This window comes from Balaenoptera borealis (genome assembly GCF_965194805.1).
Source record: "Balaenoptera borealis genome assembly, chromosome: 14".
Classification (NCBI taxonomy): Eukaryota; Metazoa; Chordata; class Mammalia; order Artiodactyla; family Balaenopteridae; genus Balaenoptera; species Balaenoptera borealis.
Window position 1 is genome coordinate 17,237,332 of NC_138875.1, and position 576,716 is coordinate 17,814,047.

At 39.1% G+C, this 576,716-nt stretch overlaps 2 protein-coding genes and 1 long non-coding RNA gene across 13 annotated transcripts; 2 read left to right on the plus strand and 1 right to left on the minus strand.

Annotated features, from left to right (window-relative positions):
* Positions 1–130,302: 130,302 nt before the first annotated feature.
* On the minus strand, positions 130,303–484,743 carry WDR7 (WD repeat domain 7). 6 transcript variants are annotated; one of them, XM_082353717.1, is made up of 29 exons: positions 484,491–484,743; positions 467,788–467,867; positions 463,978–464,149; positions 459,200–459,306; positions 457,551–457,629; positions 453,897–454,071; positions 446,666–446,742; positions 445,697–445,816; positions 442,013–442,158; positions 441,555–441,657; positions 438,995–439,136; positions 438,507–438,755; positions 437,358–437,578; positions 418,360–418,555; positions 410,311–410,525; positions 378,710–379,479; positions 377,306–377,394; positions 365,958–366,056; positions 363,663–363,781; positions 361,849–361,972; positions 332,870–332,983; positions 280,924–281,145; positions 242,505–242,691; positions 230,483–230,600; positions 228,021–228,170; positions 227,343–227,425; positions 204,357–204,456; positions 138,973–139,077; positions 130,303–133,248 (listed from the first exon to the last, which is right to left on the minus strand). In XM_082353717.1, exons 3-29 carry the CDS (start codon positions 464,134–464,136, stop codon positions 133,045–133,047), a joined length of 4,473 nt encoding a protein of 1,490 aa, XP_082209843.1. In that variant the 5' UTR covers positions 464,137–464,149; positions 467,788–467,867; positions 484,491–484,743; the 3' UTR covers positions 130,303–133,044. The 6 variants fall into 6 exon arrangements, with proteins under 6 accessions (XP_082209843.1, XP_082209845.1, XP_082209844.1 ...); XM_082353719.1 differs by having other exon boundaries at positions 439,004–439,136; positions 484,491–484,741; XM_082353718.1 differs by lacking the exon at positions 467,788–467,867 and having other exon boundaries at positions 484,491–484,742.
* LOC309610650 lies at positions 139,084–151,806 on the plus strand. Its single transcript, XR_014234104.1, has 2 exons — positions 139,084–143,779; positions 143,881–151,806. It is a non-coding gene; the product is annotated as an uncharacterized lncRNA (long non-coding RNA).
* Positions 484,744–504,857: 20,114 nt separating the features above from the next.
* On the plus strand, positions 504,858–543,284 carry TXNL1 (thioredoxin like 1). 6 transcript variants are annotated; one of them, XM_082353750.1, is made up of 9 exons: positions 504,863–505,226; positions 515,113–515,324; positions 515,860–515,956; positions 517,889–518,062; positions 526,426–526,548; positions 528,242–528,311; positions 530,557–530,729; positions 532,817–532,921; positions 543,132–543,264. In XM_082353750.1, the coding sequence occupies exons 3-9, from the start codon at positions 515,900–515,902 to the stop codon at positions 543,204–543,206; spliced, it is 777 nt and encodes a 258-aa protein (XP_082209876.1). In that variant the 5' UTR covers positions 504,863–505,226; positions 515,113–515,324; positions 515,860–515,899; the 3' UTR covers positions 543,207–543,264. The 6 variants fall into 6 exon arrangements, with proteins under 6 accessions (XP_082209877.1, XP_082209874.1, XP_082209876.1 ...); XM_082353747.1 differs by lacking the exons at positions 515,113–515,324; positions 543,132–543,264 and adding exons at positions 537,565–537,607; positions 539,004–539,238 and having other exon boundaries at positions 504,864–505,226; XM_082353748.1 differs by lacking the exons at positions 515,113–515,324; positions 543,132–543,264 and adding an exon at positions 539,004–539,238 and having other exon boundaries at positions 504,860–505,226.
* Positions 543,285–576,716: the final 33,432 nt, after the last annotated feature.

Below are 576,716 nucleotides of genomic sequence, written 5' to 3' on the forward strand. Positions count from 1 at the left end.
ATATTATTATTTTTTATTAAAACAAACTAAGATTTATTATGGAGTGGATTCATCCACATGAATTTTTAGGTTAAAAACTGAAACTCTGAACTCAAGGACTTCAGGTAGAGGGAGAACAGGGTGAGGCACACCAAGCATTGACACCACCAGCCCCCAGGATGCTGAGAACTGGCTTATCATTCCAGGATGGAGATTGAGGGCTTCTTCTATGGAGAAACTGAAAGGCCCAGAGAAAAGACCATCTTTAATAGCATTTGGGGAGCTACCCCCAAATAAAAAGGCAAGGTTCCCACATAATCTGTTATTTCTGCCACACTTTCAAAGATCACCAGAGTCTTGGATGTGATGGGTCAGCACTCAGCTCCATCTCTGCCTCCTGCTGTCTGGAACCCAGCAAGTCAAAACCTGTATTTCCCAGACTCCCTTGCAGCTAGGGTTTGAGAAGCGATTTGGTCCCACCAATAAGAAGCACTTGGACAATTTGGGAAGATGGAAGGTGGGTAGAGGTCATCTTCCTGATACTTTGGGATGTTTTCCTGCTGGCGAGCAGGTTATGGAAGTTTCTAACAGCAGCCCTCTCCCAGGGCATGTCTCCAGCTTTGTGGGAAGTGAGTGACTGTTGAGGCTCTCATGAGTTGTGGCAGCTTCTTGTTTCTCGCATTGCATCTCTGGAAAAGTGTTTTTGAATTTAATTATTCCCATTGGCAGCCTCCTGGTGCCCTATCTTTCTGAATGTGGCAAAGTAGTAGTCCTTTTGACAGTTAGTTCTCTGAAGTTGCTGGAAGCTCAGCACAAAATCCTACAGCCCAGTCCTCTGGCACTTCCACTGATTTTGAAAGCACTCAATTCCCTGTATTAAATCCTTTTCTTCTTTAATATCTAGAGTGATCTTTGTTTGATGGCCTGCTTTTAACCCTTGACCAATACAGTATGAGGAGGGCTGTGGCAAAGACTGCTAGCTTTTTACTAACACCTATTCACTTTAACTCTAAAACTCTGGAGTCTTGGCTGAAAATATGGCAAGGTAGCATAAGAGTGTTTCCCAGCTTCCCTTGCAGCTAGGTATAACCATGTGACTGAGTTCTGGCCAATAGGGTGTGATCAGAAAGTGATGTGTGCCACTGCCAGGTCATATCCTCAAAAGAAATGGACATGTACTCCCTTCCTCTAATCCACTTTCCCTCTGGGTGGGATGCAGCTGTGATGGTGGGAGCTAAGGCAGCCAAACTGACCCAGAGATGAAAGCCATTTGTTGAGGATGGCAGAGTTACATGACCAGGACAACCTATGCCTAGAAAAGTATATGACAGGAAAATAAAATTCTCTACTGAATCTAAGGTTTGGGGGAATTCTCTTACAGCAGCTTAAACAGAAACTTAACTTATAGAATCTATCATTTATAAAGATAAACTAGTAAAAATAATTCTAAAATTTGTATGGAAACACAAAAGACCCTGAATAGCTAAAACAGTCTTGAGAAAGAAGAACAAACCTGGAGGTATCATGCTCCCTGATTCCAAATTATAATACAAAGCTACACTAATCGAAACATTATGGTACTGGCACAAAAACAGATACATAGATCAATGGAACAGAATAGAGGGTGCAGAAATAAACCCACACTTATATAGTCAATTAATCTACAACAAAAGAGACAAAAATATACAATGGAGAAAAGACAGCTTCTTCAATAAATGATGTTGTGAAACTGGACAGCTACATGCAAAATAAACTCTACTATTGCTCACACCATATATAAACATAAACTCTAAATAGGTTAAAGACTTAAATGTTAGACCTGAAACTATAAAACTCCTAGTTGATAACATAGGCAGTATGCTTTTTGATACCAGTCTGATTACTATTTTTTTCCATCTGTCTCCTCAGGCAAGGAAAAAAAAAAGCAAAAATAAAAGAGACTACATCAAACTAAAAAGCTTTTGCACACTACAGGAAACTATCAACAAAATGAAAAGGCAGCTGACTGAATGGGAGAAGATATTTGCAAACAATATATACCATAAGGGGCTAATGTCCAAAATATACAAAGGACTCATACAATTCAACATCAAAAAACCAAACAACCTGATTAAAAAATGGGCAGAGAACCTGAATAGACATTTTTTGAAAGAAGACCTTCAGATGGCCAAGAGGCCCATGAAAAGATGCTCAACATCACTAATCATCAGGGAAATGCAAATCAAAACCACAATGAGATACCACCTCACACCCGTCAGAATGGCCATCATCAAAAATACAACAAGTAACAAGTGTTGGTGAGGAAAAGGGAAACCTTGTGCACTGTCAGTGGGATTGTAAATTGGTGCAGCCACCATGGAAAACAGTATAGAGCTTCCTCAAATAATTAAAAATAGAATTGCCATATGATCAAGCAATTTTACTCTCCTCAAAAAACAAAAACACTAATTTGAAAAGATATATGCACTCCAATGTTTACTGAGGCACTGTTTACAATAGCCAAAATATGGAAGTTAACTAAGTGTCCATCAGTAGATGAATAGATAAACATGTGGTATATATATACAATGGAATATTACTCAACCATAAAAAAAGAAATCTTGCCATTTGTGACAATATGGATAGATCTGGAAGATATTATGATAAGTGAAATAAGTCAGACAAAGAGAGATAAATACCACATGATTTCATTTATATGGGGAATCAAAAGAAAACAAACAAACAAAACAAAACAAAAAGAGACTCATAGATACAGAGAACAAATGGGAGGTTGCCAGAAGTGAGGGGGTAGGAGGTAGGTGAAATAGGTGAAGGGGATTAAGAGGTACAAACCTCCAGCTATATAATAAATAAGTCATGGGGATGTAATATACAACATAAGGAATAGGGTCAATAATATTGCAATAATTTTGTATGAGGACAGATGGTTATTAGACTTATCAATGTGATTATTTCATAATGTATACAAGCATAAAATTATGTAGTACCTGAAACTAACATAATATTGTATGTCAACTATACTTCAATTCAAAAAATTAAAGAAAAAAACAAAGAAAGGAGAAAACTATTGACTCCAAAATACACAAAAAAAGGAAATACAGTTATAGCACACTACTTGGCTTGTCAGTAATCATAATCATAACAATGTACACTTTGAATGTTGACTTAATCAAAAGTTGTGAGGTAACTATACTGGGAGGATGGGAGAGAGGAAAGGGGGAGCAAATGAGAGCTAAATTGTCTTATCCCAAAATAAAAATCAACAGACAATATAAAAATCAGTCAAATCAAAAAATGTAGTATAAACATTTTATTTGAAGGTAAATAACTGAAAACAGCTAAAAGACTTTAAAAAAATGGCTGCCCAGGGAGCAGGACTTGAGGATGAGACGGTTCAGGGTCAGGGGCCTGCTATTTTTTGATATAAGTTTTTTAGCACTCTTTAAAGTGTATGCATGTCTTATTTTTAAAAATAAACTTTTAAATGTTAACTCTATTTTTAGTGTTTTGAGAAAACTCCATACCATTTTCCACAGTGGCTGCACAAATTTACATTCCCACCAATAGTGTATGAGGGTTCCCTTTTCTCTGCATTCTCACCATCCCTTGCTATCTCTTGAGTTTTTGATGATAGCCATTCTGACAGGTGTGAGGTGATATCTCACTGTGGTTTTGATTTGCATTTCCCTGATGATTAGTGATGTTGAGCATCTTTTCATGGGCCTCTTGGCCATCTGCATTTCCTCTTTGGAAAAATGTCTATTCAGTTTTATGCCCATTGTGTGATCAGGTTGTTTATTTTCTGATGTTGAGTTCTAAGAACTGTTTATATATGTTGGATATTAATCCCTTATCAGTCATATCTTTTCTCCCATAGGTTGTCTTTTCATTTTGTTGACGGTGTCCTTTGCTGTGCAAAAGCTTTTAAATTTAATTAGGTACCATTTGTTTATTTTTTCTTTTATTTCCTTTACTTTAAGAGACACATCCACAAAAATATTGCTGCAATTTATGTCAAAGAGTGTTCTGCCTATGTTTTCCTCTAGGAGTTTTATAGTATCTGGTCTTAACAATTAGGTCTTTAAGTCATTTTGAGTTTACTTTGTTTATGGTGTTAGATTTTTTTTTTTTAAACCACGAATTTGAAAAGATACGTGCATCCCAATGTTCATAGCAGCATTATTTACAATTGCCAAGATATGGAAGCAACCTAAGTGCCAATCAACAGATGAATGGATAAAGAAGATGTGGCATACACACACACACACACACACACACACACACACACACACATGCACACACACACACACTGGAATTCCCACACTGGAATACGACTCAACCAGAAAAAGAGTGAAATGTTGCCATTTGCAACAACAGGGATGGACTTGGAAGGCATTATGCTAAGTGAAGTAGGTCAGAGAGAGAAAGACAAATGCTGTATGATATCACTTGGAGGTGGAATCTAAAAAATACAACAAACTAGTGAATATAACAGAAAAGAAGCAGACTCATAGATATAGAGAACAAACTAGTGGTTGCCAGTGGTGGAGGAGGGGCAATATAAGGGAGATACAAACTTTTGGGTGTAAAATAGGCTACAAGGATCTATATTCAACATGAGGAATGTAGCCAATATTTAGTAATAACTGTAAATAGAGTGTAACCTTTAAAATTGTATAAAAATAAAATATTTTTTAAAATAATAAATTTTAAAAATAAAATCTTCCATTTCCTTTTTCCTAACCCAACGAGGAGGGAGAGAATAATTATTTGTGCCTCACTTACCACTTTTAGACCCTTGACAACCTGATAGCCTTCTCTTTAATTAACTGCTTTAGCCATTTCTCTCGTATCTCAGGTATTTCCCCAACCATTTAGTTATTTCAGCCATTTTTTTCTGCACTCACTCCAAAGAAATGGGGCTGGAAATCACATGAGATCTGCTCTGTGGGGCACTGAAGAACATTTGCTTCCTGGCTGGATGGCATTCACCTTATGACATTGGTTGAAGCCATATGGCTTCTCCTGCCATCTGAGGGTCTGTTGAAAATTACATTTAGGTCCCATTTAGCTCTAGTCTGACCTACAATCTTGACAAAGACCAATCGTGTTCAGTTTCATTCCCGAATTTTGTCTCATGGGCCCCCATTGCAGTAGGCTGTTTTCTGTGCCTGCTTCAACTTTTCAACTTAGTCTAATTTGTTATGACCCATGGATAGTTTGCATTATTAAAATTCTGTCATCTCGCCTACAGGCAAAGATGGGTAATCTGAAGATCATCTAATCCATTCTGTAACTCTTTCTCTCTCTCTCTCTATCTCTCTCAATTCTGAAAAAAATGGCAATCATTGGGAGCAGGAAAGAACCTGCTTTCTACTCTGCACACACCCAATGTCAATATGGTATAAATATAAAAATGGATTCTGGTATTTTGAATGGATGGAGGAGCAATTAGCTGAGGATTTTCTGCTTGTCTGTTTGCCATGGAGGAGGTGGACTGCGGTTAAGCTCCCCGGTGCCAGTCTCCTAAGGTTGTAGCTCATGTGCCTAAGAATCCATTCATTCATTTATTCAACAAACATTTATTAAATGCCAGAGTATGCAAACCCAGGAGGCACAGAACAAATGCTCGTCAAATAAAATTGTGCGACAAGGAACCTCAACCCACTCAGGCAACGGAGCGAAGAGGAGGCGAGCGTGGCAGGAGCGACTCTCCCACCATCTTGTGTGAGAGCTCCGGGGTTCTTGACCCCTGGCCTGAACCATAGCAAGCGGGCTTGTCACTGAGCCTGTCACGTGGGGCAGAAGCAAATGCCTTGCTGAGGTCTCAGGTCGATTACATCTATTGCTTCCACCTTATCTACATGGCCTGTCACTCTATCATAGAAGGAAATTAAATTGGTCCGACTTGATTTACTCTTCACACGGCTGTGTCCATAAGCTCCCCAGGCCTTGCCCCCTTCTGGCTGACTGCACATTGATTGCTTGATGATTTGTTCTAGCATCTTCCCTGGAAACCAGGTTAAGCTTATCAGGCTGTAAGGGATGTGGTCATCTTTTTCTGCTTCCTAAAAGATGGGCATCGTGTTTGTTCTTTGTGAAGCTCCCAAGGTAACGCCCCTTCCCTGGGAAACGCTCAGAATAATTGCTGGTCCCTCCCCAGTGATCCCTGCCAATTCCCCATATCCATTCAACTGAGTGTTGCGAGTCTCCGTGGGTTTAGTTTCAGACAGCTTTTTGCAAAGGATGCTCCACTCTATTTCAGGTACACTGGTCCCAGACATGTCACATAGGGTGGGACTCCATGCCTGGAAAACAAACCCAGGTTTAAAGAAGGAAGACTCAAAGAAGAAACCTACTGTACTCACCAGCCACGGTGGGGCTGAAAGGAGATCAGAAATCTTGAGAATGATTGGGAATGGGTTCCACACAAGACAAAATGTCTGCTTGTTGTTGCTTTCTGAGTGTAACCCACAGACCTTACATCAAAATGTAACATCTTTTGGTACAGAGAGAAGTAAAAATACACATTAAAACCTCTGCTATTTTGAGTCCTCCTGTTACCTGCTTGCCCTCTTTGCCCATCAGGAATGGTATTTTCCTGGGTTTTTCTTTTTTGTAATGTAAATGAAGCATACTTCTGGTAAAATTTCATAAAAACCTGTCTAACCTTTCTGCTTCTGTGCCTTGGTGGTTAGGCCACTTCTTTGTTCCTCAGTGATCTGTTCTTTTCCTCCTCTTCTCTCCCTCTCCTCTCCTTACCCCACCTGCTCCCACCTGCACCCATTTTAGGTCCCAGAACACAGCACCATTTTGCTACGCTTCCTGTCCTTTCTACGTTCCAGTGTTTTCCTGAGTCCCCTGAGCTGATTATTTAAAGGGCACTTGTTTCCCCCCCATAGTTCTTTACCTACTTGAGCCTTTTCCTCCATGATGTAGTAAGAAACTTCTTATAAATTCCTTCAGGTATAGAAATCTGCTTTTCAAAGCCTCTCTCTTCTTCATTAACAACGCCTACTAAGGATCATAGACTTTTGCACTCAACCCCAAATCTCTAATTCTCTTCCTCCAAAGAAATGAATCAAGATAAAGTAAACTGCTCCTAATGTACCATTAGAATTTGGCAATTCTTGTCCTGATTTATTCTGCAGATATTTTAGTGTAGAAGAGATTTTCTGCTTCATCATACACATTTACACCCGTCACCCAAGATGCCAACCTGGCATTTCTTTGCAGATCTCATTTCCCACAGCAGCCCCTAGATTTGTAGATTAATTGTATATTTCTCACTCATTAGAGGAAATGGTTTCACTCTCTTTCCATGAAGAAACCAAGAAACTCCAACCACTGCCTAAAATGTCCTTCCAGTTTTCTTTCTTTCCCATATTCTCCCTTACCCATCCCCTCCCCATACATACAATTTTTCCCCATTTCTCCTTCTTTAGTTTCTTCCTGCAGATCCTGGGCAGGTTAAACCACTTGTGACATCTGAGGCATGTTAAAAAGCCTTGTTTGTCCCCCATCACTCCCTACCCTGTCCCGTCCCACTGCCTGGTCTCTCTCAATTAGTACCAACCTCTTGGGAAACACCTGTTTCTGTGCCATATCTTACTCAGTAAGCTACTATCATGTCCCAGCCCATCAACTTGAAATCATTTATCAGGACTCTGAAGAATTGGGAGATGGGACAAGTAAACTTTGATGACTCAAGAAGGAAACTGCCATCTGCTATGTCACATGGGAAGGTGAGGTCAGGATGGGGAGAGGCATCAGAGGGGGCCAGTTAGTGGTCTTTGAAGCTCTGAAAAGGAGACAGAAGGGTGAGAAATTAAGAGGGTATGGGCATGGACATGCTCCATCAGTACCATTTGGCTGGAGGATAATGCTGAGTTTCTCCATAAAAAATATAAAAGCGAGATGCGGAAGACCCATCTGGTGACTTGAGCCAAGCCCCGCCAACATAGGGCAAATGGTACACGTCTTCCTGGGATGGCTTTAAGGTTAAATTATGAAGTGATGGGATGCCTGCTCCTTAATTGGGAAGATAGAAGGCCTTTCCTGGAGGTACCAGCATGGGAAAATCAGTTCTTCCATTTAGCTGACATTCTCCTATGCTTGTTTCCAGTCAATAATGACTTCTTCCCAGAGCAGTGGGGTTTTCAGTGGTGCTCCTCAGTTTTAGTAGTTTGCAAAGGGAAATTAAGGTAAAACTGATTGCTGTTCCCCTTCCTTCCTCCCACCCCTGATTAAGTCAGTGCTGTGCAGCTGGCTCATTGGCTTTCAACTTGGGCTGCACATTATAATCATCCGGGGAGCTTTGAAAACTCCCACCCAGACCAATTAAATTCAGAGCCTCTGAGGGTGGGATCCATGCAGCAAAAGTTATAAGACTGCTCAGGTCATTCCAATGTGCAGCCAAGTTGAGAACTGCTGCGTTTGCTGATCTGTATTTTCCAGCAACCCAACTTGGTCAGGTCAAGACCCCTGTTTGGTCTTTTTCTTTCCCTCACTGGCTCTGTCACTTCATTTCAGTGGTTGTCAAGCTTTCTGTGTTCGTGTCACACTCAACTCTGAGATTTTTGGCAGCCTACCTGTAGTGATTCAAAGACTTGAAGTTACACCGACCAGCTGGCACTTAGCACAGCACAGATTGTTTCGGTGTCTCTATAAATGGCTGTATATGCTATTGCGTGAGTCGCCATTTCCCACTGGGTTAGAAAACCTGGGCCTGGTCTGAACCCTCTTAGATACTCTCAAGGCCAAGTTCTTAATTGGTCCAGTGAACACACCTTCTTCCTCTGGCATCAACCTGGCATTAGGCTATGCCAGTAACCCATTTCTCTCAACAAGTTCTACCCAGTTGTACCCCATAGTGTTAGAGCCACTCAGGTTCCATCTGAAAGACACCCAGGAAGCATTAGTTAGTGGCACGAAAATTATGTCATACACACTGATTGAAACTGAGCGTACTCCTGTGAAGAGGTTTGAAAAAGGAGCTGCAGCAGAGCAGTGGTGATCACCACCCCTAATCACTGCAGTCAGAATCTCCCCCATCCCCAGCCTGGCTCCCCAGCTTAGGCAAGGCAGGCACTTGCCTCCCCAGCCCCTGCCTACCGCATGCTCAGGGCTCCCTCTACCAGGAGCTGTTCCATCCCGGGAGGAAGCATGTAGTAAGTTCTCTGTCTGAGTGGGAAACTGCCCCTCTCTGGAACTGTCCTTGTCACTGAGGTCTCCTCCCTACTCTCCTGCCCTTGGGCCTGTTTTCTGACTTCCTGGCCTCACCCCCCCCACACCCCCCGCCTTCTCGCCTGGTTTCTCTCCCTGTTCACCACTCCCACCTTGTCCACGGGCCCTCAGATCCCAGCCCCTCCTATCCCTGGGCCTGGATCCTGCCTGCTTCCCTTGGCTCCACCTTGAGTCTCCTAACCTGGCTGTCTGGTCTGCTTCCTGAGTGCCCACCACTACCTTCAGATGCCTGGTGCGGAAGAGCTATCCTCAGCCCATGGTCAACCTCAGAACTCTGCTTTTCTCCACCATCTGTCCAGCGAGGTAGTCATGTTTGTCCTTCTGACCTAGATCCAAATCCAAGTTCTACCTTCAAAGGGGTCCCAGTTTGGAGACCCCAAGACTGAAGGGATTCAGCCGTTCCCCCTAAGACCAGCACCTGGTCATGGGTCCACATGGCTGACCAAGAGGCAATCATTTATTCATCTCGATGGCTCCTTCAGACCCCAAAAAGCAAAGAGAACAAAAACATGTTCCCCTGGGATGTGACAGGAGCCCATGAAGGAAGTTAGCCCCCTGAAAGGACTCTTGGTTCCTTTTTCACAGGTCTGTTTGGTGCCTTGTCAGAGTATTTTGGCCAAAACAGCTTGGCTTTTGAGGAGGGAAGGAGAACAGCTCCTACAAAGCCCCCAACGGGGACAGTCTCAGCAAAACCAGCCATCTCATTGTCTGTCTCTCTTTCTTCCTATTTTTCTACCATTCAACTGATGGTTTTATTTTTATTTTATTTTTTGGTGAGAACATTTAAGTTTTACTCTCTTAATTATACAATACAGTGTTATCAACTATAGTCACCATGTTAGACATTAGATCCTTATTCTTGTAAATGGAAATTTGTACCCTTTTACCAACCTCTCCCTATTTCCCCCAACCCCCAGCCCCTGGCAACCGCTTTCCTCTCTGTTTCTATAAGTTTGACTTTTTTTTTAGATTCCGCATATAAGTGTTACCATGAAGTATTTGTCTTTCTCTGTTTGGCTTATTTCACTTAGCATAATGCCCTCAAAGTCTTCCATGTTGTTGCAAATGGTAGGATTCCCTTATTTCTATAGCTGAATAATATTTCATTGTATATATATATATTACAATTTCTTTATCCATTTGTCCACTGATCGACACTTAGGTTGTTTCCATGTCTTGGCTATTGTAAACAATACTTCAATTAACATGGGGGTGTAGATATGTCTTTGAGATACTGATTTAGTTTCCCTAGGATATATACTCAGAAGTGGAATTGCTGGACCATATGGTAGTTCTATTTTTAATTTTTTGAGGAACCTCCAATCTGCTTTCCATAGTGGCTGCGTGAATTTACATTCCCACCAACAGTGCACAAAGGTTCCCTTTTCTCCACATCCTCACCAACCCTTCTTATCTCTTGAGTTTTTGATGATAGCCATTCTAACAATGAGAGGTGGTATCTCACTGCGGTTTTGATTTGCATTCCCTGATGATCAGTGATGTTGAGCACTTTTTCATGTACCTGTTTGCCATTTGTATGTCTTCTTTGAAAAAATGTCTACTCAGTTCTTCTGTCCATTTTAAAATCAGATTGTTTTTTTTTTTCTATTGAGTTGTGTGAGTTCTTTATATATAGTCAACCCTGCATATCTGCGTTACATCAGGTTTACATGATGTAAACATTGTGTACTGTGTTTACAATCTGTGGTTGGTTGACTCCACAGATGCAGAACCCACAGATACAGAGAGCTAACCATGGGACTTGAATATCTGTGGATTTTCATATCTGCTGTGGGTCCTGGAACCAACCCCCTGCAGATACCAAGAAATGACTATTTTTTAAAATATTAACCCCTTATCAGATTTGCAAATATTTTCTCCCATTCCGTAGGTTGCCTTTTCACTTTGTTCATGGTTTCCTTCTTCCGCTGCCAAGACTGATGTCAGAGAGCTTATCCCCTGTGTTTTCTTCTAGGAGTTTTATGGTTTCAGTTCTTATATTTAACTTTTTACTCCATTTTGAGTTGATTTTTGTGTACGGTATAAGCCTCCAGTTTCATTCTTTTGTGTGTCGCTGTCCAGTTTTCCCAATATGATTTATTAAAGAGACTATCATTTCCCCACTGCATATTCTCAGCTCCTTTTGTCGTAAATTAATTGACCATAAATGCAAGGTTTCTTTCCGGGCTCTCTATTCTGTTCCATTTATCCGTGTGTCTGTGTATCCAATCTTTGGATATGGTTTATGTCAATATTATACTATTTTGATTACTATAACTTTATAATATAATTTGAAATCAGGAAGTGTGATAGCTCCAGCTTTGTTCTTCTTTCTCAAGATTGCTTTGGCTATTTAGGGTCTTCTGTGGTTCTATACAAATTTTAGAATTGTTTTTCAAGATTTATTATAAGGGATTGGCTCAGATAATTACAGAGGCTGAGATGTCCCATGATCAACTGTCCGCAATTCCAAAGACCTGAGAACCAGGAGGGCCAATAGTGTAAATTCCAGTCCAAGTCCATGTGTTGGAGAAGACTGGTCCCCAGCTCAAAAATAGTCAGGCAGAGAGAGGGCGTTCTCTGTTACCCTGCCATTTGTTCTATTCAGGCCTCCAAAGGATTGGATGAGGACCACCCACGCCAAGGAAGGCAATCTGCTTTATTCAGTCTGTGAATTCAAATGTTAACCTCATCCAGAGATGCCATCACAGACACACCCAGAATAATGCTTCACCAAATATCTGCACACTCCATGGGCCAGTCAGGCTGACACAGAAAATTAACCATCACAGTTCATATGATGGAATATATGATGAAAGAAGTTAAGCCATTGAAAATGATGTAGAACAATATTTATTGATACAGATTTAATGATATATTCCTGAGTTAACAGAATATGTTCCCAAAGAGTCTATACTGTTTGATACATTTTTTGAACTGCATATATGTGTAGATAAAACATCATGAAAGAATACGTAAGTAGTTAAAATCTTCATGATAAAATTGCCTATGAAGTATAGCATGCCTGCATTTTCTGGTTTTCTACCAAAAACACAAATTACTGGCAGGTAGTCTCCAAGATGGTGCCCAATGATCCCCATCTCCTGGTATTCATGTCCTTGAACCATTGCTTCCTTTTTGCATGTGGGCTGGATTTAGTGACTTGCTTCTAGACAATAGGATGCAGTAGAGTTGATGGGATGTGATTTCCAAAATAGGGTATAAGAAGACAGGCATCTGTCTTGGGCACTCTCCCTTGCTCTCTTGCTTCCTCACTTGCTTCAGTGGAAGCCAGCTGCCATGTTATGAGTTACCCTATGAAGAGGTCCACACGGCAAGGAACTGTGGGGGGCCTCTGACCAACAGCCAGCAAGGAACTAAGGCCCCCAGTCCAATAACCCACAAGGAACTGAGTCTCGCCAGGAACATGAGTGAACACGCAAGTGGGTCCTCCCCTAGGCGGACTTGCAGATGAGACCATGGCCCCAGCTGAAGTCCTGACTGCAGTCTTCTGAGATACCTTAAGCCCGAGGCATCTAGCTCAACTGTGCCAGGATTCCTGACTCACAAAAACTGGGAGATAATAACTGTGTGTTATTTTTAGCTGTTTAGCTTTGTGTTAATTTGTTACACAGCAATAGAAAGTGAGACACTGATGTAATGATATTTTAGAAATTACTTTTGAAAAAAGTCCTAGGGACAGGTTTGCCAACAAACTTAGCTCTAACTCCTCAGCTTTGGTTCCCCTTTCCCCTGCCCAGGGCTTTCTTCCTGACTTTGCCAAACTACTCAGGCTCAAACATCTGGGTCCTGGTCCCTGCTTGGCCACAGAATCCCCTACCTCTCTAGGCGTCTGTTGCCTCCCCTTTGAGAAGACGGGGTGGGGTACAATCCCCAGGGACTTGCTCCCCAGGGACCTCTTCTCTGTGCCTCTCAGGGGTGAGCTCTTTCCCTCGTCTCCTTGCATTTAGTCTTCATTTTTCTCTCCCCCCTCACTTCAGATATAGAGGCTCCAATATTTATGAAGTGCAGATTCTGGAGAAAAGAAATGAACTGAAAATACAGGAGCCCCGAGAAGGACCCTGACAGGGAACCCCGATGCACCCGTTAGACTCGGCCCCAGATTCAGGGAGCCCCTCAGCCAGTTCTCCACCCTCTTCAGTACCTAAAAAAATAGGCATAAGTTTAAAAAACCCAACTGCGACCAAACTACCACACTTCACATAAAGTCTCTCCTAGAAGTTCCAAATCTGAAGAAATATTTGCTTGGAGCCTGGTCTCTGGGTAAAATTTAGTTCTGCCTGAGAAAGAGGGGTCAAGATGAGCTTCTTGAAGCCCTACACTGCCAAGTTCCCTGCACTTCGGGGCCTCTGCCAGCCAGGCGTGATGCGAAATTGGAGTGACTCTGAGCCCAAACCCATTAAACGCTCCGGGAAGGTGCTTCTGTGCTCATTAATGGAATTAGGTGCTCGGAGGGAAAGAGATGCGATGAATACCTCAGGCTTCCATTCTGTAATCCTAGGAAAGTGATCTGATCAGGAGCCCAGTTAAAAACAACAAAAAATGCAGAGCGCTCTAAGTACTCTGGAGATCCAGAACCGTCTATTTTTCCCTCTAGTGTGGCTCACTGCATAAGCCCAAGACAATCCCACTACCAGCATAGAATGGTATATTATGAGGGTGATTAAGCACTAAATGTTCGCCAGGATGGAGTTGTAAATGGCTCAGGCAGTCATGGGATTATGAGCCTCACAGAAAACTGATGTCATGTCGGGCCCACTTTTTGCTCTGGTTCCTCTGATGGTTTGATGCTGGGCTTCAATGATGCTGCAGAAGTTGGTTGGTCCATTTCTGACTCTTCCTGTGACGACAGTCCTTTGTCTTTTGGCAAGGTCATTATCTTCCTGTGAGGTTGCAACAGCAGTAATAGAACAGCAATAGTAATAACAAGTGGGTGATATACATATATATTTTTTAAATATATATTTATATACAATCCTATTTAAATTTTAAGCCTATGGGCTAAGTATTATTAAATCCATGTAGAGAAGAAGAGATTGAAGCATAACAATATTAAGTCATCTCCAAGGACATAGCTATCAAGTGGCAAGCCTGGGATTCCCACATAGTCTGCGTGACCATGAACCTGTGTTCTTTGCAATGGATGATGAACTACACTGCTTGTGGGTACTAACCTGAAGCCTCCTGACTGATCTGTGGTCACTACACCAGCATTATCTGGCTTGGAAATCCCCTTGAGCTATGAGAGAGGTGGATGGTCAAAGTCAGTGGTTCCCAACCTGGCTGAACTTACAATCTGCAGGAATGCCAAGGCCCAGCTCCCACTCCCAACTAAAACTTTTAGACTCAGGGGTCTGTGATGGGGCCACCTGTCTGAATTTTGTTAACAAAGGCCTGACACAGTCAAATAGCAGACTGACATTTTGGAACCACTAGACTGAGTGATCTGAAGATTCCCTTCCAGAACTAAATCTCCAAGGCAGGAGGGCATTTGGAGAGCTGCCTCGTCACCTGGCCCTCTCCTTACTCCTTACTGTCAGGTGTCCCTTTCCTGGGCTGAGCTGCCTCACCCTCACCCTCTCTGGCTCCCTCTGACCCTGGCTAGGAACACACCACAGCAAACACACTGGCCCTGCCTCTGCCTGAGCTCCCATCTTTGCTAACTCTTTTCTCTGGCTTTGATATCCTACTCCCTGTCATCGAATCCTTCCAAGTCTGTATTTTCTTAATAGGTAATACATACACACAGTACAAATCCCCAGAGTTACAAAAGGACATATTGATAAATATCTCCTTCCTACCCTATAACCCAGGCACCCAGGTCTCGTGCCCAGAGGGTTCCCCCAATCATGCTTTACAAACAAGAAATACAGTGCTGTGTGCTTGCTGTACATAGTGGTTTGCTCTGCTTATTTTGAGTAAACTATGTCTTGAAGATGCAGATTCATGCATAGAAGTTCTGCAGCTTAATTCCTTCACAAGAGTAGGCCATAGTTTGTTCTAGCCATCCTCTATTGATGGCATAGACAATGTTTAGGTTGTTTCCAACCTCTGGCTATTACTAACAATGCCACAGTGAATATTTTTGTATGTATGCCCTTTCCCACATGTATGAGAATATCTGTAGAATAAAATTCATGGGAGTGGAATTGTAAGTCAGAGGGTATATTGTTCATCTTAACTCCAGTTTCCCATCCACTTTGAGTCAGGCTTCTAATCCCTGGCACTGTGGGTAAAAGAGCCCAGGCCTCTGCTCATTTACGTCCCAAGTCTCTACCCTGGGGCCCTGATTTCCAGGGGCATTTCAGTGGGTCTGGGCAGCCCACTCACCCTCACCTGCCCAGTGTGCTCCCTGCTAGGCACCCAGCTGAGCCTCTGAGACTCAGGCTTCCACGTTACAGAAGGTTGCAGACCTTTTCCTCCCTGCCTGGGCTTGTTCCCCAGACCCTGGATTATGGCCTCTGTCTAGATTTAAAGTTCCCGAGCACTCTTTCCAGTGCTAACTGACCTCTTCCGTGGTCATCTCTGTGCATCCAGGTTCCCTTTTGTCTACTTCAGTCAAACCCAACTCTTCATTCCTTCTAGCTGGCCAGCCGTGTTGAAACTGAAGACCTACCACAAGTCACCGGATCTGGACCATCTCCAGATAAAACCTCAGTGTAGGTGACACTTGTCTTGGGGCCTTTCTGTCCATTTTCTCTGGGTCCCTCCATGCCTTCAGAATGCTCTCCAGCTGCTCAGAGTTTCCTCTGGGTTTCTTGCCTGGATTCGCTGACTGTATTTAACAGTGCTATGTGCTCCAGATTTCTTCTACTCTCTCCAGCCTTATTTCAGAACATGTCTGTCTTGCCTTTCATCTCCTAAGGGTCCTATTGGATAAACTCATCCTCACTGGCAGATAATGTCATCCATGTGATAATCCTCCTAGAGGTATTTTCATCTTGGGATGGGGCTTTCCGAGACCCCTTTGCTGAATGAATGGCACTACAGGGACGGGAGTAGGTCAAGGAGGACTTGAGGAATGGAGGGGCGGCTGGTAGAGGTAGCATGGTCCATGGTGTGGTCCATTTCTAACTGTGTGATGTACGTCACTTTGCAGAGCCCAAGTTTCCTCATATTACATTTCCCTTAATGGTGTTGAGGTCAACTAACATAACTGATGTGGAAGTACTTTGTAAGGTACAAGGTACTGTTACTCTTTCACCAGCATCCCCCAAAGTCCAGAGTGCTGAGCTGCCAGGAATGCCAGCCCTGTGCAAGGCAGCCACTTGGCAAGAAAGGAGGACAAAATTGTTCTATACTGTTTCCACCTCATTCTCTAGAAAGTACAGACAGCAACAGATTAAACAATGAAACCCTTGTGAAAATCTTTCCATCATCAGGATCAACCCTAATTTTTTCATCTTGCCTCAGACATTGACTTCAATTTCTTAGATTTGCACAGTAACAAATTCTTCTTGGTTATAGGGAGATGGTCTCCTTGAGTTTGTTCTTGTGAATGCTAGACATTTAAGTGTCCTTTTTTGCATGGGCTCAGTTCTCCCTCATTCTTGGAAGACGTCTCCTGGATCTGGTCTTCACACTGTGTCTCTCTGTTCATTCAATTTGCGGTGGCATCCTGACTGTCACAGGAGGTCTTGGAACAAACCTAGATGAGAGCTGACAGCTTCCCCGCTCGACGCTGCCTTGGGATTCCCAGAGTGCTATTATCACAGCTTCTGACCTGGACTGTACCAACCCAGGTGACTTGGATGCGGATGCTTTCTTTGTTTCTCTGTACTGTTCTCCTGCTTTTGTTCTGATTTTTACGTGTCCATTACTACTGGTCCAGGTCACTGTATCCCTGACGACCTCCTCAGGGGAAGCAAGGATTCCAGGAACAAACATTTTGTCCCTTGGCTAGAGTAACAGTAAATGAAAAGAGGAATTTAGGGGCAGCTTTGGTTTCTCTATTCCCCAGGTCAACTCAAAAAAAAAAAAAAAATCAAATTCTCAATCCCAAAATCTCATTCTTATTCCCAATGTTCTCCACGGTAAGCCTATGACAAAGGTATTTTGGGGAAACTAGAATCCTGAGAAGTTAAAGGATTCTTTTCAAGGCCACATTCTTAGTGAGTAGTCTGACCAGGATCCAGGAGCAATGAAAGGAAGGGAAGGATCCCTTCAGGACTGAAACCAAGTAAAACACGGGGCCAGTGTTCATGGCAGGGGAGACTCTGCTTGTTTAGAGCAAACTGTATCTTGAAGATTATGTTCCATCAATACCTAGAGACTTCCCCAGCTTCATATTCTATTTATGGCTGTGTCATAATTTATTTTCACCAATCAGGAGGAACTGGTGATTAAAATTAAAATCAAAACCACCATAGTGTCATACCCAGCTATAATTTATTGTATGTATATACACGTGTGAGTGAATAGTTAACAGTTAACTATATCTATATGTATGTATATATGTTTGTATGTGGGGATATTTATTCATATACTATCTGCTCACATAAATAGTAAATAATCTTTTATTTGTTCATCCATGGTGATGTTTTAGTTTTTTTAAATGAATTCCCTTGTTCTTTTATGGTCTCAGGTTAAGAATTTGTCCAAGTTCTGTATATTTGTTCAACTAATTGCTTCAATATCAAAATGTGGTGCTTCTTTAAAATTATACATCTATATATACTATATATATATATATGACATTTTGGTATTTGGGTTTCGGCCCTCCATATTTATTCAGTTCCCCTTCCTCAACATCCCTTTAGAACAAGAGTATCACTACTTTTTTTTAGTGGGAGGTAAGGGTCATATTGTATTATCTGTATTTGTGCACAATTATTTCAAACATGGTGTTCTAGTTTTTTGGGAGACAGGGGAGGAATTGAATTCCCACGTGGACATGTGGAGTTGGACATGTCTGTTTGACAGCCAACAGGAGCTGTCAAGCACATATCCTCCACCCCCAAGTTCAAACTGGGACTCCATAGTTCCATCTTCAGATGTCATGGTCCTCAAACTCCGTATTGTCTTGGGACCGTACTCTGAGAAATACTCCATTTTTCAAGGTTCCTCTTTAATGTGGCACCAGAATTAAATACAGTGTTCCAGATAATGGTTGACCAACAAGAAAGACACTTGTTTGTTATATGGGTCTTAGAGACTGTAGCAGATATTCCTGGTGCACAGCTCACATCCCCTTGAGCCGTACCATTTTGGTACATGCCAGTCTGACTTCCAACTGTCAGCACCTGTATGTCTTCACCTGAGGGCTTTCTCTGGCTACCAGAGTCCACTTGGATTATGCCCAGTTGGAAGTGCCAAGGAATGAGCACTCCCCACAGGGGCCTTCAATCAACGACCGATGGGAGTTGGAGTATAAATGCCACAGCTCTCTCACCTCTCAGCCAGGGTGACCCTGAGATGCACATTCTCCATGCTTTACCGAGTGTCCCAGCAGCATCAAGCTCCTGTCACCTGCATAGTTACCGGCTTGATACTCACTCTTTATTGGCTCCTTCCCTGTCCCATTTCTTCCACCCCCTACAGGACGAGGTGTCATGGGGTCACCTTCCCAGTTAATTACTTGTACTGGAATCCTTATCTTGGGTTCTGCTTCTGGGGGTACCCAAACTAAGACAGAGCCTAATACTGCATCAGCTTTCTTAGCAGTCACATTATGCTGCTGCTTCATCCTGATTTTACAGTCAGATAAATCTCCAACCTTTTATTCATGTCAACTGCTGCCAAGTCATACTTACCTAATGCTATGCCTTTCCTATTGATTTTTTTAACCTAAACTCAGACTTTGTGTTCATTCCTGTTATACTCTTGGTTTATTTCCATATTCCAACCTAACAGAATAACTTTGAATATTGATTTGTTCTTTTGCTGTGTTAACTATCCCTCCCAGACATGAGTCATATTTGTAAATCTGATAAGCATGTCTTTTGTGCCTTCATTGACTTCTTTTAGAAAAATGTTGAACAAGGTAGGGTTAGGAACAGAATTCTAAACTAAATTCCTCCTTGGGTTCAATAATCAAGATCTTTTTCCTAAGAATCCCCACTGATAGTGATTCAAACTAACTGCCCAAATTGAACCCAGAATTTACAGATTTGCCCATAAGAATGTGGAGCGTGATAAGCTTAGTTGTTTTGCTAGAATCGAGATGATCCACAGTTATGCTGTACTTGTGATACGCAAGTCTAGAACCCTATCAGACAGGAAATGCGGTTAGTTTGACTTGTTATTCACAAATCCATGTTAACTACTGAGAACCCCGGCTTTATTTCTAAAAGCCCCCAATCTTCCTTTTAATAATCTGTTCTGGAATTTTACCAGGGTTCAAGTTTAAGGTTTCTAGAATCTACCCTTTCTTTTTTATTTGAAAATGACGACTTTTACCAATACCTATTTTCCTATCCTCCTCCCTTAATTTCTCAGCAACAGAAAGTAGTACTAAGGCCACATTCGTAAGTACTTTTTGGAGCCTGGCACACAATTTATCTGGCAACATCAACCCATTTCAAATGGTCACACACCCCCTATGTCCTTCACTGTCTCCCTACTGCTGAGCTTTCCCATCACTAGGAAGGCTGGTTCTTGCCTGAGAACACAGATGGGCCCCAGAGCCCCATAATCCCCCATCACCCTTCTCAAACCTGGATCCCTCCTTTCCCCATTTTTCTTCTTACACCAGACACATGGTTTAGAGCTTCTGAGATTCTCTTTAGCCCTTTGGGAACCCAGGCTCCTTCTGCCTCAGTCCCCACCCCACCCCATCCCATAGTGGATCAACCGACTCTCACCAGGTCTCCCCAACCTCACACTCCACTTTGAGCTCCCTGAGCGGCACCCGGGGTTTTGCTTTTTGTTTTATTTTATTTTGCCTCTCACTCTCTTTTCATTTTCGCTGGGATCATTCACATTCAGTAATCCGATTCATTTTTACCCTCTCCTACTCCCCATGAGAAATACTCCCTTTTATAATCTTTTACCTTGTGATCAAACCCATTTTCCCTCTGAAGTACTTGAGGTGAGTTGGGCATCCCTTCCTGTCTTTGATCTTGCCCACCAACCACCAGCTGTCTTCTTCAGGGTCCTTCATTTATTTTTTAAAAATTTCTATTGAAATATAGTTGATTCACAATGTTGTGTTAGTTTCAGGTGTACAGCAAAGTGATTCAGCTATACATATATATTTTCATATATAAATATGTATGTATTTTTTTTAGGTTGGCCAAAAAGTTTGTTCGGGTTTTTGTAACCGTGTATGGAAAACCCGAACGAACTTTTTGGCCGGCCCAATACATACGTATATTCTTTGAGGGTTCTTCAATTGTGCTAGGACTGTAAGAAGGCTTCGGTCTCCTTCTGTAGACTGCAGTCACCCTGAGGGCAGGGGTGGACCCATATTCATGTGTGTGCCGCCACAGCGCTTGGTTCATCCAGCCTGATGTACGCAGGATGTTTGTGGAATGAAACTGGATACCTGGAGGCCTTCCTTCCTGCATCCAGGGTGAGGGTTACTTACATGAACCTTGTGCAGCACTGGTGTGATGAGGGAAAGGGCTAGGGATGTTACTGGCTGCGGGGGAGCAGGAATTTTATTTCCAGGTACAAATTCCCTCACTTCCTAGCAGCCCAGCCGGCCTCCTCAGGAAGCCTGGGGAATCAAGCTGGCAAGGTCGCCCACCGTCAGAGGCTTTCAGCTGAACAACTCAGGGGGAGGAAGCCAGCTTGCAGACTTCAGAGTATCCGCAGCCCAGGGAGCTGCTGCACTGCTGAACGGGGCTGTAACAGACACCTGCCTCAGGCAGGTCGGCGGGGGCGGGGCCTGGAGGAAGAAGGGGGAGGGCAGGGGGGAGGAGGAAGAGGGGGAAGGAAGGGAAGCGGCAGGGAGGGAAGGAGGGGCCAGTCAAGACTCCTGACTCTGCCCCCGAATCCCTCTGCAAAGCCATTATCAAAATTGATTTTCATAAATCAAAGATTTACCTGGGTTGAACAGTGTTTTTAACTGGCGGCAATTAATTAATTAACCATCACTCGCCTGGACATCATGATGGGATGATATTTTGATGCTAACACATTATCGAAAAGGGCAAGCCGTGTTTTTTTTTTTTTTTTTTTCAAAGAATCAATTAATCAGCCCCAAATGAAGATTCAGACCACTGTGTATGCTCACAGGCACTTTAATATCTTCCTTTGCCAGGACCCCAAATACCTGCTTTAGGACTCTGTGCCCTGGTAAGCAGTTTGAGGCAAGTCAATGTTAACTCAGTATTAAAAAAAAACTTACAATAGTTAACTTTAGAAAATCTCTGAGACATCTTCTTCATAATTAATAAATGAAAAATGTTCCTGCAGCTAATCAATAAAGTTGTTAGAGAGAATTGATTGGATGAGGAACTCTTTTTGTGGGTACAATTTTTCACCTCTTCAGAACAAAAGACTCCCTAGAGCACCATCAACTTGATAGACACTTAAGAGTCTGACCCAAAAGGAAAAAGAACCCCAGAAAGACGATTAATTAAAATCTCCAGTGGTGACATTTACTTCCATCCTGTGGGCGAGAACTGGGTCAGGTGTGCAGTGGCTACCGTGAGGCTTCCGGAAGGTTAGGGAAGCAGAGGTGCCCAGGGACATCCCACACCCTGAGGTTGCGCCCTGGACACGCTGGAGGTCCAGCCTCTTTGGAGGATAGAAACAGGACTGGTCCACAGAGACCTGTGTCTTTCAAGTTGGTTAAGGAGCACGGCAGCCTCGTTCTCGCAGAGGGTGCATAAAATGCATGCAAATCTCCTGGCATGGAACAACATCTTGCATATTATTTTAGTGTATAAGGTAGTCATCATGTTCAAGGGCAATGGGCCCTGAGTGTTCTACTGGATCCCAAACCTGACAGCACCCCAGAATTATTTGCACAGATTCTGGGGCCCGTGCATATCCACTGAATCAGAATCTGTGAGACTGGGGCCTGGGAATCTGTGTATTTAAAGATGTGCCCCAGGGATTTGACCCTGGTTCACACCAGGCCGAGGTTACCACTGATTCTGTCCATTTCTCTGTTTTCAGGTATAAATTCGGGATGAGCCATACGTAGAGTGCCCCCGCTTCTTTATCTTTTGTTGGACCAGTCATAATACAAATGTGTATTGAGCCAGGCATTGTGTTGAGCGTCTAATGTGCATTAGTCATTTACTCCTCACAGAGATCCTACAAGATGGGCAACATGATTATGATCATTTTACAGATGAGTAATTGGAGATCTAAGAAGGGGAAGTCATCGGCTAAAGGTCATATGCCTAATAAGAGGCCCCCCAGGCTTTGAAGCTGGGTTTGTCTGATTTGAGGGCATGTGTTCTAACCACTAGGATACCCTGCCCCAAGTAAGTGATGGGCAGCTGGGACGACACAGGGCAGAGCTGGGGGCTGGCAGCTCTGAACATACAGGGTTTGAATGAAAGAATTTAAATCCATGAAGCTTTACCACATGTGATTAGGTGGGTTAAAGTAATATTTTGCCCCTCTTTCTAGAATGCCAACTACCAGTCTTCTTCAAGCTGAAAGATAATGAAGGCGGGAGAGAGGGTAGATCAGAAGGACAGCTGTAATTTTCCCAAAGCATTTTTGTCCAGCCAGCTTGCTCTTTCGTTAGAGTAACTATAATCTAATTAACTGATGACTGTACAATATTCTTGGCCAGCTGGGGTGTGGGTTCAAAATGCAGGTACTCGGACCCAAACCAGAGCTACTGAAATAGTCAGGCTATTTGCATTTTGAACAAGCTCCCCACTCCATTCTGCTCTCTGGTTAAGTGTGACAACCACCGATGTAGCACTTTCCCATTTGCCCCAGCTCCCACACCCAACAAGATGCTGGTTGATGGGGTAATAGGGACTGTATCAGACAGGGAGTGTTTGTGTCATTTATTGCCGTATAACAAACCACCCAGAACATAGTGGCTTAAAACCATTAAATGCTAGAAACAAACCTTTATTTAGCCCACCAATCTGCAGGGAAAGCCCATCTCTGCTCCATGTGGCACTAACTGGGGTGGGGGGCTGAAGAATCTACTTCCAGGATGACGTACTCACAAGGCTGGTAAGTCAATATTGCTGTTGGCTGGGAGCTCAGCTGGGGCTAACAGCCAGGGACCTCATTCCTCTCCACATGGGCCTCTCCACAGGCTGCTTGGGCTTCCTCACAACATGGTGGCTAGATTCCAAGAATGCAAGTTCCGAGAGGCAGAAGACAGACGCTGCCAGTTTCTTAAAATCCTGTGCTGGGAAACTACTAAAGCATCACTTACTTCTGCCACTGTTCTATCAGTCAGTCAGTCACAGGGCGCAGATTCAAGGAGAGGGGACATAGACACTCTCTCAGTGGTAGGAATGTCAAAGAGTTTGGGGGACATGTTTTAAAGCCATCACAATCAGGCTGCCTGGCATGAACCCACCTTTGCAATTAGTTTTGTCATATCGGAGGATCCCTTTACTTGTCCAGTCTTAAGCAAGATGAATAGGTTGGGTACTATTACTATCTAAGGACCCCTGATTCTATGTCTACACATCACCAGTAGAAGAGGTAGAGAATGTGTGTGCAGGGAAACTCCTCTGTAGGCTTTGTCTTAGTTCTTCAATGGTTAATATTGTATTGAGATTCCTTCACACACGCCTGAAATCCATGTCCTTGTGGGGCTTATTTAGCTTGGCTGCAGTTGTAGGTCAATTTCAGAAATCCCCCTGAGTTCCTAAGAAGGCTGTGGAGGTGAACTCAACTATTGGGATACAGGCCTAGTTATCCTGCCATTTCCCCCCTCAGACCTGCCCAGCATGAGGACACAATTGTGCAGCAGCTTGCTCGGAATCTAAAGGTCATTCTTCAGAAGAAAGCAGAAAAAAAGAACAGCTGCTTCAGTGTTACTTTAGTGTCATCTCTGAGATCTGCTCAAGAGAGCATCAAATATCCCCCAAGTTAGGGAAGTGTCGGGGAGAAGGGATGGATGGGTTTAGCCAATACCATCTTATTTCCTCATTCCAGCAGAAGAGAAAGATGCTGCTACTTCCGCCTCGCAATGTTAAAGGGGTCAGGGGGGTCAGTGAAGTCACGCCATCATGCCAATACCTGGAACACACGATGGGGTCCCTTACCAAGACCTCATGTAGGTGTGCGAGTGAGGGGTGAAAATGCTGCACCTTCCAAGCCACCAAGAACAAGTGGCTCAACTTGGAGATGTGCTTCCCGAATCCACAAGGCTGGTTCTATGCATAACTGTGGTAAAGACCGAAGCATCGTCCTTTTCATTTTTTCCAATGAATGTTTTCAGGGCACCCCTCCAGAGACGGGTGCTCAGGGGAGAGAGGAAGGGCAAGCAATGGAGACATGCTGACCTTGTTTATTAAGGAACTTCTGAGAGCACTGGCGGAGTCACAAACCGCAGGGAAGTCAGACAGACATCTCAGAAAGGGAACGTTGACCGAAATAAGCGGGTGTTTAATATTCCTCTTCACTTCTCATTTGAATATATGATTGTGCCATTTACAAGCTCATCTTTCTTTACATAATAGATGCATTCCAAAGAAGTTCTAAGGAGAAATCTCGTTCTAAATAAATTTTATTTTAGATGTGCAATGAAAATTGCTTATTTAAAGGACCTTTGAGATAAATTATATTTCTAATGATCTGGAATGTCGGTGTATAATATCTTCTTCCTCCATGCTTTTATCTTTAGAAAAAATCAGGATATCTTTGATATCATTTTCAGTTCTAATATTCCATGATCCTAGGAACTTGTGAAAACTTTTTAGAATCCCAAATTCAATAAATCAAAGAGGCCCTATTTCTGGGTTTGAGAATGTACAGTTAATATTATGGTCATACAGTGTCCTTTTAAGAACAGAATTACAAACTTTGCTAACAATAATAAAAAAAGGTTAGGGGTTCCTAAACATCTGAGGAGACTTTCTCTATGGCAATTTCAATGAAAGCTGAGGATTCTATTTGTCAGAACTCTTTTAGTTACTTTCAGTTGACCAATACCCAATTTATCCTGGATTAAACCAAAAAAGTATGGGACTGAGGGTAGTTACAGGAAAGTTTAAGAGTTGAAATCTTCAAGAACAGACTGACCCAGGGTCTCCAATGAAATCAATAGATATAGTCTCTCTCTGTTGGCTGGGTTGTCCTCTGTGCTGACTTTATTCTCAGCAGGCTTTCTCTACACGGTGATAAGAGGGCCACCAACAAAGGCAGCCTTATGTAGCTGTGTGGCAGTTTGAGCTGAAAGGAGCCCCGCCTCTAATCCTGAAACATCACTGGGTCACGTGACCGGGGATGAGGTCAACCCCACCCCAAACCTCTCGGACGAAACAAGTAGGAGGAAAACTGGGGTACTGTTACAAAACAAAAGAAAAAGAATGTTGGACAAGCAAAAAATAAACTCTTTGCCCAGTAAAAATGCACATACTTTGTATTCGTTTCCTAGCAGTGCTGTAACAAATTCCCATACACTTCGTGGCTTAAAACAGGAGAAATTTTTTCTCTCAGAGTTCTGGCAGCCAGAAATATGAAATCAAGGGGCCAGCAGGGTTATGCCCCCTCTGAAATCTCTGGGGGAGAGTCCTTTCTTGCCTCTGCCAGCTTTTGGCAGCTCCTGGCATTCCTTGATAGTGGCAGCGTAACTCCAATCTCTGTCTGTCTCCATCTTCATGTGGCCTTCATCCCTGTGTATCTCTGTGTGTCATCTCTCCTTCTTTTAAGGACACCAGTCATTGGATCCCACCCTAAATCCAGGAAGATTTTATCTCGAGATCCTTAACTAATTTCATCTGCAAAGCCCCTATTTCTAAATAAGATCACATTCTGAGGTTCTGGGTGGACATGAATTGAGGAGGTAGGGAGGATACGATTGACACCACTCCATACTTCATAAACACACATGCATAAAATTTGGCGTACATTTTCAGGAGGCTCATGGAATCACTCAAGTCTATCAATAGATCATCAGAAAGGAATATGGACCAAAGATGAAGATACCTTGGCTAGGGTATCAACCTCAGCACATGGACGTTTGGGGCTGGATAATTCTCTGTTGTGAGGGCTGTCCTGTGCATTGTAAGATGTTTAGCAGCATACCTGGCCTCTATTCATTAGAGGCCAGTAGCACCCCTCCCAGACACGACAATCAGAATGTCTTCTGACATTACCAAATGTTCCCTGGGGGGCAAAACTTGTCCCCAGTTGAGAACCATTGTCGTATCTCATGCCTTTTGTGCTATCAGGGTGGATAGTGGCATTCTAGTGATCTAGCAATCCTGGGTACATATGCCAGCGATGTCACATAGAGTAACAGGTGCAAGAATGCTCAGCACGGTGTTGCTTGTGGCAGCGGGTAATAAGGACACGCTCCCGGTGCCTGAGGGGAATTAATAAGGCAAGCGTGGTGTAAAGAAGCCTTTCATCCCACATGCTCCTTTATCTTCAGACCCAACAGACCTCTCCACCATTAACCATGCCACTAGGCCAAGACTTCAAAATGCCTCAAAGCTTCAATTTGGTGTTTTGAAATATAAGTTCTGTGGCCAGCTTTGCTCAGCCTTTCCCTCAAGGCTCACACCCTTCTATGGTTCACAAGCTCCTTTTTTAAGGAAGAGACCGTTCAATCCATCTTTGTTTGCCTTCAAGAGCTTGCTCGATGCTTTGCACTCAAACACCATCCAGTACATGCTACGTTTATTAAATATGTAATACTATTACCTGGAATTTATTTGTTAACTCTACATAAGATGTATGGAGATTGCTTGAGATAAAAATAAATGTTTGATTCTTAAGAAAATCATCTATTTTTAGAAAGTAAATATAATTTAACTCAGTTGTCCTGTATAAATAGGAAATCTGATTATTCTTTGATCTTACTTTTCCTTTTTAAAATTTAATTCACAGAGAGATGACCAATTATAGATGACCCCACAGCTTAATAACATATCTGTTGATGTTCTGGTCGGGGGGGGAGCCAAGGAACTAAATTAAGTATTAATGGGGTTTGAATTGATTCGAGGAACTGAAACAAATAACTATCATACCCTTTTGTGATCTAGTTCTTTGTATTTTTACTGCTCAGACTGACTTCAAGCTTGGAAATAAATAGGAACTCTGTCCTCGCACCTTCGGAATTCATTTCCCTTGGGTCATGTAATGGTACTAGACGTTTGGTTGTGAATTATAATAAACACAATAGCCAAAGTGGTAAGTAAAGTTGGACCATATATTTACTCATTTATTCATTGATTCACCTGTTCACCCATTCAATAAGCATCCACGGGGCATCTACTGTGTCAGACATTGCTCAAAGTCCTAGGGACTTAGAGACACACTAGAAACAGTCCCTGTCTCCAAGGAGCTGCCGGAAAGGTAAGGAGAGGCAGGCATGTAAGCAAATTGGGTAGCACCATATCACTGGACTGGTGATAAGTTGTGTACAGAGAACAGTGGAGATACCAGGTGGGCAGATCTGTCCGGGAAAGGTCAGGAAAGTCCTCACAGAGAAGGTGACCCTTACATTGGCACAGCAGGGCTTGAAGAACATCAGGGGAAGATGTCCAGGGGGCAGGTGGACATTGATATTTGGAGAGTAGAAGAAAAGTCTGTTCTGGAGATACCAACCCGGTGGTCATTAGCTTTTTATTTTTTTAAATTGAAGTATAGTTGATTTACAATGTTGTGCTAGTTTCTGTTGTACAGCAAGGTGATTCAGCTATACGTACATATATAACAAACCAATACAAGCCACTGTGAATGCTATGTATGTATAGTATTTTTCATACTCTTTTCCATTATAGGTTATTACAATATATTGACTATAGTTCCCTGTGCTTAGACAGTAGGACCTTGTTGTTTCTCCATTCTGTATATTATAGCTTCCATCTGCTAACCCCAGCCTCCCACTCCATCCCTCCCCCAATCCCCTCCCCCTTGGCAACCACAAGTCTGTTCTCTATGTCCGTGAGTTTGTTTCTGTTTTGTAGATAGGTGTCATATTTTAGATTTCACATGCAAGTGATAACATATGGTATTTGTCTTTCTCTTTCTGACTGACTTCACTTAGTATGATAATATCTAGTTGCATCATGTTGCTGCAGATGGCATTACTTCGTTCTTCTTTATGGCTGGGTAATATTCCATTGAATACATATACCACATCTTCTTTATCCATTCATCTGTCAATGGAAATTTAGGTTGTTTCCATGTCTTGGCTATTGTGAATAGTGCTGCTATGAACATAGGGGCTCATGTATCTTTTTTTTTTTTAAATTAATTAATTTATTTATTTATTTTTGGCTGTGTTGGGTCTTCGTTTCTGTGCGAGGGCTTTCTCTAGTTGCGGCAAGTGGGGGCCACTCTTCATCGCGGTGCGCGGGCCTCTCCTGTTGCGGAGCACAGGCTCCAGACGCGCAGGCTCAGTAGTTGTGGCTCACGGGCCTAGTCACTCCGCGGCATGTGGGATCCTCCCAGACCAGGGCTCGAACCTGTGTCCCCCGCACTAGCAGGCAGACTCTCAACCACTGCGCCACCAGGGAAGCCCTCATGTATCTTTTTGAATTATAGTTTTGTCCAGATATATGGCCAGGAGTAGGATTGCTGGATCATATGGTAATTCTAGTTTTAGTTTTCTGAGGAAGCTCCTTACTGTTTTCCATAGTGGCTGCACCGACTTACATTCCCACCAACAGTGTAGGAGGGCTCCCTTTTCTCCACACCCTCTCCAGCATTTGTTACTTGTAGACTTTTTAATGATGGCCATTCTGATGGTGGTCATTAGCTTTGAGGTGGTTGTGTGATGCTGGGGTGTGACTGAGATCCTTCAGATGGCATCTCGGAAGATGAGGGTGAGAGAGAGCTGGTCTGAGCCTTAGCCAGAGGAGGAGACCAGGGCTGGACCTTTGGAAATGAGGGCCAGTTCCCAAGGCCGAGACATCTGAGGAAGCTTACCTTCAGAGTCTAAGAACACAGGCTCTGGACTCACAGCTGTTAGAACACCAGCTGTGTGGCCTTGAACAGACTGCTTAAACTCTGCCTGGCTCAGTTTCCATAACCGCAGAAAGGGAGTGTTAATAGTACCTTCCTCAGAGTTGTTGGAAGGAATAAATGACATAATATTTATAAAACAATGCCTGGCACATAACAAATGATCATTGAACACTACCTATTGCTGTCATTTTATTATTAAAATGGATGTGAAAGAGTAGGGAAAAACTTTAACCCTTTAACTACTAGATTGTAACATAAGCTTTTATTTATTCAAGAAATATTTACTGAGTGCCTGTGATATGCCAGGCATGGTTTTGGGTGCTAGTAGGCCTGAAGAGCTTAAGCAGAAGTTAAGCACTCAAGGAATCTGTGAACTCAGATGGGGAAAAAAATGTATCTTTATTTTCACTAAAATAACTAAACTTTAGCATTCCTTCGATTATGAATATAGGCCACAAACCACAATATTAGCAGTACCTGTGATTTGTCACCAAAAGCAATAAATATTTTCATATATATCACACTACAGTTATTGCAGATCAACAAACCACAGTATTAGCAGTACCTGTGGTTTGTCACCAAAAGCAATAAATATTTCCATATCACACTACAGCTCTTGCAGATACCTGGGAATATTTATTAGAATTAGCATTACTTCAAAACTCAGGATTTGGCAGACCACTTTAGATCATTAAAGTGTTATTTTATGTGTTATTAAAGAAGCACATATATCCCAGTGTCATAAATTTGTGGGTTCTTCTGTATTTTGATAACCATATTTCAATATGGTTGGTTTCCTTTGTAAAGCTACGTACAGACAGCCCTCAGTATCTGCGGGTTTTCACATCTGTGGATTCAATCAATCCAGCAGATACAGAGGGCCCGCTGTATTGGATTGTATGCATTTATAACACTTTATTCTGAAATGGGATCTGTAGTCTTCACCAGATTGCTAATGGGGTCATGGGACACACAAAAAAGCTTAAGAACACCTGATATATATCCAAGTCTGGGAGAGATGGGCCAAAAACAAATTACATGAGTATATAAGATAATGTCAGGTAGTAATAGGCTCATTGAAGACCAAAAGGCAGGGGAAAGGCATAGCGAGTGGTGGGTTGATTTAAACAGTGAAATCAGAGAAGGCTTCCTTGAGAAGGTGTCATTTGAGCACGGACCTGCAGGAAGCCAGGGAGAGTCATGTGTGTATATCATTCCCGAAGATATACACACAAGCTAAGGGGTCAGCAAGGTGAAGGGTCTGAGACAAGAGGGCACTGAGCGTGGACCTGGGGTGGAGCTCATTCAGTGGGGGGTTGAGAAGGAGCCTTGAGGCTGAGAGAAGATTTGAGCCTCTGTCTTACACAGTCTGGGGTCCGCAGCACCTGGTCAAGTGGGAGCACTTAGTAGGCACTCAAGAAATAAGGCGTCCAAGGGAACTAACTCACCTCCCAGGTGAAACAGGTTGGCCTCCCAGGTTACTCTCTAAGGGAAAGTCTGGTGGCCGCCTCTGGGTGTGGGACCTGAGGTCCAGGAAGAGCTGCACTTCCCGTCACTCAGCCCCAAGACTCCTGGCCCAGGAGAGCTGCAGGGTGAGCCCCAAAGACATAAATAAGGTCTGAGCTGCTTCCCAGGGTACTGCATAGACCCCCACTTGTGAGATGATAAAATAACTGATACTCTCGTCTCTCCCCACCTGCCACTACACAGTAACTCCACACCCACTCCCACCTGCCAGAGTTGGCTCTTCGGAAATCACGTGGTGATGGGAGGCAGCAAGTGGAATAATCATAACGTAACTGATGGTTATTGAGCCCTCTTTTGTGTCAGGTGCTTTTCTGAGAGCTTGACTCATTTAACTCTCACCAAAAAACTTTGAAGGTAGGGAACCTCATTATCCCCACTTCACAAATGGGGAAACTAAAGCCCACAGAAGTTAAATAACCGGCCCTAGCACATAGAACTGGTCCGTGGCTGGGCTGGGAGTGGGCCTCGGGCATCTGACTCTGGAGGATCCTGAACCTTCCTCTTAACTGCCACACTGAACTGGCTCTGGGTGCTGTATACCCGGGGGACACCACACCCAAGGTCAGAGGGACCTGGGGCAGAGTGCCAGCAGCTACTTAGGAAGGGCTCCAACCAGACAACATTCGACGGCATTCTATCCCACCCGCTCCTCCAGATGGGGCTGGTGTGACCTGAGAGACCAGAATTATAGGTAGCTGGGAAAAGCTCCCAAATGGCAAGAAATCTAGCTAGCTGATTAGAAAGTGGCAGGCTTAACAGAAGCTTGCTAATTGGTGTGCTGACATCCCCAGGATTGCTCAGAAGATTCTAGAATGCAGACCCAGGCAGATCTGACAAAACCATGTCCCCTCCCATCACAGGCACAAGGGATAGTTTTGACCTGGGTACCACTCAAGCTCTCCTCCCGGAGGACTGCATTGTGAGCACTCAGGGCAGCGGGGCAGGGTCCTGTGTGAGGGCACATTTGGCCCCATCAGGAGGCACGGAGGCTGTTCCCACCATCGCTGGGGCGCTGCATGGAGAGATGGGATCCGTATGGGCTTGTGGGACTCTCCCTAAAATGGAAATATGCCAGTTGTTCTTTTAAAAAAAAGGAAATATTTGACTTTTGGGGTTAGACTCGCCTTTCAATCCAGTCCTCTAAAGGAGAACAGTTGGACTGAAAAAAAGATAAAAGACATTGTCCTCTATGACCCAGACCAGATAACAGAAGAGGGAAGCCCAGGGCTCCTGACCTCTAATCCGGGACCTTCCCCACAGTCCAATGGGGGCCGTGTTGCTTTTCCACGATGGTGAGCAGCCCCCTTGTCTCCCGCGCACACCCCACCCTCCCAAGCTCCAAAATGGGGGTGCTGAGTGGACACATCGAAGGAGGGAGGGAGAAGAAAAGGAACCTCTGGTGACTTTCTGGAGATGTTTTGGGAGAGTGATGGAGCATCTAGGAAAGCGACAGCGATCTCGCAGACATTCAGGGATGTATCCTTCAAGCACTAGACTCAGACATTGACAGGGCTGCAGCCAGCCCGCCTTCTCCCACAGATAGGCTTTTCTGGAAATGGCAGGGCAAAGGAGCCCCGGGACACAGGGGCCTTTTAAGGCGGTGGAAGCCTCTTCCTCGTGCATGCCTGAGGGTGGGCAAAGCAATGCACTGGCAGCATTCGGATCAGAGCGGGGAGACGGCAGGCTGCTTAGCAGGTGTGCTGCAACCCAAGGAATGGACTCTCCTGGCTTCCACGTCTTACCTGTAGGGCTCCTGCACACATATGAATTCTTGGTCCCATAACCGCTGGTTTCACTGTCGAAGTATGCTCACCCCACGGTAAGGACACAGGGGATGTGGTCAGACTGGGGCCACTGGGACAAGGAACAGGTGACCATGCCCATCTGTGAAGAGCAAGGTCGCGGGAGGTTTTGCCCCAGCCAAAGCAGCTGCCTCTCCATCGTGTGTGGTTTTCTTCTTTTTTTCTTTTATTTGAGCAGTTTTAGATTTACAACAAAATTGAGAGGGAGGTGGAGATTTCCCATATACCCCCTGCCCCATCACACACACAGCCTCCCCCACTACCAACATCACTCACCAGATTGGTACAGTTGTTACCAAGGATGAGCCTACGTTGACACATCGTAATAATCCAAATCTATAGTTTACCTTAGGGTTCGCTCTTGGTGTTGTACATTCTGTGGGTTTGGATAGATATGTAATGGCACGTATCCATCATTATGGAATTATATAGAGTATTTTCACTGCCCTAAAAATCCTCCATGCTCTGCCTATTCATCTCTCCCTTTCTACCCACCCCTGACAGCCACTGATCTTTTTGACTGTCTTCATTGTTTTGCCCTTTTTCAGAATGTCATATAGTTAGAATTATAAAGCATGCAGCCTTTTCAGATTGGCTTCTTTCACTTAGTAATATGCATTTAAGTTTCCTCTGTGTTTTTTCAGGGCTTGATAGCTTGTTTCTTTTTAGTGCTGAATAATATTCCATTGTCTGTATGTACCACTGTTTATCCATTGAGCTACTGAAGGTCGTCTTGGTTGCTTCCACGTTTGGGCAGTTATAATTAAAGCTGCTATAAACATATTTGTGGACATAAGTTTTCAACTCCTTTGGGCAAAAACCAAGGGGAGTGATTCCTGGATCATATGGTAAGAGTATGTTTAGTTTTATAACACACTGACAGTCTTCCAAAGTGGCTGTACCATTTTGCATTCCCAGCCAATAATGTATGAGAGTTCCTATTGCTCCACATTCTCACCAGCATTCGGTGTTATTAGTGTTCCGGATTTTGGCCATTTTAATAGGTGTGTAGTGGTATCTCGTTGTTGTTTTAATTTGTGTTTACCTGATGACATAGGATGTGGAGCATCTTTTCATATGCTTATTTGTCATCTGTATATCTCCTTTGGCGAGGTGTCTGTGAAGGTCTTTGGCTCTCTTTTAAAATCAGATTTTCTTGTAGAATTTTCAGAGTTCTTAGTATATTTTGGATAACCGCCCTTTATCAGGTATGTCTTTTGCAAATATTTTTTCCCAGTCTATGGCTTGTCTTCTAATTCTCTTGATATTGTCTGTCACAGTGCAGAAATTTTTAATTTTAATGAAGTCCAGCTTATCAATTATTTCTTTTATGGATCATGTCTTTGATGTTCATCTAAAAAAGCATCGTTGTACCCAAGGTCCTCTAGGTTTTCTCCTATATTATCTTCCAGGAGTTTTATACTTTTGCATTTTCCATTTAGGCTTCTGACCCATTTTGAGTTAATTTTTGTAGAAGGTATAAGGTCTGTGTCTAGATTAACTTTTTTTCATGTGGATAACCAGTTGATCCAGCACCATTTGTTGAAGACACAATCTTCATTTAATTGTATTGCCTTTGCTCCTTTGTCAAAGATCAGTTGACTATATTTATGGGATCTGTGTTTTCATTTTAACATTTTATTACAGACATTCTCAAACATACACAAAAATAGAGAGAATACTGAAACAAGTTCCCCTGTAGCTGTCACCCAGCTTCAACAATTATCCCATTTGGTCAGTCTTGTTTTATCTTCATTCTTTTCCCTGTCACCCCACACTGTACTGCAAATTCCTGATGAAACACCTACAACTCAATAGCAAAAAAACAAATAACCTGATTAAAATATGGGCAACGGACCTCAACAGGCATCTCTCCAAAGAGGACGTATAAATAGGCAACAGGTTAACAAAAAGGTGCTCATCACTAATCATCAAAGAAATACAAATCAAAACCACAATGAGTTATCACCTCACACCTGTTAGACTAGCTCTTATCAAAAAGACGAGAGAACAAATGCTGGAGAGGGTGTGGAGAAAAGGGAACCCTCGTGCACTGTTGGTGGGAATGTAAATTGGTGCAGTCACTGTGAAAACAGTATAGAGGTTCTAAAAATTAAAAATAGAACTACCAAATGATCCAACTATCCTACTTCTGGGTAAATATCCAAAGGAAATTAAATCAGTATCTTGAAGAGTTACCTGCATTCCCATGTTCATTGCAGCATTATTCACAGTAGCCAAGATATGGAAACAACAAAAGTGTCTGTCAGTGGATGAATGGATAAAGAAAATGTGGTGTATATACACCCTGGAATATTATTTGAACCATAAAAAGATGGAAATTCTGCCATTTGTAGCAATATAGATGAACCTGGAGGACACTGTACTAACTAAAACAAACAGTCACAGAAAGACAAATATTGTATCATCTCACTTCTGTGTGGAAATCTGAAAAAGTCAAACTCGTAGAAGCAGAGAGTAGAATGGTGGTTACCAGGGGCTGAGGGGAGTAGGGGAAATGGGGAGATGTTTGTCAAAGGGTCCAAACTTCCAGTTATAAGATGAATAAATTCTGGGGATCTAACGTACAGCATGATTATTATAGTTAATGATATTGCATTGTAAGTTGCTAAAGGGTAGATGTGAAGTGTTCTCACCACACACACACATACACATGTACACAAAAGGTGAAGTAATTGATGTGTTAATTAATTTGACTATGGTAATCATTTCACAATGCATGCATATATTAAATCATCACATTGTACACCTTTAAGAAATCATGCTGTACAACCTAAATATATGTAATTTTTATTTGTAAATCGTACCTCAATAAAGCTGGGAATAAAGCAAGTTCCAGGCATTGTATCATTTCATCTATAAACATCTGTGTATATTTCTAATCAAGAAAGACTTTTTGAAACATAACCACATACCACGATCACTCCTAACAACCAGTCCGTGATCAAATTTTCCCAATTGTCTCAAAAATATGGTTTTACAGTCGGTTTTTCAAAGCAAGATCCAAACCAGGTCCACATATCAGATTTAATTGATATGTCTATTAAGTCTCTTTCACTCTTTTAAAAATTAGAACCAAATACCCACCTTTGTGGTCAGGAGGGCTTGGCTCCAGCCCCCGGGCAGACTGGAGTGACTGAGCCCTTCACCACTCCTGCCCTGTGGCCCTTGGCGCCATCTGCCAGCCACGGACCTTTCTACCCAGGTTTGCTGACATCCTAAGTGCGAGAAACTGCTTCCACTGGGGAGATGCAAATGATGGGCATCCGCCTGGCATCTGCCTTGTCTGTATTTGTCTGCATAGCACCTAACACTGTGGAGTAGAGTAGGCGATCAATTCCCGCTGAATGATGCTGTTCCGTCAGATCCTCTCCTAACAGTGGGTTTCAGGGAAAGGAGAGCCGCCCTTAATACCAGGAGTGCAAAGATTTCAAACAGCAAAGGAACAAAGCGTGATACTAATAAACTCATATCAAATTACCACGTGCCAGGCATGGTTCTGAGCACTTTACACATACTAACTCATTTAATCCACACGACAACCCCATGGACGTAGATACCATGCTCTGTTTTACAGGTGGGGAATTTGAGCGAAGTGAATTGCCCAAGGTCACACAGCTAGAAGGTGCAGAGAAAGGGAACCCAGGGAATCTGGCTTTTAACACCCACACTGTCTGCTTGGGACACCAGAATACCAGCTGTGTGGGTTTAGCTGTGTGCCCAAGAGCTGCCTCCGAACACGCAAGGGGACCTCAGCGGAGAGGCAAGAAGGTGACCTCATGAATGTTTAATTTTGACATTTGGATGCGGAGGAGCAGGACCCTCCCCACCCACGGGCACTTGGGGACCCACGCAGTGCATGGGTGGCATTGGTCTGGGGTTCAGGGGGTTGGGGTAATGGGGCAGAAAAGCCAAGGAAGGCCGCACAGCCTGGAGGGGGAATCCCAGCCTCTCTGCCGGGGGCAGTACCCTTGGCCAGACCTTTCTGCTGAGAACTGCAATAGTCCAGAAGCCAAACCTCATTGTTACCAGTTTTTGAATGACTGTGAAATCAAGAGCTCTAAAAGCAGAGATCAGTAATGTACTGCAAACAGGGTTTCCTGGGGGGGAAATCCCAAGGTCATGCTTGCCATTTCTTAGCTTCCAGCTAAGATCACCAGCTAAAATCATGCATGCACTTCCAGCTCTGCCCCACCCAGAACAGCTGCAGGACGAGGTGGGTGGTCAGGAAGGCGCCCTGTGGCCTCCAGGAGTCAAGGCCCGGCCTTCAAAGGAGCCTGCCTCCTGTCAGCGATGGGCCCAGCGGACTGGAGGGAACGCGCTTAATAAATGTTTTCACTTTGGCATTTGGAGGAGGGCAGAGCCGGGCCAGGCCTCAGAGCACTCTGAAGTGCTGTGGGCCCCACTGACACTTCCCTGCCCTTTCCAAGGTGTTCTCATGACAGCTGCTACCTGGGGGCCGCGGGGCTGGAGCAACTGCTGTGCAAGGTGGTGACCTTCTAAATCTGGATCAGTTAATGAACCTGGCCGGCCCCGGGAGCCCCGGAGGCTGCACCCTCCGTGGTGGCTTCTGCCGAATTTCTCTTGTTGTTTTTGATTCCCTTCTTCCTCCCCCACCTTCCCATTACGCCTGACATTTCTAAGGCCAAGTTTTGTTACAAGCAATTAGCCTGTGTCAGCGATCTGCAGAGAGGAGCTGCGAGCCAAGACACAGGCCGGGGTATGAAGAGCACGAGGTCCGGTCGGTCCCTGCGCTGACGATGGAGCGGGGGGGGGGGGGGGGGGGGGGGGGGGGCTCCGAGGGGACGGAGGGGGTTCGAGGGTGCAGGGCCTCCGGCTCCGTGCAGCCCAGACGGGGGTCTGCCACCCTCTGCTCTGGAGCCCTCTTCCTGATCCTAATCTGGAAACTCATTCTCCCAACCTGAGTCTCCCAGATCCTGGAAGTGCTCAAAAGCCAGAGTTCATGACCTATTTTCAATTGTTGAAGAGAGAAAAAGAAATCATGCACGCCCTTATTCACAATAAGCTGTACAGGTATATGTGTGTGTGTGTATGTATATATACATATATAGAGATGTATATATAATTATTATTATTTTTAAATTTTGCCTGGAATTATTTGTCCACTCAGTATGGTTGCCTAGACACTGAGTTACCAATTTTGTTCTGTGCTAACTAACAAAAACTAGGAACATAAAATATTTCTGAATCGATGCATTTCGTGGAGGAGACAACGTACTTCACATGCGGTGTGCTGGGGCGGGGCATTGGGAGGAGGAAGGGGCCCTGAGTCCACTGACCATTCAGCATGGACTTCCCCAGCCTGGCCTCAGGGCTTCCTGGCCCCATCAGCTCCCCCCAACCCCAGACCTCCACCCTCATCTCTCCCAGAAGGATGTCCAGCCATTCACACTCAACCACTGGAGTCTTGGGTTTAAAACTCAGCCATTCAAACCCAACCATTGGTTTCAATGATCTCATCTCTTCCGTATAGGGATACAATGAACTGACTTAGAAAATCAACGTATACTCCTGAGAGAGGGTCTGACCTAACCCTTCCAGATCACTAAGGAGGATTTCAGAAGTGGCCTTCTTGACGTAGCTTCCATGTTTGTTGTGGAGCCACCGGTGAGTGTTTCAGGAAGACGAGGGAACTGAGGCCCCGGGAGGCCACGTGGGTTGCCTAAGTCACACAGGGGATTATGTAGATGCCTTGACTGAGCTCAGGTCACCAATCCCCACACAAGGCTCTTCCCACTTCGAGAAAGGCAGTGGCTCCCTGCCATTTGCTTTCAATCCACGTTTCATCTACAATCCATGAACGGAATATAAAAAGAGAGTCTGCAGTAGCAGCAAGATCCAGACACCCAGAAATAATCAATTTTAGTCCTAAAGCAAATAGTGCTCCCATAGACTCCCTTGCCGCACTGCTACTAACTCCACCGGACGACAGGAGGCTGCCTGCCTTTGGAGATCAAGGGCAAGGGAAAAACAAGGAAGAAGAGGGAACAAGCAAGAGAAAAGTCTTGGTGGAAGCTGAGGGGGAGGAGGGCTGGACCTCTTTGTGGGAGGGGGTTCTTTCTCCCCAGTAGATGGGGTCGAGGGGCTGGGATCAGCTTACCTGTCTTCCCTGGGGAGGGCTGTGAATGGCCTGAGCGTAGAGAGAATTAGTTAATTGACCCCCATGTCTAGACTCCATGGGTTGCCAATCCTTCCAAGTAGCCTGGGCCACCTTGGCTGATGGCACTCCTGACACCTCTCAGAGAGCTCTCGCTCTTCTAGTACTGCTACAAATAACACCGCTTTCCTCTCTTTGGTCTCTTCTTACTGACACCAGATCAGCCACGACCATAGGCAGCCCCAACGTGTGGTTTCCAGACCACGCAATGTTGCTCTAGCTCAAAAGTTTTGCTTTGGAAGGTGGGGAAAATCCCTCTTCCATGCTGTCCAAAACAGAACAGATGTGACCATTCAGCATCTCTTTCCCCACTCTTGGTACCTTTTTCAATTTTTTCAAGGTAATAAATTGATATGATAGTTTTAACAACCATGACAAAGAAGGAAAAAAAAAAACCAAACACATTAGAGGAAGCAGCAAGAAATGTGCACTGGAAACGTCAGTGAGAAGCCCCACTTTACTGTGTGCTCAGCAATGACATGAGCTCCTCCCATGGCTTCGAGCTGGACCACCCTCCACTGCCCCCTCTATTTGTTAAGATCCCCATTGGATGAGTTTCATTTTCTCAGTCTTGGAACCTGCCTGTTACATTGGGACAACTGATGACAGGTCTAAAACGCCAAACCCCACTGAACCCCTTTCTTGCTCTTTCTATCTGGAGCCCGGCGATTTTAGTGCTACAAGGGTGGGGGGCACAAAGAATGTGTTTAACCCTCAGGCTTCGTTAAGAACACTGCCCAAATCTGGCATCCCCACCTGCCAATTGTACCTTAACTGGAGGCACAAAGATGGGGAAAGACTAGCGTGACTACTTTAGACTTGCTGGATATTTGTAATCATCTGTGAGTTGGGGTGAGGGGTGAATTGGGGTGGGGTGGGAATAGCACCCAAGAAATGACAGCTGAAGTTCCAAAAATTGAGTAGATGGAAAAAAGAAACTTGGGAAAGCTTTCTTCCTCCTCTGCCTCTCCTGCCAATCATAACAAAACAAAAATAGGCAAATAGCCAATATCACCTTTTATGTTTAATAGTTTAGAGACTAGCCATTTTCAGGACGTAGAGACAAAATGAATTAGTAAGGGAAGGAGTTCTGGTCCTCCAGGGCAGAACCAGCTACACTGTAGATCTCAAAGGATGTTCTGCAGACCAGCAGTCCCAGCAGCCCTGGGGTCTTGTTAGAAATGCAGATGCTCAGGCCCCACCCCAGACCCTGGAGACTCTGGGGGTGGCCCAGTCATGTATATTTCAACAATATCCACCCTCCAGGTGATGCGGATGTTTGCTCAAGTTTGAGAAGATCTCAGCTACGGCCCCACCCCAGTTTCCTGCATTGGGGGCCATTCAAATGGGAGTGGAAGACTCTCCAAACACCCACTCCCTGCCCCCCGCTGCTCTCGCCCATCCCCACCCCTCTGCCTGTTCATTCCCTGCTCTGCCCACCGGGGCATCATACCAGCTTGTTTGTTCCCCAGCTTTCTTTCAAAGGCTTACTCCAGTCTCTTCCTCCAAAGGCCCCTGAGCCATTTCAACCTTGAGAACTGCTCCCTGCTCGGAATCCACACGCACTAATATCTCCACCTCTCATTCTGCACTTGCCTGTCTATTTTAATACCCGTTTCCCCAAACAGGAGAGAAGTGCCTTCGGGAGCAGCACCCTTGCCCTGGAATTCCCTGCGTGTCCCACCCCATGACCCCCTGCACACCCTGGGTGATCCCAAGTGGTGGGCCCAGCAAGCTTTTCCTCCAAAGGAGATCCCAGAGCAAGTGTGTAAATCAAAAAGGATGGCCTGGGGGCAGGGGGACCTCACTGGTTTCCTCCTAGGATCGTCCTCCCAGTGTGCACAGCCTGTGGAGCAGGCCATCCCCTTCAGGCCCCTTCATGTTATTCCCCACGTGGATTAGAGGCTGAACACAAACAGAATACAAAAGACAAAAGACAGGGAGCCTTTGCTGCTGTCAGAGTCTATAAAAGTCTTGGAAGTGACAGCAGGAGCTCTTGCCTGCTGCTGCTACCCTGAAACCCAGAAAGAATCAATTTCAGACCCAGGGCCAAATAGTGCCCCAGGGGGCGTGCCTGTGACAGACAGTGACTCCGCCCAGACCCCCAGACGCACCCCAGCCCTGGATCTGGAGGGGGAGAGGGAGGAGGGAGGGTGGAGGGAGCATCTTGTGGTTTACAAAGGGAATGCACCTCTCTCTCTCCCTCTCCCTCCCCCTCTCTCTCTTTCTCTCTCTCCTATTTCTCTATTCCTTCTCTGAAATCATCTTCACTCCTCATGGGAGTCACACTGAAATAAATCATCTTCTGTCTTGCTTCATGAAACCTGCAATGTGACCCCAGGATAGGCACGGTGCCACCTTCCCCTTTGGATCCCAAGTCCCCTAAAACATATTCATTTTCAATAAATGCTTGTAGATCATTGATAAGGGCTGTTTAGGGCTCCAGAAATTTCATTCACTTATCCTCCTGGATTGCCAGAAAGGAATTATTTATCAGGGACCAGAGAGTATGTGGGCATGTATGAGTATGTGTGATGAGATACCCCAAGACATGCTATTAGCTTTATTTGTTTACTTATTTATTTTCAGAATATTGTGCATCATATAAGTTAGTGTTTTCCATTTAGTAGAAACAGGAAGCTCCTAGGCTAGGGTTGCCAGATTTAGCAAATAAAATCACGGGGCACCAGTAAATTTGAATTTCAAACGAACAACAAATATGTTTTTAATATAAGTATATCCCAAATATTGCATTGGACAGATGTAGACTAAGACAGTATCTGTTGTTTATCTGAAATTCAAATTTACTGAGTGTCCTGTATTTTATTTGACGACACTATCTCAGGACAATTCAAGCAGAGAAGGGCAAAGAGACGCTGGTAGAGGAAAAGGATAGAAAAACTTTAAAAATTGTATTATACTTTATCATACTTTCTTAGAAAAAAGAACAAAACCAAAAATTACTTTTGCAATACATTTCTTAAAAGCAGAAATTAGGCTCCTTTTATGTGAGTGCAAACGTAGGTGCCAAGCAGGGGTCTCAGATGGAATGATTTTAAATCTCAGAAAGAGCTTAGCTGTTTTTGTAAAAAGGAAAGTTGGCAAGTGATTAGTGCCGATGTGGCCCAGCTGCTCTTTTGTACTTTGAAAGAAACAATTAAAATGGCTGGGACATTAAACTTTAAAGAGCTGGGCGTTCATATTCAGAAGCTAATTTTAAAAAGAGCCTGATACCTGGGAGAGAAAGGGACATTTTCCAAGAGGACATAATTTCTGTCCTGCCCTTCTGCCTTCAAGACTCTAAATTTTGGAAAATCATTTTAAATAGCTCATAGGTAAATATTATGGATAAATAGATGAATGCTGGGATAAGAAAGCTTTCTCTTGCTTGGTCAGGAAGAGGCCAGATATACATTTTCCCCCATATTTTAAATGATAAAAGGCACAATCTGAGAAATTGAATACATTCTGGAGTAGACAGATCCAGAACGATATTCTTTCTACAAATTGCTGACCCCTTGTGATATGCCAGGCGCTAGGGTTAAGAAAAAAAACTGAACAAAGCAAATCTGGACCCTGGAGGAAACTCACAGTTAAGTAGGGAGGACAGATCTCCAAGCAAAGACAGCTCCCTGTGGAGGAGAGGCAGTGTGGAGCCAGGGTTCAAAGTGTGGGCTCTGGGATTGGACGTGGGCTCAGACCCAGCCCTGCCACTTGGGCTACATTTGTAAAATGGGAATAAAGGTAGGATCACTTCATTAGATTGTGAGGACTAACTCAGTAAGCAAAGTAAAGTGCTTAGTACATCACCTTCCATACAGCAAGCGCTTCCTAAATATTAGCTGTTATTATAAGTGTTGGCATATTTGGGGGGATTTATGGGAGCACAGGTCAAGGAGACTGTCACTCTGCCTGGTCGCAGAGATGGGGGCGGGCATGGTGATGGGGGCCGCCTGGAAGCTGAGCCTTAAAGGAGAGCAGGGCTGTCAAGCAGCTGAGGGCATTCCCTTCGCGGGGCATAGAGGGTGCATGGTGTGTACAGGACGGCGACGGTCATGTGGCATGGCTGTCACACGGGAAGGACAGTGTTTGGGGCCACAGAGGCGACCAGGAGCCTGAGTATCACGGTCCTTATAAACTATGCCAGGTGTTTGACCTTCTAGAAGAATTGCAAACTCTGGTGGAGTTTAAAGAGGGCAGGGACATAATCTGTATTTCTTAAAAGATCCTTAATATTGGGGCAGAAAATGAATGGGATGTGGGCAAGAGGGAAAGAAGGGAGACAATTTAAGCAGCCATTTCAACGACCTATGAAGGAGATGGCAAGGACTGAATTACGCTTGTGGCCTGGCAGGTGAAGAAGATAACAGTGATACAAAAGTGACTCAAGAGACAGACTCATTCTGGGGCTTCGGCACCAACTGGGCGTGAGGAATAGGGAAAGGTGAGGCTCAGGATGACTCCCAGGTTTCTGACTTGGGTAACGTGCATGAAGGTGTCATTTACTAAATGGAGAACAGCTTTGGGCATGAGGAGGCAGAGGTAGAAAAGTGTGCATGATGCGGTCCACGTTTATTTACTGAGTTCGAGGTGCTCATGGGACATTCAGGTGGAGACTAGTGCCTAAGAAGTCCAAAGAAACAGGGACCTGGGCCTGGGAGAGACATCTATCTCTCTGGAGATAGAGAACATAGGTGGCAATTGCAATGGCGAACTCAGATGAGATGGAGGAACACTTGGGGAGCCCGTGAAGGGGACTGAGAAAAACAGGCAAAGGGGTGGGAAGAAACCGCAAGAGCCTGGGATTGTAGCCTGCAGAAGACCAAGTTTCAAGAAGGTGTTCCCAAAATCACCCTTTAGATACATTGTTTCCAAAAGGTGTCCTTTGGATTTGGTGGTGGTTGGTGGGCCTGGGTGGAGGCATCAAACAGATGGCAGATGGTTTCAGCGAGAGAATTTATTGCATCTAAGAGCTGCAAAAGGCAATCACATCCAGCTCCACCCGTTACGAAAGTGGAGGTGCCCAGAAAGAAAACACCAGCATTTCAAAAGAAAAGCAGATCCTTGATTTCATCGAAACACTCTCTCTCCCCCGAGTTAAAATGGTTTTGCCTCTGAAATGTGGACACTATGTTGTTCTATGAGCTCTGTCCTAACTCAGAGATAGTATATTTCACCGAGCAAATTCACACAATTACAGCCTCCATCAATAATCTCAACCCATAGCCTTTAAGATACAAGTGCAGATAGCTAGAAAGGTTAACACTTTGAATCTCTTCTCTAGGAAACAGTGAAACCACCAAGATTTCACCACAGCAGTTCCCTACCTCCACCCCTCACCATCCCTATGATCAAGGCAACAAGGTTCCATATTTGTTAATCAATCAGTATTTATTAAGGGACTAGTACATGTGTCACCCTGTGCTAAGCTTTATGGAGCTTACTCTGTGCCCGGCACAATGTAACACTCAATTAATGTTTGCTGTGGCTGTTGTATAAGACACCCAACATGGCTCCAGCCTTCAGAACGCTTACAGTCTGGTTGGAGGGGAGAGACACAGACAAGGAGGGTAACTCGGGACCTATATAAACTTCACGGGAACATAGATGTAACACGAGCCCCTAGCACAATGCTTGGCATCCTTATTGTGTGTTGGAGAACGACAGAGGCTAGGAGAGCACGGAGGATGGGAGAGGGCTTTGCAGAAGAGCTGGGGCCTGACCTGAGTCTTATTTTATCCAGCCACCCTATGTGCCCTTCAGACTGTGTAAGAGTTCTCCATCTTAGACTGCAGTCGCCTATATGGATCAGCAATGAGATCTCCACGGTTCCCCAGGAGCTGCCACATACACAGATGGACACTCACTTAAGCTTTTGATAGTGACCATAGTAATCCTATTGCAGCCACCAGCTCTGCACTGAAAAATGTCCGCTGTCGCACACATGTCCTCCTCCTCCTCCTTCCCAAGTCTTAGAGTGTGTGCTGGCATGGTTTTCCTGAATGGCTCACTTGTGTGTTATTTGTAATAATAGACATCGAGGTTACCATAATTATCCCATCAGGATTTAGGGCACAGGACAGTTCCCACTGAGGTCTCAAACCACTGCTCCCGGCTGCCGGGCAAACTGGAAGGCCACTGGAGTAACTTCACTGACCTCTAGCTGACCTGCGGGGATCAATGAACAATTAATTACTATCATCCCGCTCCGGGAGAGATAGCACACTGCCATTTCTCAATTACAAGTGGAAGGGGCCCTTGGTTGACAGCTGCCTGTCGGCCGAGCCAACCTCCTGTTGATTCTAAACCGCCCCCCACCCCGCCCATCACCACCACATGCACACATGTGCGGACACCCAGGACCCACCTCGGATCACGTCCTTCCCCCCACTGCAGCCGCCGATACCCACACTCACACTTGAGTGTCCCATACAGATCACCTGCCCACTACACCCACACCCACAATCACACTAGGGTCTGGCTCAGATCACACCCCAGGTCTCTATCATCTCCATTTTCCTGATGTATTATGTGGCTCCTCTTCTGTTACTGTCTAAGGGTAGGGATGGCTCCTTGCAAAGCCAGGACTCAGGGAGATTCGTCTTCACTATACTTCGTGTCACAGCTCTACCAGTGACCCCTTGGTATTTTCCACCTTCACCTCTTCCTACATCTTCGGTGCTCTCTCTACCCTCTGTGCTCTGCATCCTCCCCAGTCACCCCGACACAACCTACATCTTTCCTAGCCCCTCCCCATATAACAAAGTGCTTTCAGCTCATCCTCTCTTTCAGGGCCCCTTTCCCACAATAAATGACTAAAGCTGGACTGATCAACTCCAACTAAGATACTCAAGGCTGCTGGCTGATATCTCCAGATACCCCGCCTGTAGGTAATTAGGGCATTTCATCCTAAACTTAAGAGTGAGTATGGTGACATCTTCAGAGGCTCTGGTTCAGCCTGGAGGTGGGAGTGGGCTGTTTTTGGTCATAGAGGCTCTGAGAACATTCCTATCTCACTAGATGTGCATTTTTCTACTTAATTTCCACAATAAACTGTCTGAAGACTGTTCATCCCATTGGATAGATCCACAGATACATTCGCCAATGCTTCTCTGGTTGTATGCAACAGAAACCCAGCTCCAAAAAGGAGAGAGGACATACAGCCTCAGTTGACTGGAAAGCCAGAAGTATATCTAGCTCAGGCTCTAGCAAGGGACCCAAATGTTTGAATAAAGTCAACAAGACTTGGCCTCTGGCTTGGCTTTCCTTCCAAGCTGCATCTCTCTACAAGGACTCCCCCCAGATTCCCAAGCTTACATTACCCATATAGCTAGCAACCTCCAAGGACAAAGGAGCTGCTGCTTCTGAGAAAGAGACGGTCCAACAAAAGCCCCAGGATTCTGTCTCTTGCTGTAACCTGAGTAAATCCCCATCCTCGAACCAATCACTTTAACCCGGTGCTTGGAACACAAAAATTCAGAAATGTCCTCCTTTTCTCGAGCTCCTGATCCCTAATACCCCATAGGAGACCCAGCCTATGGCCAGTCACGGTTCCTGATGGCTGTCTAGGGGTGAAAGCCCGAAGGTTGGCCTGGGGAGACCAGTGACCGTTTAGAGGAACCGGCGAGCCTGTGGCTTCCGGTCCCTTGGCAAGAAATCAAAACCACCTTAAATGAACAATGCATGTAACATCCTTATCAGAATACCTGGCACCTGGGAGGAGTTCTCAACACTTACAGTTATCACAGGTATACGAGTATGACCTTACTCCTTATGTTTTTACCCGGTTGCCCCAGGCCCAGAAGAGAGAAATGTTGGAATAAATGCTACCAGTTCCTCTCCCCAGCCTCACGTGCGGCTCCAGCCAGAGGAGCAGTGAGTTCTCTGCCCGGGGACATCATGGAGAACCAAGCAAATCCAGTGGGTCACATCTGCCAGGAGCCGGCTCGCTGAGTGGACGTGGACATGTTTTGCTCGTTCTCACTTAGACCTGCCTGGCTTCATCTGGACTTTGCTGCCCTCCTCCCCTGCCCACCCCCATCCTCTAGGGAGGGGGGCCTCTCTTGAGGGGGCCAGTCGCTGAGCATGTAAGTTCAGACTGGAGAGCCGTTATCCAATTTTATGAGGGAGCCCTAGGTTTCAGGTGACTCTTTGATCCTATTTACCTCTTCAGTAGGTTAGAACCAAGAGGGGGAGAAAGTGTGATTAACACCCCCCCCATGTTAAGCACAAAATAGCAGCTATTATTATTATTATTTCATAGGCCATCTCCCCAAACCCCGAAACAGTAAGGGAGCCAGACCCAGCCATAGCTGTGGCCTCTGCTTTTCCTCCCAAGAAGAATCATCAGCCCTGAACGTCCCTCTCCTGGGAACTGAGTCTTGTCCTTGGCAGAAAACACAAAAATAATTGGAAAGCCCTGTTTCTGCCCTACAGAAGCCCTCCAGTTCCTTGGGGCTCGGGCACCAAATCATACCACAAGCCCACATATCTGCCCAGGGAAGAAAGAAAGCAATTGAAACCCAGTATTTAAAGGCAGTCTCAGATCTATCCCTGCTCTCGACAGCCTACAAAATGTTGGAGAATAGACCCTGCCTTTCTCTGGACGATAAAACAGGATCCACTATCCAGGAATTGGCCCTGAGAAAGTTCATCACTCATCCTCATGCGACCTTCCTGAGAACCCAGAACTGCCAGCCAAAACTCTTTGTTTTAACAGTTTTATCCTTCCACTCACTTGTGAAGTATTGTCTTTCCAGCATCCCAAGATGCTTTATTTTTGTGCATTTTAATGGAGAAGACTCTTACCGCCAGCTTTGTTTACCCAGTGCCCATCCTTCTCTACTGGACCCCCATCCTAATATGCTCCCAGAAAGGAATTTTAAGACCACATAGTCTGTCTTGTTCCCATTCAGAAAGCTTCCCTGTTGTTTGGACATTAATGAACTAAAATCCAAGTCCTCGGCCAATTTCTTCGCCCCCTAACCTGACTTTGGAAGTTTGCTGGTTCCATGTCGAGCTGGTTACCGACAACAGGCCAATCAGTCATCACGCCTTGTCTGTGGGCGGGGAGCCCAACCGCCCTGCAAGGCCAGACAGGATTGCGTCACACACGGCTATCAGTCCAGAGAACCCTGGGCAGCCCCGGGAGCCGATAACCCCATCCCTGCGCTGGCCATGGAAGCTCATGTTATTGTTGACAATTAACCTAATCCAAGAAACCCACATAAATCAATCACTACAGCCAAAAAAATAAATAAAGTTCTTGCTCTCCCATAGTAAATGTGTGGACAAGGTGACAAGGTCAGTGGCCTGGGTTTACAATGTTGCCAGTAGAATCGGAGACATTTCTGAGAACATATAATTTCCAGAGACCCATGCTGGGCGATCGGCCTTCCATTGGCCCTCAGACCTGTTTCCTTAGCTCCGTATCTGATGCCTCCTTTGGGCTCCTTCTCGATGCCTCCCTTCAACACTGTCAGTCCCAGAGCTTCCCTCTGGCTGCCCATTGGACCCGCGGTCCCTCCACCTCCCTCCCCTCCCCTCCCCACGGGGCACCAGCCCGGACAATCCTTGGTGCAGGCACTTTCTTGGACCCCTCAGTCTGCTCCAGGGGATCCCACCACCCCAAATGTTCCCCAACAGGACCTGTATTTAAGTTTCCTAGGGCTGCATGGCTGGGTGACTTAAACAACAGAAATGTATTGTCTCCCAGTTCTGGGCAGGATTAATTACTTCTAAGGTGGTTCCCGGCCTCTCCCCTTGGCTTGTAGATGGCCATCTTCTCCCTGTCTTCACATCCTCTTCCCTCTGTGAGTGTCTCTGTGTCCAAATGTCCCCTTCTTATAAGGACACAGTCGTATTGGATTAGGTCTTACCTAACGACCTCACTTGACCTTGATTACCTCTGGAAAGACTATTTCCAAATGAGGTCACGTTCTGACTTATAGGAGGTTAGGACTTTGACATATGAATTTGGAGGGGACGTAATTCAACCCATAAGAGGGCCAGGTAACTGGCCCCATTCCTCTTCTGCCCACCTCACTGAGGGCAGGGACTGTGTCCAGTGCCTGCCATCGGGTGGGCACTGAATTCACATGCCTCTCCCCACACCTCCTTCATGTTGTACTGGCCCTTGCTAGCGACAGCGCAGCCCGATGGCCACAGGGATTCCTGACCTGCCCAGAACTGGGGTGGGGAGGAGGGGCGCCCGGAGCCAGCCCGCTGTCGGCAGCGCTGCCTGAATGACCTAGACACGTCCTCGCCATCGACTGCAGCCTCGAGGGAGCAGCCACTGCTGGGGACGCAGGTCCCTCCCTGGCAGAGCCTGCATCAAGCTCGTTCTCTGGCTCCATTTCTTAATCTCACCGGTGGTTCCAGGAATCCAGCCCCACACGCTAATGGGCCCCTGTCATTAGAGGCTTGGCAAACGCTCCCACGCCAGGGCTCCCCAAAGCCCCGGAGAGCTGGCCAAGGGCTGAGAGGCACCAAGGCCATTTTCAAAAGCAAAAGGATCACAGTCTGACATTGTTTTAAAACCTGCATTTATTTAGTAAATAATGTATGTTAATGCAACATGCGTTATATTATGCAATAACTATGGAAACGACCCGCCCCTGCCATCCCAGGCCTCGCTTGGTCTTGTGGGGCTGCTCAGCAGGGATCCTGCAGCCCCTCCAGCAGAGCCTTCTCCTTGGGTCCGTGAGAGGCTGCAAACGTGGGAGCTCAGCCCCACCCCATCCCCTCTGCCCCCCCCCATGCCACCCACGCCCCCATCCCTCCCCCCTGTCACCTGCTGGGCTGCCTGCCTCTCCCTTCTCACACCAGACCACCCACACCGCACCATCTTCCACAGACCCTCCTCGGACCCGCAAGACCTCCCTGACCGGATCGGCCTAAAGTCACCTCCAGACTTGTAAAAGTCACCTCATCCCGTTGTCATTCTGGCCCTAATTGGCACAGGAGGGGCAGTTGCACCTCAGCTGCTTCCCAGGTCTGTCTCTAAGCAGACCCTGGAGTTACAGAGGCCTGCCCTCTGCAAGCCAGTTTGGACCGGTATAATTATTATCTCTGTATCCTTATTTATATTGACATTATATTCCAGGGCTCCAGGGCGGTGCTAGGCACTGAGTCAGATTCTTCCAACTTCAGTTGACTAAAACCTGAACTTCAAGTCAGCTCCATGTTTGTTTGGGGGCGGCTATGTGGGATGGGGGGTAATTAGCTGCAAAGGCACGTGACGGAACTTTCTAGGGTGATAGAAAGTTTCTACTTCTAGACTGAAGTGGTGGTTATGTGGATGGATACATTTTTCTATACCCACAAAACCGCACAATTAAAATCTGCCTTTTGTTGTATGTAAATTATCCTTCAATAAGGCTAACTTAAGAAAAAAACTAATGTCATCATAACAACACAGAGAGCCAGGTTTCCCTCAGGCTTTGACAACTTTGATGCTCTAGCCCCTTCCTCTGGAGAGATCTGTCCTAACAATCAATTATTGTGACATCTTGTCATTCAGCAAAATAAAACAACCAAACTTTTCCTTTGGGATGTTTTCCTCAACTAACTGGAAGACTATGGGTGATTGGTATTAATATATGGCTTCCATAATTTCATTTTCACCTACTGTAAGTAGGTACATTTTTTTCCCTTTACCTAATGTAAAAAGTTAGCTTGCATTACATTAATTTAGCTATACAATGAGAAACACATGCTGTTACTGCAACAACTGTCTGTCTGTCTGTCTTGGGCTGTAAGTCCCTGGCTACAAGGATGAGAATACCTGAGCAGAAGCTCTCATTTTACCTGAGGGTGGTTCTAATGGAAAAGGTAACAATTAAGCCCAGAGCAGCATTTAGCCCATCTATCAACTTCCATCCAGTTCTTCGAGAGTCAATGAAACGTCTGTGATCCTCCCACAAGAAGGAAATATCTCGGCGAATAATCACTTCATATAATAGTTGAATGTTTGCTTGCTATGATAGGCTTTTGCTAGATCACGAGAGAAATTTTGAGCTACTCTCTGGAAGAAAAGGATATATGGTATAAAACAAGATGTTTAAAGACTTACTAAATAACGTTAGTAACACAAATATGATGCTTGGTCTGAATTTTCTTGAGAAAGAAAAAGGCTGAGTCGTGAATAGATAAATATGATCACCAACTGCCAAGCTGAATACGGGAGACTACATTTCCCTGAGGCTTGAAACAAGGATAATAAAATATGGCTTTTGCAGAGCCCCTTTCTTGGAAGAAGAGCTCATAAAACTTTATCATACATATATTTGCTGTACTAATGTAATCATTTAATCTCCCTCCTGCTTTTCTGAAGGCATCTTTACTACCGTGTGGCAGGGACCGCAGACTAATTGTGTTTACAGAGAATGTCAAACCAGTCTCTGGAAAGGCCTGATATTCTGAGGGAACTCAACAGGGAAAAACACCACATGATTCTCCCCTTTATCAAAAAGCATTCTGAGCGTTTAAGAAAATTGTAACCAGTGTCCCTATGAAGCAATGAGCTTGTTGTGTTGATTAACCTTATCTGTAGTCTTCTCATTCATTCTCTTGGTCACACAGGCTGTGTGGGAGAGTAAATACTGCCCCAGACCTTACCTTTTCACCTCTTCCTAATCTTCCTTCAGGGGTTCCTAGCAACTGTCCTGCCCCGAGAACCCAGGTAAAACATGGAAGGGTGGAAACTCAGGCAAAGCAAGTGGTCTTTCGACCGATCTCCACCTGGAAGAGGGAAGCTGAGAGGCTGCATTTTGGGGTCTTCCTCGAAGAAGTTAAGCTCACTCTTCGGAGTGCGTCTGCACCTCCCACCCACGCCCCTTTGTTCTTCCATGCTGCCCAGAGAAATAAAAAGCCAAGCACTCTTATCTTCAAGCAGAGTGCTGGGGAGGCCAAAGGGGAAGAGACAGTGTAGGCGAGACGTCTCACAGGTGAGGGCTGAGGGCTGCTGGCCCTGCCTGGTCCTCCAAACACAGAGGCCAGCGTTGGGGTGTTCACTCCCAGCCCAGGCTGACTTCCTCCCAGGAGATGCTTCTCCGTTGGTATTGAGCTTTTATCCTTTTCACAGTTAATGAAAAGACAGAAGAGACAAAATTACCAGCGGTTTCGGGGCCAAGAGAGCATTTCCAAAGCCAGTGCTCAAATGTCTCTAGTCATTGCGGTCCTGTTCTCTCTCCTGATAAAACTGGTTTCTAACTCTTGATCTAACTGGAATTCCACATCCACGCCTTAACCCCTCTGCTCTCGATGGAAGCCCAGAGGGCTCTATATATGGTTGTTTGAATGAATGAATGAATACTTTTTTACATGCACTATATTGTTCCATCCTTAGAACCACCTGGTGAGATAGGAAAGTCAGGCATTCCTCCCCTTTCTAACAGATGTGCAAACTGAGGTGCCAAGTGACCCAATGACATCCTAAGGTTACATGGAAAATGAGCTACAGGGCACTAGAACTCCCATTGCTCTTTCCACCCTGGAAGTAAAGATGAAAAGCAGTCAGTGACTAATCCACAGACTGTGTCTCTGCTGTGTAAGTTTTTAGCTGAGTCATTTATTAATAAGCAATCAGCCTGCTCCCTTCGCTTGGTGTGGCTCCCTTCCCCTCCCCCTTCTGTCCTTTCCACACATTCCCTGCGCCCCCAGGACTTCACAGTCCAACAGAAACACTATTTCTTCCATGGCACCTTCCTGAGACCCAGCCATGGAAGTTGACCTTTCCCCACCCCTCAGGTGTCTCCCTGATGCTGGTCATGCTTTCCTATCCTGCCTTATCTCCTCAACTGGAATGTCAGCTCCATGTCTGGGTCCTCTTAGCAGCATTCATGGCCCCAAGCTTGCCTGTCTGAACACTCCCACCATCCCTGGGAAAAGTCTAGTTAGAGGAGGTTTTTCTGTCGATTATTTTGGAGCAAAAGCTAGTTTACCCCAAGGGTTGCTCCTCTTCCTAGGGATAAATGGGGGCAACCAGGAATCAGGTAACGTGGAGAAATGCATGGGGTGTGATCCACCTTGGGTCTTATTATTTCTGGACATAATGTTATTACTTCTTTGGTCCTCTCCTTCCTTCGTCCTGTTCCCTCAGGCACAGGGTAACCGTATAGCAATGGGATTGATTTTTTTTCCCCATTCATTTAAATGAAAAGGCTTTCCTTTAAAGTACTTTCTTATTCTAATGACATCCCCATTGTTCAAAATGTATTGCTATCTCTCCTGGCATTTCTTTCATTGCTGTTGAATATTCTTTTGGGTAATTCTCAAGGGTGGCAATTTTTCATCCCTGAGGCTGGGTTTGGCCATGGCTATTTAGCCAGATAATAATAACTACTGTGAATGTATGGAACATTCTACAGGTTCAGAGAACTAAGGCATCCTTCATGTTGACAGAGTCAGAATTAAGACTTACAACTAAGGTGGTAAGTATCGTTTGAGTAGAAACTTTGACATGATAACGAAGAAAAGGGACAGGTTTTCTTGGGTGGTTCAAGGGCAGCCCCCAAAGCAAGGCCAAAGGCCAAGTTCTGGACCAGCTATGAGCGGCGGCAGCCTTACTGGACAGCTATTGCCACTGTTGGAGGGTAGAACAGATTCGGGTGCATGCATTCCCCTGTGCCACTTATTAACAATCACAGCCACTGTGCTAGGGGCTTCCAACAAGCATTCACAGAGTTCCTACAAAGTGCTCAGTGCCGGAGTAATAAAAACAGGTACAGGGCTCCAACGTCTGGATTTGCGGTCTCATAGGGGCAAATGTAATAGTGTGACACGTGTAGGAACGGCAGTCTGTAGGAGCAAATGGCACAAAGGAAGGAGTTGTCACATCTCTTGGAGCTAATGGGACAGAGGGGGCTGACGACCAGGCATAGGGTGTCAGAAGAAGACTCCACAGGGTTTGCACCAACCTTCACAACCACCCCTAAGGTGAGTATCAATATTCCCATCGTGTGGGCCAGAGAAGTTGCAAAGCTGGCCAAGGTCACTCAGCTCGGAAGTGTGAGAACCAGGGATATTCTCTCTCTGGTGGGCTCATTGCTGGATCTCCATATAGTGACACTCAAGGAAAATACGAGTATCTGAATCTGGGTCTATCTGAGGCCCAACACAATTCTCTTTCCACTACCAAAATCTGTCTCTGCCTTCCTTTTCTTGAAAGATCAGGTTTAAAAAAAATTTTTTTATAGGAATTTTTCAACTAAAGCAAAGCATCTAGAATAGTCTCTGGCACAGCAACCAGGGAGACCTCGGCAGAGGCTCTGCCTGTTAGTCCCTGGGAAGCATTGGGAAGTCACTTTACCTTCTAGGCTCCTGTTTCCTCAGACAGAAAAAGAGGAGGTTGGGACTTCCCTGGTGGCGCAGTGGTTGAGAATCTGCCTGCCAATGCAGGGGACACGGGTTCGAGGCCTGGTCCGGGAAGATCCCACCGGCCGCGGAGCAACTAAGCCCGTGAGCCACAACTACTGAGCCTGCACTCTAGAGCCCATGAGCCACAACTACTGAGCCCGTGCACCACAACTACTGAAGCCCACGCGCCCCAGAGCCCACGCACCGCAACGATGAGTAGCCCCACTCACCACAACTAGAGAAAGCCTGCACGCAGCAACGAAGACACAACGCAGCCAAAAATAAATAAGTAAATAAATAAATTAATTAATTTTTATAAAAAAGAAAAGAAAAAGAAGAGGTGGCTAAATTCAGGTGGGGGCACAAACCCAGATGCTGTCAACATCTGGATGCACCGTGAGCTGCGACCTCCAGAAGTGTAAGAAGGTGGCCACCCGTCAGCTGTCCCCATGTAGGATTGGGGCCTGGAGTTGTCAGCCAGAGTTTCCAGTATTTCCAGAAAATGTCTCAAACTTTATTTTTATTTGAAATCTCCAGATTTTTAAATATTGACAACAAACTCCACTTCAAACAAAGAAACAAGGAAACAAACCAAAACAACTACTCAGGTCAAAAAAGACGTGTCCATCGTGGAGACCTGCCTGGCCATCAGTTTTCAACGTCAGATTACATGACATGTGAAGTCAGTTCTAGCTCTGGAATTTGGCAATTAAGTGGAGGTTGCCTGTTTCTCCTCCTGTGAAGTGACACATACAATAAGAAGAATAAAATCTAGGTGCCTTCTGTCTTTGAGGCAACACTGCTGAAGGCTGGGCCTGATCGCAGGTGACAGACGTTCTCAAGCTGATGGCGTTTTCTCTAACCTTGGCTGCCAGCCTGGAACTTCACTCCTCCTTTCACGGTTAACATGGCTTCCCTACGCCCCGCTCCCACCCGGCTGGAGGCTACCATGTCAGCTGGTGACCCTCGTCATCCCCCAGTGCCTTCAGGTATGTAAGTGTGATGCTTTTCTTTCCAAAATGGACAGAGAAGATGTACTGTCACAAAGCAGATATGTGCCTTAAAGTCGCAGCTCTAGAGAAAGGTAAGGTTCAGTAAATATCCTGTTGACAAAAATGTGTAAGTATGAGAAGGGTCATCAGATAGTATCAGCTTTTACAGATTGGGGCTGCTTAGAAGGGAGCCTATAAAACACTCTTCCCCGAGACTCAAAGGAGTATTGATTTTTTAGGAGCAGAGGGGGTCAAAATTACATCCCTTGCACAACAGCTGCCACTGCTCCTCCACTCTGGACCTTTTTAACAGAGAACAAGTCAGGAAAAGGCAGAAAGATAGAGCTGGAGAGAAGGATAAAGAGGAACACATCGTCTGGTCCCTGAAAAGCTTCCCCGGGGCCGCAGTGCTGAGGAAGGGTGAATCTCTTCAGGGAAACCAGAACCTGGTTTTGTGTTCTGGCTGCTGCAGTTGACGGCCGCCCCTGGGGACACGCGCTTTGTGTCTGCAGGAAGGCAGTGGGAAAGTTCACGCAGGGCGGTCAGTGGCCCGATGACACTGGCAGCCCAAAATTTCTCAGGTTGATTCACCTGTTCCTGCAAGTGCATGAAATGCCCAGAAGACACCAGACACTTTCACACTCCAGCAGGAGCGGGATGAAATTGGCCTTCAGGATCCTGATGATACGTTCCTCATGACCAGAATATGCACGCTTGCTGATGCTTTTTGGTCTGGAAGGACAGGCACGTTGAAGGGAGAAAAGGGTCACTCTTGTGCTGTTGCGAAAGGTGACCCAGTATTAATGTCCACCATGTGGGCCTGGGAGAGGTCCCTGTCCTGAAGAGGGAGGGGAAGGCATCTTTAGGAGGGAAGTAGGATTCATAAATCAGAGGAAGACCATTTTCCTGGTTGCTGCAGCCAGGAAGATATCAGAATGAGGGCTTAAACAAAGAAAGCTCAGGGATTAGCAACAGAGCAGACAAGAGATCCACGGCACCTTAATTCCTGCTACTTACTAGAAGTGAGGAGACCTTATTCTCCACACTTCCTCCTCTCCAAGGCCAACCAGTTGATAACCAGTTTCAATTTACCTAGAAAGGATCAAAGTCTTAGCCCCTTCACCCAAAGCGGAAGGCTCCGAGAGGCTGGTGTGGAGAGCACTGCAGTGTGTCCTACTTGCCTCCCAAGTTGGAAGCGACAGTCCCAGGCCTGGGCCGAGTCACTGGGAAGTAGAAGAGGAAAAGCTCGCTCCACCTGGGGCGGGGCGTCGGGGGCAGGTTTAGGGAGGCCGAGAAAAAATGGGCCACGTTGACTGCATTTCAGTGGCATGAGCCTGTCCTGGAAAGCTGGCCGTGCAGATACAGGCCCCCATCACACAGCCCTGAGGACGGGGAGATGAGACCGAAGAGTTCACTCCAATATGGCTCCACCACATGGAAATGTGAGGGAGCGGGAGATAAAGGTTCCCCCATCTCTCACATGCACATTACAGAGCAGGGCTGGGCCCTCCAACAGGTCCAAGCCAATGTGAGGGAACCAAGCTATAAAGTTAGACACCAGCTAAAACAGAGTGGGGCCAGCAGACCAGTCACCCATGCCGCCTACTGATGAGTGAAGTCAACCAACAGGGTGACACGGCCAAGCAAGGGAGCCATGAGAACTGGGGTCTCAGGAGCTAGAAAAGAACCAAGGAGAGGAAAGCTGCAAAAGATGGGCAGAAGGGGTAGCTATGGGAGCACAAAGAATCTTCAGCCCCGGCCGACTCTTCTTTTGAAAGCCCATAGCTTGACCCCTTAGAACTGCCTTGGTGGTACTTTTTCCAAAAGATTCAGTCTCCAAGCCAGGCATCTGGACATGGGCCAGATACACATATGGGGAGCCCAGAATGGAAGGTCAGCCTGAGGCGGCCAATGGCCCAGAATCTGTAAGCATAGAAGGACACAGGCAACAAGGAGAGAGGTGGGAAGGTGTATTGGGATCACAGACTCTGTGAAGAATGGGGCAGGATCAGGTGAGAAAGCTCTAGAAGTGAGAAGAGTCGAGCTCCAGGTAGTGCTAAAGGGGAAAAAATCTGACCGACTTCTCACACACTGAACTTCCAAGAATTTCCAAGTATGCGCTAAGAGATAGACACCAAGTAAGGTCTTCAGGGACTGATTTGGACAAGATCTGACCAAGATGGCGGCCATCCTGCCTGCAGCCTGCAAGTGCTGAGCGCCAGGGGCCTTGAGGCAGAAGGAGACCTCAATTTAAGGTGCCACAGAGCTGCTTCCCCGTTCTAGAATTTTGTGAGTGTGGAGATTCACCTTAGTCTGAAGTTTTAGGAACACTGGAACACGTCCATGATGACAAATGGGCTGAAGTCTGGATAAGATTCCAGTGAAAGGTGGGACTTTTCCTGAGTGAAGTAAAAAGCTTCCACCCAACAGCAAATCCTATTCATTCACGTTTCTCAACTTCATACAATCTCATTCAGTCAAATCTTGCTAAGACCTTGTCTCCTTCTCTGTGTACACACTTCCCACCCCTCCGCTAATAATCCCTTAAGGCTCAAGCCTGAACTTGAACAAAAATATTTATAAAGAAAAGCTATAAGCAAAGGTCATCATTTAAGGTTATGTTGACACTTCCGTTACCAACCAACAATAGTCTTTCATTAACCAAGATCTCCTTGTTTGGTCGCTAGAGATTGATGCCTATCAGTGAAAGACTGAGGGCCTCTGGCCCGTGGACTTGCTCCAGGTTGCTGATTTTGTGACTGGCACCCACGGTCGGGTCAGTGTTTTCTGAGCAACCCGACTCTCGGGAAAGCTCAGGGCTTACTTCAGGTAATAAATGATTATCTGTCACACAAACACCACAAACTGAACCCTAGGAAAAGATTTCGCCAATGGCCCTGCTGGCTTATAGGGATTAGTCTAATCTTTCCCACCAGCAATTGTCTCTCTCCTCTCTACCTGGGGCTCCCTGGTTGGCTCATCCTTCTGAGGAAACACTGGCCACAGGAAGGAAGGACTGTTTGGAAATTGGACATAGTGAAGACATGTTTATCCTACAAAGGGTCCCCCGTGGAAAAAAAAAAAAGGGAAATGGGGCTTTACCCTTCTTTGGAGCCCCAAAGCCTCTCCCTGGACTCGTCCACTCAACAACGGAATGAGGCCGTACAAGAGAATAGGACTTCCCACTGTCACCCAGCGGGAACAAGAGTCCAGACTGGACTCCTCAGCTCTTTGGGGCTGTTTTCACTGTACCGCATGTTCCTGCAAAACGGAAGCTGGCAATGGAGTGTGCCAGCCCTTAGAAAGTAATAGAACCTGGAACCAACACCTCACCTAGCTCAGCAAAGAGAAGTCTGGGAGTGGAGGGGAAATCTACACTGACTCTCAGGATGGTAAATACTGTAAAAAGATGCATGGGTTCAAGGACATTTCTCCCTCAGCCTTGAATGACCCAGTGACCCATTCTACTAACAAAGAAACTAAGTTTCATAGGAGTTAAAAGACTTGCCCAAGGTCACCAGTTGATTATCCGCAATAAAGCACCCCCAGGCCAGTGTTCCCTGCTGCACTGTTTTCCCACATCCCATGAGTTCATTTAATAGCATGAACTTCTGCTTCTTGCCATCTTAAGAAACGATGTATGTGGATTTTTTCTTTTAATTCCACTTCTAGGAAGTTATCCTGCTGATATATGCTCACATCTGTGAAACGTGTGTATAAGATTATACACTGCAGCATTTTTTAATGATTGGAAACAACCTAAGTCTCCATCAATAGGGGCTTATTCATATAAATTATGGTATATCCATGTGGTGAAATACCATGAAGTTATTAAAAAGAATGAAGCCGCTATACTGAAGCATATGCACTGACGCGAAATGACCTGTAAGATACAACGTTACGTGAAAACGCAAGGTACACAACAGTACATTTTACAAAATGTTTGTGTGTGTGTTTGCCTGTATAGAATAAGTTGAGAGAATGTCTATGAAATTGGAAACAGTGGTTGCCCCCTGGGTGCTGATGTTTGGCACATAGTAGGTATTCAATGAATTTCTGTTATTGGAGGGACAAAGTCCACCCTGGCCAATATTTGCTTTTTACAGAGCATGAAATAGAAGTTTACGTATCCATTTATTCTTATTCCCCCCAAAGTTGACACCAGGGTCAAAGCCAGTATTCACTAGCTTTATAGAGTGATCATCCATCTGTAGCAAACATCTCTGCAGCATGTTCCATCCAAGTGTCTTTCAGCAAGGCATAGACTTAAGTCCAGCCTGAGCACTTACTTTATAGTGTCAGAAAGAGAAACTCATCAGACACTTAGTGTCCCACAGGAATACTTAAAAATGTTTCCTAGATGAGTCTACTGGGAAGTGATAATCTCTTCAGTAAAAAATAAATGCAAAAGTGGCCCAGACAAAAACTCCAGTAAAAAGACACACTCCTTCCTCGAAATCATAGGAAAGAGCCAACATCGGAAATGGCTTCTTTTCTTTGTTAATTTCTAAATTTTTATCAAAGAAATATAGGCCCTCATGCTGGCAAGATCACTCCCTTCTGGAGCCACACCTGGACAAACCATCCTCCTGGACCACCCATCCCCATCAAAGTTTAGCTTCTCAGACTCCAGTTCCTAGGGTTCCTCATCTCCCTTCTCCAAAATGACAACTAGGTGAGAACTGAATAAACTAAACATACTAGTGGTAGATACATAGTAGTAACCCTATGGGATATATTTTCCAAGAGTTGAATCCTTTATTAGTAGCAGACTAACAGTAAAGACCCTAAACCTAAATAAATAACAGCTAGTACCTATATGGCACTTACCAGGTTCCAGACACCCGTCCGAGCACCTTACCAACGCTAACTTATTTAATCTTCCTAACGACCCAAGGAGGTCAGTATTCTGAGTGTCCCATTGTACAGATGAGGAAACTGAGGCTAGTTATCTTTCCCCAGGTCCACATTTAATAAGTGATGGAGCCAGAATCCAGAGAGTCCAACTCTAGAATCGTGCTCTTAACCACAATGCAGGAGGCCAGAGGGAGGATTTAAGGCACTGAGACAAGCCAATAAATAGATGGTTTAAAATCCTGGGAGCACAGCAATCAGAGCTGTTGTGGATTCCCTCCTGTTGCAAACACACAGAGGTCCTGGATAAAATAACCAAAATATGTTTTAAATTCTGAGCCAAGTTGCAAAGAAGGAAAGAAAACTCCCCTGGTGCAGGAGGCAAAAAAGGACTATAAAATCGAACCGAAGAGGGCTAGAGAGCCCGGTGGATATATGTCCTGGACACGGGTCCCTGTGGCACGCACGTTGGGGGACCCAGTTTGCATCACACAGGGAGCAGCCTTGAGACCCGCCTCTAAGCAGGCCCTTGGAAGAACTGCCTCCTCTATGAGAAAAGACAGGGAAAATCTCTCCTAATGGCTCCAAGAAATGACAAAGAGGTGTCATCTGCCTGGGGCTCCAGAGGGAAAAATGTCTCCCTTGTGAAACTGAAATCCCAAGACTGAGGTTCCCACAGAGGGGAGTCTGAATGTAAACTACCCTCGGGGTGCCAGACCCCCAAGCTGCGGAATTCATAGGAAACCATTCACAGATTGCAGAAGCAAACGGCAGGACCCCTTTCTTTGCCCTTTCACGACCCAGGGCAATGGGACTCCTGTAGAAAAAAACTAACCACCACTGAAAAGGAGTCGAAGCTTAAGACAATATGAGGACAGGACCCACCCCAGGAGGTCAGCCGACAGCACCCCTGGATGCACCCCTTCCCTGCTTTATTTTTCTTCAGCATACTCATAGGTGTTGGCGTTTTTTAATCTTCTTTTTTTAAATTGAAGTATAGTTGCTGTACAGTACTATATAAGTTACTATATAGGTGTACAATATAGTGATTCACAACTTTTAAAGGTTATACTCTATTTATAGTTACTGTAAAATAGTGGCTATATTCCCCACGTTGTACAATACATCCTTGTAGCTTATTTTATACTTAATAGTTTGTACCTCCTATCTCCCTACCCCTATATTGTCCTTCCCTGCTTCCCTCTGCCCACTGGTAACCACTAGTTTGTTCTCTATATCTGTGAGTCTGCTTCTTTTTTGTTATATTCACTAATTTGTTGTATTTTTTAGATTCCACATGTAAGTGATATCATACAGTATTTGTCTTTCTCTGACTTAGTTCACTTAGCGTAATGCCCTCCAAGTCCATCCATGTTACTGCATGTAGCCCCAGCTCTCACATAACCCCAGTCCTTCTCTCCCTCTTTACTTTGCATGATTTCTTCAGAGCACTTACGGGAAACTAAGTTATTTATTTTGCATTTATTTGTCTATTGTAATGGCAACGTTTCATTCTTTTTTATGGCTGAGTAGTATTCCACTGTCAGGTGTGTTGGTTTTTAATTTGCCTCCCTCACTAGAATTTAAGCTCGAGTGTTGAGATTTTTTTTCATTACTCCATCCTCAGTACCTAGAACAGTGGCTAGTGCATACTAGACATTCAGTAAATATCTATCTATTTATTTATTACATTGTTAAAAGCAGTAATACATTTGCTTATGGCCATGTACATAGATGATACATAAACCTAGGTAGGGAAGAACTCCAGTAATATCAGGAGACAGATTCCCTCTGGAAAGAGAAAAGGCAGAGGATGGGGACAGGTGATACTGCTGCTGTCCAGCTCCGTCTATGACAGGCTATTTCTTTAAAAAATGATCTGAAGCTTTAAGGCAAAATATTAACATCTTTTACATCTGGGCAGTGGACACATGAGAATCTTGCAGTATTCTCTGTGCTTTTCTGTGTGTTTGGAGTATTTCCTGATTTAAAATAAAAATAAGTAAAGGAAGGAATTTGGGGAATGAAGGGATGAGTTTGCGTTCTGCAAGCACCCCATGGGGCCTGGAGGCTACCCTCATCCCACGACTGAATTCGGACCACAGCCCTGATGAAGTCCAAGAGCCCCAAGGGCAGGAGGTGCCCTGTTTGCTTTCAGAACTTTTTGGTTGCCGAGTTCGGCAGTAGAGGGAACCAGTCTCCGAAAAGTGACTTTCCCACGTAAATCCCTCTGGGATGAAGCCTGGGTGAGCGTGGGACTGGGAAGGAAGGAGGTCGTTTCCACTCCCTCTTTGGGATTGATAAAAATGACCACTCACAGACCTCTCTGCCAAAATGCAGGAATTCACTTAAAGACACCAGCTACCAATGCATCTTGCAAGGTTAGGGATTTCTGTTGGGGTCTGAGAGGGAGCTGGCGCCACGATCCGCTCCACGGAGTGGAGCCGGGACCTGGATCCCTTGTCCAATTTTAGATCTACAGAAAAATTGAGCAATAATAAAGGTTTCCCATATATCTGCACCACCACCTCCTCCGCCCAACTTGTTGCCCCATTAGTGACATACTGCATTAGTGTGGGACATTTGTTACAACTGATGAGCCAATATTGATACATTATTATTATTATTATTATTATTATTAACTAAAACCCACAGTTTACATTAGGGATCACTCTTTGTGTTGTACAGAAAACACAACACATGGGTTTTGACAAATGTCTAAATGACAAGTATCACCTTTACTATATCATACAGAATAGTTTCACTGCCCTAAAGATCCCCTGTGCTCACCTATTCGCCCCTTTCTCCCTCTCCCCCCATCTAACTCCTGACATCTGCTGATCTTTCTATGTCCTCGGGGTTTTGCTTCTTCCAGAATGTTACATGATTGAAATCATACAGTATGTAGCTTTTTCAGATTCTTTCACTAAGTGGTTTCTTTCACTTAGTGATATACATTTAAGGTTCCTCCATGTCTTTTTACGGCTTGAAAGCTCATTGCATTTTAGCACTGAATAATATTCCATTGTCTAGATGGACCCGAGTTTCTTTCTAGCCATTCACCCATTGAAGGATATCTTGGCTGTGAAATTAATTTTAATAATATATTTTATTTAACTCAGTATATCCAAAACATTAATTCAGCATGTAATCGATATTTTAAAATTATTAATGAGACATTTTGTATTCTTTTTTCATACCACATCTTCAAAATTCAGTGTACGTTTTATATTTATAGCACAGCTCAATTTGGCCAGCACTACCTTTCAAGTATTCAACAGGCACAGGCTGCTAATGGCTGCTGTACTGGACAACACAGATCTCAGAAATGAGAAAATACAGCCCCAACCTTGGAAACTTTATAATTTCATCAGAAGAGATCGAACATCCCCTCTTTTCACCCTCAGTGGCTTGAGAATTGTATACATCCCTTTCACACAGACACAAATATGTTCAAAATTTTGCTAATTTATTGCCTGAACTTTATTTCATCTTTTTCCATGGGAAAAAAAATTTATAATTGTTTTATTATAGGCACCAGGTCCCCCTCATCCCCCCAAATTTGAACCATAATATGTCTAAAGTAGCTATTTAAATTATACAGGAACTATCCAGCAAGTGCAAATAATACCTCCCCTCCCACTGGAAGCTTCCACATTCCTCTTATAGATTTTTCACATGAAAATTTGTTTTATTCAACAGGTACTAACTGAATACCCAGGGAAGCAGTTTTCTTTCTTTTTCTATTAATTTTTATTGGAGTATAGTTGATTTACAATGTTGTGATAGTTTCTGCTGTACAGCAAATTGAATCAGTTATACACATATATATATCCACTCTTTTAGATTCTTTTCCCATATAGGTCATTACAGAGTATTAAGTAGACTTCCCTGTGCTGTACAGTAGGTCCTTATTAGTTACCTATTTTATATACAGTAGTGTGTATGTGTCAATCCCAATCTTCCAATTTATCCCTCCCGCCCCCGACCTTTCCCCCCTCGTAACCATAAGCTTTGTTTTCTATCTATGACTCTATTTCTGTTTTGTAAATAGGTTCATTTGTACCATTTTTCTTTGAGTTCACATATACGTGATATCATATGATATTTGTCTTTCTCTGCCTGACTTACTTCGTTCAGTATGACAATCTCTAGGCAGGGAAGCAGTTTTCAAAGTACGATCTGGGGCTCCCGGGAGTCCCTGAGATGCTTTCAGGGGTCCATAGGGGCAAAATTATTTTTTCATGTTAATGCTAGAGTTTATTTGCCTTTCTCCTTCTCATTGTCTTTTGAATATACAGTGGAGTTTTTCAGAGACTACATGTTGAGGGTTGACACAAGACCAAATATGGAATCTAGCTAGTTACTACTGGGCAACATACTGAAGGGATCTGCAAAAATATAAATCAACGCCAATACAAATTTTAAATCTTTCTTAGTTTTAATTCCTAATGTATTAAATATGTCAGATATAATTTGCATAAACAAAGCCCTTTGGAGTCCTCAGCAACTTTTAAGAATGTAAAATAGTTCTGAGACCCAAAAGTTTGAGAATCACAACTCCAGTGTGTTCCAGGCTCTGTGCTAAGCTCTGAGGAAACCAAGATAAACGAGCTTGTAACGCAGCGAGGCAAGCTACCTGAGACACCCACCTCCTATGTCTCTCTCCCCCTCCTGCCATGACTTCCTATGGAGATCATCACATTTAGGAAATATCAATGAAGGTGTCCTTCCCCCAAGCCCGATAATTGAGAGACCAGGTAATTGAGTATCCACAACGAGATATTTTATTTGAGTCAAAAGGAACACACAATTCATGATTATGATGTCACAATCATACTGGTCATGGGCAAACCAGGACATGTAATTACGCTAGAGAAAAGTTCTGTCTTCTTGAAAATAATGAGATACACGTTGGGAAAGTCCCCATGGGAGGAAGAAATTTGGCTGCTGTGTGTATGTGGGTGATGATTCTGAGCACCATCTGGAGTGGGAGGGAGGCTATAGGGATGGGCAGCTGGGAGGAGGGCCTGAGAGAGGAGTTCCAAACAGAGAACTTGAGTAGAGGCCAGAAAGAAGTAGGACATCCCCTTAGCTGGGCTTCGCATCGTGGGGGTCTGGCTCGCCTAAGTCCCGGTATAGTCACGCTCTTTCTAGGTGATTGTCATTTACTACAAACTGAAATAAGAACAAACAGAAATGCTTCTGGGTTGTGGGAGGATAATGGATAGAGGGGGTTCATTCTAGAAGATTTTTTGTAGGTATCAGGACAACAGAAAAGGACTCCGTTTATGTGGACTTGATGCCCTCATCACCCTCCAAGAGGAAGAGGGTAAGTCTACCCCCATTGAGTATGGCCATCATTTTATTTCATTTATTTGCAAGTTTCTAAGTGAATTTCTAAGATGCCTGATGAGTGGCGTTTTAGAAATGTCATATATTTTTATTATCTTAAAATGAGCAGGAGGAAGTAGGTGTTGAGAGGAGAAGCAAGAAGCACCATTTCCAGATTTGTCCTGAAAAGTTGATGGCTTTGGACAAAGGATACAGATGATATCACATCCCATAAGCTGAGTCTCATCAGATCAGCATCAGTATCGTGGCAACCAGGCAGCGAAATGAGCTCAAAGCCCGGCTGTGTGCAGCTGACTGAATGCACTGACCCAGCCCCAGAGGTGTAATGCCTCCAGGAACCCAGGGACGGTTACACATCCCATCCTAAATCCTGGCCAGCTCTGAACTGCGGGTCAGGAGACCTGGGATCCAGGACCAGCTTAGTCACTGGCTAGCTGTGGGCTTTGCCTTTTATGTCTATGTTTTGCATCAGACAATTGGAGGTAATAAATTCTTCCTAGAATGTTGTGAGGATCACAGGTGAGTTAGTCCAGGGGCTTGGAAGCAATCAGTAATGTAAGGCAGCTTTGTGTGCATGATATGCAAAAATCAACCCTACTGCAGAGATTTCCTAAAAGCCAGCCAAAGGTCTTCCTTTAATAAAATAATGATTTGGTCACCACTTAGAAAATGACCACCATTCTTTTAACTGCTGAACGGGATAAAAAAAAGAGAGAGAGAGAGCGGAGGAAGGGCAGGCAAGAGGAAGACAGTGAAGATAAAATTAGACAGACAAGATTGGTTCCCTTAACTCGGAATTCAATCCTGTCATCTCCTTGACAACTGGCCCTGCCGAGGGACAGGGTGCAGAGGTCAGGTCCCAGGGGGTCACCTGCCTCAGCAGAAATCCATGCCTGGGGCCTGCATGGTTGGCAAACTGGAAAACCTGAAGTGGGAAGTTCCTGGCCAGCCGCCTGCGCCTGCCCGTGATCATGGGAGAAGGGGCAGCAAATGCACTGGGTGCTGCCTCGGGGTGGGGGGTTGGCGTGGAATGCGGGGAACATCCACAGGGGAGCCAGACTGAGTGAAGGTCCCAGCAGTGTAGGGACAGACTCCGGCTAGGAATAACCAGGAAGTCCTGTCCTGGGCTCGGAGTCTAGAGAAGCTTCCAGAGCATCCCGGCGCCCCCCCACCCCTTCCCAACCATCAGAGAAACAATGCCACACCGCCTCTTCCAGTGTGACCAGCGGCAGCTTTGGTGACCTCCCCACGCTGGGCCTGACTCAAATCCCAAATTCAGACCAGGTCTCAGGTGCGCAGGGCCGGCCGCATGGCCAGTGTCCGGGCCAGGTGCCTTCCACCTTCCTGAGCAGTGTTCATGTTCAGACCACGGATTCATAAGAAACCACAGGCTTGGGCAGATTTGACATCAGTACTGATCATTCTAAGGCAGAAGGAACAGACGCGGAAACGTCTTTCAAAAGGCCCATCTGACTGTTCTCTCAGCCCTAACTCTTTGTCTACCCTACCTCCTTACCTGCTGGATCCTTCCTCTGGCCTCTGCTCCCACCAACTCCCCTCCTCCATTTAAAGACACATGTCTCCCTGCAGATTGGCGGTATTTACTCTGCAGTGGATCCTAAACCTGGCCTCAAGTCAGAATTGCTTAGGGACACTTCCTAAAACCCAAATCCCCAGGTTCCAGCCCAGAAACATGGGTCAAAGTTTCAGGCACGGGGTCTGGGTAGTTGGATGGTTTTAAGTTTTCCCAGTGATTCTGATGCAGGAGGTTTGGAAAACAGTGTTAGGAACCACTAGATCAAAGGGTAATCATCACTCTTCTTTCTGCAGCATCTAATGTTTATTTTTTCTAAACAAATCATTCAGACGATGCTTATGTTATAGAGTAGGTTTCAAAATTGGTATGCACTTTTAAGGAAAAAAACTGAAAGCAATTTCACACTTGCTAGGCTGTATGACTCAATCCGCACACCCACCCAGAATATACACACTCACTCCCCTCTGCCATTAGAGGGCTTTGTGGGAAAATGGGAAAAGGGTGGATCTGATATGTTACCTCTCCCATGAATACTTGCCTTTTAAGAGGACCTCAGGGAGCAGAGCACATAAGCTGCCCTGGAATGAAATTAGACATAAATAAATAAAAACGATAGTGGGACTATAGACGTGGTAGATCAGGCAACACTTGGGAGCAGCAGGAATTCACCGCCCTTTCACTCATGCCGGGCAGCAAAGAATGATGAAATAGCGGCTCCCATTTACGAAGCACCTGCTAAGTGGATACAACATCTGTGCAGGCTAAGCACCGCCGTCCCCGTCTTATCAATGATGCTCAGAGCTGTTAAGCCTCCAACCGCCCACCTGGCAGCTTCGCATCCAAGTTGCCAGGGCCCTGTTCTCCCTTCCTGTGATGGGGCCCCTCTGTAGGAAGCGAGCACCGGCTGTAGGCAGAAGACTCACCCTGAAAAAGCAGTGACAAGACAAAGTAGCCTCTGTTCCCAAGAGCCTCCCACGTGAGAAATGGCCCTTTTGAGCCAGGAACTCCATGGCAAATCAGGAAGGTCGGGCGTCTGAAAGCCCACAGGAAGCTAATCCCCACCAAGGGTGGGGTCTGGACTGGCATCCTTAAGTGAATTCTCCTGCTTTTGTGGCTTCCCAGTAACCTGCTTACTGTCATCGGAGCGGCTGCTCCTATTTGTTAAGGCCCGTAGATGGACCATTATTAGGTTTCCGGCCAGTCATAATATTATACCTGGATCATATTTGGGTTAATCGCCTGAAGTTGGGCTAATGTCCTTCCTGTGTGACAGGCCTCACCCCCTCTGAAGGCTGAACCCCTCTTTCTGAGGGACTTGGCCTGGGTGAGTTGTGAGGGGCAGTGGGGTTTTTGTCAGGCATCTGGTTCGTGACACCGGAGGGAACAAAGGGTGATAATTGGAAGAGGAGCCCAGCGATTGCCTCTCTCTAATAAAACCACCTGGACAACTAGCTTTTTGGAAAAATAAATGGCAGGGAGACTAAAGAGAGTGATGTCTTGGCACCCGGCTCCCCAGAGTGAAAGCCCCAGAGACCCACTTGCCTGACTCATCCAGGCTTGATGTACTGTCCCACCCTGCACCTCTGCCAGGAACCAGCTACAAACCTTCCAAATCTCTCCCGAGTCTCATTACTATGCAGACCAATTTTTCATTCATCTGGAATCCACTGTAGCATTTTAATGTGGAAAGCCTGCTACTCCATTTCTCTCCCCGGAAGAAAAATGGCTTAATTTCTCCAGCTGATAGATTTTTTTTTCTGATCCTTCAGACAGTAGAAAAAGACCCTGGAAAATCAGCCATTGGACTGTCCACAGACATTTTATGATGGCCATAAACAGGGCTGTGGAGGGCTGACACACCAGGCAGCATCCTGATTGGTGGCCTCAACATTATTATCAACCTGCAGAAATGATGGCTAGATAGATACACAGATAGATAGGTGATAGATAGATGACAGATAGAGATAGATGATAGATAGATAGATAGACAGATGATAGATGAATGGATGCGGGAGGGATGAATGGATGGATGGATGGATGGATGGATGAATGGATGGATAAACCATGAAAGAAGCTGTTGTTTCCCACCATATTTGAAGCATAAAATCCCTCCCCATATTTTTCCTGGCAGATATGTGAGACCTTCTGATACCAAATCAGTCCAGACTCTCCTACCTACCCGCCCACCCCCAAACTGAGACAGATACCATCAGCAGAGGAAAAATCTATTTAGGAAGGAAATTAGAGACAAAATTGGGGTTAATCTTTTTAGCTGTGTTTTCGATTGTTCGTTCAGCCTGCAAGGCTCAGATGGATGAAATCAGCCCATCCTTTCTGGGGTTCTTCCTAGGAGGCTGAAGATAGCCTGGTCTGGCCTGGGGCGGAAGGGATCAAGGGCAGAGAAATGCCAGACCCACTTCTGGATGAAAAGACTGGAATTTCCTTAAAAGAGTGTGGTAGTTTAAGGCATAGACCCTGGCACCAAACCACTTGGGTTCAAACCCCAGACCTGCCATGTGCTAACTTTGTGACTTTGGCACGTTCCTTAACTTTTCCATGCTTCGGTTTCCTCATTGATAAAATGGGCAGAGTGATAGTATAGACCTCAGACAGTTGTGGGGATTTTGTGAGCTAATTTGCCTAAAGTGCTTAAAACAGAGGCTGGCACATAGGAAGCACTACGGGGGGTGAGTCAAACCTCTCCTCTAGACTGCAGCCCCCCCCCCCAAATTAAGCAAGTTCACTACACAAAGATGAGACTGTAACCCCAACAAGAAGATAATCAGATTTAATGAACTCAGCCTTAGGTTCAAGGCCGAAGGTTGCACTTAAGTATCATCTTCTTCCCTTACACTGTTTATTGATCTTCCCTAGGAGCCAAAGCCACACTCATTCAAAGCAGTAGCCCAATCTGGGCCTGGACCCAGAACTCAGAGGAAGTGAGTTCTCAGACCCAAGGGCTTGAATGTCCAGGGCTGCATTCTCTACTTTCAGCCGCTACAGCCTTGGAGGAACCACTGGGCAGCTCTGTGTCTCTCAGAAACCCTGGAAGAGTCAGCAGACCTTACCCTGCAGCTGCTCAATTTAAAAGGCCTATATTCTTAGGTATGACTTAGAAGTCACCCAATGCCTACGTTAATGTTAGTTGCCCCTTTGTTAAATGTCCTTACTGACGTGTGGCCTCTCTTGGTGTCTGGGACCTCAGAGGAGCTGAAGTTATAAAAGTAGAAGACAGGAGAGTGTTAACATTGAACTTCACCGTGCAGAAATGTGCACCATTGCAAAACAGAAATAGACCCACAGACATAGAAAACAAACATATGGCTATCAAAGGGGAAAGGCAGGGGGAGGGATAAACTAGGAGTTTGAGATTAACAGATACACACTACTATATATAAAACAGACAACCAACAAGGACCTACTGTGTAACACAGGGAACTATACTCAGTATTTTGTAATAACTTATAAGGGAAAAGAATCTGGAAAAGAATATATATATATATCTGAATCACTTTGGGGTACACCTGAAACTAACACAACATTGTAAATCAACTATACTTCAATTAAAAAAAAAAATCAGTGCTGATTGTTTTGCTCAGGCGAGACATGCTATCTCCAAAAACAAAACCAAAATGTATTCCACTGTCTCTCCGTGCCCCTCATCTGCATACATCACAGTGACCGGTTAGAGATTCAGTTCCAAAACTGAAACACCAGTTACTGATAAGCTTTGACCCACTGCCCAATGCTCTCTGCTCCTCCCGCAATGGGAACCAGCCAGAGCTTTCCCTGCTAGCCTGGTGTCACGACAACCATTCTGCATAAAGCCAGGACACTTTCTTGGGAGAACAGGAAGTAAAACTAGAGCATGTCAACATGATGGAGTACTATGTTGCCATAAAAAATGATAGGCATGTGGATGGAGTCAATATATGGAAATGAGTACGTGAAATAATGTTAAATGGAAACAAGAAGAACACCCAATAGTTTGCACGCACTGACTACAACTCCATCAATAAATATGTCTACATACTCATAAGCAAGGACTAAAAGCAAATTTAGAGTAGTGTAAAGAGAGGATTATTTACTGGATTCTTTTTTTCTCCCATAATATCTTATGTATTTTTTATTTTTTTATGAGAAGAATAGGAAGTTTGGCCTTAGACCAACAAGAGTAGAATTTAGCTGCTCATACAAGTGCTCAGACAGGAAGGGGCATTTGCTGTGGTTGAAAATATGCATTGAGGGAAGTTATCAGCCTGAAAACACACAGAGTTTTATGAGCTGTGCCGACCCTGCCCCTGCCAGGCTAGCTGCAGCTCCAGGCTGAGTGGGGACTCCAGGACCACTGGACAGAGAACAATGCCCAGGGATGGAGAATACAGAGGAGGTTTCAAATGGATATAGTCCTGCTCTCTACTAAGTTTACATTTTGCTTTAAAGGAGGGTGACCATATTGTCCTGGTTTGTCAAGGCACAGCCCTAGCTGTGCCCATGGTCCTAGTATAAATATGAATAACATCCCTTTTATCACAAATGTATCCCCATTACGATGATAAAGAACCCAGTCACCCTACTAAAAGAGGCCACGAGGGCCCCAGCTTGCTGCCTAAGATGTAAGGAATACCTGTACAAAACACTTGGGTACACAGCTGCTCTCCTTCTCACCTCACAATGACCAGGGTATCGGGATGGTGTCTCTGTCCCCTCTTCATGAGGACGCCCAGCCGTGGCTAAGTGTTGGGATTGCTGGCAGTGCTGAGTTGGAGCCGACTGGCTCATCTTTCCAACACCACGTTCAATGACGTCATGTTAGCAGCCTGAGATCAGCACAGATGGGAGTATTTACACGGTGGAAATCAGGAAATGCCACTGACCTGGGCTTTTCTTTTTACCCCCGCCCCTCCCCGGGAGCTGGTTGTAAAATATTTAGCAGCATACCATGGATTGCTGGAGTCAGTGAAGCCAGAATGGAAACCATCTTATGGGGTTATGTGATCACACAGGTCCACACTTAGCCCCAGCCAAAGTTTACAGCCACATTTTACACGAAGTACCAAAGAGTAACCAGAAAACTGTGGGATGTGGTGGTCCCTTGCAGAGGGAGAAAGGGACAAGCATCTCTTTTTATTTTCCACACGTATGGAATAAAACAAAATGAGAACGTAAACACAAATCAATTCAACTGTCTCACAATATGACAGCTTGACTCACGTCTGCTACCTGACAAGGTTATTTGCATCCTATTAAAGCAGGTGACTGGTGTGCCATTGATACAGCACTGAGTCTTCCCACAGTGACAGCTTTTGAATCACGACCCTTTCTTCATCATACAATTCACTGAAAAGTCCTGCCCAAGTTGACACCATGACGTGGGTGTCACTATAAAAAGTGGCTTATTCCTTGGCACCAACAACACCTAGTTAATGTTTCCGTCACTGCATCACCTTCCTCCTGCAGCTCCTCAGTAGAGCCCTTTGTGAAAGTCAACATTTCATGGTATGGGCAATTCATTACTTCCTGTCACACGCTATTTATTGTCAGCTCCTTTGGAACCATGGCAAACATACGATGAACTCCTCAAAAGTTTTTAGAGGTTTTTAAAGTAACTTACTGGCACCTGCACTTCAGCACTTGGTTAGTAAGTCAGCTAAATCCAAAAGGGTCAATGAAAGAATTGAAGGTGAAGGAAATCCTGGTCTGATCATGGAACTCAAGGTACTGAAGAATAAAGAGTGGGAGGGATGATCACCAGCACTGATTTCATAATAACCATGCTTGTTCGGTTGTGTAGGCTTTGAGGATGAAAGGAGAGCTATGCTTGCATTGACCAAGCATCTCCTGGGTGCAGAGTACTCAGCTTAATGGCACAGGATAATTCAGAAAATTTAGGATACATGCTCTTTGCCTTTATAAACTTGCAAAAGAGACCAGATGGAGACAGAGGATATGTTGAGGTGGTAGTGAATGGGAGAGAGAAGACAAACCAAAATCGCAATCCTTGACTTAGCATAGTGATGGAGGGAGGCTAAATTAATTTCGTGTTTGTGGCTGGATTGGATTAATCAGGGCTATCTTCTGGAGGAGGCTTTTGATCAGGGCCCTTGAATGTATTCCACTGACAGCTATGGGGGGTTGTAATTTCATGAGCTGAAAATGAACCAGAAAGTATGAAATTCTAAAAAATGAGAAAAGACCTTAACACATTTTTCTTTAGTTCAACTCTAGTTATTCCAGAATGCTCTCTGGCAACGTTTAAATTTTTTTCTCAATGACAATTCCACTACCCCCAAGTTTCCCCCAAATTTCAATGTGTCTAGGACCTATGAGGAAGAATTAGAGTAGGTGATGGTATAACTCCTAGAGTGACAGCTATGCTCACCGGGCTTTATATACGTGTTTGCATGTCAGTCCCTCCTACCAGCCTGTGAGTTCGCTAAGAGTGGGCATCATGCCAGGCTCTGCAGGTACTGTGTGCCCAGTGCCTAGTACAGAAAGGGAAAAGCAGCCTCAGCCTTGGTTGAAGGCTTGGATGATGGTCATACTTGACCCTGGGATCACTGGGATTAGCAATATGTTATTTTTACAATGTGCAAATCCTTGCACCTCCCTCAAGCAAACTCAGTTCTCCCAAGAGAAATTTATCTACTCATGTCACCACCTTACCATCAACCAGAACACATATTCTCTCTAGGTTCCTTCATTCCCTAAGAATTTAAAGTTTTGTGGTGATTTAAATTTCAAATTATGTAGGGCAAAAACAAAAATCTTTGAAACAGGAACATTTCTTATTAGTGATTATACAGAGTTGGGTCCAATATAATCTCATGATGCTGAGTTGATACAGCCTTTAAAAGAGGGGAGAATGAAGAATGGATGATTCCAGTTATGGGCAATGACCATGATTTCCATGTTACACCTGGATTTCTGCATGCCCAAGGCAGTCAGCTTTAAATTATATAAGCATTTGAAGAAAAATGTTCATATAAGATTGTATTTCTATAAGCCCATAGTTCACAAAAAGGGGACTGGGGTGATATTCTCCAGATGTGTGTCCCTCTCCTTTGGCACAGTTGGGCTCATTTATCAGGGCCTGGAATAGTTCTTTCCATGGATGGCTGTACTGTAAGTGGTGTCTTCAGTGCCTTCACTGAAGCTCCTTAAATATCTGCTTGTGTTTCAGAACAGCGTTTAGATCATATATCAATGCATGACCTTCTCATAACCGATCACCTGCCCCTGTATTCCAGATTTGACAAAATGTGGTATTTGATTCTAGCCTATCACTCATAGGCAGGGTGACAACACTTAAAAGAAGGAGTTGAATCCTATATAGTTCCTTTCTTGTCTAAAAGATTCTTAATGAACATCAATAATATAAACTCAGGTGAAGTTTTCTGAAATTCAGTTTCATTTTTTCAGTAATTCTGATAAATAATTGACCAATTTTCTTGACCCACAGCTCACTAATCTCTATCGTTGGCTCTGAGGATATTTCTCTGTAGACATAGTTTCTGAAATTCTCACTAGGGTGTGTGTGTTGTATTTAAGAATTCCCTTTATTCCATTGTGTATCTGGGTTAGCCTTATACTTTAATATTGGCACTTAAAACTAGAAATGAAAAAGAAGAAGTAACAACTGACACTGCAGAAATACAAAGAATCATGAGAGATTACTACAAGCAACTATATGCCAATAAAATGGACAAATCTGGAAGAAATGGACAAATTCTTAGAAAAGCACAACCTTCTGAGACTGAACAGGAAGAAATAGAAAATATAAAGAGACCGATCACAAGCACTGTAATTGAAACTGTGATGAAAAATCTTCTAACAAAAGCACAGGACCAGATGGCTCCACAGGTGAATTCTATCAAACATTTAGAGAAGAGCTAACACCTATCCTTCTCAAACTCTTCCAAAATATAGAGGAACACTCCCAAACTCATTCTACGAGGCCACCATCACCCTGATACCAAAACCAGACAAAGATGTCACAAGAAAAGAAAACTACAGGCCAATATCACTGACGAGCATAGATGCAAAAATCCTCAATAAAATACTAGCAAACAGAATCCAACAGCACGTTAAACAGATCATACACCATGATCAACTGGGGTTTAACCCACTTGATTAGAGGATTCTTCAATATACACAAATCAATCAAGTGATAAACCATATTAACAAATTGAAGGAGAAAAACCATATGATAATCTCAATAGACACAAAAAAAACTTTCAACAAAATTCAACACCCATTTATAATAAAAACCCTCCAGAAAGTAGGCATAGAGGGAACTTACCTCAACATAATAAAGCCCATATATGACAAACCTACAGCCAACATCGTTCTCAATGGTGAAAAACTGAAACCATTTCCTCTAAGATCAGGAACAAGACAAGGTTGCTCACTCTCACCACTATTATTCAACATAGTTTTGGAAGTTTTAGCCCCAGCAATCAGAGCAGAAAAAGAAAGAAAAGGAATCCAAATCGGAAAAGAAGACATAAAACTGTCACTGTTTGCAGATGACATGATACTATACATAGAGAATCCTAAAGATGCTACCAGGAAACTACTAGAGCTAATCAATGACTTTGGCAGAGTGGCAGGATACAAAATTAATGCACAGACATCTCTTGCATTCCTATACACTAATGATGAAAAATCTGGAAGAGAAATTAAGGAAACACACCCATTTACCATTGCAACAAGAAGAATAAAACACCTAGGAATAAACCTACCTAGGGAGTTACCTGTATGCAGAAAACTATAAGACACTGATGAAAGAAATTAAAGATGATACAAACAGATGGAGAGATATACCATGTTCTTGGATTGGAAGAATCAACACTGTGAAAATGACTACACTACCCAAAGCAGTCTACAGATTCAATGTAATCCCTATCAAACTACCAATGGCATTTTTTACAGAAGTAGAAGAAAAAATTTCACAATTTCTATAGAAATATAAAAGGCCCCAAATAGCCAAAGCAATCTTGAGAAAGAAAAACGGAGCTGGAGGAATCAGGCTCCTTGACTTCAGACTACACTACAAAGCTACAGCAATCAAAGCAGTATGGTACTGGCACAGAAACAGAAATATAGATCAATGGAACAGGAGAGAAAGCCCAGAGATAAACCCCCACACATATGGTCACCTTATTTTTGATAAAGGAGGCAAGAATATACAATGAAGAAAAGACAGCCTCTTCAGTAAGTGGTGCTGGGAAAACTGGATAGCTACATGTAAAAGAATGAAATTAGAATACTCCCTAACACCATACACAAAAATAAACGCAAAATGGATTAAAGACCTAAGTAAAAGGCCAGACACTATAAAACTCTTAGAGGAAAACATAGGCAGAACACTCTATGACATAAATTACAGCAAGATCCTTTTGGACCCACCTCCTAGAGAAACGGAAATAAAAACAAAAATAAATAAATGGCACCTAATGAAACTTAAAACTTTTGCACAGCAAAGGAAACCATAAACAAGATGAAAAGACAACCCTCAGAATGGGAGAAAATATTTGCAAATGAAGCAACTGACAAAGGATTAATCTCCAAAATATACAAGCACCTCATGCAGCTCAATATCAAAAAAACAAACAACCAATCCAAAAATGGGCAGAAGACCTAAACAGACATTTCTCCAAGAAGATATACAGATTGCCAACAAACACATGAAAGGATGCTCAACATCACTAATCATTAGAGAAATGCAAATCAAAACTACAATGAGGTATCACCTCACACCAGCCAGAATGGCCATCATCAAAAAATCTACAAACAATAAGTGCTGGAGAGGGTGTGGAGAAAAGGGAACCCTCTTGCACTGTTGGTAGGAATGTAAATTGATACATCCACTATGGAGAACAGTATGGAGGTTCCTTAAAAACTAAAAATAGAACTACTGTATGACCCAACAATCCCACTACTGGGCATATACCCTGAGAAGACCATAATTCAAAAAGAGTTATGTACCACAATGTTCACTGCAGCCCTATTTACAATAGCCAGGACATGGAAGCAACCTACATGTCCATCGACAGATGAATGGATAAAGAAGATGTGGCACATATATACAATGGAATATTACTCAGCCATAAAAAGAAACGAAATTGAGTTATTTGTAGTGAGGTGGATGGACCTAGAGTCTGTCATACAGAGTGAAGTAAGTCAGAAAGAGAAAAACAAATACCGTATGTTAAAACATATATATGGAATCTTTAAAAAAAAAAAAAGGTTCTGAAGAACCTAAGGGCAGGACAGGAATAAAGACGCAGTTGTAGACAATGGACTTGAGGATACAGGGAAGGGGAAGGGTAAGTTGGGACGAAGTGATAGTGTGGCATGGGCATATATACACTACCAAATGTAAAATAGATAGCTAGTGGGAAGCAGCCGCATAGCACAGGGAGATCAGCTCGGTGCTTTGTGACCACCTAGAGTGGTGGGATAAGGAGGGTGGGAGGGAGACGCAAGAGGGAGGGGATATGGGTATATATGTATACGTATAGCTGACTCACTTTGTTATACAGCAGAAAGTAACACACAATTGTAAAGCAATTATACTCCAATAAAGATGTTAAAAATATATATATATATTGGCACTTAAGTGATGCTTGCTCTCAAATAACTGTAAAGGTAGAGCTGATTTCTGGATGGTAACAGTGCATTAAGGAGTAGAGAGTAAAATCACAGTGTGTTTCAGCTTTAATTCATTTGATGAATAGTCAGTTGGGGATAGCCATCGGTTAGGTTCTGAGTCTCTGTGGGATGGTGGTATTTTTTTCTTTCTCTCCCCAAAAGCCTACTCCAATTTATTGTCTCAATGAAATGTGAAATCCCGAATCTCAATGGACTTCATTTTAAGTTTTACTCCAGTTGAAGGATTCCACTTAATGGGTTGTACTCCAGTTCCTAAGAGGGCATGTAAGAAATTTCCTGGCTTAGACAAAATCCTCCACAAAGTCATAGAGCTAGTGGAAACTTCAGAGATCATATAGTTCAGTGTCTTCATTTCACAGACGAGAAAACCAGAGTTTAGAGAGGTCAAGAGATCTGACCAAGGTCACTTAGCACATTAGTAGCAGAGCCAGGGCAAGACCCATCCAGTGCTCTGTTCATCACAACATACTCTCTGCCTAGTATATAGACCACCCTGCTGCTACCTTCTCCTTTTTATTATACTTTCTCTTCCTCATCCTCCTACTTCCCATGAGTCAGCTCTTTCCTGGCCACGCATTTTACATTTTGCCCTCCTATTGTACTATGGAACATTAATTTTTACTTGAGTTCTTACTAATTGCTTTCATGAATTATTGTATAAAGTTGGTGCTCTCATTTTTGCTTATATCCATGGTTTCTAGTCTCTGCTTTGACCCTGATGCTTGAATCCTGGGAGCATCACTAGTAAAGGACCTGGATATTAGTAAATATTCATTTACTTCTTCCTTGATCCTAGATTCCTCACTGTCTTCTACTTTTCAACCCACTGCCAAGTCCAGACCCTTAACTTTGAGGTATTTTTGGTTCTAATCTTCCCCACTTTATGGATTTGCTGTCTCTGTCCGTGGTGCTGATATTAGCAACAGCAGTGACTGTATAGCCTGAGTGGGAAATGCATTAAGAAATATTCATAACACATTTGATTATTCTGGTGGACCATTTGGCCAAACAAAATTAAGTAAAATGATAATTAGAAATTATAATTCTTCATGTATACTTAAAATAGACATATCAAAATAAGTTCCCCTTTTCAATGACTCTCCAGAGAAGGGCTGTCAAATCAAGTGAGTGGTAGCTAGTGATGTGCTGGTAAATGTGTAACAAATTTTAAACATTTTTCTCCAGGGGGAAAAAATAAAACCATGATTTGTAATGTTTTCTAATTTCCATGATGTAAATAGTACTCTCACAATGGTTGACTTCAAGCTACCCAAAGACATCACTGAATATGAAGGTGGGAGGAGATACATACAATCAGCTCTTGTGAGCTAGTGTAAACTGGCTCCATCACACCACTGGCCATAGCCCAATATTGCATCTTAAGTTATCCAGGATGTGACTTACCTAATGTGGTCCAGAGCAAAAATATCTGGAAGGAAATATCTCTGAACTAAAGCCCTTTAGTGAGATCCTAGTGTAAAGCTAGAGAACAATATACATCTCAAGTGCAACAAGGCAGACAGAGTTCCCCAAAAAAGAAATATGATAGATATTATACAGAGTATTTTTAAAGCAGGAATGAATTAGGATAAACATAATCTTGATATTATAAAAAAAAAAAAAGTTGGAGTCCTGTCCTCATGATCTGTGGATGGGTGGTGTGGGAGCACATCACACTGATTTAATGGTACATGGACAAGACAAACTCCCTCAGTGTCTACTGTGACAGGATTTTCTCAGCTGTAGATAGGAAGAGTGATATCTAAGTTCTAGGAGGTGTGTTGAGGTTCATTTTGCAATCACAGATAAAATTTCATTTTTGTAAATACTGTTTTTATTTCTAGTGTTTTTTAATTAAAAAGCTATTTTAATATTTTTGCAATGATAATAAGACAATATTTTGGTTACAAATAACAGAAACCAACTCAACCTAGAAAAATGAGGCATTAATTGGGAGAAAATTGGGGGCACTTCACAGAACAACCAAGGCCCCAGAGGGCAAGGATTCATCTGGGATTCAGAAACAGTTGGTACCAAGAATATGACAATATCAGGACTGCTGCCTCTTATCTCTGCTGCATCATCAGCTTCATTCTTCCCTCTTCCTACAGAATCCATTTCTCCATACAACTGAGAACAGAGCTTCTTTCAAACTTTGAAACTTATAGTCACAGGGAAGAGAAATACTGACCCTTTTTAGTTCCAAATCCAAGAATCTTAAAGAAGAGATTTATCATCCCAATGAAGTAACATCTTTCTCCTTGGACTAACCAACTGTGGTCAGGGTGGTAGGATAACATGAGAACCATGTAGGGGGTGGGGAAGTTCCTAGGCAAGAGATGTTGTTGGGCAGGAAATCCCTTAGGCATCTACCCTGCTTCCTATTTCTACATGTCATAGGATTGGTCCACAGTACTAAGGCTCTCCTGATGTGACTCTTAACAAATTATACTCGGTGATGAATAAAGACTATCATAAGACCAAATACTTGTAGTACTCCACCGATTTTTTAAAGTACTGCTACTGAGTACTGAACCAGTTTTTTCCAAACCTGTTTGGGCATAATGCACAAGGCTTTAAAAAATGTTCAAATTCTCAAGCCAACTCCATTTCTATTTAATTAAAATATTTTAATGTGGGCCCAGAAATGTGCTTTAAAACTCCCCAGGTGTTTCTGGTGCAGCCAATCTGATGGTTGTCCATTGACCAACATTTGGAAATCCACACTCTGGGCTCTAAGTGTATGTGAATCAGGATCTCAGGGAAAATGAGAGTAAAAAAACCCAAAAAAACAAAAAAACCTGGCCAGACTTGCCTTCTCTTCCCCCAGCCCTTTTCCGGAGGGTATTTGAGAGCAAGACGGAGCCCACCTCCCCCATCTCCCCGTGTGGAACATCTGCCTTCTCTCTTTCTCTCCCTTCATCTTTCCCTCACTCCCTCTCTCTTTGCCCTCCCTCCCCCTCGCCACCACCACTCCCTCTTCCATGGCTGATTACACCCTGGAGCAGCTGTGTTTTATTTTGCCCTCTCCAATTTTCTCATTATCAACATTTAGCCGCATCTCCTCCCCATGCAAGTGGTTGTACCCCCTGACCCAGGTATAAAAGGGGCACAAGAAGCCCTTCTTTCCTGGGGACAACTGCTGTGGCACCTCTCTGCAAAAGGCTACTTCAGATGATGCCTGTTAGCAATTCACAGTGTGTGTGTAGTGGGGGAAGAGGGGCTGCTGGTTTGAATATTGTTGCTGGTTTGCTCCAGGGAAGTCTTGGTTTTCCTTTCCCTTCTCCTCCCTGGCCCTGCTCTACATGGGAATATTCCTTTCCTGGGACACCTTTACTCTCCACCCCACTCCCCTGTCCCCCCTGCCCCCCACCCCAGCACTGCGGGATTGTAAAGCATGAAGGAAAGCTTCAAGGTTGAAGGATGAGAGTACTTTCACTGTTTTTGTCCCAGTATCTCTCCTGACATCTGTGTAGTCAACCATTCCGCTCTCCTTGAATTGCCTTTGCAAAATGCAAACTCGTGAGCCAGGAATGTCATTCAAACCTTTCAGTACTTACCTTTATGAAGTTGTTAGCTTCAGCCCCCATCAAGGTCCTGAAGACCTGGGACTTAAGCTTCAAGTACCGGCTGGTACCAGGAGATCCTTAGGAGCACCTGCTTAATACTGAAGGTGAAGCCAGAGAGAAAATGGTAAAGAAACAATAGCACACATTATCACGATGCCTATTACCACCAGCCCAGCCCTGGCATCTCCCCTAAGACATGGACATTTCTGTATCTGTGTCCATTCGCTTTCAAAATGAATCATTGCTTCCTTGGCTGGTAATGCCACAGAGCACTTTCCTCCTTCTGCTGTGCACCAGGGGCAACTGTTTATAACTCCATCTCCCAAGAGGTTCAAATCGCTTCACTGCCCAGCGAGAAGAAATATCGTTCTGAAGTAGGATGAGCTTGGGTTTGGGAATGAGACAGACTTGGCATATAATGTCAACTTTGCCCACTGGAGTAATCAAGACACCATTTTCTCACATGGAAAATGAGAAAAATGACACCTACTCCCAAAGCTGCTGGGAAGAAGACAGACTTTTTAAAAATAAAGAACCCTCATCTGTGTCTTGAGGTTCCTCTTCTCCATAGGTCTAGCGTGTTATAGGTGCACAAAAGTATCACATCAACTACTAAGAATGTAGTAGGGCTTCAGAAAATAAAAATAGAATTTTTAGCATAGGAAACACAATCCATTCATCCCAGTGTTTTTGTTAAACTCTGTACAAATGATGTTGGGAAGCAGCCATGGGGGGTCTGATCCTCGGTGGAGGGTCAGAGCAGAAGATTCTCACCAAGTGCTCTTCCTCCACTGGTTTTGCAATTGCCTCCCAGTATCCAGGCCCAGCCCCATCATGGTGTAACAACCTTGATGTTCAGCCAGGTGCCCCTCCCCTTACCCTGGTGACTGATTTAGCTAATGAAGTTTCATCCATCCAGTGTCTGACATTACCCTGCCCACAGGGGTTGGTTCAGGATGGTCCATCAACCCAAACCTCATGCTTCCTGTTCCGCAGTTGTGGACAACCAGGTGCTAGATCTGAACAAAGACACAGCTGGCCCCAGCTGCTGCTGGCTACCAGGCGGGAAGCCAGCCTTTAGATGGCATCGATTCCCAGTGGCAGAGAAAGAGAACAAAGAACCTGGGTCCCTGGGAGAACAGGGACCTGGATCCATCTGAGCTGCTGGATCAACCTTTCCTGAAGCCGTCCACCTCTGGAACTCTCAGCTACAGGAGCCGACACAGTCACTTATCGTTTACCCCAATTCAATTGAGAGTTTCTTTTATTTGCAACCAAAAACATCCTGTCACATGTGATTCTGATACTGATGTTTCCCCTACACTTTAGGCTCAGATATCAGAGTCTCTTAACTGGGTCAGGCAACCTACCTCCCATCTGTGTGTCTTGCCCCACTGCCTGTTTGCTGAGCTCTTTCACCCAGAACTAGGTCTCAGGTTCTGAACTCCAACTTGATAAATCAACTACACACCTTCCTCATTCATTCACTCAAAGAATCTTTCTGAAATCTTCATTGTGGGCCAGGCCCTATAGTGGGCACTAGGAATAGGAAAGCAAGCGACAACTTCACCCCTAAATGGCATCTTGACACCGTTTGCAACTTACTCATGTCAGGTGTGTTTCATCTGTGAACTCCTCCATGGGAATGTTTCTTTGTGTTTGCAAAAGGGCGTTGCTGTGGAGTTTTTGCCTGAAGTTCTCAAGAACTCCATGAGAGTCGAGAACTTTAGCTGGTGTCAAACAGACAGGAGCCCACCTCCCCTTCTTGAGGAAGCTCATGTGGGGTTGGGAAGGCACTAGGGAGCCATGGGCATCACAGAGGGCAGGCAAAGCTGTGCGAATCAAGCTGTAAATTCAACCCAGTTACACACCAACCTGTGTGGTGAGCCCTGAGGTCTAGGAAGGGAGTGAAGAAGCCTCCAGTCCTCAGATGGGTTTCTCAGCAAATCTCCCTTTTCACATAAGACTGCCTTCAGCAATTGCTGAAGCCCAAATAGGACTATAAAACACCCACTCTGGACTCATGTCTATTAGGAGTAGGTTTCAAAGATGGGAGGTCTAGGCAAAGTTCCAGAAACCTAATATCCCCGGGTTTGCAGTTTTACAATTTGGTCAGCATTCAATTTTTCTGGCTCCCTCCGCTTTGCTCTCAGAGCTGCCTGCATCTCTGCGTCAGCACGTATCCCAGCCTGTCAGGCGGGACTGTGGCTTGTAGGCCTGTCCGCCTGGCCAACCTGTACTGTCCTTGAGAGGAGGAAGGGCTGACACAGACGTGACACCAGCAAACACTGAGCTGGTGCTTACTTTGCACCAGGCAATGTTCTGGGCACTCTACCCATATTTAATCTCCACCACAGTCTTATAAGATTATTATATTATCTCCATTTTACAGTTGAGAAAACGGAGGCACCTAAAGTTTAAATACAGGAACTTGGCTGTGACCTTCACATGGCTAAGAAGGGGCAGAGATAGGATTCAAACAGGCAGTTGGATTTGGAGGTTCTTGCCCTTAACCCCGGTGCTACCATACCTATTTGTAGACAATGCAAGGGTGTGGGATTAAATTAAAATTGACAGAAGAGATATTTATAACAGATATTAACAGCAAAAGTTCATGATTTTCTGATGTCCCCTAGCCTCTCACTGTTCAGGAGATTCTGAACACCAGAAGGAGAGGCAGTTCAGGAGCAAGAAACTGGAAGTAAGGTTCTTAGAAAAGAGCAGTCTCTTTAAACGAACGTTTCTCTTGGACCCTTTCAATGCCGATCATGGAAGCCAGGGCACTCCAAGTACATCAAGTCTAATATTCTTATAGTCACGGCAAAACTCTGACCTTGGGCACTTAACCTGACCTCCTTGGACATCCATTTTCTGTAATACGGTGTGGCGGTTTTAAATCATGGTCACAGAGTCTTGGACATCCGTCCGTGGAGGGATGGGATCTAGGTCCTCACTCTTGAATCTGTGGTTGAGGAAGGTGGCTTGTGACTGCTCCGACCAAAGCACTGGGACGGAAATGACACTAGGTGACTTTGAGGCTAGATATTAAGGACATACAGCTTCCACCTTGGTTGCCCGGAGCACTCATTCTTGGGGCCCTCAACCTCTGTGCCAGAAGTGTGACGGCCCTGAGACCACCATGCTGGGGGCGCCACACGTCAGCACTGTGGTTGACAGTCCCAACTAAGACTGTCCTTCAGCCAGGCCGGTGGCCGTCTTGTAAATGCATCCTCCAGCCCCGGCTCTCCCAGCCCACCTGTTTGAGTCATTTCCAGCCCTCTGAGTCTACCTAGCTGAGAGTCCAACATCGTGGTGTAGCAAAGAAACAACCTCACAGCTTCCTGTCCCACAGAATCTATGAGCGTCATAAACGGTGGTTGTTTATGACACCAAGTTTGGAGATAGATAACTAGGACACATGGGAACAATATTACGTATGTGTGAAGAGTAGGGAAACAACATGGGAATGCACCTGATGTAGGGATTAACTGTAATGTAGTTTTTTTAAAATACTGTCTTGACCCAGTTTTGAGGTCCTGACTAGAGGCTGGTCAGTTTCCCTTCCTGAGCAGCCAGTTAAATCCACGCGCCCAGCCACCTTCATCGTCGGGGCCTTATAGTTCAGGCCACTATACACCTGCTTTAATCACCCCAGGGCCAGCCCCTGTGCCCCAGAGCCTGCTGGAAGGGTGCAAACTAGCCAACTCTAAACCTGTTTACCCTGCCTCGCCCATTCCTTCCCCACAATAAAGCTCCTCCCCACAGCTGCCCTCCCTCTGTCTGCCTTGCAACAGACCCCAGGGCTTTCCCTGAGGGTTTCCATGTGGTGGGCTCCACACCCCACCCCCAGGGAGCTGGGAGTAACCGAACCATAAAACTCTTGCCGGTTTCTCTCTCTTTGATCTGCATCTGGCCTCACCATACCTGACCCAAGGTAACGCGGCTAAAACAGTGATAGACGAAGCCATTGATCTGGGTTACTTTCTCTTCCTTTGCCCCTTCCTACCATTTAAAAATTTTTATCATTAACAAATGACTACGTTTCTGGGAAAGTAAATATAATCAACTTGATGGGAAGACAAAATAGGAGACAAGAAGGTGATGCGGTAGAAGGCTGGGGAACAAAGATGGAACCGACTCCATGGGCAGTGGGCTGGCTGGGGGCTTTGGGAACCTCAGTGATGGGATGGGGGCAGGCGAGGTGGTCACAGGCAGATGATCTGGGGGTCCCTAATGGACTAGGGACTCTGTCGTGTGTGCTGTGTGAGGGATAAACTGTCTGGAAGACTTCGTTTCCTTCACATTGGGAATGTCACCTAGCCCTGGGGTCATTCACCTCCTATGCAAGTGCTTCTTAAACTCTCACGTGCATGTGGATCCCCTGTGGAACCCCCTAAAACGCAGCTTCTCTGCATCAGGTCCAGAGTGGGGTCTGATGAGGTTCCGCATTGCTGTCAAGCTCCCAGGGGAGGACGAGGCTGTGGGTTGAAGACCACACTTTGAGCAGCCAGGACCTGCGAACCTTCAGGCCCCAGGGCATCGGAGCCAAAGGGCCTGGGAGGACCCTTTGGGTCTGTTTTCTCTGAAGCAGGGTGTTTTCAGCTCTGAGGAAACCTTCCATTGCCCCTAGATCACCCCACAGCCATGTGAACATGGAGGAAGGTCTGACTGCCACCTCCTCCCCCCCTCCCCTCACCTCCCCTAGCAGCGGAGGGTAAAGGAGACCTTGGGGGTTTGGCTGTTTCTCTCTGACCCGGCAGTGGGGACACAGGGCCCCAGGTTCTTCCCATGTGCCCATCTAAGGATGCCCTTCCAGCCCCCAATCTCTCTTCCCAGGGCTGGCTTTCCAGGTGAGGATGGAGTGACGAGGACTCCAAATCCTCCCCAAAATCATTCTGAATTTCTTTAATTGCCTGACTCCTAGAAGTCATTTTCCATTTTTTACTGGGCTTAGAGTTAACTAATATTGAGCAAATGTGAGATTCCAGTTCTGCCTCTACCCTCCTGCCCCTGTGGCTTGGTGCATTTGGAGACAGGGATAAAGAAAAGAATGTGTCCAGATGCCTAGGGAAGAAGGAGGTTTGGTTGTCAGGTGACAGTTAGGGCTTACTGGCAGAGGTCCCCAACTATACCCGTAGAATCAAAGGATTAGTTCCAACAAGTATGAAATTTTACTGGCTCAATGAGAAAAGGTGTGGCTAAGGAGGTTTGGAGAAGCCATTTAGAGAAGGAGTCTTCAGAGAAATCTATTGAAAGCATTCTGCCCCCGGTTCAATGAGCACTTCTACAAGCTTTCCTATTCTCCCTCCAGGAGATGGTCGATGCCATGGGTGGCAACTGGATTTGGTCTTGCATTTCTGTATAGCCCCTGCTGCAGTGGTTCTCAAACTTAGCCATGAAGCAGAGCTCCTGGTGATGCAGGAAAAGCCCAAGAAATAATTTTTTTAGTGTAAACAAAACTAATTTTATTCATAATTTTATTTAACTAATTCAGATATCTTACCCATCTCATCTCAAATGGCCACCCTGTCATATTCTCATTGCCCTGTTTTAACTATCCACCAAGAGCTAAACTAGCAGATATTTCTCTTGTTTATGTGTTTGTGCGTTTCTTGTCTGTCTCTCTAGCACACGGGTTTTTAACCTTTATTTGCATAACTCAGTCTTCTCTCCCTTGTCTTTGCTGCACACGATGCTCACCCCCTCTTCTCCAGCCCTGCCCTCCAGGTGGAGCTGGTGGGACCACGTGTTGCTTTGCCTCTAGTTACCCTAGTTACCCTTTACTTCATTTGCATGTGAGTTTCCTCACAGGATCATTATCTTCGGGTTAGAACCTCATTGCCAATTGGCAATGTGGGTGGTACATGAGCAGTTTAGCCTTCACCCAAATTTACCTCTACTTGATCAAACGTTACTAGTGTCTTCAGTTCCCCTTGATCCTTCACTTGGGATAATGCAAAACATTTTACACGTCAACCTTTCCCACCTCTACTGGCATCATCTCACATCGACCCCACATTCCTTCCGAAACTGACTGCCTTGACTCATTTTATTTTTACTAAATCAACATGATATTTCCTTCCTCCAATACAATAGATTCCAATTCTGAAGAATACTGCCCATTCAACAACCAGGAAGCTCGACCAGGGTCTGGTACACTGTTGCCATCTGACACACAAGGGTGGGTAGCAAATTAGAAAAGGATAAAAGAGGCCCAAGGAATAATAGAGAAGTTGCAAGAATTAGCACTGGGCAGAGAGGATCTCGGTGAATTGAGCACTGAAGTTGGAGTTGGAGACAGAAGAAAAAAACCCAGGGAGAGAGTGAAATAGAAAACTAGACTAAGGATTATTTCCCTATTCCCACTCTCAGACTATGATTTCTCTTAGTTAAGGTCTTTTAGTTGTGATAGGAAACAACTCAAATAAGCTTAAGCATGGGGGAGGGGTAATTACAAGGATACAGGGTATCTCTCAGAACCCAAGGATGGACATGTCCCTTCCCCGAGGGGCCAGAATCAGAATATTCCACTCCTGGGTATATATCTGAAAAGAACAAACACACTAATTCTAAAAGATACATGCACTCCAATGTTCATCGCAGCATTATTTACAATTGCTAAGATATGGAAACCACCTAAGTGTCCATCAACAGATAAATGAATAAAGAAGATGTGAGAGATATATATATCTCCAAAGGAATACTACTGAGCCATAAAAAAGAACGAAACTTTGCCATTTGCAACAACATGGATGGACTTGGAGGGCATTATGCTAAGTGAAATAGGTCAGACAGAGAGAGACAAATACTGTGTGATATCACTTATATGTGGAATCTAAAAAATAAAACAAACTAGTGAATATAATGAAAAGCAGCAGATTCACTGATGTAGAGAACAAACTAGTGGTTATCAGTGGGAGGGAGGGGCTTTATAGGGGTGGAGGAGTCGAAGGTACAAACTATTAGGTGTAAGATAGGTTACAAGGATGTACAACACGGGAATATAAGCAAGATTTTGTAATAACTGTAAATGGAGTGTAACCTTTAAAAATTGTATAAAAAATTTTTTAAATAAAAATTAAAAAAATAAAGATGATATGCAGAATGAAAAAAAAAAAAAGAGCCCAGGCAGGAATCCTCCAGCACTCACGCTTTCTCCCCTCTGCCTCTCGCCTCACATCTGCCTCATTCCTCTCCCTCCCTCACTTCCTCCCTCTCTCTCTCTCTTTCCCCCTTTCCCAGTTGTCTCTGCTTTCCTGCCTGGATCGGGCAGATGAGGAACTTCACAGCTCTTGGCATCACATGTGTGCACAGTCCCGGGGCTAACCAACACTTCTGAGCCCCAATTCTACATTTCTCGACTGTCCTAGTTTCTACCAGCCATGACTACGCAAGACGTCTCAGGGAGATAGAGTGAGCCTGGCCAGATCACCAAAGGGGTATTCACCCCTCCTTCAGAACAAGGGGCTCAGATGGCTGTTCCTCAGTTTTCCTTTTTCTCACATCTCTGTCACAACCACTTTCTTCCCCATCTTTCATTTTCCGTTTATTGCGTTCAGGCTCTTGTTCCTGTCCTTCTCTTCAGAACGTAGGACACAAGGTTACCTAGAAAATGTCGCTCGTATTCAAGGCGGCCATCACGCTTATGTCAGTCCACATCTGAGTGCATATCCCCTGTATTTACTGTTTCGTTTGCAAAAAGAAAAAAAAAAAGCCAGTCGACCAGGAAGCCACACTTTCCCTCTTTCCCTCCTTTCTTTGTTCCTGCTCTAGCCTGTGCAACTCATATTAATACCCTTTAATGAAAGCAGCCACTGAAAAGTTCTCCTGGTGTAGTTAAGACAGGTTAATAATTGTCCTGCCACAATGTGAGGGCATCTATGATGAACGTGGGGCGGATGAAAATGTAAAACGATCAATGTTTTTCATTTTCTAGTTCATTCATTCATTCTATATCTCAATCTTCCAGCTGAACAGTCAATTCACCGACTTCTGTGTTTTCATCTTCTTGCTGTCTTGTTCACCTTGTATAATGAAGGAACGAGAGACGGCAAAGGACAATTAGTATAATGAACCGCTGGTGTATAAAATGGGAGGGAAGAGCAGGGAAAGGTTATGTGGCAGGAACATGTGAGAAAGCAGAATGTTAGGTGAGGTCTGAGAAAATCAGAAACCTGGGGGTGAGAAACATGAGGCCAGAAGAACGTGGAAGTTATGTTTACTAGTAAAAACAGGAGCTAGTCAGTGAATTTAAAAATGATTCTGTGAAGGTCCTGTATCGATTACTGATCACCGTCATATGCCAGTAACAAACGACCCAAGGCTTCAATCGCATACAGCAGTAACACTTGCTCACGTTCAAGTGTCTGCAGTCAGCTGAGGGCCAACTCTGGGGCTCTGAGTTGCTGATTAGCTGAGTTGCTATTGCCTCACATGTCGGGGTTGGCTGGTCGTCAGCTGATCTTAGCCGGGCTCCTCCAGGCAGTTCAGCTGGCTTGCTCCTGTGTTTGTTGACATCCCACTGGCCAAAGCAAGTTACATGGCTGAGCCCAGTGCTAAAGGGTGGGGCAGGTCAGGGAAGGGACTCAAATTCACGCGTGGCAAAGGGTATGAAGAACTGAGGCCATTGTTACAATCAAGCACAATTACCATACTTAGCAAAAGTTCAAGGGCAGCTGCTTCATCAGCAACTCTCACTTATCTGAGTCTCTAATCTTTGGGTTCTGAGCTGGGCTTGAGAACATGGTCATTAAATGCACCCCTGATGGGCATAGACATCCTGGGCCGCTGGAGGAGCTGGACGTCAGCGAGCCAGCAGTGTGCCAGCAGTGTGCTGATGGCCGGAAGAGCAGCATCTGTGTGGAGACTGTGGATTTGCCTTCACTTTGTAGCTTCAGGTTTATGGCTTCAGAGACCCCAAAGACCTTTCCCTTTTACATGAGGGTATGCTTCTCCTGGGGGCTGGTGGAGTTATATTGTGCTCAACCCCATGGTCCCAAGAACATTAATGACTAGTCTTGAAACAAATGTATATTTCCATTTTCCTCTCCAAATAAATAAACACATGAAACATATTTATAAAACCTGGTATTCAAAAAACTTTGTGGTTCCTTCTTACATAACCTTACCCCTGATTTCTATCAACAACTGACCCAAATGCTTTTTAAAAATTTACCATAGTTCCCTTCTGGAGGGTATAATCCTTTCAGGTCAGCCCACACCTGGAAGACTTCAGGTTAGTATTAAAATATCTGTGTTTCTTTTCTTCGCCTATTCTGATTCCTTTCCTCCTAAGTCACATATTTAGGTTTCTGAACTAATTTTCAAATTGCCTTTTGTCTATACAATGGAATATTATTTGTGATTTAAAAAAATTAAAATACTGATCCCTACTACACCATGGATGAGCCCCGAGAACAGTGTGCGAAATGAAGGAAATCAGTCACAAAGGACTGCAATTCTGCTTATATGAAATGCCCAGAATAGCTAAACCTATAACAACAGAAAGTAGATTTGTGGCTTCCTAGGGCTGGGGGAGATGGGGAGGTTGGGGAGCGATGGCCAAGAAATATGGGGCTTCTTTTTGGGATAATGAAAATATTCTAAAATTGATTGTTGTGGTGATGGAAGCACAACTCTGTGAATATACTAAAAGCCACTGAACTGTACACTTTAAATGGATTAATTGTTCCATAAAAAGTCTCAATACAACTGTTTTGGTTTTTAAAAAATTATCCTTTCTAAGATTCCAGATCAACTGACGCGTCCACGGCAATTCTGTGTGCCCTGTTGGTACCTCTTCTGTCATGTAGCTGAAGAAAAAAGGAGGGAAAGTGCCACATTGAACATTTATACAATAAGAAAGCAAAATCTGCCATGAATATTTTTGTGTTGGGAAGGAGTAATGTTCCATTTAAAAATTTTAAACCATTTATTGCCTGCTTGACACGGTGACTCTGGCACAAATGTCCAGAAATCTAACATCACCTATGGAGCTTCCTTCTGGCTGCATTTTGAAATGCTAAGTGGGTCAAGGCCACCAGAACTCTTATGAGGAAACCGACTCCATAGAGGTTTTTGTATCACTGACAACTTAGAAAAAACATTTGCCAAGAAGACACATTTGCCTTGATTCCATTGCACATCCTTTTCTTTCCATCTGCTCTTTTCTCACTTCATTCATTAAAAGGTTGATTTGAAAGAGGGTTGACATATCCAAAGCCTTCTGTGGCCCGCAGCCATTTCTTTTTCTCTCTCTCTCTTTTCTCTTTTTTGTTTCCTTCTCCCCACTCTACACCCTTTTTTTTTTTTTTCTGATTCAAAAGAGCAATTCCAATCTTTTTGGTTATAATATTTACAGTTTCCTGATAATGGACCCTGAGCTTTAGATTAAATAAACGTTTATTCAGGAATTACCTGAGACTTGAACATTATTTCAAATAACATGATTACCTCCAGAATAACATGATTGAGAAACACTGCCAAGAGTGAGGAGGGACGCAAGGGTAGAAGAGTTTGAAAGTTTGAAGGGAATGGCAAAGTCCTGAATGAGTAATTTTGAAGAGTGAAAGAGTGAGAGATGGTTGGAGAAACACCATAGGATTGCTGGGTGGGTTTGAGGGCTCATTTGAGATTGGGGTTTGTAAACTTACAGTGATAACAATCTGCCCTATTGGGAGACTTCCTCCAGCAGTCCTCAGCTACATGAATGCCAGCAGACAACTGGGTTCACCCAAGATTGGCATGCATTAAAAAGATGGAAGAGCTAAGACATAGAAACAAATAAGTGTCTATCAACGGATGAATGGATAAAGAAGATGTGATGTATATACACAATGGAATATGATTCAGCCATGAAAAAGAAGGCGGTCCTGCCATTTGCATCAACATGGCTGGACCTTAAAGTAAAATAAATCAAACAGAGAAAGACAAATACTGTATGATATCACTTATATGTGGAATCTAAAAAAAAGCCAAACTCATAGAAACAGAGAACAAATTGGTAGTTGCCAGAGACGGTTGGCGGGGGGCAGCGTTGGGCAAATGGGGTGAAAGGGGTCAAAAGGTACAAATTTCCAGTTATAAGTCCTAGGGTCCTAGGTATGTAATGTTACAGCGTGGTGACTATAGTTAACAATAGTATATTGTATATTTGAAAGTTGCTAAGAGAGTAGATCTTTATATATATACATATTTGCAATTCATTTTATTTATTTTTATTTTTTTATTAGAGTATAATTGCTTTACAATGTTGTGTTAGTTTCTGCTGTATAACAAAGTGAATCAGCTATAAGTATACATGTATCCCCTCCCTCTTGGACCTCTCTCCCACACCCTCCCCCCCATCCCACCCATCTAGGTCATCACAGAGCACTGAGCTGAGCTCCCTGTGCTATACAGCAGGTTCCCACCAGCTATTTTACACATGGTAGTGTATTTATGTCAAACCTAACCTCCCAATTCATTCCATCCTCCCCTTCCCCCAAACACTGTGGTACATGTGTCTTTTTGAATTATGGTTTTCTCCAGGTATATGCCCAGGAGTGGGATTGCTAGGTCATACAGTAGTTCTATTTTTAGTTTCTTAAGGAACCTCCATACTGTTCTCCATAGTGGCTGTATCAATTTACATTCCCACCAACAGTGCAACAGGGTTGCCTTTCTCCACACCCTCTCCAGAACTTATTGTTTGTAGATTTTTTGATGATGGGCATTCTGACCGGTGTGAGGTGATACCTCATTGTAGTTTTGATGTTCATTTCTCTAATAATTAGTGATGCTGAGCAGCTTTTCATGTGCCTCTTGGCCAACTGTATGTCTTCTTTGGAGAAATGTCTATTTAGGTCTTCCACCCATTTTTTGATTGGGTTGTTTGTTTTTTTGATATTGAGCTGCATGAGCTGTTTTTATATTTTGGAGATTAATCCTTTGCCCATTGCTTCATTTGTAAATATTTTCTCCCATTCTGAAGGTTGTCTTTTTGTCTTGTTTACGGTTTCCTTTGCTGTGCAAAAGCTTTTAAGTCTAATTAGGTCCCATTTGTTTGTTTTTGTTTTTATTTTCATTACCCTAGGAGGTGGATCAAAAAAGATCAAAGAGTGTTTTTCCTGTTTTCCTCTAAAAGTTTTACAGTGTCCAGTCTTACATTTAGGTCTTTAATCCATTTTGAGTTGGGTATGGTGTTAGGTAGTGTTCTAATTTCATTCTTTTACATGTAGCTGTCCAGTTTTCCCAGCACCACTTATTGAAGAGACTGTCTTTTCTCCATTGTATGTTCTTGCTTCCTTTGTCATAGATTAGGTGACCATAGGTGCATGGGTTTATCTCTGGGCTTTCTATCTTGTACCATTGATTTATAATTCTGTTTTTGTGCCAATAGCATACTGAAACAATCCCATTTACCATCGCAACAAAAAGAATAAAATACCTAGGAATAAACCTACCTAAGGAGGCAAAGACCTGTATTCATAAAACTATAAAACACTGAGGAAAGAAATCAAAGATGACACAAACAGATGGAGAGATATACCATGTTCTTAGATGGGAAGAATCAATATTGTGAAAATGACTCTACTACCCAAAGCAATCTACAGAGTCAATGCAATCCTTATTAAATTACTAAGGGCATTCTTCACAGAATTAGAACAAAAGATTTCACAATTTGTATGGAAACACAAAAGACCCCGAATAGCCAAAGCAATCTTGAGAAAGAAAAACGGAGCTGGAGGAATCAGGCTCTCCAACTTCAGACTATACTGCAAAGAGGGTAGATCTTAAATGTTCTCATCATAAAAAGAATTGTAACTATGTGAGGTGATGTATGTTGACTAAACTTATTGTGGGGGATCATTTTGCAATATATATCAAATCATGTTGTACACCTTAAACTAATGCAATGTTTTATGTCAATTATAGCTCAAAAAAACTGGGAAAAAAAGATAGAAGGACCAGAGAGTTTGATGTATCGATACAGGTATTATTGAAATGCACCATGCCAGCCATCTCTTTTTTAACAAAGAGAAAAAGAGGTAAAGCCCCAAAACCAAGTCTGACACTTGGAAGGCACCCTCTGCCTTCTCTGTGGCCTGAGCTTCGGAAGCCAGATCCCTGACAGTACAATCAGAATCAGCTCTTTGCGGCCCGGGTGCTGAGGAAGTTGGCACGAGGTCTGCTGCCCGGGCCTCCTGCCCTCCCCTTCACTCAACAGGGCAGCAGCACCCTTTAGCTGGGCTCTGGGCTGAAGGTGAGTGGACAGGGGACCAGCGCAGGGGGTGCATGAAAGGATCTGTGGAGCAAATCCATGCAACATGAACAATCCAGATGCAGTCATATGGCCCTGTGGCTGCTCTCTGTGGCTCTTAGGCAGCTGCAAAGAACCAGGGCTGCATTCAGAGCAGGTGGGTGTCGAGGGGCTCAGGCAGCATCTGAGCCGTTAGCTGGGACTCCCCAACAGGTCTGGCCTAATGACAGAGACAGGGACGCCCGAGGTCTTCATGCAGGAACAGTGTTGGCAGCGGTCAGGTGCACCTGCTCTTTCAGAAGGAGGCTTCTCCCCTGTGGGAGTCATTAGTGTTACCACCTAGTATGTCTGCTCCCCGTCCCTGCCCCCGCTCCCAGCACATAGGAGGATGGCTCTTCTTGCTCCACTGAAGTTCAGTGTGGCTGTGAGACTTTTCAGGCCAATGAAGAGTGAGTGGGAGTATAGGTGTCACTTCCAGGCAGGAGATTTAAGAGAATGTCAGTCTGTGCTGTGCTCTCTGTCTACAGCAGGGGATGTTAAAGATGGCGCCGCTTCTACCAGCATCGTAGAGCAAAGAGAAGTGGAACAAAGCCTCCAGCCATGGGCCATGTATAGCATGAAAAAGAAATAAATCTTCATTATGGCAGCATATTGTAGAAATGACCCTTTTTTGTTACTGCAGCATGACCTAGCTCATCCTGTCTGTTACGTCATTTGATTGACAAAAGCCCCAGACTGTGTGGTGAAAAAATGAAAAGAAAGGAAAGGGAGGAAACTAACATTTGTCGATACCTACTTTGTGTTCCTCCATCTTCTCAGAGCTGTTTATCTCTGCCTGATCAACCATGGGTGGATTTCATAGCTTAATCCTGAAAGGTCTGACCTGGTCACCTTGTTTCCGTTTTCCTGGGATGAGAGGTGGCTCATGCCGTCGCACAGAAAGCCCATCCTGATGTTTAGGGAACTTTCAGCTCAGCATCAGTTGTGTGCAAGTGTTCTGAGCTGGGCCACTTGCTGAAGGATGGGGCTGTGCAGGGAGTAGGGTCTCTTTACTAAATGTGTGGGCTTGGGCCAAGAAGAAAAGAGAGAAGGCAAAGGTGGGAACAGGCAGGGAATGGTCATGCTCCCAGAGCAGGAGGATGAGGCCGGGCTGAGCGGGGGAAGCATGAACCGCACAGCAGCTAAGCAGGGGGGTCCTGGCAGGCTCAGGTCAGCCAACGGGAAGGAGGACCCCGTCCCTCTCGGAGATGGAGACAGAAGCGCTGGGTTAAACTGAGGAAAAGTCTCACACCTCCCAGATATTCATTTATTCAGCAAATATTTATTATTCACCTACTCCATCCCAGGCAACTTTTCAGTTGCTGAGGGGGAAAAAATACTGAACAGGAGAGACCATAACCCCTGTCCTCTTGGAGCTTACGTCCTAGTAGGGAGACAGGTGTTAGAGCAGCAAATAAGTAAAATACACAGCAGGTCTGATTGGGAGCAACGCTGTGGAGGAATGGCCAGCAGCGGGTAGGGAATACGGGGTGGAGGCAGCAGCAGCATGAAATGGTGTGGACAGGAGAGCTGAGTGACTCATGAGGATGGCAGAGGTCCCGGCACGCTTGCAGGCCCTGAAGGGTCAGCACACCCACCTGTGGACCAATCAGGACCACCAGGGTGGCCCCTGTCCCCCCCTCACCCCCACCAGTAGCAAGGCTATTGAATCTAGTGCATGTGCTTGGTTGGGATACGGCCCCCTTTGCATCAGAGGAGACATATTCAAGCTTGGGCCTGGGTCTAGCTTGGCATCAGAGGCGGGGACAGGGCCCTCTGTTTCTCCTGATGACGATGGCTGCTTGTGGATCACAGTTCTGGCCCAGCCCACGGGGCCCGAATCCTTCCTCCAAGCCTTCCTCATGCCGGCACCTTCCTCCGGCCTCAGCTGGGCACACGGGCTGGGCCTCCGGCAGGTCATCCGCAGGTCCTTTTCTCACGCCTGCATCTGTTTCCCTGCCTCTGACTGGCGGGAAGGGAAGGACGGCTAAGCGAGGGCTGCACGGTCAGGAGCGGCTGTAGCAGGACGGCCTCAGCCCAGCGCCCAGAGGATGGATGGGCTGGGCAGACCAACTGTCCATTAGTAACTCCAGATCCATTTTCCCGGTTTACATTCTCAATTCATAAAGGTTTAAAAACTATGGATTTTCATTTTGCTTGTTGCACCTGTAACCTCCCCAGGCATCCTCAGGGGTGCGGGCGGTCAATGGCTAGCAGCCAGACCTGCGAGGTAATGTAGCACCTCTGCCGCCGAGATGGGCGCTCGGGGAGAAGGGACATTAAACAGATCAGCAGCTGCAAATCAATCAGGCCTTGCCCGGGGACACGGGCGGTCTGTTCTCGTCTGCCCTGTCACGTGCTAGAGCGCGGGCGAGTGTGTGTGTGTGTACAGGGGGGTGAGGGGAGGGGGTGGAAAATTCTGGAAAGTGCCAGCGTTTCTAGCCCTCGCGAGGGCCGAGGAACCAGGCTGAAACTCTCACTGTGGAAGAACTGAGTCCACCCAAGGGTCAGTACTTCCGCCCGCCCTGCCCACCTCACAGTCCATAAGCCAGACTCTCCCTCAACACACCAGCGCGCCCTCAGACCCTTGCCTGGGGCTGCCGCAGTGCAGGTGACAGGAGGGGGAGCGGGACATGCGGGGACCCCCCTGCCCCCTCCCCCTCCCTCCTCAGGCTACGTGTGCACAGAAACACACGCGTCACTAAATATTTCAGGAGATGCATGATTTTGGAGGGGGTGGGGGAGAAGGCCAGGATAACGATTTATCGGATCTTAGAAAAACTTGATTCCTTAAGTCTGCTTCTCAGCAGGACTGTCACACACACAAAGGCAGAGGCTCAGGATTGATTCTTCAGGAAGAAGAAAGGGAAACCTAAGAGCCCTTCACGCGCCATTTCTAGGGCACTTAGCGACCGACCGCTCTGGACGCCCCCAAACCCCACCCCGCCTGGGTCCTGGTCCCTCTCTCTGTGCTTCACCCTTGACCACTCTGGCCGGCGACAGCGGGTCTGCTCCCCCCATGGAGAGCTTAATGTCCCCCGGGGGCCTCTGTGCCCAATCCCAGCAGCTCAGTTCTGCCCCCAGCCTCTCGGGGCTTTCCAACTGGCTTCCTGACTCGATGGGAGCTGGCCCTTGACCCGAGGAGTCCTGCCCAGAACGGCCACTTGCAGGCCTGGCTCCTCAGCCCCCAAGCCCAGCTGGAGCCGTGCAGGGATCAGGCAGGGAGGACCTGGCCCTCTGCCCTGCAAGCCTGCCCTGGTCCCCGCAGTCACCGCCCGCTCACCTGTGCTCCAGGGTGGAGAAGACAGAGAGAGACAGCTGTGCAGCCACGAGCCCCAAACTGAATCTCAGCTCTGCTAGCACATTCACAAGGAGCCTCTGTCTTCTCATCCGCAAAATGGCATCACAGTATCAGGCAGGACCTCCGGGAGCGGCCGGTGAGCATTAGCGCGGATGGCCCTGCTTGATACACATCTTCGCTGCGCTTATCAAAGGTAGGGTAGGGGTAGCAGAGGAATTTCCAAAGACTCAGGGTACAGATCTCTCCGTACCTTGCTGTGGGGAAGTAGTCACTCGGCTCTCACCAAGCACCCACCGCGAGGCCAGAACACTCATGGGGCTGTTTCTGGGTCTGAAAGTGGGACCAAGTCACCCTCGGATCAGCCCAGAGCATGTAAAGGAAGCGATCCCTTGGCTGCTTCCTCCCTCCCCAAGCTCCAAATAGACCGATGCCAGCCAGGGAGGCGTCGATCTAGGGCCCCTGCCCTCGGCTGCCCAGTCCCTCCAGGGGGACAGCCCTCCACGTGAGCGGGGATTCAGGAGAGGACTGTGGGCACAGCGGCTGGCAAAGGTCCCCCCTCAGGCCAGACCATGCGACCACTTGGCCATCAGGCTGGTCTGACTCAGGCCCGGTGCTGCCCGAAAGGATCTGCCAGGGAGAACGAGGGGCGGAACCTGAACGGCCGCCACCCAGAACAGTCATCGAAGGCTTTCGTGTTTGGGGACCAATTAATTATCCAAACCTCCCGATTTGAAAAGGAAGATGTTTAATCTCCTGTTTTCCCCAGGGTCTCAGCCCTTTGACCCTGCTTCTTGACCCCTGCCCTTCCACCTAGCCTGTTCCCCAGAGGCCCTGACTCTGCAGCAGCTTTGTTTAGTAAACAAGGCTCCCGAGTGGGGGAGGTTAAGTGCACCTTTTGACGAAGCCACGCTTTTCACAGGGAGTCTTGATGAGGCAGAAGAAAGGAGCTGGGCCTGGGGGTGGGGAGGGTCCGGGCCAGCCAGGGACCCCAGGGAGGCTCTCAGTACAACACTGGAGAGAGTGAGCATTTCCCTGTCTGGATGCCACTAAACAGGGCCGTTCTATTTTTTTTTCTTTTTTCTGAGCATTGTCATGCAGTGAGGTTGGCCGGCCGCTCCTCTGGCAGCGGGACAGCTGCAGCAGATGCAATAAAAGGATCCCCCAGGGAGCTAGCAGGGTCCACGTGTAGAAACAGAGGTCCAAGAGTCACAGCTTTCTCCAGGGTCTTAAACAATCCAGTGTCGAAACAGAAAGTGCCAAGTCGGCCTGGGTTCAAATCCCAGTTTTGCTCCTAATTAGCTTTTTTGACCTTGAGTAAATTACTTAACTTCCCTTCGCCTCAGTTTCCTCATTCAGAAAAGGAGAAGAATGAGAGTACCAATTGCATAGGTTCATTGTAAAAATTAAATTACATAATCTAAGGAAAGTGTTGAGTTGCCGTGAGGTTTACAGAACGATCGGCCAGTTTTCTTTCTTTCTGGGGAGAGCTTTTTCCTCCCAGCAGGTGACTCTGATCCAGCTTCATCGTCTTCCCCAATCTCCATACACCTTGGAGTCCCTAAGGAGACCTAAATTCTAAGTCCTACACCAGGGCTTGTAGCAAGTCTGGGTCTGTTCGAGTCCCTGTTTACCCTGAGCCAGCGGTTCTCACCCAGAGGTGATTTTGCCATCTGGGGACATTCGGCACTATCTAGAGACAGTTTCGGGTGTCACATCTGGGCGGAGGGGTGCTACTGGCACCTAGTGTGCAGAGCCCAGGGACGCTGCTATACACCCTACGAGGCACAGGGCAGCCCCAGACAAAGAAGTATCTGGTCCCACATGTCAATACTGCAGAGGTTGAGAAAGCCTGCCCTGAGCATGGGGCCAGGGTGAGAGAGAAGCCTGGGTGGGGCTCCTGCCTGTTCCGCCCCCCGCCAGGAGAATCTGGTTGTCTCCCACAACTAACCAGACTCATCAGGAAAGGGGAGAGTGCCCCTCCTGTGATATTTTCATTCTCCCGTAGTCCCTAAAGAGTTCCATGAAACAAAAGCAATAACACAAATTATGTATCCTGAGAAGCCAGTTACAATATGCATTCATGTAAATCAATGAACAAAAACCAATTTCTGTGGCACCAATTGCTAAACAAAGCCTCGGAACTAATGCCTGTAATTGGAAGTATTCAGGAGAGTGATAAAAATCTATCCACAGTGCCAGGTCCTCTTCTGTCTCCCAGTGACACTGCCAGCCTTTCAGCTGTCACTCAGCCCCAGCAGCGCCGGGAAGGGAGCTTCTGCATCCCTGGTCACCAGGGTCCCCTCTGAGTTAAACCCTTGCTGGGCGTCCGTCTTCTCATTGGAGACAAGAACCAGGAGGGCCCTGGTTACCTTGGTTACGGTCAGGGACAAACCAATCAACCTAATTAAAGGGGGCAGGGATGGGGGTAGATCGGAGGAAGGTGTAGAAGAGGTTGTTCTGGAAATTCTAACACTTCCGTAATCCTGTCCTCAAAATGGAGTCTGGGTAAAACTCCCCAATTTACTGGAGACCAACTAACCTCTCTCTTCTGCTCTCTCTATGGATATTTCTCTTTAGGTAACCAGATGCTATTATTCTTGAAGACATTGCCACCAACAACTCACCCAATATCAAACCAAGGGCTCACATGCTGTAACTGGGGGAAATGCTAAATAAACAAGAGTACAGTGCATGGTACTGTCTGTGTCTTTCCGACTGATCGTCATGATACCTGTAAGTTGACCATCTTTGACCAAGAACAGATTTCATCACCAGAGAAGAAAGGAATTTGATCATCACCTTGAAATTGTGTGCAAGGCATACAATAGGCAATTAAAGTCTTAATTCACTTTTTAAATTTCTAAAATGGCAAAAAAATAATTACTTCAAAAGCCATTTGTCTTTCTTGGGGGTGGAGAGGAAATTTCCCCAGACCACATGACTCCAGTCATTGAGCATTCTGTTTTGTGTGTTATGGCACAGACTTAATTACAGCTTCTCTGGTCACATGCCTACGAGCCTTGGCAAGAGGCTGCCAACCCTTCATGAAACAGGGTTATGCACTAGAAATGAATGGGTCCAATCACCCAACCTTGGCTTCTATAAAGGGGTGCTGGAACGTACTTTGTCAACATTAACCTTGAAATAGCCAGTGCTCTTCACAATAAATTAAAAAATGCTATACAGTCAGCGGGAAGCAAAGAAACAAACACAGCTTGGGTTGCTGAATTTGTTATACCCTGACCAGCAGAATTGGCATCCGCATGTAAATTCTGGCATCGCGCGCTGTGTGTCCTGGGGCGAGTCATGCCACTTCTCTGTGCTTTAGTGCCCTCATATGTACTTGCTTCATGATGCTATTCTGAGAATTAAAACAGATGGAGAGTGGGAGTTCCCTGGTGATCCAGTGGTTAGGACTCCGCGCTTTCACTGCCGTGGTCTGGGTTCAATCCCTGGTCGGGGAACTGAGCTCCCACAAGCTGCACAGTGCAGCCAAAATATTAATCAATCAATCAATCAATCAATCAATTAATAATTAATTAAAATCAAATTGGCAAACTTCTAAAAAATAAACTCAAATAGATGGAGAGTGAAGAGCCCTCCACAAAGCACCTGGAGTTTAGTTATGGTCAGCAAAGGGAACTGTTGTGTAATCCCTGTAATAAGGTAGGACCCAAGCCTCTCCCATCCCTGTGATGGATTGAAAGAGGTTCCCAAGGCCCTTTTGCTGAGCTTCCCAGCACCTGTGAATGACCCCCTCCCCATCTGATAGAAGTGAAGTCCTAAAGGTAGGTGGCTCAAACTTCCGCTGGGCCTGTCAGCAACTTGAGCACAGAGCTCATGCCTTTGAGGAGAAGTGGAGTGGTCTCGCTGCTCAACGTCACAGAGTGGAATCCAGGACACCGGGGACACCTGACATGAGTCAGTTGAACTCCCAGAGCCTCTGTTTCCTCGTCCACAAGGTAAGAAGGCAGGCGAGGGGTCCCAGAACCCCGTCTATCTCTGAAGTTCTGTGACTGCAGGACCTGATAGAAATTGATGACTCGCACACACATTTTGTAACCCTGGGGCAGGGAGGGTATTGTTTGCTTCTGTGACTCCCTCCTAGTGCCCAGCACCGTGCTGTCTGACGCTCAGTGGATATCTGCTGGTCGATCTATCGGTCCCATCCCCGGGCTCATGGCTCACAGCTCCATGCTCTTTTAATTTCAAAAAAGGTCAATCAGTCAATCAATCAATGTACTTTCTACAATGCTGCAGCACAGGATGGAGTCGGCACCAGCCAAACGGCATTCCCACCTCAATGTGGCAGGCAGATAAAGACCTTCACAGGCACACACGGGCATATGTGCGCACACACACTCGGGAGGATAGGGTGACCAGCACCCTCATTCCTAGGCCACCGTGTGAGCACACGCCCTTTGGTGGACTCACAGGGAGTTTTCCTGAGATGCTTTGCCAGGTTCAAAGATTTGGAGGAAAATGACCCATCCAGGGCACGCGATCAGCAAGAGGGCACCAAACACCACACAGACCCAGTAAGCTGAATGAGGTGCAGATCCCTCCGCAGACTTGACTGTGCCCTGAGTGTGCCAGGATGCGGGGTGGGGGGGCCCATGGCTGGAAAGAGGTGACCTCCCAGAAAGATAAGCAACAGAGAAAACAACCCCTAAATAAGTAATGGCGGTGGTGTGGGTGGGTGAAATCCGGCCTCCTCATCCTCTGCTTCTTCCCCAGAGAGCACATCCATCTGACCCCGAATTTTCCCCATTTTCCAAGTCACTGCCCTCGATGGGGCCCATCAGGTGCCCTGACCCCATCCCCTGTCATTGCTTCAACAGGGAACTGGTGTCAATTTAGAGCGGTTGGAATTCATTTCTTTAGATTCACCTCCAATCTTATCAAAGGGGCTGCCGTTTTGTTCCTTGGGCTTCTGCCCTCCCTCCCCCCTGAGGCTCTCTCCCCTCCCCGGGGCCCCCGAGCCTGAGCAGAGATCCCCTCCTCTCTGAAGTTAATGGCTGTAAGAAGATTTCATTTTATTATATCTCCAACAGCCCTGATATTTTAAATTTGCCTTTGACAAACTCGGAGCCCTGGAATCATCATTTAGGAAACAAAGCTTAACCGGGAGCTTTTAAGGAGAGTCTTTTTTTCCTTTCAATTTTAGCAGGCTAGTAAAAATCAATAACACCGTGTTCCCATCTGTAGCCCACCTGACATCTCATGAATGGTCAATGGAACCTGCTTCCAGCTGCTGAAGCTACTGCAAACGGCAGTGGCCAGGCTGGCTGGGGATGACGTTTCTTTTCTGCCAATTTAAAGTCCTCTCTCTCCCGTCCCTAAGATGCTCCTGGGTGACTTCCTTGGGGAAAAGCTTGGGTCTTTCTGGAAAGAGTTTAGAGTGACCAAATTGAGGACAGGAAAATTGTGGGGTGGGAGGGGAGGTATTATCTGAGCACAGAGATGATCAAACTCTTTGTCCCTCAAAGGATTCGTTAAATAGGACAAGCCTAGGATAAGGATTTGGAGGGTATTAGTCCAGTGCAATTAGCCATAAGCTCCAGGATTCAAGAAGCTGTAAATTGGTCCTGGCTGGTGCCAAAAGATTTGGGACCCAAAGCCCTGTTCGGATGCTCAGCAAACCCTCCGTGGGCTGAACTAGAGGCTCCAGCAAAACACAGCCCCGGCCTCGCTGGGTATCCTGAGGATGTGGGTCTGTCCAGCTGCCCCGGGCATCTCAATGTGCCCTCGAAGGATGGCCCAGGACAACCAGCCTGGCCTTTCCTGCAGAAGAGGAGACTGGGCAGACACGACTCCCAGACAATGGAGTCGAAATTCAGGAGCTGCTGTGGCCACAGGACACGTGAAAAACAGGGCTCCGTGAACAAGAGCCAAAGCGAGGCCGGGGGCACATGAAAGAGCCTCTGCCCCTCACCCCACCCCGAGGCCTTTTCAAAGCCACAGACTGAACCATATTGTCACTCCCAAGCCAAGTTTAACTTCTAAAGAAATCTTTTCAAGATGTTCAAAGCACCCGAGAGCAGTTCAGCGCTAAGCGCTACCATCTGCCGTTGCAGGCAGGCCCGTCCCGTCATAATCCCTCACTCGGTCCTGGCTCGCTGGCAGAGGCCCTTGTGGCAGGGTCCCCGCTGTGCCCACTGGAGAATGCACATGGGGTAGCGGATGACAAAGGGCCGCTGGGCACTTGGCTCCTGGGCAGTGGTGCGCGGAGCGCGGAGGGTCTGGGGGCAGTTCAGGGTGGACCACATCTGCGCCGACCCCCAGCTCGGCCTGGGCCTGAGCCAGCTCTGGGGAGGGGTCCCCGAACCCGAGGCCCCCCGCAGCTCCGTAAGCACGATAGGAGAGCTCAGTGTCCGCCAGCGAAGCCTGGAATTCCTTTGACTCCAGAATTTCAAGTGCAAATAAATGGGGACCTAGCTGATTCCAAATGGAAACTCTCCTGACGTTGGCTTTTGTTTCTCTTCTCTTTTTTTCTGCTTATCTTTTTTCTTATTCTAGAGTATGAACACTCTTGTGAGTTGGCATGAAATTAAATAGCTGCTCGTTGTAATAAGAGAACCAATACTGGGTTTTTTTAGCTATGTCAACCATCTCATCTCTGACCTTGTACCTCCAGTGCCCAGGAAATTCCAGGCCAGGAGGTCTGTTATTCCAGGGCCAGGAGCACAGAGCTGGAGTATCAGGGAAGCTCCAAGCCCAGAAGATGAAGAGGAGCAGGGCCCCCTAGGTAGAGGGTGAAGGGCCCAGGGGCGAGATGAGGGATGAGGTAGAGCAGGAGGCTGAAAGGACCAGAGCGGAGCAGGTGAAGGAGTCAGCCTGGGGACCAAGGTGATGTTGAAGAATCAGACCGCTCTGGCCTCCTCCCTGTGACGGAGACTCAGTCTGGCTTGAGCGGGGGAGAGAGAATCAGGGATCTAGCAGCAGTGCCTGCCCGGCCAGGGTGTAGGGAGAGGCAGCATGGAAGCCGCCTCCTGAATGGAGGCTCAACTTGAAGAGGGCTGCGATCGTCGATCCTGGGCTGCCGACGCCCTGTTGCGTGTCCCCTGCTCTGTGTGGCAGGGGAGCTGGTGGCCAGGCAGGAGCGGAGTCCCGGGGCCGTGTGTTGCTCTGGATTGCAGCCGAGGGGCACCAGGGGCAATGGTTAGAAACATATGCCCAGGAGACACTTACTGGATGGCATGAGCCTGGACCAGTCACTTAAACTTATCATGCCTTAGATCTCCCATCTGTAAAATGGGGGTAGCTGATAATGAGCGCACACATCTCACAGGGTTGTTGCCAGGGTTAACATACATAAAGTGCTGAGAACAGTATCCGGGACATAGGAGGTGCCAGCTGAGGCTTGGCCATTGTCATTATTATTGTTTTATTTATCCCAGGAGTGAGTGAGAGGCTGACAGTCTCAGATGTCATCTCGGCTGGTAGAGAAAACGGAAGGCAGCTTTGGCCCCAGGATACAGCTGGGCTCCGCTCCACCCAAGAAGCGCTCTCGAGTTAGCTGTGGGGATTCCAGCTTCCCCTCCACCCCTTGTCCCCAGTGGCCTGGGCGCCCCATGCCTGGGGGCTTGGCAGATCTGAGACCACCTGCCAGGAGGCTGGGGGCTAGATTTCCCGGTGCAGATGTCTGTCAGAAGCTCTGCGGGGAGAAACCGCCCCCTCAGGCTCTGCGCGGTCACAATCACCAGACGTTTCTGGCAGCGGCTGTGTTTCAAAGGCGCCCTGGAAACTGAGATTCAGATGGGGTCCAACTGGCACACCAGGGGCTCAGTGGGGCCGGTGACACCCAGCTGGCTTTTGGCCACAAAGAGCAATGCCCGAGCTGTAAGAAGACAGACACAGAAGTTTGGTTTGCTTTTGGGTTTGGGTTTCTCTCTTTCAAAAAATTTTTTTTCTGGTACCCCACCAGAATCTGGGCGACAGCAGTTAAAACTCCTGAAAATCTTCAGCAACGACTTCGGCCAATGGGCCAGCCTGCTTTGCTATATAGAAGTGTATTGAAATGGATTTCACGCAGTAGGTCCAAACTCTTCTTCCTTCATCCATCCCTTTACTACACAGCCCCTCCCATCACACCCCACCCTATCCCTGATCCTGCCCGCCCTTAGCAAACCTGGAGCTCAAAGCGGTGACCTATCAGGCTGTGTGTCTGTGAAGAGAACAGGTCCATGGAGAACAGGGCTTACTGCTCCCACGCGGGAGGGAGGTGGCATTTGCGGGAGAGCTTTGATTGGCACGTGAAGAGTGGGAGACACGACTGGCGGTGAGTTGATGAGGCTGGGGCTGCTGGAGCTAAGAGTATGGCCTCAGTTTCCTCATCAATAATCGTCCCTATTTCCTAAGGTTGCTGTGCACGTTCAGGGAATTAATCTGGACAAAGCCCCTAGCACAATGCCTGGATCTTATAAACATCAGCTGTCATTTCCCTGTAATCTACCTAACCACACATCCTTGTCCTGTGTTCTACATCACTTTCAAGTGTTCCACCAAACATTGACATTGTCTGAGCCTGAAACATAGCTCTTAAAAAAAAAAAAAACACGAACACAGAGCGATTTTTTTAAAGGTTTTAGGATTCACCGACCCTGCCAGGAATGCAATCACGCTACTGTATCAGACGCGGCTTATTTACCTCCTCAGATTCTCTGGGCTGCACCCACCTCCCGGGCCCTCAGCGTCCTGGTCCACCTGACTCTCTGCAGGACATTGTGTGCCACACCTGAGGCCAACCAGCCCTGTGCCCACGTGCCCAGAGTCTCGGGATATTTCTGGTGCTTCTGGAGTCAGACCAAAGGCCACACTCAAGAGGGTACAGTTGCCTTGAGGGCCAGCTGATGTAACCCAGAGGGGCGGGAGAGTTAACTCCTCATGGAGCCAACTTCGGCCAAGTGGCATGAGGGTTCTCGCTCCTCTCCTTTTCCTGATGGACTGTTCTGAAGTGTGGTTTCTCCATCTGGTCCATCTGGAAACTTCCTATGGAGCTGAGCATACTCATTCAGCCTGCAGTGTGTCTGAAGAAGTGGCTTACCCAGGAACACATCATCCTGTATGGCTTTCCATCTTTCACTCTTCCTGCCCTGGGATTGCACCTCCTAAAGAAAGCATCTACCCTTTTTCCCTGCCTCATACTGTTTTCTAGGGAACTTGGGCTAAAATTCCCCTAAAAAGGGGAGATTCAACTTCACCAAGAGTTGTTTACCATTTCAGAAAATCACATAATCAATAACAACACTAAAAGTATTTGTCACCAGTACAATATATTTCTTTTTTTTTTTTAATTAATTAATTTATTTTTATTCTTTTTGGCTGTGTTGGGTCTTCGTTTCTGTGCGAGGGCTTTCTCTAGTTGCGGCGAGCAGGGGCCACTCATCGCGGTGCGCGGGCCTCTCACTGTCGCGGCCTCTCTTGTTGCGGAGCACAGGTTCCAGACGCGCAGGCTCAGTAGTTGTGGCTCACGGGCCTAGCTGCTCCGCGGCATGTGGGATCCTCCTAGACCAAGGCTCGAACCCGTGTCCCCTGCACTGGCAGGCAGATTCTCAACCACTGCCCCACCAGGGAAGCCCAGCACAATATATTTCTATCAGTCTACATTTGTAGCCGTGGCATTCATGGTGATGGGCTTCGAGTGTAGTTGTGCCTGTGTATCTATTTATTGAACTACTTCTTTATGAATTACTTCCCTTTTATTTCTCCCTTATATTACATGTAGGGTGTTATATTGATTTTTTATTATGTATATAGGGAAGTTATATTCTCTATAAACTTAATATCAAGATAGGTAAGAGGTCATTACAAGATATTTGTCATGTAAAGTGGGCACCGGGGTTGGTAGAGCTGAGGAAGGTGATGGAGGAGAAAGAGGCCCGAGGCTACTAGTCAGCTGTGTTGTGATGGATAAGACATTGGTCCCCATGTGCCTTGGTTTCTGACGTTGAGTGAGATGATCCCTAGAGGTCTTTACAGCCGTGCCACCTGAGGTTTAATTTTGGAGATGTCACCTGCTTTAGTTTTTCCGGGTTTCCACTGAGGTGCTTCGTCTGTTGTTAGAAGCTAAATTCAGCCCCGCTCTCAAAGGCAGGAGTGGCGCGCCATTCCCATCTGAGATGGGCAGGAAGTGAGTGCATGCCCACCTAAGTCAGCTTTCACTCCAAAGTCATATTCACACCACAGGGCCCAGATGGCTGCCATCCCAGCCCAACTGGGCCACCTGCCCCACCTGGGGACATCGAACTGTGCTTTATAAGTTGGCTCACCTGTAAAAATTCAGTGTCAGTCCCCGCCTGGGTCTCTGTGTGCTTCCCGACGCTGGCCCTGCTTGCTGGGTCTTGTCTCCAGGGCTGACAGCTGCCTGTGGACCTTGCTCCATCCCTGTCTGTGTCCCTCCAGCTAACACCCCCTGATCCTACTCCCAGGTCCAACCGCAGAGCCAGGGCCAAGTCCATGGCATGGAGCTAGAAGTCTTTACCTGCAGGGCAGGAGGTTTGAGATCCAGACCGCCGCCCTTTCCCTTTTCTAGGTGGACACAGAGCGGGGACTGAGTGTGGCTCAGGAGCAGGAAGAACTTTCTTACTGAAACCCCAGGCACTCCCACCCGGGTCCCCCAGTTTCAGGACCAAACTCACATTGTTAACCCCTTCCGTTTTGCCACGGAGACGACAGGAACCAGAGAGTGACGGGGCAGCTGCCCACCCCAGCCGAGAATCCTCTTTTCTACCCTCTGTATTTTGTGAAGCTTCAGGAACGCGTGGAAATGCTGCTGAGCAAAGAACATGATAAAGTAGAAAGGACAAAAAGAAGAGGTTTCTCTCTGTAAAAGGAGCAGTTTCATGCAGAAAAGGGTGTTGGAGGAAAGCCCAGTTAGGGATCCTTGGTGCCTGGAAAACAGTCTGAAGCCTGTACCTCCACCCTCCCATGGCGCATCTCCCCAGAGCCCCGAGGCAGCTTGGAAGTCCCTGGTCAAGGTGCAGAGGGGTTTGCCCCCACGGGGCGCCAGAGCCAGCTGTTCCAAGCCCTGGATAAGTCTTGTGGCAAAACAGTAACCAAGGAAGCTATTAAGAACCCTGATTAGCTTAACTAAGGCTTTTGAATAGCAAAAAAAAAGTAGGGTTCTTAAATTGAGGTTATCATGCTGTGTTTTCATGGAGCTTGTAGGTTTCTGCTTAAGAAGCAGAACTAAGGAGGCTCGGGAGAGCTTCGGGAACATTCTGAGTCTCGGGAGTGCTTTAGAATCTGTCAGAGGTGGCTTCCAGGCAGGTTTAAAGCTGCAGTGAGGATTTGCATACAACTGGGGCCTTGGGGGAAGCTTAGATATTGCTTACAAATTTCCAGAATTCTGCTTCATTTAAAACAGAACTTATTGAGGACCTACTACACCCAAGGAAAGCCTGCCTTGCGAAGATGAGCAGGGCAGGAACAACAGAGGCTGCGCAGGGCCATTAGGTCCCGGTTTATGTCTGAGGGTCTCAGACTCAAGCCCCTCTCTTTGTGTCCTCCAAAAGCAGAGCCCACACTCCTGAACCCTGGGGCCTCCTCCGGCTTTTCTTCAAAACCAAGACAATAAAATGAAGCAAATCAGAAAGCAAATCCTGGGCACAGAAAAGCCCCACAGAGGCCATGGATGGCGCTGGGCCCTGGGTGCAGAGTCGGGGTGCCCCGCCTCCTGGGGGTCTCCACACCGCCACGGGGGTGCCTGATCCCGGCCCGTGCAGATACCCCGGGGGCATCGTCCAGCAGCCCTGCAGCCACAGACAGAAGGCAGAGCCAGAAAGCTGCTCACCGTCCTAATAGGGGCTCCACGGGCTGAGGACCTCTGCTCTAGGGCTAGGGAAACCACTGCTCCCCTGGACGTGGTGACAAGGCAGGTGGCAATGCGGCCCAGTCCGCTTGTGAAGGGGACCCTGTCCAAACGCAGCTTCCTGGGCCCCCTGGGCCCACCGCCTGGTGCTCTCCATGCCGACAAGCCCCCAGCAGATTCGTGCACACTCCAGTTTGAGACCAACCTCCCAGTGACAGCCCTGCTGCAGGGGTCAAAGGGTCACGATGAATCAATGTTATCGACTTTCACTGCTGCAAGGAGCCGCGGGGCGCAGCTCAGCTCACGGGACCCCGGCAGCACACGGAATATTCGCTCCCTCAGGCAGGGCCCATTTCCTAAGCTCCTCGTGCGACAGTGAACGGGCCAGACAAAATCCCTGACCTCTGGGGTCCCCATTCCAACGGTGACAATGCCTTACCTTCAAATAACACTTGAATTATAAATACTGTTACATTGAGATCAGCCCGTGATTCTAGGAGACTTGTGGCGGGTATGTTATTTCCCCTTTGCACAGGCGAAGGAACAGGAGCACAGAGACCAGAGGGCTTGTCCAAGGCCCCCAGCCTGTAGGAGAGAGCGATTGTTGAGGGCAGTGCCCTCTGCCCCCTGGTCCACCCTGTGGAGAATTGCGGGGCCTCATCTCTGCAGGGCTCTGGTTCTCAACCGGGCAATTATGTCCCCCAGTGGACACCTGGCAGTGTCTGGACACACTTTGGTCGTCACAACTCGGGAGGGCTATGGCATCCAGCGAGTAGAGGCCAGGGCTGCTGCTAAACACCCCACACGGCACAAGACAGTCCCGCACAGCAAAGGATTATCCACCCAAGTTGTCAGTAGTGAAAAGCCCTGCAACAGGCAGGGCAAGGTGGGTATTTAGCACGTCAGTGTGGCTGTTTCTCACAAGCATCACGGAGATAATATTATACTGCCCATTGTACAGATAGGAACATTGAGGGCAGCCGCAGTAACTAATGCCCCAGATCACAATGACTAGAAAGGGTAGAGCTGGGATTTGCACGAGGGTCCACATTTGAAGCAGTCCAGCTCCAAGGATCTATGGTTTTGCTCCTAAGCCCCTGGTCACCTCAGAGTCAGAGAACAGGACCGCGGAGAGCCGGGAGGTGGCCTGTGCGGTCAGCAGGGCTGGGCCCTGGGGTGGAGCGGCTCGGAGAAGTGCAGCACGCACCACCCCCAGCAGGTTCTGGGGCCTTTGCTTACTGCGCCCTCAGGTCCCTGCCCAGTGCCAGGTGGCCCGGGCTCCCTGCTACCAATTCGCCTTATTTCTCACTAATGAAATTCCTTCGAAACTCTGTTTTGATTTTATTTAGTTATTTATACTTTTGGTTTCGCTTTTTGTTCTGTTCTGTTTGCAGGAGCGGACCCCTGGGAGCCTGTCTTCAGCCTGGCGTTAGATCAAGGGCTTAAACCGAGAGCGCTTCTCACCAGTCCGGGGTGCATCCCCGGCATCCCGCGGCCACCCCGGTGCTCACCCAGCGGCCGCCACCGTGTCCCCACCCGCTGGGAGCACCGAGACCCCCAAGGACCCAGCCTCAACCTCTCCAGCCACAGGGCTCCTCAGGCCCCATCCCCCCACACCCGGGGGAGGCCCTCCACTCTCTGAGGGGAGTGGGCTGGGGCCGGAGGAAGGGGCAACGGGGCCACCAGGGAATTTGTTTTCCCTCCAATCCAGAAATAATGGCTCCTACAGAAAAGCCGTTTCCAGGGACCAAAGGGTAGCGTGTGCGACCTACTGGGACCTACTGGGGTGCATTTCTGAGAGCCGTGCAGCTGATTCCCACGGGGCTGCAGATCTAGATAAGGCTGGACCCCCCCCCCTGCCTCTCCACCCGCCCCCAATCAGGGGACAGAGAGGAGGGAGGAGAGGAAAGGAGCTTGTTAGCAAAAGCCCTCACAGGAATCTGCAGACCATCCTGGCTTCACCTCAGAGGTCTGGGGGTCCCCCTCCTCACCCCACTTGGGTCCTTTCCTTCCCCCCCACCCTTGTCACCCCACGTGGGTTCTGAGTCAGAAAAGAGGTGCCGCTCTCAAGACTCTCACTGTTCTGCTCCCCAGGGAGAGCGTCAGAAGGAGCAGCATTCCAGAACTGAACCATTCCTGCTCGGGGAGTGAGGGAACGGGGGTGGCAGGGGAGGTGTTACAATGGTCCAGCCGGCAGGCGGGGTGCTCAGAGCCGGGGCCCATCGGTCCAGGCCTGCACACGCCTGGCGTGGGTGGGACCTCCCTGGACCCCAGACCAGAGGCCCAGGAAGCCATCAAGGCTGATGTGTCTGAAACGTAAGTGCGACGGCTGCGGTCACTTCCTGGAACAAAGGCCTTGTGACTGTGTCAGTGTCTTCCCTTTATGATATGTTTTTGGGTCAGGGCTCAGTCAAAGAATTGGAACCACTAGGCATGATGGAAAGATTCCTGTGATTTGACCTCACAGCACTGCAGGGGGTGGTCAGGCTCTTCTGTGTTGGGTCCCGTGCCTTTGAAGTCCCAGGACGCGCGGGCTGGACTACACGATGAGAGGCTGATGATGATGACCCACGAAGAACAGGTGGGAACTGTGTCGTCCTCTCCCTCTGCAGCCTGCGTCCTCGCTGGCCGCCGCACGCGCTGGGGAAGAGGCTGTGCACCTGGAGCTGTGCCCCGGGCCCTGGGCGGGAGGCCCGGGGAGGCTGCTGTCCTGCCTGCCGGGGGTGTGAGCCCGCATCAACCCGCCAGGACGCACGCGGCCGCTGCTCCCCTTGCGCCCGCCGACCTCGCCCAGGTTCTACCCTAACCGGGCAGGAAAGGGAGTGATGGGAAATGGTGCTCAGCTAGCCCAGTTGCCACATGGCAAATTCACCAGATGTGTTTTTTATCCCAGATAGGTTTTGTTCGCTTGTTTTTTCACCTTTCAAGCTCCTGATCGAGCATTTTGGTAGATCTCTGTGTGCATTTGTGTGGACTCCCCGTGAACGAAACAACCTCTGCTTTTTCTCAACTGAATTCTTCTGAAGATCCCTTTAACTTTTGACAGGAAATGAGCACCATGCCAGGAAATCTGCTGGGAAAAAAGGCGGCGAGTGTGTATCTGTGTTTGTGGTTGTGCATATGTGTGTGTTTGCGGGGTGTGTGCGCGTTTGGCATGTGTGTGTCTCTGTGTGTGCCCTGTTTCCACACACCCTTCGGTGGGGAGGGGAGAAGGGAGGGTCGGAGACAATAACAGAGAACCAAGCTGCACATTTGGGCTGTGAGGCCCTGTCCTTTCTCCACGAACCAGATGCAGATTTCAATCAATTCAATCAATGGGCAATGTTTGCTGGCCGTAAAAATAGCCCAGAGGTTGCTGGTCAGCGGCTCTAAGATGGATGACCGGTGGCCTGGGACGTCCCAAAGGTCAAAGATGACTATCACCTTAAAATGTAATCTGTGCTGGCTCCCACCCCAGGCCTGGCCATCTGCAGCCTCCCGCCAAACCGGGCTTGCTCTTGGCCCTGCTGCCCGCTCAGCCAGCAGCCTGGCAGGTGGCCTTCGGGCATCACGGGCAGTGCCATCGGGCTGTCCCTCCTCCCAAGCCCCAGTGGTGCTACTGTCCTCCCAGGCGGAGCCCACACACACAGCCTACCCACGGCTGCCCCCATGACATCCCACAGGAGGCTGCAGAAGAGCAGGGTTTTGCTTTCAACCCCTTTTCACTAAGCAAACCCTCGCCTCCTTTGGCTCTGAGCGCCCGCTCCAGCTTCTTAGGTATGAGGAGTAAAAGATCATTGTCGTTCACTTGCGATCGTAAGAAAGGATGAAGCAGCAGCGAGTGGTGAGTGAGGGATGTTGCTATTTCCCTTCTTCCCTTCCACGCCTAAGGACCCCAATTCTTTGGCCCCTTCCCTCCCTCTCCGTCTAGAACTACCTCCCGTTTCTTCGCCCAGGCATTCCTCCCTGTGCCTTCCTGCTCCAGGGCGGACACCGCGGCGGAACGTGCTGCATCTAGAGCCTCACGAGCTCCTCTTCAAATAGCTCTTTCTTCCTCCCCCTGCTCATTGCCTGATGGATGCCAGATTTTCTCTCCCCATCTTTGGTGCACCAGTTTCCTTAATTTTTCCCATCTGCTGTGTTGCATTCGGGAAGTGTGTAAGGATGAGAAATGCCTGATGAACATTTTGGCCAGTTGCATTGTCTCCTAAAAAGGGCTGCCCCCTTCCTTTCCGTTGTTGCTGGTTTCGCGCAGGTGCCGCCGACCCGGGAGCAGGGTCTGTGTGCTGTGTATCAACCTCCTTCCATAAATCAGTGCAGTTCGGCTATTTAATGGTCGACGTGTCACCCGAAGATGCAGTATTTCCCAAAAGTCAGGAAGCAAATAAATTATTACAGTTTAAAAATGAATCTATTTATCGATCTCCTTCTTTTACGCTATTAATGCTAATTGTTTTTCATGGTGCATGCATTTGGGATTCATCAAAATGAATTCTTAACGAATTTCCAAACACAAAAATTATAGGCGGATAACAGATAGAACCAAATCATCCTACCATCTCTCAAAGGCCTTCCGCTTAAAGGGCCCCATCACGTGTGTCTGTCTGTCTCTAAGAGCTGAGATATAGCTGGTAACAGCCCACGGCCATAGAGGAGTGTGTGGACATTGCAATTAACTATGTCATTTGAGCACCTACTGTGCGCCAGGCCTTGGGCTAGGACGTTTCACTGAATCCTCATGGCAGCCCCAAGGTCAGTTTTATTATTCCCACTTGATTTATTAAAAACTGAGACCCAAAGAAGTTTACGCGTCTGTGGAGTAGAAGAGACCAAGTACAAGTCCAGTTTTATTTGTCTCTAAACTGCACGTGCTTTCCACTCTCCATGCTGAGCTGGTATCCATATGGCTGCAGCAGGTTCATTCCAGGGAATTTCATCACTGTTTCCACCTGTCTGTCCGACTCAGCGTTAACCTTGAGCCTTTCTGCCAAAGTCACAGCACGCACTTCCCACCCCCTGTCTTGGTCTGTCCTCTCTTGGCCATCAAATCAGTCAAAAGGCATCACTGTGCCCTCTTGTCTCTCTTGGCTACAAGACTACTACTTGTTTCCCCTTATTCCTCAGTAATATCATTTTAGCTAGCCACATGACTCCAGCTAAAGAGTTTCCCAGAGTTCCTTGCAGCTGGGCACAGCCTGGGGACTGCCAGGATATGAATGAACTTGATGTGTGCCAAATATGAGTTTTGCCTTTAAAGGAAGAAAAAGTGCTTCTTCCCATCTTCTTTCCATTTTCCTGCTGTCTGGAATTCAGACATGATGGTAGGAGTTGAAGCAGCCATCTCTGACCATGAGACAGAAGCTGTGTGGTGAGGACAACAGACCAACAAGATAGAAGGAGCCTGGGTCCCTGATGCTACGGAGGTGCCATCCCAGCCCTGAACTGCATGTCTGGACTTGTCTGTGAGAGAGAATTCAATAGCTCTCTTGTGTTTAAGCCGCTTTTGTTTTCATCCTCTGTTATAGTAGCAAACATTTATCCTAACTAATGTAGCTGCCCAAGATAGTACTGATGGATGTGGTAGGCTGAATAATGAACTCCCAAAGATGTCCAAATCCTAATCTCTGAAACCTATGAATACATTACCTTACATGGTAGAAGGGATTTTGCAGGTGTGATTAATTTAAGGATCTTGAGATGGCAAGTTTATCTTGGGTTATCCCAGCAGACTGAATGCAATCCCAAGAGTCCTTATAACAGGGAGGCAGGATGGTCATATATATAGCAAGAAAGTGATGTGACAACAGAAGCAGAGGAAAGCAGAGTCAGAGAGAAAAGATGCTACATCACCAGCTTAGAAGATGGAAGAAGGGGCCATGAGCCAAGGAAGGCGGGCAGCCTCTAGAAGCTGGAAAAGGAAAGAAAGACATCCTCCCCTAGAGCCTCCAGAAGAAACACAGGATGTCTGCATAACCTCAAAGCATCTCCCCACAAGAGCCTTATTAATTAAAAGGAGAAAATACTAGTTCCATAGTTTACAGCATAGAAACCTGGCAGACACCACCTCAACCAGGGGATCAAAGTGGATGTCACCAGGAATGCACATCCTGATGCCATGCCCTGAGAAGGACATAACAGCACTGCCATGGTATTCTTGCAAAAATGTGTAATCAAATCTAATCACGGGGAAACATCAGACAAACCCAAATTTGAGACAGTCTACAAACTAACAAGCCTGTACTCTTCAGAAGTGCCCAGGTCATGAAGTGATTGAAGAGTCTTACTCCTTGCCAATCTCACGTGTCAGCCGATGGTCTCTTTAGACCATAAATCTCACCCTCCTCCTGCTAAACGCCCCCTCCACGGCAACCCTTGCTAGCCCAGGAGGCCCAGTGTGACCTGACCCCTCTTGCAATCTGACTCCCAGCCTCATCTTCCCCTCCTCCCTCCCTCCCACCTCCCACACTCCGTCCTCAGCCACACTGGCTCTGGTGGTGGTTTCTCAAATGAGCCAGGCTCCCTCCTGACACAAAGCCTTGGCACTTGCTTAGAGGCTGGAATGTTCATCCATCTTTTCCCTTTTTGCTTATAGCTCTTCCCTTCATATTTGTCTCTCCCACTGGAATGTAAGCCCCATGAGGGCAGGAATTGCGTCTGATGTGTTTCAAAGTTGCACCCCTGGTGCCTCATAAATGCTGGGCACCAAGAAGGTGATTAAGATAAGCTGAACTAGTGACTGTGTTATTGTCCCAGCATTCTGATTGGATGGAGTTGGGCAGAAAGCCGTCAAGCCCCCCAGGGCCCCGTGATACAGGGTGCCCTTAAATCCAATTCCTCAGCACTTTCTCCTATTATGCGAAGAAATACCTAACTAGAAAGAATAACAGAATATGGTCTATGTAAAATGAAACATCACAAGTCCAACATCTCAACACAATGGCCTCAGCTTGAAGCTGCTTTAGCTCTTGTCCTATATTTTCCATCACCTACCATGTTTGTGGGACTAATCAGCCTGTCAAACCATCCCGAACAAAAACAAAAGAAACAGACAAACTAGGCGTATGATAAAACCGTACTGGATTTCTGATGTCAGCTCTTCAAACCCCTTTATTATGCAGGTGGGAAAACTGAGGCCCCAGAGAGGGTACGAGATCTCATTTAGCCTCAGGGCCTGGGCTCCAGGCCTCCTGCCTGCCGGGCTTTTGATGCCCAGCGCTGGGGCATTTCCTGGAGGACCAGCACACCCAGTGCGAGAGGCCTGGCCTCCACTCTGGGACCCACCGTGGCTGGCGGTGCCCATTCCCAGCCTCCACCCCCATCCCGAGCCTTTAACCTAATGAAACTCTCCACAGCTCCTGTGAGATTCCTATGTGGACTCCAGCGCAGTGTTTCTCAGATATGATGTGCACACGAATCGAATCGCTCAGGGAACTTGTCAAAATGTGGGTTCTGCCCCCGGAGGTCTGGGTGGGGCCTGAGACTCTGTCTAACATGCCCTGGGGTGTGCGGAGGCTGCGGAGGCTGCTGCTGCCTGGACCCACTCGGAGCGGGATGGATCTAGCTCGGGGGTCAGCCACCTTTCCCTGTGAAGGATCAGACTGTAAACAGCTGAGGCTTTGTGGGCCAACAGGCAAAATGGAGAATTTTGTCCTTATATAACAAGGGAAAACAAGTTTTCAGACATTTTTTTAATTGATGAAATTCAAAATATAATGACAATAATTAAATACCCTTTTCTGGTAATACAGGTCTACTAATGAAAAGGCTGGAATCCTTTTTTGGGGAGGGCCACATTTCATTGAACTGGGCTTCAGCATGCCCTGTCATCAAGTCGATTGCAAATGTTGGTCTGTAAAAACCATTCTTAGCTCAAGTGCTGTACAAAAAGCACAGGGCAGCTGGATTTTGCCGCAGGCTGTAGTTTGCCCACCTCTGGTGTAGCTCAATGGTTAACCTAAATTTATCAAAACCATCCAGGGAGATGTTTCCCCCTATTCTCATCCTGGGTGAGGGATGGAGAGCCAGGGCCCACTCCTTCTCCTGCCTCAGTTTACCTACGGAGGCTCTGGGCAAGGTCACACACCTGAAACAAACATCCTGCCTTTTGCTTCTGAATGAATTTTTGCTTTGAAGCGTCAGTCCACAGGAACGCACATCCCATGCAGCACCCTTGAATGGTGCAGGCTCATAGAAGGGTCTGTGGTCTGCTTTATTCCTTTTACACCCAATCAACTGTGAGTTTTCAGATCGGAGTCCTCATGGGTTAGCCTGGGAGTCTGGTGTTCAGAGTTCACGGCCAGGGCAGTAGGGGTCGCTGGGGGTCAAGGCTCAGGCTCTCCAGAAGCATCTTTTGCCCTCCTGTGCCCCATCAGTGGAAATTTTTCTGGTCATTTCCAGCATCACCAGAGAACCTAAGTGTCCCTTTAGTCTCTGCTCTCCTTCCTCATGTGGGTCGAGGATGGGTAGAGGGCACCTCCTCTGGTTCAGCTTCTATAAAGCAGTGAGTTAGGGGAGATCCCGTCCTCCTGCCTCACAGCCAACCAAGTCATCCAGGTGAAAACACCTGGGCCAGGTGCACTCCCGGTTCTGCCATGAACGAGCTGTCCACTCCTTCCTTCGTTTCTCTTTTCCATCACTCAACGGAGCTCACTGAGAACCCAGCATGACACCGGATACTGGGGACGAGTGACAACCAGCCAGAGCCCCTCTCTCCATCATCAAGCAGGGACGCTTCAGCTTAATTTGAGATGCCCCAAATGAAATAACATTTATGAAAGCTGTTATCGAGCAGGAAAATCATTCTAAGCAGGTTTTCAGTGTGAAGAAAGTAGATGCTCCCCTTTCATACCTGCCCCCCTTTCTTATCGAGTTCTGTAATTTACAAAAAGCAAGAAATATAAGTGCTGGGAAGGGAAACACAACAAGCATTGTTTTAAGTGCATTTCTGAGCCGACAATGAAGCTTAGCCTTTGTCTTCAAGAAACAGATCCAATATGAAACTGCAGCTTTATATTCTTTGGACAAGTTTTTAATCGATATACGGGAAGCAATTCCGCCTAACACTCACCCCACCCCGTGGGTTGCAGTAGGGGTGGCAGGGTTTAGAGGGTCACCTGAACGCAGTTTGTATAGGTGGTTCTCACTCCTGGGGGTTATGTTCCTGATCGAGGTACTGCAAGTCCAAATGGTGTAAACTGAATCTTATTTCCCCATAGCAGCAATGCTACATGTAAGATTATGTGAACAGGAATTTACTCCCATGGGAGAGAGAATGTAGGAATAAAGGCACTGAGGTGTGAACGTGGATGGTATTTTCCAGGAATGGTGAATGGTCTGGGCTGGCAGGCAGTTAGCTCCCCGTCGCTCCCACTGGGGAAACGTGACATTTAAGCTTATTAAATCCCCGAGGCTCAGCCTCGACAAGGTCCCTCCGCTCTTCCTTTTGGCGTCCACTGCACCCTCTGTAGGTGCAGTTCTCACGATCTCTTGACTAGAGCTGCAGCCGTCTCCTACCTGGTCTTCCTGCCACAACTCTCTCCATTTTCTAATCTATTCTTCACCCAGGATCAACCAAGAAACAGAATTGTTCTCTCCCTTAAATCATTGAGATCTCACCAAACCGCACAGGAGAAAGCCAAACCTTACAGCACTGGCTACAAACACCTTCCCGCTGGCCTCAGCTCCTGAGCCTGGCACTGTTTCCTGCCAGGTCACTGGACAACATACAGGCTGTTTTCGAGCTTTGGCTGCGAGTGTCTTAACCAATGGGAAGTTGATTATATCATCTAACAAGAAGTTGGAGGTGGGCAACTGCAGGGCTGGCTACTCTAGAAGCCCAGGGGTGTCACCAAAGACACCAGTGTTCTCCATCTTTCTGCTCTGCAATTTCCAGTGGGTTGGCTTGGGCCTTAGGTCAGTTCCAGTGTGGGCCCAAGACGGCTTGTGTGGCCCTTGGTGTCACATACTCACCCACCTATGTCCACAGATAGAAATTTCTACTTGAACGTCTCTTTTTATCAGGGAGGGAAACCTTTCCCCAAAGGACTCCCCTTGCAAACTGCCCTCTCATATCTCATTGACCAGAATGCCATTAATGACATTTCCTGAGCACTACCAGGAATTAAATTAGCATTATTGGCTTAAATTAATCAAGCTTCAATCCCCAAGACTGATGAGAGATTCCACCCTGAGCGCATGGCCATGTGGTGTGAAGAATAGGACCAGATCCAGGCTTATAGTCAGGGAAGAAGGGAGAAATGGCTCTTGGATAAGCAGTTGGCTCTGTGGAAAAACCACCTGCTTTCATACCTCTATGCCTTCACTCATGGTCTCCCCTTTGCCTGAAATGCTCTTCTACTCTAGACAACTCCTATTCATCCTTCAAGACCCAGCTATAGGGCCACCATCTGTGGGATGTGGTTGTGTTGGGAAACCCCACATGGCAAAGGACTGTGGGAAGCCTGTGGGAGCTGAGGGTGGGCGCCAACAAACAGGCAGCAAGAAAGTGAGGCCCTCAGTCCTACAACCAGCAAGAATTGAGTCCTGCCAACAACTACATGAGCTTGGAAGTGAATTCTTTCCTATACAAGGCTCAGGTGAGAGCACAACCCAGCCAATGTCTTGGTCACAACCTGTGAGAGACCTGAGGTAGGGGCTTCCAACTATGCTGTGTCTGGACTCCTGGTCCACAGGAACTGTGAGATCATAAATGTGTGTTGTTTATGCCACTAAGTTAATGGTGATATTGTTACACAAAGTAGATAATATTCCCTGTTTTCATTTTGCCCCTCCCCCAACCCACCCCCAGTCCATTCTCCAGGTGGCAGCTGTTTTCCAGCTAAATATCACACCTCAAGACATCCTTGACTATGGTCTATGTGGTCGTACACGATCCGGACTCCCTGCTCCTGTGACAAAAGCCTGGGTCACCACCTGCAGCCCTGCTCCTTCCTGCCTCGGGGACGTCACATGTGCTACTGCCTCACCTTGAAGGTCTTCCCCCTCCTGACTGCTCTTCTCTCCCTTCAGAGACCTGCTGTCGACTTTGCCACCCCATCCCCGGGTTGTCAGGTCTTAGGCCTCTCCTTCCGCTCTGCATTGATCAAGTTACAAGTCGAGGTTGGTTGATCCTCCCATCGCCACGGCCCCGTCCCACCCACACTAGAACGTAAACCCTATGAGGGCAGGTATGACGATTGTTTCACTCACCCCTGTAGTCCCAACACCTAGTTCACTGCCTGGCACATGGGAGATGTTCAATAAATATTTCCCAAATGAATGAATGAGTTTACTTTTCAGGCAAATCTACCAGAGTGTGTATATTCAAAGGAATGTTTGCCTGAACGGTCTGTCAGCCTCCTTCCTCTACGCTCAGAGGACCCGTTCTTGGGGCCAGATACTGGTTTCCTTCCTCACTCCTTCCTTCTCTGTGCTGTATCATTGTATCCAGGGAATGAGGCTCTGGAGACAAGGACTGGAAGAAGAGAAGAAAAGAATGAAGAATGAGCCCCAGTGGGGCTCTGGCAGGTGCGATCCAGGGAAGCATAGCCTGAAGCACTTAAGAAAGCAGAGTCCTGGTCGCCCAGGGGGGGCCACCCAGAACCAGTGCCTGTGTCCCCCATGGAGGACCCTAGCTGAACACAAGCACTGAGAATTGCTCTAAGAGCATCAGAAGGAAGGGGCTGTGTGTGTGTGCGTGTGTATGTGTGTGTATGTGTATGTGTGAGCAATATGTGTAATGGACTTCACAAAATATACTACATTAGCTAGATAGCTTTTGAAATGCATGAGCAATGTGAGTGCCTGGGCTGTATTAATTTGCCTTCTCTAGAAATGCCTGGAAAATAATAGGCATTCAATGAGTCATTGTGGAATAAATAAATGAAGATTGAATTTTGAGGTCCTTGGTTTTTCACTGAGGTCAATATGAGAACGGAGCATGTCTCTTCAGCTACTATAAAACTGGCCTTGAAGAAACCATCCACTGATGGAGAGGAGAGAGCCCTTTGGATTTGAATCTTAGCCCCGCCTCTAACTAGCAGTGTGACCTTAGGCCGGTTACTTAACCTGTCAGTATATCAGTTTTCTAACCTATAGAAGAATGTAGACTAACTCATGGGATTTTTGAGAGGCTTAAATGAAATCATATATACCGAACACCTAACACGGTCTCAGTACATGTTACTTTTTCCTTCAGATTTTTAAATGTAAGGATGCAGGCAATACACTCCACTCAGAATACAGGAAGAATAAGAAGTTGGTCTTTCCTTATGCCCAGTATGGGTCCTCCCTGTATCAGACAGTTAGAACTACCTGACTCACCTCTGCTCCAGCTGCTAAGAAATTTAGAGCCAAACTGAACGGTAAATTGCTTTCTGGAAAACTCATCCACCCCCTTCCTCTAAAAGGCTTGGAAACAACAAGCAGAGCGCTGAACGTGATCGGGTGGGAAGCGGGTGATGCAGGAGATGTTCTGGCAACAGAGGGACAGGCAAAGCACAACAGAACCCTCCCAGAGGGGCCTGGGACTCCTTAGGAAAGAGACGTAAGATTTGTGTCTCATGAGTCAGGGCCTGGCACGTGCTCTAGTGACAAATCTGAGGCTAAAGGATGTGAGCATGGTGGTGTGTTCTGGTTTGCTCTAGAAAATTCTGATATATTCCAGTATTTCCTGGAACGAGATCATCAGAGACAAGAAAGCCTAGGCTATGAAGACCCAATGTGTGACAGTAGAGACTAGAGGGGCTTCTGTCCCGGCAGGGGCTCCTCTTTGGAGTAAGTTTTGTGCTACTTCTGTCTAGATGGGAGATCAAGTCACCTGCGAGGTACGCCCTGAACATTTGATTTTTGATTCCATTAAAAAATTTTTAAGTTTCAGAAGTGCATTTTATATATCCTAAGGAAGAAGGGACACCAGCAAAAGCAACGGGGAGAAGAGGTCAGAGAGATGTGGCCCTGGGAAGGTGAGGAGACAGAGCTAGGGGGACTGGCCAGCAGTACCAAAGGCTACTAAGTCATCAATGAAAATGAGGGCCCATTTCTGTAAATGAAATTCCATTTTTCCCGAGATATCCATTTCATAAGGGAGCAAAACTGGTTCCTGAGTTACAACAAAATCACTCTGTGGAACGTAGCACATTAAAACTCATGCATTTTAACTCAAACATTTCATGGTAAAATAGTCATATTATTCAACACAGAAGGAATCTCTTGTCCTTTTAAAATCTGGCACAATGGCCATAAACCCAAAGGAGAAAAATAATGGCTTTTTTTTTTTTTGGCTGTGTTAGGTCTTTGTTGCTGCGTGAGGGCTTTCTCTAGTTGCGGAGCATGGGCTTCTCACTGTGGTGGCTTCTCTTGTTGCGGAGCACAGGCTCTAGGGTGCACGGGCTTCAGTAGTTGTGGCACGAAGGCTCATTAGTTGTGGCAGGTGGGCTCAGTAGTTGTGGCTCATGGGCTCTAGAGCGCAGCCTCAGTAGCTGTGGTCCACGGGCTTAGTTACTCCGTAGCATGTGGACTCTTCCCAGACCAGGGCTCGAACCCGTGTCCCCTGCATTGGCAGGCGGATTCTTAACCACTGCGCCACCAGGGAAGTCCCAAAATAATGGCTTAAACGAACGAACATTCTTTTCTGTTCTACCACACTTCCTTCTGCTTCTAAAAGAGGATGGCTGGCCAGGTCCCCTGATGGCTGGCTTCCCCGACTCCTGTCACAAGAGGGAACTTGGAAGAACAGAGAAGGCTGGGTCTTGGCAACAGAGGCTGGGATTCGAATAGTAGATATGGCTTTTATTAGCTGTGTGATCTTGGTCATTTATCTTATGTGACCTGCAATTTTTTCATCTGTGAAAGGGAGATAATAATTCATGGCTTTTTGGATTAAGAATTAAGCAGAATAACGAATGCAGCTAATATAGTGTCTGGCACAAAATAAGTACTCAGAAATGTCAGTACCCCTCCACCTTTCCCCATCACTTTTTAAAAGTCAGTACTCTGATCTGGGTTGAAGAAAGAAATAAAACAGAGGGGAAATAATTGACGGAAAAGTATACTTTTATGTAACACAGAAACAGAAAATGAAGTAGAAAACCTGAAAAATTTCATAATTATAGCTTAAGATAATAACAGTCAGCACAGTTAGCATTTATTGAATATACCATGTGCCTGACACTGTTCTAAGTGCTCTCTATATATTAACTCTTTTTTAAGCCTTATAACAAGACCGTGAGGTAGGGATGATCTTATTCCCGTTTTGCAGATGAGGAAACTGGGGCGCAAGGAAATTCAAGTAACTGAGGCACATGGAGCGTTATTTAGCTAATAAGTGGCAGAACCAGATTTGAACCTGGGCAGGTTCATTTTCTGGGAAGGAGACCCCAAGACTAAGATTTGCTGGAAGGACGTGTATCAAGACATGTTCCCAGGATCAACACCTAAGTGAAGCAAGCAAAAATGGGCAGAGGGAGAAGTTGGGCTGTGATTCAGTTGCAACAGAGGCTTCAGCCAAACCCTCTGAGAGCTTTGAAGCTGGGGTGGCCCCTTGGAGCTGTCCCAAACCGAGGCCAGTAGGGTGGAGTCTTTGCCCTCCCATGACCACTCATTGGATGCAGCTGCACCTTGGGAAGGTGGGTAGGGGCTTGAGGAAAGTGGCTCTCTTCAGCCCAGGCAATTCCTGGAGAACTGTCAACCAAGTGATGTCAACTGCCAATGATTCAGCACCTGATTCACCAGCCTCTGCTACAGTTACTCTTTGCCCCACTTGCTTTAAATAAATTCTGGGAGCACCTCTTCCAGGATTCTGGAGGGAAGTTATAAGAGAAATATGAGTGGGACGAACTACAACCCTTGATGCTGCAGCTGGTCCTGAGGCCACCACTGATACACACTGTCTCTTCCACTATCCCTTCTAAGTCCCCCTCCCCCTTGGCAAGAACCTCTGCTAATCTTGGGTGCTTACTATCTTGCTAACCCAGAACCTCACCCGTGAGGGTCTGAACTCTGATAACCATACCCTTCAGGTCTACAAACCAAGTAAAGAATTTTGATTCCGGGGGTGGGAGGTGGCTGCCTTCAGCCTCCTGTTATCCATTCTTGATTTCTTCGGGGTGGAGAGGTTGAACCCTTGTTGGCTGCCCGAGGGATGACATATTTTATTAATCATTTCCAAAGACCTCTGCAGGGCAGGCCCCTTTGGCTACCACTCCAACCTTGCTGCTCATGACGACAGCACCCACTGGGTCTCTATGACTTCAGGAGCCTATCATCTGCATCGTTTTCAGGGCCCAGTTCTGTAGCAGCATCTTCTACCCTCAGCCTGGTGATGCTCGGGCCCTTCTCACCAGCATGTCCCTTATTGGTTGGTAAACAGAATGTCCTCTGGCCTTTCTCGCAGAGCAGTCATCTGGTGAGTTGCTAGCCTTACACACCTTATCTCCTCCAGCAGTCCCACCACTCAGAGCTTTTTGGTTCTTTCCTCCATCATCTGCCATGGCTATTCTGGCATTTCTTCTTGACCTCGTATCAGCCATCATTTTCTCCAAGCTGAGCAGCAGGTCTGTACCTTGTCATTTCTCCTTGGTCTCACTTCTTATTCTCTCTCCCCTTGCCCAGCACACCCAGAATTCAGCCCCATTATTCTCCCAGTTCCTCGAGGGTCTTGTTGGCTTGGTCCTACAGCTCCTTTGAAATCTAGTTCTTTTCCTCTCTTAGCAGGCCCAGAACCTGGACAGCCAGATGCTATTCTGACTGAGCCCGCGCTAACTGGTCTGGTGGCTGGGAGAGGAGGTTGAGGGCATGTACTGTTCTGCAGGGGAGAGGCCTCCACACAGCCTCAAGCAAAGGAGCAGGCCACTCAGGCAGGCCAGGGAGGGTTCGCTGGAATCTGGGGTTTCAAGATTGCTCAAGTGCATCAACCTAGAGAGCCCCATCCATCTCATTCAAGGCTCTGACCTTGGGATTGCAGACCTTCGGAGGCTAAGACTTCAGCCTTCTCTGGAGCTCTGCTTCACAAAAACAAGTCCTGGGCCTCATTCTCAGCTTGTCATCGGCTGCAGGAAGTGAGGCTCTCCTGAGATGTTGCCAAGGAGTGTCTCTGCTTTCACATTTAGCCTTTAATTGATGACACCCTCAGCTTTTCATTATCTTTGTTTCAGTGTGCTGAACCATCCAAATCCATTGTCCTTATGTCTTTCCCCTTACTTTTCAAACATCTGCCACGTTGCACCCTCCAGCACGTCCCCTTCCATCAGTATGCCATCCTGATTAAGTTTTTGCAGTCGCACGGCCCCAGCACGCCAGAGGCCACCCATGATCACCTGCGGCCAGGGATGGGATCCGCACTGCCAGTGACCCAGCTCCCAAATCGTGTTTTAGATCCTGTTTTCTTGGGCCACCCCTGGTACCAACTGTCATAAATGGGGTTCTCTGGGATGCAGACTATGAGATAGAGATCTGCACATAGGAAGCTTACGGAGCAGTGTTCTCGAGCTCAGCACTGCAGGGGAGTGAAGGAAGCAGGGCTAGGCAGAGGGAACACTGAACCATGATGCAGTTCAGTGAAAGCTTCAGCCTATCCCAAGGGGAGTCCTGGAGCTGGGACGGCCGTTCAACGTTGTTCTGAAACAGCTAGAGGCTGGGCCTTTATACCTTCTCCCTGACCCATCATTGGATGTGGTTGTCCCCCAGAGAAGGAGCATGATCTTGGGTCAGACAGCTCTCTGGCTGTGAAACAATCTCCAGGGAAGGATTCAGCAGAGAGCTATTAGATGCCAACACTCCCAGTAGCTGGGGGAATAAATGCTTCAGTCCTGGAGTGATTGTTGAGGGAGGTGGGAATCTGGGCAGTGTACATGGCAGGCACCCAACACACCATGCTTTCTACACACTAGAAGACAGGATAAGGAGAATGCATAACTTATTTTAAAAGCATAATTTGAAACGATATATGCACCCCAATGTTCTCTGCAGCACTATTTACAATAGTCAGGACATGGAAGCAACCTAAATGTCCATCTTCAGAGGAATGGATAAGGAAGAGGTGGTACATATGTACAGAGGAATATTACTCAGCCATAAAAAAGAATGAAATAATGTCATTTGCAGCAACATAGATGGACCTAGAGACTGTCATACTGAGTGAAGTAAGTCAGACAGAGAAAGACAAACATCATATGGTATTGCTTATATGTGGAATCTAAAAAAATGGTACAAATGAACTTATTTACAAAACAAAAATAGAGTCACAGATGTAGAAAACAAGCTTATGGTTAGCAGGGGGGAAAGCGGTGGGGGGGAGCGGATAAATTGGGAGATTGGGATTGACATATACACACTACTATATATAAAATAGATAACTAATAAGGACCTACTGTATAGCACAGGGAACTCTTCTCAATACTCTGTAATGACCTATATGGGAAAAGAGTGGATATATGTATATGTATAACTGATACACTTTGCTGTACAGCAGAAACTAACACAACATTGTAAATCAACTATACTCTAATAAAAATTTAAAAATATATATATATTCTGAATTTTCAAAAAAAGCAAAAGAGCTTTGTTTTAAAAAAAAGAAATCTGGAAAACTAGTAGAAGTCAGAGAAATCTTTCATTAGGGTTTTTGCTCTAATTATTATCATTATTTTTAGGGTTTTAATCTTTCAGATGTCAGGTGTTCTTTAGCCCAGCAGTCTTGTTTGCTGTAGTTGTATTAACTGCAACTGGAGAGCTGCCTGGATTATCAGTACTGCCCACCAATGCCCCTCAGGTTGTAGGTGTGAAGTAGTTTACATACACTCAAATCACATAATAACTTGGACTCCCATAAATTCCTATCTTATAACATACCCTCCATCTTCCTAATTAATTTCCATTTATTCTTCAAGGCCCAGCCCGAATGCTTCCTCTCTCAGAAGCCTAACTTGACGCTACCCTACCAGAATTAGTCACCTCTGTGTTCTCATAGCCCTTTGCCCATCTCTGTTCTTCATACTTATTCCATAGTGTTTACGGTCCTTTGCTAGATTGTGAGCTTACCAGTGAGAGGAAAATAGAACATATGCTTGGCATATATTAAGATTCAGTAAATGCTCGTAGACTGAATAATGTTTCATGTGGTATCTTTATTCATAAATTTTCACTAAAACTTCAAGTGTCACTGGGTGGCTCACGTTTTAGATAACACACTTCACATTTGGGTAAATGAAGTGCTAAGTCATTCTGAAGCTGGTCAAAGCAAGAAGATATTGGCAACAGAACTTACACATTATTTCCTTTGCTTTGGTGATTTTGTGAAACCTAACCTATAATACTCTGTCCAGAGTCTTGCTCTATTTTGATGGATGTATATTTCAAAGCTACTCATATAAGTAACTCAAAGTCATCCCTGATGTCCCTGATGCTAAGATACTTCCTTTTTCAGGAATCAGTCATAACTTCAACAGCCATAATCAACCAGTCCCATCCGCTGGTATATATTTCGGCATCTCCTCAGTGTCTACAAGTTTTGGTGAGCAGCAAGATGGCAACACACAGCAACATGACGAAGAGCCTGGCGAATACAGTTGGAACCACAGAGACTCCTCTTCGGGTAAGATGTTCAGACCTATTACTGGAGTCTACATAGGGATAAAATACAATACAAAACCCAACAGTGTTTTCCAAAGAACACATGTAATTTACAATCTTATTTATCCATGCTCAGTAAGGACTTCTAAATGTCTACTAAAAATAGTAGCTCACACTTCTTGAGTGCTTACTATGTGCCGCTCTTGTAAGCACTTTACAGGCATACTCTCATGGATGTAACAAATGCAATACATGTTTGATACTCACTACAAATCAGGCATGAGCTGGATTCCTGGTCTTCTCTGGGAAATCTCAGAATACTGAGGAGTCGTGGCTGGCTGTGCTCTCCTTTTGAAACAAATAAAACAAAAACTCTCCAACCAGATCTACTCAGAATAGAGATTTTTTTTTTTTTTTTTTTAATGAGAAAGAAGGTATATAAATTAAGGGTATATTTTCACCATTATTTTAATCATGATGTTGCTTGTCCTTGAGGAAACTGAGTGTTACTTTAGATACTTCAAGTATTCAGGATTCCTTTGTCTTTCTGCCTTTGGCTGGAAGGTATGGGCACCATTCGACTTCTTCCTTTTCTTATCTGTAGGAAAGAAACAAATCTGTATCCATTTGATGGAGGTATCTGTCCACAGAACAAATGGATCTAATCTTGCTGGTTAAGAGTGGAGTGAATTGCTTACCTACTTCCTAGAGATGCGTGAGCCTCACTTAGAAGAGCACTAATTAGAATACTTGTATAAATCATTTGCTTAAAGGGATTTGGAAAACTAGAAACAATTCAAGTTCCAAAGGCACTCTTTTCTCATGTTAATGACTGAACCGAATGTGAAGGAGGAGCTAAGATTTACAAGGCATCAGGGCAGCAGCAACAGGAATCAAAAAGCAAGATTCTGAGATGTTACCACAAGACGATGTAACCACTCCAAAAACAATCCACGTCCAAGAAAAAATGTACGAAACCCAGAAATCTTAACAACTTTTTAGGCATTCACTATTTCACACTGCTGCCTCTATAAAATTTAAGGTTTGGTTAACGGAGAACTCTAAGCTTAAAGCACACAATGGCGAGCGCTGTTCATTTAAACGGTTCCAAGCACGAACCTCTCTGTAGTCTTTTTCAGTTTGTAAACAGCAGAAAGAACTGAACATCTAATTTCTGAAATTCTTCTGGCTTTTCTTTTTGACCTTTGGTATTTGTATGTATTGACGATCTCTAAACCATCGTACAAAAACACCTTGAAGTGTCAAGCTTTAAAAATGAGTCTTCTTTTCTCTTTCTCCTGTGCAGCTTGGATTATCTTGGCCTTGTCAAAATACATTCTCTAGTTAGAGGTTGGAAATATTTCCCTCCTGGCTCCAGAGTATTGATTTTCTTCAACACTCAGCTCTGTCAGTCAGCCGAAGGGGTGAAAGGTGAAAGTTCACCCAGCACTGCTTGGCTTTACCTTCCTATTAATGTCATGCCCTTTCCACATTTGATCAGTTTATGTGATCACCAATCATAAAGAACTGTTACTGCCCCTGTTTTCCCTATAAGGATACATTCAAGACATCAGGAGATGTTAAAACACTTCCTGGGATGGACAGTAGGCCTTTGAATAGGGCCAGTGATGTAGTCAACTCCTTTAATGCTTGTCTATTTCTTAAAGGAAACTGTATTGTTACATGATGATTCACTCAGTTCAATTCTTATCTGAAAATTAAAGAAAACTACATTCACCACTTACCTGACTAACCCTCTGTGAGCGATGATGACCTATTTTGTTACTCTTGCTTTTTCTGAAAACCAATTATACCCTTTTCCTCAGGGATTCAAATTCAACTCCAAACGGAGTATTAAATGAAATGAATTTAATGATCTCAGCCCAGCCCCCCACCCCAGGGCAGCCAAGCCGTGTCATCAAATCTGACAAGATAAAATTTGGTACGATTAACAGTCTATTTAGGAGCAATTTAAGGTGGAGCTAAAGCAACAGGCACGCAATTCCCTTGCCCAAACCACAGAGGGTGCTGTTGAGTCTTGGTAGGAGTGTGGTTCTCACTTCCACAGCTGGGAGAGAGACTCCCTTACTGCTCTGCTCTCCTTTGTGGACAAGTTTGCCTTTCCTGAAGCTAGCTCTCCAGGGAAATGAATAATCATCAGACAGAAATAGAAGGCTTAATTTGGTACCAAAATTGGGAGAAAGCATATGGATCTCAACTGAGAACGTTTAAGAGTGAACAACGTTTTTAATGAGAAAAACAATCTTCAGTACAATTCAGTTTTATTTAACACACGTAAGTACACAGGGACATTCAGCACATATAGAATCTGTTAAGTGGAGTCATCAAGAAATGCCTTGAGAGGCAGACATCTTATGTCACGTGCTGTACACAGTGAGTGAGTTCAATCATTACATTTTCATACAGGTATCGCATCATCTTTCGCTTGTAAATTACCAATGAAGCCACATATGTCTCTATGTTTACAAGGACAGGTCCAAATACAGTGCCAACAAGATCAATAAGACACCAAAAGCGTACACTTGGGATGACAAGGTAAAGTTTACCTCAGTGCTGAGAAAAATCTGAGCTGTGATGAAGTTTGCAACTGTGGTTGTCAAAACAGCCAAGGAGAGATTGGTGTGAACAAGAATGCAGGTGTTGGTTTAGCAGTTAGAGGTGTCTGTCTCGCCGTCAGATACCATCCACCCCAGAGTTTTACACTGTAATGCTCTAGGGGCCAACAGTTTTGGCCATCTGTGCAGCCCGGCTGTGTGGCCAGCTGGCCGAGGCCCACTGCCCAGGTATTTGGCTCCTAGGGCCCTCACAGCTTTGTTCTAACCCTCCATGGGGTGTGCCGTCCATGCTTTGGGGTGGCCTGCCCGCAGTCTCACACCTTCCTCCTGATGCCCTGAACATTCTGTTTAAAAAAAAAAATCTCTAAGGTATACTTTTACACTTCATCATTCCAAAGCAGCTTTGTAGTCTAGAATAAATTAATCCCCATTTCAGTTCATAAAGTGAACACGTGCTAGGTACTCGCACTGAAGACTCGGGAAACCACTGGAAAAACCGAGAGCACCTCTTGTTCTCCTCAGGTTTCTCTAGCTATATCGGGCACAACAGCATGTTCACCAAACAAAGCAAGTCTACGTTGTATAGTTGTGAGTTTCTTCCTGGGAAGCTACATATATAATCTTTATAAATACAATGTACATGCATTATGGCATAAATTCACTTTTTAAGAATACGTAAAGTCTAAAACCAAGGTATAGGATGGGTTTGCCATCACTAGAAATGACAAACTTCATATCGATATGAAAGAGATGTTCTAGTGGTCTTAATTTCCTAACATGTTCTTTAGAAATCTGTTTCAATAAAATAACAGATGTATTTGTTCCTGGGCTGTGACCCTACTTTTTTTGTATATTATATAAACTCTGACAAGCTATGCTTTTTAAATTAGACACTCCCATTATCATTTTGGTTGCTTTGTAAACTTCACGTATTTTTTCTGAATTTAATAAATCATTTTCTATTTTTGTATTTAATAAACCATTTTGCCCAATTAACCAACCAATCAACAACCAACCAACCAACCAAATCCCCAACTATATACAGAGCAAGGTTTATTAGGAGCAAGTCATCCAAAATATTATTTTACAGAATTTTTTTTTTTCCATTACTATGAGCAAGAACCAGCATAATCTGACATAAGGAGAAGAAAGTGACCTAGTTAAAGCTTACCTGGAAGTGTGATGAACACCCTACTGCAATGTTCGGATAGATTCGGAAAGATTGAGAGCCTCCACATTTGTATACACAGTTAGCCCTCCGTGTACTCTGCCATTTTATATCAGGGACTTGAGTATATGTGAATTTTGGTACCCTCAGGGGTCCCGGAACCAATCCTCCACAGATAACCGAGGATGACTGTATGCTCCTGAATGCTTGTGCCATAGTTAATAATTTTCTAGGATACTTGTTTAAAAGAAATGCTGTCTTAGCTTTCCTTTAACTGATCAGTAGTAGTTTGAAGGCTGAATTGTAACTATTACATGATAGCTGACTTACGGGAACTGCAGGTCTGTGAAGTTTCTGGAAGGAAGGGGTAAGCTCTTTCTTAAAAAGATCTGTAGCCAACGAATCTTCTTTTCAGGTATACGCTATGCTTTCAAACTTGGTTCTTTATTACAAAAGTCCATTTAAGAGATTATAGTGACTGGATAATTATATTAACTAGATCATAAGTAGTGATCATTTTGATTTTGAGCTATTAAATACAGTATCACTTAAGCGGGATATGAGCATTTTAGAAGGCTAGGTGTCTGGGAAACTGTAGTCTCCACAAGGAAAATTTGTGTGTGTGTGTGTGTGTGTGTATTTTCTCATTAATCTCCAATCGGTTAGGTGTTAATAAAGAAGGTAGTGGCTAAACCCTAGGAAATTGGATTGAGTAATTGCCTAGCAATCTCCCGGAGAAAAAAACCCCACGTAAACACAGAATCTTTCTGGTAAACAATAGCACGTTTTAGGGAATCCAAAGGAAAATAGTGTCAATAATTAGGACTGCCACATGACCTCAAAACCCAATGTCAGAACAACCAGCTTCCAACAGCATTCAGAGGTGGGGTTCAGCGTGAGGAAACCGCTGATCGGGGCTGGCAGTGCAGTCACAGTGGTTATTGATTTCCGGGCTTCTGGTGCACCGAGCAACGGGACCGCTGGCTGCCCCGCCCGCTGCGGCGGTGAGAAGCGACCTGGGGACGGGACGGCCACTTCCTGCGGAGCGACGTGTGCATGCCTCAGTCAATAGGTGGCACGAGCAGGAGTCTGCCCCCGGGGACCATGCGGAGGGACACAGACCCGGCTGTGCCCCCCATGACCCCGGCGGGGGTGGGCACTGAGGAAGGACGGGACTCTGGGCTTGGAGACCTGGGGGAACGGGGACGGGACGCAGACACGAGCCCTAGACCATGAAGCGGTGCTCCCTGCCGTCGTGGGCCATGAGGATGACGTTGCGATTGGAGGTCCAGATGAGCCGGGCCAGCCTGAGGGCATTGTGGGAGCCGGGGGACGCCGGCTGCACGGGGGGCACCTGGTAGGTCTTAACACAGCGCAGCTGGGGTGCCGAGTTCAGCATGCCGATGCTCCCCAGCAGGGAGGTGTTCATCTGGAGGGACACGGGGACAGGAGAGCACACGTGTCACTGCAGGAACCGCTTCCCTTTCCCCGCCACAGAGAGGGGTTCGAGGGACACACCCTTGCGGTCACTTTCTCCTCCATCATGAGGCTTCACGGTCATCTAAGAGTCTATTGTTAACCTCTAAAGGGCTCCTTTCAGTGTATTTGAAATTGTTCTGATGCTGTTACAGCAAATGCGTAAACCCAGAGAGATTTTACCTGGTGGGTAGAACTGGACAGCAGGAAAGCCCATCCATCTTTAAGAAGGCAGCTAAGTGATACATTTTAATAAAACGGTTCAATCAGACAATATTGGGAAACAGTGGGTATTTCAAATGGCAGACTTTTCTGTTCTTTAGTAATAATGCTCACTGCATCCCCTGAAGAATGAGCCCCCAAAGACAAGTTTGGGGACTTAGAATTCGTTTGAGAAAATGACGCAAAGTTAAGCAGTAGACAGAGTAATAGGTGACCAGATCAAAGCTCAAAACTTACCCCGCTTCTCATCGCTACCTACCACACCTTCCCTCCTCACCTGCTTTTTAAAAAATCCAATCTCTGGAAAGCTCTAGTTTATCTTGGAGGAAAAAGCAAGAATCAACCACCTCTCAACACTGCACGTGTGGCCCACTGTTTTGCTGCCACGCTAAAGAAAGCACACTCTAACGCTTTATTGGCAGGATGTTTTTATCAGTTGGTGATTTCTGCTTTTTGGGCAGCTTTTCTGGCTTTGACTTGAGTTTTAAGTTCTCTTAATTTGTTCACGTAAATGGAAAATAACATGGAAATTATGGCTCATGAACAACTATGCGTTCATGTCTAAGTGCTAAATGCTGAATGGCCGTTATCTAAGTGAACTGTCATCTGAGCGACTGAGTCTGAAGAATCCTTTAGATTCTAAATATTACTTAACATTTTTTCAATATTCATCTTTTGTGCTATTACAAAGCACGTGGCAAGCACACTGACCATCAGGAAAGAGGGCTTGGGAATAATATTTTTCTTTGCACTAATTTTCATGTCCAGTTCTTCTCTCCAGCAGTACCTCCACCTGAATGTACGTGACTCTAGGGACTTGCGTGAAGCATGCAGATTATGCTCCAATGTGTGCACACGGTTGACGCAGGAAACCTTGGCGTGTCCTAGGACATTTAAGGTGTGATATTGCTGATATCATGCTCTGCATTTGGATCAGTGCAAAATATAAGCCATTCCTTTCCCGGCCCTTCTCAGAAGCAGGATGGTGTCAGGGGGTGTAAATCATGGCATCTCTGGCGGGACGCGTGCAGGCTCCACTGACATTTTCACAATTTAAATCATCTTGAGTAATAACCCTTTTAAGATGACTAATGTTACTGATTTTCCTGCATTAATAATAGTGCCGAACACAACACAGAGGTGAAAAAAAATCACTAGTGTACGAGGTCACATTTTAAAACCAAATGTATGATTATCATTAACTCTTTCTGTTAAAGTGCAGTTAACATTTAAAGCCAGGCAGTACCTTACCGTCATCCTCTAAGAACCTCTTTCCTTGCGTCCTTCCCTCCTTTTTCCAAAAACTCCATAAAAGATAAAAATCAGGGCCTTATTGCTTTGTGGAGGTTCCCAAATAGCTTAAACATAAATAATGACGGTGAGCTTGATTTGCTAGTTCTCACTTGTACAAAGAGTAACAGTACATCATTATTTAGTCCTCTTACAGAGCAGATCCAAATGATCCAGAAAATTGCCGGTTAAAATTAACTGGCACCAACAGGCATACTGTGCTTTTAAAAAATCTAATTTCTCAGTTGATAAATAACTACAAAGTATTTTTCATTCTTTATGGATTTTCTATGAAAACGTGTATGAAGCTTGATTTCTGCTGGTGGCTCAAAAAGCTAGGGGCATCCGATAGGCTCAGACACATCCTTATTTTTAATTCCTTCCTTCAAATTTAGCCACGTACAAGAAGTGGGTTGAAGGCTAAAGTGGGCAGGGAGAGAACATCTTACTGGAATGTGACAGGTGGAAAGATTTCCCAAAAAAGTCCATTATTATATCTGCGTTCTCCTTACAAGCTGAATCATCCTTCAAATGATTGATAAATGCTTTGTTAGGGTCAAACAGCCTTCCTGCCTCAGAACAGGGCTATGTGAAATTCTACACAGTACGTAACGATTATGGTAGAAAACAGATGGAAAGACAAAGACTCTCATGTTAACTATAATTTGTTGTTCCTCAGACCATCCTTTTCCTATGATCTCTTCAAATAAGAGATGAATCTGAAGTAGTAAGGGTGGGTATTGATTTTTCCAGTAAGCTCCATCGAAGAACTCTCACCAAAACAACTAGCCATTTTGTTATTCAATATTAATATTTGATCAGAGACTGGCTACAAATTATGCTAAAGTAAAGGCAATCTGAGCCCTGCATGAATGAAAACTACATGGAATTATAATATTTGGTCACATTAGCTTTTTTCTTCACTACCAAGATAATAAATACTCATCGTGGAAAATTCAAACAATAAAGAGAAGTATAAAAAAGAAAGCAAAAATCCCCTGAAATATCATTTCCCAGAGACAATCACTAACCTTTTGGTCAACCACTTTCCAGATCTCCAAGCCTATATCCACATAAGGAGAAGCAGGTTTAAGGAGTTTTACATAAACAGGCTCATATTAAAAGGCAGTTGCACAATCTGCTTTTTTCATTCAACAAAATGTTGAGGGCAATCTTTTTATGTTAATGACTATAGATTTACATCATCCTTTTAAAATGGCTGAATAGTATTCTATTGTATGATGGAATAAAGAAAACTAAATGAAACCAATATCCATCTGATTTATTATTAGCATTCCTGGAAGAGGATACTTAATTGTTGGAGGGTGGTGGTAAAATTCAGGTGAGAGAATGATGGTTGTATTTCATTACTAAACTCTCCTGGCTCAAATACCAATGGATACACTGAAGTGAAATATTCAAATAGTAGGAATACGTTGTTGGAGAATCAAAGGGCTTGAAAGATTGCCAAATGACATCATTTAGCGGCTGAGTATGTAAACGAACTAACGGCAACCATGGCTTTTTCCTTCCCTTTAAAAATAATGCTTCACAAGACCAGTTCTGAGAAAATTATTTTCTGAACACACAGACATACATACAGATGTAATTCATCAAAACAGGAAGTGTTTTAATGCTATTCTCAGTGTAAGTAATGTTGCACCCAAACCTTTTACTAAGTCTCACTTGAGTAATTATCCAACCAGTAATTCTCATTAACACTCATTTCTCAGCAAAGATTTTAATAGCTGATGGCTTTTGTGAGGCTCTATATTAATAAGGCTTCATTAAGTTTTCAAAATATATTGCAGTACATTTACTGGAATCATATAAAAGTATTATCATACATCATTAGACCTAAACAATATGTATATAAATAAATCAGCCAAGCCCATTGGGGGAGAGCCACGGTAGATCTAACACTGCTTTTTGGACTCTCTTTAATTCAAATAAAAACCCACTATACTTCTGGAAGAGGTTTTATTGTATTTTCTTGAGAAAGCTGAAATGATATTTCTGTGTCTTCCACTTAAATTTTAAGACCAAGCTGGGTATAATTTAAGCAGGGAAGAAATGGGCCACATTTTAAATTCTGACATTGGGTTTAGAGGCAAGAAAGACCTGGGTGTTGCCTGAGTTGCTTGGGTGCTCTGTCCACTGAACACACACCCCTGCAAGTAACACAAGGTGCCCCTGGAGAAGAGCGTGCAGACAAGGAAAGGAGCTGGGCAGAGCCGCGTGGACAGACACGTGGGGTTAAGTGCACTTGGTGAAGCCCAGAGGCAACGGCAGGAGCCTGAACTGGAGGACAGAAAGAGGTGTTTCAAAAAGACAGCATCTAAGGAACGATCTTGATCTCCAGGGTGAGGAAGATGCTAACGATAATTCCATCAATGAGCCGGGCAGCAACTCTGATAAACATAGAAAAAGATTCAAGGAAGGGATGAACATATCCAAATAGGACTCTGAAGACCTAGATAAGGGGGAAAAGGTTTATCCCTTAGACATTCAGGAAAATACTGGGGAAAGTTTCACATCTGGCCAATTTAGGAGGTATCCCTTTATATAAGGAAGTATATTTTCTTAGCAGGAAGAAAAATTGAACAACAAAAAAGAAGAGATCTGGTTTTGTTTATTCCCAAGAATAAAGCATGGGGCGAACACAAGCTCCTGGAAAGCAGGGACCCGAGACTGCTTGGTTCCATGTCCCTAAAGCTAGGCTGGCACCCAGCGCTTCCACACCGGATACATGCCAAATGAAGGGAGTTTCACATGGACACTCCTCTGGGATTTCAAGAGAACAGGAAATTCAGGAAAATGTGTATCAAAGTACAGTTGGTGTCACAGACACCACTGCGTTAGCAGAAAAGAACAGTTGGTAGAGACACTGTCTACAGGACCAGTGTTGCAAGAGTTGTTTATGGACTTGCTGTGGGATTTCAGTAGAATAAAATACGAGTCCTGGGGTTACCCACTAGGAAAAATGAAGACTCGGTGACATCTCTAAGGAAAAGTTTAATATGAGCCACTTAAGATGCTGGAGATATATTCTGGAAGAAAGGATAATAAGAAAACAGACTGGAAAACTAAATTAGATGAAAAGTAGAAAAGGCTAGGACAGATCTGGAAGTTGTCATGCTTCAATAGCATGTGGTTAATTAAGCAATTTATTGTATCTGTTTTACATTACATTAGCTATTGAGTTTTTAAAAATCATCGTCACGTTGTGAAGTCTTGTTTAAACTTTTATTTGCTTTTTTAGCTTTCAGAGCAATAAACTGAATCTCATAAAACATACTTGCATCCTAGGATAGGTAACAGAATTTTCCATTAACTTGTGGGCGGGGGGGGGTTGGTAAGGTTTAACTTTTTTGTAGTTATCAGGAGTAAGGTAATTAAAAAGAAGATGGGATGGAGATTAATCACTGAGGATGAAACAAGTTCTACTGTAAAACTCAGTTGCTCAAATTAATATTCACTGTAATCATAATCAAACAGAGCTGTTCTCATGTACTGCCAGTCAGTGATACTCAGATTTTTGAAAGTGTTTTAATAGCTTGGAAATGAAGAGCATTATGTGGAAATTCAGAAAGCAAACGAAAATGAGATAATACAAATGAGGCATGAAGTTAATAGGAGGCTGCCCTTTCCCCTGTGCCCTGTTGGCGTTGTCTGGATGCCTTGTGTAAATTAACAGCCTGAGCAGTGCTCCTTGCCCCAACTCCTTCCAGGCCAGGCCCTCACTTACATCTGAATGATGCCTACCTCTCTCCAAACACCCACCCCTCCCTACCCTGAACGCCTGGCCCTTCCTTGACGTCGTCACCGTGTCTCAGCTCAGGTGTTGCTGCCTCTGTGAAGCCGGCCCACAGCCTTACTCCCAGGTTCCCCCTGTATCGTAATTACTTGCTTATTTACTTGTGTCTCCCTCAGACTGAAAGCTTGGTGAGAGCAGACCCCCTCTTCCTAGGTTGCTAATTGTATTCTCAGTAGCCCCTGCATGCTGGCAGCTGGCACATAATCAGCAAGCAATAAATACTTGATATCTGTTGAAAGAAGGGAGGGAGGGCCCAAGGGAGGGTTGGTGGGTAGGTCACCAGGGAACCTTTCCCAGCAAAAGCGGATCATGCACCACACACCAAGACCCTGCAGCATGTGCACTTACCTGCCAGAAAGAAATGTGGCTGTCTGTGTTTGAGTAGGTGGCAAGATATCGTCCATCAGGGGCAAAGGCCACGGCAGTGATTGGTCCCTTGTGACCGTGGATTGTCTGAAATAAAATTCAGAGTCATTCATCGCATGCACTGCAGAGAACTGCTACGCATACAGACGCAAATACATTCAATGCTGAAAAAGTTACGTCATGGATATTAGAGACCATTATGTTCTCTACTTAAAAACTTAGGTTAGAAAAAGAGGAAAAGCAACCAAAGTTCTCTCATTGATACAGCCAGGGGCTTTGATCTTGTTCTGAGGAGTCCACCTGTCTCCTACTGGGGAGGACAGCATGAGTCCGAAGGAAAAGCATATATTAATGGGCAAACCAATGTGTTAATTCATTTATGTCCATTAGAGGGAAGAATTTTACAATTAATTAGGAAGGTGAAAAACTGATCACCATATCTATCCAGGAACTTCATCTGAAATGAAAAACAATCAAAGCTGTATCATAACATCCCCGTTCTGGAAGGAGTCAAAAACTGTAATTTCAACCCCTTAATAATCATACATCTTTCACATTTTATGCTTCATTTCCCACCAATAACACTGTGTTTAAATGCATATGGCCACAATTAGTACACATACATACACGCATGAATTGGAGGTTTGAGCACACATATAAATCAAATGTTATTAAAAACAAGCTAACAGGGATAATTCTAAGCCTTTGCCAAATAGCTATCATTGATTTAACCATGAATAAAAAAAAAAAGGATGTTGTATTTTAGACGCGGTCTTTGATAAAAGGTCTTTACTAAGAAAAAATTACACTCACGTTTAATGATATTAATAGTTACCGAAAAGACTGGGATACTTAGCAAATTAGCATAATACTGTATTGTTTCTACACAAACTATTAAAGACCGTATCTCTACCACACGAAGCAATATTCAGTCTGCTTACAACGGGAGGTTGGTCTCCCCTCTTGGTTTAGGAAGGAATGGGGAAATGTGTTCCCTTAAACTAAGGCAATGCTAGGAAGGGTTGTTTCCATCTGCTGTTTCTTGATGACGAGCTGTGAGCCTTGAGTCTTGGTGGGAGCATCAAGCTCACTGCGTGATTCAGGGCTCCTCCACCTCCGCCCTGCCACACCCATACTGTAAATTTCAGTGAGACACTTCTCACAATTCATATCTGAGTGATTACAATGAGGAAGGGAGACAGGGATGGGGGTGTGAGAACATTCCTCAGTGCTTTTTGGGTTTTGTTCTTTCCTGTCATTAGACAAGGCGCTGTGGGATCCAAAATAATGCCTGTTTTTCAACACTCAGAGGGAAAAAAAATGTTATACTGGTAGCACTGGGCTTTGGGCTGGCAGAGGACACTGCTCTGAGTCAGACCGCCTGCCTTGCCTTTGGGCTCCACTGCTTACTGCGGAAGTTATTTACATTCCTTAACCTCAAGGGCACCCATGTCTAGGAAGCAGAGATGACGATGATGATGTCGATAACGATACTGAGAATGATACTGATAATTCCTGCCTCAAAGAGCTTTGTGAAGATTAAATGAGTTAGTACACGTGTAGCCCTCTACACAATGCATGGCACATAATAAGAATTCAATGAATATTATTAATATTTGTGTTACTCCTCCTTATTTAAAGATGATCAGATGAATATACTTGAAAGTTGCTAAGAGAGTAGATCTTAAATGTTCTTACCACGAAAAAGAAATGGTAGTCACATGATGGTATGGAGGTGTTAGATAACGCCAGGGTGGGTGATCATTTTGCAATATATGTGTATCAAATCATCACGTTGTACACCTTAAACTCACACATGCTATATGTCAATTATATCTCAATAAAGCTGAAAAAAAACATGACCAGGCAAATGTAAACAATCACATAAATCAATTACTTGAGTATGCCATTTAATGAACCCCCCCAAAAATGCCCTAATCATATACGAAACCAGATTATACATATTGGGTTTGACCTGCAAAATGATTTTTAAAAACAGTTTCTGAGCCTATATTCGAATTCATTAAACATCATTTAAAATCAAGATTTCTAGCCTCTCCTGGAAAAGCCCAGGATTGCTTCCACTCTGGCAATCCTGGGCCTTTGCATGTGGCAATATGGGCCAGGCTGAGTGGAGGTGCCCTGTGGGCCTGGGCGTTTGCTCTCATGTCCCACCCCTGACTCAAGCGGGTCTGTGTACCTAACACCCACGGCCTGACTCCCTTATTTCCTGTCTGGTCCCTCATGGCATTTAATGCAACCCTTCCATTAAAAATATTTCATTCAAAATAATTTCTTCCATGCTCTGGGGTCCTGGTATGCATCAAAAGTGTGAGCACACTAAAAGCTCCTCTAAAAGCTTGCCCTTCTTGCAAGCCCCCCCCTCCACCAAAGCCCAGCTCCACGTAGAGGTGGATTCAACCCTCCTGCTGGAGTTTGGGCCCCTAAATCTCAAAGCAGAATGCTAAGCCTACCTCCTTCAGATTAGTATCCCTCCTTAATCAGCAACCAGAATGTGCTCCAGATAAGAAGAGAGTGCAACAGTGAGTAGGCTGTAAACCAGAAGGATGTACCAACCCAATGGTCTCCTTAACATACCTCTCTGTGAGGTTGGCTAAGATGGCCCTGTAGTAAAGGCAGAAAGCCAGGCACACAGGCTCCTAATATTTCATATTATATCTTCATCCTTTATAGTGTTTGAAACGTCCACTTGAATCCTTCCATGTCAGCTGAAGACACTCTTCATTATGTTATCTCGTGTCTCTAATAGAAGATCCTGTGAATTAAGTTCATCTTGGAATTTTCTGCCAGGAAAATGTTTATCTTTCCAGATAAATTTTGTTGGTTTCTTTTATCATGAAAAGATAATTACACAATCTCACACGAGCTTGCTTTCCTGCCAGGAAACTCAGGACTATATTTATGCTCATTCTAGATGTCTAGTAATAAATACTTCCTCCTCATTTCACTAATCACGGTCCTGTTTTCCTTCATTGTTTTTATTGTCAAGGTTAGATACTGAGTTTAATGTGTAAGTTTCTTTAAAGTCTGTTTTGAACAAAGGGGAACTATACTTTAGCTCAGAACACATCAACACACACACACACACACACACACACACACACACACAGTGTGACACTGCGAGGTGCCCCACAGGCTGTCATTCAAAGCAACATAGAGAAAAACCACAGAGTACTGACTGCTGTGTCAGCTGATAGACCTGTTGTCTTATAAGAAAGCAAGTACCACTCATGGTAGCTCAGGGAAGCTCACTATTTTAAATGGTTTGGTACATCTGGTGAGTTCATTACAATCTCAGCCTGAGAGGTGCTTCAGTCCCCAGTGTAATGGAAATGTTGCCATTGTCTTTTGTTCAGAATCTCTGAATTTCTCTCAGATCTGCACAGGCACCACCTGAACTGACTTTAACCCTCTATTCTGGCATTAGATGCAGCTGTGCGCGGATCACAGTGAACTTGGAAGTGCTTTGTGATGGGGCAAACCCAATGGTTTGGGATCTTAAATGCTCAACCAGAAAGAACATTTTCCAAAACAACGGGTTTCAAAGTAAAAGGAGGCTTGGTTTACTTTTTATACGTGGATGAGTATCATATGCCTTGTTATATTTTTAGTCAAAGAAATTGCTGTCTTGAAAAGACAGAAATGGAATATAAAGAAATTAATCTAATTCAAGAAGTGCTATGAACAATAAAAGAAATCAAGCAATTATCCCTAGCAGGAGACAGAGTGCTGAATTGTTAAACACTCTCTCCCCCTTTTTCTTATGAAAGAAAAGGAACTGAGAGGCCTCATTAATAAGGAGCAACGCTTGCACTTACCCAACAGTTTTTAACAGGCACATTCAATGTGCTCGGCAAAGAAGTATAATTAACCCTGTTGTACAGAGGAGGAGAGACACGGATTTCCAAAATGATTTGGTCAGCATCAATACAAGTTATGACTGTCTAGAATATTCTCTAAAACTGCTGTCTCTTCCTGGAGTTCTTGCTAATTCGGCTTCCAAACGTCAAATTTGAGAATTGAAACCAAAATGGAGGACTCTACTGCACCCACTCTACAGACTGAACGAGATCAAAGAGAACATCTATTAATTTCCAGGTCTCATCACTTCTTTAAAGGGGAGGAAAAAAACCCAGCCAAACAAAATTTCTTACTTGTAACATAAATTCTGAAGAAAAGATTTCCAAATGTAGGTACAATTTTGCTATCAAAAATACCATCACAAGGGAAAGACTTATAAAGGACTGACCCATGTATTTTGTCTAACAGTTATTAAACTAAAAAATAAAAAGGACTTTGACCGAACTTTCACAGCCCCAGGGCCTGTAGGGCCTGCGAGGGAAGGGGCCACCCTGGTCGCAGACCTTCTCGGGGAGCAGCATGGCTGGCTCAGGGGTAAAACAGGCAGTGACAATGTGAGGGGTGATTGAAAGGTCTGCTGAGCTGCAGGTGCGTCCCCAGTTGGCTGCGCATGGTCTCTGAAATTTCTACAAATACAATTATGCTTTCAGTTGAGGCATTTTCCCTAGCGTGTGCTCTGGCAGACAGCAAACAGGACAAACCTGCTTTCATGAGATACAAGCATGGCAGATGCCTTGAGTTTAGGGTGAGCCTGAATGAAGTGCCCATCTGTGTACACACGCAGGAAATAGCTGGAGACAGGCCAGATATCCAGGGAAGTGAGTGCTTAGGAAGTGAGGATGAGCCCCGAAAAGGAAAGGAGAGGTAACAGCAAAGACCTACAAATACCTACATTTTCCTAGGGCTGGTCCCTTACTGATAACAAACAACGCTAAGTGAGGTTCAGGACACGCTCTCCTCTGTACCTGAAGCACCAACCAAACATTTCGCATCTCTTCCCAACGGCAGCCAAAGTCAGGAAAAGGCGGAAGAGGAAGGTGGACCAGGGTCTGATTTGCATGCCTTTCTGACATCCCAGTACAGGCTGCTGATTTCCTGGCTGACTGGTAGGGAGGTAACGGCTCAAGGCGGAGGGGAGACAAAGACATTGCTCTGACAGCTTTGTTTGTTAGGCAAGGGGAAGACTCATCAAAAAAGAGCCATTTCAAAAGAGTTGAAAAGTTAAGAATTAATTATGTTCAAGAAAAAATTACCCCTTTCCTTTCTCCGAAGCAACCAATTTGTGAAAATTGTATTATATATTTAAGGTTCACCTGCTCAAGGAAACAAATGATTTAGGCAGATGATAACACATTAAAAAAAAAGTCTCATCTATGGCCGATTAGAAGGCCAGAGTCAAATTTAATTCCCACTATGAACTAAGCCTTCTGCAGCCTTTTTGTGTGTGGGATCTTAAGGCCATATGACGTGGCCAAGAACATTGAAAGGCCACCCATTTTCTTCCATATGTGCACAGGGCTGCCTTAAAGCAGGCCAGATGAAAATCCATTCTGTTTTCGAATCTCTCTAGAGAAGATGCCAAACCCTCCCGTGAGGACCCCCTTTCTGTGTTTAACACTGTGCTGTCAGGAAATTTTTCCTTTTTCAAATCTAAATCCAAAATGCTACAGTGTAGCCTGCTTCCTCTGTTCTAGCCTCAGTAGAGATGGAGAACAGCTGGTCACCAATCTTAGTATGATAACCTTTTATAGACTTGAAGGCTGTTACTGCAACTTGCTCCTTTTTTACTTATTTATTTTTTATTTTCAGGATTTAAAAAAAATTTCAGTGACTATCACGTAACCTTTCCTTTCAGGTCTCATTTTCCAACTCTTAAAATAATTTCTGTATCTTTTCCTTAAACTTTCTCCAAGCTTTCAAATCATGACATCTTAGAGTTGGATGGTATCTTAAAGGTCAACCACGTCTCAAAATGTGGCATTTCAAAACGGACTGAGTGCTGGAACAGGCAACTGGCTGTCGTTATAGTTTCTCATAACACCATGCAGGAGGCCAGGACTATGCTTATTTTATCACAAACCTGCAACCGTGGCTGGAAAAGCTGGTAAAGTTGTTGGCCTGCAGATGGCTGACACCCCGCAGTCCTCATACTTGTGGGGAGAGGCAGGGTTCCTGAGCCTACTGCTATCATGGTAGATGAAGGAAAACTCTTTTCCTTGACCTTAAACAGAGGTTTAAAGATTAGAAGCTGCCTCACCCCTCTTCACGGGTGGGGAAGGAGGTGGATGGTGGCCCCATTGCTCTCATCAGCAGTCTCTCTTCCTGGGGCCCTGAAGGTTTTCACATTCCCATGAGCTCGCCTGTGCCCCCATAGAGGCAATACCTACCTACAGGTACCATAAATAGGCACTTCTTGAGGAAAGAATCATAAAACTAGGGACCCAGCTCTTTGTCAGTTGGGACACAAAATATGGAAACTAAAAGTATTGACCAAAATGGAAGTAGATGGAAAATGCATTCCAAACATTCTCTAGCATTGAAAGGAGCCCAGCTTCTCTTACTGGCTGTACTATCCGTGACTGTGTAAGCATATCCGCCTCGATGCTGCCCTTTGGTGGTTCTACAATGATTCTGAACAGAGATCTGAGCATTGAAAATGGGTTGTTCAACTCAATAATTTCTTTTCTTGATGGAGGGCCAAGCCAATATTTTTTATTCACATTATGCCAACTCTATATTATAGAGTCAACACATTGTGGCATTTGCCAATCCAAGGGGTATCGGAACGATTCAATGAATTGAGTTATTTTCTATCACTATCTAACTGAAAAGAATATATATTCAGGGCAATGGACAAGTAGATATGATATCATTTTAACATCTTAATGGAAAACAGATTTAAGGATAAATATAATAAAGTTCCCTATCTTAAGCTTCATCATAAGATATAATGCCTCCAGTAAACAGACTTTATTCCCTAAAAATAGCTGCAGCATTTACTGTACGTTTTCAGTTACTGAAAGTTACTTAAATGTCATTTGGGAATAAACTGACTGACACTGATGAATTAAAGGAGATTTTTTTTTTTTTTTTTGATATCTACATATTGGTAATCCTTAAGACACAGGCAATAGTTTTTGAAATTTCTTTGTGGAGGATTATAACCAGCATGTGTGTGCACAACACACTTATCCAGGAATAGTAAGAATCAAAAGATGCTCAAGGGGCTTCCCTGGTGGCGCAGTGGTTGAGAATCCGCCTGCCAATGCAGGGGACACGGGTTCGAGCCCTGGTCTGGGAAGATCCCACATGCCGCGGAGCAACTAGGCCCGTGCGCCACAACTACTGAGCCTGCGCATCTGGAGCCTGTGCTCTGCAACAAGAGAGGCCGCGACAGTGAGAGGCCCGCGCACCGCGATGAAGAGTGGCCCCCGCTCGCCACAACTAGAGAAAGCCCTCGCACAGAAACGAAGACCCAACAGAGCCAAAAATAAATAAATAAATAAATAAAAATTTAAAAAAACAAAAAACAAAAAAACAAAGCAATGAGCAAGCATCCTTGAGTATATGTATTTATTTATAAATGATATATACCTGTGATCTTTTAAAAAAAAAATGCTCAAGATTGCTTCACTATTGTAATTTAGGCATAAGAATTTCAGATTTTTAGGATACTGAGGCTTATATTTTCACTAATATCAATTATACATTATCAAAATTAAATTTAAAAAGGAAGATCTACAAATGAACAAGTAGAGAGTAACCATTTAATAGTTGATTTCCAATCTTAAAATATTGTAGCCATCATAACAGCAACCTCTATGAAAAAAATATGTACTGGTCTTAGGCATAGAGGTTGCTATCCCTTCTATTCAATTGAGGAACTTTTTCAGATTCAAATAAATTTTCCATAAGTCTCACCACTTAAAGTCTTTCTTCCTCTTTTTCTTGCTACAGATAATCAGGAGCTGACCACACATGTGTACCTGTACACACACACACCCGTCTTCTGCTTTACTACAGCAAATATTTTCAGGATGAAGTAACTAAAAATTACCCACTTAAATTATAATAACTGATGTAGTATGTTTGTATTATATGTGAGACTCTTTTAAGCTAAATAATGATAACAGAAGAAAAAAATCTAGTTTGAGACATAATTCCAACCATAACATTTTTCATATACGTTAACATTTTAAAATAGAGTCATATTTAAAGATTATTCATGGATACTCAAATACTGAATGCCTATATGATTTAGATAAATGTGCTTCAGTTTCCAATAAAAAGGATAGAGAATAAATTAATTGTTATCAACTATTCACATTGCTGGTATGAAATAACTGTAAGACATTTATTAAAGTATAACTTTCTGTAGCTTTTAAGAATATGCAAATGTTTTCTATAGATCTCAGACCCAAAGCTAAGTATTTTTTATCATATTTCTGATATAAATCTATTCAAACACATGCTAGAAGTCTTAAAATGAACAAAGTTTTGCTTTTGTATTCTCAGACTATGAAGATCCTGATAAAAAAAATTCTGTTGTTAAATATTCAAAGGATTCCTGAGAAATTGGACCAACATAAAATGGTTATATAATTTTTCAAAGAAGACAGGAGAAAATATTCTTAAAGATAATACTGTGCCGCAAAAGTAAAGCCCAATTGCTTCCACTTGGAGTTCCTTAGGACATGAACTGTCGTATCTCTGCGCCCTCTCAAAAGACTGCAGGCCCTTCCATAGCAGCCTTCAACAGACATGCGTCCACATGAACCAGCAGGGACAGCAATCACATTCCTGAGGAATCGTCCATCCAGATGGACCTCAGCATTTTCGTGGGTTCTGATTTGGGTTAAGGCGAACACAGAAGATGGTTTTGGCTAGAGCCTTAGGACAGGGCCTTCACACATGTGCTCTCCCACCTCTCTTTGGCCTGGTACAGTGCCTGGTGACACAAAACTGTCTTATCCAGATTGTACTAATATGGAATTTATAGTTTTCAAAATCACATTTCAAAAGGATCTAATGTTTTCATCATTCCAAAAAGAGAAGTGACTTGAAAGTGTTAATGAAACCTAAAGCATTACATAAATTTCTAAAATTCATACGTGTATTAACCGATATATTACTATATCTTCTGGCTCATATTTATTTTGGAGAATGACAGAGTACATACACTAATAGATAATACAGATTCAAGAATTTTATACTTTTATGTGTGGTTTATTAGGCTCCTTTAACTTATTAAAACAGAAAATCAGATTAGTTTGGAAAGTAACCTAATTAATACTGACCTATATTACAAGGTCTATTTCTTTTGTTAAGTCAAGACATGCCAAATTAGAAAACTGTAAAATCATCCTCCTATCTTTGAAGTATCATTCCATATTTTTAATATTAAAATAGTAATAAAACAATAAAAATATGTAAATTTTTTTCCAAATAGCAACTGAATTTTAAAATATTCCCTGGCAATTACTATGGCAAAATAAGACTGATACTACTTGTCAGCCCTGACTTATTCTTAGACTACCCCATCTTTATCTAGGGGATTAAAATTTGACCTTGTTGCTCTTTTGAATGGGCAAAATTTTCCGAGACACAATTTGCTTATTTGTAAAATAAGGATAATATCTTTCTTGCCTACCTCATGGGATTCAATATTTTTTGGAGAAATGTACTTTAAAATGTTTATCAAGAGCTTATTATGTTATAAGCCCCATGTTAGATATCAGTAGAAAGATGAGACATGGCCCCTTCCAGTGAATCTAGGAGGAGACTGGGACGGGTTGACAGTAAGCAACTAGTGTGTGATATACGAAATGGCATAACAGAAATGTGTGTTGGGTGCCATGGAAACACAGATGAATAAGCAGCAATTTCTGTTCAGGGGTAGATGTCAAAACAAGGTACAGAAAGAAGGTGGTAGTGGAGTTGAGCTTAAAGGAGAAGTTGGCCTGAAGGACAAGACTTGAAAGGCCCAGATCCCAGCAGATAGGTGAGGCAGACCTGTGAGAGTGAAGATGTGGGAGAGGTCCAGGAATTGTCCCTCTGCCACTGGGAGTGTCAGGGGGCAGAGGACGATGAGGAGGGACAGGTTTGGGGATGAGGGAAAAAGCTAGCTATGGCCAGGCTATAAACTGCCTTTTTTTTGTGCTAAGATATTTGGACTTAGTTCATAGTCCCAAACTACACAGGGAGTTTCCCAAAGTTTTTAAATAAGAGAATGGTCAGATCAGACCAGTTTTAGGGAAATTCTGGCAGAGAGAGGAGAGAAATTAGAGAAAAAGGAATGGTTGGCAGGCAAATATAGTAGGTAAATTAAGAGTTGAATGAAGAACTGGATGCGGGCAGGAAAGGGAGGTCCAACTGGGCGGGTGGTGATGCTGTTTCCTGGACAGGGAAGCATAAGAAAAAGAAAGTGCTTTTAGTGGGGATGTGAGGGGTTGGTGGGACATCATCAGGCGGAAATAACGAGCTTAGTTTGGGACATGTAGATATTAAGGTGGAGGGCTTGAGCAGGTAGCTGGAAATATGTCAGAAAATGAGAAAGAAAAATTTGGAGCTCAGAAAAAGATTTATGGAAGGAGAGACAGATTTGGGAGTTATTAGCACACAGACAGCCGCTGAAGGCGTAGATCCTGCACTCAGCAGTGTTCCTGGCACACAGCAGTCTCTCCGTGACTATCTGTTAAATAACTGAGTGTAAGGGGCTGAGATAACCCATGAACAGCAGAAAGAGTGAAAGGAGCAAAAGGATGCGGTTAAAACGACAGAGGACACTACCAGTGTAAGGCGTGGGCAGAAAGGAAAGAGCTGGTCTATTTTACAATTTGTAGACTTGAATTCTCAGTTTTTAACTAATATTTTTAAGTGACAGATTTCAAAGTTGTCCCCAGCGTACAAGTCACTTTTCAGGTAGAGAATTTTGCGATGAATCACTGCAGTTAATACCCAACAAAATTGCTTTGAAGTTTGATAACAATTTTATATTTTAAATAATAACTCTATATCAAGCAATAATTATTTAACTCAGATCAGTAAATAGTTTATTAAAAAGGCAGATTGCTAGGATCAAAAGCATATATTTGAACTTCTAATTCCAAACAGCCAATACTAATCAACTGAGAAAACTGACAGTCCAATTTCTCTAATTTAACTTTGCTTAAATTTCATCAGTTATCCACAAATTTTGATGTTTCAGAAAGGTCACTATACAATAGGGTTAAGACTTCCCTGAGTATAACTATAAAAAGACAAAAAAGATATACTATTAAAAGGAAAGACAAAAAGGATTTAAAATGGAACTTGTATGTCTGTGTATGTGTGTATGCATATATACACACACATATGTATTTGGTTGCTCACTCTGATATACAGATCCTTTTCAAAAATGAAAGGAGAAATATTTTAACCAAATTAATGATTTATAAAGACTCATATTAATGATCACAATCACTAACTTTGTTCTGATAGAAATTTCACTGATTTACTAGATACATGAACTAGAATCAATGCAAGATATACTGGATAATTTACTACTAATTATAGTCATACAATGCATATTTAAGCAAGCACTCCCTATAGTTTGGTCAAAGAGAAGTCATTTACACATAAAGGAAAATGAATTAAATATCCTCTTGCTGAGAATAAGCTCTACAGGAATATCTATTTGATACCCCTAGAGTGGGAGACATACTGGCTGAAACCTTTTTATCTTTAATGCAATCACATTGTCTAATGATAAGCCAAACTAAAAGGCCAATTCATTATAAAATTCAATATCAGGACCATCAAACTCTTTAGCACTTAATAAGCAATTAATATTTGTCAATGAAAAAATGTTTTGGTAACACAAGGTGAAAATCAATAACCCTAGCCCACTTGTTGCACTCTGTAGCACTGACAAGCTATCCAAATAACTACAATTCTTAAGGGAAACAACTGCTTTGATGTTTTAATTTATGTTCTTCCCAAGGAAACATGAATCCTTTGAAGCTTTTTGTTTATAACTCAGAATGCACTTTGTTAGTAATCTGCTTATAATTGCCATCATGTATGTAACCCACAGATGTGTGTCTTAAAATAACACACTATGACTTATGACAAATACTATTAAAAGCATACTTAATAGTATGCACACTAATTTTATTCACTTTTGAGCAAAAGAATGTAAAACTCAAGCAACAGCCCTCCATTTAATATAATATTTTCCTTTTAGCAGTAAGTATATAAAGAAGGCAGCATGGACACATTTCCGAAGGCTTAATAGATTATATATATGAACTCTGCATTAGCAAAAAGGATTTTTAATAGAAGTATGATTTTTATTTTGGAGTTTTTCTTTAAGAGAATAACGCAAAAAAAGGAAACTAAGTATTACCTATAACGCCACCACTTTTTTTTTGAAGTTCCTGTAATAAAACTGGAAACCCTACCCAACTATTCTTACTAATTAGATCCCAAGCCTCAGAAGAACCACCATGAGCCACTTGGCATACATCCTTCTAGACTTTCTATTAGCTTGTCTTTGAAATCATAAAGTTTAGCAGTTTTTTTCTAGTATGAACAATATGGTATTTCTCTACACTATTTTATTTTTTTTAATAAAAATATTTGTTCAGAGATGAGACTTGTAGTTGTCAAATCATTTTAAATGTTAAAATTAAAATTGTGCACCATGTGGTGAGTGTATGCTCCTTCCCACCCCCAAATCTGCTTCTGCTTTAAAAAACAACAACAAAAAAAGAGAAACATTATTTAACACATTTAATTGCGTGTATAGCTTGGAAAAGGTAGAGACTCACTAACTATTTTTGTAAAACAATAAAAGGAATAAAAGGCAGGTGTGCTCTTTTAAAGGGGAGGGTTCTTGAGAACCTTCAAGATGGCGGAGGAGTAAGACGTGGAGATCACCTTCCTCCCCAAAAATACGTCAGAGATACATCTACATGTGGAACAACTCCTACAGAATACCACCTGAACGCTGGCAGAAGGCCTCAGACTTCCCAAAAGGCAAGAAACTCCCCACATACCTGGCCGTGTGGCTGACAGGGTCTTGGTGCTCCGGCCAGGTGTCAGGTCTGAGCCTCTGAGGTGCGAGAGCCGAGTTCAGGACATTGGTCCACCAGAGACTTCCTGGTCCCTCGTAATATCAATTGGCAAGAGCTCTCCCAGAGATCTCCGTCTCAACACTAAGACCCAGCTCCACTCAACGACCAGCAAGTTCCAGTGCTAGACACCCCATGCCAAACAACTAGCAAGACAGGAACACAACCCCACCCATTAGCAGAGAGGCTGCCTAAAATCATAATAAGTTAACAGACACTGCAAAACACACCACCGGATGCAGTCTCGCCCACTAGAAAGACAAGATCCAGCCTCATCCACCAGAACACAGGCACCAGTATCCTCCACCAGAAAGCCTGCACAACCCACTGAACCAACCTTACCCACTGGGGGCAGACATCAAAAACAAAGGGGACTAAAAACCTGCAGCCTGTGAAAAGGAGACCCCAAACACAGTAAGTTAAGCGAAATGAGAAGACAGAGAAATATGCAGCAGATGAAGGAGCAAGGTAAAAACCCAAAAGACCAAACAAATGAAGAGGAAATAGGCAGTCTACTTGAAAAAGAATTCAGAGTAATGATGGTAAAGATGATCCAAAATCTTGGAAATAGAATGGACAAAATACAAGAAACGTTTAACAAGGACATAGAAGAACTAAACAGCAAACAAACAATGATGAACAACACAATAAATGAAATTAAAAATTATCTAGAAGGAATCAATAACAGAATAACTGAGGCAGAAGAACGGATAAGTGGCCTGGAAGATAAAATAGTGGAAATAACTACTGCAGACCAGAATAAAGAAAAAAGAATGAAAAGAACTGAGGACAGTCTCAGAGACCTCTGGGACAACATTAAACGCACCAACATTTGAATTATAGGGGTCCCAGAAGAAGAAGAGAAAAAGAAAGGGACTGAGAAAATATTTGAAGAGATTATAGCTGAAAACTTCCCTTATACGGGAAAGGAAATAGTCAATCAACTCCAGGAAGCACAGAGAGTCCCATACAGGATAAATCCAAGGAGAAACATGCCAAGACACATATTAATCAAACTATCAAAAATTAAATACAAAGAACAAATATTAAAAGCAGCAAGGGAAAAGCAACAAATAACATACAAGGGAATCCCCATAAGGTTAACAGCTGATTTCTCAGCAGAAACTCTGCAAGCCAGAAGGATGTGGCAGGACATATTTAAAGTGATGAAAGGCAAAAACCTACAACCAAGATTACTCTACGCAGCAAGATTCTCATTCAGATTTGACGGAGAAAATAAAACCTTTACAGACAAGCAAAAGCTAAGAGAATTCAGCACCATCAAACCAGCTTTACAACAAATGCTAAAGGAACTTCTCTAGGCAGGAAACACAAGAGAAGGAAAAGACCTACAATAATAAACACCCCAAATTAAGAAAATGGTAATAGGAACATGCATATCAATAATTACCTTAAATGTAAATGGATTAAATGCTCCAACCAAAAGACATAGACTGGCTGAATGGATACAAAAACAAGACCCGTATATATGCTGTCTACAAGAGACCCATTTCAGACCTGGGGACACATACAGACTGAAAGTGAGGGGATGGAAAAAGATACTCCATGCAAATGGAAATCAAAAGATAGCTGGAGTAGCAATTCTCATATCAGACAAAATAGACTTTAAAATAAAGACTATTACAAGAGACAAAGAAGGACACAACATAATGATTAAGAGATCCATCCAAGAAGAATATATAACAATTGTAAATATTTATGCACCCAACATAGGAGCACCTCAATACATAAGGCAAATGCAAACAGCCATAAAAGGGGAAATCGACAGTAACACAATCATAGTAGGGGACTTTAACACCCCACTTTCACCAATGGACAGAACATCCAAAATGAAAATAAATAAGGAAACACAAGCTTTAAATGACACATTAAACAAGATGGACTTAATTGATATTTATAGGACATTCCATCCAAAAACAACAGAATACACTTTCTTCTCAAGTGCTCAGGGAACATTCTCCAGGATAGATCATATCTTGGGTCACAAATCAAGCCTTGGTAAATTTAAGAAAATTGAAATCGTATCAAGTATCTTTTCTGACCACAACGCTATGAGACTAGATATCAATTACAGGAAAAAAACTGTAAAAAATACAAACACACGGAGGCTAAACAATAAGCTACTAAATAACCAAGAGATCACTGAAGAAATCAAAGAGGAAATCAAAAAATACCTAGAAACAAATGACAATGAAAACATGATGACCCAAAACCTATGGGATGCAGCAAAAGCAGTTCTAAGAGGGAAGTTTATAGCAATACAATCCTACCTCAAGAAACAAGAGATATCTCAAATAAACAACCTAACCTTACACCTAAAGCAATTAGAAAAAGAAGAACAAAAAAACCCCCCAAAGTTAGCAGAAGGGAAGAAATCATAAAGATCAGATCAGAAATAAATGAAAAAGAAATGAAGGAAATGATAGCAAAGATCAGTAAAACTAAAAGCTGGTTCTTTGAGAAGATAAACAAAATTGATAAACCATTAGCCAGACTCATCAAGATAAAAAGGGAGAAGACTCAAATCAATAAAATTAGAAATGAAAAAGGAGAAGTAACAACTGACACTGCAGAAATACAAAGGATCATGAGAGATTACACAAGCAAGTCTATGCCAATAAAATGGACAACCTGGAAGAAACGGACAAATTCTTAGAAAAGCACAACATTCTGTGACTGAACCAGGAAGAAATAGAAAATATAAACAGACCAATCACAAGCACTGAAATTGAAACTGCGATTAAAAATCTTCCAACAAACAAAAGCCCAGGACCAGATGGCTTCACAGGCGAATTCTATCAAACATTTAGAGAAGAGCTAACACCTATCCTTCTCAAACTCTTCCAAAATAAAGCAGAGGGAAAAACACTCCCAAACTCATTCTACGAGGCCACCATCACCCTGATACCAAAACCAGACAAAAAAGTCACAAGAAAAGAAAACTACAGGCCAATATCACTGATGAACATAGATGCAAAAATCCTCAACAAAGTACTAGCAAACAGAATTCAACAGCACATTAAAAGGATCATACACCATGATCAAGTGGGGTTTATCCCAGGAATGCAAGGATTCTTCAATATACACAAATCAATCAATGTGATACACCATATTAACAATTGAAGGAGAAAAACCATATCGTCATCTCAACAGATGCAAAAAAAGCTTTTGACAAAATTCAACACCTATTTATGATAAAAACCCTCCAGAAAGTAGGCATAGAGGGAACTTACCTCAACATAATGAAGGCCATATATGACAAACCCACAGCTAACATCGTTCTCAATGGTGAAAAACTGAAACCATTTCCACTAAGATCAGGAACAAGACAAGGTTGCCAACTCTCACCACTATTATTCAACATAGTTTCGTAAGTTTTAGCCACAGCAGTCAGAGAAGAAAAAGAAAGAAAAGGAATCCATATCGGAAAAGAAGAAGTAAAACTGTCACTGTTTGCAGATGACATGATATTATACATAGAGAATCCTAAAGATGTTACCAGAAAACTACTAGAGCTAATCAATGAATTTGGTAAAGTAGCAGGATACAAAATTAATGCACAGAAATCTCTTGCATTCCTATACACGAATGATGAAAACTCTGAAAGAGAAATTAAGGAAACACTCCCATTTACCATTGCAACAAAAAGAATAAAATATCTAGGAATAAACCTACCTAAGGAGACAAAAGACCTGTATGAAGGTAACTATAAGACACAGATGAAAGAAATTAAAGATGATACAAACCAATGGAGAGATATACCATGTTCTTGGATTGGAAGAATCAACACTGTGAAAATGACTATACTACAAAAAGCAATCTACAGATTCAATGCAATCCCTGTCAAACTACCAATGGAATTTTTCACAGAACTAGAACACAAAATTTCACAATTTATATGGAAACACAAAAGACACCGAACAGCCAAAGCAATCTTGAGAAAGAAAAACAGAGCTGGAGGAATCAGGCTCTTGGACTTCAGACTATACTACAAAGCTACAGTAATCAAGACAGTGTGGTACTGGCAGAAAAACAGAAATATAGCTCAATGGAACAGGATAGAAAGCCCAGAGATAAACCCATGCACATATGGTCACCTTATCTTTGATAAAGGAGGCAAGAATATACAATGGAGAAAAGACAGCCTCTTCAATAAGTGGTGCTGGGAAAACTGGACAGGTACATGTCAAAGAATGAAATTAGAACACTCCCAACACCATACAGAAAAATAAACTCAAAATGGATTAAGGACCTAAACGTAAGGCCAGACACTATAAAACTCTTAGAGGAAACCATAGGCTGAACACTCTATGACATAAATCATAGCAAGATCCTTTTTGACCCACCCCCCTAGAGAAATGGAAATAAAAGCAAAAATAAACAAATGGAACCTAATGAAAATTAAAAGCTTTTGCACAGCAAAGGAAACCGTAAACAAGACAAAAAGACAACCCTCAGAATGGGAGAAAATGTTTGCAAATGAAGCAACTGACAAAGGATTAATCTCCAAAATATACAAGCAGCTCATGCAGCTCAATATCAAAAAAACAAACAACCCAATTCAAAAATGGGCAGAAGACCTAAACAGACATTTCTCCAAAGAAGATATACAGATTGCCAGCAAACACGTGAAAGGATGCTCAACATCACTAATCATTAGAGAAATGCAAATCAAAACTACAATGAGGTATCACCTCACACTGGTCAGAAAGGCCATCATCAACAAGTCTACAAACAATAAATGCTGGAGAGGGTGTGGAGAAAAGGGAACCCTCTTGCACTGTTGGTGGGAATGTAAATCGATACAGCCACTATGGAGAACAGTATGGAGGTTCCTTAAAAAACTAAAAATAGAACTACCATACGACCCAGTAGTCCCACTACTGGGCATATATCTGGAGAAAACCATAATTCAAAAAGAGTCATGTACCACAATGTTCATTGCAGCACTATTTACAATAGTCAGGACATGGAAGCAACCTAAGTGTCCATTGACAGATGAATGGATAAAGAAGATGTGGCACATATATACAATGGAATATTACTCAGCCATAAAAAGAAACGAAATTGAGTTATTTGTAGTGAGATGGATGGACCTAGAGTCTGTCATACAGAGTGAAGTAAGTCAGAAAGAGAAAAACAAATACCGTATGCTAACGCATATATACGGAATCTAAAAAAAAAAAAAAAAAAAAAAAGGTTCTGAAGAACCTAGGGGCAGGACAGGAATAAAGACGCAGACGTAGAGAATGGAGTTGAGGACATGGGGAGGGGGAAGGGGAAGCTGGGATGAAGTGAGAGCGTGGCATGGACATATATACACTACCAAATGTAAAATAGATAGCTAGTGGGAAGCAGCTGCGTAGTACAGGGAGATCAGCTTTGTGCTTTGTGACCACCTAGAGGAGTGGGATAGGGAGGATGGGAGGGAGACGCAAGAGGGAGGGGATATGGGGATATATGTATACGTATAGCTGATTCACTTTGCTATACAGCAGAAACTAACACACCATTGTAAAGCAATTATACTCCAATAAAGATGTTAAAAAATAAATAAAAGGAGGGTTCTTTAAAAAGGAAATAATATCGCTGAAGAAACTTTTTTTTATATAATATGATAATAATTTTATGGTGAATGTCTACGTTTAACAGTCGATTAAGATTAATATGTAGATATGGTGTTGTAGTTTAAGACTGCACTATAAGCCATAGATTTTAAATTTCTGATTATTCAGGAGTCAGGGTTTATAACTGCCTTAACGCAGTACTTAAACTACAGAGCACACAACCAGTCAACCTAAGAGCACTCCTTAAAACCACTGCAAACCTTCACAGTCAAGGTTTGAGTTAATACAGAACAGAAAATCCCATTTCTGGATCTTTGGAAAGTTTAAAACTTAATAAGAATTCTGATTCATACTTCCTGTTTCACATATTGAAAGGTCAGAGCCCAAAGTTAGAGCTCACAGAAAGGTAAATGGTGCATGGGAGGTGAAAAAAAGATTGATACTATGAGAACTTTTTTGCTTCTTAAATTCTTGATATTAATTTTGTATTAAAATATAAGAAATAATAAATCATTCTGTTTGTAGTTCTGTACATTCGAGACAGGCTGTGTCACTCCATGTTATTCCATATGCAATCTGGTAATTTTTTTAATGATCACACACCAGAGATACTTTCACATGCAGGCTGCTGCAGCATTTCCATAAAGGCAGTCATCAAATAAGAGGTTTGGAATTCGGTTGTTTGCAACTCTGAACACAGTTATCTATAGAAACAATGCCATGAATAACAGTTAGATTTCTAGGCCAGCTTCCAAAAGCCTATAGAATTCTTAATGTTTCAGAATTTATAGTGCCAGTTCAATCTCCTAAGCAATATTCATAACAGTTTCTCTGGGTAAAAGCATGTCAAGGTGCAAGTCAGCCATTAGGAACCTAATTACCTATTGTAGACACCAGGCTCTTTTAAGTTCTAACATCTTTAGATATATGGGGGGCATATATATGTGTTACTAAGCCAGCAGGAGTATATGTGGAATGTCAGAGAAAAGTATGAGATTACCTGTCTTGAACCTCTAGACATTGGACTCACCCAAAGTTTACACTCATTTACCTGCCCCTCTACATACACCTTCCAGTAGAACTTAAGTTACGAGATTACAGTAAGAAATCTTGGAGATCTTCTGGGCAATAATCACAGGTGATTATGAGGTGTGGTGGTGACTGATGGTGGTGGTGGTGATGGTGATGGTGTGTGTGTGTGTGTTTATGCATGTGTATGCTGTGGGGAAATGGGGGATAGCAAGACTAAAAGAGTGTTCCGTGCAGAGGGTGTAATATCATCACAGGCCTAGAAGAAAGGGAGAGTATACCTTGTCAGAAAAACAAAAACACCTTCAAATGATTAGGACTTATGGTACAAGGGATGAAGTGGAGAGAGAGAAAAGTGGATGGAGAATTAGGCTGAAGGCAGACCATGAAGAGCCTTGGGATTTTCAAGGAATATATACTAACTGTGAACACATACTGTGAGAGGGAGTTTTAAAACCAGCAATAATATTTAAAAAAATATTTACTGGAAGACGTTGTAAGATCTAAACCATCACTTTTTACATATAATTTAATTTTTAAAATACAGTTATTTAGTATTAGATTCATATCTAAACTTAATTCATATCTAAACTTAGATTCATATGATACTAGATTCCTATCTAAAATGACCATGGTTTTGGTCATTTTATATTTAGATAACTACGGTTCAGTTTGAATAAAAAATGGTGAATAACTCGATCATTTTCTCATGTAATAATAACAGAGTACTTACTGAAGTGTAACTAACATGTTCAAAAAGTTAGTGAAAACATTTTCTTGGGATTTGGGCAGATCTGAAAGCAAAATGTGCTTTTCAGTATTTTTAACATAAAATCTGTTTCAAACACATAGTAGAAGTCTTAAAATGACAGTTGTGTTTTTGGACTTCTTAGATTATAAATTCTTTAAATTAAAAAAAAACTGCAGAACCATAAAACAAAGAACATTTAATGACTGAGATTTGTCCACATTCAAGTTTGGCTTCTGTGAACACTATAATAAATCTATACAAATATACCTTACCGTCTCATGAATTTATATTTTCCTTGATCTCTTTGATTTCAATTTTCAACAAAAGTAAGATAAAACCACTGTAAAAATGTAAAGATGTTTAATCTATCTAAATGCTCTATAAAATTAATGACTGATTTTTTTTTTTAAGTAAGGTGTCTTTGCATTGATTACTAGAACTGCTTAGAATGTGAACTGCATGATTTTTGATGGCTGCACACTCAAGGACAACAGTGAATGACCTTGAACAGCAGTGTATAAAAATAAATTTATCACTGAAATGGCATGCTGGCTGCCAGTCAATATATGCCTCTCATTTGTTAGGAGGTTCTCCTGCTGTGATTCCCTCATTACAATTTGCTTTTACTTCCTGGGTAAATGACAACTAGAAAATGAGGCAGCTTCTTTCTTGACCAAACTTAATCCAGAAAAAATGAGATGACAGCTGCAGCCACTCAAGTGTTACAGGACATTTTACACATGTTTGTAAAAGGCCCAATTATATATTCTAAATATTACATCACTGAGTGTGACAGCCAGCAAGTTATCTCACTTTCCTAGTCTCTTTCATTTGTGGAAGGAAGGGTTTCAGAAACAGGATACTTTTTGCTTATAAAATAACTTCTTATATCCCCTCCAATCTGTTTTTCTAATCAAATAATTTGAGGTGTAGGATGCAGACGAACACTCAATTTAGAGATGAGCTGGAGAAAAAGAAGAATCCAGCTAAAGTTCTTAGTTAGCTAAAGGGAGTAAGTAACTCCTGTCTTATGTTTTTATAATTAGTCAGTCTCAATGCACAGCCTACATTTTTCTAGGAAGCAGAAAGAGATACAGTCACATAGATAATTTACTTGTACTAGAAAATATACTCATATGTGTAAAGAAAATTATACAACAGTCACACATAGGTTTCAGTTATGTTTAATTTATTTTTTCATATAAGGATTTTCTGACCCACTGATTTCTAGTCATGATTTGAGACACCTCAGGGCACAGTACCTTATTACAAGAGATGTGGAATTATCACAAAATGTTGAAAACAAAAATAATTTTTCCTTTTAATTAAAAAATACAGATACCAGAAAGCACCTTATGAGGGGGAAGACAAAGGAAATAAAAATCTCAACGACTAGTAATAAGGTATAAAAACGAAACTCAAAAAAAAAAAAGTTTCAATAATTGTTTGGTTTCAGTTTTCCTTTATTTAATGTGGCTAAACAATTTCTGTTCTGGTGTAGATGGGCCCAGTTTTCTAGTTAGAGTTTGTATCTGGGACTTTGTATTGAGAAGTTTAAAATTAGCGATTAGTAAGGAAACAGACTGAAAATACAGGGAGGTGGATGAGTAAGAACATGATGCTAAGTGAAATCAGCTAAATACAAAAACCGCATACTGAATGACTCCACTTGTATGAAATTCTCAATGAGGCAAAACTACAGTGACAGGAAGAATCAGTGATTCCCAGGGGGCAAGAACTAACTGTAAAGGGGTAGAAGGAAACTTTTGAGGGTGACGGATATGTTCTGATCATGGTCGTAGTGGTGGTGACAAGGCTGTACACATTTGCTATCACTCATCAAATTGTGCACTGAGGGCCTTCCCTGGTGGCGCAGTGGTTGAGAGTCTGCCTGCCAATGCAGGGGACACGGGTTCGAGCCCTGGTCTGGGAAGATCCCACATGCCGCGGAGCAACTGGGCCCGTGAGCCACAACTACTGAGCCTGCGCGTCTGGAGCCTGTGCTCCGCAACAAGAGAGGCCGCGATAGTGAGAGGCCCGCGCACCGCGATGAAGAGTGGCCCCCGCTTGCCACAACTAGAGACATCCCTCGCACAGAAACGAAGACCCAGCACAGCCATAAATAAAATAAATAAATAAAATTTAAAAAAAAATTGTGCACTGACAATGGGTGAATTTATTACGTGTAAATTCCACCTTGTTAAATCAGTTACAAATATGGACATAGAGAAAAACAGATGTATTCAGAAAGAGGGGGCTGTGTAATAACTGATGCTTTTGTCACTATTGCCTGGAAGCGTTGAGGAACAGACGTGCAGAAGGCTAGTTACGTAGAGCACGAAGCTCTTGCTGCTCCCCAGAATGCATCCTCCAGTTCTTCCACAGTCTCAATGGACAGAGCGCCCACAAGTTCCCCTGGGGAAACTTAACTACAACCTACCATTTCTCAGTAAGGATACCCTTCCTGTAAATCCGCTGGGAGTGTTCTTTTCCTTGAACTCTTGTTCATCACCCTCTGGTAGCTTTCTGTATGCCACCAGTGACATTTCTTCCTTTTTAATATAAGCCGTCCATTTTAGCTCAATTTATAATACTGGCTATTGATTCAGGATTGCTGGTCCAAACCATTCTTAACTTCATTGTTTTAAAGTCCTAAACCTAAATTAATATCTGTTACTGCCCATAAATATCATATTCAATTCAAAAGGCATAGGATTTAGAAAAGTATTTTTTTTAATTCTAGAATCTGCAAATACAAAATTCCACATATTAAAGATTCTATACCAGAAATGTATTAAGATTTATATTTAATAGATGGCATTAGTACTGAAACTGACAATCCAGCTTTTACATGAGGGAGACTTTTGAACGTTTTCCAGAAGAACAATCAAGCTATAAGAAAATAATAAGCCACACACTTCACACGCACGTGTGTCTAAAAGGCCTTTCCATTTCCCTGCAGCCTTGTGAGAGTGATACAGTGAAGGAGCTGCTGTTCGAGCTAATCGATTTTCGACATACTAATTCTCTTCCAAAAAGGAAGATTATAAAAACACTGAAAACCAAAATGATTAGGGCCTATTAGAAAAACTGAATCTGTCTACAGAATATGGTACTTATAATTAAAATAATACCCAACAAAGAGGCATGGAAAATGAAAATAACATTCAGTGAAGGAAGAAAAACATAAATAATTTAGGATCATCCTTAATACACACCTTCTCTATTAAGAAAAGCAAGAAATTAAATAATACAGGATCAGTGAAATTACAATGGAGTACTATTCATTAAGACTTCTCCTTGACCACTGAATAAATTCTGGTTTACGACAGGCCTTTAAAAATACGAATGTAATTCTAGTTAATTAAATACAAATACTAATAAATCTCTCTAACATGACTTTATAAAATAAAAGATTAGACTATCAGGACTTTAGCTTGCTGATATTCTCCCTAAACGTTTCCATACTGTATCTCCTAATAGAGGACTCTATAAATATTTTGATACTCCCAATTCTTCATGTCAAGACTGTTCCCAAGGAACAGTGGTCTGCCAGCCAGCGGACGAGCTATTCCAGGTCCAGAGGGCAGAAATGTGCCACAGCGAATTGTGCCCCAAATGAACTGCAGGAGACGGAATTTTGCCAATGGGAGAGAAGCCCATAGTGGCCAGAGGACAGAGATCCCTCTTCTGTTCAGGGAGATGTCTTGGCAGGGCCGCGGAATGGTTCATGCTCTTGGAAGGGTTTCTGGAGTCCTACTTCTGCCCTACTCAGGTAGTTATCTGCAGTTTTCTATTTTTCTTTCCATCTTCCATTCTATCTCTCTGTATTGTTGACCTTATTATATAAGAAGATCGTGCAAAAGCATTAAATTCTCATTAGTCTTGGTTATTTTTCGTTGATTGTTCTCTCTACCATAATGTATCTGTATCTCTTCTTGGCTGTCAACACAAAGAAAACCTTTATTGTTGAGTTTTTTTTTTCCTGGCCTACATTTTTTGGAACACTTTTTCTTTTTCTGAACCCTTTTTCTAGATATTTTTCAAGGACTTAGATGCCCCAGACTAACATAGGGGCTGACCTCATGGAGAAAGGTTGAAAAGAATTCTTACTTTCCTTTCCCATTATTTTAGTCATCTCAGAGCAAGTGGTTTAAAAGAGTTCTTTGGTCAACTCCTTCTACCCAACTGAGGTTTAATGTATAATCCATTATCACCATTTCATATATATTATTTCCTAATATGTATTTATTCCTAAAATATTTATCTCTATTATCTCCACCTATCCCATGAATTTAACTTTTTTATATTTCTGTATTAAAAACTTTTTTCCAATCCTAAATTCTTTATGAGGTCTTTTCTAACACACTCAATACAAAGATGGGTGTTGTAGAATATGGAGAGATTCTGAACTCTATTATTGGCTGTGAAGTCTCACATCAGACTAAAGGGTTGTACTGTCAGGATTTTATTTCACTGACATTCTCTGTAAAGTTTATCATACTGTATTTTCTAATATAAGACTCCATAAATATTCTCATAACTGTGACTTCTTCATGCAGAAGCTATTCCCAGACATTTTGAAATCATGGGATAAATTATTATACGTTCTATATGACACATTATTCATACTGGTACTAGGTTGGGATATTGCTGCTAAAAGCTTATTTTTCTCAGCTATTAAGTGCTATAATGTACTGTCAAGAACTTGGAGCAATCAAGAATAAGACCTGTGGTTTCTCGAATATTCCATACTTCTAAATTTTAAAAAGATATTTTCTCATTTTATAAGTATTTTCTCATTTTATATTTTTATGCTCACTTATCATTTATTTTTTGTGTGTAAACAGTCATTTAAATCACATTCAAGTCCACAAACATACTATTCTTCGGATAAAAAGATGATTTTCTATATGTACAACTTAGTAAATTTTATTTTTTAGTGACTTGCTTTTGATGACATTTTACAAAGATTTGTCACAGTATTGTGACATTATTATTGTCACATTATTATTATTGATACATTATTGTATCATTTGATGATTAATTCACTGAAATGGACATCCCAGCTTCAACTCATCATTCCTTAATAGAATTCTATACAGGAGGGGTTACAAAAGCAAACTGCATGGTAAAGGATGAAGTTAAATGATTAATCCAAAGCCACTAAAGGTCACATTGGCTTCAAGTATGCTGACAGAATTCAACTCTTTCCCTGTAGACTGTTTTGTCCCACATGAAGTATGTCCCACCTCCATGTTTTAAGAGAGTCTACTGAAACCTGATTTTATTAAATAGAACCCATAAAAACCTCGAGCTATGCCTACAATTGCAGTGTCAAATATACATGTCAAGAGATGGCAGCACTTGACCTTTGCCCCCTAAGGCCCAGTGAAAGAGTTCTGGGAACATGCATGGCTCCCGCGAGACCTGCAGTTTAAACCCAATCTCTCATAGGTCCACAGGGCAGGCAAGCACACAAAATGCCAGGATACTTGGGTCTTTACTGCTTAAATACTGGGGCTTTGGATATCAAACTGTTCTTTTCAGAAGTGCCCTGTGACCTTGGTGCTCTCCTGCCCAGGTTTTAGAAGACTCACCCTGCCCAGTGTATACCTGCTCTGTCTTTAGTCCTTTGTTTTTGTTATCCACAGAGCGTAAGGAAAGCAATACAACAATAAGAAGGGTTAACTTTCTCCTCTGCCCTTCATCCTTCCTATAAAGATTATCGGGAAAAATGGCTTCTTTAAAGGTAGAATCAGGAGGAGAGTAAGTTTTAAAACACAGACCATACACACATTCACTATTTCATTTGAGGGCACCTGACTGAATAAAAGGACAACTGAAAATGAGGAAGGTTGTTTGGCTCTTGCTATAAACACTGCACATCCTGCTGGCGTCAGCAGCCCCGTCCTTGTCTGCTTATGATCTAAGTAATGTATTCATCTTTCTTCTGAAAAAGTTGGAATCTAGAGATCAGCCCAAGTGTCAAAAAATATCCCAAGATGGATTAAGTAAGAAATATTTTTTTACAAGAAGTGGAATGATTTTCAAAGGCTTGATTATGTTTGTTTGTTTGCTTGTTTTTCAGAAGCCACAAATAAGCTCCCCTTGGTTGCCAAGATCTGTGTTAGCTGTCCACATGGAAATGAAACACCCTGTGGACAGTTCAGTACAACTTACTTCATTCTGCCAGGAAACACAGAGCTATTAATAATAAAACTGCATTTTTAGGTTAACTTCTGGTTCCAGTCATTAAGACCCAACCTTACAGATCCAATAGTAAATGCCACCCCCCTCAACCCTGCCCCAACCCGTGGGGAAATTCAAGAATGGATGTTGTCTTTTCAACCAATACTTTAGCTTTGCCTCAGATGTTTACAAGTGTGATAAACACTTATTCTTTTCTACATCTGCCACTACTGTGAGGTTATTGATCAAATCATACTTGAAAACATTCCGCTAGAGACCATGGAGAAGGATATATGTTGTTTCTGAAACGTAATTGCAAGAAGTCATAGAAGTGCTTAGATTATGGTTTTGTCTGACTACATAAATAATATATGCTCATTAAAAACATACAAATATTTAATTATGTATAAGCCAAAAGTCCCTCATAATCCTAACTCCCATAATAGTCATAGCTATTATGTACGTTTGTGTGTTATTTTAATATTCACTTTTAAATATTTAATAAATGGATTTTACCTAAAAAAAAAAAAAAAGACAGAAAAGAAAAGTAATTGCTTCCTTTCCTCTGAACAATTCATTGTTTAATCCAGGTTTGTTTTAAATCTGATCTTTGTTAAGGTCTCATGCAAGTCACGATTTCTTATCAAACACTCAAGCAATTACGGATTTACATACCGTAACTTTCACTAATATTAAACTCATATGACACTGTTTCTGGTTAAGAAATGTGATTCTTTCTATTTCAGGTATAGAAAAGTTCCATTTAAAAAATGGAACTTTTAAGGCTCTTTACAGGTAATTTTTATTGAATATCACATGCTTTTTTCTACCTCTCAAGTGAAATATTAAAGAAGCTTTAAAAAATAAATTTAAATGCTTACTTGACATGGTAGGCTAAAAGGAATAAAGGATATTATATCTACAGAACATCCTGCTGCTTGCTGAAGCCTCAGATTTTAAGCCCCATTTTGTACTGGCTGACAAAACAGAAGGGAGAAATAAGGTAGTTTTCTCTGTCCCCTTCTGAATAGTTCTCGGCATTTCTAACTTCCTTGGAAGTTCTCTTCCCTATTGAACCAACTGCCTGAAAGCTGAAGGGAAAATAAAATTTTTATCAGGCAATATCTAATTCTACATGATTTCCCAATCTACCAAGCAGCCTACATGTATTTATATCCCAGCTTATATTTTCTTGGTGGCCATCTGTTTGTCAAAACAGCTATACATTTTACATTTCCGAATTAAGGAATTTAATCTCTCTGGTAAATTTGGTCATAATAGCATTTTAATGTTCTTTGAAATTTTAATTTTTAAATATTTTCAGTAACTTGTGAACTATTAAAAAAGTCTCTTTCAAAGCCCAAGAATCCAAGAGGAGAAGCCCAACTTCTTCCCTAAGTTTATACACAAGAGGAATCTAATCCTTCTTTTATTTAGGTTCACCTTAAAAAAATAAATAAAGAGTAGTGACCAGCCCTCATGCAGAGTATAGATGCTTGGCTACCAGCTCTGTAACAGCAGAAACAGAGTCTCAATCAACCTGTATCACAAAAAAAAAAAAAAAAAAAAAAGAAGAAGAAGAAGAATGCACAGATGAATGAATGAGGGGGAAGGGAATCACAGTCAGCTTCTTATTAAAGACTTCTAGACTCACTTTAAACAGTGGGGCACACTGATACTCCAATCCCTCTGGCAGTCCTCTCAGTTCACTGCTCTATTCTTTGACTTGAAATCATTAAGCCTCAAAAGCAGCAAGAGGCCCAGCTACCAAGTGTGCATTAATTCCAATTGCCTGCCTTGTGGATCCGAGTCTCTCTATGTATGGCTTATTGAACAAAATGTCCTTTAACTGTCGGACTAGGTTCTATCTCCATGATAATGCCCTTGGGAAAAAAGTCCACAGAAATGAATAGATATTACACAGGCTCAGGCAGCTGATGCTGTGACTGAAGGTGGGGATTCTGTATAGACAGGAGGTACGGCTGGGGGACATCAGAAATCGGAGGCATCCAAATGGGTTCTAGTAATTCTCATAAACTCCCAAGCGAAAGACCTCTGTAACGCTTTCTGGCATAAAAGACTCCATTTTAGGAGTCTGAAGTGAATTACTGCAGGTGGGGGATGAAAGAAGAGTAAATCCCTGAGTTCAGGACGAACTAGGTGTGGTTCAGAATAGACAATCATGGGCATGATTTAGAAGGAAGCTGTAATTTCATTTAATCCCAGTGGTATCTACTGTAGACAGAACGAGTTATGCTTGGAACATTCTTTGAGTGTATGGTACATCTAGTTCCAGTAGGATTCAGTTTTGGTTATCAGTCAGATTTTTTTCCCCAAAGAAATAAACACTACATATTCTGTAATCATTTATTCCATGCTTAAAAGAAAAAGTCACCAATTTTATACCCTTCAACTTGTTTTTGCCAGGGAATAATCATTTTGAAAAGGAACTCAAAACACTTGAACTCTGAGTTCAGGTAAAATGTGTGTTTCTGAGGAAACTGGCAGGACTTTACCAAAGGCAGCTTTCTCAAGGTCCTCTTCTATCTTCATTTATCCTATAGCTAGAGCTATAGGCAGATACTAGGCACACGAGTCACTGCCTTCAGAATTTAGTATCCTTAGCATTTTACCAGGCTCTGAAAATCCAGAAGTCTGAATTTCAAAAGGAAGTTGCTTTTATCCCTCATACTCTAGCTTAAATTATTACAACAGAATATTTGATGAATAGCTAAAAAAAACCCCAAAAAACCCTAAATCACTTGAGTGATTTAAATTCTAATACTCTGAGAATTTAATTCATCTGAGTAATGTGCCACTGCTTCCTGACACATTTGTTGAGTGAATTAATAAATTACTAGCTATCGCCTAGACATTTAACACTGTCTAGCATACGGTCAGTTTGGTAAAATCCTCTCTTACAATCCTGAAGCCTAGAACTTTGTGGATGGTAGAATGAAGACAGGCTACGCTACTATGAGATATGAAAGATTTAATCTGTGCTAGAATAGCTTGCAATTGGATTTTGTTTTTTAATGATGGTCACTATGGGGTAGATCCATGGATAGTCTACCAACACAGGACGCTGAAAACCTTGCTAAACTTTATTTTAAAACCACAGAATCTATTAACTAATGTGCTTGCAAATGTAAACATACTCAGCCAGTGTCATGAGAATTTACAATTAAATTATTCAGGGAAAACCTTAGTAAGGAACACACAAAAACCAAAAAATTCCCAGGACATTATTCCTATTCTTAAGAAAATGAGCAATCATATTTAGTAGTGAAAAATCAACAGAATAGTTAAAAAATAAGAAACTGAGAACTGCTATAAGCATAGCAAAAGTCATGAGTTTCCAAGGATCTCCGCTTACTTCAACAGAGCCTACAGACACATGTAGAGTGTAGCAAAAATGCCCTTTAAATAGTAACAGATGAGGGACTTCCCTGGTGGTCCAGTGGTTAAGACTTCGCCTTCCAATGCAGGGGTGAGGGTTCGATCCCTGGTCGGGGAGTTAAGATCCCACATGCCTCTCGGCCAAAAAAAAAAAAAAAAAAAAAACCAAAAAAAACAAAAACAAAACATAAAACAAAAGCAATATTGTAACAAATTCAATAAAGACTTAAAAAAAAGTAGTAATGGATGAGCAGTCATACTGGTTCCATTTTAATCAACAAAAATGTAAAACAAGGGACACACTAGCAAGGAAGACTCTGTTACCCCACGCAATTGCCATGCAACTGACTGACAGCAATTTATTTGCCCGATCACTGCCAATATGTATCCAGTAACCTGAGGATCATTCTGGGAGATGACTGATGACTTTACAGGAAAAGACCATTCCTGCGAAAGGGTTTCTTATAAATCAGGGTGAAAAGGAAAAATACACAGCCCCCTAACCCCACCGTCTTCCCTAGACAGAAGCCCCTTTTGACAGCCTGAACGAAAGTGCTTTGCTAACACACTTAAAATGGAGCATTTACACAGCTAAAAGCTGAAAAGGCCTATCCAGGGAGACAGAGATAATAAAAGCTGAAAAGGCCTATCCAGGGAGACAGAGGTGAATTAGATACATTTCTGCATTTCTTTTGATACAAATTCAATTTTTCAAGAGCCTTTACCCGAGACACGACATCACACTTGTAGGATAATAAAAATTTAAAATCACAGTATGTGGCTTCACAGAGTGGTCAGCAAGTTTACTCTTTTTCCAGGCAGCCCCATCTCATTATAGCATATGGCATCATTCCAAAAGAAAATAAAAGAAAAAAATTAAATTGATTACTATGTCAACCTGGGCATCCATAAGCCAAATTGTTCTTTGATAAGAGCTAAGTATTGGGTAGAAACTTGAGAAAAACTGTTCTCCTTTCTGAATTCCAAATTCTTGCTCTCAGATATAATTTCTTAAGCTCACAGATATATATCTAAATGATCTGAGTATTACCCAAATGACTGAAGAGGCTTTCCTACTTTCCTTCTTAGGATGTCAATTTATTAGCCTACTAAGTGCCTCCTTTTTCCTCCCAAATGACTCTATTTCATTCAACCTATTTGTCACATACGTAAAAACAGATAGAATACGTGGTTACTACAATACAGATTTGAGTTTGGGAGGCATATAATTTTATGAAATACTAGGATATTACAATGGTGAGTTAGCTTGCAGTGTGGACCAGCTTGAAGAGCACGTGAATCATAGCCATCGTAACACCAGCTTATGGTGTAACCACTTCTCTCATTCAAGATCCAAATGAAAGGCAAATAACTACCCAGAGTTGGGACATGCCTCTTAAGGAAAATTTACATAAATGCATGCTACAGGTTTCCTCGACCATAATTTACATGCTACAGGTTTCCAGCAAATTTACATGCTACAGGTTTCCTCGACCGTTCTATCCCTGAACTCCTGGTTTAGTGGAATATTTGGGGATAGGTTGGATTAGCCTTCAGAAGTCACAGGGCCGGGCTGGGGAAGACGGTGCAAACAGGAAAAGTCTGATCCACCAGGCCTTCATCTGACTATGTTTGCATTAATTACATTGTTTTTCAAAATAATTACTACCTATTACTTGAAATATTTCTCCATTAGCATCTTATGTTCTATATGGACCTAACCATAAAACTCTTAATATACACTCCTAATTAACTAAGATCTTTAGAGAGCTAACTATTAATTAGTATGCTCAATATTGTTAGAAATGTATTATTTTCTACTTTTGGACAAAATTCAGGCTTTAATTTAAATTTTAAAGTTAGCATAAGAAAATTCACTCCTTTGGGAATAATCTCTGTGAATAAAGGCCCCACAAAATCCCATATTTGTCTTGACACTGGTTCTATCATTTTTGAGATACCTTAGTTTGTTAAGAAATATTCCACATAGACAACTTCATCTTTATAAAGATATGATACAGTTTCTTCCCATAGACAGACTAACTTACAAAATGCTGAGCTGCTGTGTACTGTTGCTAATTCCACAAAGAAGACAGGCACCCTGTCTTCCCAGCTCTAAAGCATTCACATTAATGCATTTTGCTACTGACACATGTCTAGCTTGGGATGGATTCTTACGCTACAGGAGTGATTCGAAAGACCGGCCGCCTTAATCAAGACAGGTAAGGAAAAAGGAAGTTGTTATTTGATTAGCTGAATTATTCTTTTTCATTATGAGTGTTTTATAAAATTAAACATCATGGGCTTGAGGTTACTTTACACTGAGCAGGCCTCATGTCTTCAATTTTAATTGATTAATATGATTAATTAGAAGAAGAAATAGGGAACGTTAAAAATCTGGCAAAATATATTTATACCATAAATAATAATATATTTTGAAAGGCATGAATTGTCTGAACATTTTATTAAATTATACATGAACTCACAATGAGAAACTGAACTGAAAGATGTAGACCTTCTCTCTCCACTAATATTTTGTTCCCTTAGAGCAGTGGTCCCCAACCTTTTTGGCACCAGGGACTGGTTTCGTGGAAGACAATTTTTCCACGGTTGGGGGGGTGGTGCTGGGGAATGGTTCAGGCAGTGATGCGAGCGATGGGGAGCGGCAGATGAAGCTTCACTTGCTCACCTGCCGCTCACCTCCTGCTGTGCGGCCCGGTTCCTAACAGGCCACAGACCGGTACTGGTCTGCGGCCCGGGCGTTGGGGACCTCTGCCTTAGAGCTCTCTGGGATCACATTTTAAAACAGGGTATTGTTATTCACATTTTCAATAACATCTTGAGCTGCTGCTAATAAACTACATTTAAAATAGAGGTATAAGATACTGAGAGTTCAACAGAAACAGATTCCTTTTTCTTTCTCAGCCTATAACAACTCATGTCTCTATCCACGTCTATAGACTGTCCACAGGCTCAGTGTGGTCCACAAACTGGTTTTGTTTGGTCCATATGATGTCTAAAGATTTTAGAGTTCTCCTCCCCCTTCCCCCAGTGAGGCAGGCCCTCTCCACTTTACCATGGTCTCTCACTTCCCTGGAGATTAATTCAAATCTCATTTGACTAGTCTCTCTCCCACTATTTATAAAACATGATTTTCATGTGTTGTATCCAAAGCTAAGAAAGGCATGTGCCATGATTTTAATCTCAGGAGAACAGGAGGTGAGCAACTGGATCTCTGGATGGGTACTGAACTGAATGAGAATCACCTAGTCCCTAACAATACAGTTTGATGTACTGGTGAGGTAGTGAGTGATTGTTGGAATTAGGAATAAGTGAGGATAGTAGTTAATTAACTGAAGGAAGGAGATGGTATATGTGGTGTGGGAAAAAAGAGAAGTCCTAAATGAGGAAATAGCAGGTGCAAAGGTCCTGGGGTATGAGGGAGAAAAGACCTAAGCACAGAGAATGCAGGGGAGCCTGATGAGAGATGAGGCTGGAGCATCAGTAGGAGTTTAAAGTAGAGTAACTATAATATAAGTTAATTTTATGTCATAAGTATTATTAGTAATGATATTAATATTTATATTAACCAAGTAGTTATATTTATTTGCATTTAAAAAGTATGGAAAATTTCAACACGTACGAAAACAGATAGAATAGTACAATGAACCTCTATGTACTCCTCACCCAGCTTTAACAATTACCAATTCATGGTTACTTTTGCTCCATCCAGACCCATCTTCTTTTCCTCTTTTCATACAGTTTTGAAGAAAACCCTAGAAATCACATGATTTCATCTGTAGGATATTTTATTTTAAAATAACTCCTGGCTACTGTTTTTTAAAAAAAGCACTTGTGTAAAATTAAATGTTAAGGTGTTGGAGTATAGTGGTTCTGACCAGGGAGCTAGGAGAGCAAAAGGATTTCTAAATGAGCTTTTGGTCCACAGATAAGCCCCTTTTGCCACAAGGGCCATGAAAGTGATGAAGGCTGGACTCACCAACACAACATTCAAAGTTTAAATAATATTCTAGAACTTTTCAAAATAGGAAACTCTATCTACAAGAATAAAGGCAAGCTCAGGCACTACACTTATTAAGAAAAACTTATTTTCTCTCTATGGGATAAATAAAACTACATGTTACGATCAAGTATTGTAAATCATTTAATAAGTAGGCAAAAAAAAGACCCAGCATTTTTGGTTGATAGGAATTCTTCCTAAAAAGAATGTGTCACTTTATCAGGAAAGCTATTACTTTAATTTTATAAGCAGATTAATAGTTTTGACATACATCAAATACCTAACTACTGGACAGGACCTTCTGAAAAATTGAATACGAATTAAAGAGAGAAGTTCTACTAAGAAAAACTTTAGATCTTTATAAAACTAACAGACTTTTTCAGTTGTTATTTAAACATTAAAATTTTAAAAAGACCATGACAGACTAATTACTTGGAAAATATCATTTTTTAAGCTACAAAGTCATTCATTTCTTAGTAATGTTAGGAGGAGCTTAAGAAAAATTAACTTTGGGGGAATTTCTTTTTTTTTCTTTAGAACTATGCTATCCAATATATTAGCCATTAGCCAAATGAAGCTATTTTAAATTTAATTAATTAAAATAAAATAAAATTAAAACTTCAGTTCCTCAGTCTCATCAGCCATACGTGGTTAGTGGCTACCATATTGGACAACATAATGTTATTACAGAACATTTTTTTCATCACAGAAAGTTCTAGTGAATAGTTTTGTGTTATAAGACATGATTAACTTAAATTCATACTGAAAATATTCAAGTTAGCCATGGTATTTTCTTTTTCTTTTTCTCTACATAACCACAGGGTTTAATTGAATTTGTAGAAATATCGATACACGTTTATATACTTGTACATAATGTATGTACATTTGAAAATGTATTTTCATTATTTCCCTTTTTTTAAAAAAAAAATACACACATGTGCACACACGCACACGCATGCACATTACACACTACTCTTGAGAAGATTTATCATCTAAAAGGTGGCCTCTTTTTCTCTTTAACAATCAGGTCAAAACTACTGTAGATAATCTCATTTTTCCTTTTAAATACCAAATTAAAGCCTATATTAAAAAAACTATTCTTCCCTTAAATATTATCTGACAAGAAATCTGAATTAAAATATAGTTATAAAACTAATATTTTCTCCTCCTCCACACTGGTCTATTTTTAACTGTGATAATTACTTGTGATAAGCTAAAAGGAATTTTCTGAACCAAAAATCCAATGAATATTCCCTATATTACTTTCAACTATTTAATAACTTCATTTGCATGAAAGTTCATGCAGGCTTCTTCTGAGTTTACAAGAATGCCTCATCGTTTACCATTCATTGGAGTGGCGTCCACTAACTGCCTCAAAACTATAACAACAAAAGATACATTTGCTTTCCACAAGACCCTTCTTCTGAGGAAACTTTACCTTTAAAAAAAAGTATATCTATATTTTGTTCAAAGATGTACTTGGCAAGTCAACTGATGCTATTGAAACAATAAAATAGAAGCTTATGGGTTCAAACTTCGGTTTATAAGTCTGAGATCTGAAGCAATAATTTTATAAAATCAACAATTTGGAGGGCTGAGAAGGTGGGTGAGGACAAGTCCATCTCCCCCCAACTCCACAGTGTGTGTGTGTGTATGTGTGTGTGTGTGTGTGTGTGCGTGCAACACTGTTATCAATGAGCGGCAACCTGGCATGTTTATCGTGAGATAATCACACCCCTAGAGGGTTAGAAGCACTCAGCTGAACCTTGTGCCGCTCAACACACTTGGGGTGTCATTATCTCATGATAACCATACTCCCTGTCAAGCCTTATTGCTTAATTAGGGGTTATGAAGGTGATAAGACTAAAAGAAATTGGATGAACATTACCTAAGATGAATGATACCTTAATCAACTGAAACCCGGTGGCTGAAGGAAGCATGATGAATGAACAAACACAAACAGTGAGTTACACGTTATTTTTAGAGAAATTTGTTAATAATAAATGAGGAGAAACGCAACCTGCATCCACAGATTATTTGGACTGCATTTGCCAAGAGACAGGATATTTATGATCAATAATTTAAATTGTGTTTTCATGCAGTATGTAAAATGTTCAAGAAATGAATGATAACATGAAATTTAACTTTGACATAAGATACCCAGTTTATGCACAACAGTGATTCACCATAATCCAAATACAGAATTTAGGTATGAAGTCTGCAAGGGTGCTGGTCGATAACACCCGTGCCATGTAAGATTTTAACAAACTAACCTGAAACCAAAGAGGAAAAATAATGTGATATGCCCCTTTCTATTTTTTTTTCCACTAGAGCTTAAAATAATCAGACATGAAAAAAAAAAAATCATAGCACCAAACGCTCTAAAAAGCCATGTCCAAATATTTAACTTTAGTTCTTTTGTTCTATTTTTGTAAACAACTGCCATATTCGTGGATAGAATATAGCTCCAAATACAGTGCACTTGAAGCTGCTTTCCAATTCACTGAGAAACATCAATTATCTTTATCAAATAACAGTATCTCATCTCAGTCCATTATCAAGATGGAGTCTTATTTTAGCTGGACTGAAGCCCTATCTGTATATCAGGGCTGGCCGCAGTGGCAGAGTGTGAGTGAAAGGCTGTGAAATAATCAATAATAATCATCAAATTGTGGTCGAAAGGTTGTGAGGATGGAAGTTTTTGATGAAACCTCACCTTTTTTTTGGGGGGGGGGGGGTTGCTGATGATAAGGCTTAACCTTTGCAATACCTGATGACTATGAGTCAGTTAGAGAAAGCCTTACGCACACTTTAAAGTGGTTCTGAATGTCCAAAGACACACTGAAATACTTAAGCTTAATTGGAACACAAACCTTGTGCTATGGAAAACCATCAGGTGGGAGGGCTCAAAACCATGGAGACTGGAGTTTATTGTAAACTGGATACTAGCCTCTTACACAGAGAATTCAAACCCGACAGACTGTGGGGTGTGAAATCCACGTAAGTAAAAGTCGGCTCTGAAAGAACAATGCTTGCATAACAACACGTCAAACGTACCCTGTTATTTACCCTAGAAGTGAATGAAATGTTGCCCAAGCCTGTGTACCTAGATTTGAAACGGTTTTATGGAGTCTGTTAGTATCATGTGCCCTAGAAGTTCATGAGGTGGAGGTGTGGTGTGCAGAATCACGGAGAATTCATTTTTTAATTTGAAAGAAAAATATTAATTTGATGGAAGGAGAAGTGAAATGCCTTTCCTGTGATTTTTCTGTCATTGGGTTCAATTTATACCAACTAGACATAAATCAGAAGTAAATTAGCTGAGAACAACTGGATTCCAACTAGAGACAACTTTGTTGCTTGGGGTTTTGTGCAGATCAGTCATCTAGAGACAGTCCACCAAGGTTACACGATATACCCCCAGCCACCAAAAGCAACACCTGCTAAAAATTTTAATTACAAAATTCTTGTTTTATGACTGATATTTTTAAAAGCATACATTTAGCAAACTACGTATTCCTAAAACATAAAACCTACCTACTAAAATTTGATAAAACGAAAAAACCAAGAAAACTAAATCCATCAACCAACACAAATGAATAATTCCAAAATGTTTTAAAAAATTAAATGGCAAAGCTCACTGATACATTTTCCAGTGGTAAACTACTCATAATTTGAACATAGCCTTATTGGTGTTATATCAGATATTTTTGAAACAGATCCTAGAGATCAGGGAATTCATGAAGTTGGACACATACTAACAAAGAGAAATTAGCTTTAATATAATTGCAAAAATCTGAATTTATTGAAATAGGTTTAAGAAATTTGTTTGTTCTGACTAATGATAACACTCTTCAGTTAAACAACTTGAAGAAAAAATAACCATCAATATTAACCTAACCTGCAACTCTTCCTTTGACTCACCTTTTCTAGAAAAATGTCTAGATACTTCTGGCAAGAATAGAGTACCTGCTCTCCTTTGAGCTATATCACCGTTTATACCAGTAATAGTGCTTACAGAGGTTAAAATATTTAAAGTATCTTTAAGAAACATGTGCATTTTATTCTCTCTGTACCAATAGATTCAAAGCCTATTTCTCAGGATCTCTGAGCTCTTTTTGAAACACCACACTACCAATCAACAGAGGGTACAAAGGAAATATTAATGTTAATTGTGGACTAAGAAATACATGGGAAATAAAAATGAAAATAACCTGATATTAAAATACATGAAGCCTCCAATATAAAACAATATATGCTCAAACAAAATCAATTACAGCTTAAGTAGAAAAAAGTCTTCTAAGATAAATAAGAAGAAAGATTTTACCTGACTTCTTATAACTTGAGACCCTATCAGAAGTTAAAATGTACAATGGGGGACATTTTGACAATAGCAAATTAGAAATATGTAAGTTAAATACAATCAGAAACTTCAAATAACCATCATGCACTGTAGTAATAAATCATAGCATAATCCTTGTGACATATTTCAAAATTTACTTTTGAAACTGAATATTATAGCAACATGTCAAGCCTAGTAATGCAAAATTTCATGCTAACAATATATGAAAAGCTAGTATTGGCTTTAAGACAATAAAAATATAATAGTGTGTGTAGAATCTTGCTGTAGAGGTAGCTATTAAAGCTACACGAGACAGAATCCTAAAATTGCTACAACACTTTACCCCACATAAATGTTCTTCAGAAACACTGTGGTGTTCTTGGGCTGAATCAGTTGGCTCTCAGAGCTGAGGAGCAATAAGATAGTATGTTTTATTACGAGCGTCATGGAGACGGTGTGAAAAATCAAGAGCCACAGGCAGGCAGCAGCAATGGGTCAATGGTGATCCCAGAGACACTATGCAGATAATCAACAACAAGGCCCGAGGTTCTCTGGGCACCGCACACAGCTGAAGGGCAAATCAATACAGCCAGGGGAGGACACTGCCCTGCTCCGCTTCCCACAATACACTGTGGCTACTCTAGGAAAAACACCCCCAAGTGGAAATAAAGCAAACTTGCTGGGCAACTAACAATCAACTAACCTTTCATGTAATCACAAATTCACCCTTCCAATAGGTTTCCAAAAAATCCAAACCTCAAAGTCTGCCTAAAAATGAAACCAGAGCAAGGAAAGAAAATGCTACCTAAATGGGGGCCAGGATGGGATCACTTAAATATAAAAAGGGCAAACCTGATCTTCAGTTTATTATCCTAAAATGAAAGTTTAACCAGAATTTTAATGAGTAAAGAATTCTATATCAGGAGGCTTTGTTCCTTAACTTTGGGGTCTAATATTGATAATGCTCAAGCAGCGTTATCAATTAGAAGAGTAAACAAGAAATAAAACTATACTAAATTTAGGAAATTATAAATTATATTTGAATTACTTTGTTTCCAAAAATGGAACATAACATTTTAATTCATCTTACTGGTTATGAGGGCAAGATTCTGTCAACAGTTTTTGTATCTGACACCTTGTTAAATATACGATGCTAATATTTCATGTTTTTCAGTAAAAATTTATGGGTAGGAATATGTTGATTTATTATTTCTCAAGAAAAAGGTGATTCATCACATCCATCATTCTGTTAATCATTAGGTGTTATTTCTAAGTTACTATGTAAAGCCATCTTTCTTGAAACGTGAAGAAAATGTGCTGGAAGAAAAAGAATAGTGGAAAACATTTTAAGGTTTAGTTCTTATTTTTCACAATTAAAGTTTCTTTTTTTTCCCAAGCAGATAAAATAACATCTTTAAGCATTAAAATGTGCACTAGCTCAAGCGTAAAATACTGTAAACACCCCTTCAACATAATATTATAGGAAGGATTGCAATACGTTCCTATCGTTACAATTTCAGAAGAATATTAAAAGAACGTTAAAAAGGAAAAAAAACCTACGATTGTGTAAAATGGCTTGTGAGTGAATTTAGGAAACAAACCGCTGATCCTTACAGAATTTCAAAAGAATGTTCAGTCTACTGATAAGAGACTTCCTTGTTTCTTTTTTCTTTTATTCACTGACAATTATTTGCAGGTATTGAGGAAAACAGTACTATATTGTTTAGCAAGGTGCTACCATAAGAATGTTCCAAAATTAATATTCTGGCAACACAAGTTTTTTAACTAGAAAGAATATGAATTCAAAAACCACAATTCCTTTGTTGGTGGTTCTTATGTTGTACAGTTAGGATACTGACAGGGAGTTTGTGTGTGTGTGTGTGTGTGTGTGTGTGTGTGTGTAATTACTGAAATCTGATGTCTGTAAATTTAGACTTTAGCTAGGGGAGAAACTGAGTAGAAATTGCCTACTCTGAACTCTGCATTTATGACTAGTAGGTTGGTACAACATGGTTAAAAGCAGGTTTCCATTTTTGAAAAGTTATATTATCTAGTCACCATGACAACAAAATTGAAGTACCAGAGCAAGCCTCAGAAAAATATTTGCCTTTAAAAAAGAAAAGTTGGCTTCTTAAAATAGTTAGAATCTTTATAAATACTTATTTCATCAAAACATTAACCTTACAGAAATAATCTAAAGAGTAATTAGTGAAAAATAGAAACTGTTTTTCATCATCAAATAAGATGGTACAGACTTAGATGCCACTGATGATGGGAGATCTGAAAAAAAAGGCAATAATATCAGCCGTCTTTAAAAAGCAGTTTTCCTATGGGATCCCTCGTTGTCCCTTCACATCTACCTATTATTACAGAACTTGTGTTGACCTATTTAATTTTAGACCTTCCACCTCTTTGTCAAATCTGGTTGAGATCAGTCCTGCTGTTGTCCAGCGACTGCGGAGCGTGTGACATGACAGCTGGCTGATTTGCATATTTCTCTCTTATTGGCTGAGGCAACTGCCGAGGCAGTGAAACCCTCAGAGATGGACAAAGATTTTAGATGCTCCCTCATTTTGAAAACTAGGAACATTTCTTATGTGCTTAGAGAGCATCTACACAACCCCAGACGCTATACGTTAGGATAGTGTTTTTTCACCAGACACGAGCAGAAGTTGAGGATAATTTAGAATGTACTCCTATGGACACAATGTTAGCAGATTAAAAACCCCTCGATTCTAATTGTGTTTAGAGGCTTTGGTGTTTGGTGGGATTTTTTAACGTCCCATAACCACATGATCAATCCAGGTGATTTAAAATCAATGCCAAAGCCAGACAAAGGCTGTTGTAAACAGCTCTCTATTTGCTTTATGGAAAAGGTGAAAAACCAGAGTGAAGTTTTCTTCAGTGAAATGGCTAAACCATAGGAAAACAGCTCAAGCCATGAGGCCACTTGTATTTCCTTGATGGAAATTCAGAAATGCAAACTGAACTGACACCTCTCTTGTCCAGAGAAAATTAAGAGAAAGCCTCTAAAAACTGTGCTCATTAAAACTGATACCTCCTTCTTGGTAATATGAAAAGAATGCTTTGGCCATGATATATTTGTACCAAATATAAATATATTTGATAAATCAAATGTATATGATACACAGATAGCCAAATAATGCTCCATCCTTGGCAAAAAAAGATTTGCCCTTTAATCCTAGAAGTACAGGATTATTGAGTAATTTCATTTAATAATACTCAGAAGCTGAGTGCTTCTGAAATCCAACAGATTTTCAAGTAATACATGTTTTTGAAATCCCTGGACAAAGGACTCTTCTTAAAGTCAGGTATGAAGACATTGCTCTTAGTCTTAGGCTGTGATTTCAAAGGTCTGTCTTAATGACCCTTTCATTACTCTAATTAGCATAGACCTAATGCCACTTGAATTCTCTGAGTTGGCATTGAATTGATATTAAAATGGCTCAGAATAATAGTGTTACAATATATCAGTATACAGACAACATGTAGGAGTCTTTTCTTCAGGGCCAATCCAAAACAGTATCTTTCATATCTGTTTTAAACCCTTTCCTACTGCTAAATGTTCTGCTTTGGTAAACTGTGAGTCAGGTGTTCACCTTCTGGGGTCAAATATCCTATAGCTTATTTTAAAATATGTGTCTTAAAAAGCGAGTCTCTTGATGCCACATTTACTCCTAGCCACGTCTCTTCTCTCCCATTTTTCCAGAACTTTCCTGAAGGAGTGGTATACACAAGGTCTGCCTGCTCTGCTGCTGCCAGGCGTCCACCCGCACCACTGCTTCTTTAGAGACACCCAGGACCTTCTGTTGCCAAATCTGATGGCCTCCTCTTAATTTTTAACTTACTTGGCCTTTCAGCAGCATTTTTTCCATGAGACATTCTCCTCTTTTGTACCACAGTCTTCTGATTTTCTTCATGCCCCCAAACCATACATTCTCGCGTTTCTGCGGATGCATCTTTTCCATCTCATCTCTAAATGTGGAACTTTCTCAGGGCTTTGCCCCAGCCCGCTTCTCTTCTTACTGTATACTAATCCACTGTTATGGCTCTGAATATATTTACACACCAATGATGTCTAAATGATCATCTCCAGAGCCAAGCTTGTAGCTACATATTTGACAGCACCACATGAATGTTTACAGGCATCTCAAAGCTAACATCAAAAGCTGAGTGATTAATTTTCCACCACACTTATTCCACAAATCTGCTCCTCTTCCAGTATTTCCCATCTACTCAGTTGCTCACACCAAAAACCTGAGAATCATCCTTAGCACCTCATTCTTTCAATAACCACACTGGATTCATCACAAGTTCAATTTTATCTTCAAATTCATCTCAAATTGGTCAATTTGAGACTATATATCCACTGTCCCTACACCCTAGGCTGTTGTCATCTCTAGCCTGGAATACTTCTGGAACAGCCTTGTTACTAACTGGTCTTCCCATTTCCACTTTTGTCTTCTTTCAATCCATTCCCCACATAACAGTTCAATCAGATCAAGTCACTTGTTTGGAATCCTTAGTAGTTTCCCACTGCATTTAGGATAACACTCATCATGACTCAAGGGCCTCTGTGACCTAGCTCCGGCCCGTCTCTCCAGTCTTGTCTCTTGTTGCTCTGCTATAAAATCTCTTTGGTGTTTAATTTCTTTTAGTATATTATTAAGGACATATTGACAAACTAAATGCTTAGAATTTTCCTTAAATATGGAAGTGTCTCACACCCTGGGAATTTCACTGGATTCACAACTTGGAAAACAAAGGCAGCTAGATGAGTCTGGCTAAGGTTTATCAATTTTGCTTATCTTCTCAGAGAACCAGCTTTTAGTTTTATTGATCTTTGCTATTGTTTTCTTCATTTCTATTTCATTTATTTCTGCTCTGATCTTTATGATTTCTTTCCTTCTACTGACTTTGGGTTTTCGTTGTTCTTCATTCTTTAGCTGCTTTAGGTGTAGGGTTAGATTGTTTATTTGAGATTTTTCTTGTCTCTTGAGGTGAGATTGAATTGCTATAAACTTCCCTCTTAGAACTGCTCTTGTGGCATCCCATAGGTTTTGGGTCATCGTGTTTTCATTGTCATTTGTTTCAGTGTATTTCTTAATTTCTTCTTTGATTTCTTCAGTGATCTCTCGGTTATTTAGTAGCTCACTGTTTAGCCTCCATGTATTTGTGTCTTTTACAGTTTTTTTCCTTTAATTGATTTCCAATCTCATAGCGTTGTGGTCAGAAAAGATGCTTGATACGATTTCAGTTTTCTTAAATTTTCCGAGGCTTGATTTGTGACCCAAGATGTAATCTATCCTGGAGAATGTTCCATGTGCACTTGAGAAGAAAGTGTATTCTGCTTCTTTCGGGTGGAATGTTCTATAAATATCAACTTAGTCTATCTGGTCTATTGTGTCATTTAAAGCTTGTGTTTCCTTATTTATTTTCTGTTTGGATGATTGGTCCATTGGTGTAAGTAGGGTGTTTAAGTCCCCTACTATTATTGTGTTACTGTCAATTTCCCCTTTCATGGTTGTTAGCATTTGCCTTATGTATTAAGGTGCTCCTACATTGTGTGCATAAACATAATTGTTATATCTTCTTCTTGGATTGATCCTTTGATCATTATGTAGTGTCCTTCTTTGTCTCTTGTAATAACCTTTACTTTAAAGTCTACTTTGTCTGATATGAGAATTACTACTCCAGCTTTCCTTTGATTTTCATTAGCATGGAATATCTTCTTCCATCCCTTCACTTTCAGTCTGTATGTGTCCCTAGGTCTGAAGTGGGTCTCTTGTAGACAGCATATATATGGGTCTTGTTTATCACACAAAAAAAGAAAATTATAGACCAATATCACTGATGAACATAGATGCAAAAATCCTCAACAAAATACTAGCAAACAGAATCCAACAACATTTTAAAAAGATCATATACCATGATCAAGTGGGCTTTATCCCAGGGATGCAAGGATTCTTCAATATAAACAAATCAACCAGTGTGATAAACCATATTAATGAATTAAGGAATAAAAAACATATGAACATCTCAAGAGATGCAGAAAAAGCTTTTGATAAAATTCAACACCCATTTATGATAAAAACTCTCCAGAAAATGGGCATAGAGGGAACCTACCTCAACATAATAAAGGCCATATATGACAAACCCACAGCAAACATCATACTAAATGGTGAAGAACTGAAAGCATTTCCACTAAGATCAGGAACAAGACAAGGATGTCCACTCTCGCCACTCTTATTCAACATAGTTTTGGAAGTCCTAGCCATGGCAATCACAGAAGAAAAAGAAATAAAAGGAATACAAATTGGAAAAGAAGAAGTAAAACTGTCACTGTTTGCAGATGACATAATACTATACATAGAAAATCCTAAAGATGCCACCAGAAAACTACTAGAACTAATCGATGAATTTGGTAAGGTTGCAGGATACAAAATTAATGCACAGAAATCTCTGGCATTCCTATACATTAACAATGAAAGATCAGAAAGAGAAATTAAGGAAACAATCCCATTTACCATCACAACAAAAAGAATAAAATACCTAGGAATAAACCTACCTAAGGAGGCAAAAGACTTGTACTCAGAAAACTATAAAACACTGATGAGAGAAATCAAAAATGACATAAACAGATGGAGAAATACACCATGTTTTTGGATTGGAAGAATCAATATTGTGAAAATGACTATACTACCCAAAGCAATCTACAGATTCAATGCAATCCCTATCAAACTACCAATGGCATTCTTCACAGAATTAGAACAAAAAATTTCACTGTTTGTAGGGAAACACAAAAGACCTCAAAGAGCTGAAGCAATCTTGAGAAAGAAAAATGGAGCTGGAGGAATCAGGCTCCCTGACTTCAAACTATACTACAAAGCTACAGTAATCAAGACAGTATGGCACTGGCACAAAAACAGAAATATAGATCAATGGTACAGGATAGAAAGCCCAGATATAAACCCACACACCTATGGTCACCAATTCTATGACAAAGGAGGCAAGAACATACAATGGAGAAAAGACAGCCTCTACAATAAGTGGTGCTGGAAAAACTGGACAGCTACATGGAAAAGAATGAAATTAGAACACTACCTAACACCATTCACAAAAATAAACTCCAAATGGATTAAAGACCTAAATGTAAGTCCAAACACGATAAAACTCTTAGAGGAAAACATAGGAAGAACACTCTTTGACATAAACCACAGCAAGATCTTTTTTGACCCACCTCCTAGAGTAATGAAAATAAAAACAAAAATAAACAAAACAAATAAGTAAGTTTAAACTAATTAAACTTAAAAGCTTTTGCACAGCAAAGGAAACCATAAAGAAGACAAAAAGACAACCCTCAGAATGGGAGAAAATATTTGCAAATGAATCAACAGACAAAGGAATTATCTCCAAAATATACAAGCAGCTCATGCAGCTCAATATCAAAAAAACAAACAACCCAATTAAAAAATGGGCAGAAGACCTAAATAGACATTTCACCAAAGAAGACATACAGATGGCCAAGAGGCACATGAAAAGATGCTCAACATCACCAATTATTAGAGAAATGCAAATCAAAACTACAATGAGGTATCACCTCACACTGGTCAGAATGGCCATCATCAAAAAATCTAGAAACAACACATGCTGGAGAGGGTGTGGAGAAAAGGGAACCCTCTTGCACTGTTGGTGGGAATGTAAATTGATACAGCCACTATGGAGAACAGTATGGAGGTTCCTTAAAAAACTAAAAATAGAACTACCATATGACCCAGCAATCCCACTACTGGGCACATACCCTGAGAAAACCACAATTCAGAAAGAGACATGTACCACAATGTTCATTGCAGCTCTATCTACAATAGCTAGGACATGGAAACAACCTAAGTGTCCATCGACAGATGAATGGATAAAGAAGATGTGGCACATATATACTATGGAATATTACTCGGTCATAAAAAGAAACAAAATTGAGTTATTTGTAGTGAGGTGGATGGACCTAGACTCTGTCATACAGAGTGAAGTAAGTCAGAAAGAGAAAAACAAATACCGTATGCTAACACATATATATGGAATCTAAAAATAAACAGTGGTTCTGATGAACCTAGTGACAGGGCAGGAATAAAGACGTAGACAAAGAGAATGGACTTGAGGACACAGGGTGGGAGTGGGAAGCTGGGGCGAAGTGAGAATAGCATCGACACATATACACTACCAAATGTAAAATAGATAGCTAGTGGGAAGGAGCAGCATAGCATAGGGAGATCAGCTCCGTGCTTTGCGACGACCTACAGGGTGGGATAGGGAGGGTGGGAGGGAGGCTCAAGAAGGAGGGGATATGGGGACATATGTATGCATATGGCTGATTCACTTTGTTGTACAATAGAAACTAATACAGCACTGTGAAGCAATTATATTTCAATAAAGATGTATTACAAAAAAAAAAAAAAGAAAGGCAGCTAAAAATGTTCTTCTATTGATAGTATGTCTCTGTAGGAAGCATTAGTTTCCTCATAATCATTAAATAGAAATACGTTATTTCAGTAGTGAGTAGCACTAACATAGTAGCTGGTACACAGCAAATACTTAATATTTATTAAATTAACAAATGATTTGAACAGATGCTGTAGCAAGAGAAAAGACCCTACCATATTGTGAGAGAGATCCAGAGAGAGAGAAATCTTGCATTGTGTGCTGTATCTGAGTAGTTGGAGGAAACTCTCCATTAGGGACAAAGCTGTAAGCGGTTAACAAGATACTGGTGACTTCTGTAAGCAAGTTTTCTGTTAGTGACTTTTATCTGGTAGAAACTCCCACGGTTGTAATTTGAAGAACAGAAAAGTCATCAGAAAGGGTTCTGTGGAGAGAAAAGGAGGCTGTATGTGTACCCAACAGTAGTTGCTTAAAGCTCTGTCAGGGTGGGTTGGTATAACATACTAGGGTAATTCTCAAATGCAATATGAAAATCTAGGTATAGAAAGGAGTAACTAAAACCTCATAAACAAAAATTTTTTGGTTTTATGTAATATTTCAAAGCAAATCTAGGGATGTATAGATTATGATTACAAATACAAATAGTTATACATGTGAATAAGTAGTATATAAATGTAAGATCTTTGCAGGGGGGTGCGGATTATGATGGGCTTTCCCCTCTAAACCTTTCCTTCATGTTGCTGCATTGCTTTCTCAATGGTAATACCCCTCCCCTCAATCAAGTTCCACTCATCCTAAGGCTCCATTTCAGTCTATGTGATTCTAGATCTAATGCAAGCTCTTTTTCCTGATATTAAAATTATTTGATTTTCTAAACCGTGGGGACTTAAAATGTTAGTTTACAATAATTCAAACATTGTTTGCTCCTCACATAACCTGTTATTTTGTTTGGTAAATCCAGAGTTTCTCCACCCCAGTCTGCCTTCGAATTACCTAGGAGCACCTAATAAAAATGTAGACATCTGGGTCCCTGCCTCAGAGATTCTATTCTAATTCAGAAGGTCTGAGGTAGGAGGAATCTATTTTGAAATTTCCTACGTGATTCTGATGTGTCACCTGGTTTGGATAGAACAATGCTAAATGACAATGCCCAGTGAATTTATATAAAAGGAACTCCTAGAGAGATGAAAACATCCATGGAGAACTAAACACATATACATCATCCTACAAAGGATACTAGCTTAGCATTACAATTAATAATTACTTCCTCTTGTATGAAGTTTGCAGTTTTCAAAAGCCCTTTCCTATCCTCCGTAAAGCGCGTCATCTTCCTGGACCCACTTTGCTTTTTTGCAAAAATAAGGATGCTGGACTAAATTATTTCTTTCAGCTTAAAAAAATAATGTGTGCCTGATATATAGCAGGCACTCAATAAATGTTTATTGACTAAATGAATGAATGAAAATCACAAAAAACATGTGAAGTGTACTGGGGTAGAATAACAGGTTTTTGAAAAACAGTCTTATACCTAGTAAACTTAGGCTCAGAGGATTTAAGTAACAAATTTAGTAATTGCGTCTAAGACTAAATTTTCTGACTCCTCATTTGGTGATCTTTTGTTCAGCATTTTTGCAGAAATTTGCCAATTAGACTTCGTTGGGTGAAAGATGGTCCACCTGCTGTATTTGGTATTCATACCACCACCGATGAATGACAAACTGCTGTAAATGTATAATGGCATGTAAGTTGTTACCTTCTTCTTTAACCTCTGTCTACAGTAGAGGCTGTAATTCCAGAGGCCTGATATACATGTCTACAGGTAATAAATCTGTGTGAGTTACAGCTGTATCCTTGTAGATTTACAATGATAAGTTTTAATTCATCTCTGGCAACATATTTATATAAATTACAGCAACAGAGTCACAATGCCATATGCTGGGATATTCACCCAGAGAAATTCAACAGGCTTATGGCAGCTGGCTTTCTTATGGCTACAAAGGTCCACTCTCAGTATATATGAGAAAAAAGCATTTAAGTTGGTGTGGTGGGCATTATACAGATGTCTTCTCACTCTTGACATCTGTTTGAAAGTGAACTATGTTTTCAATGCCTTTCACTGCATTAATAAATAGTCTAGATTAAGAAATAACTTTAGGGAACAGCAGAATTACTTAAATAGTTAAACATTCAAGGAATAAATGCAAATTATTTCTAAGCATTTACTCTGTCTTCAAGTGTGTCTGCTTAACTGCTCACTCTGAAGCTGGAGCACAAGATCAATTAGGCTGGGAGGGCACAGGGACAGTGTGAAGTAACCGAGGGCAATCCTCTCCCTCTAGTGTGATGAAGGGAAGGGGCCCTTGGCCTTGGACGGAACATGAGAAGGGAATACAGCCAGGTCTCTTGAGCCTTATCATGTACTTTACCATTCTACCTCACTGTTTCTGTTCCAATAAAAGGGAAAGCTGGGCTTCCCTGGTGGCGCAGTGGTTGAGAATCTGCCTGCCAATGCAGGGGACACGGGTTCGAACCCTGGTCTGGGAGGATCCCACATACCGCGGAGCAACTGGGCCCGTGAGCCACAACTACTGAGCCTGCGCGTCTGGAGCCTGTGCTCCGCAACAAGAGAGACCGCGACAGTGAGAAGCCTGCGCACCGCGATGAAGAGTGGCCCCCGCTTGCCGCAACTAGAGAAAGCCCTCGCACAGAAACGAAGACCCAACACAGCCAAAAATAAATAAAATAAATTAAAAAAAAACAAAAACAAAAAAACACAACCTGCTTTGAATCTTGACTGCTATTCTTATTACTGTTAAAAAAAAAAAAGGGAAAGCTGATTCTTTTAAAGTCATGTTACTATTAGTCTACTTTGTTTTAACATATTTCCCATTAAGAGCTCTGTTCTTACACCAAAAGTCTCTTTCAAATTCAGAAACTCAAAACTGAATTTTAAAGATGACTATTAATCAACCCACTACTACCATTTACTGAGCACTGAGACTGTCATAATCATGAAGCTAAATATCTTATATATGTTAGTTCAATTAATCTTTAAGAGGGCCTAAAATTATGCCCATTTTTTTTACAGGAGAGGAAAGAGGGCTAGTAACTTGTTCAAAGTCTCAAAGATAGCAGGTGGAAGGGCAGGTCCGCAAATCCAGATCTGTTCGGAAGCCTCTACCATCAACCTACTTTCCTGTTTATCACATCTTACAACACTCCAAGGGCCATGTTACCAAATTCCCTTGGGGAGGCAATGTTGGTTGCCTTCGTCAGGCCAACCCCCTGTGTTCTGGAAAGGTGACAGCCTTCTATCTCAGGAGTAAACTTCAATTAGTCAGTCATGATAATTCCATTCTCTTTTCTAGCAACAGGTTTAAAAATGAGTATGCGGTACAATTTTGGTGGACCGAGACATAAGAACAGGCTTTCTCAGATGGTCTATTTGCTTTAAAAACTTCTTTCTGCCTCCGGATGGTATCCTCTGCATAGGTTGCTGGCTCTGTGGCAGCATCCTGTATCCTGAGGTCGTCCAGCCTAAGAGACCAATGCACTGAATACAGCGAGAAAGGGAGGCAGAAACTGGGGTCCTTCACGATACCATTGAGCTGCTCACTTCAACAGCCGCCTCTGGATGTTCTGTTATATGAAATAATAAATTCTTTAATTGAAAGCCTGTTTTGTGGCTTCTAGTACTTTGTAAATAAAATATCCTAAGTATTACATCTTTCCAACAACTCCATAGTTCTTTTATTTTTAAAACTCCCCTCTCTATGCCTAAACTACATCTTTCCTTTTACATGACCATCTTCCCTACCAGTTCATACCTAGCCCATCCTTTTCTTTTCTTATTTTTTCTCCAGAAAGTGTTGCTTTTACTGTTTCATTATGGTATCAATTTATATCTTAATTTAGTATATGGATATAAAATGCTGCATTGTAAGGCTTATCATAATCTACTTGCTGTATGTTATGCTTCCTGCTCCTTTTCTTCACTCGGCCACTCACCTCGCCATTCAAGCCTGGATCAACTGTTGCCTGGATCGTTACCCAGACCTCAAAGAGCAAACCTTCTACTCACCTTCTGGACTCCTGTTCTTCCCAAATGGAATATGTGAGCTTGTTTCTCCCCTGCTCGAAACTCTTCAAATTGGTTTCTCTGCATACACTACTATGCATTCAGTGTAGTAGTGATTTGTATACTCTAAAAACTTGTAAAACCAGTCACTAGCATTTAAAACTCGGGATGTTTTTAAATAAAAACCCAGATTTTCAGCTTATCTTGAAAAATCAGATCAGGCCCACAATTCCACATGGCACCAACTGAGAGGACCTGAGACACGGCTGATCTCTTCACGTGGAAGCACCTGCTCTCCAGTCTGACACGGTCCCCACCCCTCCCAATTCTGTCCCTAACACTCAAGTACAGTACCAGTTGGCATTTTACTAAAGGCTTACACTGTTGTTTTACTGAGAGTAGTGTTATAAAGAAAGACAAATATTCCTTGGATGGTGCTATCAAAATGGGTAAAGAAAAGATTAACCAAGAAAGCTGACCTTTATTTTATTAATTTATGCTACCTGCTTGGTCTCTGTGGGCATTTGAGTTTGTTACTCCTGACCTACAAGACTCCACTCCATGAGGCCATCTATCCAGGCAAGGCTTACCGTGATCTCCCCCCTCCTAACCACTAGGCTTTCTCTCTCTCCTCCTCTGTCACACTGCTATACTCCTTTGCAACCTTGGTTCCCAGCATAGCAAACACTTCACAGTCCCCGGAATGCACTCTAAGCTAAATAATGTCCCTGTGCTTCTGTTTATCCTCTTTATCCTCTCTCTGAAAAGGTTTCTTCCTCCTTGTGTGCCTACGGAACACCTACTCAAGACTCAGCTCACAAATGGACTTATTTACAAAACAGAGATAGTCACAGACATAGAAAACAAACTTATGGTTAGCAGAGGAGATAGTGTGTGTGTGTGGCGGGGATAAATTAGGAGTTTGGGATTGACATATACACACTACTATATATAAAATAGGTAAACAAGGATCTACGGTAGAGCACAGGGAACTCTACTCAACATCTTGTAATAATGGAATATAATGGAAAAGAATCTGAAAAAGAATGTATATATACACACACACACACACACACACAAATATGTATAACTGAATCGCTTTGCTGTGCACTTGAAACTAACACAACATTGTAAATTAACTATACTTAAATAGAAAAAAGAAAATTATTCTCCCCCCACGCCACACACAAAGCCTCAGCTCAAATATGACCTTCTTTGTGGATCTTTTCCTGTCCTTGTCTCCTACCTCCCCAGGATTCAGCCTTTCTTTCGTTGTGGCATGCCACATCATTCTACTGTAGCACTGAAACACTTGATTGCACTTATTTGTTTCATCTTTGTCATCCCTGCTCTTTTGTAAATACCTTGCCCACACGAGTACTCATTCCCTTCTGCATTTCATAGTGCCATGGAAATACTTCCAGGCACCACGCATTGAAGGTATTAGGAGCTCTCTAACTGACTTCTAGTTTTGCCGACTCTTGGGTTTAAGCGATACACGGTACTCCCTCTGTGAGACATCCTGACTGACGCCCACCACGTGAGGAATGCCAGCTGTTAACAGGCCCACTTGCTACTGCTCTCACCAGGTGAGCTCTGGGACCCAGAGTCAACGAAAGCTATGCTAATTCTGCTTGTCAGTGTAAACAGGTAGTTGAATTAAACACCAAATAAAATTATAAGAAGGGGGAGACTGCTTTAGAAAGACATAGACATACACACACTCATGAAATTAGGTGAAAGTGAGACAACCGTAAAAGAATGGGAAAAGCATAAACAGCTAGGATTATACTCTGAGACTGCTTTCTGAGTATCTTTAATTTCTCAATCTACTTAAAGAAACCAAAGCTGGTGTGATTTAGGAAGAAAAATGTTCTAGAACTATAATCAGTGGACCAATTATAGAAAGAAAAGGCCTTGGTCTCATGTTAAAAGAGATGGAAAATAAAATTATCTTTATGGAACTTAAAATGACGTGTTTAAGATACATATCATTTTATATGATTCCACACTTAAGCAAGAGCTTTGACTACCTGAGCAACTTCTGAGGCTGACCTGTGCCAGATACGAGGGCTTTTGTGTTACCTGTGTATCCTCCCCGACTAGACGTAAGCTCCATCACGAGCTCTGTTTGAGATAGGAGCTATCAAATTTTGACAAGCTCCTTTTAATCATTATCAACATTTCTTTAGAACCTATCATGAACTACAGACTCATGTCCCTATTATATCTGTTTTAGAGTACTTATGATTCATATTTATTCAATGACTATTATATGCCAGACTTTAAGTACTTTATATATCAAGAGTGGATATAAAGAATACAAGGCACCAAATCCAGAATGAATTCAATGTACTGTGATTCTCCTACCTAGTATTTTTTAATTTTCTGGACTAAATATATGTAGAATCTATCTATCTATCTGTCTGTCTGTCTGTCTATCTATCTATCTATCTATCTATCTATCTATCTATCTATCAATAGACACTTGTATTTTCATTTTTTATGTGTTGATAGGAAAAAGAATGGCTAGGAAGGAAATTGAATGGCGTTGAGAAGTGTAGATAAAATGTGAATTTTGAGAACCAAAATTCATTTCAGTCTACTTAATGCTTTTGCAAGGATGTTGAAATGCTTGTAATAACTGCTGGGTTTGGAAACAGTTGAACTCTCTACCTCATGTATTTCCAATTATAGATATTACCAAGAATTAATTTTTTTTCTTGGTGTAAAAATCTTAAATACTGCCATTCAAAGTATAACAGGGATATAAGAAATACTCAGTGAGTGATGGGGCAGACAGACAACAGAAAAATATACCTCTACTCAGTCCATTAAAATAATTCTTTAAAAATTGTTAAACTTTCAGGATAAATGATGATCTAATTTCAAGCATTGTCCCAGATATCTGTTTCTCTTCTGAGAGGTTCTTCTCTAAATAGCATTTTACTTTTAAAATGGGAAGCTTGTTAGGTAATTCTTCAACACAGCGTCAGGAAACCATTGTCTTCTCCAACCATTCATCTTATTATCACCCCTGATGCCATATTTCTGGTTGTTGCTCCCGAATGTCATAGGAAGCACCTGCCATAAAACCAGTTGCTGAAAAGAACAGGAAGAAAATGCCTAAAATGTTGGCCTAAGTACTGCAGTCAATTCTCACTGCAATTTTTGCAATCATCACATAAGTACCCTTGATGTATAAGCGTTATGGACTTCTGCTCAGTGAAAACTGTGCCTGAAGCTTCAAAACTCTGCCTTAAAGAGACATCAATCTTACTGTCCACCAGATCCCTAAGGCCCATTGCTCCTCTTAAGTAGAAGTAAAATCTTTGTTATTTTTAGAGAGAAGACATTTTTCTCCAAACTTCTATTCATATAGGTGTGTTTGCTGACACTGCTGTTGAACCTGAATGTTAGCATTCTTTCCATACGTCGCAGCCTTAGAGTGCTTGCCAGAATTAAATGTGTTAGAGAAAATTAACATGGTTTATTTTCATCAGAATGATTTGAATCCCACGCTGAAAACATTTTCATATCTTGCCAAGCCCATTTTTCCTAAAAATATTATTTATGGAAAATGCCAGCATTCAGTTCTTTCTTTACATTTTGCTAACACCATGTAAACTTTATTTACAAAATCTATGTTACTGAGTTAGCATTCAATAAGTCACAGAGGGAATTCCCTGGTGGTGCAGTGGTTAGGACTCTGCACGTCCACTGCAGGGGGCACGGGTTCCATCCCTGGTGGGGGAACTAAGATCCCACAAGCTGCGTGGCCCCCCCAAAAAAAATGTCACAGAGAAGAGGTGTCTCTACTTACCTATTGGAATGACTGCTTTTCACCTAAGATTTGTACATTTCTCAGGGTAATGTCAATTTGAAGATTGCTGTAACGTGAATCACTCACATATAATGGGGAAAACACCTCTCAGGTTCAGGTTTTGATAAGCATGCTTCCACTACGTCGCTTCTTCTTCTGGGCTTTGCAGGTGTTGCGTCTTCTGCCTGGAACCATGGCCCTGCCCTTGCCCTTCCTGCTTAACTCCTATAGTGAATGGGTCAGTTCTGACGTCCTCTCCTTTAGAAAGCCCTTTCAGACCATCCTCCCTAGACTCCTAAACAAACCCGTGCTCGTGTTCCTCCTGTGTTCTCCCATCGCACTCTAGACAGCCCTGCTGGAAAGGACAATCACAGTATTGCAACTCCGGGTTTATGTCTGTCTTCCAGATCAGAGTATAAATTCCTTGAGGGATTTTATAAGAAACAGTTCATATTTATTTATTTTTACCCCTTGCACATAATACGGTGTCTGATACAGAGAAGAGTTATCATAAAATTATTTTTATTTTCCTTTTTTATAAATAAGATAAGTGATAACTCAGGAATAAATGAATAAACAGTCCATGGTCCAAGATGAAAAATACAGAAGGCAAAACAGACCAACTGTGGAGTTTCATTTTTTTTTTATGAGAATAATTGCAGTTCAAGTGTCATTCTGCTATTCATAGGAATATTAGGGAAAGTATGAAAAAATGAATGCGCATGAACCGTGGGAAAGTAGTTTCAAAGAATTCTGATAATCAAATGCACAAATCTTTGGGCCTAGCACTGTGAATCCAGGAATTTACCCTAAGAAAATCAGATAGGCATAGAAAGTTATATAAATAAGGCTATTCAATGTAGCACTGTTTATAATGGTGAGAAACTGGGGGGGAGGGGACTTAAATGTTAATCGATGGAGGATTGGCTAATGAATTCTACACCTGTGTACTAGAATATTATGTAGTCATTCGAACAGATTAAAATAGCCCTTCAAACTTAGTATGTCCAGAACCTAAGTCCTGACCTTCATCCCACACCTCGCCTGCTTTTCTCTCAGTCGTTAATGGCACCATAATCCATTTAGGTGCTCAAGACTCTAATCTATGAGTCACCCTTGAACTCTTCCTTTCTCTCACCACTGCCTTTCCCTGAACTTTCCATACCCTGCACCCTACATTTGAACCATCATCAAGACGTGTTGGCTCTACTTACAAAACATATCCTTTATGTGTCACATTTCTCCACCACTACTGTAACAACCCTAGTCCCAGCTCAGCAGCTATTAATCTTTTAAAATAAAAACAGATCAAACCAGTTCCTGTTTTTAGGATCTATCCTACAGAGAGAAAAGCACCAGTATATAAAGATGCTCACTGCAGCTTTGTATGTATGAACACAGAGCTGGACTTAATGTGAATAGTTCATCAACAGAATAATAGTTTTATAAAGTATTTTATATTTTGTAAAGAACATGTTAGATCAATGGTGTTTGACCTGGAAGTTTAGCTATGATGTACTATTAAGATTTTTTTTTAGGCTGCAGAGTACTATGTCTCTTGTGATTCCAAAGTTGTGAAATAAAGAACAAAAGCCTTTCAAAAGCAAAGCAAGCAAAAAAAAAATTGTTAAAAACATCATATATTTCCAATCATGATGCTATGAAACTAGAAATCAACTATGAAACTGCAAAAAAAAAAATCATATAACATCATATAATTTCCTCACTTGAAATTCTCTAATGGCAACCCATCACACTGAAATAAAATCTGAGATCCCCACCCTAGCCTTCATGATCAGATCCTGCCTTCTTACCACACTCCCTCTCAAATCTATCTTCCACTTGCTCACAAATTGAATGCCCTTTGCGGTTGCCTGTTTTCTGTTCCGCAAACTTTCCAATGTTATCCCCCCCTTAGTCGTTGTACTAACTGCTCCTTGTCCTTATAACGCTCTTCTTCTAGATGGTCACATAGTCTCGGGTGAAGTGAAACCCCCTCAATGTGCTCACCCCTGAGCGCCTGAAGTAGGTACCCGTCATCCCTTTGTATTATCATCCCGCTCCCTGATATTTTCTTGTCTCCTCTCACTGAATAGAAGCTCCTTGAGGGCAGGATCCACACCTGCTTTATTTGCAACTAATAGTAGGCACTACTTGCTATCATTGAATGAGTTATATGGACTCACAGGGAGTAATGATACATTGTTAGGTAAAAATAAAACAGGTTGCAGAAAACTATTATATTATTGGGGAGGAGGGAGGGGATAATATTATTTGTATATCAGAGAAATAAGACTCAAAGTATTTACAATAAATAGCTAAACAAGAATTAACTCTAAGGGACAGGTTTCAGTGGACTTTAACTCTCCACTTTAAATATTTTTTTATTGCTTGAGGCTATTTTTTAATAAGCATGAATTACATTTATAATCTGAAGAAGCAATTAATAAATTTCATTCATTTTCCAGAGAAAAAGAGAGGTTGACTTGCTCCTTCACCAGCCGCTATGTATCTTCCTCTTCCCTTGTTCTCATGTAAATGCTAATCATTCAAGCATTATATCTGGACTTCTCATGAGGGGGCATGGAAATTACAGAAATTACTCAATTTCGACTGACCTGGTATCAGTAGGTCATTACTGCCAACGAAAGCAAAATAATTCCTGTAAGAAAATAATTGTTACAGGAAGCTTCAAAGCTTCATGTTGAGAAAGAAAGAGAAAGAGAAAAAAAGAAAGAAGGAAAGAAAGGAAGGAAGAAAGAAAGAAAGGAAGAAAGAAAGAAACAATTGGGAATTGGCCACAGCTTGCCAGATCCAGAGATGAAGCAGAATGAAAAAATTTTCAACCAACTCCAAATAAGGTAACAACAATCCTTAAGATCCTAACTACCGTTTTCCTTTGAGTTATAAAGGCAACCATCTAAGCAGCATAAAAAGGCTTGTAATTTATACAGAGGTAAATTTATAAATAAACTAGACTGAATTTCAACAGAGATAAGTAATGAAAGGATAAAGAATAAATGATATGCAAATAAGAGAGAATGAGAACATTCACAGCTATGCCTGTTGAAAGCAAGAGAAACTACAAAAAAAATTATGCTGCCTAACAAATGAGAAATTGAAAATAATAAAATGGCTGACTCACTGACCTAATCTTTCCTATCTTAAAAAGGACGCTGAAGAAAACAGATGTGGACAATTACACAGTAATAAAATCCTTGAAGAAAACCCAGTGGTGGTTATTTAATATAAGCCTTTAAATATATACAAACAGATGGGCCAAAAACTGGAATATGCTGGCAGTTGAGAATACCATATTTAAAAATCAGCTTCACTTAGAAAGCTTCTAATATAGTAGTAACATGAAAAGTAATATTTGTAATGATTTCAAAAAATTACTAAAAAATATATCAGTAGAACAATAGATTAATGCTATAGAAAAATCAGGATACACAAAAGAATAATTACTAAACTTGGATGGTTGAGGACAGAACAGTAAGTATAATCTTAACTTTGCTAATTACTTGGTTTGATATTCTACTCATTCTACTTTTAAGATTTATCAAATTGTTCTGGAATAAAAAGCGGCAAAAAAAAAAAAAAAAAAAAAAAAAAATCCAAAAAAGGAAATTGTAATGGATCTAGCTGGTATGAAGTCATGTATACCTGAGCAGGAGGAAACAGTTCAAGGCTGACTGATTTTGTCTTATTTAACCAATGACTAAATAATAATTATAATGGCTAACATTTTTTAAGCACTTATTATTGGCTGATGTTTGCTTTATATATAAATATATTCTTTTAACCTTTACAACATGATGCTAAGACGGTTTTATAGATGAAAAAACTAAAGCACAGAGAATTTAAGTACAATGCTCTCAGCCTCAAAGCTAATAAGGGCTGAGCAACGATTTGAACCCAAGGCAGTCTGGCTCCAGGATCTGCTCTAAGACTGCCTTCCCTAGTAAATAAAAGGAAATAAAATAACTTGCTAATAGAATTTAATATTAAATTTGGTATATTACAAATACCAGCAAAGAAACTGCATTTATCTGAGTCAGAAATATGGATACAAGAATTTGAGATGGCCACATAACTTACAAGGGGTATAAGGAATTCAGAGGATGGTCAGAAATAAATTTCAATAGAACCATGAATAAAAAAGGAGCCAATATTCACTATTTTAATGTGACTTATTCTCAGCATTTTTGTTTACCAGGAGTGCTTCACCTATGAGTACACAGTAACTTTATATATTCAGTGAGGTCAGACATTTCAATATAATCTAAAACCCAAGGTAATGGGAAAGGGGCATTTCTTGAAATCTTCACTGTGTTTGCAACAAATCATCCAACAGCCCAGGCTGTAGACCTGATTCGTCTCACCCGCTCAGAGGAAATGGGGTCAATTATAATGTATGAATTCTTAGCCAAAGTCAGGAAAAAGAACAGATAAGTGAAGAAATCTGTACTCTGGGCAGTGGAGTGGTAAGAATTAACATTAGGGTACCCCAAGAGATTAAGAAATCTAGCTAAGGACATAATAAAAGGAAAATCAAGTCAGGTGGCGGTGCTGTGGAAGTGAAGGTAGAATTTGAGAGAGAGGGAAACCAGTTCTACTAAACTATACTAAGGGGGCAGGGCGCCCGTTGCTAGTGGTGTGGCGAGACAACCCTAGTGTGTTGGAGTGTATGATTTCAGTCGCTCTGTCAAGGTGGAAACTAGAAGGTGTGGGGCAGAGGGTGTGTCACAGACCAGAGAAGTACAAAGATAGGTACAGTAAGGGTTACGAAATGCATTTTTTTAAAGGCGCCAGGAAGGTGGATTTACCATGAAGCTAAGCTAATGAAATATATATATATATATATATATATATATATATATATATATCTTTATAGTTTGTTTTTGTTTCATTTTATGCAGGCCTCTGATTTTTTTTTTTTTTTCTTAAATATTGGGTTGGCCAAGAAGTTCGTTCGGGTTTTGCTGTAACATCTTATGAAAAACCTGAATAAACTTTTTGGCCAACCCAATAGAAGTCTCCGAAACTATACATGCTGTAGACCCCATGCCCTGGAGCCTTAATGAATGAAGTAGATTCTCCTCACAATGTAATAAGCCTAGTTCTCACAGTTACTTTGCAGTTGAGGACGAATGGGAACAAGGGAAGAGGCGGCTGACAGGAAAGCAACAAGCCAGTCGTCCTCATATTCCATAATCGCTTTAAGGTAATTGTGGTTTTTCTGATTTTCTCCCTAGTTTAGTTAGATGCTCGGCAGATGCCTGTATATAACAGCATGACTGGACCAGTCGGTGAGGTCTTGCTGGTTGAAGAGTGAAGGTAAGCCGTGCTGAACAATGATGGGATAAATTAAGGTTTAAAGACCAGTGAAAATGGATCTGAACAGAGCTTAGGGTTGCTTTCAATACCATGGAATTAGCAAAGGAGCAGGGCAGAGGACATTCAGGAGATAAGGGTAAAGTAAGTGGACGAAATAACCTGTAGCCTCCTTCTTTCCACGTGGAGTAAGGAATCTGTAAGGCCAGAGGAGCTCAGCCTGCAGGCTCATTGCTTTTTACAGCATTAGGCTGTGTGATGGGGCACATGTTAGCATTCCAGAATCCACCTCCTGCTCTATCTATAACGGGTTATAGTGAGACCTCAGTTACTACCATTCTATAACAATCAATCTTCACTTCTGTGTTTTCCTTCATTATCTGGCCCATAGCAGGCCTGGTTATGGTCCACTACTGAAATATAGGTATATTTTCATGACTCACAAGAAAGAGGTTCTCTATGCTATTTCTGAAAAGACATTCTATTATCCTTTATACAGAAACAACAAGTTGATGAGGGGTTACTGACATACTAAAATGTAACTATATCCAAATTACAAATATATTTTTGATAGAATTGAGGCATACTTTGTTTTCATTTACCATGTCATATTATATTTCTTACTATATTTTTTACTCCAAAGACTCAGGGTGTTTTGTTTGATCAACATGAATGAATTTTTTTTTAATTAATTAATTAATTTATTTATTTTTGGCTGTGTTGGGTCTTCGTTTCTGTGCGAGGGCTTTCTCTGGTTGCGACAAGCAGGGGCCACTCTTCATCGCGGTGCGCGGGCCTCTCACTATCGCGGCCTCTCTTGTTGCGGAGCACAGGCTCCAGACGCGCAGGCTCAGTAGTTGTGGCTCACGGGCCTAGTTGCTCCGTGGCATGTGGGATCTTCCCAGACCAGGGCTCGAACCCGTGTCCCCTGCATTGGCAGGCAGATTCTCAACCACTGCGCCACCAGGGAAGCCCAACATGAATGAATTTTATTGTGCAACTACTATGTAGCAGGCAGTAGAAAACGTGGGGCTTCAAAAATGAGTTCTTTATGGAATTTACTTAAAATTTTCAATAATAAAATTCTTTTACTAATTTAAGATTTAGATAAGACTTTGGCCACACTTTCTTCCTCTCATATATCACTGCCTTTTTGGTAGCGTTATGTCAAAGTAAGAAAATAAGTGCCCAGATTTACCAAAGTGGATCAGATACCACCAAGTAACACAACCCAAACTTCATAAGAAAAACTAGCTAACATGAACCTAAGAGAATCTTGCACAGAGTCAGCAGTTATTATTACAAAGAACGCGTCCAAAAAGGATTGGAAAATCAGAGACAGATAATATCAAGTCTGCCAAACCAAAGGCAAATATTGTTAGAGGGAAGATTTGCATTGCTGATTTTAACCAAACACACACTTGTAGCTCTAAGGATTCATGGAACCTAATTAACCTGCTTATCAAGAATGCTGCTTTCCCAATGCAATTTAAAGTACTTCATCAGGAGTTACTTTTTTTTTTTTTTTTTTTGAAATTAAGCAGAATTCAAGTCAGGTATACTCCTAAGTTGCTAGCAGTTGCCAAGTAAAAACACAGTTAGCGGCACAGCAGGATTTTAACTATTGAACTGCCTCAGAGTTTCTGATTTCCATAATCAGTGGAGGTTCAGCCCAACACCACAGGCAAGAGCTGCCTTTAGAGAGGAAATCTACACGTGGCCTACGGCAGTGCTGCCCGACGTTTCCACCAAAGCTCTAACTAAGGGGTGGGAAGTCCTAGCCCTGACGGTCTACAAACATTCTGAGGTCTCAAGGTTTATCTTTAAAATCTCCACAAGTCATGTAATTTCATTGCGATGTAATGTATTTCCAAGTTTATTTTAATTTAACCAACACTTACTGAATACTACTTGCTAAGAATTTTACATAAATTACCTTACTTCTCACAATAATAGGCCCTATTTCTATCACTATTTTGTAGTGAGGAAACTTCACGTCAGAAAAGTGAAGAAATATTCTTAAGCTTATGAAGTGGAGATGGGATTTAAGCCACACAAGTTTCTATTTGTTCTTCTCCAGTATATTACACTACACTGTTTTAAATCACTTTTCAGTTAAATGAGTTAACTCTTCCTCCTCTAGTTGCTTAAGTCAGAGATCAACAAACCTTTTCTGTAAAGGGCCACGCAATACATTTGTTAGGCTTTGTGGACCCTATATGGTCTTTGCTGGCTACTACAGCTCAGTTCTGCCACTGTAGTGTCACAGCAGCCATACACGATCCTTAAACGAACGACGTGGCTGTATTCCAGTAAAATTATATTTACTGAAACGGGTGGCAGGCAGATTTGGGCGATAGCTTGTAAACTCTTAATATAAGTAAAATTCCTGTTTCAGACTGAATGCATATTTATCTTGTGGTTTTGTATAATTGCCTGTACTAGTTTGAGAACAGGTCATAAGAAAACTGATTTAAAAAAAAAAAAAAAGAAGCCAATGCCAAAAGGTAAGGAAAAGAGATTTGACTTTTCTATCTATCCTTTACCAACTAATTTAATGACGATGACAGGGAACCTATATGTTCCTCCCCCTATTCCCTCAGCCATGGGTCCTCTGCTTCCACGGGGCCCAGGGACATTTCCTCAGCCTCTGGCATCCTGGACAGGCCACAGCGGGTCTTCCCATCACTTGTGACTCTCATCATGTAGGTGGTTGCCCCTTATCTTTCCACCTAATTGCAATCTACCCCTGCAGTCCAGTGAATTTACTAATTATCCCTTCCACATCTTTTATGTCACATCTCTATGTCTTTGCTCATGTTAGGAAAATTGTCCCACTCTCTCTGTTCACTGATTCCAATAGCTAATTCAAAAAATACTTTACTACATTCCTAGTTCAAAATTCCTAGTCCTTTGATTCACCTCTAAAATATCATTTTTTGCACATGCCAACTATACTTGTGTATTCTGTTTCAACTGTCGACTCACGTATTTCAAACACTACAACACTAATACCATAAAAGAATTAAGAGAATCCCTTACGAGCTCATTGTCACTGGATAAAACTGGTAACTGGCAAAAGTAGTTAAGATTGATTTTAGAGATTTAGCTTTGTTTTTATGCTCTGAGTGATGAGAGTAAAGGGTAACCTTCTCTTTCACACAGAACTGGAAGGTAAAGGTTATTCCATCATTCGACACTAATGACAGTTTGGGGTATCAAAATAAAGAAGCTGAGGTAGAAAAATATCATGGGGAGACTGAAATGTCGAAGCGTAGTAAAATAATGTACAGAAAATAAAATGAAATATGAATGACATTACAAATTCCTGTTAAGAAAGACTGTCATTGATTGGTAAGTGTTTCTTAAATAATTTAGTTAAAAAGAATAAGATATTCAAATTATTCATGTTTCTCGCATGTTACCAAGATCTTCACTGAGACTACGCAGGAGGAAAAAACTGTCAGGAAATGTATGCTCAGGACAGTCTGGTGCTTTCTCATTAGTTCTTCATTGCTGTTCTTCTTTCACTCCTCTTTGGGTTTCATCACCGTGCTCACGCTGTCTCACTCTTCTCTCTGTTGGTGGCAATAGTGTCCTCTCTATGATTTCCTCACTTCAATTTTAAAGAAAGTTGAAAAGGTCCCCTTATTCAATTTTTTTTTTTGTCTTTACCTTGTTGCTGTTTGTGGCTTATTTCTCTCAAGTTGGCTAATAATAATATACAGTTGATCCTTGAACGACACTGGCTTGAACTGCGAGGGTCCACTCATACTCAGATTTCAATAGTAAATACTATAGCTCTACACCATCCAGGGTTGGTTGAATCCCCAGATGCAGAACCAGGGATACGGAGGAACCAGGAATAAGGAGGGTCAACTATAAGTTACATGTGGGTCTGCACCTCTAACCCTGGCAGTGTTCAGGGTCAACTGCATTCCAATTTTTAAAAATTGATTTACCAAAAGAGATTCTGAAATGCTGTTTGAAGAATCTGTCTCTCTTAGGAGAGAATGTTATAGACAACATGTAACTTCATTTCCAAGCAAGCATTCAGAGTGGTTTCATTGCTCAAAGTGAGAGTTCAGAGTAAAGAAATACAGTCACCAATGAGGAGTTAATGTCTTTTAAAGAAAAAAAATCACGCAAAGGATATTCAATAGTTGCATCAGTGTGGCAAATGATGCATATTCCACGCACTTCCAGGAAATTCACAATGTACACTCACACATTAGAGCCTCTGAGAAGGCCTGCATAAAGAAACGTGTTAAATTCGAACGGTACCCCCAAACTTGTCTGACCCCTGAAACTTTTACCCCCAATACCTGTTACCATCTCTTAGAACTATTTCATGGAAAGCCGCCAGAGAAACTTTTGGAGAACTAATTAATAGTTTATTAAATTTAAGAGGCAATTTAAAATTTAGCTACATCCTGATGTATTTCTTCATATTCCTTCTGGAAATTCCTAATACAGTTGAATATATCAATCTAATACTACGGTTGAATACAATTCCTAATTCCTGATTGAATATATCAGCATTGATAGATGCTACAGTGAAAAATAAGAAGTTATGACTTGGAACCATTTATCAATGACCACAATAAATTCACAATGATCAGGGTGAAGCCTAGCCCTGCTTTTGCCATTAACTAACAGTGTGACTCTGGGATAGAGATTTAAAGTCTGGGAGCTTCGATTCACTTATATGTAAAGTGTGGCTAGACTTGCTCCATCTACCCAACTGGTACATTTGGAAAACGAAGTGCTCAAGATCAAGACCGAGAAGAATTTCTCATAAACAATGAAATTTTATAAAAGCAGAGAAAGTTATAAAAGTATAAAAAAGGAATGTATTGCAAATAGAGCCTCAGTTTCCTTACAGATCCACACTAAATGCCATTATGATTTCTGCCTTTCTTGAACTCTGAGTAGAACACTGTCTTATAATCGCTAAAGATCTCATTTTACATAGTCAGAAAACCAATTTTTGTTTAGCCACTAATCATAATAATGTATCACCAATTTTTTTTTCAGAAAACACGTGGTAAAAATAAGAAATTCAGAAAACTTTGTTTAAAAGAAGAAAAGATTTATTGCAAAGTGGTTTGTGAGTAGTACCTACCACCTTACTCAAGGCTCTATTACGAACCCATCTGTGGCAACTCTTCATTCCCAGTGAATAAAGACAGTAGGGGTCTATATTCTCTGAGTCCTTCATTAAACTATTGATCCCTTTAGCATTATCCATAATGTTCCAGCAGCTCAGCACATCAACTGGTGAAGTGCTGGTCTCTCACTCCTTTCAATAACTTGCGCACTTTATGGAGAGGAAGTCACAATGATTTATTTACCTGACACTTTCCAGTCCGGATGTCGTACAGGGCCACTGAACCATGGCGAGCTCCAACTGCTATTCTGTGATTCCGCTCATAATAGCTGACCATGTAGAACCTGGATTGAACATTTTAACAACAAAAAAAACGAAAAAACAGGTGAGATGACCTGCACATCAAAGTGGACAGCAGCACATTTCAAAGATTAAAGCCAGCTCTGATATATATTTTTAAATAACTATATGTATATCTGTAATTAATATATTGAGATTTTTCAAAAATGTTTCATTGTAGTAATTCTTAAAATCAACTGAAAGAAAAATGATGCAGAATACCGCTTAGGCCTGTTAATGATTATTTTCAATAGAAAACAACTTCTTAATTACAAACACCCTTGAATTTTGAAACAAGAGATAAGGGTCACATACAAAAAAGATTAAATATGAAAACTCAGTTTTGCTACAGTGACTATTCTGCAAATATTTCTATTTGAACAGAAATAGAAAAGATGAAAAGGCTTACATATTCAATCTAATTATGTTCTCATGGTTTATTACAGTGTTAAGGAATGCAAAATACTTTCCAGCAGAACAATCATAAAAAAGCTACATAAATATTAAGCTTAAACGTTCATATCCATAATTTAGAATGAAATTAGAAAGTTATCTACCAAAAAGTTATCTGGCAAATTCTCTAGAGTTTCTACATTTATCAGTTTATCTAAATGATAACTGTGACTATTGGTAGTATAAATAAGCATATTTGGTGATTTGGCATTGCATGAAAATAGGATTTAGGGAGGAGGCCTTGAAGGTCATAAAAGGTTGATTTATTTTTATTTGTTTACTTTTCTAGATTAATTTTCATGACGATCAAGTATTCGAATTCCTGATCTATGCTTTGTTATGATTTAATGGCCATATGGCTAGAGCCTGGGAAGGTAAGAATAAAAATTATTAAAAGTGTAAATAAGGTATGATTTTATGTCCCCAAAGAGTTTTGAATATGCCTTCCCATTATCTAGTCCTATAGTCTCAGTGAGCGTTACCCAGATAAATAAGTGGCCTACCCTCAATATTTCTGAGGATATTACATCAATTCTACTACACATTCCTTGCCTTTTTTCTCTTTGATTCCCTGCTACTAATCTAAATTTTCTGCTATTATTTTTTTAAAAGACAGGATGGGGAGGCAAAACAAATGACAGAAAAGAAATATCATTTCTCTAATGCTTTCTTGAGATTGATATAGAGTAAAAAAACTAGTAGGGCATAGGACTCCATTTCTGAAATTCTGGTAAGAGAGGCAGAGAGAGAGAGGGCGAGAGGGAGAGAAGGTATTTGTGAGCATTTCGAAACCAGGGACAGTCTGACAAAGCCATTTTGGCATTAACAGACATTATGACATTCATACATATTTTATAAATCTGGAAAACAAGCTATTAAGTGTTTAAACTTTTTGTTTGATACTTATTACCAAGTAATGGATTCAACAATACTTCTGTCCTATCCCTAAGCCTCACCCAATGAGGCAACTTTTTTCCTCTTCAGTGGAAGATGAATGCTTCATTTCTAGTTGCATGAAAGGTACTACTTTAGGATGTCCCGCTGGTTTTTGCTGTGCTCAGGTATGGGACGTTCTGTTTGCACACAGGTTTGAGGGAAGGAAGGGGAGTGGAGGCTCCTGACACATATGAAGCTTCCCCACTATTAAGTCGTTAGTAAAAAGTTTCTTAAAAGCTTCTCTTGTCTAAAGCATCCTATTACTGCCCTCGGTAGAGAAGGCAGGAATCAGCAATCAGCATTCAAAATTTAATGTTTCCATACTCAAAAATAAAAGAGGTTTAGAAGAGTTTAAAAATGTTCACTATTTTGTTATTCAATAATGACAGTGGTCTAAGTATTGGGCATCACTATATATCTATATGTATGCCTATGTCTACATCTACATCTAAACACACATAAGCCCACACAATTTAAATCCTATTAGAGTAACATGGAATATAATAGCTAACAAATGTTTTAACAAATATCTATACTGCGCAGGTTAATAGCCACAGGAAAATAACATTTCCAGAGGTATTTTGTTGTCCACTATTAAACTTTGCACAGACATAACAGGTGTATTGCCCAAATGCTTCTGCAAAACATGAATATAATTACCCCTCAAAATAATCCTCTTCAAAACAAACCATTGGTAAAATACATTTATGTTGACAAAATTTTACTTAGTTAAACTCGAATCTAAAAGTTTTGTTACACTGACCATTTTCTATGCTCTGGATATCAACCTTCTATACCATCTACAGACACCATTATTTATGGGAGAAAAAAAGATCAAATCTATTCGTGGTGTCAAATCTTTAGTCTGCCTGAAAGGACCATATATTACAGGTCTGCATTTTTCATTCTTTGCAATTTACTACTAGACTAATACTCCTAAAATATCTTAAAGAATTCTGGACAGTGAAGGTCTCATGGCATGTTTTTAATCTTTGGATTTCTTGTGAAGCTGTTTATTTCTTTAACAGTCTCTCTTTTAACAGAGGAAATCCAAGGTATGTATGCAGTCGCTTCCCAAGTGTCCACTCTGGGGACTGGTTGCAGTGAGCCTAACGCTTCTGAGGGTTTCCAGAGCCCACCATGCGCCCAGACTACTCTTCTCCTGAAACCAGTTCTCCACTGGGGCGCTGTCAAGATTTAAGGATGGTGAGATACACATTACTTGACCCTACCCCAAAAAGTATATCAATGGATTGCAGAGCAGGATCCATCCTAGTTTTTAAGACTATTCTAGTCTTGACCTGATCCCACATGGGAGTCTTGAATTCCTCCAAAATTTGGGGGGAGGGCTCTCAGAGTAAGGGTTCATCTGTGCTGAGCCTTCTGGAAATGGTATCTCAGTCTCTAGTTCACTGCATCGATAACATGCACTTGGGCAGTATTTCTTGGGCAACAACCTGCCACGAATCTTTCTGTTATACTCAAGTTACAACAATGGTTCTCCTCTATTCGGCCCACAACAAGGAAACTGTTAAGTCAGAGGAAACATTACCACTCAGGTATATGAAAGACGCATAAAGTGGAATTGAATAACGTTGCAAAATGTATTTCTTGCTGGGGCTGCGGTGGCCATCGTCCAAAAATTTTAAAGTCACTGATTTCCTTGCTTTCATTACTGTCCACGTGCAGCCAGAGTGACCCTTTTCAGCCATAGATCAAATCAACTCTCCTGTGTGTTCACAACCGTCCTTCAAGACCCTACGTGATCTGGCCCTAACACCTCTCGGACTTCCTCTTCCCTTTGCTTGCTCTGCTCTGGTCATACTGATCTCCTTATGCTTTCGTGAATATTCCAAGAGTGTACCCACTTCGGAGCTTAACGTTTGCTATTCCCTCTGCTTGAAAATCTCATCTGCCCGGTATCTCCAGGGCTTGTGCCCTTGCTTCATTTAGGTCTCTGTCCCAAGTTTATCTTGATAAGGAAGGCCTTTATGGGCCGTCCTATTTAATACAGCAGCCTTTCCTCCACTACTCTTGAGTCCAATATCCTATTTTTTCTTTATTGTACTTATCATCTCTTTGATATTAAACAATAATTTTTGTTTATTGCTTGTTTCCCTCCATCAGAGACTTTATTTTTTGTTGAATGTATGAACACATAAACAGGGTCCAATCAAGCAGCATACAGCAGTACAAAGTTTAATGCTGTAAGAAGTCCAAGTCACTATGCTTATCCTTCAGTGACTACTTTATAAACTAGGCTAAACATATCAATTTTTAAGACCACTGAATATTTCATAAGGTCTAAAATAATAATTGGTATAAACAGCAAAGGAAATAAAAACTGTCTAAAAAAGTTAGGCAGAAATCAAGAAACAGAAAGCAGCCCCATGACCCTTCTAAAAAATGTATTTTCAATTGAGACAAACAATTGCAGATTTACAAAAAGATATCTGTAAAGGTCCTTGAAGTCTGAGTACATTAGCATGAGACTGACAGTTGCATAATGGAAATTATTTAATTATGTCTTAGGGAACTAGAAAAGATTATTTGGTCTGAAACTCAAGAAGGCAAATATAGTCTAAATAATGATACATACAATAAAGTATGTATTTTTGGTATAAATGTTCTGGGAATAAAATTATTCTAAGAATTTGCCAGGTATTTATACAGGCACACATAAATTTCACTGAACATGGTATCACACAAAACATAATTAAAAGAAATAATCACTTATCGATCATTACTAAATACTAGAATAGGTTATTATATTTCTCCAAAGCATATTTGTGACATCAACTCCTCAGAAGTAACACACAACAGGGTGCCCACCCATAACGGGGTGGCTTATGACGTGAAACACAAATGTGTATTGGGTCCACTCCGGGGCAGGATCCTGGAGCAAATCATGTTGCTTAAGAGTTTGCCAAGCACCCAATACCTAAGTCTAAACAACTTTGGTATTCTCTACTTATAGTGTCCCTTGAATTAATGACCTTTTTATTTTTATTAAAAATGGCCCTCAAATAAGAGAAATTTGTGTGAAACTTAAAAGTCAATTTGGAAGAATATAGGAAGAGGAAACATGCAACTTTCAGCAGAGATATGATTTAGGAGAAAGACAGAAACCTGTAAAATCACTTTCTCAACTATGACTTTGATAAAATGCAATGATTTCAGGATGTTAATACTGTATATAGTGTCCTTGAGCATTAAAATACAACAAGGAACACTCTTCAACTAATCCAAAATTCATCTCCAGCTAAAATGAACCCATCTAAAATCTAAGGATGTAAGGAAAAGAATGTATGGGCTATAAGTATGATTTATAACTAGTTACAAGTCACCAACTACTACTGAGGACAAACTGTGTATCAGGCACTGTCCTGAGAACTGGTATACATATTTCCAGGAGTAGTTGAGGTATTAGGAGCAACTCTTATCTAGTTGCTTTTACAAATTCTTTTTTTTTTTTTTAATTAATTAATTTATTTATTTTTTATTTTTTATTTTTTTTACAAATTCTTGATGTTGATTTAAAATGGTTCAAAAACTTTGGACTCTTTGTTTAAAAGGTATTAAGGCAATATGCACTTGTAAAAAACCACCACTAATATGTATGTAGTAAAAAGTAAGTCTTTCCTCCCATACTCCCTCCTTCACCAAGGGTTAATTACTGTTAACAATTTGGTGGATCTTCTCAGCTTTTTCTAATGTTTATTACAAAAATAGTATCAGATTACATCTATTATTCTACAACTTCTTTTTCTTCCCTCAATAGTTCATGGAACATCCTCCCACATCAGTATACATGAATCCATGTCATCCTTTCTCACACCTGCATTGTACCCCTGTGCACTTATACTCCGTTATTTAATTCTTCCCTTTCTGACATTTAAGTTATATTATACATAGATCCTTGTATACGTAGGTGAGTATTTTTGTAGGATAGATTCCCCAAAGCAACATTCCGGATTAAAGCATACACACATTTTATTTTATTTATTTATTTTTAAAATTTTATTTATTTTTTATTTATCTATTGGCTGTGGTGGGTTTTCATTGCTGGGTGTGGGCTTCCTCTAGTTGCGGCGAGCAGGGGCTACTCTTTGTTGTGGTGCGCGGGCTTCTTACTACGGTGGCTTGTCTTGTTGTGGAGCCGGGCTTTAGGCGCAGCGGGGGCTTCAGTAGTTGTGGCACATGGGCTCAGTAGTTGTGGCTCACGGGCTCTAGAGTGCCGGCTCAGTAGTTGTAGCGCATGGGCTTAGTTGCTCCGTGGCATGTGGGATCTTCCCGGACCAGGGCTTGAACCCGTGTCCCCTGCATAGGCAGGCGGATTCTTAACCACTGCGCCACCAGGGAAGTCCAAGCATACACACATTTTAAATTTTGATTACCTTCAATTCCCTGTAAAAGAGTGACCCCACTTGATACTATCAAATTTTCTACTTTTTTCGCCACTACAAGGAAAAATTGCTATCACATTTTTGTTTTAATTTGCATGAAATAACTTTTTAGATTGGTTCATTTGATTGCACTCTGCAGGATATGCATGCAGATTTTTTATATTAATGAAAACAAAATTTATTTAAAATCTAATCAACACACTGCATCCCTTTATTCATCGTGCATACTAGATGAGGAAAGGGACTCCTCAATATCCATGATGTGCTCCCAATAACCCATGGACAAGATTTGAGCCCTAAACACAGGCAAAGCTGTTCTGCAGGAAAGAACGGTAGGCCTTCTGTAGTGGAGCAACGTGCAGTTTGACAACGAGAATGTACCAATGACAACACCCTTGTCCCCTGTTGGCCAGGATGGGATGGGAGAGAGCTCTTCTGAGGGCCCCCATGTGAGGAGCCACGGCCTAAAAGGTTCAGGAGTCGGTTCTCAGAGCACTGCTCAACAGCCCTCAGGGATGTCAGAGCTGCAATCAAGGGGGGCGCTTTGTAGAGGAGGAAACACCTTGCAGACATGTTTGTACACCTCCCCCGACAGAACTCCGGGTCTCCATGTTGCTAATATGTTTGAACGATTCAGAGACACGAAAGTGGCTTTGGTGAAGGCATCAGCTCAAGGGGAGCTGTGTTAGTTTTGGGGGGTGTGAGCAGTGGAGGGTGGGGGAATATTTTCTAGAAGTGCTTCATTCCAGTGACGGGCACTAGTTCAAAAGACAAAATGTAAAGAGACCTCATTCTGGGATGGTGATGGACACTGGCAAATTCCACTTAAGAGTCACAACTTCCCACTCAGCGTCTTGCACATTGTAAATCATCAATAGATGTCGCCTGAACAACACCACTAAGTATTTAATTGGTGAACTACTTTCCTTCTGAAAAAACTTGCTATAGGCATGCTGTAGCTGGGGTGTTAGAAGGAGAACTGGAAGCAGAGTTTCTGCAAGGAAAAATACCGTGCCTGTTGAGAGTGTATTGTATGATGGCTGAGAGACACGTCTCTTACCACCTGACTCTTCCACCTACTAATTGTGTGACCTTGAGCAAATTAGGTAACTTACCTATGCCTCGGCTTCCTCATCCATAAAATGGGAACAGTAATAGCACCTGATATAATTGTCATGAGGACTAAATGAGTTAATACATGTAAAGTTCTTAGAACCATTCCTGGCACATAATAAGTACTTACTATAGTAAGTACACACTTTAGTAGCTACAATAATTATCATCATCATCACCATTTGCATCTCTGAATATATACCACAGAAAGGATATAAAAGGTGTAGTTGTTTTGCTATTTTCCTAGGGCAAGTAAGTGCTAATAACATGCTAATAAATAAGGGAAATGAGTTCCCCCAAATATTTTAAACTTGCCTATTTCTTAAACACTTGTGATTTGCAGATATAACCTGATAATAACAAATTATCTCAGTTTCAGCTTAAAGTTGCTAATACAAATGATATAGACTTTGGTTTGAAACTCTTCTCTGTATCATTTCCAACAGTGTGAAAATTTAATATTCTTTCTGTTATACGGTAAAATGGAATACTTCCGGAAGCTTTAGAGATTTGTTTTTTCATCAAGAACTTTACTATTGAAAGACAGTCGTCTGTTGGGGAGTTTTTAGGAGTAGGGATATGGACTAAAATGGTTTTAGAAGGAGTTCTACTCATGTGAGTATAGGAGTAACATCTATATTTATTATAAAAGGTATCCTATAAAATAGTAACTAATTTAAGAATTTTATTGGAAGTTAGCATAGACGCTGGTTTACATCCCATTATTGTTATCACCATCCAAGATAAGCACAAACCAAAGATTTGGAGGAGTTTTTTTAAAAACATGAGTTCATGCACTGTTCTAAGTAGACAGTGTTCATTTCCTTACTGGATTTTAAGTGCCCATTTAGAATGAACAGAGCTGATTCAGCTTTTCACTTGAAAAGCAGAATCAATCAGTCTGTCTACATAATAACAAAGTTTAAGGAAAGGTAAACTATGTCTGAAAATACAGACTTTTAACTCTTTGTCTGGATTCTTTTCCCCCATTCAGTCCAAAACTTTAAATACTTATTTTACTCTGAATTTTTTGTATCTTATCTATGTTATAGCTTTAATGTTTTCCCAATGATTTTTTAAATTTGAATTATTCTAACATAGTACGTCCAATTTTAAAGGAATACACACTGTAAAAAAGAAACAGAGACTACAGAAAAATAAACAGTTAAGAAAGGAAAGTTATCCTTTACGACAAACCCTCTCCACCACCCCAGGTAACCATGAGAAACACTTTGGGGTGTGTCTTTCCAGATTTTTTTCCCTTCTTCATATGTATACCTGCATGTACATGCCTGAATATCAATCCTTACATACAGTTTTCTGCTTCAAAAATGATTTTATTTTACATACTTTTCTGAAACTTTGCTAGTTTCTCGTTAAATTTATCTTATACTGGCATCTTTCCACGTCAGTAGAAATGGATTGCCCTCAATCTTTTTAATGGCTGTATGCTATGCCACTGTGCCAGTATCTTTCAGTGGAAGAACTGTTGGTAAGCAATAATTACATCTAGAGGATGCTGGTGAATAAAAGTGTTTTAACATAAAGTACATTTTCTATGAAAATCATATTAAAAGGCCAATTGAGAGATAATCAGTTAAATACAGGAAAACCATATAAAATACTTTAAATTTCAATGTCTATACTACAAAAACTTAGGTGATTTATCCACTTACAGTAAATTAGAGAAATTTACATCCTGAGTTCTTTAAAGTTAGTTTCCTCCTTACTCCTACTCCTGTCTTTTTAATACCTACTAAGAAGCCCAAGTAGCTGAGACATTAAATACATTGCTCGGGTCTATGATTGAGAATTTCTTCATTCTTGGCAGTGAAATATGCAATGGAAAAGAATACACACTATAATTTTTGCAAAGTGATCATTGATTCATTGGTCAGAGATTTATAATCACATTTAATATGGTATTTCATTCAGTGACAGCCAATTTTGCATATGGAAATAGCTGAGGGTTTGCAGTCAGAGGATTTCTCTGACTGATAAACAACCACTCATCTTTTTTTTTTCTCTTTTTCTTTTTTATCATTTTAAAAACATTTTTATTGGAGTAGAGTTGATTTACAATGTGGTGTTAGTTTCTGCTGTACAGCAAAGTGAATCAGTTACACGTATACATATATCCCCTCTTTTTTAGATTATTTTCCCATATGGGTCATTACAGCTAAAACATCACCAGTCCTCCTTTTAACTCCTGTGCACACCTGCCAGGTCCCTCCTTTGTGTTCCTCCCATCACAGCACCTGGGAATCTTCTCTGTGTCCTGGATACCCTTCTATCATAGTGTTGTGACGTTTCTCTGATTTACCACTCTGTCTCTGCCAAGCCAACTTTAAGGCCTTTGAGGGCGGGGATAGTCCCCGACTGACCGGATGGAGCTGAGCAGCCCACACTGGCCCAACCTAGCACAGTGCACAGAGGTAGAAATAAGTTTGGCCTTTATTCAAGGAATAGAAAAAAGACTGATGTGCCCTGAGCATAGTGAATTGAGATTGGGACTTGAAGAATGCCTGACACATTTAATAGGATATCATCTGTAACGTAAGCCCAATGATACGCAGTTTTGCTGCCAGGTATTATGTATCACGGTACTGTGGGTAACACCAAACATCTAGGATTCTTTAAGGAGGCCCCCTTCTGGGGCCAGCAGCATTGTCATTTGAGGAGAGCCAGGAATCCCCAGAAAAGTGAAGAGTCCTTTAAAGTAAGTAGAATAAATTTCAGGATTTGTATTGAGCCTCAGAAAAACTAATCCCAGATCTTCCTGTCTACCCTACCTTCTCCCCAGGTACTGGATCCTAGGAAAGGTTATGACTTCGGGATACAGAGGATGCAGAAAACAGAAGAGTTTTCAGAAAGAAGTTAAGTTTCATATTTCAGTGCAACCAAAGGTTCCACTAAATCAGAGGTTCTCCACCAAGTGTGGTCTGTGGATGCCTTGGGGGTCTTATGCTCCTATTGGGAAGTGTGTGAGATCAAAACTATTTTTGTAAAACTCCTGAGATGTCATATGATCTTTTCATTGTGTTGAACTGGCACTGATGGTATACAGTGATGGGTAAAACTGCTGGTACTTCCGTATGAATCAAGGCAGTGGCACCAAACTGTACTAGGCGTCATTATATTCTTCACTGCCATGCACTGGTAGTAAATAAAACAACAAAGTGTTTTCACTTAAGAATATCCTTGATGAAGCAGTAAAAATTATTAATTTTATTTAAATTTTGACCCTTGAGTACATGTTGCTTTATTATTCAGTGTGACAGAATGGGAAGTATACATAAAGCACTTCTAATGTCAACTGAAATATCATTGGTGTCTCAGGGGAAAACGCTTGGAAGACTGAGGTGAAAGCTTAACTAGCTGTTTTTTCACTTTCACTGAAAGTATAACCAAAAGAGAAACTATGATGATTTGGACTTGGGTATTTGGCAGACATTTTCTTGAAAATGAACTGCTTTGTTCCCGTCCAGGAAAGCAACTGACAGAACTTGTTGCCAATGATAAAATTCAAGCTTTCAAGTAGAAATTTTGGAAAATAGAATCTGGCTTCCCAATACTCACTGACTTTTTTTTTATGAGATCAGCAGCAATATTAGCAAATAAGAGGTTCTGATATTGTGGATTGCAATGTGACAGTATATGGAGAATTTACATATAATTCAGTAAGCAAGATTTTCCAAAGACAAGTGCATAATGTTATAAAATCATGCATGGGTGAAAGACACACTCAAAAAACCACTCAAAGACCCACCCAATGGATGGAATGTAACAGTATGAGAAGTTCATTAAAATTACAGATTCCACATTGCAGCTAACCTTTAAAAAACGACTACATGTTGAGTTTTGGTGAACTACCAAAGAAGATGCAAAATTGTTTTAAAAGGCTATTGAAATATGACTCTCTTTTTCAACTATATATCCATGCAAGGCCAGATTTTCACCATAAACTTCAACTGAAACACATATGGCAACAGATTAAAGACATGTGCAGATATAAAAATCCATCTGTCTTCTATTAAGCCAGACAGTAAAGAAATCTGCAAAAATGTTAAGCAATGCTACATTTCTCAGTAGTTTTTTTGTTTTGGCAAGTAGTTATTTTTCATAAAAATAAGTTTTTATATCAACATGAATTGAATTTTTTATTATTAAATAAGTCAATAAATATTTTTTTTTAAATCTCAGTTTTAATTTCTAATATATTAAAAATCCACAGATACAACTTTTATAAACAAAAATTCTTCAGGGTCTTCAATTTTTAAGGGGTTCTGAGACCAAAAGTTTGAGAACCACTACACTCAAGATTGAAAAACATTTGGCAATCAAAAAGTTGTTTGTAGGGACCTCCCTGGGGGTGCAGTTGTCAAGAATCCACCTGCCAATGCAGGGGACACAGGTTCGATCCCTCATCTGGGAAGATCCCACATGCCGCGGAGCAACAAAGCCCGTGTGCCACAACTACTGAAACTGTGCTCTAGAGCCCGCAAGCCACAACTACTGAGCCCACATGCCACAACTACTGAAGCCTGCACTCCTAGAGCCCGTGCTCCACAACAAGAGAAGCCACCACAATGAGAAGCCTGCACGTCGCAACGAAGAGGAGCCCCCGCTTGCAGCAACGAAGACCCAATGCAGCCAAAAAAAAAAAGTTGTTTGTAACCAGGGGGAGAGAGAGAGATAAGCAAAATAGTGGGGGCAAAGACCAGAAGACAGTAGATCAAAGGGGCAGGAGAGGTGACAAAATGGACAGAGCGCAGGCTCTTCTTCCTGGGGAAGGAGAGATGAGAGGCTGGACAGTGGAGAAAGGAGACACAGAGTGAAGGAAGGGTTTCAAATGAGAGATAATAGCACATGTTTCCAGACAGAGGAAGAGAAGTTGAGAATAAAAGTGAGAGAAGAGGGGACCTCCCTGGTGGTCCAGTGGTTAAAACTTTGCCTTCCAATGCAGGGGGTGTGGGTTTGATCTCTGGTCAGGGAGCTAAGATTCACATGCCTCACGGCCAAAAAACCAAAACATAAAACAGAAGCAATATTGTAACAAATTCAATAAAGACTTTAAGAAAAAATGGTCCACATCAAAAAAAATCTTTAAAAAAAAACTGAGAGAAGGGTTATCTAAGGAGCAAGGTCCAAGAAGAGTTGAGAGAGGATGGGAAAGGAAGGATGAAGTAAGGAAGAGGCCTGGACCTGGAACTCAACAACAGCCATCTCATCCTCTGCTGAGATGGAGGAACCGTGTCACGCGGGTGCCTGTGCAGCAGGTGCACACCCCGCCCTGCAGAATACAGAGCAGGTGTGAGATCCGTTCAGTCAAGCTGGGCTTCACTTTCATCTGATCGTCAGCACAAGAATGCTCGTAAGTTTGTCCGTTTGTCAAATGAAGGCTAGAGGTGGGTAATTTATAACGTGAGGTCCTTTGCAGATTCCAAATTCTACAACTTGTAATTCTATAAAAATAATGCAGCAAGGTCACCGTTTAAGTGAAATAACTGGTACCATTTATTATGACGAAATTAAGGACTAAACACATGAAGCAGCATAGCTGGTATCATTATTCAACCACGGTTATTGAGTGCCTATATTGAGTGTTCAGATTTTCTAAGCTAAAAACTGGGACAGAGCTCAACAAAGGATTTCTTCTGAATCTATGAATTTATTTGACAAGTCTTTAATAGGCATAAAATCAAATCACTCACTTATGTATCAAATAAATTGCCTCCACTTAAAGGAATAAAAATGCACGATAAAAGGATCTATGTGAGAATTCTGGGGTATATGGCTTTTGGCCAGATGAAGCCCTCTACCACTTGCTATGGGGAACAATAAAAGAAATGGATGCAAAAACCCCTTTCTTCAAGCTACTCATAATGTGCATAATTGAGGAGGTGTAAGTGACTAAAAATCACATGTAGAGGCGTATCTAATCTTTGCTATGAAAAAATCCTAAAACCTCTTACTCTCCAAATATAATCATATTTTCCCATCAACTTACAATTTTATTAAAAAATCTCTAATCCTTTATTTGTTATGTATTATCTCACTACTAGCCCTCAAGAACATAATAAAATTGCCTTAAATTTAAAAATTATATTTTAATTTCATTATATTTCCAGAGGTACTTTATCTTCCTTTCTAACTGAGCTTTGATAGTCAGTAGTTTATGAGAGCCTAAATTTTTCTATTCTGAGATTAGTAAAGAATATTTTTTGTACAGCAGAAATTAACACAACATTGTAAATCAACTATACTTCAATTTTAGAAGAACACTTTTGCAAAAGGAATAACAAACCCTTAAAGTATTCATTTCAGAACAAGTATATATCATACTTGTGTGTGTGCTATACCGCTTTTCTCTTAGTTTAGTAACACCTGTGCATTTCTACACTTTTATATTTTGTGCTACTGCATCAAATATAGTAGTGTAAAATGAGACAGTGTTTATATGGTGACCAAAAGAGAAATAATTAATCAAACTGAGTCAAGCATGGCATGCTCCATGCTGATTGGTCTGTACATGAGGGTCTTCACAAGGATATTCAAGTTCAGTAACACAGCAACTGATAACTAAATTTCAACAATGAATTCTGAGGAAACTTCAGTGATGTTTACCCTTCCAAACCTCGAAAAAAGTTAGTTCTACTTTCTTAGTGTCTAGGATATTTTTAACTGAGGATGCTGTATTATTTATAGTCTCAGCAATTAAACGTAAATGACTCAGAACCCTCTGTACTTCTGCCTCTAACAATAATCATCTAGAGAGCTGGATGATGCCTTTTGGAAGATCACCTAGGACAGCAGTCCCCAACCATTTTAGTACCAGGGACCAGTTTCTTGGAAGACAATTTTTCTATGGACCGGGGGCAGGGGTGGGGGGTGGGGAAGGATGGTTTTGGGATGATTCAAGCACATTGATTTATTTTTTTTAACATCTTTATTGGAGTATAATTGCTTTACAATGTTGTGTTAATTTCTGCTGTATAACAAAGTGAATCAGCTATACGAATACATATAACCCCATATCCCCTCCCTCTTGCGTCTCCCTCCCACCCTCCCTATCCCACCGCTCTAGGTGGTCAAAAAGCATGGAGCTGATCTCCTTGTGCTAAGCGCATTGATTTATTATGGTGTCTCTGAAGTCAAACCTCTCTGCTAATGATAATCTGTATTTGCAGCCGCTCCCCGGTGCTAGCATCACTGCCTCAGCTCCACCTCAGATCATCAGGCATTAGATTCTCATAAAGGAGTGCGCAACCTAGATCTCTCGCATGTGCAGTTCACAGTAGGGTTCACACTCCTATGAGAATCTAACGGCGCCGCTGATCTAACAGGAGGCAGAGCTCAGGAAGTAATGTGAGCAATAGGGAGATTGCTTCATCTGTATTTACATCTGGCTGTAAATACAGATAAAGCTTCACTTGCTCACCTGCTGCTCACCTCCTGCTGTGCGGCCCAGTTCCTAACAGGCCACAGACCGGTACTGGTCCATGGCCCAGGGGTTGGGGACCCCTGATCTAGGAGACTGACAAAGGCAAAGCAAAGTGCAATGAGATGGGAGGGAATCTAGAGGAATTCATTTCTTAAATGTTACCTTATTGTACTTCTTAGTCTGCTTATTCATAAACATAAAATTAATTCAGTGTTGCAACAATCGTGTTGCTAATATATCTGTGTTCTAGAAAGAATGCATTTTAATTCCTATATAATAAAATAGCTTTATTTGTTACAGTGATGCCAAATCTGGTGATAGAACTATTTTGAATAACTACGTTTTGAAGGATATGTATGCTATAGTCTCTCACAAGCAATGAAATCTAAGTAATTTTCTTGTATTTTTAATGGATACCACTGTATTTTTAACAATATCCCTGGAACTAAAATGTAAATATTAGGAAATATTTAAATCTGACTATAAAGTTTACACAGCAGCTAAAATTGTAATTTTTAAAATATGGAACCATAAATGGCTCAAAATTGCCAAAGCAATCCTGAGGAAAAAGAACAAAGCTGGAGGTATAACACTTCCAGACTTCACATTATACTACAGAGCTACAGTAATCAAAACAGCATGGTATTGGCACAAAAACAGACACATAGATCAATGAAACAGAATAGAGAGCCCAGAAATAAATCCACACACCTAGGGTCAATTAATCTATGACAAAGGAGGCAAGAATATACTATGGGAAAAGAAAGTCTCTTCGACAAGTGGTACTGGGAAAGCTGGACTGCTACATGTAAATCAATGGAATCAAAACACTTCCTCACACCATATACAAAAATAAACTCAAAATGGTTTAAAGACCTAAATATAGACATGACACTATTAAACTCCTAGAAGAAAACATAGGTAAAACATTCTTTGACATAAAATGTAGGGATATTTTCTTAGATTAGTCACCCAAGGCAAATGAAATAAAAGCAAAAATAAATAAATGGAACACACTCAAACTTTAAAGCTTTTGCACTGCAAAGGAAGCTATTAACAAAACAAAAAGACAACTTATGGAATGGGACAAAATATTTGCAAATGATGTGACTGAAAAGGAGTCAATATCTGAAATATACAACTCAATATCAAAAAAACAAACAACCCAATTAAAAAATGGACAGAAGACCTACATAGCATTTTTCCAAAGAAGACATACAGATGGCCAACAATACAAATCAAAACCACAATGAGGTATAACCTCACACTGGTCAGAATGGCTATCATCAAAAAGTCTACAAATAATAAATGCTGGAGAGAGTGTGGAGAAAAGGGAACTCTCCTACACTATTGGTGAGAATGTAATTGGTGCCACCACTATGGAAAACAGTATGGAGGTTCCTTAAAAAACTAAAAATAGAGCTACCATATGATCCAGCAATTCTACTCCTGGGCATAAATCCAGAAAAAAACAAAAACTTTAATTTGAAAAGATACATGCACCCCAATGTTCACAGCAGCACTATTTACAATAGCCAAGACATGGAAACAACCCAAGTGTCCATCAACAGACAATTGGCTTAAGAAGATGTGATATATATATATATATATATATATATATATATATATATATATATATTACTTAGCCATAAAAAAGAATGAAATATTGCTACTTGCAGCAACATGGATGGATCTAAAGAATATTATACTTAGTGAAGTAAGTCAAACAGAGAAAGACAAATATCACTTACATGTGTAATATTAAAAATAGTACAAATGAATTTGTATATGAAACAGAAACAGACTCACAGACATGAAAACAAATTTATGGTTACCAAAGGGGAGAGGGAGGGAAGGAGGGACAAATTAGGAATATGGGATTAACAGATACAAACTAATATACATAAAAGAGATAAGCAACAAGGATTTACTGTATAGCGCTGGGAACTATGTTCAATATCTTATAATAACCTATAATGGAATATAATCTGAAAAAAAAACTGAGTCACTTTGTTGTACACCTGAAATTAACACAATATTGTAAATCAACTACACTTCAATTTAAAAAATTATGTTATTTTTGTATCTTTTACTAAGTAAAATATAGACAAATATCCACAGATACATAAATTACTCCAGGAAGATCTAGGATATTTCAATTAATACAAAGAAGACGTTTTTTAATTTTCAGAAAATAATCATAGTATTATATGTAAAATGATTATCTTTGTTTCCATGCCTCTGAAATAAAATTATAAACGTGTTATATTTCACATACACATACACATACATATGTATGTACATAAATATATATGTACACACATATTACAGAAAGGACTTAGGGAAACTTATAGAACATAATTCAGTAAAAAGATAGAAAAGGAAGATAAGCTTGAGGTGTGATGATGAGATAAAGAGAATAGGAGATGTAAGCCATAACTACTAAAGTCAGGCGGGGAATTTGGTTTTGAGCTGCCCAATGACCAAAGCAAAATGTTTACATTAACTCTGGTTAAGTATAATTAAAAACAAAAAACATATACTCGTTCTTTAGGACAAAACGAACAAAAAATGCCTGTCATCTGGATTTGAAAGAAATGTTTTTATTGAGTCCTTACAGAAGGGACCCTAAACAATGGACATCAGTATGACCCTTACAGTAACTGCACTGTCAACCTTCTTAAGACACTCACATGGCAGGTTCCTCAGTGCAAACTGCAGGCAGAACACTGACAAGAAACCTGGGGAAGGAAACGCTGCAGGAGGTCAGACAATGTGGTCCAAACAGGCAGCTCTCTGATGGTTTAGCTTAATCTAGGGATATAAACTAGAATATGGAGAGGGATAAATGGACCCTGTGTTTTTTAAACTAACTTCTAATTGTTCTGGGTTTTTTCAATGGAGTTTTAGATAAAAGTCAATTAATGAACAGTTTGAAGTTAAGTCTCTGGCAGGCATTCTGTGCTACTGTCTAAGGACAAGTCTTTAAAAATTAACAGTGCATCACTGGAATGCACGAGCTGAAGGGCTGTCTAGATGTTTCCTTGGAAATTCTGAGTTTACTCAATATGTAAACAGAAAGGCATTCTAGGATACAGGCTCTGACATAACAGAACATGGTCACAGAGGACAATGACTCAGGTTTTGTTTTCTTGATTTCGGATTATTAGAGCACTTGTTTTCGAACTTTAGTGTGCATAAGAATCATCAGGCTTCAAGATAGTCTGATGCAGTGGCTCTCAGAGGGAGCCTAGAAATCAGGTAATTCTCTTGAAGACAGTCCAGGAACTACACTTAGAGATCATTATTCCCCAGAGGGCCTCACAGAGAGTGAGCACTTAATACCTGTGTTTAGTGTCCTTAGTTCTCTCAACTAACAGGCACTGAATATATTTTAATATTGGCTTGTGTGAGCCAAGACATTCTTGAGAGTCGCAAAATCTCTAAAACAACTGAGTCTATAAACTGCATACGGCTGTCCTTCAGTATCTGCGGATGTTCAAACCCTTACATAAAAGGCCTTATGACAGCTGGCTGTCCATTTCCACAGGTCCCACATCAGCAGATTCAACCACCCGCTCCACAGATGGAAATTCTCCTGAGGACTCTCAATTCCACGTTGATCTCAGTCCTACAAACAGGTATGTTCCTCTTGAACAACTGCTCTATTTCTATCATCTGAACATTGTGACTTAGGTATTGATGGTCTGCCCCTCTTTGCACACTGGATACTAAGAAGTTTAGATACAAACATATGGCTCAACTCTGGCAAATTATGCATTTCTGCGGTGCTATAACCTCATATTTTAATATCAACAAGTGAGTTTCGGGTCAGTAAGAAGACAGAATTATATCAAATTTTACTGGCATGTGTTCTAATCCATTTCTGTTTTCAAGCAGAAGATACTACAAGAAGCTTTAACAACTGATGGAAAAATATTATATGAACAAACTTAGAAAAATCAATCTTTCTGTATCAATCTTTCTTTCATTGTATTTACAATTTGTAGCTTAAACTTAAATATGTTTTGAGTAAATATGTCAGAGGACAAAGAGATTTATTTAACAACATACTTCAGTGGATGGATTCACCACTCATTAAATTGTATATTAAGTCATATAATCATTAATAAACCTGAAAAAATGAATGAATAAACAAACAAACCTGAATAAACTGACTATTGGTATGTAGCAACATACAATACAGAGGTCAGCCTAAGCTTAAAGCCAAGACTTTCATGACACCAATAAAATGGAAATTTTAAATACAGTCTGAAAAATAACTGCCAAGTTACTAACAGTAAAGAAAATCTTAGAGAAATTACCACGTTCAAGTTTTAAAATTCTGAACCCAGATGCATATCAGAATCACAAGCCTACTTGTCAAGGTTAAAAAACAAAACAAATCTAAAAAACAAGAAAACCAATCTTAGGATCATTCCACATTTGACGATGCTACTTCATCTTGGTACTCAGAAAATAGTGAAATTTATGTATAACCCAAATGAGAGTACTTTTGATTTTTAAATATTCAATGACTTCAGGATACTAGAATAGCTCTTAATTGAATTAATACAACTTTAGATGTGAAGAGCATCTTTATAACATTGACTAAAATTTATTTAATATTTGGGAAGTAAACCAATTTTTTTTACATATATGAAAATGATAATAATGCCATCCTGTAGTTTTTATGCATATAAGATTCTTTAAAATAAATATTAACTAATTTCTTACACACATTTTGGGTTTTCACATTATTGTTCAGATGGAGAGACCCCCCCCCCCCCAGTAAACTAATATTCTCTGACTACCTATATCACAAGTATTCTGCTAGGTGCTTTGACAAATATCATCTCATTAAAAAAAAAATACTAAATGAAGTTTTATAGTTTTTTATGACCTACCAACCATAAGAACTGAATACTGGTATGTAGCAACATTATAGAGGTTAGCCTAAGCTAAAACCCATAGCATCTTTAAGAAAGGGTAAAGGAAAGAAGAAAACAAACAAACAAACAAAAAGTATACAACCTTATATAAAGATTTTAAAAACAAATTTCACCTGACTGGACCACAGATATTCACATCACTGACTTTGACTATTTAGCGAAAGGCATTTATTTATAAGTAGAGGGCAAATAAGTGCTGTAAGGCATGTACAATGTTACGAACATGGCAGGTTTTCAATAAAATAATTTTTACTTCTGTTGATATGTTAATATGTTTCTTGTTGTTCATTTATCAATCTAGTACAAATCAGCCTAAATAAGTAGCATGGCATCGACCTGTAAAAGTTTGGAGGGCCCATCTAAGCTTAGTGCTCTCTGAAGTCCTCCATGATTTATTATCTGTTCCAACTAACATTTAGTACAAGCTATTATACAGCCTTATATTGCTATTCATCTTTCTACGTCTATGCACTGACTTTTTATGGCGTATATCTTCACAGCTCTAATAATACCGAATACAATTTAATAAGAAGTAGTTAACTACCTCAATTTATAACTATTTGTTATAAATCCTATGTTTCATGAGATTATATCTTATCAACTATGTTCTGGAAAGAGAATTACACGTGTTTGCTTAAACTCTGCTGACTCGCCATTGCTTGCAGAATAATAACCAAATTCCTGTGTATGGAACTCAAAGCCCTATCCTGTGGCACTATGCTAGACTTCCATCCTACCTACATTCCAGCCACTACCACAGAGCATTTGCCAAACTCACTGTATACTTTTGTACCTCCAAACATTGGTCAGTATGACTCTTTCTGCAATTCCAGATGGCACACACTTACTTATTCTGCAAGCTCACCACATCAACTCTTCGGTGAAGCTTTCCCAGAACCCACCACCACTCCTACCACCACCCCCCAAACCCCTGCGAAGGGCAAATCCTTCTCTCCGTTTGGCAGCCACTTTTATTAAAGTACTTTTCTCCTTTAGTAAAAGGAAATTATTATTATTAGTCTGCCTTCTCCTTTGTGAAACTTTCCAAGACTCCATTATTATTATTATTATTATTATTATTATTATTCCTCTTCTGTGAACTCTCTAAGCCTCCCATATCCAGAGTTAAGCACTGCATTTATTGCCCAACCCTGTCCCTCGTACGTAATTCTCTCCCAGCACGTAACACAGCACCCTGGCGTTACTTATCTTTATAATTACCTGCCCTACACAGATGTAGAGAACAAACGTATGGACACCAAGGGGGGAAAACCGCGGGGGGTGGGGATGGTGGTGCACTGAATTGGGCGACTGGGATTGACATGTATACACTGATATGTATAAAATTGATGACTAATAAGAACCTGCAGTATAAACAAACAAACAAACAAAACAAAACAAAAAATAATTACCTGCCCTATGAGACACTGTGCTCCTTGAGGACATCATCTCATTCATCATTGCACCCCCAGAGCCTAGTCAGCACTTGATACACAGCAGATGTTCAATAAATGTTATTAAATTAATAAACAAAATGCAATTGCTTTCTGCCAAATCAGAAAAAAACTGGTACCGAGCATTCCGTTTAGACACCTGCCTCCTTAGCATTCAAGCAGAAACCTTGCTCTCCAGTGATTAAACAAGAGCAAACCAAAGTGGATGTGCAGAAAGTAAGGTGACTGAAGGAACTGGAGAGAAGTCAGGCTTCCAGCAAGGGCAAAGGTAGGCCCTTTACATGTTGAACAATTCCCTCACGTTAGCTCCAGGAGGGTTATTTACACAGCAGTGACTGCTGTAAGCAATGCTTTGCTAACCTTCAGTAAGATAATCCCTAGTGAAACTGCTTCCTCACCTCCACTAAGTGACAGATAAATGTCCATTTTTGCATAGACATTTCCTTAGAGAATAATCGACTGGGAATATAACAACTACATGTATTTTTAACATCAGTTAATTATACAAAAACATTTAATATATATAATTTTTAATAAAAAGAACACAAACCAGAATTAATGTGGCATGATGTTAAAAAATTACTGTATCCTAACATGCCTACTCTATATCACAAGAAAATATCTGTACACATGTATACTACAGCATAATCTTTTTCTATGTGTTCTTGATTTAACTTCTGGATGGCATAAATCAGAAACAGCAAAATGAAGAGACTAGGATGTGAAGTCTACTGTAAATATGACGAAAGATTTGGGAAGACGCAGAGTACAATTAATTCAGCAAATATTTTTGAAATGCCAGGAAATACAAAAGGCATAAAGATGCATAGTGTAACGCCACTGCTTTCAGGAAACTTAGAGTCTGAAATAAAGCCTTCCACTACAATATACTCACAGAACCGAGCAAACATAAGTAAGGATATCACTGAGCTTGTCTTAAAAAGAAAAATGTTATGTAACTATGACTAACTGGTTGCTCTGTTTTCTACAAAAACAATTATCTTTAACAGATTTTAACACTCTTTCTACTGAACACATGGAGGTAAAAAAAATTTTAGGGACCTCCCTGGTGGCGCAGTGTTAAGAATCCACCTGCCAATGCAGGGGACATGGGTTCGAGCCCTGGTCTGGGAAGATCCCACATGCTGCGGAGCAACTAAGCCCGTGAGCCACAACCACTGAGCCTGTGCTCTAGAGCCAGCGAGCTACAACTACTGAGCCCGCGTGCCACAACTACTGAAGCCTGGGTGCCTAGAACCTGTGCTCCACAGCAAGAGAAGCCACCGCAACGAGATGCCCGCACACCGCAACGAGAAGCCTGCGCACCGCAACGAAGAGCAGCCCCTGTTCGCCGCAACTAGAGAAAGCCCACGTGCCAGCAACGAGGACCCGACACAGCCAAAAATAAATAAATAAATAAATTTATTAAAAAAAAAATTTTTTTTAAACAAAATGTATCTCAAGCTATAAACATTCTGAGAGCCAAAAACTACTTAAAAGATTAAAAATAAACATAAGGTGACTACATTTCGACATTTAAAAAATCTTCACTTCATAACAATTAAATGCTATACATATACAAATTATTAGAGTTATACTTCACATATACAACATTGTTTATAAAAGTTTTAACTGTTCTTGACTTCTTTGAACTGCTCTTGGCCTGTTTTCTCAGAGGGAAAACACCTATATTTAGGACAATATGCAAATGCTGGCCTTTATATCAAAAATAAAATTTACCAGCAAAAAGTTGGCATAAATGTTTCTATTGGCTGGAAAGTATATCTTCCTCCTCTAAGTTATAGCTTCCTAACTCTCCTTTTTGTAATGTAAAAGCTAATTTGAGTAATGGATATAAGAATACAGACACATTTAATAGATGCTATCTCTTACTCATTTTTTCTAGGTTTTGAGAAAACCTCTTCACAACACAATTTTAAATAGTGGTTCTATTATAGTTGTGTTTTTGACTAAATATAAGGTGCTTAAATTGTTTTAGAAAGTAAGCAGATATTAATTCATAATTGGAATTCTAATTGGACACAACTACTAACTCATCCTGCTCAAAAAATTGTTTTAAATTATTTGTTACTAAAAATTATTTATTTTGCATGCAGTTGAAGGCTTCTTTACCTGCAGATGGCTGGGAAACATTCCTGAAGACCTTTCTTTTTAACTAAAGATCCTTCAAGGCAGTACATAATGATGTCCATAACCTTTACAGAAAAGACACAAATCTAAAATTAGTTTCAAATACTTCATTTTCCATAATTTAAATTATTAACTTAGGTCTCATTTGCATTAAAATTCTACATAGTTTGATTTTGATATTTACTTTAAAACTACAGTATATTTACTAAAATTACAGTGTACTTACTTTATACTATAGGCCATCCTTTCTCTTACCTGTGAAAACCATTTTTTAAAGACAGCACACAGTAAAATAAAGAAACCAGATTTGTTTACTTGAAAGGCAATTCCTATTTATGTACAGGATAGGTAACTTTTATTCAAGCACACTCTATGTTCTGTTTTACTTATAGTGAAAGATACGGAAGAGACTATAACCTTTAAAAACTACTCTAATACAGCCCATTCCATGTGAATGGTAAATGGACACAGCAATCATTTTGATTTTTGAGGCAATTTAAATAAAGTCTCCAGAAATGATACAAAAAGTTCATTCATTTTAGTCATCTCTTTCTTTCTTTTAGAGGTGCTGGAAATAAAGATGCTAATTTATATTACTACACTAGAATATTTAATTTAGCTGTAGATGTACTGATATAATTTAAAACAGAATATTCTTACCTCCACGAGAAGATCCACGACATCCGTGGGCATCTTTTCAATAAGAATTTCAATGACTCTCAGAATCTCCCCTTTAGCTCGGGCAAGAGTTGTGGTGTGCATATTCTGCTGGGATTGGGTATTTGCTGCAAGAGCAGTATGTCTGTGCACCTAGAAAAATATTTCCATGCTGTAGATATGTTCGATACTTGATAGACTTTTACATTTCTAGCCACTGGTTTTTCACTTACTAATACAACAGAAAAAAAAATCAACAAAAACAAATGTCTTGGGGTGGGTCAGGAAACACTTTTAATTACAAAGAAAGTACTTAGTACAATAAACACTCAGTATGTATTCCCTAATAGAATTCTAGTTCTTGGGCATTATATGAGACTTTAATACAATATCACCATGACATTTTTAAAAAGGGACAAACGGAAGGTCTGTGAATCTTGCATATTCGGCATTGAGGAGGGTAGCAGTTAGGAGACACCAGCGCATATAAGACATGATTCTTGTTCTCAAGTAATAATGGTAAATGATGCTTACATAGCACTTACTGTGTCCCAGGCGCCATTCTAGGTGCTTTATAATCAAGTTGGGAAATTTTAAAAAAACATACCTCCAAAAATAATGAACACTGTGTAAACACAGCTGACCCTTGAACAATGCTGGGAGTTAGGGGCACCAACCCTCCACGGAGTTGAAAATCCGTGTACAACTTACAGTCGGCCCTCTGTGCCCAAGGATTCAACCATCCACAAGAATGTGCAGTCTTGTAGTATTTACTACTGAAACAAATTCGCATATAAGTGGACCTGCGCAGTTCAAACCCATGTTGGTCAAGGGTCAACTGTAATGTAAGTTCAGTGTGATTTTTCTTCCTTGTACAAATTGTAAGTCTTAACAGTTCAGAGGAGCAACAGCATTAACAGGCCCTGGGCCAGCCATGGAAGAGTGGGCATGGGGATGGGGTTAGGGACAGCTGTCATGGTGAGAAATACTTCAGTATTTTACTCTAAACCTCTAAGTGAAGTGGAAAACTTGTTTTTAAAAGGTAATAAATGTGGACTATTACATTAAAATATTAGTTAGAACACTAAGAATGTGGGAATCATTGGCAATTAGTTAGACCATTAACATTAAAATATTTTAAAATTACCTTTCTAGTCAAATGCTGGAGTAGAACAAACCCCAAGTGTGGCTATTCTAAGAGTTCATTTAAAAATACTCATATGTAAATGGTGAAAATTAAGTTCAAAAACACAATTAATATAAAATACTTGTTTACTCTCTTTAAAGAGGCAATTTAATGCCTGGCCTTTATAAGACCTGTATCTGTATCAGAGTGATGTAAGGCTTATTCAGTATATTCAATATTAGTATCTCTGCATATTCCACTGATATGAAAAACTGGTAAAAAAAAAATCCCACGTTCATTTATACATACATACACTTTATACAAATATATACTATCTATAAAATATAGACATATAACATACATGTGTATATTTTAAACACAGTGGACTTTCACTGCACCACTATGCACTGTTAGAAAAACAAAGCCCCTTAGTCTGCAAATCTATTTTAGGTGTGAATTCAAAGTCCCACTGCCTCATATAAACCCATACAATCTGCTATTAGGCCCTTCTTTCCTCCCTTCTAGCTACATTCATGTCACAAATATTTGCTGCATGCCTATTAAGGATGGCTCTGGGGCAGACATAGGCCCAGTAGGTTGTAGGTTATCAGGGCAGACTTCGAGGTATTTATTTAGTATTTTAAAAATTCATCTTAGCTACAGGAAAAACAACTCAGGTAGGGCCCATACCCCACGGACACCGAGTCTGCACATTATTCATGCTAAAATGGAACAAACCTTTAAAGAAAATTTAGGACTTTATCTTCCTTGCCTTTTCTCCTACTACTAAGACCTATAGGAAAGACCTTATAATTGGTTCATTGTTCTTTACTAGTTTTTCAGTTAGATGTGGGCAATTAGAGCACTAAGAATGCAGGAATCAATTGGCATTCAAGTCTTTATCTGTGACATGTAATAGGAAAAACAATTAGCAAGTTTATGACTTACATTTTTGTTTACAGTTGGAGAGCCAGTGTTAAGTTTTGTTTTGATTATAGGTAGATACTTACACTTGTAAAATGTGGATACCTTTAATATATTTTAATTTGAACAAGCCTGCTGTATTTCAGATTGAGAAATTACTGTAAATACAAATATTTACAAGTGAATTAACTTTGAGAACAGAAATGACTACAAAAGCACAAGTAATGAATGCACCGCTGTGGAATTCAGTGTGCATGCACACAGGTACATATGTATTCATCCCAGCCCTAAATTATTAACTTGCATTGTTCTAGAACAAACTGTAAGGATTATCGATAGATACGGACCCTCGGCTCACACTATGAGATAATTCCTCTAAATGAGAAGACGGAGCACACCGAGAAGTTCCTCTCACCTCTTTGGCTATAGTCGTGATGAAGGCGGGTGGTCTGGCCGTGGCAATGAGAGATAGGGCATGCCGCGAGGAGCGGGCAGAGTCAGCTGCAGGGCTCAGAGGCAGCCCCATTGTGATGCTAAACAGGGATCAGAAAAAAAGGAAGAAAGAAAAGAAGCATTAGAAATATAGACTGAAAAGATTAGACACAGCTTATAATGTCAGTTCAAGGTCAATGGGAGCACTCAAACAGTTAGAATATAATGGACTTGCAACAATGAGCAGTGATTAGGAGTCAGGGTGTTCTGGCATCAAATACAAAATCGAATAATTAACCGTGAAGATTGAAAACAGTATGTGCATCTGTCCAAAGTGTTAAAAACGCCTTGTTAACAAATTATCAAGAACTAGTACTGAATACATATCACATAGCTCCGAATAAGGCAAGAAAGAATATTGTGCAGAGCATTTTCAATTTTTTTCCTTAAAACAGTTAAAGGTAAAAATTTGTTTATAAGGCCAAGTTAAAAGGCTGTATTTAAGGCCTATATCTGAGAGGAAGGAAAATTCACTCCTGTCCATAAAATTACCAAAGAACTGAAAATCACAAAATTATTTTTAGTTTATGTATTACTTTTAGTTTGAAATACCCTCAGTAGCGCTAGTTTACCCTACACTCAATACTTTCAGAACCAATCTACTAATCAGCATTTTCTGCCAGTAGGTATTCAGTATTGTTGCAAAAAATTCTATTAACTGATACTTACTCTCTCTCTATAAAGAACATACACATGACACGGTCCAGGCTATATACAAGAATATGTACATGATGAAATAAATCTTTCTAGACTGTGAGGATGTCCTGATAGGATAGTGCTGCTATATATTCCTTTGCCACTCGTAAAACATAAAAATGATAATATTCTTCTGTTTGTAAGCTTCCTTTATATTTTATATAGACTACTGTGAAAAGTATTAAGGCTTTTTTTTCATTAAAACGTGGCATGTGACCCACACATCAACTGTGTACAGGGAATAATTTGTTACTCAGTGAGAGATCCATTATAGCTTCTCTCGCTAGTTAAATAACCTTGGTATTTAAATATCCATATGAAATTATATTAAGATCTGTCCTGCTCCAATTAAATAATCTTTGTGTTTCATGTGTCAAATGAATTACATTTACTAAAAATTTTCAGGAAGTTTACAAGTATCTCTATAATTGATCAAAGAATCATTATTTTAACTTTTAGTTAAAAAATAAGGAGGCATCACATAGGCATTCCCATCAGTCTTAAAAGGTAAATTGATTACAGAAAATTGTGGTTATTTCTTTGTGACTTTTATATTGCTCAGTCTCTGTCTGTTCATATAACTGTCTCTACTCTTTTCCAAACTGAGGGTAGACACAAAGTGGGAACTCAGAGGAGAAGACGATGGAGAGCTTTCCTCTCATGTTTACCACAAAAAAGACAGATGTGAGCTGAGAGAACAAACACGCATATTGAGCAATAAACAGAAGGGATGCATTGGTGGGCGCATCACCCGCATGGAAGGTCCTGACGCCTTCGGGACCCAGCGGGGGCTGGACGGAGATGTTCATCAGAAGAGCAGTTTCTCTTCTGGATTAAACTTTATTATTGAGAATTCAGGAAAAGAAATGTTTACTATGTGAGTAGTGCTGGGCTAGATTGCTTAAAAAGTTATTGTAAAGTTTTAGATCATTAGTAAGCTAAGTTTTAAAAAAATTCAAAAGCTAAACTTTTCAGATACTCTATGATGTTTCCTGTCATCAGTGTGGATGAATAGATGTTGATAATATTGAAAGCCTGAAACAGACAAAAATGGTATGTTAATTGAATAATTCTGAACAAACCTAAATCAACTTTCCTAAGATCAGTAAAATCACAGGATGTTGAAGCTGGAAAGATCCCCTAGGCAACATCCCTGCCAAGCAGTGAGCCAGGGAGAAAGAGTGGCTATTTCCAGGGCGGCCCACCCCACATGTGGGAGGCACGAGAGGAGGAAAAAGAACTGGACGGGACCCGTAGGTAGAGGGTTGAAGTGGAGCTTCCCTGCGCTACATCATGTCCTCTTGCATCTGCCCAGAACATCCCTATGAGGTGGTGATATCAGCATTTTACGAGGGAGAAATCAGGTCCAGAGAAGGTCAGTGAGGAGCCAAGGTAGCAGCGTAATATCTTTCAGGATAGCCGACCTCTGGAGAAAATAAAGGGGGAGGGGCTGGACGATACTGTGATTAATTGGATGAATGAACTGCTAACATGACTAAACTCAGCACTTTTGGATGACTGGCTAGACTGCATCTCTGAGAGAGCTTTCTAGTGGTATGTTGTAATACCTGGACCTCCGCTCTGTTTTATTCAGTATCAACAGTGGATTGAATGAAGATACAGGATGCACGGTTATCAACTGGTATGGAGATAAAGTTGTAACAGAGAGCAACTGTACTAAATAGCAGAACTGGAAATCAAAAACCCTCAAAAAGATCAAATTCAGCTAAAGAAAGAAGTCTTACATGTGGGTACCGATGACCAACTTTACAGGTAGGTATAGGACAGGCGATGGCCGAGCTTATGAAATAGACCTGAGGGTTGTTGTACTTGAAACTTACATCCGTATGTTGGTGACGTGGTTACCTGCAGGGCTAGGCTGAATCAAGGGAAATAACAGGGATAGAGAAGATGTTGCCCCTGCTGCCCTTCCTGGCTCTGGGTGCCCTCCCCATGGATGTACTGCTCGCTAAGAGATGGGGCCTGGCTTCCACAGGACAGGCGTTACAGCATCCTTCTGGAGTCCGTGTAAGTCCTGCCCATTCCCAGCTGTGCTGTCGTGACCTCTTGCAGTTGGAAAGCAGAGTTTTATTCACATAAACAGGATCCTTGCAAACTCACCGCCCACCTCTAAGTCCTCTCTTCCACCCCGTCTCTGTTCCTTGCATGGAGGAGAAAAGTTTAGTGGGATGCTAAAAAGGGGCCAGGGGAGGCGAGGCAGAGGGGAGAAAAAGAGAGAAAGAAAGAATAAATACACATGGATATGCACATGTGTGTGTGCACCTGAGGGTGGGGGAGGTCAGCTGACAGACTTCCAAGGCTCACACCACAGTGACAAGTGGATATTGTCCCCCTGCCCTTATGCTGTGCCCTGTGGCCACCCTAGACTGAATAAGCACAATGTCAGTAAAATGGTTATATTAAAATACCGACTTCACCAGGTTGATGAGAAGATTAAATGAGATGACAAATGCAAAAACATCTAGCCCTGCATCTGACAGTTACAGGTACAATAGGTGCTTCTTCTCAACCAAAGATGCCTCTTACAAATAGAAACAAAGTGAAAAGAAAATGAGATCAATGAATGGCAGGTCACTAGTTTCAAGTTAAAGGCTTAGTCACACATTACCCTTCCTCCTCAGCAAATGACCTTGTGAATTTGGGGAAACTGGCAAACTTCTTATAGGAAGAAAAGTGATAAAGTGGGGGTAATGGGGAAGGAAGCGAACCAAAGACATAGAAAAGTGCTGCCCGTTGGATTCCAGCTGTTGGGAAGCTGGACCACCCAACAATCTGCAGAGGCACCAACGTGTGCATTTGAGTGATTCCTGTCATCAGTGTCTGGCAGTCTGAGGGTAGGACTTCAGAATGCGGATGCAGCTCTTGCTCTGAAGTCAGGGCTCTGCAGTGACCGTCAGAGCATCCACAGTGCACAAGTGGGTGGGCTGTGAGCGTGATAACAGAAGGGAGTCGCCCAGGCAACAGGGGCAGAAGAGAAACCTTGTCTCTCCTGTCTACAGCCTCTTCAATGCACCCCTGCCAGAGTAATCTTTCCAAAGCACCAACTTTATTTCATGGTTAACCTGCTTAAAAACCGCACTGGGTCCTAGTGCTTAGAAAAATCTTAAACTCCTTGGCTGGAGATTCCAGGCCCTCCATAATCTTGTTTTGCTAATTTGTAACTCAGTCATTTCCACGCCCATGCTCCCGAGGCCAGACTAATTTCAAAGCTGGTCCCTAAAATTCGATTCCTTTTTTAATTGTAGTATTTTGCTAATGGTTCTCCACTACCCCTTTCCCCACTAGCACACTCTCCTCCCTCCCCTCTGTTCAATTCTTGTGGAAGCCCATGTGGTATTCTGCAATTGCTACAGCACTCAGTTACCATATATTGAAACAAAAAAAAACAACAAAACCTGTTCAGTCCGGGCCTTTAGCACTGACTCTCATTCTGAATTAGTTTTATACTGTGAATCAATAGACAGATTAGGACCATGCCTTCTAATCCTGTGTATCACCCCCTACCCCCCGCAATGTGCCTAGTACAGCCCTTGGACATAGTGGTAGCTCAATAGTTAAATGAAGGTGAATGAAGTTACCTGGCAAATTCAGCAGGAAAAAAAAAAATTCACTTAAGCCAGTTATTCGACTGAATTGACCAAGAAATGAAGTCAAAGTAATTGATCTGGTGGTCCCAACAGACAAAGTCTAATTCTGCATGTAGTTATCTTGAAAGTCAAAAGTGCACTGGGTGTGTGATATATTTTAATGTGCGATTCTAACTGAACAAGGAAGGGTCATACTATCAGAGGCTTGAAATTAAAGGGGATGTCTGCCTTATTCTGCAATCTGTATGTAAACACAGAACTCACTCTTTTCACCTGATCCTGCTTATCTGGCTGTTATGCAGATCATTTGTTACATAGGTTTATAGGGTGGGTCTTTGTTTCAGTCTTTATTCTGAAAAATATGATATGACACACTCTCTGTTTTACTCAGCATTTCAGTATACACATCCAATATGAAATACCAGAGATGATAGATATTATAAATAAAAACCATGAATAGAAAAATAGTCCACTCAGGCCAAGCTCAATCCTTACTTGACTGCTCATTTAATCCTGTTCTAACCCTTACTCCATGGCAGTAAAAGCTTTTTAAAACTTACATGTAAGACCACCTCAGTTAAATGTCACTGTCTACAATTGTCAGACTTCACCCATCTGTCAAATTATGGAATGCCATAAGGGAATATTCGGCGGGGGGGGGGGGGGGGCGGGACACACAACTTTCATAGAATAACCTGCAAATCATAGTCAACACAATTATGGACTGAATGCTTGTGTCTCCCTAAAATTCATATGTTGAAGCCCTAAGCCTCAATGTGATGGTATACGGAGACAGGCCTCTAGGAGATAATTAGAGTTAGATAAGGCCACGAAGGTGGGGCCCTTGTGATGGGATTAGTGCCCTTATGAGAGACACCAGAGAGCTTGCTCTACCTCTCTCTTCCAATCTTGGTCACAAAGAAGTCAAGTCAGGACACAGCAAGATGGCGGAGCCTACAAGCCAGGAGAACAGACCTCAGAATGAGGTCTTACCAGCACCTTGACCTTGAACTTCCCAGCCTCCAGGACTGTGAAAAATAAATGTCTGTTGTTTAAGTAGCCCAGTCTGTGGTGCTTTGTTATGGCAGCCCAAGCGAACTAAGACAAACAGTAACAGGGCATTGAAAACACTCCCCATCTAAAACAAAGACTAAAATTATTTTGAAAATACATAATTACGTATCATCTGGGAATTCCATTCTACCTCTCCCTGGTAAAATAGGTGTGTTAACAATTGTCTTTAACGTAATAGGGAATCAGCAATTCCTCTTTGTCATGTGGGACCTAAATCTGATAAGTCACAGGTGGCATTAATTTTCTAAACTCAAAGGTGGCAATTCCTCCAAGTGCATATCTTTTAGACCTGTTTTCTATATATTGTATACATTTACAATGAATAAAATGTATGCCAACATGATTTAGTTAAATGGTTTCCTCCAATTATAAACTTTCTATTAAAAATAAATGTCATGTGAATAGGAAAAATAATTTAAATATTGAAGCCTAAAGCACCTTAGTGTTTGTATGATGTGATCTTTACTCTCTGGCTCTCAAATCTAAAAAATATGATTGAGATCTGAGTTAAAATGTCAATTCTTTTTTCTCCAACTCTATTTTATATTGTCCAGAAAGACTCTTTCCAACATATAAGGCTTATCTATGTTATCAGAGCATGTGTGGTTTCCAATGACTGTATGTTTCTCCCTTAAAGTTTGGCAACTGTGAATATTCCAAAAAAGCAATGGACTTTGTGTAGTTCATCCACATCCCTCAGTCACAGCAATATGAGGTGACAGTCTGGCACCTTCAGCAGCTGGGCCGGCCCTGCTCTGCTGTTCTCTTTCAGAGTAAAGGTCTGCAACATGAACTAGGAAAATGGAATCAGAATCACAGACCACAACACATACAAAAGCACAAGGATTCTTCTGTACTTTTACATAAAAAAAAAAAGTAGGATTTTCTACTGTTTCTAACATTTTACCCATATGTCCATAACCATGCTGATCTAAAAAACCATGGATTTTTTAAAAAGATAATACTGCATACATTTCTATTATTTTCACAATCAGCTGGGGATGACTTAACCTATGATTTCAACGAAGTGCAGCCTTCCATTTTCAATTAAACAGTCCATCATGAATAAACAGCCCATAATCATTAACTTAAAAATTCCTCACGTAAAATTCCACCTGTGGATCTCTCATTATATAAAGGGTGACATAACCATGCGGTATGGAAGCAGCAAAATGGGAGTCGGGAGACCTAAGTGATAGTCTTAGCTCTCACAGGACTAGTGTAACCTCGGACAAGTTGTTTAATCGTTACAACTTATTTTTACTTAATACCATATCAAGGGCACTGGATTGCATGCTGTTGAAGAAGATTTTTGTCTCTAAAATTCTAGGACTTTATTAAATATTTATTGTAAATAACAATGCAAATCATATAACAGGTGTTTGAATACATAAGAATAAACACATAGTATCGAAACATGGCCCAAGCTGTCAAGGAGTTTACTGATATTTAAATGGGCTTCTAATTTCCAGAAGGCACAAAATTCTTGACGAAAATGATTTCATTAAATAGATTTTAAAAATCTAAAATTTCTGAGTTGACCTCTTTTAGGTCCTTTTAATAGGTCGTTTTGAATTTAGTACTCTGTTGGTCTTTAATTCTCTGGGTATAAGATTTCAAATGCTGAACCGGTTTGCAGGGCAGAAGTGGAGACACAGATGTAGAGAACAAATGTATGGACACCAAGGGGGGAAAACCGCGGTGGGGTGGCGATGGTGGTGTGCTGAATTGGGTGATTGGGATTGACATGTATACACTGATGTGTATAAAATTGATGACTGATTAAAAAAAAAAAGATCATAAAGTGTGGCTATAATTATCATTTGCATCACCATCACCAGCTCCTTTGAGAAGGAGCCTTAAAAAAAAAAAAAAAAAAGATTTCAAATGCAAGATGGCACAGGGGTGGGAGCACGGCTTTTGGTGTCAGTAAGACCTGGGTTTGAACCTCACCTTTTCCTGGACAAGAGAAAGCACCTGTCTCAGATTCGTTTTATAATCTTTTATAGTCATTTTTACACTCTTTTAATAAAGAAAAAGGTAAAACCAATCTTCTCTTTGAACCCAATTCTATTCCCCAGAGATAATAAGTAAGGCAATTATGTTCAAGTTTTTGATGGGAGCATCCCAGGGTTTAATTTCTGCAAGAAATTCATAAATAAAATTAGCTAAAAACAATGTTTACTTTCATGTCCCCATGTGTGCAGCTGCTCCTCAGCCTCTTTGGGGCGTGCCTGGGCTTTCCCCATCTGTCCTTTCGCACGTCGTAGTTATTCTTCCCCACCTCTCCTCACAATCATTCAAAGGAAAGATTCAAATGAAATTCTCCCTTGGGTACTGTCTGGGTACCCCCCTGTGATTCATCTGCCATGCTCTGAATCTCCATACCTTTTACTCTCCTTCTTTCCTGTAAGATCTTATCTTTCCTGTAAGACTGCAACTCACGTGAAGGGCCTTTGTTTCATGAAAGTTTGTCACTACATATAGTACCTAACACTGTCCCTTCCACATATTAGCTACTCAATAGATGCTTGCTTAGTTAATAAACATAGTTTAAAATTGGGCAAGATGTTTGAAAACACTGGAAAACAGCTGGTTTTATTTTGATTCCAAAGATGTAAAATTCTAAGTCATATTTCTAAAATAAAAACATTATTAATTCTGGGAAAATGCTCTATTGGTCTTGAGCATGTACAGTTTTTCAGGAGGCCTCTCAGGAGTCATCTCTGACAGAGGATGTCAACACAGCGGAGAGAGGGAAAGAGAGAAACTCTGCTATCACATGTATTCCTCAGAACTAGAGAGCAACCTGAGCGAGCTGCCCTGCCTTGAACCCCCTCCTTCATAAACTCACAAGAATTGAAATAAAGAAGGAAACACTGCTTATGTCTTTTTCTTTTTAAAAAGCACAAGCCTAACATAAAAGCTTCTTCATAAAGCAAGCTTAAGACCACAGTCAGGAGCAAGGCGGCCAAGCGGTGTTATCGTGTGCACAGGGAATCAGGCACAGAAGGGCGGCCCCGCAGGCACCACGAGGGTAAGATCCACAGTCACCCTGCTTCTCTATTTTGCCCCATCTCAGTCCTTCTGCAGCCTGTACCAAGTGTGTCGTGGATGTAACGGGTCATTTTCAATCTAAATCTTGTTATAGATTAATCAGCAAACATTTTCTTGCTTATTATACAATTTATCATGATGAAAATTACATTGGACTCCTCAAGGCTACACGCTGATACATTCATTTATTCAGAGCTGGGTGTAGAGAGTTATACTAATCTTCATGACAGAAAAGGATGTAATAGCAAGATTTAAATTACCTACTGAAAGCTAAAGTATTGGTGTCTGTGGACATACTCCATGTAGATAAAACACAGCACATCTTTATGTTTGCTGATATAAGCTTCATGTGAACTTATTTAAACACAAAATAAAACAAAATATTAGATGGTTAGTCTAAAATAGAAACCCATTACTTCTCCCAGGCAACAAAACAAGACTGCGTACTATTGAAATTGTGTTTGATCAGATTTGAAAATAGGCTATAAAATTAGGTCAAAGTAAAATTCTGGACAATCAAAAATATTAAAGGCTTCTCAAGGTAACCAGGAAAGCTGAGGTAAAAGAAGCCACTCTGTTGACTCCTTGGAGCGTGTCCATGGCAGTTGCAGCCAAGGGGAGGGTAAAAGGTTGAAAATACGTTCTAGGCTTTGCACAAAGGCCAGCTGCCTCTTACAACTGCTGCCAACTCATGGGCTCACATTCCCTCCTAATCCTTTAAGTCAATCGAGAACCTTCAGGTCACCTGTATCCATCCAGAAACTATCCTGATTGTCACTATGTGGAAGTGTTTATTCTAGAAACGGGCATCTCTTCCATCTGTTGAACACTAGGACAATGACAATGGCATCACCATCCATACCCCTCCCCCATATAGGTAACATCCATTCAATCTCTTAACATGTGCTAAGTGCTCTTCTAAGCACCTGGCAAATATAAACTCACTTAACATCAATCTTATAAAATAGGTATTCAATTAGCCCCAACTTGTAAATGGAACTGAGGTGAGAGGTGAAGTAATTTACTGAAGGGTATATAGCTAGGGAGACACAGAAGTGAAGTTTAGGAAGCGTGGCAGTATGAAGCAGGTGAAGGGGGAGGACAGCTGCTTAGGTTTGAAACGAATACCCTTCCCCTACCAGTCAATCTTGGGACTTTGGGCTGGGGGTGCCCAATCTGTGGACAAAGTCACAGCATTCCAGTCTAGCCTTCAGTTGTTTTTCTGGTCTCCACTTCTGAGCATAGAGCAACAGCAGAAAGATGACAGGCCCAAAGCACGCTAGAATATAAGGCAACTGTGGGATATGAGAGAGGCAACCATGAAGAAAAGGGCAGAGAACTCTAGTTTTTTAAAAGGCTAGCAATGATAAGCATGAAATACCATTCACTGAAAAAATCAAAGAGGTGATAACACTTACAGGCAGACCTCAAAGATACTGTAGGTTCGGTTCCAGAGCAACGCAATAAAGCGAGTATCACAATAAAGCGACGCACACGAATTTTTTAGCTTCCCAGTAAACATATAAAGAGTATGTGTATACTATACTGTAGTCTATTAAGTGTGCAATATCATTAAGTATTTTTACAATGTACATACCTTAATTAAAAAATACTTTCTTGCTAAAAAAGGCACAATAGTTACAAAAATGACATCAAAGATCACTGACTACAGATAACCATAACAAATATAGTAATAAAAAAGTTTGGGACTTCCATGGTGGCGCAGTGGTTGAGAATCTGCCTGCCAGTACAGGGGACACAGGTTCGAGCCCTGGTTTGGGAAGATCCCACATGCTGCGGAGCAACTGGGCCCGTGAGCCACAATTACTGAGCCTGCGCATCTGGAGCCTGTGCTCCGCAACAAGAGACCGCGATAGTGAGAGGCCCGCGCACCGCGATGAAGAGTGGCCCCCACTTGCCGCAACTAGAGAAAGCCCTCGCACAGATACAAAGACACAGCCATAAATAAATAAATAAAAATTAAAAAAAAAAAGTTTGAAATATTGCTAGAATTACAAAAATGAGACAGAGTCATGAATGAGCAAATGCTGTTGGAAAAATGGTGCCAACAGACTTGTTCCATGCAGGGTTACCATAAACCTTTGATTTGTAAAAAAAAAAATCACAGCATCTGCGAAACGGAATAAAGTGAAGGACAGTAAAACGAGGTCTGCCTGTACATTGAGAGAGGCATCATGGGACAGTTCCAGAATTCCTACCACTAGGAATTCACCCTCGCTAGGATGACTATACGAAAAAAGCAACAACAAAACCAGAAGATAAATGTTGGCAAGGATGCAGACAATTCCTACATTGCTGGTAGGAATATAAAATGGTGCAGCTGCTATGAAAAACAGTTCGGTGGTTCCTCAATAGGTTAAACACAGAATTACCACATGACCCAGCAATTCCACTTTTAGGTATCTACCTAAGAGAAATGAAAACCAGGTGTTCAAACAAAGTGGAAACAACCCACATGTCCATCAACAGATGAACAGGTAAATAAAATGTGGTATATCCATAGAATGGAATATTGTTCAACTATAAAGAGAAACAAAGTACTGAAAAATGCTGCAACATGAAGGAACCTTGGAATCATTATGCTAAGTGAAAGAAGTCAGACACAAAAGGCCACATACTGTATAATTCCATTTATATGAAATATTCAGAATAGGCAAATTCACAGAGACAGAAAGCAGATTATTGATTGTCAGGGGACAGTGGGAGGGGAGAATGGAAAGGGACTGCTCAATGGGTATGGAGTTGCCATTTGGTGTGACTGCTGCTGGGAACTAGGTAGTGGTGATGGCTGCATAACTGTGAATGCAGAGAACGCTGCTGAATTGCATCCTTTAACAGGGATACAGTAGTAAATTTCCTGTTAGATGTGTATTATACCATCAATACAAAACAAGACAAAACAAAAAAGACTCCCTCCAGGAATCAGGAGGCTGGGTTCTCAAGTCAATACTAACCTCTATCACCAGCCCCAGTTTCATTTTAGGAACTGCCTTGGGTCCTCTTCCTATTCCTCTACTCTCATCCCTGCCTCCCTGGACCACTGCAACCTCCTTATGGCTGATCCTCTGCTGTGTGCAAATGAAACCTCAATAAAGTTGGTTTAAAAATTAACATGAGTGCAAAGGAGTAATTCCCCAAACTGGCCAGGTATTGTATCAGTAAAACATTTTTGAGCAACTCTATATATCATTTTCCTTATATGTGATATGTTTATATTATTATTAGTTGATAATATCTCAAGGCACAATAAACATATATTTCAAACTATGCCACGGATAAATCATTAATTGGCTCAAAGCTAAATCCCAATTGTGTTAAAATGACAGAAACATATCTCCCTTTCATTGTCTATTTCCAAAATTTCATATATTGAGATATTTGTCTATTTTTTTCTCCATATGCAATTTATAAAGAGTAATCAATGACCTCTACTAAAACAAAACAAAACAAAACCAATAAAAGCCAAATGAACTGAAATGGAGCGTGTACTTGGCAAGTTGTTTCTCGGCATCAGCACAAAGTTCAAGAAGCCCCATCAGGACAGCAGACACATCCATGTAAGGCTCCCAAACTGTGAAACCACGTCCAATCAGATCAATGGCTGTTCTTCGGATCGTACTGTGTGGAGGAAGTTTGGGGCTTGGTGGCTGCAGCAGAAGAAATGTCAGTGCCTTACCTAAAATTACAAAATAAAAGGCAGAGCAATAAAGTAATTTTACTTTTGTGATGTTTTCTTTGAAGCATATTTTCAAAATATAAACCACTTTGGATTTACTTTAACTGACAAGGGGTTTTGAATAGTAAGACTATAAAAAGATCTCAAGTTTACAGCTTGTTTAGCCATGTACTTTAAAGAGATAAATTAGGCTACAATATTTTATACCATATTCTAAAGTGTTGTAATTACATAATAACTACATTTAAATAAGTATATATAATTTCAAAACATAATAGTGATTCTAAACTTCCAAACAATGTTTCTCCCTACTCAGCATTCTGCAAAATGAAGATGCTTTCAAATAATGTAAGATGGTATTTTTTCATCTTTCTTCTGCACCTAACAGAATTCATACGCGAAATGCTTCATCAATAACACTTCTCATCACAGGCAATGATTATCAACAGGGATGAGGGATGGAGAAGGTAGAATGTGTAGTTTTTAAAAGTCTCCACTCCACCCCGCCACCACCCCAGACAAGCATATTTGTTCCTCCACATTCTGGTGTACCAATAGCAGACAATGACGTCAAGTACATGGTAAATTCTTCACAAAAGTTTGTTATGCAATTTTAAAAATAGCTCAATATTACTTCTAGGTATGATGAAATGATCTAGATTTTAATTAATATGTATTCCTTTATGTTAAAGATCAAGCTAACCGTTTGTATACCTAAGCCAATGGTCATTAAGCTACAAAAGCTCATCTACTTCCAAAGGCATTTTGACATTAAAAAAAACCAAAACACCAGGGATTGTGAAGAACAAATTGCAACTTAGAAGAGGGTTTTTTGTTTGTTTGTTGAGGGGAAGAAACAAAACAGTTTATAAATCATATTATTGTATAGCATACTAGTTAAAGGGAACAGAGGCTTCAGATTCAAGACAGAGTATTAACTGATTTTATAAACTTACTAGGGGTCAGGCTTAGGAAGATACTCAGTGAGCCTCAGCGTCCTTGTCTGTAAAATGGGGATAATAATAGCTATCACTCATGAAGGGCCAGAGTGTTAAATGAATTAAACAATGAAGTGTACTGCCAAGTGCCCTCACTGGCATGTGTTCAGTAAAGGGCAGTCAGGGCTCATTCTGAATAACATGTTGAACTTGTCTGTTTTTAAAATTAAGAACATGGCATATAAACTTTCATTTAATTCACTCAACAAATAAAAGCATTTACTCATTGGCTATGCTATAACCAATTGTTAAATGAGAATGGATTGAAATGGGGGTGAAGAGAAAGATATTGTAAAGCTGAGACAAGTCTGTGAACACACTCTCTATACAGTGGTTCTGAATTTCTTCTCAGTCACAGAATCCTTAAAGATTCTAATAGAATGTTTTTAGAAGATAAAAAAAATAAAAAGAATCTGTTGAAAGCCATCAGTCCTTTCCTCAGGAAACTATATACACATACATATCCATCAAATTCTGCAGAAAGATTTCAAGGAGGCCACGGACCTTGGGTTAACAACTCCTGCCGTAAACGAAAAAGGTACACAGATATGGAAAGCCTCTTTGAGAAAAACATCTATAAATTCATACTTCATTCATACACGTATTTGAAAATTTTACTCTCATACTTAGCTATGTAAATATAATATGTAAAGCTCCAAGTTTTGTGGATCATAAAAATATAAACCCCTTGAAAAAAAGAGATCCAATGCTCTATTTTCTGCCAGTACCTACGTGTCTCTTATCACAAGTTATCTTTAAATATAAGCATTTTGGTGCCTTTCCCTTCTCCTCAGCAAGCTTGTTAGCTCCTTGAGGGTAGGAAGTATGTTTCATATAACTCTGCATCTTCCAAACCACCAAGCACAATGCTTTGCACACATTATGGACCTAAAATGGATAACAGACCTGCCTTTACTGCATGTACACTTCTAACGCAGCTCCTGGCCCCAGTTTGCCAGAAAGATATTTCAAACTGTCAAGAATATCTACCACTTTCCTGTTATTCTTGACATCTAGGAAGTCGTATGACTCCATATAATATAAGTGCTCTGCAATATGGACCAAGGTGATGAAAAAGCTAAAATTAAGACAATGATAGCACTTCTCTATTAACAGAAAAAAATCTCATGACGGAATTGTATGAATTTTAAGTTTTATCTCTCAGAACTTTTCTTAAACCTTAGGTACCCAATAAAGGTTGTATTTTAATCTCTTCAAGATGGAATCTAATTTTGTACAAAGGCACATAGTTACTTATTTTATGTAAGTGCCCCACTACTGCGCAATCGGGGAATATTGCCTCACTGAGTAACCAAGGTGGAGAAGGATGCTACCACCTGCCATCATGATTGAGTCCTTCGTAAAAGACTCTCCTGGTGGCAGTATTAAGAAGTTCAACAAATTGGCCTGATATTAACTCAAGACTTTCCACAATTTGGTCCCAAACTTTCCATCCAAAGATTCATTGAGGAACTGTTTACAGAGTATTGTTATATTGATATTATACTAAATGCTGGGGAAACAAAACAGAACAATACTCAGTTCTTCCCCTCAAGAAAATTCACTGTAGCTCAGGATATAGGTGAACAAACAGGTAATTTGAATATATTATGAGGAGTGTTAGAACATTTATAAGCACAAGGTATCAAGACAGAACCTAAAAGGGGCGCTTAACCCAATCTTAGGGATATAAGAAGGCTTCCAGGGAAAGGTGACCTCTATACAAAAACCTAAAGACTAAGTAAAACTTTGTCACTCACAGGAGAGGAGTATGGAAAGAAAACATTCTAGGCAGAGAGAATAGCATGTCTAAAGTCCAGCAGATGAGAGAGAACACTACCAGACCAAGGGATTACACATAGTTCAATATGGCTGGAAAGTTCGTCGATGGAAAGAGAAGGGGTTGGGGCGATGGACAAGAGGGAAGAGGACGAGGTGGATGAAATGTAACAGTGAGACACGTGGCAGGACAGGTCATTAGCACCTGATCACAAAGGGCCTTATATGCCATGCTAAGAGTTTGTTCATTCTGGTGACAATGGGGAACGATTGGAAAGTTTTAAGCAAATGAGGGGTTTGATGAGATTTTCATTTTAGAAAGATCAACATTTAGGCTGTCGTGATTAGAAAGGGGCAAGACCAACGGGACCTTCAAGATGGAGGAGTTAAGACGTGGAGATCACCTTCTTCCCCACAAATACATCAAAAACACATCTACACGTGGAACAACTCCTACAGAACACCCACTGAACGCTGGCAGAAGACCTCAGACCTCCCAAAAGGCAAGAAACTCCCCACATACCTGGGTAGAGCAAAAGAAAAAAGAAAAAACAGAGATAAAAGAATAGGGACGGGACCTGCACCAGTGGAAGGGAGCTGTGAAGGAGGAAAGGTTTCCACACACTAGGAGCCCCTTCGTGGGCAGAGACTGCAGGTGGCAGAGGGGGGAAGCTTCGGAGCCACGGAGGAGAGCGCAGCCACAGGGGTGCGGAGGGCAAAGCGGAGAGACTCCCGCACAGAGGATCGGCGCCGAGCAGCACTCACCAGCCCGAGAGGCTTGTCTGCTCAGCTGCCGGGGCGGGCGGGGGCTGGGAGCTGAGGCTCGGGCTTCGGTCCGATCGGGCTTCGGTCCGATCGCAGGGAGAGGACCGGGTTTGGCTGCAGGAACACAGCCTGAAGGGGTTAGCGCACCATAGCTAGCCAGGAGGGAGTCTGGGAAAAGGTCTGGACCTGCCAAAGAGGCAAGAAACCATTGTTTCAGGGTGCGCGAGAGGGGGGGATTCACAGCACTGCCTAAATGAGCTCCAGAGACGGGCACGAGCCGCGGCTACCAGCGCGGACCCCAGAGACGGGCATGAAATGCTAAGGCTGCTACTGCAGCCACCAAGAAGCCTGTGTACAAGCACAGGTACTATCCACACCTCCCCTCCCAGGAGCCTGTGCAGCCTGCCACCGCCAGGGTCCCGTGATCCAGGGACAACTTCCCTGCGAGAACATACGGCACGCCTCAGGCTGGTGCAACTTTATGCTGGCCACTGCCGCCACAGGCTTGCCCCGCATTCCGTACACCTTCCTCCCCCACCCCCCAACCACAGCCTGAGTGAGCCAGAGCCCCCTAATAAGCTGCCACTCTAACCACATCCTGTCTGGGTGGGGAACAGATGCCAGAGGGTGACCTACATGCAGAGGCAGGGCCAAACCCAAAGCTGAACCCCAGGAGCTGTGCAAACAAGGAAGAGAAAGGGAAATCTCTCCCAGCAGGCTCAGGAGCAGCGGATTAAAACTCCACAATCAACTTGATGTACCCTGCACCTGTGGAATACCTGAATAGACAACAAGTCATCCCAAAATCGTGGCGGTGGACTTTGGGAGCAATTGTAGACTTGGGGTTTGCTGTCTGCAACTGATTTGTTTCTGATTTTTATGTTTATCTTAGTTTAATCTTTAGCACTTGTTATCATTGGTGGATTTGTTTATTGGTTTGGTTGCTCTCTTCTTTTTTTATAATTATGATTATTTTTTATTTTAATAACTTTTATATTAAAAACTTTAAAAAAATTTATTATTATTCTTTTTCTTTCCTTTTTCCTCCCTTTTCTTCTGAGCTGTGCGGCTGACAGGATCTTGGTGCCCAGGCCTGAGACTCTGAGGTGGGAAAGTCGAGTTCAGGACATTGGACCAACAGAGACCTCCTGGTCCCACGTAATATCAATCGGTGAGAGCTCTCCCAGAGATCTCCGCCTCAAAGTTAAGACCCAGCTCCACCCAACAGCCAGCAAAATCCAGTGCCGGATCCCCCATGCCAAACAACTAGCAAGACAGAAACACAACTGCACCCATTAGCAGAGAGGCTGCCTAAAATCATACTAGGTTCACAGACATCCCAAAACACACCACCAGATGTGGCCCTGCCCATCAGAAAGAAAAGATCCAGCCCCACCGACCAGAACACAGGCACCAGTCCCCTCCACCAGGAAGCCTACACAAGCCACTGAACCAACCTCACCCACTGGGGGCAGACACCAAAAACAATGGGAACTACAAACCTGCAGCCTGAGAAAAGGAGACCCAAAACACAGTAAGTTAAACAAAATGAGAAGACAGAGAAATATGCAGCAGATGAAGGAGCAAGGTAAAAACCCACCAGACCTAACAAATGAAGAGGAAATAGGCAGTCTACCTGAAAAAGAATCCAGAGTAATGATAGTAAAGATGATCCAAAATCTTGGAAATAGAATGGAGAAAATAAAAGAAACTTTTAACAAGGACCTAGGAGAACTAAAGAGCAAACAAACAATGATGAACAACACAATAAATGAAATGAAAAATTCTCTAGAAGGAATCAATAGCAGAATAACTGAGGCAGAAGAACGGATAAGTGACCTGGAAGATAAAATAGTGGAAATAACTACCACAGAGCAGAATAAAGAAAAAAGAATGAAAACAATTGAGGACAGTCTCAGAGACCTCTGGGACAACATTAAACACACCAACAATCGAATTATAGGGGTCCCAGAAGAAGAAGAGAAAAAGAAAGGGACTGAGAAAATATTTGAAGAGATTATAGTTGAAAACTTCCCTAACATGGGAAAGGAAATAGTCAGTCAAGTCCAGGAAGCACAGAGAGTCCCATACAGGATAAATCAGAGGAGAAACATGCCAAGACACATATTAATCAAACTATCAAAAATTAAATACAAAGAACAAATATTAAAAGCAGCAAGGGAAAAGCAACAAATAACATACAAGGACATCCCCATAAGGTTAACAGCTGATCTTTCAGCAGAAACTCTGCAAGCCAGAAGGGAGTGGCAGGACATATTTAAAGTGATGAAAGGGAAAAACCTACAACCAAGATTACTCTACCCAGCAAGGATCTCATTCAGATTCAACAGAGAAATTAAAACATTTACAGACAAGCAAAAGTTAAGAGAATTCAGCACCACAAAACCAGCTCTACAACAAATGCTAAAGGACCTTCTCTAGGCAGGAAAAACAAGAGAAGGAAAAGACTTACAATAACAAACCCAAAACAATTAAGAAAATGGTAATAGAAACATCGATTCATCGATAACTACCTTAAATGTAAAGGGATTAAATGCTCCAACCAAAAGACACAGACCGGCTGAATGGATGCAAAAACAAGACCCATACTTATGCTGTCTACAAGAGACCCAATTCAGACCTAGGGACACATACAGACTGAAAGTGAGGGGATGGAAAAAGATATTCCATGCAAATGGAAATCAAAAGAAAGCTGCAGCAGCAATTCTCATATCAGACAAAATAGACTTTAAAATAAAGCCTATTACAAGAGACAAAGAAGGACACTACATAATGATCAAGGGATCGATCCAAGAAGAAGATATAACAATTGTAAATATTTATGCACCCAACATAGGAACACCTCAATACATAAGGCAAATGCTAACAGCCATAAAAGGGGAAATCGACAGTAACACAATCATAGTAGGGGACTTTAACACCCCATTTTCACCAATGGACAGATCATCCAAAATGAAAATAAATAAGGAAACAAAAGCTTTAAATGACACATTAAACAAGACGGACTTAATTGATATTTATAGGACATTCCATCCAAAAACAGCAGATTACACTTTCTTCTAAATTGCTCATGGAACATTCTCTAGGATAAATCATACCTTGGGTTACAAATCAAGCCTTGGTAAATTTAAGAAAATTGAAATCGTATCAAGTATCTTTTCCGACCACAACGCTATGAGACTAGATATCAATTACAGGAAAAATACTGTAAAAAATACAAATACATGGAGGCTAAACAATACACTACTAAATAACCAAGAGGTCACTGAAGAAATCAAAGAGGAAATCAAAAAATACCTCGAAACAAATGACAATGAAAACACAACGACCCAAAACCTATGGGATGCAGCAAAAGCAGTTCTAAGAGGGAAGTTTATAGCAATACAATCCTACCTCAAGAAACAAGAAATATCTCAAATAAACAACCTAACCTTACACCTAAAGCAATTAGGGTAATAAGGACAAAAAAACCCCAAGGTTAGCAGAAGGAAAGAATTCATAAAGATCAGATCAGAAATAAATGAAAAAGAAATGAAGGAACTGATACCAAAGATCAACAAAACTGAAAGCTGGTTCTTTGAGAAGATAAACAAAAGTGATAAACCATTAGCCAGACTCATCAAGAAAAAAAGGGAGAAGACTCAAATCAATAGAATTAGAAATGAAAAAGGAAGAGTAACACCTGACACTGCAAAACTATAAAGGATCACGAGAGATTACTACAAGCAACTATATGCCAATAAAATGGACAGCCTGGAAGAAGTGGACAAATTCTTAGAAAAGCACAACCTTCCAAGACTGAACCAGGAAGAAATATAAAATATAAACAGACCAATCACAAGCACTGAAATTGAAACTGTGATTAAAAATCTTCTAACAAACAAAAGCCCAGGACCAGATGGCTCCACAGGTGAATTCTATCAAACATTTAGAGAAGAGCTAACACCTATCCTTCTCAAACTCTTCCAAAATATAGCAGAGGGAGGAACACTCCCAAACACATTCTACGAGGCCACCATCACCCTGATACCGAAACCAGACAAAGATGCCACAAAAAAAGAAAACTACAGGCCAATATCTCTGATGAACATAGATGCAAAAATCCTCAACAAAATACAAGCAAACAGAATCCAACAGCACATTAAAAGGCTCATACAGCATGATCAAGTGGGGTTTATCCCAGGAATGCAAGGATTCTTCAATATACAGAAATCAATCAATGTGATAAACCACACTAACAAACTGAAGGATAAAAACCATATGATCATCTCAATAGATGCAGAAAAAGCTTTTGACAAAATTCAACACCCATTTATGATAAAAACCCTCCAGAAAGTAGGCATAGAGGGAACTTACCTCAACATAATAAAGGCCCTATACAGCAAACCCACAGTGAACATCATTCTCAATGGTGAAAAACTGAAAGCATTTCCTCTAAGTACAGGAACAAGACAAGGATGCCCACTCTCACCACTATTATTCAACATAGTTTTGGAAGTTTTAGCCACAGCAATCAGAGAAGAAAAGGAAATAAAAGGAATCCAAATTGGAAAAGAAGAAGTAAAGCTGTCACTGTCTGCAGATGACATGATACTATCCACAGAGAATCCTAAAGATGCAACCAGAAAAATACTACAGCTAATCAATGAATTTGGTAAAGTAGCAGGATACAAAATTAATGCACAGAAATCTCTTGCATTCCTATACACTAATGATGAAAAATCTGAAAGTGAAATTAAGAAAATACTCCCATTTACCATTGCAACAAAAAGAATAAAATATCTAGGAATAAACCTACCTAAGGAGACAAAAACCTGTATGCAGAAATAGAAGACACTGATGAAAGAAATTAAAGATGATACAAACAGATGGAGAGATATACCATGTTCTTGGATTGGCAGAATCAACATTGTGAAAATGACTATACTACCCAAAGCAATCTACAGATTCAATGCAATCCCTGTCAAAGTAACAACGGCATTTTTCACAGAACTAGAACACAAAATTTCACAATTTGTATGGAAACACAAAAGACCCTGAATAGCCAAAGAAATCTTGAGAAAGAAAAACAGAGCTGGAGGAATCAGGCTCCCTGAATTCAGACTATACTACAAAGCTACAGTAATCAAGACAGTATGGTACTGGCACAAAAACAGAAATATAGATCAATGGAACAGGATAGAAAGGCCAGGGATAAACCCATGCACCTATGGTCACCTTATCTTTGATAAAGGAGGCAAGAATATATAATGGAGGAAAGACAGTCTCTTCATTAAGTGGTGCTGGGAAAACTGGACAGCTACATGTAAAAGAATGAAATTAGAATACTTCCTAACACCATACACAAAAATAAACTCAAAATTAATTAAAGACCTAAATTTAAGGCCAGACACTGTAAAACTCTTAGAGGAAAACATAGGAAGAACACTCTTTGACACAAGTCACAGCAAGATCCTTTCTGACCCACCTCCTAGAGAAATGGAAATAAAAACAAAAATAAACAAATGGGACCTAATGAAACTTAAAAGCTCTGCACAGCAAAGGAAACCATAAACAAGACAAAAAGACAGCTGTCAGAATGGGAGAAAATATTTGTAAATGAAGCAACTGACAAAGGATTAATCTCCAAAATTTACAAGCAGCTCATGCAGCTCAATATCAAAAAACAACCACCCAATCCAAAAATGGGCAGAAGATCTAACTAGACATTTCTCCAAAGAAGATATACAGATTGCCAACAAACACATGAAAGGATGCACAACATCACTAATTATTAGAGAAATGCAAATCAAAACTACAATGAGATATCACCTCACACTGGTCAGAATAGCCATCATCAAAAAATCTACAAACAATGAATGCTGGAGAGGGTGTGGAGAAAAGGCAACCCTCTTGCATCGTTGGTGGGAATGTAAATTGATACAGCTACTATGGAGAACAGTATGGAGGTTCGTCAAAAAACTAAAGATAGACTTGAGGATATGGGGAGGGGGAGGGGTAAGATGTGACAGGGTGAGAGAGTGGCATAGACATATATACACTACCAAATGTAAAATAGATAGCTAGTGGGAAGCAACCGCATAGCACAGGGAGATCAGCTCCGTGCTTTGTGACCACCTAGAGGGGTGGGATAGGGAGGGTGGGAGGGAGATGCAAGAGGGAGGAGATATGGGGATATATGTATACATATAGCTGATTCACTTTGTTATAAAGCAGAAAGTAACACACGATTGTAAAGCAATTATACTCCAATAAAGATGTTAAAAAAGGGGGGAGGCAAGACCTACTGCCTTTTAAATTCTGATCTACTTACCCCCAGCCAAATGGATTAATTAGAATCACAGAATTTTTGAACCGAAAGGACTTTAGAAAACTATGATCTATTCCTGTTTTGTATGATGTAACTGAGAATGATGGAAGGCAAGTGGTTAGCTGCAGGCCTCTGTGGCCCAGGCCATGGGTAATGTGACCAGAACACATCTCTGAACACAACTTACATCTTTATAACCACGTTTTATTTGTGACACTCTACCAAAACAGAAGATTAAATAAATTATATGTTTTATCTTTTCTCACACAATGAGAAGGTCCCCATTACTGGCCCCATAGCTAAATACAGCCGCACCGAGACCCCTGTCTTTGTCTCGGCTCTGTCTTCGTTGCATCCTGTCCACAAAACGGTTAGTGGCACATCCAGCACTGCAGCATCCACCTTCCCAACAGGAAGAGGTAGAAGGCTGAAGGGCATAAGGACATGGGGCAGTTAAGTCAAGCCCCCTTGTAGATTCTGATTACATTTCATTGGCCAAAATTATATAATAATTCCCCTAGTTTCACAGAAGGGTGGGAAATGTAGTTTGTGATCTGGCCACAATGCCATCTGCAACAATTCTGAGGTTTTGTTCACGTGTAAAAGGAGAATGGTATGCGGTTGGTAGTTGGCAATTTCTGCGCCTTCCCTGCTTCCTTTAGAATGAAATTATTCTTTTTAATAGAGAAATTATTATCCATACATTTAACAAACAGCGATATAGCATCTTTGGCATTTATTCTATTGTCCAGAGCTAATTTTATTTATTTTTATTTTATTTTATTACCTTTCCACATCTGCTAAATGAGTAAGTTCCCTGGGCCATATGAAAGTTTTATAAAAAAACATTTTTTTTTTTTTTTTGCATGAGGCTTAGCACAGTGCTTTATAGTTCAGTAAGTACTTAATACACAATTGTTGCTTTGGCAAATACTGAAAATTACTTTACACTGAATGTGCCCAGCACAGTCAATAAAATTATGCACAGATCAGAAATTTCCAAGGGTCTGCTATAAACCTGTGCTGGTCTATGGCAAAGTTTCCATGGCTCTATGGTGAAATGGTAAAACACAAACAATGTAGTATGCCTTTTTCATGAAGCTAAATTTATTCAGTTTAAAGGAGTGCTTACTCTAAGGTTATGTTCTTACTACTTTTTTTGGTGAATAAAAGGGTTTTTCTTTAATAAGATGATAAAGATAGTGGTATTTTTTTAGTATTTGCACTCAGCAAAATAAAACACAGCACTGCTAAATACTCCCAAATTTTATTTTTGGAAATTTTACTGGCCCATGATATTGGAAAGTTTGGAAACAGCTGCCATTTGTAATAAGTTTACTGTCATGAGAAACTGCAAGGGTACTTCCCCACTATAAGAATCACAACTGGTAAGTCCTATTACTGGTCACTGGTTCTTTACTGAGAATGCCAAGAGGCTCCTAACTCAACTTGTTAACAGACAGAATTCAGCATTATTCAAGTCAATCTGCGACCATATTCAAGGCCCAGTTATCAGATGATTAGCCTTTCCTACCTGTAAGATGGGTAAGTAGTACAGACACTACGGCAGCTTTACAGTGAGAAATTAACGCATAGCACCACCCGCCCACCCCCATCACCCTGTATGTCTAGCCAAATGCGCAAATGAACTACCAAAATGCACACAGGCTCAGAAGTCTGGAAACAAATCAAATCAAAACAAAGCTCCTTAAAAAGCAGAAAGCACGAAAATCCAGAATTGGATAAATCACAATTAACTTAGACCCTCTAGCTGTTGAGAAAGTAATTCTGTTGTCATGCAGTCAAGAGTAATAATAGCTCATATTTTAGTGCCGTTTTATTTCAAGCTTTTTATCTCAAGCTTTTTTTTTTTAAGTGTCCCAACTTTAATCTTACCATTTTTTAAAAATGCTACAAAGGCACAAAGCTGCAAGAAAATATTTACACTTTGCTGTAACAGCAAAATGCTAAAAATGAGAAAAGGATTGACACAGAGATAGCAAAATAAAGCCTATGTAAGCTGTGGTTATAGTATTATACAATGGCTAACTTGTTGCTTTGGCAAGATGACTGTTGTCCCGTCATGAACGGACCAAGGAAAAATGTCAATTTAAAAAATTTTTACCCTATCTAGCTGGTTATGATGACCCGCTCTTTTAAAAGATTAACATACAAGCCGTAACACACACACACACACGCACACACACACACACACACACGCTCTGAGGCTATTACTTAGGAAATAATGAATTTGTTTCCTGGATCATTTTTGTATCCTTATCACAAAGTGTAGACTCACTTTATTAATGTACTCTACATTTAATAAGTGCCTATTAAATGAAAGCACTTTATTAGCTACAAAGAACTATAGCCATATATTTCTATAAGCATCAGGTATCATTTTCAGCATCATTCGATAATAAATGATACTTTTATATTGCTATTCCACTTTTTTCCCCTTTTGCATTTCTAACGCAAAGGTAGAGACTGAACCCGGCAGTACCTTGACCTCTCCACAGCACAATGAACAATGTTAGCACACTGTTCCAAGCACAGGGAAAAAAAAAACAGAAGCCAGAATCAAACTATGTTTACCAAGAGAGAATGAAATTTTCTTACTGGAATTATTACAAAACCAAAGCATTTCAGAGAATTTTCCAAGCACCCTTAGAGATCATTGACAATTATTACTGTTGTCCTGCTAGTAGGCAATATATGTAACCATTTTCCTGGGCTTTGGTCCCTCTTAGGTCAGTCAACAGGCCTAGTTAAGAGTTAAGATAAACTGGTTCATCATACTTAAAAGAAAATCATGAATAAAGAAATGGCCACTTAACTATCCTTGGCTCTGAAGAGTAGAGAAGGAAAAAAAAAGGTCATATTAAAAAAATGTACTAATTAATAGCTCAATTACAAGGAACTTCCTATGGGAGAACATATTATATTTACTTTAAACCAAATGAATTTATGATTTATGCCATTACAATGAGTGCAAAATGAATTAATAATGATTGGCCACTTATTTCAAAGTGTAACCAACTGAATGAAGCCTTTTCCCACTTGCTAACGTCCATCAAAGAACAGGGATGGCAGAGTGCCATCTAGAATTCTATTCCTTTGCTTTATATAGGTAACTGATTTGATTAAAAATAATTCCAATGCAGTGTGCATTATTTATGGGTATGGAATAATTAATAAACACTTCTATAACGAGATGCTTTGTATCAATACAGTTATGAAAAACTACTTTTAAACTTTTTACATCCTGTATTGCATAAAAACTAAGTCATCATTTCATTTAATAAAAAGCATAAAGTAACTTTGTTAAATTAGGAAGTTAATTTAACAAAGATATTTTAAAACTCATTAATCTAATATCAGCTTAGTCAAAACAGTCCTAATTCAAAGAAAGTAGCTGTTTCTTGTCCTATAATCAGAAGAGTATAAAATCCAGTGCTGCTTGATTGAAAGTACATTTTTTTCTGTTCGACTGAGTTTCAAACTAACTAAATTGTGTCATACAGTGAAATTTAATCTCATTTTGCTTTTGGAACTTCATGTATTTTGGATGGCAGACTAAAATAAGAGTCTTACCTTCCCATAAACAAAAGGATATTACTTATTGCACATGACCCTTTTCCACTTTAAGGAAGGTAAAAAGTGCTGATTGTTTGACAATCTGGGGGTCAGCAATAAAGATGTAAAATAGTAGAAGCAGATGCTTATGATGTCAAAGAAGTAAAAAAACAAAAATCCATTAATCTATGGAATCTTTATTTGAATGATCTAAATACTTCCATGTCTTGTTCCCAAAGACAAAGGGGGGGTGGGTTGTGAAGCAAGAGACCACCAGGTTCAAGTTCTAGCTCTAGCACCTAATAGCTGGGTGATCCTTTCATTCATTCAGTATTTCCTGAGTGCCTGCTGTGGACCAGGCACTGTTCTAAGTGCAGGTCAAACAAGTCTGTACTCTCATGAAGCTCACACTCTAGTTGGGACAAAACAACCAAATGAACAAATAGATACGCCGAGTAGTACTAAGTCCTGTGAAGAAAAATAAAGCAGAGTAAGAGCCTAGAAAGTGATAGAGAGGGAAGGACTCTGCAAAAGGTGACAAACAATTACACAAATTATTTTTGTTTTCTGGGACAGTGATTTCTCATGACTACTGATAACAATTTGGTGTCCACAGAACACTCTATAGGTACAGAAAGATGGAGGAAATAAATAGGAGTTTCTCTGGTTAATGTGACACATATTTCTCGCCATGTTCTATGCTTAGCTTCTATCAGCCTTCTCTAGGCCTGATCACCTCCAGGAACCAACCAATCAGAGTGAATCTCTGGCCTTCTAAGCAGAGACTGGCCTTTTTCTAGAGATGAAACTCCCCTAACACTGCAGCCCTGGCTCACGCCTGATCTCAACCCTTTCTGGTCATCTGTACACCATTAAACATCGTGTGAGAGGGATTTGCCAATTAAATGTATTACACGGTTCTGAAGATGCTGATGTGCCTCTACAAAGTAATCGACCTACTACTTGATCAAAGACTCATGCTCAGTTGTTTTACCCATTTGTACTATTCTAGAGCTTCTGGAATTTAATTATTATTTAAAAATACATAAAATCAGAACAATGACATTCTCTGAGAAATACTATTAATGCTAATCAAAAGTATGGCAAAAAAACCTGAAATGTTTCATGATAAGTTCATAACTGCCTCCTCTTTTAAAATAATTCACACAGGCTAATTAAGTAACTTAGTGATTGTTACAAGACAAATCTCAAAGTAATTTTATAGGCAGTCTACTGGAGATTAAAACCATAGGAAAAATTACTTGATCTCTTTTCTAATAACCACAGTAAAACATTCAACTGGAACAAGAAGCTGCTGTATGTTAACCCTTTATAGATATACAGTCAAAGAGTAGAGACAGTCACCCTTAGTAGACACTAAATATTAGTAAGCTGTGACATGGAGACTAGAGTAACCACAGGAGAAATAAAGTCAGAATTGTTCTACATGCAGGCAAATGAATACCAACATTCTCAATACAAGCACTCTAAATGTTTCCTTTCTACACATTTATCTTATTGAAGTTGAGTAAGGGAGAAAAAAAAAAGATGAGCAAACAAAAGTCACTCTGCTGCCCGTTTCTCAGTCTGGACATCTTTGTTTAAGCTTTGACTTGGCTTAAATGAATGAATTAATATTGACAAAAACATCAACTAAGCTAATGAGTTGTTAGTTAAGGCAATAAACATGTCACATTAGAGTCAGCGCAGCAAAGAGGTAATTAGCCCTGGAAAAGCCCTGCTGATTGGAGCTGTTGAGATCCTCTGCTCTTAACCTCTGAGTCCATTATCTAACCCAGGAGTCGTGGCTGTGTTAATGGGAACTCGCCAGTAAACAGCAGCCTTGCTGGAGCAGCTAAGCCTGAATTCAAAATCCTGGGATGAAAGGGGTGCTGGTGGGTTTACAAGACAGCCATCAAGGAAGCTCCATGAAAATCTCAAACAGAGCTCTTTTGGGAACAGATGTTAATGTCAAAGGGGACAAACATATTTCCAAAGAAACTTGTGGGGGGGAGGTGGGGGTGATACATATTTTTTGATATAAAGGATACACAGAAATATATTAAGTAACATACAATCTAATAAAGGAGAAGTCATTCCAATCACAAAATCTCCTCTCTTCTACAAATAAGGATGCTCTGATCCTTTCAAGATAAAGCATAATATACTATAATACAATGAATTCCTGAACTATCTGACCTATAGAAGCAACCATGATCACACCTAAAAATCAGATAATAATTTATATTTATTTAAAACAAAAAAGAAACGTACCCATGCTATTACACTCCTGAAATATATGTTTACATGAGTAATTACAGATTATCCTTCAAAACAGCTTCGTCTATAAGATTTTTTTCTTTTTAAACTTCTCACTGATTTTACTGATTTGGCTTTAGGACAATCAAAACTAGCATTTTCAAAGTCTATGTTGAAAAAAAATCAGATGCTTATAGAAAACTCACAAACAGCAGGAGTTACAACATATATGAATAAAACTCCCATTCTCTAGATTAGTGGATCATTCCTGAAATAAAGCAAAAGACCATATTGGAGAGTTTGAATTTGAATTTGAACAATTTGAATTTGTATAATCTTCATATTAACTTCAAAACAATGATCAAACATAGTCTAAGTTTTGACATTGCTTCTAATATTACAAATGAAAATAGATATATTAATTGATACAAATATCTTATGCATATGAATTAACTGATACTACATCATCAGGAAATATTTCTTTTTCCTTGGGAAACTTGTTTTTCTTTTGAGCTTTAAAGCAAACACACACATCATGCATTCAAGATAATACTACACTGCCATTCATTTTCTGAGTTTTAATGATTTTATGCTATTTCCTTTTACAAAGGAGGAAAATGTTCCATCCTAATTTTGTTATTACAGAAGTTTGATGAAAGAAATGGGTACGTATGCAGTTCCTTGCTGCTACTGCCGTGTGGTATGTGCATCTGGGTATTAGAGGAGCAGAGGCATGGGACATTTACTATACAGTAAATCAATACGTGCTATCTTTTTTCAGGCTGAGTAATTTCGAAAGGGACAGGAAGCAATTAGCTGCCTCATACCTTATTGGCTACTGTATGGTTTTAATATTTTTAAAATTTTCCCTCAAATGTAGTTTCTTTTTTAATAAATTTGCAAAACAGCTACATATGGCTTAATTTTCATTAGTTAATTCTTTTATAATCAAATATAGATTGAAAGGCACTATAAACCAGTCTTCATTTTCAATAAAAGATGAAAGAAGTAATGCTGTAAACCACAATAAAAAATACAGTTTTCTGCTATTCTACTGTCATTGGCAGCTAGGTATAACCTGAAAAAATATACCACATTATTTATTTCTGATATTATGCACAGCACATATAAAAACGTCAAATACTTCTAAATTGTCTGGGAGCAATAAACAAAAATAAATAATATTTTCAAAACATTTTTAAAACTTTACATCCATATATGGATTTAATTTGATAATAATTACATGTTACTTTCATATTCATATTGTTCATAGAACAACAGTGCTCAATCTGTCTATCCCAACCTACTTGAAGAATATGACATGTTACCAAACCATGTCTTACTATGGCAGGAAAAGGGCATCAAAATGGAGGCGGAGCAGAGTACCATGAGAGTAATTTGAAAAAGTCCTGCCGGTGACGCTGATCTGGTCCCCCACTCCACACCGTGCCCCTGCTTCCTTCCAGTTAGGAGGCAAAAGCTACCCTCCTTTCTCCAGTGACTGAAAACCCATGGATAGCAGTAGACAGTGATGAAGTAAGATCTGGATTCTAATCCCCAAACTACAATTTGATAACAGCTCGATCTTACGTAACTTAAGCTGGGTGTCAGTTTCCTCATCTAATGAGATACAATGAGACGGGGAAGAGGGGGAAGACCTATCTCTGGAGTTATTAGGACTGTTAAATGATACAACATGCACCAGGCCTGACACAGGGGAGGCTCTTGATACATTCTTCTCCCTCCATCTCCCTGTATATAAGTACACAGAAAATTGTTCCATAATTATTTTCTTCAGTCGCAGATATTTATTTGTATATTATACTAAGACTTCAAAAATAGACTTTTTTAAAAAGAGGAAAACTACTTGGACTCCAGTCCTTCTAAAAATATACTTTAAGAAGCATTCTACCAAAAGGTAAGAAAAAATAGTAAAACAAATGAATGAAGGAAAGGGAAAGAAAGAAAGGAAGAAAGGGAAATTCTATTTGCTGACTGTCTGGTAGGTGGCAGGCATTGTGCTGGGTGCCTTATGGGTGGTATTTCATTCTGAAAAGAACCCAGGGAAGAATATGATATTAATTTCAGTGTTGAAGATAAGGAAAACTGCTTCTCACAAACCTTAAATAACTTATTCTAGGTCATACTGTTAGTAATGTCAGAATACGGTTTCCCTGACTTGAAATCCTCTGTTCTGTTCACTATATTATGTATAATATTTATTTAAAAGGAATAGGCTATGTCATATTCCAGACGTAAGATGACATCTGCAAAGGGATTTTATGTTTAATATTGCAAATGAAATACATCCTGTTGTTTTTCTCCTGGTAATCCCAGAAACTGTAAATTGGCTCATGACAATTGAGTAAGCATAGAATCATTTTAACATGTATGAAAAGTGAAGCCAAACTGGCAAGCGCCTCAAGGAGGCCAGAACTATTTACCTGAATGATCTACATATATTAATACTTAAAAGGAAGGCAGAGAAAGGCAAACAAATATTATAACACTGGTTTTCCAACTCTCCCCTGTTAACTCTGGCCTAGTTACACTGAGCTAGCAATGCTATTTTTCTTCCTCTCAAAATCTGTAGAGGGTGAATTAAATGAGAAAGCAAGATCAATTCTGTTCTAAGACAGTAAATGAGCTTAAGACCAGACCTATTTCAGGTTATGGAGAGAATCTAATTATGCCACCTTAAACGTATGCTTATAGAACTGTATTACAGAGGCAGGAAAAAGGGAAGATACTCCCACCCACCTCCAGCGACAAGCAAATTTCATGGCTACTGAAAGGGTAAGAAAAAAAATGTGGTCCCATATACCACACCATCCACAGATATGGCAAAATCTATAGAGCAAAATATCTTCATGCATCATGTTTTTACAAAAGTCAAGAGCTAGGATGGTCTCACCTTCTTGTGACGATAGATCAGAAAACAGAGGCTCAGAAAGGCTGTGTGGTTTACTCTAAATTAGAGAGCAAGTGATATGGCAGGTCCAGAAGCCAAAGCTCCAGTCTCAGAAATCAGCATTCTCTTTATGGTAACACAAAGCTTCCATAATAAATGGAAGTCCAAAATTATCATCATCCTAACTGTTTTGACCACAACCATATCCCAGCTCTTGGCACACTGTCTGGCACTGAGAAGCATTACAAATATTTTTGGAATGAATGAATGGACTTGATTCACACTCCACTGTCCATATTTTAACTATCTCTCGAGGTCTCCCGTAAGTTTCACTATATTTACCAAGGTTTTGCTGGTCACTCCAACTATTTTGTCCCTGAATTTCTGGAGCACATCTTGTTCATACCATTCAAAGAAATACAGACCTAGAAAGATCAGAATTAGAAGAAACTTTAGAGGTGATCTGGCCTGGAGGTTTCTAATCCTGGTCGATATCTAGAATCACCTGATGAGTTTAATGAAAACACAGATTCATGGCCCCACTGCAGACCTATAGGTTCAGAACAGAGTCCAGTGGCAAGGAGTTCACTACTCTGTAGGACAGACAGTTCCATTGTTAGACATCAATTTCAAACTTAGACAAAAGTAGAAAGAAAAAGGATAATAAATCTTGTTGCAACCATCATCCGGCTTCAACAGTTTTGAACTCCTGGCCAATCTTGTTTCATTCATCTACATCCTCACTCTCCTCAACACCTTGAATTACTTTGTAGCAAACATCATCTATAAACATTTCAGTATATATGTCTAAAAGATTGGGACTTTTAAAAGACATAATCACAATGCTATTATCACACCTAAACAAAACTATCAATAGTTCCTTAATATCATCTAACAGCCAGACGGCCTTCACATTTTATTGATTCTCTTTCTGTCCCCCTCTTTCTAACTCTCCTTCTTTTCCCTCTCTCCCTCCTTTTCTTTTTCTTTCCTTCATTTATTTATGTTTGTCTCTTCCAATCATAATCCAAATACGTCTCTTAAATCTCTTAACCTACAGGTTGTCTCCTCCCCCTTTCCTGGAAGAAATCAGTTCTTTAGTACCTAGAGTTTTCTAAAATCTGGAGTCTGCTGATTATATCCCTATGGTGATATTTAAATCATTCTGACTTTTGCATTTCTTGTAAATTGGATTGAACAGATTAAGGTCTGAATTTTTTAATTATTTTTATTATTATTATTTTTTTACTATTTCTTAGATGCCGTTATGTATTTCCATCAAGTATATAATATCTGGCTGTCTCTTTTTTGGTGATATTAGGAGTTATTGCCCAGGTCTGTTAATTAGGGCAGCAAAATGGTGATATTCTATTATCCCTTCTTCATTTATTGGCTAAAATACTGTTATAAAGAAGAATTTTCTCTCATCGACCATTTGATTATGCTGAGGTACATTTGTGTAAAAAGAAAAGATAAATGTTTATTTCCCTTTACCAGTTTTCAAAATAACAAGTTAATTCTCTAGCATCATTCAACAGTGACACTGAGGTTTGTATTATTTCCCCCCAGCACCATTTTCAACTCTTGGATCAAAATAAATTGACATGTTTCTGTTTCAATTTGCTGCTGTTACTTTTATTGCCTTTTAACCTTGCTTATAGTATCTTATGTAAATATAAATATATAAATTGCTTTTGGATTTTGAGTCGTTATATACAGACGTGTTTCCACATCAGATTAGTCTTCTTTTAGCACTTATATGACTGCATAATAAATATAAATAAAATCTCAAGTAATTATAATTACCACTAAATATAAAACAGATTGTATGTGTTGAATTGTAAATTTGTAGTGGACTAACATTTGTATCTCTAAATCCATTAGAATAAAAGTAATTAGAAATGAAACAGCAATCCTTAATAATACCTTCTAAAAATGATCTATAATCAAAAAGGGAATTAATACAATGTAGAAGTTTCTCAATTGCTTTAGATATCTTAGATTTTAGGCTTAATTTTAACTTTCAGTCTTTTTTCCATCAAAGTTCTGCCTTTACATACCCTCTAAGCCATCCTTATCCTTCAATATCTGTGAGGTTATCTACATGCTTTCTTATTCTACTTGTAAATAGCTTCATGTCAATTTTCTGCATTCAGAATCTTTGCCCTAATATCTACTTCAACCTGCTCCATCCCTCCCAATCTTCCCACTGTTCTATAAAACAATTTAAAATTTTAAAACATTTTTTAGTTCATCTAGAGACAACCATAACATGAAGATTCTGGCATTTTGAGAGAATAAGCTAAAGAAAAGGATATTTGAAAGTGAAGTTTCCTCAGTAAGATAACACATTCAAACATGAACTTTTACACAGTCACGTAATAATCATAATTGAGAACAAAAGACTCTGCATACTAGATTGTTACTTTCTGTCAGGAATGAACTACATTACTTATCTTGGTTTCCACATGTGGGAGGCGGGAATAACTGCCAATCTCTACTTTCCACATGGTATGTTTTGCAAAAATATGATAACGTCCCCATGTAAAAGCATCTGAGTATCTTGGAATCAAAAGGCTACGAAAAACACATCATTGCCCAAAAGTGAGGTTACTGTTACCATGTTTGTAAGTGATTAAGTGCAAAACACTTCTAATTAATAATTTCATTAATAGCTGAGCTTTTGAAAAATCCCACTGCATTAAAAATTAGTCTTTGCATTTTCATATTCAAGATAAGTATCAACCCATTAACTTATAAACAGTGTATCAGCTGCACTTTAAATGGAAGTTGTGAATCATTACTAAGGAGTTCTATGGATGGCTCACTGTAATTTAAATATATTGTGAACTACAGTAAAGTTGAATCAGACTAGGTAGCAATCAAAATGTTTAAATAAATTCCTATGTGGATAATTGGAAACTGCGACTGCGTCTCACCAGTGAGATGGCCCTGAGGTCTTCCCCTGTCCATCGCAATTGTCTTGAGGTTGACTGAACAACCCAAAATCCAACTTTCACTAATAATGGAAAAACAAACATGTCAACTGGCCACTGTTCTATTAATGGATACTCACTCTCCAGCTCAACTTTCAAAAGAACAAATACATCTTACCACAAGGATGAAGATTATTAAAAATAATATCAAACTAATTACCATTTCGTTCACAGAACTGAAAAACCTCAGTGGCTCTCATTTTTAGAAAATATTAGGATATAAAAGTAGACCAACAGAAAATGCACAGTCTCAAAGGTGGATGGATGAGGTACTTTCTAATACCTTTTTAGGCAAGGCTGTCATTAAGTATGAAACAAAAGCGCCACCCTAGGCACTAGTGTACAATGTCACCAAGGGGCAATCACCTTGATATTTAAAAGTCAGAAAGGCAGCAAAGAGTTTAGAAACAAAAATCTGCTGTGCTAGGTATGTCAGGAAGGCAACCACATAAGCAAATGATTTATCTGCAAGGATTTATATAATCCTAGGCATAAAACTCATTGTTCAGAGACTGAAAAATCTGTTGACCAAAATATTTTCTGCCAATACCGTGATGAGGATCACACCTCACTTCTGCTGCTGCCGTACAGACTGAGTTATATATCACTCAGTTTTATTTTATTTTTTTTATCACTCAGTTTTATTGAATACTTTCCTAGACATCATTTCTGTCTCTGCCTGTCATCAATTTCTAATAACAAGTGGTTGTTAATTTAAGTTCTGGCTTATATAATTTGCTTTAATGACTTGGCGCTCTTCTATATCATAGCAGAGCTGATACTTTGGTATTAGGTTGAACCATATGAAATTGCCAATATTTGACCACCTCTGCCTTTCAAGAATGGCAACTCATGAGATACAAGATAATAATTGATACTTCCTAGTCCTTACTATCACTATACCAGCAACATATGCCTTTAAAGAGAAGAGTCACACAGGCTTCCATCTTTGTGCACCTGGGTGACTATTTATACAAGTTTTAAGGGAGGCACTAAATATGAAAGACAGCAACTTTTCAGTCTTTTACATCCATTGAAAAAGTACATTATATAACTATGCATACATGTCTTATATAGATGTCCACAAAGGCAAACTCTGTTTTGCAGTTACCAAAATTAACTTGATTGACAACCTATAGGTTCAGCATAATGCTTTCTGGGCAATGAAAACAGCTTGAATGACATACTGCATATAATCATATAATATTGCTGTACTTTAGCAGTGGGCACATCAATATTTTAGGACTTGTGCTACTGCCCAGAACTCTTCTCTTCCCAGAAGCAGAGTGGCCTGTTCCGCTCTAGCCAATGGCCTTATGAAGCTCTGGGAGGTCACAGAACTGAGAGTGGAGACATCTGGAGCAGACCGCTCTGTAACTTAATGGTCAGTCAGACAAAGTAGAATTTTAAATGAGCTCGGGCTTAATACATTACCTTCTCTTGGCCCAAAATTCTTTTCTAGTGTTTAAAAGTCCTAAGAATCCTCCACCTGCCAGCAGCATTCCCCCTTTAAACCATTCAACACGAAAGCACTAGTAAATCATCGGCTTGCCATTTTTATTCTTTCTGAACTCCCAGAATGCTGTCCCAGTGAAATGACGACTGTGGCTTAAATGGATGGCTGTGCGACATTTTACAACACATGATGGAACTGGACTGCCTTTTCTATTTTGGAGAAAATACATTGTAATGTCCACTGGGACTGAGGATAAGAGATTATAGGAACCATTTCTTCAGTCTGATAAAGCAGCTAGTAGCAAGCCTAGAAATCCATAGCAATTAAAAGGCAAATAAAAGTTAAATACAGAATTTGTACATCTATTGTACATTATAATCAAAGATCTCATCTTGTTAACAAATCATTAATTATTCCTTATCACTAACATCCCTGGGAAGTAGTGGGTAAGTGATGGGACATTACTAGGCCACTGAAATGCAAATTTGGGGGCAACAGTTGCCAAGCATCATTTATTTATCCGTAAATGCAAAATGGGGTTAGTTGTGCTTACCACACACAGGCAGAGTTCAGATTTTTGAGGCCAGGTCTAGTTTTGTTTTAAACCTACCCCTGTCAGTAGCTATGTGACTACACTGCCTAGAGATCTATTACAGCTATGGTAAGGGTACGTCTCAGAAAGAAGAAACAAAGTAGAGAACAATTTTTTGGTCAGTCTCTGAAAACATAAAATAATACTATAATGAGTCAACTAAAAAATAGTTATGGAAAACATAATTAGCTCATCATAAAGCACCAAGCAGAGAATGAAATTATAGTTATTTGAAAGTTCTGACTTATGATACTGTATCTTAGAATTATAACAATAAATTAATCCTTCTGGGCCAGTTATCAATTTATAGTATCTCAGCTCCAAATCCATGGTTGTCACCCTCCCCCATTCCCCCATACCCCACTCTGTAATCCTGGAGTTAGACTCTGTGAACATCTCCTTTGCCAGTTGGCAGAATGATAAGCTTTGTCAATAGAGGTCAACAGAGTGATCCTGCAAGAGGAAGACCACTCCCTCTCAAGCAGCTCTGCCCAACCCCCAGAAAATGGCAGACTGCTCCCAGGAGATAGACCAGCCCGTGCCCTCCAGCAACAGTGGGCTGCTTCAGAGGAGCCCTCAGCCCTCCGGGAACCTCAGGACCACCTCCAAGCTGTCCACACTCTCAAGCAACAGCAGGTCACTTGTGCCCATGCCCTTTGGCAAGTTTCTTCACCATCCACAGGCGGGGTGTTTCCCTTGTAGCCACACTGAAGGAGGGCCTCTCCTGGTCTTTAATTCCTTTATTATGCATTTTACCCCACCCAGATGAGGTGATAGCTGGCTGATATTTTACACATGCTCCTGGACTGCTAAGAGTCTCTTATACCTCTTTTAATAGTTAAACACTTCCTACTATAAGCAATCCTTCATCATTTTCCTGTTCAGATAACTGATGTGGTTTCTGTCTCCTGACTGATATACCTCCCTTCTTTCCCATCTCCCTTCAAGAATTATCAGGAACCAACATCACACTGTGCCAAAGTAACTGCTTTTACTTCTGGGATGGAAGCTCCTATGCAGCTTTGATAGTCTTCAAGAAGATTCTACTTCCCCCTTTCTTCACATAATTGGAAGTAGCACATTTCAGACACTAGCAGAGCTCTCCAATGTCCAGCCCAATTTAATCTAGGGATGAAACTTCTGATAAGAATAAAAATATAAACAACTAAAAGAATTACTCAATCAAAATGCCATTCACAAAACTAAGTAATGTCTACTTTTTATATATGTTGAGTTCAATTCAGAGATCATTTATAAATCATGACTTTAATCCCACTTGGTTACAGGAGAAAATCAAGAGGTTTGGGGGCTAAATCAGACAAACATCACTTAGGCACACACACACAATTCAAAACTTAAAGCATATATTGAATTCTCATAGATTATTTCTCAAAATGCTTGTTTATCAACGTGTCAGCACCTTTTCAACGGAAATGAAACACTCATTTATTCTTAAATAGTATATTATGATCAGAAATTGTTAACACAAAGCATGTACTTACTACGCACTGGATATGGTTCAAGATCAGTTTCTAACTTGCACAATTTAGAATGACATTTTTAACAGTAAAACACAAAACTGAAGTTAATGAATGAGAGGCATGCTGTACTGGGCCCTAATTTCCATGGGCAGCTTCCCTAAATGTAGGTTCAAGGAACACAACAATTAATTGTTCAGCCACGAGCAGAAGAAAAACTGTAAACGTAAAAACAGAAGATGCCTTAAAAATTTCAGAAATGTAGCACAATACCTTAGAAACACATTATTGCATCTCTAATATAAGAACTTAAAAAAGATTTTTTTCCTTTTTTCCTATGACTAGCAATAAACAAAATTCAGAGTATGGAAATATTTACTCTGATATTTTCCTTCAACTTAATTTCATGTAGCACCCCAGGGAAAAACACATCTAGTTAAACATTGACTTGTAAGTAAGAAGCAGTGGTATTTAATGGACATGGAATAAAACTAGATGTGAAAAAATTTGCTTTGTCTTCCAAAACCTACCTATTAATACAATGATATATGTTAAGAATGTCTAATCATTATGCTTTTATTTTTAAAGCTATGAATAAAACTGTAGTAAACTTTCTATCCATGGGTTGTATAACACACTTGGAAATTGGGTTGGCGGGGAGAGGGGAATTGGGGATGGAAGCCATAGAAAAGTAAAATTGTAATACCAATTCTGAACATCCTCAGCTACTTTAAAATATAGTAGCACTTATACTACTATAAATTATACTACTACAAATCTATCTTTATACTACCACCTAGGAAAAACTGCTTTTTAAAAACTTTTTATTTTGAAATAACTTTAGGCTTATAGAAAAGTTACGTTAACTAGGAAAGGGAAATCACATATATCCTTCACCCAGCTTTCTCTTATGTCCACAACTTATATAACCACTGCATGACTACCAAAACTAGGAAATTAATATTGGTGGACTAGGGCTCCCCTGGTGGTGCAGTGATTAAGAGTCTGCCTGCCAATGCAGGGGACACGGGTTTGAGCCCTGGTCAGGGAAGATCCTGCATGCCGCTGAGCAACTAAGCCCATGCACCACAACTACTGAGCCTGTGCTCTAGAGCCCACAAGCCACAACTACTGAGCCCACGCACTACAACTACTGAGCCCGCATGCCACAACCACTGAAGCCCGCACACCTAGAGCCCGGGCTCCGTAACAAGAGAAGCCACTGTCACGAGAAGCCTACGCACCACAATGAAGAGTAGCCCCTGCTCGCCACAACTAGAGAAAGCCTGCGTGCAACAACGAAGACCCAATGCAGTCAAAAATAAAATAATTAAAAAAAAAAAGATTAAAAATATATGTATGTATTGGTGGACTATTATTGCCTAAACTACAGACTTTATTTGAATTTTCCAATGACCTTTTCCTCTTCCAGTATTCACTCCAGGGTCTCACATTGTATTTAGTTGTTGTGTCTCTTTATAAAGTCTCCTCCAATCTGTGACAGACAATTTCACATACTTAATCTTGCCTTTCATGACTTTTGATGAATACCGGTCATTTCGGAAAATGTCTCTCAACCTGATGTTTTCTCACATTTAGATTAAGGCCATGCATTTTTGGCTGGAATACCACAAAAGTGATATTGTGTCCTTCTCAATGTATCATATCAGGGGGAGAATGCTGTCTATATGTCTTATTACTGACAAGGTTCACCTTGATCACTTGGTCATGGTAACCAATTACAGTGGAGAAAGCCAATTTCCCTTTGTAATTGATAATGTCTTAGGAGGAGATACTTTAAGACTGTGTTAATATACTGATTTTAGCAACCACCAGTGGATTTTGCCTGTGACAGTTATTACTGCTGTATTTGCCTAATGGAGATTTTGTATTTCCCTTGTTCCTTCTACATTTATTAACTAAAAGTCTTTTGTAAGAGCTGTCCCTTCTCCTCGACTGACTGATTGACTGATTTATATCAGTATGGACTCAAGGGCATTTATTTTGTTCTATGTGTTATAATTCCACAAAATATATCATTTATTTTGTTGCTCAAATCAGCTCAGTTTTGGCTATTGGAAGCACCTGCAGGAGCTCCCATATCCTTATGATAGGCATGCCCCCATTCATTTTAAGCCCTTCCTGATTTTTTGACACTGCAGATGCTATGGGTTCATCTTGTACTTTCCCTGCCCCAGCCCTAGAACCAACCGCTCTTCCAAGGAGTCCTGGTTCCTTTTATTAAGAGAACGATATTTAGAATCCTTTTATTAAGAGAATGATATTTAGAATCAATATCTGAGCTCTGGGTATGCACATTGCTACTGGGATGTCACTGTTCCCAAGCCCTTAAGTGGCCAGAGAAAGGAGGCATTGTATACATACTAATCAACACATACACACAGAGGTATATTTGTTTCTGTATGTATATTAAAAACCATGAGTTCACACTGTTAGCTCAAGATTCATTCTAGCATTTTCCCTTTCCTCATTTGTAACAGTGAGAGTTACCTCAGTCACTATAATTTTGAACCCTTGAATACATACTGTTTACTACAAAATTCAATGAAAATGTACACATTAATATCCATTTTTTGTTTCAGTAACAGAGGTAAAGACTGAATATATGACTACGTAAAAATTATAAATGTCCTACTACAAAGAATCAGAAAGTATAAATAACAATAAACTAAAAAAAAAAAATAACATGTAAAAAGTACCCACTGTATAAAAATAAACAACTTGGTACAAAAAAATGACAATACAGGGGGCGGGGGATGGGTGAAATGGGTGAAGGAGGTCAAAAGGTACAAACTTCCAGTGATATATAAGTCATGCAGATATAACGTACAGCATGGTCACTATAGCCAAAGCAATTTTATAACAGAAGAACTAAGTTGGAAGCCTTCTACCTAATTTCAGAACTTACTTGAAAGCTGAAGTCATCAAGATAGCATGGTATTAGTCAACAGACATACAGATTAATGAAGGAGAGGAGACGGTCTAAAAATAAACCCAAACATCTAGGATTAATTTATTTTCAAAAAAGGCAACTGAATAGGGGCAAAAAGGAAAAAACATTTTCAACAAGTGTGCTAGAATTAAATTTCTGTATATATATGTTTAAAAAATTAACCCTATGTCACATCATACTCAAAAATTAATTCAAACCAGAGCACAAAGCTAAATGCAAAAGCTAAAACTTCCAGAAAAAGACAAAGGGAAAAAAAAAATCTTTGAGACTTTGGAGTAGGCAAATATTTCTTAGAATATAAAAAGCATGAAGTATAAAACAAAATAACTGATAATCTGTACTTCACTGAAATCAGAAAATTGTGTTCTTTGAAACACACTGTTAAGGTAATCAAAAGACAATCCACAGAACGGGAGAAAATATTTACTTCGCACATAGAGAAGTTTTTCTAGACAATGCAAAAATAGAGTACACTCATAGGATAGTACACCCAGTTGCTTTCCAAAGTTCTGAAAACAATTTACCCTCCACAGTAAGTGTAAAAGAGTTCTACTTGCTCCTAATGCTCACAGATATTTGATAACGCCAGACTTCAAGCTTTCAGTTTGGTAGATGAGAAATGACAGTTCATTTGGCTTTTAATTTGCATTTCCCTTATAATAAGACTTATCATTTTTTTATAGGTTTATTAGCCATTCTTATTTCCTTTTGTGAAGTGCTTTTTCAACCTTTACCCGTTTTTCTGCTCTGCATTTGTCTTTTTCTTACTCAGTTGTGTGTCTGTGTGTGTGTGTGTGCGCTTAACAATCTCTTGTCAGTGACCTGTGTTATAAATACCTTTTTCCTCTTTGTGGCTTTACTTTTTACTTTCTAAAAGGTACTGTTGATTATAGAAGTTTCTAATTTTAATGTAGTTGAATTTACCCATTGTCTTTATTATTTGGTTGCGCTTTCTGACACCTGTTTACAGAATTGTTCCCCATTCCAAGGCCAGGTTTTCCTATATCATCTTTTTAAAGTATTATTGTTTTAGCTTTCATATTTAAGTCTTTAAATCTATATAGAATTGATTTTTTTGGCTATGATGGGCAAGAGGGATCCAATTTCATTATTCTTCCTTATGAATAGCCAATGGTAAGTATACCATGTATCAAAAAGTCTATCCCTTATTTCACTGATCTACAATGCTAGATCTATAAAGGGTCAAATTCCTATGTATACATAGAACCATTTCTGTGCTGTCTATTCTGTTCCATAGGTCTATTGGTCTGTTCTTCACGAAGATAACACTATAATAATTGCTATAAATTTATAATAACTTTTGATATAAGTAAGGGAAATCCCTCCACCTTGTTCTTTGTCTTTAGAAATGTCATGGCTTTTCTTAGTTCATTGTCTTATCATATAAATTTGAGAATCAGCTTGTCAAGTTCAATAACAAAAAACAATAACAAAGACCCTATTGGTATTTTATTTGGAATGGTATTGATATAAAATTGTTTGAACTTACAGAATTAAATACGTTAATTACAGCGACCCTGGAGCACACATATATAGGACATACAAATGTGAAGGAACCATTCTGCAGAGCTGTCAGAAAACTTCAGACCAAGGTTATTTAAATATCAGATATAAGAAAGTCTTATGCAAAATAAAAGGGGGAGGGGGGTTGCCACTAGCAATACAATGCTAAAACCTGTCACTGAATCTGCAACTCAATCAAGGTAACTAGTATATACATTAGATGGTTAGCAGAGACTTATACCAATGCTGCATTACATTCTAGACCAAAAAATTGGTATAATGCCTTTGTACTACATTCTTATAAGGATATAGATCTCAGAGTACCACAGATGTTATATTTAGCTACTGAAATATTTTTAACAAAGTCATCTCAAAGCCCTTTTGTATATTAAATGGACCACTAACAGAAAGGACCACTAACAAATGTTTCAAATAATGTACAGGAAGGTTGGCAAATTTTTTTCTGTAAACAGCCAGATAATAAATATTGTTGGCTTTGTAGGCCATACAATCTCTGTAGCAACTACTGCTGTTGTAGTGTGAAATGCCAAACAGTATGTAAACAAGTAGGTACAGCTGGGTTCCAATAAAATTTTATTTGAAAAAAATAGGCAGGGGGCGAGGGTTGATTCATAGCTATGGTTTGCTGGCCTGTGGTCTAGAGCACAACTACATCAACATAACACAAGTCCACAAAGCTGGACACGTGTGGGGAATGAGTTTTGTGGAAATAACTGTAGCCTGGTATGCTGATATGAGGTACCCATAAGGAGGGATGGCAGAAAAATACTTTAAAGATGCTCAGCTTCAAACATGGCATAGCAGTGGAATATTAGAACCTTTAAAAGCAGACAAACAACTGGTAAAGAACAATGAAAGTAAGATAGCAAGTTCAAGTGGCAGTAATAAACACAAGCTCTATAGTTAGAATAATAATAAATCACTTTAATAATTTCACAGAACTGTGTACTTTTAGATGGAAGTGGCCTTAGAAATAACCTTGCCCAACTTACTCGTTTTATGGAAGAGGAACCTAAAACCCATAGTGTAGCAAATTAACAAAAAGAGTTGCAAACTAAAACTATTTTTGGAGAACAAGGATGGGATTACATCACCAAACAGGGTCTGTAATGCAAGTGTCAGATCTCAGTTAAAATGATAAAGCTGTTAAAAAACATAAATTATTTATAAGTAAAAACAAGAGTAGTGAAATCTCCCATTTGATCTGAGCTTAGTATGTTGATGTGGTTAAAATGAGAAACAGGTAATAAATATGTAGAAATTCATCTAAGTAAATAATATACAAATACATAAGAATACAAATAAATAATTACAAAAATATTTGGTGTTTTATTTCAACACATGTATAATAATATGGCCAAAGAAAAGTGCATTTTTATATAAGTCCTCTGGGAACTAACAGAGATTACCACAAACAGTAGGAATCAGTATGTATTGTAGAATATAATATCATGGGCTTTGGGGGCAAATTGCATCTGGATTCATATCCTCTGTAAGACAGATAACCTTAAGGAAGTTACCTAATTTTTAAGCATATCAGTTCACTCATATATAAAATGCTGACAGTAATACCTACCTTATAAGATTCTTAGGATGATTTTAAAAAGTAGTCTATACACATATAAATGTCCCAATATATAGCAGACGTATTTCCTTTCTTTATTCTTCCATACACGATTCTGGTAACAATAGTAATAACTAACGTTCAACTAACACTTATATGTCAGGCACTTTTCAAAGTGCTTTGCATACGCTAATTTACTTATCCTCACAGTACTCACTCTGTGAGGTAAGTGATATTATTATTCCTATTTTTTAGTTAAAGAAACAGGCAAAAGCATTTAAGGCCACACAGCTACTGAGTAGTGATTCAACATTCAAACCCAAGCAATCCAGAATAATGAAATTCCAATAAAAAGGCTGAACTACCTAAAGAATTAGCCCTGAGAGTAATATAAATGTCACTTATTCACTCTGGTTAGTTCCCACTACCTCTTCCAATTTAAAATATAAAGAAAATTACAATTCGCGCATTAAGGTAGTTTAGTGACCAGAACCAGCATAGAACACTCAATGTAAAATAACTGTGAAGGACTCTATATTCTACTGGGTTCCTCTATTCTGGCTACAGATGAAAATCACATGTGAAACTTTAAAAATAACATAGATGCCCAAACCCCACCCCTGACTTTCTGAATAGGAACTCCAGGGTGAGGCTCAGACACATGCATTTTTAAAACATTCTACATATGATTTTAGAGCATAGCCAGAATGAAGTATTACAGTTCTAAACACTGAAGATGTGATGGCAATGCAAGTCAAGTGGCATCTGGACCAGGATGATTTTCAAAGGTAAAATTACAAGCGAGAAGTGGCAGTAAAGAACAGGGAATGCTGAGTTAGGACAATGAGAAGAGAGAATGAGGTGGACAGTGGGGTAAGAAGCCAGGCAGGGAGGCAGGTTCCCTTGCAGGTGCCTGGAAGGCCAGGTTAGACACACAAGGGAAAGCAAATGGAAATGCAAACTCTATGGCCGAAGCGGCAGCTCAGCAACACCATCTGATGGCTTTTGTGTGACCAGTGAAAAGATACCATTTTTTTTGGTCACTGCTTATCCTTGCAAATGCAACAATGTTTTCTTCATCATTGTTGCTGCTTTTTTTCATAACTTGCCACCACTGCTAGTTTTGTTATTAATTGCAATTCAGTGACTTGGTCCCAATCTTGCTGAATAAAACACCTGAAATTTGGCTTAACTTTCTCACCTTAAAATGTAGGAAATAAATTCATTATTACATCAACTTCAACCAATATTAATATAGTCATTAAATAAAACATGAATGGCTAGAAAGTACACAAAGTATATGGGGGATCATTTTCACGACAGTGGACCACAACAAAGTAAAATCAAGCATAGCACCACGATGGAAGCAATCACTCCCCAAGCTCCTGCTGCTGTTCATGGCTGAAAAGACTCAGCTGATTCCTTCTGTGGGATTTGCCCCAGGATGAAAAGAGCTGCCTCACCCAAGGTCACACCCCTTCCTCAGGGCACCACCGATCCAATGACTGAATGACATGGGACTTAAAGGCTGAGGCCTTAGACTCAATTCAGAACAAGTCCAAAGTCTATCCCAGCTCCAGAGTTCCCAAGGTCACTGAAGCTTTCTAGGCAATTGAAATGCAATTCAACTTCTCCCCCTGCCCAACCCTGCCTCTTTCACTCCCTCAAGGTACTGATCCCAAGGATACTCCCACACACAAGTCTGTCTCAGAGTCGGCTGCCTAGGGAAGTTACGACACTTGCCCAAAGTCAGAAAGCTAATGAGAGATCAAAATGGGATCTACTACAGATGTGCCAGCATCATTCCACAATTATAAAATGAGCAGAAGAGACCAAATGAAAGAATGAACCAAAAGACCTAGAAGGTAACATTATAAATAATTCCCTAAAATATTCTTAACAATGCCTAATTTGTGGATTGGAATAAAAATTAAGGAAGGTCCCTATTGAAGTTGAGTTGATGAGACACAAGAAGGCATCCATCCCTACATGGAGAGGAAACTGGGAAGATGAAGAAGGGAAATTTCCTGGGATGTTTTCCATTTCACTTCAGACGCAGAGACTAATTGGACCGAAAGGGGCTTTAAAGACAGAACAGTTCCTGCTCTTTATTTTATACAAGAGGAAACTGCAACCCAGAGGGTCGCTTTGCTTCCCAACAGTACAAGGTCACAGAGTAGCCTGGTCTAGGCCTCTTAATCTCCAGAGTCCTTCAGCTTTGTCTTCAATATGTGATTTTGACACTTTATGTAAAATGTAACACCCACAAAAGATTCATATATATTCCAACATAGGTATAAAATGTATTATAAAACTATGTATGACTTTTGAATTAGGCATCAGGGTCTCTCCCCGCCCTCCCCATCAATGTGGATAATTGGAATCTGACTACATTATGAGTTTTCACAGAATGGCTTTACGGGGAAGGCTAGAACTCCAGCAATTAAACTTCAAAAAATATTGTATCTTAATGGCCTTATCTCAGAATGAGGATAATAATTATTATCTCATTCAATAGGATGCCATAAAGACTAAATATTTAATGGTAGCAATACATTCTAAATGCCACATAAACAAATATCATAGCAATACCTACAGTAACTTCTGGCAGGTTAACATTATAGCAGGTTAATATTACACAGAACTGACTGAAAAGAGCCCAAGTAACACACAGAACATTTCGACATCTGACTGTTTCCAATCAAGAGAGTAAGATGTGGGACTTCCCTGGTGGTCCAGTGGTTGGGACTGTGTGCTCCCAATGCAGGGGGCATGGGTTCAATCCCTGGTTGGGGAACTAAGATCCCACATGCCCCACGGCATGGCCAAAAAATTAAAAAAATAAAATAAACCATCTATAGATTTCAAATAATAAAAAAATTTTTTTAAAAAGAGAGCAAGATTTAAACTGATAAACATAAATTTAATCAAGACACCCCAATTCTTAAAAATCCCCGTGGTACGCAAATCTACCACCAAGGAATCTAAGACATTTGAAGAAAAAATAGGACAATGGGATGGAAGTTAAAAGAAACTCATGAGTATCTTGAAAATACTTTAAAATTATTAAAATAAAATAAGGCAACCATAATAAGAGGAAAATATCGTGGACATTTTATACATTTTGAACTTGTTCCAATAGGTACTACATTATTCATTTTTATATATGATTTCTGTTTGCTAAGAAACCTCTCAGAATCTGTCTTTTGTTACAATGAAGTAATTATAAATATTATTTGCTAAGAAACATTACCTTCTGCCCTATCTACATCTACATTCTTTATCCAAAGTGCTCAAAGAACAAACTTGGTTCCAAAAGTCTGCACTATTTTGAATGTTTGGGTAAATTTTATTTCCCTTGCCTGGGAAAGCTGAGGTAGCCCCAGGCAAAAGTCCCTCCGTAGCACAGTTCAGTCCAGGGTTTCCGGCACGTCAGAAACAGGCTTTGGGACCCCTTTACTGTAGTTCAGCTCCCTGAATTTTAATAAACCGAAGAGCAGTACTAAGACCCTTTGGTTCTTTTATCAATTCCTAGGGCTTCTTTGGAAAATCTCTATTTCTACTGGGCTATAGCTTTTTAAAAATTGCCTCTTTTCACCTAACCCATTTCCTCTTTTTCTAGTTACAGCAGTAACAATTTGCAGATGAAACTATAAGTCAAAAGAAAAGACATACAGAAGCAAATTCATGAATATCAGAATTTTATATAAACTGTGGTTAGAAAACAGACGATAACAGTATTAGTCTAGATAACTAAGATAATGTGGTGTAAACTAATCTGCCTAGCAACCAGCCAGCGGCTTGGATGAAAATCAGTCAGCGATTCATTATTTATGATGTTCCTACATTTATATACAGATACTAAGATATTAAGCTATATGAAAATTCCAGAGAAACAACATTTATGTTTACTTTCCTTGCAGGAAAATATAAAATACAAATGAATGCTGTTGAAATATTATATAAAACATGTTGGACTAAATTAGTAGCCTTCAAAATAAGTAATCCCTTCAAAAGGGAGCATCTTAAAACTTTTCAAGGAACACATAGTTTTGTAAGCACACGCAGTTTTAAGGCACAGTTAGTTTAAAGGAATTGATTTTGGGATGCTAAATATGCAAATTAACACCTTGGCTAAAACTGGGAGGGTAGAAATTTTCTCTCTTCAAGGAAAATAAACAAGGATGTAAGATGTCTGACATTTAAAGGGAAGTCTGTCATGCAGTTTTTTTAATGGATGATGATGGATATCAAACAGTTATGCCAAATATTCTACTGAATATATTTAAAAGAACAATAGTTTTATTTTTAAATGTCAATATTCACAATATCCTCAAAATTATATCTTTTGCAAATGTTTAAACTTACCCTTAAACAGTTTTAGCTGTCACACTATGGAGAACAGTATGGAGGTTCCTTAAAAAACTAAAAATGGAACTATCATACGACCCAGCAATCCCACTACTAGGCATATGCCCTGAGAAAACCATAATTCGAAAAGAGTCATGTACTACAATGTTCACTGCAGCTCTGTTTACAATAGCCAGGACATGGAAGCAACCTAAGTGTCCATCGACAGATGAATGGATAAAGAAGATGTGGCACATATATACAATGGAATATTACTCAGCCATAAAAAGAAACGGAATTGAGTTATTTGTAGTGAGGTGGATGGACCTAGAGTCTGTCATACAGAGTGAAGTAAGTCAGAAAGAGAAAAACAAATACCGTATGCTAACACATATATATGGAATCTAAAAAAAAAAAAGAAAATGGTTCTGATGAACCTAGGGGCAGGACAGGAATAAAGACGCAGACATAGAGAATGGACTTGAGGACATGGAGAGGGGGAAGGGGAAGCTGGGACGAAGTGAGAGCGTGGCATGGACATATATACACTACCAAATGTAAAATAGATAGCTAGTGGGAAGCAGCTGAATAGCTCAGGGAGATCAGCTCGGTGCTCTGTGACCACCTAGAGGGGTGGGATAGGGAGGGTGGGAGGGAGATGCAAGAGGGAGGCGATATGGGGATATATGTATACATATAGCTGATTCACTTTGTTATAAAGCAGAAACTAACACACCATTGTAAAGCAATTATACTCCAATAAAGATGTTAAAAAAAAAAGTTTTAGCTGTCAATATAAAAATGTGCAAGGGATTAGACATTTCTTGATACTCATTAGAGAGATGGTGAACAAAAAAGTTTGAAAGCCACCGAACTAAATCATGTCAAGGTTTCACTAACCTCTAGTATTCTAATGTCAAGATTCTAAATAAGGCTCTCTCTATATAAGTCCTAGGCTGTCTGGAGTGACACAGAAAGGTTGGGCCCATTAAAGAGCCCTTGGTAGAGAAGGTGAGATTTGAGCAGGGTTTTATGAATGGAAAACAGGGAACCTGAAGAAACTGGGGAAAGATGAAGAGGCCTCTGCAGGAGAGGGGAAGTGGACGTGCCCGGGGTGGGGGGAAAATGGGAAGAGCGTGGGTTTTCAGGTCGCAAGAAGCTTGAGTTCAAATTCAGGTTTTACTACATTTTGGCTGAGCTACTTTGAAAAAATCTTCATTTCTATTTTGATGATCATCTGTTTTGATGATCAAACGAAGAGATAGAAAAGAAAGTGTTTTTTAGATTATAAACTAATAGCACATGTTAGTCATTAAACCCTTTTCAACCAGAAACCATTGAGCAGTAGCAGTTTACACAATGGTCAAAAGCATGAGCTCTAGAACCAACAGACTGTTAAGACAAAAACTGCCATTTCCCGGAGGAACGATCTCAGCCAGGTTAACGAAACCTCTCTGTGCTCGATTAGCCTTATGTGTAAAATGGAGATAATTGAGGAACAACCCACTTTATGGGTTATTGTGAGGATTAAGTGAGTTAGTGCATGTAAAGAGCTTAAAATCATGCTCAAAAGAATTACGTGGTTGCTTTATTATTGGTGGTGGTGGTATTCCTATTATTACTCCCTGATTCTCAATGTCAAACGGAGATCAAGAGATTACCAACCACTAATACGTATTTGTTGGATTAAGAATCTAAAAAGGGGTTGGGGTCGGGTGGGGAGAGAGGAGCAGGCAGGCAGCTAAGTCTATAAAAGGGCTTCAATAATAAAGCCACCATTATGGCTCCTTGGTTTCTCAGCAAAAGTATGTGACAATGATCTAGTGAACTTCTCTGCTGTCACAACTAACAAAGTAGCCTATATCTTTTCCCCTTGCTTAAAAGCCAAAACCCCAAAAGAACACATTGCAATTTATGCTACAAAGAATATCTTGATATATTCGGTAGGATTATATTTGGTAATTAAGATGGCACATTTGTTAGAAATGATTCTGCAATATGGTAGGAACATTCTGTCCTTACCTAAGGGAGTTCTGACACTAAAGGACCAAAAGACCTCATTATAAAATACCCTTACCTATTATTAACATACCAACCACAGAACCAAAAGTAGCAATATGACACAAACCCTTTGAGCTCTGAATGTAATTTTTTAGTCATTATTGGAATAATTTTATTGGAATACTTTTTAAATTACAGAAGTAATTCGTAGTTCCTCATTCACGTTCTTTAAAATACATACAAATATATTTATACACACACACACACACACACACACACACATTTTTTTTTAAAATAAAAAATTGGTCTTCCACCCCTGACTTTTCAAATCACATTCAGGACAAGATGCATAGTTTTTCGGAAATTATTTTAGAAGTTAGAAGTTTTGGCTAAAGTCTTGACCAAAATGTGGAAACACAAAGCTCAGAAATGTGTTATTTTAAGAAAAGCATTTAAAAGACCATGTTTTAACTTTTAAAAAGAAGTCCCAGAACTATAACTACAGGGTAATGTGCCAAATAGATTGTGCTGCTTTCCAATTTCATTTAAGCATTCTATCTGAGCTAAAACTCAGGATATGTTCAATATTCTGAGATTCTGTTAACAGGTAATATGTACTGAGAAGCAATAGGTCGGCGTTAGGAATTTTTAACTTACAAGTATGTCTGGCCAGTGAGTAGTTGGATCCACCACTAGTCAAACCAAATCCCTCAGGAATTTGACTAGAGCTTCGAGGTCTGGTCAGCAGTTTAGGAGGTTCAATTTCTGCACCAAATTCAGCTCCTATTACTCCTAGTAAAACAATAGCAGTAGCTTGCTTCCGTCTTTCCTCATAAGATGTGGAAATTTTTTTCATTTGTGGGACACTTGATAAGCAACCTGAAAACCAAAACATAAGAATAGAAATTAAAAGACTATCAATACATATGATAAGAAACACATTCCAGATTGGTCTCTCAGGAATGAACAGGCTTTTCAACAAATGGCACTGGAACAACTGGTTTTCCACGTGCAAAAGAATGAATTTGGATTTCTACCTCTCACCATGTAAGAAAATCAGCTCAAAATGGATTACAGTCCTAAATATAAGAGCTAAAATTAAATAACTTACAGAAAAAAAAATGTATATTTTTTTATGATCTTGGGTTAGACAATGATTTCTTAGATATTATAGCAAAAGCATGAGTAATTAAAAAAATTTTTTAAAATTGAACTTCAGTATTAAAAACTTTTGAGCTTCAAATGACATAATCAGGAAAGTAAAAAGAACATACAGACTGAGAGAAAATATTGTCAAATTATATATCTAATAAGGAATTGTATCCAGAATACTTAAGGACCGCTTCTTACAACTCAATATTAAGAAAATCCAACTTTTAAAATGAGCAACCAATTTAAATAGATAATTCTCCAAAGATATATGAATGGCCAATATGCATATTAAAGCTGCTCAACATCAATGGTCATTAGAAAAATGGAAATCAAAACCACAGTGAGATACCACTTCACATCTACTAGAATGGCTGCAATTAAAAGGACAGACCATGACATGCATTGTTGAGTCTGTACAGAAATTGAAACTCTCATGCATTGCTGGTGGCAATGTACAATGATACAACTATTCATACTTTGGAAAATAGTTTGGCAGTTAGAGTTGTAACATATGGCCCAGCAATCCCACTCCTAGGTATCTATCCAAGAGGAGTGAAAACAAATGTACACATAAAGACTTGTACATGAATGTCCATAGCAGCATTATTCATAAGAGCCAAAAAGTAGAAACAACTCAAAAGTCCATCAGCTGATAAACGGCTAAACAAAATGTGCTACACCCATCCAATAAAATATTATTCAGCAAAAAAAAGGAATGAAGCATTAATACATGCTGCAATGTGGATGACCTTGAAAACACTATGCTAAGGGGAAAAAGCCAGTCACAAAGGACCACGTGTTGTTGTATAATTCCATTTTCATGAAATGTCCAGAATAGGCAAATCTATATAGACAGAAAGTAGACTGGGACCGAGGTGAAATGGTTAATGATGGTTAATGAGTACTAGGTTTTTGAGATGAAAAACTTCTAAAATTAGATTATGATATCTGCACAACTCCAAATATACTAAGAATCGCTGGATTCTACATTTTAAAGGATGAATTTTATGGAATATAAATCATATCTAAATAAAGCTCTTTTTAAGAAAAAATTGTTAACTCATTTATTAATTTGCCCACTAACTTTACAAATATTTATTGAGCACCTACTTTGGGCCAGGGAATTGCAAACAGGAAAATAAGTAGTCCAGGTTCTCAAGAAGCTCACTAGTACATACAAAAGCAGAGCCTGTCCACAAAGGAGGAAATGCTGAATTTAAAACTCAAAAGATAAGTGGAAGCTTGCCAGGAAATAAGAGAGATGGACAGTAAGAGGAAGGCAAACGACGAATACTTTGTCCAGATGGACCAGAACGCAGACGCCCAACCAACCGTTTGAAGAAGCGCTCACAACCTGGGCAAAGCTCAGTATAATTTCACATGCAGAAGAAATACCAGCATGATACCCAAAACATAATGGAGAACAATTTGAAATCTTTATTAAAGTATCAGTAAATAGGTAATGGGGAATTACATTCTTAACACATAACACTACTTCTTAAAATTTATTTTCCCAACCTTTCTCCAAGGTAACTACACTTCATTCATTCTCCCAAATGCTCCCAAGATTTGGTCTTTTGCTCAGTCCTACCCTTTTCCAGTTCTACTTGTTTCTGTAAGTGGTCTACCTTTTATTTTTTGTTTGATATTTATTATACGATATCACAAGCATCAAAAGAATTACATTGAGAATATATAAAGAATATCATGAAATATACATGTACACAAGCAACTTTGTAAAATCTTAATGTTTTCCATAGGTGCTTCAGATATTTAAAAGTAATTAACTAATGTGGATATGACTAAAGCCTACCATGGATTGTGTCTTGACTTTACTACGTCTCCCTCTTGCCCTAGAGGTCACCATGATCCTGACCTTATCAAATACTTTTTATCTATCTATTATATAATCATATCAATGTTACCTGAAATGTATATTTTCTGGCCTTGAACTACGCTTGCATTCCAGGGGTAAACTCAGAGTACATGGATGAATGGAGATCAATAGATAGATAGGTAGGTAGGTAGGTAGGTAGGTAGGTAGGTAGGTAGGTAGGTAAATAGGCCAATAGGCAGACTCTGAACTAAATTTGCTAATAGAGTTTTTTGAGTTTATGTCCATAGGCAAGATTGAACAATGATTTTCTTTTCATGTACTATTCTTGTTGGGTCTTGGTAGCAATATAATACAAGCCACCAAAACTGGGTTAACTTTCACTCCCCAATTCTTTGAAAACAGTTAAAGAATTCTTGAAGTTAGATGACAATTCTCCTCTAAAATGATCAGGGCCTGTGTCTCAGGATGCTCCCCTTCTGGAGTCAGGGAGCAGGGGATGCAGGCGCAGGGAAGGTGCAAGGGTGGAAGAAGGAATATTTTTCATTATGAATTCATTTTCTGTAACAGTTATTTGGCTTGATTTTCTGTTTCTTCTTGAATCATTTCGGATAGCTTATAGTTTTAGAATTACCGATTTCATCTAAGTTTTTAAATGTATTGGTCTGAAGTTATGTAGAGTGTTCTCTATGATTTAAAAATCTCAATTGTATCAGTTGCTATGAATCCTTTTAAGTATTATTTCCCTGTGCCTTCTCTAATATTATTTTTCATGCCTTTCTTAATCAGTTTTTCTAGAAATATATATTTTATCAGATTTCCAAAAATACTGTGGTTTTGATCTTACTGTTTCAGCTTTCTATTTCACTAATTTCTGCTGTTATTTTTATTATTTCTCCCACTTCCTTTAGGTTTTCTCTCCGTTCTCTCTTTCTCTTTGCTTTATTTCTAGGTTCCCAGATTGAACACAGCGCACTTCTTTTCATTGTTTTCTATTACGGTTAACAGTACAAGTCACACAGTGAGCATCCGTTTTCCTCTACTCCTTTAATAATACAACCTCAATTTTAACTGAATAGCAATGTATTCATACTCTTTCCATGTCCTTCCAGGAACCGAGGAAGCCATAAACTAGCTCCTGGCCTTAAGCGCTATTCATTACATATTTTAAGTCCTCTTTGTTCATAGGAGCCAAAGCCTACTTCTGGAAAGCAACTATTGGCTTTAGCCCAGATCATTGCATTTCTATCCCATTACTTGTCCACAACGATCTCTATCTTTCTTGAGCCTAGTTATGCCTTGTTGGTTTTCTATTTGTATATTTAATCCATCATAGCTATACATTTGGTACAGAGGGATTTCAAAAGTGAACTTCTGGAGCCATCTTGATTGGAGGTCAGCTTTCTGCTCTTTCTCATATTAACCCATCCAGCTTTTCTGGCCTCTTTCAATCCATTGCTCTATACATTAATTAAATCAATACAGTGAAGGGTCCTCAGAGCAGTATGCCAACCAAGAAATTAGCAGCAGGGACCTCGGAATACTTTTAGATGTTTTATTTTGTCTCTTCCTTTTTTTTTTCCTTTTGTCATTCTATACTACTGCAAGTAAGGCAGGTAATGACAAAAGGGGAAGCTAAAGGGGTACTAAAACAAGAGGCCTTTGTACAGCAAGCTGAAGACTTTTAACTTTAGGCTAATGGAAAGCCACTGAACAATTCTGTATAAGCTGGTTACATGCGATTTATTGTCAGAAAGATCATGATAGCAGTAGTATGGGATGTGGACCGTGAGGTAAAACAAGACTGGGGTCAAGTCAAACCAAAAGACGGCTCATGCAATGGTCAAGTGGAAAACAGTGAGCACCAGTGGTGGTAGAATTCACAATTCATTCCATCAGCTACTCAGTCATTCAGCATATAAGGACCAAAGATCTAGTGTATGCATGGCATTAGGCAAATATGAACTCATGAATTGATATGGGATGAATTAAGATGAATTAATAGGGATAAGAAAAGCAAAGTCCCTGTCCTCACTGAATGTAGAGGCAACTAAACAGGAATTAGACATGTAAAGGTGAAAAATCAATGAGAACTTTATGGTCTAAGAGAAGTACGTGTAAGAACCTAAAGCATAAAGAATTTGTTGATTTCTATTGCAAGAGTAGGGCACGGGGCTGGAATGCTATGAGCAAGAAGGGAATGGTAGAACGTGAGGCGAGAGTCAGGAAAGGGGCAAATCACAGATGACTCTACCGGTCATGTTCGCATTGTTCAATCCTTTGAACAATGGAATTTAGGGTTTTAGAAAAACACTCTGAGCGTGTATGAAGAATGCTGGAAATGAGATGAGCAATAAACAGGGTATTGTAGAAATGAAAGTGAGAGATTAAGGTTGGTCTGGTGTTGGGATGTTAAATAGGAGATGCAGAGAAGTGGGTGGCTGCCAGATCCTGGTGAGGTCTGGGTAGTTGATAGAAACACTACAAAAGATATTTGGTTTCATGCTCTGAATTCTTTTAAAAATCCTAATTAACTAAAACAAAAGTAAAACAAAATTTTTAAAACCCTTGCAAGAGAGGTAGGTCTGGCCTTTCCAGAAGCCAAATTAAAAAAAAAAAATCTAGAGCACAAGGCTTCTTAGCATACTTAAATTCCATTTATTTAGCTGTGCTGAGAGACAGAATAGGATGTGGGCAAGAAAACCCAGCTGAATCTAAGAAATGGAAATGGAAAGATATTACAAAGATGTTAAGAGTTGGAGAGGAATCATTGAGTAAAAAAAGTGGCATGAAAGCACTTAAGGAAAAATGGGAGATTAGTTATCTAGAAAGCTAAGGTGGTAACATCAAAGAGTAGTTACTGTTTATTTGGATTCCAAGAAAAGTTCGGAGCAATTGAGAACAAAAAAGATTTGCTCTTGTTGTTGCTATAGTTTCTTAGCTTCTGCATGTCACATTTTATTGTTTAAAAAAAAAAGTTAGTTTAGGAAATTTGCCATTAGTTTTAAAGCATGTATAGAAAGACAAAATCTGAAATGAGATAAAAGAAAATAGAGCCATCTTCAAAAATATTCTAATTCTTTCAGGTAAAATTTTAGTTATTATTTTCCTAATTTGCTTTATTTTGTTTGGTGTATTTCAAATCACATGCAGACTGCTTTATAATAATGTTCCCCCAATGTTATAAAATTATTTTATAACTTCCAAGGTCATGATAAGTCATATTTCATGAATTAACATTTCTTATAAAAAGCCTCAATTAAAATGTTTAAAAATATTTCAGTTACATAAGATATATCTTCCAATCTGATACCACAGTACACATTTCTGTCTCTTCATGGATATTTTTTCTAACTTTTTAAAGACAAAGAGGAAATGTTAGTAAAAGTATTAGCATGTACACGTGAGTATAGATTCAAAGTATGACACTGGTCTGTGATAGTTTATAGTAACCAAAGGGGGAAAACACCCTAAAAGCTTAACCATGCTAAAAAGGAAGAAAAATCAATAATCGCTGCCTCTGTGTTTAGAAGGATGAAAATAGACCCTAATTCTAGACAAAGTGATATTTAACAGTTTGATAATCTATACCTCAGCACATGCATTTAAAACCAACTTTATTTCTGTACAGGAACAGACACAAGGAGTAAGAGCTCTGTGCGACTACATCTAGATTCATGTAGCACATATTTTATTCTTTACATAGTCTTCTTGAAACAGGAAGCCAACCAAGCTCCCCTCCCCCCCTTGTCTCAGCAAGAGCATGCTCCGTAACAATAGTTCAAAGGAAAGCTCTATTCTGCAGTTGCACTGATTGTTCTGTCAGCTGACCTCTGCAGAAGGGAATTGCTAACCGCTGCCTTGCTCCTTAGCTGACAAATGAATGATCGCAGCTCCATCTATTTTCACTATGGCTGCCTCTAGCCCAGGTGCTCAGACAGAGAGCCCGGTGTGACATCTTAGATCAAGATGAATTGGCACAAACTCCTGATCCAAGATTGTTTTATACCATTTAATTTAGTTTCTTCCCCTGCTTGGATGAGCACAGCTCTGGTTATGGATTTCTATTCTAATGTACTGAAGCAGGCCCTGAAAGAAGCCAATGAAGCAGCTGCTGGAGCAAGGGACTGCAGGGATACTGATCAATAGGCAAGGCATTGACCCCGGCCGGCCAGCCTCTGCAACCGCCATGCTCGAAGGGGGAGGGGGCACGGAGCGCACATGGGCTGCTTCCAGTAGGAAATTAAACAACAGGGGCATTTGGAGAGCTCCACCTCCACCCTGGTCCCCCACCTTCTCTATGTTCCTTTTGTTTAATTACCTCAATCTTGTCCTAACTCCCACTTCTTGGGAAGGAATTAAGGCTTTAGGGAAGTTTTAATAATGTTCTTTAAAACTGCCATTTGTAAGTTTTATTCTTAAGCTAATAGAATCATAACAGGTGCCCTCGGCTAAGTGGCCAAAATATGAAATCTTAATTAGCTGTCAAGTACATCACTTGGTGTAATTTAAAGTTTGGCATGTGCACAGGCTCATAAGAACACTGTCCAACTGGCTATGAAGACTACTGATGCTGAAATTCTACGGTATGTAATTTTTATCTGTGCTCAGATCTGAAAAGATGATACCTCTTTGTTAACATGGAAAGAAGTAAGAACAAGAAAAGGATCCCCTAAAAGAGACACTGACTGATTAGTAAATGTATAAGGTGACAGATGCCCATCCTTGCTACTATTCTAACAACAACACAGCAATTTCTGATTATTTTTTTCAAATTTGGAAACATTTAAAATTATTGGCTTCGCCTGTGTTTTCTCCTAAATAATACAAGATATACACAATTAGCTGCAATGTTTTCCTACAAATAAACTGACAACCAAATAGGAGATTCTGAGATATTAAAAATAAGATAATTCTGCAAAAGTAGATCTTTTTACAGTTTCATTCGTCTCATGAAAATTTGGTGTTTTTTCACAGAGACATGCCTCCATTTAATCATGTTAAAGGGTGACATGGAGATCCATTTTCTTGACAGGACGGTTGATCACCCTATCACAGTAAGAAAATTAATACCTTCAACTAGCCCTGTGTGGAAAACAGAAGCTACATGCAATAGTAAAGGACATAAATGTTCTAAATTTGAAGTTGCAAACAGAATACTTGTTCTGTGTGAAAATAATGTTTCCTCATTATTGGGTTACTTTAAACAAAATATGAGCCTTTGATTTTATTAAAACAACCATTTAATTCATACAGTGTTCCTCAAAAGTACATAATTGTCTTTAGATTTAGCATAATTGACTCTAGATTTCCAGGAACAGGAGTAAACCCTTTACTTACAGCTTAACTAGAACACAGGTAAAATATTTGAGAAGTTTAAGCTATTTAAAGGACTGTGAGATATTGATTACTTCATTTAAAAAGCAGTCAGAGAGTGCAACCAAGAGGTCAAGATAAATTTAACAGTTTGAAGCACTTTACTAAATAACTCTAAAGATGATGTTAATTGGCTTTGTGCAGTTCCAAGGTAAAATTAATTTTATCCTAGCTTACAATAAAAGGATTAAAAGACATATTAAGTTCTTCAGTTTTAACTGGAATAGGAATCAATGGATTTGAATTAAGGCTAACGGCGGTTTTATGAGAGATGGCCTACCAGCAGATACTTTATATCTGCTATTAGCCATATATTGATGGAGCTCTGTTATTGTATTAGGTATTAAAACCTTAGAGAAGAATATACCACCAATTACTACTCTGAGAATATACTTTAAGAATTGGGTGATTTGAGCTGGAAAAATTGTCGTCAAAAATTTGATTCTTTGTTTAGGATTCAGTATCAGAATGCTTTTTATAGCTGACTTATCTATGTTACAATGTCTATAATTCTAGTAAAAATTAATGAAATGATGTAGTTAAATTCCATCACAATTCACTTCGAGATTATAACTATATTTAAAACTGTATTACAAGCATCTCATTAGGGTTTTTTAAACCAAAACATTACATTCAGATTAATTTTAGCACACCAATTTTATGCCAGAAATTCCTGGCAATAATAGAGTCCAAGAGACACTCATAATGATACAAATATTTTCTGAATTTGATATAAATTTCAAAATACTCTAAAACATCACTCTCAAAATTCAGAAATGTCTATTTATTATAGTAAAATGAAAGTACAATTTTAAATGTTTTTTCTTCATTCTTTCATTATTTAACGATATGTTTTGGAACTATATCATAGAAAAATAAATTGCTTTTACTATGAGCTGCCTAGCAAAGCAAAAAATACAATTCGTAGTTAATAAGGTATATGTGTTATATATTACTAAATAACTGGCTTTGTAAGACTTTATAGGAATGATTGGGGAAAAGTCAGTTGCAAGATCTAAAGACTACTTAAAATAATAATTTGGATTAAGCTAGAAAATAGTTTCTACTATAGTTCTTTACAACTCTTTTGTGTGCAGTAAAGTGTATTTGCTAATATTAGGTTATGATTAATTATTAAAGAACAAAAGTAAATTTAGCAAAGTGAACTTTGTTAACACAGGCAATCTTAAAGACAAGGGAACTTTCAGAATTAAGACACATGATTTACTATTTACAGTGTGAAGCTCTACAAATATTAGCCAATAAAAGTACAAAAAATTTCTTTTTTCAGACCAGTAAAATATTCTTCCAAATTTTCATTTTTATCTGTTTCTCTTTTCTCAGCCCCATTGACATTTTAAACGTGATGGGGTATTATCAGCAGATATTATGAAAAACATATATAAAATTGTATATTAGGTAAAGATGACTTTAAATAGTATAGGACAGTGAAATATGTCAAATGAAAATATATTTTAATACATTTCGGAACTTAAACAACAGAAGAATCTAAAAGAAACTAGATCTTCAAATGTGAGTTGAGTTCTAATTGTTTCTTGGATGTACTTTAATCAAAATAATTTAAACTTACTTCTGACTGACTACTATCTAAATTGATATACCTAGTTGCCTAATGGAATATTAATTTATTTTTAATATATGCCTTTTAAATAATTATACTGTGCTAATCAAAAATGTTAATTTTACAAATACATATACACATTGGTGTACATAATTATGTGCACACACATAAGTATACAACATTCTTAGCTTTAGTGTCTTGATACCCTGAGCTAGAAGCGTATTTTTGAAATTTTAAAATCTATGTTTTAATCTGTTTTAAATCATAATGAGAAAAATGTTGGCCCTCGGTGGCATTTTCACAGCTGTAAATAAATTGTTTCCCCACGTTTAGCCAGAGCATTCCCCACACCTACTGGCTGCTACTCTTAGGGTTGCTTAAGACTGGATAAAGTACAATGCTATAAAAATGTCAAATTTTACTCCATATGTAATTGTAATCTTCCAAGTAAGCTTTATTAACAATAGTTAAGGACGTCCCTGGTGGCGCAGTGGTTAAGAATCCGCCTGCCAATGCAAGGGACACGGGTTCGAGCCCTGGCCCGGGAAGATCCCACATGCTGCGGAGCGACTAAGCCCGCACGCCACAACTACTGAGCCTGCACTCTAGAGCCCACGAGCCACAACTACTGAGCCCTTGTGCCACAACTACTGAAGCCCACGCACCTAGAGCCCATGCTCCGCAACAAGAGAAGCCACCGCAATGAGAAGCCCGCGCACTGCACCAAAGAGTAGCTCCCTGCTTCCCGCAACTTGAGAAAGCCCACTTGCAGCCACAAAGACCCAACGCAGCCAAAAAAATAAATAAAAATAAATAAATGTATTTAAAAAAACACAATATTTAAAATAAGGAAAAATCTTTTGATATTAATTTATTTTTAAGACAATTTGGTCTTAAAATGGTATAGTATTCCACTAATTACATTTAAGTTTCCAATATACCACAGTTTTCAGTTGAATATTTCAAAGATGAATTTGTTAAATGGGAACATAAAAAGACATAGATTGATGACAATCAGCATGTGAAAAAGAACTCAAAGATGTCACTCTCTTTGGTGGTGAATGCAAGTTTCATAAGCTCACAAAGAGAATCTGAGTCCATGCCATTGAAAACTTATGTAATTAAGTTCCTTTTCTTAAGCCACGTGCTTTTATATGAATATATTATTTTCATTTTTGTTGACACAACTTAGAACACTGAAAAATCTTCCACTTTTTACAAAATGTGGCAAATAAATTTTGATAATATGGAAAAACAATAAAATGGCAGATGGTTATATGGCCAACATGTAAATTTCTACCTGTGTTTCTGATGTAAATAAAATAAAATAAAATAAAACATGGAAGTTTTTGAATCTTCCTCTCTACCTCCTTGGGAAAAACAGATGTACTGATTAAAAATGACAATCATGGGGAAGTTCAACATTTATTTCTAAACTCTCATATTATTACCAAAGCTAGTATATGTTGTGTAGAATACTCTCACTCCGCCGTCAGCATAAGTGTTTCCTCCACTGCATTAAAAATATTTTTTAGTTGCTTTGTGACACATCTGCCAGTGCTTTCCTCACACCTACTGACGGGGCACATGGAAGCTGCTCCCCAAACATATGAGGCTTTTGCTGTTTTTGGTGCTGCTGCTCTATCCGCACGCTCCCCCCCCCCCACCAACCGCCCCGCACTCCGACTTGAAAACTGAAGTAAACAAACATGCTATTAATTTGTATGCATGCTCGATGGCCCCCTGCTGGACCATAATAGGTTCTGCAAATGCATACATCTTTCTACGGCTGCTGATTAAGCCATTTTAAAATAATGCCTCTCGCACATAGATGTATTGTGTGTGTGTGTGTGCATTTCAGAAAATACCTCACATCTATTTTCTACAAAATCAGATAAAAGCAGAAGAAATGAACACTCCAAAATAATGCTCTTTTGCAAAGGGAATTTAATATTATCACTGTCTTAGGGGTATGTCAATTATTTTGAAAATTAGAAACCTTAAGCTTTGAGAGCAACTTGTATGTTTTTAGAGCAGTTCTTGTAACAATTTCTTATTCTTAACACAGATAAGTTCTACACCCATTTTCCACGATCTGCATTATCTTATTTTTCTCCTTACTCTCTACCTGACCATCAAAAAATCCAATTTTTTCCTTTTCCTTTTCTTTTCAGTGAGAACATTCTCAGTTTGGAAGAAAACTGGATTTTAAAAATTCCAAATATCTATCTAAGGCATCTATGTAATCAGGAATCTTGTAGCTAATAATTATCAAGAATAATGTTCATCTTGGTTCACTTTACCTTTCAAGGGTGAATCTGAGATACAGGTCAAGTTTTAAAAACCAATAATTGTAACATTAAGAAGACCATTATTAGCTCTTTCATGAGGAAAGAAATATTTCAGAAATAGTGGTTAGTGGCTTGTAAAATTATATAAATCTGAAAACACAGCAAATAATTCTCAATTTTTTCATACAGTTAATGTTCAGAAAAAGGCAATTTCTGCAATGAGATTTACTTATAATACTGAAATAGGCATGATGATGTGTTTCTTTAAAAGATCAAATGGAACACATGAGACTTAACATTTGGTGGACTCTTAGAATACACTCTATGAAGATTTTATACCTGTGCATTACAGCACATGGAGAAATAAACTGTTACACCTGAGGTCATTTTTATTCATAAAATGACAAATCATTTACTGGACTCACTTGAAAAATATTTTCATCTAGGTAATTTCTATCAACTCAGTGATATAAAACCAGATGAAAAGGGATAACTGCCTTGTTCTACCTTTAAGAAGTTAACACATACATCTGTTCATTTATAAGAAGTATTTGTAGTATTCATAGTTTTGAATTAAATATATATTTGGTCACAATAATGAAACAATGACAGGTAACTAAAAGTTACCATTTTTTAAAATGTTTGTTTAAAGTAAATTAGAACTTCTAAGGGATTTCTTGCTTTTATTTTTCTCAGTAGGTTACTTTATAACATTTATCCAATTTTGAGAAATAATCTGCTTATTCACATGTTATTTTTTCTTCTGCCTTCTTCACTATTAAGTGTTAAGCAGGCGTAATGATGCATAGTCAGGGGTAACATAATATCTTGGGAATTAATGGCCACACCTTTGAAGTAACAGATCTAGGAAAAGTTGTGGTGGTTAAGCCAAAAGTAACGTTTTACAGGAAAGACTTTAATAACCTAGTCCACATTTAGCAGAAATGTAGCAGAAATACAGAAGATTTTATCTTTTCTTAAAGCATCCTGTGAGTTAGTAAAATTTGATATAGATTAACATACAATTCCTAACAACCAAATATCGAAATTAAAAGGAAAAATATTTTTAAATTTAAAGGAGAAATAAAATAAGAAGAGAAAGAGGTAAGTAAAGAAATTTAAAGGAGAAATAAAAAGGTCAAAGACATCTTTGACTTTTAATTTACTAATCATATTAATAAATGATCAAAAAAGCAAAGCTTTGAAAAAGAAAAAAGCAAATAAGCACAAGTTAACTAAGCATTTGTGCTAACAGTCTAAAAGCCATTGACAAAATAAGCCACAGCCTCAAACTGTTAAGAATATACTCATTATTAGCCCAAACCTACAGAAAAAGTAGACCATCTATAGCCTAAGGAATACAGATGTGTATAAATGACATATTAGCCCAATTTTTTCAAGGAGATTTCTACGTAGCTTCAGAGAGCCTGAAGAAAAAGAAAACTTGAATTGTTTAGATAGCTACAGAGGACTTTCATTTCTGATCTCTTTACACATTTATGCTTTCATCATTTTTTAAGCTACATATAGACAGAAGAATTATGTGCCTTTTAAATTATTATAGATAATTTAAAAATTATTTTACATTTCCTCATTTTGTGACGGGGATAACTAGTCTATCAAATTGACTCTAGTTGTTATTTGGCAAATGCTTTGGTCACAGACCTTTTTTCTGTTTACATGATTTCTTTTATTATGTACCTTCTCAAATAAGCATGTAACTGTTTTATGTGATTTCCTATTAATTAGTTAATTCTACTTGTAATTTGGATCTGAGTTGCCTATCTTGCACGTGTCAAACTAAAACAGCCTCTGAGCCTTGAATTTTTACAAAATCTTTCCAACGTTTAACTGAAAAGAGCAAAGCATATACACCTAGGCATCCCGGATATGGAAGTCATTGATTAGTTACAACTATGGATTGGGAAAAGCTACCACTCCTTAACTGAACACTGAGAGCAAAATTTAATGTTTACCTATGCATCTATGTGATCAGATACTCAGGTTTTTAAGATGTCATGTTATTTTAAAAGACTGTTTTTTTAAAAAATCTGCTCCTGTTTCATGACAATACATAATCATTTCCTCAAAATTCTGCCTGACTTGCTCAAATCATTAGGTTACTCAGGAGTTGTGAAGAGATGGCTTTATAATCTTCTCTTATCTTAATTCATCTTTTATTAAGACAGATACTTCCATATGTAAAAACCTAGAAAATACACGTATATTGATGTTTTAGGCTTACAATTTTTCTCAAATAAAACTGTTTCTCTTATCAGCAAAAGAAAAATTGAATAATTTTTCTAATATTTTATACAATGTTTTTGATTTCTACAAAATATTGTTATAATGACATAATTATATGCCACTACAATCACTTTCCAAATTCTTTTACAAAAACAGATAAACCATTAAGAATTTAAGAGGAAAAGAAAACACACCAGAAGTAGCATGTGTAAAACATCTCCTAGGTCCAAGATTAGATGACTGTTAGTGGGAAATTTCAGAATTTTAGAGGAAAAGGGGATCACAGAGCTCTTCAAACCGAGCCTACCCATATTTTATAGATAAGGAAGGTCAAGTAGGTTAATTGTTCAAGTGACAACGTGAAGGGCACAAAGAGAGTGGGCACTCATGGCAACATCATTCCAGATCGAGCTCTAGAATCTTCAATGGCTGTTAAGTTAGTGTTTTGTTGCACAGAAACTAGTTAATATTTGACACCTGCTCCAAGATAAATCTATATTAGGTATCTTCAAATGCTGCATAATTCAAAACATTTCTTAAAAAATTAACAAGAAAACAATATTTATAATTAGAAAAAAGTCAAACTAAGTTTTAGTCTGTAGTATCTAATAATGTTATATTTATTTTCTACTGGGGGTGTCTATAACAAATGTAAAAATTTGGGGGAAGCTATACTGTTAAGCATATGAAGCAACTAGATTAAATTGGATTCTATATGGAATAAATATATATGGCATAATGAAGCATACTGAAAAAATACAAAGTACTAAGCAACTGTTACCCTGTTGAATAGCAGATTATTTTAATATTTGGTTTCTGAATAGTAATAATGTTTACGCTCAGTATATGGAGGAAAACACTAATTAAAAATAAAACTTTAAGTTTTAGTTACCTCTACATAAGCCTCCATGTCAGTTAATGTCTACTATAAGCTCACATGCACAAATATTTTCCAAACTCACATACTAAATGCCAAATATTGCAAATAAATTCGTGATCATTTCCAAAGCTCGTGTCGTAATATCAGAGAATAGCTTAGGGTCTCCATAAGGGTTAAGACAATCATTTTCTACTGCATACTAGTGCTATTCTAAGCCGATAGTGTGTTTAAATCCACACCAATGAAATCAATACAGCACTGTTCTATTCAAGGTGAGACCAAATAAACCTGTCTGAAGCTTTGAGAAATAGGCTTTGCAGTATACTTTGAGTGCTAAATGCCTTTCAGTCCAGAGATCTGTCATTAAATAATCATTAGCCATCATTCACTCTTCCTAAAAAGCTTAACATCTAAACTTGTTCAGCATCCGCTAAAGCATTAGTATAGACTACCAAGTAAGTACTCATTAGCACTCAGGGGTGTCTCAACCACTCTGTTTAACCATGCATTGTCTTATCTAAAAATACTCCCAAATATTAATACATATTTACCACTAGATTAGAGGGCAATTTATTCAAATTATTAGTAAAAAGGACATCAATATAGTGACCAGCCTCTTTTGGATAACATGGCATAACCCACAGAGTTACTATCAACGCTTTCCTGTCTGATCTATCCAAATAAAATCTGATGTCTTTCCTAGCATTCAGCATCATATATAATTCACCATCACATATAAGCCAAATAAAATTAAGTTAATCACAACAGAGAATTCATCAGGAAGTAATCTTGGCTTTGATCCTGAATGTATTTTAAAATAATGCTTCTTTTATCAGTGCTATTCATACCTCTTTCAATATATGATCATCTCAATTGCTGAGTATCAACTATAATGGGCCCTGCATTATTTTAGATATCATGAGGTAGGGATAAAATTAGGATACATTTATCTTCTTTCTATTACCTTAAAGATTGAGTAAATAATATAGAATGATCTTATTTAGTAATGTTACTGGACTGTATGCATAAATTTGATGGTCAAGGTAATTTTCTCTGTACTTATACAAGTTATTTCTTGTACGCTATTAAACTAATCCTCTCATTTTCAAGCTACTATTAATGACAATGTAGTTTCTGAAAGACATTAATTCATTCTCCTTTTTAAAAAGCTCAAATAAAAATATATGGCCAGATACTTACGATCTCATCTATAGTTTTACAACTTATCACTTTCAATTTTAATACAGATTTCAACCTGAGAGTCATGATATTATATGAACAGTTTTTATTTAACTGGATGACATTTGATATCTTCCAAGTATTTAGATAACTAAACAAAAATATTCTTTTAGCTTAATAGCTACTTTAGGTACTTTAAAATGCCAAATACACATAGTACAAATATAAACTGTAATAGAAACTTTCTAGTCTTTTAATTATCAGCCCATTTGATCTATGACTTTTTCATGTTTCTATCAATACCCCAAAATAAAGTTTCAATTGCTAAGATACAAACAAGTGTAATATGGCTTGGAGAGTTTGGTAAATGTAATATCACAATATTATATTTCAATGTATAAAACATTTTAAAGCTCAGAAATTAAAGAAGGTAATATAAAACCAAATCTCATCACAGATGATTTTTAATGGCCAAATTTTCCCTTACATGCAGCATTGAAATATACTTTCAATATATCATAGAATATAAAATTGCCATTCCTTTTCACTTGTTAAGGTACTTTGAGAGTTACACTGAGCAATCAGTTAACTACAAACAAGTAACAGTCCAGTCATTATAAAAAGGAGAAACTTCTTTGGAAAAATGCAAAAAAAAAGTAAAACTAAAACTTATCAACTTATGTAAAAGTATGATGTGTAGATAGCAAGAGAAAGGGAGAATATCCAAAGTTAGCATCAATATTGTGAATATAAATTAGTCACACTTTCCTAGAAGAGCCCTGAATGTCAAAGAAATCTAAAAACAGTTTTGCAATAAATTAATAAAAATATAAAGTTTTGCAATTATAACAATTTGCCAGAAAATGTAGTATTTTTTAAAATGTATAATCTATAAAATTTGTACCACTGGACTTGACTTTGACCTCACCCTCCTTGAAACAGGTAAACTCTTTTAGAAGCTCAGGTAAGTTCTCATTTTTTAATCTACAAAACAGTGCTGGCAAAGTCAGCAAAGCCTGACAAAGTGCTTTCATCCCTTTCAGAATCTGTACCACGAATCTCTCACTGCTAATCTCTTACTGACTGCAGAATCAATATTTATACCATCTATTTATACCAATCAACATTTATGCTACACTAAATTTTAAGTAATAAGTTTTGCTTTTTCATCATTACAATTGTTTAATTACTTTAAAACAAAATTGATTTATTACCTCTACAATTAAATTTAGCCTCCTTTTTTTTTAAGGTAAAAATAAGAAAAGGGATTTTATTTGCCCTTCGTAACAATACAATTGTTTTGTATATACTAAACAACTGTTATGAAAAAGAAACAAAATGCTGTTTTCAAATAATTCATGCCTTTAAAAATATGTTAGATTAACTGTTAATACAAAAACATGATCAATAAAAGCAATTCATTCTTGACTTTCAAATCTCACTGGGTATAGGTGAAACTTCAATAAAACCGGTACTCTTCTGGATTTTACATTTTGAAGCATGATTACCATTTTATTGAAAAGTACATAGGAGTAACACACTATTTTAAATTATAGTCATTTTAAAACTGAAACAAGTTGCAACTTATCCTGATTCTTTACGAATAGACTAGGTTCTTATTGGAAATCAATTGGAAGGCAGGTAAAATTAGATAGCTATGGTTACCAGAATATCAATAAGAGATAGCAATATATAATTTTAAGTCTTCTGTTAAAGTAAAAAGAAAATAAAAGATACAGAAATTAAAAAGACCTTTTTGCAAGCAAATGCTTAAGATGCAGAATATATTTTCAATGCCATGATGTATAATCTGATATACACAATAATGAAAAGACATTTTCATTATTATATGCATTACTTCCATCAAAATCATTATCAAAACTGGATTTTATATTTTTCATTTGAATGTCCTAAACACTAAAACAACTACACTAAAATGTAAGGACATAAAATAGGCAATTTCAGCTTTATCACATTTCAAATATTTAATTAATGTAGACAACATAAGGTAAATGAAAAAAATTTCATAAAAGGTAGGGAATCTGCTTATTGAATCTAAGAGTTGACTGTATAAAATTAAGATAAGAAGTAAAAAATAGAAGGGAGAGTTCGTGACAAACATATTTAAATGTCACTGTACACAGAATTAATCCAAAAAGACAAACTTAAAACTTAATTGCTACTTATGAAATATCTTCAAAACAGATTACATGGTAAACTCACATTTCTAAGTTATTAAATCAATACCAGATCAAAATCTTCAAAATAAAGCATACAGAGTTCCAAGATATATAAACATAATAGCTGACAACAGTAAAGTGCTTCTGAGAACTGTTTTAGCTTTGCTTCTAAATTTTTCATTCTTTGTTAATGCATATTTATATGCAAATTATCTTCTCCTATACAACTGGATCTACTTAGGTTTATTTGGAAAAAGGTACAACTATGAAATTTTATAGAATATATTAGTATATATTAATAATCCATCTCATTAACTTAAGGATCAATTTTTAAAAAAGAAATGTACATATCTATAAGGCACCTATAATCCCTGAAATATTTTTTGTGTAAAAGTATTGAAAGAATCCGACAATGTAATTGTTAGTGTAAGGTAACAGTCACATTATACTCGAGGCTATTAAGCATGCATTCCTTAGCCTAATTTAATGTTCAAAATGGCTAGATTTAATTTTCATAAGAGAGATACATCAATATTATGATACTTGTTTTTCTCAAAATATTTTTCAAAACCCCTAAACCTAAACACCCTGCTCTTTCCCAAAGTGACAAACACAGAAAATCAGTAGGTTCTTGAAATACGCTACCGACAGTCCTGTTCAGAAATGAAAGGCCAATACTATATTAAAGGAAAAAAATGAAACCACAAATAAGTAACAGAATTATCACAGGCCCCACTGTATCGTAGAAGCTCAGTACTGGACTGCTCGGCTGCCGGAGGAGCTCCAGAGTTAACCTGGTGTGATAAAAGACTTGACAAAGCAATTCTGACTGTGCAGCAATGCTAAGTTGTGGACTAATACAAGAACAGGAGGCCCAATCGCTGTCTTTCACCATGCGCAATTTACACACGGCTTTATCAATAGCCTTAGTGCTGAATACAGAACACACTCTATTTGGCTTTCAGTCAATTAAGCTTTAAGCTGTCAGCAAACAAGACTTTTAAGTTAATTTTGAATCACCACGAATCAAGTTGAAGGTTGTAAAGGGCGGCTCACACAACGGCATGAAAAAAGGCAGTTTAATTGCCTCTGAATAGCTATTATATGCTGCAATTGGCCTATTGAATCTTAGATGATCTATTTATTTATCAAAGTGCAACCATCAAAGATTAGTAAAAGAGTGAATAATCTGAATTGTACATTCCCTATATTGCATAAGAAGTTGATGTGTTTGCAAAGGTCTAAAGCAGTCATATTTTAAAGCATATTTTGTTTTTTAATGTAAAAATTTTGTGAAATGGAACATTAGCAATACAACATAGCTTAAAAATAGAACAACTGTATTTCTAGGAAAATAAAGATTTGCTGTTTTAAAAGATACACTTGTTATCATGAAATATTTTCATGTATTATTTGATATCAAATTGACTATTCAGAACATAAACACTCCTTTATAAATGTTCACATTATAAATGTTCATCAAAAAAGAGAGCCAGAAATAGAATTATAGAATTAAGTCAAAGGTTTAAAACAACTTAATTAGAATTCCTTATATTAAACTGCATCATTAATTGGGTAAGGGAAAAGAACACCAAAACATATCATTTTAATACTGAGGATTTCTCAAGAAAATGGTATAATCAAATTAAAAGGATTATTATATTCCTAATACTGCATAACATCTATTTTTTAAAAAGACTGTGGCTGAGCACAATCCTAATCAGTTTTTTCCTGAAATTATGTTTTTCAATTGCATGTATTCTGTTTATTATTACAGGGTTACTCATGAGTGCTGGATGCGTATATTGATTTTTTTATTAGAAGAGAGCACTGAAGCATTAGGTCGATGGGGGGTGGGGGGATGCTCAGATGTTATAAACAGATGTAAACATAGATCAACTTTAGGGATGGTAAAACTGAACCATTTTGCTTTGGCTGAAATGTGCTATAGTTCTTTTTACATGTTAGACCTTCAACAGTAAATATATTAAACCATACACTCAGGGTTAATTTACATAGGGAAATCAGATGGAGATGAATGGTTATAAAGTATTAATGGTTTATAAGAATTTGGATAGAATACGGGTTAATTTTAGTATTCCCTCAAGGACAGTCACAGATTCTTGGAAGCCTGGACCCATCACTCTATATTTCCAGTCAGCAGAGGCTACGGGCTTGGGAATCAGTACTGACTACCATCATTCCAGGAACTACCACACGTTCAGGGGCTGAAATTCAATGAAAGAGTGTTAAAACCCTTTCTCCTTCTCTATTCTCCCATCCATTATTATAAAATACTATTTTTTTTTTTTTTTGCATTTAGAGTCACAAAATATCTTATAATCATTTACTAGTTATTCCTTACAAAAAATCGATGCTACCAAAACCATAAACATAAAGATCTAAAGGAGAGAATGCCTACGTGATTTCTAAGGGAAACAGGGGAGGAAACAGATTACAACAAAGTAGAAACCATGTGAAAGGGGATATTCTTTTTCTTCATCATTAAGAAGTACTAACAAAGGACTTGTATTCAATGGTCCTAAATGTTCATTGTGCATCTCCTAGTATATTTGTGTATTTTCCCTAACCCTAACCCTAATCCTATATAAATATATAGGACACAAGGTGTTCCAAACACCCTCACATTACTCATACAAACATCTACTCATTTCAAGTGGGAGGGGGACAAACAGGGAACAAAGACAATGCTCTCTACCTTCCTGCAGCTTACATTCAGGGAAGGAAGGCAAACACACAAAAAACCACAATTTAGAAAGTGTGATAACATAAAAGACAAACAGAGAATGACATAGAAAATCAGGCAGAAAACAATCAACCTGAGACAGAGAGATCAGAGATCAGGAAGCTGCGGCACAGAGCTCGAGTAAGTCACCCAGGTCCCACAGCTAGTAAGTGATGGAGCCAGGATGCAAATCCAGGCAGACCCTAAAGCCAGTGCTGTTAACCACCACCCTAAAGAAACCATAAAAGTCAGTGTAACAAACCCTTTCTTCAAAGATCTCAGCTCTTAATAGGAAAGCAAAGATAAATTAACAAATAATTGAGAAACCCAAGGAAGAAACTAATACTTGTCACTAAGCAAGGGCAACAACAATGAGAAAGTCATGGATACTTAGGGAAGTTGACCTCAGCTGGGATAAGGGCTGGCCTCACAGAGGAGGTGCCACTGGAGAGAGATCCCCAAATCCATTTGGATTTGACAAGAAGAAATGGCAGGGTGGGGGGACTAAAGAATAAGAAACTATAGCAGAACTAGAGGCCTATTTTCAAACACCATCACATTCTTGCCCCCAAACACCTCCCCCTCCAGCCTCCCTCTTTATTCCCCCACCCTCTATCCTGCTCTGTTTTCTCCCCTGGTACCTACCACCTGCTAATGTACTATAAAATATATTAATTTCTTATATTTATTGCCCCCTCCCTAACCTCCTCTCCCTGCTAGAAGGTCAGATGAGTGAGGATAGGGATTGAGATTTCTGTCATTTTGTTCACGGATGTTGAGGAAGGGCCTAGAACAGTGCCTGGCACACAGATGCTTAATAAATATCTGTTGAATTCATGAATAAAGCACACAACCAGAACAGCTCTGGCCACACACAGGAAACTGGAGCCAGTTTGCTTTGCTCCCAGACAGAGATCATGAAAGCAATAAATGGGAACTGAGCCTAGAATGTGAAGTAGTTTTAGAATACAGAGGTCTTGAATACCAAGCTAAGGAGATTCAATTACATTCTAAAAGCAATGGAAAGGCAGTGAAAAAGTTAGAATCACATGGTGATTATTAGGATGAGCAATCCAGCAGCTGGGCATTTAAGAGATCTGAGCTATGAGAGACAATAGATACTGAAAGCTACACGCTAGGGTAGTGGCAGTGAACTTGGAAGAGATGTGAAACAACAATAAAAAACTCTGTGGTGTGCATCTGTGTTTAATGGAGCCAAGAGGCACAAGGGGGTGAAGAGTCAAACATAATTTTAAGGTTTCAAATCTGGGGGAAGGGTGCCATTAATAAAAATCAGCTCATTTTAAACATAACTGAGTTTAAAGTCTCTTAAGGATATCGAGGTGAAATCTAGCAAGCAGGTGAAAATAAAAGCCTGCAGAGCTCTGCAGAGATGAGTTCTGGAGAGAGAAAGCTGGAAGTTATTCCTGGTCAGGTGGTAAGTGATGCTGTGGGACCCACTGAGCTTACCAAGGAAAAGGGGAGAGAAAAGAGGACTGAGCATAGAACCCTGGGAAAAACCTACTCAACTTCAGGAGACAAAAAAGGAGCCTGAGAGACTCTAAGAGGGGAAGTCCCCTTTCCTACCTTTTTCTTCTGACAAATCTTCACACAGTCTTTCACGTCCAACCTGCAATGACAGGTGTTGGCTGGCCTGTCCTCTACGCTCCCACACTTAGGGCAAAGCCTCACAGCAGCGTTAAAAGGCTTTGTGTGATTGTCACTTGATACGTCTTTTACCCCTTACACCCTCAGAATGCATTCTAGGGTACCCCAGGGTGCATGCACATGCACACACACACACATGTATGTATGTGCATATGATCATATTTATATGTATATATGTGTGTCTGAGTACGTATAGAAGATTTAGTGCTTCCAGTCTGTATGTATTTATGTGTGTCTGAAAGTGTGTAATGTTTCATGCTGCCAGTATGTTCCTGGTCCATGAAAATTTCCATGCTCTGAGGGAAAATACTAAATCACAGACCACTATTTAGTACCTTCCTTTCTCTCTAGTACAGTACAAAAGAACCAAGAAGCATTACATATTGCCTCAAAAGAACGTAATTACTCTGGAATGTTTGGTCATGAACCAACAGAGGATTTTAGTATTATAGGGCCAATACTACCCACAGAATTTGTCTCATTCCTAGGGACGTACTTGACACACACTTACAGGGTCCTCAGTGCTAGCCTAAAGCTAACAAAGAAGTAATCAGAAGGGATAAAGGCAGACATTTCCCTCATATTACATAACTTTCTCCTTCTAGGTTATAAAAAGAATTATATAAGGGGGAAATGTGGCCATAAGCAAAAATACTGAAATGGCTGTGGTCTCTGCTGATAACCTCTACTTTTCAAAAATGTACCAGAGGAAGAGTAAGGGATGACAGTAAAATGGCATTTAACTCTTGCTTCAAGGTACTGTTTTTTACTTAAAGAAATTTTAGGAGGTGCAAAAGGCTAGTCAGTAGTTTTTTATATGTCATATGCATCAATATAGAAAAGTCTTAGTAATTGTAGGATAATAGCCTAGAAACATAAACTAACAATAAATCTTTTACTTCAGTAAGATGTCTCTTCTGATTTAAATCAAAAAAGATTTTAGAAGTTATAGAATCTTCACAAAAATGGAAGCTGATTTCTTTAGTAGGATAAATGTACACAAAGGACCATCTGCTATGCGTCAGAGTGCTCAGAGTATGCCTGAGCACACTGATTTATTCCACAGAGTCAGTCTTGGAAATTTTAGAAAATTGTTGGAAGTCGAGCGAGGTCTTAGTCACACTCCTCAGTTTCCTTGAAAAAATTTTCCCTAAGCTCCCCCAGCTTCCTGGCCCATCCCTCACTCAGTGTTTCCCAAGAGTACTACAGTGACTTTTCTGATGGATGAGTTTAGGATACGGAATCGGTCATTAGTAGCTCAGCCCCTTCCCTTCTCGTTGGGATACACTGACTTGCAAAGAGTGGACATTCTGTTCTGCTCTCAAAGTCATGAGTTTTATAGAAGCAGGTGCACAAAGGGGAAAGGCAGAGATTTTCCAGCACAGCTTGTGATGAATAATTAATTTGACAGTAAAATGTATTATGGAAGAATAAAGGGCCAAGAATAACCAATACAATTCTGAAGAAGTAAAAGAGAGGAGATATGCATTACTGGATATAAAGACTAATTATAAAGCTACAGTAATTAAAACAGCATGGCTTTGGTGCAGGGATAGATAAACTTACAAATAGAATAAAATAAGGAGCCAAAAAACAGGGTCTGGATACATACACATATATCATGAAAAAAAGGTTATTTACATGAATAAAAATGAAACTGCAACTCTACCGTACACCATAAACAAAAATCAACTATGGGTGCATTAAGAACTTACATATCAGTAGCAAAAGTCTAAAACTTTTGGAGGAAAACATAGATGATGATATAGGGAAGGATTTATTAAGTTCCTAAAAGCACTAGGCATAAAGATGGATAAATTCAATTATATAAAATTAAGAACTCCTTTTCATCAAAAGCACCTTATAGAAATGAAAATATAAGATACAAACCAAGAGCAGATATTTGTCATAAATACAACTGGCAAACTATTAGCATTCGAAACATATAAAGAACTTCTACAATAAGAAAGACAAATGATCCAATGGGAAAAAATGGGCAAAAGACTTGAACAGGCATTTCATAGAAAAGGAAACACACATGCTCAAACTCACTAGTAAGCAAGAAAATGCAAGCCAAGGGCACAATAAGATAACATTTTCTACTCTTTCGATTGGCAAAATTGTAAATGTCAAGTGTTGGAGAGGATGAAGACTGATAGAATCTGTCATATACTTTGGATAAGAATTTGACTTAACTTTATAAAGTTGATCATTTGTATATTCTAAGACACAGCAATTCCACTCCTAGATATGTATTCAAGAGAAAATCGTACACATGTGTATAGAAGACATGGATGACTTCAAAGCAGCACTGTTTGTAATAGTAAAAACAAAACAAAACTTCCTAGTAACTCAAATGTCCATTGGCAGAAAAATGAATAAACAAATTAGGATCTTTTTCCTTATTTATTATTAGTAAGTAGTAAAAATGACTGAACTACAGCCACATATAACACGAATCTTTGGAATACAACGATAAGTGAAAAAAGCAAGTACCAAAAGATCATATCTACTGTTACCTTTTAATAAAGTTTAAAACAAGTGAAACTAAGCAATATATTGTTTAGGCACTACTGTGTATGAGACAAAACAAATAAACAGAAAGCAAGGAAACAATAGACACAAAATTCAAAAGAGTGGTTACCTCTAAGAGCAGGCAGGAGGATGTGATAGGGCAAAAACACATGTAGATATAAATTAGATATAAATGACTGGCAATATTCTAGTTCTTGGTTTGGGTGGTATGGTGAGTTCAGGTGTGACACAGTAATTAAAATCAGTTAATTTGTTAAATAAAATATATTTAAGCTTAGGCCTGTAAAATAAAACAGGTCCTCTAATTCAATGGATCAATGATGAATGGTTTTGTTTGTGTGTTTGATTGTTTGTCTATGTTAAAGAGGGGAAACAGCCTGAAAGAAAATGGGAAATGAAAAGGTAAATGATTTGTATATACTACATGCAACCTTTTAAACCACTAAGATCAAGGTTAAGAATAATGTTTATGATATAAGGTTAAGTAGAAGATAAAACATTAGGACACAAAATTGTGTGTTCCCTCTGATAATTTTAAAAATGCATAGAAAAAAATAAAGAAATTTACCACTATGTTAACAGTTACTGTGCTGAGACATTGGTATTCCATATTTCTTTACTTTTTCTGTTTTCTAAAATTTCTGCAAGGTAATTTAAATTACATTTGTAATTTTTAAAAGTATTTAAAACTGTTCATATGTACAAAAAAAAATCTTTTAAGTAATTTACATAATTTGCCTGAGCTCTTCATTTCCCAATAAACCAGTAACTAATGTTTACAAGCCTACTAATAATTCAATGAATTTAAATCTATTTGCATATTTATGTAGGGCAAACAAATTGTGTGACCATGGCAACTTAATATTACAACTTGCAAACACGTCAACTTTCAATATAATTCAAAGTGCCGGAAATTTTTTTAAAAATAAAATCAAGCTAAAGTACTTATTCAGTTGGAGCTTCAAGTTCATCAGCAAAAATGTTTACATTTTCATTTTGAATGAAGGTAAAATGTTTACACATGTTCAGCAACCTAAATATTCTACTCCATGTATCCATTTATATGTGTATGTATATGTGTGTATATATATTTTTTACATATATGAACTACACTTACACTTCTAATATACTTGTTTAAGCCTTTACATCAGTGTGTCCCCAGAATGGCTTAAAAGTTGAAGGATTATTCTGGCAATATGAAAACTAATGCTAGAGGAGCACCTTCAAGATGGCAGAGGAGTAAGACGTGGAGATCACCTTCCTCCCCATAAATACATCAAAACTACATCTACATGTGGAACAACTCCTACAGAACACCTACTGAATGCTGGCAGAAGACCTCAGACTTCCCAAAAGGCAAGAAACTCCCCACGTACCTGGACAGGGCAAAGGAAAAAGGAAAAAGATACAGAAGAATAGAGATGGGACCTGCACCTCGGGAAAGGAGCTGTGAAGGAGGAAAAGTTTCCACACACTAGGAAGCCCCTTCACTGGTGGAGACAGGGGGTGGGTGGGGGGAAGCTTCAGAGCCACGGAGGAGAATGCAGCAACAGGGGTGCAGAGGGCAAAGCAGAGAGATTCCCGCACAGAGGATCGGTGCCGACCAGCACTCACCAGCCCGAGTGGCTTGTCTGCTCACCCGCCGGGGCTGGTAGGGGCTGGGAGCTGAGGCTCAGGCTTCGGAGGTCAGATCCCAGGGACAGGACCGGGGTTGGCTGCGTGAACACAGCCTGAAGGGGGCTAGTGAGCCACAGCTAGCTGGGAGGGAGTCCAGGAAAAACTCTGGACCTACCTAAGAGGCAAGAAACCATTGTTTCAGGGTGCGTGAGGAGAGAGGATTCAGAGCACCGCCTAAAAGAGCTCCAGAGATGGGCGCGAGCTGCGGCTACCAGCGCGGACCCCAGAAACAGGCATGAAATGCTAAGGCTGCTGCTGCAGCCACCAAGAAGCCTGTGTACAAGCACAGGTCACTATCCACACCTCCCCTCCTGGGAGCCTGTGCAGCCTGCCATTGACAGGGTCCCGTGATCCAGGGACAACTTCCCCAGGAGAACACACTTGCGCGCCTCAGGCTGTTGCAACGTCATGCTGGCCTCTGCCGCCGCAGGCTGACCCCGCATTCCGTACCCCTCCCTCACCCCGGCCTGAGTGAGCCAGAGGACCCTAATCAGCCACTCCTTTAACCCTGTCCTCTCTGGGTGGGGAACAGATGCCCTCAGGCGACCTACATGCAGAGGTGGGGCCAAATCCAAAGCTGAACCCCAGGAGCTGTGCGAACAAAGAAGAGAAAGGGAAATTTCTCCCAGCAGCCTCAGGAGTAGCAGATTAAATCTCCACAATCAACTTGATGTATGCTGCATCTCTGGAATACCTGAATAGACAACGAATCATCCCAAAATTGAGGCAGTGGACTTTGGGAGCAACTATAGACTTGGGATTTGCTTTCTGTATCTAATTTGTTTCTGGTTTTATGTTTATCTTAGTTTAGTATTTAGAGCTAATTATCATTGGTAGATTTGTTTATTGATTTGGTTGCTCTCTTCCTTTTTAAATTTTTTTAATATATTGTTTTTCTTTTTTCTCCTTTTGTGAATGTGTAGGTGTATGCTTCTTTGTGTGATTTTGTTGGTATAGCTTTGCTTTTCCCATTTGTCCTAGGGTTCTCTCTGGTTTTTTTGGTTTTTTTTTTTTTAGTATAGTTTTTAGTGCTTGTTATCATTGGTGGATTTGTTTTTTCCTTTGGTTACTCTCTTCTTTCTTTCTCGCTTTCTTTTTTTTATTACATTTTAATTTTTTTATTTTTAATATATTTTTTTTCTATTTTAATACCTTTATTTTATTTTACTTATTTTTTTTCTTTCTTTATTCCTTTTCTTCTGAGCCGTGTGGCTGACAGGGTCTTGGTGCTCTGGCCGGATGTCAGGCCTGAGCCTCTGAGGTGGAAGAGCTGAGTTCAGGACATTGGTCCACCAGAGAGCTCCCCAACCCACCTAATATCAAACGATGAAAACTTTCCCAGAGATCTCCATCTCAAACCTAAGACCCAGTTTCACTCAACGACCAGCAAGCTACAGTGCTGGACACCCTATGCCAAACAGCTAGCAAGACCGGAACACAAACCCACCCATTAGAAGAGAGGCTGCCTAAAACCATAATAAGTTCACAGACACCCCAAAACACAACACCAGAGGTGGTCCTGCCTACCAGAAAGAAAAGATGCAGCCTCATCCACCACAACACAGGCACCAGTCCCCTCAACCAGGAAGCCTACACAAGCCACTGAACCAACCTTACCCACTGAAAGCAGACACCAAAAACAACAGGAACTATGAACCTGCAGCCTGCAAAACGAGGACCCCAAACACAGTGGGTTAAGCAAAATGAGAAGACAGAGAAATACACACCAGGTGAAGGAGCAGGGTAAAAACCCACCAGAAAAAACAAATGAAGAGGAAATAGGCAGTCTACCTGAAAAAGAATTCAGAGTAATGATAGTAAAGATGATCCAAAATCTTGGAAACAGAATGGAGAAAATACAGGAAACGTTTAACAAGGACCTAGAAGAACTAAAGAGCAAACAAACAATGATGAACAACACAATAAATGAAATTAAAAATTCTCTAGAAGGAATCAATAGCAGAAAAACTGAGAAAGAAGAATGGATAACTGACCTGGAAGATAAAATAGTGGAAATAACTACTGCAGAGCAGAATAAAGAAAAAAGAATGAAAAGAATTGAGGACAATCTCAGAGATCACTGGGAAAACATTAAATGCACCAACATTCGAATTATAGAAGTCCCAGAAGAAGAAAAGAAAGAAAAAGGGACTGAGAAAATATTTGAACAGATTATAGTCGAAAACTTCCCTAATATGGAAAGGGAAATAGTCAATCAAGTCCAGGAAGTGCAGATAGTCCCATACAGGATAAATCCAAGGAGAAACATGCCAAGACACATATTAATCAAACTATCAAAAGTTAAATACAAAGAAAAAATATTAAAAGCAGCAAGGGAAAAGCAACAATTACCATTCAAGGGAATACCCATAAGGTTAACAGCTGATCTCTCAGCAGAAATTCTGCAAGCCACAAGCGAGTGGCAGGACATATTTAAAGTGATGAAAGGGAAAAACCTACAACCAAGATTACTCTACCCAGTAAGATCTCATTCAGATTTGACAGAGAAATTAAAACCTTTACAGATAAGCAAATTTTAAGAGAATTCAGCACCACCAAACCACCTCTACAACAAATGCTAAAGGAACTTCTCTAGGCAGGAAACACAAGAGAAGAAAAAGACTTATAATAACAAACCCAAAACAATTAAGAAAATGGTAATAGGAACATACATATCGATAACTACCTTAAATGTAAAGGGATTAAATGTTCCAACCAAAAGACATAGATGGGCTGAATGGATACAAAAACAAGACCCGCACTTATGCTGTCTACAAGAGACCCACTTCAGACCCAGGGACACATACAGACTGAAAGTGAGGGAATGGAAAAAGATATTCCACGCAAACGGAAATCAAAAGAAAGCTGGAGTAGCAATTCTCATATCAGACAAAATAGACTTTAAAATAAAGACTATTACAAGAGACAAAGAAGGACACTACATAATGATCAAGGGATCCATCCAAGAAGAAGATACAACAATTGTAAATATTTATGCACCCAACATAGGAACACCTCAATACATAAGGCAAATGCTAACAGCCATAAAAGGGGAAATCAACAGTAACACAATCATAGTAGGGGACTTTAACACCCCACTTTCACCAATGGACAGAACATCCAAAATGAAAATAAATAAGGAAACACAAGCTTTAAATGATACATTAAACAAGATGGACTTAATTGATATTTAGAGGATATTCCATCCAAAAACAGCAGATTACACTCTCTTCTCAAGTGCTTATGGAACATTCTCCAGGATAGATCATATCTTTGGTTACAAATAAACCCTTGGTAAATTTAAGAAAATTGAAATTGAATCAAGTATCTTTTCTGACCACAACACTATGAGAATAGATACCAGTTACAGGAAGAAAATTGTAAGAAATACAAACACATGGAAGCTAAACAATACACTACTAAATAACCAACAGACCACTGAAGAAATCAAAGAGGAAGTCAAAAAATACCTAGAAACAAATGACAATGAAAACACAACAACCCAAAACCTATGGGATGCAGCAAAAACAGTTCTAAGAGGGAAGTTTATAGTAATATAATCCTACCTCAAGAAACAAGAAACATCTCAAATAAACAACCTAACTTTACACCTAAAGCAATTAGAGAAAGAAAGACTAAAAAAAACCCAAAGTTAGCAGAAAGAAAAAATTCATAAAGATCAGATCAGAAATAAATGAAAAAGAAATGAAGGAAATGATAGCAAAGATCAATAAAACTAAAAGCTGGTTCTTTGAGAAGATAAACAAGATTGATAAACCATTAGCCAGACTCATCAAGAAAAAAAGGGAGAAGACTCAAATCAACAGCATTAGAAATGAAAAAGGAAGAGTAACAATTGACACTGCAAAAGTACAAAGGATCATGAGAGATTACCACAAGCAACTCTATGACAATAAAATGGACAACCTGGAAGAAATAGACAAATTCTTAGAAAGGCACAACCTTCCAAGACTGAACCAGGAAGAAATACAAAATATAAACAGACCAATCACAAGCACTGAAATTCAAACTGTGATTAAAAATCTTCCAACAAACAAAAGCCCAGGACCAGATGGCTCCACAGGCAAATTCTAACAAACATTTAGAGAAAAGCAAACATCTATCCGTCTCAAACTCTTCCAAAATATAGCAGAGTGAGGAACATTCCCAAACTTATTCTACAAGGCCACCATCACCCTGATACCAAAACCAGACAAAGATGCCACAAAAAAAAAACTATAGGCCAATATCACTGATGAACATAGATGCCAAAATTCTCAAAAAGATACCAGCAAACAGAATCCAACAGCACATTTAAAGGATCATACACCATGATCAAGTGGGGTTTATCCCAGGAATGCAAGGATTCTTCAATATACACAAATCAATCAATGTGATAAATCATATTAACAAATTGAAGCAGAAAAAACATATGATCATCTCAGTAGATGCAGAAAAAGCTTTTGACAAAATTCAACACCCAGTTATGATAAAAACCCACCAGAAAGTAGGCATAGAGGGAACTTACCTCAACATATTAAAGGCCATATATGACAAACCCACAGCCAACATCGTTCTCAATGGTGAAAAACTGAAACCATTTCCTCTAAGATCAGGAAGAAGACAAGGTTGCCCACTCTCACCACTATTATTATTCAACATAGCTTTGGAAGTTTTTGCCACAGCAATCAGAGAAGAAAAAAAAATAAAAGGAATCTAAATAGGAGAAGAAGAAGTAAAACTGTCACTGTTTGCAGATGACATGATACTCTACATAGAGAATCCTAAAGATGCTACCAGAAAACTACTAGAGCTCATTAATAAATTTGGTAAAGTAGCAGGATACAAAATTAATGCACAGAAATCTCTTGCATTCCTATACACTAATGATGGAAAATCTGAAAGAGAAATTAAGGAAACACTCCCATTTACCACTGCAACAAAAAAAATAAAATACCTAGGAATAAACCTACCTAAGGAGACAAAACACCTGTATGAGGAAAACTGTAAGACACTGATGAAAGAAATTAAAGATGATACAAACAGATGGAGAGATATACCATGTTCTTGGATTGGAAGAAGCAACGTTGTGAAAATGACTGTACTATCCAACGCAATGTACAGATTCAATGCAATCCCTATGAAACTACCAATGGCACTTTTCACAGAACTAGAACAAAAAAATTCACAATTTGTATGGAAACACAAAAGACCCCGAACAGCCAAAGCAATCTTGAGGAAGAAAAATGGAGCTGGAGGAATCAGGCTCCCTGACTTCAGACTATACTACAGAGCTACAGTAATCAAGACAGTATGATACTGGCACAAAAACAGAAATATAGATCAATGGAACAGGATAGAAAGCCCAGAGATAAACCCACGCACATATGGTCACCTTATCTTTGGTAAAAGAGGCAAGAATATATAATGGAGAAAAGACAGCCTCTTCAATAAGTGGTGCTGGGAAAACTGGACAGCTACGTGTAAAGAATGAAATTACAACACTCCCTAACACTATACACAAAAATAAACTCAAAATGGATTAAAGACCTAAATGTAAGGCCAGATGCTATAAAACTCTTAGAGGAAAACACAGGCAGAACACTCCATGACATAAATCACAGCAAGATCCTTTTTTGACCCACCTCCTAGAGAAATGGAAATAAAAACAAAAATAAAGAAATGGGACCTAATGAAGCTGACTCACTTTTTTATAAAGTAGAAACTAACACACCATTGTAAAGCAATTATACTCCAATAAAGATGCTAAAAAAAAAAAAAACTTTTGCACAGCAAACGAAACCATAAACAAGACGAAAAGAGAACCCTCAGAATGGGAGAAAATATTTGCAAATGAAGCAACTGACAAAGGATTAATCTCCAAAATATACAAGCAGCTCATGCAGCTCAATATCTAAAAAACAAACAACCCAATCCAAAAATGGGCAGAAGACCTCAATAGACATTTCTCCAAAGAAGATAGACAGATTGCTAACAAACACATGAAAGGATGCTCAACATCACTAATCACTAGAGAAATGCAAATCTACACTGCAATGAGGTATCACCTCACACCGGTCAGAATGGTCATTACCAAAAAATCTACGAGCAATAAATGCTGGAGACGGTGTGGAGAAAAGGGAACCCTCTTGCACTGTTGGTGGGAATGTAAACTGATACAGCCACTATGGAGAACAGTATGGAGGTTCCTCAAAAACCTAAAAATAGAACTGCCATACGACCCAGCAATCCCACTACTGGGCATATACCCTGAGAAAACAATAATTTAAAAAGAGTCATGTACCACAATGTTCATTGTAGCCCTACTTACAATAGCCAGGATATGGAAGCAAAATAAGTGTCCATCGACAGACGAATGGATAAAGATGTGGCACATATATACAATGGAATATTACTCAGCCATAAAAAGAAACGAAATTGAGTTATTTGTAGCAAGGTGGATGGATCTAGAGACTGTCATACAGAGTGAAGTAAGTGAGAAAGAGAAAAACAAATACCGTATGCTAACACATATATATGGAATCTAAAAAAATAAATGGTTCTGAAGAACCTAGGGGCAGGACAGGAATAACGATGCAGACGTAGAGAATGCCCTTGAGGATACGAGGAGGGGGAAGGGTAAGCTGGGACGAAGTGGAAGAGTGGCATGGACATATATACACTACCAAGTGTAAAATAGATAGCTAGTGGGAAGCAGCCACATAGCACAGGGAGATCAGCTCGATGCTTTGTGTCCACCTAGAGGGGTGGGATAGGGAGGGTGGGAGGGAGATGTAAGAGGGAGGAGATATGGGGATGTATGTTTATGTATAGCTGATTCACTTTGTTATACAGCAGAAACTAACACACCATTGTAAAGCAATTATACTCCAATAAAGATGTTAAAAAAATAAAAATAAAAAATAAAAGCAGTAGAGAGGATGTGCAATATTCCCTTTTAACCAACTAGAGACGAAAGTCCTCTGGTTTGTTTAAAAGCCCAATAAAAAGCTACAGCTTTCCTGGATTGAGAAGAAAAAAAAAAAAAAAAGAAAACTAATACTGTCCTCTTGTTACTTGAGTGAATATTAAAATGCAGTAAATTTCTAAGACGGACACTAAAACAGATAGTAATTGTTCTTACTAGAAAGTGTGTACCCAAGGTGCTTTCTTATACAACACACTCAGTGAACTGACAGATTATAAGTAACTTCTAATTCAGATTCTCTCGTCAGCTGAAGGACCAGCTGGCTAGAAAGAGCCTAAAAATATTCCTGTGCCATTCCAGGGTTACTTACATGTATGTGACCATATGTTTGTATGAGAACCAATATCAGTTTCCCAACGTTTGTGGTCAGAAAAATAACCGTTTTTGAATAACCACCACAAACTATGTCCCAGGCACTATACTAGGTATGTTACACAAATTAGGTGGTATGACATAATAGAAAGAGTCCAAGCTTTGGCATTACAAGATCAAGTTTGAATCCCAGCCTTTCTGCATACAAGCTGAGTGAACTTTAACACACTTGACCCTCTCTGAGGTTGAGTTTCCTCAACTCTAAAACGTAGACAACATATATATCTGATTAATTTGTTAGGATTAAAGAGAAAAGATAAGGCATCCAGTTTATAATACGAGAGGTATAACAAATAGTAACAATGATTATTTTATCATCAAAACAGAAAACAGTATCCTATATTTGGAGGTGTTAAAAACACTTCATAAATTAACAAAAAGATTATTGGCAAAATCAAGTTCTAGTTAAATCTTTAAAAGTAATAAGCTGGACTTAGTTTAAGTGTAAATAAAGTTTTGTTTCCTTTTCCCCAAACCCAAAAAGCAACATCCTGCTTATAATTCTAAGAGGTTCAAGATGGTGTTGTTTTGCCAACACAAGTAGAGTATCTAAATAAACACATTATAGAGACATGCTGTGATGTAGTCAGACACGACATATTTTTATTCAGCAACTCAAAATACCAGAATGAAGACAAAAATTCCTTTTCTGCCCTGTTTGAGAATGAACTAGGTTCTCCTTTTACCATTACATGGCCGGACTTCACACTCATAAAAACCTGTGACCTTGGGCACATCGGGAAGTCAAGTCACGAAGTCCAGCTGTTGAGGTACCTGTCTGGTTACTACCTGGAGGCAGAAATTATGACTGCAGCCATAAAGCATGTCTTCCCTGTGAAGGAGACTGGCAATAAGAGGAACTAAAGCCATGGCCTAGGCCCCTCCTAGAGCACTGATTTAAACATTTTTACTCTCGTTTTTTTACATCTCTCTTTCTTTGATACCTCTTGATCATTTTGATTCACTCACTATTTTCTATTATTCTCCATTACTCTTCCATTTTAGAATTCATCATTTACCTGGAGAAACCCCCTAACTCACTGTCACAAATGACTCTCTTTTCACAATCTCTCCATTTTGCCCCTTGTCTCTGTCTCAGGATAATCCCCTTCCCGCTCGTCTCCATGCCCTAGCAGACGTGGTACACAGCTTCTTTCTTTGCCATTATGAATCCTTTTGGTATCCTTTTCCATAAGCTCACCTCACCATTTAAAACTCCACCTGGACAAAACCAGGTACACCCAATCGTATGCCATAAATAGTTTGTCAGCCTCAAAAGGTAAGTGGCTAATTACCATAGCTTTCTGCTTTATACTGTTATTTTCTTCTCTAATGAGACTTTCAGGTACAGAAGAATCTAGATTATTAATTTTTGACTAATGCTGCAGAATTTATGTCAATACAATGACTAAATGTTAGACAATATTAAAGAAATAATATTAATAATTTTAAATGACTACATTACAGTTGAGTCATTGTCAATAAGAGATACATATAAAAGTATTAATGATAAAATTATATCTGGAGTTTGCAGGAAAATAATCCAGTGGAGGGGAAAACAGATGAAATAAAACTGACTATATGTTGACAATTGTTGAAGTAGGAAATCAGTAAAGGAATGTTCATTACATAATTCTCTCTAATTTTGTGTACTCTTGAAAATTTCCATAATAAAAATAATTTATGTTATGTTGAATTAAACGGGGTCTCATTGTGTTTAGCTTTGTTAAGTAAGCACAGAATACAAACAAAGTGGGCAATGGTCGATGAGTTGAGGTTTTTATGTGAGTAAATGTATGCCAGTTACAGAGAAAACTTATGACCTTCAAAATAAGCATATATACAGTCTTTGCTTGAAGTAATAGAATTCTTGCTTTAAAATATTTCATATTTTATATATTTTTAGCTTTTACATTTAACCTTGGTATCTCACTATAAAATAACAAAAAATTGAAGCTAATGGCATAAAACCATTCAGTGATGTTTATGGTTAACATATTCTACATATTGAATATGCAAATCATTTGATGTCATATTTGGCTTAAATTCCTTCAAATGGAGACTACATAGACATCACTCAGTTCTAATTTCAATCCATGAGAATCTCTGTGTCTGACTTTTAAAACACAGCCTGTGTCTCACCTTTTTCCAGTTTTGAGTGCATGCACCAAAACTGAAATTACTGCCAAGTAATTTAATCAGTGAAAAAAAATTGGGGGGGGATACTTTCTGCTATAGGGACAGTTTTGATGTCCACAATGTTGGGTGTGCCCTGGGGCTGAAATTAAATAAACAGATATAAATTCAGAAGCAGGTAAAAATTTAGTCATTAACATTCACATGACCAAAATTCAGATGCCCAAAAATGTCAAGGGAAAACCATTCTAACTTCCTCTTGCCATTTAATCATCCAAAGGTGGTAGGTCCAGTTTGGCATAACAAGTCTATACTGTTCAATAAACAGCAGAGAATCTAGACATAACATTCTCTGAGCAGTATATCCCTACTTTAGATTACCTGAGAACTTAAATAAGAATCAAAGAATGTGCTTCCAGGTATAAAGAAGTAAAAGGCAAACAAAATAAAGCTATAATGATACAGAAATTTCAGCTTATACTCCCATGCTGAGTGCTTGCTGAGTTCCTTAAAATTAATTCATGCAAACCCAGATTTTCTTTTTGATGATGATCATCATCATCCTTATCACACAGCTTTTTGGAATATCCTTATTTTTGTTTATCGTGCTGGTTATTGAGATACAAGTACTTAAATATCTCTCTCAGAATTTTGCCTGAACAGAAATTTACATTGATACATTCTTCATTTTACATTGATATATAGACATATCAGTCATGCAACAGTTAGTATGTTAAGCTCTTTCTATTCTTTTTTTCAATTCTTTTTTTCATATAATAGTATGTCTTTCAATTCTTAAATCAAATAGTTCACTTTAAAATGGTTAACTTTATGTTATGTGAGTTTCTTCTCAATAAATCAAAATCTTTCAATATCTAAACCAAATTCCCAAGCTATTTTTTCACTTACTTTTCCCATATGTTTTTTTCTTAAATCCACTAGTAATGATTTGATAAAAGTGGCATTTTTTAATATACTAATCAAAATAAGAGGTTATAAAACTTGTTTAAATTTTTACAATAGCAAATTGTTAAACAGATTCAGCTTGTGACATTTTTACTTAAATTTGTTGGTGATTACAGCTGATGAGAAACATTAATAAATCCAATAACATTTTTCTACACGGCCATTTTGAAATGTCAGCCATTGCTGATCGATAGACTTCTTTTCTGACTGGTCACAGTGACTCACAAAATGGTCACAATGACTAATTTTGAGATCTCTTTACAGGTCCTATCCATAAAAAGCTTGATCCGAAGAGTTACTAGTGTTGTGCTATGCTTCTTCACCAAAGAAGGAGCCAACTATATCAGTGGCAATAGCTACATTTGTTTTTAAAATGCAGACGATAAAAGTGTGGGCCTCTTTTAGATTAGCACCCCCAAATTAAAGTGCGTCTTAACTGCACTGACATCTGTCATTCAAACAGATGTCGACTCATAAACCTGACAAAGGACAAGTAGCTTATGCAAGTTTGTTGTGTGACAGATGTTAATCAGTCACAGCTCTGAGCAGTCACCTCTGACTATAAGACACCTAGTGATTTTCTTGTAAGCTGTAAAAATTCACAAAAGAATTAATACACAAATAAAAATTAAATAATCCTATTAAAATTCTAATAAAAATAGTCTCAGGAAAATAGTATTAATTTATATAATTTGAAGTTATATGTTGGTATAAAAATTCCCGTTGACAAATGGGTTAAACCATCTTCTTAGAAGTTCTATTTGAAAGGCTTCTTCCAAAGAGATGAAAATTACTACAAAGTGTAAATCATCTAAAACAAAGTAATCCTTTCTGTTCACACTATCTTCTTTTACTTATAATTTGATGAGAAAAAGATTAAGAGAGATCCAAGAAAGAATTAATATATTCATATTTAGCATTTGAAGAGGTTACGTCTACTTCAGATTTCAAAAGAAGTACATACTTACGTGGTTGTTTTTTATACAATCGCCCTTGCTGGATATGGTGGATGGTTTCACAAGGAGGAATTAAACGCAAATTAAAAGCTTCTTTGATCTCTGTATTACTGGCCGGTGAGGGAATCACATCCTGAAATCTGTGCTGACAGGATGTGCCCTAACCTCTGAAATGAGGCCCAGCAGGATCCTGTCCAGGAGCTGACTCATGTGGCACCAGCATTGTCCCCAAGAGTGGGCTAGAGGCTAGCTGGCTGGGAGTGGCAGATGGTTTCATTTGTTCTATATTTTCACTCTTCACCAAAATTTAGGGGAACCCTGGCCACAGATGAGAGGAAAGTACTGTTACTGCACCTGTTGCTTTTACTTCAAAGAGAACCAGCTCCCGTTGGAAGAGAATAAGGAAAACTCTGTTAAGTTTGGCTTTGACTACTTTGTATACGCTGACCACACGACACTCTCTATTAGTCTTCACATTTTCTTTTAAATTAAAATCATGAAGTTTTAAAAAATATCTATTTAGAAATTATTCTCAGAAAGTATATGTTTATAAATATGTAAGGTCCTTTACATATTTCATGAATCATATGCATTCAACTGCAAATATCTAAAGTTCAAACAATCAAAATATTAATACCAGAGGGCCCTGGATTCTTATTTTTCTATCACAATATAGTGCATAAATAATCTTATATGTACCTGATTTACTATACCTTCTTGCTAATTTTAAAACCTAGTAACACAAGATCTAAGTTTTAAATCAAACAAATCAAGCATTTACACATTCTTATAAATATTGCATCAATAAGTATTTGTTAAGAAATTCACAGCACATGCAAAGTGAGAAATAGAAATTTTTACATATTATTGAGATGTACATGACTTCCTGATAGCCATGGCCAGAGGGTTATATCTGCTCTGTCACATGACAATCATCCAGTCAATAATGACTAAGGTGACCCCTGAAAATCCTGAGGATGATTAGTGCTGTTGGTTGCTAATTAAAAATTACATATCTCCAATAACACTACAACTCAATGCACTTCAAGGATGATTTAAAACCGCTTTGAATGCTTGTAGGTTAGACTCAATACCACAAATTTAAAATTCATTATCTTAAACCTATACTGTCCATAAATACAATGTATCCTGATTTCATCAAGGCATCTGAAGAAATCTCTTGGAGTATTATTATGAACAAGATAGAGAAATCTGAATTGGGTGACATAGCAAAAGGGTTGGTTTGTACTGAGTTGAAAAACCAAACCTATATAGTCATGTGAGGGCTGGTAACTAGGTTGAGCAGCTCTCTAACCACGTGCTGCAGGAATCTTGTTGAGGCCTGGTCCGCAATTAACTAGTTAGCATATGAAAATGTAGAAGGCTTGTTCATCACATTCATGGAGGACACGGAGCTGGAGGAATAACTGATCCACTGAACAGCAGAGAAAGGATTCCTAGTCTGGATGATGGGCTGAAGCCAACAAGAAAGAAATCAAAAAAGATAAATATCAAGTCCTGTTTCTAAATTGGGAAGACTTGAATTAACAGCCCTCCATGTAAAAATGGAGCTTAGGTGATTTCATATTTAGTAGCAGTCAAAAATGTGGGATGCCACCTAAAGGAAACCAATTTAATTTCAGAATTATAGAATCCAGATAAGGGAAAGCAATAGTCCCATAAAACTTGAACTGGTCTGCTAGTGGTAGCACGGTCAGTTCTGCATGTTAAGTTCTGAGGAATGTCACTGACAAAATGGAGTAGGTACAGAAAACTGGAAGAGGTAAAGGTCTAGAAGTTAGGTCACAGGAGAAATTGTTGAAGAACAAACAGAGGACATGGGAGGAGAAATTCTCTCTCTCTCTCTCTCCCCCTCTCTGTCTCTCCCTCTCTCTCTCTCTCTCTCTCACACACACACACACACACACACACACACACACACACACACACACAAACAAACAACAAACAAAATATGGAAGGAATGACAGTGCAAGCAGTGAACCCCGTAACTGGATAAGTGTGTGTGGTGGGAGTACCCTAAAGGTAACCCCCAATGAGTTACGCCCTTGTGTAGGCAGAGATCTGGGACTTTCTTCTAACCAACAGAATACAGCAAAGTAATGGGATGCCACGCCCATAATTAGGTCACATGGTACAGCACTCTCATAATTAGGTTACAATAAGCATGCACTAGAGAGACTACTCTGCTGACTTTGAAGAAGCAAGCTGCTCTGACGGGAAATGCCCATGGAGAGGGCCACGTGGCATGGAACCGTGGATGGCAGGGAGCTGAGGACCTCAGTCCTACAACTGCGAGGAACTGAATTCTGCCAACAGGCATGTTAAATTGGAAGACCAGACCTAACACAGCTGGGAAAAAAGGATGGAAAGGGGGGTGGGCAGAAACACACACTGCTTGTTTCCAGCTCATTCTGGCTTAGACTTGATGACATCATTTCATGTCACTTTTCACTATTACCTTTGGTTATGTGCTCCCTTGTCCTAGTTTTTAAATTTTTTATTTTTACTTTTAAATGTAGTCTTTATTTCATGAAACTCTACCTGTTTAAAGAGTCAAACAGTTCCACAAGTTAGTATAAAAAAGCAACAGCCCCTCAATCCCATCCCCATTTTCCGCTCTGCCAAAACAACCACTTTGGGCTCTTTTAGAAAATCCCGTGTTGCTACTTCTAATTTTTCAGTTTTAGGCTTATCTTATCTTTAGGCTTATGATTCCCCATTACAGTCAATGAAAACTGGGTTCTCCTTCACATATTACTTACATGTGTCTCATTCATTCACACACACACCACCCCCCCATATTCACTCTCACACGTACACAGATTCACTCATGCACACACCACATTCACACACAATCTGTCTTCTGCCTTCTTCCTCTGCCTCCCAATTTATCATATCATAATTCCTATTAAAACTATGATATCATCATCAATGTTTATATTTTCATGAAGATGTGCATGCTATCACAGCTTAACCATGTGGTTGGTCAATCATGATATCTTTTTCAGTACTACTTCTTTTTTTCTTCTGTGCAGTTAATAATTATCTTTTGTTGCTGTTGTTAACTTGGTTTTCTATACCTTTCAATAATTTACCTCCAAAATCTCACCCAGTTGTACAAATCTGTAATATAGGGAAACAGGCTAGGGAGGAGAAATCAAGCCAGCCTGGGAAGTAAAACATGAGCTTGCCAAATATCTAGAACATACCTTTTAAAAACCTCAGCTAAAACATAAGCATCCTTTGCAAGTATGACAGCTGCTTTAAATGTTTCTCCTTTTTCTTTCTTGGCAAGACTATTAATGACAGTATGTGAAGACTTCCTTTTATCCTTTACATTTTATCGCCTTTTTTTTTTTTTAATTTTTATTGGAGTATAGTCGATTTACAATGTTGTGTTAGTTTTATCGTCTTTTAAATATGCTTTCCTAAGTCTAGCAGTGACTCCCAGCTCAATGGCTGCATCAGATTCCTCAGAAAGCTTTTCAGCATCACTGTCTCTCTCCCATCCCTCACTGATCACCACTGGCCAAACATGGGTTTGAATATGCAAATTAACTCTCCCTTAGCTACCTTAAGTATCTTTTCAAGCTGTCATTATTTCTATTTCATAAATGATTCACTCTTCTCAGTCAGATTCAACTCAGACAATAAATGTGGTAAAAGAAGCCATATAAAAGTATTTAAGAAAATATAATAATTCATCTATATTTCATGAACCAGCTTTTAGGAATTTCTAAAAATATGCACAGAAGTTTGGATGCAGCTTATTTCTCTATCTATAAAGTGTAAATTTATCTAGTAATTTTATATCCCTGGGAGTGATGATCACACTACCTAGAAAAACATCACCAAGTCATCAGGAAGAACTAATTTATAAGTTAGTTACAAACCATTTATTCTATTTATTAAAGCAAATCACTTAAGGATGATGGTGGTAATGGGGGGGGGGGAAGGAAGGGAGGGGGCATATAATATTTCTCGAGCACTTATTATGTGCCAATTGTTCTACTAAGAAGCTTACATGCATCATCTCATTTAATCCTCTAACAATCTCACTATCCTCAGATTTCAGGTGAGAAAATTGAGGCTTGGCATGGTCAAGTAACTTGCACAAGGCCACACAGTGAATAAGCAGGGAAACTGAAATGTGAACACAGAGAATGAGCTATCAGGGCCTATGCTGTAACCATATTTATTCTAAAAATATTCTAATTACATATTTACTACTGCAGACCAGCTTTTCATCCAGCTGATTTCACTTTGCTTTTCTGTTTCCATGAAATCTATGGATTCACTCTTAGACGTACATATGAAACGTAAGTTTTGCCTCACAGTAACAGGAGTTTATTATACCTTCATGAATAACAGTTCTTCAGGTAAAAATTTCCCAACAAACAGTAAACACAACCAGTCATCAGTTGCCCTCTGAAGCATAAACTCCACCCTACACTCAACAACTAGTAAGTACTCAATACCTAGAAGGTGATCAAAACTAACTGTTGAATGAAAAGAAAAACCATGGGAGTAGAATTAAGCACATTGGGCATGAAGCCGATACACACCATCAACATCATAAATCCCTTTAATAATAAGCCCTGCTTTAAAGTAACACATAGCACAGGACGTAGAATCTGCTACATTCCACATGAACACACCTGACCTGACAGGAGACCCTCCATCCTGGACGGTACTGCCCGGCCATCAGCTCCAGCCCGGCCACTCTTCTCAGCCCTCCACAGAGCCTTCATTTCAAACCAAGTTCTAAACGAACAGTTTTAGCTCAAAAGTTTTTCTTCCTGTGTCTCTCCACCTCTGTCACAAATGCAGGCTTAGGAATTGCACAAATGCAATTCCTACCCTTACCTAATCCCCAGTGCTCTGAACTCTCCTACCTAAAGTCTGTCTTAGGTACATGTATGTCATACGTGTGTGTGTGTGTGTACAGCTATGTGTGAATATATAGCCTCTCTCTAAAATTTCACCTTCAGCTTCTCAACTAGGATGCCTGCTCTGTTAAATCCTCCCCAGAATGTGCTGATAGAAAAATACAAGGTGCATATTAATGTTTTGTTGAATCAAATTGGATATTTCTCACACTTTTTTCAGGGGATACCAACGACACTGAAAAAAATATGTATATACAAAAAAGGCAAAGAGAGAGTAGCTAATTCAGTTTCTCTGAATCCTTTTAAATTAGGTTTACTTCATTTAATGCACGCATTTTTATTTAGGATATACCATAATCCTCCCCTCCCCCCGAAAAAAGAGTAAATATTCTCACTTGATTTTATCCTACCTGTGAGGGAAGACTCCTCTTTCTAGTGTATTACATCATGTGGAGAAAATACATTCAGATTTATGACTGTCTTCACCTCAAATAGTAAATACTAACTTCCACTTACGATTTAAAATTTCAAATTAAGAATGAAGGCCTTTACGCATGACAATTAATTTTAATCCAAGAAATCATGGGAAAATTCAAGCATAGTAGTCAGTTTATCTTTTTGTGTACTAAAAGTGACTAGGAAGTATCAGGGAGAAGAACTCTTCAAAATTCCACATCCGTTTTAAAACCTGTTTTTGCCCTTTAACATGGCTTGCACGTAAAAGTAATCATTCACAGGTATGACATAAAGTCTGTGAATTATGAGACATTGCTGTCATTACTTTTGTGAATTACAACTTTTGGTCATACGGGTTTGATATCAATTATAAGGGCAATTCATGTAATATACAGATATATAATAGTGTGCCACAATCTAATGAAATTCATTCTTATCCGTGAGGTATTATTACACAGCTCACAAAAGGCCAAATTTTAAGTTCATCCTGAAGGTTATTCACTCCCATGGAGGGCTTTTATTTTTTAACAGCTACAACATTCTTATCCAACTAAATATTTCTTTTTTGTTTCTATTGAGTCTAAGTCTATCAAAAAATATATACACTATTAAATCCAAAAACCAAACCTTAAGCTTTTATGTTCTAATATTGTGTATGTGTTAGTGTAAACTATGCATGTGGTTTTATACAAACATAAAATAATCCTAATTTTATCTAGAAAATATGTAAAATTATCCTCCTATACTAATTATCCACGTTTATTTTTTAAGAAAACAGCATGTCTTTTCTACACATTTTGAATATTTCCTTGTACTATGTTAAAAATTAAAATAGAAGTTTCTATATCACACAAAGAGAAAATGACATGCCATAATGAATATATGTTTCTTTTTGTTCTTATATGATTTTTTAAATGATCTGGTTTTGATAATTACTTCCATTTAAGAGCACAAGCTCTAGAGGCAGATGGCCTGGATTCAAATCCTGACTCTGCCATTTCCTATCTGTGGCCTTTATGTGGAAAGTTAGTCTGTGCCTCATTTTCCTCTCTTGTAAAACGGGAGCAATAATGAGGACAATTACAGTGAGCTGTGAGGATTAAAAAGAGCCTAGCCTGATACTTATTAGGTACTTAGTAAATACTAATGAGCTGTTGTGATAGCTATTAAGTTCCTGATTTTTAAACATGCTATTTTAGAACAGGTTTCTAAGACGGTATCAACTACTGTTCACCTGACCAACCCCTTGCCTAAGTATTATCTGCAGTCAACACACACACATTAAAAAAATAAAAGTGCTATTATTAGAAAATATCATTATAAAAGATCTGGTGCCAATGTAACAGCTATCTGAAGTAATGTATGTTATAGCACTTCTGATTCTTTATGATATTTAATTCATTTAAATGAATTAAATAACCAAGACTTTCTTGGTCAAAATACATTGATATTAAGCAGATTTTCCACCTATAAGAGTCTAAAAATAGTTTTAAAGTGAAACTGAAGAGTCTAATGATATTTATTAGCCATGTTTTTGTCCTTGTTCTTGCCTCTTTTCCTTTTGTGCTTTTCTGTAGGCAAGTCACCCCAGGCCAAGCTTTTAAACATAAGCTTAAACACAATAAATCTGGGTATGTTAACTTGCAATTTTCAATGGACAATAAAAAGCAAGTTTTCGTAGTGCTAAATGACTGACTGCAGGCACCTGGGGGAATGGCACAAAAACACTATGTGCACCATCACACAACAGGACTCCACACTCTCATTCTTTAGTGGCGTGTGGTTAAGTGTCAGGCCTCCCGGAAAAACTCTATTTCTCTCCCTCCCATGAGCATCTCCCCACTTCCCCATCTCTCCCCCACTCCCAAACAAGCCACCTTGCTTCTCCAGCGGTGGCGCCCCAAGCCCCAGAGGGATCTCTTGGATAACAGCTACTCTGGTACCTCTAGTTCCAGAAAAAACACAAGAGATTTTGGTTTTCATTGACAGAGCTGAGCCTAGAAATGAGGTGGCACAGCTCCCAGGGCAACGGGAGAGACACAACCAGAGGGAAAAGTGTGCCTCAAGAGACAACTCAGACCACTGTTTATAAGCACATTGCCACTGTCTGGTCAGTGCAGGCCACAAAAAGGGAACTCTCTGAGAGTCCTAAGAGTCTGTTTCTCTGCTTATGCTCCTAAGTCTTCTCCAAATCCCATTTTCACAAAGTCAAGAGATAGCTTATCCAGAAATAAGCCTATATTCCTTCACTGATCTGTTACAAACACTTTTTGAGCCATTGAATACCCACTAAGGAGAAGTGCGGAGGTTAGGGAGATACATACATATGTTACATAAGAACAGTAAATATATATAAATAAATATATAGTATATAAGGAATGCTCTTTGAAATGAGTGATCATATGGCTTCACTAATTCAATCATTCATTCAATAAACATTTACTGAGAAGAGGCTATGGACCAGGGCACTGTTTTAGTGCTAGAAATACACAGAGGTAAAAGCCATATGCACACACGTGACTCACAGAGGACAAGTAAACGGTCACTTAACAGAGTGCAACAGCCGAAATGCATACCACGAACTGGGAGATCTTACATAAGGGGGTCCAGGAGGGCTTCGGGAAGATGGTGACACTCACGCTGGGTTTGAAGAGAACTCTCAGAACTTCACCTCACATGTGAGAGAACTGAGAGCAGACCAGCCAGACGGAGGGGCACAGGCAAAGTAAGGGTCATGAAACAGCAGGGTACTCTGGGGAAACTAAGTTCAGTATTGCTATAGCAGCCATTGAAGCTAGAGCCAGAGGTCAGGTATTTGAAGAGCCCTAGATATCTCCTAAGGTGTTTGGGTTTTGCGCTATAATTAATGGGAAACCATTAAGCAGCATTTAATGAGGGTAAAAGGTGATGAACTGGCTTCTGAAACTCTCAGAGGAATGAAAGACACGAACTGGAAGGGGAGGGAACGGAGACAGGAAGATGTTTACCGGAGAACATAATAATAATCCAAAGTAGAAAAAATTAAAGTCTGGACGTAGGTATTCTCCGTGGAAATGGAGAAGGGAAAAATCATTGGGAGATGTTTAAGAGGTATAGTTTACAAGAACTGGTACCAACTACCAGTGGACACTGTTGGAAAGTAAGAAAGCCAGGATTATTCCTTGGTTTCTGGTTCGGGGTGTTAGGCAGTTAATGGTACCCTCAGTGATGCCTTTTATGAGATATAAATATAAAAGGAGATGAGTTTTAGAAATAAATATGAGCTCACTTTGGACTTGGTATTTAGGTATCTATGGGACATTTGGGCAGGAGGACATATTAATCTGACACTCAGAACACAAGCCTAGGCTGGAGATACAGATTTGATAGTCTTTAACATGGATGTGGTAGTTAAAACCAAAGAAAAGAGAAAGTCAATCACCCAGAGTGGAAAATATGAAAAGAGAAAATGAATGACAAAAAGCCATACTCTGGGCTGTATTTTAATATTCCTGTCAACTCTCAAATACCATATTTAGAAATATTCTACTTAACATCCTATCAACGTATAACTAAAACTGAGTATTAAACACTAAACAGCAAAAAATATTTTAATTTACATTTTCTTCTCCCAGATTAAAAAAAATGTATACAAAGGTAAATTACTGGAAGACATATTTCAGAAAACTATGAAATTCACACTTATTTTTCTTAAAAAAGAAAACTGCATGGTAAGTAAACCACAGTACTAGTCATTTATAATTACCCAAAATCTTAATAACAGTAAACTCATATTTTGTAGTAGCTAACATTCTGAAGTCAATCACAAGAGTAGTGGTAACAGTTTAAAACAAATGGTTTAAAATTCATATAGATCTGTACTGTTTTTAGACTGTCAGTTATAAATTAAAGAATGAGAAAGGGAAACGGTGCAATGCAGAAAGTCTTATTCTAGTTTATGAATTATAAGGCCTCTGTCTCTCTGCTAAGAAAGTGCTTCTGATTTCTGAATATATAATGCCCTAAATTTTGTTCCTTAGAGCTTATCTTTACTTTAACAGGATGAATTTTCTATCTTTCAGTCAAAACAAATGTATAAACATTTTATGAACAGAGCCTCAGTAAATGGTAAAATTAATCGATCAATATTTAGTCTCAGACAAGACGTGCTTTTCAGCTCTAACTTAATATACTAGAAATGTTGACTCTGCTGTGTGAATCTATGTTAAGGTGTCGGTTTTATATTGGTGACTTCAAAAAGCTAGACAGAACAATACAAATTTCATTTTACATGTATGTAATAACTGTTTAGTAATGAACACTAACTGTATTTACGGTCTTAACATCATAGCAGTCCTAAATAATTTAAAGAACAAATTTTAAAAGAACATTTAAAGAAGAAATACATACTGATTTTTCCCCTTAAGGGAGAGAATCTCTTGCTCTAAATTTAGAATAACAAGTTTGCCTTCTAGACAATAAGATAGCCAGCAAATATCAGGCTTATGCTCGCTATGGTAAGCAATAAAGGTGGATGGTGACATCATCTCCCATTTCAAAAGAAAGTGAAAAGATGCCAAACTTCAATGAGTTGGAGACTATGAGGCAGTGTGGGGTGGTGCTCACGTCCACACATCAGCTCTGGAGTCAGGCAGGACTCATTTTCAGTCCCATGAACATGACCTCCCCTGAGCTTGTTTCCTCATCTGTGTATCTGGACAAATACTAGAACACACTTCAAAGAAACGTTATTAGTGTCGAGAATAAAGTGGTTGGTACAAAGTAAGTTAACAATTGATACTGCTTTCAAGTTATCTTACCTTTCTCTATTTTTTCTTTTTCCATAGCATTTCTCATCTTTTTTTTTATAAATTAAATTTAAATGCTACAAAAAATACAACAAATAGAGTCAACACACCCATCCAAATCCATGTATCATCGTTTCATTTGTTGTGAGCAGTTGAATCTGTCCACTGTGCTGCTGATCTAGTACCAAGTTGTCTCTTTTTGACAATGTCAGTGGCTCCTGACTCTTTATCACTGTTATATGGTCAGTTTGTGTCCTTGCCATATTGAACAAGGGGTAGGACACTGTAGTATGACCCACAGGAGAATACAGTGACTTTCTTAAAGGGGTCCATACAGGTTTGTGAGTGAAACCCTTCCAAAATTCTTTTCAACCTGATATTAAGGGAGGATTTTTAAAATGTAACATTTAGGGGATGTACAGCTTCATCCTCACACAGAATGCCATCCTGTACCTCCGTGAAAACTGCATAAAGATAATTAACAAACTCACCTAAAAGGTCTACCTTAAAAAAACAGATCATGATTTATCTAAAATTTTTTCTATGTCTATCAGTTTTTAGTGAGATTTATTCCATTAACATAATTATCACCTCTTCATATTGTAATGAAAATAACGTTATTTACAAATACTATATATCTACATAAACATTTAAATTGCAATACCAAAAATAAAAGTACACATACAAAAGCAAATGCACAGGTATAGAATAATATTCTTGTGACTCTAAAATGATAAATAATCTAGAAACAATCTTAACGCCGTTCTTTTTACTTTCAAGAAAACACTACTATTGTTGTTAAAATAGATTTTAAATATACAGAGTATTGCAAAACCTGAAACAATTCCCTTGGAGGGGGGAATATATTTCCCATGCATACTATACAATATTTTTAAAAATTAGGAATAGGTTTTAATATTTTTCCTACATAAAACAGTATTAATCTGTGAAAGTGGCTAATATGGCTTTGATATGTAATTTAAGACATTTGGTTAAAGGAAAGAATCTGATAAACCTTAGGCTGGAATGCTAAGTACAGCCGAGGGTGTGTGTTGACCAAGGCATACTGGCATTACTTTGTAGAGCCGATCAATAGATACTAGCTTTCAAAAGAGAGATTTAGAAAGAAACTGCGGCATATTTTTTAAATGACAGGGTGAAGGTTTAAATTGTCTCAATCAAGACTCAATTTTTTTCTTCCCAGTTTTTCCAGCTGTTCTCTTCCAGTTAAGACTCTTCATTTCAAATAAATTTAATTAGTTCCAATTGATCATCGCCAACACTTACACAGCTTTATCCATGCTTCTTTACTTTTATACGGCAAACGCTAACAAAGACTGCCAAGCTCAGATCCAAGTGTCGTTAAGACAATATTCATACCTCATTTGCTCTTACTCAAAAGAAAAATTTCAAATATGAAATTCTGCCTATAGCAAAAGCACTAAATTATACTTCATATTTTAATTGCTATCTTGGTCAGCTGTTGAATTCAGTTAATTGAAGAATTAAGCCCCAGATTACTACAAAAATAAAATTAATACAACTATGTATATTAGCCTAGCTATAGCATTCAAATAAGAATTCATTCAAAATACAAGCAAATATCTGTCATGATATAATTTCTATTTGTTTTGAGGTGAGATTATTAGAGGAATTCCTTTTAAACAGCCAGGGGAAAAATCAGATTTTTCAAAGTGAATGGCTAAATTGGCCAGTTTTCCCTTTTGTAGTACCTCTTGTGCTCTACAATGCTGGTTATCCCAAAATAAGATTATTTTGCTTGAAACAGGTTTCTCTCAATGCCCCTACCATATTTTTCATAATGCAATTTATATAGGATTCTAGTCAATAAAAAGAAATATGGTTTTCTTCTAAACCCTCACAAAAATCTATACCACATCTTAATCAAGTCACACAATCTAAAGGTAACCTGAACGATCTACAGGCTGCACCATGCTAGTTGCTCTGACAACATGTTAAGGAAGCCTTTTTCATTATTTAAATTCTTTGGATATTGAGCATTCTTGCTTCTAGTACTCATGGCATGAAATGAGTAAATCAACTGATAAAAGCCATATATCACATACATTTAATTGAACTCTTACAGATTAAAATATAGTTTATGTAGCATTAACTGACTCTCCAAACTAGATTTTTCATTTTTTCTTGATTTTTTTAACAATAAAGTAAGCACACAGTCATGTGCCATAATGCTGTCTCGTGACTTCGGCAGAGCATAATTCAAAATTTCAATGTACTGATTTAATAATACTTGCTCGAGAGCTCAAAAATTCAGCTTTTATTCTGGAATGCAAATTGAGCTATTATACTACTGCAAAGGCAACTTCTTTCTATTATTTAAACCACGACTTTTTATAGACAAGAAAACCTTTAAAATTTAGAGGGAGTAACAAAACATATCTATAGCATTATTTTTTAAAAAGCAGTGAAAACTGAATAAAGAAATAGTTTTTAAAAAGTACAAATGACTTTCAGCAAAGTTGGAAGTTTGCAAAATAATTTACATTTAAGGTGGATGATTTTTTTTTAATCAATGAATTGATACATTAAAAAGTAAGAGCGACCACCATCATCTCATTTTTGCTGAAAACCAGATGCTCCTCAAAGTAGTCAACCACTTATCTGCAGCAGTGGCACACGTCTATAGGTTTTTAAATATAGGCTTTGTAAATTTTCAAGGGAGATCATAAGGCTCCCTCAACTTCTTCCCAGTGAAAGAAATTTAAGGGCAGTCAGGTGATAACAGTAAAGAACCTGCTACACAGAGCTTTAAAAGGAAAAAGGGAGAGAAAAAAGAATACAACTTCCCTTTGGTATTTTTTTTTTCCCTCCTTTTAATTATTGTTAAAAATTTTACTGATATTTACTGGGCATGCTTCTTTTCAAATTATTGATTACTATTAAGTTAATGCTTCTTGCTTCACAATAGTTGTAGATTTATATGGTCAGATTTTACATTTCAACCATCCACACCAAAAATAAGAGTTCATCATTCTTAATACCAATAAAAATATTTATACTAGGTTGTTTTAATCCTCTGTGCATTGAAAGAAATTGAGCTGAATGCATTTGGAGATCCAGTAATTGAAACTGCTTTAAGCCTATAAAAAGATAGGCTGAACATATGCAGTGTATGGCTTTCATAAATTTTACCTTATGCCTGATCATGTGATAAATAATACAGATAAGAATGTTCAATACCCAAACAGTGTAAGTAATTTGAAACAGCAGCATTCATTTCTATAGTATAGGTACAAAGAGTATCTGTAAGTTTCCTCATGTAGCCTGTGTTGCATAAATTGCTATTACAACTTCGATATTTTCAGTTTACCCTACTACAATTGCAAAACTTTTCATAACACAATAAGTGTATTCCTCTACATGTTCCAAGGCTTTAGGAATGATCCTAGCCTCTGAATTAGAAGGTTCCCAGAAAATCAAATTCACAGCTAGCGGGTTCATTGTTACAGCAACAATGAGCAAACCTGGACCAAATAAACAGTCTGCTTCTTTCTACTTCAATATCAAAAAGGGCACTAAAGGGTATCAAAAACTAAACACTCCATCAGTGCAAGTTCCCATCCTTTCCATCAACATATTTAATCCCACTGTAAACGACCTAAAAGCATTTTCCAATACTGGACGTTAAAGATATCATGCTTACCAGTGGTGATGTCATCATCCACAAGGTCGTGCTCTTCCTCTTGGACTTTGGCTTCTGGCCCCGAGGCGTCAGGAGCAGTGGTAATAGTCTGCATGGCTTCTGCTGAGACCCCAGCTAAAACAAATGGGAAGCACAAGGGTTAGTTTTTAAAAACTAAAAGAAAGGTGGGGCTTCCCTGGTGGTGCAGTGGTTGAGAATCCTCCTGCCAATGCAGGGGACATGGGTTCAAGCCCTGGTCCAGGAAGATCCCACATGCCGCGGAGCAACTAAGCCCGTGCGCCACAACTACTGAGCCTGCGCTCTAGAGCCCGCGAGCCACAACTGCTGAAGTCCGCGCCTGGAGCCTGTGCTCCGCAACAGAAGCCACAGCAATGAGAAGCCCCGTGCACCGCAGTGAAGAGTAGCCCCTGCTCACCGCAACTAGAGAAAGCCTGCACGCAGCAACGAAGACCCAACGCAGCCAAAAATAAATAAATAAAATAAATACATTTATAAAAAAAAAAAAAGGTGGACCAAAACTCTTAAAGCGTTTAATTTACTTACTGGATGCAAATGCAATATGTTAAAAAAAAATACAATATATTCACCAAAATCAGGAAGAGACAGAAATTAATGAACAAAATATTCATGTGTGCTCTATTGCTTTATACATATATATGTACACGGATGCAAACTATACTGACTTTTAGCTAAGATCTGGGAACAGAAAAATGATGAAGCAAATTACAGTTTTACTTGATTCCTTTCAATGTTTTTGCTACCGTTACTTTAGCAAATTTAGACATAATTATGCTAAAAAGAGGGAGGAAAAAAACCTAGAAAGTGAAGGACTATTTTAAAAGTTTGCTTCTCTTTAATATTAGTTTGCTTATAATTTGGGGGTTGGGAAGAAGGATGATGACAGAAGAGGGATTTGTGTTCTGATTCTGTGTAAAAGACCTGAAATGCATTGCCCCAAGAGCATAATATCTCTCTGTCTCTGAAGGAATTAGATATGAGGTCAGATAATTACGGAACTGAAAGAACCTAACTGAAAGCAGACAGGTGAACTAGATCAGGGCACCAAAAACTTCCATTCTGTAAACCACCTGAGAATTTGAAAGTTCATACAAAGGTCTTTTCCTTACTTACCTATTTTCCCATCCTTGATGATACATAGGTCCCCCACCAACCCCCCCCCCCCCCCCCCGCTATCTGAAAGTAGAGCACTGCTGTGAAACCTTTTGTAAGCCAGAATGACATAAAGCAAAGAAGCAATCACCTTAGGACACATCTTCCTAACAAATGCACAGAATTCAAGACAAAGCACAGATGCTCACAGACACAATTCAAACCAATGGCAGCTTGATGCTGAGACGCTGAGCGCAGTTCCCAGGGAAGGAGCTTGGTGGTGCCACTCTAAGCCGCTCTTGGTGTGCCTGACTCTGTAACAGCTCACTGCTAAACAAACGCTGAGTGCTATTATTGCCTTTTGTCTTTTTTCATAAAAGCGAAAATCCTCTTTAGCTATCTTTCAATTAGCAAAAACAGGTGCTAACGACCATCTTTCATACAAGTGAAGGGTTGTAAAGCAAACTTTCAAAAAGAGGAGAATGCCTATATTTTGTTGTCAATTTGCTTCTAATTTGGCAATGGATAGGAGGGGGTGTCCAGTATTTTACAGATGGTTACCAAGAGGTATTGCTCAATCATGGTATATAAAAAATCTCACCCATTGGAAGTTACTTCAGTTGAACCTTTTAATCAAATCTTCTTAATAAGTACCTTGATAACTGCACATATAAAATCCAACACAATATTTTTAAAACCAGAAGCTACAAATATTCCAGGACTTCTTTTCTTCCAAGATGCATTAACTGAATTTCTATATGAAATTCAACCTTGCTGCCTCAGGTTTATGAAAGGCACCAAGAGGAAGAATCTTAGTCATTAACCACCATGAATGATCCAGAAGTAGACCTACCACTAGGCAGTTCCAAGGCCTAACAATTTAAATTTGGGGAGGAGAACGTCATTTTAGTGCAACCACTTTATTCAGTATTGCTCCAACAAAAGAATGAACAGTGCTAAATCAATGGACCCCAATAACAAAAAATGACAAAGGCCATCCCTTTACAGCATCATTTTTGTTGTTAGGTTTGCAAGATAAAATTTTAAAATAAAGAAGGGGAATTACTAGAAAAATAATATTATGTTAATTATTTGATAAAAGATGGCTGGCTATCAGTAAAATAATCACAAAGAAGGTAAACGCCACATTTCTACACACTTACTGCTTAAGCACAAAATCAAAGATCAAACTCAAAAATCAAAGATGTTTCAGATTATTAAACCAAAATATAAATCTCTGAAATCTTTCAGTCTCATTCCATGCTTAACACTTGATAATTCTGAAAATGATCAGAGAAACAGGGAAATGATATTAAGGAACAGTTTAGATGGCAACAATCATTTATTATTAGTATTTTGCTTTCCTGTAAAACTAAGGGATTCTATGAAAATAAAGCTAGTATTTATGTGTAACAAGTTTATAAATCCATTTAAATTTATCTCATTTAATCAGAGAGGTCAAGTACTTGCTTGGCATAACACAGCTACTAAATTCAAGAACCAGTATTGATGTGTAGATCTTCCAATTTCAACCCCAATATCCTTTTACCACTAAGTCCTTCCAGGGACTGAGTTGCTCAGGGCAGGATAGGAGGCATGACAGAATATCAGAGCACAAGCATGAGAAGTCATGGAATCACATGATATTGAATATAATTACTGTGAAGTCCTCCATGGTGTTCTTGGGCTATACTAGACAACTGTTCAACTGAGGGCATTCAGTATTTTGGAACAGCTTAAGAAGCAAACGTGTATATCTCAAAGTAACCAAGGTTGAAAGACCAAGAAGTATCTCTGCTGAAACTGGTTCTTTGATCGATGCTTTCCAAAACAAAGTAAGGGTTATAAAATCCTATATCTCTTGGCAGAAAAAAAGAAAATAGAGTTGACCCTTGAACAACGCAGGGGTTAGGGGCACCAAACCTCTGTGTAGTCAAAAATCTGGGTGTAACTTATAGCTGGCCCTCCGTATCCATGGATACAACCAACCACAGATCATGTAGTACTGTAGTATTTACTACTGAAAAAAATCCACATATAAGTGAACCCACTCAGTTCAAACCCATGTTGTTCAAGGGTCAACTGTACAAACAACAACAAAAAATAAAACTACAGATCAATATCTCTCATGAATATAGTCTCAAAAATCCTTAACAAAATATAAGTATTACATTGATTTTTGAATCAGTGTAATACAATCCTTACATTAATTCAAAAAATCAATCAATGTAATCCAAAATATTAAGAGGCTAAAGAAGAAAAAAAATCATATGAGCATGTCAATAACTTGATAAAATTTGACATCAATTCATGATTAAAAAAAACTCTCAGAAAAATACAAATAGAAAAGAGAGAGGAACTTGTTCAAGTTAATAAGAGCACCTACTAAAAATCTGCAGCTAACATTATACTTAACAGTGAAAGGCTGAATGCTTTCCTCCTATGATCAAGAATGAAGCAAAGATGTCCACAATGCCACTCTTATTTAACATATATACAATGAAATATTACTCAGCCATAAAAAGAAACAAAATTGAGTTATTTGTAGTGAGGTGGATGGACCTAGAGTCTGTCATACAGAGTGAAGTCAGTCAGAAAGAGAAAAACAAATACCATATGCTAACACATATATATGGAATCTAAAAAAAAAAAATCGTTCTGATGAACCTAGGGGCAGGACAGGAAAAAAGATGCAGATGTAGAGAATGGACTTGAGGACACGGGGAGCGGGGGAGAGTAAGCTGGGACAAAGTGAGAGAGTAGCACTGACATATATACACTACCAAATGTAAAACAGATAGCTAGTGGGAAGCAGCTGCATAGCACAGGGAGATCAGCTCGGTGCTCTGTGACCACCTAGAGGAGTGGGATAGGGAGGGTGGCAGGGAGGTGCAAGAGGGAGGGGATATGGGGATATATGTATACATATAGCACTTCATTATACAGCAGAAACTAACACAACATTGTAAAGCAATTATACTCCAATAAAGATGTAAAAAAAAACAAACAAAAAAACCCACAGCATTGGAAATTTCTAGCCAGTGCAATAAAGCAAGAAAAGAAAACACATACAGTTTGGAATGGATGAGGTAATCCTACTCAATGAAAAAATAACTGTCTATGTGGAAAATCTAAAGGAGTCTACAAAAAATAAGCGAAATAATAAGTGAGTATAGCAAGGCTGCAAAATACAAGAAAAAGTTTTTAATTATATTCCTATATGCTAACAATGAATACGTGGACACCTAAACTTAAAAGAAAAATACTGGTAACACTGGTTCAAAAAAGACTGAAATACTTAGATGTAAATACAAAAAAAAAAAAAGATGAAACCTACAAAACACTGATGAAACATCAAAGATCTAAATAAATGAAATGGAGAGACATACCATGTTCATAGGTTGAAAGATTCTACATTGTAATGATGTCAATTTTCTGTATACAGGTTTAATGTAATTCCTATCAAAATCCCAGCACGATTTTTTGTACATATAGACAAATATTTCTAAAATTATATGGAAAGACAAAGGAACTAGAATAGCTAAAAGAATCTTTGAAAAAAAAATAAGGTAGGAAAAATCACTCTGCCCCATTTCAAGACTTATCATTTAAAGTTATTAAAACTATTTGGTTTTAGGGTAAGGGAACAGAATAGAAAACCAGAAAAAGACAAACACACATATGTCCAATGTTATTTGACTGAGGTGCAAAAAGCAAATCAATGGAGGAAAGATAGCCTTTTCAACAAATGGGCTGCTACAACTGGATATCCACACACAAAAAGTATGAACTTTGAACTAAGGCTCACACCTTATTTAAAAATCAACTCAAAATGAATCATGGACTTAAATGTAGAACATAAAACTATAAAACTTTAAAAAAAAAAAAAAAAGTAGGAGAAAATCTTTGGTACCTGAGGCCAGACTTGACAACAAAAGCACAACCCATAAAAGGAAAAACTGGTAAAGTGGACTTCACTAAAATTAAGAACTTTTGCTCTATAAATGACCCTATTATGAGGTTAAAAAGACAAGCCACAGACTTAAGAGAAAAGATTCACAAATCACATACCCAACAAGGGACTAGTACCTAGACTATATAAAGCACTCTCAGCACTCTACAGTAAACAGTCTGGTGGTTCCTCAGAAGGTTAAGCATAGAGCTATCCTGTGACCCAGCAATTCCACTGCCAGGGAATGAAAACATATGTCCACACAAAGACTTGTACAGGAATGTTCACAGCAGCATTACCCATAAAAGCCAGAGTGTATAAACAATCTGAATGTCCACAGACTGATGAATAAATGTATTAAATATATCACAATTTACTGATGAATCAATAATTGGGATAAGGTCATACAATGGGATATTAATCAGCAATACAAGGAAATGAAGCACTAAGTAAAAGAAACCAGCCACAAAAGAGCACATGTTGTATGACTCCATCTAGTTATACTAATGAGTCTATAGTTTCTTTTCGGTGTGATGAAAATGTTCTGAAATTGATGGTGGTGATAGCTGCACAACTCAGAATATGCTAAAAGCCACTGGATTGTACAGTTTTAAGCATGAATTTAATGGCATATGAATTATATCTCAAAGAAGCTGTTTTTAAAAAGTATGCTTTTCTACCATTCCAGATCAACCAAGAAATCCATACCACTTCTGTGTCCTCTTTTGGTATCGTTTCTGCCATGTAGCTGAAGAAAACAGGGAGGCAAGGGCCACATAGAACACTTATGCAATAAGAAAACAAATTCACCCTGAATGTTTTTCTTATGTCAGGAAGGAGTAATGTTCCCTTTTTAATTTAAAAAAGTAAACTATATTCTTGATTTTGACCATACTTGTAACTCATTCTGTTAGTTCTTAGAGTCAAATTTTCTGGGTTATTTTGTTACAAATCAATACAAAAAGATTGATTTGGTTACTTCAAAATTCTATATATTTCCATTTTTAAGGATCAGCTAAATATCTTAACTTGAAGTCAAACTGGGCATTGGCATGATAACAAAATACCTAAGATTCCAACCTTTGTTGGAAGATATAAAGGTAAGACATACTGAGAATGGAAAGACCAAATTACTACAATGAAATACAAATGGCACAGATCATTTAAAGCTAATTTTAATAAGTTTGTTTTAAGGAAATGATAGAAGATTTCCTTTTGAACTTTTGGACCATAAAGTTATGGTAAAAGATGAGCAAAACCCATTATTTAACCCTTCTAAGCATGGTAATCATTACCTGCCAAAAAAAAAGAAACATTTTTTAAAATTCCCAGCCATAACCTCCATATTTCTAATCTCCACAGTATTTAGTTACATGCTACATTACTATCTTATGATAATAGGCAGACATAATAGACAGCAGACATTCTGCATAAGGCAAAACTATAGGATACAAATCAAATCAGTGATTGCCGGAAGACTGACTACAAAATGATCTAAGCAAATATTTTAGAATAATGAAAATAATCTATATTTTAATCATGGGAGTGGAAATATGACTATCTACATTTGTTTAAAATTCACAGAACTGTACACTAAAAAGAGTGAATTTTACTACATATAAATTACACTCAATAAACCTAACTTAAAAAAAAAGATACAATAGAAGGTACTACATCACTGTCACTAAAAAGAATTGAGGTTATGCCAGAATACAATGCTATTTGCAATGAAACACAAAGACCAGAAAAAAAAAATGTATTACTTTCTTCCTGGTATTAAACTTTTTGAAACGTAAAAGTCACTTCATCACTCTCCACTATCAGTAAGATGATGAAATATTCCTGAGAAATATTAGGACACCGACATGGTGGCTTCAGTTTCTTGCATATTGATAATCAAGATTATAAGCACTGTCAATTAAATATATGGCAGTACTTTGTTATTTTCTTATGTATTTGATGTAAGTGATCTTATCTGTCAAACTATGCCATAAAATCTAAGACATTTATTTTCTGAATATCCACAAAATACTTGGCAGTAAAGAACATCTCATAAAGATTCAATAAATACATCGTGAATAGAACTCAATACCTTCAATCCCATGACACAAATTATGCTATTTAAATATACTATAAAATAATACTGATTCAATAAATACATTGTGAATAGAACTCAATACCTTCAATCCCATGACACAAATTATGCTATTTAAATATACTATAAAATAATAGTAAGTGTGCTTTGGTGAAAGACATACAATAAAAAGGTACAACAAAGAGACACAATAAAAAAAAGATTCAAAGAAGTAATGGGAAAATGTGAGGTACTTAAAAAACCAAATCCAGATTCACAAAATAAAAAAAATGAACACACATTATGCCAGAGAATAGGTATAAATGTGTTCTACACTGTGAATCAGAAGGAGAACAAGGGAAAAATGGAATGGAGGAGAAAACTGTTATCAGTAAGTCTGGACACAGCAGAGAAAGGAAGGAGGCTTGGCTGTGGCAGCAGCAGAAGTAAGAAACAGAGGACAGGGAAGAGTGTGATGAGATCTTCATGCCATCTAGATTTCTAAATACTTAGACCACTATTCATTGTGAGAGATGTATATAGACAACTGTCCCATTTGTATGCAATATTTTTAATCACTTTAGAAAAACATTTTTTAATGTCAATATGGAAATACAGTTTTCAAAATCAATGAGATAAGATTGCACTTGCCTCTTCCCACCTGTAAAATCAGGTACATTATTATAAGATTTATCTTTCAAAAGCTTGTAAATTATTGGGTTTCTGTGGTTATGGAAAAATCCCAATGAAATTTTTGGCCAACCCAATACCTTTATAAACATTTTTTTCCTATTGGCTAATAATATCTGAGTAATGATTAATAATGTGAACTCATAAGACTTCAGTGTCATGTGATTAACTTAACAATCAAAGACTAAATACTAAATTTTAATAGAATAACATTTAAAACACAGCACTTTAACCAGTACTTCACTATAAAACCATTTAAATTCATTATTATTTTATTGAAGATTAGAGGGAAGTGTTAAACAATATTCTTAGGACTCAGAAAGAAAAATGTATACCAGAATATTTACAAATATTAACAAACATTATATTTCTCATTCCCATTAAAATATAGATTTCCACTGAGATTGAAAAATGGATCTAAAAGAATAGCAGGTATTTTTATTTCATCAGTTTTTCCCAACTGTGGTTTTCCAGTGGTCCACTTAAAGTACATGAGGCAAGAATCTGATACATACATTTACATTGAATAAAGTAAAATTTCACAATAAGGAAGGGAGGGGGTGCATATCTAGAATGTATTTTCAGGCAGCAGGCTTGAATTTATTGGAAGCAGATCTCCTCATTGACTGACCACACCGCTCCGCATTCCCCACAATCCTTATGACAGACAGACGGCCTGCCTCGCATTAATTCACTTCACACCACGTCTATCGATCCGCAGCCAGTTCCCTAGTCTCTCTGCACACATTGCCTGTCTGGCTGCCTACATCCACATCAGCACATACACACAAAGGCCAGAGAAAGATAACCTTTTGCTTTCCATTAAAGACACAGTATCCACTTTTCCTTCCCCAATAACATCAAAAATATAAAATATAACATTATAGACGTCTCAGAGAAAAGCCTTCGTATAAGAAATGGTGAAGGTATTTATCCCTAAATCTAAATAGAGATCATTTCAATTTATCAAAAACAAGTTAGTTTATTAAAGGCCACAGAGCAATGAGAGAAATGAAAAATATAGTTAAAAATAAACAAAATGTCTTCAAGGCTGAATATGAATACAATAGTCATTTGGTAACGTAAGTTTTGATAGTTATTTTTAATGAGATGAAATACATTTTTCCTAGTTAGCATTCTCTTTTTTTTTTTTTTAAGAAAACTGCTCTCACATGAAATGCAATTATAAACAATTCTGAAAGCAACAGAGGAAACACACTTACTGAAAAATACACAAGGAACAGAAAACATAATTAGGAAGTATACTATAGCAACAGAATATTAATGTAAGGGGATAAAGCATTATTATTCCTCTTTCCCAACAAGAACTTGAAAATGATCCAAGGTAAAAATCACACCTAATACTTTTAATTCATTGCATGTACTTTTTCAAAGATTTCTGTTTGATTTGCAGGCTATGAGCTGACTCAACAGCAATTTTGGTTTCAGAAGACACAATAAAACGAAGATTTATTGTTCAACCTACAACATGTTGAGAAACAAAGGCAAATCTGTCTTGACACACAACTGTACTAAAGCATAAACTTAAAATAATGACCTCTGGCTGATTGAGAAACCCAAAGTATATATCTCAAAACTGGGGAAAGTATATCCTCCTGGATAAGAAAGTACCTTTGAAACCATTTATGGCTTTTGTTGTTGCTGCTAGGATTACCCAGGCAGAGGTTATACCACCAAGCGGTAACAAAAAAGGTGCACTAAATAAATCAGCATGTCGTTCTTTATAATCACAGTAACTTGCTTTAGAAATCAAAGAAAAGTAAACTGATAAAAGCTGCTAAAGCTAAGCATAGCTTTGAAATAGGGAGTGAAGATTTGGGCTGGGCCTGAAAGATGGGAGAGATCTGAATAAGAAAGAGTTTGGCACTGCCAATCTGAGGAAAGCAAAGCCACAAGTATGAAGAAAATGGGTAACCGTGCCAAGTTCCCTCATTATCTTCAACACCCAGGTTACTACATACCAAGCCCGTGCCAGGAACTAGCTGTACCAGGCGCTAGTGACACAAAGTGAAGGAGACACCCTTACCTCCCAAGAAGCTCACATGTGAGGTGAGGTCATGGGGACTCATTAACAAAATATAAGCATGATAAATAATTTGATTTGTGTTTTAGAAAGATCTCTCCTGAAACAACATGAAGAACGATTTGGAAGGACTCAAAAACAGACATAGCAACAAGGCCAGTGCAAAACTTTCTACTTTCTAAAGTAGCAAACCTTACTACTTGGAGCCCTTACGAGTTCCCTAGAAGTGCCAGGAGGAAAACGGAGCCCTCCAAACTCCCCAGCTTTACCTTTTTAATCCCTAGGAGTGTGTGCACAAGCACACTGTATGCAAGTTTTCATTTGAAGAAAGGATACCACTTTGTTTCAAATGTTTGAAAACCAATGATCTAGATTTAAAAAAAAATAAAGACGGTATAAACGGGGAGAAAAATCAAGAGTTTTTTTTTGGGGGGGTGGCATTGAACATAGGGAAGGACAAGGAAGGAAGAGTCTGACTTTTTTTTGGAATGATGGTTGTGCTAGGTAAAGGGGATAAAAATGAAAAGGGGAAAACTCAAGGACTTTAGAGAAACTTAGAGCTTTGTGGAAAATATAGATTTTTTAAGTGAAAATACAGTGAGCATCTGAAGAAAAATCAATTAAGTCTGCTTGGGATGGGGTGAGGAAGAGAGCACATGTCAAAAAGAACCTCATGGAAAGGAAATATTTGAGTTGCAGCTTAAAGTATATATGAGAATTTACCATGGAATGACAAAAAGTGAAAATTCCAGGAAGACAGGACAATATGCTAAAGGATCCTGATGTAGCTACAGAAGTGGGCAGCAAAAGCATAAGAGGTGTGTGGAGAGGCAAAAATGAGGCTAAAAGGTCAGTTACGGTGAGAGCTCTAAAGACAATGAGAAACAGGGTGCTAACAGAAAATATGAAGCAGGAAGGGAATATGTTTTTATTCTTTAAGGCTCCAGCATGGTACATGGAGAGAACGGGTCAAGAGGTGGTAAATATAACCACAAGACTGCCAGGGTTGGTGGCCGTGCAATGACAGTAAACAAGAACTTTAAGACTTGAGATTTTAGGACAAGCAAGGGTAACCCTATAACTTCTCTTTCTCATCATCCGCACAGTCCAGAAATTTAGTGTGTATAGAGCCAGAAGTAGCTGTTTGAAGACAATTATGAAGGCAGAGAGTTTGATCTATACTTGCAGACAGTCCCAAAAAGGCAACCAGTGAAAAGCAATAACTTCTGGCAACTCAGCCAAGCTGCCTTGTATCCTCATATGCAACTCAATGAAAACAAGACGTGAGACAGTGGTACATTAGCTATTAAATTCAATAATGGATACAAGTCGTATAGCTTAGTGCAGTACCTGGGATATAATAAGTGCTCAATAAACAGCTTTATTAATATCATTAATACTATTACCATTGTTTTTATTATTACTAATTTGGCTTATTTTATTAAATTATGTTTTTCTCTAGAAGTACTTACTACCTTCAGTATTCAACATTCGACCTTTTCTTCTATTTCATGAACTCATTTAGTTGTCTTTTTTTAAACTTTTATTAAGCACTGCTTCACTCCTTTTAGAACTACATTGGCAGACATCTTAGGACATCTGTTTATATATAAGCCACTTGCAGTCAAAAACAGAATATTTACATTTCAAAGAACAAATTTATCTTATGATTACTTCTGTTACTGCCAATTCTGCACACATGCGCGCGCGCGCACACACACACATAAGTAGGAAAGCTTTTGACCTCTTAATCTCTTAACACACAATGAAAAATTGATTTGAAATAAAGACACAGGACTCTTGTTTTAATACTATCCTAGTAGATGACACGTTTAATTGGTAGCAATATTCTGTAAGATCACACAAAAGCCATTTGTGATATTCCAATAATTTCTCACAGTATTAACTTAGATAAATATTGTGATATGCTCTGACTTCATTATTTGAGAATATTAAGTTCTTCTATAGATAACAAGAAAAACATTTGGATGGATGAAACCCATTAAGAAGTGTTAAGTATAGATAGTAAATAAACAAGGGCTTGTGAGACTAAAGGCAAAACTCGTAAGCTGTGTTAAGTATGGATAGTAAATTAAGATATGCTAGAAGATATGCTATATGTTAAAAAGGATGAAACACGCAAGAATGCTACTTATAAACAAACAAATGGAAAGACCAAGTCATAATATAAATGGAAAGCTGTAACACTTCTGGAAGTAAACATCTGCATGACTTTGGGCTTGCCAATGAGTTTTTAGATGACTAAAAGCATGAGTCATGAAAGATATAACTGATAAACTGGACTTTATCAAAATTTAAAACTTTTGTTCTGTAAATGATGTTGTTAACAAGATGAAGACAAGCCAAAGACTGAAGAAAAATATTTGAAAAGATTACATATCTATTAAAGGACCTGTATATATGAAGAACTCTAAAGACCCAACAATAAGAAAACAAGCAACCTAAAAGAAAAAGAAACTTGGACAAAAGACCTAAACAGACATTTCACCGAAGAGGATATATGGATTGCAAATAATCATGTGAAAACAAGCTCAACATCACTAGTCATTAGGGAAATGCAAATTAAAATCACAATGAGACATCACTACGCATGTCTTCGAATGACCAAAATTTTCAAAAGAATTTTTAATTAAAAAAAAAAAAGCCTGACTATATCATGCTGGTAAGGATACAGACCAACAAGAAACACCATTCACTGCTAGCAGGAATGTAAAATTTTGCAGCTATTTTGGAAAACAGTTTGGCAGGTTTGTTTTTATAACTACACTCACATTTACCAAATGACCGAGCAATTCCACAATGAAGATCCCACGTGCTGCAACTAAGACCCAACGCAGCCAAAAATAAAAAATAAATATATTTTTATAAAGTAAAAAAATTTTTTTAATAAATTTTAAAAAATAAATAAATAAAAGGTCTATTCCTCAGTTAAGTGCCTGCCAAGAACTTGGTGCTGGGTCATTTGGGAACAAAAAATAAGGTCCTGGACCTTAGCCCGAAGGACATCAAAATGCAGTACTTATTACATATATGTATTTTTATGAAGACTGTGTTACTTCATTATCATAATGACACACAAATCATGTCTCAAAATGTAATTATATATTCATTCATGGAATATAAAGAAAGAAGTAAAATGCTAGACCTCAGAGAAAACTAAGTAAGCAGGTGCATGAAGTATGTTTACTTCAGCCTGGAAACATGATAAAATGGCATCAAACTGCTGAAGATATAAACATCCATGCGCTGTAATGAGCATAATGCCTCTATAGATGCACATCATTATTCTACTACATTACACTGATTAAATCTCACAATTCATTTTAAAGACTATTCATATCTAGCCAATGATTTAGAGGAGGATGGAAAGCTGAATTAACTAAGAGCACCAATCATTGCCTCTGGCAGAGCTTTTAAAGAATTAACTTGCAAACAAAGTTATAAAAAGAATGAAAAATGAGTCCGATGAGTACTAAGATAGCAAAGAAACTACAATGTGCGGAGAATATAAACTTTCGTTATTTAATTAATCCCACCAAAAACAAAATTTAAAATATGTTTTTAAATTAAGCAGCCACTCTTAGATTAGAAGTCACATTTTTTCCCCCTAGTCTGGCAGCAGGCAGCAGTGGCGGGGGTGGGGGTGGGGGGCGGGGCTGGGGGTGGGAAAGAACCAGGAAAGGAATTACAGAATCACTAAAACAAAAAAAAACTATCATTGAGGAAACTTGAGAAGATTAACAAAGTAGATCAACCACTCTTGCAGAGAATGCCGACAATAAAGAACTGTGCTTTCAAGAGGCTGAATGAATGATTCCAATCCACCTGGTGTCAGGAGAATCTAGGAGATCTAATTCTGCAACCACTCCACCCTCACCACTAATTTTGCCTGGAGTGTTCCACAGCACATCGTTAAAATATGTTTAATTCTTTCAGCATAAATAGGTATATATCCACAGGTTACCAGACAGGTTCACACATTCTTTTCAAATGCTCCTTACTTACAATAATAACCGTGACGAAAATAAAAGAGAGGCCAATACATAAAAATATAAAATGTTTGGTATGTACCAAGCACTTTTCTAAGAAGTGCTTTATATATTAATGCTTCATTAAATGTTATATGAAACATATGTACAACTATATTATAAATATCTGCATGTTTTCCACTCTTTTATGACTTGCACAGCACCTAAAATAGTGCCAGCAATACTATAATAATTTTTTGAGTATTTGTAATGAGTATTAAAAAAAAAAATCACAGCTCTGATGAATAAAGAAGTAGAACCAAAATATTTGACAAAAAGAACACAAATATGTGACCTCAATTAAATTTAATTAAGATATTGTCATTCTGTTCCCTTTATCCTTCTTATTTACTTACGCTGCATAAAAAGAAATTCTCAATTTATATAAAATTAAAATGACTTCATAGAGTTCAAACTGCTCCAACCTTTTAAAAAGTTTTAATACTGCCTTCTGAATACATTCTTTGACATTAGCCCCTGTCATTTCCACATACTGTGATTATCTTCCAGCTGTTGACATGTCATTGCCCTTGGCTACACTAGGCATTCCCATAGTTCTAAACTCTCTCTATGATAGCTCTTACCACCCTGTTTTATTGCTCATTTGGTTACCTGCCTTCCTAAAAGAGACAATAAGCTCCATGAAGACAAGGACCATGACTACCTCGGGCATCATTATATTCCCCAGGGCCCACAGCTATGTTTAGCACTAAATAAATAGTTACTGAATGAGGAAGGGAATGAAAGAGGGAGAAAAGATAAAAAATATGCTGTGATATATAGATTGAGGAGGACATTTACTTCAAGTTGTTTTTTAATCTTTTATTATTTAAATATGCAGAGCGTTCATAAAGGAAGTTTTAGCATATGCCCAATGTATCATATCTATTTTATATACTCTTATTAAGAGTCTAAAAGTCTATCATAGACATTATATAATGTATATATTAAGAAAACTGTTTTTCCTGGGAATTCGCTGGAGGTCCAATGGTTAGGACTCTGTTCTGAGCTTTCACTGCCAAAGACCCGGGTTCAATCACTGGTCGGGAAACTAAGATGCCGCAAGTCGCGGAGCAGAAAAAAAAAGAAAGAAAGAAAGAAAGAGAACCGTTTTTCTTAAAAGAAACAGGTGCAAAAGAAAATATACTAGGTAATTATGCAAAAGAAAATATACTAGGTAATTTAATTTTATATAAACACCATTGAAAAATATTATCTACTCAACTGCTGTATCAACCCCAATCATGTAAGCATATGCATATAACCTTATAAATGTAACTGAAGAGAAGGAAACAAATTTACTGTTTTTAATTACTATAGCCCAGGGTTTCTTAACTTCATCACTACTGATACCTTGCATTGGATAAGTCACTACTTGCCAGTATCACACCCTCCCCCTTGTTGGGACAAACAAAAATGTCTCCAAGTGTTGCCAAATGTAGGGGTGGGAGTGTGCAAAATTGTTCTGGGTTAGGAAGCCCTGCTCTAGTCTAATGAGTCTCAGAGTTCCTAGTCAAAACCTCCAACTCAGGTGAAGTGAGATATATTTCATCCAAAGAGATCCTATCAACATCAACTCGCCCTGCCCCCGCCGTATAATCACTATTACTGATAGAAATGTGTTGTTCCACACCAAGGCTGATTGAGACACTGTCTCCATATAGTCATTATTATCTAGTTATTATGATTAAATTTTCTATTATAAAAATAAAATCATTATATCTTTTTAAAATAAAATGCTTTTAACCAAAGAAATAATTTAGTCTTTAATCCATTAATAAACCATCAATCATCACATAATAGGTTATAGGAACACTTCCAAAATTAGTGTATATTTAGCTAGGAGATACATATGTATGTAATAAAATGGGTGGCAATGACAAAAAGTGATAGAAAAAAATAGAAAAAAGAAAATTTATAGATGAAGATGATAGGTTTAAAGTAGCTATAAACATCCAAGTGGAGATGGAGACCACCGAATTAAATGGGATATCATTTTTTTTTAAATATCCAGCATCTAGAACAATGTCATACTCTTGAGTATGTGTACAGTACAATTTGGTCAAATGACTTAACGTTGCTTTACATTTTTGCTGGCTATATTTTGAGACAGACTGATAAAAGTTTATTCTGATGAATCCAAGAGATGGGGTCATTTCTTTGAGAATGGGAAAAATCTATTACTCTAATGAAGAGATACAGTACCTGGAGAATGATCACCAACCTGGTAAAGAAATTTGAAATTGGAATGTTTTAATGAATTTAGTCTTCAGTCAGAATTAATTGCTTCTTCCCCTTTTCCTATGTATCCGATTTATACCTGTTGTATGTCAATTATATTTTTAAAACTGTGTGGAACTAATTAATTACCAATCAGAGACTAAACCCCTAAAATTTCCATTTATCTCCAATAAACTACTAGAGGGTGACTTTTTCTCCTGCATATAAGATTCCATTATTAAGGTTCAAACAAAGGGGAGGGTCTTCAATCCTTAAAGGTACAACTGCGGTTTGATTTCTTTCCTCTTTCTCTAACTAAAAAACAAAACAAAACCAAAAAGAAACAAACAAAAAAAACTACTTTAAGAACTACAGTAGAAAATGTGGAGATGGTCTTGATTTTCTTAACTTCCCTTTTAATTTCCTTCCATTTCATGCATACCTTTTAGATCACTCATCAGTACATTTTAATCTAATGAAATTGAAGAAAATGTAAAAGCACCTACCACATTGCATGGATTTAGTAGGCATTTGATTTTTTTCTTCTTTTGTATTATTCAACATAATTACTGAGACAAAGCTATCTTCCTGCAAACTTGATGACAGATGACATATTAGATCACTGTATCTCATTTTTAGTAGTAAAACACTATTAAGTATTTTTGGTGGAAATTTAAATTTTAGAAACATTAGCATATTTCAAGTGAAACCCTACCATATTATCAATGTAAAAATCTTTTTTATATCAGCTGATTTTTTTGTTGAGTTTTCTAAAAAGGTTGACTTTAAAATCAATAGTCTTGAACAAACATACATAATCAGTAGATACATACATATCTGTGATTCAAAGGTGCTCCATTTTTAGATGAAAAATAACTAGATTTACTTCCCCAAAGTCATGAGACCACCTGAGTAGGGAGAAGGGAGAGTGAGATGGTGGGGTAATAAAGAAATCTTCGAGTGGAGATGAAAAAGACAGATATTCTCCTGGTGAAGTCCCTCAGTAATCTGAGGGGGAGGCACCACTCCTAGTGGTACTATGTGTATAGGTGTCCTACAAATCCCACCAACTAGGAGAATATGAGTTAGCCAAATGGTATAGCTTCAACTGCAAACTAAAAAATTCTACCTTCAAAATACAGAAACTCATTATTATTATATAATAAAATCTTTTTTATAGTCATAGTCCCTATTTAACATTGTGTTGGAGGTATTAGCTAATACAATTGTATAGAAGAAAGCAGTCAGAGGCATAGCAGTTGAAAAAGAAGAGGGAAGACTGTCTCTATTTCCAAATGATATAATTATATATATCTGAAAAACCCCAAAGAATCAATGGAAACACTTATAGAATCAGTAAGAAATTTTTATAATAGTATCAGGTTATGTAACTAACAAAATCAACAGTATTCACATATACAGACAAAAGCCAGTTAAATGTTATAATGGAAGAACAATAAAATTAACTACCTAAGCAACAACTTAATACATGTCCAAAACTACATAAGGAAAATTTTAAATCTCCCGAATGACAAAAAAGTAGACTTGAATAAATTAAAGGACATTCTATATTCTTGGATGGAAATCCAACATTATAAAAAAATCAGTTCTCCCTAAGTTTGTTTATAAATTAGATGGAATCCCAGTGAAAATGCCATCAGGTTTTTCCCCTCCTAGAGCTAAATAGGTTGATTACAAAGTTCATTTGGAAAAATAAACAAGCAAGAACATCCAGGAGAAGCCTCAAAAAGAAGGGCTTGAGCCAGAATTACTAAATATTAAAATATGAATTATCTACAGGTCAATGGAACAAACTAGAAAACAGACAACACTATATATAGAAACTCGGTATAGTAAGTGCTTTGGAGATAAACAGATAGCCATATGGAAAAAGATAATATCCATTTTTTACACACTTAAGCAGCACCAATTCCAAATGACATGTAAGGAAAAACTGGAAACGATATGTGGAATTCCAATAGCAAGGAAAACTCCCATAATTTTGACACAAAATCCTGAAACAATACGAGAAAGGGTCAATAAATTGGGTGATGAGAAAAAAAAAATCATAAGCAAAGTAAAAAGAAAAATAACAAACCAGGAAATACTTGAACCATATATCAAAAACGTTTAATCAAACAACCCCATATAAAAATGAGCCAGAGACATGAACTGTTACTTTAAAAGAAATACAAGACACATATACGAAAAGATGATAAACTCATTCTTAACAATAAAAATACAAAATAAGACAACACTGACATTTCATTTCTCATCTATCAGAGTTACAACATTCCAAAAGCATGACAGTATACTCTTTTGGAAATGATGTAGAGAAACAGGCCTTCAAATACATCATCGTTGAGAATGCAAAATGGTACAACCCCTGTGGCAAAGAACTTGGCAATATCTAACAAAAGATTAGACATACATTTATCCTTGGACTCAGCAATCTCACCTCTTGGAATGTAGCCAAGATACACTATCAAAAAATGAAAAGACATATGCACAAATCTATTTACTGCAGCCCTGTCCATAAGATCAAAAATCTGGAAACAACCCAAATACCCATCAATAGGAAACTTGTTGAATAAAACATGGTCCACCCACAAAATGGAACACCACACAACCAATTAAAAAAAATGAGGAGCACACAAAACGGGGAGCATTTCACACAATACGTTTAAAGCCCACACTCTGCGAGCACTCTACTAGGTACAAGCTACTCTGAAGCTCTATTAAGAACACAGTCATCTGCTGGAGAAGTAGAATATATTTCACAGGTAGCCATACAGAATGGTAAGGGTTATATAGAAACTAAAAGTCGTTCCGCATGGTAACAAAACTTAGGAATTCTGTTTATCAAGGTAAAGCTTGTAACTCTGCCCTGTACCATTGTGTGTGTTGGTGGTGGGGGGGGGGCATGGAGGAGGGGAACCACTGGCTAGAGCAAGAGGCTTTTGGGGAACAGACAGTTAACTAGTTTTCGATGACGAATGTCAGAATACAAATGAAGAGCATGAGGGTTTCAATGCACAAGAAACGATTTTTCAAACACACACACACAGATTTAAACTGCCTAAAGAAATTATTTAATTCTTTTTAATGTTTTATAGTTTGGAACTCTGATTAAGATTTCACATAGAAGTTTACTATAAAAAAAAAAGGTTTAAAAAAACACAATTTGTTCATTCTTCTCCTTTCACATAAACAGAAACTGTGAAATACATAAGGAAGTGTAGAGGCTTAGTGATCTCTCTGGGGTCACAGCTAATGCGTGGTGAAGCAGAAAGAGCTGCCAGACCTTCCAATACCCCTCTTTCCATTGGACTTCCCAACTAATAATCGGGTTCGGTAAATTTGTTGCTTATTCATCATTAGAAAATCCTTCGAAAAAACAGTATTTTCTACCTAATTAATGTCAACTACAAAGTGAATGATTATAGATTCTTGGTTGAGGAGGGAGTAACGTTTAGGAGAATCACCTTTTGAAACTCATCTCTCCTGCCTCTCACTCTACACCTTTTGAGAATCACTATGCTTAAATCTCTTCTCCATAGAAGTGGACACAGAAGTGATGAAATGGAATGGGAAAGGCCTCTGGTCCCAAGTGCCCATCCAACTTCTATATGGGAGGGCTTGGGATGGTCTCAGGATCCTGATCATACCATAAAATAGATTATACCCAAGATTATGTGGTCACTTTCAACCTTATGTAAGTAATTTATGAAAAGCACCATGACACTTCAGATTAAGACCATAAATGCCCAATCCTCTACCCATCACCCAGGTTCAGAGATTCACTCCTAGTTTAGTTCCTCTGACTCTGATATTATTTATTTTGAAGACTCACCCTTGCTTTAGGAGAAAGAAAACAAGCAAGCAAAAATCAAAACAAAATGAAACAAAACAAAACAAAACCTGAGTAAGACCTGCTAGCCACCCCTTAGCAGAAAGTAAAGAAAAAGCCTTCTTTACTTCATGCCTGAGACAGAAAAGTTCTCAGAAATAAGCTAAATTTATGTCTTTGTATCCACAAGGTATGCCAGAACTTATTTAATCATGTTTAATTATCAGAGGGATGTAGGTTAATTATATTTCTTAAAAATCAGTGGGAATATTCAAATATTAAGACCCATCCTTCCTCTTCTATTTCCATTCCCCAAAGCTAAGTGTTCTTTAGTTCAGGTACACATTTCAAATGTAAGTCTGTCTCATCATCTTTTCCTAGTAAAATATAAAGTCCTTTCATAAGGATTACAAAAAAGAACTGTGATTAGAGCACAGACATTAACTGTAGAGACAATTTTTAAAAACAAAAAGCAATCACATAGGTGGTTGTGGTTGTTGTCATCTCTAAATAAAGCACGGAGAATCTTTTCAAGTGATGGGTAAGTTTTATAGAACACACACAGAAAATATCTACAGAAAAATTACAAAAATACTAAGTACTGTTACAGATGACCGGATTGGCATTTAACAGGCTGAAAGAAACCAGATCAATCTCAATCTTGCTGGGGTCAATTCGGGTGCTCAAACCAATAAAACAATTTTTTTTCTTTATGTTTGTGTACTAGAGGTGCTAAAATACTAACCAAGTCTGCAAATGTCATGCACATGCACAATATTAAAACACATTTAAAATACTTGTTTGTATCAAAACTTGCTTAATAAAAATAGATAGTAGACGTAATAAATCTTTGGGACAATATTACTGAGGAAAAATAAAATATAAAATATCATTCTTCCCCAAAAAAGCAGGGAACAAGAAGGAGAATGAATTAGGCAAAAATATTTTAGCATAATTTGATCATTTTAATCCCAGAATTTATAAACAACACTAGAACAAAATCTACCATTTGCTATTACGATATAAATATTACAGGTAAAATAGGTTCACGTGATTTTTTCTTATAATAACTTTAAATTACTGTTTTCCTTCCACACGGTAAGATCTATTCTGTCACATGCAGATCATAGCAAGGCTTTGAACTAAAATATTAAAACAATGCAATTATACATAATATCCAGTCAATATAAGGCGATAACAAAATTAGAAATGTGGTGCAAAACTATAAACGTTTCACATCCCATCCAAGTTGGATTTGTTCGTGCATATTCAGTATCTGAAGATTTAATACATCACAAGATCATCAATTCAGCTTTTTGCTCTGTAAAAGCAAGTTCAACAGGACTCTAAGTATCTGTACTGAAATAATCTGTACGAGAATAAAGAAAATTTATACTCAAAAGCTTACTAGACACTTGTTCTATTACAAAGACATGTGCCAGTATTCGTGTGCAGTGTTTTGTAAAGTACTTTATTTCCATTAGCATTATACATTTTTGTTCTTCAGCAAATCAGCAAGAGACTAATGGCACAAATCAATATCATACTCTTCATAGCAACTAATATTAAGTCATTTATTATAGCAAAGGCCACTAGAACCTCTGCTAAAGGTATACCAGGCATTTCAATTTGAACACCATTTTTGTAAAACAATGTGTCACCAGTTGAATGAGTTTTTCTTTTATAAGTCGTCTGCATAGGCTTAAGTACCTTCAACTTCTTAAAGCAGGTAGTAAGTGTACAAACAGCTCAAAGAAAGCCAGCCATGCCTCCTAGGGGCCTTGCCATGGACCACAGCTCTAGCAGAGTTAATTTTTGCATTGAAGGGAGGGAGAGTGGGAGGCCTGTCAAAGAGGAGAAGGCGGGGACATGAGAAAATAACTGAAATGATTTCAAATCCTTTCCACTCCAGAAGCTTTTCCACAGGAGCCAGTTGATAACCAGGGTTCCCTGAATGGAATGAGGAGGAAGGAAGCAGGCAAGGAGCCTCGCACTCGATGGAACCTCCTCAACTCCTCACTGTTCACCAAGGAACGAGTCATTGAATCTCCTCACGCTCCACTCCTTGCTTTGTTCCACAAGGTGGAAAACTGTCACCGGGCTCCTACTGATAACCTGAAACCAGACTGCTGGCTATATCATTGTAGCCTCTTATACAGAGGACTTCAAGCTTAATCCAGCGGAGTTCCTAACCCACAGCCTCACTGGGTGACAGAGTTTTCTGTTTATTACTTAGCAGTAAGGTCTAAATAACCAATCAATCCAACGATGCTTTCATTTTTTTTTTTTTTTTTTTAATTATTTAATTATTTATTTATTTTTGGTTGTGTTGGGTCCTCGTTTCTGTGCAAGGGCTTTCTCCAGTTGCGGCGAGCGGGGCCCACTCTTCATCGCGGTGCACGGGCCTCTCACTGTCGTGGCCTCTCCCGTTGCGGAGCACAGGCTCCAGACGCGCAGGCTCAGTAGTTGTGGCTCACGGGCCTAGTTGCTCCGCGGCATGTGGGATCTTCCCGGACCGGGGCACGAACCCGTGTCCCCTGCATTGGCAGGCGGATTCCCAACCACTGCGCCACGAGGGAAGCCCCGATGCTTTCATTTTTAATTTACCACTTTACTACTCTAATTTCCAAAACTTGTTCAAAGGACAATAGGAAAATTACAAAAATATTAAATATCACCTCAAAGAACTCCAGTCACATGAAACGAAAGGATTTTCCTTTAGATAGCTGTGACCAATTAAGAAGAAATTTCACTTATTCTCTTAGGTTAGTAGCCAAATATAGATAAGTAGAACAGTTTAAGCTGTTAAACACATGATCAGTCTAAAGTACTTAAAAGTAAGCTCAACAGCTCTGGCACTCCGGAAGAAGAAAGAGGAACAAATCCCTTAGGTCTCAACGAAACTACTGCAAACAGATACATTACAACTACAGTGCGCTGCACATAATACAGTTTGTCTTAAGACAAACCCTTTCTGCCTCACGATACAGGAATTCCCACAGAACATGAAATACTTTCCATGTACATCACTTAGGCATAATTTAATACTTTCCCTTTCTAATCACAATGCACAATCATTTCCAACTGGTTTTGTGAATGCCGTAAGACAACGGTTATAGAGATTTCTAAGGAAATCTCATGCTTTAATTTCAGCTGATTCACAAAACAGGCATTAGTTATAAAAGGAGTCTTTTTAGAAATAACAGTTCTTCGTAAACAACCAAATGATTTCCACCTTTCTTTCCCCAATTTTATTCGAATATTTTTCTCCAAAAGATACATACACGCAGAATGCCAGAGAAGACCTGAGAAAGCAGTCAAGTCAGCAGAAGGTGAGGTGCCAACAGGGGCTCCACAAAGTGCTCACACTAAAGCTTGGGGGTTTCTTTTCATCAGAGAGACCTTATTCTCAGCCAATTTACTCTTATTCTAAATTTAACTGAAATAAGTTTGTTAACTTGGCTTTTCTGCACGCCTCAGAACACTGGAAACGGTAAATTAGAAATCAGGACAGGAGCTACTCGGGGTGAGACAAAACAGCCTGACAGCAATAAAAATTGGTACCAATTACTAGACAATCAAAAGAGGAGAAAGAAAAATTATTTTTAAAAATAGAATATGAAATGCAAGAGGCATAGCAATCTGGGTACTTTTATGTTCAGGTAAGTCTACTCTCTTTAGTAATCAAATGGTGGTAATTTTACAGCCTGGGCCAAAACAACAATTCTGGCTACTGAGAAGATGTTCAATAAGCCAGAGACATTTTGAAATATTTCAACACAAAGAGTTAATTTTTTTTTTAGAATCTGCACCTAGTGATTTTTAAACCCTCAGTTATCTAGAAAGTCATTCCTAACAAGACTGTTAGAGAATTCCAAACAACTGAGGCATACAGAAAAAAGGAGGAAGGACTGCTGTGTAGTTTAAGGCCTTTCGGGGGGAGGGGAGGGGTGGAGAGATTCACTTAAATCAAACCCCCTCACTATCCTTTTCCCCATCCTCTCCCCACCAGCAAACCCTGAAAATACCTGCCTACCAAAGAATGCACTAATATTTAAATTATTTTTCTAGCTACAATATAGTTTTCCACTACCTCTGTAATATATAGTTCCATCTTACCTTCTTGTATGTGTTGGTCCATCCACATTTGTGCTCAGAATGACCACTACTTTATAACCATCAGAAAAGTGACTTCAATTCCAGGTTAAAATAGGTACTACAGTGTAGCTTGTTGAAAGTCAAACCCAAAACATTTACTAGGAGTGTCTTTCACTGAACAAAGAAATCCTATTCTGTTTCCAAGGGGGATAAAAAGACTAGCCTAACCCTGGTAACCTTAACACAAAAGGAAGCTAAAAAGGCAGGGACTCGATAAGAACAAAGGATTGTTCTTTCTGATGACATCAATACATATTAAACACGATGTGTTACACATCCTTTTATCAATAGCTGAGACGATAAATTTACAAATTAATACTACACCAGCCATAACTGCATAAAATTACAATAGCACCCTCTTTGGAAAAGATTTTGATTTATATAATGGTAGTAACTTTTATGTGTTTAATGTTTCTGAAATTAAAGGAGGAGATGAGCCACTGTGAGCAAGCAGAACACAACGTACAAGAAATAATTACCCTTGTGACCTCATGCCCTGTAAGGTCACCCTGAAACACAGGCCAAAGGAAATCAGGAAGCATCAGCATTTACCTCCAAGTAGTCACTGCCCGGAATGAAGGGCAAGTGTGGGTGTATTTCATAAACTAGCAGGTGCTTGACCTCATTAAAAAAAAAAAAAAAGTCAATTATCAAAACGCTACATGTAGAATGTCACAAATAAGAAAACTATAAAATTGGGTTCTGCAAAATATCTTCCCTTCAAAATAAATCTGAGACAACTCGTAACATTTTACCTTCACCTGCATCATAATACAACAGTTTCACAAAATGACAGTAATCCATCCTTAGTAAGAACAATCAGTAAAATTTTTTAAAAGTGTTTTGGAACATAAAAGTGGTTACGAATACATGCTGAAGAGTGATAACTCAGAAAATATTTACAATATTGATTTAAGTCACTATCACAAGAACGTATGCAGTATTTATAATTCCGGTCCTGTAACCGGAATAAGAATCACAGTGCACTCATCCCCAAATTTTCAATCAGAAATTAGGCATCAAAAGTTTACATCCTGGGACTTCCCTGGTGGCGCAGTGGTTAAGAATCCGCCTTCCAATGCAGGGGACGTGGGTTCGATCCCTGGTCAGGGAACTAGATCCCACACACATGCCGCAACTAAGAGTTCACGTGCCACAACTAAGGAGCCCGCAAGCCACAATTAAGGAGCACACGTGCCGCAACTAAAGGAGCCGGTGAGCCACAACTAAGGAGCCCGCCTGCTGCAACTAAGACCCGGTGCAACCAAAGTAAATAAATTGAAGAGAAAAAAGTGTACATCCTGTCTGCATTTGTAAGGGATAAAATGTTCCCCAACAGGTTCAAGGACAGAGCTTCACTATCAGAAGCAAAATTCTCATATCACTCAATTAGGACTTGGCTTTTACAAAAACGTGTGAACTGGATTTTCAGTTAAGGCAGAGTATTGCTCCTTTTTCCTCCCCAGTGATTGTTGGTTTACTGCCAGAATCCCTGGGCAATATAAATTAGAGTGAATTCTGAGGTGGTGACAATACAGAGAACAAAACTATAGAAACCAATACAGGAAAGAGAAGTGGACTGCCAACCAACATTCACTACATGTATTATGTACTGTGCTGTATGCTTCACAAAAAGCTTCTCCTCCAATGCTCTCAACAGTCCTAAGAAAAGCAACTGGCTTCTGACCCACTGCTTTCCTTAGGCTCTCAGACAAACCTACAAAAGGCTGTTACTGCATCAAATACCCAAATAAAATTCCAGAAGATCACAGTCAGTAACGCCCAGTGGATCTGAATTGCCATCTTAGCCCCAGCTCAATCACCTACTGAGTGTGAAGTCAGAGCAAGTTCCTACCCACTTTAGTTACTACCCCCAGACTCCAGGTCTCTAAGAGGAAGGGCTATCACAGTCCAACAGCCCAGGATGACCTTCCGCTCTTCAGGTAAAAGCAGTTTCTGAGTTTCAGACAAACATCTAACAAAGGGACTCTTAGACCAAGCTCGGTCATAACTTAGGAGCTGCCCATATTGCTTAGGCAATTAATGCATATTTCTTAATGCTCGGATGATTAAATTATAAGAAAATATCTGATGTATGGTGTATTTACCAGATGTATTGCTTAATATTTTACCTACTTCAGTGATTAAAAGGATTTCTATGCTAGAAAGAGGCGTTCAGTCTCTAAAGAACGCTTTACGCTGCCACTTGCCACAGCAATCACTTCCTCAAACATTAATGGCCGTGGTAGAGCGACTTCACTACAAGCACGCTGATGGCAGGCGTGGGCTGTCCACCAGCTGGCTCCATAACCTTTTGATCCCTTTGGACAGCAAATCTGTCCAACAGCCCTGTGTGGTCATTCCTCATTTTCTGTATGCTTTCTTCTCCTTTCACACATTCATAATCCCTGCTCCTTTAGCTTGACATCCTTTTATTAAAATAGAAAGCTCTCAGTAAAGCAAACTAAGACTAATTTTACACTCAGTCAATGTAAAAGTTCCAGAATAGATTAACATATTATAGCAGAAGCTGTTAGTATGAGGTGTTTTAGTTACACGCAGAATGCATATTTGTTTATTCTTTCACTAAAAATACAATTTTACAGTAAGTGATAAGATTAAAGTTTTAAGTTAGCCAGCATTCCGTTAATTTATAAAGTACTCCTAGATACTGTTGCTAAATACCAAGAACTTTAATTTACATAAATGGAAAGGTTTAAATTTGACATAAGAACAATCTAGTTTGTGCTTATTTAAACAGTGATGAAAAAACCATTCTCTTCTTTCCAGGAAAAATAAAATAAAATGGCATCCACCACCATTGCTAATGGCACCTCTCTTCCCAAACTGTCAAGAATACAACACTGTACTAACCTCTCATGTTTTCCTTAGACCTTTATATGCAATCTGTAATTAAGGCTTAGAATTGTCTTTTATTTTTCCCCTATCTACATTTTGGTCTGGTCCCATATCCCCTTCTGTAATAGCCTCCCATCTACTTATTCTCCTTTAATCAATCTCCCACTCTACACTAGTCCATTCTAAATAAAGCTGTCTTGAAAATGTTTCTCAATATTTCCTAATTTCCATAGTGTTCTCCTCTTAAAAGGATCTCTAGCAATTTGCTATTTAGTTTCACTTTCAGTCTACTTTACAGTACTATACTCATAGTCTGTCCTTAAATTTGAGCATCTTATATTCAATAAGGTTTACGATAAGCTGATGAGCTAACTCTATTTTCTCGAATACTATGAAGTTAATAACCACAAGTTACTGAACAAAGAGCACCATGCCAGACTATTCAAATACTCAAAAGGAGAGTTTTTTCATCCCAATTTTTTTTTTTTATATTCTACAAAATTTTAAACCTATACATACTTAAATAAGAACTTTAAGCCGAATACCTTACATAGAGTCCGTATGTCTAAAACCCTGGGATTTTTAACTTAAATTTCTTTTTATTAAAATAGAAAAGTTCCCAGTAAGCAAATAAAAACCAATACTCTCTCAGCAAACAGTCTGTTACATATTTAGGTTAAAGAATTTGTAACTAGAGTTGCTAATGTGTGATGTTTTGGTTATATGTGAAATATATATTTGCATTTTTATAGATTATAAAAGTGTTTATTTAACAAACATATAGAGCTTACGACTGATTAGGTACTGTTCCATGTGCTTAACAAAGATTCACTCACTACATACTCAAAATAATCCTATAAAGTCCTACTATATCATCTTCATTTCATCTGTGACAAAACTGAGGCTGAAAAAAGGTTAAGTGTCCAAGGTCACATACTTAATTAAACAACCACTATAGTCACCACTGGCAAACATCTGGTAGACTTATACGAGTTATAACAATTATAACCCTTTTTGAATCTTATTTTCATTTTCTATCTTATACAATCATGTATTGTTTGTCTTGACATGTATAATGAGTATCTCATAAATGAGAATAACTGGTATTGACAAAAGGTCACTTAAAATGAATGCACCTAAAGCCCAGGACAAATTTCCATAGTAAAAAAGTTTTTTTAAAGATTCATTGAGACTTTATCTTTTTAAAAAAGTGAAACTGATTTATTTTATCTTATACACAATATAACAGGCTAAACTTTTAATTCTGAATTCTTCTTTAGGAGAATAAATAACGAATTAAATGATGAGTTGGGAATGAAGCACACTTTTCCTAAAAAGAAAAAAATTATCACAGCGCACTGTAACTCTTCTTCAACGCACTTTAGACCTAGCAGCATAATTGCAAAGGTTTTACTTTACAAAAGCTATTCCAGAATTGCAACAATTTTTCCCATGATCTTTCCCAGTCCATTGAAATTATAGTCTTTTGAAAGATTCTTCAGTCAAAATCCTTGCTATTTTTCTCTTTTTCAGTAGTACACTGGTCTAAATCTACCAGATGATTCTTAAGGATTCACAATTCCAACTTCCACTTGGAAAGATCTGCCTTGTATTTGTACTTACATATCAGATCAGTATCTAAAAAGGTGGTACCCACAATCATAATAATGAAATAGGCAGAGACAGATGCTAGTGTTAACAGGGTAAAATTTTCGATTCCGGGTTAACTTTATAAGGGGTCAGTGAATTTGTGAATATTTAGATATTTATTTTACATAACTTTTTAAAAAACCAAACTCCAAACCGTAAGGATTCAGAAAATGAATGAGCAGAATTTGAGGATCCCCTGTTTTCACCTTAAGGTCAATGATTCACTTTTGGTAATAGGTAGGCAGTAGCAAGCATAATTGCAAGTTTTGGTACTTTCCTACACATGCATGGAAAGCTTTGTAGAAAAGCATGAGAGCTCTTACGTGATATGACGTGGTCCATGTACTGAGGTAAGTAAGGAGCCCAGGCATCAATGGCCTCCTTCCGTCCCGCCTGCTCAATTCTTCTCAGTTCTGCTAGAAGCAGGGCCTGTGCGGCTTCTCTGACCTAAGACCACAGAACCAAATGCAAAAAACGGAAGCAGGCCAGTGAGTGAGGTGTTTAAACATGAGCAAGTTCATAATGAAAGAAAGCTAGAAAATATACAAACCACATTTACTTACATGAGAAATACTACTAACCAAACAATGAAGTAAGTACTAAAGTTGAATAAACTGGATGCAAGCAAATCAAAGATTTTCAGTTAATGATATCACTTAAAAATACTTTAACACTAATAGAATAATGTTCGAACGTTTAATCAGTTTGGGGTTTAAAACTTCATTTTCCAAAGCTTGCACAAAAATATTCTTGTACTTTAATTTGGCATTTTCAATTTTTTTAATTTCCATATAAATATTATTGTTAAAAACTCACTGTTAGAATTATTAAATATTTTCTCTTTCAGCCTGAAGAAATTTAACCTTGTCTAGTGGATTTCGTTCTATTATAATGCTAAATAGATATTGCGTACACAAACATATATGTATTAATCCACACAATTCACGTATACCTAAGACTGGCTTAAACAATTTGTTTTCAACAAACAAGCAAATATATTCCTATGAAATCGCATTAATTCTATAAAAGGAAACTATTTTTCAAAATTATATTATCTCAATTTTTCTTTCAACATGGCACACACTTTTATGTTGCAGTTTTAGTTTAGTTTAGTTTTATTTTGGCCAAAGTGCCACACCCATTGGTTCAAAGAAGCTAGACAACTGTCAAGGTATGTACCAATCAATTTATTGAGTATTTATAATTGAAAAGATAACTCGGTAGCATCTGATAAGAATTCAAATAAAAATTGTTTTTAACTATAACTGACTTTTGAAGTGAATTCAAACATTATTCAAATGCAAAACCATGAAAATTTCAGTATGCTGCATTTCCACTTGGAGTTGAGGGAAGGGAGACCAGGAAAGGGACAGGATGCTATTTAAATTTGGTAAATTAAAACTCTTGAATGACATAAACTGCTAGAGCTATATGGGTCAAATGCTATAATAAGCAAAATCTCCATAAAACATTTCCAAATCCCTGGTGATATTATATTCCAAGCAATATCTAATACCACACAAGTCCATTAACACAAAATAATAGCTACCATTTACTGAGCTCCTACCATGTGTCAGGCTCTGTACTTATTTGATCCTGACAGCAATCCTGTGAGGAATATATTATTATCCCCACTTTACAAATGAGCTTCAAATAGGTTAAGTACATCGCCTAGGGTCACAAAGTTAATAACTGGCTGAACTGATTTTTAAACCCAGGTCTCTTCTAATTCCAAAGACCTTCCCCTTCTATTATAACACAGGACCTTCCACTGGACTATGGTTATTCACTTAGAATTTGATTGATGTGATTATACCTGAACGTGCAATCTGGGGGGAGGTGGGTTGTATGTATGTGTGTGTGCATGTATGTGTATGATCTGTACAGAAATCAATACTTAAGAAACTGTTCCATAAGTATATAAAACTTTTGATCAAATACTCACTAGATTAAAAAAAAAAGTAAACAAATATGCAAGTTGAAACATTACTGTTTAGAATCATTGGATCCATATTTTCTATCACATAATAAACAGGTGATAAGAAGTTAGATAAAAATAACATTTTTGTTTCAAATTTACACTTGTCCAGTGCCTTTTTAATGTTTTTGTTTTCTATCCATATCACCTCGATATTACCTCCAAGCATCGATCTTGCCATCTCCGAGCCAGCATCTCTAGAAGCGGGGGCCTAAATTTGTCCAATCCCAGCAGGTCTGGCAGCATAACACAATGCATAGCAGCCAACTGACTCCATCCTGTTAAAATGTAATATATTATAAACACTTTGGTATTCCCCCTAATTCAAATATTTTTCTGCATGTAAGTATACCAAACCTAAACCAAAAAGGGGAGACCTGCTCAATTATGTTATGATTTCAATTTATTATTAGATATTTTGTACAAAGATATAACCAATGTATTTCATTTCTAAATGTGTTTCCTCTCGAATTTCAGCTCTAAGAACTCTAAAAGTTTTAAAACAAATACAAATAAATTTCCACATTAAGTATATACGAATTCCACAAGAAAAACGCATTTCTAAACATTCCCTCTAAAACAAGACATATATTCAGGTTTAGAAAAGCACAGAAATAAACACATACCAGAGCTCTAGATTTGAACGTACTGAGACAGTTAAAAGGGCACTCACACAGATACCCAAAGATAAGTTCATGTCACTTAAGGCCTGGCCATCTGGTATTACCTTCGTATCAGTCAACAGAGATATTTTCTATTCTCTGTCAGAGGGCCTTTAATTAACGTACTTATTGATCCCTTTTCTTACAAAATGAATCAGAAGTTTAGTCACAATCATAACTTAAGTAAACTAACACCAAGTTTGAGAGGAAAAAATGAATTCCTACATTCCCCAAAATAAAAACTTAATCTAAAATTTATAAAATTTTAAGTATCATTAACTCTAATCTATGGGAATAAAAGTTGTTTTTTCCAAAATTCTATTCCACAATATGGAAATTGATTATATAAAGACAACAAACAATGTAAACCACTGCAATACTTAAAAGTACTAGTATCCAGACATTCTCAAATAATCATTTCCACCCTATTTTAAAAGTGTTCATATTACAAGGTGAGTTATCTGTGACCACAAAATTTTAGCAAATCAGTGTTCTGAAATAATCTAAGCTGTAGTATTCTAAAACAACAACAACAAAAACCCTACCATAAAACTCAAAATGATTATTGGGATTGTTAAAGAGGGTGTGAGTGAGAGAGAGCGAGAGAGACAAGCCACCTATGTAAAGATTCACCCTTTCAGTAAGGAAATTCTCAACAACTGAGAATATATAATTACATTAATTAAGGTGATGAGCACACACATTTTAGATTATAATTTATTTTCAACAGAGGAATATATATACATACATATACATACATACATATATACATACACAAATATATATAAACAAATTACTACCTAGTAACTTCTTAAATGTTTTAATGTCTCATAAAAGTATGAAGTGTATTTATGAGCTAAATTTTAATATGAAGATGATTCTCACCACGGTCCAAAGTCAACAGCTTGTTTCTGAATCAACAAATTACTACCTTTCACAATAGCTTAACAAATATGACCCTAATTATTTTTGCTAAAATCCAATCTTAACATACAAACCTTAGTACAGGTCTATGACAGGGAAACCAAACAAAAAATGAGTTATACTTTTACGTTCCCATGTTTTCTTTCCAAAGGAATGGTACTTAGAACACGGGCTCTGTATTTTATAGATATTGTATCATTCTTTCTGTTTGAATAGACTGGTATTATTGCTTGTAGTGAAGAGTTAGAATCATTCTGGGTTACATATGAGATTCTGTAAATTTACTCATTTTTATATTATATAAACTGGTGAAGATTGAGCCCACAGTGAAGAGACTGGATATAACTCACAGCTCACAAGTTCCGTTAAGCTTCCAGTCAGTATAAATAATCCTAGATAGCTCTTGGGGAATAAAGGTTTGCAGATTCCATTCACATTTTCAGAGCTCCAAAAATACTTTCCCCTCTAACCAGGGCACATGTTGTGTACAGAGAATAAAGAGTGTCTGTCACAGAGTAATGATACATGTAAAATAAATTAATTAGCTCTAACACCAGAGATCACATGGCAAACATCATCATGAAAACCAACCCCCTTTTTAATGCCTACTTCCTATCATAGATTAGCATCTTTGCACTTCTTTAACAGCATTCTAGATTACAGGGAACATGGTTTATACCAGCCAGGAATAACATTACATTTTTATAATCGACCGTTATCACTGACATTAGCAAATCAAGTTATAAAATGGAAACTTTAGGATCTCACACATAACAAAGCAGATGAATGTATAAATTAGATAAAAAGAACATATACTAGAATAAAGCACAGATTGAAAGAAAGTTGTTAGAAAGTTGAGAGAGAATACCTTCATTTACTAAGAAACAGGTATGTAAAGCAGGAGTAGAAGCAGGGTCCGAGCCAGAGTGATCAGCATCAGACCGAGCAGAAACGACAGGGGCGGCAACTTGCAGCAGAAAATAGAAGAAATAAAAGAGGAGAGAATTGAGATACAGCGGTTTCTGAAAAAAAGCTCAGTGTTAGTGAATACTAAAAAACAAAGCTGGCAAAATATAGTAAATGTAGAACTGAAAAATGATGTTTTAATCAGAAAGGTAGGATTATTAAGGATTATGGCAGTAAAATGATATATTTTATTGAATAGCAATCACAGTGTAGTTCAAACCAAAATCTATTTATAGTTGAATGATGTGTCATCTGATATAAAAAGAAGTTCTAAAATAACTAAGGCTGCAATGAAAAAAATGACAATAAACATATTAAGAATTCGCAAAAATGTAATTCAATTTTTAAAATGTATCCCATGATGAAAAGTTAACTTTGGTCTTCGGATTGTCAATTACATTTTTTTTCTAATAATTTACTTCCTAACATTATGCCTAAATTATTTTGTAATCTCTCAAACCAATATTCACTGAGATCATTTCAATTTATTACTCATTTTATAAAAACTCAATTTAAATTATACCAACTTGTAAAATACAACTTTTAAAATATAACAATTTAAAGTTAAATTAAATACACTTAACTCTTGTTAGAAGACTCCTAACATAGCTCCATTCTTCAGTTTAAAAAATATTTTTATGATACAAATGCTTTATATTCTAAAATAATTACTGTGAATGCTATAATCCTTATAGAATAGATGGAACAACACCCACCCTCCCCCCAAAAAAGTTATGTTACCAGGAAAATGTTCAGCTTAAATTATCACATGAAAAGGCAAAAGGACCGTATGGCGCACACATTCTACAACTGAAGGTCAACATTAAGATTTAGAGGTCACCAGTTGACACTTCCTTCCTATGGAGAAATTACCATATGTCATGCACAAGCATCTTCAAATTAATCCCTCTCCTTTCTTCTGTCATTGAACAGCAATAGGTTTGGGCTCCTGAACAGATTAAGCATTGTCTGCTGAATGATATGTTTGCTTTTCATGCAGTGAAGTTCTTTTGTAACTACAGGACAGTTGCATGAAAACAACTTTTCATAATTTCCTCACGAATGCATCATAATGTCAATCAGACACGTGTGAGGTAAACTGGAGAACTAAAAGAAGTATATGAGCAGTAATAAAAAACAGAAAATCCAACTCCATAAACCCTAAGAAGCACCTCTTGCACACATGAAAATTTTATCTGGGAAATTATCATTCTTTTTATTATAACAGACCTGTTCTTTGTTCCTTATGAAATTATAAGTATTTTATAATGTTACACTTACGAAAGGATTAGAATTACTCTCAGTTGTATATTTCATAAGATCTAAGAATTCCATTGTAATCTTGCAAAGAAATCCCCAATATTTCTACATATTCCATTGAATAATTTCTCATTTTTAAATCATTTTTAAATACAAATTCAGTAATTATGGCCTACAAAATATTCAATTCCCCATGCAAAAAGTTGGTAAGCCTTTGGTGGCAAGGAGTAAATTTACAGGCTTTAGCTTTCATGCCAACAAAATTGTTGAGCAAGTTCCTCTGGTGGTTTCCAACAGTTGGGGTTTTTCTATAATTTCACTTTAAATAAAGGAGAAATTATTATTCCTGAAAAGTCTGGGTTAACTTCATCTGACTTTATCATTAATTCTGAAAGGACACTAGAATGGTAAGGTGAAAAAATTCAATACAAACAAACCAAAGTTTAGGACTGAGTGATCATTCCCCTAGCTAGGTCAAATAAGGAGTGGGATTAAACTATAATGTTTTCCCTAAATCACAAGTCGAAAGGAAACTAGAAATGCTACTGGCAAAACTGCTAGAATAAGAATATGTCTTAATAGAATAATGTTCAATATATATAGCTGTATTTGTAATGAGAGAGATAAACAGATGCTCTCAGTATTATATTTCTGGAGCCCTGTTTAAACGATATTGCATGTAGAAAAAGCCTTTTACACTTTCCTTTAATAAATTCTGTGGGCACTTAAAATAAAAAAAAAATACTGTAATAGAAATCAAGGAATTAGATTTACTATGCTTTAAAAATCTCTGCATCATCATCAAAAAATACTTTATTCAGACTACCTCATAACTGAAACTGCAGAATCTAGAACTATTTTCATAATTCATTGAGAATACTGAAATTAAACTCTACTACAGCTTTAAAACTGTCCACATATAGAAAAATCAGCAATAGAAATTAGAAGAAAAAAGTACACTACCATAATAAAAAGCTCAAGATCTAATGACACATAATAAATCTGAATAAGTTATGTATGGCACTGAACATCAAAGATTTATACCATAAAACATAAGCAAGCATTTAATTTCTTAAAACAGAAAAGCTGCCGTGTCAACTTTTTGCTCCTCTTACCAATTTGCTCCTCTTATTAAGGACCAGTAAAACACAAGGGAAAATAGTCTCAGCACAGCTTCAAAATGGTGACAGAACTGACACAAGTTCTCTTATTTTACCTGAGAAAGTTCTTTAAGTAATGTTGCAGCTAAGAGCCTCTTCACAACGGCTTACTCTCACATGAAAAGACAGATGAAGATAAACATGTGTGACAACATATATGTGCACACATATGCTCTGGTTTCCCTTTAAATGGCATATACGGAAGTACTCAAAATGACAACAGCCATGGTTTCTGTCTTTGAACAGGTCTACCTCAGTCTTCATTTGAAATCTAAATCTAAGCTCCATTTTTGCCAATTGCCATTGTGATATGAAAAATCTACATAGGGAAGAAAGCAAACATACTTTTGGTAGCAAGTGCTCTCTACATATTGGTCTAAACCTCATTACCCTCCCAGCAGATATACACAAATAGCCCTCTCAATACATTTTTCAGAAGAACAAAAAAAGATAACCTAGAACGTACAGAAAACCAAATGCAATGCTGAAAAAGAAAGTTTTTTCAAAGCTAAACACTAAAAAGATAAATAAAATTATTTTACAATGAATCACTTTATCTAAAGTGTTATATGAGAACCATGAAGCTTTGAGAGGGAGAGGATAGAGGAGGAGAAAACATGAAAATATTAGAAATGAGGAAACAGAGTCAATCACCATGTACTTAATACAAAGGCCTTCCACACTGGGTATGCCATCTAATATAGAGATCTTACAGCAACATCTGCCTTTCTGTAAACTTCTTTTACGTCTACACTTTTATCTTAGGTAGGCATTCTCATCATCTTTTAAATCAACCTGAAGCATTAGGATAAATCATTAACCAAACATCATAAGGAGAAAAGGATATCCTTAAAACACTGTAAAAGGAGAGCACAAATAGCTAAGGGCACTAAGGGAACACAAAGCTCCAGGAAGTAGAAAGGATGAGGAGCTACCATAAATCAGAATGAGTAAACAGCCCAAGATGGTACTCTGACAAACAGACAGATATGCATCAAGGCAAAATACGAAAGTGTTGATAATGTTTGAAAAATACAGTAACACTACTTAGCCTCTAGATCACCACTGGATTACATTAGAATTGGAGTAAGTTCAGATGGAGTGATAGTTTTATGTTGGCCTATAACTTCAACCAAAGAGTCAAAAACAAAAACCCCCAAAAAACACAACTTTTTGTAAAAGGTCTCCATTAACATCCAAAATAAATAAATGAGCAAGACAAAAACTATGTGGAGAGAGTTCATTATAGTGAAAGATAAAATTATAATATAAACACTAACTTGAATTAGACATATGAAGGCTATTAAAATTTTCTTTCATTTGATTAATGTAATCAGTGCCTACTCCATGCCAGGTACTAAGCTAAGCATATAAAAACTTATAAAGATTAGACCAAGATGCTGCTCTCAAAGTACTCAGAGTCTGGTAGGAAAAGCAAATAAGCAGCCAACTAAAATCATAAACTGCACTCCTCTGGATCTCCTCCACTAGATATAAGCTCCTTGAAGGCAGGGATCTCTTGTCAGCCCTTACAGCCTCAGTTCCTAGTTATTGACATATTGACTCTAGAAGCATAAAGAGTAGGTATCTATAGATTCATTCAATCAACAAATATTTACTGAGCTCCTTCTATGTACCAGCCACTGTTCCAAGCACTTGTGATAAATCAGTGAACAAAAAAGAAAAAACAGCCCTGCCCTCTGAGCTTCCAAAGCAGACCAAAGTTAGAGCTTCTGCAATTAAATTATAGCTATAGCAATTTTTTTTAAAGGGCACATAAGTTCAAACACAAAATTTTAAGGGATTCACAGGCCCCTTCATTAGCCTGACATAGGTACTCCTAGTTTTTTGCTATAGATCCTGGAAAAGGATGGTGAGTAACTATCGGTTATAATTTAGGAACAACTACCTCTTACTTCTAAGTTTAGAAACCTAAATTGGATCCACTTCTTAAAAATAAAATTGCAAATAATGTAACATAACTTTAAATCTTTAAGTTGCCTAGACTTACCTCCACACCTACCCCTGAGTAAAGATGTAACTATTAACATAAAGATATGGTCACAGTCAAGATAAGCACAAGAGGCACAGACCAAAGACTTTTGCCGTGAAATTACTGTATTGATAAAGAGAAGTACAATCTGTCAGAATATAGAAAAGCCTAAAGTCATGGGCAGGCTCAGGGATGTATGACCATGAACAAAAATTTACTTGGTTGACATCTCTGATCCCTTCCTCAAGTGAGATATTTTATAAACTGCAAAATCAAGTATCTAATAAATGAATACTGTCTCTATCAAAAAGTATGACTGTCAGTAAATGTTAATTATTGGAAAACACTGAATTAACAAGCCAACTGCTAGACAAAATAAACTTCTTGTGAAGAAATTATTTGCCCATGATATACCCTGATATTGTTTATGAGAAATTATGTTAGCAAAACTATTTATATAATTTTTATTCTCAGACCCAAATGCCTGTAAAAGGTCCAATTCCCAGCTAAAGTCTTTATTCCATATAGATTATTTTGGAGCTGAACAAGTATTAACCAACATAAAGTGACAGTTTATCAAAAAGAAGCATATTCATGTTTGCAATCCAACTTGAAAATAGATTGTGAGTCAATGTGGGCTACAGTGGGAGTCAAGAAAAGAAAACATAAGGAAAGATGAAAATGTTTAAAAGAAAACCAATGTAAGAGAAGTCAGAGTAGAGAGATGAGACTAAATAATACTCTGCTGAAGAGCAGTCAAGGAATCAAAGCCCTTTATCTGTACAGCACCACTTCCTACCCTACATTGGTTATGTTTGTGTGTTACCTTCCAGATAGACATAAACTATTCAAGACAGTATACATTAGACTAATCTCTCTGTACCCCAAATAGAGTCGTTTGGAGGAAAAACAAAAGTGCTTAACAAATATATGTTAAAGAAATATTACACTTCAATATTCAAATAGAAAATGAGTTTTATAATGCCATCCTAAAGCATTTTACTATGTAATTCTCAGTACAGATTGCTAACCTTCATTTACTTTATAAGATAAGCATCTGTGCTGTTCCAAATGGAAATTCCTAAATCTATCACCTTAAGTAAATGCTTTAGAAAAAGACAATTTTTAGTTCCTTCTTCACTGCTCTCAAGACTCAAGCCTTTTCTGAGAGGAGCAACATTAAAGCACTCCAACTTTAAAATCCTCAGACCTGGCCAGGTGGGCAAATTCAATACCATCATGGTGGTGAAATATATAATGCATCGTTGATCAATAAGAAATAACCATTCTAAAGGTTTATGCACCCAATAAAGAGAGCTTCAAAATATATTAAGCAAAAACTGATAGAAATGCAGGGAGGAATAAACACATCCACAACTGCTGCAGAATTCAATACCCTTATCTAAATGATAGAACCAAGTGGGCAGAAAAATCAGCTAATATATGCTAAACTTGAATACTCTTAAGCAACGTGACCTGACATTTATGAAACACTCCACCCAACAAGAGGAGAATACACAGTCGTCTGAAGTGCACACAGTATACTGACCAAGAAAGACCATATTTAGGGCCATAAAACAAGTCTCAATATTCAAAGAATTCAAACCATACAAAGTATATTATCTGACCATAAATTAGAAATCAATAGCAGAAAGATCCTTGGAAAGTTCCCAAATGTTTGCAAATTTAACTCAATAATAAATTACCCAGGGATAAAAGAAAAAGTCAAAAGAAAAAGGAAAAGGAAAACATATCGAAATATTTGGGATGCTACTAAAGCTGTACTTAGGGGTACATTTGTAGTGCTGACTGCCTATATTAGGAAAGAAGAAAAGTTTTATATCCATGACCTCAGGTTCTACTCTAAAAAAATAAAAATTAAAAATATAAGCAAATTTAAAGCAAAAGAAATGAAATAATAACAAGCAAAGCAGAAATAAATGAAATAGAAAAACAGAAGAACAACAGATTAAAAACTAATGAAACCAAAAGCTGGTTAAGAACTATAAAACTGCTAAGTTACTAGCTAGACTGATCAGGAAAAAAGAGAAAAAACATAAATTATGAATAATAGAAATGAGATAGGGGATGTCATTTCAAATCCTACAGATATGATATTGAAAGGAAAATAAGAGAATATTAAACAACTTTTTGCCAATAAATTTGACACAAATTACCAAAGTTCACCCAAGATGAATTTAAAAAAAAAAAAACCTAAATAGCTCTGTATCTATTAAAGCATTTAAATTTGTAGTTAAAAAATCTTCCCATAAAGAAAACCCTATGCCCACATATTTTCATTGGTGAAACCAATCAAACAAGTAAAAAATAGTATCAATTCTACACATGCCCTTCCAGAAAACACAAGAAAAGGGATAACATCCTAAGTCATTCTGTGAGACTAGCATTATCCTGTTACCAAAATTGAACAAACACATTATTGAAATGAAAAACTCTAGACCAAAATCCCTCATGATCATACACATAAAAACTCGTAACAAAATTTTAGCAAATTATATCCAATAATCTATAAAAAGGATAATTCATCATGACCAAGTGTGATCTACCCCAGGATTGCAAGGTTTTTTTTAAAATTCAAAATTCAATGTTCTTGGACTTATTGAGAAAATAAAGGAGAAAATTCATTTGATAATTTCAATAGATGCAGAAAAATCATCTGACAAAATCTAACATCTGTTCATAATTTTAAAATCTCAGCAAACTAGGAATAGGAGGGAACTTCCGCAACATCCAGCTCATCTAAGAAAAACTTATAGCTAACATCATACTTAATAGTAAAAGACTGAATGCTTTATCCCTAAGATTGGGAATGAGGCAAGGATGTCTGCTCTAACTTCAATTCAACATCAGTAAGCAACCATCAAGCATAAAAACTTTTTAAAAATTAATAATAACTGGACTTCCCTGGTAGCACAGTGGTTAAGAATCCGCCTGCCAATGCAGAGGACATGGGTTTGAGCCCTGGAACGGGAAGATCCCACATGCCGCAGAGCAACTAAGCCCGTGTGCCACAACTACTGAGTCTGCGTTCTAGAGCCCACGAGCCACAACTACTGAAGCCCGCGTGCCTAGAGCCCGTGCTCTGCAACAAGAGAAGCCACCGCAATGAGAAGCCTGAACACCACAATGAAGAGTAGCCCTCGCTCACCGCAACTAGAGAAAGCCCGTGTGCAGCAACGAAGACCCATTGCAACCAGAAATAAATAAAATAAATAAACATAAAAAAATTAATAATAACAGCATATTGAATCCAAAGGAAGTGGGAGAAGTAAAGAGCGGAATTTAGTGAAACAGGAAAAAATATGCATTAGAAAGGATAAACAAAGGCACCATGGATTAAAAAGATTGATAAAGCCCCAGTAAGACTGATCAAGAAAAAAGAAAGCTACAAATGATTAATATCAGGAATAAAAATGGAGACATCACCACAGATACTACAGAAATTAAAAAGATAAGATGTTATCTTTTCAAATGCAAACACATTTGAAAATTTAGAACTGGAAAAATCCCTAAATATGTACTAAATGAAACTGACACAAAAATAAACAGAAAATCTGAAGTTCTATAACAATGAGAGAAACTGAACCCAGAATTTTACAACTCCCCACAAAGAAAACTCTAGGTCTAACCCCAGCAAATTCCACTGCACATTTATGAAATAATTAATGCCAATCTCACACAAATTCTACCTAAAAATGGAAAAGGAAGATTCCCCAATCCATTTGCCGAAACTTGAATAAAGTAAAACCTTACATAAATGTTAGAAGAAAACGTTTTCCTAAATAAAAAATATTAAATTAAATGCAACAACATATAAGATAATAATACATCACAAGATTGGTTTTATTCTGGAATGCAAAATTGGGTTGTAAATTCATCACATTAATAGAGTAAAAAAAATGATATAGTCACCTCAATAGATACAGAGAAAGCATGATAAAATCCAACATACATTGATGATAAACATTTTGCAAAGGAACAGAAGAGTTAATTTCTTAAATTATCTGTAAAAGCATATAGGAAATATCCTGATTATGAAATCTTAAAAGTTCTCCCTTTGATACTGGAAATAAAAATGTTGTTCCATATGATTGTCCATATGATCAAAAGACTCTACAGAAAAGTATTACCTTTAATAGGTGAATTTAGCAAGATTCTTTGATACAAGGTCAATATACAAAAGTCAACTGCATTTCTATATCAGGGGCACAGAAAATGAAGAAATTTAATATCAAGTAGATATTAAACAGAGTATTTTAAAAATCTAATATCTAGGAATAAATCTAACAAAAGAAATATAAGACCTCTACATAGAAAACTATACAGAGTTATGATAGCTAAATAAGACCTAAATAAATGTAGAGATATATCAAGTTGATGGATTAAATGAGTGAACCCCACTAAGATAATAATTCTCCCCAAAATGATCTACAAATTCAATAAAATCGAAGTTAAAATCACAATAGGTCTTTGTGACAATAATAAAACAGTTCCAAAGTTTATACTGAAATTCAAAAGGACAAGAATAGTCAAGACATTCTTTAAGAAGAACAGGTGGGAAGACTTGATCTATTAAATATTAAGTCTTATTACAGAGCTACAGTAATTAAGGCACAATGATACACAAACAAATCAAAGTGCTCAAACAGCTCAGAAATAGACTACCATATATAAGGACATTATATTTATGACAAAAATGGCACTGCAAAGCAGTGGGGAAAGAATCATCTCTTTAATAAATCATGCTGTACCAATTTTGTATATGGAAGTAAAATCAAAACAGGACCCCTGCTTCACATAATACACAAAATTAAGGTCTAGGCAGATTATAGACCTAAATGAGAAAGGTAAAATAAGAAAGCTTCTAAAAGAAAATACAGAAGAATATCCTCATACCAGAGTAGAAATATCATGGTAATTTCTTAAATAGGACACAAAAATATTAATCAGGAATGAAAATGCTGATATGTCAGATATACTAGCCATACCAAAATGGCTAAAGTGAAAAACATGGAAAATATTAAGTGTTGGCTAGGATATCTTACCAGCTATATATGAGAGGTCTCACTGATCCATGTCCCAGCTAACACAACAATTTCCATCCTTTTCCCCTTAGCCAGTTTGATGGATGTATATGTCTCTCACTTAGGAAAACATGTTAACATTACCCACAATTAAAGCTGAAGATAAATATATGCAGAAATTCCACTTTTGGTTACATACGCAACGGAAAAGCTTATAATATACACTAAGATTCAAATACAAGAATGTTCATAGCAGAATTATTGATGAAAATGAAACACTGGAAATAATCCAAATGTCTATTGGCCAAAATATGGATGAAAAAATTGTGGTCTATTCATTCATCAGAATAGTATACAGCAACAAAATGAACAATGAAAATGAACAAACTATAGTCACGTGCAACAACACTGATAAATCTCACAAAAGTAGCCAAACACAAAAGAATACGTACTCCATGACTAACTGAACGCATATAAAATTCAAAACACAGGCAAAACTAAACCATAGTGTTTAGGGATTTAAACTTAGGTGGTACAACCATTAAGGAAAGCAAGGAAATGATTTCCTAAAAGTCAATATAGTAGTTACCTTTGGAAGAGGAAGGTATACTGATTGGGAGGGAACATGTAGGAGGCTTCAGGAGTACTGGCAATGTTCTATTTCTTGTCCAGGGATATAGTTACATGGGTGTTTAGCTTGTAAAAATCACTGAGCTGCATATTTGTTTTGTGCACTTTCCTGTGTGTATTTCACACATACACAAGTATAAGTTTATCTAATTAAAACTTTTATATAACTTCATATAGAATATTATAAAATGAGTATAAAGGATTGATGAGAGGACAGGGGAATAAGAGGGGTGACCACATGGGGCTGGAAATGAAGGATAGGAGTGGCATAGAGAGTGGGGGGAGCTTATCTTCCATAATGAGAAGCTACAACACAGTACCTAAAACTAAAAACCAAGCATACCATTTAAGGATATTAAAGTAAGTACAAACTATCAGCTAAGAGAGCAGAGGACTTGTTCTAGGAAAGAGAAAAATTGTAGGCATGAAGTTGGAGGCCTATTATTCACCAAACAAATCTTGCAGAACTGTTCACTGACTCTTTAAAACCTTAAACAACTTTTTTGAAAAAAGAACATCCTACAATGTCACCATTTACAAGCAGAACCTTCAACTTAGCCTAAAGGAAAGCTCTCTAAGCAGAAGTGATTCCCCCCTGAACTCTGATTAGCTCACTTGTCAGTCTTAAAATGAGTGTAAAAGAAAATAAAGGAAGAAAAACTCAATCTTTCTTCTATCCCCTAACAAAACAAAAGCTACGAACAAAAAGTTAAAGTATATAATGACTAAATAAAAAGAAACTATTTCCACTGTGGATTACAATGCATGAACTACTGGCAAATGACACAAGAACAGCTATAGTATGGAAATATGAATTTAAACATTTCTAAATGTAGTTTAAAAAATAGACATAACTTATAGACTCAAGATACACACATTAAGGCACTAGCGTTGTCAAGTTAAGGTGCCCCTAATGCATAAAAATTAGGCCAAAGACAGTACAATAAAATTATGTGAAATACGCTCATTTATCAATTTCTAAATAAATCTGATTTATTTTTAACTAACATCTTAATTATCCATATTTACATCTGGAATATAACAACTTTTCTCTATTTAACAATCTGAGACAAACAAAATGTTATGATTATACATTAGCTATGCCTCCTCAGTTTCTAGAGCTGAAATGTCATGTCAATTACTTAACAAGATTTAATTTTACCTTGTTTAATCTGTCCTTGCACAATATTACTGGAAGTTGGAGGAGAACCCCTTGCCTTAGAAAGGTCTGGGGTGCCTGGTCTAGGTGGCCTTTAAAAAGAAGAAGAAAATACATGTATATATACACATTCATAGTTTCATAATTCCAGAGCCATTTAAAATATTAAGCTTTCTAGTTCCAAGTGAATTGCAAAAGAAACACATAACAGAACATTTTCAATTTGCTGTTCCAAAAAGATAGGGGTGTTTTGTTTTGTACCTATTAACATTTTCCATTTCAGATTTTAAGACAGAAAACTAAATGATTAACAAATAGCAAGTAAAAATTTTACATCTACAGCTTATGCTTTAAACTGGTTTAAGAAATATTTATGAACACTTTAATCTACTACCACTGACAGATAAATATCATCACTAACCCTTCATTCTTCAGTATTAGCATGCTGATAATTCAGCCCACCCCATATCATTGGTCCAAATGAACTTATGGAACAATATACTGAGTTTCAAAAAATTCAGCCCTAACATCTGAAAAAGGTAATAAGGCATTAAGAAATCTTCCACTCCACAGGCAGACTGTCCCCTTTTGAATTCCGGCCCTACCATTTACTACTTGTGTGACCTTGGGCAAGTTACTTCACCTCTCTGTGTCTCAGCTCTATCATCTGTAACAAAAGGACAATAAAAGTACCTACCTTATAGGGGTAAGGGCATTAAGGAGGTAACATCTGTAAAGTGCTTACAACAGAGCCAGACAGTAGGTAAGTGCTACTTTAGTATGTTAGATTAAAAAAATCCTAAATGTGGTCAGCTCTCAATAAAGTATAATAAAACTAGAGTTTAAAAAGTTGTCTTCATGACTTCTGGAAAATGAGAAATAGCAACTCAGGTTAAATATGTAGAAATATTAAAAGAATACTTTCCTGCACTTTAAAAAGTTGTTTCCTCTTTTCCCATTGAGAAATTCTGACTATACTTCTCACAAAATGCTGAAGCCAGCCACTGAACACTTACCATTCATCACGTGGGTCACACATTTTAACCAAATATACAATTTGAATTAAATGTTAGTGCAAACTGTAAATAGATACAATCTAAGATTATATTTACTGAAGAGCTAGTCTATAATTTGTTAAAGCCGAACTCTGACCTACTCCCTCATTCTAAGTTTTTTTTAAATAGCTACTAAGTATGTCTGAGTATAGATAAAACTGTACAATTTGATTATATTTTAAGTCATGCATGTTGTATTTAAAATTTAAAGGGGAAACACTGAGATGACACAAAAATGCCAAGGTGTGTAGAGGCCCCCCCCCCAAAAAAAAGGTAATAGGAAGTGACAAAAATAAAACAGGTTTCTTTTTTTTTGAAACATAAGAATAAAATCAAACTATCATGGTCACACCTGGTAGGGCCCTTCTTCATATGATCACCAATAAAAGTTGCATTGGTCATACTCATTAAGGTATTTGCCAAAGATATGATAGACAGGAGATGTTGTGTGGTGACGGCCCGGGACACTCCGTAAGTTCCCTTTCCTACTCCCTCCGTTGCCAGCAGCTTCCTTCCTACTTCTGCTTTCCCATGTGATAGTTTACAAGCAGCCTGATTATAACCAGGAAGCATCAGTGACATATGACCTCCTCTCGATAAGAGGCCGAACGATACTGTGCAGTGGGGTTTCAGCATTCCAAGGCGATCAAGACAGACTTCATCCAGAACATCATTCAAACCCCAGGCATGAAGGCAGGACATGAACAATTTTGCGGTGTCCATAGTCAGATTATATTCTAACAGGGTCAGTGGCTTAGATTTGCTGGCCCGATATTCGGGATCACTTTCTTCCCGCCTCTGTCTCATTATCTCCTCATCCTCCTCTTCATCATCAAGGAGATGTTCCTTTATGTTCTCTTTGATAGTTTCTTTCACTTGTTGGAAGAGAACTGCTGCTCGTTTTCCAGTTAGAAAAGAGCCCCCTTTGTCTGAACTGCCAGATGCTTTTTGCAGATTCTCTGGGGAAATAAGCGCAGTATTCGGCCTAGAGGCTTCCTCAGTCAGGAGTTGAATAATCAACGCTTCCACATCAAAGAAAAGCACATGTATGTCCGGGTCTGTTAGGTTTGTCTTTATTGCTTGAACCATCAGGGAGTTATGAGAATATTTAGGTAAATTTCCCTGCAACAAATATTTTTAAAAGATAGCTATAATTCAAAGTATTTAATTTCATGCATTCATTAATGAACAATAAATAATCAAAGGGATTTAAATGCTTATTAAGCTGTCTTTTTAGGTATCTATATCATTAAGAGTAACACACTAACTTTGCCAATCAGCAGCATGTAAAAGATATGAACTTAAACAATTAGAAGAACTTTATGCTGAAACAATTATAAAACTGTCAATTAATCTTTTAAAAAAAAGAAAATGAAAGTTAATTATTGAAGCAGGAAGTCTTTTTACTCATAGAACAGATTAAAAATTGTTTCAATAACTTACATGCAAATTCTACCTCTGAGAATGTAATACTACTGTTCCACCTGAAAGAATAATGCATTCATCACAGCTACTCATCCTTTTAAGTTGCTGCACCACCAAATTCCTCCTTTTTTTACTTTACCTTCAATCTCTCCCTGTCCGTAAATTCTTTTCCCTCAATAGAGAACATGTTCAAGTCTACTTAGAGTCTTTAAAAGTGTTATCCTTTGACCATGTTCCTTCTTCTATTTCTTTCCCAGTCTACTGCCCCTTTTAGCCACATTTAAGGAAAGTAGTGGACCTATCCAGTGGAAACTTTTCAGTCCCTCTCCTCGTTAACCTCTTTGCAGTATCTCTGACCATATCCATAATCTCTGACATTGTTGATTTTGCTAAGAGAGACAGAAAGAGAGAGAAAGTATAAAAAGAGCTTCCCAGAGAACACCTTCTTAGTGAGCCTTCTAATTCTGACCACCCTTCTCAGTCAGCTGCGCTGAAAACTCACTCTTTCTCCCGTATTAGAACTATCACCTGTATGCAGTCGGCCCCCTAATCTCCATCACCAGCCAGACCAGCTCCTGAAGGAGCTTCAATCCTGCAGTTCCCACGGCTTGTATCTGGATGTCCCACAGAACCTTGTGCTTAATCTGTCCTAATCTCCACCCTCCCACTAAACCTGCTGCATCTCTCAAACCACTGGTTGAGAATCATTCTTCTAATCTATCCCCACCATCACCATCACTATGTTCAGACCCTTATGTCCTCTCCTCTAAACAGGCTTCACTGACCCTAGTCTCTCCTTACTCCCATCCAGCCTCCACAGGCCACAAGACTGCTTGCTGAAGAACAAATCTAATCATATCACTCTTCTGCCAAACACTGCCATTACCATGGGTTATTAACAGAAATGGAAAATACAAAATTAAAACTAAATCAAAGTATAGGTGAATAGATCTCAAGATGCGAAAGGACTTGCCAAACACACTTAAATTTAAAATTCACTACTATAAAAAGTTAAGGCAAGTAAGAAATAGGAAGAAAAATGTGCCAGAAATAGGACTAATGAAGTTATAATCTATATAAAAAACAGTAATACCAAAATAAAGGAAAAGGGAAAAATACCATAAAGGTCAAGGGCAATTCACAGTAAAAGAGACAAATAGTCAAGGAATATAAGGGAAAACCTACCCAAATGAATTGTCGAGGAAATAACAATTAAATAACCACAAGATACCACTTATAAAATTAGCAAACAGTAAACACGAAAAAAATACTTAGCCAGGAGTACAATGAAAGTCAGACCCACACACTGCAGGCATGAATTTAAATAGAGCCTTTTGGAAGAGCAATTTGGCAAAATACATCATGAGCCCTTAAGATTGTTTGATCCAGTACATTTATTTCTAGAACCCTATCCTAAATAGTCAGAAATACAAAGACGTTCAGTGAAACAGTATCCATTATTTTAGATTGAAAACAACCTAAATAATCCAACAATAAAGAAATAAATAATTTAAACACAACCATGTAATAAATATTGTAATCACTACAAATCATGTTTCCTGGGCACATTTAACCACATGGCAAAATGCCCATGTTCCAATTTTAAGTGCGATAAGATTACACATGTGCACATACGTACACACACACACACACACACACACACACACACACACAATACAACAGAGTATAATTGTGATTTCATTTATTCAATGCCCAAGTATGCATTTGAGCACAGTGACAAACACTGGAAAGAAATACATGAAAATGTTCATAGCAACCACTTTTTGTGATAGAGTCATATCAGATTTACATTTTCTTCATATTTCCATATATTTCTTAAATTGTATATAATCAATATGTATTATTTTCATAATTAGAAAATAATGCTCTAGGATAAAATGCAAAATCCTTCAGCACAACATTCAAGGCCCATTACAATTTGATACCAAATATTTTCCAGCTATAACAAAAAGGCTCTAGCACCATAACCACACTCCCTCACCCATTAATCCCTTTATTTATTTCTTTACACAAAATATTCCTCTTTGCTCTACTCCAATCCCTTCTCTTCCATCAAGACCCTAATCCTCCCGGGAAAGTTAGTCTACAATGAACCCAGTTCCCATAACATTTTCTATACTATATATCACAAACTTGTAAGCCCTGGCTATATTTATATAATTAGTTATTTTATGTATTTACATTTTCCTGTACTCTACAGGAACTATACCTTACTCATCTTGTGTAACCTCATGCGTATCAGAGTACCTGGCAGAATGAACAAAGAACATAAAAATCTTTATAAAATTATTTTAAGTGGCTAATCAACTCTTCACTCGTAAAATTACACTAAGTCCCTTTAAATGGCCTATCTTCTGTCTCAGTCCTCCTCCCATCTGACTATGTTCCTTTCCAGCTTAAGAGGCTTCAACAGCATTTTATAACCCAAGGATAAAATCTTCGTAAAGACTTCTTTGCAAAGCACAAAACAGCCTCCAACACAGACTGCTGCTGACTCCCCCAATTCCATCTCTAACCACAACCCTGCATCTTCTACTGAAACCAAATTAAACCACTTGTGCCTTCCAGAACCATGCAGTTGCAGACATTTGTACCTTTGCATTACTTATGCCAGGATCATGCTCCTTTCTCATTCCCACTGCTGCCACTCAAGTCATACTTCTATTCAACCTTCAAGAAGTAACTCAAGTGGCTGCTCTTTCAAAAATTATTTCCAGAATTATCACTAATTCTGCTTCCTTTGTATAAACCTCTGCTCTGAATTGAATAAATGGTATTTAAAGGAAGGTAGAAAATAAATATTATTTCCATACTATAGCTTAAGAACCTAAGGTGCATAAGCAGTAATGATAAATTTACACTACACAAAATATGAAGTAAAAAAAAAAAAATCAAGACTTTCTGAATTTCATTCCTCTGTTTAACTCATTCATTCCACATTTACCTATGTTTGTGCAAGGCACTAAGGACACAAAGATAAATAAGACGATTTTCTAGTCATGCAACTCAAAACTAACAATAATGACATTACTATGTAGGATGAATGGTACTACAAATAAAGGGCAGTTGGAAGGTACAATAAGAAACACAACAGAAAGGGACTTCCCTGGTAGCTCAGTGGTTAAGAATCTGCCTGCCAATGCAGGGGACACAGGCTCGAGCCCTGGTCTGGGAAGATTCCACATGCCGCGGAGCAACTAAGCCCGTGTGCCACAACTACTGAGCCTGCACGCCACAACTACTGAAGCCCGCATGCCTAGGGCCTGTGCTCTGCAACAAGAGAAGCCACCGCAATGAAAAGCCTGTGCACCACAACAAAGAGTAGCCCCCGCTCACCGCAACAAGAGAAAGCCTGTGCACGGCAACGAAGACCCGATGCAGCCAAAAAAAAAAAAAAAAGAAACACATCAGAGAAAGAGAAAGTACCAACTCCACCTTGGGTGATCAGGGAGAACCTCACCAAAGGGATAACTTGAGGTATGCAAGGGCAGAAAGATAGCAGGATGTGAAAAAGCATAAAGGCAGGAAACATCACAGGATGGGTGTTGATGTTGATGACCAAGACAAAGAATGCAAGGCATGGTTCATTGAGAGCACAGATGTCCACACTAAGGCTTTTGAACTTTCTCTTGCAGGCTTAGGAGCCATTAAAACAGTGCTTCTCTCAGAACACCAGGGATGCTTGTTAAAGTACAGGTTCCTGGGCCTGATATCAGACCTGAATCAATGTCTCTTGGAATGGATCAGAATCTGCCTAATGAAAACCTAGATGGCTTTATACAGCAAAGTATGAGAGCTCCTATCTAAAGGCTTTAAGAAGGGGAGTAACATGATTAAATTTAATTTTATAACTATTTATCCACCAGCAATGTTGGCTGAAAAGAAGCAAGACCAGGATCATGAATATAAACCTGGAGGAAACAGAAGCCATCCAGATGAGGGAAGACAAAAGTATGCAATAGTACTGAAAATGTAGAAGATGGGATGGGTTGAAGGACGCATACGCTACTGTTTTATTTCTCACACCACCATGCTTCGTATTTCCTTTTTCAAACACTAAATGTGTAAGGTCAAACACTATGCTTAGAAGATGGCGGTGTGGGAAGACACGGAGTTAGCGTCTCCCCACAACTAGGGCGCTTGCTGGCCGCTGGTGGGGGACTCTGACACCCAAGGAGATGGGAGGAACCCCCAAGTGAACTGGTAGAACGTGGGGGACTGAGTGGGGATGAGAAGGAGAGACCATACAGGATTGGCGCCCCTGAGGCTGGGGAAATCAGGAGAGGCAGGCGGGAGGGGCCCTCAGGAGGAGTGGGAGAGGAGCGGAGGCTGTTTGCCCCACCCACCTAGGCACAGGGAGCCTGCTGAGCTCCCAGGCTAGTCCCCTGCCCTCCAAGGCCCCACCCAGACCACGTGGGTCCTTCGGGGCACAGGAGGCAGGCAAGGGAGATCAGAAGAGGCAGGGGGAGGGGCCCTCCAGGAGGAGTGGCAGAGGAGAGGAGGGCGTTTGCCCTGCCCACTCCAGCCCAGGAAGCCTGCTGGGCTCCCAGGTGAGGTCCCCTCAACCCTTGAGACCAGGTGTGGGGGGCAAGCCTGGGCCCCTTCTGTTCCTTGAGCCTAAGCCGCACCCCCCCACAGCCCCCAGGGCCTTTTCCAGCCCTGGGGGTCCTGAGCATAGGGCCCACCCACCGCCCAAACCTCACCCTTGCTTATGCCCTGCCCTCCACAGCCAAGGTGTTTCCTCCCTTTTTTTTTTTCTCTTTTCCCTCCTTTTTTACTATTGCGGTACCAATGTACCTTCCAGCTGTTGATTCATCTATATTTTTACTTTTATATTGTTTCTAACATATCTGTTAGTTTCGTAGTCTAATTTTATCTTTTACTTTGTTATTGCTCTTTTTTTCTTTTTTTGGCACCCCACACGGCTTGTGGGATCTTGACCCCCACATGAGCTGAGGGTCAGGTGAAAGCTCCTGCAGTGGGAGCTCCAAGTCCAAACCACTGAACTAACAGAGAACCTCAGACCCCAGGGAATATTCATTAGAGTGAGGTCTCACAGAGGTCGTCATCTCAGCACCAAGACCCAGCTCTACCCAACAGCCTACAAACTCCAGGGTTGGAAGCCTCAGGCCAAAGAACAAGTAAGACAGGAACACAATCCCACTCAGTAAAAAAAATTAAAAAACAATGAGATGGCAAAAAATACATCACAGATGAAGGAGCAAGGTAAAAACCTACAAGACCAAATAAATGAAGAGGAAATAGGTAATCTACCTGAAAAAGAATTCAGAGTAATGACAGTAAAGATGATCCAGAATCTCAGAAATGGAGTGGAGGCAGGGACTGAAAAAATACAAGAAATGTTTAACAAAGATCTAGAAGAACTAAAGAACAAACAAACAGAGATGAACAACACAATAACTGAAATGAAAACTACACTAGAAGGAATCAATAACAGAATAACTGAGGCAGAAGAATGAACAAGTGAGCTGGAAGACAAAATGGTGGAAATAACTGCCAAGGAGCAGAATAAATAAAAAAGAATGAAAAGAATTGAAGACAATCTCAGAGACTTCTGGGACAACAGTAAACGCACCAACATTTGAATTATAGGGGTCCCAGAAGAAGAAGAGAAAAAGAAAGGGTCTGAGAAAATATTTGAAGAGATTATAGTGGAAAACTTCCCTAATATGGGAAAGGAAATAGTCACCCAAGTCCAGGAAGCACAGAGAGTCCTATACAGGATATACCCTAGGAAAAACACACCAAGACACATATTAATCAAACTAACAAAAATTAAATTCAAAGCAAAAATATTAAAAGCAGCAAGGGAAAAACAAAACGTAACATACAAAGGAATTCCCATAAGGTTATCAGCTTATTTTTCAGCAGAAACTCTGCAGACCAGAAGGGAGTGGCAGGGTATAGTTAAAGTGATGAAAGAGAAAAACCTACAACCAAGATTACTCTACCCAGCAAGGATCTCATTCAGATTCAGTGGAAAAATCAAAACCTTTCCAGACAAGCAAAAGCTAAGAGAATTCAGCACCATCAAACCAGCTTTACAACAAATGCTAAAGAAATTTCTCTAGGCGGGAAACACAAGAGAAGAAAAAGACTCACAAAAACAAACCCAAAACAATTAAGAAAATGGTAATAGGAACATACATATCAATAATAACCTTGAATGTAAATGGATTAAATACTCCAACCAAAAGACAAAGACTGGCTCAATGGATACAAAAACAAGACCCATATATGTGCTGTCTACAAGAGACCCACTTCAGACCTAGGGACACATACAGACTGAAAGTGAAGGGTTGGAACAAGATATTCCATGCAAATGGAAATCAAAAGAAAGCAGGAGTAGCAATATTCATATCAGATAAAACAGACTTTAAAATAAAGACTGTTACAAGAGATAAGGAGGGACACTACATAGTGTTCAAAGGATCAATCCAAGGAGAAGATATAACAATTATAAATGTTTATGCACCCAACACAGGAGCACCTCAATACATAAGGCAAATGCTAACAACCATGAAAGGAGAAATCGACAGTAACACAATAATAGAAGGGGACTTTAACACCCCACTTACAACAATGGACAGACCATCCAAACAGAAAATATATAAGGAAACACAAGCTTTACATGACACAATAGACCAGATAGATTTAATTGATATTTATAGAACATTCCACCCAAAAGTGGCAGAATACACTTTCTTCTCAAGTGCACATGGAACATTCTCCAGGATAGATCACATCTTGGGTCACAAATCAAGCCTTGGAAAATTTAGGAAAACTGAAATCATACCAAACGTCTTTTCTGACCACAATGCTATCAGATTGGAAATCACTTACAGGAAAAAAACTGTAAAAAACACAAATACATGGAGTCTAAACAGTGAGCTACTAAATAACCAAGAGATCACTGAAGAAATCAAAGAAGAAATTTAAAAATACATAGAAACAAATGACAACAAAAACACGATGACCCAAAACCTATGGGACACAGCAAAAACAGTTCTAAGAGGGAAGTTTATAGCAATTCAATCTCACCTCGAGAAACAAGAAAAATCTCAAATAAACAATCTAACCCTACACTTAAAACAACTTGAGAAAGAAGAACAAAGAAAACCCAAAGTCAGTAGAAGGAAAGAAATCATAAAGATCAGAGCAGAAATAAATGAAATAGAAATGAAGAAAACAATAGCAAAGATCAATAAAACTAAAAACTGGTTCTTTGAGAATATAAGCAAAATTGATAAACGCTTAGCCAGACTCATCAAGAAAAAAAGGGAGAGGACGCAAATCAATAAAATTAGAAATGAAAAAGGAGAAAATCACCACTGACACTGAAGAAATACGAAGGTTTATAAGAGACTACTACAAACAACTATATGCCAATAAAATGGACAACCACGAAGAAATGGACAAATTCTTGGACAGGTTCAATTTTTCCAAGACTAAACCAGGAAGAATTAGAAAATATAAACAGACCTATCACAAGTAATGAAATTGAAACCATAATTAACAATCTTCCAACAAACAGAAGTCCAGGACCAGATGGCTTCACAGGGGAATTCTATCAAACACAGAGAAGAGCTAACACCGACCCTTCTCAAACTCTTCCAAAAAAATTGCAGAGGGAGAAACACTCCCAAATTCATTCTACGAAGTCACCATCACCCTGATACCAAAACTAGAAAAAGATATCACAAAAAAAGAAAATTATAGACCAATGTCACTGATGAACATAGATGCAAAAATCCTGAACAAAATACTAGCAAACAGAATCAAACAGCACATTAAAAGGATCATACACCATGATCAAGTGGGATTTATCCCAGGGATGCCAGGATTCTTCAGTATACATAAATCAATCAATGTGATATATCACATTAACAAATTAAGGAATAAAAACCATATGATCATCTCAATAGATGCAGAAAAAGCTTCTGACAAAATTCAACACCCATTTATAAAAACTCTCCAGAAAATGGGCATAGAGGGAACCTACCTCAACATAATAAAGGCCATATATGACAAACCCACAGCAAACATCATACTAAATGGTGAAAAACTGAAAGCATTTCCACTAAGATCAGGAACAAGACAAGGATGTCCACTCTCGCCACTCTTATACAACATAGTTTTGGAAGTCCTAGCCATGGCAATCAGAGAAGAAAAAGAAATAAAAGGAATACAAATTGGAAAAGAAGAAGTAAAACTGTCACTGTTTGCAGATGACATGATACTATACATATAAAGTCCTAAAGATGCTACCAGAAAACTACTAGAACTAATCAATGAATTTGGTAACGTTGCAGGATACAAAATTAATGCACAGAAATCTCTGGCATTCCTATACACTAACAATGAAAGATCAGAAAGAGAAATTAAGGAAACAATCCCATTTACCATCACAACAAAAAGAATAAAATACCTAGGAATAAACCTACCTAAGGAGGCAAAAGACTTGTACTCAGAAAACTATAAAACACTGATGAAAGAAATCAAAAATGACATAAACAGATGTAGAAATATACAATGTTTTGGGATTGGAAGAATCAATATTGTGAAAATGACTATACTACCCAAAGCAATCTACAGAGTCAATGCAACCCCCATCAAACTACCAATAGCATTCTTCACAGAACAAAAAATTTTACAATTTGTATGGAAACACAAAAGACCCCGAATAGCCAAAGCAATCTTGAGAAAGAAAAACGGAGCTGGAAGAATCAGGCTTCCTGACTTCAAACTATACTACAAAGCTACAGTAATCAAGACAGTATGATACTGGCACAAAAACAGAAATACAGATCAATGGTAGAGGATAGAATGTCCAGAGATAAACCCACGCACATATGGGCACCTAATTTATGACAAAGGAGGCAAGAACATACAATGGAGAAAAGACAGCCTCTTCAATAAGTGGTGCTGGGAAAACTGGACAGCCACACGTAAAAGAATGAAATTAGAAGATTACCTAACACCATACACAAAAATAAACTCCAAATGGATTAAAGACTTAAATGTAAGACCAGACACTATAAAACTCTTAGAGGAAAACACAGGAAAAACACTCTTTGACATAAACCACAGCAAGATCTTTTTTGACCCACCTGCTAGAGTAATGGAAATAAAACCAAATATTAAAAAATGGAACTTAATTAAACTTAAAAGCTTTTGCACAGCAAAAGAAACCACTAACAAGACAAAGAGACAACCCTCCGAATGGGAGAAAACATTTGCAAATGAAACAACAGACAAAGGATTAATCTCAAAAATATACAAACAGCTCATGGAGCTCAATATCAAAAAAACAAACAATCCAGTTAAAAAATGCCAGAAGACCTAAATAGACATTTCACAAGGAAGGCATACAGATGGCCAAGAGGCACATAAAAAGATGCTCAACATCACTAATTATTAGAGAAATGCAAATCAAAACTACAATGAGGTATCACCTCACGCAGGTCAGAATAGCCATTATCAAAAAAGCTAGAAACAATAAATGCTGGAAAGGGTGTGATGAAAAGGGAACCCTCCTGCACTGTTGGTGGGAATATAAATTGATACAACCACTATGGAAAACAGTATGGAGGTTCCTTAAAAAACTAAAAATAGAACTACCATGTGACCCAGCAATCCTACTACTGGGCATATACCCCGAGAAAACCATAATTCAAAAAGAGACATGCACCACAATGTTCACTGCAGCACTATTTACAATAGCCAGGACATGGAACCAACCTAAACGTCCATCGACAGATGAATGGATAAAGAAGACGTGGCACATGTATACAATGGAATATTACTCAGCCATAAAAAGAAACGAAATTGAGTTATTTGTAGTGAGGTGGATGGACCTAGAGTCTGTCATACAGAGTGAAGTAAGTCAGAAAGAGAAAAACAAATACCGTATGCTAACGCATATATATGGAATCTAAAAGAAAAAACAAAAAAAAAGGTACTGACGAACCTAGTTGCAGGGCAGAAATGAAGATGTAGGCATAGAGAATGGACTTGAGGACACGGCGTGGGAGGGGGGGAAGCTGGGGCAAAGTGAGAGTAGCATCAACGTATATACACTACCAAATGTAAAATAGATAGCTAGTGGGAAGCAGCCGCATAGCACAGGGAGATCAGGTCGGTGCTTTGTGATGACCTAGAGGGGTGGGATAGGGAGGATGGGAGGTAGGCTCAAGAGGGAGGGGATATGGGGACATATGTATGCATATGCCTGATTCACTTCGTTGTACAACAGAAACTAGCATTGTATTGTGAAGCAACTGGACTCCAATAAAGATTTATTAAAAGAAAAACCAAAAAAGACTATGCTTAATGCTTTGTACCTGCCGACACTAACTGGACTGAATGATACATTAAATTATATATTTATAATAAATACATTATATCTAATATACTATTAATATAAAAATTATTACTAACAATGATAGCTGCCACATACTAATCTGTTGCTATGACCCAGGTACTATGCTAGGCATTATGTCACAGCAAAGGGTAAAATATTAGGTAGACAGACATGACACTAGGTCTGAGGGAATAATAACAACAACATTAGGTAAACACAGTCCTTTAGTAAATACTGTCTTTCCAGTAAAAATCTACAAAATTTTTTTAGGAGAAAAAGAAACCGTTACTACCAAAGAGTAAAAAAATTAGACATGTTTGATAAGGAAATTATTGAAGCAGCAAGAGTAGCTTGAAGAAAAAAAGGCCAGAGTGAGGACACAAGGTTGGCTTTTAAGCTCCCTCCTCTGACGTCAACCACATGAGTGCCCCTTTCAGCACCCCGGGATCACCCCAGGTGTCTGCCTCTTTCTGGGAGGTGTGCCAGCAGACAGCCTGTGTGCTCAGACAATTGAAAGGTTATCTAGTGTCTGGTACCATGGTATCTGGGTGTGACTGTGTGCAACTCCTCTTATCAACCTCTTGGTCCTACTGATTGTGGCAAAAACTGTATCTAATAGCAATCCACAGTCAGAAGAAGAGAGGGGAAAAAGAAAGAAAGAAGGAAAACAACAATGAAAGCAGATGAGAAGAGACCAGAGGGAGACTGAAGGAAAGGAGAGAAAATGTCTCATCCCCATGTCCTGTAGGTCAACTATAATTTCTAACATCACCAACTCCTGCATATGACCTGTAATGCCTGACAATGGATTTTAATGACTTCACAATAATAAAGTCTCATTACCACAAAATATAGATATCCAGCAAAGTTGTGAAGGTAACATTTTAACTACATGCATGAAGATGACAGAGTTGATCACCAATATGTGTGGTATCTAGTACGTTACACTAAGATTAGCTAATGGAAAATGAACAAAAACATCTACCAAACTCCAAGGGCCTCTTGGCTTAATCATAAGATATACACATCTAGAGCAAACTAACTCATTCGAATCATCTTATGTTCCTAACAACTACAAGGACAGGCCATCTGATCCTGGAAATTCTTTAACAGGAATGTTAGTATATTTGCTCTGCCACCTTTATTAAAGAACATCTGAAATGTGTGCTCACAAACTCATTTTTGCATTATCGTGGAGAAAGATTAAATTCAATTCAACAAATATTTGTGAAGTATCCTTTTTATGCAATATGCTTGGGAGAAAATAAAGCCTCTGTACTTAAGGCAATAGCTTAAAAACTTACTTGAAAAAGGCCAGCAGAAAGGCTAAATCATAAGGTATATACAAATGAAATGGTCTCAAATTTGCTAGTAAAACTCAATGGTAAATGTAAAACACATATACACACACTTTAGAAGCTAATAAGACAGATATATTTGACATTTTCATTTCAAGTACTAAGCCTATTCTAACTTTATGTTTTCTGTGTAGAAGAAAAGACAGATTTAGCCATTTCAAATACTAAATAAGGAACCTGACTTAAAATATTACAGAAATGCAAAAAGAAGAAAAAATTATTGGATTGCTTGCTCATCACTGAAAGTGAACCTGTGACAATCACATAAAGAGTAGCAGGTAAAATTGCATCTCAAGTGAAAACCCAAGCAAAGTGACAGAACTATGATCATGAGACTAATTTTTATTCAAGCACGGATATTTTTCAGCACACGCACACACATGGACAGCATAGGCAGAAGCCTCCAGCAACAATAACAAACAAAACAAAGCGATATCATACAATCTGCAGAGGAGAAAATGCTGACATATCTTTGCTATAGCATTTATTGTTATTACATATTTGAATATATGCTAGGTTAAGTCATGTCTGCTGAAACACCTGATAGCTTTGTCCCCTAAAACCAGTGTTACAATAATATTTTAGCCTTATTTCATCTTATCCAATGACTAAGAGATATTTAAAATATAGGCAATAATTTTACTCTTGTGCCATTTACTTCAATGGTCCCAATTTAAAAGCTTACTTATTTCTGAATTGTTTTTTAATACCATAATTTTGGGGACAATTTTTAAGATTACCTGGTAAAATAATTTATTATTTTTCCTGAAAGAGCCTTGAGACCAACCTATAATTATATCAAACGGTTCAGATTTCTACCTAAAGTTGATTTATGAAGTGAGCATTAAATATCGGCTGATTTTGATGCTAAAGTGTAAAGAAGAAAAGTGGATGATTTTTAAAAAATCTGAATCTGCTTTGAAACCAGAGATCAAGGATACTAATAATAAGACTAGGAAGTATTACATATCTAACACACACACACACACACACACACACACACACACACACATGCTTCTATAAATATCAATACTGAGTTCTAAAATAGAATACAAGAAAAAATATGTATTGAAAAATATTAAATAATATTTTATAAAATAATTAGGTAGATATCATTTATAATGCATGTTCTAAATAATTTTTAATTTCCTAAGTACAGTGTAAAGAACTAGTTTATTACCTACAAATATAGTGGTAAGAAAAATAATTTTACTCTTGATTATGGATAGGATTTTTATTGAATAAGAATCTTTAAAAGAACTTCTGAAATTCTGATGCATAATGTTAAATGCATAAGTTTCAACAAATAAAAACACGCTGATGTCTTAATGTACTTCTAAAACATTCTAAAATTAGCTAAGGGGAAAAATCCCACCATCTGCTATAAAAAAAAAGGATGGTTTTAATGTTAATGATTTTAAGTATTAGGAAAAAGGAAGGAAGGGAGGGAATAAGGAAGAGAAAGAGGCGGGGGAGAGTGGAAAGGGAAACACAAAAAGTGTAACTATCAAGAAAATGTCTAAGACTGAAATGGATATTTGGTGCCCTCTGCTGCCGTATCGCTGTTACTGAATACTAACGGTTAGGAAAACACAGCGAGATGAGCTCTCTCAGAGAATCCATTTTTAAGTTGGAATTAGACAATATACTTATTCTAAATATTTGATTTTGGATAGAACAGGATTTTAAGATTAGGTATGAGTTACAATATACTCATTAGATTTGACGTTATTTCACTTCCTTTCATGTGTTTTCATTAACAAGTACATTAATAAGCATAAACCAAAGAGAGGTAGTTTAGCTATTGAGAGGTTTTAAGGTTTGATACTGTACTGTAATTTATTTCATATGACATAAATGAAATGTAAATTACTCAAAAGTTAATTATAAGTGTTAAATATAAACACGTTTTATATTTCTTTCTTTTTTTTTTTTTTTGGCCACACTGTGCAGCTTGTGGGATCTTAGTTCCCTGGGACTAAGAAATATTCACACTCAAGCAGATCCTAGCTTGTTTCTAACCCTCTTCTCCCACCACTGCTGGCCTCGGCACACGTTGCACTATCTCACTATGCCCATACACCATCCCCACCCACATCTGCACGTGGTGTTGTCTTTGCCTGGGATGTTCTTGTCCACTTTTCTTCCTGATGTCAAGCCTCTACACAAATGGCTCTTCAGAAGAGCCTTCCCAACAGCTCTGCAGGTCAGTCAGCTCGTCGTCCTAAGTCTCTGTCGCACTCAGCTCATACAGTCTAGTCGAGCGCTCACCACAACGAACCGCACGCTTGTCCCCCACGTCAGAGCAGGAACTCCTCAGTGCCACAGTCTGTTGGGTGTGGGTGTGATTAATGCGCTCTCCAACTGTTCTCACGCGTGGCCCGGCTTATCGTACGCGCTCAATATGTGCTGAATGAATGCAACCAATCAATCTATCAGGAGTATTAAACAAGTGTGTGCTGAATACCTATTGAGATAAATGTTTTCAAACATGTTGCTCATTTAACTTCATTACAACCTTATTACACCCCTTCCCCACCTTAAAGTTAAAAACAAATGGAAGCTCAGAGGTCAGTCAGTCACACAGGTCTCATAGCTCATCAATGGTTAGGTTATGGGAGGAAGCCCAGGTCCTCCTGTATCTGCCTGACGTTTGACTCTAGATATCAAGAGGTTCTCAGTGTTCGTTCTGTAGAGACTCTGGAGATGGAGGGGTGGGGGTGAGGGAAAAAGTGAGTCCACCCGACGTTAATCAACCTTCAAATACTGGTTCGTTCACAGTAATTCAGTGAACGCTCTGTGCTGGGCACTAGAGGTACAGGGAGGGATATCAGATGGTCCCTGGAGGAGCTCCTAGTCTGATATAAAGCAGTGGATCTCAGCCGGGGGTGATGTTTTCCCCCCAGCCCCAAAGGACATTTGGCCACGTCTGCAGACATCATTGTTAGTCACAATTAGGAGAGGGTGTTAATGGCCAGTGCGTAGAGGCCAGGGATGCTGAGAAACAAGTTACAATGCACAGGGCAGCCCCCAGAACAAAGAATTATCCAGCACAAAATGTCAGTAGTGCTCAAGTCAAGAAACCCTGATACAGAGAAATAGCCATGTAAACAAGTATATCTCCTTGCTTCCATATATTGGTACAAGAAAATAAGTACCAGGATGGAAACATAAGCCAAGTGCCAGAGAATCTGAGAAGATTCAACTGACTCTGCTAAACTTAGCATCACCTGAAAAAGTTCAGAACCTTTGCGGAGATAATGGTCATAGAACTGAGGCTCCTGAGATGAGTGGGAGTTAGCTAGGTGACAGGCTCAGAGGGCAGGGGGCATGGAACAAGGCCACTCCAGACACAACAAATAGTAAGTACAGTTGACCCTTGAAAAACTCGGAGGTTACGTGCATCGACCCATCCATGCAGTCAAAAATCTGTGTGTAATTTATAGTCTGCCCTCCAATATCCGCGGTTCCTCCATGTCCACAAATACAACCAACGCTGGATTGTGTTGTACTGTGGTGCTTACGACTGAAAAGAAATCCACATATAAGTGGACCCGCACAGTTCAAACCCGTGTTGTTCAAGGGTCAACTGTATATACTACATTTACTGAAACACAGGTGAAAAAGACTGGGAACCAATTTACATTAGACTGTAAAAAACTAAAATCCTGATTTATGATGATGAATCCCCTCCTTTTGTCTGTTTTTTCTACCTCTTCCTTTATACCCATCCACTCCCCTGAGAAAATGTAAGTTTCACCAAGGCTAATTGCTGCTAGGTGATTGTTATTGAGGTGTGACTGTGATTAAGAAAAACAGGTATCTTTACACAAACTAAGAAGAGAGAGATGTGTGGAAGACAACGGAAAGATCTCTGAATATACAGGCACACCTCAGAGATACTGTGGGTTCGGTTCCAGACCACCACAATAAAGCAAATAAGATCACAATAAAGTGAGTCACATGAATTTCTTGGTTTCCCAGTGCATATACAACTTATGTTTACACTATTCTGTAGTCTATTAACTGTGCAATAGCATGTCTAAAAAATGTACCTACCTTAATTAAAAATACTTTATTGCTAAACAACTGTTAACCATCATCTGAGCCCTCAGGAAGTCGAAATCTTTTTGCTGGTGGAGGGTCTCCTCAACATCGGTGGCTGCTGACTTTATCAAGGTGATGGATGCTGAAGGCTGGGGCAGCTGGGGCAATCTCTTAAAATAAGACAACAGTGCAGTGTGCTGCGTCGATTGACTCTCCCTTCCATTAACGATTCCTCTGTAGCAGGCTATGCTGTTTAATAGTATTTTACCCACAGAACTTCTTTCAAAATTGGAGTCAATCCTCTCAAACCCTGCTGCTGCTTTATCAACTAAGTGTATGTCCTAGTTGAAATCGTTTGTTGTCATTTCAACAATCTTCAAAGCATCTTCACCAGCAGATTTCCTAGGAAGAAACCACTCTTTCCTCATCTGTTCAAGTTCTATCATGAGGTTGCAGCAATTCAGTCATATCTTCAGGCTACACTTCTAATTCTAGTTCTCTTGCTATTTCCACCACATCTATAGTTACTTCCTCCACTGAAGTCTTGAACCTCTCAAAGTCATCCATGAGAGTTGGAATTAACTTCTTCCGAATTCCTATTAATGCTGATATTCCGACCTCTTCCCATGAATCACAAATGTCCTATGGCATCTAGAATGGTGAATCCTTTTCAATTTACTCTGCCCAGATCCATCAGAGGAATCACCATCCGTGACGGCTATATCCTCACAAAATGTATTTCTTAAATAATAAGACTTAAAAGTCGAAATTACCCCTTGATCCGTGGGCTCCAGAATGGATGCTGTGTTAGCAGGCATGAAAACAACATGAATCTCATTGTACACCTCCATCAGAGCTCTTAGGTAACCACCAGGTGCACTGTCAACGAGCAGTCATATTTTGAAAGGAATCATTTTTTTCTGAGCAACATGTCTTAATGGCAGGCTTAAAATATTCAGGAAACCGTGATGTAAACAGATGTGCTTTGTTGTTCCATTTACAGAGCACAGGCAGAGTAGATTTAGCCTATTTCTTAAGGGCACTAGGGTTTTCAGAATGGTATATGAGCATTGGCTTCAGCTTCAAGTCACCAGCTGTACTAGCCCCTATCAAGAGAATCAGCCTGTCCTTTGGCACTTTGTTTTTTTTTAAACACATGCCTGTAATCACTTTTATTTATTTACTTATTTGTTTGTTTGTTTGTTTATTTTTGGCTGTGTTGGGTCTTCGTTGCTGCACGCAGGCTTTCTCGAGTTGTGGCGAGCGGGGGCTACTCTTCCTTGCGGTGTGTGGGCTTCTCATTGTGGTGGCTTCTCTTGTTGTGGAGCATGGGTTCTAGGCACATGGGCTTCAGCAGTTGTGGCACGTGGGCTCAGTAGTTGTGGCGCACGGGCTTAGTTGCTCCGCGGCGTGTGGGATCTTCCCAGACCAGGGCTCGAACCCGTGTTCCCTGCATTGGCAGGCAGATTCTTAACCACGGCGCCACCAGGGAAGTCCTCCTTTGGCACTTTGAAGCCAAGGTACTAAGTTCTCCTCTCCAGCTATGAAAGTCCTAGATGACATCTTCTTCCAAAAGAAGGCTGTTTCATCTGTTGGAAATCCGCTGTTTAGTGTAGCCGCCTTTGTAAATGATCTGGAGAACCTTCTGCAGCGTCTACATCAGTACTTGCACTTTTATGTTATGGAGATGGCTTCTTTCCTTAAACCTCAGCTTGAGAAAATGAAGTTTTCCTTCTCCACGTCAAAGCCAAGTGCCCTTCCCTCTGCCACCCTCTCATCCCCTGTGGAACCCAGCTTCATCAGCTGTCTCCTCCCCACCCTGATCGTGAACCTGCCGCTCTCCACTGGCTCTTTACCCTTAATCCACAGACACTCTAACCTGTCTTCAAGACTGGATTTCCCTCTGGCTATTCTCCTTCTACTTCCCTTATCATACCAACTTTTCAAAAGTATTCCGCACTGGCTCCTTCTATTTCCACACCTCCCATTCACTCCTTAACCCACCACAATCAAGCTGCTGCCCCCCACATCGTGGGGAGACAGGTCTGAAAAAGGATACTAATGACCTCACTGACACACACGTTTCAATCCTTCTAACACTCAGCTTTTGCGTTTGACACAATTGATCGCTCCACCCTTCTTGAAACACCCGATTCCCTGTTTGCAAGTCAGCACATCCTCCTGGTTCTCCTCACACCACTTCCTCTCCGCATCGTTTCCTCTCCCTCCCCTTCAGGTGGTATCCCCAGAGTCTATCTCAGCCCATTTGCTATCTCTGAAGGATCTCATCTGCTTCCACGGTTTTAAATGCCAGGTGTATGCTGGAGATTCCTCAATTTGTATACCCATCACCACACGCCTCCCTCAAGTCCCCCCTCCATTGTATGCAAAGCAACTCATCGTCACCCACACAAAACCTGTCCCTACATTCAATCTCACACTGGATAGAGCCATTTCTAGTCAGTCATCCAATCAGAAAGCCTGTGAGTCAATGAGCCAACCTCCCTTACCACCTCTACCTAATGGATCATTAGGTCCTGCCAAATATGGCTCACAAACAGTTCTTCAATTTAAACTCTCCTCTACATTTCCTCATATCTGTTATACATACTGGCTTTCAGGTAAAATTCTTTTTGAGGGAAGAATGCTAATGCTAATTTTTTAAGTTTGAAAGCCACTGAGATAACGCTTTAGTGCCATCACATGGTACGCATGGACCAGCCTCACCTCCCACCTCCGCCTGCCTCTCCTCAGCTGATCCTCCAGCGCTACAGAGCACACATGGCACTCCCCACCTCCCTCCCTGCATCTGCCATCCGCTACTCCCAGAACACACTGCAAGCCAGCTCCACCCGCCACCGGACTATATTGCACTCATTCTTCAATGTCCCCTCCTCCAAGAAGCCAGTCCTGATCACCTGAAGCTAGGCCAGGTTTCTGCAATACTTTCTGCATTTCCTCAGCCATCTCACTTACTTCACTGCATTGTATTTATCTGTTGATATTTCCTGAGGGTAAATATCATGTCTTATCCATCTGGACTCTCAAGGGCCTAACACAGCACCTAAGAGTCAATAAAAGTTTACTGAACTAGACTGATTCAATTATTTTCTAACAGAGGTTATAAAAGTCAGGAAGTTTGAAAATCTTTTATATGGTCCAATAAAGAGCAGATTTTTCAAGCATATTAGAAGAAATTATTTCTTACCGGAAGTACTAACATATTAATTTTTAGTCACAAATCTTTACACTTCTATCAGATTACTTCAAAATACCTTTAGGTTCCCAAATAAGAGTTAGATATAAAGTACCACACACAAGGGCTAGAAAGATCTGGCTGCCGAGGTCATAGGGTTTGATCTAGCTAGTGTTCCTATTCTCTCAGCAGTCTGCCATTGGATTTATTATGTGAGATAGTGAAATGATGGGGAAACAATGGTGAAGGAAATTTCTCCTTTGCTGTTTCTCACATTCCAAGGAAAAACAAAACTGTTCCGAATTTAAAACCATCACAGAACAAGATGGCTTTTTCTTGGTTCAGAATAATATGATGAATTATATTTAATATGAATTATGAATTCCATTTATAAATCCGTTGAACACCTATTGTGTGCAAAGCACAGGGCCAATAAGGCACTAGAGCCACGGGGCTTGTTAAGTTTCAGGAAGGCAAGTTCCCTTGTATGTGTCATTATTTGATGGTGCTATACAATGATCACCATAAATCCATTTGTTTCTAATTCAAGAATCCTTAAAAAGGAAAGAGAGCCTAATAAAAACCCTGTAGTCACCAAAAAATTTAGTAAATATGAACTAAATATGTAGTTAGTTTTGAGAGTTTAGTTTCATTCCTTAATGGAATAAGTCGTATTATATTCATAGTAACCTAAAACTCATTTCCCCCAAACTGGAGAAAAAGTTGGTAGAAAATCAACCTGAGTTGGAAATCTTCAAAGCATTCATCCCAAACTCTATGAAATATCCGTGACTGTTGAGTGCACACATGCGCACACACATGCACACACCAAGCACATGCACTTACAACCTACATACACTGTACTTTTCTGTGCGTGTGAGAGTACTATGAAAGTGAGGCAAATATGAAGAAGGAATAACAGAATTAGGACATAAATACATTAGAGGAATGTGAACCATTTTTACAGAGGTGAAGATGAATGATGAATTTAATATAATGAATAGCCTGTGGAAGGGAGGAAAAGATGGAGAAAGAGAGGAAAAGAGGGAGGGAGCAGAGAGGCAGGCCAACAGGACTTCATGGACTGCCTTGTGTTCGCTTGTGTCTGTGGTAATAGCAACTAATGCAATAATGTATGTCCAGAAATTAACCCCATTACCTGCCCTATATACCTGTGCCTCCTTAGTTACTTTAAATCTTTTAATTTTACATTTGTGGTTCCAAAAAAATTTTCTTAAGCTCATTCCTTAAGGAATCTCTTTACCAAAGCTTCATGTTAAATTCTAAAATTTTCATTCTAGAACTTTTAAAGTTCCAAATGACAAACAACAGAGAGGGAAGTAATGGCAAAACAAAGTCACTGACTGCTCACTGTAGAGTTTAAAAGTCAGTCTCACTAACCACCATGTGATGAGATTGTGGCAGCACAGGAGGAGAAGTTCAATCCAGGCTGATGGACTCAGGGCAACTGTCACCTGCCAGGAGGTTAAGGATCTTCTCGCATAAATAAAGTACGTTTCCTTTCAATTCAAAACCACACTGGTATCTTACCAGTGTAATCCAGAAAAACGATAGATATTTACAAACATGCTTCATCTAGGGCAAATAATACACAAGTAAGATTTTTAAACGAATGTTTAATATTTCTCCTTAACTAATTCATTTCACCGAATTCTACATTTAACATCAAGACTATAGAGACCCAAACGGAAGATCAGAGCAGCGACGCCAGCATAGTTACTGGATTTTCCCAAACCCCCTCATAAAAAGAGACAGAGCAACTAGGCAGCATAACCGAAACCCACTGAGAACATTTTCAACAAAATTAAGTGATGAAGTATACCCACAAATCCCAAAATTCAAGTGGATGGGAAAACCCACCAACAGCTACAAAATCCACCTGGTATCAGGCATCCCTGTAGTAAGAAGGAAGGAGAAGCAGGAATGTATTTGACAGCTCTGACAGGAAAACTCTAAAAGAGCCAACAGATACTTAACCAAAAAATAAACCTGAAAACAGCAGCTGAACCCGGGAGGAGCTTACCTACCTCAACAGCAAGTGAACACAAGGGCCTGCAGTTGTGAGATCTGAGGGGGCTGGCACATCAGATTCCCAGGGCCCTTACAACACTGATGTATCCACGCTCCCTTCTAGGAAAGGATCCCGCCATAAGGAAAAACTGCTAAGAATGTAGTCAAAATTGACAGGTAATTTAAAAAACCAAAAATAAATAAATAAAAAAGGAAGGAGAGGAACAGTGCCAGGAACTATCAGAAAGCAAGTCACCATATTATTGAACCACATGAAACAACAGAAGGAGTTCTGTGAAGTTAGAAAATCTATCTGAATTAATCATTCAAAAAATCCAGAAAAAATCATTTCACAAAGTGAGAAACAAAAAGTATTGAGGTCAAAATTATTGCAAGTAAAATGAGAATAAGAACGGGGATTCCCTAGAGGTCCAGTGGTTACAGCTCTGCACTTCTACTGCATGGGGCATGGGTTCGATCCCTGGTTGGGGAACTAAGACCCTGCATGCCAGATCTTAAATAAAAATCGGCCCTCTATTAAAAAAAGAGAGAGAGAGAATAAGAACCAGAAAAAAAAACAGACATGTTGAAGCAGCAGATCGAAACGAATGTACTATTTCAAAACAAGCTACAGAACATTTTTAAAATGATACTCAACATGAAAGAACAATACAAATGAGAATTAGAAAAATCGGAAATGAAATGACTGAACTCAAGAAAGAATTAAAGGGGAGGAGCTTCAAGATGGCAGAAGAGTAAGACATGGAGATCACCTTCCTCCCCACAAATACATCAGAAGTACATCTACATGTGGAACAACTCCTACAGAACACCTACTGAATGCTGGCAGAAGACCTCAGACCTCCCAAAAGGCAAGAAACTCCCCACGTACCTGGGTAGGGCAAAAGAAAAAAGAAAAAACAGAGACAAAAGAATAGGGACGGGACCTGCACCTCAGGGAAGGAGCTGTGAAGGAGGAAAGGTCTCCACACACTAGAAGCCCCTTCACTGGCGGAGACTGCAGGTGGCAGAGGGGGGAAGCTTCGGAGCCACGGAGGAGAGCGCAGCCACAGGGATGCGGAGGGCAAAGTGGTGAGATCCCCGCACAGAGGATCGGTGCTGACCAGCACTCACCAGCCCGAGAGCCTTGTCTGCTCACCTGCCGAGGCGGGCAGGGGCTGGGAGCTGAGGCTCGGGCTTCGGAGGTCGGATCCCAGGGAGAGAACCGGGGTTGGCTGCGTACACACAGCCTGAAGGGGGTTAGTGCACCACAGCTAGCCGGGAGGGAGTCCAGGAAAAGGTCTGGACCTGCCTAAGAGGCAAGAGACCATTGTTTCGGCGTGCGCGAGGAGAGGGGATTCAGAGCGCAGCTTAAAGGAGCTCGAGAGGGGCGCGAGCTGCGGCTATCAGCGTGGACCCCAGAGACGGGCATGAGACGCTAAGACTGCTGCTGCCACCACCAAGAAGCCTGTGTGCGAGCACAGGTCACTCTCCACACCGCCCCTCCCGGGAGCCTGTGCAGCCCGCCACTGCCAGGCTCCCGTGATCCAGGGACAACTTCCCCTGTGCTCCACAACAAGAGAGGCCGCGATAGTGAGAGGCCCGCGCACCGCAATGAAGAATGGCCCCCACTTGCCGCAACTAGAGAAAGCCCTCACACAGAAACGAAGACCCAACACAGCCATAAATAAAGAAATAAATAAATAAAATTAAAAAAAAAAAAACTACAATGAGATATCATCTCACACCGCTCAGAATGGCCATCAACAACAAGTCTACAAACAATAAATGCTGGAGAGGGTGTGGAGAAAAGGGAACCCTCTTGCACTGTTGGTGGGAATGTAAATTGATACAGCCACTATGGAGAACAGTATGGAGGTTCCTTAAAATACTAAAAACAGAACTACCATATGACCCAGCAATCCCACTACTGGGCATATACCCTGAGAAAACCATAATTCAAAAAGAGTCATGTACCAAAATGTTCATTGCAGCTCTATTTACAATAGCCAGGACATGGAAGCAACCTAAGTGTCCATCGACAGATGAATGGATAAAGAAGATGTGGCACATATATACAATGGAATATTACTCAGCCATAAAAAGGAACGAAACTGAGTTATTTGTAGTGAGGTGGATGGACCTAGAGACTGTCATACAGAGTGAAGTAAGTCAGAAAGAGAAAAACAAATACTGTATGCTAACGCATATATATGGAATGTAAAAAAAAAAAAAAAAACTGGTCATGAAGAACCTAGGGGCAAGATGGGAATAAAGATGCAGACCTACTAGCGAATGTACTTGATGATACTGGGAGGGGGAAGGGTAAGCTGGGACAAAGTGAGAGAGTGGCATGGACATATATACACTACCAAACGTAAAATAGATAGCTAAGGGGAAGCAGCCACATACCACACGGAGATCAGCTCGGTGCTTTGTGACCACCTAGGGGGGTGGGATAGGGAGGGTGGGAGGGAGGGAGATGCAAGAGGGAAGAGGTATGGGGACATATGTATATGTATAACTGATTCACTTTGTTATAAAGCAGAAACTAACACACCATTGTAAAGCAATTATACTCCAATAAAGATGTTAAAAAAAAAAAGAATTAAAAATAAAACAAAACATCACTTTGGCAAAGAAGCCTCAATGGAAAGAAACACAAGAACGAATGAATACAACTGATAATGCCTAAGAGAAGCAGAAGGTGGAAAGAAAGAAAATGTTAAGAATCAAGAAGAAATGAAACTTCTTTTCCTTTGTGGGGGGCAAGCTTTTGGTGGGCACACCTAAAAAGAGATTTGGGGTGAGTGGGAAATTGTTTACACAAAGGGGGAACTGAGCAAATAAATACAATGAAAATACTGGGAGAGGTTTCTCACAGGTGAAGAAGAGAGTTACAACAAGCCAGAAGGGGAGGCTACAGCCAACACTGTGGTGTCTGGTTGGAATTGGAGGTAATGGTGTTAACCCAAGGTATGTAATATATTTAGGAAGACAGAGAGATACTTAAAGACGTACACGTTTGTGTAAGTGTGTATTCATGTAAACATACATAATACTACCTAGCTCTGTCTACTGAAAGGGCCCGGATGCAACGTCATTCCAGGAGCAATGAGTGTACACAGCATCCAGATTCAGTTTCTAATTATTATCCTCCATCAAAGGGAATCACTGGTCACAAAGGCATTTAATAAACGTTTATTCTCCTCCTACAGAGACATTCACTCCTTTGTTTTCTTAAGGCTGGGCAGCTTAGCTAAGTCTCCTTAATTTCATTTGTTAACAATTAGACAATAATTAGTGTAATATAAAATTTTTGTCTTAATAACCATTTAGAAGAACCCAAAACTGAACTCATATATACTTCAAAGTATATAATAAATATACAATTAACATATTCATATTTTCTTTTAAAATATTCATTAAACTTTTGGAGCAGAATGTTAAGCAAGTTTAATGATACTTCAAAGGTCAGGCATATCATAAGAATTTTTCTAAGGCTGAGAACACTTCACCAGACAAGGCTTGGTACCCTGTACATAATGTCATTTGGCTTGTCTCTGTACCATACAAGTGCCCTTTTCACAGTGAATCATAAAGTCAATTCAATCAGTACACTTTTTTTTTTAACAGAGTGAATTCTGCAAGCAAAAAACACAGAGTATGTTCTCAGCAGGTTATATTTGACTTGTAAATTCCATTCTCTTGCCTAGTTACACAGAACACAAAGTTACTGACCTTTGCAAATACAGTCCATTCATTTTTTCAGGGTTTTGACTAATTAGACGACAGAGAGAGATATGGAAGGTAAAAGATAAATCATCCTGGTCAATTTTCAATTTCTTCAACCTCATCATTTTTCAATATAAATAGGGTGATTCTGATTGATACAACAATGCCCAAGAGTAAGGGGGCCCAATAAAAAATTACACACAGTAGGCCTAAAAAATGAATTCCATGGCTGCAAGGGCTTTCTAGCTTTACTAATAAAATCCCATGGGCCCAAGGCGTCCACCAAGATCTCCTCACCAAGAACCAGTGTCTGGCAAATGCTTTGTGGGAAAACTTGTCAAAAAGATCACCTGATATGCCCAGACATTCTTCTTGACATATCCATTTATGCATTCCTCAAATGCCATGACATGCCAGCTATGATCTCCTAGTTATTTATATCTTACAAGTTCTCTAACTCTTAATCCAGTATACTACTTATTCTGAGTTTAATGAGGGATTAAAAGAAAAGAAGAAGATGACTCTACCTCCAAGGGATTATAACCACTTCCTTTTTTTAAAACAGATATCCCAGCCTACTCTTCTCTTCTTCCACTGAAAATAATTTGTTATATTCACCTCCCTCTTTTCATCACTACAGATTATAAGGAAACAATTTCTAATAAGGGTGAACTTTCCAACTCTATTCTCAACACCATGTCCTCTTCCATGGCCCCACCAATCACTCCCTCCACCAACAAAAGTGTTCAGTGAGCTCCCAAAGCATAAACTCTGCTCTTAACCCTGCAGCCACTGAAGCTACTAATCTTTTATTTCTCCAAAAGCAAACTTCTTCCACACACTGTGCCTCCACTTCACCTCATGCTCATCCCTAGCTCGCTGTATCCTGACTTCTGACCCAACTAATTCTACCAAAACAGCTCTTAATGATGACCAATGACTTTACTAATTACTAACTCCATACGCTCTTTTTTATTCCCCAAGTCTTGATGTTATTTCATTGCTCTAATCGACTGTCAACCTTTACTTCCTTTACAAAGATTTGTTTTCAATTATATGTGTAAGCTAGGCCACTGGAGTTACTTGTCCAAGGTCACCAACAGGCAGGAAGTTACAGAGATGCAGTTGGAACACAGATACGCCTGTGACTAGAACTTGGGCTCTAAACCACTCCTTTGAACTGCTTTTCAAAACTGAAGCAAAGGCCGTTCCATGGGGGAACTGTACCCACAACCTTGATATTAATAATGCCATCTTCCGATGCAGGGGTCAGCAAACTATGACCCAGGGGCCAAATCCAGCCCATTGCCTGTTTTCGTAAATAAAGTTTTATTGGGAGCCAGTCCATTTACATAGTGTCTATAACTGCTTTAATGCCACTGTAATGGCAGAGTTGAATCATTGTGACAGAAGCAATATGGTCTACAAAGCTTAATTTTTTTACTATCTAACCCTTTACAGAAAAAACTTTGCCAATCTCTGTTCTAACCAAATGTCCTTTAGGTTCATCATTTGCAAATCTGAGGATAACTAAGTCATCTATTTGTAATGAGAATTAAGGAAAACGGCATATCTGGAATAATCTAATGATAGTAGGCACCCCAAAATGTCAGCTGCAGTCTAATTCAGGCACTCCATTACAGTGTTCATTTAGGAAATAAAATCCCATCCCTACTCTACCCCAGCATCGTATCATTCCTTTCTTGGAGGTTGTTTGCTCCCGCCACATGTACCCCATCTCTCAACATTACACAGAAGAGGCAAATGTCTCCTGTTACAATCAACTTCAAAGCCTATGCTATGAGTTGTTTATTTCTGTTAACATCTCCACCATTCTCCCTTTACCCAGGCTTGGATCTTGGAAATCAACCTGTATGTCTCAAATCTTCTCTTGCTCATTTGTGAAGTCCTATTTATTCAACCTACACAACAGCTTACAAGTTATCCCTCGTCTACATTTCCACTGCTTAATCCTTTCCAGTTCCCACACCTCTCACTATATCATCCCAGGAGCCTCACAATTCATTTCCCAAGTCAACATTTATAAAGTGGTCTGCATATAAGTGTCAGACATGGCAAAATCATTCTTAAACAAATATCTCCTTTTAAGACTACCCAATATCGTGTCATTATTCATTGAGTTAAGTCCTCGGCTTTGCACCCGAGTTGATTCCACATGACTCCAATCTACACTTGCAAACTAACTTCACACTACATTTCCTGGGTACTTGCTATGCTCCACTATGTTAAGCACTGGAAATAAAAGGGGGAGAAACTCAACTCCTGTCCTCAAGAAGCTCAGCAAACAAACAAAAAAATACCACACACAAAGTGAAGTGTTTTAGGAAAGGTCTGAACAGAGAGGTGTGAGCCCAGAGAGAATGCAAGAACTATTTCTGCCACAGTGGGCAGAAGGGATGAGGGCTAAGGCTGGCTTCACCATTCTCAAAGAGGAGAGACATTAAAGAAGAAAACTGGGGAGGGGAAAAGAAAGACACAAAAATAGGATGTAGGATCTTTACCATTCCTCAACTTTTTTTCTCCAAAGCAGTGCTTTTAATCCAGAGGCAATTTTGCCCCCCATGTCTAAAAACCTTTTTGACTGTCATGCTTAGGGGAGAGGGGGTGCTATTTGCATGCAGTGGGTAGAGGAAAAATGCTTCTCTGACATCCTACAATGCAAAGGACAGTCCCCCGCAGCAAAAAATTATCCAGCCCAAAAGGTCAATAGTGCTGGGGTTGAGCAACCCTGGCCTAGAGCCACAAGAAACAGGAGTAAAGGAGGGGGTGGAAGTTGAGATAATTTCAGGATGTTTGAAAATACAGAGATGGCAAGGAAGGAGAATGAGTTACGCCGGGACCAACTTGCCCACCAAAACCAAACGGAGAGAATGCAAAACTGAACAGAGGGCAAAGTACCTAATAAACATCTAGAGTGTCATGAATAGGGAGAGATTTGACTGTCAAGTCAAAACAATCCACTGTGAGGGGAATGAAGAAGAGGTGGGCAAAGAGGCTGAAGCAGAGGCTATCAGCACTTTCTGTTACACATGATCCAATTCAACAAATATTTATTGCACAGCTGCTATGAGATGTCATGGGGAAAACACAGAGATGAGATAAATAAGTCATAATCCCTGTCTGCAAGAAGACTGGATTTCATAGAGTCGCAGATGTATAAAACAAACTTACAGTTACCAAGGAGGAAAGGGCGGGGGGGATAAATTGGGAGATTGGGATTGACATATATACACTACTATATATAAAATAGATAACTAATAAGAACCTACTGTATAGCACAGGGAACTCTACTCAATACTCTGTAATGACCTATGTGGGAAAAGAATCTAAAAAACAGTGTATATATGTATAAATGATTCACTTTGCTGTACACTTGAAACTAACACAACATTGTAAATCAACTATACTCCAATAAAAATTAATTAAAAAAAAAAAGAAGACTGGATTTCAGTAGGGAGAATTAGGTAAGTATATATGTTACTATAATACAAGGAGAAATATAAGATACATGTCATAAGTGGAATACACAGGGTTTTGAGTACACACACCTTCCAAAGATTCGATGCAATAATAAAGGATAATTCTACTTAACACCTTCTTGCTCTTCCAGTGAAAGAAAAAAAAAAAAAAATCACAGGACAGTAAATTATCTTTGCTTGTAAAGCTGTATATGTCTGGCATAATTAACCTAATTAACAATGTAAAATATTTTTTACTTCCAAATAGCCCAGTTGCTAACACTACTCTAACAAGGGAAAACCAGGATACTTTATATAGAGTATTCCCATAGAGGTTTCACTTTCTGTTGAGAGACCCATGAAAAAAAATCAGATCCAATACCCTAGAGTAAGTCCTGTACCACTGAGAGGCTCTTGGTTATGTTTTGGTTACTTTTTTTTTAACTTTGGGTGGGCTTCATTTCTCTTGAGGTTAGAAAGCCATCCAGAGGATGGCTCTTTAAATATTCCCCTCAGAAGAAGACTCTAAGTCAACATGAGAAAATAGTTAGAGAAATCCCTAATGGTCCAGCCAACATACATTTTTCATAAAGTGATTATCCTCCTGCAGCCTCAGCTTCCTAAGCCTTTTCCCCCTTCTATAATTGTTTTCCTTGTAGGCCAGGCAACAATTACCACTGCTACAAGACTGAGGAGGTTCACGAGCAATATATTTTACAATACATAAGTGTACTGTCTCTGATATCTGGTGCTTTTATCACTAATTGCACTATAAAATGTGCTATTAAAACAGGGACAAACAAGATTGTAAAAATCACATAATGGACCATGGCCACTTACAAAAGCCATTCATAAATGTTACTGTACCACTTATTTTTCTTTAATTTTCTAGTTATATAATTATTTTTCCAAATTTTTACTTCTAGGGGACACCAACAAGAAAAAGAATAAATTTGGGAATTACAAAACACACATGCTTGCCCTTGAATGTACTGTTTTATAAGTTTGCTTAATATTAAAATTATATAGAACATCAGACAATGTGCTATGAACACTGAATTCCTAGGGAACATCCACATGACCTCTTCAAAGAAATTATAGGCATGGCAAATGCATTTAAACCTGATTTCTATTCAAACTTTAGAGCATGGAACAGAAAGCATGAAAAAAAATCACAGAAGGATTTCACAATTCTAATCTACGAAACATACAATATAACAAAGCCAATAAAACATTAATATTTTGGGGAAAGACAGAATGATCAAATATTACTGCCAATTACTGAAGGATATGGGTCCGTGGAGCTGCCTATAGTATTTCCTATGTCATTAGCACTCGCTAATTCACGGGCAAATTTTCAAGTTCGTAGATGACCCTTTCAACCTCTTTGTTATTTATTCCACGTCTCATCATTTAAAAAATAGGAATCAGGAATAAGAGGGAATGAAAATAAAGGTATTTGGTTACCCATTCATAATTCTAATGAATTCTAAGATGGAAGAAGGAATTTTAAGTAGTGATTCAGATAAAATACTGGGATCATCGCTAGGATTAATTTATCCATTACCAGAGACAAACTAGTTCTAATAATACCACAGAACACAAATACGACAAACAAAATAGTGACTAGTCTCTACAAAACTAAACACAAGTAGCCAATTAATGAACTGGGGTTGACTGTTCTTCTTTTAGTAGGAAAATCTTCTGTTAACTGAAGAAGTAACTGATGCATTGATTTTAAGTGTCAGTAAGGAAAGTGTGATTGAGCTTTGGTCTTGCAGAAAAATGCCAGCACTTGTGCAACCTCACCATACTTACTCTCACATATTTTCTTAAATCTTTAAATGGCCTAACCTTAATAAAATCAGAACCTACTTTTAAAATAAAAGATAAGCCACAATTAGAAACATCCAAATTATGCCTAAATTGTTACTTTTTTCTCCTGAAGATATTAGCTCGTGCTCAACCTTTCTACAGGAAGACCGTCAGAAAGTCAGAAAGGCAGATTATACATAAAACGTTTGCTCTATTTCAGAAACTGAAGTCACTTAAGTCTGTTGGAATCATTTTAAAATAGTTTGAATGGTAAGAACAAGTCACTTTTTCAGACTGCCAAATACATGAAATACTTAAAAACTGTGCTGGAAAACCTAAATAAAAATCAGAAGCTTATTTTTCACCCGTGTCATCTCCCAAAAATGATTCCCTAAGACGTGCCAAAGCTGCATTATTAAATGAAGTTGAATGGGGACACATGAGCCCACATACAAAACTTACTTTGTCAGATGCCTCAGAAGCCAAGAGGTTAGTTGCAAGAGTTTGTAGCTTATGATGGGCCATGTTTTTAAGAGCAGCAAGACTGCGTCGTGTCATAGCTTGTTTTAAGTTGACTGCTGGGTGACTAAGTGAGTCGACGGCAGCAGGAGCTGCTTCATCACAAGCATTCAGTATCTCTACTGCTGTGATCCCCATCACACACCGGTCCAGTGCGCCTGGAAGACATATATATTCACAATCATTACACAACTCTGGAAGACTCTATGTCATTTTTTAGGAAAGGAAAATACATGGACATTTTTTAATGTAGGAATATGTTTTATCAGTGCCTCCCAGAAACATTTGCTTGTATTTCCTTCCTCTAATAATCTTCCATGTAGCATTACCTTAATCATTTCCTCTTCTGTAAGGCCCTACCACAACTTCCCAATAAACTCAAGTTCAGAGCCAGATTTCAACACTTTCCTCCAGGCTTTTCTACTTTCTTTCCACTTCCAAGATGGTCTCCTTGATCACGCCACACCATTAGTCTATTACAAACAGCAATTTCTATAATTTTACCTTTCTCTAAAACTATATGTCAATCTTGTAGAATCAATTCAACACTAGTTGAATTCAACTCTCCACCTACTCTGCACCTTACAATGAAGATGGACATGAATGATGAACATGCTGAAAGATCCACTTGAATTTCCTGACCACTGATCTCAGTGGGCCCTTAATAGTGACCACATTTCCATAGACCTTTCGTTTTCCTACTCTCCTAGTTCATTATTCCATACTTTCTTTCTCTTCCAATCCCACCATTCCATTTCCTGCCCTCATCTGGATGAAAAGTTTTGTTTCCTATTTCATAGAGAAAGAAGCAATTAAAAAAGAAGTTCCACAAACTCCCACTACCACATCTCCAGTCACATTACTCAATAATTATGAATGAACTATCCAGGCTCCTACCTAACACACCTGTGGCTTACACCCCCATCCCTCTCTTGTCTGCCCAAGGACACCATGTCAACAATTCTCCTCTTTCTCTTCATCAGTTTTCCCTATCTACCAGATCATTCACATCAGCTTATAAACATGCAATTATTTCACCTGTTTAAAACACACACACACACAAATACACACACACACACACACACACACACACACAGTTAACCCAGGTGGGTTAACTAGGTATGTATCCCACTTTTCATAATCATCCTCTAAAGAGCTGCCTATTTTTGCCACCTCCAAATTTTTCTCCTTCCATCTTCCTTAGAACTTACTCAAATCAGATTTTATATCAAATGTGCACAGAACCTACTCTCCACGTTGCTAAATCTAATAGCCAGTTCTCAGTCCTCATTTTACTATCATTTACTGTCAGCAGCTCTCGATCTTCCTCTCCACTCCTTGAAACACATTTTGTCACTTGGCTTCCAGGCAACCATACCCTTTATTTTCTTCTTTTTTCTGGCAGGTCCATTTTAGTCTCCTTTGCTGGTTTTTTACATCACAGAAGCACATCTAAACCCTGGAGTGCCCCAACCATTATCAACCTACATTCCCTTGGTGATATATCCAGTGTCATGATTTGACATATCTTCTATATGCTAAGATTTCCCACATTTGTACCACCTACTCTGACTTCCCTCCCTTGAACTACAGACTCATATATACACTTGACCCTCATATATACAGTTGACTCATATATACAGTTTACCCTTGAATAACACAAGGATTAGGGGTACCAACCTTCCATGCTGTTGAAAATCCACATGTAACTATATAGTCAGCTCACCATATCCACAGTCATACCTGCAGATTCAACCAACTGCAGATCATGTAGTATTGCGGTATTTACTATTGAAAAAAATACCCAGGCAGTTCAAACCTGTGTTGTTCAAGCATCAACTGTACAATTTACAAATCAACATCTCTACTTGAATATCTAATATTCAACTCCACTTAATATATCAAAAATCGAATTCCTGATATTCCCAAAATCTACTCCTCCCTCTGGCTTCTCAATATCTTAAAATGAATTGCATCCTTCAAGTTTCTCATGATTGAAACCTTGGAGTCATCTTTGGCCCATCTCATTCTTTTATGCTCCTCATCCAACTATCAGCAAATCCTGTTGGTTCTACCTTCAAAATATACTCAGACTTCAACCACTTTTCACCAGCTCCACTGCCATCACTCTAGTCTAATAATCCACCATTGTTTATTGCCTAGGGACAACAGCATACAAACTAATCTCCCTGCTTCCACCCTAGAACCACCTTTAGGCTATTTTGGAGAAAAGCAGGAAAATATAATCTATAATGAGGGGAAAAATAAAATCAATAAAAACCACTGAAACAGATTTTTTTTTTAAATTAGCAGACAAAACCATTAAAAGTTATTATAATTGTACTCCAGATGTTCAAAAAGTTTGAATAGAGAGACATGGACGATATCCAGAATCAAACTTGTAGTTTTCAAAGATGAAAACTACAATGTCTGAGATGAAAAATACACTCAATGGGAACAAAAGCATATTAGACATTGTAGAAGAAAAGCTCAGTAAACTTGAAAACATAGACTAGAAATTATAAAATGAGACGCAGAAAAAATAACATTAAAAATGAAAAAATAATCCTAGAGTTGTGGGCAATTTCAAGTAGCCTAATAGGCATATAACTGGAGTCTCCAAAGAGAGAAAAGAGGGGGGATATCAAACATCAAAAACATATTTGAATAAATAAGAGCCAAAAGCTTCCAAATTTGTTGAGAACTATACACTCACAGATCCAAGAAGTACAACAAACCCTAAGCACAAGAAATATGCAGAAAACTATAACTAAACGGCTCAAAACTAATAATAAAGAGAAAAACTTTTAAAAGTCAGAAAAAAACAGACACAGCATATATAGAGGAACAAAGATAAGGATGACAGCAGATCTTTTTACTGAGAATAATACAAGCAAGAAGATAGTGGAATACTGAAAGGAAAAAACAAAAAACTGTCCACCTAGAATTCTATACCCAGAAAAAAAAATCTTCAAAATGATGGTGAAATAAAAAAGTTTTTCAGATAGAGAAGCTGAAAGAATCACCCATAGACATGCACTACAAGAAATATTAAATATTAGGCAAAAGGGAAATCATTCCAGATGGAAATCTGGATCTACACAAAGCGATGAAGAGCAGCAGAAATGGTAACTACAGGGGAAAATATGTAAAATTTTGTTTCTATATTCAAATTTCCTTAAAAGATAATATACTGTTTAAACAAATAAGCAAATAGAAAGAAATAATGTTCCAAATGAATGAAAACCATGAGCAACAATATGGGTGGTACAAAAGACAAGAAGTGGTAGACAGTGACCCAATTATTCTTGATTAGAACTATTCTTCACACAGAGTAACATGTCTGTGTAAAAGAACAGTAAGAGATAAGACAAAGGTAGGAGTGTACCACACTGTGGAGGGCCTTTTCTTAAAGGCTACGTGAACTAAAATTACTTATGCTTTTTTCATTAAGACAGTGGCATGAACCAAGTGTGGTTGTTATTGTTTTACTTCCTATGATTAATTTGCCAAGAGAGTACAGGATGGATTAGAAGGTAGAAATAGAGGACAGAGAAACCAATAAAGATAGCCTAGGTGTGAAAAAATATAGCCCGATATAAGAATAGTACACTGGAAAGAAAAAAGGGAAGGGAGGAGTACCTAATGGGAAGGACTCAGTAATTCCTCTGCACAGAGGACTTATGAGGAGGAAAGTAGAAAAGACAGTCATATTTCCACTCTAACAACCTCTTCCTTCAAAATTTCAAAGTGAATCCAAAGGGAAAAAGAAACTTTGATTATACTTAGTTTTACTGAGATTTTAGAAAAGTACCAATTTTTTCTTAACCATTTCATCCTTTGTGTCTTTGCCTATCCTATCTTATGGTATTTTTGTAATAGAATGAAAAACAAAAACATAGAAGATATAGAAAAGTTGATGATGTAATGCCATATGCTGTGAAACAGAAACATAAAATCAAATCTCTACTGTATTAAACCCTGAAGGCAAAAGGTCAAATATGTGAAGAAAATACTTGCTACTAAACCCTTTACTAATAAAAAAAAGACTAGACTGAAGTACCACCTCCTGATTCTCTTTGGTTATTTTAGTAACAAGACAAAACCATCAATATAAATAAATCAAAATTAATTTTTTTTGATATCCATGCTTTATATATGTTGCTTTATACATGTTGTGCCAGTAGACAAATATACATTAGTTCATATTCTCTGTTATATTTTATTGGATAACTAAGTTTCAAAAAATGATTCAAACATGTATTTCATGAAGTTATTGCAAAAACAGTAATATTTCAGAAAACTTGGAGGGACAAAAAATAAATGAAAAGAAAAAAGATAACAGAACAAAGTAAATCGGTAAGACTTCATACACTAATTTCTAATAATATTTGGCGATCACTACTGGTGTTTGCATTTGTACAAGAACACCTAATAACTGTCCCTCTAGGAATAGGTATACGATGAATCACTTTTATTATGTAGCAAAGATGATAAAAATGTGCAGATAAGAATGGTGTTAAGGCTTGGAAATAGTCATATAAGAAGAACGTCTCGTAGCACCAGTCATTACTTTAAAGCTTGCCACTGTTTCCCAAATAGACAGGATTTTGACCTTGTCATAGGCCTGTGAGAACACCACTGCATGCTTACTGGGAACATCAAATGTGAAGAATGGAGAGTTGATCCCTACAGAACATAACTCCATGGAGAAGCAGCCACTATCTAGGTCAGTTGACCCACCTTTAATAAGTTCCTAAATAGGAGTCAAGAGGTCCAGCCAGCCAAATCTTGTTGCTAGTTGTTTGACTAATTTTCTAACTACCCAGAGACGTGAAAGAATAAAAATTTCCACGGCCTCTACAACACTATTTAGCGCTATTGCATATAATTAAGATGATACAGTAAAAGAATAAAAGACTCTGGACCTTTACCTCTGTAATTAAGTTTTATATTACTAGCTTCAACTTCATGTTAGGAAATAAACACTGAAAATAAAAACTACCCATTTGAAGGGAAAAACAACTAAAAGAAAATGCTGCATAAAAGCATAAAGTCAAGACATTTTTAAGTGTTTTTAAGCTAGAAATATCAGTATAATTCAAAATGGCAAACAGAAAACTGCACAAAATGCATATGTAATTTTAATGTAATATGGCTTCACTTGTAAAAATACATTCCCAAAACACTAAATAGAGGGGTAAAGTATCTTCTCAGAGCTTAAATACATTTCATACATCAAACCTTGGCCAAATCTGATTTATTTCGCTTCATTTTTTATTTATTTAATAAATAAATAAATTTAATAAATAAATAATGTCAATACCTTCAGGATGTGCCTTACTGGCTCCTCAGGGACTTTTATATCACTAGCTAAAGCCTGAACAGCAAGAAGGAAAAAGAGTGTACACCTCCTATTATGGTTGGAGTCCAAAATTTATTCTGCTTCTCTATCTTTATCTTGATTTAAGAATGCCATTACTGACTGATCATTTTCCAAAATCCTCCTGAAGGTCAGAAGATAATTGTTAAATTGCAATATTATGTATTGGGCTTAATTATACTAAACTGGTTATAAAAATAACATCCTCCAGTACACATACAGTCAGGAGCTATTTGTCATTTCCTACCAGGGAAACTACTGAAAAAGTAACTTTGTCTTCCAGTAAGGTCTCATTTGTAAAGAATTTCATATTCTTTGTAGATGTATTTAAAGTATCTGAAGTAGTCAAGTATCACATATTTAAGCATCTAAGAAATTCAGGAAAATGATACTCTTCCTTTATCATATTAATTTAATGTTTAAGTCCTACACATGTTTACCATACTCTTGTATTTATAATATATCAATTGTTAATTTAATATGTATAGTATTTTAAAATAGTGTTTTATAACTATCATCACTATAACTGACTTTCTTTAATACTAATTCTCATAGAAAATATTTCTTTGTAGGTAAGGTCATATCCCCAAGCTCAATAAAGTAACAAGTTAAGCATATTTGTTAAATAACAATAATAGGAAATATACACATATGCAAGTATACACACAAACTTAAAGTATGCAAACATACATGGATACACATTTACATTACATCTACTATACACAAGGTAAATATTCTCTCATTTTATTCTCCCAGAAACACTATAAAACGGGAACTATTATTATCTTTATTTTACAGATGAGCAAATTGAGAGACTTGCCATAGATCACTGTGCTATCAAATGGTTGATCTTAAAGATTTTTTTCTTTTTTGATGTGGACCATTTTTAAAGTCTTTACTGAATTTGTCACAATACCGCTTCTGCTTTATGTTTTGGTTCCTCAGCCACAAGGCATGTGGGATCCCAGCTCCCCGACGAGGGATGGAACCCACACTCCCTGCATTGGAAGGTGAAGTCTTAACCACTGGACCACCAGGGAAGGCCCTCAAATGGTTGATCTTAAATTCAAACCAAGGAGTCTGACTCCAGAGCCCAAGACAAACTCTGTATATAGTTGATCTTGAACAACATAGGTTTGACCTGCGTGGGTCCACATACACACAGATTTTTTTCAACAGTAAATACTACAGTACCACAAAATCCACAGTCATTTGAATCCAAGGATGGGAAATGTCGGATATGGAGGAAATATGGGAATGGAGGGCCGCCTTTAAGTTATACACGGTTTTTCAACTATGCAGAAGGTGAGTGCTCTAACCCTCACATTGTTCAAGGGTCAACTGTATTTAGTTTGTAGGGTGGACCAGACAAGCAAACATGAAACAGTGCTGCTCAGCAGACAGGATAAAACAAAAAGGAACACAAAAGTGAGATACAAAATTATATATGTAATATGACAGCAATTCTGTTTTTAAAAATGCACAGGAATGAGACTAAAGAGAAATATGCCAAAATTCACCACTGAGTAATGGGATTTGAGTTCATCTTTCTTTTCTAACACTTTTGTGCTTTCAAAATTTGACAAAAAAAGTAAGAAACTCTTTTACAATCAGACGAGAAAAAGAAATGTTAAACACAAAAGCAGAGAAGTTTGACACTCTTCAAGAACGCTTCCTCTTGTCAAAATTGCCTATGTAGTACCAGATAAAACCAGGACTATAAATGAAAGATAGCTGAAGATTATGGCTACTTGCTCCGAAAAGACCTAGGAACACTCCCTCCTGCACCACAGCACAAGCAAAAAAATATATATAGTCCGATTTCAAAAAGGACTATTTAAAAACAAAAATGAAAAAAGCTTCATGAAGAAAAAAATAGTAGAAATATTATATAGCACAATTAGGAATGTAAAAAAAGGTTTTACTCACTGATAGATGATGACTCAGGATAGTAAAACTAGAATAAGCTGTGTTTTTAAAAGCCCAAACTAATAAACATTTAGTTACATACTTTAAAATTTCCCAGGGAAAACCATAAGATTCTGCATATAAGTCTTATATATCATGGCCTATACTTTTAAGCTAAACATTACTTGTTCTGTATTATGCCACACATAAAATTTCTGAACCTTGAAATTTTAAATGTTCTCTCTAGAACTTAAAACTTTCATTTCAATTACCTCCTTCTATTAACAGCCCTGTATGGTTTTTCTGCTCTTCAAATAGAAGAGAATTTTATCTTTTTCCACTGTTTCTGAACTTGAGACAAAAATGGTTCCTTGATCTTACAATTTGCCTCATGAATTATATAGAAATCACTTACTTGTCTGGTGTTTGCATGCCTGTCCTAATCTGTATACTGTCATCAACCACATTCCACTAAGATCAGTGAACTACTCTACAAGTATTCCAGATAGTACAACAAATAAGAGGACATCTAAATATTTCTTTGTTAATAATGATAAGCACACTTATAAAAAGCAGTGGTGAGAAATAAAAGTAGCAAACTTTTGATATCTCAGGGGTTTTTTCCTCATATAAAAGATTTTTCATTTAGGGAGTCAAATATACTCATTTCATTTTCTAGTCTCTCTCAACATTGTTCTTACCGGTATCCATTTGCCAGACATACACGGAGCCGTCTGAACATCCCACTACTAGGTAATCGTCAGAAGGCCTCCACTTGATTACTTGAATGGGGAAAAGATGACGGGATGCCAGCATAATGCATTTTTTCTCTCGCAAACTTAGGAGTCCTACTGAGTGGTCACTGGCTACAGAGCAGATGCAGTGCTGCACTCTTGCCTGAAAAGAAAAAGAAATCTTAATTACACTGAGACTAAATTCAGAAGAAAATGGATCTTGTCCTCAATTAAATCAAAATTAATTATACATTCACTGCTGCTGAACACACTAACCACGACATTAGGATGTGTTGACAATTTTCTTTTTTTATATTATACATAAAACGCCTAGTTCAATCATCACAACACTTTGAAAAATACTAAATTAACACTAGACTAAAGAAGAGAAAGATGCCTAGGAAAATCTGCTGTTCAAATTTGAAGATGACCTTACTAAAATAATTGCTATATATGAACAGGCAAAGCTGGAAAAAAACTGACCTGTTATTATGTGTTCCCTTTCCACTGGCTGAACTTCCCTTTGAAAGCAGCTAGAGCTGCTTTCTGCAGTGCTTCTTTCTGTTTGTGACTCTATCATTTAGACCTGTGCTCTTCCCTGCTCCTTTGCTCAAAAACAATACCCTCAAGGTCCCTCTGCCACAATCATTTCTTAAGAGCCACCAATAGTTTGTATTACCTGTAGGTGTGTTTCACAGCTTCTGTCTATAATGCCAGCAGGCACACCACCTCAACTAACATACAAGAGCCCATTAAACATCCTGCTCTGTATTTCCTGCTCATCTCTAGTTTGCGCCCTTCCATTCCTTTTTAGAACAAGATGGAATATAATAGAAATAATCAAAGATGGTAAAGATTTTCACTAGCATCAGAGAACTGAATCCATAACCTAGAAAATTAAAAATTCACGTCTTTATATGTTTGGAAGACAATTTACAAGCAACTTAAAACTTTGTAGTGATTTATTAGATTATGCTTCCGGTTCACACTGAGGTGAAACCATATGAAAACAGCCATCTGAAACTCCTTGTTGTGTATATTGTGGCTATTTACTGAGGATGAGGCCCACGGCACCACATACATATTATCCCTTCTGTGGGATCCAGAGGAGAAACTTCTCAAACGTCACCCAGCTGGGCTTTGCCTAAGCAGATGTTTTTTAGCTAAAGAACGATATCTCTCCCTGATTGGTCCATCTCAATGGGAAATGTTGACAGGTATCAAATCAAAAAGAGTGGGGCGGGGTGGGGGGGCGTGTGTGTGTGACCACATGTGCATGGGAAACACATTAGTTCTTTTTATCCACAGAACTTCTAAGAAACGTTAACATGCTAACATGAATATAATTTCATTTGACCATCATAATCTTTTTTTGTAACATCTTTATTGGCATATAATTGCTTTACAATGGTGTGTTAGTTGCTGCTGTATAACAAAGTGTATCAGCTACATATACATATATCCCCATATCTCCTCCCTCTCGCAACTCCCTCCCACCCTCCCTATCCCACCCTTCTAGGTGGTCACAAAGCACCGAGCTGATCTCCCTGTGCTATGCGGCTGCTTCCCACTAGCTATCTGTTTTACACTTGGTAGTGTATATATGTCGATGCTACTCTCTCACTTCGTCCCAGCTTACCCTTCCCCCTCTCCGTGTCCGCAAGTCCATTCTCTACATCTGCGTCTTTATTCCTGTCTAGGGGCAGGACAGGAATAAAGACCATCATAATCTTATGAGATGTAGTTTTTGAGGAACAGACTTTGGGGAAAGCTGCTACAATGGATTCCTTCAATGTTTTGGATACTAAGAAACTTAGGACTGAATTTTCTATCCATGACAGTGGGGTGTGTGGGCATACATTTCTGAATGTGGACTCTAGGTGGTCTCGTCTACTTTTTCTTTCATTTTCTCTTCACCATGATTTAGTTTTATTTTTATCTAACTGAATAATGTTTATTTTTGTAAACAACCTAAAATCAATTTTTGAATGAAGCAGAGCATTAATTTTAAAAAAGAGAGTCAGATTTAACTATTTACTTTGTTCTTAACTTCAGATGTTTTAATCTTTGGTTCTGTTAGCTTTACTTGTACTTTTTCTTTCATAATGATTTAAAAACTATAATCAGCATAGTAGGTATTTATTAATTTTAAAAGTTAAGAAAACTAAGTTCAGGAAGATCATGTTATAAACTTTTACTAAAACAACATATAGAATTTTCTTAAGCATTTGTTAAGCTTATTTATTTCATGCTCCTTGATAAGCATTCAATGGAAACATAAAACATGATTTCTTTCTTTAAAAAGACATTAAGGACTGAGGCGTAGCTGACTATGGCATGCAAAACTTTGCTTTGTAATTAAGCAATAAGTCAAAATAAAGTGGCAAACTACAAAAATATCATCTAAATATAGGCAATGTTAGAATAAAACATGGCAGAAATATAACATGATGCCTTTATTTTCAGTTATTATACTTCACACCACATAAAATATTTTTGAGTGGGCTTCCCTGGTGGCGCAGTGGTTAAGAATCCGCCTGCCAGGGACTTCCCTGGTAGTGCAGTGGTTAAGAATCTGCCTGCCAATGCAGGGGACACGGGTTCGAGCCCTGGTCCGGGAAGATCCCACATGCCACGGAGCAGCTAAGCCCGTGTGCCACAACTACTGAGCCTGTGCTCTAGAGCCCATGAGCCACAACTACTGAGCCCACGAGCCACAACTACTGAAGCCCGCGCGCCTAGAGCCCGTGCTACGCAACAAGAGAAGCCACCACAGTGAGAAGCCCGCGCACCGCAACCAAGAGTAGCCCCCGCTCGCCACAACTAGAGAAAGCCTGCGTGCAGCAATGAAGACCCAATACAGCCAAAAATAAATTAAAAAAAAAAAAAGAATCCGCCTGCCAATGCAGGGGAAACAGGTTCAAGCCCTGGTCCGGGAAGATCCCACATGCCATGGAGCAACTAAGCCCATGCCACGTGCCACAACTACTGAGGCTGCACTCTAGAGCCTGAGAGCCACAACTACTGAGTCCACGTGCCACAACTACTGAAGCCCACGAGTCACAATTACTGAAGCCCATGCGCCTAGACCCCATGCTCCACAACAAGAGAAGCCACTGCGATGAGAAGCCTGCACACCTCTACAAAGAGTAGCCCCCGCTCGCTGCAACTAGAGAAAGCCCGCGCACAGCAACAAAGACCCAACACAGCCAAAAATAAATAAATAAAATAAATAAATTTTAAAATACATAAATAAATAAAAAAATTTTTATTTATTTATTTATGGCTGTGTTGGGTCTTCGTTTCTGTGCGAGGGCTTTCTCCAGTTGCAGCAAGCGGGGGCCACTCTTCATCGCGATGCGCAGGCCTCTCACTATTGCAGCCTCTCTTGTTGCGGAGCACAGGCTCCAGACGCGCAGGCTCAGTAATTGTGGCTCACGGGCCTAGTCGCTCCACGGCATGTGGGATCCTCCCAGACCAGGGCTCGAACCCGTGTCCCCTGCATTGGCAGGCAGATTCTCAACCACTGCGCCACCAGGGAAGCCCAAATAAAAATATTTTTAAGTTTCACCAGATGTATATTGCTAAGCAAAGATAATGAACAGTTTAATACAATGGAGGCTTTGCATTTCTACAGATAATCATTAATACTGACTTTGTATTTATCAAATATATCCATCATTCAATTTACAAAAAAGGATGATTGCTACATTAATGGTTAATTATTTTCTATTTTCCAACACCAGTCTGCCAAAAAACGCTCATTTTACTTTTCTCATCAGAGAAAATAAATCTAACAGTAATCTTTTTCTCTGTGTATGAGTCACTAAAAAGAATGAGTCCTAAACGGCATTCCTTTTCATCTATTCACATCCTTTAATCAGGCACTGATCTGCCACAGTACTCACACCTGTCACTACTTTTGATTCTGCTACTATGACTCACAAGCTCTCTGAAATCTCTAAAATGAGCTAATCCTTAATTAATGCCGTAGACCTAACTAGCCGACTTGCCAGTCCCCAAGTTGACAATCATTTCATTAATGTTCACATAATTCTCGTCATTCCTTTTCATAGAGAAAACGAGGCATGAGGCAGGGTGAAGTCTGTTTGTTTTTAAAAGGTGATTTTTTACCAATCTTCTTTACTATGTTTGGTGTTTTTCAAATTATGTTCTGCTGGTATATCTCAACATCTGAGGTGACAACAAAACTACCGAGAAGCACTGACCCACGCATTCTCTCTCTGCCAAATATCTTCTACTGCAGTTTATAACCTACCAGAGAGAGGACTGCAGACGTAAGCAAACAAAAAAGGCTTCCCTATTCCCACGAGGCACTTGACCTCCGGCATCAACTCCTCATAAGTTTCACCGTCAGAACTTTCACCCTTGCCATTTATATGCAGGTGGATAATTTTTTAAAATTCAAGAAAATGCAGTCCATCTCATAAAAAGATTTAAAAGCTCTACTTCAAAAAAAAAAAAAAAAAAAAAGCTCTACTTCATGTTATCACTCTTATTAGTAAAAACAAAGAACATACAAAGCTAATATTAAATAATATTATAGGGTGTATTTTAAAAAGTAGATTATGGGATGTAATTTTCTGAAGGAAAAAATGACTGAATTCCAAAAATTCTAGCTTTTCAGTCCCACATGATGCGTTCTCTTCTAACACATATATTTACATCAGTATCTTTTAAAGAATAGCTCTGTTCTTCATTCGTATAGTGCAATAATGATGAAAACTGACAAATGACATGCCTCATCCGCAAAAAAATGTTTGGCCCCAAACAAAAATGTTATACCTTCCATGTAAATGAAAATAAGCATCTGCAGAGTTAAGTCTAGCTTTACTGTAATGAACAACAGTCTGGAAATAGCCAAAATAATCAAGACTGAAAACAAACAAAAAAAATCAATATTACTAAGTCCAAGAAAGCACAGTTATTAGAGGTACTTAACTCACAAGAAAAGATGGTTCTCTGCTTTTTAAATATGGATTTAAATAAATCTAATTTTTCTTCTTTCAAGAAACTGCTAGGCCAACTCGTGTGGAGAAAACTGGCCTAGAGTGGAAACGGCCCAATACAGTAAAACCTCATTAATTTTGATTCCCCTAATTAATTCTGAGTTGATGGTTACCTTCACAGGCTCTCTGAAAACAAATTAATGGTATAAACAAAGCAAATGTCTAGCCTATTTAAATGTAAAAGGGAAAAAGACCATTCTCAAGCACCACTTTGGTATTAATTTTAATTCAAACAATGAACAGAGTAATGATAAATAATTCTCAGCTACCTGTTAAATGAAAGCACTTAAAAGATTTGCTGAAACACAATTAACTTGGTTTCTCCTTATCTGCGCTCAAAAGTATTGAAGAAGCACTTCTTAAAGAATATTAGATAACACCAATCTCTCTTTGATTTAGATGCAGCTTCCTCACAAATGAGCTGAATTAGCATAATTCTTTTATTATTAAATTATTAAATTCTAGACATCTTGGTTACCAAACACTTCCTTCACCTACAATGACTGATTCTATAATTTGATTAATTCCATTCTACTTCGCTTTCTTCCATTTCAACCTGAAAAAGTCACCTAAACATGACTTAACATCGAGGATATTTTTATAAGACATTTAAATTGTGTAATTAGAATAATAATACAAGAACTAAAAAATGTGAACCTCATATCTTTAACTAAATTATCTGAAAAGTATTTATGTTCCAAACTTGTTCAATCACACACTTACTCATTTAAAAAACTCTGTAATGTATTCTCACTACATGTATATTTATACATTGTATATGTACTTTGTGCCAATATATCATGTACATTGTAAAACATGCACAGAATATATACTTTAAAAGGATGACTCAGCTTAAATAAACAAATTTAAGATAAAATGAAATATTTTCTTAAATGTCTTGCTAATGGTAATAACTTTATATTAGCATTAGCCGATACCTCAAAGCACTGTATCTTTAGAAAGTTCATTGTTAACAATAGTAGTGTAAACACATATTTTATATAATCATGAATTTTGTGGCTGCCTTCTTGCCAGATTGATCAAATGATCATTGTTTGAACCTCGTTATGTGGTTAATGAAAAGATATTTCATTTTCATCGCAAAGACTTCCATCACTATTTTCTCTGCCCATTTTGTGATGGTTAGGTTAAAACCTATACGGTACAACCTGCAACTCTCCTAAGCAAACATATTTTCATTGGAAGCACACCTGGTGAGGGCACTGAGGTCGCCCTCCTGGAGGTGGCAGGCCCACTCTTGGCCCAGGTGATATGTGCCCATCTGATGTATGAAGCAAGTGAGGCACCAATGTCCTTCCATCTAGTAAATGTTCATAAGCTCAATTTGTTAAGGTTTAAAAAAAAAGAAGAGCTTTAATATTTTATTCCCATGCCCCAATTAACTGTCTCACAGATTCCACTTTAACACCCACTGCTATCAACTGACTTAAAGAGTGTAACATACATATACCATTAAAAAAATTTATTTTTTGTTATGGAACAGAACTTGTACAGCATGGATTGAGCATCTCTGATCAACTTGGTGAGTACTTTACAGGTGAAAATTATTCAAAATCATGTTCTAAACACTGTATTAGTTCTTCCCTAGAAGGAAAATGCACCAATGCTATCAAAAGGTAATTAAAAGCAGGAGCTAACAAAAAGCAACAGAATACTTAACCATATGTAATATTTACTTTGATTTGGTGAAAAAATTAATTGGGGCAGGGAAAGTGAGGAAGATACCAGATCAAAACAAATATATTCCAAGACCAATTATTATTTTTCAAGTAATTCTTATCCTCAACCAAGGAAGCACTCACTGAATTTGCCAGTAAATAATCCTCACGGTACATTAGTGCTGAGCAGGGGAATGCCACAAGCTATCACAAGATCTGACAGAGTCAGAATGTACCACCTAGGTCATCTAGCCTGACCTTACACATTTTACAAGACTTCATTTTAAACCCTTCCCAGAAACCTCTTATGTAACCTGTTCCTAAGCATCTGCCATGAATTACAGAAACTAGAGACAGCTAGTTTATCCCACACACTAGCTCTCTGGGGAGATGATTTTGCTTTCCAACAGTTCCCAGTGTACATTATATATATATATATATATTTTCTACTTTTGCCATTTGTTTTCTAAACTAAATTATTCTTTTCTTCATATCATTCCAGGAGCAATCTCCTGCTCAAAACAATGTTTCTCTTTGAATATTCTCTAAATCTATGAACACTAACTATTGTCTCTCCTTTTAAATATGCCCATCATTAGACAAGCTATAAATGACCAGCTTCTTTCACTCATAAATCAATCCTACTATTCTCTTAATCATTATTTCTTGACTTCCCAGAACTCCTTCTCTGGAACATAAATATGCAGTTAAGATGCATCATTTATCACTTTTAAATATTCTACCTGAAGGGGAAAAAAGAGCCTACAAATGTTAATGCTGTGTCCACACTTTCACAAAACTAGATAAAAAAAAAATTTTTCAGAAATCCATAGCTCATCCTTCTTTTAAAAAGAAGGGGATGGGGTGGGGTAGACAGCTGTTTCTTTAATAAAATAAGACCATGTGGTCCAACCAAAACACTTACTAACCATCTATTAGGATAGTTATGTTCTACATAAAAATAAGACTTTTAGGGACCAGTTTTAATATCTTCGTCCATTCACTACATACAAAAGATAACAGTGAAGAAATAGCGGGCTAGTCAGGACTCCATCTTTCTTCAACTGCTTCCTTATTAATAAAGCAGCAAATAAATATGAAGAATTTAGTATAAGGTTAAGAAGACATTGCCTATCAAAGAAAATTTTATTTAATAAATGATGTTGAGATAATCCGTTACTTTAGGGAAGAACAGATGATCTTTATCCTTTCCTCACCCCACATGCATAAATAAATTTCAGATAGATTAAAGTATTTGATGTTTGTTTTAATCCAGCCATTGCTTTTTAATCAAATTTCACCAAATTTCTGGGGGTGGGGGCGGGTAAGATCCCAGGATTCAAAAATATGAAAGAAGCTAAATAGGAAAAAGATAAATTAGATTACATAGGAATGTAAATTATCTGTAGGTTAAAAAATCTAAGTAAATAATAAACCAGAAGAAAATTTCAACAACAATAATAGAAAGCACATAAGCTTAATATTTCAATTAAGTTAAGCACTCATACAAGCACTAATATCCCCAACAGAAACAAATGAGCAAAGGACAATCTATGTCTCAAATGAAAAAAAAAAAAAACAAAACTCACTAAAATCCTCATAGAAAAACTTCATTACCTCTAGTAATCAAAGAAATGCAAATTCAAACAATAAAATACTCTTTCCACCTATCAATTTAGCCAAAGACTGTAGAAATTATATAATACGAAACAACCAACGTTTATTGGGTTCTTACTCTGTGCTAGGTATTATTCTAAATACTTGGCAGTAATTCATCATAGTCTCACAACAACCCTTTGAAGTGGATACTATTATTATTTCCATCTTACAGATGTGGAAACTGAGGCATGGAAGTAAATAAAAACATCTTGTGTTGGCAAGGGACAATGAAATAGGCACTGAGGGTAGAAAATAATTAGGTAATCGATCTCAATAGACTTAAAAATGTTAATAACCTATTACCCCAAAATTCTGAGGTTCTAATCCAAAAAATATTCATGGAATCTCTCCAAGGAAATAATCATAAATGAAAACAAGTTTTACAAAGATATTCAATATTATTTACAATAGTTCAAATTGGGAACAATCTACACATCCAAAGGAGGAGAATTGCTAAGTAAATATTATACGCTCACATAATGTAATGTTACATAATTACTAAAAATTACTTTCACGAATAAGAATAACTTGAGAAAGTATTTGTTAAAATATTAAATGAAGATGCAATGTGCATAGATAACTATACAATATAATCACAAGTGCATAGTAAGTGAATTTTACAAGGCTAGAGGAAAAAATATCAAAATGTTAACTGTGGTTCTCTTTTATGTAGAAGGATAACAAGTGACCTTTTACCTTCTTAGCTACCTCTGTTTTCAAAAAATTTTAACTGTGTATATGTTAAATTTATAAAATTGAAGTTAAATCTTACATCATATTCTTAAAAGCAAGTAATGTGTGACAAGTAAAAGAAGGTGAAAGGGGGCTAAAACTAAGAAAATCCAAACCTAAATAATCAAAGATGAAAAACTAAAACATAAATTACCAAAGAATTGAGCCATGCACAGTTCTCTAAAGAAAAATTTGAAATTCAGGAATTGAAAAGAATGGCTTTGTTTTATTCTACAAATTGAAAGATACTACATAAATTAGGCATTTAAAATTAAGTATGCATCAAAATCATATTTACTTATGTAAATCAGTAATAAAAAATATATAGGCAAAGTTGGAGAAATGCAACTATTTTTAAATACACAATTACACCTAGTAGGAGGTGGTATGCTTGGTGGTCAAGTTCAGGCCCTCAGGTTGGACTACTTAGGATCAAATTCCAGCTCTGCCACTTGCTGTGTGACTTGAGCAAGTTATTTAACCTCTCTGAGCCTCATCTCTCTGTACAATGAGGTGAACAGCAATAACTAGGCCTCACAGAATCACTGTGTGAATTAAATGAAATACATGTAAAGAAATCAGCACAGTGACTAATACATCATGCATACAAAAGATGACAGTAGTTAGTATTCTCTTTACCATTATTAGTATTATGTCATTATATACCATAAATTCTATTTTTTATAATGGAGGTGTATCATTTTCTGAGGGAGTTGCCAACATTTAGGTATTCACCAGGAAATACGGAGACATTCATAATTTTTCTATTAGGTTAGTTTCCCCTTTTCAATGTTTTCTTCTCATATTAATAGCTCTGCTTTAATTTAATCTGAATAGTTCCACCTACATGATCATTACCAACACTCACGTATTACCTTAAAATCACATTAATGAAGTTTTTAGCACTTTTAACAATTTGAGTCAATAAAAGCTCTCAATCTGACAACTCAATGACCACCTTCCACTGTTCCCTGAATATTTCCTCACACATCTTTTTCCACTGAATTTACTTGATAATTTTTGACTTCATGCCTTTAAAATATTAAAGTGCTTCCTTTAATTTCAATTACATATTTATGGGTTTTAGAGACTGAGATAGTCAAATCTGCAGACTCTGAAGATGGTCTAAGGTTTTTTTAAGGAACTCAAAAGTGCTACCCTTCCACCCTCTCCCCACAGCAGTCAGCTGTCCCCGGTTATCGTCCCCCCCACACCCAAACCTCGGCTGCACACATTCAGGGACTAACATCTTCCATCACAAAGGGCCTCACTTCTCAGCACGCACTGAATTACGACTCCCAGTGGCTGCTGGTCCCGCACTTCTACTCTTAGCTCCTACTCTGAACTTGAATGGCCCCATCCATCTGAACTAGTAACTCTCAATCTGCCTGCTTGGCTTCAACCTATTTATTCCGCTCATACCAGTATCCTTCCAAGAAATAAACACTGAATTTACAATACCTCCGACATAACTATGGAATATCTTTTTTTCCTTTCTCATGGAAACAAAGGGGTTGATACTGTCCCCATTTTTCTAACTGGAGATTTTCTAACTGAAAGAGTCTGTGTATCTCTTTCCTAGAGATAAATTACTAGAATATATATGCTAAAAATACCTCTTTGTTTACAAAGGATGCTGGCTTGCTTTTTAAGTCTATATCAAAGAACACAAGAGAAACCTAACCCCCACTATTATACACCCGGCTCCTGAAGGCACCTGGAAAATGGTCGGCACTCAGATATATGTTGCATCTAATTGAACAGTCACCTTAAAAAGTCATTCATTTTTTGCTAACAATTTCTGCCATCTTAAAATAAATTTTAACTCATTTTAAAATTGCTTTATGATTAAGTTACTGAAGAAAAATTGTCTTTGCTCTGTGCCATACTAATTCTCTTCAACCACTGAGTCATTTTAATCAACCACTTCATTTACAATGCTTAGCACCAAATCATTTCTGACTATTACTAAAAATAAATTTCATACCCAATGTAATCTTCTTTGCTACCAAGAATATGACTAAATATCTAAAGAAACCTCTCCAAACAGAGGAATATCTAAGTTTCTGCGGAGGGGGCAGGGATAGATTAGGGGTTTGGGATTAACATATACACACTATTATATATAAAATAAACAACAAGGACCTACTCTATAGCACAGGGAGCTCTACTCAATATCTTGTAATAACCTATAATGGAAAAGAATCTGAAAAGAATATATACATACATATATATGTATGTATGTGTGTTGTGTATATATATATACATATATATATATTAAAAAAACTGGGGACTTCCCTGGTGGTGCAGTGGTTAAGAATTCGCCTGCCAAAGCAGGAGACACAGCCTCGAGCCATAGTCCGGGAAGATCCCCCATGCCGCGGAGCAACTTAGCCCGTGCGCCGCAGCTACTGAGCCTGCGCTCTAGAGCCCGTGAGCCACAACTAAGGAAGCCCGTGCACCTAGAGCCCGTGCTCCGCAACAAGAGAAACCACCACAATGAGAAGCCCGTGCACCGCAACGAAGAGTAGCCCCTGCTCACCGCAACTAGAGAAAGCCCGCAGGCAGCAACGAAGACCCAATGCAGCCAAACAAATAAATAAATTTATTAAAAAAAAAAAAAAAAAAGCTGAGTCACTTTGCTATACACCTGAAACTAATACAACATTGTAAATCAACTATACTTCAATAAACTAACCTCATATGGCAAAAAAAAAAGTAATAAATAAATGAATTTCTAAAATGTTTGACACAATATTAGCACAGCCAGAATAGGGATGCAATCTGTCTCATTACTGTTGAAGGGGTCCTCACTGACAGTCTCTTGGTATATTATTGATTCTCTTAGCTTCCTACACGAGAGACAGGGTGTACTATGATATTTGAATATATAGACACTATCCATAACAGGAAAAATTAATTTTTTATCTTGAATAAAATATGACAGTAGTAAAACTTTGGAAAACATGCAGCAATCAGAATGGATAACCAACACAGCCTTGGTATATTAAAGCATTCATGTTTTCAAAATGAGAATGAGTGCTATACGCTTATACATACTCTTCATACAGCTACTTATAAGTCTAGAAAATTACCTACACTTGAAAGATTATAAACAGGATGATGAAGAATTATGAAGGTAAATAGGTGGTACAAACCTATTCCTAAGCTTCTGAAGGACAACTTGGTAATATGTATTCAAAAGACCTTAAAAATTAATATGCCCTTTTATAAAACAATTTCACATTTAAGAATTTATCCTAAGAATCATTCCAGATGTGCAAAATTAGTTAGTTATCTTAATTCTCAACCCCCACTGTTGATAAGAGAAAAAAAAATTAGAAAGTAAAATTCTGAAATTTCTGATAAAATTAAATAAATGACAGACTATCATTAAAAATGTTGGAATACACTTAGTGACATAGAAAGATGATCAGACCATCTTTAGAAAATATCTGTATTTTCCATAACAATGTGTTATGGAATTTTTTTAAATAAAAATTAATTTCAAAAAACATGATGCTGAATATATAAAACATATGAAAGTAGTCTCAAAATCTAAGAGAATTAAGTGTAATGGGAAAAAAGAATATTACAGAACATTATGTACATTGTGATATATTTTAGAAAAAGGTTAGTTCTGCTTTCTGCTTTTGCTTCCTTTACATCACCAAAGTTTACTCTGGTTTCAGAGACTATGCCATAATTCTAGACATTGCTTTTTAAATGTAACATCCAATTAAACTGGTAACACAAGTCCAAATTCAAAAAGGTAAGATAAGAGCTAATTCAGGCAGAAGCTTTAGGTACTTTTTCAGAAAGAAAGGACAATATATTAAAAAGAAAACCTAATTTGTTAATTGTTCTTACCGGCAGCTAACATCACGCACTAGCAAACATATAGTCACATATACCATACATATTATCATATCTGCCGCTAAGAGGTAGGGATTTAACATTGTCAAGTGAAGGAACAAACAGGTTAGGTGCCTGATATTCCCATTTTCACAAACCCATGCTGCCCCCTTCTGGAAAATTTTGGAGACATGTGACAATACAAGTTTAATAAGATATAATGAAAAGTAATCATTTTTAACTAATCTGTTAGAGAACTTAGCCTATATGTTCACACTGAGAAACATATATATTTTATATGCTTCAAAATTTATTTTGAAACATTTTCGAAAAATTCTGTTCTGAATAAAGTTCTAGCAGTAGCAAAAAGCTGTGATAACCTAATCATCCATGCCAATGGGAGAAGGAAGTAATATTAGAGATATATTTACTAAAAGTAAATAAAACACAACACTTTAAAAAGTCACATTTTTTGTTCCCTTCAATACTCATTCCTGTCACTCTCAAAAGCAAACAGAATCTGAATTTACTATTTATCTTTCCAATTCAATTTTAATAATTTTACTACCAGCAGCCTTAAAAATATCTGCCCTCCCTTTCAGCTGCTCTCTTCCTCAGACTCCGCAGGCATTGGGCACACTCTTTTGGCCTCCCCTAGCCTAGAGTTCAGATTTTGGAAATTCACTCAAGCCTACCTCTGACAGCTATTCAAATCTGGAAATCATTCTATCTCTAACCTCTCAGTGTTGCTTAAATGTCTCAGTTATTAGAATAAGATTAAACTAAAATGCTATAGTTCTGAAGTATTAAAACATAGTATAGGGATTTCCCTGGTGACACAGTGGTTAAGACTCCACACTCCCAATGCAGGGGGCCTGGGTTCAATCCCTGGTCAGGGAACTAGATCCCACACACATGCCGCAACTAAGAGTTTGCATGCCAACTAAGGAGCCCGCGAGCCGCAACTAAGGAGGCCGAGAGCCACAACTAAGGAGCCCGCCTGCCGCAACTAAGGCCCAGCGCAACCAAACAAATAAATAAATATTTTTAAAAATAGTATAAGATATAGAGAACAAACTAGTGGTTACCAGTGGGCAGGGGGAGGGTGGGGCAATATAGGAGTGAGGGAGTGGAAGGTACAAACTATCGGGTGTAAGATAGGCTTAAGCATATATTATACAAAAGGGGAATATAGCCAATATTTTGTAGTGACTGTAAATGGAAAGTAACCTTTAAAAACTGTATAAAAATTTAAAAATTTTTAATAAACAGTATACAAAGTCTCTGTAGGATTATAAAATATTGCACTCAGGATGAAGGGAATGATATAGCTGGAGAACAAGAGGGAAAAAGAGACTTGCTTTTTATTGATAACCTTTAATACTTTTTGCATTTTATATACCTATTTATAAAATATTTTAAGACACTACAGTAAATAATATTCCAAGTGCAGATGAAAACTGAAAACAGTAAGGCACTTAAAATTTTAACAAGCCTGTTTTTAAAAAGAATTTTCTAAAAAGTCTTCTATATGAGTATTTGAAGTGGCAGTCTTATTTAATAATAATATGAAGGTTCCATTTTAAATTTGAATCCTATTAAAACTGCCTAAGAACCATCACATCTGAATAGCAATATATAAGATCAAAACCACTCATTTAAAAGCAATAAGCACAACTTGGAATGACAAACAAAAACGGCACAGAACTTTCTTTTATATTTATATTTATAGTATATATTTTGTATTATGTTATATAATATTCAAATACTATTTTAGTAGATAGTTTCACTTCTGTTTCCTTTCATATATATTTCATATATATATATACAGTACACATACCTTTCATACCTATATACATTATATGTATATATTTCTTTCATATGTATGGATAGTACATTTTGTTTTCTTAAGAAATCGAACCACAAAAAAAAAAAAGCCACCTCAAACTTAATTTTTTCCTTTACATTCCATAATCTTAAGGAGAAAGAAATAGAAACAGCACATAACCTAATAATAGAGATCTCAACACTTCAAGTTCTACCACCCCTCATGAAGTCAATATACAGTTAGTCAAATCTCACAGGATTTTTTGAGAGTTTACCAAAGTTCTTTGTTTCTCTGAGTACCTATGATATGCCCCTGCCCTTATCCACCAAAGCATTTTGTTAGGATCTCTCCTTTACCATTTATAGTCAGCCTTGTAACAGACTTACTTAAATACTTGCCTGACTCTCCTCCTAAAATATAAGTTTATATTTCTTGGAACACTGAAATGCATCACTTGGCAGATAGTAATACTGCCCAAAAAAACTTGTAGAATTTTTGTCAATAACCCTTTGGCACTATACAATCCTGAATTACTTCAATATTTCCTATCTCAAAGGATATCTTCAGGAAACTTTTAAATTTTCTTAGTGTATTTTAATTCTTTAAAATAATCTGTATCATATGAAAGTTAAATCTCAGTTAACTAGACTATTCAGGGAATCAAACTCAATTTCAAAGCACTTTGCCTAAATGGAGTTTTACTATTTGGGAAAAAATAAATAAATAAAATTCCTCTAAAAAATGAAAAACAAAAACCTTCAATGTACAATAAACATAAAATCTATTCAATGTAGGTACTCTACATAACACTATAGGAAATGTTTATCATCTATGAACATGTCAAAAATTTTAAATAATTAAAACTCCCATTAATAAAGGAATAGAGAAATAGTGTATTAAAAATAAAGTATAGGGCTTCCCTGGTGGCGCAGTGGTTGAGAATCTGCCTGCCAATGCAGGGGACACGGGTTTGAGTCCTGGTCTGGGAAGATCCCACATGCCGCAGAGCAGCTGGGCCCGTGAGCCACAACTACTGAGCCTGCGCGTCTGGAGCCTGTGCTCCCCAACAGAAGAGGCCGCGATAGTGAGAGGCCCGCACACCGCGATGAAGAGTGGTCCCCGCTTGCCGCAACTGGAGAAAGCCCTCGCACAGAAACAAAGACCCAACACAGCCATAAATAAATAAATAAATAAATAAAAATTAAAAAAAAAAAAAATAAAGTATATAGAACCACTGAGTCTGGCACTAAAGTAATACTAATCTATAGCAAGAATTTGGAAAGATTTCGGGTAAAAAGATGCTAAAAGAGTACAAAAATGAAGGAGTGGGGAAAGAAAGGATGACAAAGAAACACCTGGACAGTAGACAAGTAAGATGTGCATGTGTGTGGAGTTGTGGAAGGGCGTATAGTCTGTCCTCAAAGCTCATCTCCAGCCGCAGCATCTTTTCCACCCAGCAGGCAGGATTTCATTTTTTGTTCACTGTCTACCAAAGCCAGGAGACAATGATTTTGCTCAGTACTTTTTCTTAACAACTTCCTATATTTTGGTAAACATGAAATGACCACAAATTAAGAAAGAAAAAATCATCATAATTGTACATTCTTAATTACAATTAAAGTCATTTTTAAAATGCAACCAACATTTCTCTGTTTTAGAACATCTTTTCCTGGGGCAAAAAAAAAATTGCAAGAAATCAAAACTCAACTTCTTTCCCAATCTACCTAAGATAAAAACCAAAACCCTATTCTAATCAAAAAAGCAGATGACAAACTTTTCAGTATTTATCTTTAATCATTACAGTTGGTAAATATTTATAATCTTCCAACTACCAGATCACTTTAAAATAAAAATTTTTTTTGCTAAAAGAAAATGACATTGGATCAATATATGAGGACAATTCAAGTATTAAAATCCACATATGATGTTGTTAACTCTAATCTCAGCAAAATAGTCATCTGCTAAACATTTAGCAAATATCAAATTCTTAGCTTTTTATTAATCAGTTAGAGGCTCTTTGATTTTCAAACATATTAGCTGCTGGACCTCAAACTACCAGCTAAATGAACAGCTTAATAACTAGGCAGGCATTATTTACTTGTCAAATTATCACAAAGCTAAAAGCAAATTTGTCTTAATCAGTACGTTTGAAAGTTAATTAAAAACAAGAAAATTCTACTGTTAAGCCTATAATAAGTAAATTATTTTCCAAGTACCAAACTTCCTTGTCTGTGTCTCTCTTCTTCGTATTTCCCAGGCAACTAGCACCTCTGGCAGGCACCTAGTCTAGTAAGGAGACCATTCTCTATTTAGTTGCATATATGTCTATTAGGTAGCTTTTACTCACTACAGATTATTTCTAAATGCAGTTGATCAAAAAAATTTTATTATATTAAATACCCACTTGAAATTTTTTAAAAAGAAAACAGAAAATGCTCTCATATAAATATGTAAGCTAAAAAATATATTAATGTAGTTCAAAAAGAAAACATGACCTTATGGAAACCACTCAAAAACACTTTCCTTTTAATACCTGTAATTAAAAAAATACACACACACACACACACACACACATACACACTCTAGTATTTTCAGTGTTTTATTCTTATGAAAACAAAAACCAGCCAAATCAGAAATGGTTGCACTAAACTGAAATAAAATACTCTAAATTATCAATTTCAGCCTCAAAAAATTAGATATTTCCCCAAATTTGCAGTCAGAGATCAAAAAACTCATGTTTTAGTATGGGGCGTTAAGTACTCTTAAATAAAGTTTAGGGCAGGGGTTCTAACAGTGCTGTAACTTAGTATAATGACAATGATACCTATTTCACTAAAATAAACATACAATTGGTTATTTAAATAAATACACAATAATTTTTCTCAGTGATGAAGATTAAAAGAAACGAACAACCAACTGGGAAGAAAGAAAAAGGCAAAAAATTTTTAAAAAGAAGGAAGAGGATAACTAAGTATCTGAATTTTCAAATCTGGCAGGGGAAAAAAAGAGAGAGAGAGAGACTGGTACTAGAACCTCCTACAACATCACCAGTACCAAGTCAAATGAAATCTAGCACTGGCAGAACATGGCAGATAATATACGTTACCAGGAAGATTAGGAAGTAGAAAGGCCAAGGAAGATTTTCTGAGCTTTGAAATGAGACTCCTTGTGAGCACTGGATCAGATAGAGAAGTCAAATGTCTTTCATTTCAGTAAGACCATAACTGGTGATGCTGAAGGGATTATGATAGGCATAAAACATGTGTGCAAGAAGACGGTGTGTCTGTGTGTTTGTGTATGTGTGCACACACACGTGTGAGTGTGTGGGCATAGTGATGATGCCAACAAAAGTGGCTAATCACATGAACAAGTTCATGATTAACAAACAGTAAAAGAAATTATGGGTCTGTTATTCATCCATTCTAAATTCTCCTAAAATCTCCTATTTCTAAAATTATTAGTCTGTTTATATTTGACATCATGGCCTAACCTACACGCACATCACTAAGAAAGCAATCTGCTTTCACAAAGGTATGTACAAAATTTTCCAAAATCATTTTCAGTACCTGTTATACTTTCTCTTGTCACAATAATTGTTTATTTAAACGAACTCTAGGGAATTTCCTGGCAGTCCAGTGGTTAGGACTCAGTGCTTTCACTGCCGGGGCCCAGGTTTGACCCTTGGTCAGGGAACTAAGATCCCACAAGCTGCACGGCGCAGCCACAAATAAAAATCAAAATAAAAGAACTCTATTTATAAGTAATGAGAAGTATTTTGCTTCAAACTACCAAAGTATACGTTTACTATCTTTCTGCTCAGATGAAGCTGAAAATAATGAGATTAGAGAATGACTTTGGGGATACTTAAACTACTTTAGAACAAAAAATTGAAACTTCAGTAAACATATTCTAAATTACTACTACATTTCGGGGACAAGCCATGCTATTTAGGAGCTAATAACAGGAAAAAAAAGCTATGTGCATCTTCTACTTCTATGTGCCCAATGGTAATAATTGTAACTTTGCCTAAACATCACATTACCACTGTTTAGTTTTTAAATTAAAAGGATTTTTTAATTCTCCTGTCACATTTTAAGTTACTCTACATTTCATTTATATTAAGCCTAATAGCAACACAACTTGACTCTACCACTGTGAAATAATCTTTCATGATCAACTTACACTGCAGTTTTCAGGCGGAACCAGAAGCTGAGTAATCTCGCCACCATGGACACAGAAGATGTGTTTCATTTCTCCAGAAAAAATGTCCCAAATTATGACCGAAAAATCCACGCCTCCAGATATCAGATATCTTTGATCATAACGAGCTGAGACCTGATGCGGATACAACAAACATGTGACTTTGTTCCGATGACCACGGAGTGTCCTGTGAGGTGGCCAACCTGTGAACGAAGTTTTGGATTTAGCTATACATTTTATCATTGAAAAGGCTTCTAGTTTTCTAGAACTGCTCTGTAGTTCTAGAAATAAGGTAGCTACATACCACATGAGACTCATGAGACTACTGAACTCTTGCAGTGTGGCTAGAGTGGATTCATATGTGCTATGAATGTAAAATATACATGAGATTTCAAAGACTTAGCACCCAAAAACTGTAAAATATCTCATTAGTAATTTTTATATTGATTACAAGTTGAAATGAAAATAGTTTTGCTGTACTAGGTTAAAGAAAATATATTATTAAAATTAATTTCTCCTGCTTCATTTTTACTTTTCTTAATGTGTCTATTAGAAAGTCACCTATATTGTTACATATGTAGTTCTACTGGACAGCATTGTTCTAAAAGATTACCAGTATTACTGATAATATGATAATTACTAGCACACTATATAGGTACCCAATAAAAAATGGAATTATTAACACATATCAAAGAGATAAAATTAGATACCTCTTTATTTACAGTCATTACATGGTGTTTATTCCAATAATAGACACTAAGTACAGTTGATCCTTGAACCACAGAGGTTTGAACTGCACAGGTCCACTTATATGCAGATTTTTTTCAATAAATATTTACTATAGTACTACACAGGGGCAGCTGATTGAATCCAAGGATACAGAGGGCCAACTGTAAAGTAATATGCAGATTTTCAACTGTGCAGAGGGTCAGCGCCCCTAACCCCCTGAGTTGTTCAAGGGTCAACTGGAGTGTATTTTATTAACTGCACATTAAATTCTACCAACTACACTGCACACTAACAACTACACAGATTCATTGTATTTGTTAAAAACAAAGAGTGTAGACATTGTCAAGTTCATGGTTACAGAGTTCTCAAAACACTTTAGACACTAGTAGATCCTCAGGATACCTCTGCGGAGCATGTGCTCCCCTTGCAGCAGCTGCACTATGGCTGTCTGCGTGGCAGGTACAATAACGATGCTTCCATCTTCACGGCCACAAACGAGTCGTCCGTGGGCTGGTATGTACACACTTGCGGTCACCTTAAGAGGTTCATTACTATTGGGAATGACACTCAGCTGATCTATAATTCCGGCAGGACAAGGATTCAGTTTATCAAATGCCTCTTGCAAACTAACAGAAGTTCTCATTTCCAGCTCTGTGGAGGTTTTGTTTGGTATAAAAGAAAAACATTTAAGCATTTTAGAAAAAACATTAAACATATAAAAATAAATGTGCTTACAGATGATTCAGTAATATACCAAAGAATAACTGTCATCAACTATAATTCTAAGAAGAAAATGACATATGTACATTATGAATTTGCTATACAGTAGCTGGTATTTAGGTTGTTAAATTTAAAAAATTGAGAAATTACTGCAAGTGATTTACTAGTACCTCCTGTACCTTCCTGTTTATCAGGTGTGTCTGATATGTTCCAAATATTCAATCTTCCAGAAGAATCACCCTGAATCAATAGTTTGTGGAAGTATTCCTTACATCCATAGAAGAACCGAGTAACAGGAGGACAAATTAGCAACTGTAAAAAAAAAAAAATGTGTTCAAATACCCTTAGCTATCTTTTTAAACAAAATATTTCACACATTAACATTTTTTCAGATTAGGATGTTAAGTACTCTGCCTCGGTACCAGAGTTAAAAAAAAAAAAGTGCATTTATAGAATGAGTATTCAATAATATTTTAATTAATTTTGTAGCATTGAAACACATATCAACTAATACCCAAATCCAGTACATAGAACACAAATGAAAACTAAATATAGTCTTTCTCTAGAATTAATATTTGTATTCTTTTTCTCCACTTTATAAAAACCACAATGCAATTATTTGTCTGCTATTAAGCAAATAATACAAGGATATACCCCTCTTTACCAAAAAGAAAATTCTCCACTTAAAAGGTCAAAAGGGGAGAACAGGCTAATCTGAGCTTTCTGCCCATCCCTGATTAGTCTCCAAGAGTAGATGCAAAACTAAACTACCAAGCTTGTACAACTAGAGGACTCTTTTTTTTTTTTATGAGAATATTTTTCAACTAATGGCATGACACTTGATCACATTTACATAATCCCCTTGAACCTAGCCTGATATGTTTGCTATAAACTACTAGGAACAAAAACCATTCATTAGGGTGTTGTGTACACTTTCATTTTTAAAACAAATTATTTTTCTGCTTAAGATCCTGTGCCTTCAGTGAGACCACTTATTTGAAAATACTAAATAGTGGTGGACTCCTAAACTTAAAGTTTAGATTATTAATATACTAAAACTGGAGTATTAAAGCATAGAAGCTCATCCTAAAAAGCAGTAAAAACTAGACTTCAGTGTTTAAACATATAGTTAACAAATAATCCGTATTCGGTATCAGTTGTTTCCTAAAATGCATTATCCTATAGAAATTATATGCATTAAGCATAGTTAATTACTTGATTTAACTTAAAGCCTGAAAATTACTAAAAGTTTTAATTGATAAACAACATGCTTAACTAGGAAAAGTTGCTACAACAGCTGTAATAACCAGTATTTCATATTTCAATGTGTATCTAACACCACACAGTACATATATTTTAATTTAAAATGTATTGGGGAGCTGATACATAAAGAAACATGGTATGTATTTGTTTTGTTTCATGGTGTTTTTTTTTTTGGCCGTGCTAGCAGCTTGCAGGATCTTAGGTCCCTGACCAGGGATTGAACCCAGGCCCCAGCAGTGAAAGTGCTGAGCCCAAACCACTGGACCACCAGGGAAATCCCATCATGTATGTTTTTTATATAAGTCATTACCCCTTAATTTAAATAGAAGTGACTATCTAGTTTGGAGAGCAGTAAGCAGGAGTTTAAGTTAAGAAACTAAAGGACAGGTCATAGAGGATCTTAATTGTACATGGATGTATAAATTCTATATATTCAAATTATTCATGTAAAAATTAATTCCCTTCCCCTCACAATCCCTCCACATAAAGATGGAACAAAATGTTCAGAATGAAAAAGCTGTGGAAACCTAGAACTTAAGTAAAGGAAACTTTATTTCCAAAACCAAAGCTTCTTTCTTAATGCTCAAAGAATAGAGAGTTGAAAACCCAGTACTAAGTGCATTTCAACTTTAAATTGATATTAAGTAGGTTTTTAGAAGTCATAATAAATTGGGTTTTTATAGGGAAAAAATGTCTTTTTTCTTTATTTCTAATGCCTAATAATTTAAATCACTACATGATTTTGGGGAGATACTGCAATACCTTGTTCAAATAATAATCAGTCAGCATTATTACATAATTATCTTTGTCCTTCTAAAATTACATCTCTCACTATGTTTATAACTGCATGAATATAAAATCAATTTCTACCATCAATATGAATTTTAGGGCTTCCCTGGTGGCACAGTGGTTGAGAGTCTGCCTGCCAATGCAGGGGACACGGGTTCGAGCCCTGGTCTGGGAAGATGCCACATGCCACGGAGCAACTAAGCCCGTGAGCCACAGCTACTGAGCCTGCGCGTCTGGAGCCTGTGCTCCGCAACGGGAGAGGCCGCGATAGTGAGAGGCCCGCGCACCGCGATGAAGAGTGGCCCCCGCTCGCCGCAAGTGGAGAAAGCCCTCGCACAGAAACGAAGACCCAACACAGCCAAAAATACATTAATTAATTAATTAATTTTTTTTAAAAAATATGAATTTTATCAAAAAGTCATTGCCACTTTGTAATCAGTATAAGACCATTTTTATTCCTGGAGAAAAGTGAATGCTACATTATAGGCATATTATAAGCAAATCTGAAAATTGTGCTTATAATAACTGATGAGGTCAAAATGTTTTACCGCATCTAACACACAGCTTTGAACTGTACTGAATCTTTCAAATGCTTAGCTACCAAAGACACCAATAAATATGGTTGTAAAAATTTTTCAACATAACTACCAATTATAAATGATACCTGAAGAATTTTACCTCTTTATCTGTTCGATCCAAGAGGCTATGTTGTACCGGAGGAACTAAATTTTCAACCGCTTTCCCCACATCACTGCGGAATGAATCACTAGCTGGAAGGCAACTGAAAATGAGAAAAGTACAAAATTCAGTAAAAATACTGACATTAAATATTTTATCATACCATATGATGACCTTTTTTGACAATGGACAAAATATGGATGTTTTAATTATAGTTAATTTAATATAAGCATGAAATTTAATAATTAATGTTACTAACATACCCTACTTCAAATAAAAACTCCACCTAATTTCTGTGCTTAGAAGTTAAACCTCAATTACAAATCTAACTTAAGTTCTCAAGTTTTTTACCTAAATTAAATATTTATACTTTCTACATTTTCATACTTTCAGGTTATAACCCAAATTTGGAATCTTTTGCTTTCAATTAAAGTCCTAACTTATTATTTATTGAATACCTGGCAGGTAGTTTGTAAATATAACTTTGCCCATTTTCAGTCCAAATGATGACTTTATCTGCCGAGACAAAGTCACCTCCAGTCCATGTCTGTCCATTTTCACTTGGACCCGAGCACAACAGGGAGTAGTCTCCAGCATCAAATACCTACGAGGAATAAGAGATTCACAATCGTTTTAAAAACCATAAAACAAAATAAGACAATTTAACCATATAAAAACTTCTTTTTGGCAGTAACTGACTGAGAAAGTCATGCTGGTGGGTTGCAGTACCATCTACATGTTGTTTTCGTATGCGTTTCCCTGATGATTAATGAAACTGAACACCTTTCTACACATTTACTGGCCACCTGGCTTTCCTCTCTTGTGAAATGTTTTTGTTCGTTTTCCTATTGGGTTGTCGGTGTTTTTCTTCTTGACCTGTAGAAGTTGTTTTTTATCAATAATAGACGAGTCCCTCATCATATTGTACACCATAGCTATCTTCTCTCAGTCTGTGGGTTGTCTTTTTTTTTTTTTAATACATCTTTACTGGAGTATAATTGCTTCACAATACCGTGTTAGTTTCTGTTGCACAACAAAGCAAACCAGCCATATGCATACACATGTCCCCATATCCCCTCTCTCTTAAGCCTCCCTCCCTGTGCTATGCTGCTGCTTCCCACCAGCCAACTATTTTACAGTCCGTAGTGTATATACGTCGATGCTACTCTCACTTCGCCCCAGCTTTGCCCTCCCACCCCATGTCATCAAGTCTATTCTCTATGTCTATCTCTTTATTCCTGCCCTGCAACTAGGTTCATCAGTACCACTTTTTTTTTTTTAGATTCCATATATATGCGTTAGCATATGGTATTTGTTTTTCTCTTTCTGACTTACTTCACTCTGTATGACAGACTCTAGGTCCATCCACCTCACTACAAATAACTCAATTTCGTTTCTACTTATGGCTGAGCAATATTCCATTGTATATGTGTGCCACATCTTCTTTATCCATTCATCTGTCAATGGATATTTAGGTTGGCTCCATGTCCTGGCTATTGTAAATAGAGCTGCAATGAACATTGTGGTGCATGTCTCTTTTTGAATTATGGTTTTCTCAGGGTATATGCCCAGCAGTGGGGTTGCTGGGTCATATGGTAGTTCTATTTTTAGTTTTCTTAAGGAACCTCCATACTATTTTCCACAGTGGTTGTACCAATTTACATTCCCACCAACAGTGTAGGAGGGTTCCCTTTTCAACACACCCTTTCCAGCATTTATTGTTTCTAGCTTTTTTGATAATGGCCATCCTGACCAGTGTGAGGCGATACCTCATTATAGTTCTGATTTGCATTTCTCTAATAATTAGTGATGTTGAGCATCTTTTCATGTGCCTCTTGGTCATTTGTATGTCTTCCTTGGTGAAATGTCTATTTAGGTCTTCTGCCTATTTTTTAACTGGATCATTTGTTTTTTTGATATTGAGCTTCATGAGCTGTTTGTATATTTTAGAGATTAATCCTTTGTCTGTTGTTTCATTTGCAAATATTTCTCCCATTTGTAGGGTTGTCTTTTTGTCTTGTTTATGGTTTCCTTTGCTGTGCAAAAGCTTTTAAGTTTAATTAAGTCCCATTTGTTTATTTTTGTTTTTATTTCTGTTACTCTAAGATGTGGGTCAAAAAAGATCTTGCTGTTGTTTATGTCAAAGAGTGTTTTTTCTATGTTTCCCTCTAAAAGTTTTATAGTATCTGGTCTTACATTTAATTTAAGTCTTTAATCCATTTGGAGTTTATTTTTGCGTATGGTGTTAGGTAGTGTTCTAATTTCATTCTTTTACATGTAGTTGTCCAGTTTTCCCAGCACCACTTATTGAAGCGACTGTCTTTTCTCCATTGTATGTTCTTGCCTCCTTTGTCGTAAATTAGGTACCCATATGTGCGTGGGTTTATCTCTGGGCATTCTATCCTGTACCATTGATCTAGTCTTTTCACTCTTGTGTGTGCACTTAAGAGAAGGCTGATCTCACATGATTTTAAAATGCTTACAACGGGCACACAAGAAACTGGTATTAGCTACTGCCTCTGGGGAGGGGAAGGGAAGTACCCCAGGGGAAAAGGGTGTATATTTTTCACTGCATCCTCTTGCACTTTGTTTTACTTCTATTTGGATGTGTTTTAAGTTTTAAGACAAAGGAAGGATCCCATATGGCCTACTACAACAAAGCAGCTGCTAGCTTTTCTTCTCTAATCTTATTCCCAAACAACAGTCTTATGGTAAGGCTGTCCACTCTGAGACAGGATAGCACAGTAGTAATGAGAGCAGCTGCTGCAGTCCAGCTGCCTGAGTTGTATAACCTTAGTCACTTGTACAACCACCACCACTCGTATAATCTTAGCCAAGTTATTTATCCCCCCTACGCCTCAGTTGCCTCATCTGCGAAATGGGCAAAGCCACAATTCCTGCTGTGGCAGGTGGCCTCTAAAATGGCCCCATCAATCACTGACTCCAGGTAGTATTAGGAACCTCACATAATCCTCTCCCTTGAGTATAGGCGGCATTTTGTGACTGTTATTAGAGAACTGAATGTGGCAGAGGTAATGGGATCTCAGCTCTAAGATTAGGTGGGTCTTGGGTCTTGGCTATACCTTCTCTTGCTCACTTTTTTGTTTTGTTTTGCCACGTTGTGCAGCATGTGTGGCATCTTAGTTCCCCAACCACGGATTGAACCTGTGCCCCTGAATTAGGAGCATGAAGTCTTAACCACTGGACCACCAGGGAAGTCCCTCTTGCTCACTTATTCTGAGGAAGGACAGCTCCTGTGTTGTGAGCTGTCCTAATGGAGAGGCCCACATGGCAAAGAACTAAGGTCTCCAGCCAACAGTCAGTAGGACCTGAGGCCTGTCAACCACCTGGTGAGTAAGTTTGGAAGCAGACCCTCTCGTAGGTGAGCCTTGGGATGAGGTAGTCATCCCAGTCGAAACCTTCATCACAGTCTGTGAGAGACCCTGGGCCAGAGGTACCCAGCCAAGCCATGCCCAGATTCCTGACCCACAGAAACCCAAATTCCTGACCAAAAACAGATGATTCATATTTGTTGTTTTAAGTGACTAACTTTTGAAGTAATTTGTTACACAGGATTAGATAACTAACATACCACCCCTCGGAGAGTTATTTCCAAATAATACATGGAAAGCTTTGAAAAATATGCTAGGCATATCAGAGCCAGTGATCAAAACTTGATGGCTCTTTTTCTGTTATGGAAATATTAAAGTCTGGCAATGTGGAAGTAATATATACCTTCCATCATTAGCTCTTTGGTGACAGAAGAAGACCTTGCCAACTCCAAAATGTCAGAAAAGAATGGCAGTTGGGACAATAACAACCTACAAAGATACAGCCAACTTGCAGAAAACTCACCACCATTGCCCACGCTGTACTGACAAGACAATGAAAAATATGGTAGCAAAAGGCAGAAATTCAGATCAATAGAACTAACAACCATTAACTGAATCATTCTATGAACCAAAACAAAAAAGACAACTATATACAGCCAAATTCCATACCTCAAAACATGATATCAAAATCAGACCAAATGTTTCAAATATTCTAACACCAAGCTCCGCCTTACAATTATCTTTGGAACTCTGATAAACCAATATCATGAAGGGCAAAAATACAATTTCTTACTTATGTAGTTATCTTACCCTCCAATACTTGGAGCACACAACCAGAAGCGACCTCTGTGTGAATGCACAAAAAGAGATGCTTTGGCAATTCTGACAATAAATTGGTTTGGATTCCTCTTCAAATATTGGCTCAGTATCCTGAAAAGAGAAAGATCTGTAAAACTTTAGGATTGGCTGGGTCGTCAGTTAAAATTATCACACAATGATAAAGAAAACAAAATGAAATAAAGGCATCTCTTGATATGTTCATCAATTTAGCCCCTCACGTGAGAACCAAGGTAGTAAAAAGCAGCAAAGATATACTCTAAAATCATCTGGGTACAACATCTCTGCTACAAAACTACTTAAGATTAAAATACTAATGAGAGTCAGAGTGTCATCACTGGCAATGACAGACGATAAAAATTTGAGTCATTCCTAATTTTTATAGTTACATGTGCTTGTAGGTTAAAAAAAAAAACCTCATCAATTCCTGCACTTTCTCCCAGATTCAATGTCTAAAAATTCCCTAACTGAAGAGATTAGTATCTATACTGCCAGAAAATTGATCTGCTTTCTTATTGATAAGAAGTAACAAGGAATTCAAGTCCAAAGAACTCAGAGGACTAAAACTTGCTTTGTATCCTCTTTGTGGTGGTTTGCTTTTTTTTTTCCCCTCAAGCAAACTACCTTTTAGCTTCAAATTTAAACAGAAGCAGTTGAGGAAAATCCTCTTCTGTGTTTCTCTACTTCAGATCCTGTACAGTATGTTTCTCTGCTTTGCTCCCTTGATAAGGCAGATATCTACCCTCAAAAGGGGAAAAAAATAATTCACGTACAGAGAGAGCATACTTGGGGACTCTTCCATACTATGTCAATAAGACTATTGAAAAGAATAGCTTTTTCCTTCCTCTTTAAGTAAAAAAGAGAAGGGGCCTATCATGACTAAAATGTAAGACTCCATAAGAACAGAAACAGAGAACTCACTTCCAGCCTCATTTGTCTCACCTGCAGGCCACTTATTTCCGAGGTAACAATCCACACCTTCAAGATGCCCGTCACTGAGAGCGCCACCACGGTGTCCTCTACACCGAGAAGGAAGAAGAAGCCAGTTACAAGCACAACATGCTTTCTTTCTAAACAATAATATGGTTACAACAGTGACATGGACCATGGTTTGCTTTTTTTTTTTGCATCACCCTCCCTCCCACCCTCCGTATCCCACCCCTCTAGGTGGTCACAAACCACCGAGCTGATCTCCCTGTGATATGCAGCTGCTTCCCACTAGCTATCTATTTTACGTTTGGTAGTGTATATATGTCCATGCCACTCTCTCACTTGGTCCCAGCTTACCCTTCCCCCTCCCTGTGTCCTCAAGTCCATTCTCTTCATCTGCATCTTTATTCCTGTCCTGCCCCTAGTTTCTTCAGGACCATTTTTTTTTTTTTTTTTTAGATTCCATATATGTGTGTTAGCATACGGTATTTGTTTTTCTCTTTCTGACTTAACTTCACTCTGTATGACAGACTCTAGGTCCATCCACCTCACTACAAAAAACTCAATTTCATTTCTTTTTATGGCTGAATAATATTCCATTGTATATATGTGCCAAATCTTCTTTATCCATTCATCCGTCAATGGACACCTAGGTGGCTTCCATGTCCTGGCTATTGTAAATAGAGCTGCAATGAACATTGTGGTACACGACTCTTTTTGAATTATGGTTTTCTCAGGGTATATGCCCAGTAGTGGGATTGCTGGATCATACGGTAATACAGTGATTGTTCAGTGATTGATACAGTGGCTGTATCAATTTACATTCCCATCAACAGTGCAAGAGGGTTCCCTTTTCTCCACCCTCTCCAGCATTTATTGTTTGTACATTTTTTGATGATGGCCATTCTGACTGGTGTGAGATGATATCTCATTGTAGATTTTTGGTTTATTTATTTATTTATTTATTTATTTATGGCTGTGTTGGGTCTTCATTTCTGTGAGAGGGCTTTCTCTAGTTGTGGCAAGTGGGGGCCACTCTTCATCGCGGTGCGTGGGCCTCTCGCTATCGCGGCCTCTCTCGTTCCGGAGCACAGGCTCCAGACGCGCAGGCTCAGTAATTGTGGCTCACGGTCCTAGTTGCTCCGTGGCATGTGGGATCTTCCCAGCCCAGGGCTCGAACCCATGTCCAATGCATTGGCAGGCAGATTCTCAACCACTGCGCCACCAGGGAAGCCCGTCATTGTAGTTTTGATTTGCATTTCTCTAATGATTAATGATGTTGAGCATTCTTTCATGTGTTTTTTGGCAATCTGTGTATCTTCTTTGGAGAAATGCCTATTTAGGTCTTCTGCCCATTTTTGGATTGGGTTGTTTGTTTTTTTGATATTGAGCTGCATGAGTTGCTTGTATGTTTTGGAGATTAATCCTTTGTCCGTTGCTTCATTTGCGAATATTTTCTCCCATTCTGAGGGTTGTCTTTTCGTCTTGTTTATGGTTTCCTTTGCTGTGCAAAAGATTTAAAGTTTCTTAGGTCCCATTCGTTTATTTTTGCTTTTATTTCCATTTCTCTAGGAGGTGGGTCAAAAAGGATTTGCTGTGATTTATGTAACACAGTGTTCTGCCTATGCTTTCCTCTAAGAGTTTCATGGTGTCTGGCCTTACATTTAGGTCTTTAATCCATTTTGAGTTTATTTTTGTGTATGGTGTTAGGGAGTGTTCTAATTTCATTCTTTTACATGTAGCTGTCCAGTTTTCCCAGCACCACTTATTGAAGAGGCTGTCTTTTCTCCACTGTATATTCTTGCCTCCTTTATCAAAGATAAGGTGACCATATGTGCGTGGGTTTATCTCTGGGCTTTCTATCTTGTTCCATTGATCTATATTTCTGTTTCTGTGCCAGTACCATACTGTCTTGATTACTGTAGCTTTGTAGTATAGTCTGAAGTCAGGGAGCCTGATTCCTCCAGCTCCATTTTTCTTTCTCAAGATTGCCTTGGCTATTCGGGGTCTTTTTTGTTTCCATACAAATTGAGAAATTTTTTCTTGTAGTTCTGTGAAAAATCCCAGTGGTAGTCTGATAGGGATTGCATTGAATCTGTAGATTGCTTTGGGTAGTAGAGTCATTTTCACAATGTTGATTCTGCCAATCCAAGAACATGGTATATCTCTCCATCTATTTGTATCATCTTTAATTTCTTTCATCAGTGTCTTATAATTTTCTGCATACAGGTCTTTTGTCTCCTTAGGTAGGTTTATTCCTAGATATTTTATTCTTTTTGTTGCAATGGTAAATGGGAGTGTTTTCTTAATTTCACTTTCAGATTTTTCATCATTAATGTATAGGAATGCAAGAGATTTCTGTGCATTAATTTTGTATCCTGCTACTTTACCAAATTCATTGATTAGCTCTAGTAGTTTTCTGATAGCATCTTTAGGATTCTCTATGTATAGTATAATGTCATCTGCAAACAGTGACAGCTTTACTTCTTCTTTTCCAATTTGGATTCCTTTTATTTCTTTTTCTTCTCTGAGTGCTGTGGCTAAAACTTCCAAAACTATGTTGAATAATAGTGGTGAGAGTGGGCAACCTTGTCTTGTTCCTGATATTAGTGGAAAAGGTTTCAGTTTTTCACCATTGAGGACGATGTTGGCTGTGGGTTTGTCATATATGGCCTTTATTATGTTGAGGAAAGTTCCCTCTATGCCTATTTTCTGGAGGGTTTTTATCATAAATGGGTGTTGAATTTTGTCAAAAGCTTTCTCTGCATCTATTGAGATGATCATATGGTTTTTCTCCTTCAATTTGTTAATATGGTTTATCACAATGATTGATTTGCGTATATTGAAGAAGCCTTGCATTCCTGGGATAAACCCCACTTGATCATAGTGTATGATCCTTTTAATGTGCTGTTGGATTCTGTTTGCTAGTATTTTGTTGAGGATTTTTGCATCTATGTTCATCAGTGATATTGGCCTGTAGTTTTCTTTCCTTGTGACATCTTTGTCTGGTTTTGGTATCAGAGTGATGGTGGCCTCGTAGAATGAGTTGGGGAGTGTTCCTCCCTCTGCTATATTTTGGAAGAGTTTGAGAAGGATAGGTGTTTGCTCTTCTCTAAATGTTTGAAAGAATTTGCCTGTGCAGCCATCTGGTCCTGGGCTTTTGTTTGTTGGAAGATTTTTAATCAGTTTCAATTTCAGTGCTTGTGATTGGTCTGTTCATATTTTCTATTTCTTCCTGGTTCAGTCTTGGAAGGTTGTGCATTTCTAAGAATTTGTCCATTTCTTCCAGGTTTTCCATTTTATTGGCATATAGCTGCATATAGTAATCTCTCATGATCCTTTGTATTTCTGCAGGGTCAGTTGTTACCTCTCCTTTTTCATTTCTAATTCTATTGATTTGAGTCTTCTCCCTTTTTTTCTTGATGAGTCTGGCTAATGGTTTATCAATTTTGTTTATCTTCTCAAAGAACCAGCTTTTAGTTTTATTGATCTTTGCTATCGTTTCCTTCATTTCTTTTTCATTTATTTCTGATCTGATCTTTATGATTTCTTTCCTTCTGCTAACTTTGGGGTATTTTGTTCTTCTTTCTCTAATTGCTTTTGGTGTAAGGTTAGATTGTTTATTTGAGATGTTTCTTGTTTCTTAAGGTAGGATTGTATTGCTATAAACTTCCCTCTTAGAACTGCTTTTGCTGCAGCCCATAGGTTTTGGGTCATTGTGTTTTCATTGTCATTTGTTTGTAGGTATTTTTTTATTTCCTCTTTGATTTCTTCAGTGATCTCTTGGTTATTAAGCAGTGTATTGTTTAGCTTCCATGTGTTTGTATTTCTTACAGATTTTTTCCTGTAATTGATATCTAGTCTCATAGCGTTGTGGTCAGAAAAGATACTTGATATGATCTCAATTTTCTTAAATTTACCAAGGCTTGATTTGTGACCCAAGATATGATCTATCCTGGAGAATGTTCCATGAGCACTTGAGAAGAATATGTATTCTGTTGTTTTTGGATGGAATGTCCTATAAATATCAATTAAGTCCATGTTGTTTAATGTATCATTTAAAGCTTATGTTTCCTTATTTATTTTCATTTTGGATGATCTGTCCATTGGTGAAAGTGGGGTGTTAAAGTCCCCTACTATGATTGTGTTACTGTCGATTTCCCCTTTTATGGCTGTTAGTATCTGCCTTATGTATTGAGGTGCTCCTATGTTGGGTGCATAAATATTTACAATTGTTATATCTTCTTCTTGGATGGATCCCTTGATCATTATGCAGTGCCCTTTGTCTCTTGTAATAGTCTTTGTTTTAAAGTCTATTTTGTCTGATATGGGAATTGCTACTCCAGCTTTCTTTTGATTTCCTTTTGCATGGAATATCTTTTTCCATCCCCTCACTTTCAGTCTGTATGTGTCCCTAGGTCTGAAGTGGGTCCCTTGTAGACAGCATATATACAGGTCTTGTTTTTGTATCCATTCAGCTAATCTATGTCTTTTGGTTGCAGCACTTAATCCATTTACATTTAAGGTAATTATCGATATGTATGTTCCTATTACCATTTTCTTAATTGTTTTGGGTTTATTATTGTAGGTCTTTTCCTTCTCTTGTGTTTCCTGCCTAGAGAAGTTCCTTTAGCATTTGTTGTAAAGCTGGTTTGGTGGTGCTGAATTCTCTTAGTTTTTGCTTGTCTGTAAAGGTTTTAATTTCTCCGTCAAATCTGAATGAGATCCTTGCTGGGTAGAGTAATCCTGGCTGTAGTTTCTTCTCCTTCATCACTTTAAATGTGTCCTGCCACTCCCTTCTGGCTTGCAGAGTTTCTGCTGAAAGATCAGCTGTTAACCTCATGGGGATTCCCTTATGTGGTTTGCTTTAATGAAATTAAATAATAGCATGTTTTACAATTAGCATGAAAACCTAATTCTGTATTTTACGAAATAACAGAAAACAGATTTCAAAACAGGTTAATGAAGATGATCTAAAATTTGGAGTTCAAGGAAAAGGTTTTTTTAGCTGCTTGATTTATTTCTAACTTACAAGTTTTAATAATTTCAAATATTCTTGATTACTATGCTATGAAATAACTTTTTTAAAAAAAAAGTTTTTAAGAATTTAAAAAAGTAAAAATCAAACACACAACTTTTATTCTTCAAAGTTCACTTTTAGTAATTCGTCATGGAGGAGCACAGTCACTTTCTTTCTTCAGGGCACACATTTCCCCTTTTCCCACCTCCCCTGCCCGCCATTTTATTGCACACCACACCCTCCACAGGCCATGATCAGGAGAAAGACATAATAAAACCTGAATTCATCAGCTTCGGGTGAGGGAGCAGTCACAGCACCACAGTAATATCCGGGAACTCTGAGAGGAGGGGGCGTTAGGTAGCAGTCTACTGCAGGCTCCAGAGTGAGGGAGTATGCGTTAAAATCGCATTTTCTTCACTAATTAACCAGTGAACTGTGCATAACTTAACTAACCTATCCTAAATTCAATTTGCTTATCTGTAAGCAAATGTAAATGAATAAAGTAACGACAGTACCTACCTTAATGGTCTGTTATGAGAATTAAGACACACCACAGGTATAGCCCTCAACACATCAATAAACATTAGTTATTACTGTTATTTAAAACAGTGTTTGCTACATTTCAGTATAAACTTTATTTGTACTGCCTGGCTCCAGAGGCAAGGTAAAGCACTGAAATGCACTGATTACAATTCCACCATCTCTGTACGAAGAAGCTAGAACAACTACTCACAAGTCTGTCAATTACTGTAGAAGTGCAACATACCAATATATCTAAAATTCTCAAATATCTACACACTAGTATAGGGTAAAACAGAGTAAAAATTGTGTATGTTAGCAACTTTATAAACTGACAACACTTAGAAATGCATGCACAGCACAAAATTTTCCATTAAAGTTACATTCTATCCTATTCAGACCAGTGTGTACATGTATATTTCACATGTGGATATTTCCCACACACACCTAGATAACGCTTTTCGTACCTATGTACAAACTATTTTTAGAGACTTCATCTAATCTGGGCAGCCTTCCTACTTGCCCTCAAAGTCCCTTCACTGCCTTCACTAATTCTAGCCTCTGTGCTATTTCTCTATCTCGTCACATTTCACACCCTGAACTGCCATTTGTTTATATATCATCCTCCCTTACTAGAATTTGAGTCCCTTCAGTAGTTCAATCCTTCGTACCTAAAAGACGGTAGGCACTCAATAAATATCTGCTGAATGGCTGTCGAATAAAAAGCTATGTGCTGATTTCCAACCATAAGAGGTAATAAAGGAAAGCTCCCATGAAACTGAAGGCAGTTCACCAATGGAGGTAAAGTAACCGCTCTGGGGTCCATCTGGGCACCAGTAAGCCACAAACTTGCTCTGTGATCTTAAGTAAAGACTCCACCGTGCTAAACTTCACCCATCTCCGCATCCACACATCCTAAGACAACTGTACCTATCCCACTGGGTGCTGTGAGAACTGTTACCATATGTAAATGCTCAGCATGCGCCCGATACTGTGAGCACTCGGTAAATGAAGTCTCATGGCGGTGGCAGTGGTGCTAATTACAGGTCAGCCTTTACAGAAGAGCACACAACTATGAGGCATTTGGGAGGAAAAAAATGCTCCAAAAGAGACATATAGGAATATACATGTTCAGTATTAATTACTGTTCTTTTCCTGAACAATTTTACTTTCGTTCTCACAATTGTTACTGAAAGGTTTCAATGGAAATGAAGAAAACATACTTGTATTTGCTGAGCATCAACTACACACCAAGCACTTACCAGGAACTTTCATTAAATTTAATTGTGTACAATCCCCTCCCTTTTCATCATCTCCACAAAAAAATGGAAACACTTCCTATGCCTCTTCAGCAAGTGACAAAACCGGGCCCAAGAAATACACAGATAAACTACAGTTCCTCCCACCATACCTCCAAGGGGTTAAGATATTCTTCTTCCACTTCAGAAAATCACTGACACACTCTAAGACAGCCAGAAACTAGTGATCTATTCCATGGAATGGAGATAATGTAACACTTTAAATGTTAATTCAATCAAAGACTCCTTTATGAAGGTAGAGACAGACCATAAATCATGAGAGTAGTTATTTCTTAAACCTAAGAATAAAATATAACAAAGTATATTAATATGCGACACATCATACAAATCTACAGTAAACTAACCATTAAGTCATAGTGTAGAAATTCCTAAAGGGCACACTGACCTTGTGTTCGGTGGGATCGAATAATACTCATGGAGCTAATCCAATCTGGAGAGATCTTTGATACTAAGGAGTACAGCACCTCAAGGCTGGTGGCATCCACCACGAGGATTTCGGGATAATGGCCATGGCACAGAAGCCTTCCTTCTCTCTGATTTCCAACAGAGAACTGGTAGAACTAAAAGGAAGAAGATTTTTAAATGTTCTTTACTTGAGATACTTGATTCACATGGATTCACCAAGCTTATTATGATGCTCAATTTCTCCAGTAATATTTCCAGACATGTACTATATGGTACATATTACATGCGTCTATGTATACACATGTCTACACATGTGCAGACAACAAGTTACATTAATATTTCAAAATATCTAACAAAATTATTTTCTTCCTAACATCTTATCTTCCTTTCTGAACTATTTGGGAGGAGAATTCATGATAATTCTTTTTTGTCCTCCTGTAGCATCTAAAACAGGGCTGTTGAATGAATTAATAAAACACCTGAATAAAATCAGCTTCACAAATCAAAGCAAAAGGGTAGCTCACGTGGGTCACAAAAATAATATGAGTTTGAGATGAATGAGAATCAGTGAGTATAGGTTTATAATTACTAGTTATGACCAAATAAAATTTAGAAGGATGATTCTGTTCAAATATAATCAGAAGTAAATTCTGAGTAATCTAAGTGTGCTATTGTAGATTAGAGTGTGAAACAACCATTATAAACCATTCTCATAGTGCACATTTATACTTTGTGGAAGAAAAATAGAGGAAGAACCAATACAATGGTGTTACTCATGCCAAGAATAACTCAAAAGGGTAAGATGAGTTTCCATCAAGCAAAGAGCAGAGAAAGAATGACTCTAAGACCAACAACTTATCAAAGGTTCTGTCTTCCCTTAGCCTCAAAAAAAAAAAAAAAAAAAAAAAGTGACTCTCTTAGTGGAATGATTCTCCTAGAGGATTTTTAGAAGGTAAAGACATCTAATAACCAGACTACCACTTTCCAAGGGATTGGACTTTATACAAATCACGTGAGGGCAAGCTAGACACCACACAAGGGGCAATGCTGTAACCGCTCCACAGCTGGGGAGATAAGTAAGAAACCCAGGTCCAGTCTGCTCCCACACTCATCCATCCACTGCTCAGAGCTCAACGCTGCATGTGAAGGAAGACAATCTTTTCTCAACTATGAGGTCCCCTGCACAAGGAGCACAACTTCTTAAACATAAACACTGAGCACGGAGGACATTAACTAAGTGCGAGGTAGCACCACTAAACCCCAGAGAGGGGCCTAATAAAATGTAGACTATCATGGGGGACCTCTAGATCTCAGGTTGATCCATAACACACGATCTGGGCTCCCAGGGACTGCCAGGCACTTGCATGCATATAATAATGTGACCATAGGTAGCCCTGACCCACAGAAGGGGAGGATGTGTGAAGGAGAAAGGGATGGGTGCACGTAAGCAAACTTGGTCAGTGCTCACTCAGCACCAGCCAGGAAAGACATGTGCACTGCAGTCACTAGAGAAGAGCTCTGTCCTGAGGGCAGGGATATTTTATTAGATCTGCCTGACTAAATGCCTCTCACTTTTGCTTGAAAGTTATATTCTCAAACCATCTTCCGAACGCTGATTTAGCTTCCAAGACACTTCGATATGGGCAAAAAAGGTGTCTCTAATGGAGAAATAGGTTTTCCAAATATTAAAAAGGGATGCCCGCATGTGATAATTTAATAAGTTGGCACTTCCTTGTGATTTCAGTAAGTGCCAATGCCATCAAGGTTCATCATTTCTACATATATAAAAACAACCTGGGGACTTCCCTGGTGGCGCAGTGGTTAAGAATCTGCCTGCTAGTGCAGGGAACACGGGTTCAAGCCCTGGTCCAGGAAGATCCCACATGCCACGGAGCAACTAAGCCCGTGCGCCACAACTACTGAGCTTGCGCTCTAGAGCCCGTGAGCCACAACTACTGAGCCCACGAGACACAACTACTGAAGCCCACATGCCTAGAGCCCATGTTCTGCAACAAGAGAAGCCACCGTAATGAGAAGCCCGCACACCGCAAGGAAGAGTAGCCCCGACTCGCCGCAACTAGAGAAAGCCCGTGCGCAGCAGCGAAGACCCAACGCAGCCAAAAATAAATAAATAAACAAATTTTTTTTAAAAACCTGCTTCTGAACCTGAGAGGGTGAGGATCACGCAGGAAACAAACTGTCACACACACTAGTAAATGCCAAAAAGCATCTTCTACTTAGAGATGGCTGCCAATCTAAATACAGAAGGCCTAATACAGGATCTGATAAATAGTAGGCACTGAAAATATATTGAATAAAGATAATTTTGCCTAAAATATAAACCAAGTTTTTAAATCATAAAATTATACAACAGTTAAAATATTTATATCCAATGAGTTTGATACTTATATATAATTTTCCAATTAAATTATCTATAAAGTCAATGAATCTAAATGATTTTATTATCCCTTTTCTCTTTACAAATCTTGATGATTCTTCATATGATAAAAAATAAATAATACAGGCCCTTTAAATAAAAAGTATATGCCGTAACAGCATTGAAGAAGCAATTTTTGAAAGGACTTTGCCAGGGCAATATGTAGTCACTAAAGATTTATATCACACTAACCATCTGTGAAAATTTTCCTTTGCTTTTCTAATTTGTGTTAGCACAGAAGGTTTTCTTTCTCAACAAATGATTTTACTTGTTTGTTTTAAGGGAGGCAGGATGACATAACAGAAAGAACACAGTCCCTAGAGTCAGATAAAGCTGATTTGGGATCCTAGTGCCAGGAATGACTCACTGTGAGACTGGGGCAAGTCATTTAATCACTCCGGCTATCAGCTTCCTTATACATAAAAGGATATACTCCTACCTAATTTGTCAGGATGTGGGGAGGACTAAATGAGAAAACATACAAGAAACGCCTATATAATATTTGCTATAAATGTGAGTTCTCTTCTCTTCTCTTCCCTCTTCTTCCCCACTGAGAACATAAATCACATTTTCTATATACATTGTAATTTCCCAACACTCAACACAGCAAATGATGAGTAATCTGAAGCACAAAGAATTTGACAATTATGAAAGAACAAGGAAGAATACCAGGAATGTAAGTGAGAAGCTATAAATTCCTGTGCAAATTCCTGCGTAAGCCAGGCATATGAAATGGTCCTTTCTTTTACAGAGTTGTGAAGTCAAAACACGAACTCAAGAACCAACTGCACAAGCAAGGAAAAGGGCATCATCCCCAAAGTGGATTGTGTCAATCATGAGTGGGATCACAAAGGCTTTAGCAAGAGAGAATTCCATTATTTAGGATCTAGAACACTTACCCAACCAGTAAAGGGGCTCTCAGCTGGGTAACTGGGATAGTCAGAGAGCAGAAGCGGCGGTGACAACGGCTTACCTTACGTCTTTCCACATTAGTCTCCTCTTCTTTGTTTTCCTCCCCCACTACACTGTCTTATGAAAAACACTTTTACTACTCTAATTCTAGTCTTCCTGTCCTATTACCCATCCCCACCCACTTCTCATATAAAAATATAGACTCAATGTTTAAAAAACATTTTTTCAATTGTACACCTATAATACATTGTGCTGACTTGGCCAGTTACAGAAATTGATACTAACCTGTATGCCAGTATGTGTGCAAGCTAATTTTGTAAATTCAATACATCTGCCATCATTCACGTCCCAGAGGCACATCTCTCTGTAAAATAAGATAACAGCTGACTTTAAATCTGAGTTTTGAAAGCGCTGTTCAACTTTGTCACAGTGGTTTAAAATTAATCTTCCGTTGAAACTGACATATTTCCGAAAAAGTATTGATAGTATATAGTCATTATTGCTGTTCATCAAAAATTCTGCTCCTCCCACCCACCATCCTAAACTCCCCTCCAACCTAACCACCCCCACCTTGATCCACATTCTTTCTGGGCACCTGGGAGGACTGCACCTCCTGGCTCCCTTTTAGTTGGTGGAGTCTTGTGAGTAGTTCTGGCCAGAACGGATATGAGACCCTCCAGGACTCTCCTCCTCTGCCTCTATTCCAGATAGCGGCTGCTCCTTCACCCTCAGCCTCAAAGTAAGGAGAATTATGAAGCAGAGCACAGCCCTAAGTGATATATGAAGGGCAAGTGACAAAAACTAGAAATAAACTTTTAATTTAAACCACTGCAATTTTCCATCAGTTATCAACCAGTCTAGAAAACTTAGCACTGCAAAAAGCAAAACTTAAGGTCAACTGAATTCCAAATCTTTGCAAATTAAATATAATATTCCAGTTTTGATTCCATATTTATTGCAGAAGTTTTATTGCATGCATACCAAAAGAAAAAAGCTTTATCTCACACTAAAGATACAACATTCGAAATTAGAAATGTCAATATGCCTTGTATTTTAAAGAAATAAACTTAAGATTTATTTAACAGAAGACAACATTAGTAAAATGTAATGATCCTGATATTAGGGTATTCTTTAAGATGTCTTTTCCTATACCTCATATGGTATAAATTTTTCAAAGGAAATTCACCCGATCTATTTAGAATATTCACTCTAATATGAATTATCCTTTAATTGGCCAAAAGGTACTATATTTTCACCTGCTGCTGCCTTTCAGTTACACAAGGTTCTTTTTAAATTCATAAATTATGAGGAGTGGAAGGGACAAGTTCTTAAATAATTCTCTTCCAGTTCCCCAACTCCCTTCAATAACATATTGTGTAAATAAACAATTTTCTAAACACTCTAAAAGTTTTTTCTTTTAATTCCCCACATTCTAGACCCTACAAATACTGTTCAATGACCTACCTCTCCAAAAGCAAGCTCTATTCTGAGCCTTAGGAATACATGTAGCCATATTAGTGCATTAATGTACATCAATATAACTGTTTAAACTTTTGCATGGCTTCATCTTCCAAATTTATGCTAGCCTAGTATCACTGAGGTTTTTTAAAACTCTCAGAGTTGTTGGCCAACTCAGTAAAAATGCCTTGGGGATTAATGACCATTCTTTAAATTTTATGGTATTCTGAGTTTCTCAAAAACAAGGCAAAAACATAATCATAAATTACAATAAAATACAAAGTATTATAAAAATCATTAATAAAGATAAAATTCATTTTGAAAACCATATTTCAAATATCTTTATGTTGAAACAACTGAGGCATTTATTTAAAAGACACGCCAAAAGAAAAAAAAAAAATTCCCTACTTACTAATACAGTGGTACTATTTGCAATACAGACTTATGAGGAGAAAAGTGAATAAGAAAATACTTACCCACTCTCGGATGCGCTCACAATATACTGTTTGTCACTAGAAGCACAAGCTTTAGATAAACAGGTGATTGAAGCTGTGTGACCAAACAACAGTGCTCGAGGATTAACCTAGAAATACACAAATATGTTGATGTTAGTACCAAATTTTTTTAAGTAATCGTTTTTAGGAATCCTGTTAAATATTCAGTACAATATACAGATACAGATTTGAGAAGAACTGCTCAGAACACCAAAAACTAAGAGCTGCAAAACACTGACTCCCACCAATTTAATGCGCACAATCATCCCACCACGTAGTTCTAAAGTCAAAAGTGGAAAACCAAGAGGTGACATTACTTGCCCAATATCATGCAGAGAATGATGGAACCAGGATTTAAAGCAGGGCAGTGTTTAGCACTAAGCTCCAATACACTGAGAAATCAGGTTAAGAATGTGAATTAGTATATAAAATAACTTAACCTCACCTATTTTTAAAATAATACTTTGCATGATTTGAAAGTACATTTAGAGTCTCTAGACCGACATCCCCAAACACAAAAAATAGAGAACAGGTACCCTACCAAAAGCTGATATCAATGTTAACTATCAGGAACCAGATTGACCTTCACAGGCTAATGATTTAGTGCCATAGTGCCTTATGAAAGGATGGCTTAATACCCACTATTCTAAAACAGTCTAGCAATCAGCCCCCAAATTCATCTACTCTGTACCAAACTGCATGCTATCATTTCAGGTTACTTCAAGGCCTTAAGTAATTTCAGGATATCTTTCTTAAACATTTAATACATACAAATAATATTTGTAACACATGTACAAGACATAAAAAAATACATAACCACACACTCAATACCCAGTTTAAAAAAACAGAATATGATTAATACCTTTAAAGCCCCTTTCATGGAATCCATTTTGCAAAGAATCAAAATCGCTTTAACCATATTTTGCATAGTTATAATTAAAAGAAAAATACAATCATTGTTTATGGTTAGAACAGGCCTAGAATGTTTTCTCATACATCCAAAATTTTCTCATACATCCAACCCCATTTCTATACAGAGACTCTGTGTTCCTCCACTGGAAAAAAAAAAAAAAATGCTCTTGGTCAATTCTTTAATTTCTCCCAAGAAAATCAAATTTACCAATTGTTAGTTTTATTTTCAATGTACATGGCTTTACTAGAAAATCCCATTTTCAGTCATAATAGAGTAACTAGAACTGACTGTACTCCCACCAAAATCTAGAAAAATGAACAAAACTAATTGAATGAAGTATAAAAATCACATAATCATCTCAATAGAAGCAATAAAAGCATTTGACAAAACTCAATATCCCTTCATGATTAAAAACTCTCAACAAATTGGGTATAGAAGGAATGTACCCCAACATAATAAAGGCCATATACAACAAGCCCACAGATAACATCATATTCAACAGTAAAAAGCTAACAGCCTTTTCTCTAAGATCAAGAACAAGACAAAGATAGCTACTCTTGACATTTCTAATCAACATAATACTGGACGTCTTAGCCAGAGCAATTGGGCAAAAAAATAAACAAACAAAGCATCCAAATTGAAAAGGAAGAAGTAAAATTGTCTCTGTTTGTAGGTGACATGATCTTATATGTAGAAAATCCTAAAGACTCCACCAAAAGACTGTTAGAACTGATGAACAAATTCAGAAAACTTGCAGGATACAAAATAAACATACAAAAATCAGTTGTTTCTATAACAACAAGATATCTGACAGAGAAATTAAGAAAGCAATCCCACTTACAATAGCATCAAAAAGAATAAATTACTTAGAAATAAATTTAACCAAGGAGGTGAAACACCTGTATTCTGAAAATTGTAAGACACTAATGAAAGAAATGGAAGAAGAAAAAAATAACTGGAAAGATATCACATGTTCTTGGGTTGGAAGAATTAATGTTATTAAAAGGTCCATATTACCCAAAGCAATCTACAGAGTCAATGCAATCCTATCAAAATTCCAATGGTGTTTTTCAGAAATAGAAAAATAGAAAAAACCATGATAAAATTTGTGTGGAACCATAAAAGACACCAAATAGCCAAAGCAATTTTGAGAAAGAACAAAGTTGGAGGCTTCACACAAGAAGTATTAATATAACTGAAGGAAAAATAAAAATATGGCATATTGTTATATTTATACCTTTTATCTATATCTCACCATATCTCATAAAAATTTGTCATAGTTATTAACTAATAAACATTTCACACATAATCAGTACAAAGATATATAAGACAATCTGTTCAACATATTCAAAAAACCATCCATCATCAAAGACCACAGTTCAAAAGTGACGGTTATCAAGTTATCAGTGGCAAGGTGTGATGTTTAGAATAAAATGATGTGATGTGTCAGTTCTTAAGAGTAAACACTAACATCAATGTTCCAATCTGGGACTTTGAGGCTACTAGCTCTATAGTCAGCCAATAAAAGGCACTTCTTTTTTTCCCCCCTTTAGCTTTTTTTTTCCTTTCTACTACCTGAGATGCTACAATTACATTCATTAACTAAATGCTTACTACGTACAAGCGCTGTGATAACTGCTTAATACACATTCCTTCATAGAATCCTTACCACAACCTTGTGTAGTTGATCCTATTTGAAACATGGCAAGACTTAGGCACCAAATGGTTAAAAATTGCCAAAAGTCACACAGTTAGACACTACAGTAGCCAAGATTGAAGCCAACTTCGTGCACCTGCAACATCTGAGCTCTTACCATAATGTTTCACTTCTTTCATTAATGCCATGTATTATACTATTCTCTGCAATTATAGTTTTATTCTCTGCAATTACAGCTTTATAGGTAGTCGAAGCATTAAAACACTGTATACTGTAGACAATACCTGCACTAACAGGTTCCCTCCTTTACTCTTATCACCATCTGTCTAGGTACTCACTAAACTACTGCTTCTGTAATATCTCTCAGATATTTTATTGCCACCATGTTAGGCCAGGCTGCCCTTTTCCACAGGTAAAAGGAGACCAAGATATGGATGGCAAAAGTTCTAGCTACAGTTTTGAATCCTTTCCTAACAAAAGAAGGGAAGACACCATGACCTCAAGAGAAGGTATTTTGTGCCCTCCCCACTCTGTATGTTACATGATTTCTTATTGGTCCTTCATAGGCATAAATGACTGCTATAAAGTACATTAAGAAGGCCCTCCATATGAATCAAAAGACAATAATGAAGGCACTTTTTATTCAGCCTTCTTTTCCCCTGGGTAAATAGTCCAATTCTCTTAATACCTTTCAAAGGATGTATTTCTCTCCTAGTCAGTCTCCTCTCCCCGCTTTATCCCTCTTACTTGAATTTTAAATAAATATAACATTCTAGTGAAATTCATGCAAAAAATTCAGTAAAAGAATGGTTTCTAAGATCTTACAAGTAAGTCTTATTGCTTGTAATAATTCCAATAAAATGTGGTGGGATTTTGCTCTCCTTGTCACTACACTGCTGATTCATATTTAGTTTGCTATCAATCCTGAAGGCATATCACATTCTACAACACTCATTTCCAGTCACTTTCCAAACTGTATCCCTAGCCTTGACATGTCATCCAAGTGTGTGGATCATTTTTTCAGTTGTAACAATTCTATGCCTAGGTGAATACCTAAGAGCAACGAAAACATATGTCCACACAAAAACTCACACACAAATGTTCAAAGCAGCATTATTCACTATGGTCAAAAGTAAAAACAATCCAAATGCCCATCAACTGTTCAGCAGACAAATAAAATGCAGTATACCTATACAATGGAATACCATTTGGCCATTAAAAGAAATGAAATATTGATACATGCTACAACATGGATGAACCTTGAAAATATTATGCTAAGTGAAAAAAGCCAATCACAAAAGATCACATACTAAATGATTCTATTTACATAAAATGTCCAGAATAGGCAGATCTATAGAGACAGGAAATAGATTTGTGGTTGCCCAGGGGACATGGGGGTATATTGGGAGTAACTGCTACAAAGTACAAGGTTTGCTTCCGAGGTGATGAAAATGTTCTAAAATCGACTGTGGTAATGGCTGCACAACTCTGTGAACAGAGTAAAAAATCATTAAATTGTACACTTTAAAGAGTATATTGTATGGCATGTAAATTTTATTTCAATAAGGCTGTTAAAAAAAATGTTCAGTTAAAAAAATCAACTTTCTTGCCTCTATATTCCAGGCCAGCTACCACCCCATATTCTCTGTTCCCCCTTACAGAAAAATTCCTGGGGAGAGTTGTCAGAGATTGGAGGTTAAAATATGGAAAAAGAGAGTCTCTCCACAGAGAGCCAGCACCCAGAAGCAGAGCACACTGAGCAAGCCACACCAGTAAAGGATGGCAAAAAGTACACAGCGACTTTTAAAATAAATATGACAAAATTTACAAACAGTTTTACAAAAAGTTTTGCTCTCTTCAAGACATTGACCTTAGAAGGTATAAATGCTCAAAATTGTTTTTTAATATCTTTTTTGGAAACCTCCTTCAATATGGTTAGAAATTTTCTGAAAAATCTTAAATGTGACATATTAAGCCAGGTAGGATAGCTATTATAATTGAATATCAAGCCAAAAGCCAGCAGAAGTCAACTCTGATGAATAATGTAAATAATCATTCTGAATACCAATTTTAGTCAAAATATATCTCACAGAAGATATATTATGAGGTCAAATTATTCTGGAACTGTGTTATTTTTTGTTAAGTAGTTTCTTGTATGTGAAAAGTATCATAGGCGCTTCAAACACTCACTTCCAAGTCTACTGAAAGATCCCAGAGACATATTTGCCCATCATGGCATCCAGTCACGATCGTGGACCCGTCATCTGTTAGAAGTACTGCTGAGATGCAGTGGGTTGGTGCTTTGCGACCCCAAAGAACGATGGGTAGAACAAGGCTGTTTCCTGCCATTGTGCTTTCAAACCTGGAAATAAGAATAATGTCAAATGTTACAATATTTCCTTCTAAAACATATTACACATTTTTCTTATGAAGCCAACTTGAACTTCCTAAGTGCCAAAAGTTCCTCTAAACATTATATATATAAATAAAACAGACACATACATAAAAGTATATAAAATCTAATTAAAATCTCAATTAATCCTCACAACAAATCACACAGTAAGTACTATTAGCGCGGGCTTCCCTGGTGGTGCAGTGGTTGAGAGTCTGCCTGCCAATGCAGGGCACACGGGTTCGAGCCCTGGTCTGGGAAGATCCCACATGCCGAGGAGCAACTGGGCCCGTGAGCCACAACTACTGAGCCTGAGCGTCTGGAGCCTGTGCTCCGCAACAAGAGAGGCCGCGATAGTGAGAGGCCCGCGCACCGCGATGAAGAGTGGCCCCCACTCGCCGCAACTGGAGAAAGCCCTCACACAGAAACGAAGACCCAACACAGCCAAAAATAAACATAATAAATAAGTAATAAATAAAAAATTTAAAAAAAAAAAGTACTATTAGCGCTCCTCTTTCACATGTAAAGACAGTGAGTCATAAAGAGTTGCAAAGTGAAAATGGAAGCAATGGAGCCCCAGTCAAGACCCAGGCAGCCCGACTTAGAACCCGGGGTCTTACTCACTCTGCTATGCCACCAAGGCAAGTGAGGGCTCCAAATCTTGTTAAGTCTCCAAACCAATAATAGTTAGCCATGTCCAAGAAAAACTGAGAGTTTTTGACAGTGTCCTAAACATTATAAAGAATACCGTCCACTGAGAAACTCATTCACCATATTTAGTACAAACCTATTATGTCTCAAAGTCACGAATGTCTTTTATTCTAAACTCTGAAACCTGAGGGATAAAGAACTTTAAACTCATTTCTGCATAATAAAAATTTAGTTCTGGTAAAGGTGTTTAAATCTGAGATGAATAATCAATTAAGCAGTGTATATTAGAGTACCCTGTTTGTAGCACAAATATAAGGAATTATTCCTTCATATGACAAAATTAAGATCTAGTTAGTGAAACAACTAGATTTAGGTGTTATAAACTGTGTGATTAAAGACTTAAATACTAGTTCAAAGAAGTTCAAGAGACATGAAAACTGGCATAATCAGAGAGGGTTCCATATAAGACAGAGACTCTGCCAGACCTTATGAGACACTAGGAGTCATTGATAGGCATGGTTTCTACGTGGCAACAAAAGATATATGTATAATCTAGACTCTTTAGAACGCTAAGATTGTCCTAAGAAATGTTCAGAGACACTTAAAGGAATAACCACTTTCTATGAAAGAAACTAGTTTAATATCCATGGTCCTACTGCTGGTTGCTTTTAGCAAAAGTCTTTTCTTTAATCCACTACTTACACTCTTTAAACAAATAAATAAAACTAAAACTAAAATCCCTTTCCCTGGAAAGAAAATTAGGCAAGTAAAAAATTATGAATGATGTTTACCAAAAGCAGTCTATGTATATTACATCTTTTATTTTTTGTTAGAATTCATGGCTGTCATCAATTTGTTTCCCCCAAAACTTCATCTGTTTTCTACAAGTAAAAGTTGTTTGCTACAACTTGGGAAAAATTCCAAGTTCCCTTCCTATTTATAAAACAATTTATGTATCATGTTCAGCAGTTCATAGACTACTATGACACTAACAATTCTTTCCATATTCCTATTTAATATTAGAAAATGAAACAAAGCACTGAGCCAACTTTAACAAATTTGGTACAGCATGTTACTGGCTGAATAACATATCCAACAGTGACTTTCTCAAAAAGAGAATCTGGAAGGAATTCATTTTTCCATGGTGACAACATTCATTTTTAAGTTATATCACCGAAGATTTCTCTCAATTAAATAAGCTCACAGCATCTAACACAATATGGTGAGATCTGGAAAGAACATTTCTCTCGATATTTGAGCACTCGTATTCGATGCATATGCCTAGCTTGAAGAGAATGCAAATATACAGATTCAGGACTAAGGAATATGTGTGTGACAGGGACATGTGTCTGTTCTGATGCAACAGGAAAGAACATTCTGGTATTCAAGTGACAAGGAGCTCAAGGAAACCTGGAAGAAGAATACATTTCATAGCTCTTAAAACAAGTGAAAATAATCGCCCATAACATGATAAAGGTATTGGAAAACACAAGAAAACACATCCATCTCTAACTCAGCTTCTCCAGAAACTAAAACAAATCTTCACATTCTAACGAAAATCAGGAACTGACAGCCAATCAGAATCTGAGAAGAATTCTCATTAAGGGCTATTAAGAATCTTCATAAGGGAATACATTGTATTAATTTCCTAAAAACTGCCCTGACCACAAACTGAGTGGCTTAAAAAACAGAATTTGTTATCTCACAGCTCTTGAGCTAGAAGTCTGAAAGCAGGTATTGTCACAGTTAGTTCCTTCTGAGGGTTGTGAAAGGGAAAGATCTGATCCACGCCTCTCTCCTTGGCTGGTAGAAGGCCAACTTCATGCTCACATGGTGTTCTCCTATGTACACGTCTCTCCCTTTTTTTATAAGGACACAGTCATGTTGGGTTAGGGCCCACCCTGATGACCTCATTTAACTTGATTACCTTTATAAAGACCTCCAAATAAGGGCACATTCTCAGGTACTAGAGGTTAAGACTTCAACATATGAATTGTAGGGGAACACGACTCAACTCATAGCAGGGACATGTCCTTTTAAAAGAACATAGCCTAAAATTAATTATCCAAAAAGCAATTCTCCCTTAGGAAATAATGTTACAGAACTTCACTATATCTTTTCCAGGGGATCATACTACATCAGCTTATCTGCTATTACAACTGCTTATTTGAGGAATTAGGTAAGAAATTCTGTCCAACCAAGGTGGGGGGGAGGGGGGGATCAAATTCAAAACTCACTGCTCTATATCCAAGGACATTAGGGATTCATTGGGATAAGAAGAAAAAAAAAAAATCACATTTTTCTGGAAAAGGCCCAAATCAAAAGTGACTGAATAAATGATTAACACCATATAGTATTAACTGTAATAGAAACTCTGAAGAAAATTCTTACTAACTCTCCAAAATATTGTGTAAAATATACTCATATTTTGTAACTAATACATTAAGGGGAAATACCACCTTTCAAATTTTAGAGTTATAAATAAATATGCTGTACAACTAGATGCTCCTAAAAACAGAAGAATACTAAGAACATCCAATTTTCATCTATGTTTGTATCAAATCTGACTTAAAATTATATTTAGACATTGGCTATTAAATAAAACTTTTTTGCTGAAAAAGCTTTAGAGTCAAATAACAGCAGTTCTAGATTCTACCCCTCATTTTGCCACCAACCATGCAGGCTTTGAGCATATCACCTCATTTCTGAGGCTTAGTTTTCTCATCAAGAGGTAGTTATAAAATTAATTTTGAATCATTTTGAAGTCAAAGAAATCAAATCATAAAGAGCAGGGGTCTGAGAGATAAAAAATCAAGTCATCTCTTCTGGTTACCTTAATTTCATGCATTTTTCTATTTCACCTAATTGCACCTATTTCTCAGTTCTATACAGAAATAAAACCATACTTCAGTTAAAAACAACAACAAAAATAATAGTTGAAAGAACACTGAACTTACAGTCAGAAGAACTATCTTCAAATCCTGACTCTTCTATGCAATCTTGAAAAAGTTACCCCTCTAGGTCTCAGCTTCCCCATCTGTAAAAGATGGACAATAATACCCTCCTTTCAGAAAGCTGTCATAAAGGTTAAGCGATATCATATATGTAATGTAACTAGTAAAATATCCATCACATGGCAGACGATCAGCAACTATTAATTTTTTAAAAACACAGATTTTGCTATTCTTCACATTCTGCTTCCACATCTACTGATTTCTTTCAGCACTGTCGCTTAACATTTAATAAAGTTGTACTTTTCAAGAGGTTACTATTTTTCACTGACTTTTTGACACAATATAAAAGTACTACTACTGTATATGCCTGTCAAACAATTCTATCTGCAAATACGACAATTCAATTCTGCATGACTTTATTAGAAATAATACTACAAACTCCAATCCCAATACTAAGACAGCTTTCAAATTGAATTCTGATCTCATTTCCCAAGTTTCCATTCTGTGTCTATACCATGGAATTACAACAGTAGATAAAATAGACACATTGACCTACACAATGGGGCTTACACACATGCAAACAACTACCACAGAGTGTGATACAGGAGAAATCTCAAGACCTAATGGAGACACAAAAGATGGATATCCTAACCTATACTTCAGTGGGTCCAGGAAGGGTTCTTGGAAGAAATGATGAGTGAGAATGAGTAGTAATTACCCAAGGAAGAGGCTCAAGGAATCACATATTCTAAGTCCCCAAGGTAAGAGATCTCAATTCTTTCTGGACAGTGAAAATCGCAGGGCTGGCATTCAGAGCACAAAGGCAGAATGAGACAAGAAACAACAAGCCAACATGCACCAAATCATAAGAACTTGGTAACCCAGCTCAAGGAATTTGGAGTTTAACCTGATAGCAATGGAAAACAGGTCAACTGTTTTAAATCTGATTAGCTTTTCAGAAAGATCCCTCTGGCTACAATACAAAAGGGAGGGAGAAAACTCTGGGTCTGAAGACCAGTGGGGCTACTGCAGTACTGCTGGTAAGAGAGATGGTGCCTAAATGTATCACAACTTCATTACTATTTCTGGATTTCTCTGTCTGATGGCTGTCTCCCCTACTAGTCTTTAAGCTCCCTAAGAACAAGAACCACATCGATATATTTACCACCATATGATGGGGAGCACAGTGTCTGCCATATGGGACGTCTTTAATAAATATATGATGAAGGGTAGCAGTGGTGAAAATGGTAATAATAAGATGAATATGAGAGCTATTTTAGATATACAATAGATAGGACTTGGTGTTCAGCACACCAAATTGATAAAAACACAACATAGATTTCGATACAGGTTTTTTACACAAAGGTACTCCAAGAACAAAAGTAAAGAGAAAACAATTTAAAATACTAAACGCCCTCTACATAAAGAATAGGCACTATTATTATGATGCTGATGCCCAGGGAAGTCATCAATAATTTCAGATTCTAATATGTGAGGTAAATTATTATACACCTAACCAGAATTTACAAATTTAGGTTTTGAGAAGGAAGAAGACACTACAAGGTTTCACAATGGTCTTGAGCAGGACCAGAGTTTAAAGAGACTTAATGGTCCCATAACTATATATCCACCTAAGCAGAGAAGCAGTATGCTAAGACTATTTGAGATGGTATGGAGTTTGGAGTAACACAGAGAAAACTGCAGACAGGAAAACCAAATGGGATGCTACTGCAATAAGCCTGGGTGCAGTGATAAGAACCTGGCTAAAATGATGAGAGTTTTGAAAGAAAAAGAAAATATAAGGCATCATAGAAGAACAGTAAATCATGGGGTTTGATGAAATATGTAAGGCCAGAGGCAAGAAAAAGACATGAATGACTATTACTGTTGCAACAAAAATAGAAATGAAATTTTTCCTCTCCTGATAACCAGGAAAATAAAGGGAACAGTGAACAGGCTAGAGAAGAAACATAAACTGGCATGAGTTAATCAATCCTAGTTTTATTTTAACTGTTACTAATCTGTAGTGTCTATAGTTAGATTTGTCCTTCACAAAACTAACCTGTCACCCCAATCCTGTGTAATTTAGGTAATTTACACCCTGCACCTGGTATTTACTCTTTACTTTCCCTATAAACTCTTGTAGCAAATAACCCCTTGTAGCTGTTTGCATTTCAGAAAGGAGGTCATATGTAGACCGATAACCCAGAGGCTAACGGACCCAATCACCAGGTTGCCTGACTCCAGCAATGGCTGTTTTGAAATAATGCAAGAAGAAGAAGAATGCAAGATCTTCACCATTTTGATCCTTATCACTCACTTCGGACTTCGAACTCCCCTGTAAGAATCCCTGTAATTCCCCAGGAAGCGGGGGGCACAGTTCTTGAGGCACTAGCCTGCTGTGTCTTCCCTTTGCCTGTCAAAGAAAATAAAAAGCCTTTCTATTTCTTATCTTCCATTTCTCTGTCTCCGTATTTTTATTCGGCATCAGTGCACAGGGAGCCAGATTTGGCAACATTACTTTCCAAGCAGAGTGATAAGAGAAAGTAAGCAAGCATGGGGGGGTGGGGGGGGGGGGAGGAGGTGGGAGGGAGAGAGGAAAATAAGAACGTAATGAGGCAACAGAGGAACAGAGGCATAATCTGGTCTCAGAGAAATTAGAGCTCAGGAAATATGTTCACAAAATGGCACCAGAGAACTCAACAAAAAGTGTCTCACGTGAACGGCAAAAATCCAGTCAGCCTTTGCCTGTATCAGTGAACCAAGTCATTGCAAAAGTTGATGAAATAAGGGTCAACCTCCTGTTGTTTTGCTTTTGTTTTTGATATTTAAGCAGTTGTAAAAGAAAGGCTTTTGTAACTGACCAAGAAAAATTAAAAATCTGGCTTCCTAATATAGAAATGGAGAGAAGTATACAGCTCGGTACCATCTTATAGAGAGCTATTTGAGTGGATATTTATTTATTTATTCTTTATAAACACAAGTACATAATATTTGAAATTCCAATTTATTACAAGTTTACCCTTCAATGGGGCCCTTCCTCCTTAAAGATAATTTAAAAAACAACAAACAACCCAGGTGTCACTGAAGTGGGAACACGGGCTTCTCACTGTTACCAAGAACAGACTGGCTCCAGGGTAAGAGGCAGGGAAGGCGTTGGTGACTGGACTTTGAAACTGTAACATCAGCGCTAACGCCAAGCCTGGGGGAGCCAGAACGGTAAACCTATCCAGCAGCCCCTGGAGCAAACCCCACTTTAAGACGTTTTATTCTCAGGTTCTGTAAGCGGCAATCCCCTTAGTGGACTTCTTTTCCCTTAATTTAAATAGGCACAGAAGAGCTTAGTTGCTCACATTTTCCAAATTCAAAGTTGATAGAAAAGAAAATTAAACCCTGTTTTGCAGTTTTATCAAAATCTGCCATAAAAGGGAAAGAAGACGACAAAGTTTTGCCTAAACATAACTACTCACTATGGGAAGGGGCCGCTGAGCCCCTCCTCCCGCCCTCCACATTTAAGTCCTTCAGCAACTCTCTCAAAATTACACTGCAAACTCATCTCAGAGCTCAGAGGCACACACAGACCTCCTGATTCCTAATGAAATAAATACCCTTCCTTATTCTATGTTGTCTGCATTTACCACAAAATTCCATTTACCAGAAAACTTCATTCTCCAGTCAATCTGGTTAATCAAGTTTTTACTAAATCGCATTACTCAAAGGTAAGTAGAACCGTAGTCTTTATGGATAAAATGATCTGATGTCTGGGGTCTGGCATGTGGGAGATGGTGGAGGGGAAGAGTGGGTAAGAGGTATCGGAAGGGATGAAGATGAAACAGGATCGTAAGTGTGATGGGTGGTACACATCCAGGTCCACCTCGGGAATAAAGAACAGCCGCTGAGAGCACTGGGCTGTCAGCCCCCACTAACGACGCCCCCCAAAGGGAGACACCCTGCCCCCTTCCAGTAGGACAGCCCACATCCAACGACTGATCAATCCAGGGATAAACAGTAAAGGCCAGGCCCCCTCATATCAATTCAGTATAGTTCTGAAGGGTCATTCCATCTTTGGAACTACCCCCAGGGTCAACTGAGATTCCGCTGAGACTCATTACAGCTCAACTTCTCCCTCTGGCCAAACCTGCTTCCTTTCCCCGGCTGTCGGGACTAAGATCCCTCCCTTATAAACCTGAGTGCTAATCTCCATCTCAGAATCTGCTCGCCAGGCAACCCAAACTGTAAAAATAAGCGTTGAAGTTCCTTTTAGTATAAGAGTGTTCATTACATTGTTCTTACTGTTTTTATGTGCTTGAAAATTTCTCTAATTGTTAATGGGTACATGTTAAGAACTTTAGTGTCCATAAATCAGGGATTAAATAAATTATTAGAGAGTCTTAACAATGGAACACTGCAGCATGAGATATGAAATAATCTCCAAAATATATAGTGGGAGGAAAAGGTGCAGTACAGTGTGTAAAATACATTCCCATTTTAGGTTCCAAAAGGGGTATATATATATGTATCTACACACATCTGTAATACACACATGCAAACGTTTAGAATAATTCTGTAATGATACCAAATTAAAAAAAAAAAAAACAGTAATGAAAACTACCTCTGAAAAGGAAGAGTAAGAGAAGAGACTGGATTGAGTGGGAATCCTGATTCTCAAGGTAAATCCTTTGGTCTTAAGGGTTTTTTTTCCCCCGGCCTTTGGGTATTTCACTGTATTCCAAAAGACAGTTTAATAAATTAATTAATTAAATGGCCCACGGGACTTCTCTGGCGGTCCAGCGGTTAGGATGCCGCACTTCCACTGCAAGGGGCCCAGGCTCGATCCCTGGTCGGGGAACCAAGATCCCACAAGATGGGCGGGGCCAAAATAAATCAACAAATAAAATAAAATCCATGGCCCTGATTCACCAGGTTCTTTTCTTTTAAAGATGCACATACACACACAACATGGAGTTTTCAAAAAAACGTTTAACTTTAACAAGTATTTGTCTTTAGCCTATAACCTGTTCCAGCACTAGCTCCTCTCTGCCGTGAGTGCCCTGTCCCCAAACCTGTGATTCACTGCTCCTGCAACCACGTTTTCACAAGATTTTCTACACACTGGTGCAGAACACTCGTCACTTTGTGTGTAGTTATTTGTTTATAAATGCATCCATTCCACTAAAATCTGTTTCCCTGGAGAGTAAAACCAAATCATCGACATAAGCCCACCATCTTTGTTATTTAATCATTATCAAGCAAACTGCATTCCACTGGGATTTGAGGTGACTTACCAGCACCTAGAATAGTTATAGACTTTTACTAGTGACCAATATGTACTTATTGAATGAATAAACAGAGAATAACAATAATTAGCATTTATTAAGCTTCCACTGTGTGCCAAGCAAGGTATTTCTGAGGAAGGAATATCTCATCTTTTTTGCTAAATCTAATTCTTCCTGGACTCTTTGAAGGATCTTACTCCCTTAATTATCCTTTCACTGTCTACCATTTCATCTGTCTTTCAGTTAAATTAGGCTTTGTCCTTCAAATATGTTCACATCTCATTTTTGTCCAAAACACCTTCACTTGTTAATAGCCCCTGCTTGTAAATCTAGTAATTGCTATTTCTCTCTCTCTCTCTCTCATTCATTCTTTCTCTCACTTTATCTCTCTGTTTCTCTCACTGTAATTACAATCAACATCTTGAAACCTGTGGTCTTAAACACAGTGTTTCCATTTCCTTACTACAAAAGGCCTCACGTAATCTAGATTCTATCTTCAAACATACCTAATCTAAGGATGCTCAAGATCGCCCTCTACATGAAGAGGTCAACATTTCTCTAATATGATACTCCAGGAAAGAACTCTCCAATATCGCAGAGAGAAGCAAGGCCTTAGGAGAGAAGTGAGGAAAGAGAGGATGCTTTGACATTAATGGACTGTTGATACCTACACTTTCTAACCATCTTACTCAGTCCCTACATTATATTCAGTCTTACACAGTCACTAGTTGGACACGGCTGATCATTTGCAAATCCTCAACCCTCTCTCTTTGGTTTCTGGTACAGCGCACTCTCCCAATTATCTTCTTCCTATTTTTTCAGCTTTATTCTGCCTAGCTATGTGAAGGCCTAGAAAGCCCTAAGAAAACTTCAAGGAACAAGGGAGAATCTTTCATCCCTGTTTTTCACTAGATTTGGACTTTTTTTTTTTTTTTTTGGCTGCACCTTGCAGCGGCCTGTGGAATCTCAGTTCCCCTATCAGGGATTGAACGACACAGCAGTGAAAACCTAGAATACTAACCACTAGGCAACCATGGAACTCCCAAGGGAATTTTTTTTTTTTTTTTTTTTTGTGGCCACACCGCGTGACATGAGGGATCCTAGTTCCCGGACCAGGGATAGAACCTGTGCCCCCTGCAGTGGAAGTGCAGAGTCTTAACCACTGGACTGCTAGGGAAGTCCCCCAAGGGAATATTTTTTAAATTTGATTGTTCTTTTAATAAAAGGCTTAAGATGAAATTTACTTTTCCCCTTGTGATTCTCCCCAACTTTTTATTACAAAAAATGTTGAATATACAAAAAGTTTGAAAATGGTATAAAGATCACTCCATAAATAATATTTTGTCAAATTTCCCTTGTCAATACATGTGTATATAGAGAGACTTTTTTTTGCTGAGTCATTTGAAAATAACCTACACATATCATGACAATTCACCCCTAAATACCAAGCTTAAAAATAAGATCATTTTCCTTCATAAACACAATGCCATTATCACAATCACCATTATCAATACCATAATAATTCTCTAATAGTATCTAAAATCCAGTCCATACTCAAATTACTTCGACTGTCTAAAAAATATCTTTTATAATTTTTTTAAACCAGTAAGTAAAATATTCAAGTTTTACTCACTGCATTTGGTCGTGATGCCTCTTTACTCTTTAGTTCTAGAACAGTCCTACTTCATTTTTCATATTAACTTTCACTCTTCATATTAACTTTAAATAAACAAAAACAATTGCTTGTAGAATGTTCCAGATTTTAGATTTGTCTGATTTTATTTACAATGTCATTTATCACATGTTCATCTATCTCCTGTTCTTTCTATAAACTGGAAGTTGGATCTAAAGGCATCATCAGGCTCAAGTGAAACATGTTTGGCAAGTATCCTTCATAGATGATATACACTTCACACTGCATCACCACAGGAGACGTAACATCACACTGTCCTACTATTCGTGATGCCACCTATGACCACTTGACCAAGGCAGTGACTACCAGATACCTCCACTGTAACTATTTTTCCCCTTTAAAACCGTGAATAACCTATGGAGTGATACTCTGATAAGACCATACTGTTCTGCAAAATCTCATGGGATACTGGTATCCCAGGTGATTTCTAAAAGCTATAAAAGTCAAGATTACATATGAAAAATCTAGTGTCAGATCAATGTTCATTCCTCTATATTGCCTTTCTAATGCTCAAATGCAAAAGCAAGATGTATTTCTAGCCCAGGAATACAGGCATTTTCACCAGAGAGTCAATACTGTCTTGGTCTGTTTGCTTCCTGTGCCCCAAGGCAGGCCCTCTGAGACCCGCAGACAAAAACAAACTCAAATTCTCTCTCATGAGAACAGGCACACATGAACAAGAGCAGGCAGGCCTCCACTACCCACCTACCCATGGGGATTATGAAAAGCAGGGACTACAGACTAAATAACTAAACATGCTTGCCTCCGTTGCAATGAATGAAGAAATCTTTAAAGGTTTATTCAAATTCTCAGAACATCCCTACATCATTTGTCAAAAAAGTGTGTTCAAGTCAAATTCATGGTTTGATGAAGGAAGCAGTCATTAATATTATGAATTTTCTTTGTGCTTGTGCCTTTGCTATCAACTCATTGAAGACTTAGAAAAAACTGAATCAGGTGATGAAGACTGTTTATTATAATGCAATGAGATAGCTAGATCATAAAATGCATGAAGGAATTACTGAGCTGCTTCCTCAGAACAAAGGGTGTCTGGAATTAAACAGTTGTGAGGGACACCACCTCCTGAACACCAAGCTTGTCGCTAAGTTGACAAGATAATACTCTCTTATTTGAGTGGCAAGAAATCTACTCCCAGTGAACTTGACACTTTAGGACGGCTTTGCTAAAGGAAGTTCCAGTATTCTGTTTCAGAAGAACATGTGGCATGGGCAGATGGCAACAGAAGACTACACTTACTTCTCATCGCTAAGGCAGCCCTGAGCGAGCCAGAGCTGGGTTGTGAAGAACTGTAGAGCTATCTGGTCAAAAATAAATCACAATTTAAAAAATGATTCATCGATTTTGAGGCATATGAATCACGTTTTAAATTTCTGCAGCTACTTATGCTCTATCCATCACCAACCTGCCTCAGTTTCAAGAGTTACTGATTAACCTAAAAGCAAACTATGCCCACCAAGCCCCTACGTTCTAGGGTAAACAGATCCCATCTGGTAGAACCAACCTCAACCTCATCTCCCGAACCACCTCTCATCTCACCTCCATCCCCAACCATTCCTACTTCTTTTCCTCACACTGCCATCAAAACTCTAAACTGAGCACTGAAGCGTCTCATTGTTCATAAATTAAAATACCCAGAAGAAGAAACAAACATGCTTTCCCAACTAGAAGATGAACTGTCACAATATGGGGATCAGTAAGCTGTGCTGAGTAAGTGTGAAGATCTGAGAGTCACACTAACTAGGGCAGACCCAGCTCCCCCATTTATTAACTGTAACCTTAAGGAAATATGTACCTCTTTCCAAATCAGAATGTCCTTGTTTGTAACATTATCCCCCTCCTTATATCAATGCATAGATTATAGAAAAGTTTCCACCTGTCACACAAATGCTCTTGACCAGGTCACCAAAACCTCCCCATTGCTAAACCCAGTGTCAAGTCATAATCCGCATCTTTCTTGACCTACCAACAGCATTTGGCATAGTTCATACTTCCTCTCCCTTGAAACACTTTTTCACTTGGCCCCCAAGTCTTCACACTTTCCTGCTTCCTTTAGTCTCCATGGCTTTAGTCTCCATTTTTCCTCATTTTCTGACCTTTAAATATTGGCATACCCAGAGCTTAGTCCTTGGACTTCTCTCCTCTGGAAATACTCCCTCCCTCCCTCCCTCAGTGATCTCACCAAGCCTCGCAGCTTTAAATACCAGCTATACATTAACAATTTCCCAGTTTCTAGCTGGTGGCTCTCTTCTGATTCCACATATGCAGTTTCCTACTCAACATTTCCATCTGGATAGCTTATAAGCTTCTCAAGCTTGACATGTTCAAAAGTGAGTCTCCAGTCTTCTTCCCCAAATCTGCCCCTCCCACAGTCTTCCCCATCTCAAGTAAGGGCAAGTCCATCTTTAGAGCTCCTTCAACCACTTTAGGTCTCTGCTAAAATGTCATCTTCTCAGTGAGGCCTTTCCTGAGCAGCATAAATTGCAAAATCCACCACCCCAATGGTATTTTATTATACTTCTCCAGAGCACTTACAATCATTTAACATACGAAGTGTTATTTATTTCTTGTCTGAATCTGCCACTATAACAGAAGTTCCAAGAAGGTGATGATTTATGTTTGTTCTGTTCTATACTGTATTCCCAGAGCCTAGAATTTCTGCCACATATGAGGTACCCAAATATTTACTGAATAAATGAACAAAGTAATGAATGATGTTCGTTTGCTTGGCTTTAAAAATGTTGTACCCTTCAATAAATTAAAATACATCTTGATTTTACATGCTTCAGATTTCAGAGTTTCTTTTCAATGAATTTTTCTATAATAATGCCAACAATTAATACAAGTCTCCTTAATCAAATCCCTGTTAATGTACTAATTGCTTTTCCCCAGCTGCAGGTTGCACCTATATTCTAGCCTCTTTTACTCTGTGACACATACACAACAAGACATGTCTTAGGACCTATGCAGCAAATCACCTAACATGGTTTACTTTAACTGATCGCTACCACACTCACCAAGGCCTGTTAGTGAATCACAAAACTGTCTCAAACTAAGTAAACTGATATTGCATTAGAGCGAACTTTTCATTCCCATTAATGGTGGTTTTTTACTGTTTGTTTGTATTTGAAATGTTCAGAAAAAAGAAGAGCCCTTAAGGAAGACAGCCAAATAAAAAACTTGAATGTGAGAACAGAAGATAACTGGCACATTCTATCAATCTGTTATCATTGACATATACTAACTACCAACATCAGAGAGAAATATGTATGTGCAAAACACTAGTAAAATGTTTTCAGTGAGTTTGAAGGGTCATAAGTTACAATTGCTAACTGAATGGGAGGCAGTGGTTAAAAAGCCACGTCTAAAAAAAAAAAAAAAAGCCACGTCTTTCCAGTAGTTTTCTATTCTACAAGAGCCTACAGAATAACTCTCAGTACTTCAGAAATTTTCTCCTCCCTGAACTGACCAGGGCCCTAACATTTTATTGTTCCAACATTTTTTGACGACTACTAACACAAGCAACCATCAGCCCAAAAAACCTACATTTTCATTAAACATCACCAACACATTTTGGAAAAGATGCCTAATTTTATTTAAAATATTTACTATTTTATGAATATCGTGTATATGTTACTTAATAGAAAACAAAAAAATTCCACTTGGACAGGACTTCCTGAATGCAGTCATGGTGTAGGACTTCTTCCAACAATATCTTTTGTGCTCTTATCAGCAAAGTGGCTTTAAGTATCAGATACAGATCAAGGCAAATGAATGTGCACAGAGTTCAAATTCTAAGTTAACATCACAATCATAGTATCTATAAGTAGAAAGGTAAGGTACCCTCTTATTGATGACAGGATCTCACTGAGCCATACATAAGCTCTCAGTTGGTTCTGCCCATGATCACTGGCATGCATATATGTAAGATTATGAACTCTCTGTAAAGAGCAACAATGAATGGACAAAATGGGACTAGAACCTATAAACCCCCATACTCTAATCATTGAGTTTATCCGTCGCAACAAACAAAACAGTGTCACAGAGAAATGTAACAGATAAACCAGGAATAAAAGCACTACCTAGTTCCAGGCCTAACTCTACAAGTACCAAAACTATTTCAAGATTTCTACTATGGATTTTGATCTCTGTCTAGTAGAACACACACCCACAAAGGTAGAATATCAATATATGAAAATCAATAGCATTTTCTTCTATCAGCAATAATCTACTTTAAATTAGTATCTATTCATGATATTTTTTAAAACTGCAAAAAATTTCTTCATGCTCAGTCATAAATGGAAAGCCATTCCATGCCCTTGGATAGGGTGATCTAATATTATAAAAATGTCAATTCTCCCCAAAAATAAACCTATAAATTCAATGCATACTAAATCAAAATTCTAGTTGTGCTGTCTTTAGAAACTCTAGCTCCAAAATATATAGGAAAGAATAAAAATCCACAAATAGCTAAGCCAACTTTGAAAATGGACAAAGAATGGAAAACTTGCCTTACAAGAAATTTAACATCATTAGCCATTTGGGAAACATATTACGACCACAATGAATTATAGTGACAATTACCAAATGCTGGCGAGGATGCAAAGAAACTCAATCTCTCATACATTGCTGGTGGGAATGTAAAATGGTGCAGCCACTCTGGAAAACAATTTGGCAATTTCTTCAAAAACTAAATGTACACTTACCATACCACCTAGCAATCATATTCCTAGGCATTTATCCCAGAAGATGTGAAAAATTATACCCACAAAAAAAACTGTACAAGAACCTCCATAGGCAGCTTTATTTGTAATAGCAAAAAACTTAAAACAGCCCCAATGTCCCAGTGAATGTTTAAACAAACTGTGGTACATATATACCATGGAATACTACCCAAATTACACAACAATTTGGACGACTCTCAAAAATTGTCTCACCCAACAATTCAGATGAATCTCAATCTCAAAAACTCGCATGCTGTATAATTCCATTTATACAGCACACTTGTAATGATCAAACTATAGATGGAAAATTGACTAGTGAACAGGGGTTAGAGATAATAGAGGAAGGGAGACAGAACTGACTTGAAAGGGGTGGCACAAAGGAGGTCTTAGTGGTGATAGAGTAGTTCTGTATCTTGACTGCAGTGGTGGTTACAGGTATCTACCTACACAGGTGATAAAATGGCATAGAACTATATACAGGCATTGTACCAATGTCAATTTCTTGGTTTTGCTATTTCACCATAGTTGTATAAAATGTAACAACTGAGGGAAATTGAGTGAAGTTATATGAAATGTAACCATTGGGGAAAGCAGACCTCTCTGTACTAGTTTTGTACCTTCTTTAATCTATAATTATTTCAAAATAAAGCTAAAACAAAATAAATAGGAAAACTTACTCATGTAGGAAAAAATAACCATACAAAGCCACAGTACTAAAACAGCATGATATTAGAGCAAGAGCAAACAAATAAGCCAAAGGAACAGAATACGGTTTTCAGAGCTTATATGAGAGGTTAATATACTGTAAGTGTGGCACCACTTATCTGTGGGGAAAGGAGAGAACGACACTAGGAAAACTGGCACACTATATGGAAAATAAACTGGATCTCTACCTTGTGACATGTAAAAAGACACTCTGGATGTATTCACGACCTATAAATTTAAAGGAAAACTATAAAGTTAGTAGTACATAAAATAGGAGAGTAACTTTGTGACACAGAATTGGGGAAAGACTTCTTAAACAAAACCCCCAAAACACAAACCATAGGCAAAAAAATTTTAATTTGATTATATCAAGTAGACAATTTCTGTCCAATGAAGGGCATCATAAAAAAAGTTATAGACAAATGACAGAATAGGAACAGATACAATATTTAAAGGACTAGTATGTAGGAAATACAAGGAGCTTCTGAAGATCAACAAGAAAAGGCGTGAAACCTCAAAATAAAAAATGGGTAAAGGAATAAACAATTTTACAAAAGGGAAAACCTGAAAAGATAAAATGCCCATGAAGAAAGGCTCAAACTCATGAGTAATAGTGGAATGTAATTTAAAATGAGATTTCACTTTGTATCCATTCATCTGGAAAAAGTAGGGGGCTGGATAACCCTAAGCACTGGTGGGGATACAAGGATATAGAAATTCTCCTGAACCGCCTGCAGGTGTATAGACCACGGCGGCTTGTTCTGGAACACAATCTGGCAATCCTTCAATAAAATATATGAAAACGCTATGATCCAGAAATCACATAGCTGGATATATATCTCAAAGAAAGCATCATAGAGGTCAAAAAGGTATGTTTATCACAGTATTGCCTAAAGTGGTAGGAAGATGAACGTTACATGGGTATCCACAAATAGGACAGTCGGCATGTAAACTGTAGTAGATAGAAATTCTGAAGTACTGTGTAGCAGTTAGAAGCAATGGACAGCAACACAAAGAGATCCTTAGGGCTTCCCTGGTGGCGCAGCGGTTGAGAATCTGCCTGCCAATGCAGGGGACACGGGTTCGGGCCCTGGTCTGGGAGGATCCCACATGCCGCGGAGCGACTGGGCCCGTGAGCCACAACTGCTGAGCCTGCGCGTCTGGAGCCTGTGCTCCGCAACAGGAGAGGCCGCGACGGTGAGAGGCCCGCGCGCCGCGATGAAGAGTGGCCCCCGCTTGCCACAGCTGGAGAAAGCCCTCGCACAGAAACGAGGACCCAACACAGCCAAAAATAAATAAATAAATAAAAATAAATGTACTAAAGAGATCCTTAAATAGCAGATAGTTGGGAGCGATAAAACTTTAATGAGATCATGCATGATATCATCTCTATAAATTTAAAATGTGGGCGCCCAGGGGGACTTCCCTGGTGGCGCAGTGGTTGGGAGTCGGCCTGCCATTGCAGGGGACACAGGTTCAAGCCCTGGTCCGGGAGGATCCCACGTGCCGCAGAGCCACTAGGCCCGTGCGACAGAACTGCTGAGTTTGTGCTCTAGAGGCCGCGAGCCACAACTACTGAGGCCCGCGCACCTGGAGCCCACGCTTCACAGCAGGAAAGACCACCGCAATGACAAGCCCGCGCACCGCAATGAAGAGTAGTCCCCGCTCGCCGCGGCGGAGAGGGCCCGGGCGCAGCAACAAAGACCCGACGCAGCCAAAAATTAAATAAATAAATAAATAAATAAATTTATAAAATGTGGTCACCCAAAACAACACACATTTAATAACACATACCAACAGAAGGATATACATCATACATGTCGTAATGGTTGTCTATGGGTTGGTGGGCAAGGGAAGGGAGTGGAAACTGGATATAAAAGACAATGAATGGAAAAAAACCGGAGATACACGTTGAACAGCCCAATGATGATGACTGAATTGAAAAAACCAACTCAATCCTCTGCACTTGAGGTACAAAACAAACTCTGAGGACTCACCTAACATAGACGACACCATTAAGGCTAAACGTCATCCTACCTTCCGATGGCAAAGGCACAAAACCAGCTCACTACTCTTAGAGTTTGCGATGCTAAGCCTGTTACACAGATAGACCTCCTCACTTCCTCTGCCTCAAAACAGAGCTTATATCCAAATAAAAACCAAAGGAAATTGTAAGATCTCACTCAGTCCTTGAACCAGTCCGCGTTCCTGTTTCTTGCCTTTGCTGAATGTCTGGGTTAGGGGCTACCTCCGAGGTTCAACAACTCACTGAGTCCCACCCTAACCACTGAGCTGAGACCTGCAGAGCCCCCACTCTCTTAGCTGAGCTGCCTCCGAGGTCGAGTACCCAGGGTGGACACTGGCGCAGAGGCAGCCATGATAGCTGCTGGAAGCTGGGGTGATGCTCTCCCCACTTTACTGAAGAGACTGTGGGTAACATTTGCCAGTTGTCACTTAGTTATTATTTTGTGTTGGAATATGAACCTTAGTCCCAGGATCTGTGCTTTCTACAGCTTCGCTATACTAAGATGGCTCTGAACTTGAACCCAAGTGTAAATAAAGGTTGGTATTCCCCCCTATTAAAAAAAGAAAAAAAAGCTAACTATCTCAAAATTTAAGTTCCCACGGTGATAGTCAAACAAGGCAAAGCCCAGTCCCTTTGAGTTATACAATTATCAAGATCTTTTAAAATTTAGCTACAGGTGGCAATAAGAAAAAACAAAGTGTACACTCCGGTCTTGCTGCTAAGTAGGGTTTGGAGCATTTTTAAAATAAAGATTGACACTTAAATGAATTTCTCACAATAATCTCTGAAAATTAACAAGGCATGTGTGGAATCTAAAATATGACACAAATGAACTTATCTACAAAGCAGATACAGACTCACAAACATAGAGAACAGACTTGTGATTTCGAAGAGGGAGGGTGGGTGGGGGAGGGATAGACTGGGAATTTGGGATTAGCAAATGCAAACTATTATATATATGTACAACTGAATCACTTTGTTGTACACCAGAAACTAACACAACATTATAAATCAACTGTACTTCAATTAAAAAAAAAAATTTTTTTTTTTCTGGTCACACCACGCGGCATGCAGGACCTTAGTTACCCGACCAGGGATCGAACCCGCGTCCCCTCCAGTGGAAACAGGGAGTCTTAACCATTGGACCACCAGGGAAGTCCCTTAATAAAATACATTTTTTTTTAAAAAGGAAATTAACAAGGCATTTACTACGTATTTATACTGTTCTGTTTGCCCAATTTGAAATAACTAAGATCTGTTATTTTGGATGAAATCAAGGCAATCTTTGACTCTTTGCAATAATACAGGCATTTCAACACATTATTTTCACTTTTAAGCTGTCCTCCACCTCCATACTGTCACAAGTTACTTATAAAGAAATGTGTGTGTGTGTGTGTATTTCAAAAAACTCAATTTCTCTCATATAACAGGCAATTCTTGACATCCTGCCCATAAAGCCCTAAACAATAAACGCCGGAAAGAGTCACAGGTTGCCTTTTTTGGCTCCTGGCAAATGCTACTGCAAAAGCAAGCTGTAGCTCTCACTGAACCCTAAAATCAGCGGCATCAACAATTCCAGTGCTGTCTCTGATGCAACTGTAGCTGCCATAGTTTCAAATTCTAGGACCTGAGAAACTGACACAGCAAGTGAATCAAAACATAAAACGCAATTTTTGAATCCAAGGCAGGGTATTGCTAACTCCAAACATATAGCTTCAGAACGCTGGGACCCACTAGTAAGGGAGCGGGAGTAGCAGGAATCCTCTTAGACCAAGTCTTAGGGCAAAGGGATGAGAGCGGGCAGGTGTACTAACAGACGTCTCAGTACCTTAGGCAAGGGCAAACTAAAGAGTACCAGGAGAGGCTATGCGTACCCCAAAAGCAAGCACAGCATTTCCCAAAAGCACTGTTAAGAACCACCCACCCCTCAACATTAAGCATCTCACCCCGTTTAGACTGCCACTGAGGGCAAGGCGGTCCCATCTCAAGACCAAAGCCAGTGTCACCAGTAGCAAATGTCACTCACTAGGCCAAGGAGTCCCAGAGGCCCCTGGCAGGACCCACGCTCCAGGCACAGGCGCCTAGTCGTGGGCCTGAACCTGCACGCGCGGCACAGACCAGAGCTTCCAGCAGCAGTGCTCTGACAGCTGGCACCGCCCCCAGTTGGAGCGGAGCTGTGACCCTTGACCCCCGGCCTCTGACCTCCACGTTGAGGGCACATTCCGCGCTGGGGTTCCCCCCGGGGAAGCTCGAAAGCCCTTTACCTGTCACAGCTTCATCTTATGCCTCGATGTTTTCTGTCCCACCACCTGCAGGCGTCCTGGCAAAGAGGACAAAGCGAGGACGTATCCAGAGAGGAGGTGGGGTGGGCAAATCCTGGTGGGAAAACTTTGGACTGTAACCGCAGCCCAGCCTCCGTCTCTCTAGAGAGGCTGTAAGATGCCGTTGCCGCCGCCACCGCCGCTGCAGTAAATCAGCTGACACAAGCCAACTGCCGTGACTTTCCCGGCAACTGTCGCAAAAATGAGGGGGAGGGAAACTCCTCTCATTTCCCTACAAGCCTGGCCTAGGCCGGCACGGAAAGAGCGGCCTGCGTTACCATGGAGACCAAACGGAGGCGACCATGTCAGCTGTGGGCAGGGAGTGCACGGCGGCCATTTTGGTTATGGGAAGGCTGGTCTAGGCTCTCTTTTCGCCTCGGAGTCCCATGTTGGGAGGACCAAGATGGAGGGATGGATGAAATGGCAAGTCTAGGTGTTTGTGTCCTGTGACCAGGATGTTGCAGATTTAGTCTTCTGCTCCCGAGACTCGGTCCAGACTCCTGGAAAGTGTTAGCTATGGGACTTGGTTACTGTTTTCCTCTGACCCCGATCTTGGCTGTTGGCCCCGATGCACAGGGCCAGAGGAGGAACTCGGCTACTTGACTAGGGGAAGTCTGACCTTGTGCAACATTCCTGTACAGGAGAGAGAATGAATGTACACTCGTGTGGGCGGCAAAGAGTGGTGGACGTAAGTTCTGCATTCAGAGAGGCATGTATTCGGATCCCGGTTCCTCCATTGCACACTGTTAGTGTCATCTGGGGCATCTTGCTTTTTCTCTTTTTTCTCCTCAATATCCCCACATACGAAATAGGCATAATAACCTCGTGGATGTCTAGAAGGTTAAACGAGCTCAATAGATGTTAATTACTTATTATGCTTGCTTATCTGCCTCCCAAATATTTGGTGAATGAGTGAATGAATGAATGGTAGCCAAGGAAAAAACTGGTGCCATGCTGGTGACCAACAGTCAGTTGTGTTAAAAAGATAGACAATATATTCATTCCCTGGCTTTGTTTTTCCTTTGTAATCTCACTAATGGGTTTATAGGACAAGTAAGAATTCTATTGCAGTCCTCAGAAGTTACTGTGTGTATGAATCACCTGGGGAGCTTGTTCAAATGAAGTTTCTGATTCCGTAGGTCTGGAGTGGGGTCTGAGATTCTCGCATTCTAACAAGCTCCCAGGTAATGCCCATTCCTGCTGGTCCTTGGATCACACCTTGATTAGCAAAGTCCTCTTGGATGGGCCCTGAAGCAGCCAATTAAGGCATCAGAACAGAGAAACAACTCCTTCAGACTGGATCATTTCTTTGTTAATTTACCAAAAGAGAGCGAAGTGTTGGTTTGGTCAGTAGGCTTCCTATTTTATTATTCCTGCTGTATGCACAACATAGAAATTGTGAGTTAAGTTTCATTCAAGGAACTTACTGAGGACTATAGACCTGGAAATAGACTCTCAGTAGCTCTGAGGGGACTGCTCCTAAGAGGCTGGGGAGTAGCCAGTTTATAAGAATGAAATTTTGGGGACTTCCCGGGCAGTCCAGTGGTTAGGACTCGGTGCTTTCACTGCCAAGGCCCCGGGTTCAATCCCTGGTCAGGGAACTAAGACCACACAAGCCTAAGATCTCGCAAGCCACGCAAGCGAGGGGGGCGGGGGGCAGGGGGTGGGAGGGTGGCTGAGTGCACCTTGGCTGGGGAATACATGGGTCAAGCATACATCTTCCTAAAAGATTATTGCTAATCACACACACACACACACACACACACACACAAAGGTACCTCAAGTTAATGATTTTAGTGCTTTTCTGTGTATGGGAAGATGCAAGAATCTTCCTTAGAAATGCATCTTTATTATTTAGGGGCCATACATCCAAAGCACAGAATGCTCCATCCTATTTTTCTCCACTCTGAATTCCCCTCAGGGCAGTGGGTTATATTAACCCTTAATATAACTGGATGATGAGCAAGACTATTCTTTTTGTTTACATATTCACTCCTTTTGGTCATAAAGTTGACCATGTTTTGGGAGGCATTTTATGACCAATTTGTCCCACAGCACTAGGAATGCTCATTCCTGGGTCAGACAAGGATTTTGTTGAAAGGCTATTCAAATGCTATATCTGGATTAGGCCCTGTTAATAACCTAAAAATTCTCTGGATTATGTTTTTTACTAGTCTATTATGATCCAGGAATTGTTTCTCCCTTGTTGCTTTTTCCTATATCTAGAGTTGTACTATTATAGGTAATTTTGTACAGAGCTATATATGTGATCAATTGCCTCAAGACAATTAGCCATCATTAGTTTTGTCAGAGGTCCGGTTACACATCAAGTAATGGAACAACAAGGAACAACAATCTTATAAAATAGAATATAAGTAATATAGGTAGTACCATTAATAAGGTCATAGTATAGCAGCGAGACACAAAACATCTGAAAACAACAAAGAGAAAAAATTAAAACACTGATTAGTATAACTAGTTGTAATCAGGATAGCAATAAGCCAACAAATCCAGAGGGGAGCCAGATAGAGAAGCCAAATTCTGGAAAGATCAGGTAGAGAGAAAAGGATAAATGTCTTATCTTCATTTCCAAAGGTATAATTTATCAACTTGCTGCTCATCATAGTTGGCATAAGAGGAAAGTTTTACTCTTATCTGGAAAAAAAATAGTAAGAGCCAGTAATATTTAAGAGAAAAAGTCATAAAATTGTAAATTTTACTCATCAGTTCATTCAGTCACATGTAATTAATTTCTGTTGATTTAGATCTTTTGTTAGTAGTTTCATAAGCCATCAGGTTTTCCATTACAGTTTTGTTATTTCTCACCCAGTTCAGTGGTATAATCTAAAAATTATCAGAAACCTGTATGTGTCAAAAAGTCCTTTTTATGAATATTCCTGAAGATCTTCAGTTTTGTAAATCATCAGAGTAAAACAATAACTGTCTATAAATGACAAAAGACTGAAAATGGCATGGTTAAAGATCTAATTACAATACAATTGAAAAGGAAATTTGGTTATTTCTGTGACACACAATACATTAAGATAATAACTAGATTTATGATTGATAACATACCAGGACATATCCAAATTTTAGTAATTTCATATAATAACACTTACCCACACAATATAAACTAAGAAGATTTATCATCACTATTTGACAATGTTTCCTACGTAATTTAACATACCAAATATGCCTAATTAGTTTAGTATCTCTCTTTGAGCTGTTTCAGGAGCCCTCTGAAGCATCCCAAAGTTAGCTAGAGATCAAAAGAAATTCATTTAGAATTTGATTTGGGGAAGCTTGTCAAAGATATCAAAAGGTTTTAAAACACTTGGTCAAGTAGAATCATAGGTCACTGTGAAACAATACTTATTCAGTTAACCAAAGTGACAATAAAAGATTTTAAAGGCAAAATACAGAAAGTTAACAGATCACTTAAAAGGCAAAGAAACTTTTTTCAATATGTTATCAAAAAGCAGATCAATATTTTAAGAAAATTTTTTCTTTTTAACAAAGAGAGAAAATCAAATTCTAGTTTTGCACCACCTTACCTTTATTATTAAAATTTATTTACATACTTAAATTTATTCGACTCTTAGCCAGTCCTGACCACATACAGAATTCCTTTCTAAAGATTCCTTCTTTCTCACAAACCTTTTACAATGTTTTATATCTTTATTTGTCTGTCCCTTTTTCCCCCATTTAGAAATAACCAGATTTAAGACAAAATCACTTTCTTTTCCCTTAACAAAATGCATTTCTATTCTTTATCTCTTTTTTCCTTGCATCTGAAGATGTTTTCCTTATTAATTTAATTAATTAGACATATTAGAATTCTTAACCTTTAAAACCTTTAATTTGTAGCAAAAATTAAGAAATAAGTGATTATGAATTGTCTTTTACATTAGCATTCTATAGATTGGCAAACTTACAAATACCATTTGTGATTTCTAAAAAAAAATTGTTATAGAAAATTTCTCAGTGTAGCACCAAACATACTTATTAATAGTCCTGGGACTTCCCTAGTGGTCCAGTGGTTAAGACTCCACCCTCCCAATGCAGGGAGCATGGGTTCAATCCTTGGTCAGGGAACTAAGGGCCCGCATGCCGCGAAGTGCGGCCAAAAAACAAACAAACAAACAAAAATAGTCCTGAATATCTTTAGTTTCTCTGTAAAAGGAAGCCTATGTTCAGTAATTAATGCTTCAGTATCTTATTTTACTTGGTAATCATCTATATATTTTAAAAACGTCTATCATTTAACTGAACTTAGCAAAACGTTAAAGTTTCAAGTTACCAAAAATCTGGAGAAGGTATTTTTAAGTAGATATACTGTTGACTGAAGAAAAAACAACCTAAAAGTTGCAAGTTAAATTTTATTTGGCGACCTTGTTGAGGACTCTAGCCCAGGGGAAAACCTCTCAAATAGCTCTGAGAAACTGCTTCGAAGAAGAAAGGAAAGAGCCAGGATATATGAGTCTTTTGCTGGAGGGAAAAAAAAAACCCACACATAGTCAAACATCAAAAAATTACAGCTAATCACAAAAACAGGCACCTCAAGTTAATGATTTTAGTGCTTTTCTATCTATGGGAAGATGCAAGAATCTGGGCTCATTGAAATTATTCCTTAGATATGCATCTTAACTATCTAGGGCCAGCATCCAAAGCAAATAATGCTTCTTGTCTTTCTCTATCCTGAATTCCCCTCAGGGTGCACCATTTGGGGGGGAGGGGTTCGAGGGGCTACAATGGCTGATGACTTGAACCTTGTTTACTGGAATGGCAAGCCACATTCTTTATTTACTGGAATGGCAGGCAACATTCCCTGTACACAATGCCATAAAACAAAATTACTTTTAAAGAGTTCGCCTAAAAGCTCTTACCCCATTTACATCTATTTAATTTACTTGTTCCCAACAATTATGTTTAGCTTATGCATGAAAACTTCATGAGACATTAGACCAAGTCAGCCCTATCCCAAGCTATTCTCCTTGCAATAAATTTCATAACAGAGGTAATATTTGATAACTTTTAGTAAACCTCGGTGCATTAAAAGTAAGGCATGTCTGTGTTAATTAAACCAATAAGACCAATAAGCTTAATCTTTAATACTGAATATTAATTTAATATTGAATATCTCCCAGATCACATAAAGTTGAAATTCATTTGGGTTAGTTGGTATAACATTTAGAAATATTTAATTTATAAACATCTACTTTTAAGTAAATTAAATAGAGCTCTTTAACAAATTGATTTGGTAATACCATCTGGAGGTAGCGACAGATAAACAGCTGTAACCAGAGATCTCGCAGCTTCATTTTAAAACTTAGTCAAGAAACATGTATTACAATATAAAACTTACTAGTTTATAAATAACAGTGGAATAAGTTAAGTTTATCAGCTCAAATGGCTAAGGCTTTTTGCTACTTGCAGAAAAGACTTTTTAAAAATTAATTATTTAATTTATTTTTGGGCGTTCTGCGCAGCTTATGGGATCTTAGTTCCCCGACCAGGGATTGAACCTGCACCCTCAGCAGTGAAAGCGCAGAGTCCTAACCACTGGACCACCAGGGAATTCCCAGAAAAGACTTTTAAGATTTGCATTCATCCTTGGCAAAACCTTAAGGAGGCTGTGAATTAGATTTTGGGTGAGGGAGCCTTTCCAGCAGTTTGAATTTTATTTTTTAATCTTTTTAATTTTTTAATTTTTTTTGGCTGCGTTGGGTCTTCTTTGCTGCGCTCGGGCTTTCTCTAGTTGTGGCAACTCTTTGTTGCGGAGCACGGGCTCTAGGGTGTGCGGGCTTCAGTAGTTGTGGCACGCGGGCTCTAGAATGCAGGCTCAGTAGTTGTGGCGCACGGGCTTAGTTGCTCTGCGGCATGTGGGATCTTCCGGACCAGGGATTGAACCCATGTCCCCTGCATTGGCAGGCAGATTCTTAACCACTGTGCCACCAGGGAAGTCCCATCTATTAACTCTTATACCTTTAACCTTAGTCTCCATTAGGACTCCATGACTCCTTGGTCTTACAAGGAGTCCCAGAAATTTTCCTTTTTTAACCCCCAGCCATTTTGTCTATTTTTGTATAAAAGGTTTTTGGGGTCCGCAGTGAGGGGTCAAGCTAAGGGAACCAGGCCTTTTGTCTATCTTTAACTTGATTAATTGGCTTAACTGTTGCGCCCAAGCAATTTCTGGTTGGTTATCTCAGTGTAATTTTTTTCTGGGGTGTTAGCTGGAGGTTGGCAATCTGTCACCCCTCTTTCTTCTGTTTTCAAAGCTTTGTTCCCCATGTCAGGTTTGGATAAAATTACTATTGAAAGCTGTGTAATGGGTCATTGTGCTGCTTGTGAGCTTAATACCTCTAGGTGTGAACCTAGAGTTGTTTCAGCTCTTTTACATGTCTTGGTTTCTCCCTCCTGCACTATAAAACTGCCATGGGTGCTCAGAGCACTGGATGGCCAGACCTATGTGTGCGTCCCCAGACAAGCAAGTTTCTTTAAATTAATAAATGGGTTTCACTATGGGACAGCTGCACTATGTGAAGACTTGCTTCTACCACTCCTGCAAGTTTCTCAGTTGCCTGAGAAAGATGTAAACTGGCCAGGAGGAGTTCTGTCCCTTATCTTCAGAACTGAAAGCTCTCATATGGTATCTTCACTTTTATTCCAACAAACTCTGTTAAAGTAACCAGTTCAAGGAAAAGAACAGACCAGTCTCCTACCTAATCACCCAGTCCAAACCTCCCCAGTGTCTTTCAACTGAGCGATCCCTTCAGTGTCTTTCAACTGAGCAAAATCTTCCCAGTGTCTTTCAACTCAGAATTCAAGGTACCTCCTTCCTGAACGACCTTAAGTTCAGGGAAACTCTACTAGCTCATAATGTGGAGTTTATACACCACAGAAGAAAAATCAGGATCATCAACCAAGACAGGAAATCCAAGACCAGGAGAAACTCACCGAATCATGTGGGCTCACCTAGGAGGTGAACAGGCACAGGGGGCCCTTGCTGGTAGCAAGGCTTCAGATCCTTGTAGGGTTTAGGCAAAGGAGACAAGTCAGCTCTAGGACCCTTTGTGGTCACCAAAACTGTCAACTGGAAGAAAAGAGCACAATGTAAAAGTTGTGAGTTAAGTTTTATTCATGGACAGTACTGAGGACTATAGTTCAGGAAACAACCTCTGTGTAGCTCTGAGGGGACTGCACCAAAGAAGTAGGGAAGAAGTGCATATATGTATGTGTATATATATATATGTATGTGTGTATATATATATGTATGTGTATATATATATATGTATGTGTATATATATATGTATATATATACATATCTATATATAAATTTTTTGGCTGGGAATACATGTAGTTAAACATACATCTTGGTAAAAAGATTACTGCTAAACACACACACACACACACACACACACGCACACACACCCCCGATAATCTCAAGTTAATGATTTTAGTGCTTTTCTAAGTATGGGAAGATGCAAGAGTCTGGGTGTCAGTGAAATTCTTCCCTAGATATGCATGTTAACTGCCTAGGGGCCCGTATATCCAAAACGGAATACATTATCCTATTTTTCTCCATTCTGAATTCCCCTCAATGTGCACTGTTTGTGGGCAGCTACAGTGGGTTGCAACTTAACCCTTTGTATAACTGGATGATGAGAGAGACTCTTTGTTCTTTTTGTTTACTGCTGCTAATGGCAAACTTCTCCCTCCCCTTCTCCTCATCTTAGACATCCTCCTCCCAGCAACACATTACAGACCCATCAGTGTCCTAGATGGCATACCTCCCTTTCCTTCACTAGGCCATTTAGCATCCTCTAGGTCTCAGGTGTTGTTTCTTATATGCTGTTTCTGTCAATTTGTAGAGACCAGCTCTGCTGTCACCATAATGAGAAAAACTAAATCATAATGTTGACCAAGGACGTGTTGTCAATAGAACACTTGAAAATCAATAATTCTGAAATTGTCTTATACTGAAAATTGGAATTCTATGATTTTCTTCTACTTTTGACTAACTGCCTGGCAATCACATCAGGAAAGAGGGAAAAGCAGGGAAATGCTGTTAAATAGAAGAAATTAATTCCTCCGCCAGCTGGGTTCAGTATACTTACTCTATCTGTTGTGATGATGAATACATTTAAGCCATTTAATTCATAATCCCCTTTACACTTTATAAGGACTTTTTGAAAATATAGGAAGCACAGAGTGGTTACCAAAGGATAATCTTAGGCTACATTAAAGCTTGTTTGGTTTATAAAGGAAATCTATCAGTTCTCTTTCCTAGATAAAGTTGACTCTTTTATTCAACAAATATTAATTGAACACATTATGTTTCAAATACCTTCCTAGGAATACAAGGGTTAATTGGAACATTAATGAGAAACTTTCAGACTATTAACATTCTGGCCCCTCTCCACCAAGTTTACAAAATTTATTGCCGAAGTCTATATATGTGTGTAATCTCCTAAGCCACAGGACTAAAATAAATTTTCAAATATTAATGAATTCAGAAAAATTCACACATTTTTTATACACACAAGTATATGTTTTACACATTTAATCTTCCTGTAAATTAAGATTTTTGCCTTCAGCATGCTAATCGTTTCAATATTATACTCTAACCTAACCATAACCCTGGAGGAATTATACAAAATCTTAAAAAATTTAAATAATCAAAAAATTTGATTCAACATATATTTATTGAACCCTAACTGAAAAGCAAGATGAGAAAGCAAGAATTTGGCAGGTTTAATTTCTACAGAGGGAGGCAGGCTCTGCTTCCCATAAAATAGGAATTCCCTAAACATCAGAAAGTGTTTGGATGCTGGGCAGCTGAAGTGAATGACACATGTCCACCAAGATATCAATATATGGCTGTAATATAGTGCTGCCAATACACAGCATAAGAAGTAGTGGAGAGGGACTGCCCTGGTGGTCCAGTGGTTAAGAATCCACCTTCCAATGCAGGGGACGCGAGTTCAATCCCTGGTCAGGGAACTAAGATCCCACATGCCACGGGGCAACTAAGCCCACGCGCCGCAATGAAGGATCCCATGTGCCGCAGCTAAGACCCGATGCAGCCAAAAATAAATAAACTAATTAATTATTTTTAAAAAAGGGAGACCAGTAGCAAAAGAGTATGTATTTAAAAAAAGAAGAAGAAGAAGAAGAAGTAGTGGAGAAAGAGATAAATTGCTTCTAGGTTGGGGTGAGGAGGGATAATCACATTTGATTTTATGGGAGTCTAGAAAAATGTGTAGGATTTAGAATAGGAAAACTGGGAAAGGAAAACAACTTTGTTGCTAGTATTGAAATGTAAAACATGAGTATATACAATAAAGAGAAAGTTAAATTCACGGGAAGTACAGAGGACATAAAGTAGATGTACACAACGAGAAACTGTGATATTAGGACTCAGCTATTTCTGCCCCATGAAGGGCTCCTTCAACAGGCAGTCTTTGCCCTGGAGCTCTCTCTTAGGTTGATATAGTCTTTATCAGAGTGGGCCTAAACCCAGTAATAAAAAATAACCTGGGAAAAAACAGAATAAGTTCAGATGACAAGAAGCCTTCATTGCCCTTATAAGCTTTTTGGACTTTATTCTAAAGGCAATGAAAAGCCATTGAAAATTTTTGACCAATACACAGAGTGGGGCTTTTCCTAAAAATATTGTATTTGTTTTTATTGTTGTATAAAAAATTACCATAGATTTAGTGGCTTAAAATGACATACATTTATTACCTCACAGTTTCCATGGGAATGGAGTTCAGGCCCAGCTGAACTGGGTCCTCTGCTCAGGATTTCACAAGGCTACTATTGAGGTGTCAGGCAGACTGCATTCTCATCTGAAGGCTTGACTAGGGAAGAATCTGATTCCAAGCTCATTCAGGCTCATTCATTTCCTTGTGGCTATATGGCTAAGGGTCCTGGCCCTCAGGTCCTCCAGACTACCCACAGTTTCCTGACACCCGGACCTTCTCACAACCTGTCAGCCTACTTCTTCAAAGTCAGCAAAGAGAATCTCTCTACTGAGCACAAGAAAGATGGAGTCGTATAGCTATAGATACAGATGATATAGATAAAGCTGTAGATAGTAACCTAATCAAGGGAGTTACAGCCCATCACCTTCGCCATATTGTATGGGTTAGAAGCAAGTCACAGGTTTCACCTGCACTCAAAGAGAGAGGATTTTACAGAGTGTGACTCATTGGCAGTCACCTTAGGGTGTTTCAGCCACAAATATTAATCTAGCAGCAAGGCATCATGTGCATTAGGTGGGGAAGAGAGACACTGAAACAAGTAAGACGTTGTCATTGTTGTTGATGTTTTAACCAAACATGTATAGTTATCATCAGAACAGAGTCATAAATGGAACCCATGGGATAAGGGTCAGGAATTTCAACATGCTACATTTTAATGCTTACAGGTATAAAAAAAACAAAAAACAAAAAAACGCCAAGTCTCATTCTGTCTTTAGAATTTAGTAGCTATTACCCTACAGCACACCAGTACTTCCTGGACTTTCTAAGTTCCAAGTTAAGTTCTCCATAAAGCAAAAAGATTTGTTCCTCCATTTAAAAATTTTCAAAAAAGGGAGATTATCATGCTGCCCAGTGGTCTAACAGTATCCTCATTATTACTAGCATTTTCAAATTGTTTCATGTGTGCCGGTTTTTTTTCCTCATCTAGATTGTAAATCTGCGGTTTGGTGTTCCCCTCAGTGCCTAGTACTTTGCTAATTCTATCCTTTCTTTAATGGCCCCATCGCCCTAAAAGTCAAGTCATGTTTGGAGGCTTCGTGTTAGCACTGAGAGTCCTCACTCATCATCATGTTGCAGCTGAGTAGTATAAGTGTTCTTTGCATGGGAGGGAGACGCAAGAGGGAGAAGTTATGGCGATATATGTATACATATAGCTGATTCACTTTGTTATAAAGCAGAAACTAACACACCATTGTAAAGCAATTATACTCCAATAAAGATGTTAAAAAAAACCAACAAAACCCTTTAAGAGTTTCCCTTTGCACTTTCTCACATGACAGGAAAGTCAAGCGGGGAGACTTCTCTTTTTTTCCCATCTCATGACTTCCACTGAATCTAACCACTTCTTTCCAAGTAACAGGATGTCTTTTACCAGAAAAATCTCTATGTGCTCCAGGTTCGTACCTTCTAGGCAGGAGTGAAGATGATGAGATTGGGGGTGCTCATGCTCCTCTTAAGCGAGAGTTTGGGGGCCCCTTACCAAGATCTGCAAGGGGAAACTAGGATCTAAGGGAGAAGGTGGTAGTGCCACTTGGAGTCCTGTCACCAGCTGCAGCAACAGGGGCTGTGGTTTGTCCTACTAGCCTCCTTCTTCTGTTTCCTATCAGGATGAGAGGACCATCAGAGCCCAGGAAGGGTTGCTCCCCAAACCTGTGTGAGGAAGAGGATCCATGTGCTACAAATAGACTGTGGAAGACACAGAGATGCACTGCCAGATTCCCTTTCCAGAAAAATCCACTTCCTGGCTCCATGGAGAGTGGTTTGCTCACTGCTCCTGCTGTTAGCTTCTTCTGGGTGGCCTCAGCTTTCCAGCTAAGGTCACCTGTTCCTGGGGCAGCCGCTGGTGAATGCCTGAGCAAGCTGAAGTTAGTCAAGAGTACCCTCTTCTTGGGGAATCCCCCCAGTCAATGACTAGCAAGAAGGGGTACCTTTCTTCTCACAGTACCACCTTCTTCTCCCTCTTCCTCCTCCTCCCCCCTTCCACCTCCTCCTCCTTCTTCTTCTACAACTTTTCTGTCCCTTTGAATATTTTCCAATAAAAAGTTGGAAAAAAGAAGTACAGATTAAACAAAGTTTTAATAAGAGACAAGAGACACACATCAACCAATGCAATGTATATACCTTATTTTGATATTGATTCACATAAGTTATAAAGTAAATTAGGAGAAAAATAGGAAATTTTAACATCAAGTGGGTATTTGATGATAGTAAGGAAGCATCATTAACATTTTAGGTGTGACAATGGTGTTTTGGTTATGACTTTTAAAGGAATCCTTATCTTCTAGACGTGCAAGTTGAAATATTTAGATAAAATTATATGATGCCTGACATTTGGCCTGCCAACTTTCCTTCTGATTCTAATATTCTGAATTTTGGTGGGAAATATTGTTTTTAACACTGTGTAAATAACCACTTCCTTACTGTATGGAAGCCACTGACATACATTTTATTTTTATTGAATGTCTTCGGTGTTTGGTTCTCAGATGTACTCAGAGTATGCAGGTATTGCTATTCAAGAATGGACAGACTGATGAGGACGCATATGCTGGTGTGTGTGTGTGTGTCTGTGTGTGTGTGTGTTTGCTCAAGGACATGCCTGAAAAAGAGCTTTGAATACAGTGAAAGCCTCTATTAAGAGTTTTATCATTTCTTCTCTATCTGAATATTCTAGCCAGACAATATCTACTACACTACCACAGGAAAAAATAACTCTCTTTACAAGTGATTAAGTGAAAACATAGTTATACGTAGTTGTGTTTAGTTTTTCAATTCCAAAGATTTAATTCCAACCCCCAACATACTCTTCTAAAAAATTAAAATATGAAACGTCAGAGGCTGAGATGATGAAAATATTTGTCTAAATATCTGGCTTTCTTAATAGAAACTCTAGATAGTTTAATGATTTCTGAACCCCAGATATAAATTTCAGAAGACGAAATTATTTTTCATTTCTGGGAAACACCCAAAAGGGACTCAGAATTGTCAGCAAGTTTCTTCACTATGTTCAAGGAGGAGGAGATTTATGACAATGATAGATCACTTTACGACTTCCCAGGAAACTCTCTCCTCCAAGACACTGCCTAGTTTCCAAAACTAAAGAATACAGTGTTAGTGGGACAAGTGGTCTATCTGGTAAATAGGAGGATTTGATATCTAAGGGAAATCACACCCCTTTGAAAAGATGTTGCGCCACCTAGGGACAACTATGGGAAATGGTATTCAATTTTCAAATTCAATAGCATACAGCTAGAAAGTGTTTAGACATTATGAAACAAGATATCCTTTCTATTTAATATTTATATTACATAAATTACACATTTTTGTCCTCAGAACTTTAAGAATAAAGAAAAGCTTCTCACTTGAAATTATTTTTCTGAAAATAAATTACCCAGTTGACAAACCTAGTTAAACTGGAATAATATAAAATTTTGTAAGTTCTCTACTTCAGGTATAAGGTAACAATAAGCTATTAAGCAGCAGTTATTTGTACGTAGAATGTTGAGATAGGTGTAATTTTGATAAGTTAATGAGGATTTTATATGGTTTATGCGATAAATCTGTATCCCTGTACTTCTGCAGATGCAAATTTATTTAAAAGAGGTATATCTCAGAGGAATTTATGGGGACTTTCTTTCTTGTAGAATAAAAGTTCTTTCTTCATTAAATTCTTACTCTTGCTTTTCAAAAACTCGAAAACTGGCTTTTCTTTTTCCTTTTTACATTTTTGGGTTTTTTTTTTTTTTTTGGCCACACCACGCGGCTTTTTACCTTCCCCGCCCAGGGCGCGAGGCTTATAAGCCACCAGGGAACTCCATTCTTTTTCCTTTTTACAAAAGGACTAAATTTATAAATTCAAAGAGAACTAAGATCAGAGATTGTATAGTTATTGCGTAATGCCTGCCCAACAAACACTCAAATATATATGAAACTGGAAAACTGTACCTATCTTTTCTACCACGAGAATACTTTGAAATGATTAGAATCAAACTGAAGAAGTTTACCTCGGAAACGGTGGATGGTGGATCAAAGAACTAAATGTAAGTGGTAAAACTATAAAATTCTTAATGAGAACATAACGGATCTTTATGACATGGGATTCACAAAAATTTCTTGGATATGCCACCAAAAGCACAGATAACAAAAGAAAAAATAGGCAAATTAAAGTTCATCAAAATTAAAAACTTTTGTGCATCAAAGAACACTATCAGGAAAGTGAAAAGACAACTCATAAAATGGGAGAAAACATTTGCAAATCATATATCTGATAAGGGATTAATAGCCAGTATATATATATCCTACAATTCCCCCCAAAATCAATTTGAAAATGGGTAAAGTACCTGCATAGGCATTTCTCCAAAGAAAATATACAAATGACCACTAAGCACATGAAAAGATGCTCAATGGCTTCAGTCTTTAGGGAAATGCACATCAAAACTACAATGAGTTACCACTTCACAGCCATTAGGATGGCCATTACACCAACCACCCCCCCCCAAAAAAAACCAAAGGAAAATGACAAGTGCTGGCTAGGATGTGGAGAAATTGGAACCCTCATGCATTGCAGGTGGGAATATAAAATGGTGCCACTACTATAGAAAACAGTTTGGCAGTTCCTTAAAAAGTTAAACATAGAATTACCATATGATCCAACAATTCTACTCCCAAGTACATACCCAAAAGAGCAGTATCATAAGAAAGGAAATCAGTGTATTCAGGGACTCTTAGTGCTTACCCAAATGATCAGTGAAGGGAAATCCCAGGATGACAGTCATGTAATTGATATATAAGGCAATCAATCTAGATTAAACTTGAGGATAAAAGGCCCCAGGAAAAAGATATCCAATAAAAAATGAGACAAAATACATTGGATCCTTGAACAACACAGTTCTGAACTGCTAGGGGCCACTTACATGCAGATTTCTTTAACTAAATATGTACTATGGGGGCTTCCCTGGTGGCTCAGTGGTTAAGAATCCTCCTGCTAATGCAGGGGACATGGGTTCAAGCCCTGGCCTGGGAAGATCCCACATGCCGCGGAGCAACTAAGCCCGTGCGCCACAACTGCTGAGCCTGCGCTCTAGAGCCTGCGAACCACAGCTACTGAGTCCGCGTGCCACAACTACTGAAGCCCACACGTCTAGAGCCTGTGCTCTGCAACAAGAGAAGCCACCGCAATGAGAAGCCCGCGCACCTCAACAAAGAGTAGCTCCCGCTCACTGCAACTAGAGAAAGCCCACGCACAGCAACGAAGACCCAACACAGCCAATAAATAAATAAATAAAAATTAAAAATAAATAAATTTATTTTAAAAAAACATGTACTACTGTTAGCTGAATCCGCAGATTCAGAACTATGCACATGGAGGGCTGACTGTAAAGTTATACTTGGATTTTCCATTGCAGGAACGGTTGGCGCCCCTTACCCCTGTGTTGTTCAAAGTTCGACTGTAGAATGTTCAGTATGATGGAAAGTTAGAAAAAAATAAATATCATGATAAAGGTAAATAATGTAAGGAAAGAAGGCAGTTAGAAATACCAGGGGAAACAAAATGTTGTAGTAATACAAAGTTTCACACATCACCGATACACACACACACACACGCACACGCACACGCACACACATACTTACTAGCAGGTACAGTCAAACAAAACATAACTGTAGGCTGGATCAGCTCTGTCTGCAGAATTTCTCACAGCTGCCTTGAGGGAAGGGAATTACCGGTGCAAACAAAATACCTTGAATAAACATGAAGTCAGAGAGGTTTCCCCTGCACTAAAAATAGATTCCCTTGTAGAAAGGCTAAAGAAGAAGAAAGAGCCTGAAGCCTTGGTTCCTTGTAGTGGAGGGGAGAAGTAAAAACCCAGAGAGAAATGGCAAACTGGTGTATCCAGGCAGTTGGGTCCATGGGCAGCCTCAGCCAAAGGGTCCCGCTCCCTGAAGTGGTCACATGACGCAGGAGGGCTAGACTTGAAGAGAGTAAGCAGACAGAGACAGTGATTCTAGAGAGCTGCAATCCAAAGCCCCACTCCCACCCCAAACCCAGAAATTTGGTACAATTTCTGAGGCAGGCAGAGGAGGAGAGAATGTTAAGTTTTTGTTCTAGTTGGATGTGGTGAGAGGGCGGGAATTAAGAGTCAAAATGAAATTGAGTTATACAACACAAAGTAATACTTTTTGTACACCTGATTTTTGTGGACTGAGATTCATACTCATTATGCTTCCTAATCACTCATTCATTTGACTAATACTTATTTTGTATCTACTATGTGCAAAGGACTATGGGAGAGATAAAGCCACGTACGACATATCTTTAACGTATCTATTTGTAAAATTAGTTAAAGTGAACCCATGGCAGCTACAAGTCATGACAGAAAGACTTTCTCTACTGACTGGCAGAACTTGATAAGAACAAGTGAGTCTGAAGCAAATTATATTATTGATGAGTTAAGAGAAAAGTCAGGAGTCATTTCTTCAGGAGTGAAGAAGTTCATGCATTTCCTTCCTGTGTTTATCTAGGTCTGACTATTAGAACACGTTCCTTCATAAAGCATTATATACTCAGTCCAGCTGAAAATTTTCTCTACTTTTTCTGAACTACTATGATATGTTATCTATATTTCTGCTATGGCACTTACTACCTTTTTAGCTTTTGTAGAAATGTCTTGTCTCCCTTGTGATGTCCCTGGAGGAGTGGTGTTTCAAAGCATTATCACACACCATTGTAAAGCAATTATACTCCAATAAAGATGTTAAAAAAAAGCATTATCACAGTACCTTGTACATATTAAGTGAATGGTAAATGTTATATAATAGTAGACAAGTCATCATCAAATAATGTTTCACAAAATATGGACCCCTTGCATCAGCTACCCTGGGTGCTTGTTAAAATTTAGATTCCTGGGCCATGCTCCAGCTCTACTGAATCAGAATCTCTGGCTGTGAAACTGGGAACCCACATTTTAATGAATTCACTACAGTTTGAGAACTATGAATTTCAGGGTATGACAGTCATAATAAGGAGTGGAATGGCAAATAGTTTTTATCTTGAGGGTTGACTCTGGTAATGGGGGCCAAATGCAATTCTGAGGCAGAGACTCTGGGAAACCGTAGCCTCTAATAGTGGTATCTGCCATGGCCAAGTCAGGGAAGGGGTAGGAGGAGTTTATGTGCAGCATATTTGACATTTCTGAATATGTTAATCCTGGGAATGGAGAGATAAGGATAATCACAAGTCACTCTTGCAGAGGTTTAAGGGTCTGTAACTTGGGTTTTTGGGGGTTTTTTTCATGGTAATTCCAGGAAACAAGGTTTTCAGGATGGCATATACAAATTTAGAAGAAAAATAGTAACATATTTTGGGAAAATTCCATCCACTAAAATCTTATTTTACTTAATGAAATTAAGCATTAGTTTAATGACACAGGGAGACCAATTAACTGTGAATATTATTTTTGTTTTAGTTATTACTAATAGGGCAAGGAAGAAACTTGGACCTTCTTTGTAGAATTCTCGTGTAGGATTTTTTTTTCTAGATGTGCCCTCTTTCTTTTTATTTTATTATTACATATACTATTTATAATTAGTGAAGAAATTTAGAAAATATTGATGAGAAAAAATCATCCCTAAGAGCATCTCCTTGTAATAACATCTGCTAAATGTTTCCATTTACATATAGAAAGTCTGTTTCTGTATAATGTTGAGCATGACCTTGACAGGGCTAAGCAGGGCATAATTGTATAGTGGAATAGTTACATACTTCTCTGAAAGTCAGTCTTGTCATCAGTAGAATAGGGACAACTGTCACCTGGCCTGCATCTCCAGATTGTGTGAGGATCTCTTACAGCAGTGTGTTTCTCCAAGGACAGCCTCAGTAGGCTAGGAGTTCTACTAACAGGCAGGAGTGATTCTTACTCCCAGCCTTGAAGGGACCAGGAAAGACAGTGGTTACTGGAACTACTCAAAAAGGGCAATGGTATGAAGAGCCTCCTGACAGGAGCTATGGCCTTTGGTAAAGAAACAATTAACCTGTGGCAACACAGCAGGATGGGAGCTGTGAGAACTAATAACTGGGTCTCACTCTCTTTTATCCTTTAAGCTTCAGCAAGAAGCTCCAACAAGGAATCCTATTGAGCCAGTTCTTGTAGGTCAGCTTTCTGGAGCTAAGAGCAGGGTGAAGAATGGTTGAGAGTGGATGTGGAGAAACAGACGGAAAATAGAGAAATGCGTCTATCAGATCTAACTTTTACAGTCCCTATTTTTATCTTGCCTCTCAGGAATCTGTAGATTTCTAAGGTCTTGCTTTCATAAAACCCCTACCCCACTTAATATTTACCATAACTGCCTTAATCGAGAGTCTTTCTCTTTGCGTCTTGGACAAAACCAAGGGGACCCTTGGGAATAATAATAATCCATGTGTTATGTACTGAATTGTGTGCCTCCAAACCCAGGTTGAAGCCCTAATCCCCAATGTGACCATATTTGGAGACAAGACATTTAAGGAGGTAATAAGGTTAAATGAGGTCATGAGGGTGGGCCCCAATCCAATAGACCTGGTGTCCTTATAAGAAGAGGGACACCAGGAGTGTACATGCTTGTGTGTGTGCATGAGGACACAGCGAGAAGGTGCTTATCTACAAGCCAAGAAGAGAGGCCTTAGGAGAAACCAACCCTGCTGACACCTTGATCTTGGATTTCCAGTCTTCAGAGCTGCAAAACAAATTTCTGTTAAGTCACCCCGTCTGTGGCATTTTGTTATGGCAGCCCTAACACACCATTATTTATAAATATCTTTTATTGAGCACCTTATATTCTAGTTCTTTACGTACCTCATCTACTATTACTTTTAACCTTCACAATCCTAGAAAGTAGGTATTATTAATCTAATTCTCATGGACAAGAAAGTGAAGTTCAGAGAGGTTAGTGGCTTGTCCACGGCCACAAAATAATAAGTAGCAGAGATTTTTTATTGAACCTTTTGTTTCTTTGAGTCTAAAGCCATTACACTGTTCTGGTATCACATGAGAAAGGAACAGAGTTATTAAGGTTCTGGCTGTGTTCAGTTAGGAATAATTATGTTTCTGCAGCACACTTAAGCTTCTCTTTTCACATTTCTTGGGCTTCAATTACCACCCAAACTGATGACTCTCAACTCTGCAGCTTTAGCCTACTCCTTTCTTTAGTTTCAGATTCATCCTTCCTACTACCTAACGTACACCTCACCTGGATGTCCTTCTGGCATCTCAAATCAGTAAAAAGAGCCAGAAGATTGAAATATTTGCATTATCCTAGACTCCTTCCTTTGTCATCTCATCAAATTGGTCTGACTGCTCACTCAACCCTGTGGTTTTTATCTTCTAATTGTTTCTCAAGTATATCGTTTGACTGCAGCTGCTCCTGTAAGTCAGTTCCTGGATTACCACAGTAAACTCCTAAAGAGGAGTTTCACTGCTTTTTGTCCTCACTGCTACCTCCCTGGCTTTTTCTAAAGACACTTGTAACCACAAAATTGTCCTGCAGTGACCACTCCATTGTCTTCATGTTAAAATACAAATTCCTTTTCTAGTTATCACCTGACCTTCACCTTCCTCTTCAATTTCATCACCCCAGCTAAAAGCAAAGGTAAATCATTTGATTTGTTTCCTAGCCTAATATTTAAATGAACACGCTGGTGTTAGACTGCCTTAACTTGAACACCGGCTTGACTTTGCATTAGGTGTGTGAACTTCGGAAAATTAGGGCTGTTGTGAGGATTAAATGAGCTAATACACATAAAGAGCTTGGATCTTGCCTGGCACATAATTTAACTATTATTATTATTATCATCATCATCCCCATCCCTCTCAGCCCATGCATTTGCATTGCTGCTTTCTCCGCCTGGAGTACCCTATCATCTCTTACCATCTGGCTATGCCCTTCTTTCTTCCTTATCAAGATTCGATTCAGGGGTCACATCTCCTAGCAAATTTATCCTGCCCCATCCTATCTCATTTGTCTCCACCGTTTCCTTTGCAAACGTCTTTGTTACTGTAACTACTGTTTGCGTCTATCACCAGACTGTGAGTTCCTAAAGGAGAGACGGTGCTTTCATGTTTTTAGGCACAAGTGAAGGGTGAATAATATTAGCATTTTCCGCATGACTACCCAGAGAGCGCCCAAGTGTAATGAGATCCCTAAATAAATGTTCCTAAAGTCTACTTTGTCTAGTGTGGGGACTTGTCCCGAATATGAGACAGGACTATACTCAAAGTTTTTCCAGGAGGGAACTTAAGACCTTAGGCAGCAGCCAAGAACCCCGGAGAAAAAACAGTTTTCTCACTTTCCCACAGGAAAACTCCTCGGTAAACCACCTGATCTCTGAACCGCGGAGGAATACACGCACTTAAGTGCAATCTGCGCCTGCGCCTGTGCCTGTGACCGCTCCTCTTCTGCGCCTGCGCCGCTCCAGCCAATGAAGGGCTCCTCAGTCGAGGGTGGGGCCACGGGTTGCGCTTTAGGACTGGACAGTGGGAGCAAACGGACGGCGCGGAAATGACGTCAAGGTGCGCAAGCGCCGGCGGCCCTGCCGCGCGGTGGCTGCCGGGTGCCGCACGCCTTCCCTTTCCTTGCCTCTCCCTTTTACCCCCGCTCCCATCCCCGCCCCCACGGCCGCTCCGCTCCCTGGCGTGACTCGGCATTGAGAGCCCTGGAAGAAGACGCCGCGGTCGCTACCTCTTCTGTCCAGGCCTCCGCCTTCCTGGGCCTCCCTCCTTCCTCTCCCGCGTCTTCTTCAGTTTTGAAGCCGGTGGCTTCGCGGCCGCCCTGCCGGACTTCTGAGAATGGTGGGTGTGAAGCCGGTCGGGAGTGACCCGGATTTCCAGCCGGAGCTGAGCGGCGCGGGCTCCAGACTCGCCGTGGTCAAGTTCACCATGCGAGGGTGAGTCCGGGCCCGAGCCCAGTGAGTCCCTGCTGTCTGTGCTTTTCTTTCTCTGTTTCCCGATCCCGCCTGCCTTGTGGTCGTGTTCTGCTCCGGAATGTCCGGCTCTGGCCGCAGCCCAAGGCCGCTGCCCGGTTAGGCCTTAGTTCCTGGGTGTGAACCCCCGTTTGTGCACCGGGGCGTCTCTGGCGGACTCGGAGGCCTGGCCGACCGCATTCCCCAGCCCGCGAGATCCCCGCCCGCTGTTTCTGAGTCCTCGGAAGGACTCTGCTCTTGGGGGTGACCCGGCTCTTTCCATTCTTGTCTGTGGGAGTCTCCCACAAACGCCCCTGCTTGCGCCTGTCCCCTTCTTTCCCGGGATGCAGCTGTCACTTGCATCTTAGAAACTTGCAAAATTTAATTTACCAAACGGTTTGTTTCTCTTCACCACCTGCATATGTGGAAAACTGTAGGAAGATTCAGCTACCCAACTAATCCGCGGAGTGCTTAGACCTAAAGCTAATGCATTTTAAATTAAGTTAATGTTGGGTCAGGATGCTTTTTAATTTTCTTAATGTTTCTGTTACTTCTTTGATTTGTAAGTTTGTAAGTTAGGCCACCTTGTGTAAGCAGTTGCATCTGATTACGGAAATTATAGTAGGTATATATATATATACAGTACAGGTAGACAGGTGTCCAGATATCTGGCTTTGACCAAGTAGACTCTATTTTTGACTTGATGATTTAAGAGGACAGGGCACTTGAAAGATGTTATCTGGCTTTGGTAAATCTCAACATAATTCATAGGTCGCAGAGCTGGCGGATCTTCCATGTTGGGTGTGCAGTGTGTCCCTGTATGAGAGTGACGTGTTGGAAATAGACATTCAGAACCAAGACTTCAGCGAGCTTGTGTATTAGCTGACCTCCCCTTGTGTATGTCAGTGTCCAGTGAGAAGGATTAGAAGTCTCCTCTTGATGTACCTTGACCCCCTGGTGTTATTTACACTTACACTAACTTGGAGAAGTCTACTACAGATATCGCTGTTTATGCAACACATTTTGTTGTCCAGATAACTGTATAGACATAAGGCAGTGTTTTGAGTCTTAGAGCAAAAAGTGATTCAAACCTATCGAACGTGATTCGATAAATGTTGAATATATAGATGGTGGCATTAGGATTAGATTAGGTTTAGGGGATGGAGGGATGTAGGTAGAGATGAAAACAAGTTAGGACTTACCTTGGGACCAATCTCCCTCATACAGAATTGGAAAGGGGGGGGGTACATTAGATTTTAAGGTTTGTCTTTCTAGTTTTGTTGATTTTATAAAGACTATTCTTAATATGAGGGAATACCTATATACATTTGTTAAGTTCTAGGTGGAAGTTGGAAAAAGGAAGAGATGATTTTAACAACGAACCTCATTTTTAGTTCACTTTTCTAATTTTAGTTAGTGGGAGCATTTATACTTTTGTGCCTCAATGACATGCTCTCTTTTCCCCTTAACCATAGCACGGGGAGAGATGAAGAGTAATACATGATTTATATGAAGTGAGAAAAGTTACTGTCATCCCACTTTAGGCCAAGAACATAGTTTTCTCAAGCACCTGTTTCTCCATTTCCTTTCCATCTCTACTTGAAGCCTTATTCCTTATTCTCACCTGCCGTGCTTTGTCCATCCTATTATTTTTACTAAAACACTATACAGATTGTCATTCTTCTGTTTAAGAATCTTCAGTGGCTCTCCAGTATTTCAGTTGTTTTTTTAATTGTAGTGAAATGCATGTAACATAAATTTGCCATTTTAAAATATACAGTTCAGTGGCTTTAAGTACAATCACTATATATATACACACACACGCACACATACACACACACGTATATATATATTTTTTAATCTTTTTGGCCGTGCTGCATGGCATGTGGGATCTTAGTTCCCCAACCAGGGATCGAACCCGTGCCCCTTGCATTGGAAGCACGGAGTCTTAACCGCTGGACCGCCGGGGAAGTTCTAGTACATTCACAATGTTGTACTGTCATTACCCCATCCATATCCTAGAATCTTTTCATTATCTCAAACAGAAACTGTGCACCCATTAAACAGTAATTCCCATACCTTCTCTCCACTGCCCCCAGCCCCTGGTAACCTCTCTTCTAGTTTCTGTCTCCATGAATTTGCCTATTCTTGATAACTCATTTAAGTGGAATTATATAATATTTGTCCTTTTGTTTATGGCTTATTTTAGCATAATGTTTTTAAGGTTCATCCATGTTCTAGCATGTGTCAGATTTTCCTTACTTTTTAAAACTGAGTAATATCCTGTTGTATATGTACGTACACATATGTATATGTATATATACATACAATATTCTGTTGTGTGTATATACCGCATACTGTTGATGGACATTTGGGTTGTTTCCATCTTTTGACTATTGTAAATAATACTGCTCTGAACACTGGTGTGCAAGGATCTCTGTGAGTCCCTGCTTTCAGTTCTTTTGGGTATATGTCTGTGAGTGGAATTGCTAGATTATATGGTAATTTTGTGTATAACTTTTTGAGAAACCAGCAAACTATTTGCCCACGGTGGCTGCACAAGTTTGCCTTTCCACCAGCAATACAGGAGAGTTCCCATTTCTCTACATACCAACTTCTTTTATATTTTAGTGGCCATCCTAGATGAGTGTGAAGTGGTATCTGGTGGTTTTGATTTGCATTTCCTTGATGACTAGTAATTTTGAGCATCTTTTCTTGTGCTTGTTGGCCATTTGTCTTTGGAGAAATGTCTGTTCAAGTCCTTTGCCCATGTTGAATTGGATTGTTTGTTTTTTTGTTGTGGAGTTGTAGGAGTTCTTTATATATTTTGGGTCTTAATCCTTTTCTGATATATCATTTGCAAATATTTTCTCCCATTGGTTGCCTTTTCAGTTTCTTGATGGTGTCCTTTGATGCACAAAAGTTTAAAAATTTTGCTGAAGTCCAATTTATCTATGGTTTTTTCTTTTGTTGTTTCTTGTGCTTTTGGTGTCATATCCCAGAAATATTGACAAATCCGATGTCATGGAGATTCCTCCCTCTGTTTTCATCAAAGAATTTTATAGTTTTTACTCTTAAGTTAGGTCTTTGATCTATTTTGAGTTAATTTTTATATAGTGTTAAGTTAGGGTCCAACTTCATTTTTTTGCATGTGGATATCCAGTTTTCCCAACACCATTTGTTGAAAAAACTCTTTCACCCATTGAATGGCACTGTTCTCCAGTATTTTTTTAAACAATTAAAACAGTTGTCACTTACATCAAATTTGGTCTGTGTAAGGGACTTATTGGAGCACTTACTGACTTCTGCAGTCCTCAAAATAATGTTTAAAATTATCTCCATTTTACAAATGAGGAAGTTGAGTCAGAAGGAGATTAAATGACTTGTGTAAGGTCCCAGTGTTGAATGTACTCTCTGGGTTGTAAGGTGCTGTCCTGTTCTTCCCAGCCTAAGCAGAAGGGACATGCGAGTTCACCTCTGTATTGCATGGAGCCTGACATTTTTCCGTAAATGTTGCCTTGAATAAGCTCTTCCTGCAAAATCCTTTGATGGAAGTCAGTTCAGTTCACACTCTGATATTCATTTCCCTACCTGTAAAGTGAGAATAATAACATGTAGCCTAACCATATCGTTTAGAGAATGAAATTATATATGTGCGTTATATACTGTGGTAACATATTTTTGTAACTGGTATCTCCAAACTGTTACTTCTTAAATATCCCCGGATACACTTAAGTGGTCGTAAACAGTGCTAGTTTTGTTATCACTGATGGGTAAACGCCAAATTTAAAAGGATATGCATTTTCTTTCCTGTGAAACTCAGCAGTGAGTTATTTTTATCTTGAATTCATGAGTGTACCACTTTTGTAGATATGTTTACCATATATTCAGTTTTTTTTTTTTTTAATTTTAATTGGAGTATAGTTGCTTTACAATGTTGTGTTAGTTTCTACTGTACAGCAAAGTGAATCAGCTATAGGTATACATATATTTTTGGATTTCCTTCCCATTTAGGTCACCACAGAGCATTGAGTAGAGTTCCTTGTGCTACACAGTAGGTTCTCTCAGTTTTCTTAAAGCAGGTCTTACTTTGTAGTTGGTTAGGTGTTATTGTTACCATCCAGTTAGAATGTCAGTGTATGTTAGGATGGTGAGATCTAATGATGATGATAGTTTGTCCCAATAATACATTGTGTAATAGTATTAATTATATAGTGTAAAATTGCTGTGGACTGAAGGTACTTTACCATAATACAGAGTTAGGAGGCCCAACAGTTTGTAAGGACTGGGCAGATAATATTAGGGAGTGAGGTAGGTGGCTGTAAGATAACTAGGGAATGGTGAGGCCCTAGAGAACATGTAGAGAATTTTAAAAAACATTTTTATTTAAAAATTATAGCAGGCATGCAAAAATGTATACAAATCATTTAAGTGTAGAGTCTGATAAATTTTCGCGGTGGTCACACCTGTTTAACCAATACACAGGCCAGGAATAGCAGCGTAGCACAGTCGCATCCCCGCCCCCGGCAACCTCCTGCAGGCTCCTTCTCATCACTCGCGAATTTTAACACTGTGGACTAATTTCGTCTGTATTTGAACTTTATAAAAATGGTATCATATAGTATGTAATCTGTCTGGATTCCTTTCAAGAGCATATAAATAGTTTTAATCTTGGCAGTTAATTTAGAAATAACAACCAAAAAAAAAAAGCACAGTGTAGGCCACTGTTTTGGCGATTTTGAAATAGCAGTTAAGAGTTGGGTTTTGTGATCAAATTTCAGCACTGTACTTCATTGTTCTTGTCTTTGAAATGAGGAATGGTAAAGCTTAAATGAATTTAAAGGTTTTATAAGTTACCTAACATATAATAAATGCTTAATGAACGTTAGCTGTTTTGTGTTACTAATAGGACCAGTTATGGTTATGCCTGTCCATTAGTAAATGTAATACATCTAGAAATAACCTGTTTTAAAGTTACGCCCCGCAGAAAAATAAACTTTTAAAATACGTCTTCAGAAAGCACATACATTTTCCACACCCACACCAGCTGAATGTGTTTACACATGTTACTGCTCAAGGTGGAGCACTGACTACTTTAGCAAATAGGAAAGAATAGCAAGTTCTTGAAATAAAATCTATTTTTATTATGACAGTAAACACACATTTTTTTTTGTTTTAATTTATTTTATTGAAGTATAGTTGATTTACAATGTTGTGTTAATTTCCACTCTACAGCAAAGTGATTCAGTTATACATAAATATACATTCTTTTTCATATTCTTTTCCATTATGGTTTATCACAGGGTATTGAATATGGTTCCCTGTGCTGTACAGTAGTACCTTGTTGTTTATCCTGCAGAGTTTTTCTTAAAAGTAATTTTTACAGAATATTTCCATGGTAGCTGTGTGGTACCAGCTTGTATCAGAAGACAGGAATGAAGAATTTTCGTAGTGACTTTTCTACAACTTAAAAAGTCAAAAATAGATTTCATAACCGAAAATGACATGCCTATTAACAATTTCCTTCTATTTTCTCTGTCCCAGCTAGGTTTTTTAACATCTTTAGTTTGATATAAAGCCTTTATGTATTTAGGTTTTATCAATAAATAAATCTAATTCAGCAGACTGTGAAAAACTGTAAACACAAATCTTACTAAGAACCTAACGTGGTGCTTTCAAAGAAAGCTGATCTTGGATTGGCTTTAGGATTTAACTGTTCTAGTTGTGGTCCTGCCATTAACTAGAATGTCTGACCTTGATCAAGTCGTTCAACTTTTCTGGTCTTCACTTCTCATTTATTGAATAACTGTGTTAGGTTAGGTCAGTTTTAAAGTTTCAGTTTTGTGGGTTTGGTTCTTTACGTTTTGCAGAAAGCTAGAGGGTTGTCTGCTGAGGTTTTTCTCAAAAAGCATAGGTCAGAATCTTTCTTACATATTGGATCTAACATCAGCTTTCCATCAAAAAGAAGTTCAGAGGTGGAAAAAGAACTCTTTTTTTTCTTTCTTTCTTTCTTATTTAAACCTCTGGACTAGATGGTCTCGTCTCTTTTACAACAAGTTCAAAGGTCCTGAGGTTATGTACTATCTAAAGACTGCAAATCAAGGGCTGTGCAAGAGAAAAAAGTACAATCCTGAAATTTAGGCATACTTGGAGAAAAATATATTAGAGATAGGAAAGGTCCTTAAAGAATCTAGTCTCTTCTCATTTTATACAGAGAAATCAAATGATTTGTTCATGAGCTCAGCTAAAAATGGAAATTTAAGTTTACTTTTAAATGCTAGGGGTAAGCGAGGAAAACATCTTACTTCAAATAACAAATCAGTTCATTTGAGTGATTATAGTGTGAAAGTATGCTGCTGTATATATCTATGCTTCTGTGTGCTATGATTTATTTTGATTTTTGACTAAAGTTCCAACCTATGATGGCTAACTAAAATTAAACAAAGGATCTAGATAAGGTTATATTTTGAAAGGGGGCGCTTATTTTCAAGGTAGCCATTATTTTAGTACAGTCTCTTTAGCTTCGAGAAGAGTTTCTCTAACTCCAGGTAGCTCATACATGACTGATGAGTAGAGTGATTATGTCAGTACAGTGCGGAGGTGAGGTTGGTTCATATTCTATTTTTCTTAGGTAGTGAAGAGCAGGAATAGAAATAGAACCTTTAGCAGGAAGGAGAAAAGCCCTCAGCCACAGAGGCAGGCTCCCTTTCGGGTTCCTTTTAAGAAAGTCAGAATGAATAAAATTAAACCTGAGCTCCTGCAGCCAGCTCCTGGTCCCCAGCGGGGGTCATTCTCATGTTGCGCTGGCTTCCTCCTGTCCCTACCTGGATGGCAGCCCCGTTGGCTCAGAGCTCCCCTTCCATCTGGATACTCACAGCACCTGTAAGCGGGCACTTCCACTCGATTGTTTTTGTACATTTTAAATATCCTCTGAGGTGTAGCCTCTAGGTCTGAGCCACCTGCCTGCCTGTCCAGGTATTTCCTGAATACTAGTTACTATTTTTCTTAGGAATGTTTTCACAAAGTTACATGGGTTTAAATGGCTTATCTCAATCTTATTTTTTCCATAAGCCTTCTTATTTTCGAGGGCACGCTTTTGCAGAAAGGTTTTTCAGGAATGAGAAAACCTGATACTGTGTGTATACCAGGTATATTTTGTGGTACAGCATGATACCTGTGCTTCATCCGTGACTACTGTTTAAATGCAGTTAACATTCAATTCTCTATTTGCAATTTAGTATTTTATGAAAATACCTGTTTATCATATAAAAGCAAAGGATACAGAAGTGTAGGTAGTTTTAAAAGTCTCCCCTAAACTCTCTTCCTTTTCCAGTCCCACTTTACAGAAGTAATTGTTTATTGTGTGACCCACCTAACTTTTCAATATATATTTATGTACATATATAACATATAAATACATATATAAATACATATTTTTAACGTGGTCATAGAAAATATTTTATCGTGAGACTTAGTTTTCTTTTAAACTGTATAAATTATCTTTATCCCTTGGTGTGAGTGTGTCATAATTTTTTTTAACTGAAGTATAGTTGATGTACAGTATTATATAAGTTACAAGTGTACAGTATAGTGATGCACAATTTTTAAAGGTTACACTTCATTTTTAGTTATTATAAAATATTGGCTATATTCCCTGTGTTGTACAATATATCCTTGTAACTTATTTTATATGTTATAACTTTAAAAAATAGTTTTCTATTGATTGACATTTAGATTTTTATTTTATTATTTTTTTTTTTTACTATTTCAAACATTGCATTGAACTTCCTTATACATATTATTGTGAAATTAAGTAAGTGTTAAGATAAGATTGACTTTTAGAAGTGAGATTGTTGAATCTTGGGTTGCATTCATTTAAAATTGGTAGATAATGACCAAATGGCCCTTCAAAAAGGATCTACCAATTTGTACTCCCATCCATAGTGTTTAAGACTTATTAATAACTGGAAGTATTTTGCTAAACTAAACATAGGTTTTGTCGACTGTAATTGTTTGTTCCTTTAAAATTTAGTCTCAGGGCCTATTTCAGCATTGTTAGATCCAAAAATTTACTTTCAGAAGCATCAAGTTTAATATGTAAGAAATTAAGAGTTACTTTCTTAACTTTTTGGTATGAATCTTAAGGATGGCAAAAGGTGAAAATGCTGATTAAAATTTTAAGAATGGAGAGAGAATCATAGCTTGAATTTGAACATCTTGTATTTTAGAGTTTGCTTTTCCTTGTATTCCTATCTGCTAAAGCCAAGGTTTTTCTCATTTTTTGGAACTTTTATTGAGATATACACAGTATACAATTATAAATGTATAGTTTAGAGAGTTTGCACAAACTGAATATACATGCACGTTTAATCAGCCTCTGGACAAATAGAACATTTCTAGCCTCTTGAAATCTCTCTCATGCCCTTATCCTGTCACTAACTCTCACAAAAGTAACCATTGTCCTGATTTATAATACCATTGATTTGTTTTGCCTGTATTTGAACTGTACATAAATGGAATCATATAGTGTACTTCTCTTCTCAGTGTTATTTGTGAGATTCATCCATATTTTGGCATGAGGTTTTACACCAGTCATTTTCACTGTTGTATAGTGTTCCAGTATGTGAATAACTACAGTTTACTTATTCTGTTGTTGAAAGGAACTTAGGTGGTATCCAGTTTTTGGCCATTAGAAATATTGCTACTACCAATATTTTTTCAAAAACCCTAAGGCAAACATATACAGACATTTCTGTTTTATATACCCTAGAAATGGTCATAAGTAGGCATAAATCTTGCATTAGCAGATACTGCCAGTTTCTTTTCTTACCCCCTGAAGTGGTTATACCAGTTTGCACTGTCACTAACAGGTCAGTTGCTCCAAGTTCTTGACAGTACTTCCTTCTCTATTTTAGCTGTTTTGGTGGGAGTAGTTTTATTTTTTTTTAATTAAAAAAATTTTTTTTAACATCTTTATTGGAATATAATTGCTTTACAATGGTGTGTTAGTGTCTGCTTTATAACAAAGTGAATCTGTTATACATATACATATATCCCCATATCTCCTCCCTCTTGCGTCTCCAAATTTGCATTTCCCTGGTTTCCATAGTGACCGAGGAAGTCTTTTTCTCTTTATGGACTGTTTGGATAACCTCATTTGTCCAGTTTGAGAGTACCCTTTTTTCTTTTGGATGTCAGTCTTCTTATTGATTTGTAGGGGCTTTTTTACATATTAGAGGTATAAGTCCTACATTTGATACGTTTTACAGATATTTTTTCTAGTCTGTGGTTTGTCTTTTCACCCTCTAAATGGTATCTTGATGAACAAAAGGTCTTAACCTTAATATTTTCCAGCTTATCAAGTATATCCCAACATATCAGTTCTTCCCTTTTTTGTTTAGTGCTTTTTGTGTTTTAAGAAATAAATCTTTGGGCTTCCTTGGTGGCGCAGTGGTTGAGAATCTGCCTGCCGATGCAGGGGACACGGGTTCGAGCCCTGGTCTGGGAAGATCCCACATGCCGCGGAGCAACATGAGCCACAACTCAGGCCCGTGAGCCACAACTACTGAGCCTGCGCGTCTGGAGCCTGTGCTCCGCAACAAGAGAGGCCGCGACAGTGAGAGGCCCGCGCACCGCGATGAAGAGTGGCCCCCACTTGCCGCAACTAGAGAAAGCCCTCACACAGAAACGAAGACCCAACACAGCCAAAAATAAATAAATAAATAAATAAAAATTAAAAAAAAAACAAAACAACTCACATTATTTAAAAAAAAAAAAAAAAAAAAAGAAATAAATCTTTGCTTACTCCAAGGTTTTGAAAGTATCCTCTGTGTTTTTTTCCTAAAACTGTTGTTTTACCTTTCCCATTTAGATCTATAATCCATCTGGAATTGGTTTTTGTGTACAGTGTGAGTTAGGGGTAAAGATTCATTTTTTTCCCCCCATGTGGATATCCATATTGACTCAGCACTGTTTATTGAAAAGACCATCCTTTCCCCACTGTACTGCTGTGTCAACTTTTTCAGAAGTTCGGTTACTGTGTATGGGATGGGTCTGTTTTTGGACCCTTTTCTTTTAAAATTGGTGAGTTTGTTTATCCTTTATACTCTTAATTTTATAAAGCTTTTTGGTAGTTATTGATATCTAGTAATGTAATTTCTTCAGCTTTGAACCCCGAAATGCTTGGGCTATCCTTGATATTTATTTCCCTATAAATTTTAGAATTTGAATTTGTTAATTTTTCCAAGCAAACCTTGGAATTTTACATTGACTTTAAAGATCAAATTGAGGAGACTTGACATCTTGACAGTGTTGACTTTTCCAATTCATAAGTATAGTATATTCCTCCATTTATTTAGATCTTTAATTTCTTTCAGTGAGAAGAAAGCTGGAAGACAACACTGTTAGACTTAAAGACTTAAAATAATTCTGTAGTCATTAAGACAGTGTGGTACTGATGCAAGTGTATCTAAATAGTACAGTGGAAAAGACGAGAAAGTCTAAAGACAGGTTGATCAGAATGTTTTTAATTCTGTGTTTTAATTGACAAGATCTTTAGAGTATAAATTAGTACAACGTTTGGTGTTATTTTACCGAGCATCTCTTACCTTTCTCACAGGTGTGGACCGTGTTTAAGGATTGCCCCAGCATTCAGTTCTATGAGTAATAAGTATCCGCAAGCAGTATTCTTGGAAGTAGATGTACATCAGTGTCAGGTAAGGCAAAAGAGTCCTTAAAAAAATGTCTTTTTATTTACACATTGATTTGAAATCAACATTAATTTCATCCTTTATCTCTTTATGCACTAAGTACTTATTTTTTTGAAGGTAGGATAATATTATGTTAATGTCATTATTACAAATGTTGTTATGGCTGCATTAGTTAAGAAGGGTAGTCCAATATTAATTGCTTCTGGATTTGCTAATAATGTTTTTCTGGTACAAAACTAATATTATGTTGTTAAACTTAATAGGTCACCTGGCAGTTCTGTGTTTTGCATTTCTTTGTAAATCTAAAATTATATCTTATACTACAGGCACATTGGTTGATTAGAAAGCCATGGCAGAGAATTCTTGGATATAGTTTGTTTTGAATTGATCAGTTTATAACCCTAGCTCCAATGCTGCATACTCAGCAGAAAGTTTAAAATGTTGGTTACTATTGATTGAGCCACAGTGTTGTAGGTAGATTGCCCTGGTTACTTAGTCAGCATGGCTATGTGACACTTCTGCATTTGCATATGTAGAAGTATGGAGGAGTTGTTAGAGAAAAAAAAATCTTGAAGGCTTCTTCCAACACTAAAAATGTAGTCTTTTGACTAAATAACAGCTCTGTAACTTTTTTTTTTTTTTCCAGTGAAGCTTTTGTCTTTGATACATTTCTGGGTTGGAAAAAAATCTTAGAATGTTATATAGCTTGCAGATAAGTATTTTGGGGATTTGGTGCAAACTCTATGTTACACGTTTATTGTTTAGTACTTATATCACATACTGCTGGACAGCAGCCCTGGCCTTATTTTGAGTATTCACTGTCTCTGATCTGGAAGTGCTGTCTTCTGGAGCTGTGTGGTCCTGTAGAGTAACCACATATGGTTGGGTACTGAGTACTTGAAGTGTGGCAAGTCCAAATTCAGATGTGCTGTAAAATACACATAGGATTTTGAAGGCTTAGTATGAAAGAAAATACATAAAGTATGTCATTAACTTTTTACATTGACTATATGTTGAATTGCATATTTGGATTTACTAAAATAAATTATTAAAATGGATTTCAATTGTTTCTCTTTACTTTTTTCTTGTGGATACTAGAAAATTTAAAATTACATGTGTAGCTCACATTTGTATCTTGTATTATATTTCTTTTGGACAGCACTGTTCTAAAAGGTCAATCTTTTTTTTTTTTTTTTTTATGAGGCTTAGAGGAGACATCTCTGTAAACTATGGTTTTTTTTAAAAAAACAATATAGTGGTACCTCTTCCTAGTGTTTGAAAATGCAAGGTGACATACTTATTTTACTATTTTCTTTACACTTCTCATGAAGAGTTCAATGAGTTTAATGAATCAGTGACTAATTAATTTTCATTCGGTAGCTAGTCTTACGATATCGTGGAGTTGGAGCAGAATTTAAAAAGATACCCGTTGCAGTGTTTTTGATGGAAGACCAGAAGTCATTTCTTTAAGAGTAGAACTAGATGAGGATTGCAGTGCAAAGGGTGTTACCTCCTTTTCACGGACAGATGGGCTACTGTTTTTTCAGATGTGTACTTTTTCCTAGTAGCAGTGGTTTGTGTTGACATATCTCAATACCCTTCTGGGGTTCTCCATTTGAGAAACAGTCTGTACTTATGAGAGAACTGTCTGGTGTTGTAAAGTGCAATTTCTGTGTTAGAAGCCGATTGTTCTATTGGATGAAGCACTTAACAAAAACAAAAATGCAGGGCTAGTCTTCATTGCGGACGTAAGGGTAATATAGTTGTGCCCCTTAAGAATAGGCCTGTTTTTTCTTAAGTAACAATTAGGAGTAAGTTATTTTATATGTTTTTAGTTCATGCTTGTGATATTTAGCTTCCATAGAGATGTAGAGTGAATATTCAGAGTGGTTTAAGATTAGTTTTAATTCATAATGCTATCTAACTTGACAATTCCAGGGAACAGCTGCCACCAACAATATATCAGCAACACCTACATTTCTGTTTTTTCGAAACAAAGTGAGAATTGATCAATATCAAGGAGCAGATGCTGTGGGACTAGAGGAAAAAATCAAGCAGCACTTAGAAAACGACCCTGGAAGCAACGAGGACACAGATATTCCAAAAGGCTATGTATGTAGAATTAAAAGTGAAATCATGATATATCTTGCATTTGTCATTATTTGGTTGAAGTGAAGTTCACTGTTTTCATGTTTTGTCTTTTGCTAGTTAAGAATACTTCCAGTTAAGAACTTTAAAAGTAAATTTAATAGCTGACTATTGGATTTTGTCTATGTTGTGTGTATTATAACCTTAAGCCCCCATCATAAACTATTTTTCCAAAGTTTCTCCTCCTAATTTTCTTTGCCACTTGTTTTTTAATCTGCTTTCTGAACTATTTTAATAGCCATTAAGAAAAATTATTTATTTTTATTTTATTTTATTTTTGGCTGCGTTGGGTCTTTGTTGCTGTACGGGCTTTCTCTAGTTGCAGTGAGCGGGAGCTCCTCTTCGTTGTGGTGCATGGGCTTCTCATTGCAGTGGCTTCTCTTGTTGCGGAGCAGGGACTCTAGGTGCGCGGGCTTCAGTAGTTGTGGCACGTGGGTTCAGTAGTTGTGGCTCACAGGCTCTAGAGCGCAGGCTCAGGAGTTGTGGCGCACAGGCTTAGTTGCTCCGTGGCATGTGGGATCTTCCTGGACCAGGGCTCGAACCTGTGTCCCCTGCATTGGCAGGCGGATTCTTAACCACTGCGCCACCAGGGAGGTCCCAATAGCCATTTTTAAACATTTGTTTTTTACTTTTTTTCCTTCCCAAAGTGAAAAAATTTTCATTGGAAAAATTTTTCACTTTTTGACAATTGTGTAAAATGACATGTAAATTTTAGTGTATGACCATTACATACTGAACTCCCTTTTCTGCTGGTTTCTAAAGTTTTCTCTCTCTTTTTAAATGTATCTATTTAAAAATCCTAGTTATTGATTTTGTTTTAGAACCATATGTGACTTTAGTATTGGATATGTTTTTCAAAGTTTTAAGAGTTTAAAACTCTTAAACTCAAAATTTAAGTTTTTATTATTCTAAATGATAACTTGAAGACTTAAGAACTTCAAAGTTTTTGAAAACTATATGGTATGAATAGTCATAATTTGTGTCTATCATATGAGAGCTATTCAGGAAGGAAGTAAAATTCAGAAGTAGCACTTCATGGTAGCTGACTTATTTATGCAAATTGGTAAAACCTGCATACCAAAATATTTGTATATATATTTTAAAATTTTGCTTGTTATAAAGTTATTGTGTTGGCAGATTAAAAATGAATTTTTTTAAAAAAAAGTGTTACCTCAAGTTAAAGCTAGTATATGAAAGCATGTGTACCAAGTACATTTAAAAATTTACTTACTTACTTACTTACTTATTTATTTATTTGGCTGCATCAGGTCTTAGTTGCGGCATGTGGAATCTTTCGTCGCAGCGCACGGTCTCTTCGTTGTGGTGTGAGGGCTTCTCTCTAGTTGTGGCGCGTGGGCTGTAGAACGTGTGGGCTCAGAAGTTGCAGCATGTGGGCTCTAGCTGTGGTGCGCAGGCTCCAGAGGGCGCAGGCTCGGTAGTTGCAGCACGTGAGTTCTCTAGTTGTGGTGCATGGGCTCTAGAGCTTGCGGGCTCAGTAGTCGTGATGCGCGGGCTTAGTTGCCCCACAGCATGTGGGATCTTAGTTCCCTGACCAGGGATCAAACCTGTGTCCCCTGCATTGGAAGGAGGATTCTTAACTATTGGACCACCAGGGAAGTCCACCAAGTACATTAAAACAGGCCTGCCGTGGAGCTACCAGTCCTTAGGTAAGGCCCTTAAATTCATGTTGAATAAGGAGAACCTGTAGTCAGGTATATATGAGAGATTCTTTTTGTGTGTATGGATGGAGGGGGAGTTGTGTCTTCAAAAAGTGTCTTTAACATGTGGTAGTGGCATTAATTACTTTAAGTTGAGGACTTAATAATTAATATTTATTTAAAATAGAACTGTTATATGATAATTTGAAATGGTAATACTCAAAGTATGAACATGTGTAAGTCAGGGTTATGACACCTTTTGGAAAATTTTGGAAATCATTTGACTTGTAAGCAGTTGTGTTTACTTCTTTGTAGTTTTTTCCTTAATTAGTAAGGGTTTTTGCATGAAAAAGTCTTATGGGCACAACAGTCTTGCTGCTTAGCTACAGCGATACTTCTTGACATCAGCTAAGTGTGATATCAGGGTTTTGGCTTTGGATAGGAAATAAGCAGGGGAAAATGAAGTTTCAGGAAATAAGACATTTAATTTCATCCAGATGTTATGAATACAAAGTGAAAAGCTGTTAAAAACATTTTTATTTTTTTCCATCAGGTGTCAATGAAGACTTTAAAAGTTTTGAACTATAGGTCTCACAGGGTTTTTAAATATTTAAAACTGGTAATGTGTTCCCAAGAACGGCATTGTTTTCACAACACAGATGGAAACTGAATGAAAACCTGTATCTTAAAGTAGATTTAAACTAAGTATTACAAAAATGTATTGACAATTTTAAAATAAAATTTTAGGTTTCTTAGAATAAAGACTTTTTTTCATTAGGTTTTAACGCTAAAAGGCTATATAATTATTGATTTCACACATCCTATAGTTTTTGAAACTCCTGATTTGACTGGAGCCAGAGTGAAAGAAAGAAATATCTCTCTTAGGGGGGTTTGAGATATTACAAAAGATGTAGGGTATGATACTCAAAAGGTTAAGAATCAAAAATCGGAAGTAATACAGTATTTTTGTGAACATCATGACTTTGAGTTTTTAATATGTTTATTGAAGTTTGGAAAAAAATTTTTTTTCCAATCCTGATGTCTTTTATTTATTTCTCTTATCTTACTATAGTGACTTATTCCACAGTAGTATTGAAAGCAGACATCCTTGACTCGTTCCTCATCTTAGGGGGAAAGCATTCAGTCTTTCACTATTACGTATGATGTTAGCTGGAAGTTTTTCATAAATGCCTTTTATCAGGTTGAAGAAATTCTCTTCTATTCCTAATTTGTTGAGGATTTTTTAAAATCAGGAATGGATATTAGATTCTTGCAAATATTTTTTTCTGTGTCCATTGAGATGATCATGCTTCAACATTTTGTTTCTTAACATGGTGAATTACATTGAGTGACTTCTGCACGTTAAACCAACCTACCATAACCTAGCATACTCTAGCCACTCTTGACTATGATGCATTATCCTTTTAATATATTGTTGAATTAGGTTTGCTAAAATATTTGCCTCTATATATATGAGGAACATTGGTCTGTAGTTTCCTTTCTTGTATGTTTTGGTATCAGGGTAATGCTGGTGTCATTAAATTAGTAAATATTCTCTCCTCTTCAATTTTCTGAAAGAGTTTGTGTAGAATGGGTACTATTTCTTCCTATAATATTTGTCAGAATTTAATAGTAAAGCCAGCTGTACCTGGAGTTTTCTTTGTGGGAAGATTTTTAACTACAAATTTAATTTTTAAAAATAGGTAAACAATCCAGTTATCTATTTCTTCTTGAGTGAGCTTTGGTGGTTTGTGTCTTTCAAGGGATTTGTCCATTTCATTTGTGTTGTTGAACTTATGTACATAAAATTGTTCATAATATTCTCTCATTTTTTTAATATCTAAAGAAACTGTAGTACTGTCACCTCTCCTAATATTGTTAATTGGGATTTTTTTGTCTTGACCACTCTGGCTAGATGTTTCTTAACTCACTGATCTTGTCAGAGAACCAGCTTTTGATTTCATTGAGTTTCTCTATCGTTTTTCTGTTTTTCATTTCATTGCTTTGATGTTTATTATTTTCTTTTCTCTGTTTACTTTGGGTTTAATTTGCTCTTCTCTTTCTAGTTTCTTAAGGTTGAATTTGAGACCTTTCTTCTTGCCTAATATAGGCATTTAATGCTATAAATTCCCCACCCTGGGACTTCCCTGGCGGTCCAGTGGTAAAGAATCCACCTTCCAATGCAGGGGACGCGGGCTCGGTATCTGGTTGGGAACTGAGACCCCCACATGCTGCGGGGCAGCTAAGCTCAAGCGCCACAACTGCTGAGCCCGTGTGCCTCAACCAGAGAGCCTGCGTGCTCTGGAGCCCGAGCACCACAACTAGAGAGAGAAAACCCTCACACCACAACTAGAGAGAAGCCCACACGCCACAACAAAAAAAAAGATCCCACATGCCACAACAAAGGCCGAATGCAGCCAGAAAGAAAAAAAAATTCCCTGCCCCAAGTATCTCTTTAGAAGTTGGGAAAGTTTTAAACATTCTATTTTTTCTCTCCCCTATTTTCCTTTTTTTTTTTTTTAATTTATTATTTTTAAAATTTTATTTTATTTTTTTAACACCTTTACTAGAGTATAATTGCTTTACAATGGTATGTTAGTTTCTGCTTTATAACAAAGTGAATCAGCTATACATATACATATATCCCCATGTCTCCTCCCTCTTGCGTCTCCCTCCCACCCCTCCTATCCCATAATTTATTTTTTTAAAAATATCTTTATTGGGGTATAATTGCTTTACAATCCCATATTTTTTAAGAGTACCTAGTATGGCTTCAAATCGCATGAGGGGGCTATCAGTATCAAGTCTTCCTCTCTAGAAGTTTGCACGCTAGGCACTCTGGAATGGAACTTGTATTTGCATGTGTTCTAAATCTTGAGGCTTATTGGTGTATTTCAGTGTTCCAACCTCTGAACTGTAGGTTTTGGTCTACAAATATGTCACATTCATCAAAATAAACATTAAATGTCCCAAATTTATGTAGTAGGTAGGACAGATCTTTCTTGAAGCATGGAAAGTTTTTTCTAACTTCCTGTGTGTCTCATGTTGGATTTCACTCACCTCCTCCCCCCAAAGGTGAAATCTATTCAAGCAAACAAACAAAAAATCTAGTTGACAGAGTAGTGTTATAAACATGCATGTCATTCACCTGTGTTCATCAGTTGTGAGTATTTCCCTGTTTTTGTTCTATCTTGATATGTATTTATCTACTGTTATATTTTGCAGCATCATTTACAGAGTAAGTTATAGACATCAAGATGGTTCATCTGTAAATATTTCAGCATGGAGCTCCTAAGAACAAGGACATTCTCTTATATAGCCATGATACCATTATCACTTATAAGAAATTTAACATTGATAGGATATCTATCCCTAATGTACAGCCTATATTCAAATTTTCTTAATATATCTCCAAAATATACTTTATAGCTATTTTTCCCCAACCTTGGATCAAATCATGGGTCATGCATTGCATTTAAGTTGTCAATCTCTTTAGTGTTCTTTAGTCTAGAAACTTCTCTCTGCCTTTTTTCTTTCATGACTGCCTTTTAACTTGGCTGTGCCACACGGCATGTGGGATCCTAGTTCCCTGACCAGGGATCGAACCTGAGCCCCCTGTATTGGAAGTGCAGAGTCCCAGCCACTGGACCGCCAGGGAAGTCCCATGACTGCCTTTTTTGAAAGTTAAAAGCAACACCAGTCTTCTGTAGTAGCCACTAGGCACATGTGACATTTTTTATGTGACTAGGGCAACTGAGGAACTGAATTTTTAGTTTTATCTATTTTTAATTGATTTAGTTTTAAATTTACACATGTGGCTAATGGCTATCTCATTGTACAGTGCAGGTCTGGACCATTTGTCTTACACAGTGTCCCACAGTCTGGATTTGAATGATTGTTTTCTCATGATTCTTTCCTCATTATTGGCAAGTTGATTGCATAAGTAGTGATACTTATTTCCAATTACTTATTTTCCAAATATGTCAATTTGCAATTATGTCAAGTATACAATATTATACCAGTTTGTCCCAGACAGTGTTGTATAACAGAGCACTTTAATGCAACTGTTCGAATATGATACTTGTTTTGTGTGCCCCATGATAAATTAAAAAGCAATTTTAAATTATTTAACTATTTAGTTTATTTTCATTCTTAAGGTATTGGAAGTATGCCTGCAATGTTGTCTTCAAGCCTGGGGTCTTGATCCTACATATAGTATGGAAGAGGCATCTCAGTAGGATGGTAGACAAATGTTTGAAAGATTTTGTCACATTTGCAAGGCAAATGTTCAGGAAGTTCAGAATAATTCTGTAGTAGTAGAACTTAGCTATGTAGTGCTCCTTTTCTTCCTGCTTCCCCTTTTTTTTTTTTTTTAATTTTTTTTTATTTTTGGCTGCGTTGGGCCTTCATTGCTGCACGAGGGCTTTCTCTAGTTGCGGTGCGCAGGCTTCTCATTGTGGTGGCTTCTCATGTTGCAGAGCACGGGCTCTAGGTGCATGGACTTCAGTAGTTGTGGCATCGGGCTTAGTTGCTCTCTGGCATGTGGGATCTTCCCGGACCAGGGCTCGAACCCGTGTCCCCTGCATTGGCAGGCGGATTCTCAACCACTGCGCCACCAGGGAAGCCCCTGCCTCCCTTTTTGAATTGGCTACATTATGTTACCCTGAGTAATACATTTAACATCTAATGCAATGTAACATTTGATATAATAGAAAAGAATATTTTGGCTTTGGAAGCATTTAAGCTAGTTTATGAATAATTAAGGGTCTATTCTAATGGATTATTACCATATTGATAATTATTTGAAATGTAAAGTTTTCTTTAGTCTTTCAGAACTATATACACATGTATTAGTATGTGTATTAGTATTCGTAATAAAGACTGATAGAATGGTGAACATGTAACTGATAATTTAGAATACTTGGTAATCTTTATTTTTTTATTTTTTATTTTTTTAAAATTACTTGGTAAACTTTAAAAACAGTTTTTGTTTAGTAGATGAAATGGATACTTTTGTAGAAAAATAGTTTCAAAATCAACTCCACTAGAAGCAGAACTCCTAAATAGACCAATCACCATTGAGGAAGTAGAGAAAATAGTAAAAGAGCTCTTCCATAAATACCAAGATGACTTCACAGGGAAATTCTGCCAAATCTCTAAAGATCAGGTAGTCTGGTGTTAACTGCAACTACTCAAGACCGTATAAAAAGAGAGAAAACTTAAAAATTTCTTTTTGAAGTAAGTTATGACATTGATCCCAGAATCTGACAAAGTTTGCAGCAAAAAAGAAAGCTACCAACCAGTTCCAGTCAGGAATATTGGTGTACAAATCTTAAATAAAATATTAGTAAACAAAATTCTGCAATCTAGAGGAGAAAAATCATAATTTCCTTATATGGGGAAAAAGCATTTGACAGAATGCAATATCTATTTATTCCTAAAGCGTTCAATAAAATTTTAATGGGGAAGTACTGGAGGCATTCCCACTGAAGTCAGAAACAAGACAGGGATGACCACTGTCACTGCAACTCCATGGCGTTGTGTTGAAAGTATTAGCCAAACACATACAAGAAAATGTTAAATGACACCACAGGGAAGCACTCAGCAAAATCCAAAATATAAGAAATCTATAGGCTAAATGACTATAGATTAAAAGAGATTTAAGAGACATTAACCAAATATGGTATTTGTACTTTTCTTGGATTCTTATTCTGAGACTAAGTGATTTCAACTGTAAAACATTTATGAGACAGTTGAAGAAATTTGAACATTGATATTGATGATATTAAAATATTATTGTTTTAGTTGTGATAATGATATTGAGGATTTTTTTTTGAGTACTTATCTCTTGTGAACACACTGAAATGTTCATGAATGAAATGAAAAAATTGTCTAAAATTTACTTGAAAAGAATTGGGAGAAAGGTTGGGGAATGGTTACAGGGTAAAGGTGAGATAAGAGTGGGCATGAGTTGATGATTATTGTAGCTGGGAGGTGGATACCTGAGGTTCACTGTATTAGTCTATTTGTGTATGTTTGGAATTTTCCATGATAAAAATTTTTTAAATAGTTATTTGCTATTCATCTTTAAACTCTTCACGGATATAGGTTTAAAGGAGTGCATGATTACTAGAAGAGGGAGGTGGGCTTTCTTTGGATATTTTGTAGATATTTTAATTTGCAGATTTTCCACTGCAAAACACTGTTACTAAAAAATGTATAAGTCAACATTTAATAATCTTTGTGTTAAAGACTTGGTTTTGGATTCTTATTAAGTGGACTAAGCCTAAATTTGGCTTTAATTATTAGTGGTAGATATCAGTTAGAAGTTCAAATGAAAGGGTTATTATAAAAATTTTAGTAACTGTTTTAAATGAGATAGAAGTTTTCTTTAAAATTGCTTAATCAAGGGAGAGTCACTCCAATATAAAATAAAAAGTTTAAAAAAAAAAGAACCACATACAAGGATGTATTGTACAACACAGGGAATAGTCAGTATCTTATAGTAACTGTAAATGGAATATAACCTTTAAAAATTGTTAATCACTATGTTGTACCCCAGAAACATAATATTGTACAATAAAAAAAAAGAACCATTTACATTTCTTATTAAGATTTTTATACCAAATCCAAATGCTTTGCCTAAAGTCTTGGTTTATTTTTTTTCAGATGGATTTAATGCCTTTTATTAACAAAGCTGGCTGTGAATGTCTTAATGAAAGTGACGAGCATGGATTTGACAACTGTTTACGAAAAGACATGACCTTCTTGGAATCTGATTGTGATGAACAGGTAACCGAATGCTTAAGGCTTGTAGGGATTATCAGTATTTATGCTTGCTCTTGTTTCTTATTCAGGTTTCCATCTCATGATTTCATGTTTCTCTTTTCCAGATGCTCACTTCTTTCTTCCTTTTTATAACTTCACCCCTGTCCTTTGACCCTGCAGACCCCCCTCGTTTCTTTGTTCTTCTATGCCAGCTGCACTACAGAGAATCACCGATCTCTTGGATTGCCCCGAAGGCTGAGTTGAGCCTTCACTCTTCTTAAGTCCTTTTGTTCATTCTTGACTTGCCTTCATACTTCCTGCACGACTTGGTCCCTGAGAAATAGAGACTAATTAGATGAGCACTCCCTGTATGTCTAGTCCTCACTCCCAGTTGTAAACCTGTTGTATTTCCCTATACTTCCCAGCATTATTGTCCCAGGGGAAGTAGTGTAGTATAGTACTGCCTTTATCAAGCCATCTCTGTCTTCATCTTGACTGTTATTTTTCTTAATTTAATTTCTATTGCATTGCCTCTGCTTTGTCCCCATTTCCTGTTCATCTTTTACATGTTCACAAAAGTTATTTCTCTAAAATATAAATCTGATCATGCTTCTTTTTCTTAAAAGAGTTAAATGGTTCTTCAGTGACTTCAGGAAGAAAGTATCGTATTCTTGCTGACTTTATCTGCTTCTAGCTTTCTACTCTCATAATCCTCTTCACCTGTGGTTCAAGTCTCTAAGCGTGTCATGCTTATTTTCTGACACACAATTACAGGTCAAGTGTAAAAGGTACTTACATAACCAAAGGGAGTAATTTAAGTATTTTCTTAAGCAAATAGACCACAGTGATTTGAAATCATAAATCCAAATCCCATCTTTCTTTGCTCCAGCCAGAGCTACCTTACTGTGTAGCTTTGAGAATATCATTCACATTGTGCTCCTTGTAAATGGTGGCCTGAAAATAATGTGGTGATGCGTATCAGAAGGACTGGCTACAGCTTCCCTGAAATCTTCCTGCCAAGGAAATCTTCCTCCCAGGGTAGAAACATAGGTACCTACATCAGACAGAATTTTAGCTGGAAAGAAGATTGAGTGAATGAATCAGAGATAGGCATTTCGGCATTGTTTTGTGTTCCAGTTCCCTTACCTGGCTTTTCAGATTCAGTTAGTCAAATAAATTTAGGATGGAGGTTTGGAGGTTACTGTTAGAGCTGTGAGTCCTGTTCTCTTGAGTTTTGTATCAAATAGAGTCCATTTGAGGTCTAGTCTCTCCACGTAGCCTGCGTGCATTGTCTCCAAATTGTCAAGTGACGTGGGGTGGATGCTTCCACAAATAAATTGTTTTGGAAAATAATAAGCTTAATATGCTAAAATACATAGTTTAAATTTTAATTTTGGGATTTTGTTTGATTTTTTTGGAAAGCAGATTGCTTATCAGTTTTAGGTCACAAGACTTTAGGTTCTTACATATAATTTTAGTTAATTCTGTTAAATTTTGAAATTTTGTTGTTATTTCTTTATATGAATAACACATTAATGTATTTCTCAAATGTCAACCTAATCAAGTTACTTTCAACTTACTGATATTCTGTATTACATTGGTTTTGTTAGATGAATTAAATTTTGTCTGCTTCTTAATTATTTAAATCTCCTTAGCTATTGTGTTATTTAAGGTGTTCAACAACCCTTTAAAAATGAAACTATTATTTTCTTCACAGCTACTTATTACCGTGGCATTCAATCAGCCTGTTAAGCTTTACTCAATGAAATTTCAAGGGCCGGATAATGGTGAGTAATGGACAGCTTTTCTTTAAACTAACTTTCTGCTCTGTAGACCTGCTAGCACATATTTAAAACCTTTCTTTTTTTTCTTTTCCTTTTTTTTAAATTGAGGTATAGTTGATGTATACTCCTATGTAAGTTTTAAGTGTACAACATAGTGATTCACAATTTTTAAGGGTTATTCCATTTATAGTAATTCTAAAATATTGGCTGTATTCCCTGTGTTGTACAGTATATCCTTGTAGCTTATTCATTTTATACATAGTAGTTTGTACCTCTTAGTCTCCTACCCCTATCTTGCTCCTCCTCCCTCCCCTCTTCCACACTGGTAACCACTAGTTTGTTTTCTTTATCTGTGAGTCTGTTTCTTTTTTGTTATATTCCCAAGTTTGTCTTATTTTTCAGATTCCACGTATAAGTGATATCATACAGCATTTGTCTTTCTCTGTCTGACCTATTTCACTTAGCATAATACCCTCCAGGTCTATCCATGTTGTTGCAAATGGCAAAATTTCATTCTTTTTTATGGTTGAGTAGGATTCCATTGTATATATATTTACTACATCTTCTTTATCCATTCTGTTGATGGACACCTAGGTTAAAACTTTTTATTAAATAGAGGTAAAGATTTCTTGTTTTGAGAAGGAGTGAAATTGTTCTTAAAACAAAGCAGTGGGTAAATAATGTGCGATTATTGGACCGAAAGTAATAAAGAAACGTTTACCCTTTTTCCAAAGTTTTTTTTTTTTTTTTTTTTTTTTTTTTAATTTTATTTATTTATTTATTTATGGCTGTGTTGGGTCTTCGTTTCTGTGCGAGGGCTTTCTTCTAGTTGTGGCAAGCGGGGGCCACTCTTCATCGCGGTGCGCGGGCCTCTCACTATCGCGGCCTCTCTTGTTGCGGAGCACAGGCTCCAGATGCGCAGGCTCAGTAATTGTGGCTCACGGGCCCAGTTGCTCCGCGGCATGTGGGATCTTCCCAGACCAGGGCTCGAACCCGTGTCCCCTGCATTGGCAGGCAGATTCTCAACCACTGTGCCACCTGGGAAGCCCCAAAGTTTTTTATTTTAGAATTTAAGTTCCCTCTTAATCTGAAAACAAGGGAGCCCTTTCTTCCAACTAAAGATTCTAAGTTTGAGGTAGCTATTTTTCAGGATCAGAACTGGGAGAGTTATTTCCCATTCCTCCTGTTATAGGTGATAAGACAGGCTCTAGATCTTCCTATTTGTGCTCTAATTGTAGTTTCATCTTCTTTGTACATATTATGATGCTCTAAACATGATTGTACAGACTTGGCATCTTTCTTTTCATTAAATAAAGAATTGCCCTATTCACCCTCCCACCCCCTTTTTTCTGTTTCTTACTGAAGTGTTTTTTGCTGGTTGGGGTGGACGTGGGAGGGGGCATGGGGTGGGGAGTGGGGACTAGGATTTTGGTTTTTTTAGTTGATTGGGAGAAACAGTACGCTTATCAGGTAGCATTCCCTTATCATTTACTATTCTAAATTTTCGTGTATTAATGATTTTTCACTAATAAAATTGTTTATTCTGAGAATACAAAGTATTTATAAAAGCAAATGCTATAGAAATGAGTATTTAAGCAGTGTGACTATCTTAAGATTCCTTAATCAGTCACAAAACACTGGTCTGAAGTTAAAAGGACTATGACATTCTATCAATATGATTTTACCACTGAGCACATCCTAATCCCTAAGATGAATTTTGGTAGTTTGTGTAATTAATTTCCATCTGGCTAAATGTTGTCACTGATAGTGCTTTCCTCCTAAATAACAAAATGTACCAACTGATGGCAACTGCAAGACCCAGGTCAATGTTATTTCTTTTATGAAACTTTCTGTCAGCCTGCATGTGCTGTCAGACTCCACTGCCACCTTCCCTATACCTCCTCACTGAGAGTTGTACATGTATCGTAGTATGTCTTTTATAGTTGAGGGCAAGAACTCTGTGTATATGTTATGCATGTACGTATATATGTATGTGTTTTCATCTAGTATTCCTAGTACTTAGTATAGTTTTAGCAGGCCAAGAATATACCAGTAAATGTCTGTTGAGGGGCGGGGGGAAAGTATGGTTGTGAAAATACTCAGACTTTCTTAAAATTTCTAAAGATAGAGATAGTTATGTGCATATGTGTTTATGTCCTTCTGTTTGTATAGTGTGAATGTAATGATAAAGGGAACAAAGTATTGTATGTTTGGTGTTAGCATTTAATTTTATTCTACCACTTTATAGGTCAGGGTCCTAAGTATGTAAAAATTTTTATCAATCTACCCCGGTCTATGGATTTTGAAGAGGCAGAAAGAAGTGAGCCAACTCAAGCTCTGGAACTAACAGAGGATGATATTAAAGAAGATGGTATTGTCCCACTTCGTTATGTAAAGTTTCAGAATGTTAACAGTGTAACTGTAAGTAGTATTTCATTCAGATATATTTAACGGGTTGTAGGTGACAGTTCATGCCATCTTTAGTATCCTAGCTGATTCCAGGTGATCCTTAAAAGTAGTAATTGTCCACTTGGTTTGAAATGCATAAACATGTCTAATGAGCTAATTAAATTTTCTTCTTTCTAATTCATCTGTGTGCCCTAAAGAGGAAAGACGGATTGATTTTTTTTTAAATTTGTGGATTTGTCAGTTTACATATATATATATTATGTATATATCTTTGGCAACTTTTGTTAAAAGTTTATTCTAGAACATTTATACTTAAATAGAAGATATTTGTGCTTCCTTCATACCTGGTGATGAGTGATGATACGTCTGTAAAGTCCAATTTCCTTTTCTAGAATATAGAGTTTTTAATAGTGTAGTGGCCGTGATCTCAGTAAAAATGACTTGTAAAAGATAGTTTTATATTATCTTAATTTACATTAAGAAAGCAGCAGCTTTTTAGCAGTTATTAGTTGCTTTTGTGAATTTTAGTGTTAAAACCCAGCACATGCTTCTAAACCACCCGTCCAGCATAGCCTGTTCCTTCAGAGGCGGGGGCAGGAGGGTTATAAAAGAGTAGTAGGATACCTAGAAAACGGAGTGGGAACCAGCACAGAGTCACTTGAGAACAAGGTGTGCCAAGCTAATGGGATTTCTTTGTGTTAGTGGATTCTGGTTTTTGTAAATTAGAAGAATGCCATAGCATGTGTTCATTTTAGGAGGTTTTCAGTGGAATTTCACAGAATATACTTCGTGGTAAGATGAAGGATTATATAAAGCTGAGTTTTCAGTAGTTGAAATATTTTACCCAGATGAAATTAAAGAAAATGGTTGTAACATACTGGAACACTGGTTATGAAATATTGTTTTGACTTTACTCATATTTGTAACATTCAATTAATAACACCTGTTGCTTTATTTAGTGATGGGAGGAAGGCATTTGTTTATTGGAAAAGCCCTTTAAACCCAGAGATCCTAATATAATCTCCTCTATCTTTGAGAATAATTGAACATAGTTATCTCATGATAGGTTCACAGTCTTCACTGTGTCCTATCAAAATCAAAATTTTAGTCAGTGACTTAAATCCCGACACAGAAAGCATGCCTGTCACTTTTTTTGGTGATAAAATTGAAATTGAAATGACAGTTTTGATCAGGAAGTCTAATCAGAATAAGTAGATGGATTTTAAAAGCAGTAAATATAAACTGTTGTGCTTAGATTAAAAAAGCATTGCAAATAAATAGAGAGCTAGTTTAATAGTCTACTTATTATAGACTTAGAGTTTTTAATTGAATAGCTCAGTTTGAGATGAATCTGTGGTTTCCTGTAAAAACAACAAAAACTGATTGCTTAGTGCCATCTGAGAAGGAAAAAAGTATGTTGCTGAATTCAAGAGAGGTAATAATCTTAAGTAGACAGCATTTAGAGTATTATTTTTTTTAATAGAGCAAATTTTAAAAATCCAGTATATTGAAAAAAGATCTATGAGTAAAGTGTCTGTCTCCTAACATGCTGAGGGGAGTTTTTAAATAGAAAGTGTAAAGAGCCAAGCTTAAAAAAACATGTAAGCCACAGTATAGTTTTAGGACCCTATTTCCAGTACTATTTTTTTCTTTTAAAATTGTAGGAAATAGAATGAATGAAGGATTATCAGAAGGAATATAACTGCAGAGGTTTTCCTCAGTGAAAAATTATAATTTTAATAAAGTTTCAGTAGCACTCTGACCATTGTAATCATGAATTTCATACTCTTTCAACATTCTCTGTAAATAATTTAACTATGACCCTTCCACACCATCACACTAAATCATCAAGAACTTGTGTATGTGAGTGTCTTGCCATGACATCCCTGGAGAAGGTGAGAATAGCTGGGCAAACAATAGAATTAATAATGCTATAGGAGTACTAGTCTAAATGTAATTTGGATTAATCCTTACAAAGAATGGAAGGTATTTTTATTAATAACCTAAGGAAATTGATTAAATTTAAAGCATGTTTATGAAAGAAGGAGTGTAATCATTAATGTAAAAATTCTTTCCTTTTTTGGTGTGTGTGTGTGTAGATATTTGTTCAGTCTAATCAAGGTGAAGAAGAAACAACAAGAATTTCATATTTTACTTTTATTGGGACTCCAGTCCAGGCAACAAATATGAATGACTTCAAACGAGTAAGTTTGTTTAAATGATAGCTAGGAGAAATAAAAATAACAATTTTAAAGAAATAATTTTAAAGCTATCAAAATCATATCATGTCATGAAATTTTATAAGGTTAAACAGAACAGTAGGTTCTTCTAATCACATCTTTAGATTTCTTACTAAACGAAATCTCTAATAAAAATAAGTCCTACTGATATAGTGTCTGTTATGAATGGCATCCAAATAAGAGGGGCAAAAATTATTGTTTGGTTATAGAAAGTAGTTAGGAATAATGAAAAATAGTAGTAGTAAGTTAAATCATTATTAATGAATTTTTAAGAACTTTGCTTATATTAAGATTTTGATTATCATTGTTTCTGATGAAAACATATTTAAAATGACAATTTTAATCAAAATGGACTCAGTTTTACTACACTGAGATACTTTCAAACCATGTCTTCGTGCTGAAAGAACACATTTCAGCAAATAACTATTCAGTGAACAGGCATATATGTATGTATTCAGTGAATTTTTTTGTTTTTTGTTTTTGAGGACATAGTCCTAAAGTTTGTGAAAAAATTTATAAGTTACATGGGACCTTTAGGAAAGAGAACATTTTTTCATTCTTGGAACTACTTCTAATTGGTAACAGTTCATTTAGGATGACTCTTATAATATACAACCACAGATCATAGATGTACTACCAAGAACTTTATCAGTACAGAACCCAGTTGCTGTACACAGACTAAATGTGCAGCAGCACCGGAGATGTAGGTTTTACTGTGTTTCAGATGGCTGCATTTGGCGGGCACTCTAGAACTTGGGGTGATTATAAGAGAGGAAGAGTTTCCCTAGCACTGCCAATGCCTGGAGGAAGAGGCACCTGGCTTAAAACTTAGAGCCCTGTTTGGGGAATTGGAGCCGTGGAACACCCTGAAAACTTATTCTTTTTGATGGCACTGCAGATCTGATTTTAATCCAATAACAGAAAAATTCATAAAATTTCATAACGGTGGATGAGCTTATAAAATTGTACGCTGTTTTTGCAAAATTGATAACCTTGACAATAGATATTTTAATGTCATTTTCCAACTGCTATCTTTCTGTCTCACAGCATAGTTAACTTTTGGGAGGTTTAGGAACAGTTATTTACTTAGATCTGTCATGTCAAATGTTTGACATGCACATAATGACAGGTCAGAAGAAGCAGAGATTAAACATCTACGTTTTTAATGATATGAAATATGCTGCGCTGGGAAACTGTGAGCAACGAGTCGTTTTGGCCGCCTGCTTTGCTACTTTACTTGTTTGAATTAAATGCCATTGGATTTGGCTTTAACCGTGCCTTGCATAGTTTCTTTTTAGCTCAGTTCTTTCCTAAGATCTATTATTCTAAATCCTATTATTTCCTCATATCATTAATTTGGCTCTGGTTTCCTGCTGCTCACCTCAGCTTATGCTACTTGATTTCCATTTTTCCTTTAGGTAACCCCTACTCTATCTTGTCCATCTTCTTACCGGCCTGCCATTCAGTTATAGTTTTTCTAATGTGCATTAATAATTGTCTATCTAAGGATGTCTCCACCTCTTTGTTTTTAACATCCCCCCTCACATCCCTTCTAGCCTATTTTCTCTCTTTTTTGACTATCAAACTACCTTTTTTGGACTGTCTTCAGGATAGCAAAGGTATTTTTCTTTTCTTGTTTGAGAGTATTTGTGTTTGTTTTAAAATGCTATATGTTTAGGTACTTTTTTACCTTATTGAAAATTACTGCAGAACAGTAGTTCTCAAAACTTTTTGGTCCCAGGACCCCTTCACAGTATTAAAGATTATTGAGGACCAATATTTATCTAATATTTACCATTTTAGAAGTTAAAATTGAGAAATTTAAAAAAATATTTATTTACAAATAAAATCATTGTTAACACAAGTAATATTTTAAAATATATATATTTCAAAACAAAAACTAATTTTGTGAGAAGAAGAGCATTGTTTTTACACTTTGACAAATTTGTTTATCGTCTAGCTTAATAGAATCCTCTCATTCTCATATCTGCTTCTGCATTCAGTCAGTTCTGCTATCGTAAGTCATGTAGCCTCTGGAAAACTTCATTGTACATTTGTGAGACAATGAGAGTTAGTTAAACAGGGAAATAACAATTTAGCATTATTATGAAAATAGTTTTGACCTTGAAGACTCCCTGAAAGGGTCTCAGGGATGCCCAGCCTGGACCACACTGAGAACTGCTGTGAAAATAATGTAATGCTATAATGGGCTCCCTTCTTGGTGTTCTGGACTTCTTAATCCATTGCTTTTAATGTTTGATAAATTTTAATTGGTTGAATGATTTTCTTATATATATTAATATTACATTTTCTTTCAGTAGTTTCCGAATGAGTTTTGTTCTTGTGTCATTCATTGAATTCTAGGGTTATTCCTCCAGAGTAAGCTAATATTTCAGTTTTCTTTATGTTGTGCTAAGTCAACAACTTCAGTGTAGGAAAACTGCAATTAAAAAGCTAGCTTATGTTTAGCTGAAATTGGCCTTGTGTAGAGTTTTATTAGAAACTATCAGTGAGCTTGGTGTTTCTAGTAAAGGAAGTAAGCGATACATGGTATGGTACTTGTTGTCCCTGTGGTACTGTGCTAGGTATGGTCATAATCTCTGCCAATAACGAGTTTATATTGTTAAAGGGTAATGCACAAACATTTGGAATGCTAATCAAAATTAATCAAAGCTTAGTTCAAGGCTGTCTTCCTCTACAGAGTATTCTCATCCTTTCCCAGCCTGGTGATATTTCCTTCTTCCCAAGAATGGCTAGGAAAATATCAGAATGTTTGAGAAGGAAAAGGGCCTAGAACTAAACTGTGGGAGTAGAAATAGATAGAGGAAAAGATAGCAGTGGGCACTACTCTAGGTAGAACGGAAAACAGGAGCCTTGGGCATGGAAGTGGGAAGGTGCATGTCCTTCATTCGAGGATAGGTCAAGTATGGCACTTCTTTCCTTTAGTCAGTCTGAATTTTAAAGGAATTGCACATAGTAATTAGAATTTAAAATTTCAATATAGATTGGGCATGTATTTTATCAGCACAGAGAGGAAAGTTTTGATACCTCTGTGTAGTGAAGAGAACTGTGTAAAATGATTTTAATGAATGATAAAATAGAATTATGTAGCATTTTCAGTTTACATTTTTATGTTATATGAGTTGTTTCTAGATAATTTTAGTTTTCAGAATGTCATTGATCTTCTCCTTATGTCACTAAGATGACAGAAACTAAGGTAATGCTGGTGAATCTTGGATGTGGCTAGAAATCTTAGACCACCTTGCATGCTGTTACAGCTTTAGAAGGTTATACTTTCCAGATTTTGGAGACTAGAACATACCTTCCACTGGTCTGTTTTTGGCTCATAAGAAGCATTATGCCCAGATTATAATATATACTTAGGCTTTCTGTTGTAAATGGATTCTTTGTGTTGCAGCATAAAAAAAGCTTGCCATTTTAATTGGAAGTAGATGTTTTCTTTGCTAAAATATGCTCTTTACATGGATTGCTTTATTTGAATACAAAAGTAATATAGGTATACAAAACTGAGCAAAAATGAAGGGGCTTCTGCTTCTTAGGGAATGAGGTGCATTTGAAAGGCAGAGCAGATTTTCTATGACTAATAAAAATAGACTTTTCTTGACTGGCCATTCACCGTATCAGCTATTTTTGTAACATTTTTGTCCGTTTATTTTTCAGCTTTTTTAATCCAACTCAAATGAACTAAAACCAGAAGATTTTTAACAATGAAGTAATATAAAGATTGACCTTATCTCACTCTACTCCCCTCCTTGCTTCTCTGCTCATCTAGCACCTGTCTGCTCTCACCCTTCTCATGTTCTCACCATTGTTGGGGCAAGATTTCTACAGCTTCTATCATCTGGATCAGCCTTCGTGTTACCTAAATTTCCTCAACCGTCTCTTCTTCAGATCTCATTCTAGTCATGTTTCTCAGTTGGCCTTTTATTTGTTTTGGTTTTTGTTCTGGGCTTGCAACTAGGTGCTTTAATTTCATTACCATACCAGGTTGCTCACCCAACTTCTTGTTACTTTTTTTAATTTACTTTCTCCGGTCTCATATTTAATTTTGTACTACATTTTGAGAAATAATTTTGCAATAAAACTTACATTGTTGTAAATGTTTTTAGATTTAACTAGTTGGATAATGTTTTAATCTGATCTAAAGTTTAAATTTTATTTTTTAGAAACTATAGAATCATTTTGGAAATCAAATATGAGCAGTTTCATCAAGTTCTTTTATATCAGTACTAGTGTAATATATTGATTAGACTGAATTTGAGAGACGTGGGTTTTCTTTTCTCATTGGAACTGTAGCTCCAAAATCTTTTTGCTGATTAATTGTGGGCGTGTCCTGTGCTTTGCCAACGCAAGTGAGTTCAAGGCCAGTTGAAAGACTTATGGACTGAATGTTAGGCTGGGTTAAAATATTAACATAGAAGATCAATGGACTCTTTACTGAATAAATATTTTTGACATCTAATTTTGATGTACCAAAATTTTTGTTTGTCTGAGGTGTAATATAAAGACTTAAAAATGAATAAAAGAGCTTTACTTTTGGGGTGAGAAACTCCATATTGGAATGCTGAATTTCTTCTTTTTTACAGAGAATACACATTGGCAAGTTGAGAGTTATCAACCTGTGAAACAGTATGCAGATTCATGTTTTCTACTGTATCACATCTGCTAAAATTTAAATTTTTAATATTAGTTGTTTTTGTTTTCTTTTGCTTAATCTAACAGCTCTGTGTTTTGTGTGTTCCCAAGGGATATAATGATCAATAATGCTTTCAGTGTTTATCTGCTTAAATTCATTTGTGGTACAGATAGTGCCACCTCCCCCTCTTTCTTAGGAAAGCTTCCCCCAGCTCTTAAAATCTAAATTTCTTAACTCTCATCCACGTACTCTTTTATGAGACTATCTTTTGTATCTTTTTGGCTTCTTGGGCTTTTTAACACATGGTTTCCTTGGATTAGAGAGGACTTATTTTAAAGTAATAAAAGTGATTTTCCTCAAGATGGGGAAAACAGCATTTCTAGCATCACGTGATTAGGAATTCAGTGGAAAGGGTTTTTATAATCTTTTCCCATGAATGACATTGACCCAGCCATGTTCTATTTTAGACCAGACTTGTACTGAAGACCTTTGTGAGTTTTGCTTGATTCAGATACTACCGTTGGGACCAGAATCAATTTAAAATATGAAAATTATATTTACAGACATACATAGAAATTCTTTTGTATACAAATATATGTTCAATAGCTTGCAAGTAGATTTCCTTAGAGGTATTTCTGCCATGAGAATACATTATTATAAACTTTAGGTTTAAAGTAAATTGTTTGATTAGAACGTAGTTTTAGAGCCTTCCCACAGAGGATTTGTTTTTCTAGAACTGTTGGTAGAAACCAAATTTATTCCTTACATTTTTATTCTGCCACATTTATAGCAACTAGAACATTTTTTAAACCCTTCAGTAGAGAATTTTTCTAATCATTGCCTGAAACAAGATTTATTCTTTATCATTTCAGTAGTACATTGTAGCAATCAGGGTTTTTTAAAAATAGAAACTAGGCCAAATTAGTCATTTTTAATCTGTTTTCATTGCATGTCTACATATTGATAGAAAAGTCTAGAAACCTGTCATCTTGGGCGTGAAGACATAAGTGTAGCATACTCTTTTAATTGTACATTATTTTGTGATCGGCATTTGATATCAAATATGTTTCACTCAGGTAGCATCATCTTTTTATTAACTTCTCTAAACTGTCAACCTTGTTTTGAAAAATTGCATTACTTTTTCTTAAAACAGTGTGGGAAACCAAAAATAGCCTGCATGTGTTTTATTTTTAATTTCTAGAGGCTGGGAAGGGAGGGAGGGTCACAGTGTGCTTCAACAGTGAAGATATACTGCATGCCAAAAAATTGCAAAGATAAAAATTAATACCAGCTTTTAAAAATGATTACAATTTGTAATATTATTTTTAAAATAACTCATATTTCTAAATCAATAAGAAGTACACATAAAGTTATTTTTGTTCTTCCTAGGTAGTTGGCAAAAAAGGAGAAAGCCACTAAGGTACAAAAGACACTGGAAGACCATATTGCAATCAGATCTACAGCTCCTGGATAATTGCTTGATTCTCACCAGAGACTTTCAATATTTCATTCATTGCCATTACCAATAAATCATTGCTTTTGTTCAGATGGTATCACTAGTGTTTCTCTTGTAATCTTAATACATGCAGTTGTAAATAAAAGTAACTACTTTTGCCAAGCTTAATTTTTGTTGTTCTAAATAAGTATTTTCCCTTTCCATTTGTTTGAAAATTGGCCATCTTCTGATTTTAGCAGAGACATAAGTGTCTGGTAGATAGCATGCTGATCAAAAGCCAGTTTCTCTCTCAGAGGAGCGGAACTGTTGTAGGGAATTAAGGAGTGCGTGTGCGGTCACGTGCACACACACAGCAAGTGATTCTCATAAGTGGACTTGGAACAGCTAACCATGTTCCAGTGAGTAACTCACATGTTGGTTAAACAGCATTTGGGTATCTGGGCTATAGAAATTACTCAAATTTTCAACTACCAGAATTAAATAAGTTTAATGAGATTTAACTGTTCTCACCTAAAACTATTAGTTAATGGGACCACAGATTTTAAACCCTATTGGATAAACTTCTAAAATTTGAGTTATTTTCTTTACTAGTAGAGGTATGTTGAAATCTGACAGTAGGGAAAAATACAGTACTATGAATTCATGAAGCAACAGGAATTGATCTCTTTTAATCAAGTATTTAATATTTTAACTACCAAAAGATACAGTGTAAATATACAGAGAACATGGGTTAAGGTTGAAAATGAATTAGCCACATATATATGTTTAAAAGGTCTTTCACAAAAGGCTGGCAAGACAAAGCATCTGTTCCTTATTTTTTAAATCTTAAACTGTAATCTAGAAAGTATTAATAAATTTAATTTTTAAATTTTTCTATTTTTAAAATTAACATTTAATTTTTAAATTTCTCAGTATTTTAAAATTTCAGTGTTTAAAAAGAGTACATGAGACTTAAAATTTTGATTCAGTTGATAATAAATTTGAGGACCTATTTGTCTAGGACTTTGGTCAAGATACTGATTTGCCTTTGAGTCACCAGTGTATTTATCCATGTTTCTGAAAAAAATTATGCACAAGTTTTTGTGGTAAAATAGTCACTTTCTGAAACCCCAATGTCGTTAAATAATGTTTAGTTTCTTTGTATGGAAGCACATTAGCTGGTCTGTGGTGATGTCTATTTCATGGTTATGTTGCCTTGGGTCAAGGGGAAGCAGAAGGGCAAGAAATAAAATAAAAGTTTATAACACTCCTTAATATAGACCATCTCAGATTAATCACGTCTGAAATTAGAGTAAGATTAATATCAAAAGTTTTGTTTTACACTTTCGTACACTTAACAACCTTTTTGGGTAATTGTTGAAGTGCCTCATCTTAAGTATTGATGACCTCATCCTGTTTATACTTGACAATTTGAAAACCCAGTGAAAATAACTTCATATCTGTAAAGGACTGGGCATCAGATTTATATTGTTTATGTGACTTTCTATAACTCGGTTGCATTATACAAACATTTCATAATTATTCAAATTGTAAATAGTGAGAAATGAATGTTTATAGGTAACTGTAACGTGTTTCACTATGGGAAGTTTTACAAATAAACATGCATAGTTGACATTATTTAAGTTACCAAGCTGAAATGCTGATGTTTTCTGCTAAAACTGTGTGTGTGTATATACACACACACACACATATACATATTTATATGTAACACTGAATTTTCCAGATGAGTAGGAAGAGCATTTAAAAAATATAACCTTAGTTATTGTAATGGTAGCCATCCATTACATAGTGTTTTCTAGAAAACAGATATTAGGTTTATTGTTTGTTTTGTCAGACATAGCAAAAAAACAGAACAAAACCACAATTACCCCCCAAAACTTTTCTCTTGATTTTACTTATATTTTACATCAGGATGCATTATCTGGTGTGAAACAATAATGAAATAGCCTATCCATAATAGAAACAAAAATATTTCAGTACAAAGTCTTTGTCAGCATAAGGCTGAGGGCAAAGAGTAGCACGCAGGCTACCATACTCTTATGCCCGTGGAAGACATTTACGGTCCATTTTGGTCAGATTATCCCCCAGTCTCGTTTTGTTGTAGGTAGCTACTTAATCTGCTGGAGTTGACATGTGAGTTGAAACCTGTCTGCTATCTTTGTCTCAATGCCCTACCTCTATAAGATTAAGTGGGCAGAGTGGAGATTTTACAGGCAAATAAAATTACTTTTCAACTCTGTGGTCCATACAAAATTATTAATTGGAGAATGTAGCATTAAACTAGGCCCATAAGGTAACTTTAGAATTTGTATATTCTACTAAAATTGTACACAGCTTAGAATAATATTAAAATCTTGCTATGTAACCCTAAATCTGCTTGGGTATTTCTCCTTCCTCTATACTTGCTATGCTTCTCCATGGGAAGAGGAAGTTTACTTAGGAATCCTGGTAAATTGAACAGGCCAGAATTAGTTGTGAAACATGATTTATTGTTTTATACTTGGACATACATTTAAGATATTGACACATGCTACTCAGGAGCAGGATCTTTGAAGTTTGTATCTCTGCTCCTACTAGTAAGCTGTGTCATGTCAAGCGAGTAACATCCTTAGGAGCTTGAGTTTCCTCTTGAGTAAAAAATAGGAACATTACCTCTTAGGCTTCTTGTGAAGATGAAATATGCTTTACTTTGGATCAAGGATAGAGAGTTGTCTTCTGTACCCTGCTCCCCCATCTCGCTGCCACAGCTTTGGGGCATCATTTTTTGCTAAGTATAGTGCAGTAGCCTCCTGATTGTCTCCTAGCCTCTGACCTGGCCTCTGTAATGTGTCCTCCACATGGCTGCTAGTTTGCCTTTTGAGGTCTTCCTGTGAGCCCTCCCTCTCCATCCTTCTCTATCCCCCAAACCCCACCCATTTCCCCTTGTGTGGTGCACCTTACTAGCAGTTACCAGAATGTACTCTGATATCTCATGCCTTCCTCTGACCTAACTTGTCCACCAGACAAATTCCTACTTATCTACGAGGCTCAGTACAAGAAAAACTGATTAGAAGTAACACATAGTGACTGTATAAGCCTCCTCTGCTGCCACAGCACCCTGGCACCCTGGTACATAGCAAACTGCATTGTAATTATTTGTAGTCTTATTTATAGGCTTATCAGCAGTAATGCCAGGACTTGTCCCTAGTACCAAACCAAAGTTACTTTGGTCCCTGTCACCAATAAACAAAATATTGAACCAATTCTCAGGTTCCAAGAGGGGATTTTGAGGTAAATCTGAGAGGTTGTAGGAATTTGCAGTTTAGCAAGGTAAGGAAGAGAGTTCAGCAGAGTAAAGAAAAAGCGCATGCTGTGTACGTAAGAAGACTGAGAAATAAGATTTCTGAGGTGAGGGAGGAGATGAAGCTGGAAGAGCAAGTAGAAACCATAGCGTGAAGCTCTCCTTGCCTTGTGAAAGAGATCAGGCTATCCTTAGTTTATGGGAAGAGAAGGAAGCAGAGAGGAGTCCACAATGATGCAGAAGTGTTTCACTTTTATATGTAGAAATGTTGGTTCTTAGGAAAAGCAGCAAGTGGGGAGGGGAAGATGAATATAGTTTTGGATACAACATTGCCTTGAGCAATGTATCAGATGATTTTTTTGGCTTTAAGGTGGAGATGTCTATTAGGTACACAGGCAGGAATGTGGTTTTAGATCTTAGGGCTAGAATTAGGGAACTAGGAGTCATTTAGGTCATGAAAGTTGAAATAGGTATATGAATGGGAACATCTAGAGAGAATATAAAGGGGGAGAAGGAAACTAAGAAGCAAATACTAGGGAATACTAAAAAAAATATTATAGAATTAGCTAAAGAGGAGCCTGAGAGCAGATTTAGGTAGGAAGGAAAAACAGGAGTTAGTAAAGTGGTGCTAAACAAATTCAAGAGGGAATAGACATCATTATCAAATGTAGAAATAGTGAAATTAGTAAGGATATCCAGTTGTCAATCCATTAAGTTGTGGAAACAACCTTTGTAGTGCTTATTAGAATCATTAATTATATTAATAATCTTTTGGTTGAAGGTGGCATCAGCAGACAGCTGTATTCTGAAACCCTTCCGGCAAAGGAATTGTGAAGCTTTTATAGTCTGTCATTGAACACAGTTTTACATGACAATTAGCAAGGCATGGAGATTGATGGCAACATTCCATAAAAGAATATGAAACACTGCTTTGAAGATGTTATTAAAGGCTTTAGTCTTTCCTTATAATCAGGTGCTTTTTCTCCTGTATTTTGTTTGTAATTATAAATTTTGTCCCATCAGTCGTTCTGGCACATTCTTTCATGACTACTTTTATTCTCTTAAAAGTTTTTGATTTTACAAAGATGAGTCCTCTGTCAGATTCCTTAGTAATAAGATTTCTAATTTTATAGGGTAATATTGAATGTACAAATGGTTAAAACCTGCTTTTCTGCGTTTTCCAGTCAGTAATAGAGAACTCCTTCACTGGGTCCCTATAATCTCCCCGTGACCAAGGACAGTAAAAATAGTGGGGCAGTTTCATTTCCCTGACCACACAATTCCCTCAAAAGAGTCAACACATTGACAGCATTAGGAATGCTTCTAGGAGGGAGTAGCCTTGACTGCAGGTGACTTTTAAGTTTAAAGATGGGTACGTAACTCAAAAAAGGGCAATTGGCAGGGGGCCTGGGGTAAGCGTACAGGCCAACTCAAACCCCTGGGCTAGGCTTGTACAGAAGTAAACAGGTGTCCCTTAAAAGGTGAGGTGAATAGGCGTCGCTTCATCTGATTTTTTACTTGAATCTAGCACTGCAAGGAGAAGATATTTGGGTGTTCACATTTTGGTTTGCGTTTTTACTTTTTAAGAAAAAAATTCCTGGAGTTAAAATTTTTTAACCCACAGTTTGTATAAGAGGAAGCTTTGTTGCTTCCTTAACTTACTAATCAAAATATAGACTCCATTGAATTTGGGAATGCTAAAAACTTTGGTCCAACATACTCATTTTTCAGAGTGCCCTAATGCAATTGTTATCAGAACTCTCCAATCCATGCATGCCATTTCAGGAATTAGCTGTTTTTATGGACATATAACTTTATCACCTTTGTTGAAAATAATGAACTGTACAAGCCTACTTCTGGACAGTCTATTCTGTCCCATAGATCTATTTGTCTACTGTTACATATAACAGTTTTGATTACTTTAGCTTTGTAGTGTGTTTTGAAGTCATGTAGTATAATTCCTCCAACTTTCTTCATAACCAAGATTTTTTTGTTGTTAGTTTAGGTTCTTTGCATTTTCACTTTAGAATCATCTTATCAATTTCTAAAAAAAGCTTTATGATTGATTGCCTTGAATATAATGTCTTCCAATCTATGAACATGGTATGTAGTATATTTATATAGTACATATTTATATAATATATATATATCTCCATTTATTTAGATCTAATTTCTCAAGGCAATGTTTTATAGTTTTCAATATGGAGGTCCTTTCATTAGATTTACTTCTAGCTATTTGCTGTTTGTTGACATTATTGTAAATAGAATTTTAAACATTTCATTTCCCAATTGTTTGCTACTAGCATATAGTAATACAGTTAATTTTTGTATATTGACCTTGTAGTCTGTCACTTTTGTGAACTCCCTTATTAGTTCTAATGACTTAAAAAAAATAGATTCCCTATGATTTCCTATATGAACAATCATCATATGCAAATAGAGTTTCAATTATTCCTTTCCAAACTTTGTATCTTTTATTTTTTTCTTAACTTATTGCACTGCTTAGGGATTCCAGTACAGTGTTAAATAAAAGTAGTGAGGGTAGGGACTTCCCTGGTGGTCCAGTGGTTAAGAATCTGCCTTCCAATGCAGGGGGCACAGGTTCGATCCCTGGTCAGAGAACTAAGATCCCACATGCTGCGGGGCAACTATGCCCGCGTGCTCTAGAGCCCACACACCACAACTAGAGAGCCTGCATGCCACAACTACTGATCCTGCGTGCTCTGGAGCCCACACGCTGCAACTACTGAGCCTGCACGCCACTACTAGAGAAGCCCGTGCGCTGCAATGAAAGATCCCGCATGCCACAACTAAGATCCCACGTGCCGCAGCTAAGACCTGACACAGCCAAATAAATAAAAAATATTTTTTTAAAAAAGTAGTGAGAATAAACATGCTTGTTCTTGAATTAGAGGGATAGCACTTAGTGTTTCACTATTAAGTGATGTTAGTTTGAGAAATGTCCTTTATCAAACTGACAAAGTTCCTTTCTATTTCTATTTCTATTGCTTGAGTTAGAAAAAAAAATCATGAATAGGTGATAAATTTTGCCAAGTATTTTTTTGCATCTATTGAGATGATTTTGTGTGTTTCCTTCTTTATTCTGTTAATATGGTGAATAATATAGATTTTCAAATGTTAAACCAACCTTTTCCTTGGATTAACTGTACTTGATGTATTATTATTTTCATATATTGCTGGATTAAATTAGCTAAATTAGTTTGCTAAGGATTTTTTGTGTCTTATAAAAAGGGAGAAAGACGTGATCATCTGGAAAGGAGAGACATGAAAAATCACACAGTATGACCTCTTTTTTCTGACTTATTTTTTTCAACCTGATTATTTTTAGATTTACTCATATTTTTGTGTATATTTACAGGTTATTCTATTTCAATGCTGAGAAGTATTCTATTGTGTATATCAAAATTTATTTATTCATTCACCTGTTGATCAGAATTTGAGTTGTTCTTAATCAGTCTCACTGAAGATTTATCAATTTTATTGGCTGTTTTAATGAAACAACTTTGGTTTTATTGAGTCTGTATTTTGTGTGTTTTTTCTGATCCATTAATTTATGTTTTTATATTTCCTTTTCTATAGATTTCTTTATTTTACTTTTTTTTCTACTTCTTGTGGTGGAGACATCTCACTTTTCAGCTTTATTTTTAAAATAAATACTTTAAAGCTATATTTCTAAGAACTGGTTTAACTGTATCCCACAAGATCTGTTGCTCTCTTGACCAAATGTTTTCTGATTTTTTTTTTGACCCATGAGCTATTTAGAAGTATATCTATTAATTTCCAAACAAATGGGGATTTTCAGATATGTTTGTTTTTGACTTCTAGCTTAATTACATTGAGGTCAGAAAACATATTCTACATGACTTAGCTGTTGAAATCTGTTGAAATTTGACTATGGCCCTATGTATGTATAATAATACATACATTTACATAAAATTATTTAATATAATTAATTTTTATTAATATAATTAATTACAGTAATACATTTTTTGGTAAATGTTTTATAAATGTGGTTTTTGAAAATATGCCTGAAAAGAATATTCTGTAGTTGTTGGATACGGTTTATGCCTATTAGGTCAAGTTCATGTGTGTGTTTGTTTCTCATTGAAGTTTGGTCAATTTTTAATTTCTAGTTTTGATATCAGGTTATTAGATACATATAAATTTAGAACTGCTATATCTTCCTAGTAAGTTGAACCCTTATATTTAGGGAGTGAATTTAATTTCTAATCATGCTTTTTGCCTTAAAGTCGAGTTTGTCTCTTTTTAATGTAGTATATTAGCTTTCTTTTGACTAGAGTAAGTTTACTTCTATTTCACGTCCTCTTCCAAGGACCATGTCTTTGTGGTTCCTGCTCAAGTCTGGGGATGGTTTCTCATTGTTCTTACCTTTGATATGCTCCAAGCTTCATAGCTACTTCCTCAGGAGGGTACAAAAATGCAATTCAGTTATACAGCTTCTCCCCAGGATTGGCAAATGCCCTGGGGGCAAATTGGCCTTGTTGATTTGGGCTAACCTTTTGATACTTTCAAGAATATGTTAAAAATTTTGTCTAGCATTTTTAGTTGTCATCAGTGGGTCGCTAATCTGAATTACCTAGGGTGTCATTACACGAAGTAAAAGTTTTGAATAAAGGCACTTTTTATTTTTAATAGACTGTGCCTGAGATTGCTTAGTCCATGGTAAAAAATAGTTTTGAGTCTGAAGTCAGGTCCCTCTGTGCTAGCTACATTTTAACCAGCATTTATGTTGATAAAAATGTATGTTCATGAAAAATAGGGTTTTAAAATCTTCAAGAAAATATAAATATTAAAATAGGGAAGATACATATTACTTAGTGATAGAATGGATTTGGATAGGAGAAACTTTTAAAGATACTTAAAAAAAACCCCACACAACAGCTTTATTGAGATATAATTCACATATCATACTCTTTTTTTAAAAAAAATTTATTTTATTTATTTATTTTTGTCTGCGTTGGGTCTTTGTTGCTGTGCACGGGCTTTCTCTAGTTGTGGTGAGCAGGGGCTACTCTTCATTGTGGTGCACCGGCTTCTCATTGCGGTGGCTTCTCTTGTTGCAGAGCACAGGCTCTAGGCTTGCAGGCTTCAGTAGTTGTGGCTCGCGGGCTCTAGAGTGCAGGCTCAGTAGTTGTGGCACACGGGCTTAGTTGCTCCACGGCATTTGGGATCTTCCTGGACCAGGGCTCGAGCCCATGTCCCCTGCATTGGCAGGAGGATTCCTAACCACTGCACCACCAGGGAAGCCCCACCATACTCATTTAAAGTGTACACTTCCATGGATTTTGGTATAGTCACAAAGTAATGCAGCCATCATTATAGTCAATTTTAGAACATTTTCATCACCTCAAAAAAGAAACCTCACTCCCTTTAGCTGTTAACATCCCATCACTTCATTACTCTCATTCCTACATAACTACTGATTTACTCTGTCTTTATAGATTTCTCTATTCTGGATATTTAATGTAAATGGAAACACATGATATTTGATCTTTGTGACAGGCTTCTTTAACTTAGCATCTTTTCCAGGTGCACCCATATGTGTCAGTACTTATTTTTTTTTATGGCTGAATAATACTCTCCTGTATGGTTATACCACATTCATTTATACATTCATTACTGGTGGACATTTGACTATTATAAATAATGCTGCTATAAACATCTATATACAAGTTTTTGTGTAGACATATATTTTCATTTCTCTTGGGTATATACCTTGGAGTGGAATTGCTGGTTCATATGGTAATTCTATGCTTAACCATTTGAGGACCTCCAGATTCTTTTCCTAAGTGGCTGCATCATTTTACATCCCCAGCAGCAGTGTATGAGGGTTCTTGGTTCTCCATATCCTCACCAAAACTTGTTATTATATGACTTTTTGATTTTAGTTATCCTAGTAGGTATGAAGTGATACCTCATTGTGGTTTTGATTTGCATTTCTCTGATGACTAGTAATGTCCAGCAACTTTTCATGTGCTTATTAACCAGTTCGTTGGAGAAATGTCTTTAGTATAGGATACTTTATTTAAAAATTGGATTATACTGAATCCACATGTCACAACTACTGAAGCCTGTGCACTCTAGAGCCCGTGCTCCGCAGCAAGAGAAGCCACCTCAATGAGAAGCCCGCGCACCGCAACAAAGAGTAGCCCCTGCTCTCTGCAACTAGAGAAAGCCCGTGTGCAGCAACGAAGACCCAATGCAGCCAAAAAATAAAATTTGGATTATTTGTATTTTTATTATTGAGTTGTGTGTTCTTAATATAAGCTAGAGTGAAGTCAGCAAAATGGCTCATAGGAATTTCTAGTGCTCACCTCCACCCCCCCGCCCGCCCAAACTATCCACACTTGAAAATACCTTCACAGGAGCTAAGGTTGCCAAGCGAGGATTACAGCACCTGGGTAAAGCACAGACCTAAGAAAAGATGCATTGAGGCGGGTGGGAAAGAGATTCATGCTCTCCGCTCCCCTCTCCCTCTCCCCCTCCCCCTAAGCCTGGGCAGCTCAGCGTGGAGAGAGACACTCTCCCTGTGGGAGGAGGAGAATTGCGGTGAGTGCGTCGGCCCCAGAGCCAGCCTGCCCCAGGTCCAGGCCGACACCGGTGGCGCCAGGTGGCTCCCTGCGGGCTTCCATGGACCCAGGCCGCTGGTTCACCCTGGTGCCCACTGGCTCCAGCAGCCGCCGGCAGTTCCCGTGGCTCCTGCACGCCTGGGCCCCCATCTGCCCCAGCTCCTGTGACGCCAGGCTCCAGGCGGGCGCCTGCGGACCCAGGTGTCCAGCCAGGTCCAGCACCAGGCTAAGTACACGGACCCGGGTTTTTCACCCACCCCGGCACCCAGCCAGCCCCCATAGCCCCAACCTCAAGGCCAGCTCCCATGCACCCAGGCTCCCGGGCCACCCCCGTGGCAGACCCAAATTCAGGCACAACTTTCCCGGGCCCAGGCTCTAGGCTCTCCTTAGCTCTGATCTGGTCTCTGTGACCTCAAGCACTAGGGCTGCCCCGCCTGCTGACCCGGGGACCAGACCTGTCCGCCCAAGGACTCGAGCAACAGGTCCTCTACCTCCCCCTCCCCCCTCCCCCCCCCCCCACCCCACCGCATGTGGACAACACCGGATGGTCCACCCAGAGTCTCTGGACCAGCCAACTGGTGAAGGGCTTTGACACTGAATTAAATATATATTACATTTAATTAAAAATATATTATATTGGGGCTTCCCTGGTGGTGCAGTGGTTGAGAATCTGCCTGCTAATGCAGGGGACACGGGTTCGGGCCCTGGTCTGGGAAGATCCCACATGCCGCGGAGCAATTAGGCCCGTGAGCCACAATTGCTGAGCCTGCGCGTCTGGAGCCTGTGCTCCAAAACAAAAGAGGCCGTGATAACGAGAGGCCCGCGCACCGCGATGAAGAGTGGCCCCCGCTTGCCGCAACTAGAGAAAGCCCTCGCACAGAAACGAAGACCCAACACAGCCATAAATAAATAAATTTAAAAACAAACAAACAAACAAACACAAAGCTAAAAAAAAAAAGACTTGTTCTGGTATAAAAAAAAAATATATATATATATATATTATATTAAATATATATATTTAAGCCCAACAAAACCCAGAACAGATCAATAAAGCCTCTTTGATTTTGAGGTAGTGATTGGATATACCTTCTCACAATTGCTTTCCTGTTTACCGGAACTAAGACGGGAGCAAACTTGGTTGGAATGTTGCCTTTATTAGCGGGGCGGGGCTATCGTTCCATCCTACAAGGGGCCCCGTAGGAAGCGAGCCCCAGTCCTGACTGACTGTGCTCGCATCCAAGCCGCAGTCTGCCAGCGGGTCGAGCTGGCCCAGCGTGTCCCCCAGGCCAGTGCTGAGCAGGGATTAGGATGCCAGCATCTGATGCTCTGGGTTGCTTCCTGCTCCCCCTTGGAGTCCTGACAAGAAATGACCTTGTTCAATCCTGCTGAGCTTCCTAGATTTACTGGGCTTATAGCAACACATGGGAAGGAGATTATGTTTATTTTTAAAACGTAAAAAAATGCAACCTTCCCAAGGCTTTTGTGGTGCGTGTGCACAACACAAATGCACACACACAGGCAATGTATGTATAATCACTTCTAATTAACTTCAGTTCTTCCTGCAAAACTAAGTGTGAAGGCTTAAAGACTTGTCAGTTTCTCTGCCTGTGAAATGTATCTACTTCTAATTGTGAATAACAATACATTCAAGGTTAGCTATAAATGACTCTGATTTCACAGGAATCCAAAGTCTAAAAACCACATTTGAAGTTGAATACATTTATGCAAAACACCTTTGTAGTATGCTTCCAGACCAAAACTGATTTATTTATGCTTATCCAAAATGCCTCTTTTGAACAGATACATGTATATGTATAACTGAATCACTTTGCTGTACACCTGAAACTAACACAACATTGTTAATCAACTATGCCTTATAAAATATATAAAATAAAAATTACACACACACACGCAAAATACTTTTTTCTAAAAAGGAGGATTTTTTTTCTGTATCCGTGAAAAAATAGATTTCATTGATTTCAAAGTAAGCCCAGATAGAAAAGGTATAAAGCAGTAAAGATGCCTAAAATAAAGATGAATATATCATTATAGTGGATGGAAAAGTGAATTTCGTTTACAATTTTACAAAATAAAATATTCAAAGAATAAATGTTAAATAAGATTAAGAATATTCCCCACCTTATGAGTAGCTGTAGGCTCTTCCAGACTTCACCACTAGATGTCATGAAGAGCCCAGTGAAATATAGTAAGCAATCTTCCTGAGTACAGTGGGTTACAGAACCATTTAAAGTTTTTCCTGATTTTGTAGTTAATTTGGATAGGAAGTAATTTCCTTGCGGGGGTTTGTGTCAAAATATTCATTGTGGATTAATTTTAAGTAAGATATTAGAAACTATTAGAAAATGTGCTCAGTTATCAAATCTGGAAAACGATCCTCTTAAAGCATTGGGAATATCTCCAGGGAGAATGTCATATGCCACATAGAGTATCAGAGCTGTACTAAAATCTGCTCTGTACTAAGCTTAGCTTTGGATCCTCCAGCCTTCCTTTCCTTTTGAAATAGGCATGGCTTGTCAGATCTGCTGTCACCAAGACTTCATAGGAGTTTTCCTAAAACTAGGCCAGTGAAAGAAACAATAAAGGGGAGGGCCTTGATGATCAGGGGAGAATGTTTGAATTTAGACTTTGAGATCCACTAATCAAAGTAATTGTGGAGGACTAGATGGAATGGGTGAAGTTTAAAGAGAGAGAGAATTTGATTCAATATAAGGAAGAACTTCCTAAAAATAAAATAGCACATTATTTAAACACACCACCTTATGGAGTAGTGGGGTCCTCATCACCAGAAAGATTTAAGGATTGACAGAGGCCCTCAGTGGGCCAGAGAGAATCTCTATTTGGGGTGGAAAGTTGGACTAAGTGACAACTTACCCAAGAGTGTCAGAGCCACAGTTCTATACTCAGTGATGTCAGTCATTCAACAACCAAGAAGGCAGCAGGAAAAGAGTTGGGAATGTGTGCTTGGGTAAATCCAAATAAATGTTTAAGTTTACTTAACCAAGGAAAATAGGGTTCTTGAAGCCCCATATGGGAATTATGATGGTTGTGCTGGTTTGCAGGACTCTGCCTGGGAAACACTGGTAAGAAAGGACCCTTGGACTTTTGTGCTTCCAGCCTCTAGTTCCTCAGTCCTTGCCATCCGAGATGCTCATTGTCTATTTGCTTCTCCTCTCCTAACCAAGAGTTGATCTTGACTCAGTCTTCGAATAGTAAATCTGGGGGTAACTCAAGTGACAATCTTCCCAATGTGCTGCATTTTATTAGAGAACAATGCCTTCAGGCTGCACGAAAGGAATGAAAGTCAATCTGGGAAGGGAAGGTCTCCACTGGCCTGTAGGGGAGGAAATGAGCCCTTGCTTGACCTCCTAACAGTTGCCTTTTCTGCCAAGAGGATAAGCCCCAGAGTGCGGCTGGCCGTTGAAGTATATCACGTGAGCTCCAGAGATTGATAAAAACAAAACAAAGTATTTCCACATATTCTTGGCTCTTAAAAAAAAAAAAGAAATACAGTTGCAATATAACTTAAGCCCACCCAAGACCTTGATGTATAGTGTATGACCCTAATATAAATCAGGAGCATGACTTCATTGTTGATCCAAATACATTCAATAAAAAGAAGGTTTTATAACATCTTTCTAAATTCAGAATTTGGTAAGACATCACATGATTAGATTGTCAGATGGGTTTAAAATTTCCTTGTTAGGCCAAGAGTGAAAAAGATTTACACATGCTGACATTTTCTGGGTGTGCAAAAGAGTTAAATGCTAGACTGTTTACCTGGACCAGGTGTTAAATGAAATCCTTTCTCCTTCGTTCCCCAAGGACAAGGACCACTCACAGTATCATAGATGCTTAGAGCTGGGGTGGACCACTAGGATCATCTAACCCAATCTCTTAATTCCACAGATGAGGAAACTGAGGCCCGGGTGACTTGTTCTGACTGACGGCTCCCTGTCCCCCATCCCCCCACTGTCTCCTTTCCAGAGAGTGTACTCTGGAAGTGCAGAGAAACACCCGCCCTGACTCAGGCACACACCTTCGTCTCCTCTCTAGGGAATCAAGAACAGAGATGCCACACTCAGAATAGGAGTTGAAATAGGATCGCTTTGCCACCCTCTATCTCAGTGGTTTTCCTATTTTACCCACCAAGGAATGAATGTATTAACTGCCCCCCACTGTGGGCCCCATGCTTTGAAAAATTAGGTCCATAAAACAAACCCCATTTGTCTTCATTTATTTTCCTACTTAACCTTCAAGACAGGCATTGAGATCAACCCAACCTTCTGATCAGCATAGAAAGCCAGGGTGCCGCAAGCCCAGCACACCACAAAGAAATTTGGTGTTTAGCCTAAGCAACCTTCCAAATGATTTCCTTTAGGAGTATTGATGTGTAGGAACCAGTAGAGGACTTCCAAAGATCTGGAAGCTCAGGTTGGTAATACTGGCCCAAAGGATACTCACAAGATTCCTTGGCCTTGACTTCATTAATACCACTCTCTGAGTTAGCCTTGGTTCATCGTGGAACTGGTGTGAGGTGAGGGCACGACCCAAGTGCCATCATCCTGCACCTGGATTATGGCAACAGCTCCGCCCTGCCTCCCTGCTCCCACCCTGCCCCATCCCCCTTGAGTCTACGCTCAGCGGAGCAGCTGGTAACGTCCTTAACGCTCCACTGCTCCAAACTCCGCAGCGGCTCCGCATGTCACTCGGGCAAAAGCAAAGTCCTCACAGTGATTCACAAGCCCTTCCACCCTCCAAACCCCACTGTGGCTTTTGCTCCTGCCCACCCTCCCCCCATTCCTCTGACTGTCTCACACTCCTGTCTTCAACTCGCTGGGTTGAATCACACTGGCCGAACTGCTCTTTCTCAGTTATTCCAGGGGCAGTCCCAACTCTGGGCGTTTGCGCCTGCTCTGGCTACTTGCTAGAACTCTCTTCTCCTGGATGTCTCACCGCCCAGCTCCCTCACTCCTCAGCCTTCACTCAAATGCCACCTTCTCACGGCCTTCTTCCTGGCCACCCCTCGCCCCGCCACAAACTCACCAACACCAATTCCTAACTTTCCATCCCTCTTCCCTGCTTTATTTTTCTCCTTATCAATATCTAAGAACACAAATATTTTACTTGTTTATTGTCTGTCTCCCCCAGCAGAATGTAAACTTCATGAGGTTAGAAATCATTGTCTCTTTTATTTACTGCAGTGTTTAGTGCCTAGAAGAAGGCTTGGCACGTGACTAGTGCTCAAAAAATATTTGTTGAGGGAAAACATGAACGAACATAAGACATTCTGTACTACATTCTGTACAACATCAGGCTATGATCTTAAGGGTTTCCAGGTAAAGTAATGAAATATTGCAATAAGCTCTAGATGCAACATTTTCGGGTAAATTGCACAGAACTGTGGATGAGAACCGGGCTGTCATCCAGGCTTGGCTAGCGTCTCACTGTGTGACTTTTGGCAAGTTGTGTGACTCCTCTGTGCCTTCCTGTTCCCACTTTATAAATGAAAAAGCTAGTGCTGGTCTTACCTCTCTCACAAGGTTTTACGAGAGTTAAATGAGATGAGGCCTACAAGCTCTTTGGAAAGTTAGACATCCCATTCCAATGTAAGATGTTTCTTTCGTCTTTCAAAGATTAAATGTATGGTCCAAAGAGTGAAGGGAGGTTCTGAATCTAGTGTTGAGGAAGAACTATGCAAAGCAGTGAAGGATGAAATGCTCGGTATATAAAATACCAAACTGGAAAAACTTAGCAGAAGAGGATGGTAAAGGCCTGTGTCTTTTGACCCACGTGGGGTATCCACAGCAGTGTCTCGGGAGGTATAATATTCTTTGCCCTAAGCAAATTGGGTCAAATGATGAGAAGAATTGGATCACAATATTATAATGACAATAGCTACCACTTACTTTCTATTGTGAGCTCCATACTGTGGGTTTTAATTGAGTTATTAAATCCTCACTACACTATGTGCTAGGAAGATAGGTATTACGATCTCTTTTGTATGGGTCAAAATTTTGAGGCTTGCAGAAGTTCAGGAATTCGATCAAGTTCACACATCTAGAGCCGGGAGTGTCAAACCTGTCCGCTCTCCACCCTGCAACCTTGCTTTTCATTCATTCTTAACCAAGTAAGAAAGAAGAGTGTGAAGGAAGATTCTAGATACAAACCCCAGAATTTTTATCAGGTTCAACTTTTGTGTTCTTCCTTATAATCAGCATCTCACAATGCAATGTATAGTCAGATGCCATCTTTCATTATTCTCCAGTATTTGCATTTGGGTTAATTTTGTCTCTTTAAATGACTTTGAATTTCCCACTTGTACCTAGCATAGTTTTGGGTGTGCAATGGGCCCTCAACTAACTGTTTGGTTAAATGGGTTCAGTTTCCTGAATGCTGTTAAACTGCTATACCAGGGGTCTCCGGGCCGTGGACCGGTGGTGGTCCGCAGGCTGTTAGGAACTGGGATGCACAGTAGGAGGTGAGCGACGGGTGAGCAAGCGAAGCTGCATCTGCCGCTCCCCATCGCTCCCCATCGCTCCCCATCGCTCCCCATCGCTCCCCATCGCCCGCCTTGCTGCCTGCACCATCCCCTCCCCACATCCACCCCCCTGCTGGTCCACGGAAAAACTGTCTTCCACAAAGACATCAAAGACTCCCTGGTGCCGAAAAGGTTGGGGACCACTGTACTATATGATAATTTCCAGGAAACTCGAATTTTAAATCTTCTCAATCCCCTGCCCCCGTCCCTCCAAAAGGAAATGAATGTTAGCTTAGAGAAGTCAGCAAGGAAGAGAAGGTTCCATTTAAGGATTTTTACAAGAGTGAATTGATGGTGGTGATCTTGACTCTAACTTGTACGTCTAAATAGACTCAGGAAACTTAAACATTTTAACCCCAAACACACTGATGTATCAATTCATTTTTGCACACTTCCCAGCTTAGACGAGGGAAGTTATTTATTTTCCAAAATATGAACAATATATAAAAGAAAGGAATTGATTGAATTTTTCACTCAGTTGTATAATTCTGGTATAATCATGGTTTAAGGCACCTAAAATGCACTTGGGCTCTGGAAAAAGAAGCCAACTTTCAGAGGATGGATGTGTTTTCTTTTCTTCTATAGGACTGTATTGGGAAACCACCACAGACAATTATAGACTAGATTACTGCTTCACCTAAAGGCCTTTTAACTGACTTAGAAAATGTTTGCTCACAACTTGGCACTGAGAAGCCTGAAACCACAGCAGCTGTAGCAAGAATAAAAGAGGAAAACAAATGTAATGAAGATGTTTATATTCATTCAAAAGTCTAGATGTGTATTTAAACAGAAATCAAAGCCAAGCCTACCTTTCAAGTTCCTTAGGAAGTTTTTTGTTGAAGGGAGAGGAGCAGGAAGAAGTTATGTTCTTCCAAATCCAAAACACCTATGGTGTGCTCTCCAACTCCATGGGAGACAAAAAATTAATTTTGACGTATTTTATACCAAAGGATCTACTACAAACATTGAAAATGAACCTCACATTTCTTCTTCACTTTTTTCACTGTACACAATGGAAATAACATGTTGTTTATTTTTCTACAGGTGGCGAGGTAAGGAGGAAGCCTGTATATTTATTCTCTCTCTCTCAGTATAACCTCCTTGTAAAAAGGACATTGAGAGACATCACTGATACCCATGTTGAAGACCAGTTGGATTTTAGTAACTGTTTTCTCTACTTAGGTGTTGTACTACATAAGTTGACTCACATATTTTCCATGTGGTAATAGGTTCCAATTTGTATAAATTTATAAAAGGTCAGCTTTTTGATCTTCAGTGTTGTACCATGCCTCTAAAGAACATCTGTGATGTCTTAAAGAGCAATAAAATCACTAGCAAGCTAGGTGGAATAGAAGAAAAAAAGCAAGAGACATTTCCTACTGACTGTAATTAAAGAATTTTTGCAAATCATTGCTTACACCTTGGGTTGTACACTGTGCAGTCGGCACTGGCTTTTAATTTGCTTTCAAGTGCAGTTCAAGGTGTGGATATTGATCTATAAACCCCTGATGGTTGATCCCTGGGTACCAAGCTACATCTCTTCGTGTACCATTGTGACAGCTGAGGTCAATTAGAATGCTGGCTAACAATCCTCATATCTAAACATCCTGCAAAGCTGTCCTTGATAAAGTGCCCCCAGCTCACAAGTCTCAATTCCTGGATGGCCTGGGTCAGAAAGAATTACAAAGCAAGGCCATTCAGCCAACATCTCCATCTATCTACCCGCCTTCTCTTGGGTCACTTTGCCTTCTCGGGTTGGGGTACTAACCCTTTCTTTAAAAGGTTAATTGATTTGATTCTGAGCCTCATGAACAGTTCTTGATGGGACTGTATTCCAGGGTCCATGGAACATGCAACGTCGATGTCTGTGCTACTCCAAGCATCGACCACCAACCACCAGCCTCACCTGGGAATTTGTTAAATATGCAACTTCTTGGGTGCCATCCCACACCTACTGAATCAGCAACTGTGGGAATGGGGCCAGCACTCTGTGGTTTAACAAGCTGTAGGGGTGATGCTGATAGACACTCAAGTTTAAGAACCACTGATATACATGATAATTTCAGGCTCTACGAGAACTCTCCCACCTTCGTCTCACTCCACACCATTCAAGTCTCTCTCCACCTGTTACACACCTGAACTTTCATCGTACTAACATCTTCGCTGTAGTTTAGAGCTTTGGATCTTCCAAGACGCGAATGCCTACAAGCACTTTAAGCTGTCATCAGTTATTTATATCTTAGTATGAACAGTTTCATGTTTTTCTGGTTTTACTAGAAAAACGGACTCAAGACGCTGACCTTCAGGTCGGGAGGGATCTCTCCAGCTTTTGAGAGGAAGATAGTGCCACCAGGAGGGAGCAGGGCACCAAGTACAAACCTCCTTCGAGTTACAATTTTACTCTGGGTGAGCTTTATGTCTTGTTCATCTGAGACAATTTGCAGAGGAGTGTCGAGAGGCTACAAACTCCTGGGCAAAGAGCAAAAATATTGAAGGATTCAACATATTAAACAAGGAGGAGTCTTTGCTTAGAGTTGAAAAAGTGAAGATGAGTCAGTGTGTTCCAAAATGTTAATAACAAAGAAGAGACCCTAACCTGGGAAACAGAATGGGACAAAATTAACAGGGAATTATTGTGTGTCCGGAAGTTTGCTAAGGATCCTTCGAAGGCTTTATCTCCGTTGTAGAAAGAAAAAAGAAAAAGGTTATATTCAAATTCCAACCAGTATCGCTATGGCTTGCATCTGCTCTAGAGACACAGGGGAATTTATGCTTTTCTCATTGGATCTCGTTGTGGGGCTGAGCAATTGTCTTAGAAGGAGATGGCTTGCCTTGTGGGCTGAGCATGGACGTCAGAGACAGGCAACTTGGCTTTCTTAATCCTAAATCCGCCATCCGTTCAGCCAAGCCCTGGGGCGACTCTCTTAACTACTCTGTTGGCTGTTTCTTCCCTGTAAACCAGGAATAAAAACATTCACCTGCCCCTCAGGGGGACTCTGGGGGACTGACTGGCAGATGACAGGACTGCCCTTTATGTTTTCAATGAGCCACATAAAAGCTGTAATGCAGGTCAGGGCACTCTTTTGTCTGGTTTCTTGCAAAGCAACCTTTAATAACGCTTTAGAAAATCAATTCCGTTTGTAAACTCTATCAAGTAATCACATGGAACTCCAAGCTTTAACTTCTGAAACTGAAGGTGCACAATAGGAAATTGCCAAATGTGGATATTAGAGGAATTTGAGCATGCTGAATGCAGCCTTGCATTGGATAATAATGGTATTGAGGACTGTGCAGCTGTTTGCCTGGGAGTGAGTAGTCCTGGTCCTTGGAGAGCGGGGAATAGCAGGACCAGCCTATAACTATTGTAATCTACAAGATTGTCCTATTAATCATATTTGTCTCCAGGAGTACCTTCGGTCTAACCCGAAGTGTTGTTTTTCCCTTGATGCAGCACATGTGAGAGAGCCTCTAATTGAAAACATTCTAGGGACAAATTTCAAAATGTTCTTAAATACAAGATGAGTTTTAGCTGCCCATAAAAGACAAGTTAACTGCATGCATCAAAACCTGGTCCGAAAAAAAAAAAAAAAAAAAACCTGGTCCGATGACATTTTTTGGTTTTTCTCTTTTTCAGTTTTTTTTTTTTTAACCTATAAAGTATTATCAGTTGTTACGATATGGAACACTCCAGTCTTTTTGTCTTTTTCTTAGGTAGCTCTGTTGCCTGCATTCTTAACTAGACAAAATGGCTAAGTGTTGGAGGACTTTGGGCCAGTGGGGGAGTGAACCGTCTCTTCTCTTTTTTCCACCCAGAATTCAACAAGACCTGGGAGATGCCGATTAGTCTGGGGACAAAAATTAAAAGCACATTTTGAAAATGAGATTCAGATGCACAAGGATGGGATGATAGATTTTTATTAATGACATAATAGCAGAGACATTAGCCCAGTTGTAGCAATGTTTCAAGGCCCAGGAAGCTTCCTCTTCAGCAGCTGGTGTGACTTTTCATGCTGCTTCTGGAGCTTTCCCCTACTGAGAAGCTGTACAAATTTTAGGGTATGTGTGTTTCATCTCAATAGCTATGTAAGAGTATGGTACAGTACTGATCCCAGGAATCAAAAATATGCTGTATGTGTTTGCATTTGTCTCTGTAGTGAATATAAGAGCTACATGTCCTCTCTCTCTCTCTCTCTTTCACACACACACACACACACACACACACACACACCATTCACACAGTAGATTTTAATATAGATCAGAGCTAAAGACCAAATGCTGACAGCAATGGAGAACAAATAATAAATTGATTTGTTAGCCTACACTTAAACTTCAAGCAAAGGAGATAACTTTTTGTTTATCTGACAAGTTCTGCATTGATTACAGACCCAAAGTGACCTCTAATGTATAAAAACACATTAGCAGTTAGGAAAGATATTTGATTTCTTGGGTCATATATAAATGGGCAGCCTAGCGCAGCTGTGATTTTCAAACTTGAACTATATTAGGAGAAGGGATAGAGAGGAATATAAGTATACTGTTTTTGAAACTGAACTATAAAAACAGAAGTAGAGAGTTACTTCATGAGTTTGTTGACTGTCTTTCTTATTGTCAACATTACCTAATAGTCAAGCCTCAGCCAAAATAACTATATACTAATTCTACTATTATATGTGGCATATGTTTAATGGAGTTATTCATTCAATAAATATTTACTGAGTGTCAGTGGTGTGTCAAGCATGAGGGGTATAGCTTTCACTGAGGATCAAACAAATGTTAAATTTTCTCTTTTTCTACCATTCCCTACTATTTTCTCTATCTCTATCCCCCAAACTCCTAAGGATTTTAAAAAATATAATTGCTCTCATAATTAAATGTGTATATATAACAATGCCTCTTTTGTTTTAGAAATCATGGCCTTCTAGAGTTTCTTCCTTTAAAATAGATCACTAGGGACTTCCCTGGTGGCGCAGTGGTTGAGAATCCGCCTGCCAATGCAGGGGACACGGGTTCGAGCCCTGGTCTGGGAAGATCCCACATGCCGCAGAGCAACTAAGCCCATGCGCCACAACTACTGAGCCCCTGCACCACAACTACTGAAGCCCGTGTGCCTAGAGCCCGTGCTCCGCAACAAGAGAAGCCACCACAGTGAGAAGCCTGCGCACCACAACAGAAGAGTAGCCCTCGCTTGCCGCAACTAGAGAAAGCCCGCGCACAGCAACGATGACCCCAAAAATAAAAATAAAAAAATACTGGCACGCAGCCAAAAATAAAAAAATTAATTAATTGAAAAAAATAGATCACTAGAGCATGCGTCCTCTAGTTCTGCTGACAGCTGTGCATTCTGCGTGGACTAAAGCAAAAGCTGGGTTCCAGGCCAGATTGCCACCTACCCACTGTGTGATCTTTTTCACTTCAGGCTCTCAAAATCCCCAGCTTTTCAGCCTGCAAGAGAGCAAGAGGCTTGTAAACTGTAAAGTGCTGTAAGGAGTTGTGAGGACTCAGAGCCAAAGCTGAGGCGAGGAACAGAGGCAGCCCAGGTCCCGGTGTTGCCCCAGGAGATGGGAGGCCTCTTCATCCTAATCGGCTTCCTCGAGCCAAGGTCTAAAAAGGAACAGCGACATCTGCCCTCCACGGGAGACATGGGACTGTCTGGTGAGGGGCCACATGCGGCCCGATTGGCTGCAAGAGGCACAGGTCGCCACATGGTGGCCGTAAGGGGGCCAAATCAGCCTGTGTTCAAACAAGGGAAAATCTGTCAAGTTGCCCTGCTTCTCTAAGGCATGTGGAGTGGACGGTCACGGGTTGGACAGAAGCCCTGGGCCCACTCTCTGGTCTCAGCTGTGAGATTCAGCTGCTTTGCTTTCAGGAGGGGAAGGAAAAGAATGATGGAACCATGAACGGACAGGTGAGGGTGTCCCCTGGGCCCTCCTTCCCCCGGTGAAATGGCCTCTCAGTGGCACTGTCCCCAGCCACCTCTTTTCTGCCCAAATATGAAAGGGGCCAGGGGTGTGCAAAAAGCCAGAAAGAGATGGGCAGAAATCGATGGGCTGGCTAATTCCACTCACTGCGTTCAATCTCAGCCTAGCAATCACCTTGCTCTGGAAGCCTTCCCCCGAGTCCCTAGGTCTCCCCCAGACCATGGTGGCACTTAGGACGTGTCACTGTAATTGCCTGCTTACGCATCTCATCTCTACCCCAAACTAGACTGTAGGCTCCAGGAGGGCAAGGACTGCGCCTGTCTTAGGGGTCCCAGGATCCTGCTCCTAACTTGTATGAATGACCCCAGGCATTTGGGAGTCCGAGGTTGCTAGAGGGCAGGAGAAACACGCAGGGAAAGGCCTTCCCTTTTCCTCTAGGGTTCTGTTCCTTGGAATAGGTTCCTCTTCCAGGGGAACTGAGATGCTTAGAAACGATTCCTTTCTTCTGACATAGCTGTTGGAGTAGCTGCAGCGGCAGCAGCCTGAGGGAGGGTGTGGTACAGTAGGAAGCAGAGGGCGTGAGCGTCCAAGCATTCACAAGAGAGGCAATCCGTCTGGGTGGCTGGGGATTGAGAGTTTTGTACAAGTTCCTCTGAGAGCGCAGGGATTAAGATATCCTCCTCGGCAGCCCATCCAGTGACCCCAAGATGAGGCCCAGGCATGCACACTGGGAGAAATGGTGTGAGATGATGCGTCTTTGCTGCGAGGAACTGGGTCTCACAATCCTACCCGTAAACATATGGTTTTATGTAGAGAATCCTGCAATTCCTTGTTCAATTTCACTGCCAAGTACAATCTATCAATAGTTACGGTTGTATCCTTATTGTGTAATTCAATTAAAGTCCAAGTTAAGAATTGTAACTGGTTATAGAACTGCAACTGGTTATTGTTTGGAGCAGAAATGCTCGGGACTGGGCAGGAGCTAATAATTGCAGCTACAACTGACTGAATGTTTTCCATACTCCAAGCCCTGTTCTAAGTGCTTTACACACATTAATGGAAAAACATCTTCATCGCAACTACATGAGGTAGGCAGTTATTATCTTCATTCCGTCGTTGAGGAAACTGAGGCCATTTGCCCCAAGTCCCACAGCTTAAGTGGCAGAGCTGGGATCTGGACGTGGGATCCTGTGCTTGAGCCAATTCTCACAGGAGGACCCTGTAGATCCTACTCCTGGGATGCTCAAGGACGAAGGGGAGGGGTCTGATTTCTTCCCACTAGTTAGGCCAGCAGGCCTAGAGGGTCATTGCCAAGGCCAGAGAGTGTGCTGTCACTCTGGTCCCCTCTCTCCTCATTTTCACTGATGGCACTAGATTTATTTTCCAGGTTACCTTTCAGCGTTTGACCAGCTTCCTTCTTTCTACAGTTTCCATTGTTGGGACCACGATTTCCCCAAGATGCACCATAAATGACTGGTAGCAGAGTAGAAAATCTGAATTCCAGCCTTCTAGCATTCCAACTGGTTGTCTGTTGTCATTGCTGTTGTTTTTTAAATGGCAGCAGTGATATTTGTAGGAGAAAGAATACCCATTTTTCTTCCTTCCTGCCAAAAATCTTTCTGTAACCTCCTGTTTTTCCATCTAAGTGATTTTTTTAGAAGCCTCCATGACTTAAAACTTTACTGCTGTGGTCATTTACTATAACATTTGTATGGCTCTACTCGTAGTTTTTAGAAGTTGTTCTTGCTGTTTAAAAAAAAACATGAAAATCACTGCCTTCTTGGGTTGGGCAATAATGCTAGCTCAGCAATGTATAATAAAATGATAAACATCTCTCTGAAAGTATTAAGATTTTATCGCAGTTTACTGCAGGTTGGGAAAATGACGCCTGACAGTCAGGACATGTGACTGAATTCAAGGCCTCTTTCTGCTGCCACTTCTGGGCAAGTCACTTCATTTCTCTGGTCCCCAGTTTCCTCATCTATTAAGTAAAAGAGTTGGACTATTTGAAAATTTATAGTTACTTCCAGCTCTAAAAAGCTTCAGTGACGTTGCAGGGCAGTGTTGAAATTGCCGCAAGCTCTTCTGTGGACATTTCTCGTTTTCTCTCCTTTGCCAGCCTCTAAATTTGAATCCTCTTCTTTTTTCCCCCCGATCTGTGTATCCAACTGTGACACCTCTAAGTCTCCTCTATTCTCATCCCCAGGAAAATTCCCCTTGGTTCTCACTGATTCTCAGCTTTGCTTCTCCCCGGCCACTTGGAGTGTGTCCTTTATGCCTTCAGATTGCATAGAATGTTCTGGAAACATTAACTGTCAAACTATTTAACAATATGAGCACCTTTGAAGATTTTTATGAGTGCTTTCATGTACGTTTACTAGAATCTTTGCCACCAACTAACACAGAACTTTGTTCTTAGTAAAGGGGGGGGTGTAAATAATCGGTAAAAATGAACTATGTAAAATGAACCCTCTGATTTTACAAATAAAGAAGCTAAGGCAGAAGAGCAAGTTAACCTACTCAAAGCTCCAGCGGACGGGTGGTGGAATAGGACTGCTCCCAAGTCAGTACTCATTTCATGAATCCAGATCACCCTTTGTGTCCCAGCTGCCGGCGTGCACTTTATTTTCTACTTTTGGTGTGGAGAGTTTCCTGCCCAAACGTGTATCCACAGAAGACCCCATGGTTTCTGAGCTCCTCTTTAGCTGGTGGGGTATTTCTCTGACGAGGTGGGTATGGAAGCTGCTGTGTGATACTAGCGCACCGACTGGCACAACATGCTTGCTCGGTAAATAATGATGCAGCTGAATGAACGAATGATTAACAAACCCAAAGATGCAGAGTTGAGTCTACTTACTACTCAGGAGCACATCTGTAGAATTACTAGTTGAAATCAGTTCACTCAGATGCACTTCTTTTTTTTTAATTTTTGATTTTTTAATTGAAGTATAGTTGATTTATAATGTTATGTTAGATTCAGGTGTACAGCAAAGTGATTCAGTTATACACATATATATCTATTCTTTTAAAGATTCTTTTCCCTTATAGATTATTACAAGCTATTGAGTATAGTTCCCTGTGCTCTACAGTAGGTCCTTGTTGTTTATCTATTTTATGTATAGGAGTGTGTATCTGTTAATCCTAAACTCCTAATTTATCCCTCCCCCCCTTTCCCTTTGGTAACCACAAGTTTGCTTTCTATGTCTGTGAGCCTGTTTCTGCTTTGTAAATAGTTCATTAGTATCATATTTTTAGATTCCACATATAAGCCATATCACATGATATTTGTCTTTCTCTGTCCACTCGGATGCACTTCTTTTTTTTTTTTTTGGCCGTGCCATATGGCATGTAGGATCTTAGTTCCCTGGCCAGGGATCGAACCCATGCCCCCTGCAGTGGAAGTGCGGAGTCTTAACCACCGGACCACCAGGGGAGTCCCTCAGATGCACTTCTGATTCACAAACATTCTTAACCTTCTTAACCGTCAATATGTTTTCAAATACCCGCCATTTTAGGGAACTGTTGGACAGGGTGCCTTTAAGAAGTGGCATGAAACCAATACACATCCAGAGAACTCCACTGACAGAGGAGGCCATGGATAGATCCTGATGTCTCAGTGACCTTTTTGCAAAACGGGGTCTAGGCTGAGAGTATCAAGCCCAGCTTAGGTACCTAAATTCTCCAACCATCTGCAAACCCTTATATATTTAGAACTTTCAACTTCTTTTTTTTCCCCCTCTTAAATATTTTCTCACAACTGCTAATGAGAAGCAACACTGGTCAATGTGGTTTTCAATTCCTTTCTTTTCCTTTCCCTGCCATGCTGAGAAGGAGTCCGCTAGTTAAAGCAGAGGCGGCAGGTGGGAAAGAGACAGAGGCAAAGAGACACCCTCAGACTGGAGTCTCAGCCTTGGCGTGACCCCGGAACCTAGGAGTTCCTTCCGGCTCCTGGCTGTCCCTGAACGTGGCCTCCTTTGCCGGTTTCTGTATTCTAGTCACTGCCCCAGGCAAGTACAGACCTCTAGTGCCTTTCAAGTGGATCCAGAAGATATTTTTGAACATTTTCCGTGTTTAGCCAATTCACCCAAGCACAAAGTATGCAACACAGGAAGGTGTGAGTTTTGCTTACACCAGAGCACTGCGGGGTGTATAGCACACATATTTAATATCATCTATATTTAAAAAATGGGCACGTGTAGTATATGAATACTTGTTTTAGTGAGTCCTTGCTTTTGCTTGCTCACACGCGCTCCATGCTTTGCACGTGAGTCATCTTAGCAAGCACACCAGCCGCCTCGCCAGTGTCCTATTCCAAGGAAACTCAATTACCCCTGCATACATTTCATGCAGGTGAGCTGTGGCCGGAGGAGCTGGGCTGCCTTCCACCGTGCTCTGTTGTGGACCGGGGTTCCTGTGATAGGACCACTGGAGATGCACATGAGAAAAGAAGCATATGGCTGTCGACAAACAACCCTGCATCTTCTAATTTATCCCAAGTTCACAGATGGGTAACCCGAACTTCAGGGATTGCCCAAGGTCATGGAGTTAACTGTTAGAGGCAGAAGGGGCCCTACACTTCTGACTTCTAATTCCTGGTTGGCTCCTTCCTTGTCTGAAAATAAAACACATTAGTAACATACCTTGATGCTTTCTTTTCTGTTCTTTTCTTTTTGATTGATGCCACCTACCATTTTCCTGTCACAGTGGGACATAAACAGAATATACCTACACCACTCAGTCATTTCTAATACACCTTAAATCTATATCCCTCCCCCTTGAACTTGTGCTTTTTCATACAGTAGCTGTAGTTCATATATATACAACTCTCTGCTTCAACTAGTGGATGTGTTACCAAAGGATTGTGGGCAATCAGGTTTTTGACTATCTTCTTCCTGAATCCTGAATTATATTTTCTGATGTTATTCTTATTTTTGATTAGACTTCAATAATGTCTTCTTACTCTACTCTAATTGATCACCTTTGTTGTTAATTTTCTTAGCCATGTCCCCAAGCCTCTCTGTTAAGTAATTAGGAATTAGTAAATGCTCACTAAATCACATTCTTTATAATGGAAAAGACAATGGTCATGAGAATAGGATTTGGAGGCAGATAAGACCTGTATTTGAATCTTGGCTTTTCCCAGACTACTTGGGTCACTTCATGCAAATTAACTAAATCACTCCATAAGATTAGGATAATAATCTTTTGAGGGCTATTGAAGTATAATATGAGATAATGTACAAACACCTAGTACAGTGCCTGACACATATTAATAAGCTTTAGGTATCATTACTGACGTGGGGTAGGTACCATGCTAAGCTCTTGAGGACAAATAGAAAAACATGGTCTTTCCACTAAATCACATGAGGTGACAGACGTGTAGACGATCAGTTATAAAACAGTGTGATACCTGCCGGAATAGAAGGCGCCAGGTGCTACCGGGGCACGGGGATTCATACAGCGGAATCATATTTAATTTTCACAAGTCAAACCATGCATGGTCTGCTTCCTCTTTCTTAAATATGCTGGACAACTATATTTTCATATGTATTCTTTGTGTTATTACATATATTATAAATTTATACCCTTGTATTATGAAATGGGTTTTATTCACAAAACCATGTATACTAAATTCATGGGAGATTTGGGGGATTTTGGAGCGTGATTTTAACTATTTGTGATTCTAGTCTTATGAATCTAACCCTTCCCTCCTGCCAGATGCTATTCACCTGTAACTAGGTTTACTCTGAGGAGCTGAGAAAGTTCTGCTGGATTGGTTCGTTCATCTAGAACATTCACTGAGCCCACAGGGACTGAGCTAGTGCCGTGGCCACACACTGTGCTGGGAGAGAGGGCGTAAAGCAGCTCAACCCAAGCGCCCAGGCCTTGTCCTCAAGGGGCTTCTATGTAAATGGGGGAGGCAGACGGGCAAGCCATGCTCAATATATCACTAGAGGTTTGAAGCAAGGGCAGAAGAGGTGATTGATTCCGCTGGGGCAGAGAGCAGCCACAGACGGTCGGGGAGGCGGAAACTTGCAGGGTGAGTGAGTAATCACGGCCAGTTAGAGTCAGAAAATCTTTTTCTTCTTCAGAGAGAAGAGTTGCAGGTAACAGCCTACAGGCAGAGGCATGAAGTGATTAAAGCAGACAAATACATTACCACGTTTCATTTTGAGGGACTGGAAAAGAAGAATCTGTTCTCAGGGGCAGGGTTTTATCCCAGATGACATCAGCGGGCTGCCAGGGGTCTTCTGCGCAGTGGGCAAGACTCATCCTTCCAAACGGAAAAGAAATTAACAGGAAATTAATGAGAGAGAAGTGGTATGAAACATGCTTTGGGAACATTCTTTTTGTGCTTATTTAAAATATAAATGCATTCAATTATATAAGTAACTGAACAACATGCATAAATTTATTAGAAATAAGGGGGAAAAACCCCTGTAATCTTATCTTCCTAGAGATAACTACTGTTGGTATTCTAACGACCAATCTTCCAGATTTTATAATGTGGAAAAAGGAATGAATAGGAAATCAAACGATATCTATTATTATCTTTATTTATTTACTTTTGGCTGCCTTGGGTCTTCGCTGCTGCGCGTGGGCTTTCTCTAGTTGCGGCGAGCGGGGACTACTTTTCAAGGCGGTGCACGGGTTTCTCATTGCGGTGGCTTCTCTTGTTGCGGAGCACGGGCTCTAGGCGCGTGGGCTTCAGTAGTTGTGCCACACGGGCTCTAGAGCGCAGGCTCAGTAGTTGTGGCGCATGGGCTTAGTTGCTCTGCGGCAGGTGGGATCTTCCCAGACCAGGGCTACAGCCCGCGTACCCTGCATTGGCAGGCGGATTCTTAACCACTGTGCCACCAGGGAAGCCCGATATCTATTATTTTGTACACTCTTCTCACTCAACATTATAGTATGAATATCTTCCTATATCAAAAATATATGCAGCTTATTTCAAAAATATTTTAATATATATATTTACCAGGCAAAATAATTGTTATAACTTTAAGAATGAAAAAGTAGCAGTAAAAGACAAATGCTACAAACTGGTAAGTATAACTTACTGATTATACTTGGAGTATCTACTAGACCCTGTAAGTCTATTTAAAAAGCAAAACAAAACAAAACAATAACCATAAAAAACACCCAAAATAGAAGAGAGGACTAAAAGATAGAGACAGACCCTTATTATGTAATTACTACTCGATAAAAGTAATGAGAATTTTTATACAAGACAGTCACTTCTTGGGCATCGACTCACATGCATGTCTGTGTGTGAGAGAAAATCAAGATGGACTTTCCTGGGAGGGGCCTAACCACCGTGACCTCAAGAGAATCATGACCTTATTGTGGCCGGAATCTCCTCATTTCCAAAAAAAGGAGGGCCATGAGAGATCTTCTCTAGCATGTATTGTGGCTCTTTCCACCTTTTCAAAAGACCTTGTCTTTGGGGAAAATGGCTTATTTTAGGAGCCTCGAATATCAATTAGAACAAACTGTGCTCCAGAAGGGGCAGTAATAGACACTGGGTTTCAAGTTCTGATTCGAGAGCCTCCTATTCTAATTCAATTCGAAGATGATTATTTACAGGCTCTTCTCTAAGAAGAAGTCAAGGGACTTCCCTGGCGGTCCGGTGGTTAAGACTCCGGGCTTCCACTGCAGGGGGCGCGGGTTCAATCCCTGTCAAGGAACTAAGATCCTGCATGCTGCGCGGCCTGGCCAAAATATTAAAAAAAAAAAAAAAAAAAGAAGTCAATAATGTGGTGTGACAGGCTGGGTTGAATGTTAGGACGCCAGATTAGAGGCACACGAGACAGGGCTGGGGGAGGACAGGGCAGAGGTGCGCTGGGGTGAAGGCAGGGGCTCAGCTGCCCTTGCTACTCAGCTCTGCCCTGGCAGCTATTGCCCAGTATCCTCTGCCAGCTCGAGGTCCTCTGTGATTCATTGCCTGTGTCTCCCGGGAGATGAGATGGCTCAAAGACAGTCCATGTGGGACCTCTCTTGTTCCTGCTGACATCTGCTCAATGGGCTAAGAAACATGGATTTTGTAAGGGAGACGGTCTGGCAAAAATGCCCCATGGGGACTGAAGGGGGCAGAGGCTGCAGAGACGAATGGCAGGGAGGAGTCTAAGCATGAACCATCTCTACCACCACCACCATACTTAGAATTTACTGGATCTTTCCTCTGTATCAAGGACTGAGATCCACACTTTACATTTGTTTACCATGACCCTATTAGTGGATACTGTTATTATTTGTACTTGATAGATTAGGCAGTGGAGACTTGGAAAGGTTATATAACTTGACCAAGGACACACAGTGCAAGGCAGGGTTGGAGTCTGAATTCATGCAGTTTGACTCCAGAATCCATACTATTAGGCAATGCCGCACGCCCGTCTGGACGTGAAGAAGAGAGGGGGACAGAAATCGGGGTGATGGTGGGATTTGGGGCGGGGTGGGCAGGGGGCAGAGTCAGGAACAGATTTAAATAAAAAACTGGCAGAAATGGGGAAGTCTAGAAGGGAATCGGTTTTGATATATTATATATATTCTGTGCATTTATTTTTAGCCTGTTTCTTTCTCAAATGGGTTTGAAGTAGTTTAGACTCAATATCTTAATTTCTTAACATTTTTCTTACGGCCAAAGACTGAACGTCATTAATGTTTATAACCTGACCCATTCACAAATTGCATCCCCGTACATCTGACTTTTTAAAAAAATATGTGACAATTTTTAAGGCTAATTGTTTGAAGATCTGTTTCATTACTTAGCTATAGGAACACTGAAGAATGGTTGTAACTCCTGACTATATTTCAATTTCACAAATCTTGCATTTATGCTGAAACTGCTGAGATAGGAGTCTTAGTGGAGCAAATGAGTAGCAATGACAAAGGAAAGCAACAGAAAAAACAGAATAAATAAAAGAAATAAATAGAAAATAAATCATCTGCTTGGACATTGGTTGGTTTTAGCATTAAAATATATGAACCAAAAATATGGCTCTGTCTTAAGAGTTGAGGGAACTACATTTATATTACTTTCATAAGTAGTTATACTATGAGCCTGTATTTGAATTTTATTTTTATATTCTTGCATATAAAGACTGCCCTTTGCTTTGTATCTCCAGCTGTTAAATTTAATAACAAATTTCAAAATAGTCGAAGAAGAGCACCGGGAATGTTTTGTAAGTTTGTGTTCTTTGCCCATAGGCCATTCTCATGAGCTAGAGAAAGTAGAATCCTAATTTTATTTATTTATTTTTAAATTAATTTTTGTTGGAGTATAGTTGCTTTACAATGTTGTGTTAGTTTCTACAGTACAGCAAAGTGAATCAGCTATACATATACATATATCCCCTCTTTTTTGGATTTCCTTCCCATTTAGGTCACCAAAGAACAGTGAGTAGAGTTCCCTGAGCTATCCAGTAGCTTCTCATTAGTTATCTATTTTATATATAGTAGTGTATATATGTCAATCCCAATCTCCCAATTCACCCCACCTCCCCTTTTCCCCCTTTGGTGTCCATACATTTGTTCTCTACATCTGTATCTCTATTTCTGTTCTGCAAATAAGATCATCTATACCATTTTTCTAGATTCCACATATATGCATTAATATATGATATTTGTTTGTCTCTTTCTGACTTACTTCATTCTGTATGACAGTCTCTAGGTCCATCCATGTATCTACAAATGACTCAATTTCGTTCCTTTTTATGGCTGAGTAATATTCCATTGTATATATGTACCACATCTTCTTTATCCATTCGTCTGTTGATGGGCATTTAGGTTGCTTCCATGTCCTGGCTATTGTAAATAGAGCTGCAATGAACATTTTGGTACATGACTCTTTTTGAATTATGGTTTTCTCAGGGTATATGCCCAGTAGTGGGATTGCTGGGTCATATGGTAGTTCTATTTTTAGTTTTTTAAGGAACCTCCATACTGTTCTCCATAGTGGCTGTATCAATTTACATTCCCACCAACAGTGCAAGAGGGTTCCCTTTTCTCCACACCCTCTCCAGCATTTATTGTTTGTAGATTTTTTTTAATGATGGCAGAATCCTAATTTTAAAGCTGAGCAAAGCAGAGAAAGAGAAGGTGATTTTCAGCCAGCCTTGTAGAACCACCACTGAACTGGGTCCCATGACTCCTGAGCCAGTGCTCTCTCGGAGAATCATTCTCCTCCATTTTTTCATTCTAATCCACTGTGAGGACTCCTGTGAAAGAGAAATATTTGAATGGTCAGAGCAAACCACTCAAGACAATCTCTGGAAACATTGCGAAAGTTTTACAGGAAGAGCAGATCATGGGGGACCATCCACCCATGAGGTCAGGAGGCCAACTCTTGCCTCAGTGTGGTCACTAAGTAGCTGAGTGACTCCAGGCAGTTCGTATTTCGTGACTATAGGAATAACTAGCTTTCAGGTAGTGAAACGCGCACTCTGTGATTATGAGACAGAGTAAATGCTTTTTTTTTAAAAGGGAGAATTTCTCACCTTGATGGTGAATTTTCCCCCTATTGTCACAGAAGCTGTTTGGCTTGCTTGCAGCCAAGGTCTGTGTGCATGTTCTTCTTTGGGCTAATCAGCTACTCAGTTCAGCTAGGTCACCTGTCCGGGAACCAATTTTTCAGTTTGGAAACTGAGTGGATTATCCAGGCCTGTGGCCACAGCTCTCACTTTCTCTTTCTGTCTTTGCTTCTCTGATGCCATTTCTTCCTGAGAGAAGAGGAAAAAAACAATGCTGGTTAATTTGGCTATTCCTAGGAGTTATGATTTTTGTTTTTTATTCTTTGCATGAGAGGAGGTTAATTCGGACAGATAAGGTGAGGTGGATGGGGAATCTTATTTGTTCAGCCTCCTTCTGTTCCTAATTACCAGGGATCACAGCAAGGTTGGCTGGATTTTCCAAAGGATTTATGATATTTTTAAGGAAAATAAGGAGAAAATAAATTTGGTAAAAATCTTCTCAGTTCTTGAGGACTCATTTTGCTTTATGTTTGGTCATTTTGTTTTTAGTTCAGGGTTTTAGGGGAAAAGTAAACCCAAACCACAATTTTATGACATGGTAACAAATTACAGGGCACACCTGTATATTTTGTGGCTCCTTTCCATGGAAAGAGAATTGCTATCAGTCTTCAAACGATGAGGATTCTGATTAAAGTTATGGAGTGCATGATTTAAAACTAACATCTGAGATGAATAACAGGGAATGAAGGCATTTTGTCATAATTTAATTTTTATTCATTTCTAGAAAAAAAATTGCTCAACATAACATAAGCTGGGCCCACTCAAATGGGGGGCATGCATATGTTACCCGTTCTGCCAGGCTCACAACCAATTGGAGTGTTAGCTATTTATAAATTCAAGGTTGACTGAAACCATCTCGCCACCACACAGAGCTCCCTCCTTAATAAAAGAAGATCCACTGGTAGGTGTTGGGAGCAAATGTTTAACAAGCGTTTTCCGGCCCTGAAATATGGAGGAGGAGAGGAAACGTATGGCAGTAGCTACTGAGGCCATAGACAGCGGGATAAAAAGACTGGGAAAGATGGATGGGGAAAGAATCAGCGTGTCCATATGGGGACCTTCATTGACTGGGAAACCGGAGCGGGGGCGGAGGGAGTGGGTGTAGTAGAGAAACTTGATGGGAAAAGAATGATGAAGAGAAAAGCAGGTGGTTGCTTTTGACGCTAGGTGGATTTGCTTCCAATGGGACCTAGAGGTGCTTGTTTGGGAAGGGAAGTCCGAGCCACTTGGCAAGCTGTTTCTGGTGTGTTGCTCTATTGCTGGGAAGAGGGAAGACAAAGAGAAAAACTCCTTTTCCTTTGCACGGAAGTACTTAAATTTGGGAACTTGTATAGTTACTGAGAGGCGGGAGATGGAAAGAATATTTAACAGGGCACATTGAGTTACAAGTGCCAGGAAAACCAACCCAAAATGGCTGAAGAAAAGAAATGTATAGGCTCCCCTCTAGGAAAGTCAGGGACAGCCTGGTTACAGGAATAAGTGTATGCAGGGCCTCAATAATAAATACGGATCTTTCCATCTCTCCATTCTGTTCTCCTTCATGATTACTTCATTCTTGAACTACACATGTTGGCACAATAGTCGCCTCTACCTCCAGGCCAGTATCAATCTAGATTGTTGTCTGTGGGTAAATAGCTTACTTTCCTCCAACAGCTGAACAATGAAAAAATCCTGGGCCTAAATTCTCCTTGAACTGAGTTGGGTCACATGCTCACCCTTGAGCCAATTGCAGGCAGCCAAGGAGAATGGAATGTGCTGATTGGCTAAGACCTGGGTCACATGGCTACCCTAGAGTTAGGGGTGGAGTCAGATCCAGGGAAACGTTAGAACTGAGAGCAGACCTGAGAGTGGTTGCTAGGCGCCAGAGAAAGGAACCTCCAGTGTGTGGAGTGCAGGTAAGAGGGGCTTTGTTCACATTTTCTCATGCGAACCTCCCTTCCTATGAGAAAGTCATTATTGCCACCATCTTGTAAATGAGTAAACTGTAACTTAGGGAGATTAAGTAACACTTGTGATACTAGTAAGTGGAGGAGCTGGGGTTTGAACCTGTGCCCACTGACTCTACTAGTATTCTTTATGTATCACCAACATCAAAACCCAGGCCCTGCTGATCATCTAACCAAATCCTCCTCAGCTATTTGCCTTTTTTTTTTTTTTTTTTTAAAGGATAGGTCTGTCGAGGATGACACTGAGGCATCTTTCTGTAGGAAGGGTGGGGAATATCACCTTTGCTGGCATCAGAACCCCTTACATTTAGCTCTATAAAAGTACAAAATCCTGAGCTGCCATCTGGGGTCTGCAGACTGTCCGAGTCACGGGGTAAACAGGAGGACTCTGTTTCCCTCCCTCCTCCCTTAGAGCAGATCATCATCACCTCACACCTACTTCTACCTGGCGCCCTGGGCTCTCTTCTCTCAGTGGTAGTATCATCTCCACACTGTTAGACCAACCTCACTTTTCCCACTCGGTTGCCTCAGTGACTCATGGTGTATCCTACTCCACCAAACCTCAAGTCCTCCCTGCCTATCCCACCAAGTCCTCCCTGCCTATCCCACCAGTCCTCCCTGCCTATTCACCAAGTCCTCCCTGCCTATCCCACCAAGTCCTCCCTGCCTATCCCACCAAGTCCAGAGCCTTCAGGGCGCAGCAGTCCAGTGAGGTCTCCCTTGACTACTCCCCAACTCTGGGTCTCCTCTGCCCCTAAACAATGTTCCATTTCAGTTCTTATGTATGATCACACACACATGTGTATATATATGTACATGTATACACGTGTGTGTGTTCACATGTATTCAAATACTGTTGTCCTTGTGAGAACATGAGCTCCTTGAGGATAGAGTCCATGCCTCAAATTTAAAATTTTTTAATTAATTTTATTTATTTATCTGTTTCGGGGGTATCCTTATGCTTGACCTGGTTGTAGGCTTATAATAGACTTTTTTCAGTAAAAAATTGTTTCAAAAATTTATTAAAAAATATGCATATAATACATCAAATAATAAAGAAGAGCTTATAATAGAAAGCAACAGTTTCTCGATTCACTTCTTAGCACCAATTTCAGCCTTTAGTTCCATTAGTAGTTGTCTCCATAACTGCAGTGTAGATAATCTGCCTGCACAGCTCTTTCTTGATTTGTTATCTTAGACTATTCAATATTATTGAATTTATTATTATACTAGACTAGTCAATAGTATTGACTCTCCTCTGTGAAAATTGAGAATTTACCTCATTTTTACTAATTCCTTCCTCCAAGTGTTTGATTTTTTTTTTTTTTTTTTTTTTAATTTTTTGGCTGCACCACGAGGCATGCGGGATCTTAGTTCCCTGACCAGGGATCGAACCCGCACCCCCTGGGTTGGAAACGCAGAGTCTTAACCACTGGACTACCAGGGAAGTCCAAGTGTTTGATATTTATATTATTATTTTCATTCTTTTGGTTATCTTTATAATTTTGAACATTATAATTAATCCTCTATATCTTGTCTCATTATTTTAAAAATTTAAATTAGTATATTAACTGATTATGTAACAGGAAAGAATTTGAGTTGATGACAAATTGGCTGGCTATTACCAGTCCCCTTTCATAATGTTATGAGTGTGTCAGAGAAGGTAATATTTATGTACGTAGAACCCATATAAAGCCTCACTCCTTCATGGTCCCTTCCAGTATTGTGTTGCGTTCAAAGAAATATTGATCCTGCATCCAAAGTAATAGGAAGGCAATTAAAATATTTACTACAGCTTCTTGTGAAACTGTTAAAAATGGAATATTTAAGGGTTTACCCTTTTTCTGTGGAAGAACCAAATGGATGGGCAAACTGCTGGGACTTGGTGAGACAAGGTTGTGTCTCTGAGGGGTGAGGCTCAAAGACAGGTAGGGAGTTGGGAGGGAAGGAAGCAGGTAAAGGCAATGAATTTCGACAGCAAAATTTTTCTTAGGACTCGGATATTTGAGGCCCAATGTCTTATGATACAAATTCAAAACACATGATACAAAATTAAAGTACACAAAAATACATCCTGCAAAATATATTTTCCTCTCAGTCTGTACTCCAGGCACTAAGTTATCAGTTTCTTGTGTATCTTGATGGAGATGTGCATACACAGATATATAACTTATCTTCATTTTCCTCCACATATATAGCGTTCCGTAAACACATACTTGTACCTTGCTTTTTTTTCCTTTTAACAATGTAATTGGGATCATTCCATAAAACTTCATAGAGAGCTACCCCCCTTTTTTCCCTTCTAACATTCTATGGATGTACCAGTTTATATAAATTATTATGGAATGTTTTCAAAGATAAGTTATTTAAAGACATTCTTTGAATGTATTATTTAATGGTCTCACAGATGACTTAAGTGTTCCAGTCTCTTTGCTGTGTTAAAGTTGCAGTGAATATCCTCTTAGGTACCTAATTTTACACATGTGTGGGTGTATTTGTAGTTTCAATTTCTATAAGTGGAATTATTAAGTCAAAGTGTATGTGAATATAAAATTTTGTAGGTATTATATATTTATAAAGAGATATTTGCTAAATTTTCATAACAGAAGTTGTGTCAATTTACACTCCTACTCTTTTTAAAAAATCTTTACAACATTTTTACTGTGGTAAAAAAAACCTTAATTATCTTAACCATTTCTAAGTGTACAGATCAGTAGTGTTAAGTATATTCACATTGTTGTGCAACCAATCTCCAGAACTTCTTCATCTTGCAAAATGGAAACTCTGTGCCCATTAGGAGTTT

What these genes read in the sequence shown, in the direction of transcription:
- WDR7 (XM_082353717.1), bottom strand. Translation starts at nt 464,136, where the DNA reads ATGGCAGGAAACAGCCTTGTTCTACCCATCGTTCTTTGGGGTCGCAAA. An exon ending in GCCGAGAAACAACTTGCCAA is followed by an intron (nt 230,601 to 242,504) that starts GTACACGCTCCA and finishes ATCCCTGTTTAG; the next exon opens with CATCACAATGGGGCTGCCTC. An exon ending in TCGTGGATCTTCTCGTGGAG is followed by an intron (nt 227,426 to 228,020) that starts GTAAGAATATTC and finishes TTTTCTGTAAAG; the next exon opens with GTTATGGACATCATTATGTA.
- TXNL1 (XM_082353746.1), top strand. Translation starts at nt 505,129, where the DNA reads ATGGTGGGTGTGAAGCCGGTCGGGAGTGACCCGGATTTCCAGCCGGAG. An exon ending in GTCAAGTTCACCATGCGAGG is followed by an intron (nt 505,227 to 515,859) that starts GTGAGTCCGGGC and finishes CCTTTCTCACAG; the next exon opens with GTGTGGACCGTGTTTAAGGA. An exon ending in CAGATATTCCAAAAGGCTAT is followed by an intron (nt 518,063 to 526,425) that starts GTATGTAGAATT and finishes ATTTTTTTTCAG; the next exon opens with ATGGATTTAATGCCTTTTAT.